This window comes from Halictus rubicundus, chromosome 16, assembly GCF_050948215.1.
Source record: "Halictus rubicundus isolate RS-2024b chromosome 16, iyHalRubi1_principal, whole genome shotgun sequence".
NCBI lineage: Eukaryota > Metazoa > Arthropoda > Insecta > Hymenoptera > Halictidae > Halictus > Halictus rubicundus.
This window is the reverse complement of record NC_135164.1, coordinates 2,588,378-3,130,299: the sequence shown is the minus strand read 5'-3', so window position 1 is coordinate 3,130,299 and position 541,922 is coordinate 2,588,378. Positions and strand designations below refer to the sequence as shown.

Here is a 541,922-nt window from a genome sequence, read left to right as displayed (position 1 = left end):
TTCTTGACATTGGTTCTTGAAACTACCCAACTCTCCGTGCATGTAGACCTCGATTTTAGCTGGCAACTTGTTAGACATGCAGCGACTTGCATTAATACTCGAACACACCCTTTAAAACACAATAACTTTTCCAAACTCGGGCCAGACCACTCGGATGTTTTCGGGAAGTTAGAGACTAGAGCCGATTGACTACTAGTCGACTGACGGGCTACTTGTAACTTCTTCTCTGCCCCTGTCCGCGCCCTTTCGCAGGGCCTTATATAAGAGTACAACTATGGAAGTTTGGTGGGGATGGATGACACTAGCCCTTAGAGATAGGGAATGACGTGGAGGTCGGAGTTTTCGCAGGGTTGGACTTTAACATGAAATCTCTGTACCGGTGAGTAATTTTGCCTTAGTCTAGTAGATGAGAAAGCCCGTGAGTTCTGACTCATCTATTTGTCTGACTTATCTATAGAGAATAGATAAGTCCGGTAGTCTCGCATAACACTACGCAATCACGTAGAAGTTCAAAAACCACGGAAGTGTCGATAATTTTTCTTATTGTCACACTTTTGCGTGAGATAGAGAAGAAATGGCATTCCGGTAGTAACATTTCGCCTGACAGCGATCCGACGATATGTAGTTATTACATATACCGCCGCCCCCCCTCGTATGTAGCGTGTTCCATGTACTTTGCCGAGGCTTGTGTAGCCGAAATTTCCTCCATTTGAAAGTCCCCCGCGGCCCAGCTTTGTGTCTAATGTCGTAAAGGCGATAAGACGAGAGGCTTCCCTAATTCGATTCAAACCGAGCCATCTTCCAGGACGCGAGTCTCTCGCAACGTCCCCCCGCCCCACCCCTGTTAAAGCGCGGGAACAAATTACGCTTGAAAAATTTCATGGCGATGGACCGCTTTCATTTCGCTGAATATTTATGAGTCGGAGTTGCGGGGGCGTAGAAAAAAAAGAAAAAAAAAGAAAAAAACGCAAAGTGTACCTTAGAGATTCCCGACACAGGAGACCCGCGCGCGCGCGCGCGTCGGCTGAATAAAACAACCGGCCATATCGCGATACGATATCGAGTCTCACCTCGTAATTTCTCGTTCGAGCCCGGCGAAAACAGGCCGGCTCTCCGGTATATCGGTATCGGGAATCGGCGGAATTAAAACCGAACGCTTTGAACTTACCTTTAACCCCGCGGACACGAACGGTCCGGGGAGTTCTGCTCCCCGACGGTATTGGCAAATCTACACTTTCACCATTCAGAATTTCGCTATTCAATTGCTCCCCGCGGCCGCCGAGAGAAAATCAGATTACGTTTCGATAATCGCGCGTTAAGTGGTTTCGCTGGTTAGACGCGCTCTAATTACATTTGTCCATTACCAATTCTGCGTTCCGATTATCGGCGAGCTGTGTCGTCGGCAGACTGCGAAGGACGTTTCTGCAAAATATATGCAAAATGCACGCAGAGTGTAAACAAAATTTACTGAAAATAGTGCACGATGGTACACTAAAGTTTCTATATTTTGTTTCGAGCAGATATAACAGTTAACCCTTATCGAATGGCACTTTAACTTACTGGGTCCAATGCCGCGTATAATCATCTTGTTATCTGTACATGCGTAGATGGAAAAGATCAGTAAATTCGACTTTTCTCACATCTATCACTCCTGCTTGGTTACTTAACCCCTTGACTTGTACGCTCGAGTTAATTCGAGCGCGCTAAACAGGTTGTATTTTATGCTGCTATAATTTTTCACACTCGAATATAATCGAGAATTGAAAATAACAATGTGAAAGCAAAGAAAAAAAAAATCGTTTTATTGATATTTATCATTTACATGGGATTGTAAGCTATAACACTTATTTATTCAAGAATAAAATATAGCCTTTCTCCATGGAACAAAAGCACAGTATATCAAAAATTGATTTTTTTGGCCGGTTTTAAAAAAAAAACTGTGCGTTAAGGGGTTAAAACCGTGCTAGGTAGTTCTTGTTTTAAAGGGTGTGGTGTTTTGAGCGGTATAATAAACAGTTGAACTTGTTGATAACAATAACTTTGAATTTAATGATAACAACTGTACACAGATGAGGTGTAAATACGGACTAGCTGAAGACTGAAGATGGGTTTTTAGGGGATGAGAAATTGGTGGTGGAGCTGGTAAATAGTAGTGGGAGAAAATTGGGGGTGAGTGTTTAGAGGTTGTCCAGACGCTGTCTTAAGTTGTTACTGTTATGGTGCCGGAAACTCGCAGAAAATCTGGGACGAGTCCCGTCGCTTGGGGCTCAAGAGTCTTCGACTCTTAGGCTAATTTATTGCCTCTAGTAAGGGTGGTCGAAGTGATTGGGACTTAGTGTCAAATTCGAGAGACACTTTCGTGGGTCTCTCATTGCGTTGCGTCCCAACATTATCCTTGTTGAATAATGAACAGAGTTCGCTTGCAAAGCGAGAAAGAATATTTATTAATAGACAAAACTGAGTATAAGTGTTTCTTGCCGGTGCTGTCAACTCAGCAACCGTTTCGCTCGCAGTGCTCGTACAGAACTGAGCTACGCACTTCTGTTCGGCAGAAGTCAGTAACGGAGAAATTTTACCTGCCAGCTTTTTGGGAAAACCAGCCGTTACTTGGGTAACTGACGGTGGAGGGTAAAAGCGTTTTTTATGGCAGTGACCCTCATAATTGCCGGAACGTCATCGGACGCACGTAACGGTCAACAGGGTTTTTTTCCGGGATCGAAGCAGAGAAAGCTACAATGAAGTAGGGAGCGTCTTCAATAAATTCAAAATATAACCTAATGGTTCATGCAAGAACGCAACAATCCTATTACTCTGAATATACAGGGTGCGGCCGGACGGGTGCTACAGGGGATGATTCTACATGTAAAAATAAGTCGGAAAAAACGAACAACAATTTTTCGTTCGACGCCTCGTTTTCGAGAAAACCGATTTCGAAAATGCAGCAAATACGCATGTTATTAGCCAGGAATCGTTTGACGCGTCTGACCATGGCCAACCAATTCTACTTCCTGCGTATACTAAAGCACGCGAAACCGACAGGATCTTTAACCTGTTAACCGGGGAATTCCCTTTTTAATTACGCAGCATATAACGGACGCGAACTCTTTCACTAGGACGTGTAAATACGTCACGCCCGGAGGATGTAATTTCATATTATTATTTTTTTTTATTTATGCTTAAAATAAATGAAAAGACTATGAAATGTATATTTTTTCGTTTATTTATATATAAAGCACAAAGGAAAATACAAAATTACAAACAAATAGAAAAGGACGTATTCATATGTCCTACCCGTACCCGATATTGTTCACGTTTGACGTATTTATACGTCCCGCTCGGTTAATAGGTTAAACTCGATTTTCTCGAAAACCAGGTGTCAAACGAAAAAATGACTTACAAGGGAACATATTCAGATGCGAAAATCCGATTTTGATGAAACTTATGGGAGCTTCTAGTTCTTTGAAAAATATTTGACACGTATTTTTTTTTATCGGCAGACATCCACTTTGAAGGGGTGAAAACAGCCCTCAAAGTTGGGGTTCAAAACCACATTTTTTGAGATATCTCGGAAACCAGAGATCGAAAAAATTTGAATTTTTTTTTAAATTGTGTGTTTTTCAATGGGAAATGTAGTCGCGCAAGAAAATTTTAACAAAAGTTTTTTGTTTAAACAATATATTAAAATTTTGATTTTTTTTTGCAGTTTCTTTTATTTATTGTTAGTTCATTTTAATGTAAACTTGGGTGTGTGATCTTTAATCCAAAATAGGGGATACATGTTTCAGGATTTTCTTTTTTTTTGCCATTTAACAATAATTATGCATAATGGAAGATAGTCTTGCACCTGGCGTGCGTAGGAAGGAATTCTGGCTTGTTTCATCGAAATATAAGCATTTAGTATAAACATAGGTTATAAAAAATAGGTTATATATAGCATTTCAGAAGAACACGAATATTTTCAAACATTTCTATTGGTTGTTAGGGTGAGAGAGTGGGAAACGTAAGGTGTCTTAAGAATGTATAAATATGGGTACTTTGCTACGTGTGCTATTAGTCTTTCTGCATTACGGTTTGTAAAGCAACGTGGATATTAAGAAGTTAATGGGCTGTTTTCACCCCTTCAAAGTGGATGTCTGCCGATAAAAAAAAAATACGTGTCAAATATTTTTCAAAGAACTAGAAGCTCCCATAAGTTTCATCAAAATCGGATTTTCGCATCTGAATATGTTCCCTTGTTAGTTTTATATGTAGAATCATCCCCTGCCCGGTTGTACCACCCGTCCAGCCACACCCCGTATATTAATAAATTTTCACTAAAACATAAATATTTTCCTTTCTATACCTGATATCAAAATGTTGAATCTACAGTTGCTCTTCGTATGAAACATAGCTTGGACCCGGTGGGAAGTAAACTTGAAATACTCTTCCGGACCGTTAAGGGTTAAACAATTGTCCATATGCCTTTGGAGCGGGGGTGTACGTACGTATGCAACTCCTTCGAGCGTTAAGCGTGCTGCGCGTGAACCGATCCAAGGAGAATTCAAATCAGCTGGCGCAGAGCAGAAGGATACTCACAACACTCCCTTTGCCATTTGCAAAGTCCTTCCTCGAACAGTTAGCGTAACAGCGCAGGTGGGGAATTCCACCTGAATGATGGAAGGTGATTGCCCTTGCCCTTGGTCACTCGCACGCAGGTCAGCTGGCCAACACGGAAACTCGCGTGACAACCACGATCTAAGAAACTCGACACACGGTACACAAACCCACATACACGCGCATCCACACGCACGCACACATACACAGAGCCAGATCCTAGGATGAATTCGGCTACTCTGTGGAGAAATTCCAAGCACGCCGTGCTGGTTCCGCCGAGGATGAAAAGGCCGGCCGCGTGCGTGCACGCATACCTCGGTTAGCGTGATCCTAATAAATTTACCACGCTAAAAGCTTTATACTGGCCGGAGGACTGCACTTCGCTTTGTGTTATTAATTTCCCCGGGAATTTAACATGATTTTGATTATTGGCTAAGCTACCTCCCGGGAAACTATTACCCAGCATTCAGATTATCCAGTGTCCGACCACAAGGGAATGCGTCGCTGATATATGAACCGCGCCACGAATTCGCTCTGCCGATGGTCACTGACCTTTTCACAGCCGGATATTTTTTCATAAAAATCTAGAGGACTATATATAAAAAAAAAAATAGTTAAAAACCTCTGGTCTCCTGAAGCAAAGTTTACACCGAAGAGGAGAGTAACTGTTAAATACCAAAATTAATAATCACGGTTACACTGTTCGGACCAGTTGCCTTCTTACACTCTTGTAACTGCAACTTAAGGCATCTCGCTAACTTTAATTCATTTTAACGATAAGGTAGAGTGACCAGGTTACCGACAAAAATAGGCGAAAAATGGTTTTACGTGCCTCAACTTTTCGTCCTTGTACGGGAATATTTTTCGCTGGGAAAGGGCTCGTTTGAAAGAGGAAGGTTCGATCCAGCGCGCGCTGGTCACGAGCTGACGAGATTACGCAGACATTTGGTAACATAAGCGATAGAAGTAGGCCAAAAATTAACGATGTGCGTGCCGTGGAATCCAAGCATTTTTCTGCCGTTGGACGAGTTTTCTGGATGAAAATATCTCCAGCTACAAATTGAGCTATATTTCGTCTCGATTCTCTGCGAAATAAAGCGAAAAAGTTGAAGCACGTTTCTGGCGTCGGAATTCATAATATCGATAATACAGAGCAACAAAGTGTGACAAGTTTAGTCTCAGACTTAAGACCCGTCGGATCAGGACCAAGACGGATCTTAAGTCTATGTCTGAAGTGTGCGGCAAGTGTGTTTTTTCGACGATATATTTAGGTGGCCTTACTTATAAGGACCACACTGTATAGAATTTATAACGAGACGCCGAGCATTGCTACGTTGCTGGGAATGCCACTTTAATCATGTTCGAGAGACACGGAAGTTTCTTCGCCGGCTCGAATCTCCATTAATAAAACGCCGTTGTTGGGAATGTATGCTCCTTGAAACGGGAGAGAACGATAATGTATGAAGGTGAGACTATAAATTCCGGGTTCAATTTCACACGAAAACCACAGTACCAGCCACTGGCAATGTACATCAGCTGAGACCCCTTGCCTTCCATCTATCCAGCTTATCTTAATCTATCGGATTTTCGGCGAGAGTGCCAAGAACGATGGCAGCTTAATGTATTAGAATCAGTCGGATGTACTCAAAATGCTCAGCCCATGAAAAGAAGCAAAAACACTTAAAATCCGATTCTCATGTCGCGCAAAAACTCTTTCGTTGCCTTTCGAAAGAACCTTTGGAAAATTCTAGGTACTCAAATATTATTCAGTGTTTGTTGCATTGTCCGAAATTCGGTGAAACAATATTCCGGAGAATATGGTAGATGCGATAAAATTTGCCGGCGAAATTCACGAAATTTTTGTGCCACGTACTTTCAATTTTGCCGCCATTTCCACTCGCTTCAAGACCTACGGCCAGTCGATTTTCGGGATATTCAGAGTTTCGAACGTCTCCCGAACCGATAAACATTACGAATTCAGTCTTCGTCTACTTCGGTTGGCCGTCCGGAACGTGATTGATCTTCCAAATGAAAATTTCCTTTGCGAAAGCTGTCCGAGCATTTTCTGCACGTACGGGACGAGAAAACAGCTTCCCCGCAAACGGTATAAATATTGTTTGCGGTAACCGTTGCTGTATTTCCTTTGCGAAACTCCGGCAGCATCAAATGCCGAATCCCACTCACGGTTTTTTGCAATGTAAAAGTGAAATACTTTTTGCTGCTGACTAACATTTCAAAATTACACTCCGAACATGTGGCGAAAGGTTCGGTGACTGTTTAGGAAATTTATAAAATTTAAAAAGTCGGTGTAAATACTACAATCAATCAGCAAATTACAATAAAAACGTGAATACATGTAGACCCCAGTATAGTGTACGACCGGCCGGTCTGCCGATATATAATAACGTCAACACGTGACCCGCAAGCCGAAGGGAAACGAGCGTAACTATTCCATGATCGATCTTTTCGGTCTCGCGACAGTCACGAACAATTTGTTTCGCCGCAGTTGTGTCGAGACTGCCGCAATAATTACTCTTATCGGAATATTGTTGCTCGCGCGGGAGCCAATATTTTCTCAGCATGATATTGTAAAAACACAAAGTGACAGCGGGAATCAATAGCAACGGGCGTTTCCATATTTTTCGCTAAATGGTAATTTCATTCCGGGGAATCGATATTTTAACAGGCGCTGTTACAAAGTGAAGACGCTGCACGCGTCGTGTGACGTATGTGCGCATTATTGGACAACTATTACCGTATGAAGCAATAATCGAATCGTAAGCAATTATTTATTAATAGCTATCTACTGGAATTTTTTTTTTTTTGCTAGCATGTGAAAATTCCAATGGAATTATTACTATTGAAATCAAATTAGTTCGAGCACTTTTTAATGTGGCACAATTATTGGGAAACTTACTAACAAGGTTTAGAGCGTCAACGTTTTCCTAACGTTCGCAAAATCGTGTGCCTGTGTGAAGAATAACTTAAACACAACAACAGGTTCGGTCGAACTTTATATTTCGCCGCAACGCTGTAAAAATTTAAATGAACAGAACGCTCGCTTCACAGTGCGCCACTAAAATTGCTTCCGCATCCCGTCGCTAATGGAATTTCTGTTCAAGCAGATCGATTATTACCATTAATAGGTCATACTGGATTTCCACGGGGGCTCGCCAAGTGCTGCAATTTCCATCTCACTTTCGATCCCTATCGTATTGGAGATTGATCATATATATAAATTTTAATATAATCATGCCAGACAAGCGATACAATATATACGATATTCGACGTTCGATCGACGCGCACTCGACGCACATCGAATTATTCGTTATTGTTGTTTAGGAGCATCGACGGCTACGATCGTTTTCGAAAATTCCGATCGAGAAGTTAACAGGATTTAATAACAGATATACGGGGAATTGACATGGCCCTGACCCTCGTTATCGATTTAATGGTATCGAGGTGTATGCGCGGTCTGATCATAAACAGCCGTGACTACTGGCCGTATACGGTCGACCTCATACTACTTGCCGGTTTGAAACGATTCCTTCGGAACGCTAGCTGGATCGAACTATGGCAAAAGTTTTGCACGTACCGGCCTAGCGTAACTGCTAAAACCGACGGGTCTCGCGAAAGAATCTTGAAAACGTTCGCTTGTAATTATTCAATCAAGGAAACGTTTTAATTAGTTATCGACACTTGGCTGTGTTTGCCGGTGGCCTTTACCTGCTCTATATTTCTCCAATTACACGCTGCTTCTACGATTATGTAAACATTTCGCAACAGAATTTTATTTCTCTGATTATTCAATAGATTAATTAAACGCAGCCCGTAATCGAATCAGGAAATATCGAAAAAGTCAGCAGTGCGCCTGATTTTCCGAGAACGTAGTTCGCGAAATATTTGAACAAGAAACAAGACAGTGAAAAAATGTCAAATTAACAGAAATTTTCCATGCAACTCTGTCACCATTCTATTCTGAACTAACGCCTGTGGAGTACTGTTTGAGTTCCACGATCGTTACAGGCAATTCAGATGTTACCTGGTTATAGCAAGAAATAGAAACTGTAATATAATATTTGCACACCGTTGCACCAGTGTTTACCCCGAGTTACGTCCTCTCGTCTTACGTCATTTCGCAGTTCCGCCATTTCGATCGGCAACGCGACGTGTAACTGTTTGCCAAATGTATCACATTTCTGTCTCTGTGTGCTCAGACAGTTCTCGCTTATTGTTAGTACAATCTACTGTAATATTCTACTGTACCTATCTACTGTATCAATCTACAGTAATAGTTAACGTCAACTAATTCTACTAACTTAAAAAAAAAAGTCGCCTTACGTTGCCTGCTTTGGCACCGCTTAAAACAAAAATCCAGGATGGTACTGTATACAGGGTGTTCCAAAAATGTTATACTTCCTTAACAGAGGTAATCTCCGCGGTTTCGTTAAGGAGTAATTAACGAAAAACACGGACCAATCAGAGCGCGGATACAGCAGGCGGATTCTGACTCGGCCAATGCCAAGGCCACGCTCAGCGAAAGTTGTCGCCGAGCTGGGATCCCCCTGCTATAGGCGCGCTCTGATTGGTCCGTGTTTTTCGCGAATAACTCCTTAACAAAGCCGCGGAGATCACTCTTGCAAAAGAAAAAGTTACTTCAAACGACCTCAGGAGAAATAGCCCGTTCAAGGAAACGTAAAATTTTGGGACACCCTGTATTGAATGAAAACACAGATTTCGAGGTATAACGCGGCCGAAATTAGAACCGCAGGCGCAACGAAAAGGTTGTAGAAGCTTCGCGAACGAGAGCTCTCGAGGAAGCATTGCGGGGCACGCGGACAAGTAAATAACATAAAAATTCCAGCGCGCTCCAGAACGAACGGTCGACACGCAACTCGGTGATAGCGTTGTCTGACCATTATCAGGTCGTAACTACAGTGCGCAGGCATCGTCGCTCGGTCCGATACAATCGGTCCGCAACCGCTAACAATGGCCCGGCCTGTATTTGCTGTTCTTTTCACCGGCGCGGGGCGGCGCATCGATGTAGGTCATGGTGACATTATATTCAGAATTTTTAACAGTGCCGCCGATGAATCCCTGCGCTCCGTCGACCGTCTGTTTCTCTATCTTGTGTTCCCAGCCTCGTTCCCCGCCCCGACTCCCCTCCGCCCCGCGATCATTTTCTTTTCGCGGCATTATGAAATCCTACCGCGGCGCACAAAAGCTCCCGTTGAGCGTCTTATCGCGACGATACGCGCTCTCCGATACGAATATGCAATACTCTTAAGACCGGCACACACGCCGCTGTCGATCGCCAATCCAGCTGGAAAAAATTCTAGACATTCGTTAATCAATACACATATAATAAGTTTATCCTTTCGTTCTTCCATTTATCTTGAGGAAATAATAACCGAACTGAGTTTCACTGTAAACGCGAGGTTAAAATTTTATTCGCTATTTACAATAATTATTCACATTATTTACATTGGTTACCTGTAAACACAAGAAACGACATTGAAAGTTATTATTCCACAAAGATTTATATGTAAGAGAGTGACACTTTATTCAGGCAATCGTAATCAATTAGATTTTGTAATGCGCGTCGCTTTTCTCTCTACTCTTATCAGCTGTCAGTCCGCCATCTTGTTCTACAGACATGCGCAATACGTATCTAATTCGAAATGAATTTTAACCCTTAGCACTCGAATGGCGACTGTAAGGCGCCGCTGAAAATTGCTGTATCATTATTCAAAATATTTTTTACCTTATTAAATTCGTTTGTATTTAATAGATTACTAAACACTTCAGTATTGTACGAATAAATTGCACCGTTCTCGTATGTATAACATGAAAAAGAATATATAGAAGGGAAATATTCTAGGTCGGAAGAAATGTTTCGTTTTGGAGTTAAAATAGCTTCGAGCGCAAAGGGTTAAAAGGAAAACGATAAATTAACATAACTTCTATCGTATTTCTTTTACACACATATGAAATCAATACAAAGGTGTGTGTGTGTATGCAACTTTTTAACGTGTTCTATTTACAACGTGGACCGTGGAATTTTTCTGGGGAGACGAAAGCTGATAAAGAAACGTTTTTCTTTAACACTAGGTTTACGGATCATTAAAACTGAGTATTTCACATTACTTTATAAAAATAAGAAGAATGTGTCTATCCAAATTTTCAGCCATTTTTAAAATAATATGTACCTAATATAGGGGAAGGAGGGGATTCAACAGTCAAGATTCTCCAACTCCTACTAACTATATTTATTCGATTTGTTTTTTTAATATAAATTCAGGCGCGTGTGCGGATGCCGTGTTGATGGGTCGCCGGTTCGCTGGTAACTAATTACCACGATTCGTTTCTTTTATGCAATTAAAACAATTCACCTGGCAACGATAAAACACACGAGTCTTCTCGTTGTACCTTTGTCACCGAGCTGTTACAATCTTTGCCACGACGCGCGAGCACACACATACACACATCCATACTGAATGCTAACGCGCCCGCAGTCATTCCGAACAATCCTATTACCAATAATTTCCTACACTAAAGAAATAAGTTTGTTGAGTAATTCCACGCAGATGGATCTTCACAATCTCAATAATCAGAAATTAGAAATATTAGAACCCGTCCTTTTGACGGGTCCCGTAAACCTAGTGTTAATTAAACTTTGGAAATTGGAACAGCAGAAAAACTATTTTGAAAGTTCTGAATATTATAATTGTAAATATTGTAATTGGTACAAGGTCGCGGTTTGCGTCCCCTAAAGTGGATCCCACGGATTGTGAAACTGCCTGTACAACGAAGCACGACATTTGGAGGTTGTGCTTTTGTCGCGGACTGTAGCCAGCACCGGTAGCGATGGGGCTAAGCTCGTCGCGAGTGTGTACACAGTGAACTTTGCTATCATCACTAATTCGTGGAGAGGCCGGGCACGTGACCGGCCGACAATGGACCCTTTCGTAGCCCCGAGGTTTGGCCGAGCCCCTCTATTCTTTGGCCGAGGGGCGTAATCAGTAGGACCGATCCGCGGAATTTGGGTTAAAGCATTTTTGAGCCGGTTTGAATGGATTGACAGGAATTCCGGAGGGCTCGGCTCGGCTCGGCTCGGCTGGATGGCTGGCTGGGCCGAGACACACCGGCGGAAAGTTAATTTCGGCTACGGTCCCCGACTCCCGCCGCCATTGTCGAGCACCGTCGAGACTATCCATAGGACCGCGCGGCATAGAAAATTATTCCCGTTTCGCGGTTGCATTGTTCGCAGAAATTGATCCCTTTGAAGTATGAGCCGGGCGAGAGCCTGACGTATTGTTCGTCGTTGCCTTTTATAAGACACGACTGTCGGAGGCGGTGAGCAGTATTATTTGCATTTCGTACGAGTGGATCGCATTGTTCTGGGAATTTCATCTTTCTAGGATCCGGGGGACATTTGCGACTTACCGTGTCACACCCGCCGCACAGCGCCGCGACGCCCGCCGTCTCGAGCCCTGTCCTTCGAATTTTATCCTCGTCGATGCGCGAGGATCGTTTCTATTGTTGGCCGACGATGAGACATGTTATTGCTAATTGCTCTCGTTTGTTCGACTGACAAAAATCTTTTTCTGGTTACTGGTTTATTCTTCTCTTTATATATTTTACATAAAGATGCCGTTGAAGAGCCTGAGCTCTATTTGCCCAATACAAACCGGTCGATATAAAGAAAATCTTTTTCGAATCTCTCGTGACACTGGGAAAGCGGACGTGTATACACGTCAATCCGAAACTCTATTGCGGCGCGGTTAACGTTAATCAATTGTTAATCTCTTATCGAATAAAAATGTAATTCTTTCTCATTTAGATTTAAAAGGGCTTTGGCTTTTATAATAGCCGCATTTGGCCTGCGTTCGATGTGTATATTCGTCATTGCTTGATTTTAATTCCGCGCCGTGAGGGATTTTTGAAATTAAATTCCACGCTTAGCTGGTTAACGGCTGCAAAATTAACGAAATTAGACGTTATGGGTTTTTAACTATTTTTGGGTGGTAACTTTTTGGGTGTACAAATTAATTTCCCTCACAGAACCTAACCCCGATTGACCTTCTCGCGACTCCGGTCATATGGCGGCGTCTTTATCCGTCGAAAACGCTTGAAATCTGTTGAACCAGTGAGTTCCTAACCTTAAAACTTGGATTTTTGGCATTTCCTCGTCAAAATCTCGAGGTCTACATTAAAGGAAGGTAAAAATTTCTGGGTTACCAAGATGAAGTTCAGCCCAATTAAATATCCATCGTATGCATGGAATACTAGATTCTAAGTGTTCATCGCGAGTCTGACTCGTACGTGAAGGGGTTAACACTATTCCTACCGACACTTCACGTATACCTATTCCAACCGCGACCGGTCAGATGACCGGTCTTTAGCACAACTTATATTTTTTAATATAGAATGAAGATAATAGCCAATTTGACAGTATAAAAATATAGTTTCTTTTATTTAGGAGTATATAATGTACATTTTATTCGTTTTCACCGCATAATATTTCGTTTACTATACCCTGTTGGGCCTGATGTTCCCCTAAAAATATTATGAATAGGTGCTCTTCCAGGATTAGACCCTTCTTTTACTTCTTGCCAAACAGTTCCGTCTACAGCAGTTTCGATTACCTCTTCCTCATTCTCACTATCGGAACTAACTAAAAATCTCCTTCTCTTTCGTCCTCTACGTACGTTCGAAACATTCTGTTCGTCCTCATCGGTGTTCGAGTCGTTCTCAAATAGATCATAATTTTCCGTATTGTCATTTTCAATATCAAAAATTTCGAACGTCTTGACATTTTGGGAATGAATATTCAAGGGATAAAATAAAAACTAAAATATAAAAATGTGAATCAAGATGGATAAAAAAATCAACAAAAGATAAAATGTGAAACTTACTGCGAAGTATTGTTGGTTTGTTCACTTTTTTGAAAATGACACTTATAACACGTAATACAATATAAAATAAAAGTAGAATAATAATAGAATAAAAATAGAAAATAGTAAAAGACTGCCGAATAAGCTCCTTGTAACTTTCACGTTTTGATGCTCTCTGTTCAGGTTACAAGACTTTACCGATTTGAATTCGTGAGAAGACGTCTAGGCATCCCTTTCGGCTATGATTTTATTTATTTTACAGTCATAGTAGATAAGACGGTGTAAGAAAATCCGAGGTTCTGGACCGTTTCGGATAGCAATCAGGCAAATAAACACCGCGAGGCCGATAGGCGAGCGAAAACTGTAAACACTTTGAAGTGCCGTAAAGCAGTCAAAGGCACTGGAAGGCACTTTTCGGCTAAAATCATGCTACAACTGCCTTACCTTTCGTTTGTAACGACTTTATAGTTTCGGAATTGAGTCTTTGAAAGAATACTATTACAAAAAGATATAAATCGTTCTACCGGTCAAATGACCGGTCGCGGTAGGTAAGACAGACTAAAAATTTTTCTGAGAAAATAAACAATAAAAAAAGAAGTGAATATTGAAAAATGTATTATACGCATATTTTAGGAAAAGTCGTGAAGTTTAAAAGCGATTCAATTACGTTGTATATAGGAAATTCTATTCGCAATTTTAAAAACGGTCATTTGACCGGTCGCGGTAGGAATAGTGTTAAGAAACGTGCAGTCCTGTAAGAAAAATCGAACGGCCGGTTAAAGTAGAGCTTGTTAAAACTATCAGAAACAAAGTTACAGCCCGGTTTGCTGGACTCGCGTTATGAAATAACGAGGCAGTAAGAAGCGTACGTAAGGAGGGCTCCCGTGTTAGCAGGGCAGAAACTAACGACGACAATTGTTTTTCTGTTGCAGCGACCACTCGATAAGCAATCGCGTGGATCGGCGGGGTTATCCGATGCGCTGCGAGTGCGGCGAAGTAACGAGGCCGTTATGACGACGCGAGGAAACGGCTGAGAGTGCCCTGGCCACGTCGCAGTCCGACTTCTAGGCCTTATCCACTTTGTTCCAGTTCTCTCCCGCCCTCGGCCGTTTGTATCACCCCCCGACCATTTCCCATCGCGAAGCCATCGCACTTTGTACGCGACAACCGAAACACCCAACCACCCCCGTCACTATCACCAGAAACCGACACGCAACACGGACACACGTACGCACACACACATACACACAAACACACACGCGCCCCCACACGCACAGACACAGAGATACACGTGTACAAACCGACGCGTCCGGAGATCAGGACGCGGATCAGAACACAGAAAGACACACACAAAGAGAGAAAGAGAAAAGGGAACGATCCGTCGAGTTAGGAAAAAGTTCCTCCGCGCGTACACGAGAAGATCATGATCGGAAGGGAACGTAAGTTTGCGAACTGTGGCCTCGTCGCGTCGGGGCAACCCTCCCCATTGATTCATTGCGTGACCGCAAGATGTTGCGCGCCACGGGTGTGCTTTAGCTGAATCTGATTTGCGGCTGACATATTATTTGTTCCTCCTTCGGACCGAGCGTCGGCTCGAGCGGAGAACACGCCTAACGCGAGGCCTGCGTTACAATAGCCAGAACAACCGAAATCACTTGTAATTGGTTTGGGAGTCGGGAAGACACAGCCGGCTCGCGAATAATCACCGAGGAACGTCGATGACCATTCCCGAAGAAACTTTCTCGTTCGAAGATGTTCCCGCGCTAGCGATTGTGCTTAGGTAAGCCTAAAAGTTTTAAAACGCCTCGCTTGAAATTGTTAAGCGAGGACGAAGAGCGTCGACGGTAATTTCGGGAGCAATGGTGAAAGGGACGTTTCGCCGTTGCTTCGCGATAGCAATTGCGCTCAGGAAGGCCTGAAAGTCTTGCGAAATCGCTTTGAAATTGCGCGCGATGGAAGAAGATCGAATAATTAATTGAAGTGGTTCGCGGTGGCAGCCGCGGTTAGGGAGACCTGCGAGTCTCGGAGATCTGATCGCCTAAGCTTGCAGCAACTTGGTTTCTCTAGAAATCAACCGCACCTCTTAATTGCGCTCGCGGTTTGGACGATTCGCGTTCGCGGCAACCTCGCTGGATAAGCTAATTTCTGAGCATCGTTCGAAGTTTAATCCCCGAAGTAAATAACGCAACAGTTGCCCGCAACTTTCGTCGCTCACGCGTCTCAAATTGCGGAGAGCCTCGCGCAGGAAATATTACAGGCAGCCGATGACCTGCTTTCGCCGACCTTCCCCGCGAAATTGCATCGCCATGTCAAAGTTTTCTGATAGTTGCCGGCCATTCTAGCTTGCCCCCGGGTGGCGACTAGCAGCTCTATAATTCATTTGCACCCCGGCGCCGCTCTTCGATACGCGAGATACGTTTCTTGATCAAAATTCGTTCGCTGCCTCGGCTTCTATCATCGCCGGTCTACCCGGAATGGTAACCACCCGGAAAAAGGTACCAGAAATATGCGCACGTCGCTGTTCCCGCCGAAATTATTCACAAGGTACACGGACGCGTACGCTCGCCGCGGAAAGTATGTTGACAAGCCCCCGAAAATGTAGTTTCTCGCCGGCGAAATGAGGCTAAATGATCGACGGGTGACAAAATTATGTGACAAAATAATTGCGGTTTTTATTTTATTCAGTTTTATCAAAACGTAACGGCGGCTCGATCGCAACTACGGAAAACCCGGAACAAGATATCCCGAAGTTCGTCAACATGATTTCCGTGGCAAGTATAAAACCAATTACCGCGGAGCGCCACGGGGAAAACGGGAAACGAACGTCCCCGACGAATTGTCGTTTTACAATGTACATTGTGCGCGCAGGGTCCGGCAAAAATGTAATTAACGATCGAACTCCTACTTCGATCATTAGTCCCGACTAATAATTAAATTCCCGTTTCAATCGGTAATTGAGACGCACAGTGGTCCGGATCAGAATATTTAGTGACATTTGATTATAACTTCTGAACTGTAAGAGATATCGACACGAAATTTGGGCTGAATAATATATTATCATTATGTTACAAATGGGTGAAAAAAAAATAAAAAAATTATTTTAGCAATATTTACTTTGTATTTGTTATTACATACTTTATGTTACGTAATTATTAATTCTTTTAGCTTCTTGATCTAAATTTCTAATTTTCTTTGTACGTGATTTTATCCGTATATTAGATAGATAAGGATCGGACGTTAGGAGTGTAGTCTAAGCACTGTATCTTCATTTGCTAAAGTTCGAGAACATTTTCTGGTATTTTTATATCTAATTGCTTTAAAATCTTTATGTCGGACTTCTTGAGCGTCCTCAGAAAGCTGCCCAATTGGTAATAGTGCCCTTGGTATTATAACATAAAAATAACTGTAATACAAAAAAATTGCTCCGAATATCTCACTATGCACGCTTAGACGATTCTCTTTCAAGTGAATGCTAAAAACACGTCGAATATATTGTGACAGTCGAATGTGTAGCGTAACATAAACATTGCATACAAAGTATTGCAGAGTAGGGCGATGGATTCGAACCGCAGCTACACAGGAGTATACATAAAACTATATGGACGGACTGAACATTGACAACATTAGATATCAATAATTTGTGAAGTGGGACGAGGGGGGAACTATTTCTTGTGTGATTATATAAAAGAAGATGTACTGTAAATATTGTAATTGGTTTTAAAGCGGAATCCTGTGGAATTAAAAAAATATGCTCTATTAATGTAGAAAATTTCGCGAATTTTTCCTACTATATTCAACATTATTTCTTTAATAGAATACGTGCATGAATTGCTATTAAAAAACAATACTTTTCATCGCAAAAGTCTGCTCTTCAATTTAAAAAAAAAATCGAGAGAAAATATTAAATAGGAGCGTCAGGATATCTCATTAAATAGAAACAATTTTTGTGGCGAAAAATGCTGTTCTTAAAACGTCCAAGTTTCAATGTTTATTGCAGCCGTAATATTGATTAAAATTTACTAATTTTTTCATTTTCGAGGTCCATGGACATTTAAGAAATAATGTTCGTTGATTAGATATCGATACGAGAAAGTACGTTTTTGGGCTAAATGTCACTTATTTTTCCGATTCGGACCACTGTGGCGACGTCGCGATTAAACGCGTCCCATTTGGACGATCGGACAATTAACTGCTGAACTTCTTTCTTTAGCAAAGTGTAGTTCGTAATTTTGTTTATAGTTCCAGTAAATTCAGGAAAAAGATGAAAGAACATAAAGTTGACTTGTTGAAATAATATTTTCTGACTAATCTGCTTGCTTGGTGGATCAGTTAAGTTTCATTAATCAACCAGGAATATTACATAGTCGATTAACGGGCAGCTCTGCTTGCATAGCGTACGGAGTCCCCGCATGCTAACCGTCGATCGTCGACGAGCATGGTCGACGACAGGCATGTTGCCGGGCGCGCACGAATCAATGCCGTCACGAGAACGTCCGAACGGCAATTACGATTGATGTCTCGAAGCAGCCCCGGATGTCGCGCGGTAATCGAGTGCTGTTGTTGCTCGTGACGTTTGCGTGGGCCGTCGTGTCTCGCGAAGAAAGTGTAAACTCCGATGATAACCATGTGCGGGAGTTTGCACGAATATTCGGAAATTCGTGAACACGGTTTCCCTCGGTTGTAAACGAGAGCCCGCAAGTTGGCTTTGCGCTCGCCAGTCGTTTCTCTTAATCAAGGAAACAGTTCTCTGGAACTCGTCCTCGGCCTACAATATCGCGAATGGTTTCTCTTGATTAGGTACACCATCGACTCTGGCCTATTAGCTCGGAAACGATTAATTCCTGAAAGGCTGAAACTTTTAAGCGGCAAACAATTCTTTTTGATGGAGTACACGCGCGAAAGCTCAAGGAGAATATTTTCTATTGAAATCGCAAGAAGCGTTTGTACCACGTAACGTTTGGAAATCAGTCGATTTTATTTTATTGGATGGTAACATGTGAAACGTTTATTAACAACGTTTTATCCTCCCTTAATTCTCACGTTTACATTGAAAATAATTTCACGGTTTCTCGCGGTTCTCATTTGATCAAAAAGAACTGAACGATTGCCTTCGACGAATAAACGTTTCATTTCCGTTTACGGAGTTACGAGGAACACTATTTTTCTATTCGTAGAGCCTACGGTCATAGCGTTTAGCCACGTCTTTCATAAGAGCGTTAGAACTATCTCACACGGAACGCTGATAATAATTGAATGGAAAATTGTGATTTTACATGTTACGACCCAATATTGTTAACGAGTTTTTATTAACGAGCTCATCTTTACAAGCACGCCGAACGCCAACATCCCGTTTTTGGCGGAGCGTAGAAAAATATCGAGGGATCGTTCCCTTGCGAAGAGAACACAAGGAACAGGATCAGGAGCGTCCTGAAACTATTACGTAGAAGTTAGGTTACCGAGTAAGAGAGAGAGATAACGTAAACGGCGATAGTTTAAACGCATAACTGCCCAGTTAGTTGGACGAAAGGAGACCGAATCGAATAGTAGATTGAAAATTATATTAACAATTATTTTTCCTCGAGTCGTAAGAGGCTGGTAGGAGGGTTACTGTCGACCACCATTCTCCTCGAGATGATTCAAAATATTAGGTAACTACATTAGCAGCTGAACTTCCACGCAAATTTAATTTAACTAGTTTGATTAAACTTTCGCTCAGGGGACCAATAATTTTTAACTTTTCCGAATTTGAGATTACACAATTTCACCAGCAGATGATAGAACTGTAAGTTCTGGTGTGCGGAATTGAAATTTCAGTGCGTGGTGTGCACTCGTTTAAAAGTTACTGGCTGGTTCGACAGGTAAGGACGCCGCCATATTGCTATGTACTCGGACATCGTCCAATGAGCGCAGTCGCGAGAAGGTTGCTCAGGCTGTGTGCCTGTCGAAAATACTCGAAATCGGCCAACTTTAAACACGCATAACTCTTGAACCAGTGAACACCGCGCACCGAAACTTGGATTCCGCGCACTAGAACTTAAAGTTCTATCAATTTGTCGTCGAATTGTATAATATTACACTCGGAAAGGTTGTAAATTTTCGGTCCCCTCAGTGGAAGTTTAACCAAATTAACTTCTCAAACGAAATTTTCACGATTCGAATCTATTACCCGTGAAATATTTCACAGTTTATTCGAGAAAATTTGACATTATTCCTGAATTTGGTGATTTTCAACCGAGTTTGAATTTTCGAATGCGCTCGACATTCCCCGAAGAACAAACGGCGCGGCGCGGCGCGGCGCGGGGTCCAAAAGCCCGCTGGGAGATTCCGTTCCGGAAATTCTTCGGCAAAATCAGGAAATTTGCTCAAACAATTCGCGATTCGTTTAATAATTTCCCGGCTCGCGTAATGCATTCGTGCACGGTCCGTCGACCGTGTTCGCGGTTCGTCCGAGGTATTCTCGATTTACGTAATAAATTCATGATTCGCTTGAAAAATTCATGTTTGCCAGTTAAGAACACTGGTCAGCACTTTCGGCGGGGGGTTTCACGTGGGTTAGGTGCATCGAGTCTCGGTGCACGTCATGGAAAAAGAAGAAAAAACTGAAGTAAAAAAAAGGAAACATTCCACCGTCTCGACGGGTCGACCTTTTAGAGATTATGTTCATTTGCATATTACCGGGGAGAGAGGGTCGGTGGAGCGCGCGCGCGCACGTGTGAGTGTGGAACCTTGCCAAGAGCGAAGAGAATTGGGGAAGCCCGCGGTTCTGCTCGAGATTGTTGATACCGCAACTTTCGATAGCGAGTAAGCGAAAAAAAAAAAGGATTCGTCCCTTTATTATGCACCGCTGCGGACGGGCGAAACCGTGATGCCCCAATTGCGCCAAATATTCCGCTATAACACGCCAATTGAGGGATTCATAACAGAGACGACCTTCATATAATTCCTTGGCATCCCTGAAGAGTTAACTTTCGAACTTGCAGAATGCTCGCGAGAAGTATTCGACCGGACAAAAATATATTTTTTACTTTGCACATTTTGCATATGTTTCGCACATACTTTTTGAGATCACGTGCAAGAGCAGATAACACGTTCTACATATATTTATTTCGTAAAGTATACGGGAAGTTTATAGGAAAAGGTTAAGCTTTACCCGAGGAAACCAGAAATTTCAGAACATTTTCACCCGAGGAGCGTACGAGGGTTAATTTTGACAAATATTGGTGTGTCAACTTTTGGCGAATGAAACGCGCTATAATTCTTATCAATTTTGCGCCGGAATTCGCTCGGAAATATGCAAATACGCTGGCCGTCGTCGACAAAAATTTTCCGCACACGTTCGCATCCGTGAATGCGCATGAATTAATGCGGGAACGTGTTTAGAAAGTAACCGCGCATACATGATCGGATCGGCAACTTTTCCCGTGCGTGTCTGAGCAGGGCAGTTAAGCCGTCGAAATTTCAACAAAACCCACCCAATCCCGCGATTCCAAAAACGAAGTTTCCTAGTCAAACGAAACCGGGAGCGAAAGTCGGTTGCGTGTTGTTTTGTCACGACACTCGCGCGCCCGAAAATATTGTTTAATGTCCACAGTGGCGGACAAAACGGAGCTTAAACAGTAATGTATACGATATCCATCGCAATTTTTATAAAGTGACGTTTTATTTTAAAATACTATAATTTATATTTATTCTTTGTCAAACAGTGTTAGCCCAGGGCCCCAGAACGAACGGTCCGCCGCTGAGTGACAGAAATTCCAATTTTAAGCTTTCTTTTGTCCGCGCCACTGCATATCGATCGAGCGAGCAGAAAGATAAATGCTGGCTTATGGGATATTAGCTTTACTACCCAATGTATAATAATTCAGATCGGTATTACAGAATTTATGAAGTTGATTTTATGGATATTCGGCACACAATCATGGAAATTCTCTTTACGTTGTAGGATTAGCTCGAACCAGTTTACAGTAATTTTACCAGGTTTTGGACAGATGATACCTTAAGAGTAGCTTTGAATTTTCTATAAATATGATTCGACTAAATTTTACTTAGATTATCACAAAATACTCTGCCGAGTGTGCAATAATGTTATGCCTTCAATATAATTCAACTAAATTTTACTTAGATTATCACAAAATACTCTGCCGAGTATGCAATAGTGTTATGCCTGTTTCAGCATTTTACTATGATAGTTCTTCCTTTATTTTCAAATTTTTCACAAATTCTTCAAATTTTGTTTCTTTCTCATAACTTTCCCTTTCTGTATAAAGTAGTGCCATACCTTTCTTTATCTTTACCGTTCCTTATATGTTCCGTTAAATTTAGCAGAATTTGTGTCTAATTTTTAGAAATTAACCGATGCCAATTATTTTGTTAGTACACGATAAAACATAGCAAATTCGGATTACATAAGCCGACAGATTGGAATGTTAAGAGGTTGCATGGAAGGAGATTGGAAAAATGGGATAGAAGTTAATCGATCGCTACGAGCATAGACCTCTCGGCGGTCAATTTATTTTCCTGCCACTAGGAGGTCATTATTCTAGACGAAAAGCAAAATTGGGAAGGAAAAGGGATCGTCGTGGCATCCTGAAACGAACAGGTAAAGAGGCGATGCCCTCGTTTTTCGATAGTTTTGAGTATCGGGGCGGAACAATGGACGGAAAAAGGGAATCGGAGGCGGACGCAGAAATTGCTTCTCTCGTGCTCGTTTTTCCTCGAGGATATTTAAATTCGTTTATCAGGAAAAGAAGGAAGACCAACGATATCTCGTTTAAAATCATTCAGTTGCATTGCTTTACTACTGCGACTAAACGCAATTGTTTCGGACATCACAGAAAGTGGTATCTAATTTTTTAGAAACGTGAAAGTTTGTTTTGCTTGCCTTCTAAATACAATTACAAGGATAAGCAATCATTTCACCAAGAAATTAGTATCATAAAATAAAAAATTCTTGCAATAGAAGGCCAGTTATGCAGATAATTTGAATTTTATTCCCAGTAATTGCGAGTAACAGTCGCGAACGACAAGTGGATCATCGTCGGGGATTCAAAACTCATCAAATGCAAATGCACGCTAAAAATCGACATCATTACCGGGGAATTTATGAGAGGAGGCGAAACGATAATTCCACTAGTGGATATTACCGCTAAGTACGCCATTGGGATATGCAGTCGCGTGTAAAATCTGTTCGGCGACTAGGAGAGGATGTAATTGCTGCCGTTATAGAAGCATTATACGATATTAAGGAATTACCTGACGCACGCGACAATATACTAAAAAGTGTGACGTAAAAGAAACTCTATCCGTTTCCCTGCGACGGTATCTGATCAAGATTTATGGCTCTGGTGGTCACTTTCGTCGAGCTGCGGACATATTTGAACGCGTGCTCAAACGAGCCAATCAATTCCTAACATTGAAACTTGGATTTTTGTCGTTCTCTCGGCAAAATCTACAGGATTATATAAAAAAAAGTTAAAAATTTCTGGGTTCCCCACGTGAAGTTTAACCACTTCAGTGGTTAAATCTCTTCAAATGTTCACGATTGCGAAGTCGTTCAGGTAAAATGTGGAACCATATCTGATATCGACTCGCAGAGAAACCGATGGAGTTCTGTTTCTTTCCGAGCACGCGTCGTATAAACGACAGCGAACGATTTTCGAAAACTGCTGTTTTCCATGCGACCTGTCACCGTCAAGACGCGGCGAAACGGGAATCGATTCATCGCCGGAAGTTTACGAGCACTTCGCCGCAGTCGGACTGAACCATCTGAGACTTTGACAAATTACTGCAATTCCAACTTTCCTGATTTATGCTACATGAATTATTCTTTGGAAATATTTCGTGCGCGTTTCCTTCGGCTTCGATGATACTCCGGCTTCGACGTTCAACATCGGTCGCGTCACCCCTGTTTCGGTAAAAGCCTGTTAAAACAAGCAAATCTCGGTTTAGATACACAGAAGATTGGCGCGGCTCATTGTTTACCGCGCCAATGAGCATTTTTCGTTGAAAGTTTTCATCACCAAAATAGACTTGCAATTGCATCCGCGGAAAAGTGGAGGAAAAGGGGTAACGTAGAAATACTTTTGCACGCGATAACCCAGCGTTGCAACAGCGTTGCAATTCTACTGTTTCCTTTTTTTCTTCCCCTACACCTCCCCTGCCGCCCCACCATTTTCCCTTTGCACTGACATTTATGCTTGGGAGGTTCGCGAGCTCGCGTGCTTCTTTTTATTTGAGCGGGTCGGAGGCGAGTTTCGGAGTCAGTGAAATTCGTCCCGGCATGCAAATAATTCGTATAGCCATGGTTGCCACACGAGCAGGCACGTGCGAACGTATAATTCGAAACGAAGGCCTCGAAACTGGTGCCACGCCGACCGTTTTCCCTCGCAATCGGCAAAGATTTAGCGATCACGTGTCTCTCGTTATCCGACATCGCGGCCAAGTAATTTTCGCCATTGCGTATTTGCATCTCCGTGAGAAAAGAGAAGTTCGACTGAAACAATTCCTAATGAACATGCGACAGACTGTACACGGCAACAGGGTACCATATAAAAACAATTACAAAATAAATGAACATATATAACATTCATTTATATAATACGGGTAGCCCTCCTACAACACGGCTACAATTGAATTGAAGTTGCGTTAAATTAAAATTATATTTTTTGTTTTTTATTGTACATACATTTATATTTTTGATAAAAATTAAGTTGTTTATGTAGAATGAAACAAAAATATTTGTTTTTAACCCTTTGCACTCGAGTGGTGACTCTGAAGCACCACTAGAAATTGTTGTGGCATTATTTCAAAGAAATTACAAGAAATATTACAAAATATTTGTTACATTACAAAATTTGAATTTAATAGATTACTAAACATTTAAATAATATACGTAGAAATCAGATCAGTTTCGTATGAATAAAATGAAAATATTGTAAGACGGAAGAAAAATTTAGTTTTAGATTGAAACTAGCGCCGAGTGCAAAGGGTTAATAAGTTTTCGGATCGTAACCCCCCATTTTTGTACTGGCTCTGGGTCTCATACAACACGGCATTTTCTAGGAACCTATCTACCGTGTTATGGGAGGGTTACCTGTATATAGTTCATTGATATCAAAACGAAATGTTCTGCATGAAAATATGGTTTCGCACGAGTCCTGTTTGTTATTAATTATCGTCATGTTCGATGGAAACGTAAAAGAGTTCGTCGGATCGGCGAATCGTTTCGGAATCAGTGTGTCCTCCATTTCCGTGATTACGAGGCCTTTAATTAAACCTGAGAAGAGATCGCGGAATGATATTTCGCGAAGCAAATACGATCCGATTGATTGCCAGCCGGTCGAAAAATATATCGCCGGGGTGGGTGCCGGCTCCGAAGGTTTCTACGTTTCCGCGATGCTCGAAGATTGATTTTCGGCATTACTTTCGACGGTAAAGAATGCCAGGGACACGGAATTAATTCCGCTCCGGGCTCGTTTCTCTGTTGCGCGGCGACGTTCTAAATTATCGCCCGGTTTTTCGTGTCCTCCCCCGGGTCCCTCGCGGATATTAGAAAATTCCAAGCTGAAAAATTTCCGTGACTACAGTAACAGATCGACGTTGAAGAATTCATTCGGTCGCGCGGCGAACTGGGCGAATAATTAACTGTCGAACCGATCGCGTCGACGATCGATCGACGCTTCTCTGCGTATCGAAAGATACACTATTCAAATGTATACACTCTCAGATCAAATATATGCGAAACATGTGCAGAGTATACGAAACACATATTGCGTGTTTGAAGTACTTTAGAAACAAAACTTTCACGTCCAAGTTCTATTTTATTTAAAGTATTTACATGACCAATGGCAGTCTATTTGTCGACGCAGTCTCTGCAGAATGATCGATCGTTACAAATCACACTGCTTCTTATCATTTCATAAAATATTTTCACTGATATACTCGAAACAATGTGTCTTCGAATCGCTATTAACCCTTTGCACTCGAAGCTATTTTAACTCCAAAACGAATCATTTCTTCCGACCTAGAATATTTCCCTTCTATATATTTTTAAAAAATGTGCAATTTACTCGTACAATACTGAAGTGTTTAGTAATTTATTAAACACAAACAAATTTAATAATGTGAAAAATAGTTTGAATAACGATACAGCAATTTTTAGGCTGCACCTTATAGTCGCCATTCGAGTGCGAAGGGTTAAGATTGATTAAGAATGGTAAGCATTTTCATCGCTATATCGGTCGAAACGGAATAATCTCGAGGAGAAACGATCGTACTTCGTGAATAAGTGATCATACGCGAACGTTCCGGACTCGTTCGGTAATTACCGTGCGACGGTTCCTTGTACGATAAAGATTACCATTTAATGGCCATTTCCCTCCGGCCGTACTACCCACCGAAGCTCTCATTCAACCTGTGTACGTTATGTTTAGCGATGTATTCTTTCGTTCGGCAGCATCCACGAGTACGTATCTGTTGCGCTCGTCGAAACGTTCCTGATTATCTGGTAGCTTGTTGCAACGGACGCATTAACGGTACCCGGCGCCGCGCCACGAAAACCGAGCATCGGCGTTCGTAATCGGCGAGGAGGCGAATCTTTCCGGCATGCGGAATTTCGTCCGCATGTATGCACGCGCGTCGTATACACTCGAAATCTCCGGCTACGTTTCGTGTCGCATCGAGAAAACGAGGAAAGAACGGCCACGATCCTCGAGCTGCTTGTTTAGTTGCCGAGAGAAAAATAATTGCTTCGGAGTTTAGCGTTTCGTTTGCGGCGGCAATGGCGGCGAGTCTCGCGACGAGGATCCACCAATCTGGCGTCGCCTGACTATTCAATTTCCTTCCGAGAATAAATGCCGTAGAGAATCAAAAAGAAAAACGACAGAAAAATAGCTTAAAAATAAATAGCTAGAGAATAAGATTTCGCTGGGAAACGTCGTTACGCGCCCGACATGATTCATAAACTGACAGATAGATGGGCCGAAGAACTTCATACTGAACTTCACGGGTTCGAACGTTCGCTCATCTATGACACTTTCGGAAGCGGCCACTGTCCGTCAGAGTGGCCAGATCAGGGGAAACAATTACCCCCTCTCTGCCGGTACCGGACTGGTCACGTGACATTTTCACGCATGCAAGACAGAGACGAAACGCGTCACGTGACCGGGCGGAAGCGTGGAGGGGATGACGCCGTAGAAGTGGAAGGTAGAGTGGGGGGACAAGTCTTGATCCGGCAACACTGCGGCCAGGCATAGTGTTCACGTTCTTACTCTATTCCGACAATAATTAGGGCCCCTTCGTAGGGACACAGTTCTATCATTTTTAATCACTTTGAAGTACACAGTCGCGAACGTCTACGCACGCTGAATTTGTTACAGCATTAAACAATGTTACATATTTTATGGACGTTTTTTAATTTGCTAGTTCTTGGCGCAACAATTCAGTGGCATTGTATAACCATTCAGCTTCTGGAGTTTAATATCGAATAAATAAATTATGAACAACTTCTTACACTGAGCTAGACATGATGGTGTGTACAATCAACAAAACCGTCTGACTTTGGTTTTTAATTATAGATCAAGAAACGTTTAGAAACATATCTGTAAAGAAACCACTAGAAAACTAATTGTCTACAGTTCTGAACAGTTCCAAATTTGACGACACAAGTGTACCAAACATTATGCGAACGGCATAATGCCTGCAGCTTGTTACGGAATTCTGATTTTCAAGATTCTAGTGTTCTTTACGAGACTTCCAATCTCCTCTAACATCAGAGTGCTTATCGTTGACACACGCTCATTCCGGGGTTCAAGGCCGGCAATTACGTTGCCAGTATAATCGTCCAGTCACGATTGCTTCCGAACAGTGTTCGAACCCTTGAAATAAAAGTATGAAGATTGGTGAACTTTTAATCCCATCGGTGAAAGCGTGCACGACGTTTACCGTCGACGTCCCGATAATTAATTATATACATTATATACATATAAATATATATATATATATATAGGCACTGCCAAGCTTGCAAGTCTAATCAAAAGGATAAATCGGCATGACCAATGAACGGGATTTCCACGGGACGAGAGGTGAAGAGATTAGAAACGAAGAATCGGAAACGGATTTCCGTCGGTGAACGGAAGCGGAGGGAAGACAAGCACACAAGTCGACGACACTAAATTAAGCACCGGAAAAGCTCTGACCAAGCTTCGTTGACGACCACTCTCGCAAAACGGTTACGAGCTTAAACCAATGACCGGAGCAGCGAGAAAGGTGTGGGAGGAACACTTAGGGGAGAAAAAGAGGAGCGATACTGTTTTAAAAACTATAGAAGCGTGTTTGATCGAGTACACGAGCCGAAATTTCATTAAGAATTTTGTACGCTGGGATCGGGAGCTCTCGCGGGGTCACTTTAGAGGAAACTGTTATTTTTAATCGAACCCTCAATGGCTTCTCCGATCGACGTTACAGAAAAGCGACGCCGGCTCGTTAGCCGGGAAAAGGAAAAACGGAGGGCGCCAGGTGGTTGACTTTCTTAGATCGTTTCGCCGTTTCCGAGGGTGCTTTTCTTCGTCGATCGTGATTCACCGATAGAATATATGTGACAGGATGAGTTTAAACGCGTTCTAACCCCCTAACTACGTAGCGTTCTACAGTTATCGACAGACACGAACACATTGTCGCTCGCTGACAATCTCGCCCACGCTACCGTTCGCATACGCGGGAACATTTGCCTTCGTCCAATTGCCAGTCTCTTTCACTTTGCGCCAGCAAAGAGAAAAATTAACAAATTACTCTTAAAACAACATTTTAGAAAAGTGATTCGTTCTCGAAGGACGAATACCACCGCTGTGGTTTGGGGCTGCAAAGTCCATACGTTCGATAGAAACTTCATATTTCCAATAATTACCTTGCAAATCAGCGAGAAGCAGTTACAACAAATTCCGCTTCGGTCACAGAAGACTCCAGGGTGCCATTCGGGGGCTAAATTATTTGGTTGCGCCAGTAATAACAATTACTTTTAATTAATTACGTTCACGTATTTATTTGCGAAACCCACTAACTCGCTAACGAAATGAAAATTGCAATACGGTTTGAGATGCCACAACAGAATCTCTAATGGAGGAAATAATAGAAATAATTACCTGCAGTCTAATGAATTCTTGAACGAATGCTTCTTTGCTTCCCGTTAAGTGACTGGTGAATTGAAACATGTAATAACTGGATGCATTTCTAAGTGGAAAATACTCGTTCGAGAACACACATGAGTTCTCGTCTGTATGCAAGTGGTAATGTGCGCGATCCCACTACAGACACGCCATGTAAATTAGGCAGAGTTTTAGGCTAACAAAGAGAGAGAAAGAGAGAGAAAAAATCCGAGTTGAAATTCTCTGGTCGGAGTTTATGATAAGCGTGATGATATGTTATCAGTCGAGAATTAAGAGTAATCTATAGCCGCCCGATGTTGACATTTAGCTGGTCTAAATCGCAGAGGGTTCGTTTCTACTTATTATACGTACAACGTGTCCGAGTTATGGCTCGAGAATGGTTCAATATTTCGTCGGGTGTTGCAGACACGAACAATACGGTTCCCACAAAAATATTTTTCTTCGAACATGATCCGCGTAATTCCTCGGGGAGTACAGCAGCAGTAATTTTTGTTGATCGATAATACGCGGATAGAAAATAATCTAATTACTTGCCCGAGTTCTGCGACATTAAATAACAATTAGCAATTTCTGAGGACGCGTCAACTTCCACAGGGCCGAAGAATGGAGTTGAAAATTGAGTTGCCAGTTTAGCGAGAAAGTTTCGATCTAATGGAAATTCTTGGCACGACAGGTAACTCGTTGCAAAAGGAGCGCCGTAATAATCTAAATGAAAAAGCGGAGCGTACCATTTAAAAAATTAAAATAGCTTTCGAATGCGCCTCGCTGCTGCAAGAAACAGAGAGTGAATAACAAAAGTTTCTCTGTGTGAATGCGCAATTTCCTTCGGTCGAGCACAGTCGTTGTACAGTTTCTTCGCAAACTTTGAACTTTCCTACCGTCGAACCAATTTTGTTGTTCCATCGTGACGTTTGCGCTTAAACATTTTCGTGGGAACAACTTTTTCGCACCTACAATACCCACCCGTTTTCAGATAATTTGGGCACGCTGTATAATTATACAGGGCGAACACCTAAACACGTCTCCCCCGAAATTGAGAATACAAAGAAACGTCCAGCATAAAAGTTCAGTCGATCGATGGAGCGAATTCTCGATATATGTCATCAGCACGGGTCTTGCCAGCGACATGTATCGTCCAGGAGACATACTCGAGCTCTGTTACGTTTACACTCCTCGGGGTATACTCCGCGGTAGTGGGGATAATTCCGCGACGTTTATCATCCAGGCCTTGGCGACATGTACAGAGAAATCACTGTATAACCATACGGGCGAATCTTTTGTTCGACGTTATTTCGAAGGTCGCTAATATTTTTTTAAACGACAGTATATATTTTTAACTTTATAGCGTTGCAAACAGATGTCAAGACGAGTCCGATGATCTAGTTTACTATAACCTCGAGATGACCTTGAAGACAACGTCGAAGGAAAAATTCCCGAACACCATTACAAATTAGCTACAGTGGCGTTTGATTGAAACGTTTCCGTTTATTTCCAATTCCGGGGAAAAGTATTTAGGTTCCGGGCCTCGCCCTGTATACGCGCTGTTGAATTTTATCGATTGTACGAGACACTATAGTGTCGGAGCGTTGCGCTGTAAAGATCGACCGCGTATCGATATTTCTGCCGAACCGTTTCTGAAGCGCATACAAGCTGGAGAACCGCGAGCGAGAAACTCGGAAATCGATCGAGCCCCGTCGCTGGTCCAGAACGATCTGAATATCCATGAAAGCCGAATCACCACCAGCTGAATTGATATTAAACGACGGACACGGAGAACTATAGAAATCTCGTTTCCATCTTCGCCCGCAAACACGTTCAACCGACTCTGACAGAAGTTCGTTCAAACTTTTAATTAATTGCAAACGGGAAACACGATGTTTCTTGCTCTCGTTAGCGAAAGAACTGATTAAACGACACGAACTGTTTACTACTTTCCATGAAGCTGCACCAAATTTTCGGATAGATCAGCCTTGTTATCGCGTTAACCATTAAAGTTCCGAAAATCGGCCAAACCCGACCGAGCTGAAATTTGATATCTAGGTTCATTTCGCATTAAAAATATGTTTCCCAAAAGGATTTTTGCCGACTCGAAAAAAGTTTTTTATCGTGCTAACATCATTTCCTACCTTATTGGCTAGGTCTGCCCTTCTCAATTGACGGGGCAGGTGTTTTACAAATCTAGACCTAACCAAATTCGTCGGTAAGGTAGAAAACGATACTAACGTGATAACAAAATTTCGTTCGAGTCGCCAAAAATATGACTAGTTCGAATCACATGTTGCGAAGTCTAATTTAATTTGACGAACGTGCTCGTTGAAACCGGGGATGCTTGTCAAATCCGGAATCAACGTCGAGGAGTTGTAAATACCATAGAGGGGTTCTGACGGTGTTCGCAGCTGGTCCGGGTTAGGTCAATAATTGTCACGTAGCCGGCACTTCCGAAGAAACTCCGTTGGTACGAAATGCCTGTCCCGGGAGCGTTTCCGCGGCAGATAGCTGGCACGTTGGCAGCAACCGTGGGACGAGGAACCGGCTGGTTGCTGCCCCCCTTGCTCCAGGGCCGTCATTCGCCGTATCAGGCCCCGGGATCTTCGGGATTTCCGTCAAACGGCGAACGTATGCACGTCGTTGCATCGTTTCGTCGTCGAGTGCAATCTCTGTTCCGGGCGTTGTCTTATTTCGAGCGCAGTTCCAACGTCCTGACCTTAATTGTAGAGTAACCCAGATTACAGAAGCCGAGAGGGAAACGGAGACAGGGCTGACGAGAGAGCGAGAGAGAGGGGTTGGCGCGGGGGAGGTTACAACGAGCGAACAATCTCAGAAAAGATACGGCTGTGAGCAGCTTTGTCATTAAGGACCCGGATCACCGCGCCCTGTTGCGGCTTTTCTAATTTCTGTTTCCCTCTGACGGCTGTCCCCGTCATGGCAGAGACCTCGCCTCGCGACCTTGCTCGTCGCTCGTCCTTTGAACCTCGCCAGACTGTACCAGCCCGGTCAAAAGAGCCTTCAGAAGACGACATGTGCGATGCCGTCAGCTCTTACATTGCGTCTGCATACTCTTTCAAAATTAAATCTCCATTTGTAATCAGTACTGCAAGAAAACGAGGTTGAATCAAAATTTTCCCTCCTTCGCTTAATAATTTTTATGAGTCGAAAGTAATGTAACCAAATTCTTCTAGTGTCGTCACAATTATTGTAAACGTAAATTGTTGATATTGTTACTCCTAGATACCAACAGAGATTGTTAGACGATGTGGGAAATTGCTTCAGAAAAAAATTAGGTGTAACTGGATCCTCTTCTCATTATGAAATTAGAATGCAAAAGTGTTGGTAGAATGTTGAACGAAAAGTATATTTTTTCTACATTACCAAACACACGTACTTCTATTTTTATATCGATTTTATAAATATTTTTTTATTATTGACTAGTCCCTATAATTTTCTGTCTAACGTAAGCATCTGTAAAAGTGTCCCTTCTCAAGGATTCAAAACTTGGTTCACTTCGTTAAAGTTGAATTGAACGTTTCAACGCGCAGCCTAAATTTATTCTAAACGATGGTGGGGAAGACTTTGCGTTGAATTATTTTTATCGCTAATACGTTTGTCGTTGAACTGTCCAAAATATTTATGTTGATCTCTCAAAATTGTAGCTTCGCGAACAATTTCGATTTCTACGCAGAAACAGTGACAATACAAATATTTCTACAGTAAAAATGCTTCGATAGAGATTCACACGAGTATTCAGGGAAATTGACGGAACGCGTGCTTATCGATCTCTTCCCCCCCCCCCCCTATATAGTACTATATCCGAAACTCGATGCTGTGCAAAAATACGACACAGAGGAGTACGCTAGATCGCGAATCGTACGACCGCAAGTTTAATCAACTTTTCATCCAGCTTTATGATAGCAATTACGTTCTCTCGCGAAACGCGATATCAGTTAACACGTTGATTGCCGAACGAGAAAATTCGAAGTTTCGGAAACAAAAATCGACAAGTTCAGTTCAAACCTCATAATAAAAATAATTTAAAAAAAAAAAGAAAACAAATAGTACAAATTACGTTTAGTAGAAAACTTAAACGCGTGTACCCAAAGAAATAAATTTGTTGAATATTAAATAAGAATCCCGTGAACCTAACGTTAAACGCACTGTAATGGTCAAACTTCACCTTGGCGACCCAGAGATTTCGAACTTTTTTAAATACAATCCCGTAGATTTTGACGAGAAAATGCGAAAAATCCTAGTTTTAACGGTAGGAATTCACTGGTGGTGCGGCAGTCAACGAGTTAAGGATACTGCTGGTAATCGCGGATAGAACGGATATTTTTGCAACCGGATTGGCCTGAAATGCGCACCGGCGAATTCGAAAACTAAACAGAAACGAACGAAAGCGACACCGAACGTTCGATTCGTCGATACGCTTGCATTTTTGTTTTTGATTTGCATGGTGCAGGATCGACTGGCCCCCGCAACAACTCGTGTAAATTTCGTTGGTAAACACGGCCGACCGACGCGACGGCAATAAAATATTTGCGTTCGCGTTCACAGAGGAACGGAATGAAACATTTGTTATTAGCCTTTCGGTGGAGAGATATTGTCTTCCGGCCACGTGGGCGTGGGCGTGGGCGTGTGCGTGTGGAAACTCGTTAGATGGCTCGAATAACGACCATTCCGCGATACCCGCGAAGTAGTGTTAGCGCTGTGCACACCGTCCGTGAGTCAGTAGTGTAAGTAAATTATAAGAAACTGTGATAAATGTATAATATTCTGAAGCAATTTTCTGCATTCGGGTTAACGATTCTGCTCGTTAAATATTCCGACACGTGAAAGGAAACGCCAGTGGCGCGCACGGGGATGTACACCAAATCGGTAATAAAACCGACAAAAGGGGTTGCCACCCCTTCTCAACCGTGAAATATACTGGTTCCCTTCCTACCAATATCGAATCATTATTTTCCAGAATTTCTTTCGCACAAAATCTTTTTGGGAAATCGTTCGACAGGGTAGTATTCTTCCCGAAAATACACACGAGAATTTCCACTTGGAAAAATCGATTTTCTGACCAATTTTCTGGCAATCCCTTAACGGATTTTTCGTTTTCCACCACGGAGGAAACGACATTTTCACCGGATAACGGAGAATTTGCATTTTAAGAAGACGGTGTTAATAAAAACGCGGGAAGTTCCGAGCGAGGTGGGACAGGCATTTCAAAATTTATTCCACCGCTTTGCCGACTTACATACTGAAATATTACTTCGCGGAAAATATAAATTTGTAAACGACAAATCGGACTGTTCACTATTGCCAGATACTCGAGAAGCATTTTGCCGAGAGCCGACAAAATTCGGCATTCCCTGAACAAATTTCATTTCCACCTAACAACACTTGACCCACAATACAAGTAATAACCAGTTCAGTTTGTGTACGATAATGAGTACGAAATATGGAGGTTGGTTTTCAAAAATGAAGAGGGTTGTCAAATAGAAAATACAATTTATTTATAATGTAAATAATGATTCCGGACAGAAATCTACCTTTGCAGACAGCGCAACTTCCCGAAACAAATTGCATTTTCGTAGTTGTTAATGTCAATATCGCACGGAATATACAGAGTGTCCCAAAAACATACTTCACCGAATTACTTCGCTGTTTGACACGCGATCTTGAAAACGTTTCCACGGAATACGGCAGAGCAAGCGGACAAAAGTGTCCTGCGACAATTTTCCGCGCCGGGGAAGAATGTCGCGCGCGGAAAAAAAAAAGAATTCCATAAAATACCGCGGCTACGGTATCGCGGGCACGTATGCGCCGTGCAAATACAGGAATTTCTAGGGAAACGGCTCGTCCCCGTAATTCCAGTTCGCGGAATAGGAATATTGTTCGAGAGAACTTTTCGCGGCATCGATGGAAAACTTTTCCAGGATTCGGTTTACCGCGAATCAATTTCTTTTTCCGAGGATAATAATACCTCTTTTACGGCCGTGCATTTTCCCGGCTGTACCGCATTGGCCAATGGTGGGCTTTTTCGAGAACCGAAGTTATTCAGAGCGTTCTGTCGAGCGAGAGAGAGCGACTGATTGTTACCTGAGATAACGAGATTGTTATACGTATAGAAAAAAAAAACTGTATACATGTTGACGCAAGCATAAAAAAATTGTATGTAAAGTTATACACATATGTACGTGTACCGACATACCGGGATTCCTGATTTTGTAAAACCAGCGACACGTGTTACATAGAACAACAATAAAGGTGATCTATGATGTTTTATAAAAGGGAGCTCGTTCTCTGCGACACCGTGATCTTTATTCCCCTCACTTCGCCGCTCCAGTTCCCTTTCACCTTCTCGTCGCTGAGAGATCACACCTCTACGCTCTAAATAAAACCACGTTACCCTTATTCGGTTGTTTAACAATTTTTAGTTTCCACAGAAAAGAAAGGAACCAATGGAATTAATTGATCTGAAACCTTGCAGGTATTTTATAGCGATTGTTAGTTTTCACAGGAAAAAAAAAAGAAACCAATAAAATTAATTAATCTGTAACCTTGCAGGTCCTATTTTACAACATTCGCGTGACCGGTTAGAATTGTGTAAACTATCCCTGAACAAGCCTGAGATGATCCATTTGCGTGCTATTCAGTTGCTTTACTTACTTATCGTTTGATAAGAATTGAATGGTAGAAATAATATTAGCATACTTGAAACGTAACGATCGTTTGCCCTTCCCTCATTCCCGATTCCCTTTAGTGCCCGCATTACAGCAGATTCCAGGAAAATTCTCCTATCTCTGCTGCAACTTCCAGAGCTGAAACTTGTCAGAAAAATCGCGCCGCTCCGAAGTATTCCGCGATGCGCTTCCAGTCTACCGTAAAATACGTAAACAAACGTCCGCCATTTAGTTCACTCGGAATCATCGCAGTATGACTAGGGCAATTCCAAGAGCAAATAGTCTGGTATTTTGTTTAAATTTTTCTCGACTTTTTTCCACCACATTGCTCAACCCCATTTTCCACCACTTTGTACACTTTGTCTCGAACCTTATGTAAGCTCGCGACAAGTAAATTGTTTAAATGCGTCTTTCGTGCAAAGTCAGAGTTGCATTTTAAACTTGATTGTTCTTCAATAAATGTTTTACGAAGTGCTCTTATTGTTAGTATTGAATACTGCGGTAAACAGCCACGTAAGTATTTATTCTATCATATTACTACTTGTTTATTATGTGTTCATGCTATTATATTAAGAAACGTCAGAGAGTAATTATGTTAAAAACGAGCAGGTGATGCTTATTTTAGGATTTTGATATTTTCAAACGCGTTCCGGTTTTCCACACCGAAGCGCAGAATATTTTGATATGCAATCGAAGTAATGCACTCTATTTCTGTCATCAGCAGTTATTTTATGTCTCAAGCGAGAATTCCATTTCGAAATCAAAATAAATATTTGCCGTTGGTCGTTGTTTTCGCGTTGATACATAATTTCTCCTCGTTCGTGCTTGATCATCGCATGTTGCTAACTTCGAAATGCATTTACTTCAAATATTTTCCTCTCGCTGGACTTGAGAGGAGCATTTAATAAATTATTTATAGGTCCGGGGTAATTCATCTCCGCGTCTAGAATAAAACATTTTCTAAAATCTGAAATAAATGTTTTTCACGGACATCGGAGAGAGAAGATATATTCTAGCCGATAGTTGTCCGTGGCCAGACCCTCGTTTTGGACAATTATCGAGTAGGTACCGTACTTGCTGGACGAAACCTAATTTCACAAAATTGTGTGTGCTAGACAGATCCGCGGTATTTGAGAGTACATCCGCCATTATTTTCCTCGCCGTGGTTCTTCCGGTTTCTTTGTTCCCACCGTTGAAAAATTTCCAATAAATGAATTTGATCCGTGCAACATGAATTTCCCGCAGAACGATTGCATATTTTCCATAGAATGGCATGCAGTATGTCGTTCTCCCGTTCTCGCAGGACGTATCCCAGGGGTACTATGAAATGTATGTGAACCGTGGGAGTTTCATTCGCGACGCAATTCCATCAGGAGCACGATCATCGTTGCTCAAACAGCGTTTATCGTGCCAGCGAAATTTCCTTTGAATCAGTGGAAAATTTCTCGCCGTTTTCTACCGCCGTCGTCATTAAATTTATCTTTCGACAAATTTGAACTTCCTTCGATATTTTTCAACTTATTTAAAAAGAAAAGTTAAAGGTCCGAAGGAAAACCTAACTAGACCTCGCGATGGAGCGCATCTTCTTCCTTCAGAAACCGTCGGTAAAGATTGGAACGTCAATGTCGTTTTCGATTGACAAAATAAAATAGTTCTACATGCCATGAGTTATTGGCAGTGGCTCTCAACACCGGCGATCGGTTCATGTTCACCGCACTGCAACGCACATAGAATTACACACACACATTAACGCTAAGTGTAATATGTTAATACTTACCCAGATAGTTGTTCCAACTATTGCGGAAAATGCTGAGAGCAAATAGCGCGGTAACGTGCTATAGCAAATGCGAGCAGTTCGTCGGCGTTGAGACTCGCTGTTGACCTCGCCTCTTGTGGAACTATTTTCTTCCGTCAATCGAAAACGAAATTTGCGTTCTAATTTCTTTTTACGGTTTCCGAAGGAAGTCCATCGTGAAGCGTAGTTAGATTTTGCCTCAGACCTTCAATTTTTTTTTTTAAATTAAAAAATGTTAAAAATTTTAAATCTCTCTCTAAAAGCACTCTTTAAAAATTTAAACATGTTTCAACGTTCGGTAATGTCATTAAAAAATATATCGTTCTATTTGGGAGAGTCTACAAAATCGTACTACGTAAGAGTCATTTGTGTTGCTTCCAGGTTTAAAGCAGGAAAAATGGCTAAAGTTGAAAATCCGACTATTTTGTAAAATTCAATTCCCGCGATAACTGGGGACGACGGAGAAAAACGATTTTCGGATTCAGAAACGCAAGAACGGTGTTGGATAACGTAATCGTTTTCCTTTCATCCTGCGGCCGCCATTGATCCGTTTCTCCTCTATCCTTTTCTTTTATCCTCGACCAACAGCCACCGACCCTTATCCAGCACTGATCCTACCTAATTGTGGGTTTACGTCACTTATTTGCAAGGGCGTGGTGGGTTCACCCTGTATCCACGTATATCCCCTATCCTGGCCATTCAGTTTTCAAGGCGCGGTGCCGCGCACCGGCTTCAATGAACCCCGATCGGTTCGTGTTAGAAATGTAAATCCATAAATTATGGTCTGACCGTGAACCAGACGGCGGTTGCTAAGTTTGGATGATTCGAAGATCGCGGTCTGTCGATGATATCGATTCCTTCATTCATTCCGTCTGGACGCTGCCCATGCATTATTTTGCGTTGTGCGGTTCCTGCCGCTTTAACCCTTGCGCACCGTTTTGGAAATCTGGACATTTGTACAGTGACTTCACTATACAGTAAGGAGCAAATCTGAACACATATACGACATTTTAACAGAAATAATTTTTTATTCAATATTTGTATGTAGAATACAAAAGAAACAAAATACTTGGTATTATCTAGAATCTTTTGGCTTTTCAAAACAAACTTAACATTGGTGATATTATTATTATTTCGCTTCATACAATTTTTTTTCGTGTAGTCGGTTTTGCACCGCACTAAGATTCTCGGGATTAGGAACTGTAAACACAGATTTTGTAAAGAACTTGGTAGTCCATCACGGTCAATGCCACGACCAGGAGTGCAGTAGTTGTTAGTTTATCGTTGTTAATGCGTCAACACGCATCAATATAAAATCATGAAGCAATTATCTAAAGATATCAAGAATAATATCATTTTCCAATTAAAATCGAGTTTATCAACGCGAGTAATTGCTAGAAAATTTGTCGTCTGCCAGGGAGTTGAACATAAGATACGGAAAAAATACTGTAGTAAAGTCCCTGCATCTTTTGGAGGCCGTCCAAAATTATTATCTTGTCAGGAGAAGAGAAGATTGACGAGATACATTACTTCAGAAATTACAACGACGGCATCAATGGCTGCAAAGTTATTCGAAAGCGATGTTGGAAAGAAAATTAGTAGGTGGACGGCTCGAAGGGCATTAACAGAAGCCAATTTTACAACAATTGAGAAGAAAAAAAAACCTGCTCTATCAAAAAAGAATGTCAAGGCCCGTCTGAATTTTGCATGAAAATATTTAAGCTGGAATATAGAGCAATGGAACAAAGTAATTTTTCCGACGAATCTAAAATCAATCGAATTTCATCGGATGGACGTTCTTGGTGTTGGAAGAAGCAAGGCGAACCTCTTTTACAGCGTCATGTGAAGCAAACAATAAAATTTGGTGGTGGTTCACTTATGGTGTTGGGGTGAATTACGGCGTACGGTGTAGGTTCGCTGCATCGAATAGAAGTTACGGTGAACCAGTATACGTATAAGGATATTTTAGAAAAAAAATTTACTGGAAACAATTGAAAATATGCCGGTACCAGAGTGTGATGTCGTATTCCAACATGACAACGCTCCTGGGCACTGTGCGAAGAGCGCAAAGAATTGGCTGCAAACTCAACCATTTCAAACCATGGAATGGCCTGCTCAAAGTCCAGACATAAACCCGATTGAAAATGTCTGGGCATACTTAAAAATGAAGTTACAGAATAAATATAGTGCTCCCCCGACAACGATAACTGATTTGTGGCAAAGAGTGCAGAAACAGTGGTATTCTATTACACCAGAATATTGCGAAAATGTAATATTAAGTATGCCTAAACGTATTCAGGCAATTACCAATGTTAAAGGTTCATGGACGAAATATTAAGTGTACGAAAATCTGAAATGTTTATTCAAAACTAGTTGCGGTGCAACGAAACGAAAAAACGAAACACGAAAAAAAAAATTGTATGAAGCGAAATAATAATATCACAAATGTTAAGTTTGTTTTGAAAAGCCAAAAGATTGTAGATAATACCAAGTATTTTGTTTCTTTTGTATTCTACATGCAAATATTGAATAAAAAATTATTTTTGTTAAAATGTCGTATGTGTGTTCAGTTTTGCTCCTTACTGTATACACTCCTCGTCAAAAAGATAGTCCAGGTGTGCTATCTTTAATTTCTCAATGACGCATGTAAAATTTTTCGTCTGTAACGTATAATATCAAAACATTATGAGCTCAGAATATGCGGCTTGCTGGAAATAAGTCACAATGTCGTAGATGTCTGTATACAACAAAGAAAAACTGTTCCATACCAAGGTCGAAATGATAGCACACTCTGTTAATATGTTTAGAAATTGCTCAGCATTTCATGATCTAGCAGCGAGTAAAGATTACAGTACAATATTATATAAGTTTGTAAGTATGGGTCGCGGAAAAAAATTAAGCGAGTCTGAAAAAAAGCAAATTCAAAAAATTCAAAAAAGAAAAGTACCGGTCGGCCGTCATCGTTATCCGATCGTGATAAGCGAGCAATTTTGTGTGTAGCTTCCAACTCGCAGTTAACAACGAAGCAAATAATGGAAAAATCTGGTATCAGTGCCAGTGTTTCAAGCGTTCGTCGAGTTCTACTATCCTGCAAAAATATTAAGAGGCTAAAATTAAAAAAGAAACCTCCGTTAACAACGAAACACAAAGCAGAACGTTTACGCTTTGCAAAAGAAAGAGTGCATTGGAAAAAAAAATGGAGAAGAGTACTATTTTCGGACGAAAAAAAATGTAACCTGGATGGTCCTGATGGGTTTCCATATTATTTTCATGACATAAGAAAAGAGACAATGTCAGCAATTCGACGACAAATGGGAGGAGGCAGCGTAATGGTTTGGGCCGGCTTCGGTTATTTCGGCAAGACAAGTATCAGGTTCATCAATGGGAGAATGAATAGTGTCCAATACATAAATTTAATCAAAGAACAAATAAATAATCATGCAGAACGCATCTCTGGACCTGATTACATCTTTTAACAAGATAATGCATTTGTACACACATCAAGATTGGTCCAATCATATTTTAATGAAAATAATATATCCGTTTTGCCGTGGCCTGCACGCTCCCCGGACCTTAATATTATTGAAAATTGCTGGGCAGAACTAGTTCGCGGCGTATACGCGAATGGAAAGCAGTATCACCACGTACAAGAATTAAGAAATGCAATTGTACGCGAATGGGATACGTTAAGTCAAAATTACATCCAAAAACTATATAAATCGATACCAAATCGTACAATAGAAGTAATAGAAAATAAAGGAGAATGTACCCATTATTAAATAAGTATATATGTTTGATAAGTAATTATTGTTAGTTAAAATTTATATTAAAATAAAACAATCTTTTTTGTTCCACACTAAATCTTATAATATTTTTAATTATCTTCAACGACCCGCATATTCTGAGCTCATAAAGTTTTGATATTATACGTCACAAACGTAAAACTTTACATGCGTCATTGAGAAATTAAAGATAGCCCACCTGGGCTATCTTTTTGACGAGAAGTGTATGTCGCCAAGGCCTCGATGATAAACGTCGCGGAACTATCCCCACTACCGCGGGGTGTACCCCGTGAGGGGCCGCAAGGTGACCTTCAATTTCTTTTCTTCGCAATTTCGACCAGTTTTTAATTAATTTTCTTCTATATATTACCCAGTAAACTGATCCTTCTAAAATCTAGAAAAAGATCGAGTCTAATTTTTGAAAAAATTATTAGTTTCCAAAGGGTGTCCACTTTGTGTATTCTTAGTCAACTTCGAAATAGCTCCTAACTATACCTTCGCCGGCAGCATCGTGAAACAACAATTTCATCGTTTACCTGTTACACAGGGAGGCGGTACGATCCCCTTTTTCCTGCGAAACAATGTTTCGTTCGGTCGTGTTGCTACTTATCGGACTTCATATTCCGCCGATAGAGAAGTGCACAGCGAACGCTCGGCGAAACTTCTTTTTTTTTTTTAAAGCGTAATTTTAGCACCTATTCAGCTGCCGCCGATCGACAGTTCGCAAGCACTCCCGATTTTTTTCCTCCGTACGATGAAGTACAAATGTTCAGGTTTTATAACTGCTCTTCAGGTTGAAGAGGTTACGGCCCGACTGCCTCGCTCGCGCCTCGACCGAACGCCCGAAATTTTTACAACTCGATAACCACCAGACAACTACCGGCGGCTTTCTGTCGAAGAGACTGTTTCAAGTTACAAAATTTCCTCTGTTCCAAGGATCGGCGATCCTCGATCCGAGAGAAATACCGTCTGAAAAGTTTGTTCGATTACACTGTCCAACACCAAAAAAATTTTGCGATACCTGTTGGGTGATTCTTATACACTTTGTCATCCTAAAACCGAATCTGAAAGTAGAATTGCTCCATCACGCAACGTTTTCGAAAAATTTTGGTTTTTGTAAAAATGCCCGATTTTGATACGAAACGACGTGTTACGCAAAAACTAAACACGCGAGAAAGTTCAAATTTGAGTCAAGAGATAGAAGGGACTCTCCTCTACATATTCATATAGTCAATTATATTTTTATGGACTTCCTAATAGTTGTAAATGGTTGTTAAAGTTTGAAAATGTGCCGACGCGGGTACTTTGTACGCTCTATTTTTGTATTTATGTGAAAAATCCTTTATCTAGCAGGAATTTACTATACAGGAATGCATTCTACAGACATTTCTGGTAAAGAAACCATTCACGAAAAGTATTTGGTTCCCTTAATGTACGAGAAGGATCAGAAAATGTTAATTGACAGCGTGTGCGCGACGCGTTCGCGCCAGACGGCCATTGCAGCCTTTTCGCGACTCGCCAGGGCCGTCGCTATGCGTAGTCGACGTTGGTACCACACTCATGTATGTCTTTGCTTACTATTTACATACATTTTTTTTGTCTTTTTGGGTGCCAATCATTACAAAAGATTATAAAAATACGAGTTATATTCACATTTCATTGTGGAAATGCTTAATAAAGAAAATTGAATACAAAAACTTACCTATTTCTGATGTAAACAAATTAAAAATGTTTCCACCTTGCTTGACGTTTGTTCCTGGTATCCCGATTTTCAATAATAAGTGTCCAGCAGTAATCAGCAAGCATCCGCACATAAGTCTTTTCCTTTGTAACGTTTTTCCATTGTTGAAATATCTTGATGAAAGATTAATGCTGGAATTGTATTCCTTGTTTTGATTTTAAAATAATTTCGTCATGAATAGAACAAAAACAGTCCGGCTGATTTATACACTTTCGCGAGATTTTATCGATTTAATATAGAGCGATCTATGTCTTAATTATGTACTTCGATCAATAAAATCGATAAAAATAGTCCCATTTACATAGTGTTTGGACTTATTTTAATCGGAAGAATCTTGAATGTCCATTGGTATTACAATTATAAAGATAAGACAACAATTACTGAAAATAGAATTTTCCAGTCACCGCATTGCTGCGGTCAATTTTCTTTATTAAGCATTTCCACAATGAAATGTGAATATAACTCGTATTTTTATAATCTTTTGTAATGATTGGCACCCAAAAAGACAAAAAAAAGTGTATTTAATTAAGCATAGTAAGCAAAGACATACTTGAGTGGTACCAGCGTCGACTACGCATAGCGACGGCCCTGGCGAGTCGCGAAAAGGCTGCAATGGCCGTCTGGCGCGAACGCGTCGCGCACACGCTGTCAATTAACATTTTCTGATCCTTCTCGTACATTAAGGGAACCAAATACTTTTCGTGAATGGTTTCTTTACCAGAAATGTCTGTAGAATGCATTCCTGTATAGTAAATTCCTGCTAGATAAAGGATTTTTCACATAAATACAAAAATAGAGTGTACAAAGTACCCGCGTCGGCACATTTTCAAACTTTAACAACCATTTACAACTATTAGGAAGTCCATAAAAATATAATTGACTATATGAATATGTAGAGGAGAGTCCCCTCTATCTCTTGACTCAAATTTGAACTTTCTCGCGTGTTTAGTTTTTGCGTAACTCGTCGTTTCGTATCAAAATCGGGCATTTTTACAAAAACCAAAATTTTTCGAAAACGTTGCGTGATGGAGCAATTCTACTTTCAGATTCGGTTTTAGGATGACAAAGTGTATAAGAATCACCCAACAGGTATTGCAAAATTCGAAAAAAGTTTAATTTTGTTGGACAGTGTTATCGGACGCGGGGTACACGTTCTCGCTGGATAAACAAGTAATACCGCGAAGTGTTGCTGGTTAACGTTCTAACAAACATTGACTGACCACTTGGGGACCCGGTGGTCAAACATGACAGAGAGCTAAACTGGCGCGTTTCGTTTCTCCGTATGCGTTCGGGCCTCTCTGTTTTCTATTTCGTTCGGTGCACAGACGCCGCGAGGGGGGGGGGGGGGGGGAATCCATGAAAAAAAGAACGAGGATGCGGTCCCGATGGGACGGTTGCGCGGAAGAGAGCCGAGGCAACGGGGGAGAGATCCGCTGGTCGAGAAGTGGCCGCGGGACACGGCCACGGGGACTTTTAAAGTAAGCTTCTCTGCCGGCTACGCGAGGAAAAGACTCGCCCCGGCTGATATACATAGCTTTCTCACGGCCAAGGGGAAAAAAACGAACCGCACCGTCTTTGTCCGCGGGCGTGCGCGCGCGAAATAGCCGCGTTCTTTTCATTCGGCCGCAAAAGCAAAGCAACCGCGCAGCCGGGAACGGGAAATTGAGTCTACGTGAAAGACGTATCCGGCTTATAACAGGGTGAACCGTGCAAGTGGGACGTGCTTAACGTCCTGTTTGGCTGTTGGCGAACCAAAACGGTTAGGCGGCTGCACACTAACCCCCTCGGCTTTCATGCATTTATTTATTGCCACGCTAATAAGCGTTCCACTAATATTCCTATAATTTTCTTATCGTATTCGAGAATATAACAAAATTATACAGCTCTTCTATTGCTCTTTGATTGCCATATCATAATAAAACTCCAGCGATTTCTCTATATATGTCGCCGAGGTCTCCGTGATAAACGTCGCGGAATTATCCGCACTGCCATGAAGCTCGGGAGGCCCCGGACGCCGCACAGTGGGCCAAAAGTGCCAAAATGTGGCCAAAATAGGGAGGAGTACTTCAATTTTGTTCAAAATTGATACTCATAGGTTTCTTGGGTCGCTGATTATAAATCTGATGTCAAAATTACAAAAAAACAAAATGGCGGATGCGTAACCAAAAAATTATTGGACTTTCTTAAAAATTGGTATTTTTTATTTTTTTTTTTTTATTTAGCATTTGAAACCCTTCTGGGTTTATTCTGCTTTACAGGAATAATAATATAAGTGGGTACAATAATATAGTATACAGAGATAGAACAAGAAGAGTACAATAATAATACAATTGAATACGATAACACTGTCCGTTAATACTAAATATGTAGTTTGCAATTTTTGAAAAAGGAATGAATACAAAGACAAGCTTCAATATTTGGCTTCGCTATAAGTGTGTCTACATTAAGAGGTAGTTGAAGGCCCGTACTAAGTAGGGCCTTTGTTAGCTTGCGTCTTTGTGGATTATACAATTCGCATTGCCATATTTTATGGTCAAGGGTTTCGCAGTCCCGATTGCATTTGCATTGGCTATCATTGACAATACCTACTCGCGCTAGTGAAGCAGCCAGGTTATAGTGATCGGAACGCATTCTGTTAACTGTAACAATAAAACTTCTCCCTAGTTTTAAATGGGCGAACCAGGGAACAGCGCTTTCATTAAAAAATGTTTGAAAGAATTTTTTACCCTTAAAGAAACCTTGATTTTTTATAACTTCGAAAGTACGATCTTTGGCTTGTTTTTTAAACTCCTCAAATAGATCAGTGTAGGGAACCGCAGGAATATTTACAGTGTTCATTGACGTTGTCGACTTAGCTGCCCTGTCCGCATTTATAATTACAAAAAACAAAATGGTGGATTCAATATGGCGGATGCGTAATCAAAAGAATGATTGGACTTTCTTAAAAATTGGTATTCCCATATTTTTCGGGCCGGCGAATATGAATCTGATGTCAAAATTGCAAAAAACAAAATGGCGGATTCAATATGGCGGATGCGTAACCAAAAAAATTATTGGACTTTCTTAAAAATTGGTATTCCCATATTTTCCATACAATGCTTATTCAACAAATTTTATTATAACTTCTAAATTTCTCGAGAAAATATGCTTGTAACTGGTACTATGACTACCTCTGCGTCACAAAAATGAATCGCATTACGAAATGGGCAGTTTTGGACAGCTACTTTTTCAAAATAATGTTAAATAATAGTATCTACTACAAGACTCGACAAGAATCTCCGTGGAATATTGTGGAATATACAACTTTTAGTATACATTTGTAAAATCTGTGCACTAAGTTTTATCGTTCACTTCATACATTCCAAACATTAATCAATATAAATCCAATGTTATTATTATGTATAGTATTTACTTTCAGGAACAGCATGCATCGTACACGCACAAAAAAATTCAATTTCCGTAAAATTGTAAGCTTGACACCTTTTTTTTCACAACGTAGTTCACTGCACGAAAACTGCGAGACGACTGTATGGGATATTTGTACTCCCGCCATTTAGCAGGTATAGGTAGTAAGATTTTTTTACCTTCGGCTTCTTATACAGTCATTACCTGAGAATCCAATACGGCAAGAGCCATACCCCTAACGTGAAATTCATTTTTTGCATTTTGGCCACGTTTTGGCGCTTTTGGCCCACTGTGCGCCGAGGAGTGTAAACATAACGCGCCTCTAGCATGTCTCCTACACGATACACGTCGCTGGCAAGACCCGTATTGTTGACATGTTTCGTGAATTCTCTGTGCTGCACCAATCGAACTCACTTAATTTTCTTGTAAGCTTTTTTGCGTTATGCTGAGGACGAGAAACAGGAGATCTTTTTTATTATCCAAGACACGCGACTAGACTACATTCGTGTCTGACGGCTCATGATATTTGCATCGTAATTGTCTAGCGTAGGAATCGCGTAATGAGATCAATTTTGATTATCGGCGATAGACAGACGGGATAACTTGTCCCAGTTACGTGATTCGAGCTGTGTTCTGTTCGGCAGGCTCTTCGAGACCTTGTCGACCGCCGACAGCCTTGTATCCTCGCCAGATTCATACAAAGGTCTGTTAGGTATTGAGCCAGAGCAGCTAGTCGACATCGGGAAATACATATTGAACGAAAGAATCGACCTCGTTATCGCGTGGCAAGGAGCAAGAGTAATTGCGGCCTTTCGTTGATGGGGCGCGAAGTATGTGCGACACACGAACCCGCGACGACACACATACAAGGAACAATAACTGCGACGCGTAGCGTGGAAGACGATAGCACACGATATTAATTTTCTGTTCCTCTTAGAAAAAGGACGATTAAAAACCAGCTGCGGCAGCCGAGAGACGCGATTATGCTAACGATAATGACACCGCTTCGTTTTCGAACACGTGTACGTGATTGCTCCCGTCGATTTTGAGATTAGCAATTTCTACGTAACCGTACGGCGTTAATTAGAAACGTTCTGATATAGGAAATTTAGTGTTCGAATACTTTTGAAAACATGTAGGGCAGGAAAGAGAAGATTGTGATTGATAATACTTTGAAGAGTAATATTGATTGATCGCTCAAAGGTAGGCGCCAAGTGAGTAGTGAAATTATTATTTTTTTTTTTTTTTGAGAGTGCGTGAGTTCGCGAATTATTTTTCAAATAATAGTAGTACGTCGGATCAGTGGTAATGGTAGGATGATTCCGACAGCGCTGGCACATTATTTGCCCCACGTACGTTCTATTCATGGGAGCCTGGTTTTATTTCAAGCACGGGATATAATGTACTATCGATATTACTGTCTGAAATTGCAGCCGGTTCCCTATAGATTGGTCAATAATTTCGACGGTCGAATGAAAATTCACGTCACGTTTGTCCCAACTGGCCATGCAAGAATATTTTCCCATTTTCTTGCCATCTCCGGAAACCGTGGAACACGTCTTCCGTTGACTCTGGTAAAGCAGTGTGTCGTAAATTAGGAAATATTTCCCTTTTATTACGTAAAAACTTTCCCATCCATTTCGATTTGAAACGGAAACATTTCGAAACAGAATTTTGTGCAATCAAAATTATTTAAATAACTATACGATGAATCGTTTGAAAACAGAATGGAACACTTTAAAAGAAACCATTTGGCTGTTCAAATCTAACACGTGGTCCTTGCAAATGTCGTGCAGCCAGCCAAGATAATATACAGGGTGTGGCCGGGCAGGGGATGATTCTACATGTAAAAATAAGTCGAAAAGAAGGAGTAACAATTTTTCGTTCGACGCCTCGTTTTCGAGAAAACCGATTTTGAAAATGCAGCAAATACGCATGTTATTAGCCAGGGATCGTCTGACGCGTCTGACCATGGCCAACCAATTCTACTTCCTGCATATACTAAAGCACGCGAGACCGAGTGGATCTTTAAACTCGATTTTCTCGAAAACCAGTCGTCACACGAAAAAATGTTATTCCTTTTTTTCGACTTAGTTTTATATGTAGAATCATCCCCTGAACCACCCGTCCGGCCCGTATATTATCTGAACGATTATTTTCCAAATAATTTACTCCTGTAGCATCGAATATAATTCATGAAAATTTCAGGATTGAAGGAAAATTATTTTAAAAAATGTACAGAGTCGATACAATTCGGCTTCGTTTTTCCCAAATTCCGTCCCTAAAGTTCCAGGCGATAGATTCATACTTTTTCAAGGAAGAGCAGATGGCCGCCGTGACTTCCAATCGCGGCGTGCAAGTGTCGTGAAACTTTCCGGAAGCGAAACTCCAGGGGCTTCGAAGTCCGCCGCTGCGGTACCAACAGGATTGTTCGACCGTTCACAGGACCAGAGGGCCGCGGAAGTCCTGAAAGAACTCTTTCTAGGGCGACTCATTCCGTTCGACTCGCCGGACCTCGTCCTCTTCCTGCTTTCTTCCTCCGGGACGTACGAAGACTGAGGTCTCCGAGCATAAGCTGCGGACGACCGACGACGGCCTCAAAGACGGTATCCGGCATACAATGGCAGAGATGCTGCAGGAAATGACTAGGCGAGCGAAGCCGGAACTTCGGGATGAGACCTCAGGAGTGGGTTAGACAGCCGAGCATTCGGCTCTTAATCCTCGCTGAACGATTGCTCGATCTCTTGATCCGCTGAATCTTTTTTGAGAATAACTCGAGCAAACATTCTCAATTTCAGTTTAATTTTTTTCAAAATTGTTACTGAACATTTCCGATTTAGTGAACTTATTGGAATCATGGATGATAACACGAAGCAGTCCTTCCATAATACGGTTAATCCGATTATAGATAATTTTGTAAACGGATTTCTAAAAACAAACCACCGGAGTTTTCGTGAAAATTAATCGAGGTTGCTTCGGTTTTGCCAGCCGTAATCGGGTTAAAGATGGCGAGAAAGTAGGGTTCCGATATTCGCACGAGCCGCGGCTGGTTTATAGTTTATCGTTACGATGCGAATAACTCTGACCCGGATTGCTTGCTTGCGTTGACCGCGCATAACTGCTGACCGCTATCACTTTCTATCGTAAATGACTCGGCCGGTGCTGTCTGCGACATGCACCGTGGGCATAATTGCACTTATGTACCGTAATGTGCATGAAAACATCGCCGCGGGTACACGCGACGCTCGACAAATGTGCAACTGCTTCGTAATCGTAATACCAACCTGATCGAAGCAGGCTGTCGAGGACGTCCGACTTATTATCGTTTTGATTCACTTGCGAGAATTTTCAATTCTATACGGTCGTTTTCGTCATACGAAAATCGAAATTCTCAAAAAATTCAAGTAGCATGGTCCAAAAGCTATGCTCCTTTCAAAAGTGTGCCAACATTATTTTGATTCACTGTACAATCGAGGATCCGTAGTTTAGCTTCGGTATAAATGCATCGTGCTCTTTAATCGTCAATTAACTCTCTTACGTAATTTAATTTGTTGAATAATCTCTCGAATGAATAACACTCTTTTTAACAACGATGAGAATATGTAATCGGTTAGAACCTTGCACTCGTCATGGTATTTTTTATGGTCGAATTTATACCGTAAATAATTAATAATTTTTCCGGCAAACAGCTCAGATTTTGTTATAAATCGAGCAAGTTTAGCGAGTTCGATTTCGCATGTGCGGACATGTTAATATTTCAGCTGGCGTTTTACCTCGGCTAATCGTTTTTCCGCATCCTTCAAACGTTCCCCGGCTAATTTCAGCAAAACCGGAAGCAGCTTCATCAACATATCAGAAGAGGTATCTCTAGTTTCAAAATACATTTTAAAATTCTGCTATCCTAAGCGGGCAGATAATTCGCATTTTTTTTATCTCTGCGGATATTTATGCAAGCCGCTAGTCTCGTTGATCTTATTCGCGATAACGAAAACTAGAACAACTTCATTTCATCGATCGACGAACAGTCCATCGAATCGGCGAACGGTTCTCAGGTTTTTATTTCGTTGCCATTTTTGCTGGCCATAAAAATTGGTGTATATTCCATGAATTTTTAAGTCGACGTTCAGCGAAGAATAAAAAAGAAATAAATAAATTTCACTAGGAGAATCTTGTTCCGAAGGAGAGGCGATGCTTGAAAAACTATGGATATTTATTAGATCTCCGGAAAAATTAAAAATCTCGGTTCAAATTCAATAGTCGGTTTACAATTTATTTTCCGATTGAGATAGTTTCGCGAAACAGTACGCCGGGACTTCTTTCGACAACAATAACAATTCAGTTGTTTTCGAACGCGATTCCTTTCCGCTTCGTTTTTGTCGGATAAACCAATACGCGAAGTTTTGTTTAATTTTATTCCATACAGGGTGAGTCCGACATATGTATCTATGTTTTCGAGTTTTCCCGATTTGGTTGGATTCCAGCGTATGTTCTATCAATTACACACCTTGTGTCTCGATCGTACGCCCTAAACAGTATACTTCGGGAGCTTGGAAATTCGACGCGGAATAACAACAATTTCCGGGAATAACCGCGGCCATTTCGCGCCACTGTTCAAGAATATTCTCTACGAACGTTCACTGTAGCAATGATGCTAGTCCAGTTTCGAAAGCGAACGGATCTAGGACAGAAAAATGGCAAAAAGCTTCGGCGCAAACATATGTCCGATACGAGCTTGTTTTCGCGTCGCAGCTCGCTTAGTGTTGTAACAATGTTTTCTGTGCCGTAGGGGCATTGTTACGCTGGAAAACAGAGAGCTGCGGGGCCAGAAAAATATAATCAAACAATCGAATTAACATTACGCCGACCAGTTACGAAACCTAGTCGTACAGTACGCACGTTGCGGTAGGTTTTATCTACGACATTTGTTTAAATAAACGTTGGAAATAGAACGCACCTTGAAGCACCTTTCCTTTTCTTATTTGGCATTTTTATTCGCTTCGACGACTCGTGTCGAGATCAAAGCGTATCGAAAATCTTTCTGATATCAGCCGTCGCTTTTGGAACCCTCGAACCGTTCCGCTATTCTTCTGATTTCCGGTCATATGGAAATGCAAGCACAAAGATCGCCTGCTATTTGTCACGAACCCTCTCGCGAGAGGTAATACCGTGCTCAGCTTAGAACGGAATCATTTGTGGTGCGGTTTGCATTCAGCGCGGATTGGCTTCATATCGGAGAAAATGCGGGGTTATTTCAACGCATAAACGAATTTAACCCGTTTGCATCGTTAGCGTATACAGGGTGGGGCAATAACTATGTCCAGTTTGAATATCGCCGTTATTTGTAATAATATGAAAAAATGTTATATGGAAAACTTACACGGTATAGAGGGTGACATATTGCGACACAAACATTTTCTGCGTGGGTGGAGGCATAGTGGAGATTTCAAGGTCAACTCTATTTTTTTTTAATGGAACGCCATGTTTTTTTTATCACGATGTGACAGCCAGTATTGAGACGAATTCAGCGAGTTATCATTGAAGGTCATGCAAGGTCAAATATGGTAGTAAAATAAACTTTATTACCTTACAGGAGATGCTCGAATCGGTGACCGTTTGCGTCAATGGAAAGTTGCAATCTTCGTATCTCTGCATCATGTGCATGTCTTATCGTTTCTGTGTATTTTACTACGATATTTGACCTTGCATGACCTTCAATGATAACTCGCTGAATTCGTCTCAACACTGGCTGTCACATCGTGATAAAAAAGCATAGCATTCCATTTAACGAAATAGAGTTCACCTTGAAATCTTTTCTATGCCTCCACCCACGCAGAAAATGTTTGTGTCACAATATGTCCCCCTCTATACCGTGTAAGTTTTCTATATAACATTTTTTCATATTATTACAAATAACGGCAATATTCAAACTGGACATAGTTATTGCCCCACCCTGTATATACGCTCAATTTTCCTGGTCACCATCACCGGAGCGTACATATACGCTCAATTTTCCTGGTCACTATCATCAGTATGCATACGCTCAACTTTGTTGGTCACTATCATTATTCGTTAGCTAAAAAATAGAAATGGAGGGTGTTGTTGGAGATGAATAGTAAGTCTGATTTTTTCTTATAATGCTGCAATATGAAGTTCTTTTAGTCATTTTTGTACCTGAATATAATAAAAAAAAGTTTGGTGATAAAGGCCTTATTTTCATATTTCCTTATGATGCAAATGGGTTAACCTAGTATCAATTTGAAAAGATTGATTAGGATTCTGAAGAGGCTGTTTATCCTTATTGTAAGACAACAATTGGATTTGATATTGTAGCTTTGAATGAGATATTGTGCAAGGATTAAGACAGAAAATTATTAAATTGTTAATTTATGGAAGAATGAATATTAACTTTAAATTTGGTTCACGTTTGTGTTAGGGTTTGACCTCCTTTGGTAGATCCTCCTTTTGCAGGATCAATGTTCCGTTGTTCGCGAGAATAAATTTTTGTTTTGTAATTAACTGAAATAATGGTGTCGCGCGGAACATTATAAATTCCGGTCGCACGGTTGCTTCTAAAGGTAAATTCAATGCACATTATATTTGCGACGTGTTTCCAGTCATGTCACGTGTCGATAGTCAATGTGCCTTGTACGTAACGCGAATGCGAGTTATGTCTAACACGAATATACAATTACACGCGCAGGTCAAACATGATACGCGTTACAGCCGACAAATTTTCTGCCTCCGAAATGAAAAGAAGCGAAAATTTGTTTTATCTGCGATGCGAAATTTCCGGCACACTATTGCATCGGTTCTGCAAATGAATACAAATTTTTCGAGTGACGACTATATCTGTTGATGTCCCACTGTTCGGCAACACTTTTGAGTCACGGGGATAATAATCAGGAGTAATTGAGAGGTAATTAGGAACTTCGATATGTATTCCAGAATTTTTTGGAAGCCTAGAATAGTAAAAAAAATTAGTGGTGGATGATCCAGATTTCCCACGTAAACTGCACAAAATTTCCGAGCCAGTAAATTTAAAAAAAAAGTTTCTAAAAATCTCTGTCCCTTTTCCGGTGCCTTTTTGAACAACGTTCCGCTGATTGGACGATATCTGGGCACCTATGGCGGCGCGCTAACCTGTCAAAGACGCTTAAAATCGCTCAACTATAAACACGCATAACTTTCGAACCGGGGAATCCCTACTATTAAAACGTGGATTTTTGGCATTTCCTCGCCAAAATCTACAGGATTCTATAAAGAAAAGTTGAAAATTCCTGGGTTCCCCTGGCGAAGTTCACTGTTTCGTGTACAATACTGTTGTTTTGAGTTTAATAATGGTTTGAAGGTTCAGAAGAGAACACTACTTTGCCAAAGAAGATTCCAAATGTTGGTCTAACAATAATTTAACGACTGCACAGACAGTAGTGAAAACGCCCCTCAGTTTGGTATGTTTTTGGTAATTCGTGTCGTATCGCAGTTATTCATGCTAACCTTGCCAGGCGTAGATTTATAGTTTATAGTACTTTTAGTGCAGTTTTAGTGCTTTACCTGAGCACGTATTTTTAGGGACCGAGCGTGGGGCCTGAAAGGGTCATAAAAGTGAAGTCGTTTGGGCCATTTGGCGAAAGTCGGGGGTGTTCGGGAAAGGTCGGTAGGGGCGGAAGGACTCATCGGAAAATGCGATGATGCCTAGAGTTGTAGAGTGGACGTCGAAGCGAGCGGAGCGTGTTGTAACGAGCAGAAGTTGTAACTGCTTTACCTTATTATTTTAACGCGTGTAATATTGGTTCAAATAAATTATTTTAGTTCCTAACCGATCAAAATTTAATCCTACATTCGTGTTCTTTATTCTGTCGAAAGGGTGTTTAAAATATGCCGGAACGTTTCGCATCTGGTTTCGATCTGTGTTCTCTGCGATCGCGTAACATTGGGAAAGGGAGACGAAAATATCGCGGATAAAGGAACGAGGCCGATCGGACCGATTCGAAGACAGATTCAAAGGAGGTCTGGCCTTCCGCGGCGGCCCGATATCAAGAATCTTCCTTCCGCTTTGATCTCGCGGATAATGTTCGGCAGCGTGGCGCGGCGCGGGCACAAATAAACGAGTTTTGCGGGCCACGTCGGCGAATATCGATTTCAGATTTTCTGCTGTCGCGCAGCTTCGACTGACGCTCCACTTTTTTAAGGGCGAGGGAGAAGTCTCGCCGCGGACCGTCGACCGAGTGTGCATGCATTATCGATCTCGAGACCGATACGGAAAACGAAGAAAAAGAGGGACTCTTGTGCTCCTAGTTCTGTATTCCCGAAAACACAATGGGCCCCACAGTGTGACGAATGACAAAATTCTAAATCGCCTATTTTTCTGTATTTATCGATTAATATGTTTACAGTTGTATAAAATATGAATAATTATTCATTTTTTACAACATTTAGTTGGTTTTTGTTAATTAAACAATATATTTTAAGTGATTCATAATTAAGTATAAAATACAACAAAGTTAGCAATGGACCTATGTAACACAGAATGATTTAACAAGTACTAGATATTATCAAAGAAGACGTCATTTTTAATTATGGACATAAAGAATGTAATTTCGGAAAAATTATAGTAGATGTTACTTTTTGGAGATTCAGACTTATTCTAACGGGAAAGAATTATTCTTTGGTTTAGTATAAGCTTATGTTGTTTACACCAATTTGGTTAGATTCATCTAAAAATTTGTATTTCCTATTTAAACTTTTCATAATTTTTATAAGGAATGAAATGTTTTGATTCAACGTACCTGATTATATCTAAGGAAGATTTTGTTATAACGTTTTCACCAATAAAGTGATAACGTAACAAATAAAACACTAACAACAATCACAGTAATTATAACAATAACAATACAACAACAACAACAATAAAAATAACGAAACTGAAGGATATAAGTAAAACGCAAGAGAGATGTACACTGCACGCTGATCGCTCTGAGACTGAAGAAACGAATTTTCATACGAAGAAAGTTCAGAGGAAAACTCGGAGATCTTATCATTGTTTATTCCTTCAATATACAATGAATGAGACTAAACAAACCGCTAACAATAAGTGGCGACGGCAATCGGCATCGGCTGCGTTCGAAACGCCCGGCCCGAGCTATGATTGTCACGAGCGTGTACGTAAAACGACGTAATTTCATTGTAAAAATTAGTATAGTTATGCAACGTTCCGCAAGCCAATTTTGGTATTAAAATAGAGTAGAGAATCTCTACTTTATTATATGTAAAAATCATCGCGTGGACCGACGTGGCGCATATACTAATTCATTAACGAAGAGTAGTAACATGGGCGTTTCTGTGGAAAAATAAGTACCATCTTTGACACTTAATTTACAAAAATAGAGGAATGTTATCGATAATTTGGAATTACTAAAGTGAAAATACATGTTTTGAGTTGTTATATCCATCATATATAGGAAATTTAAACACTCCTTACTACATTTTAACGTATTTCTAGCGCGTATGGAAATGTGCCCATTCATTTATAGGTTAGGTGTTCGTCTTTTAGGTGAAGTTTACACGCTCTGTAAACATACAACAAAAGAATGTTAAGTTTTAATATTCAAGGGTTTTAATATATGGTTATTTTAGATTATATTAGCACAGTTAGTTTTTGTTTATTTGCAAGTTAATTTTATCCAGCTAGAAAGGCCATTCGTCACACTGTGGGCCCGTGCAAAATCCGATTTTTGGTATCGGCCGAGCCGGACCAAAGTTTTTGACAAAAACCCTGAACCTCAGATTTGAGAAATCCGGAGGAAAAATTGCAGAAAGTCGAAAGTATAATTGAAATAAATTTCAATTTCGTGAAAGTTGATAAGACCGTTTTCCCAGTCGATTTTCCGTCACTTCCGACACACGATCGGCCCGGAAAATTGAACCGGCGAGCTTCGAGTTCTCCGACTCGTCGAGAAGTCTTCTTTGTGCGACAGAAGTGTAGCTGCGACCGTTTTTATTGCTGACACGGGCTTGCCTGTTGATGTTCCGCTTCGCGTCGCTCTCGTCGCGACCCGACTTAATTGCCGGCGCGGCGTGCCGATAATAAATTTCAAATTTAATTATATTCACGCTCCGGTGATTTTTAAGCTAACATTGAACGTTTGTGTAGATACGAAATCTCTAGCATCGCGGTTGCGGCTCGTAACGCGACGCTGTTCGAAAGCCAAGCGTGCAATTTGCAAAGAGTGGACGACCGCGTTCGCCCGAGAGGATAATTGAAGAATTTAGGGAACGGTGTGTGTGTGTGTTCGTGTGGCCCTCGGGGCTAATCCCGCTGAAAACTATCGATTTCATCGACGCGACGCTACCGATGGGCGGTAATAACGACACACGGTGCTGCCGGCGAAGGTGATCAATTGTAATTCTCCGGTGGCGCGTTACGACGTCCGACGTTTGCGGACACGTGCCAAACATGTCCGTCCTAATTATTTCCTGGGACACACACGGCCCTTAAATCTTTCCCGGGCGAGACTCGGGGCAACGTGCACACATGCATACACAGGGCTATGCACCACCGTCGTGGCGCAAAGACTAATGCAGCAGGAACAACCCCCCGGTCTTGGAAGATTCAGTGGCGCGGCCCGTTGGGCGTGATGCCAAACCAATTCTACTGCGATAATATTTGCATAAACTGGTTTCGTCGTATCTGTTGCGTAAATCAAAACAGGGGCCGCGCGGTACACGCGGGGACGATCTTTTCCCGTTCTACTTAATGACAACCGAAGGTGTGCCCTGTTGTGCCGAGAAACAACAATAACTCGAAATATTGTAAATTATCGCTTAAGAAACCTTCAAGCTATGTTTAAAAATAAAGAGATGCGATACACAAATCTTTAAGATGACGAACAAATTTTGTTCACTTCCGGTCGGCATTTAGGCGATAATCGCCACTGTGTGCGGTCCCTTTGAACTCGAATCTCTTCGACCTGGACGGCTGCACATCACGTGCCACAGAGACAAAGACATTTCCTCAAGCGTAGTACAATGGCTGTCATTAATATTCGAACAATGTGTAAAAGAAAATTGCTGTTCCGCCCCGAGACGGAACAGCTGTTTCCGGGACAACGGAAATTGCAGACTTCGAGGAACTGTTTCGTCTGCCAAATTCCAAGACGAGCAATTAAGGTCTGCTCGAACGTTGTATGGTTTACTTTATCTACGGAATAATTCGAAACGTGCGCCAATGAAACGCGAATTAAAGGCAATTAGTCTTAGACCAGCAGACACAAGCGATGAATTGTTAACTACGTTTGTACCAGATGTACGCAGACACGCCGGAACGCTAAGTGGTCCGAGGGAAGAGGATAATAGCTCAAATAAACAAAGGTGCTTGTCACTCCACATAGTTCCTCTCTCTCTGCCCGATAGTATGTACGAAGTCCTTTCATTTGAATGTGCAACGGTTAATCCTGCTGTTCTGCATTATTTCACGTGGACCGCTAAATCAAATTCCTGATACGCGAAACGTATTCTCTGAGCACCAGTTATATTTGAATCATGCTAGCGAAACACTCACATTAGACGCGAATATTTATTCTAATGAGAACAGACTTCACTATCTGAGAGGCCTAAACCCTTAAATAGAAAATTAAACGTAAACTTTTGAGTTTACAGACCAAAAACAGTCTAGATGCAGCACACGGTGCCATAAACTGTCTTAATTTTATTCAGGTGCATAGTCAGCTCCCGGAGTAGGTTCTTCAAATAACGTCACACCCTGTGCATAATCGTAAACGCTAGTTTTTCTTCGTGAAAATTCGTTTTCCTTCTCCAATTAGTGGACGTAACGAAGATTCCACCGTGAAAAATGAAATTTCGGCGTCCCTCTGGAACCTATCCCGAAACCATGGTCCACGGAGATCATAATACATGTTGTCCGACAATGATCATCGACGGCGAGTCATCGTGTCTTTCATCGTTGGCGCTCGCCACGGACGGTTTTATTCGTCCGGGAAACAATGCAGACGGCTCGTTTGAATTCCCGATGGAAATCGAGTTTGATGCTCGGACGGGGCGAGCTTGTCGCTCACCTCGGCCCAATCGGGATGCAGATTTATCAGCTGTGAAACTTCGTACGGCCGCCCATTTAACGTCAGTTATCGCGCAATTTATGGGACGTAACGATGCCATAATGTCATTAACAATTGGCGTTCCTTTCGCGCGTCTCGCCCCCACCCCCACCCCCATGTCTGTCCGGGGAACTTTTTCATTTCGTTCGCCGTCTGACAACGTTGAACGCACGCTGGCACAACTATACAATTTTTTCTTTGCACCCGCCCCCACCCCGACCCCTTTGTGACGGAAGTTACTGGAAGTAACTGGAAGGTGCGATTCTATATCAAATAAATCCGAAATCTAGAATAAAATATTTTCAGGTTATGTTTTCGAGAAAATTGAAAATTTGTCTTTTAATTTAAAACTAAGGGAATCTTGAAGATTCTACAGTAAGGAGCGAAACTGATTACACACAATTCGAAACAACCTAACTTTTTTAAAATTAGATCAAATGACTTGAATGTTATTGAGAAGTTAGGAGGATTAGTTTATTAGACGTGGTGTAAAAAATTTGAATTGGTCGGAATCGCAAAAGAAATAGTAGAAGTTGGTTTTTTCAGCTTTTTTTGTCTGTCTGTATTGAAAATTTAAAAAATGTGTTCTATTGACTCGAATAAATTATTGGTTACATCGTTTACGAGTTATAAACGATTAAACGTGCGATTGTTAGTCGAAAATCGTGAACAATGGCTATTTTTCCACTTCTTATGCTGTTTCAAATAGTGTGTAATCAGTTTTGCTCCTTACTGTATAAGAAAAAAGAGTAGTAATGTCTACTGTTCCACGGTTTTGTGAATTTGAAAATGTGGGAAAATGGTACGATAACATTGTGTAGTATAAGAAAAGAAATGATAATGCAGTTTTAGGGAATACCGAGTGTCGAATTTTGCAAGTTAATCCGTCGTAATTGGACCGAAATAGTCCAGGCATCCGCGTTCGACAAAGGTTGAAAGGATCCTTTTCAACATGCCGGCGGAGGTCAAAGGGAACCGGAAATGTTTGAACATTTTTCAGTTGGTTCGTTAGAGCAGCTTTCGGGGTCGCCGGGTCACGTGTTTCTATTCTCTGTGACTTTTAATCGCGATCGATTCGCAACGATGCCGATCGGTTCGGCCCTCTGTTGCTCTCTATCAACCAGGCTACAGCTGGATGCACCCTGTAACAGTGACATAATCTGTCACCGAACCGCAACTGCCACATGCACAAAGCGCCGAGTCTCTCTCTCTCGCAAAACGCATCATGTTCGGTTTCGAGCATGGTTTCTCTTATGAAAAGAGTGACGCATTGGCAGTCTAATGGTGGCGCGAATGATTTGCGGCATGAGGATCATAGAACAATGCATTCGGCGAACATTCGCTCGATTGATCGTATCCCCTAGAACACCTTAGGTAATTCTTCAGAATTATTTAATAAATAAAACAATTTGTCATCTCGAATATCTCCTACATTCATTATCAGAATTTAAAGAGAAGACTTTATAGTGTCCGCAGTTCCCGTGGAATGTCTATATCGGAAATGAGTCGTTAAAATTTTAAGCATAGTAAAACTCCCGATACCGTCAAAGAGTTTAATGGCTGACTTATTCGAGCGGACGAGAATTTGTTGAAATGGTAGGAATATTTTCCTCGGAGAACTAGATTATGTAGCGAAGCATAGGCAATGATGCGTGCTATCTTTAATTTCTTGAAAATTACTTAGTATTTCTGAATGTAGCACATAATATCATAACTGTTACGATCTGGAAAGGCGAAACATGTTAGTAAATAAGGTTGACCTCGCTAGCTTTCTGAGCAACCAGAAGAAATATGCAAATGATCAAGGCGAAATGATAGCACATTTGTGCTTTGTGCTGATATCTTTCAATAGTTTGTGAGTTGTCGAACAGTTAACAGCAAGTGTCAAGTTTTAAAGTTAAACGTCGACATGGGTCGCGGAAAAAAATTAAGTCAAACTGAAATTGCAAGGATTATTGAATTAAAAAGTTAAAATGTTACTGTTTCCGAAATTTCAAAGATTGCTAAAAGAAGTCGCAAGGTAGTATATAATTTATTAAGAGATCTGCAAATTATGGAAGGAAAAAATATTTGTGGGAGACCGCCAACATTATCAGAACAGGTTAAAAGGGCTATTATTCGTATTGCTTCGAACTGAACATTGACATCACGTGAAATTGCTGGAAAAGCAGACATCACTGCAAATATCCGAAGTGTTCGTCGTGTTCTTCAGACGTGTAAGTGTATTCAAAGATTGAAAATGAAGCAAAAATCTCCGTTAACAAAACATCATAAGGAGCAGCGATTAACATTTGCAAAATAGCGTATTCACTGGAAGAAGAAATGGAGACGTATTTTATTTAGATTTTCATTCTATTACCACGACTTAAGAAAAGAGAGAATTGTGAAAAAACGAAGACAAATGGGTGGGGGTGGTGTGATGATCTGGGCCGGAATTCGATACGAAGGTAAAACAGATGTACAGTTTCTTGAATGAAAAATGAATAGTCAGAAATATATAAATCTAATCTTGCAACAAATTAACAAACATGCAAAACGAATTACCAAAGGTAAATTTATTTTTCAGCGTGACAATGCTGCCATTCACCGAGCTGAAGTCGTAGAACAATGTTTTCAAAGAGAAAATGTATCTGTTGTGCCATGGCCTGCACATTCCCCGGACCTGAATATTATTAAAAATTGTTAGGGAAAACTCGTACGAGCTGTATATAAGAATGGAAAACAGTACGATAATATTCAACAATTAAAAGAAACTATTAAGGTAAAATGGAGTAATTTGTAGCAAGATACAATTAAAAAGCTATATAAATCCATAACAAATTGGATGCTCCAAGTAGTAGAAAATAAAGGCGAATACACCCATTATTAATTTGCTGTTAATTATCATGTAACTTTCTTTTTTGTGGAAATATACGTATAAATTTTGTAAGTGTGCTATCATTTCGCCCTCAGCATTTGTATACTTCTTCTGCTTCCTCAGAAAGCTAGCGAGGTCAACCTTATTTACGAAGAGGTTTCGTCTCTGTGCGTCATAACAATTATGATATTATGTGTTACATACAAAAATTCTAAGTGATCTTCGAGAAATTAAACATACAGTCCGCGACAATACTGTAAGACATCACTTAAAACGAAATAATTATGGATTATATACTTTCATGCAGAGTGTCATTATTTACTTCTGGGGACGTCGTTCCACGCACTGTTTTCGTTAGAATTTCTATGAACTTGAAAGTTACACAAGCTTGACCTCTTGTTAGCCGCGACAAATCTATAAGACAGTTGCTCGCAAACAGTGAAAGCAAAAAGATCATCAATGAAATATTCTTCTAATGTGTCAGTAATTGAAGTAAATAATTTAAGTAAAACCTGAAAAATATTAACCAACTTGCAATATTTGTGTTTATACAAAATGCCACGAGGAAAAAAATTAAATGAAACAGAGATTAAAATAATCAATAATTTGCGAAATGAAAATCATTCAGTGGCAAAAATTTCTGATATTCTTGAAAGAAGCCGTTGTGTAGTTTGTAATTATTTAAAAAATAGTGAAAACTATGGTAAAAAGAATCCAGGAGGCCGTCCAAAGTTGACAACTGCATAAGACAGACGGAATATTTTACGACATCCATGGAACTCTACATCAACGGCACGACAAATTGCGACAGAAACTGGTGTAAAAGCAAGTGTCAGGACAGTACAACGAATAATAAAGGCTTCAAATAATTTAAAATGGCGTAAAATTTTGAAAATACCGCCGCTAACTAACCGTCATAAAGAAGCTAGATTAGAGTTTGCAAAACAACGCATGCATTGGCGTAAGAAATGGAGGAAAGTAATTTTTTCTGACGAGAAACGGTTTACTTTAGATGGCCCTGATAATCAAAATAATTATTTTCACGATTTAAGAAAAGAGGAATTGACACTGCAAAGGCGACAAATGGGTGGAGGAGGAATAATGATTTGGACGGTTATAGGATATCATGGAAGAACTGAAATTGAATTTATTTCCACAAAAATAAACAGCAGGAAATACATAGATGTTATTGATAAGCACTTGTCTAAACATACTCAATCCATAGCCAAACAAAAATACATTTTCCAACAAGACAATGCAGCTGTGCATTCGGCAAAGATAGTACAGGCCTTCTTTAAAAATAACGAAATAGACGTTTTACCATGGCCAGCGAGATCTCCCGAATTAAATATCATTGAAAACCTTTGGGGAATACCAGCCAGGGAGGTTTATTCTAAAGGAAACCAGTTTAGTACTGTAGAACAATTGAAAAACTGCGTTGAAATGGTATGGAAGAAAATTAAGCAAAAAACGATCAAAAACTTGTATAAATCTATTCCAAAAAGAATGTTACATGTCATAAAAAATAAAGGTGGCAACACAAAATATTAATAACCGATAAAAATAAGCTGTACGTGTTAATTTTTTACAAAAACATTACCTGTCTTACAGTTTTGTCGCAGTTAATAAAAGGTAAGTTGGTGTTACTTTCAAATTCTTAGAAATACTAACGAAAACACTGCGTTAAACGACGTCTTCAGAAATAACTAATAACACTCAGTATGAAAGACGATGAAATTCTTTCATATAACACATAAGTATTTCGTTCTAACTGGTGTCTTATAGTATTGTCGCGGACTGTCTCACGCATGTGCCCGGGACTGTACAATTATTTTCCCTTCGGAAGGGACACCGTAAACCGCGAACAATTCACCGTCGTAGATCAATTTCCAGCGGCCGCGCACGGCCTTAAATGTATCGTACCGACATAAACTCCGATTAGCGCGAGCCAATGGTCGCTCGTATTAATTATCAAGGAACTTCTCCCCCTCCTCTTTTGGACACAAGAGAGTCGTAACTGGCACAGGCGCTCCTTTGGCCGAGGCGATTTGTCACGAATGAGAACGCGGGACAAAGACGCGCGTATCGAACGACTCTTCACTCTTCAACTCTATTCGCTCGAGGACGCTTGACAATTCTTTTATTTTCGCCGACGTTCAAAATGAGACATACCCCCTCGCTTGTGTTCGTTTTTCTGTATATTACGAACGGAGGTATACAGGTGGGGTTAACTCCGCGACGTTTATCGTCGCGGCCTTGGCGACATATACGGAGAAATCACTGTATTTTGCTTGCAACTCGGAGAAGGTCATCAGTGTAAAGAGACATGTTTCACGGTTATGACGTTATCTGTAATCGCTTCGTGATCACTTTTCCCATAGAGTTGCGAAACTCGGGGGGATGAATACGTCAGACGTTGCAAATAAGTCCGACAGCGAGGATCTCATTTTCTGCATTAAATGCGCCGGAGCACTGCTGTGCCGGAGCCACGACATGCCAGCGATTCAGCAACAGGAGGCTAATGCGTGCTGCTATTCGCGTGTATTTCCTGCATACTTGGTACTTGAAGCGCAGACATTCATCATTTGATTGTACCGCGAATGCAATTAAATGTTTGACAATCAATAACCTGAAAAGAGTGCACGTTTAACCTCACAATTGAGCAACAACAATATTCAATGTAACATCCGAAGGAATATTTAGTAACACAAAATAAATATCTGATGAAAAGTCAGGTCTTATGTGGACAGTATAGATAATGAAAAAACTAATTTTGACTAAAATGTGGTATTGTTGCAAATATAAAATCTATAGAATAACGCCACAAATCGTTACAAAGCATCCACATGCTACATTTATAATGAATTAACGAAATTTAAAAGCACAATGTGTTGTCTATCCAATCGTGGCAGCCAGATGCAGTGTCTGACTAATTCTAGGTATTACTACTTAAACGGGAAATACGTATGTAGACCCAAGAACGATAGATGTAGTGTACGAAATGACACAATATTGTATTCCAATGAGTGATTTATACGATCCCTGGACACTCAATAATTTTACCAGTAATTGTTAAATAATTTATTGCAGAAATTGTACAGGATAGGTTGGAGGAGAGAGCGTTTACCGTACCAGGAGCGTCCCCGATAATTCCTACCTGAATAAAAAAGCAATATACCCTGAAAGTGGAACTTATTTAGCACTTATCTATTGTGTTTGAGATTATATATACATCAGAAATAATATAAAATACAGAGTCGATAACAACGGTTTCGTTGCACTTTGGAACAATAAAAGATTTCTGAAAACTCGTGCTTCTAGATTGCATAAATTCGCGAAACTCCCTATCTGCATCGAACTTTTCATTTTCCGGCTCACTTTACTACGGACCCGTAGAATTTTAAGCAACATTCCTCCGCGGAGATTCTCTCTCGGCTAGCGAGAGAAAAGACGGGTGATACGTGGGGGATGGTCACGGTCTTTATGCAAAAGAGGTGACCGTGGCTGTAAAAAGCCAATCAAATATTCGAATAGCGCAAACCTATATCGCAGGCGAATGGAGGTTCACACAAGGCTATGACGGGCAGAGGAAGAGAAGAATCGATTGACACAGATCCGAAGTCTTTAGGACGAGTGCAGCTGTTATTATTTTCTCCGTGTGGTAACGCGCTCGTATCGGTGCTCTCCGCAACGAGAAACGAATTTTCCCGTCCGCGCCATTTACATAAAGACAGGAACCGATCACTCCGTCGCGTTTTATTGTTGCATAATGCGTATTGATCATAATTCGAAACGACAACCTCCGGCCGAACGCGGCAGCTCGTGTTTACCATAAACAAAAATTTCCCCCGACGTTTTAAAAGTTTTATAAACGAATAGAAAAGTTCCGCTGGAATACCGCTCCTCTCGTCGACGACCATGGGAAAGACAAGCAAGATGAAAGTAAACCTAAAAATAAAAACTTTTTATTGCTGTCGCTCGAGAGTTTTCGCTAAATGAGTTTACTCGAACAAGTTGTCTTACAAGCCGACACCCGCTGTAAAAAATCTGTTTCTTTGACGAAAGTGTAGTACGTGTTTCATAAACATCATTTCGTATGTTTCTAAAATCGTTGTATCGAGAAACCCATTGGCTTGAATGAATTCAGAAAATAGGCTTCCTAAATTGGCCTCGGCCCAACGTTATTTTTTATCAAAAATATAGATTTTATGCTTTTCGGATTCCCTTTCCTCCACAGTATGGAATATTTAATATGGAAACAGGCGCCTCTTCGAATTTCGCGATTCGTCCCAGGATTAGCATACGTCAGCACCATCTCGCGGAGACAAGAAGATACGTGAAACTTTAAGCTAACACGACACTTGGAGCGTTGTTTCGAACTAAAATCGACGGCAGGAGTGTCGAACCGCTGTTATCGCTTCTCGTGCAGCGTCCTCGCTGTTGGAAAAACAACTTTCCGTTAAAACGACGTTCTTCCGAGACGGAAAAATGGTCGTACGGATCCGTAAAATATCGAGCACCTTATCTGCATCGCGGGCTCTCGTTACTTCAGTTTTATCTGCTCCCGCTTTATACCATTTCTCCGGACGCGTCGTTACCGTCGACTCTCTGTGTGGATAGCGACGAGCTTTTTTGTCCCCGTTAATTAACTTTCCGCCTCGGTGAACCGCGTGCGGTCATTCCGCGCAAATGTTCCGTGTAATTAATTTTCTGATCCGTCCGCCGGAGATACTTCGTCTTCGTGATTATTCGCGACGTTTACACCGCCGTCGAACAGATCGTTGCGGCGACGAATGTGTTCTTCCCAAGATTTTACAATTATTTATCTACACGCACTCCCCCCGACCCCACATAAAATGGGAGTTAATGGCCACTAATTTAGGCTTTTATTAAAAATGCTTTTTCAACGAGGTTACTTTGACAATTACAGCAACTGTAATGGCAGAATTAAACAATTTCTGGAGCTGTTTAAAACGACCGGTTCTAGATTTTTTATTTTACAATTTAGTGAAGTTATAGGGACGGTCTCGTGGAAATTATTAGAAGAATATATTTAATATTATATTCCTTGTTCTGTTCCTGTCGCGATTGTAGAGTGAGTCGATTCGGTGACCATAACTGCGAGGATAACGCCGTCTTCAGGACCCGATCTCTGGCGCGCATAACTCGCGGACAGAGTTCGTCCGTAACCGGCGACGGGAAAATTTGTAGAACCGCGACACCGTCGGCCAGGAGCTGTTCTTAACAGGCAATTTAACCGAGGGGCTTCAATCTTCGCGCGGCAGTCATAAAGTTCGCCGGGAACCGCTATCGGATCTAATGGAGGGTGCTGGGATGTTCACCGGTGTGTTCATGGGCTTAGCGACTACCGGCGTCAGGACTTCTTAGCGTAATTTGTTGCGATCTCCCTGGGCAGACTTTAAATTCGCAATGTCAACCTCTTTTCGCCCCGCGGACGTATTCATCGGTCGCCTTTCTGCTCTTAACCGTCCTTCTGGAAAATTAGCACAGAAATAGTAGAGAAAACGATAGGGAATTGGTACAGATGAAAATTCAAATTAAAACTTAGAGAATCAGCACAAAAATAATAGGGAAAACTATAGGGAACTGGTAGAAACGAAAATTAAAATTAAAACCTACAGAATCAGCACAAAAATAATAATAGGGAAAACGATAGGGAATTGGTGGAAACGAAAATGAAAATGAAAATGAAAATTAAAATCTAGAGAATCAGCAGAAAAATAATAATCGGGGAAACGATAGGGAATTGGTAGAAACGAAAATGAAAATCAAAATGAAAATTAAAATCTAGAGAATCAGCAGAAAAATAATAATCGGGGAAACGATAGGGAATTGGTAGAAACGAAAATGAAAATCAAAATGAAAATTAAAATCTAGAGAATCAGCACAAAAATAATAGGGAAAACGATGGGGAATTGGTACAGATGAAAATTCAAATTAAAACTTAGAGAATCAGCACAAAAATAATAATAGGGAAAACGATAGGGAATTGGTAGAAACGAAAATGAAAATGAAAATGAAAATGAAAATCTAGAGAATCAGCAGAAAAATAATAATCGGGGAAACGATAGGGAATTGGTAGAAACGAAAATGAAAATCAAAATGAAAATTAAAATCTAGAGAATCAGCAGAAAAATAATAATCGGGGAAACGATAGGGAATTGGTAGAAACGAAAATGAAAATGAAAATGAAAATTAAAACCTAGAGAATCAGCACAAAAATAATAGGGAAAACGATAGGGAATTGGTAGAAACGAAAATGAAAATGAAAATTCAAATTAAAACTTAGAGAATCAGCACAAAAATAATAGGGAAAACTATAGGGAACTGGTAGAAACAAAAATTAAAATTAAAACCTAGAGAATCAGCACAAAAATAATAATAGGGGAAACGATAGGGAATTGGTGGAAACGAAAATGAAAATGAAAATGAAAATTAAAACCTAGAGAATCAGCAGAAAAATAATAGGGAAAACGATAGGGAATTGGTAGAAACGAAAATGAAAATGAAAATGAAAATGAAAACCTAGAGAATCAGCACAAAAATAATAATAGGGAAAACGATAGGGAATTGGTAGAAACGGAAATGAAAATGAAAATAAAAATTAGAACCTAGAGAATCAGCACAAAAATAATAGGGAAAACGATAGGGAATTGGTATAGATGAAAATTAAAATTAAAATGAAAATTGAAGCCTAGAGAATCAGCTGATTTGTTTAATGTACATTTTTGCCGACGAGTGGTAGTGTTCCTTATACCTTAAATTAATAAGTAACAAATTTTGATAAGGGTACAATGATAAATTATTTTTTATTTCTCCACACAATGAAACGGGTTGGCGGTCGCAGTGTAATCTGAAGTTCTCGCAGTTGGCACGCGATTTCTCGCGAATATGCAGAGCGTAACGAAACGCAACGAGCTTGACGTGAAATAATAAAAGCAGTTACGTAAGCTTAATGATAGAAAGGTCAGCGCGGCGACTTTGCGAACACGTTTCTCGGGAAGCTGTGGAAAAAATTCCGTTTACCATGGGATTGCAACAAAAATTCAATCGTCCCGCGGCGTTAATGGAGGTCGGACACAGTTTTCATAAAATTCGTTTAAGGTCGACGATTTCAACCCCCCCCCCCCCCGGCAATAATTGCGACGAACGAAAACAGTGAAATGTAATAACTATGTTTTCCGCAGAAAACGGTCGAACGCAGTTTTGCTTTTATCATTGCCCGAAGCACGTGTAACCCCCATAACTCTACACAAACTCACCGCTGTAATATTTACGCCATTTTGCGACGCACAGAGTGATGAATTCTTCAAAAACAGTGAATAGAAAATAATTATTATGGCGTTTCACATTTTTTACAGCATGTTTTTGTTCCATAGAATGGCGCCTTTAAAAGCCCGGTAATTCGTTTATCAGTGATGACAGTGCAGGAAACATGGCCGTGGAAAATGGTGCATTTACGACATCGTATACTTCACGAGTCTCGAGATAAGAATAACGCGGTTGTAGCCACTCTTTTGTATCGTGTTTACATAGAAGATTCCGCATCAGGATACACCTACCGACGGGGTTTATTTTTTTTTTTTCGTGAAAAATGTAGAGTCAAGATTTGATCTTCGGGAACAAAGGAATTTGTACTCATGAAAAATCGAGGCTTTCGTAGACATACATTGGAAAGCTACTGAAAAGACAATGGGGCGCCTAATTCCGCCGAATAATGGGGTTACGGGGTGGCTCCCCCGGTCGCGGCCGTTATGGTGTTTCGCGGGATGGTCCGGGGCCCGAGGGCCATTGGAGGGGGTACGTTCCTGCGACTTAGGATTTCGCGGCCGAGGCGCGCCCCATTAGGCTAGTCACGGATAAGGCGTATGGTGGGGGAAATAAGGATCGACGCGTCGCGTTACCGGAAGTCGAAGGGTCACTGTCGCGGTGACTCTCGTCGCATATTGTTCGTAAAGTAGTAGTGTACTATAGTGGTGTGCCATAGTGCGTCGCGGCGGAACACCATAGAAGCGAAGCGGTCCCAGGATCCAGGTGGAGGCCCAGACGATCTACGAAAACGGAGAGTCGACATAGTGATCCCTTCGATCCGTTTCTATTTTCCCGTGACACATTTTTGATGATTAAAATGCGGCACGATTCACCAATTACAACACTTGGACCATACAAACGGTAAAACCGTGAATTAATGTGTCCGTTGCCGATATCGGTCACGTGATTTAATTAAATATTCCGTCAGAAAGATTTTAATGAAATTGTTCAACTCACGGCGCGGAATAATTGTGTATTCCTCATTCCCGAGGAATGTTTTTGATGTCGTAACTACGAAAACTCTTTGTTCGTGATCAACGACACGCTGCTGCGCTAACGTTGATGTCATTTATATACGTCTCATTAAATCTATAATTATTCTCGTCGAATTGGCGTTTCGTAATCGTCCAAATGAATCTTCTTAAAGGGATAACGAATTCTGGATATCGAACTCGTACCAAACTGGTAATCGAGCTTTTTGTAATCCTTTAATTGCAATAGTTGGTTGCAATTAAAGGGTTCTGAGGAACAAGGGCGGTTTCCGAAAAGTTTTTAGAATCTCGGTAACCTCGGTGACCTCGGCCATTGAGCTTGTGCCGAGGCGTTCGGCACCGGCCGCCATCTTTCTCGAGACGCCAGTCGTCCTCGCGTCGATTAAATTGATTTGCACTTGACCATCAATTTGCCCGAGTTGAAAACGCCCGCCGTGGTCCGAATCGACGGGCAATTATGCGGCATGCGCCGTTCGCTCGACCGGAAATGTAACTTTTGCAACGTGTTTGCACATTCGTGACGTCACCGAGCGTCCCCGTGCTGTCTACAGAGACAGGAGAAAGCACGGCAGAACGTATTTACTAATCGCTTTATAAACGGATTTCGACGGCAACGTTTGCCGCACAATTCGCCCATTGGCAAAGTTTATTATGCACGCGGTTGTACATATATTACTTCGATGCCGTTTACCATCAAATGAAAACACGGTCTCCGCGTTTCGTCGAGGTTACCGTGAAAGTTGGCGCACGAAAGATGGTATAAACATGAACTATAATCTATAAACTCGCATATTAGCTGTACAATTAAATTGTATAAATGGAAATATTCTTCTAACCCATTATAAACAACAAAATACTAATATTGCAATCATTGTACGGTGGCATATTGAATTGTTTAATCATTTCTATGGAAATTAACCGAACATTAATATTAATCTCCACTGAGATTTTATGAATAGAAGAGAAAATATATTTCTTTTAATCAGTTTCTTCCGTTCAATCGAATACTTAAGATTTTCAAAGCAATTTAACACGACTGCCATGGCACCCACATGTGGGTGACAGAATTATTTGTCCTGGTTTTAAAAGGAACTTTTACGTTAATATATTCATTGTACTGAATCTATAAAATGCAAGAAAGTTGGAGGACTACTCAATATCATACACTTAATTTTTTCAATTTTTATTTCATTAAATAACTTGCTTTGGTTTCGTGGAATTTTTGAGGTTTCTAATTTGGCAGTCAAAGTGTTAATGGAAAAGAAAAAGAGATCCAGAACTCGCGTATAATTTCACATACTTAAAAAAAGAACCCGTTTCCGAGAACTCCTCTGTAACTGCATAATTAAAATCTGATTTGATAGCTGCGCCAATGCTTTTGTTCGTGGCGGTATATTGTTTGGTTCGCACCGACGTGGGCAGTAAATTGTAAATTCTTATATTTCGCTGTTCGACTCTAAGTCCCATACAATCAACAGAATATTGTTAGTTTAATCGAATTGGTTTATGCGCGCGCGTGTCGAGCCGGGTACGCGCTCCAATTGAAATTTCCGGCGATAATCGAATAGAATGTGTCACCGGATTGTAACTCGGTTTTTCGGTACCGGTTCTCGCGTCCTCTTGATCGTCACGTACGCGGCTGCTTATTCGCGCGCATTGCACCAACGCGATTACCAGCGAATAGACGACGCTGCCAGAAAACGTTAAAATTATTAACAGAGTGCGCCGTAACACCGGATACGGTGGAAAATTTACAGGACTCGCGCCGCGCGGCGCACAGTGGTGCCAAGGCGGCAAAAAATCCATTTTATAAAAAAAAATTATTTTTGTATAGCCTAATAGTGCATGCATGATGTGCCAAAGTCAGATTTTTGAAAAAAATTTTTTTACGGAGATATACGCATGGTAAATAACCATTTCCTCGCTCCTGGGAATTCATCAGTTTTCAGCGCGATAGTTATGTAATTACTCCGCCTATAATTGAATATTTAGGGGTGTACAAATCATATGGGTTATTGCAAATGGCTTCAACTATTAACTGGCAAAAAAATTTTCCAAAAAAAGTTGTTTAACATTAAGTAATATGGACTAACCTGAAGCTCCTTTGCGTTACGCTCATTTTTTATTTATGGAGGAATACAAAAAATCCTTTGAATAGCTTCGATCTGGAACTAATCGTTTTGGCAAGATATAATATTGATCTAGCTTTGTGCAAAAAATCATGAGATACTTCCAGATGCTTTCGTCGCAATTTAAGTTTAAATATCAACTTTCGGAATTTCCAGGAATGAATCACGCGGATGTGACGATTATTTGATGTTTCAGGTGAAATTTTTAAGGGATACATATCAGATAATAAAAAAAATGTGACTTTCGTACATATAAAAAAATATTTAATAACAATTTTTTATGTTAAATAAACAAAGTTTTCGTTCACTGGACCACTGTCGCAAAAATGCAACAGGTATGTTTTGGTAGTGCTCCAATGAACGCTATAAAAATAATTTATGTAAGATAAAAAAAATTGTTATTAAATATTTTTTTATACATAAAAAATTAATAAATCATATGCACTTCACATTTTTCTTTACTACTTAGAAATATTTCTAAAAAATTTCACCTGCAACATCAAATAATCGTAACTTCCTCACGATTCATTCTTGGAAATTCTGAAAGTTGATGTTTAAACTTAAATTGCGGCGAAAGGGTCTCGAAAGGTCTCATGATTTTTTGCTCAAGGTTAGATCAATATTACACCTTGCCAAAACGATTAGTTCCAGACCAAAATCTATTAAAGTATTTGTTGTGTGTTTCCATAGATAAAAAATGGGCAGAAAACAGAGATTTTCGATTAGCCCATATTACTTGATGTTAACAACTTTTTACCAAATTTTTTTTGCCAAATAAGCGTTGTACCTGTGGCAATCTGTCCACAAATTTTCAAACAAATTCGTTGGATAGTTTCGTTTTTACAGATTTTTTGCCGTTTTTTGGCCATTTGGCGCCACTGTGCGGAGCACGAGCGCAGATTTCGACGAGATTAAAACCCTAGTATTCGCGAAATTTATGAATTTTTCCGTGGTTCGATTACCAACGATAACCGTGCGCAAGCTTGTGGAATTTATGAGGCGCGCTAATTGTGAATTTATGAGGCGCACTAATCACAGTGAATCCTCGATATATGTCAACAACACGTGTCTTGCCAGCGTCCTGTATCGCACAGGAGACATAGCCGTGTTATGTTTACAGTCGGAGGCGTCCCGCGATAGTGGGGATAGCTCCACGACGTTTATCATCCACGCGTCGGCGACATATACAAAGAAAAAGTTTTCAAATTGACCGCTGTGCTATAGAATTCGTCCGCAACGGGCACCGCGCTATCTACGGCGGCCATAACTCTCCAGTAGTCGCAAAAATCCCGTCGTTTTCCCCGGCGATGATCGCGTCGGATTTTCAGGTGACAGGGAGACCGGGATCAGGGGAGAAAATAGGAAAACCAGGATTACATCCGCCTTCTGTTTCGCGTGTTTACACGATTGTACCCGCAAACGGACAAACTTCCGGTCCCTCTGCCACAGGATGCACCTACAGATCCGTGCAGGTCCGGTGTCCTGTAAGGTCAGTTCCGAACAACTTCCTGCTAACTTCTGATCCAGTTCTGAGATATCAGCAGAGACTATCCAGGGAATCGGAGCTGATGAAATGCGAACGTTGCGTGGAGTATTCTACAATGGAGCTACAATGGTACCTCTTCAGCGTTAACGTGAGTGCAACATTCGGTCTGTTTTAGGTTTTATTAAATTTGCACCGATTTGTAAGATAGTTGTAAAAAATATATTCGTGTTACGGGGAGAGAAACGGACACCAACATTGCACACTACTGTAAAGGCCGCAATGTGTGTATAGAAATATAGTTGACTAGTTGCAGCGTAAACCGCGGGCCGAGGATGTCGGGAAATTGATACGGGACTTCTGGGAGTAGGTATTATCACAGAGGGATAAATTATGCAGAATTATATGCGCTGACGGGTGTACATCGTGTAGCAGACTAATTAAATGGACAATATTTAACCACACGTGGAACGCGCGGTGGCGATGTTGCAAAACACTCGGTCAAAATAGTTGTTTATCGAAACGTTCGATACATGTTTCATTGCAAAAGTATTTACACGTTAAATTTGAATGCGACACGAGATACATCGAGTACAATTGAAATTACGTATTAATAATTCTATTAATTGTGAATATTGAATTTCAAGTATTTATTGTTCGAATTGAGAGTACGATTAACGTAATTGTTAAGAAAACGCTCGACGCTCGAATACTTTTCCGACCCGCGGCAAGTTGAATTGCATTCGCAGACGGTTCGCTCCAATTATGTTGAATGTGGAACATTGAAAGGGATTGTTGGAGTATGCGAGAGCGGGGGAGGAACGTGAATACGGCTCTCGTGCTGTCGTATGCGAAAGGTCTAAGGTACGATCTGTTTCCGATATTCCGTCACTTACGCGCTCCGCCGTATGCAAGACTGACCGAAGAAAGGAAGCCATCTTTAGTTTGGAAGTTGGCCGTCAGCCATGAAAGGGCTGCCTGCTACCGCACACGTTTCCAAGAATAGTGGAGTATAATAGCGAACTCCAAAGGAGTGTAACGAAGCGTGGGGCGCACGATAGTGCGCATCGTGACTTTTATACAGAGTGTTAAAATACGAGGGTCGGAGACTTGCAACGGTTCACAGTTCTCGCTAACGAGGAACGGTGTCCAATTAATGGCAAAATTATAATTTTCGCGAACCTTGCAACATAATATTCTCGATCCATAACAGAAGTTTAACTATCTCATTTCATCTAGAATATTCTCGTTACCTAATATATTCGTTACATGACATTACAAGATCGGATTTATTTGCTAGTACCACGCTTGAAGGTTTAATAATTTATTATACACGAAGATGGCTATGTAGGAATTGTTTTGAATTATAGTCATTTTTAGCGGTGCCCCGGAGAGCAGAATTTCGATGAAATTTTCGGAATATATATAAGAGGTGTACGAAGAATTATGCTTCCGACGTATAATCGACTTTTTTTATCGTACTGGAACGTTCGATCGCATGAACGAGTTTCTTTGCCATACGTTGATCCTTAAGCACAGGATTCAATCTTGCGTTGACAACCTTGAAGCGACACATTTTCTGCATCAATCTTTTGTGTTTACGTCGAACGTATTGCGAAGAATACTCGTTCACGCTGTCGACTGATAACAGTCGATTTTACGTGGAAACATTTTGTAAATTCTATACTGATTCGAAATGTTTTACTTGGTGAGCACTAAAAATCCTGAAAGGCTCTTTTTCTTTTGTACACCTTTGTATAAGAAACGTTACGTGTCATAGCAGCATAAATATTATTTGTGTAAAAATCGGTTTAAACGTTCGACAAGTAGCATAGCGCAGTCAGTTTTGCGCACACGAACGTTCATATGGAACTGACTGGCTGTTGGACGATGAATGGCGTTGGAAAGTGACAGAATGGTCGCGGAACCGATGGTGTGGGGCGGCATATCGACCCAAAGTGTACATAACTTCACGTATATGTCACATTCACTGTATATGTCGTTCGTGTTCGCGTGAACACAGGAAGAACAGGTGGGAGGCTGACGGAAGACGGGGAATTCGGAGACGCTCAATGCTTCACTTCTATTTGTCGTTATTAGCCTGGATGTTTTGTGCGTTTCTGAGCTTACATGGCTTTCTAATCAATTTTCTATTTCATATCTACTGAAATTTTTTATCAAAGTAATTTTCTTATCCCGGTTTGTACAAGTGACTTTCTTGTTCCGGCTTCTCCATCATTGCAAAGAAATTCAGTTCTTAAAAAATAATTATTAATTGTGAGAAACAGAATTAATTGCGAGTAGCAGAAGCAATACTGAAATATTCTCGTTTCTTCAATAATTTTTCTTAACACGTTGAACGCCACGTCAGCCATATGTGGCTGACGGAATTATTTGTGCAGGTTTTAAGATGAATTTTTACGTTGATATATTCATTGTACTGAACTTAATTAGGATCTGTAACATGCAAGAAAGTTGGAGGATTACTCAGTATCGTACATTTAATTTTTTGCAATTTTTATTTCATTAAATAACTTACTTCGATTTTGTGGAATTTTTGGGGTTTCTAGTTTGGCGTTCAAAGTGTTAATTGAAAATAACACAGTCAACGAAAAAATCTGCACACCCTCTTTTTAAAAAAGACCAAACGACTCGAATTTGTTTTACAACTTAAGAGAATAAGTTTACTACTTGAGGTACAGAAAAAAATTTTAGAAAATTGCAATTGGCAAGAAGTGTCAAAAAGTACTACATATAATTTTTGACAGTTTCTTTATCCGAGCCTGTAACTCGTTCCATTAAAAGAAAACGAGGTTTATATAACCTTAAAATTTATTCTTCATGTTGTTTCACATGTTTCAGATCGAAAACACAGGCGTCGAAATGTTTCGCAGCCGCTTCGTGTGCCACCGTAACTTCCGTCGCCCTAAATCTGCCATCGAAATAGGAATTCGCATAAATATCCGCGGTCTATTCATTAAGGTTACAGATGGTATGAACATTGCTACACAATGTTGTCGCGTGAAGACGATTTGTACAAAGGGGAACACGCGAAGATACATAAGTACATTTGCAGATGGTAGTACGATGGCGAGGGCGAGGGAGGGAGGGGAGGGAGGGGGTGAGGGCACGTCGATGCAAGTGCAGCACTGTGCGCCCTTATCGAATCAACCTACCCCCACGTACAACTCCTTGGGGCACGACTAACACTGGTTCACTCGAACTGTGTTCGTACATTCTCATGCAACTTCATGCAAATACGATTCTTGGCGGCTACCCCCCCCCCCACTCTTATCTCTCCGTCCACTTCATAGTTTTCCCCGCTCTGCCGTCGTAATCCATCTCAATTGGAGATTCTGTTGTTCATTTGTTCCTCCAAGTGGACATTCGACCGGATATTTGCATCATTTTTCCATTTAGAATTCTGTCGATAGCGATTACCACACTTTTCAGTGACTATCGATGGGACATTGTGGACACTGCGCAACGAGACGTCGCGTCGTTTATTTACAATTCAAACGGTCTCGTTTAAACGACGCGAAAGTGGTTACGTTATACTTTTCGACTAACACAATTGTCTTCCGATTGTATTATTTGGCTACACACATATTAATATTTGGCTAGATTTAAAAATTAATTACTCTGCTTGTGCGCCGAGTGAACCAGAGGTTCGAGTACGAAACGTGCAAAAAGATTGAAAGAGTTACCCCTATAAGTCTCAACACTTCAGTTTTTAATTTGGTAAATGAATCACGTCAATTTTGTGGAATTCCTCTGATTGCTGGAAGCTGTGTGGTTGCTCATGGAGGTTTTACTGTGTTTCTCCGAAGAGGTGAATTTATTTAATTGCGAACAGTTCCGAGTCGGCGAACTCTGATTAATTATTCCGCCCTTTTAGAAAAGTAGGTTTATTTCGTCGGTGGTTGATTAGGAAGACGATTTCAAAGGCTTATTCAGTAATTCGAATTAATCTCGAAGGGAAGCGAAATTTCCTCGAAGAAAAACGACGAGGGAAAGCCTTCGCGAATGGGGTACGAGGATCATACCCTGCTTAAAGGTAATCCGTAAGTGCGCGCACCTTTCTCTTTCGAAGTCGAAGAAAGAGGAAGTTATTGCCGTTTCAATTTCGTCCGGCTCACTGATGCTCGCTATTTGACACGGTTAATTGAACCGAGGAGAAATCGGAAATAGATGACAGAATTCGATAACGACGGATGGCTGGCATTTATTAATTATTCCGAAGTGTCGAGTTTTCCCGTGCTGTACATTTTTGCAATATTTAAGCGGTAACTTTAATAATAATAATATTGCTTTATTCAGCCTTACAGCCAAGAATTGGGCTCGGTTTACAATATCCTGTACTTACAACAAAATAAAACTATCCACGCATTCTCTCTCTCTCTCTCTCCCTCTCCCTTTATCTCTCTGACTCACTCATGCCTACTCTGACCACTCTACCTATATTCTACCTATTCCTATTCTTATCCCGATTATTGCACCATTTCCTATTCTTATCCCGATTATTGCACCATTTCCTACACTGTTACCTTTGGTTTACGCTTCATTACATTTAAATTTCTGCTCTCTTATCTCTCTTCTTTCTCAACTTTTGAAGCCAAGCTTCGACATTTGTATCTATCCTCTCCCACTCACTATTTTCTCCATCCTGATCCTTCCCTCCATTTCCCTGCATTCTCTTGTTAGATGCTCCAGATTGCCATACCTGTCCCCACACAGGTCGCATCCTCCTGCTTCGTCTTCCAGTCAGTATTTATTCCAATTTTCTGCATTTCCGCATCTTACTATTTAAGCGGTAACGGTATTAAACTTGTCAAAACGACCTGTCTGGTAGCCATAACTTGTAGAAAAATGCGACGAGCCCCCGGTCTCCTCTAAATATGAAATTGATATATTCTCTGTTCCGTTTGTTGCGACTTATGAAGAAGAAAAATTTGACTCGGGGAAAATACGTTGCACAATTCTTTCTCCACGGAGTTCCGAAGCGCCGGAGAGAAGTTGAGCAGAGGACGGCGTAAGATTGATTTGCATGGCGTGGCGCTCACTTGCCCGACCTACTTTTATGTCTTTGCGGAATCGTTTGGAAAAGATGACGTTGTTACGACTGTTTTATCCTGTCGTTTGTTGTGCAACCGGCAACGAACCGTGGAAACACATGTAAGAACGAACCCGGCGAATGAAATGACGTTATCGCGGAGGTGTGCAATTTCTATCCGGAATTGTTGCAATTAGAGTAATTACAGCACAAAGTACCTAACAGTTCTCAGTGCGGCGGCTGCTGGCTCGATTACATTCAGCGTAATTACGGGAACGTTAAACAAAGTGCATTACGCTGCAAAAGGAATGCCCCCGAAACCGTAGAAATTTAATAAAATTAACCCTTTTTACAACTGCATGGAAGCATCTGTGTACACAAAGAATAACATTAATTATTAATAACTGTGGAGAGGCTGTTACAGTCATCTCTCGATATGTGTCGCAAACACCTGGGCGATAAAAGTCGCGGAACTGTCCCCACGGTAGTGGGGAAATTAAGAATTCCTTTTTTCACGTGCTGCCATTGTTTTGCTATCCGTTGTTTCTTATTTATTCAGACAGTAGCTGCACGACATGCAGTCTAAACTTTCTTTTTGAATTTTTCACCTTGGGAAACTAGCACGGCTAATCTTATGCACTTCGTGAACATGAATTTTTCTCGAGACGCCTTGCTAAAACCGCTATAACTTGGAGGAACATAATTATTTATGTACGAAGAAGAAACACCTGTGTTTTCTTTGAAGGTTGACACATAAAACCGTAAAGTTTCGTATTTTTTTCTCCGGCGAAGTGCTTTCAGGGTTGATTTTACCTCTTCGAAATGACTTTCGAAAATCTCAAGGAAGTACAATATAATTTTTTTTTATTGTTAATCTTATCCTCGTTGGTGTTCGTTTATTATCGACACGGTGAATTACGTTGAAAAAGTTGCAAAACTTGGTCGGGATTAATTAAAAAGAATCGCGGAGACGGCGCACATACGGCCGAATGACCAAATTACGACGACAAAAATATAAAATGAGATTCTATTTGAAATTCTGGTTAGAAATGCTTATAAGAAGACTGCTTAATAATTATCTTTGGAAAAGTAGCTACTTAGGGTTAATTGGGGTCATAAAAAAGGGTCAAGGGTCCATAGTATGTTAATTAAACAAAAAAATTAAATAAAGTAAAACACTAAATTATTTCTGTAGGTTTTAGTGAGATATAATATGCAATAAGAATATTATTTTACAACCTCATTGTCATTTTCATCATTATCATAAGCAACATCAGTAGCATCATCATCAAGCTCATCATCGTTGCTTTCGTTACCATTACTATAGAAAGTAGGCATTCTTAGCATACACTCTTCAAATAATTTCCTTGGCCTTCCCAGCTTCTTTTGCTCTAAAGTTGGCTGTATTTGTGGAAGATTCAATGCTTCGTGAAGCCATTTCACGTGTTTGTTGTTAAAACGATCGTACATATATTTAGAACCACGCCATTTCATCAAAAGTTTCGAAACAAACACTTTAACTATACGTTCTATTTGTATTATACAATGTTTAGAAAGTTCACTAACACCAAACTTGTCGAATATATACTTTAACAATCGTTCGTTACACTTAAACGACGAAAACTTGAAAAACTGTTCACTTCTTAACACATCAAATGGTTCTTTTCTCGTAATCTTCATTTCCTTTACAGCGCGGTCGACGCGTCTACCTGTAAACAATCCGATCTATTGATCGATAGGGCAAAGATGGTGACTCATTTTTTAACTTTTTATATTAGTTGTAAGCCATTTTTTCGAACTAGTAAAGAAAAATCGGTGTACTATTTGGAACTTTTTTTATAACTCTAGCTAAAGTAAGCATATCAATATTTTTTTACCAAAAATAGTATATGATAGAACATACTATATTAACAGTATGTACAACTTATCTTTGGGTTAGCAATAATTGCAGATGAAAGTACGTACCTGACGCTTCAATATCCATGTAGGAAACTTGGCGAATTTAAATTGGAGAAAATAGGATGAACGCAATTACGTCGTCAACAATACTGGCGCAAACAACTGAGATTCGCCGTCCGAACCATAACCTCACTTTGCGCGTGCGCACCAACTACTATGTTGCGTTAACAACAAAAATTCTCACGCTATATTGTAGGCCGTTTCTTAGAATACGTTATGATGGTATTTGTCATTGGTTTAGAGAAAATTTTTAAATCTACTTTTGTCGTCGTAATTTGGTCATTCGGCCGTGTGTGCGGCGGGACGGCGATTCTGAGATTTGAATGCACATGTTGCATGGCTGCCAATTTAGGGGAGGAGTGGGACACCTCGACGAGGTCGCAGCGCCGCAAATTACAGCGGTGCGCGACGTTCCTGATTAACAGAGGTCCGTCCGCTGACGGCGATGGTACATGACAGCCCGGCGAGACGTGAAGTAAGGGCGAAAACAGTGAAGCAACTTCCAGCCGGGAAATTGAGGGGCACCCGCGAAATTAATTATCCACCTCTCGCTTATTCCATCTCGAGAGAACATTTCACTTTTATGGTGTCGCGCGAGGGCCGGGCGACCCATTCGACAACCAAATAAATTAGAGAGGTCTCCTGGTCAACGTGTTTCAATCTAAATATCCTAAAACATAGAAACAAAGGAAACCCGGGGAATTCGATGAAACAAAAAGCTTCGAGTACAGCAACGAAATATTAATTCCCGAAGCGATTTTCCCTGTACAGTTGGAAAACCATCTATCTCGAAGATACTCACGAGATCAAAGGGGAACGGTGACGCGAGCGAAGCGTCTGTACGGTTCGCGTTGGAGAGATAAAATTATGAAAAGGTGTGTAGCAAACTTATTTATCGCGCGGTTCTATTCCTTTGTGTACCGTCGCGACGAGAGCAGCACCGGCTCAGGCAAAAATAAGGTTCAAAAGAGGAATTTATATCGCTGCCATTAAGGGTAGATAAAGCGCAGAGAAGTATTTCCTCGTTTCACCTGTCCGCCATCTTTGCGAACATAAATATAATTTAAAAAGCTTCTTCTTGTTCCTCTTCTTCTTTTTCATTTACGATCTTTCCGTCCTGTTGACTGGCTGGTCACTGTCGGCGGAGTCTTATTTATGTGCGCCGCCGTTCGAAACTTTCGAAGCGGTTGGAGAAAATCTTGGAAAGCCAGGCTGGCAAATTGTGCATCGCAAAAACTTATTTTATTCGATACTTTTCCGTATAAACATGTATTTTATTTAATATTTTTATCCACCATTTGCCGCATTAAAACGATTAGCAACACATTAAGCCTGCAAACTCGCAGGAATCGAAAGACGAGAACAATGGCACAGCTCGTTATATGGTTTAATGAATCAATCGGACACGCGAGCATGATAATCGCGTGGAATCGGTTGATCGATGGCGAAATTATCCCCGAATAAAATCACCGGTACAAAACTACCAGAGTTTCGCGGAGAATGCAATTTGTCAATGAGTATCTTTCTATAGAGCGCGAAACGAAATCAGCCGTCGTGCAGAGATAATGACTTAAACACGCTTCGCGTGGACCAATTTTCTGCATGATCTCACCATCACGTGAGTAGCTAACAAAGCGTGCGCATTGAAACACGTGAACAGCGAATAATGATTTTCAACGAAATGAAACGAAATGAAAACAGGGAAGAAACTTCTATGATTATTATACCAATAATTGTTATTAGTCGCCGAAAATCCTTTTGGCAAACACGTTCTTAAAGCAAAATGAACCTATTTACCAAATTTCAGCTGAATCGGATTTGGCCGGTTTTCGGAACTTTAGCCGTTTAACCCTTAGCACTCGAATGGCGACTGTAAGGCGCCACTAAAAATTCCTGTGTCATTATTCAAAATATTTTTTACATTATTAAATTTGTTTGTATTCAATAAATCACTAAACATTTCAGTACTGTACGAGTAAATTGCACCATTTTCGTATGTATAGCATGCAAAAATATATAAAGAAGGGAAATATTCTAGGTCGGAAGAATTGTTTCGTGTTAGAGTTAAAATGGCTTCGAGTGCAAAGGGTTAACACTAGAACTACCGAGTCATAAATACGACGGATGTCTATTGCTTCGTAATAATTACAAAACTACATTTATTCGAATCTCATACCATTTTTATTCCATCACGTGCTTCAATGAAGAAGTTGATTCAAACATTTCTGATGGGAAGATTTTAATAATTTCAGTAATTGTGAAGGAAAAAATTAGGAACCAGTCATTTTGATTGGTTCGTTAGTTGTAGTGTTAATCGACCTTTTGAAAGAACTGTTGTCCAGGAATCCGCGTGCAAAATTTTCCAATGAAACGCGTGTCCGAACTTCCAGTTTTACTCGCGCAATTACCAAAAAAAAAAAAAATAGAAAATAAAAAATAGTCGTCTGTGGTCGTTTGCGTATCATTGTGATTCGGTTGAAGCCCTGGACATCGGATCCGCTCGATTGTCTGAATTTCTTCGGCTAGTCGGCCCGGTCGAAACAATATTTCATAACGACTAAATAAAAGCGAATGCCGCGAGGAGAAACGTTTTCACCGGACTGATCCTGTCTAACGCTTCAAAGTCGCCTCTCGCAATTGAACTCGGCTTTAATTAATCCTGAAAGTGGAAAACTAACAGAACCCATTAAACTTTTACTAACGGGCGAAGAACTTGAAATTGCAACCCCCATTTACATCGATATTATAATCTCCAGAGAAGAAAGGATAAGACGCATTAAATAGAAGTTTTCTGGGTGGAGAAACTTCGATGAGTTGCGGATAATCGCTCGTAAACAGTCACAATAAATTGAACGGATTCGCAAAGAAAATTCATGCAACGAGCGATCGACGCAGCGCGGAATGCTTATGCAAATTTGTGCGCTTCCGAAGTGACATATAAATATTTAAAATCGTCCGAGAATGATGAGAATCGAGAATTTTGTTAATATTGATGAACAAGGTATCTTGTCCCTGTTACTACTATTCATTCTAAAACTTTTGCTTCCAAGAACTTTTCTTCATTAATTCTCAATTGGATCTTATACTATGAAAACGTTTTTTAAAAAGGTTTTATATTGAACCCATTAAAAAGTTCTATGGTCCGTCTCTTATACGCAGCAGAACCTATTAAAAAGTTCCATAACTCTTTGGTCAGTTTATAACTCCATCTCTGATTTTGATGCATCCATGTATTATAATTATGCGATTCCTTTAATTCTCCTTGGACGAACCCTTGAAAAATTGTTTGAATCGAAATAATTTCAAGACATCTTTTTGTGCAATTGTTTGTTTTCAATCGATGTAGCTAAATAGGCATCTACCTTATCGACAGTTAATTCCTAACGTCAATACTTGGATTTTTGGCATTTTCTTGTCAAAATCTACGGGATTATTTTTAAAAAAGTCCAAAATTTGTGGTTCCGTAAGGAAAAGTTTAGCCTTTCGTTTTCCTTTGTTCGTAAAAATTCGAAAATTGGTTGTATAAGTGATGACAGAAAACGGAAGCGAGACAGTAGGTGTCGCAAGTGAATAGACGAGAACTCGATTTTTCATAATTTATTTATTATAATTGTAAATCATTTGAGGGATAGTTACACAAATTGGAAACATTAGTGGTACATTCAAAGTTCGGACCCGCCCCAAAAATGTTAACAGAACGACACGCTTTTACCGTTCGTACATCCTCCGCGATATCGATTGTCGTTTACTTTTATATAAACCCTAAAGTACCTAGATATCACGCCGTTCTCACACGTCGCACACGAAACCGTTTCTTAATGTAATTTATTATAGTAATATCATTCAGCGACTTGCTTAATACAATCTCACTAATCGAAGCTTACAATCAATTTCGAAATAACAATCAATTTTTCGTTCCTCTCCATAGCTGCGTCAGTCTTCCGATCGCAATAGGTTCACGCTACCGTGGCAACGCGATATATAATTTATTAACTAGATCTTCTTGCCTCGCTCGCCTCTCGAGATCGGGGAGGAGTCGAACCCGAAGAGTATACGGTTAATTTATGGTACAGTGATATTTACAAAGGTGCTTATCAACAGAATCGCGCTTACATTAAAATCTCGGTCGGTGCTCGGTCACATCACTCTCGCGCGCATGCTCCCTAAATCATTTACACGTATTCTTACAAAAATCTCGGTAATAGCGAGAAGCGAATCGTCATGGTGCTCGTGGTTCTCGAAGCGTCCTCGAATTGGCAACATATTTTCTAAAAATAATTTATAAATAACAAGAAATTAAGTCACGGTGTACGATTTTTAAAATATTATTTGAGAGTTTGCACGACTTTCGTTCGAATTTTGCACAGTTGGATTTCGATCCTCCGATGGTGTTCTAAACGTTTAGGTCACGCGTTTCCTGCCTCGGAATTTCGTTTCCCAGCGTCACGATAAATCACGGCGCTGTTCGTGCATTACGGCGAACACAGGGACACGCGTGCTCTCCTAAATTCCCCGAAAGGATCGGTTTAACACGAATTTACATTTCGGCCGCAAACTATGGGGTGACGACGACGACGACGACGACGACGACGACGACCGCTGCGATCAACACGCACACCCTGCTCCGAATCGCTTCTCGTAGAATAATATCAGGCACTCCGCTTCGAATAAGTAACTCGAGGACTCGGAAAGAAAGCTGACGGACGGGACAATTTTTCAAGCATTCGTTCGTTCCAAAATGGCGACGTTTCATCTTCGAATTTCTGTTACACGTTTTCGAAGTCCTGAGCGAATTCGGAACGTTACGCGACGGCCTCACAGATGTCTCACGAAATATCGGAGGTAAAAATATAAAATAACAATTTTATATGAGTTTTCATGCAAAAGATAAATTTCCAGGAGATTAAAAAATGTTAGACATCGTAGAAAGGCCTTGCTTTAAATTTTACCTCTTCGACGCTGACGTAATTAAACATAATCTAAACCCCAAATTCAATGATTTGCTTAAATAATATATACTTCGCATACAGTATTTCGTGTGTAATGTATAAACAAGTTAGCGACAACCTAAGAGTTCTAGAGGTATTAGAAAATTGAATTTTCACTTGCAAGATATTAAAAAGACAAATGTTTTTATTGAGTTCCAGTTGGTTTGGCAGTAGTGAACCATTATATTATTGGTATCATGAATTACGAGCAACACATCGTTCGTATTTATTGTTATCAATTGATAATCGATAGTAGATGTAAAATTTCCGTAATGTCTGACCACCAATCGAAATCAGCAGAGATTTAATGAGCTCTGTTTCCGAGTCTCCTAATTACCCGTTTTATTGATCGACATATAATAATTCGTCTTTGGTACAGTTTACATACTTCCTTAATAATGTACATGCTCTATGCACGAATAAATAATTATTTTGGCGAACGTGGGATATTAAAAAAAGCTACCTTATACATAAAACTTTAAAAACCGAGTCTATTTTGCTTCTGTTGACAATTGGCAGTAGTCTAATTTGTTAGTTAATAATTATTAACATACTGCAACATAATTACAAGTTACCGATATTCATTGAAAATATGCACCATACGAAAGAAAGAGAACTATGTGTAGAGCTAATAAAAAAAAGAGGAATGATTAACGTTGTAAAAATAATTTCAAATGCAACTAATTTTGTACAACTTGCAAGTATCAATTACATTGAATCATCTCGACTTTACAAGCCAAACAATTTCCAAGTGAACCATGAACGTGTGACTATCACATTTGAGATTGAAAAATGATTTAAAAATGTCACGGCGACACGTGAATAAATAGTGAAACATCGAAGCTATACGAGCCACTAAACTTACTCGTAGTTATTAACGTTTAAGATTTATTCATACAAACCGAATAACTGGCGCGTCGCGCAGTCTACAAACAATGTCAACCCATTCACTCTCGAACCATCGGCATACCGTAATTTATCTAAACGCGTTGTTATATTTCCGTTTTATTTTGTTGAGCCAGTACCAATGGGATATATTGGACCCACGGTAAATTACTACGAATCGAGTATACGTGTCCCAGACCTGATTCTCTGTTCAAGAAGAATGAAAGTTCTCCAAGGGCCGAAATTCTGTTTAACACGATACAGAACAATGATAAAAAAAAATAACAATTCATTTTTGAAAATTTCAGAAACATTTATTTCGAAATTAATATAGAATAAAGTACAGAAAATATGTTAGTACTCTATCAAATTCTTATTTTACTTCGATTCAGAAAGGGCTGTTAATTGTCAAAAACTTTAGATAAGCCCTTGAAAATGATGTTTAGCGTAAATTTGGAATGAGCTTCTCGAAGATTTGTAAGGTGAAGCGATTGAACTTGGAATTCAATAAAAAAGGACGCTGTCGCGTGACGTGGTCAGATTACATCTGACCTTGAAATGGGAAATGAGAGAGAAAAGAGACGACGGAAGAAAATGCCCGTCGGAAGGTGTACGAAGAAGAAAGAAAGAATTGAGAGCCAGCGTTGTTCCGGCAATTAGACTTTTCCAGGAGACCCGTGCAACTCGCAACAATCCCGCACGAGTGGCTTAATTAAGCCGGACCAATTAAAAACACGGCCACGCCGGATTATTCCGGCACGGGGAACTAATCAGTGAAATGCCACAGCTCTCCTTCGCACTTCTCGAAGACGTCAAAATAATTGACTGACTCACACGGCCATTGCCTTTTTTTTCACCGTCACTCCGTGTTCCGTCGATCATGCGAATGTAGATTTCCATAAACTAATTTGTAAACGTTCATTCGATGAACATTTATCAAACTGGTTGACTAAATAATTCTATTCACTATAAGTTCACGAAATCCGCCATTTCGTGTATTCGAGAAATTCATCAGACGATTAAAGGTTAGTCTTTTTTTTTTTAATTAATAAAGAGAGCGTGACGTAAGGTGAATCACGCAACTCGGTGAATTAAATTACATGCCATTTTTTTTTTTTATTAAACGTTAAAACATTGCATATAATAATAAACGTGAACTTCTATGCGATCGAACATTATTTCCGTATCTCCACTGTTTGAGAGGTGCAGTAACAAATATAGAAACTTCAATTATACATATTTCATTTTAATTTAACGTTACGTTCGTTTTTATATTACTCGTATAGATTGTACAGTATTACAACTTCTTTCTTTCTTTCTTTCTTTCTTTTATTTAATACGTAATTTTTTTGGAAAACAATTGTCGACGCTTTCTGCCAAATATCGTTATCGGTCAACGAAATAATTGCTCGGTGATGATTCATCACGTCGCGATGTTCCTGTGAGTCATTCAATCATCGAATATTAAATAAACAAGCCCTTAAAATGTAAACGCATTAATCCTTCGTTATCTACGATAGTGTCGCAATGAACGTGCAAAATTACAGCTAACAATAAGTAATATACAAATCGATTGCTTTAATAATTACAAACTATTACTCCTTTATAGATTAATTAAAAAAAAAATGATCATGCGCGAGAACCAATGGCATTAAGAACGTCCATTAAACGCTACGTTTCAATAAAATTTCTTTAAATAAATTCCACGAAATCGAATTTAAAATACAATAGCGTAGATCAATAAATACACAATGAATCCACAAACGTATCGTCAATTATTGCTAGGACACCTACAATTAAAAGTTTTCGTTCTTACACATGATCGGCTCGTGCACTGTTCAGAAGGTCATTAAATTTCGTACCGAAGATTAACAATTGATTCGAGAAAAAAGAAAATAAATTGGCCGCATTTGGGACAAATCGATCGGAACAATGCACTATAGTTCTTACAAAAGAGTATTGTTATTTCCCCGCACAACGTAAACGAAAACGTTAATTAATTAATAAGCGAATCTCGGAATCGGGAGTGAATATCGAAACGTACGTGGAATCGATTTCATGTACATCTACCTTATAAATTAACACACGAACGATCAGACTGGACATTATTGTTTACAGGTTAATGATCGTGATCGATGGAGACGAGCGTGTCACGCTTTACAACCGTCTCGGAACATTAATCATGTTAATCAAAAGTCGATCGTAACAAAGGTGAACGAGCTCTCTCGCCAAATGAATAATCAATTATAATAATGCCTTTGTACATTTGGATAGTTTCCACGCCATTCGCGCCCTTAATAATATTTAATAATCGGTCGGAATCGAGCGACGACTGGACTGCGGAGATGCGAATACAAATTATTATAATTTATTTCACCTAACCGGGGTTTCAATATTTACTCTTTTAAGGGTCAAACGATTGAACGATATAAACTCTCCGCTAAATTTTCTTCTAATAATTCATAAAATTTTATATCAATGTCAATTCTACAATCTGGTGACAAGAAAGTATTTATTTGACAAAACAAAAAGCTTCCGATTACGCAGAGCAGTTCGCATAATATCTAAAAACTTCCTTTCTCACTTTCAAACAATTAATAATCTATTCGAACATTTCGCTGGGAGTCTCAATTCCGCGTCGTTTTCGATCCTTAAATACAAAGAATAGTGATTGCAACTTTCCTAGTTTCGAAAATTCATTTCGGCTGACGATCACGATCGGTAACAAGGGTGGCGCTCCGAACAGCCGGAGATCCTCGATCGCGCTGGATCGTGAAGTCGGTTCGATGGCAGTATCGGTATCTCATACGTCTACGAGACCGTATTCTTCGATTGTGTTACACTCTCGACAAAGAGACACGCACACGTTCTCACACTCGTACTCATGCACTCGCGCACGCACTCTTAAACGTTACGGTAAATGATCATCGGTCCTATTTACAGCGTGATATACATACAGATCGTTTCTCTATAAAAGTCGTTTTTTTTTGCGGTGTGCTTCCGGTTTCAGCGTGTACACGCAATACAAAACCGCTGTAACTTCGTTGAGATCGACCGATTCGCAGTCTCCTTGGAGCTTCAGATCGATCACTATTTCATACCTCGATCCCAATGTGTGTGCTGTCGATATCGAAGGTGTTTGATCGAAGGATTTCCTTTTCCGTCTTATCTCGTGCTTTTCAATCTTTTTACTTTTTCTTTTTTTTTCTTTTTTTCTCTTTTGTTTTGGTACACTTTCTTCTCACGAGGACAGTCGTAAGAGGGTTGAGAGAGAGAGCTAATCTAGGGAGATCGATCAACCGTCGATTCGTGTCGTTCGAGCGTGTCGTTTTCGTTCGTGTGTCGTGCGCACCTTCGATCCATGGATCGCCGCCATTCCTCCGCCTGTGGCTCTCAATCGAAAGACAGTTTTACGCGATACTGTTCGCTGGTACTCTGAGCAGATCGAACAGTGACGATGAAAATATTCAGCTAAGCGTAAAGTAGTTATTTACCACGTCGATATAATTATACTTGAGAATTATTGATGAGCGATCAAACAATGTTCAGAGGAAAATTATTGTAAGAAGTTAGCTGCCTAGCGTTTTCACCTGGCTCTTACGTAGCAAATGAGTATCTGTGAAAATTGTGAGACGTTGGAAATATTAAGTTAATAATACAAGGAAATATATATGATGTATTATATTATATATGTATGTATATAGTGAGTAATTACATATTTCTTTCCGCTTGGTTAATGTCTTCGTATAAAATTATAATTTCGTTAAATAGAATCCAAATATAAAAGACCTACTGAAAATCCTGCCATTGAGCTTGTTGGTCGAAGAAGTTGAAAATAATTATATTCAAATCAAATATTATATTCTTATCAAAAATGTGAACACGTGAACACGTTTGACGTTTGTTTTACAGTCGCATCGTTAAGTCTCGGACAATCATAGTATATAAGAAAATTCAAGTTTATATAATTTGAGATGGAATTGGCTGTGACCGACAATTATCGATCATTTCAAGTCAGTTCTATTTCTCGACGAGTCCCTTCCACGAGAAAGCGTTACGAAATTCGTGTTAGAAACATTATTATCGATAGACGCTTCGTGATCGACTGCTAGTATGGACGAGTCCATTTCGACCGTCACGACGTCGGTAATGTTGTGCTGTACGATGATCGACGACAAATCATAATTCCATAATTGAACAGGAAGCACGATAGAATATTATTTATTTTCTGTATACAGTTTGTGCGGATATGTAGGTATCTTTTCCGGGAGACAAAGAAAGGAACGCGACCTTTTAACGTTAAACTTGTGCGCGAGATAAATTATTTTATTATTATACATATCCAGGATATCGATACACCGTTTCGACAAGTCATCTATTGTTATTGTTCTCACCGTTAAACAGGCAGTGTTAATTTCCAAATCTGATCAAAAAACCCGTTGCCGGCAGAATGATCAGAGTTTCACTTAAAAAGTCATCGCGTCAGTGTCGAAGCGATTACCTGACTTACGAAAATAGAAGTAATTTTATCGTGAGCAGACTCCTGACAAAGTTACTCGCCGCCGGTTGCAAAAATTCGCTAATTTCCTCTTTACGCGAGCGGCGTCGTCATCTTAAAAATTACAAAAGAACTTTTTCCTAAGTTAAACAAGATCGAATCGTTTAAATCTAAAACGAAATATTTCTGCTTGTCCACAAAACTCTCCTGATCGTTCGAGTTCAACGACGTCTCGGGCGCTCGCTTCCGGTACCGGGACACAGGACGATCGCTCTCCGCATAAACTCTTTAACCATTCGCTCACGATCAACATACTTTATATCCTCTAATCCATAATCCAGCGCTATACAACTACGTCTCTCTCGATTAAAAACAGTATCTCTCAGTAACAACAGCATCCTCAACAACAATAAGAATTCCGAATGTCCCTCCTCTCCTCTCCGTCACCGCAGAATTCGTCGACGCGTCTCCAACCCTGTTTTCCGTGCGATCGTCTCGGACGTCGATCGAAACACTTCGGATCCGCAGCACCGAAACCCTATTTACAACCGTCACGACCGTCCCCGAACGTTTCGTTCACTTCCGGCGTGTCGAACACAGTTACATTTAGACTTTCCACGAGTTTCACCAGCCAGACGTCCAGCTTCGTCCACCATACAACCGAGAACTCGGTCCATCTCTGGGCGCCAGCGGTTTTTCGTAATTCGCTAGGTCTACGAGATTGGAAATCAAAGTCTCCACGGAGGCAAACCATGAAAAACAAAAGAAGAAACAACATCACCAACACGTGCTCTCTTCCGGTACCAGGCGCGAGTAGAAAGGCCCCGACGAAACAACGATTGATCGACGACGACAACGTGGAACATGGTTCGATAGGCAGTTCGACCCGCAGTTCACCAGAGATTTGGTACGTCGCGTCTCGGCGGCTGTCCTTTCGGGAATCGGCGTCTCGATTAAAAGCAGTACTTCCGCGTGCTCACTTCCGGTACCGGGCTCAAGGACGAGGGCCGTCCCTCGCGCAGGACAACCCCTTCCTCCTGTCAGCCGTAGTAATAGCTTTTGGTGTTTAAGCTCCGCGGATTCTCCGGGCGCAGGATTGTGTGTAGGCTGTCGGTACCGACCATGTGGTTGCCCAGGTCCACCCTGACGCCTGCGTTGCCGGGGTGGTGACCCGGCGGCGGGTGAATCGAAGTTGGCGACAACGGTATCCTGGTGTCTGCGTAGTAACGGTCGCCGTGAAGTCTCTCGGCCAGTTGGGTTTCGGGGATCCTAGAAAAATGGTGCAATCAGCTGGACGATCGAACAATGTCAGCTCACAGAATTCAAATTGCAGCAACAACTTTTGACGAAACTTGTGTGAGAGATAGATATGGTTCTTAGACACTCAAAAATACAAAATCCCATCGATTGCTTCATTCCTTACTGTTATTTTCACTCGAGGTCATCTGAAGGTTATTGACAAAAATATGTAGTCCCGTCGGTAAGTGGAGTATCTACATACCTGGTGTCTTGCATCGGGACTGGCACCGGCGTCGTGAGATCGATATCGGCGTCGATCTCGGAAATGTCATCGGTGAATCCGTTTGGCAGTGCCTCGTTGTTTGCATGGAATTTCGCGTCCCTTTTGGCGCGATGACGACTGACCAGAAGACGTCCGATCACCAATCCCAAAAATATCAGTATACCGGCGGTGACCGATACGATGATGTAGAGGTAGAATTTCTCTTGGTTTTCTGTCCGAAAGGGAAACAGCGAATGGAATCGATTAACGTCTCGTGGAAGATATCGTGGTAAGAGATAAAGGACGGATCGAGTTAGAACCTAGAACATTCCGAAATTCGCGGGAGCGTCAAATCGCATGCAAAACTACGAGAAGTGTCTGCCACTGGAGAAAATGCAATGCCAAAAACACAGGTGCCCAACTCTATGGACTGCAAACCATGGAAATTAATCACGCTTTCGAGCAATCGGATGCACCCTACTATGCATACCTTTTACAGGAAAAAAAAAGTAAAGCTAGCATGGCATTTATGTATCCGTGTATATTCAAAACCCATTCCGTCAGTGTTCAACAAATTCGCTTACTAATGTTTACTCTCCAGTGTTAAACGTCTACCGACGAATGCGTGTTTCATTTTCGATGTTCGATACAACAAAATAATGCACTGCAGATAAATTATCCGCAGCGGGCAAGTTAGCGCTGCTAGATAACGTTCCGACCGCGGGTAACCTCCCGAAAGTTGATAAAAATGAAATCTGCCTTTACCGGCGAGCGGTAAACCAGTCGGTAAAAGAAAAATCTCTCGCGTGTTATCGACTGGTCGTAGGACAGTTCGATATAACGGCTTCGTACTTACTCGATATGAATGAGTATGCATTGATCCATTCATTGATATATCCAACAACGACGCGATCCTCTTCGGGAAAGGCGTAGACTACTGTCGTACAATTAACCGGCGACATCGTACTGGTGGTAAGGTCTCTAGCATTGATATCGTCCACGTTGTTCCCAAACATTACGATCCTTTGCACTACTTTAGGCGTTAGGGACAAGTCTTTCGCTCCTGCGCCGAGCGACTTATGGTTGCCTGATTGCGTCTCCACTGTTCGGACGCGAGAAACAAGTGAGAATTCAAAAGTAATCGATCAAGAAGCGAAAATTTCAACTTGAACGTAGTGATGGAAATCATTGATACTCGAATTTATTACAGGTCCCATCACTACCGGCATATAGTACGTTCAAGTGAGCAAGTAGAGAGGTGAGAACGCGACGCACAGAGTGGTGCCAATTAATCTACACTCCCACCAACATCCCCCGTCTGTTATTTACAAAAAGAAAAGCGAGGAACGAGAGCTGATTACTGGAAAAGACGAATTTTAACGAGCTAATCTAACGCGCCGGGCACTCATCGCCGATAATGTCGCGTTAGTGAAATGACAACGAACACACATACGGAGGTATTACTATGTACAGAGTACAATGCTAAACGTAATTCGCATGAACTCCACCGGCGAGTAGATAAAATATTGTACATGGGACACACGGACGATTTATTTCAGAGATAGCGTAACCGGACGGTGAATAATATGCAGCCGTGTTATTTACAGAGTATTGGGAATAAAGTGACCCGTAATCCTCCACCAAATTGCAATCCTGTCACGTTGTTATAGAAAAAATTAATTAGAAGCACGCGGCGGTGTCAGTGATTAAAGTTCCGAGGGGAATTTTGTGAGACAGGATACGCGACGGATTTCCATTACAAACTGGAGTGGTGTTGCCGAATGATGCTCAACGGTACTTGAAACAAAATGGTAATCGTAATTGAAGCACTCCATTAAAGTTTAATTGAAGGACATTACCGATTTAATTTGCGAACTAGAAATATATGGAAAATTACACGGGCGTCGTCGGTTGTTTCAATTGTTACGGTTGAATTAAAATTAAACTCCGTGATGATTAATTACCATTTTTAACCGGACAAAGACCTTTTGGTTTGCCGAGGGTGTACTAAACATTAATACAGGGATGCGGTGAGTTACGTTGTGACACTGATAAGGCTATCTACGGGGATACAGATTTATATTGCAAATATATTTACATTTGTAGGTGTAGAAGTGTATTTAGATATTTTTCCAGATTTCTTTATAATTCAACTCAAAAGTTAATTCTATACCAAGCCTGAAGAAATTTAATTTTTACGCGTTTACTCCCCGGGCGTAATAAGTTGCAATAAAAAAATTGGCAAAACAGTTTTCATTTAATAGAAACGAAGGTCACTTCAATTCTTTTCGACTGATATACCTTCGTGTCCTTTTTAGAAAATTATTGGGGGTCTTGAGTGGGAAACGGATTAGTTTAGAAGTGATTAATTCTCTGCCGACTGCCATAAGAACAGTGCGCGTCGTGTCAGGGCGGTGTCTATCTCCTTGTTCTCCCCCGGCAACTCGTCTGACCCGATATCGCGGGACAGCGGTGTTGTAATCCGTTGCAAAATGCAAGGATTTCCTCTGAAATAATGGAAAGCGGGGGGCGAGGCGTGGTTGTAGTCCGCCGATAACCCCTGGTATGCCATTCATCCCGCGTTTTTACGGGTCAGTGGATCCGCAAAGGAGATACTGATACTCTGTACTTTCGACAGGCTCTCTCCGAGCTCAGACAACCAGCGGTGGCGGCGGCGGACGGATATTTTTCAGGGAAGAGAAGTGCCGCTCCCGCTGAATGCCAATGCGAATGGAAATTCGAAGTTCGTGTATTATAGATCGACGGGATGCGCGCGAAAGCTTCGTCACTCGTGCCAGCGGAATACGCGAACTACGTGTCGTAATCGGTATGCGTTGTGTCGTTGTCTCCCGTCGCGAACTTCGACGAAAATGTCTGCCGTTGCGAGACATTTCGCGTTTGCCCAAGTAGACACGAATTTTGCAGAACCGAAGGCGAATCTTTCCGGTAATTCAATCTTGCGCGTTTCAAAGAAGCGGAAAGTGAGAACACGGTATTCTGACCCCGATTGAAGTTTAGATGCAGTTTTCCGTAGTGATTAAAAAAAAAGAGGCAGTATACAGGGTGTTCAAGAAAATCCGTTCAATATTTATATGGTATATAGGATACATTGTACTGAATAAAAAAGCTTCAGTAAACATAGGTCGAAAGGTCAACCGTTTCTGAGATATAAACATTTTTGTTTGCTAACATCATGATTCATTTACTACTGGCTTTTTGATATTTATAGAAAATTGTCCACGTGTTATGATTTTCCGCTACAGAACTGACTGATTCCGGATGAAATCTGCTGTCGGCACTTGAAGGAGGACATTCAGAACGCGGTTTGTAAACACTAAAGTAAACATCGCATGCGATGGTAGCAAGTAAGTCAATCATGATACTAGCAAACAAAAATGTTTATATCTTAGAAACGATTGACCTTTCGACCTATGTTGCTAAAGCTTTGTTACTCAGTACAGTGTATCCTATATACCATATAAATATTGAACGGTTGTTTTTTAACACCCTGTGTAAATAGTCCGAATTTTGGATCGAGAAATATAGCAGTCGTGACTCTTGTTTTCGAACGAGCTTTTTTCTCGGCAAGATTTATCTTTTAACCTTGACATTGAATTCTCGATATATGTCAGTAACGCGGGTCTTAATTGTATTGGTCGATTAGTCTTCGTTAGATTTTGAGAAAACGGCTTGCTTGGCACACGCGTAATGAGAGAAATAGGTAATATAAATGTTGCGGTCTTACAATTTGCAGAGTGACAATGACCGGGTTCCTGGGTGCTATTGTTGCCGGTGATTATTCGATCGAGAAAACCGAGGCACTTGAACGTGGTTCCGGGAGGGAAGGCTTCGAGACACTGGATTTACATACACGGAACTGCCGAGCGAGGCAATTCTGTCGACGCGATGGAATTTCCGCGCGAATCAGCAAATCGACCGTCTCGAAATTTCGAATCAACATCAACATCACTCGGGGACACGCGAGACGCGTATAGTAAGCCATACGGTTCTTAATACCTCTTTTATCTTTTAAAACCTATAACGATCGCAAACAACTGATATTACCGTCTCGATTCCGATGCAATGGTATTTCCAGTATTACCTTGCACTTGTAAAATTGACCTTGAACCTTTTCTCAAGGTCAAAATTGTTTTTTTTTTTAATCGTATCCTATGGTACCAATCGCGAAGAACGAAAAGCATACAATTTCGAGACACCCTGTAGAAAATACACATTGCAAACGACGCTCATGCAGTTTACACCGAACGTGCACATTTACGCATTCATGCATTTGAACTACGTGCGATGCGATAAAAGTCGATGAATCGAACGGCATTAAAAATATTGCGACGATTCGCAATCAATGCAACACCTCACACGGACGTCCGCTTGGTTTATTCATTGTTACAGGGTATGTGTACGTGTGGACAAATATGATTGTTGAACGATATTTATCGAATCATGGTACAATACTTTAATGGAAGGCTGTGAATAACGACGTTCTAGTAAATGCTTCGGAAATACACGCGGATGGACAGTGTTTTAATAATTTTTATTTCACCAATTGATGTTTCGGGAAAACATACACAGACATACGTAAAAAATTCTACATATCTGCAATGACACACGATTCCGTACATACGCGTATCATTTGCATAAAATTACTATATTACTATTTGCTAAAAATTGTGATTATTAAATCATTTTTCCATATCTCGTTAAGTGACGCAATTTCTGCTGTTCCAGAGAAATAGGCACAGTTGCATACTTAAAATTCTACACAGTTCAGACGAACGAACGTAATTAATTGACATGTCTTATCCTCTGCTATCAACACTTTTCTGCATATTCTCGGTTTCATAGATCAGATACGATCAATCGAAGATAAAAATTTTGAATAATGTCAATAGATTACACTTTTGAATTCCCCACGGCGATTTCGATTGGTTATCAAGCTGTTCATCCCCGGTCTAATTATGAACTCTGGAACGCGTTCGAAAGTATGCACGAATAAGACATCCTCGTGATTCTGATTGGCGTTCGTAAACCAAGTCCGATTCACGGGCATAAAACAGATTTATCGTTTATAGTTGCGACCTCTAGCGTACCGGATCGTGCTACCTGTTAGCGTACGCAATGACAGTGGCATATGAACGTCCGAAACGGGGTAGAAAACCTCGTTCTTGTACAATGTAGTGCAGTCCAATTGATTCGGTTTAATAGCGCCTGGCATGTATGGATATTGACGACCGAACCGTCTGTATTAGGTATACTGTAGCATTGACGATTGTCCCGTCACAGATTGGTCTATCGGCGATCGATCCGCTATCAATACATATGAACACGACGAAGCCAATCTAATCCTGATTAGATCCGTACGAATTGCTCTGGAAATCTCGCCGCCCAGGTACACGAGTTTGCGACAACGGACAGTGCACCCTTCCGGATGCAAAGCGTGTGTGCAACGGCTCTTCCGACACACTCATAAATGTCACAATTCGATTCTCGAGTTTCACTTTGCATTAGAATTCTGCGGCGTTACATAGCGATCCACAAACACTACATTATGCTATGCTTTGTGCAGGACGCAGACTGAGATGAGCTCGTAGTGCCCGGAGAAAAATACCAAATAAAATGAAAATTGATTTAACCGATTTTTCTCAGAAATGCCAAGACTCAAAATGCAGCCCCCCCCCCCAAATCGATTTTAGTATAAGACCTGATGACTACTGCTTCAATGGTTTACTATTAACTCTTAGCACTCGAATGGTAAGGCGCCACTAAAAATTGCTGTATCATTATTCAAAATATTTTTTAGATTATTAAATTTGTTTGTATTAGGTTGGCAAGAAAGTAATTTCGGTTTTCACTAATAGATGGCTTTATGTTTTGTTTGATTGACTTCTGTTACGTTGCATTTGTTTTCTTTCTGACATTTCATAACTGCATCTTTTAGGTTACTTTTGAAGCCAATTACACGTAATTTTCATTAAAATTGTTAGTTCTGTGTCAATTTGAACATGGAGTGCAAAAATGAACATTACAGGCACATATTGCTTTTTTATTTCCGTAGAGGTAAAAAAGCTGCCGAGGCTTACAAAGATATATGTGAACTTTATGGTGTGGATTGCTTAACAGAACGCACCTGCCAGAATTGGTTTAAAAAATTCCGTTCTGGAAATTTCTCACTTGAAGACGACCAACGTTCTGGTCGACCATCTGAAGTTGATGATGACCAAATGAAAGTCATTATTGAATCGGATCGTCGTATAACTGTCCGAGAGATTGCAGACAGGTTAAATGTCTCGCATACAACTATAGAATATCGTTTAAAAAGTCTAGGAATCGTTAAGAAGCTCGATATTTGGGTTCCACGCGAATTGAAAGAAATTCGCTTAACGCAACGCATCAACATATGCGATATGCATCTCAAACGAAATGAAATCGACCCTTTTCTGAAGCGAATCATCACTGGTGATGAGAAATGGGTTGTTTGCAATAACACAACTCGAAAACGATCATGGTCGAAGCGTGATGAATCAGCCCAAACCACGCCGAAAGCTGAATTGCACCAAAAGAAGATCATGTTGACAGTTTGGTGGGATTACAAAGGTGTTGTGTATTTTGAACTTCTCCCAAGGAACCAAACCATTCATTCAGATGTTTATTGTCGACAACTAACAAAACTGGACATAGCAATCAAAGAAAAACGGCCAGAATTGGCAAATCGCAAAGGAATCGTGTTCCACCATGATAACGCTAGGCCACACACATCTTTGGTAACACGTGAAAAGTTATTGAAGCTTGGTTGGGAAGTGATGTCACATCCACCATACAGCCCTGACATTGCACCACCAGATTATCATTTATTCCGAAGTTTACAAAACTCTTTGAATGGTAAAACTTTCACTAATGACGATGGTCTGAAATCGCACTTGGATCAGTTTTTCACCGAAAAGGATCAGAAGTTTTATGAGCGCGGAATTATGAAGCTACCAGAAAGATGGCAAAAGATCATATAACAGGATGGAAAATATTTTATTGATTAAAGTTCATTGCTTTGACAAAAAAATTGGATTTTATTTCACCTAAAAATACCGGAATTACTTTCTTGCCAACCTAATATTTAATGAATCACTAAACATTTTACAAGTAAATTGCACCATTTTCGTATCTAGGAATTTATGTATGTTCGAAAAAAATGTTTCGTTTTGGAACCAAAATAGCTTCGAGTGCAAAGAGTTAAACGTCTTGTAATTGAATGATTGATTGACTAAAAACAATGGTTGTTTCTAGAACGGAGAAATTCCGGTTTCTTTCGACATTAAGAGGATGTTTTATGGATAAGTCTGGCCGGACGAGACGATAGAAACCAGGAATTCGTTCTTTCAGCCGGAGGCAATGAGATACTAATTAAGTTTGAAAGAAGAAATGTATTTAAAACTAACGAGCAACTTCTCCGGACGGTGAAAGCATATTTTCCGGCGGAGATATCTCCGGGAACCGGGTGAGAGACGGGAATTCTTGTTTCCTGCTTCTAAATTAAGAGTTACAAGTTGAATGGACAATCGTCTCGTGCGCGCGCGGGCGTGCTTTCCCATTCGCCGAAAGAATCCGAGTTGTAGCGCGGCGGCGTCGTTCTCCCCGGCACTTGCGGAAGTTTATCGGCAGGCTTGACCTTTATTGCAACAATATGCAACTTGCACAGACCCTCCGGGAGGAGGCGAGGCCGTGGAAGCGGCTTGTGAACTTCCGCTGAACGCTTCGGGACCAAGTTAGGAGCCGGGTTGCGCCGGTTAGTTAATAACTTTTCTTTTCTGTTAAACACCGCTTCGGCGTCGCGTCGCGTCGCATCGCGTCACGTCGCCTCGTGACACGACGGATAGAGCAATCTTCTGTCATCGTTAAAACCAGTTTACCGGACGATTTCTACCCGGGAACTTTTGCCGTATTTAATAAAGCCCGGACGATTTTTTAAGAGGATTACGCTAATTATTCATCGGCCGCTGCGCCCTCGCAGTAATAGGAGAATTACTTTGGAACAATCCACCGTCCGACGTATTTCGTTACCGAGAATATTGCCAGCTTCCGGCACAACCGCCGTTAATTGGATATTAAACGCGTCTTGGACGGAAGTCGAGGCCCGACAAATGAGCACAAGTTGCTGCCAGACTTTATTTTTGAAAAATTTCCGGATTCACATTAATACTAAACCTACCAAACAGTATCTGGGAAATATTGCCTTATAAAAAAGGCAACCCTAAGTTTATTGTGCGTAATAAATGCTTGGACAAGGAGATTTATTCCACTATTTTCCATAAATGAATTTTTGTAGTTTTCATTATTGTAAAATATAAAATCGGCATTTTTGACCGTGGAAGGTTTAGTGTTAAAACTCGACAAATGAGCACAAGTTGCTGCCAGACTTTGTTTTTGAAAAAATTTCCGGATTCACATTAATACTAAACCTACCAAACAGTATCTGGGAAATATTGCCTTATAAAAAAGGCAACCCTAAGTTTATTGTGCGTAATAAATGCTTGGACAAGGAGATTTATTCCACTATTTTCCATAAATGAATTTTTGTAGTTTTCATTATTGTAAAATATAAAATCGGCATTTTTGACCGTGGAAGGTTTAGTGTTAAAACTCGACAAATGAGCACAAGTTGCTGCCAGACTTTGTTTTTGAAAAAATTTCCGGATTCACATTAATACTAAACCTACCAAACAGTATCTGGTACATATTGCCTTATAAAAATGGCAACCCTAAGTTTATTGTGCGTAATAAATGCTTGGACAAAGAGATTTATTCCACTATTTTCCATAAATGAATTTTTGTAGTTTTCATAATTGTAAAATATAAAATCGGCAATTTTGACCGTGGAAGGTTTAGTGTTAAAACTGAGGAATTTTTTTCGAGATTCCAGAACGATTGGTTTGTCAGGTAATGTATAATAACAATTATTTGGAGATCGGCGAGGAGAAAATGGAATGACTAATGGGAGCGAAAGGTTATTATCGATGAAAGTCAATATTGATGAACAATGAGGCGCCCGGGGGGGATAATACAATTCCGTCGCGTCTTATTACATCGCCACAGATTTGATCGTCGCATTAATTAAACGGAAGGTTTCCTCACAGACCCAGAAAGTCGACGACCCTTATCTTTTTTCATCGCGCAACCATCCTAAACTTTTCGATCCGGACTTCCCCGCGACGCTTCGTTTCAGAGGGATGAAAATATTGGGGAAGTTTTCGATGAAAACGCCCCCGCGCCCGTGCCGCCTCTCTCGCATAATCTCACTCGCGGACGATTAGGTAAGAGGATTTAATAATTGATCTGTCCCTATTCTGGCAGCTTACGACGCGATCGCGAGAGAAAACCTCGGGGGGCGAAATTAAATTTTGACGATCGATACCGAGGACCCGAAGTGCATTTTTCCAGGCAAACTTAGGCTAATATCACTTTACCCGGGGTAACGATTTGTAATTTAGGCGGAGTAATATTCATGCTCGGATGAATCTTATTGTGATCGAGAGGCGGAGCGAGCTTCTCGGATCGAACAACGTCTGATTGGTTCTGGGGATCGACGGGAATTGCGATATTGCGAATCATTTGCCTCGAGATCATTTGTTCCAAAACGTGAGTCGAAAACAGAATAAAATTTAAAAAAAAATTAATTTGAATGGTTCAAGTTCCTCGATGAATCGTCTAAATGTCCATTGAGCTTCTATAAATGTCCGCACAGGACTAAAAAATTTATAATCGTCGATAACGAGCATTCCACGGTGAAAAGAATGTTAATTGCAATGAAAAATCGTATACGCTAATAATAACTACAGACTCCGTTGCTGGCGCAATTATGAGCGACATCGCGTAATTATAAAGCTTTGAATATTCAAAGGCAACGAAAAATTGTAATGATCGGACCGCGCACGATCCGCTTTCTTTGCATTTTGCGATATTGGAAAGACAATATTCAATGTGTAAAATGGTTTGATGTAAATTTTCAATTCAGGTTTGATTAGCTCGCGGAGCACGCGAAAATTAATAAACCGGCGCGATGCTTTGAATATGCAATACCTCCTGGGATATTCCGCGGTAACGATATTGTTAATAACGAAACTTACACGGGAAAGACTATTAAGGTCCTCGCCAACAACCACTATAAGTATTACTCGAAAAAATTGTTGGAATTGACAAACATGTGTTATAACTCGACAAGAAAATAATATCAGCCTGCGTAGTTCGTAAAAATAAAGGAAAATTGAGTACAGTTTGTATAAAATGAAAACGCATATTTCCAGATTATTATTATTAAATGTTGCACAGGGTTACACAGGAAACGGTGCTCGCAGCCGCACTCTTGCTAGGGACCAGCTGTTTGACAAATGTTAGAACGAGCCAAGTCGCAATTATGTGAATCCGGCGAACATTCGTGGCCCTGTACCGTGTACGAAAGACCTTTACGCGTGAACTATAGCGTTCACTAAAGCAAAATCCTCAAAATCGGCCCCTGAAATGGTTCATTCCACCGCACGCATTAACGACCGCCTTCCCTCCCCACCCCCTCTCCCCCACTCCTCTCGCGACTAAGCGTCCTGTTACCAGCCACCCAGATAATTCAGGATTCTAATTAAAAGCATTCATCCTCTGCTTCATCTCGCCCGGTTGTGCTGGCCGGGGACGTAATAGTTCGGGAACGACGTGGCCCCAGAACGAGTCACGAACAACAAATACACAAAATAAGAAAATACTCCCGTGTGATATATATTCTCTATTTTTCTGTTCGAACGAAGGACTTTTATTTACAAAAAAAAAAAAAAAATCATTCATCCTCGGAGCGAGTCGCGAACATTCAAATAAATAAAATAAGGTAATGCTCCGGTGTAATATAATATTCTCTATTTTTCTGTTGGAGCAAAGGACTTTTATTTGCAAAAAAAAAAATTGATTCGGGGACCTAATTAAAAGTATTCGTCCTCGGAACGAGTCGCGAACGTAAACTAAATGAAATAGGAAAATAGTCCGCTGTGATATATATTCTCTATTTTTCGCTTGGAACAGAGGACTTTTATTTACCAAAAAAAAAAAAAAAATCATTCATCCTCGGAGCGAGTCGCGAACATTCAAATAAATAAAATAAGGTAATGCTCCGGTGTAATATAATATTCTCTATTTTTCTGTTGGAGCAAAGGACTTTTATTTGCAAAAAAAAAATTGATTCGGGGACCTAATTAAAAGTATTCGTCCTCGGAACGAGTCGCGAACGTAAACTAAATGAAATAGGAAAATAGTCCGCTGTGATATATATTCTCTATTTTTCGCTTGGAACAGAGGACTTTTATTTACCAAAAAAAAAAAAATTGATTCGGGGACCTAATTAAAAGCATTCGTCCTCGGAACGAGTCGCGAACATAAAATAAACAAAATAAGAAAATACTCCCGTGTGATATATATTCTCTATTTTTCTGTTCGAACGGACGACTTTTATTTACAAAAAAAAAAAATTGATTCGAGTACCTAATTAAAAGCATTCGTCCTCGGAACGAGTCGCGAACATAAAATAAACAAAATAAGAAAAAACTCCGGTGTGTTATACAGGGTGGTTGGTAACTGGTGGTACAAGCGGAAAGGGGGTGATTCTACGCGAAAAAAGAAGTCGAAAATATAGAATAAAAATTTTTCGTTTGAGGCTTTGTTTTCGAGAAAATCGAATTTAAAGATCCATCGGGTTCGCGTGCTTTAGTATGCGTAGGAAGTAGAATTGGTAGGTCATGGTCAGACGCTGCAGACAATTCCTATCGAACAACACGCGCATTGGCTGCATTTTCAAACTCAATGTTCTCGAAAACAAAAGCCTCAAACGAAAAATTTTTATTCTATATTTTCGACTTCTTTTTCCGCGTAGAATCACCCCCTTTCCGCTTGTACCACCAGTTACCAACCACCCTGTATATTCTCTATTTTTCTGTTGGAACAGAGGACTTTTATTTGCAAAAAAAAAATTTATTCGGGGACATAATTAAAAGTATTCGTCCTCGGAACGAGTCGCGAACGTATACTAAATGAAATAGGAAAATACTCCGCTGTGATATATATTCTCTATTTTTCTGTTCGAACGGTGGACTTTTATTTACCAAAAAAAAAAAAAAGAAAAAACTGATTCGAGCACCAAATAACGAAGACTGTTTCGGAAATAAACGGCTGGCAGGGAGCGTGTTAAGAGACGACGGACAGTTCGACGAAGGAGAGAAACAAAAGTAACGGGGGACAATGGCGGGAGAGGTGAACGAGGGGCGAAAGAATCGGGGAAAAAAAACAGTGGGAGAGAACGTATCGAAAGGGGGTGATAGAGGGCAGACCGTCTAGATAATAAAACAAGAGGGTAAATAGGCCAGTAGTAGAGAAAATGGCGATGGAAGTTGTAAAAGCAACGTTGAAGTCCGCGCATCAAGTTCGAGACGCGAGGGCAACGATAAAAGGAGAATGAAAGTAACGTAGGAGGAGAAGGAGGAGGAGGAGCAGAGGGGAGGGGAGGGGAGTAATACACTGGGCGGGCCAGTAATAAACGATAGGGAACGAGAACGGACGCGGTAACCGGGAAGGCAAACTAATTAAAAGAAGGATAAAAAGGCGGGAAAGCAACAGGAACATGTAGGGTACCGGTTCGTAAAAACGGCGGGAACCTGGCCGCGCGTAAAAACGTACCAAAAATCGAGGTAACGCACGAGTAAAACGAGAGAGCACGGCCGCGGCGCGGCTCACTCGGCAAACGGGCTAGCCTGCGGAGAAGAAAACTGAGAAAGAGCCCCGGGAAACCACCTAGGCGAACAAAAAAATAATCAAAAACCGGAACGGGGGTGAACACGCGTGTACGTGGCGGACGAAACAAAACCCGGTAACACGATAACGACGAGGACTTTCTCAACTCCCGCGGAACTGGATTCATGATACCGGGCATCCGATACGCTGCTTTGAAGAACTCGGAACAGGAAAGAAAAGATCTTAGGTCTTCGACGGAATACAAAGAGTTACGCCCTCCGAAAAAATTTCTTCTGGGCACTCGTTTCCTTTAATTTTCCTGAAATGTAATTTTCCGTTTCCTTTAAAGCACTCGGCTCTTTTAACCCCTTGCACTCGGCGCTATTTTCATTCTAAAACTAAATTTTTCTCTTCCGTCTTAGAATATTTTCATTTTATTCATACGAAACTGATCCGATTTCCACATATAATATTTAAATGTTTCGTGATCTGTTAAATACAAATTTTGTAATGTAGCAAATACATTGTAATAGTTGTTGTAATTTCTTTGAAATAATGCCACAACAATTTCTAGTGGTGCTTCAGAGTCACCACTCGAGTGCAAAGGGTTAACACTTTGACCGCCAAACTAGAAACCTCGAAAACTCCATAAAATCAAAGTAAGTTATTTAATGAATGAAAAACTGAAAAAATTAAATGTGTGATATTGAGAAGTCCTCCAAGTTTGTTGTGTATTACAGATCCTAATCAGATGTGGTGCAATGAATATATTAACGTAAAAATTCATTTCAAAACCTGGACAAATAATTCCGTCACTCACATATGGGTGACGTGGCAGTCAACGTGTTAATGGAAGAGCATGGTGACTAAACCGAGGCGGAAAGTAATTCGGTCCAATCCGATTGACATATAATATTTCTGCTATGTTACATCTCCGTGACAAACAAAAACATGTTTATTCACCCTGTACTTCTCCTGGAATACTCTCTGTTATCATGAAAAAGAGGGGAGACATTTCCGATTTGAATGTGGCCCACCGTGTGCGAGCCGGCGAGATCAAATTGGCGAGAAAATGATCGAGCACTTGATCGATTTTACCATCAGCCGTCGACTCGATTCTTCCCGTTGCTCCCTTCACCGTTTCAATCCTGACCTACAGAGGAAAGGAATGTGTGCGAGCAACGATCGCTTTATTGCGTTTACACGTGATCAGAGTACCTTTCGAACGAAGGGGTTGCGGCAGGGGGTGGGGGAAAAAAAAGAGAAAAGGGCACAGAGGCGCACACCGTACGTGCCACGGTTAAAGGTGTCGGTAATCCCAGCTCGGCAGAGGACGTTCCCTTTCATATTTTAACAAGGTCGAACCGGAGAATTTTCGGAGCTCACGACATGGCCGGCATTAAAAGGTAGCGCTTGGAGGAAATTGGATTTTGAGGAGGTTTGATTAGATTAAATGCGACGGGAAGAGAGACACGAGTCGCGAAAAGTAATTTTGTTCGGCGGACTAATAACTCCGGTCCGCTTTTTACTCTCGCCTCTTTTCCCCTCCCTCGCTCTCTCTCTCTCTCTACCACGTAATTTTTGATAAATGGAATCTCCTCCCGTTTTCAATTTCCAATACGGGACGAATCAATGATGTTATTTCGCGCGAATTTACGGCGCGCGCCGCAGATACGGCGACGCAATTCAAAATCGGTTCAATCGGTATCTTTTCCGTGACGGTAAACACTCATTAGTGTGCTCATACGTTTACCGATACATTGACGACCTGTACAATATTTATCTTACGGACTGGTGTACTTATTCATATTTCTATAAATTGTGTCACACAATATTTGTGCAACTCGAGATCAAAAGAATTTCATTTTCACGTTTCATTCAAATCAAAGTCGACATACTTTTGTACAGAATTCAAGATTGAACTCATTGGAAGAATAGAAATGATAGATAAAAAATTGCACAGGGGAGAGTGTTTTGACTTGATCGTGTCAATGCCCGTAGCCACAGATTTGTCGAAGGCGCACGCTAGGTTCTGGGTAAAAAAATGTACTATGTGACGAGGTCGAGGTTCGAGAAACGTGGTTTCGAGGAGAACGCGTTTGCAGTTCCCCGATATCGTACTCACAAAGTGTCGCCGAAGTAACTGACCCACGCCGAGCATTTTCCATTTTTTCCTCCCTTTTAAAGGGCCGAGAAATAAAGAGAAAAGACAGCGCGGGGATCAGGTTGGCAAATGGAGAAAATGAAATTCTGGACTTTGCTGAAGTTCAGCTGGGTCTGGCTGCCGCTTGTGCAACCTTAACGATGGCCGCATACGAATGGAACTTGCACGTCACACATCCTTCGAATCGGTGTGACTTGAATTCTTCAAATTTATCTAAATTATCAATCCTTTGAGAACATAAAAGACTTCTCGATAGTTGTCAGTAATAACATCAAAAGATGTTACGTTGTATTTATCATTGGTCGTGGATCTCGGAAGACAATTGGAAAATTCCTGGTAGATGCGAAAATGTTGATATTGCGACGAAACGTTTATGCTCGACGGGTGTACAAACACGTAAAGTAGTATCAACGCAGATTTCACCGACGTGGCTCGTTATAGGCTCAATTACACCCGGTTAGCGTGCACCCCTGTAAACGACCATTCGTGATAATATAATATCAATGACATCAGACGAGTCGGGTAACAAAGCGAGAACTATAGTGCCGTAACAAACACGATCAGAGCTGGATTATGATTATGCGGAATCCACAAACGTTACAGCGGATTAGCGAATCAGTCGCTCTAACTGGCGCAGCACACGTACAGACAGCTGGTATTCAACGACGAGACCCGGCTACGGTCTGTTTGCCCGTGATTGCTCCAATTTCGAACCAGTATACTAAAAGCTTATGGCTTTGACGTGAACCTTTCATTCAACTGCACGGTTTAGACGTCGGAGAATGTATTTTCGAGCGGACTTAACGAGACGGTATGTGGCTACATTATTGATAGCTGTAATTGGTCTACTAACGTCCACCAGTTTACAGTCGGAACCGCAATCCGTAACAACAACAACAAAAACGTCCACCAATTACCGACCGGGAACTCAATTTTGATGGAACTTGCGAGAAATACAAAACTCCAAAGAATATCCGACGCGTATCTTTTGATTATCAGCAAATAATGGCCAGGTGTATTGCTCCGGTGGCTTTTCGACGAACATTTTTCCAAGTCCCACCGGTGAGAGCAAACTTTCTTGTATCGGTCCTAGATGATTTTCAAGGTTACGTCACTGTACTATAGAGAGATTTAAAAATAAACCGCTACGAAGCGTATTTAAGGAGTTATTATCAAATAATGGCCAGGCGTATTGCTCCGGTAGGTTTTCGACGAAAATTACTCCAAGTCCCACCACTAACAGCAAACATTTTCTGTATAGAAAATGAAAATGAAATGCTTTCGAAGGAAAAGCTGCGTTTGTTGCGAAAGTATGGCGGACGAACGCGTTCGCTTGGCCGCGTCGAGGTTAATTACGATGACAAAAGTGGGCCGTGAGTTTGGTGCGTTGCATTATACACGCCTCGGCGACCAACTCATTAAACCCACGTAACCGGAACCTAGAATAGCGCTTCGAAAGCTACCCTAACTTGGAGAGCTTTCGTCCAAGGAGGACTCGAGACCGATCTAGGTGTGTGCACCTGTAATTACGTGGCTTTCGGATACAGCGGAACTTGAAACGTTTATAGTCAGGGCCTCCGTTGATTATCGTCGGGCAAATCGAACAACTCTTGGTTTCTTCGACCGGGGTATCTTCCACTGCTGGTCTAAATGAGAAACTATTATCGCTGCGGCAACTTCCGGTAGATCTGTACAAGAGTTTATCGATTAATTCACTGTACAAATACAATTTCCAGGCTCTCTCCGACTCGACAATTTGCAAACACCATTTTCTTTTGCATTCTCGTGGTAGGTGGAAGCTTGGAAGGATGATCAAATTAATTTGATACACTTCGTTGTTTCGAGTCATAGTATACGGACAGGGGTCGGAAACCTTTTCACTGTAAAGGGCACCCCTAACGGCGGCTAGCTCATGACAAAGGGCGCTTTACCTTAATTTTAATAAAGGAGAGGTTGTAAGTAACGTTAAAACGTATTTAACACTATTTAGTATACATAAGTTTTTGCGACGAGTTTATTACACCATATACGAATAAAAAATTTAGAAAAGGAAATGTTAATGTGATACTTGGCATTGCAAATCTTCAGCTAGCTTACTGTAGTCCGGCTGGTAATTAGAATTTCCGGTTCTCGGACAGTAAAGCTCTTTTCTTTCGAAAAATTCCCAAAGACTGCCTTAACGATCAGCGCGTTAAACCAGTTAGGCACCCGTGATACTTTAATATTAATAAAGTTGTTATAATGTAAAGTGAGCAAGAGGACGATTCTTGTTAAGACTCCTGGAGATTTTAAATGGAGCCCCAACGATTTCACCGTCCGTGTACCCTTTTCCGTCTCTCGCCTAACCGTTTGTCTGACGGTCTTTACTGGAAGGGCTTTTATTTTACCGCTAAAGTTAATTAACATTTAGCCAGCGACCGGAGACGGGCCAGAACATGAATATGCGAGACCCCGCGGATGCAATTACAATTTTGTAGCTGCGCGTATTACCTCCCAGGACTCGCCTGAGCATCTTCCTTGACGTACAGAGAAAAGGACACACGCTCGTCACTTTTTTGTGATAAGAATTTACAATTACACTTATTAAGGTTGCACCACCGAATGAAAATCTCGCACCGCAGATAACCGAAGCACGACACCAAAATTTTTAATTATGTCGTTAGTCGTGCTATTCCAATGAAGCCTTAACATTAGAATTACCGAGCGTAGGTTAATTACCAATTCATTCCTCACGAACTCTCTCAGATGTTCCAACTTCTCAGAGTTAAACTGAACGCTTCATTAATCATGCTCTTCCGCGCGGAATCACACTTCTCAACGGGAACACGGGTGTTAATAAAAAATGCGCTTCCATTCTCCGGAAGATTATCGCCGTGAAATTAAACCGAATCACATTAATCACGTTTTTTTCAAGGTTTTTATTGCGTCCTCCGCGTGCCTACGAGAGCCAAGGCAACGCGCGGTCCGTTTAATTAAAACCGAAATGATCAGTAGAACTGTGAATAAAATTCGAAATTTCATAACGACAAGTGTTAGAAATGGGGTAGCTACGGGGGTGGGCGAGGGTGCAGGGGGAGTACGATATTAAAAGAATCACGTCGAAAATTGTTCCGTTGTCGAAACGGCGTCGGAGAGCAATTCACAGATTCATTCGATCCGCGGCTGTAGTATTTAATTCATTAATAAAGTTCTCCGGACTCAAAGTTCCCCGCCCGGAATTCTCGAGAGAAGTTCTTTCCTTCCCCGTTCTTAATTCGCGCGCATTCTCCCAACCCCCACTACCCCCAGCACCCCTCGCCACCAACCAAGTTCCCGGTCGAGATTTTTCAGGTGGGGGGTGCAGTACGCGGACCGAGAGGGGTATCGCCACCACCCCCGGCCGTTTAAAGGAATCAGCAGACGGGAAATTAGCTCGGGAAATCGCTTTCGGAGTTGCGAACAACGAGATTTCCCTTTGGTAGCCGGGCCCGTTTGATTACCGCACGGAGTTACACGGCCGGAACGTTTTATCTGTCAGCGTCTCTGCTCTCGCGGCGTATTTACTCGTTATCACACCCCCGGGGATCGTAGCCGGCCGTACGTCGACGCGTGATTGTCGCTGAATTAATTACGCGAGTCGCGGCAGTCAATATTTGAAGCGAAATACGACGAAACCCTGAATAAATGAATATCATCAACGCCCGGCGAAGGCATTTCAAGCGAGTTAGGCAAATTTACGGTGACAATTAATTTCAACAGCTGTTTGCAGATCACACCAGCCGCGAATTTGACTTGCCCGTGTAATTCATACCTCGCGAGTCATTTCGTCCTCTACCCCTTCGACGATTTTTAACCCTTTTAGTGCCGGAGGCCGATATATCGGCCCTTGCTGCACTGGCGAAAACTGCCAGAGCCAATATATCGGCCCGCACCTTGTAGCGCTTTACTATTCGCATTGCGAGAGAACTCTATCACAAGATAAATTTATAATACGTTATAAATGGTCTAATTTCATTACGAGAGAATTCAAATAAATAGTTTTTCGGTTTAACTTCCCCTTATATTCTATATGTTATATTACCTATAACAATTACTTGTTTCGGATGAGATAATCCGTCCGGCGCCTACCATGTACCTTGGAGTTATTCTTTATGTTTGTTGTGTAATATTATTTATTTTGTTACAAAATATATTGGAAATGCAAAGTATATATTTTGTAATAAACGGTCTATATAAAGTTATTATGAAAAGATGACTTTTCGTATGTGCAATTACGTTTTGAAAGAGAGAACTTAATTTTTGTGTTCTTTACGATCACTTATACCTTTGTTATTTATGTAATTTTCAATGAATATAGAAAAATTAGCGTCACTGTTTTAATGTCTATTTCGTCCTTAATACACTGCTTTTTTAATTATGTAAATATTATTAAATTAAATTAAATTTATTAAATAAATTAAATAAATAATACTAGTAAAATCGTGAAATTTGGCCGGTTATCTTCGCATAGGCACCTCTTTTTCGCCCGACACTAAAAGGGTTAAGGATCGGGGTATTTGTTTTTATTTTGTTTGTACAGGGTGTAACAAAATTTAGTGTCATGGTTTTGGCAGATGGTTGTTCTACTTCGGATCGGTGGAGATTTGTTAAAAGAAATTGCCGCAGAATTGACTTTGACCTTGAAATTCAAGATCAAATTTTTTTATGCTTGTATCGCATTCTACTCGCCATGGGGACCAAACTTGTCAAAGGAACCGTAGGTCGCAACTCAACCGTTCTCGTATAAAACAATGTTAAATATTTTAACGTCGTCTTCCGGTCCTCGGGTTTCTCATTCTTTGCCATAGAATAGAACCATCAAGGTTTATCGCTCTTAATAGTCGTGCTTGATCACCGGCTTCGATATGGCCACCATTATTTCGTAAACAGAACGGATGTAAACGAATAGAGGACAGTAAACATCATAACTTTCAGATAACCGCTGCCAATAATCACAATCTTTTCTGCTCTCTTGTGTAGTGAGTGTTAGACGTCAGGTATGCAAAGGAGAAGAAGAAATTATAACGTGCATCGTTATAACGTGCGTCAGATGCTTCATGCTATTGATGAAGCATTTGGAAATTATACCTTAGCTCGCAAACTATGCAGCAATTGAAATCGCGAATCGAAGACGCTTTTCACCGTGTGCAGGTTATACCGAACATTTACGAAAAAGTTCGCAAAAATTTGGAAGAAAGACTAAGGATCTGTTTGCGTTATAATGGTGGCCACATCGAAGACCGGTGATATCAAGCACGACTATTAAGAGCGATAAACCTCGATGGTTCCATTCTATGGCAAAGAACGAGAACCCCGAGAAACGGAAGACAAAAATATTTAACATTTAATATTAAATATTTAATATTTGAGTTGAAATATTTAGCATTGTTTTATAGGAGAACGGTTGAGTTGCGACCTACGGTTCCTTTGACAAGTTTGCCCCCCATGGCGAGTAGAATGCGATACAAGCATAAAAAATTTGACCTTGAATTGCAAGGTCAAAGTCAATTCTGCGGCAATTTCTTTTAACAAATCTCCACCGATCCGAAGTAGAACAACCATCTGCCAAAACCATGACACTAAATTTTGTTACACCCTGTACAACATTCCAAGGTCTCCTTCATTTTCTTGAACGGAACCACCCCTTTTAAGCATCTGCGATGACAGTCTCTTTCGTTGAGAATTCAGCGATTATAATGGCTCAAGGTTGTTCAAGGTCACAGACTGAGGAAACGTATAGAATTCTCTGCCTGTGACCCCGAATAACTAATGTATTACATTCTGCTGTCATATTCTAAATCTTATGCGTTTCCTGTGTCTGCGACCTTGAACGACTTTGAGTAATTATGGTTACAGTGTTTACTTTGAAGGGCTCGCTCGGCGTTCGAGCCCGCTCCGCGGCGTTTCTTTTCAATCCGATGAAAAGGACGCACCCGGAAGAGGAAGGTTAATGTATTTGGTCTTAATGGCGAGAATATGGGCCGGTGCTTCGGAAGCATGATCGTCGGTGTATCGCGAACCCGCAGAACCGAATACGGGAGTGCTGGCAGTTTTTAAAATTTTTTTTTGCTCGCGCGAACGTCCGAATACTTTGGATAGAGAGAACCTACTGGTGCGTTTCGCGCTGCAGCCTGCATCTTTTCAAGAACGTGCTTATGGTATTGGCAATATCGCGTCGATCCATTCCGTTGACTTCGTCCGAGCGTCTGCTCAGTTGACATTCGCCCACTGTTATTACGAAAAATGGCTTCATGGAACGTCGCTTTGTTGCTCCCCAGGCAGTTTCGATTCTTACCCAGAACTCTGAGAAATTCGATTTTTTTATTTAATTTTCTTGGAGCCTAGAAATATTTTCTTAGTCCTCAGAAATACGTCTGAATTGTATAAATAGAGTATGGAAATCACGGAATCGTATTTGAAATAATGAAAGATTGTCGAACAGAGTGGAATCAACGTTGTCCAATAAAATTAATTTATAGTTCATATGAAAATCACGACGAAAAAGAATGGACGACTGTGAAACGAAAAGGCGAATGCATCATTGATTGAAATTAATTTTCAATTATAGGAACAGAGTTACATGTCCATCCAATATTTATTGCATCGGCACAATAGAATCATGCGATTGTGTTAGAATGATTGTGGAATAAGGCTTTTATCCATTTATGAGAAGCCATATTGATTTACGGCATATTCATATATATTTTCCGAATTTCAACGAGAATTTTCGTTCGTATAGTTTGATACTTGATACTTCCTTGACTGAAGTATGAGTATATTAATTACGTAATATTATGCTCTGAAACGATGTCGAATTTCGACGGAAAAGCTTTATCGGCGCTAAACCTAATAATTAATGAGATATTCAACTACGTTAGCCAATATTGCCAGGCCAAGCACTCGCTGAGTTATGAAAATATTGAATTTCCAGTTTTAGGTTTCACGGACCAAATATTTGGCAGTGCAAAATAGCTTGCCTACTATGGGGTCACATAATTGTAAAAGTGCGCTTATCCACTAGTTACTTTCAGTAACGTAAGTTCAAAAATATTTATATTTTACATATACATATTGATACCTTTAAACTTAATCTTTAAAAAGTAGTGCATGCGACTCATACGTATTTCATACATTGAAAGACAATTTGTTCGCTTTGTTCTCAAAGGTGCGTACGCCAAAAATTTATATTTATATTTTTTAAAGTACAGGATTCTTTAGTGTAAACCTATATTTCCATTTAGCATATCAAATCAAGTATTACTTCGAAAATAAATGAAGTTAATTCTAATAAAAACCAAAAAATCGTACCTTGAAAATATTTATTGGCTAGTTAGTTTTATACTTTATAAACAATTTTTGGTCAGGCACAATTGAAAAGTTTCCAGGACATTTTACATTTTGTTTGAATGATTAATATTGCCGCGGCCCCTCGGCTCAATCTACCGTTTTCTACTTGAATTTTCTGGCACCGGTCGGGACGCCAGTAGTAACGCATTGTATTGGTCAGACCTGGCGCAGAACTCTATTTCTGCTTGAAGTCTCCCGCCGTCCACCGGTTCTATTAGCCATACCGGCGCACCAATGACACGCTTCATGTTTCTGAAGTAGTAGAAGCTACACCATCCCGGACAATAGAGATCAACGTCTGCCAAATACCTGGTCCTCTAACATCTGCGGAGTTTCAATGGCGCCAGATTGCAGAACCCTGCAGGGAATTGAATATCCGCGCCGATATGCTAGACAAAAATGTTTACGAGCCCGGTGTTTTACGCTACTGTCCGAGAAAACGATTTTGGAGACGTTAGAATCAGTCCTAGATTTTTTATAATCGCTTAAACAACCGACTCGTCCTTTTAATATTCAATCAGAATTTAAAAACTGAATGCGATTTTAGTTTCAGGACTCGGACCAGTGATTTTCACATCGGTTCATTTGATAAAAATCCCTTCGTTTAATCCTTTCGCGTGTCTCCGTCAATTTCCACGCTATTCTAGGCAGCCTGCCAATTTATTGTTATACCGGTTCCCGTGGAAAATATCTTTGGAAGTATTCCGCGAACCGCACAAAGGGGTTCGGTTTTCAACTTTCCGGCGGAATTCTCGAACTGTTCTCTGTCCGGTTGATCACAAAAGCAAATTCGCAATCGACAGATAATATAAGCGAAACACACAGGGCAGAGGGAACAGGTATCGCGGATAGGAAACGTGTGTACGTATGCAGAACGAGAATATGGTTGCCCTATAAAATCGTTTTCCCCGCGTTTAAACCCGTATCCCTGCTAGGGAAAAAGAAAATGGGGGAAAGCATATCGCCGCGGGCGCGACGTACCTTACGAGACTCGTCCCCGCAAAACAATCAATTAAAACCGTCGCGATTCTCCTCGGAGCGCGCGCGCGAAGCGTCGGAAATTCATAAAACGGAAATCATTAAATCGAGTTTTAAAGAGGCGGGGGTGGGGGGATATATCCCGACCGTACACAAGAGGAATCAATTTCGCAGAGAGGCGAGAGGCTTGTCGGTGGAACTCGTATATTTGTTCTGTTCATTCGATCCATATTTTTTTATCAGCGACAGAGAGAAAGCCTGCGCGCGCGAGAGAGAAAGAGAGGGGGGGGAGCTGTTCGTACGTTCCTTTGTGCTCGGATGTCCGATTCCATCCCCGGAGGGCAAACAATGGCGGAAATTATTGGAACATCGCGGGCAGTTCATCGTTTCCGATCGTTGTCCGGATTCTAGAAACCGTAGCGCACGGTGAGCAACAACGCGCGACGCGTCGCGTCGCGTCGCGTCGCGTCGCGTCGCGTTGCGTCAGGTCGCGTCGGGTTGTGTCCGGACTCTGAATCCGCGCGTTCCTATTTTCCGCGGCCGCAACACGATGCACGTCTCGGTTTACAAATCCGCCGGTATCGATTTCCTATTAGCATCAGGTAAACCGCCGCGCCGTGGCGTTATTGGCCGAGACTGAAAGGCGGCCGTCGCTTGCGTTCCAGACCGCGTCTGGATCAACCGTAAAAATTGCGCGTCGCCGCACGCAGGAAGCATCGTGACTCCACTCTCCGCCATAATTGATGCCATTCGGCGAGCAGCGGAAAGGTCCAACGTTGAAATACAGGGTGTCCCACGTAACAGTTTTCACGATTTCTTAAGTACTTGCGATAATGTGACAAAAAATATTTTCAACAAAAGTTGATCAGTTTTCGATTGGCTATATATTGCAATAAAAAATGTTCGAAAAACTTTTTTTTATAGTATTGTCAAGGTCACCTTCATTTTTTTACACATTTTTTTTTACTTAACTGTATTATAGCCCGTGTCGAGACGAATTCAACGACCTAGTATACCATGACCTTGGGATGACCTTGAAGGCGAAGAAATGAAAATTTCAACAAAACATGACAATCTGCTTGAATGGGCGGTAATAACTTGTTTTCATTATTAAGACTCGAAATTACATTCAATGCAGAAATCTTGCCTAAATGAACGCAAACGATTTCGTAAAAAAGTCACATGAAATGGTCGAATTGAAATCCGTTTTGTTGTAGGCACAATTCCGTTCTTCGTAGTAAATTTGCATTGGTTGCTCTTACGATACTGTCGTAGCGAAGTTCTTCGCGTGCTGTACGGATTCGCTGCTTTAAATGTTCCTTATTTTGTATTGGAACAGCATAAACTATTGACTGTAAGTGACCCCATAAAAAAAATCAAGTGGCGACAAATCGGGGGATTGTGGTGGCCAAGCAATAGAGCCATAAGTGCCCAACCAATGTTCTCCAAACTTTAAGGTAATTACGAACGATTCGAGCATTATGAGGTGGACAATCGTCTTGCTAGAAATAAATACATTGTTGAACATCATTTGGAAGCCCGGATTTCAAAACGGATTTCAATTCGAACATTTCATGTGACTTTTTTACGAAATCGTTTGCGTCCATTTAGTCAAGGTTTCTGAATTGAATGTAATTTCGAGTCTTAATAATAAAAACAAGTTATTATCGCCCATTCAAGCAGATTGTCATGTTTTGTTGAAATTTTCATTTCTTCGCCTTCAAGGTCATCCCACGGTCATCGTATACTAGGTCGTTGAATTCTCCTCGACACGGGCTATAATACAGTTAAGTCAAAAATGCAAAGTGCCATTTAAAAAAATGAAGGTCACCTTGACAATACTATGAAAAAAAAATGTTTTTCGAACATTTTTTATTGCAATATATAGCCAATCGAAAACTGATCAACTTTTGTAAATATTTTTAAAATATTTTTTGTCACATTACCGCAAGTACTTAAGAAATCGTGAAAACTGTTACGTGGGACACCCTGTATATCAGTTTACTAATCGTAAAACACAGTTAATGAAAGCGAGGAGTAGCTGCGTTACCTTACGACCTTCCACGGCAGAACAAGGTGCGTCTAACGTGAGAACTTTGAATTGCTCGTAAATTGACTAAATAAACATAACCGACGCAACTTCTGCAGTATCGCGGGGGTCGTATAACGCAATAATTCGCACGTTAATAGTCGGAGGAAAACAAATTTTAAGATGTTTCCACTGACGTTGGGGGTACACTTTAAGGGAAGATAAGTTCTCTCTGTATACGCGTGACCCCATTGATACTGCACAACTTTCGTTCGAAACGTGCTGCCGTACAGGCAATAATTTACGGAGTCATTTGAAGTTGGCACGTTAAGGGCCTACTTATTGTTCCTCTCATATACTTTCCGGACAACTTATTGCGTTTTAAAACGGACTCCGGTGGTATAACGAAAACTTCACTTTTCAGAAGATGTTTTCAGATGTTTATCCCTTCCGGCACCACCTATAACTTCCGTCGACGTATGTTTCGTTGGAGTTGCGTTGCTTCAAGGGACAATTTCATACTTGATCGGGGACACGGAAACGTAGGCGGACTATAAGTCATAAGTAATCGACGATATCGATGTTGCATTAACCTTAATTACGTTCGAGCATTGACGCAGGTACGACGCTGCTAACGATTCTGGCCCCCTAATGCTGGACACGTTTATACGCGGACATCATGTGTCAGTGCAGATTGAACGCGATGCGAAGCAAGAGGAGCAGAACAAAGCGTGCATGCGGGATTCGGGAAACTGACCGGAAGCTGCCGGGACTTCGAAGATCGGAGGATTACCACTGGCGTTGCGCTGTAATGTACGTACCTATTAATTTATAGCAAGCGTAATCGGTTATAATTAATGTTCGATACGACATTTTTATCTGGTCGTTCCTTCTGTCTTCGTTCGGTTCGATTTCTTTTGTAATTCGTATTCATTTCGTGGGACATCGACAGATTATTTTCGACTTTTTGCTTTCACAAGAAAAATTGTACATTATTGAATCATTGAAAGAGACTTTATGGGACACATTATGTTACATAATGCACTCTGATTTAAGTGGCCCTTAATTCGTCCGCGCGCCGGCATAATGGGATATAATTAATTTACACATTACACGTAATGCCAAGTACCCGCATCGAAGTGAATGACATATTATTGAACTGCACAATGTAATCTCGTTTAGCTGACTACTAATTTGGACACGATATCGCGGTTTGTCATGCGGTGATACTTGATTTTGCCTGACAGGTGTCCTTGCAGACGGATTTTAACGATGCGGATATAATGGAAGGCAACGTTAATGGTATTACTAAATTTTCATGAAGCGGTGATTTAATTAAAGTAAAATCAGATGAATTGCAACGCGTTATTTAATACTTGTGGAAAAGTCCACTCAACCATTAACTAACCGTTTCAATAGGCGTTGAGATAATTGTTTAAAAATTCATGGTAATTTTTTGTTATTTTATCGCATTTTAAATACCGCAAAATAAATTACTTCAAGCCTGCCGATTCGGTAAAACTACAATGTACAATCTCTTACAGACTATTGCTGAATGGTAATTCACAGGAAATCGAATCGAACTAGACTGTGTGAAAAATGACTCCGTAGAAAATACACGGATTCGTGTGAAGAAGATTTTAATGTAACTCATTTACAGGGAACGCGAGTGGTATCCCCTACGGATCGGTTCACCGTGAACAGGTTCGGGAAGAGGAATCAACGATGCTGATACGCGGGGATACTCACCGTCGTTGTTTGTTCGTGCACGTGGCGGCGATGAGCTGGCCGTTGGGAAATTTCGGGAGACGTTATCCCTTGGTTGCGGTTGCGGCCCTTCGAGGTTCGGGCTCGGGCTGAATTCAGCCCTGAAATCTGCCCTGTCGAAGCCCTCCTCGAACTCGTGGATCAGGTCGATTTCATCTGGCTCGACGTCGCCCTCGTATTGTTCCCTTAACACGGCCCTCGGCACTGTAACAGGAAAATGGTCACATTGTACGCGGATTGTCCTAACCGATTTCGACGTTTTCGAAAGTGTTTCAAATGAATGTTAAGTTGTATCTATGTAATGTACTCTATTGTTGTCAATACTAAATGTATTTAAACATGTAAGAATGTTCAATGAATAAATAAAGACAATGTAATGAAAAGACGTATCTGCGTATTTAATTATTGAACCATCAATTTTTCCCGAGCGTCCTACTTCTCGTTGAGTTATACTACTGAATTTCGTGCCACCTCCTTTGATATCATATTCTCCTAATAGAAGATGCGATTTTTCGGAAAATTTTCGACCGTCTGACTTGTCATTGACTTATACTACTGAAATTTCGAAAATGTTTTTGAGTTCTGGCTAACCGTTGACTTGTACTACTGAAATTCGGATACCTCCTTCGAAGTCATGCTCTCCCAATACAAGGTTCGATTTCTCGAAAATTTTTCGAAATTTTTCTACTAGGAGAACATGATAGCGAAGGAGGTGGCACGAAATTCAGTAGTACAAGTCAACGACAAGAGAGACGGTCGAAATTTCCGAAAATTTTCGATAATTCCGAAAATTTGGAACTTTGTATTGGGCGAACATAATATAGAAGGAGGTGGCACGAAATTTCGAAATGCGTGCCACCTCTTTTACTATCATGTTCTCCTAATACAATACTTAATTTTCTCGATTTCAGAAACTTTGCTTTTCCCGAAATTTTCGAAGACTCCAATATCGAATATTCGTGGCCAGGGTAGTAAAAGAAGAACACATTAACTGTTGTAATTAATATTCTTCATTTCTCAAATAAATTACATTGTTAAACGTGTACATATTTATTTATTTTATAATAGAACGAAATAACTGGTACGATGCTGCCTGCAGCCTTCTTCGCTGGCGTGAGAGCAGCTGATAAATGTGCAATTTCTGAATTCGGTACGAGGCAACTGTAATCACAACGATTGATTGGAGTTGATGTCTAAAACAAGACCTTTAAAATCGTATGGAAAGGCATACCGGTGCGGATCGGGTTCGGCGTTGTTCGATCGATAAGATCCCTGATTCTACATTCTGACAGTGGCCGATTTATTTCCAGCCGCGTATGTTCGGCTGTGGTGTACGGGCCAGGATATCGATACCTCGTATCGTGTATGCAATCGCATTTCACGCGGATAAGCACGTAGACACCAAATCAAGGCCTTCCATTGACGCGTTGTGCAACGTGTCTCGAATAACACTGACGAACGAATATTTCGTGCAGGACTGAGTGCCGCTGATAAGAACGATAAATCGACCCAAAATTCCACCGACATTAATTAAAACAAACAACGGATTAACGCGGCAGATCTTCGAGGATCCACTGTTGGACGAAAATGATTATCGAATACATCGAGTATTTCAGTGAATGCATGAAAATTAAGTGTCCACGAAATTTGATCGAAAATTATACGCTACTCGTCGTAAGAAAACGTTAAAAAAAAATAATATGCAGTAATTGGCACTATAGCATATTTATGTATGCTCGTGTACTAATACGAACAATCAATAAAAACAAGATCAATTTGGACTGTATATCAAATGTTAAATTTTAAATATTTTTAACCCTTAGCACTCGAATGGCGACTGCAAGGCGCCACTAAAAATGGCTGTATCGTTATTCAAAATATTTTTTACACTGTTAAATTTGTTTGTATTTAGTAAATTACTAAACACTTCAGTATTGTACGAGTAACTTGCACCATTTTCATATGTGTAACATGAACAAAAATATGTAGAAGAGAAACATTCTAGGAAGAAATGTTTCGTTTTGGAGTTAAAATAGCTTCGAGTGCAAAGGGTTAATAGTATGCTAAACAGTTATCTGATGATAAAAACAATCTGATTTACTATTAAATTAATAACATACTATTCAATTAACCCTTTGCATTCGGCGCTATTTTCATTCTAAAGCTAAATTTTTCTTCCATCTTAGAATATTTATTTACGAAACTGATCCGATTTCCACATATAATATTTAAATGTTTAGTAATCTATTAAATACAAATTTTGTAATGTAACAAATATTTTGTAATATTTTTTGTAATTTCTTTGAAATAATGTCACAACAATTTCTAGTGGTGCATCAGAGTCACCACTCGAGTGCTAAGGATTAATACTTGTATAATATTTATCGAAATGGTTACTCACGGAATTCGTTCCCGAAATAGTTCTTGTCCGGAGTGAAAATGTTATAATGACAAGCACAACTTTCGGCGGAGCTTTTGACTGATTGTTCTCTGTTTGCATTAGCCGGAAGTACGAAATCACATTGGCATGTTGACGGTGTCGGTTAATGGTTGGCTCCCGAATACCACAAGTTCTGAGAAACCACGGACCGCTCCTTTGAGCTTTCCCCCTCCGCCGAAAGCTCAGTTTTTGCTACTTGTCGAGAAAGTTGTCCCTTCAAAATGCAAAAATATGCGCAGGGAAATTCATAGAGGTGATTCCGACGCGTTTCGCATCGAACGAAAATATGCTGTCGTCGTCCGACGTAAAGAAACAACTCCGCCAAAGTGCACGGGCTGCACCCTTAAAAATACCGCACTCGTGTATTCAGGATATTACGTATCTTGTCTTCCCTAAGCAACCCTTATAGCTTCCGGGACGCTGGGCTGCGCGACTCACGAGAATCCGTTTAGCTAAATGAAAATCCGCACGGAAATAAATATAAAATCGCAGTTGTGAACTCTCTGCGACCGAAGAAAAAATTCACCTGGATTTCACATTCCTTCGCTGTGCCCTCGCTTCTCTTGTTTAGATCGTCGTGCGCATTTTTCATACTAATTGACCCCGGGGCGGTGATCCTGCAACCTGTTTACCGGGCATGAAAGCAGTGAAAGAATAATCGAATCCGTTCTCGATTTTATTAACGTGTTGCTAAACTCTCTTCTCCTTCCCGCCGTGCAAAACGGTCAATTTATGAACTAATAAGGTCAATGAATAAACGTAGTTAGCTCAGAAGTAATTACAACGACTACAAATACTTCGCCGAGATCTGGATCTGAAATCAGTGCAGGTACACGAATAATTTATGAATTTCGGAGAAACTCGGACTTACCCGTTTAAAGGATTCGGAAAGCTTTCGTCCAATCAGGCGATTCGCGATCGAATTTTCGCCTCGGCCAATCATCGAAGTTGAAGTACACTTTATGAAGTTCGCTCATGGAATTTAAGTGACCGTTGAAATTCCGAAAGTCGGGGGGGAAAAAAAACTTTGTCCCTTGAGCCATGAATACCTCCCCTTCCCGAAAGACCGAGTAATTCTGCTTTAAAATATTCACGATAAATTAGCGGACATACCGAAATTTTATTAAACTCGGTTAAGTAATAAAAGACGGCTTTCTCTCCTAAGACGATATGCATCCTCGAAATTTCGTACTCCATGTAAAGGAACAACCTTTATCCGTCGGGGGAACAGCTTAAGCTTTTATTACACCATCATACTGCATCCTAAGATAAAGTAACTCGTTCGGTAGTTCCCCTCTAAGAGGCATTTATGGAAATCGTATTTTTTTAGGAGCTCCATCAATCTGCCCCGAACGCGGAAGAAATTTTAATAAAATCTGAATTCTAGGGCACAAGTGAATTGCCATGGAATGCCGTTCTCGTTGATGGGGGATCGCGGGCTAAAGAAATTAGGGCGTGTTAAATCGCATCGAAAAACTCGACCGAATTACGATCGCGGGATTGAACTTCGTTTCCAAGCGATTTGGATAATATGAAATCAGAAAATATACTAAAATTAACCCTAAATTAATATTTTAGCAATGTCCAATATCCAAACTGCTTAAAATTATTGGATCTGGGGTGACCCAATTACTGTCGGGCTGCAAAATATTTTCGGGACCCCCTGCATGATATACAGGGTGGGTCGCCACATTTTGCCATCTAGATTTACGTCATTATTATTACGCGTAGCAAACAATGTTTCAAATGAAGTTGAATGGTTTTGAGAGTGGCACATTCTGATGGTACATTTTTTTGTAGGTGGACGTGTAAAGGACATATGAAGGTCATTAATGTGTTTTTAAATGGAATCATATATTTTTTATTGCATCAGCTGATGCTCCTTCATATTTTTTACAAAAAAGTATTAATCTATTTGTGTAAAAAAATCATTAGTTTAGGAGATATTTTAATTCCAATTTGTTAGGAAATCTCGACTTTCTGGTCAATATTATGAATTCAATGTGACAATGTAGTAAGAGAGCAAGAATTATTATTGCAAATATTTACATTTTCTGTGTTAATAATTCTTGCTCTCGTACTTATTGTGAAATTTAGACTTATTGGTCCATACTTTATCGAGGGATCACTAACCGGACCAAAATATGCACATTTTTTATCAAATACTCTATGGACATTTTTAGATGATTTACCATTGCATACACGACAAATAATGTGGATTCAATAGGATGGTTGCCCTGCTCATTATTCAAGAATAGCAAGGGATACATTAAATCGAATGTTCCCAAATCGTTGGATAGGGCGAGGTGGCCCCATTCATTTTCCGGCAAGATCGCCAGATCTAACGACCCTCGACTTTTTCTTGTGGGGCTACTTAAAAACCAAAGTGTACGCTGTCTCCGACTACAATGGCCAATATGAGGTATCGTGTCATCAATGAGTGTAACAAAATAACATCAGATACACTACGCAATGTTAATGAGTCATTAACTTCTCGATTCAGAAAGTGTTCCGATGCAAATGGTCGCCAAATTGAACCTTTTCTGTAAAGAAACATTATAATTGAAATATCTCCTAAACTAATGATTTTTTCACACAAATAGATTCATACTTTTTTGTAAAGAATATGAAGGAGCATCAGCGGATGCAATAAAAAATATATCATTCCATTTAAAAAAACATTAATGACCTTCATATGTCCTTTACACGTACACCTACAAAAAAAAATCAGAATGTGCCCCTCTCAAAACCGTTCAACTTCATCTGAAACATTGTTTGCTATGCGTAATAATAATGACGTAAATCTAGATGGCAAAATGTGGCGACCCACCCTGTATACGGGAAATGTTAATAGTCACTTTTTCGAGAATCGGTGACTTACTGTTCGAGCGCTTCTTGGATCCACTTTACAGTCGAAACGGCTCGGGCAAATACGGCGATCCTGATGGAAATTGTGAGGACAACGATCGCGAAATTACGAGAAGCCCGGCTTCCAAGTGGATAGGATGGTGGAGAACCTGGGGGGAAGGGGAAGGGAGGGGAGGGGACAACAGAAGTGGCAGCCTCGAATAGTTTACTTACCGCGATTAATAATTGCAATTTAACGCCAATTTTGCGGTCCCGGATAGTACAATAGGTTACACTAGCTTTGGCTCGGCCGCGCAGCTATGAGATGCTCTAACCGAACCGTATACATTATAGCCGCACGTCCACGGATAATGGAACAGAGAAAATGGGAGGCCGGTAAAGATACACCGGCGCGGCGACGCAAATACGTGCTCGATGCGACGACGCTCGTTTCCCGTGGGTGCGATATTCAATAAAACACCCCGGCGCATTTTTCTGCGGTAACAAGAGACAATAACGTAATGCATTCCGGCCGGGAAGCATTTGATTGGACACGGACGCCGCGAGTATATTTTTCTGCCCCGCTGCGAAACGACTTCTTGCGCCGCACAGTGGGCAATTTGGACGAAATCGGATTCAAAATCAAGGAACTTTCGATAGGAATGAGGTAGAGCGATGAAATCTTTTTAAATGAAAGCTGGAACTTAGTAGAATATGCGAAAAATAGAGAGATTGTGGTCCGAACGTTTTTTAACCTCGAGAAAATTCGTTAAACGCGCACAAATTCAAGAAAATGTTAGTTTTTTCAATACCACGCCCGGAAAAAAATTTTTTCTAACATGCTATACATCATTTCCCATAGATTTTTTCACGCTGATTTCAAATCTGGTCTCAAAATTTGTCTAAGACCTCAGGATTTTGCAAAAAATAGATTTTTGTGACGAAAAACTAATGAAGTCATTTTTTCGTGAAAATGATTTTATAACACTAGTTTGAAGGTATATTGTATTTTCATATATAAAATTCAATAAAAGTAATAATGACGTATTGGAACGTTTTGAGTTACTTACGAAACATGAAGCGCTTCACATCTCGTCACCACTTGACGTATCGCTGTTATTGCTACTGGCACTTTCTGCAAACTGTCTGTGGTTGTAATGTAGTATAAATTAGATATCTATTGTCCATAATTATATTTTCATTTACAGAGGAAGTAAGGTAAGTATTTAATCTTTTTAACTTACGCATTTTCTTCGACGAAGTTTCTACATTCTGCTGCTATTTTCTTTCTTTGGTACAACTTTAATCGATCTTTTAGTAATATGATAGAAATTTTCGGGTCGGTTAAGTGCATTGCGCGATTAAAAACATCTAAGATTCTATTTTTTCGACTATTTTGTCGTGAGTGAAGTATCATGTTTTTTCTTTACAGTTTATGCCACGATTCATTTGCATCTTCTGAATAATAAGCTATTGGCAATAGAAACAGTTTTGCTATTTCGCAACCATGCTTTAATAACTTATGCAAGGTAGGACTCATTCGAGCCCACGGAAATAATGTATAATGAAAACAATATGTCTCCCAACAGAATTCTTCGAGCTCTTTTATTTTTAAGGGTTGCTTGCATTTGAAGACTGATAATATTGTAGCAATATTTTTTATAAATTGCACGTCGATCTCCAAAGCTTCTGCAAATATTGTCGGATTTTCGAAAATATAATTATGGATAATAGATATCTAATTTACACTACATTACAACCACAGACAGTTTGCAGAAAGTGACAGTAGCAATAACAGCGATACGTCAAGTGGAGACGAGATGTGAAGCGCTTCATGTTCCGTAAGTAACTCAAAACGTTCCAATACGTCATTATTATTACTTTTATTGAATTTTATATATGAAAATACAATATACCTTCAAACTAGAGTGTTATAAAATCATTTTCACGAAAAAATGACTTCATTAGTTTTTCGTCACAAAAATCTATTTTTTGCAAAATCCTGAGGTCTTAGACAAATTTTGAGACCAGATTTGAAATCAGCGTGAAAAAATCTATGGGAAATGATGTATAGCATGTTAGAAAAAATTTTTTTTTTTCTCGAGGTTTAACGAATTTTCTCGAGGTTAAAAAACGTTCGGACCACAATCTCTCTATTTTTCGCATATTCTAATAAGTTTCAGCTTTCATTTAAAAAAAATTTCATCGCTCTACCTCATTCCTATCGAAAGTTCCTTGATTTTGAATCCGATTTCGTCCAAATTGCCCACTGTGCGCCGTTCCAGCACATTTTTTGCAAATTTTCAATATTTTCACTTACTCAAACGACGCGGAACACATTCGGTAGAAGAGAAATATGATTATCAAAATAATTTTCAATTATTTTGGGGAAACGGCTGTACTTGGGAAAAATTGTTAAAATTCCAAAAAGAACTTTGTGGGTTTCGACACACCTTATGATACAAAACGTAACTTGTAAAAATCAAATCAATCGAATAAACATTCTGCAAATAGCACGTGTTTGAGAACAGCAGGGAAATGGAGTTTTATATTTGATTTAAGCTTCAGTTTTCAGAAGAAATTAATTTAGTAAAATGTTTGTATTGCGAACAAAATGATATTAGTAATGTTTTGCGAGAACATTTGTTCGAAACGAGACATCTTGTACTTGATGATGTTCGAGCTCGCATCGATTAAGTATTATCAGTCCGAACGTACGCTCCCGTCAACAACACTTCAGATTCGAGGGTGGCTCGTAACTGCAATGGCGCTATTCGAAAAACAAACGCGGAGGCTAATGAGACCCAATTTACTTTTCAAAGCCTCTCGAAACCACGGAGTGGGTTCTTCTGTAATCCACACACGGTTCAAAGCACTTTTGCAATCCCGCCTACGTCGCTAATTATAGAAAACAAAAAAAAAATCGGTTTAGTCGGCTAACTCACGCTTCGAGCTGACTTTAAAGTGCAACTTTGCCATCGCGATCGTGAAAACAAACGCGAGTCAGTGTGTGCTCGTAAGAAAATTCATTTGTGCGATATACATTCCCCTACACTGTATCCAGAAATTATTTGAACATTTCGAATTGTGCTGATTTCGTTGAAAACAAAAGACTTAGTCAAAACAAGAAAACCTAGCCTAGACAAGGTGAAATGAACGATGTATATTTAAAATCCTGAGAGAATAAAAAAATAAATGATTCAAGGATATACTGCATTACTACGAGTTCCTGACGTGGATGTAAATTTTGTAATTGGATGTCTATTGATCCGCAATTGCCTGGGTCACTCATCGGAGGACTGGTGATCAGTATCGGGACTCATTGCCGGAACAATGGCAGACGCATCTCATTTCCTTTGTCATATTATCCTCAGCGGGTAATTCTGATACCCCCGTAGGGAATCCAGCTTTTGGTTACGGCCCAACGTCCGTGCCTGCAGGTGAAATGACTATGGTATTCAGTGTTGAAAAATTATACAGGATGTTTTACCTGAATTTCATTTTGCACTACCAGTTCAAAGAGGTCCTCTGTTCACCTACGGTGTGTTTTCGATTTAAGCATGATTATATCACAGATAGCAAGAATTCGTTGTTGTCGTTTATAATAGAAATGCCGCTTCTTCACTGTCGTTGAATTAATTACCGAAGTTAGAACTCGGTAGCGGCACACGATGAATTTTTAATGAACGCGTGGATCTCGGTGTTCAACATCAGATTTCCAGCGTCAAAGGACGCTGACGTGTCGTGAACCTCAAAATGTGACACACCGTGCCAAGGTGTTAGCTAATTATGAGCTCTACTTGGCTTAGCACCCTCGCCGACCACCCGTGGCAAGCTTTTACCCTCGCAAACAGGATGACAAGCACGGAGCTCAACTTGTAATGCGACTGCACATGACAGCCAACTTGATTTCTTATTTGTCGGCCACCTCTCTGCCATATTAGGGCACTTTTTCGTGTCAGCCAACTGGTTAGCGATCAAAGGGAAAACCGAAAAAGGGAATGGTCCTACTAACGACCCTACCAAGAAATTAATTGTAAGTCAGACAAGGGAAATTAAATTTTTTTACCTTTTGCTCACCTTTAATTTCTTTAATCGAATGCTATATTATTTTTATCGCGATGTTGTAGCGGCTGTTAACACTTTGATCGCCAAACTAGAGACCCCAAAAATTCCATAAAATCAAAGTAAGTTATTTAATAAAATAAAAATTTTAAAAAATTAAGTATATGATACTGAGTAGTCCTCCAACTTTCTTGCATGTTACAGATCCTAATCAAATTTGGTACAATGAATATATCAACGTAAAAATTCATTTTAACACTTCCACGTCTGGCCAACGCGGTGCCATTGGCAAGCCGGTCGTTATTTGCCGGTGACACCAATGTAGTGCCATTTATTTACACGTATCATTTAATAAAAAGCAGCTGAGTTGATGAACAACTTTGCAAAAAGTTCCGGCGACAGAGAAGAAAATTTTTGTGAACCGTGCGGACGTGAAAGTGTTAAAACCTGGACAAATAATTTCGTCATCCACATATGGGTGACGTGGCATTCAACGTGTTAAGACGATTTCATCGAACCATCGTTGGAGGTCACCGTCCAAGGCCAAATGTGACAGTAAGAGAAACTTTCTGAAATTACGTATGCTATTTTGCACATAACAATGTGCACGAAATATTTCGTGTTTTGTAGTCGGAGATGGAGAAAAAAATGTGATGATCACCGAATGTACATCGCCGTCCCCGGAGTTGAATTAGAAATCGTTGGCCAATTAAGTTAATTAGCAGGGCGATCGTAGCCCCGGCGAAGGCGTTGAGAATGATAAAGCTAATCAACGGGTATCGCGATTGCTATTAGCTTCGCACGCGAGCTATCGTAATAACCTGACGGTCCGTTGTCCGGCAGGATTTCGGATAGGGCAAACGACCACTGCGGGCTAAGATAATTATGAGAACGTGCAATTTATAGCCTGCACGTGTGGCTTTCACCTCTTCGATCTGGATGCTGCGAAGCTCTTGGAACCACGGTATTGGCGACTGTTTTGCCGTCAAGGCTTACGGCTTATAATAACGTCAAATAACAACGTTGCACGTTGCGCGATCATTGCAGTGGTATCTCATCGATCCTATTTCCCCGCGTGATAATTTTGAATTTTGTGCAATTGCGACAGAAATTAATTGGTAAAAATTCTAACAGTAAAAATATTTAGAGAATCCGAGAATATCGTTCAACTTATTCCTACTTACTTCTCGCGAGAAACTTGCAGCTTTACGCTTCATTTGTGCGAACAAAAATATTACAAAATGACCGCGTTGTTATTCGTTCGTTTCAGAATTGTACTTCCTGGAACATCGATTTCCGGCCGCGAGTATTGCAAACTGCGAATATCTGAAGCAAAAATGTTCAACGACAGAATGTAGCGCAGGACTTTTCAAAATAATTTGAATTCCCATCGAACGGTCTCTTTGTACCTCGCACAGAATTTTGAAAAAAGTCGCTTTGACGTAACGTTCCCGTGCTTGGACCGTCGAGTAAATTAATTAAAAAAATTGGAATTCTCCTAACGGCTCAGGTTTACCCTCTTAAGTGATTCTACTGGAACAGGTGACCCAGGCGTAGGTTCAAAGTGGCAGTTTCGACTTCAGACACGTATCGACGTCACCGTGTCGCTCCTCCGGAATTGAGAGGTCGGCAGTGCGTGGTGGTAGAGGCTCTCCAGCGGTATCGAGAGAAGACGAGGGCGGCTCTATCCGAGCAATTATTGTTCCCTGATGTCCCATCAACGAGAAATATCGTCGCAGACCCTAGCAGGCCAAAGGTGTCCCTCTAAATTTCGCGGAACACTTGGCCCCGACGTCGCTGTCGCCGCGCTAATAAGATCCCTCTAATACCGGAAAGGGTCGATACCGTTTACGAAAGGTCGATTTTCTGGGAAAATTTTCTCTCGAAAATTTCAATTGAAAATATAACATTTTTCGAAGAGAGTTTCTAAAAGGACACGGTTTTTCGAAAGTCGTCACGCGAAATGAATGTTTACACTCGGATGACTCCGACCAATTTAAATGATTTCCGCGGATGTAATAGCGGTGAAGGTTACGTATAGCGTTCCTGCGCACGCATGCATGTATGTATGTATGTAAGGACGTACGTACAGTTCGATGCAACGTGATACAACTATGAAACGCGTCGCATTGTTGATGCGAGCCGAGCGTCCTTTCGTCTGTTGACTTGTATACGTTCCTAATTTCGCGAAACGTCACCAGTCCATGCGCTGAGCAATTTGAGATCGCTAAATCTGCATTCCGACCGTTTCTCGACGTCATTGAAGATCACCCAAGCATCCGCGGCGTTCGACCGAGACATTGCGGAGCGCTCCCGATGCTTTACCGATTAATTTTCTCCGGATTGGCAAACGGGAACTTCGCACTTAATTATTACGCGAAATCAAATGTGACACGGAGCCGTCGTTAACTACTCCATTTAGCGATCACGAATCGTTACTAATCGTTTATTTAACACTAAACCTACCACGATCAAAATGACCGGTTTTCTATTTCACAATTATTCGAATTATAAAAACGTTTTCATAGGAAATTACCGAATTGACATCTTCATTTAAGCAGATATTACAATAAAAATCGTACAAAGTTCAAGTAAATTCAATCTTCTCCCTCGTATAAGACGTTTCACTTTTCTATGTTTTGTGCTTGGTAGGTTTAGTGTTAACCCTTTGCACTCGAAGCTATTTTAACTCCAAAACGAAACATTTCTTCCGACCTAGAATATTTTCCTTCTATATATTTTCTTTTCATGTTATACATACGAAAATGGCGCAATTTACTCGTACAATACTGAAGTGTTTAGTAATTTATTAAATACAAACATATTTAAGTGTAAAAAAAAAATATTTTGAATAATGATACAGAAACGTTTAATGGCGCCTTACAGTCGCCGTTCGAGTGCTAAGGGTTAATACGGTCGACTCCCGTTTAGCGCGCGTGAAGAACGTGACGCAAAGAATCGAATAAAATGCGAGTTCGACATCATGACCAAAAATGTTCAGAAATCCCACGAGGACACATCCGGACACGTCGGTCAGGACCTTCCGCCACGAGCGTTTCCGGCTGTTTTTTTTCCGGGGGAGGTATTCGATCGGTCGCATTCATCGCGTCAAATCCAAAATCGTTTTACAGCGCGGCGGCGGTGGCGCGGCGTGCATCGACCGCAAAACAATGGTCACTCTCGCGCAGCTCGCGTCGAAACTATTTTATACATAGCGCCCAATAAGGAGTAGATATATGGACAAAAATATGGAATAAATGTTCCCGGGAGTTTCGGTGGAAATATCGTCCTTTCTCCAAACATCACAATCGTCGGCGTTTTTCGTAGCGTGAAGCCTCCCGCGCGCGAAACAATAAAGGCCAAAGGTTTCGAATGGAGGAATTTACGAGCAATAGAATAATTTTTCAATTTATCTTTCGCGCTGCTTTCATTTACTTCTGGGAAAGCAATATGTACGGTATAGCGTTGGTGAACAATGCAAAAAATATCGTATTTCGTTTCTCCACTTTCAAAGAAGCCCCATACATTTATTTTGCTTCAATACCACTAATTGTTTCCCTTTTCACACCTTCAATTTCTTCAGCACTATACGCAAAAATAAAATTCCCGAAAAGGAAACAAAAGAAAGAAAGTCGGTGCAAAACTAAATATAGTCTAAATGACTTTTTACATCTCCATCGCACCGACTATTTTCCTATCATTTATTAAAAAGCAGTATTCAAAATGCTCGGCGCGTTCCACCGAACAGAAAACGCTGGAATGTTTCGAATATCGGAGTACGGAACGAATTGTTAGTATTAAGCTGATTTTTTTCGGTGGACTATTCATAAATTTTTTTACACGACCATGTATGTGCATGGTTCTGGGGCAAACTTTTCCTTGAATCGTTCCTAAAAATTTTCCCCGTAACAAAAGTTGTAACGGTTTGAAGTACGAACGTATAAAAATTCGCAGCCGAATGTACGGAAAAAATGTTAAGCTGACTTTAGAATATCCTCTACAGCTTCATGCGAGCCGTTCACGTATGGAATCGGTTAACTGCCTTTCTGGTTCTTTGACGTTCCACTGTCAAAGTGTACCATCAGCTATCTCTCAGAGTGCTCTGAGATTTTGTGGAAAGCGTTTTTCTCGCAAACAGTAATACCAGAGAAAAATGTCAGAAACAAAAATTTTCTATTTTCTACAAGCTATGTTATACCATGTATACCAATTATTTATATGTCGGATACTTCTTTTATGCACTTATCACAAAAATGAGTGGACGTAATTTTTCAGTGGACGTACCGATAAGTATAGTGGAAAGTACAGTGAATGTCCGAGGCCTGTCAAGCTTCGTGGCCCCTCACGGGGTACCCCTCGCGGTAATGGGGATAATTCCGCGACGTTTATCATCTAGGCCTTGGCGACATATACAGGGTGGCCCACATAACTCTGAACAGCTCAATATCTCGAAAACTATGCCATCGATTTTAAAGTTCTTAGTCTTAAATTGCATGGAACTGAAGGGCCTTTCTGACTACATAAACGTGAAGTGGCCTCCCTTCCCCTTTAACGGGGGAGGGGAGGTACCTTTGTAATTTTAAATGGAACCCCCTATAAAATGTTACATATTGAGATTCTACCGGAAAAAACAAGTCAATTTTGTCGGAAACATTTTTTTGTCAGATACTTCCATGATGAGATATAACAGTTTGAAGTTTCGAGTTGTAGGTACTTGAAGCGCTCGGAAATAGCGTTATGGAATTATACGCGCTTGAGTCCTTTGCTTATTCGTGAAGAAACACAAACAATAATATTTACAATTCTTGAGTTTGACTCACTTATCTATGAAAACTTTTTCTGTTTAGAGCTGTTATTCAAGCAGTAACATTGTGATTATGGCTACTTTTGACACAGAAGTGAATATGTTATTAACGTTAGGTGAATGCCAAAAAAATTATCGGCGTGCAGCAGTGATGTTTTTTGAACGTTATGGGATCAAAAAATGTCATGTAACATTTCATAATTTAGAAAAGCGGCTTCGCGAGCACGGTGAATTGTGTAAAAAAAACTCGCAATAAACCTAAAGCTGTCACTAATGAAAATAATAGTGCCAGTATTCTTGCTGCAATTACATTAAATCCTCATATTAGTCAACGTACACTTGCACAAACATCACATATTAGTCGTTCATCAATTCAACGAATTTTGAAACGGCAAAAGTATCATCCATATGACATGGTTTTATCACAAGAGCTTTCGATAGCAGATTACGATCAACGCGTAAGATTTTGTGAGTGGCTGCAGGGTGTTGTGGAAAATGACTTTTTGTGCAAAATACTTTTTTCCGATGAGGCCACTTTTATGAATTCAGGGCATGTAAATAGACATAATCTGCATTATTGGGCCGTGGAAAACCCAAATTGGATGCGATGTGTTCCCTTTCAACATCGATGGTCTTTAAATGTTTAGTGTGGCCTAATAGGAGATTTTGTGATTGGACCTTATTTTTTTCAAGAAACTGCAAGTTATGGTGATTTCTTAAAAAATCATTTGCCTGCGCTTTTGGAAAATGTGCCACTGCACGTTAGAAGAGAAATGTGGTTCCAACGAGCGCTTCAAGTACCTACAACTCGAAACTTCAAACTGTTATATCTCATCATGGAAGTATCTGACAAAAAAAATGTTTCAGACAAAATTGACTTGTTTTTTCCTGTAGAATCTAAATATGTAACATTTTATAGGTGGTTCCATTCAAAATTACAAAGGTACCTCCCCTCCCCCGTTAAAGGGGAAGGGAGGCCACTTCACGTTTATGTAGTCAGAAAGGCCCTTCAGTTCCATGCAATTTAAGACTAAGAACTTTAAAATCGATGGCATAGTTTTCGAGATATTGAGCTGTTCAGAGTTATGTGGGCCACCCTGTATACAGAAATCAGTGTAATTGTTCCAATAGTGCGCTATTTAATCTTAATCGCCATCTTGGTCGTAGTTAATTATTAGTTTACCATTTTCTAAATATTTTGTAATATCAGCTGACCATTGATCTCAGTGAAATTGCATAATAGATTGTAGTTATTTCTAATTTGTTTTCAGGAAGGCCGATAAAACACAGCGCACTTACCCGAACACGTAATACGCAGGATCCTTCCAATAATCTTTGTAGCAATAATAATTGTAGTTATGAGTCCGGCGGTTTACGAGATATTCGAGCGCTTCCAGTGAACTTCGACATTCCCCGGTTAGTTGTCGACGTCGAAGAATTCCGATGCGAGCTCAATCATTAAAAGTAGACGATGAAGCACAAAGTACGCAATTAATTTGATTAAATAAATAAAGGTATTTCCCGCGAAACTTGTTCCCCGGGACCGAAGTTCTCGTCTCGAGCCGAGTTCCTCGATGACCGGAAAGCAAAAGGCCGGAGGGTAGCTTTCTCAATAACCGACGGCGAAACTTTCGAGGCGAAATAAATTAACGTTTGCACGGGGAGGGGGGGGGGGGGGGGGATTTACGTGGAAAAACAAGAAAGCGGCCGGGATTTCCGGTGGCGGGAGCGAGGCAAGGTAAATAAAGCGAAGTGTTGCATGCCGGAATAAGGTAAACTTGTCGCCACCCGAAATTGATTAATGGCCGGCCGCGTATAGCGTTCCCGGAAGGGTGGGAGCGTGGGGAAGGAGGGTTAAACTCGAAAACCGACCGCGACGATTAATTACAATCTACATGGGAAAGTTTCTCCGAAGAGAGCCGATCGGCACTTCCAGTGAACCAGGTACCTGCCGGTCTCTATTGACCAAACCCTTGATGCATTTTTTTCTCACGAGAACAAAGAGAAGGAACCGCGTTAAACCCGATTTCATCTGCAATACGAACCATTTGCGTAGAAAAACGATACCGTGTTGACGCTAAATACCGCCGGAATAAATCAGTTTATATACTTTATTTACTACAGCCGCAATTGCCGAGATTCTAAGTAGTATAAAGGAAAATAATAATTAGGTGGTACAGCGCCTCTGAACACATTGTACAATAAAAGAAAATACCGAAACGCTTTGACCACAGGATTTCCATTCTCTCCCACCGTGAAAATTCTATGGAACTGTTCGAGAGTGGTAGTGATTTGAATAGCGCGGGCGCGGCATCCTAATTACCGCGGGAGAACTTAATAAGAGAGGCTTGGTTAATTGATATCGTCCGAAAAACCGAACAACAAGATTTCACGAAGCAATTAGCGTCCGCATTATGTGGGTTTAATGTCAATTATAATTTTCATTCCGTATTACGGAGATCCCGGGTCTGTTAATTCATTGAAATTCTTCGTTAAATTCGCAGAGAACCCTGGCTGCGAAAGGAGAAGGGGGGCGGGAGGAGTGAATAGTTTTCAACGATGCAATTAAGCTTCGAGTTGCAATCAATTCGCACGGTCTCATTAGCGACTAAGGAAACAATGGGATATTGTGTAATGTGTTTTCGCGAAGGGGCCGCCTCGGGGGATATCCAGCCGAAAAATTTCGGATCCCTTCTTCCGGGAAAAAAGTCGCGGACTCGGAACGGTTAAGGGTGGCCTCGTTCAATTCGCCGGCAAAAATGAGCGGAGGCCTGTCCTCGAGTGGATTTTTAAGATCTGGCGACGCGCCAGTGTTCGAACGAAAGTGTACTCGAAGGACGAACGTGATAACGAAACCAGTATAATTTACAGACGAAGTTTCCTCTTTTTGTTGCGAGGCTAACGCTCCCCTTAAAGAACACTTAAAGAAAAACTACCCCTGTGGGATATTGATCACTTGATACCATTCAAATCACACGTGAAAAATTTCTTTGTCAAAATTAAATAAGATATTCCGGCGGTCAAATTGAAGTGAGACACCCTGTACACAGTGACTCGAAAAGAAACAATAACATTTTTTTGCTCGACGCCTCGTTTTCGAGAAAGCATCGTCGGGTTCGCGTGCTTCGATATAGGCAAGAAGTAGAATCGGTCAGACTATGATCAGACGCGTCAGCTGATTGCTATTTAATAGCTCGGGTATTCGCTGGAATGTTCAAACTCGATTTACTCGAAAACGAAGACTCGAATGAAAAAATTTACATCCACCCTGTGCGCACTGGCATAAACAACATTAAAACATTTATCATACGTACGCATTTTCTCTTCATAGTTCCTCCTTTCCGTTGCTACTCAAATATTGAAACGAGTTTTCGCGGGTAAACGTTGAAGCACACACGGAAAAACAAAGAATAAATTGGGAGTGCAGCGATAAACAGAAAATATTGTAAAATTAACGAACGTTACTTCGCCGAGTTTTAAACTATGTTTCAAAAAATAAAATGATTCTTACGGTGAAAATCATGTTCAAGCTGAAGTTTTCTAGTGGAGAAGTTAACGCATCTTGCTTTCTTAAATGCAAACAACTGGGAAATTTTTCTTATTGTGGGAACAAAAATGATCGTTATGACAGTTGAGAAGGAATGGTCTGTAAAATATCTCGAATTGCATGAGACCATAGAAAAAGGGAATTCTAATGAGGCCAGCTGGATATCGGTTGAATAGATAATATCACGCTGTCTGGCTACAAGCTGACCGTAACTACTTGGATCGAAATGAACAATATGGTGTATTTAAACGCGCGTTCCCGTTCCTGCACGCGAAGAATACATTAGAGTGGTTTTTGCTCTATCGTTGCTTATTTAACCGGACATTTTATTAAGCTAATTTGCATGTTCCATTCGTGCACGACTGCTCGTGTATTCGGTTCCAGCAGGACGCAATTAATAATATCACCAAGTTCCGTGCAGATTAATTTTCTATATAACACATACCTATTTGTTTGCGGTTTTTATATTATGTACAGCGAACGTCCTAATTGTTTATTGATCTCGTTATCCATATAACAAACAAGGTGAGCCAATCGTCATTCACATATTCAATGAATTCATCCGTTTTCTCTTGAAATATTAATATGCTTCCTTCTAATGGAAAATTGTTTTTACAATTTAGGCAACAACAGCTCAAAAAGTATTACAACGATTAAAGCAGACTTTGCGTATTCATAGCCCTGTCATAATTATTAGTATTATAATTGAAAATATGTCAGCTTGAACAATTTTAAATAAATTCGGCATCTGTTATGGGAAATAACATTTTCTATAGTCGTTTTATGAACTTTTCGATTATTTTACGGTATACGAAAGTTCCATTTTTAGTCGAATGATTTTTTGCGTGTTTGTTTGCTTTACGTCGATCAAAATTGTTGAAAAATCAATTCGGCGCAGAGCCTTTGCCGGAACGTGATTTTTACGGAAATAAATGTAAAAAAATTGGAAGATTAAAAGTCCGCGAGCAAAAGTCTAAAATGAAAATCACGGGAATACATTCACCGAAAATTAAATTAAATTTTTCTCGAAAATTGGAAATGCATAACTTATTAGCGTTACACGTGCATTGCATAATTACCAAAAATGAAATGCAGTGCAATGTTTAATAAAAGTCATCGCGATATTTTGATTGCAACCCTACAGACGCTTTGTTCAAGCAAACGAATGTTTGTTTCATTTTTGAAATGTTTATTCCACGACAATTAGTTCACGGAGCGACAAATAAAAATGTATTGTTACTAATAACGTCGTGCACACAAACTGTCGGGGGAAACACATTTATATTGTTCCAAATAATTTGGCGCGTGCCTTCGCTGTTTTATAATACCGAATGCTCGTTGGGAATTAACTTTGTAAAACTCTGTGGTACAAACATAATGCTTCAAATGTTTTAAAACGCCGACGCGAATAATTATGCGCTGAGAGCATAGACGAGTCCAGGAAGATTAGAAAATAAAACGTACCGGTATAAATATGAGGGGGTGCAAAACAAATTATTCCTTCCATTGTCGAAACATGTAACAAAGATTCCACGATTGGGCGCCATGACAGCGACGATCGCGCGTCGAAATACACGCGGCGCGGCGGCGCAAGCTAATTACATTCGAAAATTATGAAGTTCGCTAACGCGGTTCCGCAAATTCCAGCAGAATTTTTAATTACTGCTGTAGGAAATATTGCCGTGGACGCTGTGCGCCCCGGCAGGTCGACGATATAAACAACTCGCAATTTTCAACGAAACGCTGAATCGAGAAAGCCATCGGGTGATCAGGTTTCAGTCGTTCCTCGCGTTTATGCTCGACGTTAACTCCAAAATCGAACGATGTTCTAATGACATTGAAAATAACTATAATTTATAATCACAAGATAGGAAACACGTCGCGTCAAATGCGATTAAAATTCATTTTAATCGAGCGGAACTAAGAATAGTCGGCAGTAAAAAATTAGAGGCTATCAAAGGGAGGTTTGGGGGTGCCTTTTTGTCGCGGCAGTTCGTCCGGGGCTGTTTTTTTCCTTAAGAATCGACGCGACCGAGCGAACATTTCCGTCTCGTTTCACGCCGCTCTTAAGGGTGAACGGCGACACACCCCCTTGTTACCGTGTAACGCGAGATGCGTTCGTTTAAGTGTCCAAAGGGGAGACAACTCGTGCCTTCAATAAGTCGCAGGATCTCCGACCCCTGGGGGTCTACGCCCCTGGAAAAGGGTAAGCACGACGCGAAGCTGAAGAAAAATCTATGGCCGCGCACCGACACGGTAAAATAATTACGGTGCCCGTACACAATTACGGAAAGACAGCAAACTAATAGTCGAAACTTGCACAATTTTTGTATAAAAACGACTCGTACAATTTTTCTATTCGCGATTATTCCGAGACTCTGCATTAAAAATTACAATCACCTTCTCCTCTAATGATCCTGATTAGTGTTCCTTCTCGAGAATTCTTTTTCGAGAATTTCTCGAGAAATTTTAGAATTGATTATTTCTCATTTCTCGAGAAATTCCGGTATTTCTCGAGAAATTTAAATCTAGGAAAATTCTTATGAATCTCATTTATTTGATAACATATAAATTCTTAAATTCTCTTAAATTCTTATTTAAAACTTTAGAAAAACTGAATACTGAATCGAGTAATGAGTTTCTTGTTGTTATTGAAGGAGAAATATCTAAAAGAAGAGACAAGATTGTTGTATCCCTTATAAAATATCTGCATAATCCAGAGTCTCTGCAAAAAGATTCAGAAGATACATTTTTTTATTTAACATCCTAGGCAGATATGTATAAAACGCCAAAAAAAGATTCTAAGCAGACTTTTTGGAAAATATAACAATGATTGTTATGAAAATAGTGAAAAACTTTCAGATTCTCAGAATGAGGAACTATCACTGGAAAAACAGTTAGAATTAGAAATTGCAGACAACCTTCAAGAATTTAATGTCAAGAGTTTAGCGGCAGAAGAAAATAAATTCTCGACTCTAACAAAGGAATTCCAAATTTTTGAGTCTACAGGAAAAAGGACACCCAATCTTCAGCAACTTTTCGATGTTCTGTATACGATAAAGCCAACATCTACACAAAATGAAAGCAATTTTTCAACGGCTACAGATTTTGTTACAAAGAAAAAAGAAGTAGATTGTCTGATTCTACGTTAGACGCATTATGCCTCTTAAGAAGTCATTTCAAAACAAAAGCGTAATGTTTCACTTCATAAAAGTTTGGTAAAAGTTTCCCAATATATAATAATTCCCAATATACAGGGTGGTTGGTAACTGGTGGTACAAGCGGAAAGGGGGTGATTCTACGCGAAAAAAGAAGTCGGAAATATAGAATAAAAATTTTTCGTTTGAGGCTTTGTTTTCGAGAAAATCGAATTTAAAGATCCGTCGGGTTCGCGTGCTTTAGTATGCGTAGGAAGTAGAATTGGTAGGTCATGGTCAGACGCAGCAGACAATTCCTATCGAATAACACGCGCATTGGCTGCGTTTTCAAACTCAACGTTCTCGAAAACAAAGCCTCAAACGAAAAATTTTTATTCTATAGTTTCGACTTCTCTTTTCGCGTAGAAACATCCCCTTTCCGCTTGTACCACCAGTTACCAACCACCCTGTATATCTCGAGAATTATCGAGAAATATAGTTTTATTTCTCATTTCTCGAGAAATGAAAAATGTTGAGAAATCAGGAACACTAATCCTGACATCATTAGAAAGAGAGGGGGAGGGAGAAGCAAAAGCGATTTTCACGTTAAATTGGAGAAACGCTCGATGACGGAAAGCAACGCGAAGCGACGATCGCAGCTATTAGGCGCTTTGATCGGCGCGAGTAGAATTGCACGCGTTGCCTGATCATGCGAGCGAAGCCTACGTGCACGGGGGCTCGGTACGCGAACGCGTGGCGCGATCGATAAGTTGCGTACGTTTTCCCGTGCTCTTCCAGTTACTTCGAGCATAGGTGTCGAATGGGAAAGAGGATAAGCTTCGGAGCGAGGTTTAACGAGCCGGTTCCGTAAACGAATCATTGTCGGCCTTTTCATCCGTCCGGTAAAGGGATTTCACGGCAGGAAATTGTGCGCAGCCACGCCATGCCACCGAGCCCCTCGTTCTGCCCCCGATACATACTTCCCTGCGACGAGAATATCGAGCAGAGCCGTCGACGTGACAATTAAGTAACGCGACGAGTCCCGTGAAAATAATGCGAACGCTGCTCAATTAACCACTCCGACCGTCCATTTAATCTGGCGATACTACCAACCTGATTTCCGCCATTTTAAATCTCGCGGGGCTGAAACTAACGATACTTTAATAACTATTTCTCTGGTAACTTTTGTCCAAATTATCAAATTTTAATTATAAAATTTTTTCTTTAAGTTTTTTCGGCTCGAAAAATCGTAGAAATCACCCCAACTTAATAAGCGTTTAGTAGGCATAATATACAGTAAGTAGCAAAACTGAACACACATACGACATTTTAACAAAAGTAATTTTTTATTCAATATTTGTATGTAGAATACAAAAGAAACAAAATACTTGGTATTATCTACAATCTTTTGGCTTTCCAGAACAAACTTAACATTTGTGATATTATTATTATTTTGCTTCATACAATTTTTTTTCGTGTAGTCGGTTTTGCACCGCACTAAGATTCTCGGGACTGGGAACTGTAAACACAGATTTTGTAAACAACTTGGTAGACCATCACGGTCAATGCCACGACCAGGAGTGCAGTAGTTATTAGTTTATCGTTGTTCATGCGTCAACACGCAACAATATAACATCATGAAGCCATTGAAGAATAATATAATTTTCCAATTAAAATCGGGTTTATCAACGCGAGTAATTGCTAGAAAATTTGTCGTCTGTCAGGGAGTTGTACATAAGATACGGAAAAAATACTGTAGTAAAGTCCCTGCACTTTTGGAGGACGTCCAAAATTATTATCTTGTCAGGAGAAGAGAAGATTGACGAGATACATTACTTCAGAAATTGCAACGACGGCAGCAATGGCTGCAAGTTATTTGAAAGCGATGTTGGAAAGAAAATTAGTAAGTGGACGGCTCGAAGATCATTAAAAGAAGCCAATTTTACAGCAATTGAGAAGAAAAAAATCTGCTCTATCAAAAAAGAATGTCAAGGCCCATCTGAGTTTTGCAAGAAAATATTTAAGCTTCAATATAGAGCAATGGAAAAAAGTAATTTTTTCCGACGAATCTAAAATCAATCGAATTTCATCGGATGGACATTCTTGGTGTTGGAAGAAGCAAGGCGAACCTCTTTTACAGCGTCATGTGAAGCAAACAATAAAATTTGGTGGTGGTTCACTTATGGTGTGGGGGTGAATTACGGCGTGCGGTGTAGGTTCGCTGCATCGAATAGAAGGTACGGTGAACCAGTATACGTATAAGGATATTTTAGAAAAAAATTTACTGGAAACAATTGAAAATATGCCGGTACCAAAGTGTGATGTCGTATTCCAACATGAAAACGCTCCTGGGCATTGTGCGAAGAGCGTAAAGAATTGGCTGCAAACTCAACCATTTCAAACCATGGAATGGCCTGCTCAAAGTCCAGACATAAACCCGATTGAAAATGTCTGGGCATACTTAAAAATGAAGTTACAGAATAAATATAGTGCTCCCACGACAACGATAACTGATTTGTGGCAAAGAGTGCAGGAACAGTGGTATTCTATTACACCAGAATATTGCGAAAATGTAGTATTAAGTATGCCTAAACGTATTCAGGCAATTACCAAGGTTAAACGTTCATGAACGAAATATTAAGTGTACGCAAATCTGAAATGTTTACTCAAAATTAGTTACGGTGCAAAACCGACTACACGAGAAAAAATTGTACGAAGCGAAATAATAATAATATCACAAATGTTAAGTTTGTTTTGGAAAGCCAAAAAATTGTAGATAATACCAAGTATTTTGTTTCTTTTGTATTCTACATGCAAATATTGAATAAAAAATTATTTTTGTTAAAATGTCGCATGTGTGTTCAGTTTTGCTCCTTACTGTAAGTGCGAATATAAACAGCGTTTGAATATTCAATATCTATTTTTCTTTTTAAATAATATTTCCAAGAACGATGGGAAGAACAACCCGGAGGAAATTAGCAGAAGGTATTCGTGCCGGATGCAATTGTCCTGTACTTCTTCTGGAAATAAAAAGTGTTTAAAGCGACGAAGTGGAGTAATTTTGTTAAAGTCGAACGAAATCAGTTATTCTAAGGTAACGCGATTTGCACATTGTCGTTTACCGAAGTTACCATTCAGTTCACGCTTTCGTGATTGAATCAGTCTCGAGTATCTGTATTCATTCGGCGAGGGCCTTTCATCGGAGAAAAGGGGTGACTACTTTAGCGTAAGATTGTGCTCCCTTTTCAAACAATTTAGCGCCAATAAAATCCTAACCTCGCATCTCCCCTAAAAACGCTGCTCTCCTCTCGCACGAATATTTCTTACAGTTTTACGACCAGCGACGGAAGTACGTGACGACGATTGCATGTAGCAAAGCTGTTTTAAAAGGTTCAGAGTATAAAAATCAATAGAATAAAAATTGACCTTGGCCCTTCGATCAAGGTCAAAATTGTTTTCTCTTCGCATCCTACAGTACTCACCGCGAAGAACAAAAGTCGAGAATTTTCTGTGTGAAAGGCGACGACGAATTGTGAAGTGTCTCCAACGGAAACGAAGATGCAACGTGACTACCTTTTTCAGGGCTTAAGAAGCAGCTAATCGGGTTCGTTTATGTGCTTCAAGTCTCGGCCGAGTAAAAATTGTTCGGCGACAAGTCCGCTCGTTAAAAAGCGGTGGCGTCGTGTACTCCCGCGGGACCGGATTGCCCAACGATAAAGAATACAAACGCAAGGCGGATAATTAGCTCGCTGCAGGATGGCAATTAAATTGAAGAACACTGTCGCCGCGCGCGCGGCGCCGAGTCTGCCTTCGAACTGACGAGCTATCGGCCGCTCGTGAAAAACGAACGAGACCGAGAGCGGGCTGATTTATGTCTGAAAAATATAAATATAGTTACGGTTCTTTTTTTTTTTTCTTTTTATTCGCCGCCGATGATAGCACCCAAAATCTATCTATGCGGCGCAGTCTAATTTTTCCGAAAAAATTGTCGATATATCGCTCAGACCTCGATCGCGTAACTCTATACAGCAATCAAGAAATTCGTATTTCGAGATCACTGATTTAGGGGAGGGGAGAAAAATTGCATAAAAATTTGCAGTGTTTGTCTCAATTATGATTTGTACCGAATTCTTTGTTTTCGAGGTTGACCAGCATTTAGGGGGCAATACGTTGGAAAAGTTCGACGCGAAAAAGTCGATTTTCGGGCGAAATGTGACAGAAAATTTTTCGCTAGAGGCCAGCCCGCGCTGGCGAGCGCAGCTAGACGTCGATGGAAAACGCGTTGCCGGCAATTTAAGTGAAACGATGCCGAAGAGCGCGTCGAAGCTTTTGATCGATCGCGCTCAAACGAGCCAATTATCGTCGCCTAAATATTAATATTAACGTAGTGATCCCGCGCGGAACACGAGAGTCTCCACATCGCGTGTGAACCAATTAAATTTCATTCCAGCCGACCAGAAGTCTAGACAAAGCAAACATTCCGCGAGCTGCGATAAAAAAAATCGTACTATTCAAAGACAGATCGATCTTTCAACGATTCTCTTGAAAAATGCACCGTGCAGTATCATCGATTAACAATAACGCTCGAAAGTACTACAACGACCCTTCATACGCTGAAATCGAAACTGGAAAAAAACTTCGTTATGGATTTTCGATCCAGGACGATCCGAAAACCGACGCTGAGTGCTGCGCCAATGTCTATAAAAATTGCACAAAACCAAAACAAATTATTGGGTAACACAAGAATGGAAAAGATAACTTGACACTCTCGAAAAATAAAAATTGACCATAATGTAAATATTAGGAATGGGAGAAATGGCAATTTGAAGTTAGATGTTCCGAAGACCGTATCCAAATAATTGGTAGACGCGAAACAAACGAAATGACGGTAACGCGGGTGAAGGAAGAAATTTTGAATAATTGGTAGCAACGGAAAGTTTCCCTTGACGCGTACGATCATTTTTACGATTGAGTATTAGAGCCTGGCAGTTGGAAAAATGTTTTTCCAGCGAGGTTTCCTCCGAATTCAGCCGATGGTGTATAGTGGACGCATCCCGGCCAGCATATAGAACGAAAAATTCGTTCGACTTTCTGTCGTGGCCTTCGGCAATGCTATGGGAAAATTCAATTCCCGCGTCAACAGAGGCGAATTTATCGCGCGGCCGAACGGTGCCGACCGGTTAGGGGTGGCTCTCTCCTCGTATGAATACGGAACTCGCCTCTGGTCGCACTTCAATTCGCTTTTCTGATAGCACTTCTTCACAGGCTTAGGACACGCTATCCCCCCCCCCCCGAACGTGTAACATCTCGACGCCGATCTTTCGGCAATTCCTCCCCGTCGCGTACAGCGAAACTCCGTGTCACCCGGCCGAGAAGATAATCCTATGTAGATCTTCGCAACTCTGACAAGTGGAACGAACACGCGTTCCTCGCTCGCTCGTTTCAAACTGTTTAACTACTTTTATGAAAACAACGACAGAGAATTTAATCCTCCAACGGGGCGAAACTCGGGCTCGTTCCGATCCAGAGTTCGCAAACGATCCGTCCACGTTCTAATTCCCTTGCTAGCCGATTCGCCTCATTAGCCATTTGCATCAGGTTCGAGATCGCGTTCATCTCGAAGAAGGCTGAAAAATATTTTAAATAAGTTTGATGGATATCATACTTGGATTTCTTGAGAGTGAAAAATTAATTGTGTTCACAGAGTGTGATGCTTGTGGTTCGTCACGTGTACGCGGGTTGAGAAACTAATTAACATTATAATTCCTTACCTCCCAGTTTCTGTTCTATTTAAGAAATTGTTGTGGACGCTGAGTGGTCAGTGTTAAGCTGTTCGTTTCTTGTGGTGATCAATTGTAAGAATACTGTGTGACCAAGTGTGATGATAGTCAAATTGTTTAGCGCCTACTGCGTTTTTGCGTCCGAGAGCGAGACGTTTCGGAAGCCACCGCAGCCAGTTCAATTCGAATCAATCTGGAACTTCAACTGCAGCTGCAATCGCAACTGCAAATTTAACAGAACCACGACTAGGAATATAACCGCAGTCTCAACTCCGATCAAACTGGAATTTCAACCTCAGCCACATCAGCGACTGCGACTTCGGTTCGCACTGAACAAAAGTTCAATTGCATCTTCAACCACGTCCGCAACATAACTGCGCGCCGGTCGAATTAACGTAATTTTCCAGAAACATTCCCACATTTTTCACTTTTACTGATATTGACCTCTCGAGATTCATGGAGCCCCACAGGGTATATCATTCCGCGGTAGTGGGGATAACTCCGCGACATTTATCACGTAGGTCCTGGCGACATATATAAAGAATTCACTGTATATTCTGCATAACGTATGCTGGTGTTTCACATTTCATGCATTTCTCCTGTATCGAGATTGACGAGCCTACATTAGCAGACGGGAACGAATAAACATGAAATAATAATCGTCCAGCATGACGTATGCAACGGCACGGTGCCTCGGATGCAATTTGCGAAGCGGGTCGGCAGAAATGGGGTATGATCCCGCCGAATTCACCCCTGGGTAAGGTATTAATTCTTAAAGTCACGTCATTTATTCAGGCAACAGAATAGAATGTATTCCGGTTTACTACGTATCGAGAAAATTTATGAGTACCGGCAAGGAATTATCACGTGGATTCGCAGTTTAAACTGGAATAGTTGCACGTCCGAACGGGATTTATGGGTAACACCGCTTCGTTCCGGTTATCGATGAGGATAAATGTTCCCGATCCTTTTTAAACCACTCACTATGACTTTTCACTGTAAGAAGGGGTAATTATTCACAATTCTTCCTCACCGAGGATTTCAATGGCCTTCAAATATTTTCAGGGCATAATTCCGAACAACGTATGTCTGTTTTCATGGCGACAATCGCCTCCGACTGGTAACCGTGTGTCCATAAAAATATCAACATTGCAGCAGCAAAAAAGCACGTTTTTCATCTCTTGAAAAAATATTTTTTCAAGAGCGACACTAACCATCGACACTTCAGGGCATCTCAATCACGATCAGTCATCGCTCTGACATACAAATCACCTGCAGCCAGTTTACCCGTTATGTGTGTGTGTGTGTTTTGTTTCGTTTTATTTTTACTCGATACTTTCAAAATGCGAGAACGAAAAACAAATTTGTAAACAAGGAATGTGGCCAACGAGAAAGTTTTGCAGAGAAAATTCAGAGATATTCATAAGAAAGAAGAAAATGATTAGGGGAGGAATTTAGTTATAGACGTGCTCAGAAAGATCCGAAACGGAGTTACAACAAATCAAAGTGGAAATAGACGGATAATTGCTGTCGCGTCACCAAGTTTGCTCACCGACTGCTGTATGGGGCGCTATAGCGACCGCGCGTGTGTAGAAACGATGGGATTATAGGACGCCATGGCGATACTTTGTTTTACAGTTAATATTGCCAAGCTCGATCAACCTGGAGCTGAACCAGAATCGCTTGAGGATTCGTTCGAATTGGAAACCCGGGCGAAATCGTAGCGAGATAACTTTCAATCAACGACAATCTCGAAAACGCATTTGCCGGTGAACTGTCGCGTATACATGTAGGTGTCTGTCTAATGGAACTGGCATGATTACATTCGGCTCTCGAACAAAGTTCCATGAATTCTCGAATCTGAAATGGGCACTCCTCGGTGAAAATGTCCTTTGCTTGATAATGAAAAAGTGCAACATTCGAAAACACAATAACGGGTAAATTAGTGAGTTTATTAATAAGTGAGCACTGTTTATACTGTGTGCACCGAGTATTTTCTAATAAAGGGATATTCCAAAAAAATTGACTTGCCACATTTTATGCAATTAGGTCTCTTACAATAATTTTAAATTGTATTGCTTTTTAATGCGTTGACTGCCATGTCACCCATATATGGGTGACGGAAATATTTGTCCCGGTTTTAAAATGAATTTTTACGTTAATATATTCATCATAGCAAAATTGAATTTTTTTCAATTTTTATTTCATTAAATAACTTACTTTGATTTTATGGAATTTTTGAGGTGTCTAGTTTGGCAGTAAAAGTGGTAAACATCTTTTCTAATGTTGCTTTAACATTTAGTAAACCGATCAGCTGATGTCTCACAAAGCGTGCTAACCAATTACTATTGTTCCGATGAATCTTGCTTAAATTTCTGTGGAACGTAATTAACTAGACAATTTTAATTCTTGTTTATTTCCATAATTGCACAGCTACATGTACCTACGTCTTCTGTTATGGTTTGAGTAAGCTTTGTGCACCTAATGATGCTTGTATATAGAGAATTGTTATTGATCTACATATCAAGGACGCTGTCACCCGCATTGCTAGTGCATGACATACGTAAAGGAGTCAATGTCAAATTGATATATACACAGGCTGTCACCGAAAACGTGATGTACCTGAGATTGGTACCAAAGAAGAGTTCATTCTGTCTTTATAAACTGTACCTGCAAAATTTTTATTTTATATACTTATAGACAAACAATAAACAGTGCACATGGAGAAAAATTTGCATTGCACATTCCTCGGGACGTGGCTTAATCTTCCGTGACAGTAGGTGTCGACAATGGTCGAACGACTCGTTTAGATTGTTCGATTACCGAAAGTTCGAATTATCAGGAAACGATGCCGAGCAACTTGAATAGCTTCATGCATCTCAAACAGTTCGTTGACCTCCTCAAATTCAATCGCGCGCAGTTTACTTGATTCGCCCTAAAATTATTCCGCGTGGCCTAGATTATTCAGCGACGAATCGAACGACTCGCTGCGAGACACCTGATTGGGCCTCCGTTTCGTCTTCAATCGGTCAGGTTAGAGGTCAAAACTCAAAGAAAAGCTCAGCTCGCGATTTGAAAATAAAACAAAAGTTTACTCCCTGACGCCAGTGACGGGCGCGGTAGGGGCCCCTCCAACGCCTGCTTCCCCCACCACCTCTCATGCAGCGCGCACCTTCGCCTGGTGTCCGTTCGCAGGTGTGAAAATCCCAAATAGCAAAATAAGTTTGTCCTTCCTTTTAAACAGTACGTGTAATCAGTAATTATTGTTAAATAATTGTTTCTTTTGCTGTACGGAAATTATTAGCAACGGTACTGCACTGTGTACTGTTGACACTCCGCCAAGATAAGCAACTCAACACTTGTAGACGGTACTACGCGACGATGCCATGCTTGTTATCACTGGGAACGTAATAGCAACAATTACTCGGTGTGTTACCGTAGTAGAATATCGCGGAAGTTATGCTAGGGTAGAACAACGTTGCTTATTTCGTACTACAAACAGCAATTTCGTTCGAATTACTGCTCATCTGCCATTTTTGATTTTTTGGCCCTTTCCGAGAAGGGTCGGTTCGACTGCGAAAGAATTTCCGCGATAATTGTATGCAATGAAAAAAACAGCTCGGCTCGAGAGCACGCCACGAGAAAGATTGAAAATCAGGACATACGGTCAATCCCCGAAGGAGATTAGTTCATCAATGTTTCATGAGACGGCCATGTGCCGCGTAATCCACTCTTTAAAATGGAGATCGGAAAAACCGGAACGAAGCGCGGCCATCTTAACCAAGTGCATTCGCCGATTCTCAGATTTCGGATGCAACGAGACACTTTCCTTGAATCGCTTTATTGTAACGAGATCGCGTAAGGTGATCGCATATTGTAACGTGTCTTTTCAAACTCACCGATTTCTATACTCACCGACTATTTCTATAAAATTCTGAATTTGAGGTTTCAATTTGTTGCATTTTTTCAAGAAAAATGGGTCTTCCCACTCGACACGTAGCACGTTATTCGCGGTGGTGGGAAAAAAAAAAAAAAAACGTGAACGCGGTGAATAAAATAGATATTCTTCCGTTTATTCCGTGCCAAGTGGCAATTTCAGAATCAGGACATGAGATTCTTCAAGGAGTATGCAAACAGCTCTCCCACAGACCGAGAATACGTCTCACCTCGAATATTTTCTTTAACAATTCTGTCAAAGATATCCTAGGAATATTAAATCGACGCTCCCTTGGTCGATCTCCATTTTTCTCTTCGCGCACATTTCGCGCGAGACAAATTTCTCAGCCTTGATTGACACGCATTGTTCGCTTCTCTTCAGAAAATGCAAGTACACATTGCTCTATGACACTCCTTTTCTTGGTCGAATTTAATTTGGGTTTTAGTTACATTTTATAAAATTAGTTTTCAAAGAAAATAATTGCTCAATTCGAATTTTACTGCACATTCAGTATTAGTTTATTGGTTTGTTGGTAAAGCCACATGTCTACAGCTAAGTAATCTGAATTAAATTAAAAGTGAAACTCCTGAGAGCGTCTGAAGTCGTTTTGGACGTATTAATTAGTATAGCGTAAGTAGCTCGTGTTCCAATTGTGAGAAACCGATTATTGGACGCATTAACATAGCGAAAGTGAGTGTTAGAGTCAAAGGTACGACTCAATAAGAGGTACGAAGCAATAAGAACAGGGACGAATGTGAAACGCTCGCTGAACCGTAGGACCCGATGCAAATACGAGTTTGCTATTATGCAAATGGTGCTCATTACATTACTACACTATAAAGTGCACTGCATTTAATATAAATGTAAATATTCCATGGAACGAGTCCGTTTAATTAACACATTTTGCCAAGGAAAATAAACTAGAAAAGAATAAAATAGAAAAGCGCGCAAACAAATTATTTGCTATATTATTGACAAAAGTACGACCATTAAATAGAATCTTGTATCAGCCGATGTCTGATTCGACTAAACCGGATGCATCTGCAGTGACATTTAGCCGTTCGGTATTTGCAGTTGCGCGTAAATTCACAATGAGCGAGCCCGACTCGACCGATAAGCTATTATTAATAACAGTATATATTAATAATCTATTAATTAATAATCCGTATCGTAGTTTGCGATCAGATATATTCACGTGTCGGATTATAATAGAATGCCCGTCCATTTATTACTCGGCCCAGCAGATAAAATGTTGGACGTATTATCAGGCATCTTTATTCATGTTTGAGATAGATTACGACTAGCAACTTTACTGAAACACAGCTCAATCGTACGAAACGACAAAATCCGTTCAGAACCTAACTGTAATTTAATAATAATCATGGAAGTCCGAAAAATTCAAATAATAGAGAATTCAAATAATTGAAAAATACTAGAAACAAATGATTTTCCAAATTCGAATAATTCAGTAAAATTCATAGGTCCAAGTGAGCATGCAGCCTCCTTAAGGGGTTATATACAGTCAGGAAGCCCAAAAAGAAGCGATTTTTTAAGAATTTTTCCTGAGAAGACTTGTACATTTTTTAATTTAAAAATGTGTACACATATTATGGTAACTTTTAACTGTATTTTAACATTTTTTATTTGTAAAAATAATAATTTTGAAAGCTGCTATAGCTGATATCCAGGGGCTCCTCTCGCCTTGCGGTGACCACGATATCTCTGGACTGGATCATCTAAAATGAAAAAACCAAACGGATTTCGTTAAAGTAATGTATAATCTTGTAATTAATCGAAGGTTTTTTCTCACCGATGAATATTTCTTTTTTTATAAACAATTTAAGGCCAAAATTTTGGTGAAAAATCGATTCCTTCGATTAATTACAAGATTATGCATTACTTTAACGAAATCCGTTCGGTTTTTTCATTTTAGATGATCCAGTCCAGAGATATCTTGGTCACCGAAAGGCGTCTTTTTTGATAGAAGCTCCTGGTGATCAGCTATAGCAGCTTTCACAATAAAAAATGTTAAAATACAGTTAAAAGTTACCATAATATGTGTACAAATTTTTACATTAACACTAGAACGACCGGAGCAGTCAAAATGACTGGTTCCTAATTTTATCTTTTACAATGACTGAAATTGTAAAAATGTTTTCATCGGAAATTTTTTAATGAACCTCTTCATTCAAGCACATATTACAATAAAAGTTGTATGAAGTCTGAATGGGCACAGTCTCGTCACTGTTACAAAGCAATATACGTCAGTCGCATTTATTGCTCGGTCGTTCTAGTGTTAATAAATGTAAAAGTCTTCTCAGGAAAAATTCTTAAAAAATCGCTTTCTTTGGGCCTCCTGACTGTATATAACCCCTTAACGATACCTTAATGATATCGACAAATGGAAATGCACTAGAGCCGACATTCTCGAAACGAAATAAAAATGAAATAAAAATACCGATTGGAAACCGAAGAAGAACCGAACTAAAAAACGCACTTCTGGAATTATGAGAAATGGTGAGAACGTCGGTGGCACGATGAAACTAGGAGGTTGTTCTCGTCCATATCGACGTGTTCCCATTCAACGTCGAACTTCTGCCTGGGAAACAGAACTCGTTAGTCAATGCTGTTCTTGCCGCTGTTGCGGACGTTCTCTGGGGGAAGAAAAAAGGAAGAAGTATGCCCGGGTTGGTATTCTAATTTAACAGTGAGTCATGCATGCCTCTATAAGGTACGCAGCTTTTCCTAGTGGCGAGCAAAATATGCGCATACATTCGCCGACGAAAAAGCCACGGGAATAATAAGCGTACACGCCACGGGACGCGAATATTCTTCAACTCGAGATCGAATTTCCCCGTCCCACGCCGGTTTTTATCGCGTCAGCCTCAGGTATAGTGACTCCCATTAACATTCGGACACTATTTCAAACGGAAGAATTTTCTAAACACTCGACCGAACGACTTACGACTGGTTGAAATAATTCGACAGAAAGCACCTTTAAAATTTCACAATTTGGCTCCAATTTTTATCTCGAGTTTTTTCTGTTCAATTTTTCATCAGATTTTCCTGTTCTTCATCTTGCGGCCAGTTCAATCAGCCCCGTTCTTTCGTACATTTTGTAACTTTCATTTGCCCCCTGACAACAGGTTGTCAAAAAGTGACGCAGCACAATGTGGACCGTGACTGGAAAGCCGTGCTATTGTTGCGTCCGGACAACTGTTGGCGTTGCGGGTGGACGAAATCAAACGTAATTCCCATTCTAAATATGACGCCCATTGCGGACCGTGGCTGCGGCGGTGCTCCCTTCTTCGAGTTCGTCCCAGCGTTAGACCATTGACCCGGAATAATTACGAGCCGATCTCAAAATCTAATTGGATCCGCATGAATTATCCGCGTACATCAAAGTACTTTGCGATGTAGTGCACGATGGTTTGACACCATGAACAGCCTTATTATATACGCGGCGGGTCTTCGAATAAACAATTGACCGCAGCGCTTATTGCGCGTTTCACTTCCTCATCCACAGCGTATAAACCGATGCGGGGCCAGACAAAATTCGTCTCTCTGTCAATTGTACTTTATTAATTAGAAAAAGAACGGTTTCTGGGGTCGCAGAAACTACCCTTGTAGGGGCTGTTTCGATCTAAAAAAAATTCAAACTTTGCTATGGTTACTTTTAGGATATGGAAACTTCGTGAAATATTACTGCAGAAATCCCTGATTATTGTATGTGTAAACAGAATGAAGTTGAAGTTCTAAGCGCTTCTAATTCAACAGCAAAGTCGAAACTAGCACGGGACAAGCATAAAGTATTAGAGCGACTGAAAAATTTATGATTAGCGGGGTCAGGTGATAATCGAATCGAACCGGAGTATCGGATAACTTCGAGAATAGTGCGGGAACTAATAGAAAATTTATGGGACACAGCGGACAAAGTATGAACGAAAGTTTGCTTCCGGGAATCAGGAGCAACTCGCGTCCTTTCCACTTCATTTGTCCTCGTTAAATTTTCTCGATGACGTACCAGAAAGCGAGGCGCTGCGAAAAATAAGAAAATAAGCGCGAATAAAAAAGGGGAGAACAAAAGCGACCGGAGTGACAGAATGAAGAAAAATGGGAGTACCGGGGGGCCTGTCGAGACGCTGTCTTCAATTTCTCACGGATTATTGGATCGCTACTATGATTCTACTGCCGGGCGGTAGCTTCTTGTAAAATCTGTGATCATTCAAAATTGATTTTGCACGGTAAAACGTTTGATCTGTAACTGCGTTAAAAATCACAACGTTAACGATGCTATAGCAGGCAAATAGAAAATTTAAAATAACTCATCATCATTGGAAAACATTTCTTGAAGCTGTACCTATTAAATACTTGATATCAAATTACTCAAAATACGTAGGATATTTATATTAAAATTCAATTGTGGGACGATCGTTGAATCTTCCGGTGGAATGTGGAAAGAAATCGGATCGGGATGGAATGATATCAAATTACTCAAAATACGTAGGATATTTATATTAAAATTTAATTGTGGGACAATCGTTGAATTTTCCGGCGGAATGTGGAAAGAAATCGGATCGGAATGGAATGATATCAAATTACTCAAAATACGTAGGATATTTATATTAAAATTTAATTGTGGGACAATCGTTGAATTTTCCGGCGGAATGTGGAAAGAAATCGGATCGGAATGGAATGATATCAAATTACTCAAAATACGTAGGATATTTATATTAAAATTCAATTGTGGGACAATCGTTGAATCTTCCGGTGGAATGTGGAAAGAAATCGGATCGGAATGGAATGATATCAAATTACTCAAAATACGTAGGATATTTATATTAAAATTCAATTGTGGGACAATCGTTGAATTTTCCGATGGAATGTGGAAAGAAATCGGATCGGAATGGAATCTTTCAATTTTGTGGAACGAAACGTCGACCAAAGAGTATGCGAAAGTGGCTGTCAAAGAATCGGACGCATGCTCTGATTGGCCGTTACGTCCTCAAATAATTGTCTCGGTGGCGGAAGTAAAATTCTCGGAAAGAAGAGCGGCGGAACTGCAAATAGCTCGGAACGAACGTCAGGCGGAAACGGCCGGATGTCTTTCGTGATTTCTGAATCCTGTGTTTCGTCGGACAGCCATCCTATTCCGTTATCACGGATAGTAAACACGGAGGAATTACGGTCAGCCGCGATACTTGCTCTCGTCTTTTATTCGAAAAGCCGGAGGAACTTTTCTCCCGTCTTCTGTGCAGGCTTCCGTCATTTTTCTTCGTGCCGTGCCATTTTGTTTTCTACGCTGCTTGTTTCACGACAGTCTCTCATGTTTAGCGTGACCTCTCTGTTCGGTGATGACGGTAATCCACGATGAATATGGCATATTTTAGGAATAAAACCAGTATTCAGAACTCGAGTGTGTCTCGTGTGTGTGTGTGTGTGTTCTTTAAAATAATTAGTGTTTAACCCTTCATAACGATTTCGGCAGTTATTGCGAATGAACTCTTGTGTGTTCGAAGAATGAAATATCGCTTCTGGAATTGAATTCCGACAGCTCCGATGGTAGAAGGAAGCATGAAGTGCTGAGCGAGAGGGCATAAGGGCTCGCAATTAATCACGGGCTTCGCGTGTCGTGTGTCATTGCCCGATACTGACAGCAAGAAAACGGCTATCGGAGCTTAACGCGCCGATCTGGAACTGATACGTCAGTTCGTGGCCGGTTCGTGACGAAAAACGCGATTAATATTGCATCAGCTTAAGAGACGTGTTACGTCTTGATTTCTTCGGCCGTGAATCCGAGCCCGTCGTTAGCATGCAATTAGACCGGCGCGGCGTGAATATTTGCATTCACGCATCTATCATCGGGCACCGCTCTCGTTCCGCGGGTTATTTGCACGTGTTACACGTCCGCGTCTGTCACGAATCCGCTGTTAATTTTCCTCCGCATGTTCCTCGGGGACCCTCGCCGTTAATCGGTCCAAAAACGATCCGAATAAATTAACCGGCCGGGAGTCGGTGAAATTTAACCGGGGGAAGATTCATTAGATATCAAGATTAACGTCGCGCCGAATGTAACATTACTATTAACGTAACAATTTTTTAAAGGCTCTAGACGGCTTAAAAAATAGGTAGGTTCTTAGTAAACACATTTTACAGTGCGTCACTAGAAGAATCATGCCAGTGATCGTACAATTTTTAATCACTTTGATATGTTCCCACGCGTTCGCTGTTTTCTCGTAAACGCTTTCTCGCGAAAGATGTGAGCGTTAAATTTTTAATGAAATTCATAAAGTTTTTGCATTCTAGGGTGCGTCGAAATATGCACGCAGCTCAAAATGGAAATGCCGACGAAAATAAAACGATCAGCACGGTTTTTGCATATCGTACTGTGTTACAGAAGGCGTCAATCCATTACATTCAGAAAACTTGAAAATTGATAGCGACTTTATGATTATATTCCCCCCGCAGAGAAATATTAAATAGACAAGCCACTTTGCAATTCAGAACAGACTGGTGTGTAATCCTGCATGCATAATCAATAAGTCAGAGAGAGAGAGAGAGACAGAGAGAGAGAGAGAGAGAAAAAAAAAATTCTAACAGGTAAATTGATTTCTTCACCGTTCATTCAATCGTCATTTTCGTTCGTCTCGGGCAGGGTGAGTATACACGGTCAATGGAAACTATACATTATGATAGCACATTTCCCCGAAAACGACGATTCTTCATCACAGAGTTACAAAAATAAAATTCAGTCGAAAAACAAACGCCAGACCAGCGTCGCCAGATCGAGACTCGTTCCCCCACTCTAACTTCCCCCTCCACCGCCCTATTCCCTACTCTTCCGCCCGGTCACGTGACGCGTTTCGCCACCGTCCTGCATACTCCGATAGTGGCAGAGAGAGGGTAACCATTTCCCCTCGATCCGTGCTCCCTCCCCTCATCTGGCATCCGTGGAGTGTCTTGAATTACACTAATACCGTTGGCGCATTTTGTATTTAAGGTACGATAAAACCACGATAAAAGGTCGGAGATCAACTTTTTGTATTCCGGAAGCTACAGGAGTTCGAAGATCGAGGATTTTTCGATCAGAATTCAGTATTCCTTTAATATTGTGGTACAGCGTATTTTACGGCGGAGAACGGAGCGCACGGGCACCGAGCATAATTGGAATAGCGACGGCAGCGCAGCCGCTTCGCAGCATAATATGGAACAACGATACACGGGGCTAATTGGTCGAGGTAAAAATGCCGGAACCTATCTCAATTTGCGGACGGCCTGATGAGCAAACAACAAAATGGTCGCGGGCGGGTTGAAGGTCCCACGTTAATGCCGTCGATTGACCCAAAAAGCTTCGGGGACGATTGACGCGAGCCGCCGGACCGCCGGGCTCGCGGGAAGTTCCGCTGCTGATGGCTTTTCACTCCGGATGGCTCGTTTCTGTACTTAATGGCCAGTCAGTTCGAACGAAAGCGCCGGGGCTTAATAGCCATTGTTTGAAGCGGTGGGAAGTGAATAATTATCGGTCGTATGCCACCGAAACGCCGCCCGGTACCAATGGTAACCTTCAATACCTTAGTGTCTCCGATTTTCGGCCACGCTAAATGAAAAGGGCTCGCTGCTCCCCGGCTTTCGCAAATTCCCTTTCGAACGCGGGACCGCTCGCAGGGCGTTCGCTCAACGCCCCGGTCCAATGTGGTTCGCTTACGTTTCGCATTAATTAGAAAATAATATGATACAACATTATACATAATGTGGGAAATGTTTGACGGCCATTTTAAAGACGAATTCAGCAGCGTGCAACAACGAATCCTTGTCGCAGATCTGTTAGCGACCTCACGGATAAATATGATCCTTTTGTGTCATCGGAACTTCTCCCCCATAAATTCCGAGATAAGTGCTGGGCGGTCGAACACAGCCTCCTTACCGAGACACACCTACACCTATAACTATACAGGGTGTCCCAGCTAACTTGACCACCTTGAATATCTCGCTTAGTGTTAGTAACAGAAAAAAACGTTATAGGACAATATTAACCTAACCGAAGGGACAATATAGTGATTCGGAAAAAACTTTTTTCAGTCATTATTTTCTAGATATCAAGATCATCAATTTTTTTTAAGTGGAACTATATATTTTTTTTTATTGCGTTCTAATAGTAGGGGTGAAGACCTCTTCAATGACATATTATACAATGACCTCAGTGTGACCTTGAGTATGAAAAATCCAAAAAGGATTATAAGTATTATCAGTGATTAATTTACTACCCTAATTGGTTTGGTTAGGTTAATATTGTCCTATAACGTTTTTTTCTATTACTAACACTAAGCGAGATATTCAAGGTGGTCAAGTTAGCTGGGACACCCTGTATACTTCAGGAAGAATGTTCATATTGTTTCAAAACAGTGCCACATTGTGGATAATTTCTGTCATTTTCAACGTATTTTATTTTATTATTGACAATTTTTCGGAAATTGGCAATTCAACGTAAAGTCACTGTACACGTGACAAACGATAGCCTCCCCAAACTCGAGCAAGCTGTAGAATAAATCATTCGAAGGTTGAGCACTGCATCGTCGTTCAACTATACCGTAGACCAACTATCGAACGGTGCCCTGGTCCATCTTGTCCAAACTTTTCGAATGCTTCATCCGACTTCTAAGTTTCCCACGGCTAGTCTAAACTGTTAACTGCTTGGGTAATTGCTTCTGATTGAAACTATAATGTCACTGTGGTGTTCGCTTCTCTGTTTTCCCCACGAAATAAATTAAAAATTCTTCTAATATAATAATTGTGCCCTGGTCCATCTTGTCCAAACTTTTCGAATGCTTCATCCGACTTCCAAGTTTCCGACGGCTACTCTAAACTGTTAACTACTTCGGTAATTGCTTCTAATTGCAACTATAATGTCACTGTGGTGATCGCTTCTCTGTTGTTCCTAGGAAATAAATTAAAAATTCTTCTAATATAATAATTGTGCCCTGGTCCATCTTGTCCAAACTTTTCGAATGCTTCATCCGACTTCCAAGTTTCCGACGGCTAGTCTAAACTGTTAACTGCTTGGGTAATTGCTTCTGATTGAAACTATAATGTCACTGTGGTGATCGCTTCTCTGTTTTTCCCAAGAAATAAATTAAAAGTTCTTCTAATATAGCGAGTTACCTCGACGACATTTGCTTTGCATACGTCATATTTGCGGGACTGCCCGAGAAAATTCCGGACCTATCTAGACGGCCCTGAACAATAATGGAAACAGTATCGTGTCGCACCTTTATCAAAAAATTCACCCGGCGATGGTCCCCGGGAGGAAGCGAAGGAGCAACCGGAAAAGAAGAAGGAGCCGAGCGGAGAACAAAGAACTGCGGCCGGGGGGCAGGTGGGGAGGCAATTTTGTAATCTGAGCCCTGGCTCTCGGAGCGTGAAATTTTCAAAAACATCCCCCGTATATAGCCACGGGCCACTAACGACTCCCCCGACGGTATCGCCCGCCATCTCGCCGGGTGCATTTTCGCGTAAAATTCCGGAATAATGATACCGCTCGGCCTTTAACAACCGCCACGTTTGTCCGTCCAAGAATTCGCCCGGGCATCGGGCACACAATGTGCCCATAACGAGCGGAGTCCGTTGCCTGTAACACGAAGTTATTTCATTGTGCTCTCGCGAGCCCGCAACCCTCGGCCCGCGGAAAACCCGGAAGACTCCGGGGGAACCCCCGTCCACCCCCCTATCGCCTTTCTTCCCAACCGGGTTGAGAACTCATCCGGATTCAACCGCGGATATTTTTAATGACACTCGCCATCGTTTCCTGTCGCTGGTCCCGTAAAATTATCGCGTCCACGTTGCCGAATAACGACCGGGCTACTCGCACCGTTGGCCAGTTCATGCTCGTTCACTGAAATTATACCGTCGCGTCGTTGGATTAATCCTAATGCGGATCTGCGCTGCTTATGATCCAGGGATCGTCGCGCATTGTTCTTGCGCGATCCTCGACTCTCCGCCCTTGGAATTTCTTTTGGCACCGCCGCGGTGCAAAACACCCAAAACTAAACTGTAGACTGAGCGTGTCTATGCAAAATAAAAATTGTTAATATCTCTTTCTTTTCTGAATGCATACAATCAAAATCGCGGAAAATCTAAATATACAATCTTGCGGTTTTTACGAGGCAAGTGATGACAGTCATTTATAGCGCTCCGTCGCGGTTTAGTGTCCATCAAAATTCTTCGTGTATTTGTATTCGCAGAGATCGCTTTTTATGGTCGCGCGAACGTGTCCGGTTTCAATCAGCATTAAATTGAAAGCATCCTCTGTGCGGTTATGCGGATCTTTGCAATAAAAACGCGCGATTTGTTATACAGCCGACGAACATTTTTCCGAGCGCACGGTTTCATAAGAGATCAGAGGAAGCCAAACATTCGGCGAAAACAAATGTTCCGGTCCATTGATCACTCGAGAAAAATGTTCAATGAATTTGACCTGGATTTTGCCGGTGATTGCGAGCAGAGTGCGTTATCACTTCTGGTTGGATGATATCAATTTCATTTCCCGGGGGGATCACCATGTGCCGTGGAATGCATGGAAACAGTCACTAGTAACATTTATACTTTACGCAGTCGAAGATTCTAAATCGGTTTATTTGCAAAACAGTGTGAAAATTGTCAGCCGAGGAAACTCTATTCCGCCTCAATTTCCATTCCTTTTTTGTTCATCCCGCAGAATTCATTTCGAACCGCTAGACCGCGGATTTTATGCATCTCTGATGTTCACCAATAAATGAAATACTGTATAAAAATAAGTTTCACCGGAGTTTAAAACCGTGTTTCCGCGGTCGCGATAATGTGAATCGCGAAAAACGAAAATAAACGTCTATCAAACTGCTGTTGTTACGTGGAACCATTGTTTGCAATTTTTGCCATACAATGAAATAAACGACGTCCAATCACAAAATGAAAGACCATTTAAGCGGCACAATATTTTTTTCAATCAACAAATAATTCTTTCATTTTACATGTGTCGTACCATCGATATTAGTATAAAGTACGCTATGGTTACGTCGATCCAAAATTGTTGTTCTGTAAATTCCATTTGGTTTACTCCCTAAATAGTCGTGGTCGAAAAGCCACTCGGTTGGAAGCATAAATTACATACATGAATTATTTTCGAATTTTAGGGAAGCCCCAGTAGAATACTGTACAGTCTGCACAAATATGGTGCGACTGAAGGGTGTATCGATGAAGCTTCCCGATTTTTCAACTATAAAATTTGTAATTTGTTATGTGAGAAAATTGCAAGACTCACCGCACGTGTAGACGACCCTCAGGTACGTTCTGCTGTCAGGGGTGCAAGGTTCACCGAACGTCGAACTGTTTGCCACCACCGAGCAACGGCGTTTTCCATGGCACAATGACATCACGGTTTCCGTTGCGTATGGCGCTATGCATGCTGCGAACAAAGGTAATCTATTCATCGTGTCCATTCGAGATGTCGAAAATGGTTTTTCTATTCGCCGCAAAGCGATGTAAAATTACATCTAAAACAGAGAAATTAATTATAGGACAGATTTCTGAAGTATGGAAGTCTAAAGGGTAGAGGGCTGTTTTAACTCAGATTTTCTTAATAGCAATTTGTAAAGCTAGGAACGCTTTCAGATTATTATTTCCGGATACGTTAGAACGTTAGAACTTTGGGCCATTTGGGAAGATTTGTGGAAAAAATTTTCAGCAGTGAGCGAATAAATGGACCTTTTCGCAAGGGGTGATACGGGGGCCAATGGCGTTTCAATGTTTTCGAGGATGTCGTACTCACGAGGATACCGTTCAAATACCGTCGGGAAGGGGTTGATCGTGAGAAGGGGTTGACCCGAAAGAACTAGTAAAAATTCCAACGACCCGGATAGATCGACGCGATTACCGTACGTAAGAGAAAATTTGAGTTGACAGCCGTTTCCGTTCACCTAACGCCGCCACCGTGAATGCACATCACGAAATCAGATAGAAACGCGTAAAATTTGCACGAATTATGTCAGGATATTTTTGATTCGATGCAATTGTAATTATATACAGTGCCTACGTGACTGCACGACAAAACATTTCACTGAAATCTCGTTTTATCTCAGTGTCGTATATATTCGACCGAGAACGATTCTACGTGTAAAACATGCGACATACGATTTTAAATTTAAAACTTTATCCTTGGGCGAATTCAATTTAAAATGTTAGCTAATTAAAAATTTCAAGGTAAATGCGGGTTTAATTTTTGCGAGAATGAAGCCTCAAACAAGAGAACCTTATTATACATTTTAAACTTGTTCTCGAATATACTCCCCTATCAACTATACCACTTCCGCTTATTCGGGAGTTGCACAGCCGAGTGCACGAGTACTCGACAAATATTCAAACATGATTCCCTCGAAAACGAACTCTCGAATGAAAGAATTTCATTGTGCGCATTCCCTACCTGTTTTTTTCATTCGCGTGGAATTATTCTCTCGCGGAAAATATATTAATTCTTTTGCAGGTTGCAAACCCTAATCAAAATATATCATAGTTTACTCGGAGACTTCATGATACAAAATTAATTTTTAAATCTCGTTAAAGAATAGTGTCCACCATATATATGACCGACTTAACGGTCAACGTGTTAGAGAGAGTATCGATTTTATAGGAACGGGAGCACTTCGAGCCATTTGTTTTTAACAGAAAGTTATAAGATTTAAAAGAAAAAAAAAACTATTAAAATTGACTTACTTTCTTCCTTGACGCCACGTGGCTGCGGACACTGAAGCGATTCGTGTTCCGTTCTGCCGAACGACGCGCTGAAAATGGCGACCCTTTGTCCGGGATAGCAGAGAAGATTGATCACGTCGTCCTCGCAAGCAACCTTACTCCTGAACTCATCTGGAACAAGGTGAAAAAAATCAGGCATACGTTAGCTGTTAGAATGCGCACCTGTGAATTTTTTCAGAATTTTCAGCTTCGAAACCGAATTTTCAAAAATGGAAAAACATTTGAAATGCCAATTTCTCGTAGAATTTATTAAATATTAAACATAAATTTATACAGTTTTAGCATCTTGTTATGCTTGTTGACACATTTTTCAAAGTGAGGGTACCTAGTTAAAAAAAATCAGAAACCGTTAATTACACTGTCCAACACCAAAAAAATTTTGCAATACCTGTTGGGTGATTCTTATACACTTTGTCGCCCTAAAACCAAATCTGAAAGTAGAATTGCTCCATCACGCAACGTTTTCGAAAAATTTTGGTTTTTGTAAAAATGCCCGATTTTGATACGAAACGACGTGTTACGCAAAAACTAAATACGCGAGAAAGTTCAAATTTGAGTCAAGAGATAGAGGGGACTCTCCTCTACATATTCATATAGTCAATTATATTTTTATGTACTTCCTAATAGTTGTAAATGGTTGTTAAAGTTTGAAAATGTGCCGACGCGGGTACTTTGTACGCTCTATTTTTGTATTTATGTGAAAAATCCTTTATCTAGCAGGAATTTACTACACAGGAATGCATTCTACAGACATTTCTGGTAAAGAAACCATTCACGAAAAGTATTTGGTTCCCTTAATGTACGAGAAGGATCAGAAAATGTTAATTGACAGCGTGTGCGCGACGCGTTCGCGCCAGACGGCCATTGCAGCCTTTTCGCGACTCGCCAGGGCCGTCGCTATGCATAGTCGACGTTGGTACCACTCAAGTATGTCTTTGCTTACTATGCTTAATTAAATACATTTTTTTTTTGTCTTTTTGGGTGCCAATCATTACAAAAGATTATAAAAATACGAGTTATATTCACATTTCATTGTGGAAATGCTTAATAAAGAAAATTGACCGCAGCAATGCGGTGACTGGAAAATTTTATTTTCAGTAATTGTTGTCTTATCTTTATAATTGTAATACCAATGGACATTCAAGATTCTTCCGATTAAAATAAGTCCAAACACTATGTAAATGGGACTATTTTTATCGATTTTATTGATCGAAGTACATAATTAAGACATAGATCGCTCTATATTAAATCGATAAAATCTCGCGGAAGTGTATAAATCAGCCGGACTGTTTTTGTTATATTCATGACGAAATTATTTTAAAATCAAAACAAGGAATACAGTTCCAGCATTAATCTTTCATCAAGATATTTCAACAATGGAAAAACGTTACAAAGGAAAAGACTTATGTGCGGATGCTTGCTGATTACTGCTGGACACTTATCATTGAAAATCGGGATACCAGGAACAAACGTCAAGCAAGGCGGAAACATTTTTAATTTGTTTACATCAGAAATAGGTAAGTTTTTGTATTCAATTTTCTTTATTAAGCATTTCCACAATGAAATGTGAATATAACTCGTATTTTTATAATCTTTTGTAATGATTGGCACCCAAAAAGACAAAAAAAAATGTATTTAATTAAGCATAGTAAGCAAAGACATACTTGAGTGGTACCAACGTCGACTATGCATAGCGACGGCCCTGGCGAGTCGCGAAAAGGCTGCAATGGCCGTCTGGCGCGAACGCGTCGCGCACACGCTGTCAATTAACATTTTCTGATCCTTCTCGTACATTAAGGGAACCAAATACTTTTCGTGAATGGTTTCTTTACCAGAAATGTCTGTAGAATGCATTCCTGTATAGTAAATTCCTGCTAGATAAAGGATTTTTCACATAAATACAAAAATAGAGCGTACAAAGTACCCGCGTCGGCACATTTTCAAACTTTAACAACCATTTACAACTATTAGGAAGTACATAAAAATATAATTGACTATATGAATATGTAGAGGAGAGTCCCCTCTATCTCTTGACTCAAATTTGAACTTTCTCGCGTATTTAGTTTTTGCGTAACACGTCGTTTCGTATCAAAATCGGGCATTTTTACAAAAACCAAAATTTCTCGAAAACGTTGCGTGATGGAGCAATTCTACTTTCAGATTCGGTTTTAGGATGACAAAGTGTATAAGAATCGCCCAACAGGTATTGCAAAACTCGAAAAAAGTTTAATTTTGTTGGACAGTGTTATCGAGCGCCCTCTGGCAGAAATCGGGTTAATCTTGGAGGTTACATGCACAGAATTATTTTGATTTTAAGGAAATGAGCAACGTTAATATTTACAAAGAAATGGAGGTGGTTAAGAAGGGGGTTAATGGGGTTAATTCCAGTCAATGATTTCACGGTGCACGAAATCTAAAACAAACGCGAGCAGAGCACGTTTCGTGCGAATGTGTTCCTCGGAGTAAAACCTACGTGGTCTCGTTACAGTTCACGGTGCCCAGGAGTTTCAACGAACCCAACCGAATCGGGCGTCCCTTCCAGATGCCGATAATACGTTTTTGCAATCGCGGACACCGGTGTCTTCGCATCGCGATTCTTGCCGCAAACCGTGACCGCGGCATTCCTCGAATTTTCACCTGTTCTTGCGCGAGGTCGACGCACGAGTTACACATTCAACTAAATTCCCCCACGAAATACAGGTTCGGAACGGTATCAGGAACTTTCCAGGACGTCATTCTACCTCCGGATTAAATTTATCGCGCATCGTGTTTCGTAAATGCACAGCTTCGAATACTACACTAGCGAGAGTTCATTCGATTGCAGATTTTACGCGCTCACATTCTTTGCGGGCAACAAAGCCGTGGAAAAAAAGCCTTATCAACATACAAACTACTTTTTTTTTCTGTTATTCACTTCCCAACAATAGATCCACAGAATCCCTTGAAATGACGGGTTCCAGATTTATCGAATTCACGATTGTTAAAAATTGCTAAGAAAGAATCTGATATGGCCGAAGCCAGAAAATAACGAAAGTTTTGTTACAATATTTCTTTTATTTTTAGGAATAAAACTGAGTAACTACATTTTTGTTATTTTTGTGATTTGTAGTTCTAGCTGTCAATAAATTAAGTTTTAATAGATTTTTCTTTTTTTTTTGTGAAATTGGTTTATTCCTTAGTTTTATTCCAAAATTTACTTCGGAATCACCGAGTCGCTACAGAAAATAATAATTGCACTAACTTCGGCTAACTATTGTACGCATCGAGGATCGTCAAACCCCCGAATAATAAGGAAGATAAATAGCTTGTATAATCTGGAGAAATGGGGCCACCATTCGGTGCGGATTTTCGATAAACTGTGTAATTGAATCGTAAATAAGATGGTTATCTCGGCCGCTCGAAATGCAAAACGTTTTCCTGCACGGTAGTGTTTGACAAAACTCTGCGTTCTGCATACTGATCGTTAGTTACGTATTCTGAGCACATCTGCTACTGGCCACTGTATCGAGATTACGATAAGAGTCCATAAATTTTCAATACAAATCATGCAGAAGCTATGTACGTCCATTAATTATCGTGTCAAAAATCTGTCGCGGACAAACATTTCCAGCTACTAATCATCGCCAACGAGGGGCTACAGTGAATTCTCGATATATGTCAACAAGACGGGTCTTGTCAGCGACATGTATCGTCCAGGAGACGAACCCGAGCCGTGTTATGTTTTCCGAGGCCTCTGAAGCTTCGGGGTATAGCCCGCGGTAGTGGTGATAACTCCGCGACGTTTATCGTCTATGCCTTCGCGACATATATAGAGAAATCACTGTATACGGTACCCATAAACTCTCGGCTCACTGTGGAACAATTTCAAGGCGAATAGGTCCCCTTATATCGAAAGAAAACTGTACACCGCTGACAGAATTCTGTTTGAATTATCTAATAATAATTAACCGTTTGAGTCCCAAGCAGCGCGACCGCGCTGCTGAGATTTTGTGTCGAAAAGTCCGAGTACAGTCACTGACTGTCGAAGTAGCGCGCTCAACTTTACTGACGCACTTACATCACATAGCTGCTTTTTTAAATGTAAATAATACAATTAACCCTTAGCACTCGAATGGCGACTGCAAGGCGCCGCTGAAAATTGCTGTATCATTATTCAAAATATTTTTTACCTTATTAAGTTTGTTTGTATTTAATAAATTACTAAACACTTCAGTATTGTACGGGTAAATTGCACCATTTTCGTATGTATAACATGAAAAAGAATATACAGGGTGAGTCACCTAACGTTTGCACCTCAAATATCTTTGTTGTTTCTAAAGATACGTAAAATATGGTAAGGACAAAGTTGAATGGTACAATGGGGCTGACGCGATGCCATAAAAAATTTTGTTTTTATGTCATATTTTTAGAGATATCAAGGTCACCTTGATATTTTTAAATGGAACCACCCTTTTTTAAACGCCTACAATGATAGTCCCTTTCATTAGGAATGCAGTGACTATATTATTCCAAGGTCATTCAAGGTCAAGGACAGAAAAAACGTATGAAACTAAAATATGGAAGCAGAATACCTGTATTTTATAAATGTATAATTGAGCCATGATTAGTGAATGTTGCCTCGTCCGTAAACAAGACATTAGAAAAAAATGAATGATTTTGAAGCAATCCTCATTGACAAAAGTTAATTCTATTTTGAAAATCATTCCCGTGCAATTCTTGATGGAGCGACATGTGGAACGGATGAAATTTATGTCGGGTCAGAATTCGTATTACGCTACTTTGACTTATGCCTGCTTTACGGGAAATTTTTCTCGTACTCACGTGAGGATCGACAGCTATAGCTGCCAAAATATTAATTTCATTGTCTTCATTAGTCGTGGGATTCTTCCGTTTATGCTGTCTTGCATGTACACTTCCAGTACTTCGAAACAACCTGTACGTATTAATGAAAGTCTGTCTACAAGGAGTATTTCGCTCGGGGTACCTTTCTTCATAAAGTAATCGGGTCCGCACTGCATTTTGTCGACATTCACAGTAAACCGTGATCATATCACACTTTTCAGTCATTGAATAAGACGGAATCGCATTTGGAAACATACTGATAGTAAATAAGAATGCTGAATAACAATAACATTGAAGGACCTTAGTATGTTTACTTTAACTACGACCATACTATGTTTACTATTTACTACAAATCTCAATCGTGATAAACGTATTCTGCTTTCATATTCTAAATCTTATACGTTTTCTCTGTCTGTGACCTTGAATGACCTTGGAGTAATTATTGTCACTGAATTCCTAATGAAACGGACTATCATTGTAGGTGTTTAAAAAAGGGTGGTTCCATTTAAAAAATTGAAGGTCACCTTGATATCTCTAAAAAATGACATAAAAACAAAATTTTTTTTGGCATCGTGTCAGCCCCATTGTACCATTCCATAGTACCGTTGGAACTTTGTCCTTACCATATTTTACGTATCTTTAGAAACAACAAAGATATTTGAGGTGCAAACGTTAGGTGACTCACCCTGTATAGAAGGGAAATATTCTAGGTCGAAAGAAATGTTTCGTTTCGGACATAAATAGCTTCGAGTGCAAAGGGTTAAACATTTTGTATTTCATCGATATCACGCCGCTTAGGCCTCTTCGCAATCGATAAAGACTATCTCGCGAGACCCCCGGGACTCAAACGGTTAATTTAAAACAAAATGCCTGTGTCTAGGATGGGTTCAACGTTTTTGGAACACTCTATACACAGTCGTTGTTTACGGGGGGGGGGACGGTTTTCTCGCGGGTCATTGTCTGCCGCAACCGCGTCCTTTCAACTTCGACCGCGCTGGCCCTTTTTACGTGATACAAACCGCCCTCGTCGACGCGCCTCGTAAGTCACCAAGTGCACTTATACTCGAGACAAAGTGTTATGTCTTCCTTTATTGAGTTGCCGATTTACGGCAGCTTCTCGTTCGCGGGCATTTCGAAACTTCCACCGTGGCCCACGGCAACGCCCCAGAACGGTTTCAAGAAAAATTACCGGGCCGAACGACTTCTCGTGTGTTCCCTTAGGGAGACTGTTCCGAGATATTGAGACGTTCGAGGGGGTCGGTGCGAGGGACGGCTTCGCGACCAAGTTTCGCGTAGTCGTTAATTTCTGTTTACCGAGACGCCGAATTGTAATTGGAACGGTTAAGCAAACAGAAATTACAGGAATCGATCGGATTCCCGCGGAAACTTCGTTAATTACTAAGGAAAATTCAGACGCGACACCATAATTTGATGTGTACTCGTTTCCCTGATTAATTCCCGTTACAGTCCATCGAAACTTTTACTTGCGTTTTTGGAAACAACGACATTGCGAGTTCGAAACGCGGACGAGTTACCTGCGTTACATACAGTGATTTCTCTATATATGTCGCCGAGACCTGGATGATAAACGTCGGGGTATACCCCGTGACGGGCCACGGAGCTCGAGAGGCCTCGGTAGACATAATACGGCTCGGGTATGTCTCCTGGACGATACATGTCACTGGCAAGACCCGTTCTGTTGACATACAGGGTGTCCCAGCTAAGCTGACCACCTTGAATATCTTGCTTAGTGTCAGTAATAGAAAGAAAACGTTATAGGATAATATTAACCTAACCAAAGGGGAAATATAATGATTCGGAAAAAACTTTGTTCAAGGTCATTTTTTTCTAGATATCAATGTCATCGGTTGTTTTTATTGGAACTATATATTTTTTTTCGCGTTGTAACAGTAGAGGTGAAGACCTTTTCAATGACATATTATAGAATGACCTTCGTGTGACCTTGGGTATGAAAAATCCAAAAAGGATTATAGGTATTATCAGTGATTAATTTACTACCCTAATTGGTTTGGTGTTAATGGTACACTAAATGGTAACAAATATGCCAATTTCTTAACTGAAGATTTGCCTCACCTATTGGAAGAAATACCATTATCTCGAAGGATCGAGATGTGGTATCAGCATGACGGACGTCCGGCACATAACTCAAGAGTAGCACGTCAAATATTAGACGAAAAGTTTCCTCAACGTTGGATTGGGCGAGGCGCAAACGTTTTATAGGATCCGTGGTCTTTGATTTCTTTTTATGGGGAACACTTAAGAGTATTGTTTATGAACATGTTCCAACAACAGCCGAAGATATGAAGATGCGTATTAGAACTGCATGCTCCAATATTAGCAATAAAACTATTAGAAGAGCCAAAGAATCATTTATTTTCCGTATACAACAACGTATTGCAAACAATGGTCATGATTTCGAACATTTATTGAAATAGAGTAGTTCAATCAAACCAATTAGTGTAGTAAATGTTTTTTCGATTTTTCATACCCAAGGTCACACGAAGGTCATTGTATAATATGTCATTGAAGAGGTCTTCATCCCTACTATTACATCGCGATAAAAAAAAAATATATAGTTCCACTTAAAAAAAAATTGATGACCTTGAAAAAAGTTTTTTCCGAATCACTATATTGCTCCTTCGGTTAGGTTAATATTATCCTATAACGTTTTTTTCTATTACTAACACTAAGCGAGATATTCAAGGTGGTAAAGTTAGCTGGGACACCCTGTATATCGAGAATTCCAGAAAGTTATAGATTAGAAAATGTGTTTCTCGAGCTAAAATATCCCCAATATTTTCGGCTGTGTCTTGAATGTTGACATATCGCTCGGATGTTTGACAAATGAAACAGGATATTTTTATGAAGATGTATACGCGTGTAACACGTAATGTGTACGTACTTGTCTAACGCGAACCGGTGTGTGTTACGACTAAAAAAATTCAGCAACAATATGTTTTCCACGCGCGTTCGTCGAGGCTGTGAAGTCGATCACGAAATTCCGCTGAAAGAAAGTAGCGATTGCGGAAGGAACGCGACGGGACGAAATGCAGAGGGGTTTCGGGAGGCGTTTGACAATGCTAAAGCGAACGGTCGAGCCGTGTAGCAACGAGGCTCATCAAAGCCAGGAGTGTCAATGGCTCGTGAAATTCCGCAGGAAGGCGGAACCGCCATCGGGAAGTTCCTTATCGAGCAATGCTTCGAGCGAGACGTCCAGTCTGAAGCTTTAATTGGCAAGAAGATCTCTCTCTCTCTCTCTTTCGAGAGAGAGAGAGAGAGAGAGAGAAAAAAGGCGCAGCGAAACGGGGGTATAAGAGGTAATTCTCTCGACGCCAAGCACGCTCGACCACTCGAAGCGACAATGGACCCGGGGCTCTCGGAGCTTTTCCAGCAGACGGCGGCTGCTGCCTCTTCGATTGACCCACTTTCGATGGAATCTTCAGTTTTCGCGTACGTTTCGCCCGGGAACGTCTATAACCGGCATTCCCTTGTCGGCAACCGGCGGAACACGAACGAAACACAGACGGATGATGGAATACGTGCGTGTAACCCTTTTTAGTTGATACGATTCCACGGGACGCCTTTTATGTGCCAGATTGCTTGTTACCAACTACTGTTTCCACCAACGCGTTCCATAAAATGGCATCGTCTCCCGATAACTATGTATACCTATACGCTTTTTGCAGTTTGCCTGACTGTGCCGCCGCTCGTTGCTGTCTCTCTGTTGCTGGCTCTGTTGCTATACTTGCGAAACGGGGCGGGTCCCTTCGGCGTCGAAACTTTACGTTAACGATTGCTCGCTTTGTTGCCCGGAAATGCATAGAACGCACACTCGCAACAAAATCGTTCCACCCGAGAAGCAATTGCGTGTTTCAATAATAAACAGATCCATAATTTTGATATTGTATTCTTAATAATGTCGAAATTATGCGGACATTATTCCCTGGACGAACTACGGTAAACAAGTTAGTTATATAAATTTTTTATGCTTGTGCACGTTTCTCGTACAAGTATGAGCACCGGTACAACGCTGCAGAAACTACCGATATAGAAACAAAGCTTTGCTGGAGAACAATACCACGAATAAGAGGAAAAAATACTGCGTTGGTTTCCAAAATACCGTTCTCGAGATTTCTCTTTGCTAGAACTGCGTGCTACACCCGACATGTCGGTGAATAACAATGTGGAAAGAATTATAAAAAAATAAACTTGGCTGACTATAACCGAAATTTTGGGTCACTATGAAATGCTTCGAGAATTTGTTCACGTTGGAGGCCTCTCGAGATTCGCGGCCCCTCGCGGGGTATACCCCGCGGTAGTGGGGATGATTCCGCGACGTTTATCACCCAGGCCTTGGCGACATATATAAAGAAATCACTGTACTCCTCTTTTTTTTCTGTCATTCGATTAGGTATCTGTCTTTGATAGTTTGACGTTGGTCCGGTGCTGTCAAATGAGGGACTAGTGTTAAAGACAAGGAGCAGGAATTTGGATTTTTTTAGAAGGAGTAGTTTTGAACAATTTTGAACAGAACGAGATCAGAGTTCAGGGAGGAATAAAGGAGGTGCAGGGTGCCACAGTAATCCGGAGCGCAATGCATCAACGCGACGATTACATATTATACGTGTCACGTTGTGTCAAAGCCAGCCGACACCTCTCGTGTCGGCCGCAAATTCATTCGACAACGCACGTGCCACTTATTGCGCCGTCATGTGATAAGCCAATCATGTTTCGTCCAACTGATATTCATTTTTCTTTTAAACGAGGCACTTGAATATTCGACCGTCTCGCGTCTTCCCGTATTCCCGGCAACGAAATGCGCAGAACGTGAACATACATAGCCTGCGAACCTTCGCGAAAACATAATTCCACGCGAATCGTCTCCGAGCCAAAATAAGACTTAAATTTCCTTCGCGTTTCGAAAAATATTAGTCTACTTTACTGACGCTTACGTACGCGTAACCTTTAAACTACAGATCTCCTAGGATTAAAACTCGGATTTTCGGCACTTCCTCGCCAAAAACTGCAGGATCACATAAAGGAAAGATAAAAATCTCTGGTTTCGCGAAGCAAAGTTTAGCCGACACATAATAAATGTGCAAAAATAGTACGAGTTACCGATATTCGTTTACATCTTTTTTGCATTAACTAATTTCTGCAACGAAGAGGAACTGGGCGGTAAAACGTTGACAAAAAACCGAACGTGCTCCATTTTTCCCAGAGCATTCCAATTTTCCACGCGGAACGACGTGTTTTGTAGTTGCTTGCCCTGTGTTCAAGGTTTTAATGAACTTTCCTTGCCGCTGTTTCGGAACAATAATCGTGGCTATTTGGAAAAAGGTCCGACACAATGCGCACGGGCGTGTGTACGGGCGCTGTAGATATCGAAATGAGAAAAGTGTCGGTGTATCGATTTTTCGAAATTAAAAACCAATGCACAACAAAAGAATTTCGAGTCTGTAACACAGAAAATTCTGGCTCGAACGTTCGAACAATTTCGAAGGAATACTGTGGAAAATCGACGAGAACCATTAAACATTCTTTTCCGTTGAAATTCGAGAAAGCATGCTCTCGACAGTAAGCTGCTCGCAGCAGAAATATATTCACGCTTTTGTCACGTATTCAACGTTTCCCGAGGTTTTAGTTGCTATATAAATATTTTTCTCCCGAATCGCCGAGCTTCGCCCCGGGAGAAGAGAGTTTGCTCTCCGCTTTAATCGCGAAGACACGAGTTTTGCGCGCTATCTGAGGTACTTCGGCTTTTGTCGAAAATTTTAATCCCGGCAGAAGTAGAATTTTATGCAGGGACAGATGGAACGCTTTGTACGCGGAGAGACCGGCTTTTAACACGGGGAAAGACCCAAGTTATTAGAGGCTTCACTTCGTAACGGAACTTGTAACGCGAAAATGTAAAAATTCATCCGTTTGTCTGCGGAAATTAAAGTGTCGAACACTCCCGCGCGAAAAACGACGGAATTATACGAACCTGCGCAATTTTTATCTCACTCTTTTCCCTCCAGGTAACTGTTTTAAAAAAGTACAGAAAGAGAGTTACGTTTCAATTTTTATACCACTTTCGCAAATGTTTGTATCGTCAACACAAGCGCCACCGTCTCTCTCGTAATTAAACCGCCCCCTCCTCTAGTCTCGCGCAAACACAAGCTTTTTTCTCGGTTAATGATTAACCTAATTGTCGCACGATTAAACTTAATGACAATCATTCGCCGTCCAGCTGGCACGAGGCGGCGCGCGACGCCGGCCGAAAACACTTCTGTTCGGCGTCGTTTATTTAATTAAACGGCGATTCAGGGTGTCGAGTGCGCTGACATTAATCCGGCGAAAGCAATTTACACGCTTACAGCACGCAACACGGATTTTCGTTCGTGTGTGTCAACCCGGTCCGCGCGAATCCAGCTACCGGCGGAAGATCGCGATCGATTTAATCGTGCTCCGTCCAGGCGCGCCATTAATCGAATATCGTTCCGGTGTTCTGTCTACGTGCGGCCAAGTTCCGCTCTCTGTATTTTTTCTCGAATTACTTTTCTCTCTTTTCGGGGCAATCGCGGAACAGAGTTCAATATTAAAGCTAGTCCGTCATAATTTTCCGAAGCCAATTTCTCAAAAAAATCATTTTTTCAAGAATTTTTGTGTTTGTCTTAAGGGCCCGGAATAGTCACGCGACTTTATAATTAATAATTTCCATTCAACCCTTTGCACTCCGAATTTTATTTCATTTTCGTTACCAGCAGCTCCCAACGCTTTTAAGTATTAAATTTGATATTTACTTTAACTAAAAAATAAGGCAATTTAAATAAATAAAGGATGAAACAAATTCACTTAAACACCAGTTTGATTTACACTATTATCGTATTTTGAAATTTTCAAGGGTATATCTTTTGAAACAATTTCCAGGATGCAATCCTGGTTTTATTTCGCAAGTTTCACAAAAATAGGTGGTTTCTCTTCTTCCTCCAGGTATTTTTCTATTTGAGCAAATTTTTTTCTATTTGTCCTTATTTATTTCGCGCCTTTCACTCATCGTAAATATTTAGAGGGTGACAGTTATACAGTTTTCAAGCTCCGAGCAGGTTGATATAAGTTACGTAAGTTTTCTCTCGCTTAATAATAATAATAATAATAATAACAATAAACCGGGTCGGTAGTAGCGTCGGTAACGTGTGCGCGACATATATTTATTTGGACATGAAATAATGTCGAGTGGTACTCGACAATGGAGCTCCTGAGATAAAAACTAATGTCGAGTCACACTCGACATAGGAGTGCAAAGGGTTAAGTCTGTGAGTAAACTAGTCACATTTTTTGCTCTGTATTATCGATATTATGATTTCTGACGCCAGAAACGTGCTTCAAGTTTTCGGCTTTATTTCGCAGAGAATAAAATATAGCTCAATTGGTAGCCGGAGGTATTTTCTAGCTACTCTCGATTTTATCCATAAAACTCATCCAACGGCATAATAATGCTTGAATTCCACGGCACGCGGGTCGTCAATTTTTGGCCTACTTCGAACGCTTATATTACCAAATACCTGCATAATCTCGGCAGCTCCTGACCAGCGCGCACTAGATGGAACCTTTCTCTTTCGAACGAGCCCTTTACCAGCGACAAAATGTTCTTATATAAGGACGAAGACTTGAGGCACGTAAAACCATTTTTTGGCGGTAATGTAGTCACTCTACCTTATCGCGAATCTACGAAGACCGAGCCCTTAAAGAACTGTAGAATACGGAATAGATAGTAGAATTAGAGCTACTTGAATTACGTTGGGATAAATGGAAAATTTTCGTACGAAACACAGCGAATTAAGTGTTGAATGAAAAATAAGTGTAACGAGATAAATCGTTCGCTGATTTCGGGGGTCTTGTGAGACGGTTAACGAAAATGGAGAGCGTCCGTAGTCTATTCATTATGAACATTATTATGCCATAATTAATAGCGAAGGGCAATCTGATACCTCAAGCAATGTAATATCCACAAGTGCACACCCTCAGCACTGTTTGATTAATGCAGGTGTCGCAGTTGAATGTCCTTTGAAATGGTTCAATTGTTTCGCCGTTAAGACTACACCGGCAATAAACATTAGACTGCGCGTGATGTTTATAAACGTAAATTAATGGTTTTCATGTGCAAATTCCGGAAAACAAAAGACGGTTGTAACTCAATATTACCGTTTAAAGCAATATTGCGCGGGCTAGAAAATATATTCATTGCGCAATCAACACGCGAGTCGAAACGTGAATAAGTTAGTGATTGTTAAATTGACATTCGGTCGGTGCAAGCGTGTAGCCTGTTTATCATTTCCATTAAGTAGTTGTCGATATTCAAATCAAATGAAATCCTGTTCGGTTCGCGAACGCGTTAATTTATGTTAATCCGAACGATGTTACGCTTACGAAGATTTAAATCAGCATGCCAAATGACCACATATTTATTATTTAATTTATTTAGCAGCGAGAAAATATGAATCTAATAGAAATGTTACGGTCGTTCGAAATGATTTCGACTATACTTCTCGTTCTGCACGTACTCACGATTTACGTATCTTTGTTAAATTAAAAATTGATTTATTTTCATCATCCAAGGAACTCGTCAGTTTCAAGTAACATAAAAATAGCTCTTCGAACGTGTTTTCTCGATATTTGTCCACAAAGCGGGTCTTTCCAGGGACATATATCGGCTAGGAGATACTATTCACGGAAAGATTACGCAGTTCGCAGGTTAAAATTTTAGAACGATACTTCAGCAACTCGCGTGATCACGAAAACACGGGTCTAACCGTAACGCAGAAAATTGTTTATTGCACGGCTAGCGAAATATGCGTAGGAACGCCGTCATACGGACTCGCGCATACACAATACTGCTACGACAACCTGTTGCAGTAACAATCCTCAAGTAATTTTTGCCGGAGGCTCTTGTAATTCTTTCCGTTCCGTGTTTCACAGTCCTCGGGCGCTTGTGTTTGTCTCCAAACTTGTGCTATAATAAACTTCTTTTTCGTCGGTTCTACTTGTACAAAAAGTTTTGTTGTTAGCCTATCCGGCAACTCCAAATTACAGCGTTTCACACAAACTACCCGCGCACATTTAAAGATGATCACATTAAATGGATACTTTTAAAAGGCCCCATCTATTCTGACAAAAACTAATTTTGGAAAACTGTTAGAGTCAAAAACTCTTTTGACTCGGCTAATCCACACGAACCTAAAATAATATGAAATAACTAGGGTAAGGGAACCAATTACTCTGCCTGTATTAGTTATACTTATTTTTAAGGCAAAGAGATATTAAATTTTTTTCATTAAACTCGGTTAATCCTCAGTTGAACTACATAATCGAAGTTCAAAGGGAGACGGTTCTAATATACACGAAACGGTGTAATGAAAGTTTCATGCGTTCGCCATGTTGTATTATTTTCAGACGAAGGAATGCTATCCTCCCGGAGTACCTATTCGTTTTTTTCTTTTCTTTTCCTTTTTTTTTCGTAAATCCGTTATGAAGTCCGTAAATGTAGAGGATATTAACTTCTCACGGGCAAATAGGGTGATACAGAAGTCACTGAGTCTGCGAAAATTATTTTCATACTGCCCGCCTCTATTTTCTCGTCGTACCGTACGATTATTTCGTCCTTTATTGCGGGTCGTAAAGGGCAACTCTCCTTTTTGTGATCAGCGGCGAAAAATGAACTCTCTCGAGCATGAGAATGTGGAAGAGCCAACGCGAACCGAGCGTAAAAAGTAAAACTTTCTTACTGTTATCTACGTCATTTTCGCGTAAAAAAAATAAGCAGAAGATCCTCCTAATGAATCCCCTCGGGTATTTCGGTCCGAACGAAATATAAATTCTCTGTGCATTTATGCTAGTATATAGAATCTGTCGTTGTGCTAGAGTTTGCGAATGAATAAGAATTTGTTGAAATAACGCTCATCAACAGAAATGCGTCCGCGCGTGTGTCTCAAGTTTCACTGTTATTTACGGTAACGCGAGCAAAGAACTGTCTCGAAACTGCATCGATGTCTGTGTGCGGTTTCCGCTTGGGACCTCGAACTAGGCTAATGTTCATCGACCTCGCAAAAAGGTATCGATAAGTGCCACAGAGGAAAAACGACCTCGCTGCGAGAAAGGACCTCCAGCTATATCCACACGCAAAGGACACTCAAAAGACACTGCGGTCATTTTTACTGCGACGTTTTGCCGTTACTATTGGCAGTTACAATAATGTTACCTTAAAAGTTCAATCTCTCCGTAATAGCACGAAAAAGCGACACAAAGAACATCACAGGGGACACCGACGATCGATGATACACACGAGAAAGTGCTGATTTATCCGGGGATCATTTGTCAGACAATGTACGCACAAATTAATAAGAAGACGATCTTCTGTGGTTAAACTTCACCTCGGCAACCCAGAAATTTTTAACTTTATTTAAAGTAGTCTTGTAGATCTTTAAGAGAAAATGATAAAAATCCCAGCTTTAATGTTAGGGATTCACTGGGTCAACAGTTATATGTGTTTGAAGTTGAGCGATTTTAAGCGTTTCTTTGAGTTTCTAGAAGAGAGTCCTAAGGACTATAAGGGATTAGTTGCTAGTTACTAATTGGTGAAAAGTGCAATTACTTACAAGGACGGCATTGGTAAGCGACCTCGATGTACTTCGGGAGACCGGGACACGGGTCACCCTCGAAGGTCTTTGGACTGGTGTTGAACTTGCATTGCCTCTTCTTCTGACACACCTCGACCACCGTCTGCAACAGTGAGTACTAATGCGTCATTCAGATGACCCGCTCACTTTATGATCAAGCTCGATGTGTACTTAATCTAAGGGGATAACACAAGATTTGTAACGCGAAATCGAAAAATTAAAAAAAAAAAAGAGAAACGTCTGTGCGATTTTACTGGAATTCTGTTTGCAAGTATTTCACGCAGCGTACAGTACATGTTCACACCGAAATACATATTTACTGTCTATACGATTGTACGCTTTCCGCAGGATCATCGACAAACGCAAATACATTTCCGATGACAGACGCGCCGATTGTTGGTCGCCGTACACTTGATCGATATTAATAGCGATACGTTACAATCTGATAGCCATTAATTTGATGATTAATTTGCTTTTCGGAATCATCTGTTGCAGCTCCGCGGCGAACATATTGGACATCACTTGAACCTCGCAGCATACGGATGCACGTTACAAATGACTCGGCGGTTAACTGAAACCGGCGAAACGCAGAGATACTCGCGCGCATAACTGTAATTTCCTTCGGTTAATTCTATCCGATTGGACGAATTAATTTCCCGTTTGAAACCCATTAGACGAACGTGAAATCGCCGATGATAAACAACTGTCGGGAGTCAACTAAACGGCGTGACAGCAACGTTTCAATGCCCGTGATTTACTATACCGATCGTTGTGCGAATTAACACTTTTCAAATTCCTTTCTCAGCGATTAAAATCAGTTGATTATCGAATTCAAATAAATTTCGACGCAATCGAGTTAATTTCTCAAATTTAGTGCGTTCGGTTTGTGAAGTGCACATTTGCCATGTACAGTTGCCAAATTTTGTAAAAGGCAATAACCACTCTTCTAACACATTTCAATTTGCCTTTGTCGATTTCGCGTCAAACTTTCATAAAATTGTTTGACCGAGCGACAAATTTAACCAATTTTTGTTTTGCAAAAAGTTACAAAACAATACAGTTTGTCCGGAAATAAATCGCGATACTGGCGTGAATTTGGCGACTTTAAAAGGAATGTATATAATTCAAATAACTTCCCTTCTGTTCTAATTGTGTTGACAAATTCTTTTTTATTGTAGAATGAAAACTGAGACTTCCAAAACGAATAAATTTGAGATTTTGCGAAATCGGTACTTTCTCCGTAAAATGAGTTGTATCAATGTTTCAAAACCAATTCTAAATCATATCTACAAGTCGTACGGCAAAAATTCCGAAAATCAAACACGAACGACAGCAAATTTGCCGGATTTGAAACTATTATAGTTGGGCTCCTTCTTCGCGGCGCGTTCTGAAACAAGCGGAGGTGGAAGAAGAAGAAGCTAGCGGCAGATGCGTTACCCTACAAGATCACGGATGCAAAACAGAATTGCAAAAAGGTGGCTTTCAAGGAGGGAAACCGAGGCGAGACGAGACGAGGCGAGGCTCGTCAGAGGCGTGCACCGTGACTCGTCTTGAATTTCGCGCGTCAACTTTCAAAGTCCGTTCATTAGGCGGACGAAAAACTCCATTAGAGGGTATCAGCGGACGCGTCATTGAGGCGGTTTTCTTTTTTTGCGCTGTTAATTCCCTTTTGCCGGGCGTGTGGAGCGGCTCGACGATACGAACGAACGAATGGCGAGGGAAAAACGGAAACGGAAACCGAAACAGAATGGAGAGAGGCGGCACGGCGGCCGACAAAGGTAAAAACCGGAGGGGAGTCGAGTTGCGTGCGGAACAAGAGGAGGACAATGCAGTCTCAGAAACGCTTTGAAGTCCGCTCGAAATTAATCTGGCAACACGGGTTCGGCCGGTCGCACTCGCGTCGCCCCGTGGTGGTTATTGCAACTAATCCAACCGAGACGAGCGAAAGAAAAACCATGCGCCTCGACGTAACCGGAAACGGAAACGGAAACGGAACGGAACTGAAAAAGGAAACGGCCCGCGCGGAACGAGGTCGGGATTCGTCTTTGCCGGTCGGTTTCTATTAACGTGGCCACTTAATTTTGCGTGAGCAACCCTCACGGCGCGCTCGAGGACCCCTGCCTCTCATCCCTTGGACATCCGCGCGCCCTTTTTATGAAAATCTCCGCGAGCGGATTAACGACGGCTCCAGAAACTCGTAAACGAATCTCGGTGACGACGCGACGACGCGACGACCTCAAACGAGGCGAGGATTGCGCGGATGAAACGGCTGAAGGGATTTCGACGATACTGACTGGCTCTTCTTTTTCCTACGCCGCGGAAAATGCAATGAAAAATGGCCGATACGCCGGTCACCTTGCACCGCTACCTCGGTATTAACTCATTAAGTCCCGACCAATGAAATGGGACCACATGCATTACGATAGAAGCGATCCTCCCTGCATTCCCCCCTCCAAATTGGACCAAACGACTCGAGTCCATTATTATTGAGACAACCATTAAAACTGCATACATTATAATTAGACTGCGGATTTTATGCATTTATGACACAAACGGGCAGGTGTAATTTAAAACAGCGAAAACGTTAGAAGAATTTAAAGATACCATTACATTGTTTTCGACCTATTAAATATATTAACCCTTTCGCTTCGAGCGCCGGATATATAAGTACCATCTGTGGCAATGATGAATTCATCTTTATCGGCAGAACATTTTCTGTTTTCTGTTTTCAATCATTGTTTTATTAAGCATAGTAATTATTTAAGACTTAGAAGAACGTATATATAAAAACCACGCGCACTGTGCACATTTCTGGCGCATGCTTCCGTTCGGTGACGGCACTTCGGCGGACTGGACTGTCGAAGCGAAAGGGTTAAGAAAGAAAATCAATTTCTATTTCACTGCAGTTTGTTGCAATTGAAATAGAATATTTTTATCTTGCATAAAGATCCGCAGTCTAATTATAATTCTAGAAATATTTACTCGTTTAACAGCAACCGAATTTTTACAGTAGGTGTGGGCGTCCCTGAGCACTATAGTTTTACGAAGATATTATACTTTCATTAAGGCGCACATTTTCTAATTAAGAAAGCGGAGGAATTGTTTAATGGATCGTGCACGTATATCGACTGTATTGTTTCATCGGATCGGTTGGTTATTCAATATACACATATTGCCTCGCTGCAATTTTGACGATTGAAAGGCTCTTCGGCCGCGGGTATAATGAATAATTAATCATTTAAACCGAAGATCGTGTCCATTGAACGAATTTATTATATATTTCTGCTATATGAAACATTTCGATTGGACGTAAAGTGTTTATCCATTGTACAGTTGCCACTTTATCCGGGAAAAGAATTTTCATAAAGGTTAGCGCTCCATTATGCACGCGTTTCATAACGTGACTCTTCAAACAGAGTAAAAATTAAATTTGAAGAGCAGTTGGGCGGAAAGCTTCTTCCCCCCCCCCCCCCACCCACCTCCTAGAAACTATATCGATTCTTTCTGGCATGAAAGGGTGCATTTTAAGCAGAGGTTTTTTTGGTCCTAGTGGAATTCCGGTTTGATGAAAAGTTTAATAGGTCCGGTATCGGCGGAGGAGTTCATTTGAGAACGAGTGCGAGCAAACAGAGATTATTCAAGTTTTAATTAAGAAAATTTCATTTTCGGCACGGATTACGTGAAAAAGGCTGCTCCTCCGATGGAGGGGAAGTTTACCGTCCCGGTTTTTGCAATCTCGATATTCTCCAACTGGGAAAGTTATTCGTCCCGCGGAAACTCGCTGCGCTCTCAAAGATATTGTCTCAAATTCCTCGAGTCCTGTTTTCATAGAAAACTTCGCTGACCTTCGTTCCGACGAGCATCCGAATGGAAAATCAGCGGAAATTTTTATCGCAGAGCAAGTAAATTACCATAGTGCATTAAAAAATATACGATTTCATTAAAAAAAAAAAAAGAAAAACAAAGTTCACCTTCAAATGACCTCCACCCGTCCGCATAGAAAAAAGCTCTAAGCTGATATATTAGGTTGGCAAGAAAGTAATTTCGGTACTTTTAGGTGAAATAAAATCCAATTTTTTTATCAAAGCAATGAACTTTAATCAATAAAATATTTTCCATCCTGTTCTATGATCTTTTGCCATCTTTCTGGTAGCTTCATAATTCCGCGCTCACAAAACTTCTGATCCTTTTCGGTGAAAAACTGCTCCAAGTGCGATTTCAGACCATCGTCATTAGTGAAAGTTGTACCATTCAAAGAGTTTTGTAAACTTCGGAATAAATGATAATCTGATGGTGCAATGTCAGGGCTGTATGGTGGATGTGACATCACTTCCCAACCAAGCTCCAATAACTTTTCACGTGTTACCAAAGATGTGTGTGGCCTAGCGTTATCATGGTGGAACACGATTCCTTTGCGATTTGCCAATTCTGGCCGTTTTTCTTTGATTGCTATGTCCAGTTTTGTTAGTTGTCGACAATAAACATCTGAATTAATGGTTTGGTTCCTTGGGAGAAACTCAAAATACACAATACCTTTGTAATCCCACCAAACTGACAACATGATCTTCTTTTGGTGCAATTCAGCTTTCGGCGTGGTTTGGGCTGATTCATCACGCTTGGACCATGATCGTTTTCGAGTTGTGTTATTGTTAACAATCCATTTCTCATCACCAGTGATGATTCGCTTCAGAAAAGGGTCGATTTCATTTCGTTTGAGATGCATATCGCATATGTTGATGCGTTGCGTTAAGTGAATTTCTTTCAATTCGTGTGGAACCCAAATATCGAGCATCTTAACGATTCCGAGACTTTTTAAACGATATTCTATAATTGTATGCGAGACATTTAACCTGTCTGCAATCTCTCGGACAGTTATATGACGATCCGATTCAATAATGGCTTTCATTTGGTCATCATCAACTTCAGACGGACGACCAGAACGTTGGTCGTCTTGAAGTGAGAAATTTCTAGAACGGAATTTTTTAAACCAATTCTGGCACGTGCGTTCTGTTAAGCGATCCACATCATAAACTTCACATATATCTTTGTGAGCCTCGGCAGCTTTTTTACCTCTACGGAAATAAAAAAGCAATATGTGCCCATAATGTTCGTTTTTGCACTCCATGTTCAAATTAACTAACAATTTTAATCCAAATTACGTGTAATTTGCTTCAATAGTAACCTAAAAGATGCAGTTATGAAATGTCAGAAAGAAAACAAATGCAACGTTAGCAGAAGTCAATCAAACAAAACATAAAGCTATCTATTAGTGAAAACCGAAATTACATTCTTGCCAACCTAATAGAAACGAAGGACACATTTCGTTGTTGAAGCAGATCTGTTTTGTAATGTGCCAGAGAAGAACAACTGCGAAAGTGAATATTTGCCGATAAAGACATCCGACGAGCGGCGACCCTAACTCTCGGGCGAATATTTGCTGGAGCGGCGCGCGCATTTAATTATTCGGTTTCTCGCTATGAAAGTGGGCCTGTTTCCATGCATTTCGCGTACGAATGAGAAAATCTCCCGCAGGGGAAATCGATTTCCGGTACACATCGAAGAACACGTTCCCGGTGCGTTCGACCTCTTCTATCCGCGCGCCCCTAGCACGCTCGAACGCTTATCCCTTGCTCCATTAATTCCTTGGCTAACGATACGGACCTCTATCGTTCCGGAAACAGGATATCATCGGAATCGACGGAGGCCGCAGCGCAGGTGCGCGCGGGAAATCACTTCGATTTATCGCACCCACGCGCGACCCGTTCGATTCCGTGTTTTCCTTTTTTCGCAAGCCGATCAACAACAAGCCTTGTTAAACTTCACCTTGACAACCCAGAAATTTTTATCCTTTTTTATATAATCCTGTAGATCTTGACGAGGAAATGCCAAAAATCCAAGTTTTACTGTTAGGAATTCGCTGATTTAAAAGTTATGTTTAAACTTCGGTGATTTTAAGCGTTTTCGACGGGCAAGGGCGCCGCCATGTTGCTATGTACGCGTCGTCTAACGAGCGAGGCCGCTAGATGGCAGCGCAAGCACACGGTGATGTCGATAACTTAAGTTCGCGAGCGTAATTAACATCGAAATTAAATAGAAAGTTATTTGTTACCATCGGCGTGAGATACAGAGCTGTGAAATAAACTAAAATTCGGCTTTCCGTCGTTACATGTGCTATAAATACGCAAAATCCGCTGTCTAAACGTCACGAAGTTAATGCGCTTTGTCGTCCAGTAATTAATTCAACGGTAAACCTGATAAATTGGATTGTCGGACTCTTCCGCCATTGTGAAATCAGATTGACTTTTTAACCGGCTGTCGTCCTAACGGGTAAAGTTATACATGTCATCGAGCCGTCATTGAGCTAAATGAGTCGGCCAAACGACGCTAAACGATGGTTCGAATCCGTTTGACTTATGCAAAGCGGATTATACCAAACTAATTGCTCTGGACGTTCAACAAATATAGTCACTTCGATCGAATCTACGCGGTCACCGATATTAAGGACGCTCAGAAGACGATCTTTTTAATAACTAAATCCTCTATCTCTGTATAATTAGTGAAATATATTTTCGAAGTACAAAATGATTTGTTCGTCTAATCGGAAAGAAGTTGTCAAACTGCCAACGGAGAAAATTCTGTTTATATTTCTCGTTTTCCAAGATGCACATCTTTATTACTGCAAATGTGGCTCACCATTTGTCATGATTACAAAGGCGATTCATCCAACTGGTACATTCGAGCTGCCCGAAGACCTGGAAGATCTTGTAGCGATTCAACGATAAACGATAACATGAGATCACGTCCTGTATGATCCCAGACATCAATTTATCGTGATCTCGAATGACGGCGAGGCCATTACTCTATTGGAATCGCGGCCGATGCACGTAAACGATAAAAGAACAGCTTTGGCAGTAGACGAGTGTGACATATCTCAGACGGAAATTCCGATCGCGTCGATAGTTGCCGATTAGATCGAGTCGTAAATAATTTCCACGTTCAAATAAAATAAAATTGAAGAGTATGCGTGCATGGAACACGAGCGAGAAATCAATCGACTAAAAATTTCTTCCTAAAAATTAGAATTTCGAAGAAGATGGCGTTGATCGCGGGTCGTTAAACTTTTCCCGCGCGACTTTATAGCGGCGTGAACCGAGCCACCATTTTTTCTTTTACGCAACAGCATAAGTCCCGAATAATACCAATAAGCGTGCACTTCCAGGGCCGTAAAAATTTTATTTTTCTTCGACCGGGCGCGAGTCGACCGAGCGTATTACGATAGAGCTCGTATAGCCTTGGCTTGCTATAATAGGCACCGTTTACGGCGCACGTTCACCCTTAATGCCGAGATAAAAACAAAAATTCAGCTAGTCGATCATCGAGTTTTATGCTTTACGGGGTTGGAACTACTCAGAAATCCGATTACGCTCGGAGATTATCTGTGCGAGCACTTCTATTTGTTTTGGAGATCTGTTCGATACTTTATACGCTTTTTATATCACTTTGTTTTTTACGATGAATTGCTTCAGGGAAGTGTATCGGAAAGGGGACTTGACAATGCATTAGAAAAAGTTCATTTCTCACGGAAAACTCTAACTAAATTATATTGACGTGTTTGTTATATTACGGTATTCGAAATATGCATCAATAAATCGCTTCCTTTCGACAGGCTATAAATGTCTACGGTTAAATCCAGCAAACTCCTCCGGCAAATGGAATGTTTTATCGGAGGATACTCGACTTGTAGCTCCTAAAATAAAAGCATCATTACTAACCGAACTACGTGATTGGATCACAACGGTTTGTTTCCGAATTAAATTGTTACTTCTCATTTGAATTTCTTGTTTCGACGATTCCCGTAGCTCCTCGAGATCCTCGAGAACGGCAAGCACCTAAAGACCCGTGCAGTTTGATTATTACGCAAGGCAACGGTTATTAAGTTACTTCGAATCCGTAGGAAGTTACAGTCAAAAAAAGAAAACCGTGATCCGCTTTGCGAATACCGGCGCGGCAACTTGCAGCAATTAAAGTTCGCTTGTACAGATGAAATACGCAGTTAATATTGCAAGGGGCTACGAGTGTCCGCGTGGAAGAAGAACTTGCCGACAAGAACGCGATCGTTACCGGTTTGATTCTCGAACCTCCGAGGGAGCGGAGGCGCCGACAGATCGGTTCCCAATTAACTGAAATTTTCAAAGGGCAGTAGCGAGCCGATCTTCATGGGCAAATGCGCGGCAAAGGCTGCCGCGTTTCGTCCTTCCCAAAGCGCGACGCTCGGGTCGCTTTGGGATTAACGTCCACAATTTTTGTCCGCAACTCTGTCTCCCAGGGACGGCGGGTCTAGCCGCCGTCGGCAAAAAAGCCACTATAGTGGTTCGTACCGTTCAATCCGATACTTTCCACGGACGCGCCACTATAGTGGTGTACCGTACTCACTGATGGTTTCCACGGACGAACGCGCCACTATAGTGGCGTACCGTACTCACAGATGGTCTCCACGGACACGCCACTATAGTGGCGTACCGTTCTCATTGATGGTTTCCACGGACAGACGCGCCACTATAGTGGCGTGCCGTTCTCACTGATGGTATCCACGGACGCGCCACTATAGTGGCGTACAGTGCTTAAGAGGTTAAAGAAAGTTCGCGTGGATCATTAGCGGTTAAGAACGCCTGCGCGATCATCGGGCGATATCCGGCGAGAGGAAAGGGGAATTTTGAACGTCTGCCAAATATCATTTTCCGGGCCGGCGCGGGCCGGCCTGGGTGGAAAACACGGGAACTTTCTCGAGTGGCTCGTAAAAACCGTTTCCGCTGGAAAACAGCGTGCCGCGGGCGGTTATAGAAATCTCGGGAGAGGAGCGGAGGGGTTCAAACGACAGGGATAGGGGCGAAACGACGACTCCGAAATTATGTATTATGGTTTAATTAACCCTTCGTCGGTGGATGCTGGGTCGTACGCCTTCGCTCTGTTTTATACCATAGTTTCGACCCGACGACGCTCGACTCCTGCAACTTCGCACAGCTCAACAGGCTTGCAAAGCAAGCAAGACGCTGTACTTGCGAAGGAAACCGTTCATAAATACGAAATGTTGGGAATTGTTAATCTTTTAACGGGCTGACCCCACAATTACGAACACTTACGGTGACGTAGTAATAACAGCCGAGCAAAGTTGAGATGACAAAAATTTCACCGCAATTAATATTGTTACACCAGTGTAAATACTACGGCACAACGAAGAGAAAATTATTTGCGGAGAACTGAATGCAAAACGAAAACTTTTCATCTTAATTGCGACAAAATGGAGAATATTTATTTTCTTTCACATAGAAGTGTTTTCAAATTATCCTAATATTTTTATCATACAATCCCCCCTGTCCGTTCAACGTAGAAGAGAAACGTCACAATTCACAATTCATCACAATCACAATCACAATCACATCACATCAATCACATTCACATTCATCACAATTTGTCATGATAAATTTCGAACGTAAAATTGAAAAATATTCCAGGAAAATTCAACTTGGAATTACCCGGAAAATCGAGAGTATAATTCGCTATTTCCATACACGTTCTGAAGCAGGTGCATTCGTCGAGAGGCAGCTCAGAAGCCGAGGTCAAGAAGAGAAGCAACGAAAGAAATAATCGAATAGAGGGATGATCTGCGGGGATGAATAGCGTCGGAGGCGACTGCAATATCGTTGGTCGAATGCGAGAAAGTTATTTTATTTTCGCCGCCGGCGCTGCACCGAGGATCGCGCACAATGGCCCCCTTGCGGGGGCAGTGAAAACGCAAAATAAGAAATCAATAAGAAATCGTCGAACCTCTTTCCTGACCATTGGACAGCCGTGAAAATTTCTATTGTAGCCCCATCGATAAGTTATTATCGCCGTGCTCGTGACTTTCGAGGGTTCTCCCGGATCTGAAGGATCTCTCCACCATTTGTGCTTGAATTTGCCAGATCTTTTCGAAGATTGCATTGTCATCGGAAGATTGTGGCTACCGTTGAAGAAACAATTCGCTACACTGAATTCTTATTATTTCTTGTCTTGTCTGATGTTTGCAAATTGCAGAGAAAAAACCTATTCGCCTTGACATTGTTCCACAGTGAGCCGAGAGTTTATGGCATATACACTGATTGTTCTATATATGTCGCCAAGACCTGGAAGATAAGCGTCACGGGATTATACCCACTACCGCGGGGTGCACCCCGTGAGGGGCCTAGAAGCTAGAGAGACCTCGGACGCAGAGGAGTGCGAACATAACACGACTCCTGCACGATTCATGACGCTGGCAAGACCCGTGTCGTTGACATATATCGAAAATATATTGAGAAGACTTTTCGTTTGAATTTCGGCGCAACGAATCGAAAGAAATCGAAACCTGCAACGTCGTCTTGAACAAAGCTATGAAATGTTCTTGAATCGGCTCAATCATCCGCCCATAGACGCAGGAAAGTGTAAACCGACGAAGCGGAAATTTTCTGACAGTCGTGAAAAAGGTCGGAGCGTTAACGCGAACGGTGTCTATGAAACCTGGAAACACACTTCGCGTTTCCAATTGTTACACGAGCCAACGGCGAAGTAAAAAAGGGGAGTAAACATACTCGCGCGCGATCCTTGAAAGGGAACCGAAACATTAAACTCGTTCGCGGAGATCAAAAACCGTGCATCTCGATGGCGTAAAACGAGTGGAGTGCGGGCGAGAGAGAGAGAGAGAGAAAAAAGGAAATATTTCTTCTCAAAGCACGGTTAGGCAAAAGATTCACGAGTCGGCTGGTAGCGAAATGACTGGAAGCGCGCGGTAAGCAACCGCGATTTTCGTTTTATTTCAACCGCGAAACGAAATGCGGAAAGAAAACCGGGTGGGTACGTCTCGAGAGCCATAAGCGCGCGCGCGCGCGCCCGCGCGAAACGTTGCTCTTTTTTCGGTCGGAATTCAGTGGCAATTGAGAGTCCCGTCTCGGCGAGACGAAGAACGCGGGGGTGGCTGCTGCTGAACGAGCGGACCGAGGAGGACGAGGCGATAGGGGATCGTTGCCATTTAAAAATCCACCTTCGAGAGATAATGGGTGCTGACCTGAAAACGACACTCCGGTGTTTCCTCGTGCGTGCGCTCCGCGCAACTTGTTCGACAGGCTGGCAACGCCGCCTCGGAACACGAACCTCGTGCGCACCGCCGCCGGGAAATCTGACTTTCAACGACGAGCGGCCATTGCCCATTGCTTCGTAATTTCTCTCGCAAATACCGTTCATGTTAACACTTCGACTGCCAAACTAGAAAGCTCAAAAATTCCACGAAACCAAAGCAAGTTATTTAATGAAATAAAAATTGAAAAAATTAAGTGTATGATATTGAGTAGTCCTCCTTTCTTGCATTTTACAGATCCTAATCAAACTTGGTACAATGAATCTATTCACGTAAAAATTCATTTGAAAACCTAGACAAATAATTCCGTCACCCACATATGGGTGACATGGCAGTGAACGTGCTAACACTTTCACCGCCAAACTAGAAACCTGAAAAATTCCATAAAATCAAAGTAAGTTTTTTAATGGAATAAAAATTGAAAGAAATTAAACGTATGATATTGATTAGTCCTTCAACTTTCTTGAATTGTACAGATCCTAATCAAATTTGGTACAATGAATCTATTAACGGAAAAATTCCTTTTAAAACCTAGACAAATAGTTCAGTGAACGTCTTAAACAATGTCCTTGCGCCAATGCCCAACGTTGCCAACTCAAAGTTTCTCTCGAAATTCTTTTCGGTAAATTTATTATTTTTAATTACAAAGATTTGCTCGATATTAATGTTCGTCGAACTCGACATCGTCTCCCGTTTTCGGTCAGAGCGCAAAGGAAAGAGGATCGCGCGATTCGTGTCCGATTGGTAAATAAAAGCAGAGCGAGAGAAAGAGTGGGAGTACGTCATCGGATTGCAACGTACACGAGACACTAAAGCCCGATACGAAATCCCGGCGCTGAAAGGGTCTTGCTCGAAATCTTTTTCGGGAGGGGGCGTTCCGACTGCTAGAGCTTACAAACCTAAGCAGAGGTTACGAGGGTTGAACCGTACAAGGGTTAACCCAGCGGAGTGGATCCGGTTTACGATTCCTTCCAGCTCAGTACTTCCATAGGGTAGGGGAAAGGTTGGGGTGCTAAGGCAATCGACGGCGTCTTTTCTTCTGGATTAGAAATCAGGGTTCCGCGAGAACCCAATAAATAGAAGATGGCAGATAAACTTTCGGGGGGAGGGAGGAGGTGATGGTGGTGGTGGTGGTGGTGGCGGTGGCGGCTGAAACGTCAAAGCTGAAACTTCCTACTGCGAGCTGTTCGTTGAGCACTACCCCCGTGTGTACAATGCTTTACGATGGCACTTTTCAAGTTACTGCCGACGTGAGCTTTGTTTACCTTCGGAAAGGTTCTAAAAGAACGTTTTCGGTAGCGCCTGAATTTGAAGGGAACCTACAGAAACACAATGCGCTGCACACCGCCGACAAGAACCTACGTGACAGGAAATATTTTCAACTGAAATTTATCGTTTTATCAATAATCTTTGCGAAAAGAACGCCCGATAGCCATCGCTTCGTCTTCGTGTACTGAATATATTTTTTTCTTTTTTGCTCTTGGAGTTATTAGTGACAAACACATTTGCGAAAATGGGTTCCCGTTAACACGCTGAAATATCGCTTAATTGCCTAAAATTTGCACGCAAATGATTATATTACGATCCTGGATAATACGGTGAACGTGGCATGCGAAACGTTCGGGCGAAAGTCCCACGTTGATTAGAGTTCAGATAATACTTTAACATGAAGTTTCTACAGCAACGCGTGTTCGGGTTAATATCGACTTATCTCGGCCATTGTATCAAGGTAATAACAATCAGCTGTCCATAGTATATTGTGAGGTGAAATTCTCTGAGCAACATTCTCGTTAACCGTTTCTCGTACGTACAATGATGCTCGTTCTTTTAACGCGAAATTATATTTTACTCGTCGTCGGTGTTTAACCATCGAAGTGAATACAGACACACGATAAATGGAAACTTTCTTTTTCTACTAGGAAAATGTCAAGCACGGAGAAAATAGTACCGCGAGAGGTTAATCTTGCGATATGAGATTTTCAAATACGAAAATTCAAATTATTTGAAATATACAAGATGAAAAGTACTCGACAAAAATGAAACATAACTCGAGTAGAAAAATTACAAAGGGGAGTTAAAACAGTAGAAAATATTTCACTGTTACGCTCAATTGCAGCGACAAAGGGGAAATTACATTTTAATTGTGCAAATAATGAGCGGAATAAAAATTTCACCTGTACGAAGAAGCACATATTAAAGTTCACGAGAGTTCTCCGCGTATCTACGTGATTTATCACGAATTTACATTATAACGTATTTTAAGGAACGTACGTGTAGGAAGAGTAATCAACTGCGTCATTTATACGACCATAACTAAATGAAATAAAAACAGTGATGAACAAAAGTATTGGCAGAGCACCAAATTCCATACACTTTCATTGAATTCGTAATAATTGCCATTCAGTGTCGTGGAATCTGTTGCCAATATTTCTGTTCACTCTATATGGTAGCCGGCGACTAGGAAATGCTAATATTGACGCGTGTTTTCTTGATACGTACCTGCAGCGATTGGGGCCAGATGCACGTGTGATTCAGTTTGTCCCCTGCAAGCGATGACGGATCGTAGGAGCTACACCTGCCGGTGCCATTCGCGCCAGCCCGACCATATTGAGCAAGTGCGACGGTGATGGTCGTGCCCGGTGGACATTTCAGCGTCATCAACTCCTCGTCGCAGGCTGCGCGCTGGTAGGTCTTCAGAGTGCCTGATAACAAGGCTGTCGTTTCAATACCGTGCCCGCAGAACATAAAATCCGATCGTGGTTGCGCGAACGATTAATAACACCGGCATATTCGTACGGCGAAATTCAGACGGAAATTCGCTCGAAAGCGCCCGGCGAAGGTCATTCGAATTTTCGATGTATAATAAATCCGGGTAAAATCAGTTTATGAAATTATTCGAAAGAGAACGAAGCCCAGACAGAGGAAATGATAAATGAGAAGAGAAACCTCGTGAAAAATATAAACGGAGGAGGAAGCAAGGATACACGGGGACGCGGGTGGATCGATGACCCGTAGCGGTGATCAGTTCCGAGGGATTCGAGGTAATTAATGAGTGGCTCAATCGGGGATCGTCCGAGCGGCGATGTATCGATGACGCCCCGGTGTCGTTTCGTTTACACGCGGTATACAAGCGGCGACCGAAGCGGGCAGGAGAGGGCCCGGCCGATGCCGATGCCGATCGGGGGCCACCCCGGTTGCGGAATTCGGGACGGGCGAGTTTGCACGCGGAACCGCAGACGTTGCAGCATTTCGTTCGACGGGAATCCACGGGCCTCGACGGTAAGAACGAACACACGACCAGAGACCGTTCGACGATCGTAATCGCCGCAATTCCACGCCGCAATGCCGGAGCACCGGAACCACCCCGTCGTTCGTCGCGCGAACCGGTCACGATTAATTTTCGGACGTGCCCCGCGCGTCACGTTTCCAGTTTTTCGGATCAGTTCCGGTAGCGGGGTTTTCGCGAATTGAAATGTTTGGGAAATCGAGAGCCGTGGGAGCCGCCGAGAGATTTTGCGAATTGAAAAACTCGGGGATGGAGGGAGCAGCGGCGTCGGTGTCGCGTGAAAACCGATTGTTTGCGAGCAGTTTGTATATAGCAGTTTGGACACATAGCGTGAAGGAATCCGGGAAATAATCGGAATTTTGGCGAATCGAAATATTGCGGAAAATGCGAGTAACAACGGGAATCACAAAATTGAAATAATATTAACGTGCAGAATTTGTGAGCAATGTGAATTGTGACGTGAAACAAAATTGCAACGTGGAACAGCGTGCGGATTAAACGATTCACCGAATTGAAGCCAAAGAATAATGTTATTCGATTGTCGTAGTAGAAGCAAGAGCGATAGAATCGAAAATAATAGTGAAATGTTTAATGAATTATTAGTTTAGCGTTAAAAGAGTTGAAAGCGTCCGAGGAAGAAGCAGGTCAGCCGTTGACCCAGCAAGGCGTTTGGGAAAATATTAGTGTATCAACGCGGTCGCCATTGACCGTGGTTTGTTCGAATGTCAGACGTGGTTACCGTCACCGTGATTTATTAACGTGTCATTGTTGTCACCGTTACCACGGTGTACCAGGCATTGTGGTCACCATCGCCGCGACACATCGTCGCGTTATCGTGGTCACCGTCACCAGAGTTAATCAGCGTGTCGTTGGTACCATGCGGATTGTTAGGGTATCGTTGTTGTAATCGCCGTTCCCACCACCAGTATAGTCGGCGAAATGACGACGCATGGTAACGCGTGGGTCCAAGGAGAAGAAACATGAAAAAGAAAGCAGATCAGCGTCTGTTAGCAAAGTGTACCGATAGTTACAACGTTTGCGTGTATTTGGCACCCCCACAGTAATTCCCCTTTTCAATTTTGATCGTGATTAAAAAATTAATTAAATTCTCCCTGATATTTGAAAGTGGCACGCGAGTTTCTTTTTTTTTTTGGGCCGACTGTGCCAGTTCGCCGCTGTGATCGATCGGTTCAGTTCAGCGTTGTGTAAATCAAGAAAGGGTTTCTTCGACGGTGAAATCCGGAAACGATATCAAAAGATTTTTCGATTGCCTAACGGATCGCTCGCAGACCGCATGAAAGGGAGAAGGGGCGCGCGAAATACCCCAAGGTTCCCGAGCATGTAGGACGATCCGATGGATCGGGGTCGAAGTAGCGAAGTCGATAATTCACCCGACCAGACAAGTGCTCTTGAAGGAACATCTGCCTGACGCCGGGATCTTTCCGAGTCCGTTGCTCTGCCTCCCACATTCGCGAATCGCCTGGCAAAGCTGCGGTGGAGCGCACTGTGAAGCCTGTTAGCCGCCATTTGTGTCTCCGCGGAATCGTAATTTCGTTCTCATCGGAGAAAAGTAAATTCTCCTGTTGCCCCCGGGTTTAATCGTCTTTTCGCACTTTGAACTCGAATGCCGGCTCTTAAAACAATTTACAGAAGAATTTACGGTACGCAAATAGTTGACTGTAATGGTTGCGTAGGTTAAACTTCACCTCGGTGAACCAGAAATTTTTAACTTTTTCTTATGTAATCCTTTAGATTCCGGTGAGAAAATGCCGGAAATCCAAGTTTCAATTCTAGGAGATCGCTAGATCAGCAATTACGCGTGTGTAAATATGACCACTGATTAGTAAAAAAATTCTGACTTTTGAAATGGAAACGTGATTTTCGGGAAACAGTAAGTGCTGCAAATAACGAACATAAACGACGCCTATAATTACAGTATATATTTATCAAATGTTTACAATGTAGAATTGCCGGCGAGCTTTATTAAACGTTGTTTCAGTTATGATAATCGAATCGGGGATACGCTTGAATTTCAGTCGAATGAAACTGTTTGTGTTAACGCAGAGATATGGTTGAACGAGCTTTGGATAGCAAACACCCAATTTACTTATGCTGTTTATTTTATATTTCTGTTTGTAGTACCAATTTTTATGGCCTCCTGCAGGAGTGAATTTTCGAACAGCGAACGCTCTGTTTGTTGGTGTATTTATCTTATGTTTTCAGTTGATATTTCCCGCGTAATTTTGCTTATTTTCCGACAGTAATTCTGGGTAATATGACAACACGAATCATAATATTGTCGATCTTTGTAAACAACAACGTACGTAGCCGAAGTTTACCGATTTTAATTTCGTCAAAATGATGTCTACAAGAAATCGGCATTTCAACATTTTTGTTTCATTTTTTAAAATTCCGTGTCGAGGACAAAAATTCTGAAAAAATTCATAGATGCGCATTTTAATGGCTAAAATGTGCTCGACATTTTTCAGAATTTTCAATCGAAGAGGATAGGAGAAATCACAGAAAAACCTGATTTTCTTTGTCACCCGATTACTATCCCTCATGTCGACATACAGGGTTCAAAATTGGCACAAAGTACTTTCTTTCGAGAAGCTATCGAATGGCCTATTACATTTTTGCATTTGGAAATGCACATTATTCACAAGACGACGCGACGCGATGCTACGCAAGTTTTCTGGAAATCGAAGGGGTCCACTCGAGTAACATCCCTTGTAAGTTCCGACCATTGGAAGTTGGTGCACGGCTTTACCCTCTCCAGCAACTTGATGCTCGAGCTGTCGTCCACCGCTCCACCCTTATCGACTATACACCCCTCTTGACTTCATCACGATGCTTGCCGGTCTGTCTCGCTGTCCGCTAGGCGGTGGCATATTTGTATACTTCGGGAATGCCAACGCTACAGCTGTCAACCATAAAAACGAGTGAAGCTCAGTGCAAGGATCGATGCTATCGTCCCTCATTCTCCTTGAATTATTACTTACTTTTTAAAACCGATTAGCAAACCGATACAGTGATTTCTCTATATATGTCGTCAAAGTCTCGATGATAAATGTCGAGGAAATATCCCCACTACCGCGGAGTATGCTCCGCGAGGGGCCTCTGACGCCAAGTACAGTAAGTAGCAAAACTGAACACACATACGACATTTTAACAAAAATAATTTTTTATTCAATATTTGCATGTAGAATACAAAAGAAACAGAATACTTAGTATTATCTACAATCTTTTGGCTTTTCAAGACAAACTTAACATTTGTGATATTATTATTTCGCTTCATACAATTTTTTTCGTGTAGTCGGCTTTGCACCGCAACTAATTTTGAGTAAACATTTCAGATTTGCGTACACGTAATATTTTGTCCATGAACCTTTAACCTTGATAATTGCCTGAATACGTTTAGGCATACTTAATACTACATTTTCGGAATATTCTGGTGTAATAGAATACCACTGTTCCTGCACTCTTTGCCACAAATCAGTTATCGTTGTTGGGGGAGCAATATATTTATTCTGTAACTTCATTTTTAAGTATGCCCAGACATTTTCAATCGGGTTTATGTCTGGACTTTGAGCAGGCCATTCCATGGTTTGAAATGGTTCACTTTGCAGCCACTTCTTTACACTCTTTCCACAATGCCCAGGAGCGTTTTCATGTTGGAATACGACATCACACTCTGGTACCGGCATATTTTCAATTGTTTCCAGTAAATTTTTTTCTAAAATATCCTTATACGTATACTGGTTCACCCTATCTTCTATTCGATGTAGTGAACCTACACCGTACGCCGTAATGCACCCCTACACCATAAGTGAACCACCACCAAATTTTATTGTTTCCTTCACATGACGCGGTAAAAGAGGTTCGCCTTGCTTCTTCCAACACCAAGAACGTCCATCCGATGAAATTCGATTGATTTTAGATGCGTCGGAAAAAATTACTTTTTTCCATTGCTCTATATTCAAGCTTAAATATTTTCTTGCAAAATTCAGACGGGCCTTGACATTCTTTTTTGATAGAGCAGGTTTTTTTTTCTTCTCAATTGCTGTAAAATTGGCTTCTGTTAATGCCCTTCGAGCCGTCCACCTACTAATTTTCTTTCCAACATCGCTTTCGAATAACTTGCAGCCATTGATGCCGTCGTTGCAATTTCTGAAGTAATGTATCTCGACAATCTTCTCTTCTCCTGACAAGATAATAATTTTGGACGGCCTCCAAAAGATGCAGGGACTTTACTACAGTATTTTTACCGTATCTTATGTACAACTCCCTGATTGACGACAAATTTTGTAGCAATTACTCGCGTTGATAAACCCGATTTTAATTGGAAAATGATATTATCCTTCATATCTTCAGATAATGGCTTCATGATGTTATATTGATGCGTGTTAACGCATGAACAACGATAAACTAATAACTACTGCACTCCTGGTAGCGGCATTGACCGTGATGGACTACCAAGATGTTTACAAAATCTGTGTTTACAGTTCCTAATCCCGAGAATCTTAGTTCGGTGCAAAACCGACAAGATCGGTGCAAAACCGACAAGATCGATGCAAAACTGAAAAGATTGTAGATAATACTAAGTATTTTGTTTCTTTTGTATTCTACATGCAAATATTGAATAAAAAATTATTTTTGTTAAAATGTCGTATGTGTGATCAGTTTTGCTCCTTACTGTAGTATAAACATAACACGGCTCGGGCATGTTTCCTCGACGATACAGGTGGCGTGTTGCTGACATATATCGAGAATTCACTGTAAATCCCGATCCAACGCGAAAGTTCCGTCACTTTGTTTTATTCTATTGTTTTGTTTTTTAATACCGGTTATAAAGCGTGGCGGAATCATTGTCCGGAGGATTAGCGGCGCGTAATTACGCGCGGCGCGATCGCGTACATCCGGGGAGAGCTCGTGACAGCACTTTTTTTGTCGCGGCGCGCGGCGCCGACAACATTTCAATCCTTTCTACCCTTCACCTCGAGTTTCAGCGGTGCTGTAACGCCTTTATGAGGCCATTTCTCAAACTTGCAATATCGCGCCGCTCGTTCTTCCGTCTCATTAACTCCACGCGCTCTCTTTGCAAGCGAGCAAGCGCGTCCAGGGGAAGATCGACCGCGGAAGACGGTACGCGGAGCACATTCGCTCGGACCGGAACGCGAATCACCACCGCCCGAGGCGGAATTACTTTCCACAGCGATTCCTCGGCTCGGGACAAACTAAAAAACTCTAATTTTCAAAGTATAGAATCTAAACTTACATATAACATTGTTTGCGAAACTACCTCTACAATTTTTACTGAATACCACAGCGAGGAAATCGAAATGTCAGAAACGGGCGAGACACTCTGTATAAATCCTTTAAAAATACGGGGTGTGGCAGGACGGCTGGTACAACCAGGCAGGGGATGATTCTACATATAAAACTAAGTCGAAAAAAAGGAATAACATTTTTTCGTTTGACGCCTGGTTTTCGAGAAAATCGAGTTTAAAGATCCTCGAAGTAGAATTAGTTGGCCATGGTCAGACGATTCCTGGCTAATAACATGCGTATTTGCTGCATTTTCAAAATCGGTTTTCTCGGAAACGAGGCGTCGAACGAAAAATTGTTATTCGTTTTTTCCGACGTATTTTTACATGTAGAATCATCCCCTGCCCGGTTGTACCACCCGTCCGACCACAGCTTGTATAGTGATACGAAACAATAATAAGCGGTACTCTATTGTATAACGATTGAATCGTCGTGGCTGAAGTAGCCGATAAAAATGAATAATTCAGCTGAATGCGAGGCGAAATGAAAGAGCTTTAATCTGTTTCATGGGTTTGCGGTCGAAGATTACATTGGCCGGAAAAAAAATAAAGAGTGGATAAAGGTGGGTCTTCTCGAAATAGCCACCATTTTATATCGCCACGGTATAGGACCTATTCGGTCGTAGAATAAATTCCTGTGGTTTCGTATGTATCCTTATACGTACGTGAACGGTTTTCCGAAGCACATTCGATACGGCAGCACCACCACCTTTCAGGTTTTTATAACAAGCGTTTGAAAATTAATGATTCTGTTCAGCTTCGTTTCGAAAACAGCGCAGTATATTTTTCTCTCTTACCTTCCCTTTGGCATACACACGGAGTCTCTTGAAATATGTAACACCGGAAAGGAAGAGTGCTTGATCTGTTCCAATACGATTTACAATAACGACGACTCGAACACACCTACTTTATCATAATCTAAAACTACTCCAACCATTACGGGATTTTACTAATTCGAATTTCACTAAGCCGGATTACATACACAAGGGCTTAAAAACTTCACCTTGGCAACCGAGAAATTTTTAACTTTTTTTTACGTAATCCTGCAGATTTTTGCGAGGAAATGCCAAAAATCCACGTTTCAATGTTAGGAATTCACTGGTTGAACAGTTGTACCTGTGTAAAGTTGAGAAATTTTATTAAACCTGTATTTTATTAATTTTTTTAATATATTCCTAACGAATGCAGGAATTAAATGGACGCCTATTCTTCCGTGGAAAAATATTAAACCCGTATTTAACTGATTCTCTATTCTACCGAATTTTGCAACTCGGACTTCCATTGTGACGAAATGTAATAGGGCACCGTGCAGAAATTCTAGACTTCCAAATCCTATGTACATGCGAACGTATGCGCATTCGCGAAATCAACGATCGATTTTCATTCGATGCTGATACATGTGAATTTTGAGAAGCCTTCGGACAAGCGATTGCCTCGGACAAAAATATCTTACATTGTGGGCGGCCATTGTAACGGGAACATAGGAACGTTTCGAGGATCCGAATCCACCACAGTATTAGGGTGCTTGACTGCAGTCGATGCGCTGCAACGTAATCTATATCACGTATGCACCAACGACGAGTGTGCGAGCTGCGCAACCTACACCCACCGCTCGAATCACGTTTTCGCGTTAAAGCACTCGGAGAAAGATCCATCATGTCTCTACGGTAATTAAACTGGAATCCACTACCATTAAAAAAAAGATTTTGATTCCACTTCCTTAACACTAGGTTCACGGGGCCCGTCAAAATGACGGGTTCTAATATTTTTAATTTACGATTATTGAGATTGCGAAGATCCATCTACGTGGAATTACTCAACAAACTTATTTCCTTAGGTATATATTATTTAAAAAATGGCTGAAAACTTGGATAGACACATACTTCTTATCTTCATAAAGCAATGTAAAATTCTGACTTTTAATGCTCCGTAAACCTAGTGTTAAGAAAATAATAAAATAACGAAGAATTCGAATAAAAATCGAACGAAATCTCAATATCGCACCAGTATAAGAAATTAATGGTCACTTCACCAGCTCAAAAATTCCATTGTAATGTTACCACATTCCGAACGTCTGGTGCCATCATTTATTAAACGAGCAGAGCTTTAAATCAGGCTCTTTACACCGAGCTCGATTTAATTATTTCTTCCGAACAACCTGCGCAAGATTTCGCGCACGCTCGGACACCAAGCGCTCAGGAAATCAACTTCCGGCGTACCAACAAGTTCATTGTTGCCGCGAAGAGCTACGGGGGGCCAAGGGTCAAACATTTGTTTCAAACACGCACAGCAAAACAATTCTGCTTCTCGTATCCCGTAAACCCGCTGGGAAAGATGTAAATACGCAGACAGCGCGTTTATCGCGAGTGTATTTTCCGAGTGGCCCAGCTTTTCAGTCTTCTCCAGCATGGTTGACCTCTTATTTCAAGTGGATCCTTCCAGCGTTTCCATGGAGAGGGACAAGCCACGGAACCGTCGGGCGTGAAATTCTACCCGCGACGGGGCCAGGGGGTTGAAAATGGAAGAAACACATTGGATTCGAGGGTTTATACAGCTGCGTCCTTATGCAGAACACTTGCATGAAATACGGGGTGGTTACCGTTGAAGAAATGTAAAGCGTCAACATTTTCCGAAGAAAGAACCGAGCTGTAGCCTCGACTGGTTTTATCCCCAAAATTATTGTTCCCGTTGCCGTCGCCTCTCGTGTATCCCCTTTTTATTAACACTCGACATTGTTAGAAAATTCGGTGTCACACTATTGAAACCGCCGAATAACTCACCTGACTCGGCGAAGAAACGATCGCGGGTAACGAAGGTTCGAAAGTTCGTGCCACGAGAGTAACCTAACAAACCGGAACTCGTCGAATCCGAAGCCGAAGTCCTGAAGCTTTCGGACAGGCTAATGAGCGAAAATTCTGGCACAACTTCCTGTTCCGATATTCCTCGATAAGACAAAGCCAGCGAATCAAGAGCTAACGAGAAGTTTCCTTCGTGTCACCTGCAATCAATCAACCGGCTCCTGCCAAGTTGACCCGAGTTAATTTGTCCATCGGTTAAGCCGAGCTTTAAGGGTTACTCGAAACGAAAGCTTACCGCCGGATTACCATAATATCCCCCCGATCGGAGGCATGTCCGAAGTCGATGTAAATGTCTCCAGACTCTTTGTCTTGTGTGGCTTCCCGACGCATGTTATCGAATACAGAAATTATTGTATTTGGGATTTCGCATTTTGCCGTATTTTTGGCGTACTAGACCGCGTGTGTAGAAAGTGTGAACAGTTACGGAGTGTAAGAATTCAAATTACAAGGGGCGCAAGTACAGTTGTTTGTCAAAGTGCGAGAAGGAAGCGGGGGTTTGTATACTCCGTCAACATTCACCACCACCAGCAACAGAGCGATCACATCCTCGCCTTCCTTATCTCAATTCCACGGGCAATCAGTATACGGCGGTACACCCATTATGACAACAGGAGTCGCGTGCATATACACTCACGCCATGCAGACACAAATACGGCCACATCCAATACGACCGGCAACCATAACACAACAAGATGTCGATTAATACGGATCCTCCACCAAACACACTGCCAAGAAGACTACCAACAAGTATACAGGGTGCACCACGAAACACGATCAGCTTTGATCACTCTGCCGTTAGCGGTTCAGAGTTTTTCTTTTAAATACTTTTTGGGGTTAAACTTCACCTTCTGGGACCAGAAATTTTTAACTTTTATGAAATATAATTCTGTAGATCTGCACGAGGAAATTCCAGAAATCGAGGTTTCAATGCGAGGAATTCGTTGGTTCAAAAGAAAAGGACCGTCGAAGTTTTCGATCACAAAGAAATTGGAATACATTGACCGGTCACGCAGTTCGTGCAGATTCGATTAAAAGCGCGAGAAGCGTACGTGAAAAATTGATTGTCATTCTCACTCGGTATCGGTGTTTCATTCGTTGTTGGAAATCTACGTGTTTAACGACATCGCTAATTGAAACCATTGACGGTGTAAAGCGTCCGAGGTTCGGGAGATATCATTTTTTCAGTGAAACGCGTTGGATTTATAATTTCAGACATTCGTTCCGGATTATTTTCCAATTAAGCGGCGCGTGTTCGTCGTGTACGTGTAACGGTTGCATCAAATTATAATGAACAGGCGCCGACGTATTATTTAATGAACAGAACTCGGTGTCGCGAGCGCATTGATTCGAGCTATCACAATACATTTGTTGTTCGCTATCCACGGCAATCTGGTACTTTTAAACACAATGAAATTTCAATAACACAATTGGAAATCGTAACTGAATATTCCTAATAAACGTTTTCAGTGCTCATGTGAATTTCTATTTAACCTTTACGCCGATATACCTGCATTCAATTTCTACTGAAAATTTGTGTATATCGTTACTGAAAAATAGAAAAATTGCTCTGGATTACTTCCGTGAATAATTCTACAGGGTGTCCCAAACAATGTACAGCAGCTTAAGGTTCCTGAGGTCAAGTGAGATTTCCCTTTGCAAAAATATGTAGTTTTCCCAGGGTAAATTAAGGTTGTATAAAATGACCGTTTCCAAGGAACGAAATTTCTAAAGGGAAATAAAAGGCGAAGCGTCTTCGAGCGGACGTTTCTGTGTCTCGTCCTTGGATCTCGGGCCAACGAGATAGAACGGAAGTTAACTTTTCTATTTTCCTGGCCAAGTGGACAATTCAGATAATCCAGTTAATGGAACGACGCGGTTGTCTGTTTTAACGGTCGCAATTTATTCTAATATATTTAACCAAGTCGTAAGCCAAATGCGAGCGCATTAACTCCTCACCCGGAATCTTCCTGCGCAGCATACTCTCGGAGCAGTATCCTCGTTCGTAATTTACATGTGTGCAAGTTTCACAAGTTTAAGTAGCCCCGTTTTTCATCAATTACGCGAATCCACGACGCGCACAACAAGCGCATCCTCATTTGTAATTTCTATTAATACGAGCTTTAAGCATAATTCAGTATAAATACAGTCTAGAAGTCCACATAAAAGTCAATCTTTCGTCTCTGATTGGTTTACAGGGTGTCCCAGCTAACTTGACCACCTTGAATATCTCGCTTAGTGTTAGTAATAGAAAAAAAACGTTTAGGACAATATTAACCTAGCCGAAGGGGCAATATAATGATTCGGAAAAAACCTTTTTCAAGGTCATTGTTTTTTAGATATCAAGGTCATCAATTTTTTTTTAAATGGAACTATATATTTTTTTTTATCGCGACGTAATAGTAGGGGTGAAGACCTCTTCAATGACAAATTATACAATGACCTTCGTGTGCCCTTGGGTAGGAAAAATCTAGAAAACATTATAGGTGTTATCAGTGATTAATTTACTACACTAATCGGTTTGATTGAACTACTCTATTTCAGTAAATGTTCAAAATGATGACCATTGTTTGCAATACATTGTTGTATACGGAAAATAAATGATTCTCTGGCTCTTCCAATAGTTTCATTGCTAATATTGGAACATTCAGTTCTAATACGCACCTTCATATCTTCGGCTGTTGTTGGAACATGTTCATAAACAATACTCTTAAGTGTTCCCCATAAAAAGAAATCTAAAGGGGTTAGATCAGGTGACCACAGAGGCCATAAAACGTTTGCGCCTCGCCGAATCCAACGTTGAGGAAACTTTTCGTCTAATATTTGACGGGCTATTCTTGAGTTATGTGCCGGACATCCGTCATGCTGATACCACATCTCGATCTTTCGAGCTAACGGTATTTCTTCCAATAGGTGAGGCAAATCTTCAGTTAAAAAATTGGCATATTTGTTACCATTTAGTGTACCATTAAGACCAAACCAATTAGGGTATTAAATTAATCACCGATAATACCTGTAATGCTTTTGGGGTTTTTCATACCCAAGGTCACACGAAGGTCATTGTATAATATGTCATTGAAGAGGTCTTCAACCCTACTATTACATCGCGATAAAAAAAAATATATAGTTCCATTTAAAAAAAAATTGACCTTGATATCTAGAAAAAAATGACCTTGAAAAAAGTTATTTTTCCGAATTATTATGTTGCCCCTTCGGTTATGTTAATATTGTCCTATAACGTTTTTTTCTATTACTAACACTAAGCGAGATATTTAAGGTGGTTAAGTTAGCTGGGACACCCTGTATGTATATTCGGGTCAGGATAGACCCAGCGTTCGGGGGAACAGGTTCGAGTCCCGGCGACAGTCAATTTATTTTCGAGCTTAACGAACCGCGGCGGCCGAAATAAGCAATATTTCATTTCCTCGTCGTTCTCCGTGTCCCTTGCATCATCGGCGCGGAAACAATTCCTGCGAATATCGACGATTTTCCGTCGTTGTCGTTTGTATTACCTATCAAGGGAGAAGAAACGCAGTTTCACAGATCGATTAAATCCAATCGAATGCGCCCCGTTGCTGGTTCCAGGTGTGCAATTTAAAGCGCGGCCCGCATCTGCCCGGAAAACGCAACCGGCGAAACGACGCAACGCGACGGCGTATATAACTCTCGTCAAAAAATGAATTCCGCCGTGTATCGACACTTTCCCCGGGAACCGATTATACGTCGAATTCGGTCGAATATCGCGTTAGTCATTCTGCAGAGGAACGCTTTCAACACGGCTCGAGAATTTTCTCGCGCAGTTTCGCTTATCGCCTCGCGACAAATTCCTATTGCTCTCCTCGATTTTCTATTTCAGCAAATCGACGATTTCGCTGCTCTTTCTCGCCGTGAAACTCGAAACAACCTAACCGTGCGCCCCAGCTACACATATAATAGCTTCACTGATAGCCAATCTATTAAACAATTCTGCCGCGTTATACATTCTACCAAACAGTATTCAACGACCGTACGTGTTTACTCGATCTATGTCCAAAACACCAGGGACATAGATCGTCCAGGACATAAGGTGCAGTGGGGTAAATCCGTTCACGGGGCAAATCCGCACTAGGACCTTATTTATTCGAATATACGTTGCATTGTACCAACTGTAAGGTAGAAAAAATCTTCCTTTGGTTAGTATTCAATGATCAACATAGATAGCTGCCATGTATTCTGCGATTCCCGCGTTTAACTCGTTCGACAAAGTGCATGGTGTTTCCAGGTGCAGAGCAAAGATTGAGTTAAGCATTATGAAACGATAATTTAAGCAATAGTTTACAAATCTATGTGTTTATCTTCGATAGGCACAACGTATAGTAAGGTAAGTTTCCTTTATAGTAATAAAATATATCAGTTCTTTTATATTTTTTGATAAAATAATAGTCTAACCTCACTCGGGAAATATTTGAGCACGGGGCAAATTCGGACTATCGATCGGGGCAAAACCACACTATAGTACGAATTTACCCAATGTTACATTTTAATTCTTACTTACTCAACTGTTTCATTAAATTCCCTTCTTGGTAGGCATTTAATTTTGAATTTTTTAGACTGATAATACTTTTGCAACCCCACGATGGTCCGAAATTATGTAAAGAAAACAACACCGCACTATACAAAGGAAATGTTGGCTGAAGCATTGGCAGAAATTAAAGCTGGTCGAATGACTGTTTATAGAGCTAGTAAGCACTATAAAATACCAAAAAATACAATTAGTAACCGAATTCGAGGAAAAAGTGGACAAAAAAGTGAATCCCGAAGAAGAAACACCGTACTTTCACGTGAAAATGAAAAACGTCTTTCCGATGGACTGTTAACCTTGGATAAAATAATAATAAAAGTTTGAATTTTTATTTTTATGTTATTTTATTACGAATAATAATTCCGCTTTTGCCCCATAATATAAGGAAATAAGATTCAATAATTTTTAAACAGGTAGGTGCAGTTTTGCCCCAGTTCCGGGGAAGTCCGCCCTAGCAGCACTGTTTTTAATTTATTAAGAAAATCATAAGTTTCAGAAGATATTTTTAATCCAAATTAATGCAACTTAAAGAATACCACGCGCTAAATAAAAACACTAAGATTATTAAATTTTAGTGGAATGGATAGAAAATACATCAGTTTAAAGTAAACTTTACAATTTCTGAGTCGGTTTTACCCCACTCCACCTTACTATTCTTTATAATAATACTGAAAATAATATTAATGGAAAATAAGGAAGTTTTGTTACTGAGCAGTGGGGATAGTTCTCTAACTTTTATTGGAGAGGCATTTGGCATAGAGTGAACAGTGTGTTAGGTTCAATACAAGAACTTTTTGCAAATCGCAAATTTATTTACTACCGCACTTAACGAAATTAGAGTCAAGTGAAATTTTCAGCGCTCCGTGAACCGGTTTCGGCAAGGAACATTGAATCTTCTATTTTATGACGGAGGATAAAATTCTCTATTTCGCCCACGTTTTTGTAAATCAATCCTCGAACGTGTGAACTCGTACACGCGTGTGCAACGCAATCAGAACTTTCTTGTTGTTCTGAGCACGTAGAACATCAAATGTGTTTCATCAACTCCAATCGTAGCCCGTTCGCCTCTGATAATTCGGATTAAAGCGTTTCCACGAACAAAGACAATTACGCTGCTTTCGACGCCCCAGACGGAAACTGCGCATCGATCACTTTCATCCCCCCCCCCTCCCCCTGTGATAATGTACGCTGCGCCTCATTGTTCCCGTATCTCTCTAAAATCGGCGATAGCGGTGGCAAAAGCCCGAGAAAAGTGCGCTACCATAAAGTATTTTTGCGAGAAGATGTACAAAATTTAATATCTATATTTCTACCAAATTAACAGATTTGATTGTTTACTGTGAAAAAGACATTATTAATAACGATTAAATAGTAATTTTAACCAGTAATTTAAAACACTATCTTTAATTTCCTCAAACGGTTTTGCCAATTTTGCATTTTCTGCCATAAATGCGTGAAAACACGTCCAATTATAACAAATATGAACAGAGATAAACTACTTTGCTAATCTCCGCGTATAAAACATACTATAAAATGTAACACGTATTTTCTCTCTGCGTTGGTGAAATAAAAACGTGTTCTAGGTAGTGCCATTTCATAATCAGGTTACACGGAACGGCGTCGATGTGCGAGCGGGTGTACCATAGTTTTCCGTGGAAAATATATTCCAGAATTTAATTCACGTATAATCCACGCGTCGCTTTATCTAATTTTGTAGACCGAAATTGTCGCCAACGTTCATATCACGTTCAAACTTAGCAATTCCCGTTCCCGGTGCAGCTTATTCTCCGAAATGCGGGCGTGACGCGTTGCATTTTACGCGGCTACCAGATAGGGAAGTCTGCCGCAGAGGCGGGGCGGACAATTTGCAACGTGTTTTTAAAATCGTATTACGATCCGCGCACAAAAACACCTTCAAAAGTGTCCATCAAAGGATCGTGATCTCGCTGACACGCTACGCGGCTGTGGTACATCACCCGGGAACGATGATACATGTGCGTGTTTAATAACACGCGTACCATTTAACAATCTGATTACAAAACGAGATTTTCTTTCATTTAAAAGAGAACGTACGATATACAGGGTACACCGTATAAATGGAAACGAATATCTTCCGTATTTACGGTCCGGTGAAAAAACTCCTCAGAACGAAGTTACAATATTTTAAGGGGTAGATGTACAGGTAAAACATTTTTCAAGGTTATTTTTACGTACATAATTTAAACACATAATGCAGGCGGAAACAAGTCAGTTTGAAACTTCTACATCTTCGTCGTGTCAAGGTTAAAAAGATGGTAATTTCGTCTTGAGCAGATTTTTCATAGGACCGTAAATACTTGTTAATCCTTTGCACTCGAAGCTGTTTTAAAACCATTTCTTCTGACCCAGAATATTTCCGTTGTGCACAATTTATTTATTTCCTTTATATAATTTATTTCCTTTTATGCATGTGACGTCTATCACTCGTACTTACAACACTGAAATTTTTATGAACTTCCTAGATACCAATATAGTATAAAAATTGTTTTAAATAATAGTGTAGCAATTTTTAGTGGCGCCTTAGAGTCGCCATTCGAGCGATAAGGGTTAATATTTATATGCTCCACCCTGTGTTTTTGGATCATTCGGAATTAGTCCGAGATCGAGATGGAAAAATGGGGGTATTGTTACAGCCGCAGGGAAATAAGGGCGTAGCTAACAACGACGACTTAAAATAAAGCGACGTAAATGTAAAGTCCTCGGTGAAGCTCCATTGTTAGCGAAACTGTGGGGTCCCGAAGGGGATCGACAAGTTTAATAAAGCTCGATTCATACTATCCACACAGACGAGGAACGGTCTCGTTTCAGTATAATAATACGCCTCGGCACGCGAAATGGAGAAGCAGACGGGAAACGTGTCGTTCGCTCGCGAAAATTACCGAGTTACCTCACGAAAAGAATCGAAAGGATCACTGTGCTGACTTACCGCTTTCGTGGATCCTCTGGGCCCTCCACCTGGATCTGGGACCGCTTCTCGCTTGTATGCTGTTCCATCGCGACACGGGAGCACTACACACTACTATTTCGCGAACTATACGCAACGAGAGTCAACAGGACAGTGACCCTTCGACTTCCGGTAACGCGACGCGTCGATCCCTATTTCCCCCACCCTACGCCTTATCCGCGATTTGCCTAACGCGCTTCGCACGCGAAGTCATAAATTCGAGGACCCCCACCCTCGAGCGGCCCCCTCGGGCCCCGGACCATATCGAGAAATTTAAGCACAAACAAATTTTTAATTAGCCAAGCGCGCACCCCCCAAAAAACCTAAAATTCCTTTGACATGGTCCAGCTTGTTGTACAGGGTGTCAAAAAATTATATGTCACGGCCACCATAGCGTGATTCTACACCTACGATTTGGTGGGAATTGACATAAAAAACTCCTCGCAAAATTGACCTTGACCTTCAAAATCAAGGTCAGAAAACAACAATTTTTTTTTGTTTAATCGTGTTCTACTGGTCATAACGATCAACTTTTCTCAACAGTTCTCTTAAAAAATGATGTTGCATTTCTTATCATTTTTGCAGCTTCTTTCTTTCGTTCTGTAGTTAGAGAAATAGGGGTATCATGATTATGATAATTTCATACCCAACGAGATAGCTTACTGATGGTACCCGCTGTATGATAGTACGCTATTTACTTATACAGGGTTACCAACCTAGTAACTGGTGGTACAAGCGGAAAGGGGGTGATTCTACTCGAAAAAAGAAGTCGAAAATATAGAATAAAAATTTTTCGTTTGAGGCTTTGTTTTCGAGAAAATCGAATTTAAAGATCCGTCGGGTTCGCTTGCTTTAGCATGCGTAGGAAGTAGAATTGGTAGGTCATGGTCAGACGCATCAGACAATTGCTATCGAATAACACGCGCATTGGCTGCATTTTCAAACTCAATGTTCTCGAAAACAAAGCCTCAAACGAAAAATTTTTATTCTATATTTTCGACTTCTTTTTTCGCGTAGAATCACCCCCTTTCCGCTTGTACCACCAGTTACCAACCACCCTGTATATTGGCGGTGGATGTAAAAAATTTACAAATAAAGAAGCTGCAAAAATTATAAGAAATGCAACATCATTTTTTAAGTGAACGGTTGAGATGCGACCCATGGTTTCTTTCACAAAGTTGATCCTTATGACCAGTAGAACACGATTAAAAAAAAATTTTTGTTTCTTCGACCTTGATTTTCAAGGTCAAGGTCAATTTTGCGGGGAGTTTTTTATGTAAATTTCCACCAAATCGTAGGTGTAGAATCACGCTATGATGGCCGTGACATATAATTTTTTGACACCCTGTACTGGGCCTAAGGTTTTCCTTTTTGTATACGAATATCTCGTAAAGTATGGTTGAGCGTCGGTAACGTCTGTATAGGGAAAAGTTTCTCGGAATCTCAGTTCCCGGAAGGTTTCCCGCGGTTCCATTCAAACAGGGACTGACCGAGCCGCGAAAGGATCGCGCTTAACTCGAATTAACGCGGCTCGTTTCAACAATCACCACCACCCCCCACCCCACCCTCGAGTCTGAAGATTTCTCTGCACCGCGCCGAGCCGAGAGTCGAAAGTTTCCGGGGCGCAATATTCGCCAGATTCTTTATTCACTGCGACAGTCACGAAAAAAAGTTCCCCCCTCCACCCCCACCCCGCGGTCTCGTTCCTTTATACCCGGTCCTTCTAACCCCTCCCTCCTTTCTGTTAGCAATATTACCGTTTCGCTCTTTTGTCCCGCAAACTCGGCACTTGGCTAAAGAGACGGTCCAATGAAATTGCAGTCGGAGACGCTCGGCGTCGCGTCGTTGCGCCGTAACCGTGCCATCAAAGAATTTTCGAGTAACGCTTTCCCCCCCTCGAGGTCGAGTGACGTATCATGACTGGACTATTATGCCACGTGACATTAACCTCGGTCAGATTAAGGTGAACTTTTGCCGGATGAAGAAGTGTGGTCAGTGTTATCGCAAGTATGACTAGTGGCGTCCTTGGATTTTCGACATTTTCTTGCAAAAATCTACGGGATTGCATAAACAAAAGGTAAAAATGTCTGGTTTCCAATTTTATTTAAAAATTTCGTATAATCTTAATTTTGAAGGTGTCATGCAAAATCGGTTAGGAATGTACGTTATTCCTTTTTTCAAATAACATTTTATTCTGTCGGTATTGATGCTTGAACATTAACGTGAATGTAGACGTGCAATAAATTTTTTATTCTAGGAAATTATGAAAGATAAAGACGGAGATCTAGTCGTTAGTACTCTCTAGCGAAATAGATCTAGTCATTAATACTCTCTTGATTAAAAGTAATTCTAGGAAATTGTTTATTCAGCGAATTGTTAAAAATTGGTGTATATATTATGATATGGTACTTTGTTAAAACATGTTAACTCGTTTCGCACAGATACCGTAGAAGTAGGATTATATTTGAGAAGACTTTTAAGTAAATTATTTTCGCAATTTGAAAGCACAAACTTTTAACAGCAACTCCTAACAATTTCATTAAAACATTTTCAACGTTCGCGGAAACATAGCAGTATGCCCGGGGCAGATTTTTTTTTTAAATTGCGATCGCAACGCCAAAAATATCTTCATCAAATTATATCTGAATAAAAAAAAAAATATTTCGTTAAAGTGAACGAATAAAAGTGGTGGTCGTGATGGATTTTGGAAATTTCAATTTTTCGGCCGGTGCTGGTCGTTTGAACCGGAAAAAATGGTTTTCGGTACAGACATCGAACACGTTTCGCTTCTGAAAAAGTTGAGGCAAATATGAAAAGAAAAATCAGGGAAGAGCAATAGACGATTGTATGTGCTGAAAATATATAAATAAAAGTGAAAAAGTTTTATCTATTTAAATATCACGATTTTATATCGATGTAGAACTGTCATTTTTGCAAATTTTTTAAAGGAATTTGCCTCCAAAGCATTGTACGTAAATATATTTTTGTGAAACTTTGAAGAAACGATAAACAGTGATATTCAGTGGTGTTAATTATTACGACCAAAACTATCGTTGTTTACGTTATCGTCCACGGTTCATTTCAACAGCTACCCTAACTTTGAAATATAAATTATTGTTTTATATAATTCTAGCATGTTCGGAAGTGTAGAAAGTATAATAAAAGTCTACTAAATCCTTTATGAACTTCTCGATTTCGGCTTTCCATTGAAAGACATCAGAATTACGATCGAAGTTATCGGAATTAGACTCTAGAACTCCTGTGAGTTATTGCTCGAGATCATTTTCTCAAATCGATTTCCTAAACGATAACTATTCTTCCGTAATTTTAATGGGGAAATAAGGTTTTTAAAGGGAACCTAATTTTCGCACTTTTTCACAACTTTCCAAGAGCTTCAACAAATTAAATCAAAGTGCTTTAACATGAATTTCTCCATTAACCAATATCTGTCTACATTGCAAATAGGTATAGATTTCCTTGATTATTGCGACTCGTAATTGACTGTCCGACTGTGCATTATTATTACAAGATATTGCATCTCATATGGCACCATTAAATAATAATAACATAAAGCCGCGCTATTACTATAGTATTAGATATTACATCTCCCCCACAATATACATAGGGTAAGAGACCCAATTACTGCGAGGGTGCCAATTACCGTGCCTGTTCCAATTACACCTATTTTTAAAGCGTAATTTAATATCTCTGTAATAACAAATTTAATATCTATTTCTTTCAATAATTATAATTAATATAGGCACAGTAAATGGCACCCCCGCAGTAATTCGGTCCCTTACCCATAGTAAACCTAAATATACGTGTTTTTAATTCAATTATGTCGACTCGCCCGGAAATATGAACCAACGATACGGACAGTAGAGTTTATCGAAACCGGAACATGTGCCACAGATCGGACCGTTATAATATAGGAAATCCAATGAAAGATACAGACCGACAGAATTCACGTTGATCTCGGGCTAAATGAAAGTTTATCGATACGAGCCATGGTGAAACTAATTACGGATTGATGAAGCAACGCGGGAGAGTTTACCAATCGACGGTGTGATATTTGTTGAAAATGGAATTTAAATTTCCCGATAACGTTCTGCTATGATGGATGAGGGAAATTGTCCTGGAAAAACAGTGATAGGCGAAACGACAGAAGGAAGCTTCAACTTGGAGATAATACCTGATATATACTGTCCAAACAGCGAACAGAAGCTCGTGTTAATATGCAAACTTTTTTATCGTGCTATTTTCGTATTGGCGATTGTGGTAATAACATGTACACCTAGGATAATTTCGAGGGAATTTATGTCTGCGGTTATTCTTTGCAAACTATTTCATAGTTTTCATCGACTATCATCTATGTAATAGACAGCATTAAAAGTTGAAGGTGAAAATGTTGCTCTTAATACCTCGTAAAAGCTTTATTAAAGACTAGAAATCCTTCGACCGTAAGTTGCGTTCCTTTTTAATAACATTTTTTACTTCCACTAACTTCGCGTTGAAGAAAAAATACGGTAAAAATAGACGGAGAATTTTTATGCAAAATAAAAACTGTCAATGTAGAGACATTAATTTCGTTTCTTGAGCATTCTAATGAGCCGGAAATAATGCAACATTTTTGCTGGATAGGATAGACAATCTTTTTCTTTGGTACATAATTACTGTAAAAAGTGTTTGAAACTGTTTATTTAACGCATTGTTCGAAGTTTTCCGAGGTAATTTAAATCGCAAATCGAGGAAACTTTTGCGTTCCCAGATTACAAGGAAAAGTAGACTAGCGTTGTTAGAATTTGCGACGAAATCTACAGTTTAATTAAATCTCACTGTGCAGTCTCGGATGGTAGGTACTGTTTCAACTGAATGCAGACAAAATGCGGAGAACTTGGCCGAAAGCTTATCTGCGCCGTAGCATTTCATGTGACTCTAATCTAAACAGTGCCTTAGAAGAGTTTCCTAGTACCGTAAAATCATGTAACGTTAATAGCTTTAGACAGTAATCATTTGCATAGCGGGTCGAAGTGGAAAAGTGCTCTTGCACAATCGCGCAGAGAAAATGAAGTCATTTTTCGAAAACCGTTCGTTTTACGAAAAAATATAATCTGACATGAAACACGCACCATGCCCGGATCTACAAGTTTTGTTGAACATACTTTTCGATACAGTCAATAATTTACAAGCTATTCGAGAGAAACGATTTGATGAGCATTTAATTCATTATTTTAATGTTTACTCACCGTGTAGTGTTCGTTCTATAAATTGTAGTAAAATCAGTTTATTTTGTTGCTCTTTTTAAATCGATGGACACGAAGGAAGCAATAAAAATTCAGCAGCCACGCGAGGAAATTTTTGGCAAATTGCCACTAAATTCTTGAAGCAAGAGCACGCCCCACGTTGTCGTGCCGCCATCGCGGAGGGATTCGGATATCAAAAATTTACCAAGTCGAAACTGAAACAAAAAGAGCGTTCGAACGTACGCACTCGATGCCCGTGACAAGAAACCAATGCATATATTGACACCCGCGGAACGACTTCGATGCGATAACCTTGAGACCCGACTTTTCACCGAAAATTTCCCTGATCCGAGGAAACTGGGAAGTCTGGATCCAAGGCTGTCGTTGGCAGCGCGTTGAAAGGTGTGAAATTTTCCGCTTGAGACGGCCGTGTGCCAACGAAGCTTCTCCACCATACATTCACCCCCCTACAAAGGGTGGATCGCTGCATATGGGGCTCGCCATTATACAGTGGGTGTACAAAGCGTTCCTACACCTCTCAAAAACGAATAACTATTTCCAAAATTAGCCCAAACGACTTCAGCTTTTCTTGAGATGTTAGAAGTTTTTTTTTTCTAAATTGTTATTGTTCGGAATTTCGAAGAAAAAAGTGAAGGTCACGAAAAGGAATCGATAAAGAAACCAAAGTGTTCAAATAAACTAAATCGATTACACAGTAACCATTTTTTAATTTCTTTCCGTAATTCTATTAATATCAATATATAGGGTGGCCCACATAACTCTGAACAGCTCAATATCTCGAAAACTATGGCATCGATTTTAAAGTTCTTAGTCTTAAATTGCATGCAACTGAAGGGCCATTCTGACTACATAAACGTGAAGTGGCCTCCCTTCCCTTTTAACGGGGGAGGGGAGGTACCTTTATAATTTTAAATGGAACCCCCTATAAAATGTTACATATTTAGATTCTACAGGAAAAAACAAGTCAATTTTGTCGGAAACATTTTTTTGTCAGATACTTCCATGATGAGATATAACAGTTTGAAGTTTCGCGCTTGAGTCCTTTGCTTATTCGTGAAGAAACACAAACAATAATATTTACAATTCTTGAGTTTGACTCACTTATCTATGAAAACTTTTTCTGTTTAGAGCTGTTATTCAAGCAGTAACATTGTGATTATGGCTACTTTTGACACAGAAGAGAATATGTTATTAACGTTAGGTGAATGCCAAAAAAATTATCGGCGTGCAGCAGTGATGTTTTTTGAACGTTATGGGATCAAAAAATGTCATGCAACATTTCATAATTTAGAAAAGCGGCTTCGCGAGCACGGTGAATTGTGTAAAAAAACTCGCAATAAACCTAAATCTGTCACTAATGAAAATAATAGTGCCAGTATTCTTGCTGCAATTACATTAAATCCTCATATTAGTCAACGTACAATTGCACAAACATCACATATTAGTCGTTCATCAATTCAACGAATTTTGAAACGGCAAAAGTATCATCCATATGACATGGTTTTATCACAAGAGCTTTCGATAGCAGATTACGATCACCGCGTAAGTTTTGTGAGTGGCTGCAGGGTGTTGTGGAAAATGACTTTTTGTGCAAAATACTTTTTTCCGATGAGGCCACTTTTATGAATTCAGGGCATGTAAATAGACATAATCTGCATTATTGGGCCGTGGAAAACCCAAATTGGATGCGATGTGTTCCCTTTCAACATCGATGGTCTTTAAATGTTTGGTGTGGCCTAATAGGAGATTTTGTGATTGGACCTTATTTTTTTCAAGAAACTGTAACATCTGCAAGTTATTGTGATTTCTTAAAAAATCATTTGCCTGCGCTTTTGGAAGATGTGCCACTGCACGTTAGAAGAGAAATGTGGTTCCAACAAGACGGCGCTCCTCCACATTTTGCAATCATCACCAGGCAATTTTTGAACGAAAAATTTGGGAACAAATGGATAGGTCGTGGGGGACCTCGTCAATGGCCTCCTCGATCCCCCGATCTAACACCATTAGATTTGTTCTTATGGGGATATGTAAAGGACAAAGTTATGTTTGAACCACCGACGACAAAAGAGGATATGAAACAAAGAATACGTGACGCTTGCGCTTCAGTGACTCCCGAAATGTTAAAAAATGTTAGAACAACTTTGATGTTTCGAGTAAATAAATGTTTACAAGCCCGTGGTGGACATTTTGAACATTTAATTTAAAGTACATTTTATTTCTTCACGAATAAGCAAAGGACTCAAGCGCGTATAATTCCATAACGCTATTTCCGAGCGCTTCAAGTACCTACAACTCGAAACTTCAAACTGTTATATCTCATCATGGAAGTATCTGACAAAAAAATGTTTCAGACAAAATTGACTTGTTTTTTCCGGTAGAATCTAAATATGTAACATTTTATAGGCGGTTCCATTTAAAATTACAAAGGTACCTCCCCTCCCCCGTTAAAGGGGAAGGGAGGCCACTTCACGTTTATGTAGTCAGAAAGGCCCTTCAGTTCCATGCAATTTAAGACTAAGAACTTTAAAATCGATGGCATAGTGTTTTCGAGATATTGAGCTGTTCAGAGTTATGTGGGCCACCCTGTATATCCATTTATGAACACTTAATTTTTATTGTTATAACAGTGATAAATCCCGCCCAAACATCACCACGGTATTAATTAGTAAAAATATTGTCGAATTTAGTGTTGCAATAACGGGTACCTCGAATTAATTAATTTTACTCGTCTATTGTTTACACGATATGAAATTCTGAGCTTTTGTTCAGTGGAACAACAACTCGACAATATCCCTTTCACGTTTATCATTTCATCACGCAACACTGTAGTTAAAACGATTAATCAGGGCAGTATCTACGGGCGCGGCTTAACGATTATTTTAATCAATTTTATTCATCCTAAAAATTCGGGACGAAATAAATATGTTCTGTATTAAAAGCGACAATGTTTCTCGTAAATGCGGATCGCGATCACTACTGGGTATTACTCGAATAAAATTTTACGTGAATAAGGACAACGAATAAATTTTATATAATTGAGGAAAAATTCATTTTTCTTTCATATTTCACAATATTGATACAGAAAGTTTTTATTTTGTAGAATCATCGGCGGTCGGAGATCAACAATTTCGTTGCGTTTGAAGCATGACACAGGCTAGTATGGATCGTTTTAGTCATCGCAACAACAACGAAGTTCGAGCGAGTAAGTTGCCTCGCCGAGAATATCTGTTGGTTTGTTGCATTTCTGTATCGGTTTCACGTTCCATTCACTTGACGTAATGCCGTTCAAAAGCTTTCCCAGCGAATCCGTCGCCGCCATAGTGTAAGAGACTTAATAATAACAACCTATGGAACGCCAGAGTCTGTAATGGAGCTCGAACATCTGGCGAATGAGAGACAGTTCCCGCAATTTTTCCCGTTTGCCCTCGATTCGGTGTTGTTCTTTGCCGCGATTCGAGAGATCCTCTTACGTCAAACGATTTCTTGCCGGAAATATCACCTGTCCGGTGCATCATTCACGACCGGGTTTTCATTGCAAGCTTACTGCCGAAAAAACCTATATTCAAGTCGCTCAAAGAGAGTGTCGCAGCCCCCACCCCCTCCACCCCCCAACCCGGAGCGAATAGCCCCTGATCGATCCTATCGAAACGCCTCGTGGCTCTCGCGATCAATTAACATGGCAGTGGCCATTCTCGTTCCGACACTACCACATCGTCGGTTCAATCCGACGTGCCAAAAATAAAAAGGAAAAATTAAAACTTAAGGGGCATACCCTTAAGGTCCTCAAGGGACACGCTGTATTATTATTTCTAGGTGTTAGCGTTCAATAATTCGTTTTATAAATAATAGAATTTCGATTAAAACAATTTTAATTCCTCCGGTACGTGAACGCGATAATTTTATTTTTGTAGTTTTCCACGTTCCGTCGCAAAACATAACTGTCCGTCTAAAAATCGTCGCGACACAAACCTGACTAATTTATCGCACGACTTTTCCGCGCCACGTTAACAATGACTCCCCGTTAAAATCACTGGTAATAATAGTAACAATTTCCCGGAAAGCAAGCCGGCAAACTCGATCAACTTCCAGCCCTTCCGCGCTTATAGTTAACTTAATAAACCGATGTGCAGGCTAATTTCAGAATTGCCTCATGAAGCATGTATTCTGCGTGCCGTTGATTCGATTATCGGAGGGTAATTTTGCTCTTGAGCAGCGAGTACCGACTGGAACGTGGAAATTTACGGTAAGAATAACGAAAAAAATTGGGCGATTAACGATTAAAAATTAACGAAATTTGTTGACGACAAGAAACGCATCACGGTTTCGAAAGTAAATCTGTAAAACATTGAACGCTTAATTAATAACGTAATTCTTCTAAAAATGTGTGGAACGTAGTTTGAGAAATAAAATACAAAATTATGAAATGAATTGAATTTTTTTAACGCGTCCGTAGTAAAATTTATCTTCGGAATGCATACCTATATGCTATTCGTGTGAAGTCAAATAATGCATAAAGTAAATAAATTTATAGAATATTATGGAACGTATTTGGTTTATACGCGAACCCGAATAAAACAGAATTACCTGTACACAATAATCATGAAATATTCCGTTACTTTACTGTAAGTTGTTAAATTCAGCATGTATTTTGCCAACAGGTCCAGGGGAATGTTTAATTGCGTTTCGTTTAATTAATTTAACATCGCATTATTTTTTGGTAACTGTTTGTTACTGCTGTTTTAATTGTTTACATAAAATTTGTAACAGGTGGTAGAATTAATCGCAAAGCAACGCGAAATATGCGACAATTACATGCGACAATTGCCTATACGCGCTTCAAAGTACGAGCTTTATGGAATTAGGAAGTTTTCCATTAGGCGCACATGTGTCACACACACGCATACACAATTTACCAAGTTAATATTCCGACGACCATAAATTTCACCTTTTTTACCAAATTGTTTCAATTACATTTCAAAACCAATTTTAAAAATCTCATTACCCGTGCGCGAAGGACCGAACTAAAATTTCATTCTGTAACAAATGAGAAATAACCTCTAACCACATTATTTTAAATAGAATTCTTTTCGCCAAATTATAGATTCTCTAATTATTTGTAAAACTGAGTAATTGCACAAAATATCGCAGAGTTTTCACGTGAATTTAATTTAACAACGAGAACACAAAATCAATACCCAAAACGACGGGATAGAAACATAACTGGGCGTGCCAATAGCCTCCGTTCTTTTCGATTTTCTAGACAAACTGTTTTGACAAAACTTCGAAGAATTGGAGAATGTTTTTCCAATATTATTTTTCACCACAATTACAAAATCATATTTCTTTTTATTGTCCAAGAAAGTAGGCTTTCCGTTCTATAGTGGCAACATGTATACGGAAAAGGGTTAAACTTCGCCTTGGCAACCCAGAAATTTTTAACTTTTTTTTCTATAGTCCTGTAGATATTTACGAGAAAATGCCAAAAATCCATGTTTTAATGTTAGGTATTCACCAGTTCAAAAGTTGTGCCTGTTTAAAGTTGGGAAAGCCGGTATACAGTCCGCGACAGTACTATAAGACATCACTTAAAACGAAATAAATATGTATTATATGAAAGAATTTAATTGTCTTTCATGCAGAGTGTTATTATTTACTTCTGGCAACGTCGTTCCACGCACTGTTTTCGTTAGAATTTCTATGAACTTGAAAGCTACACAAGCTTGACCTCTTGTTAGCCGCGACAAATCTATAAGACAGTTGCTCGCAAACAGTGAAAGCAAAAAGATCATCAATGAAATATTCTTCTAATGTGTCAGTAATTGAAGTAAATAATTTAAGTAAAACCTGAAAAATATTAACACACTTGCAATATTTGTGTTTATACAAAATGCCACGAGGAAAAAAATTAAATGAAACAGAGATTAAAATAATCAATAATTTGCGAAATGAGAATCATTCAGTGGCAAAAATTTCTGATATTCTTGAAAGAAGCCGTTGTGTAGTTTGTAATTATTTAAAAAATAGTGAAAACTATGGTAAAAAGAATCCAGGAGGCCGTCCAAAGTTGACAACTGCATAAGACAGACGGAATATTTTACGACATCCATGGAACTCTACATCAACGGCACGACAAATTGCGACAGAAACTGGTGTAAAAACAAGTGTCAGGACAGTACAACGAATAATAAAGGCTTCAAATAATTTAAAAAGGCGTAAAATTTTGAAAAGACCGCCGCTAACTAACCGCCATGAAGAAGCCAGATTAGAGTTTGCAGAACAACGCATGCATTGGCGTAAGAAATGGAGGAAAGTAATTTTTTCTGACGAGAAACGGTTTACTTTAGATGGCCCTGATAATCTAAATTATTATTTTCACGATTTAAGAAAAGAGGAATTGACACTGCAAAGGCGACAAATGGGTAGAGAAGGAATAATGATTTGGGTGGCTACAGGATATCATGGAAGAACTGAAATTGAATTTATTTCCATAATCATAAACAGCAGGAAATACATAGATGTTATTGATAAGCACTTGTCAAAACATGCTCAGTCCATAGCCAACCAAAAATACATTTTCCAACAAGACAATGCAGCTGTGCATTCAGCAAAGATAGTACAGGCCTTCTTTAAAAATAAGGAAATAGACGTTTTATCATGGCCAGCAAGATCTCCCGACTTAAATATCATTGAAAACCTTTGGGGAATACTAGCCAGGGAGGTGTATTCTAAAGGAAACCAGTGTAGTACTGTAGAACAATTGAAAAACTGCGTTGAAATGGTATGGAGGAAAATTAAGCAAAAAACGATCAAAAACTTGTATAAATCTATTCCAAAAAGAATGTTACATGTCCTAAACAATAAAGGTGGCAACACAAAATATTAATAACCGATAAAAATAAGCTGTACGTGTTAATTTTTTACAAAAACATTACCTGTCTTACAGTTTTGTCGCAGTTAATAAAAGGTAAGTTGGTGTTACTTTCAAATTCTTAGAAATACTAACGAAAAGACTGCGTTAAACGACGTCTCCAGAAGTAACTAATAACACTCTGTATGGAAGACGATGAAGTTCTTTCATATAACACATAATTATTTCGTTTTAAGTGATGTCTTACAGTATTGTCGCGGACTGTATTCAACTCGAAGAAAAAACTAATTTAATCAGCGAGGTGTTCGTTGAAGGTAACCGGTCCGTGATCAGATTTTTCGTGGAACCGGCTCGGCGTGGCGATCGTGTTCAGCGTTTTCCGAGCTTTATAACGGGTCGCGCGAGATCTTCGTTTATAGCGTCATGTATCACCGTCAAGTCTCTCGGCGAGAAAACACGGAAAATTTCTCAGGAAGTCAGCGAAGTTCACGTGGTCTGGCCCGTGTCGCGGCGACAGCGCACCTTGCCACGAAAGCAGAAGCGGTTACACGCGGCAGCTGTCCCGCCGAAACAAAACCAAAAAAAAAAATAGACCATAAACTCGAGGAAGAATTTACCGACTCTCCCGACAAAATGTGACGTCGAGGAAAATCTATTGCGCGCAATTTCGGATAGGTACTTTCCCGCTCTTTGTCGCGTGATTAACCGACCCGATCTCGTTGGATTTTATTAAATCGCGTGCTGAGGGGTCGATGCACCCTCATGCAAGAAAAGAAAAACAGATTAACCCCTTGTCTTTAATCATTCCCGAAAAGATAACCTAATGTCAGTCCCGTTCAAAACGATAACAATTTTTTAACATTGTCTATTGGACTTGAAGAAAATTCCGTTCTGTAATCAAACTAAAGATCGCATTCAATTGAGGACCGCGGTAATTTCGCGGCTATAAATTAGGTACGCGCGAATCCTTGAAAATCACGTTAAGGTAATTATCCTAATGCAAATGAGCCCCAATCCGGTATCTGTTTGGTTGACCACGATTAAGCAAGTAAATCCTCGTACAGCAGAACTGCTTTTGAAAGCCTACAATAATTGAACCTGTGACAGGTGCGTTAATGCAAATGTTAATTAATATTCACGCCCGGAGGATGGAGCCATTGATGTGCAGGTTCTAGCGTGAGCTAACACTAGTAATCGGCAGTCAGTTTATGCTACCGTTTGTGGCGAAATAAGCTGTACCCGGGGAAAATAATAAACATCTGCTACGTGACATTATTAATTAACATGCCTATGAACATATTAGTTTCGCCCCATATAGCGTAATTGTATTATTCGCTTATCATTTCAGATAATTACATTATACAAGTAAATAGTTATTTATTCTGTAGGCTGTCGTTTCAGTTTTCCATTTCGCCTATTACAAATTAATAAAATCTGCAGTATAGTTATCACGGTTATAGCACAAAATTCTTAGAGAAAATTTGATTTTTATTTTTAACCCTTTGCACTCGAAATCCTTTCGACCTAGGATATTTCCCTTCTATATTTTTTTTCCGTGTTATACATACGAAAATGGCGCAATTTACTCGTACAATATTGAAGTATTTAGTAATTTATTAAATACAAACAAATTTAATAGTATAAAAAATATTTTGAATAATTATACAGAAATTTTTAGTGGCGCCTCAGAGTCGCCATTCGAGTGCCAAGGGTTAACATTTTCTCGCAAAACGGCCTAGAGAGATTTTTAATCGTTAATAATGTCAAAGCGAGGCCGTTACACAGCAAAATCGTTATTCTTCACTATCATATTCGATTAGCTTACGGAATCATCCATAAAATATTCGACTCACGTAGTCTCCAACATCCTGCGCATTGAACTTGGTTACATAAATCATGAAAACACCGGTTAACAGCCACCCCGGAGGATAATGCATAGCTTAAATTATTTATGTCAAAGGGACGGATGTCTTGGAATGAAAGTCGTCCTTCCTTTTGCCGCCAGGGCAAAAGGGCACGGGGTTTGCGCATGCGAATCCGAGAGTACGATTAATTAACGTTGCTCCTCGAACGCGCCGGACGGAAAATGTTGAGAACGCGTTGCTTCTCGTATTCCAACAGATTTCATAAATATAATATTTTGAAACTTTTCGAGAGGAATGATTTTCAACAATTTTCTACCCTTCTCTCCTTCTAATCGTTCCAAGGTTAACCCTTTGCACTCGAAGCTATTTTAACTCCAAAAAGAAACCTTTTTTCCGATCTAGAATATTTCCCTTCTATGTATTTTTTGTTTCATATTATGCGTAGGAAAATGGTGCGATTTACTCGTACAATACCGAAATGTTTAGTCATTTATTAAACACAAGCAAATTTAATAATGTAAAAAATATTTTGAATAATGATACAGCAATTTTTAGTGGCGCCTTACAGTCGCCGTTCGAGTGCTAAGGGTTAATATTCGCGGTAGCATTCCGTGAAAACGGGTCGTTTTAAAAACAATTTAATTTCGCTGGATCCTTTCGTTCACGGACCTGTTCGTCGTCGGCTCCCCACGTCTTCTTTTTACGTCTTCATCCCAGGCTACCCTCTTCCCAGGCGGCTCGCTACAAATGTAACTCAACTTAATTCCCCCGATGTAGCTCGCCGGCCAGGACAGACGGTGAAATCTGTTTAATCAGTCCCACTTACTTCCTGATAAGGAATTAAGGACCGTGCGCCGGGGTTACCTTGAGAAAGCGCCACTCCCGGGAACCTCTGTTCCCGTATTTGCCATCTCCTCTCTCTCTCTCTCTCCCAGCCTTTTCGCAGGTCCAATCTATCCGCTTTGTTCCGACCAGGAATTAATGTACGATCCCCGTTTGTCAACGATTCTTAAAACCCGCCGAGAGGATTGTACCACCCAGGAATCATAACGCTTAGGGGACGATGGATTACGCTATCTGGACGAACGACACGCGGTGTCTGAATTGATTGCGAGGTGGTCCCCCTACAATTTTCTTCCTATCTTTTTATCAGCATTTAGTAGCAAATCAATTATTTCGAAATTCTAATGAACGAATGAACAGAATCGAATAACTCGGTCCGATTTAAACGAAAATTTCGTAGCTTCTTTTTAATAGCCACTCAAAAGCCTATTATTAAGTTTCCAGTAGCTAAAGTGTTAATACCTGCGCTTTGCTGCAGCACTTAACTATTTTAATCCGTTTATGCGAACCTATAGTCCCGCGTGTGGTGCAGCTCATTTAAAAAAATTACTGAAGTATCCGCTCGAATTTCGCGTTACTATCGGGTACGCAGAGAGAACGCAAACACAGCTGATCATTATGCATTTATGAATTTAGAATTTAGTACGATTTTTATTTTGTCTACAGAGGCTGTTCCCATGGAAAGTAGTACTATTTTCTTAAAATTTAGAGAAATTGGAAATTCCACGAACATTCGCAGTCTAACAGTGATTAACACTAGATTTACGGGACCCGTCAAAATGACGGATTCTAATATTCTTAAATTGCGAATATTGAGATTGGAAAAATGCATCCATGAGCAATTATTTAACAAATTGATTTCTTTGGGTATATATTATTAAAAAAATGGCTACAAATTTTGATCGATACATTCATGTTATTTTTATAAAGTAATGTAAAATAGTCATGTTTAGTGCTCCGTAAACCTAGCGTTAATAACGGCGCCGCACAGTGGTCCGGATCAAAAAATTTAGTGACATTTGAATATAACTTCTGAACCGTAAGAGATATCGACACGAAATTTGGGCTCAATAATATACTATCATTATGTTACAAATGGGTGAAAAAAAGCAAAAAATTATTTTAGTAATATTTACTTTGTATTTGTCATTACATACTTTATGTTATGTAATTATTAATTCTTTAGCTTCTTGATCTAAATTTCTAATTTTCTTTGTACGTGATTTTATCCGTATATTAGATATATAAGGATCGGACGTTAGGACTAGTCTAAGCAGTGTATCTTCATTTGCTAAAGTTCGAGAACATTGTCTGGTATTTTTATACCTAATTGCTTTAAAATCTTTATGTCGTGCTTCTTGAGCTTCCTCAGAAAGCTGCCCAATTGGTAATAGTGTCCTTTGTATCATAACATAAAAATAACTGTAATACAAAAAAATTGCTCCTAATATCTCACTATGCACGCTTAGACGATTCTCTTTCAACTGAATGCTAAAAACACGTCGAGCATATTGTGACAGTCGAATGTGTAGCGTAACATAAACATTGCATACAAAGTATTGCAGAGTAGGGCGATGGATTCGAACCGCAGCTATACAGGAGTATCCATAAAACTATATGGACGGACTGAACATTGACAACATTAGATATCAATAATTGGTGAAGTGGGACGAGGGGGGAACTAATTCTTGTGTGATTATATAAAAGAAGATGTACTGTAAATATTGTAATTGGTTTTAAAGCGGAATTCTGTGGAATTAAAAAAATATGCTCTATTAATGTAGAAAATTTCGCAAATTTTTCCTACTATACTCAACATTATTTCTTTAATAGAATACGTGCACGAATTGCTATTAAAAAACAAGACTTTCCATCGCAAAAGTCTGCTCTTCAATTTAAAAAAAAAAGTCAAGAGAAAATATTAAATAGGAGCGTCAGGATATCTCATTAAAGAGAAACAATTTTTGTGGCGAAAAATGCTGTTCTTAAAACGTCCAAGTTTCAATGTTTATTACAACCGTAATATTGATTAAAATGTACTAATTTTTTCATTTTCGAGGTCCACGGACATTTAAGAAATAATGTTCGTTGATTAGATGTCGATACGAGAAAGTTCGTTTTTGGGCTAAATGTACTTATTTTTCCGATCAGGACCACTGTGCGCCGGTCGTTCCTCCTCTCCGCAACAGATCCGTGTTCACCAATTCCGTAAACACAGACACCGCGTATTATACGGGCAGGCCGCGTTGCTGGTCGCCACCCACGCCCTTTACCGCACACGAATTCGCCGTGTACGAAAGGATACGCACGAGCCCCATAATTATCCGCAATCAAGATAAAACGCGACCGTGATATCCACGAATTTCATCGGTCATTACCCATTCGTTAATAACATCGTGTCTTTCACTGGGCGCGCGCGAGCCCGCGCCCGCGCCCGCCCGTTGCACCCGCCATTAAACGCCCCCGCGTAATTGCATCGTACCGGGCCGCAATTCCGCTTAAACGCCGCGCGTTGCCCGGAATATCCGCGAGCCCGCACGCGTTTGTTCCCTCGCGCGGATAACTCGAAAGTTCACGGGCTCGGAACGTTCGATGGGGGTTACTTAGGGGATCGCGAGATTAAACACGCTTACGTTGAATAATCTTATCCCGGCCTTTCCGCCCGGCATTATAGCTAACGCGAGGGCGCAACAGCTTGCGGAATAATATTTGCATGCTGCGCTCGAACCTGAAGGCGATCGACTCGACGTGGCCGCACAGTCATCGATAAGTACGGAAACTGTTACGCTCCTCGTCAAAAAGATAGCCCAGGTGTGCTATGTTTAATTTCTCTCAATGACGCATGTAAATGTTTTACGTTTGTGACGTATAATATCAAAACATTATGAGCTCAGAATATGCGGGTCGTTGAAAATAATTAAAAATATTAGAAGGTTTAGTGTGCAACAAAAAAAAATTGTTTTATTTTAAGAAAGAAATGATAGCACATGCACAATAAGAAGATAATAATGAATATAAATTTTAACTAACAATAATTACTTATCAAACATATATACTTATTTAATAATGGGTACATCCTCCTTTATTTTCTATTACTTCTATTGTACGATTTCGTATCGATTTATATAGTTTTTGGATGTAATTTTGACTTAACGTATCCCATTCGCGTACAATTGCATTTTTTAATTCTTGTACGTGTTGATCGCTTATCACGATCGGATAACGATGACGGCCGACCAGCACTTTTCTTTTTGACATAATCTTCAACATTTTTTAAGAAATTGTGTATTACTTTACGACTTCTTCTTATCACTTTCGATATTTTCGCTACTGATAACTGTTGCTGTTTTGGTTCAAGAATTTGCTTTATTTCAGACTGGTTTCATTTTTTCCCGCGTCCCATACTTACAAATTTATATAATATTGTACTGCAATCTTTACTCGTTGATAGATCATGAAATACTGAGCAATTTCTAAACATATTAACACAGTGTGCTATCATTTCGACCTTAGTATGGAACAGTTGTTCTTTGTTGTATACAAACATCTACGACATTGTGACTTATTTCCAGCAAGTCACATATTTTGATATGTGCTCATAATGTTTTGATATTATACGTTACAGACGAAAAATTTTACATGCGTCATTAAGAAATTAAGGATAGCACACCTGGGCTATGTTTTTGACGAGGAGTGTATAAAAATAAAAAACATTTTCGAAATTCTAAATTCTTGTATAATTCGATTCCGTTAATATCTAATTCGCCTGTCTGTTGCGTTCTTTTCTTCGAATTGAATTTACAACTGAGAAAATTCAATTAATTGAGAATTATTTTACTTATGACGAGTATTTGTTAACGGGAGCCACGATGTTAGTCTTGCAGTCTTCAGTATTGGGAGTAGTATGCTTATCGGTGCATCGGACAGAATACACTCTCCCGTGAAGAGGAGGACAGGAAAAATCCTCGAAGCAGCTCCCCGTTAAACGAAAATAGGGTTTCGACAAGTGTTCGAAACTGGAAACGCATGATATATCGCGCGATTACACGAAAATGCAATTACCTTTGGTTCAGACGCTAGGGTCTCTGTCTCTATCACGTAACACGGTGACACGCTGGTAGGCGACACGAAAACTACCTTAGCAGGGGAGGGGAGGGGAGAAAATGCGCGTGAGACGTCGAATCGCATGGTTCACTGAAAACGGACCGAGTTTAGAAAGGAATGCGAGAAGAATTCGAGAATTCTCGATATATGTCAACAACACGGGTCTTGGCGTCGTGTATAGTCCAGGTGTTATGTTTACATTCCTCGGCGTCCTCGGCCTCTTGAGGTAGTGGGGATAATTCCGCGACGCTTATCGTCCACGCCTTGGCGACATACAGTGCTGTGAATAATTATAAATTCACATTTGTGTCCTGTATGTTTTCGTTGTTATTTCCAAGAATCCCCCAAGTAAGTTTTACTGCATTTATGATGAGGTAGTATGACATTTTTCACGTAAACAGTTTTTTGCTATCTCTTCTTCGTGCAACATAGTAGCTGAATGTTTCAAAACAAGGAGATTTGAGCTGCGAATACTTATAAACTCCGTCGCTGTTCATACCTCATTCAGAACGTTTGTGTAGTTTTGTCAGATCTACCGAGTGAGATAATATTACAGCAAGTCTCTAAATGTATTTTTTTAAAGATCTTTGAAACAGTTCCGTACTATACACTATGCCGCGTGACACGCAATTGAGTGATGTAGAAAAAGAACGAATAATCGATTTGAGGAGCTGCGGGAAAAAAGTCAACGACAAATTGCGAGCATAATTAATTCCAAAGTGTAGTTAAAAATTTCTTGAAACTTGGCATTGAAAATTACGGGAAAATCAAGCGATTAGGACGACCTACACGATTTTCGCTAACTGTTAAATGTGCAATTTTGGGGGAGATATTAAAAAAGTGGAACTTCTTCGTCTAAAATTGTGAGTCGATTTAACTTGAAATGTGATTCCAGTCTTGTAAGAAAGTGAGTTACACATTCTGGAAGGTTTCAATATCAGAAATGTTTGCGAAAACCGCCATTACAAAAGCGTCATATTGACGCTAGACTAAAATTTGACTAAAAATTCATTAAAAAAAAGTAGCATGTGAAGACATGTGATCTGGTTCGATAAGAAAAAGTTTAATCTTGATGGGCCTGGTGGGTTCAATTATTATTGGCACGATTTGAGGAAAGAAAGAAAGATCATGTCGCGGAGAGTCCAGGGACGTGGATCAGTAATGGTTTGGGCTGCCTTTAAAAAAATTTTTTAAACTGAAATAGCTTTTGTAAACGGTAGAATGTTACACGACCATTTGCTGCCTTCTATAACATTAACAGAAGACGATGAAACGATTTTCCAGCAAGATAATGCTCCCATTCACACAGCATCCTTTACAAAAAAGTGGTTTCAAGAGTTCGGGATCGAATTATTACCATGGCCAGCACTGAGCCCTGATTTGAACCCCATCGAAAACCTATGGGGTATCTTTGCGAGGAAAGTTTATGATCAGGAGAAGCCACCAATAGAAAGTATTGTCGAACTTAAAAAAAGAACAAAATCTGCTTGGACAGATATTCCAAATGACATCTTAAATAAGCTCTTATATGTAATAAAAAATAAAGGAAAATGTACTAAATACTAAACGACAGATATTAAAATAAATAATGAGTCTATACTTATTCACAGCTTAAACCACAATTTTAAGAACAAAAGCCATTTTTTCAGATTTCTGAGGAACAAAACTTTTATTTTTTGTTTGCTCACTTTCCTTTTGTATTAGAATTAAAAAGTGCATAAACGGTTTCAAGTCAATTTTTGTTTCAGTACTATGAAAAACATAAAAATATGATTGAGTTTATAATTATTCACAGCACTGTATATAGAGAATTCATCGTGCACGTCATAACGACGCAAATCGTTATTTTTCACTCTATGCTCTATTTCTCACCTCAATGCTATCCTCACATGAAAAATTGCGTTAGAAACCCTGAAGGCAGTGATTAAATTTAAATTTAATTATATGATCATTGAAGACAATAATTTTATAAATAATTCGACGTGATTTATCAAAGTATGTTGCAGCGTACTTCAATCTGGATGTACACCGAACAATCCGGGCATCACGAGGAAAGCTCGAGAGATGATCAATTTTCATTTCCGGCGTTTGTGAAGATTCTACGAAGGATAGCGGGATGCGGGATTTTTCCGCCGACTTGCGGCTTTTTTTTTTTATCTCCAGTGTAATAACGCACTCTATCGCGCTGCGTACGGGTGTGTTTGCTCGCCGTCGGGGCTCTAATGGGGGAATTGTGGCGGTGGCGTGATTTTGTATTTGCCGTTTCCCGGCGAAGGAAACGGGGTTTACCTTCGAATCGCGTCGAGATTCTCTGTTGGATCTCTATCTTGGTTTGCTCGAGCTTCATTTTAGAACGTGTTACTTTAATTCCTTGCGGTTTTCTGCCTCGTGCGATATCTCTTCTCCGCTACCTCGGGCTTCTTTGCGACCTATGGTTATGCTCGACGCACGCCAATTTTGTTTTGATACTGCGAGAAAATGACGCGTTGCACCAGCATATTACAAACTTAAAAACAACCGAAAATTTGTCCGTCTAAATATGCATTCTATAGTATTAACCACTTCGCGACCACGGACGAGTTATCTCGCGACGAAATACCGTTCGTACGATGACCACAGACGAGTTATCTCGCGACGCAATGTCGCTTGCGCTACGCCACAGACGAGTTATCTCGCGACCAAGTTTCGTTTGCAAGTAGTTCTGCACGATAGTAGATGGAGATGCCACGTCGATGTAACTTCGTATTGTAGCACTATGTGTCGATCCATGTTTCCAAATATTTCATGTAAAAGACAAATGAACATCATTCTTGCTAAAAATATTTTCAAATTAAAACTCTCGTCCCAACAGCTCATCGGTGGCGGTATACGAACGAAAACTTGGTCGCGAGATAACTCGTCTGTGGTCATCCTGCGAACGGTATTTCGTCGCGAGATAACTCGTCGGTGGTCGCGAAGTGGTTAACGATCTAATAATCGAATGTCCACTTTACAGAGTAAAGTACACAATATTTATCCCTCCTCGCGCGAGGGAAAAATAATAACTCCGGCCCGTTTTCTGACGTTCGCCGATTCCAATTAGTCGATAGTCCGGAGATACAATTGTAACGGCGCAACAATTCGCCTAAGAGTGATTCTTTAACGGTCAGAGCAGCCGGAGTCCTGCGAAATAACACGGGCACTGTTGTTCTCGTTGCCGCTTTGTGCATGCCCCTAAGTAGATTGCGGTGGTGGTCGGCTACGAGGGCAAAGTACGTTGGAAATACGCGTTTCACCGGGCAAATTGCTTATTGCGGTCCAGCGGTAATATGTAATTTTCCACTATGGAGGCTCAAACGATCTGTCCGCGACGGCATTAGCGCTGACAGTCGGCGTTGCTTTTGGTTAACGCAAGGAATTGTGCCTGGTAATCCCGGGCAAGGTTTTCGCGGGCGTTAAGTACACGCGATCCTCGTTTTCGCCGATGTACTTATATCCTCGGCTTGTTATCCTCTTCAAACGGGTTCTGTCCGTTGCCGCGGACCGTTTTCGGTGGCGCTACAATTCAGAGATTGTATCGTTCCGTTTCAACGAGTCTGCACAATGGCCGCGGTTGAACGAAGAAACACGCTAATATCACGTCGCGCGAAACAATACGCTCCTTGCGTTACTCCCATTGTTCCGAAACGTGTTCGCAAAAAGTAATCATCGCGTCGCGCCAATTTTGCTTTACACCACTTTTTCATTTGGACTTGTAACGAAAATTTAAAATATTGACGATTGATATAAATTGTGATACACGCCGAGAGCTTTATCGAAATTGATTTCACGAGTTGTGGAAGATTAAAAATGGTGAAAATCGCCGAAATTGCGAAAACAGGCTGACAATTGCGAAAAATTGTCACATCTCTGCCCAGACCTAAGTTTGTTTCTGCAATGGTGTTTCTTCTCTCGTAACTTATAGTTCCGGAGACTGATAAGTTGCCCTAATTCCGTCGTGGTGGATTCTCGTATCTGTTGCGACCCTTATGTTACGTGCCCACGCGAGAGCAACATCCGAAAAGGTAAGGGTATAATTTTATTCGGAATATTTTCAGCGGCGGAACACGCGCCGTAAGGGTTCCTGCATACGAATTCTCTCCACAAACGGAATACGGCGCAGAGAGAATAATAAAAACCCGTTAAGGGGTTCCACTTGTGGACAACAATGAATTAAGCTGCATGTTAGGTGTTGCTTACCTTTACGCACACTGTGGCCGCTCAGGTGCTTTCGGCCGGTCAAGCTCGTCGTGCGAGCCTCGTGGAAAACACGGGGAAAAATAATAACAAGGGAACGCTAACAAGGAAACATACTCCGAGTTACGCGAGCCGATTTTGATGAAATTTGCGCGAGAGGAGATACCGTCTGTCAAAAAGTGTCTGGTACGCTGCGGCCCTCCAAAATGGGATAGCTTTTTAACCCTGTGCACTCGAAGCCATTTGAACTCTAAAACGAAACATTTCTTCCGACCTAGAATATTTCCCTTCTATACATATTTTTTCATGCTATACAGTACCGAAATGTTTAATAATTTATTAAATACAAACAAATTTAATAATGTAAAAAATATTTTGAATAATGATACAGGCATTTTTAGTGGCGCCTTACAGTCGCCGTTCGAGTGCTAAGGGTTAAAAAGTGACTGGGAAACAAATTTTGAGAAAATTACCTGGAATTTACAGAATTATAAAATTCTCTAAACGGGTTTAGTACTTCCGCAGAGTTTAGTACAGTCGAACAGTCGGTGTATACTAACTGCACCAATTTTCTCCCACGCGTCATACAAAAACGCACCACCGGTTAGGCAAACGCATGCTGATCGGATTACCCAGCGAATCCCGGCACCATGTTGAAATATACAAGCACGTGTAAACCTCGAAGCCGTCGATTCGACCGGTACACCGTTGAATTCCCGCGGAATAATCGAATTGTAATCGAGGCAATGTATCGCGACCAATTAAAGAGATTAGAATTCTTCAGAGAGAATTCTTCGCGCATGAAACGGCCTCTCGATACCGTGCGAATCACGGTCGGCACGGAGCGCACAGGATCGCGCTGAAACTCTCGAAGTAGAATATTTTTTTCGTCCCGTCGACGAGTGCAACGTTCTGCGACCCGTCCGAGCGAGAGCTAACAACGGAAGCCGTACAGTAGTTCACAGAAACATCTTTGTCCCGATCGGTAATTGCACTCGAGTGGCGAACTTGCCAATTAACTATCGAGATTGCAGCGCACGCTGAAGAAACTTGCTGTGAAATCGACGCCTGCGCTTTTTCGTGCGACGCGGCGCTCTCTGATCTCTCGAGCACCGTTATTGAAACATAACAAACACATTCTTTGAAACGCACGAAGCGCTTCAGCTTCGGCAACTGAAAATCTTGAAAATTTTTCGGAATAAAATCAGCTATAAACTTATATACTTTGAAAACTTGTACAGTGGTTACTCTATACAGGGTGAATTCGATAAAGCAGGACACCTAAATATCTCCGTTACTTTTCGTTGTACAAAAAAACTTCGTAGGACAAAGTATACCACATATAACGGTGTAAGGGAAAAAAATTCAAGGTAATTTTTATGAGATTTCAAGGTTATCGATGTTTTTTTTTAATGGAATGATATATTTTCGTTAACGTAATGTCGTAGCTGACAAAATAACGAATTCATGCATGTAACACAATATGATCTCCAACCCAGAAAAATGGTATAAATAAAATTCAACGTGTAAGATTCATTTGATGTATTTCTGTTACGCCAAATGTTCAAAAATAGATCCCTTGAGCTGCTATACATTCAAATGTATCGCAATACATAACATAATAACAGATTCGGTGTTGACAGGAGGACAATTATGATATACCTTCACCTATACGTTCGTACAGAATCGTGTTCATCCACTACTAATTACTCAGAAGACCTTCTTGCTATCAGATTTCCACAGTTTCTAAGATTTCTCGATCAGTTTATCGATGAACGTTTCACAATGCGTTACTCGAAGGAAGATAAGATTGATATGATTTTCATTTATGGAGAAAGTCGACAGTGTTTAAGAGAAGCCGTGCAGTTGTACAAGGACCGATTTCCTAATCGTAATTGTCCATCAGTTTCCGTTTACTCCAATTTGATAAATAAATTCCGTGAAACTGGTAGTGTCGAAAATAAAAAACGTACAAAGGTGAGGACTGTAAGGAATGAAGCAAACACAATTAATGTTCTGGCAGCAGTGAATACAAACCCTCATGCTAGTACGAGGCAAATCGCACGAGGAAGTGGCATTAGTCAAAAATGTGTAGTGCAAATACTCCAGGAACACAAATTTCACCCCTTTCACCTATCAATTCATCAAGAACTTCATGGTAGAGACTTTGTAAATCGTGTAAACTTTTGCCAGTGGGGATTGAGACAATTGATAAACGATAGAGCATTTTTTAATCAAGTATTATTTACCGATGAAGCTTCGTTTACAAATCACGAGCAAATAAATTTAAAAAACCTGCATTATTGGTCATCTGAAAATCCGCGGTGGTTACGAACAGTCGACAAACAAAGACCATGGTCCGTCAATGTTTGGTGCGGAATTTTAGATAACCAAATAATTGGGCCTCACTTTATTACCGGAACATTAAATGCAGAAAAATACATTGCATTTTTACGAGAATCGTTACCAATTCTCCTGGAAAATACACCCATGTACATTCGTGAAAATATGTGGTATCAACATGACGGATGTCCGGCCCATTCTTCCCGTGTCGTAACACAATTCTTAAATAACAAGTTTCCAAATCGTTGGATTGGACGTAACGGACTCGTATTGTGGCCAGCTCGCTCACCAGACTTTACACCCCTTGATTTTTATCTATGGGGAAAACTGAAAAACGATGTTTATAGTGAACCACCAACGACTATAGACGACATGAAAGAAAGAATCGTCCAGGCTTGTGCGTCGATTTCCTCAGAAATGAATTACACAGCAGTACGTTCTGTAACTTCACGGCTGAATGAATGTATAGCAGCACAAGGGAATATTTTTGAACATTTGGCGTAACAGAAATACACCAAATGAATCTTACACGTTGAATTTTATTTATACCATTTTTCTGGGTTGAAGGTCATTTGAAGGTCATATTGTGTTACATGCGTGAATTCGTTATTTTGTCAGCTACAACATTACGTTAACGAAAATATATCATTCCATTTAAAAAAACATGGATAACCTTGAAATCTCATAAAAATGACCTTGAATTTTTTTCTCTTACACCGTTATATGTGGCCCTTCAAACGGTGTAACTTTGTCCTACGAAGTTTTTTTGTACAACGAAAGGTAACGGAGATATTTAGGTGTCCTGCTTTATCGAATTCACCCTGTATATCTCCCGAATGCCTAGCCGATACATGTCCACGGCTAGACCCGTGTTTTGGACATACATCGAGTAAACACTGTACGTGCCCGTTGAAATTCATAAATGCTGGACAGTGGTATTTCACTAAGTAATTGAGGAACAACGAGAAGATTTAACTAGTGAAAGACGAGAGCAAAAATTGAGAGGAGCAAGGGCGCTAATAGAATTAGTGAGTCCTACAAAATAATGAAATGAAAACAATAAAATGAGCAGAGTTTTTAAGTTATTGATAATTTTTCGGTAGCGGGAAATTCAGAAAGAAAATAAGAAGGATGTGTATGGTTTTCCTGAGCGCGACAGGATAATGGATTCCGTGTACGCAGGCGAGTAAGGAGTTAATGCTTAGTTACGATCCTGACGAGGACGAATTTGCCAACAATTTCTGTCGGTCGATCGTGGGGGTTCATTCGCGAGAGCAGCAGGATTAGCGGGTGGCTCACAGAGACTCGGATATTACACGAGAAATTTCCATGCGAAATATCTCCTTGACGACACACGGGGCTGAGGCCGAGGGAGCCGAGCGTGCACGCGTGCTCCCGAAGACACGAGTTCCTAAGCGGAGCGCATAAGCACGAGCACGTTCACGTGCCCGCGACACGCGCAGCGACCCGGCATCATGCACCCTGGATAAATCCTGTACGTGTCTTTGCACGGATACACTTATATCGTCGCTGCGAAACGATGAATAATCGTTTGCAGCCAGCTGCACCGATTAGCGGGCTTTCTCGAAAGGTTATGGCCGGGTTTGGGAGTGACAATCGGTCCTTGAACCCTTTCGATAATAACCCATCCAAAAATGTAACCTTCCTGCCAAATTTCAGAACTATACCTCATCTGTGAACGCAGTTACAGGGTTAAAATCGAGAAACCAGTCCTTTCCCCAATTTAATCACAATTAAAAATTCTGACACACTTCCGGAACCGAGCAGCATATTAGGGAACGCTTACCGATTTTTCCGTTGCAAGCTATGGTTGTAGAAACATGCAAATTACAACGGTAATTGTTCTAGCAAATATCGCGTTGCTGGAATGAAATTATGTTTGAAACAAAGGCTATGCGAACTACGGGTGATATGGTTGGACTGCGGCGTTTATGCCATCATAGCATACTGAATTCGTAGAAGTTCGGAATAGTTGACTTTAATAAAGGTTAATAAGGTATTTGTTTCATTTGGAACACGAACGAACTCTAAACGGAGTGAATAAAATTTAATTTGAGAGTTCGGTTTTCATAAATGACTCTGGCCAGCCCCTATTAAGCCAACAACCGCAATATAATTATAATGGACAAAGATTAAGAAATGAATAAACTATGCAAATTTTTATGTCAACAGACTATTTGGCGAGAAACGTGAATTATCGTAATGACTGGATTTTTAAAAAAAAGTTGCAAATAAAAAAACCGTGTAGGCGATACTCCAGCATCGGCCGTGACGAATGGCCGGCCAGCATATCATCGACTTTACAAAACGTCATGAGTTTTTCGCAAATATTCTCCGATTAAGAGAGCGGGCTCGTTCTGATCGAGCTTCTCATCGTATGACAAGCGATCGGTCATTAACTCGATTTCATTTCCGTTGTATTTCGCGATAGCGAGTCGTATCGAGTGCGCTCTTTTCAATAAATTGTATTCGTGTTGCGCAGTGCCCGACTGCATCGTAGAAAATTAATTGATACGGAAGGATCATCGAGGACTAGGGTAAGGGACCCATTTACTGTGCCCTGTAGCAGGACTTCCGGAATTTTCTCCAGAAAAATTTCATTTCTCTAAAAAAAAACTTTTTCTTTATCGGTATAATTTTTCTTATAAATCCAACATTAGACCTACTTTCAATATTATGAAATAAGTACTGTGGCCAATTACTTATAATCCTCAGGGATTGGTTACTGTGCCTTAATTGCTGTGCACTTTAAAAATAAATCTAATTAATATAAGCACAGTAATTGGCACCCCCACAGTAATTGGGTCCCTTACCCTAGTTCGTTACAGGACGAGACAAGTGTCGCGGAAGTGAAAGAGAAACTGTGAAAAAATTAAGATCTCTAAAATTATGCTGTACCGCGAAACATTATGTAAATATTCGTATCGTACCGTGAATACCAGGCTGACGAACGGGTCAAGTGTTTTAAAGGGGTTCAAAGGGCGAAAGAAAGCGTACTCTCTGTCGCGAAAAAAAATCGATAGCCTGCACTTTAACAAACATTCGTACGGGAAATTCAAGTGAGTTCTCCGAGGTCCCTGCTTATTAATTTCAACTCATTATTTCGCTTCGAGTTTCTCACTTATGAGAGATACTTTGGAAATACATATATACAGGGTGTCCCGTAACTGGTGGTACAACCGAGCAGGGAGTGATTCTACATGAAAAACTGAGTCGAAAATATAGAATAAAATTTTTTGATACAAGGCTTTGTTTTCGAGAAAAACGAGGCTCAACGGATTCCACTGCATCACGTCTGGATATCTCGGAAATTGCCTTCGTACTTCTAGATATGTTTACAAACATTGTCAGTATAATGATATCACTTCTATCGCTCCTATTCTTTTCCCATCCTTATGAAATTACGTCTCCAGTTCTCATTATACCGTCGAAATGGCAACTTGTAGCAATCGAGAGTATACCGATATGATTATTGCGTTGGGTGCGTGTAATGGTAGTGCTTTAGCAGCGGCTACTTATTACAGAGATCGGTACCCTAATCGTCGACATCCTGATCGAAGGGTCGTTCAAAGAGCCGAACGGACCCTCGCAGAATAAGGGGAATTTTGAAAAACTTCGCAAGCATGGAGGACGTGCCCGAACAATTGACAGGAGGGTGGAAGAGAGGATTTTGGAAGACATAAACGACGATCCAAGCACCAGCATATGGAACCTTTCCTCACAATACGATATCAGCCGATCTACCATTAGTCGAATACTACATCAAAACGGGCTATATCTGATGAGATTTGACACGAAAAGATACTCGTATTCCCCGCCATAAGTGTGGGTGTAGGTGGCGCGATATGCGTTAGAGTGAAGTGCGTTCCTCTATGCTTTTGTGTGTGCGTTTTCTGTTCGTTCGTCACTGTACGTAGCTTATAAGTGTAGCACGTGTATAAGCCCATATAAAATAAACCATTTATTCATTGTTGTTAAACCCTAACAATATCCTTACCACGTTCGTAGAGGGCAAGGGCTTACAGAACGTGATTATGTCCCCCGAATGGCATTTTGTCACTGGTTGTGTGAACAACACCGTAACGACGCCCATTTTTTACTAAAAATTTTATGGACGGATGAAGCGAAGTTTACGCGAGACGGCATGTTTAATGTCCATAACTCGCACAGGTGGTCAGATCAAAACCCGTATACCATTTTGCAAACAAATTCCCAAGTAAGGTGGAGTGTGAACGTCTGGGCTGGCATAGTAGGTGACCAAATTATGGGCCCTTATTTCTTTCCGGGAAATGTGACATCGGAAGCGTATTTGCATTTTCTTCGAAACGTGTTGCCGGAATTATTGGAAAATGTGCCTCTTGGGATTCGAAGAACGCCAATTTTTCAACAGGATGGAGCACCACCGCACTACAAAGATATTTTTTGAAAATATCTCGAGATCTAATAATTTTTTTGCCATGGTACCCTAATCATTTTTTACGTAGAATGAACGGAAGAATCGATATGTGCAAAAAAATGCATTTCTATTTAAAGAAATGATGCTATTGTTAATTGCACATGCACTGCTGCATCTAAAAAAAATTTAAAGGCCTACAGATGTAGTGCTCTTCGAACCATTTATCTTTCTCCTTTATCATTTTTTCGTAAATGCAATAATAACGGAGTTATGACTTAAAACAATTGCGTGGATCACCCTGTATAGTCATTTCATATTATGCTATATTATGGCAACGTTGATCAAATTTGACCGAGTTTGGTGCTTTTTTTTTAACACTAGGTTTACGGAACACTAAAAATGACTATTTTACATTACTTTATAAAAATAACATGAATGTATCGATCAACGTTTGTAGCCATTTTTTAAATAATATATACCCAAAGAAATCAATTTGTTAAATAATTGCTGATGGATGCATTTTTACAATCTAAATATTCGCAATCTAAAAATATTAGAATCCGTCATTTTGACGGGTCCCGTAAATCTATTGTTAATAAAAAGGCGACCCGAAATTTTATACGAATAAAATGTCTTTTCGACGAAGTAAGCGTGGAAACAGTGACCAAAAAAAAAAATAAAAAAAATAAAATTTCGCGAGGGAAATTGGGACGAGCGTAATGGCGCTCTCGTAAGAGCCATTTTTGATGAAGTTCACGGCGCGCGCGAGTGCACCAAAAGCGAACAACTTTGAGCGTCGGGATCGTCGAACGCTGAGGCGACACTTTGTAACGTATTGAAGCTCGTCGATCGATAAGCCACCGGCAGAGGGATTTCGAATGCACTTAAGCCACTGCAGAAATCTTGCCGGTGAGATCCGGAACGAAATATTGTTTTATCCGACGCGGAACCTTTACCCGACCCGATCATTCTTTGACTCTCGCCGGCGTTCGAAATTGTTACCGCAATTTTCACAGTCACGAGAAATATGTAATATCCTTCGCTCTTCCAACAGTACTGAAACTACGATTCCGCCTTTGTTGTCGCAGACCGCATTTTGTGTTTTCCCTCTTGGTGCTTCAGTCACCTGCATACCTTTTCCCCGCATTCATAATATTATTTCATAACACCGAATCTGACCGTCGATATGCTAGACAACGTTTCTACCACGGTAAAATCCAGGAAAGTCATTTTAAATTATTTTTATTTTGTGTCTGTGAGTGCAAAAGTAGAGGCTTCACGCTGCAAAATGAACGCAACTTGTATTGTCGTGTAGTTTTTATTAACGGAGTTATCACGGTTGAAATGTCGACAATTTCTCGATAACGGGCAATTTAGCGGTCAAGTACTTTTTCGATCTATTTATTGACTACTGCCTATAATCTCGTACAATTTGGATAAGCTTTCGCCTAATTATCAAAAGCCGATCGTCCGATAAGTTAGGATCGGTATCAGTGTACGTTCGGTGTCCCCGTTGCCAGAAAGTTTTAATAGTATCTCGATGGTGGTAATTTGTTTCAACTAAATACTAGCAGCGCAGAACGCGCACGGACCGTGCAACGAATTATCCAGTCGGTTCGGTCAATCGAGTACAAATGCGATTATAAAGATAAATCTAATTCAATAATTATACGTTTGAACGGCAATAGCCGCGCGTAAATGTGTTATCGGGCCGAGGCATCGGCTGTGAGAAGAAATAAAAATCTAAAAGCAATGACGGAACAAATTCGTGTTAATAGTGCAGAAGATTGATTTATCCCACCACTATATTTATCACGCCTATTCAAAAGACGCCGCGGCATCGCGTTGAAAGTGTGTCACCGCTGAGAGGCTCGTGTCACTGACATGATGGATCGTCCAATAAACTGTATTAGACTAGCCATGTTTTTCGCCGACCTTTTATAGAACATTTTATTTAAAATATTAAATCTCGCGACGAAATTATCGAGGAATACTTCACCGGCAGCTGCAACGCTATACACGCCACCGATTAACCGTTATATACATGCCTCTCGCGGAGATGATAAAACATTACTATTTGGGAAATAAACTGTGAATTTTATTGAGTTAAAACAATTCTTTTCGACTTATCAAAATTATTAGGAAAGGGCTAAGCTTGGAAAACCAGAAATTTTTAACTTTTTAATATATAATCCTGTACATTTCGGCGAGAAAATGCCTAAAATCGGACTTTCTTTCAACTTTTTGAAGTGGATCGCAATCGAGTTATGTTTTGCAGAATCTGGAGACGACCGTGTTTGCACGAATCCGTCAGATTTTTGCTCGGTCGGTGTCATAAATATTTATTGTTTATCCTGCGGGAGGCAGACAAGGATTAAGTAAGTAGCAATTAAGAGCGGGATAAGAAAGTCGAAGTGGGCTTTCAAGTGCTTTTTCGTGTGCAAGCGGTGTCTTCTGGTGAAACGCGTCGGGTTGTAAGAAATGAATTGTCGCTGCTCTCATTCCGAGTGAAAGCTTCCATTCGGGCCGCGAGAGTTAAAAGCTTTTTTCTTATTGGAATATACACGTTGATCGAAAAATATATAGGAACCTCGTTTCGTTTGATTAATGACGTTCGTGCGACAATGAGCAGTCGTCACGGCTCAATGCGCGCAGAAAAATAACTTGGCAGAATTCCATGCGGTGTGCGGCATACCCTCCGCGGCACTCAAAACGTCGAAAATAGTCGGCGAAATTAGACGTTCGCCACGTGCTACGGACCTAGTCCTCTACACATGCACGCTTCTGAACGTTTTCAGCGAACCGGATGGAGCCGTGTTCGCTAAAGTTTCCGTCCGCCGCTGACATACCCCGAATGCGAATTAACAATACTTCCCGAGCGAACGTGACCCACCCTAGCCGGTTAATCGAGTTCCGAATGTCTTTTCCGCCGTCGACACGGATTTCACGCACGTGACATACTCGGCCAGACACGTGCTCTTAGCCCGGCGTCTGGTGATGACGTCTGATACAACTCCAGACTTCTTTCATTTATTATAATCAACGAAAGCGCTGATCGAACGATCGTGACGTATCACTCCTACACGGAACGAATTTCATAACGTCGAACACGGTAATAAATGGTCCCTTCGGAATCAATAAAACATGTTTCGTCCTGGAATACAAAGTGTGTCAACTACAGTCCGCGAGAATACTATAAGACATCACTTAACACGAAATAAATATGTATTATTTGAAAGAATTTCATTGTCTTTCATGCAGAGTGTTATTATTTACTTCTGGGTACGTCGTTCCACGCACTGTTTTCGTTAGAATTTCTATGAACTTGAAAGCTACACAAGCTTGACCTCTTGTTAGCCGCGACAAATCTATAAGACAGTTGCTCGCAAACAGTGAAAGCAAAAAGATCATCGATGAAATATTCTTCTAATGTGTCAGTAATTGAAGTAAATAATTTAAGTAAAACCTGAAAAATATTAACCAACTTGCAATATTTGTGTTTCTACAAAATGCCACGAGGAAAAAAATTAAATGAAACAGAGATTAAAATAATCAATAATTTGCGAAATGAGAATCATTCAGTGGCAAAAATTTCTGATATTCTTGAAAGAAGCCGTTGTGTAGTTTGTAATTATTTAAAAAATAGTGAAAACTATGGTAAAAAGAATCCAGGAGGCCGTCCAAAGTTGACAACTGCACAAGACAGACGGAATATTTTACGACATCCATGGAACTCTACATCAACGGCACGACAAATTGCGACAGAAACTGGTGTAAAAACAAGTGTCAGGACAGTACAACGAATAATAAAGGCTTCAAATAATTTAAAAAGGCGTAAAATTTTGAAAAGACCGCCGCTAACTAACCGCCATAAAGAAGCCAGATTAGAGTTTGCAGAACAACGCATGCATTGGCGTAAGAAATGGAGGAAAGTAATTTTTTCTGACGAGAAACGGTTTACTTTAGATGGCCCTGATAATCTAAATTATTATTTTCACGATTTAAGAAAAGAGGAATTGACACTGCAAAGGCGACAAATGGGTGGAAAAGGAATAATGATTTGGGTGGCTATAGGATAACATGGAAGAACTGAAATTGAATTTATTTCCATAAAAATAAACAGCAGGAAATACATAGATCTTATTGATAAGCACTTGTCTAAATATGCTCAATCCATAGTCAAACAAAAATACATTTTCCAACAAGACAATGCAGCTGTGCATTCGGCAAAGATAGTACAGGCCTTCTTTAAAAATAAGGAAATAGACGTTTTATCATGGCCAGCAAGATCTCCCGACTTAAATATCATTGAAAACCTTTGGGGAATACTAACCAGGGAGGTTTATTCTAAAGGAAACCAGTTTAGTAGTGTAGAACAATTGAAAAACTGCGTTGAAATGGTATGGAGGAAAATTAAGCAAAAAACGATCAAAAACTTGTATAAATCTATTCCAAAAAGAATGTTACATGTCCTAAAAAATAAAGGTGGCAACACAAAATATTAATAACCGATAAAAATAAGCTGTACGTGTTAATTTTTTACAAAAACATTACCTGTCTTATAGTTTTGTCGCAGTTAATAAAAGGTAAGTTGGTGTTAGTTTCAAATTCTTAGAAATACTAACGAAAACACTGCGTTAAACGACGTCTCCAGAAATAACTAATAACACTCTGTATGGAAGACGATGAAGTTCTTTCATATAACACATAATTATTTCGTTTTAAGTGATGTCTTATAGTATTGTCGCGGACTGTATATCAACTAGTTTCTTAATTGTTACCAGAATAGAAAGTTTCAACTTGTCATCGCAGGGTTTCTAATATTTTATTTCAAAATTAATTTTAAAGTTACCGCATATCTTGAATCAGAATTTATTTTGTAGGTTAGACTTCACGGGAACGTGGTCGTACTTCTCGACGTTCTTAAGCAGAAGTTCCCCAAAACGAGATTTACGAAGTAAACGAACAATTTTCCACGTTACAGAATTAACGTTTCTAAAAGAAAATATACATATAATAAGTTTTCGATTTTTAACAAAATGGCTGACGTCAACAACGAAAAATGTTGGTGCCTCGACCGAAATAGCGCGTCTAGTTTTCGAGCTCATCAGAATAAAAATAAATCCGCCGGTGTGCCTCCTGTTGCGAAATTTCTGGACCGGAAGGGATTAGAATAGAATCCGCAATAAGGTAAAGTAGGTTTTTGTTGGAGAGTAAAAAATTGGAAATTATTGCATCGCCGAGTCGGCCATTCGTTTGGTGTTTACAGGTGACCGTGGGATCGAGAACGGTCGAACCGTAACGCCCCCAAAAACGGTACCGGTTTAAAAATTGTAACTGGGCTTTCGGTGACCGGATCTCGAATGCTCGTTCGCTTTTCTATACGATTCAGAGCTCCGCCTTTTCCTAATAATTGCCAGCCTCGTTATCTACACACAAGGGAAGCCAGGCATTTGTTTCGCACGCGAACAAAACATCCGTATCGTACATTTTCTTTATACCAGGTCCGGCGGGGAAACGAAGGGAGGATTCGCGCACCGAGTTCCGCCCTAATAAATGCGGCCTCTAATTAAGATTTCGCCGATTAAACTTTTCGGGCTGGTCCGGTTCGGGAACTCCGTTTCTTTCGACGTTAACTCGCCGCATTTATTCCGACTAGGTTACCATCGACCACCCCGCCCTCTGTGTATTCACCGATTTCACAACCGTTTCGGGTATACCTGCACGAATAGTCATCGATTTACCGATCGACAGTTACAAAACTTATTCGTTTAACGGAAAAAAACCTACACACACACACAAAACAATGGGCGGTCGGACAAGATTGGATGCAATATTGTTGTACGTGTAACAAACATCGTTGTTTGCTTGAATACTTTTAACGGTATATCGTTTTGTATGTTGAAGCTTTACGAAAACTGAATGCAACATCCGGCTTCCCTCGTATTAATGAAAGCGTTGTGCGGGCTGACAGGGGGTGGGGCACATAAGTCCTTCTGCAAAAATACAGCAAACAATGAAAGAGCGAAATTGTTTCGTTCGAGGTCCATTTTCCAACTCGTTGAAATCGAGTTTCGAAGCCCTGCTGCGTGCTAAAGGTCACCGAAACTTTCCGCTCAGGTTTGTTCTTCAGTTTTTACTCGAAATGGAAAAATGAAACGACACTTCCGGAACATAAAGCAAAAATTATGCTTTTTACAGTTGCTCTCTCGCGAAATTCCCGGAACAGCGAAATCTAAGAATTATGTGTCGCGAATTCAGTTTAATTCTAAACATGCATCAATTAATTTCACTTGAGAAAATTTTCAGAAGCCTAGTTATTGTATTATAATAGTCCTAGTTATAGTATATTGCGTAACGTCAATTTTCAACTACCATTCACAAAGCATCGTGAGTTCGATTGCGCGTTGATATTTGTCTTCGCCGTTCTCCGTTCCGACATTTTCAAGCGTGCTCGAGCTAAACTAAACGTTAGTATTAAGTAATGCAGCAACAACATTGCCAGCGAAGTTATTCAAAGTTTGAACAGATTATCAAATTATAAATTTCAAGTGCAGCCGATTAGCAGTTAGCTAGTTAGTTCTTTGGTGAAATTTGTACTGAATTACCGCTGTTCGTTAGCCTATAATTATAATAACGGGTAAATAGTTGCTTACACAAGTCGACCATGCTCTTCAAACATGTTCGCAGCAGAGTGTAACACACCGGATGGCATAAACGCGACGTGGATCTGCTGTTATCATGTTTCATGATGAAATTCCGTGTATAAACATAGTTATCGAATTTCTAGTTATCCAAGTTCCGTCTTTTCACTACGGCTACACTAAGTTCAATAACTATACTAGGCCACTGGGCTGTGCGCAAAGTCCATGCAAATTGAACAAGCCGTATCTTACTTATATTTATAGATAAAAAAAAAATCAAATGACTCAAGAGAGACTAACGAGTACACCTAAGTATAAAAAAAAATAGTTTCGAAACGAGATTCAGTTTTACAGATGGCACATGGAAATTGTCAACAATTATCTTACGCATTAATATTGAAATTAATATTAATAAGGCCTGAATAAAAGAAGATACTTCAATTATGCTTTCGTAAAACGCTACATAAACGCTTTGTAAATTGGTCATTTTTGTAGCGATTGTTGTTTAAAATTTATTCGTCAAATCGATGACATTCTATTAGCACATTGGGCCAGCAATTGTTCATAGGACGAGGTACATTGTTTTCTAGTAAATATTTCATTCATCGTTCGCGACATCTCAAACAATTTCAGCGAACTTCGTTAAAAACGTTTACGTCGCGCGGTAAGTAATTATTCATGGGATTAAAAACATTTTTCGTTTCTCGATTTCGCGGATCAAGATTGGAAACTAAATTGGACGCCGGCGACGAGCACACTTGTGTTCCTCCGAACGCGAATAATACTTTAGTTAATGAAATATTATTGTTTACCTTCATTTGTAAATCCCGCCCACTCCGATTAATTACAGACGTCCGCGCGCGCGCGCGCGCGCGCGAGCGGAATTGTTGGCGGGTTTATCGGCATCCTCTGTGCGAAATTATGCGAGCCTTTATTCGGCCAACAAATGCCCTCTATTTCATCGCGAATTTTCCAGTGGGCCAATCTCGGGAATAATGCTCGGCGAGCACAATTCTATCGTCCCCGCCGAAAATTCAAGTCGCGAATCGCACCCTGCCGCGAAACAAACCGGGTCACAGAAAGGGTGGAGGGGGTTGAAAAGGGGTGCGAAGAGAGAGAGGGGGGAAGGGCATGCTCTTGTCACGATGCACGCGTGGCACGCGTGCAGATAAACGCACCTGTTAAATTGGGCCGTCGCTCGGCGGCCAGCTGAAGAATATCCCATCCATTATGGGAGCGTCGCGGCTGCAACGGCGACTGCAACGTTGTTCCTGCAGTTAATCCTGCCGTCTAACGAGCCGAAATTTGTCCGCGTGTTGCGCCCCGATTAGACGTGACAGGCGAAAGTGGAAAGGGACCGATGGGAAATGAAAAAGGAATACCCCTGGGAATGACAAATGAAGGTAAACAAAAATATAAATAAGCTGCAAACGAAGTTGCACTGAACCCCCGATATTTAATTGAGGGTCATTGGTTTCAATTTTTATGGAACTCTGTTTTCGAGCCGAAGTTAACCATTTTAGTGCCAGAGCCGATATATCGGCCCGCACCTTGTAGCGCTTTACTATTCGCATTGCGAGAGAACTCTATTTCAAAATAAATTTATAATACGTTATAAATGGTCTAATTTCATTACGAGAGAATTAAAATAAACTGTTCTTCGGTTTAACTTTCCCTTATATTCTACATGTTATATTACCTATAACAATTACTTGTTTCGGATGAGATAATCCGTCCGGCGCCTACCATGTACCTTGGAGTTATTCTTTATGTTTGTTGTGCAATATTATTTATTTCGTTACAAAATATATTGGAAATGCAAAGTATACACTTTGTAATAAACGGTCTATATAAAGTTATGATAAAAAGATGACTTTTCGTATGTGTAATTACGTTTTGAAAGGGGGAACTTAATCTTTCTTCTCTTTATGATCACTTATACCTTTGGTATTTATGTAATTTTCAATGAATATAGAAAAATTAGCGTCACTGTTTTATTCTCTATTTCGTCCTTAACCCCTTAACGCACAGTTAAAAAAAAAACCGGCCAAAAAAATCAATTTTTGACATACTGTGCTTTTGTTCCATGGAAAAAGGCTATATTTTATTCTTGAATAAATAAGTGCTATAGGTTACAATCCCATGTAAATGATAAATATCAATAAAACGATTTTTTTTTCTTTGCTTTCACATTGTTACTTTCAATTCTCGATTATATTCGAGTGTGAAAAATTATAGAAGCATAAAATACAACGCCGCTCGAATTATCTCGAGTATGCACAGTTTGGCCTGTTCAGCGCGCTCGAATTAACTCGAGCGTACAAGTCAAGGGGTTAATACACTGCTTCTTCAATTATGTAAATATTGCTTTTCGTTTGGTTTTTATGAGCCCTTTTCCAAACCCTGGTAAAATCGTGAAATTCGGCCGGTTATCTTCGCATAGGCACCTCTTTTTCGCCCGGCACTAAAAGGGTTAAGGGTGGGAGGAATATTCAATTCAGAATCCCATGAACCAGAAACGAATGGTGTTTCCTGTTTGGTCGACTGGATCCGGGGAACTTAGGGTGATCGGCATAAATGTTCCGCGAAACGAGTCTCGACCGAGCAATATCGAGTAGAGAAAAAGTCGATGGTGAACAATCGGCGCAAATTTCATTCGGCAATCACGGAGGAAACGTCGTTTCGATAACGACGCTTCGATGGCGCGCGTATATCGCGATTTCGCTGTCGCAACGTCGCCCACGCACCGACACCGGAATTTCCATTTAAATCCGCGAAACAAGCCGAGCGCAACCTGGACGAGCACGAGCGAGCCCGCGCGCGCGGAAGAATTCAATTATCCCGTAAACAAATTTTTTCCCCTTCATTATGGCGGCTTAACGCGACGCCGCGAGCCTCCCTACTACCCGACTCGCGGCCGTTCCGATTTCCCGGCGTCAAAACGTTCCCGTGATTCTCCGATTCTAAAGGAGAAGCTGCGGCACGCCGAACCAACTTTCAAACCCGTGCCATTTGAATTTTAAATGGCTGCCGAATGAACCGACAAGTTGTTCCGGCGAATCTCACGATCGAATTTGTATTCAAAATTGCCGCGAACGAGCGCGTAATGCTTCCGCTTTCCGCGGAAACGGAGCGGTACGATGCGCGGGATCCGTTGGGATAGGAACTATCAAATAAATGAAAAAGAAGCAACGGTAATGTCCCGAGATATGCGAAAACTTGGGCAACGAAATGTCACTTGTATCGTGTACGGGGTCATTCGTGAAGCGGGTCACTTTTTCGAAACATGTTGTGGTCCAAGTGAACAATGAGTGAGCCACCGTCTTGTTATCTACGAAATTGTTTAAAAGAGACAGCATAACTTTTGAACCGGAGAATTCCTCACATTAAAACTTTCATTTTTAACATATTCTCGTCAAGATCTGCAGAATTATGTAAAGAAAAATTAAAGATTTCTGGGTTGCCAAGGTGAAGTTTAACCGATACTAATCAAAGTTTGTCATTTTGGCCGACTCTTACGAAAACTACCCTTACGAAACAATTTATATTACGGTTATTATTCAAGATAGAAAAAGTATTAATAAGTATAAAAATATAATGTAAAAGACTGTAAACATGGTCAACATATAATTTGAGGAAAGATGAAATAGGTCTGCAGGTTCGTGCTATTCAGTGAGTAGCATAGCTGGAAATACGGTGGACGCCATAGCACGCTTAGTCCAATGGCAGTGTACCGCATAGAAGAAAAATGATGTGTAGATTTGAATCGCGGGGGATTAACCGAAAGCCGAAGCCTGGGTCATTCAAGAAGCACTGCATGACAAACGAACGCCTTTTATTCCGACCCGTTTCGCGCTCTATCTTTAGTGACTCGACTTCACAGAAACGTACGGAAATCGATCTTACGGTGCATGCCAGCTATATTGGTGACCTCTTTCACTTACTACTCCAAATAAGGGGGCCGCGGCTAATGAAACCATGCACAGTGGTGAAAAATTGGAATATATTCGACGCGAATCACCTTTAAAACTAGAGATAAACTAATAGAGATGCTTGCAAGACTATTTTTATAAGCTGTAAAAGTATGCGCGCGAGAGTTGGACGAGAATCGAAAACCGCGAAATAAAAATAAAAATTGAAAGTCCGCTTTCTCGGTTGGCGAATGCAATTGCGATAATGCATTCGCGTGCTTGGAATCACTTTTTCGCCAATGTTTCCATTCACCTCGCGTTGCATAACAGAAATAACATGAGCGCCGGGTTCTGTATAAAATAAAGGGAAAATAAAATGCACTCGACAACGTTTGTGAAAACTGGAAAAATTTGTATGGAGTGCAACGTAAGCTGTGTTTCTACCGGACCATGCTAGGATTTGCTCTACGCTTCGTTGATGACGGATTGGTATTATTCGCAAAGTGGCTGAAACGTGAAATAACGAGGACGACGATTAAACAATTCCAAAATGTTTCGAGCATGTTTCCAATTTCGCTGGACGTCTGTCAGCGGATCCGTTTATTAAAATTAAAACTGCGAGCTACTGCTACTCTTTTCTGTCAGGCTTTCTCTGTGAACGGCTTTGTGTGTGTGTGTGTGTGTGTGTGTTACTAGAGTGGCGTTATAGATATAACTTTCAAATCAAACTTTTTAAAGGTCCACTTAGGCAAATTAACGCCGGCAAACTCTGAATTGAACGAAAACGAAAATACCGTTAAAATTTTATCTTCGGTCGTAGTTTGTTGTGTTTTCAACTTTTTCTTTGATATGCGCGTATTAACTTGTGTACGAATTAGGGCAATTAAACGTTCCGCGTGAAAGCGGGCGTTATTGTTCGCTGGAAACAGCGGGGAAGGGAATTATTCATAAGTTTAACCGATTTTGTAGAGCAGAAGTGGGTTCGTGCCCCGAAAATCATAAGAAAGGGCGAGACCTTTTATTAACCTTGATAATATACTTGCATAGCTCATTCTTGTCCAATCGGGGACAACCAATTAAATCGGAGGCCCGCTCGCAGCCTAGATTTATAGTATAAATGGTGGAAAAGTTTTCTGTGAAGAGGCCGGACGACCCGAGCTCGCCGACCCAACTTAAAACTTCTGTTAATGCACGGAATTATTAAGTTCACCCCCCGCGAGGGGCGGGATAATCGTCGTGAACTTAGTTGCTATGTCTCTGCTCGATACTATCTGATTCTGGTGATTACTTGTGACAATAATTTTTCATTAGCGTCGTCGCTCAGTGAGGGATCCAATAATACGAGAAACAAATACCATTTCATGTAATTACCAGACTATAGATTTTTACGCATTTTGGGGGTAAACATTACTTCAGGAAACCAGAAATTTCCAACTTTTCTTTATGTGATCCTGCAGATTTTGGCGAGAAAATTCCGAAAACCCAAGTTTCAATCCTAGGAGAACAGAGAATTGTCCAAATCAATGCTAAGAAACCGAAATAAAATGAAAATAACAATATATCCTTAAATTCTTGTAATGTCTTTTCAGTTTTGTATTTGATCTACCCGTTTTTGTCGTAAATGTTTAAAATCCGCGGTATACCGTTTCCATTTAGTTTTCATTAGAGGGAAATTTCGATTGGAATCGTTCGCAAAAACTGAAAGCGCAACAATCAATCTCCATCGATATTACATCATGTTTTAATAAGTTCGATTGGATAAATGGAGGAAATGTAAGTTAATTGAATGGATTCGATTGATTGGACTGTATCATCGGTGTTTCTAATTAATGTCAAAATTTGTTTGCGCTCCCCACGGTCGAAACTCTGAGCCATTTGATCGAACTTATTGAACGCCCTACATTCAATTCGCCTACCCAGGTCCTTGATTTCCGCAGTTACTTTTCAAAACGCCCGAACGATTCAAAGAGTGCTCAATACCGTTATCGGGGAAACACGAATGCGTTCTCGATAAAACATTTTCACACGGTACATTTGCTCGACGCTTCAACACACCGCCTCCTCGTAACTTTCACGCAGCAGAAACGAAAACACAAATCTTTGATTTTCATTGTTCCGAACTTCTGAACGTTCGGCAGCGCCACGCTGTACTTGATCTCTCCAATTGAATTTCCTTTTCGTTTACGATTTTACAACACGCAAACGGATTTTCTAATTTTCAATATATATCAGCGGGAAAAGTAGGGGAGTTAAGAGTAAGGGGTGGTGAAAAATTAAGAAATAATTACCGCGCAGCGATCGCGAGGACAGCCTCTATCGACACGCTAAGCTATTTTAATTCTAGTAAGCTGACGCTGACAGCAGCGCGATCGTTTCATTACGATCGACAATCGAAAATTTCTATAGCAATTTCTATAGAGGGGGGAGGGGACCGGTATTATTAAAGGAAAAGATAGCGACTACAAGGGCTGAAACGAGTTCCGGCATCGTCTGTGTACTCCTTCCGTGCAGTACGCCAACTGCGAACCGGAGATTAAACCAAGAAATAGCAATATGCCGCTTCCTTTCGCATTATAAAATACTTTGTTTGCTGATAAAAGCGCTGCTACACTGATCCGTTTCGACGAGGGAGCAAACATTAACAAGCCCATTGTTCGAACCGTCCTTCCCAACAAAATTATCCACGAAACTGTGTAAAAGGTCCACCACACGACCGCGTAGGATAATCCATCATGCCATTTTTCTGCTAAACAAATATTCTTTGCCTAAATATTTGGCCTATTGGGACATTTCTAGAATTTTTAATCAGTTATTAACCCTTTCGCTACGGCAGCTCCATCCGCCGAAGTACCGTCAATGAACGGAAACTCGCTCCGGAAATATGCACAGTGCGCGTGGTTTCTGTATATATGTTGTTCTAAGTCTTAAATAATAACTGTGCTGAATAAAACAATCATTTCTCTAATGTAACAAGTATATTTACTGTCGAGTGGATTCGATAGAATATTTAGTATAAAACAGTAAACGATCGTCTTGATGTTTGCAGTTTATTGCGTAATGGATGTGGTTTCAACAAAGAGCACTTTTAAGAAATGATTAATCCAATATGTCAATAAAATCAACAGAAAATGTTCTGCCGGTAACGAGAAATGTTGCCATCGACTATAGATGGCATTTGTATACACATCATTTCGATGCCGCATATATGCGGCGCACAGTGGGCAACTTGGACGAAATCGGATTCAAAATCAAAGAACTTTCGATAGAAATGAGGTAGAGCGATGAAACTTTTTTTAAATTAAAGCTGAAACTTTGTAGAATATGGGAAAAATAGGGAGATTGTGGTCCGAACGTTTTTTAACCTCGAGAAAATTCGTTAAACGCGCACAAATTCAAGAAAATGTTAGTTTTTCCAATACCACGCCCGGAAAAAAATTTTTTCTAACATGCTATACATCATTTCCCATAGATTTTTTCACGCTGATTTCAAATCTGGTCTCAAAATTTGTCTACGACCTCAGGATTTTGCAAAAAATAGATTTTTGTGATGAAAAACTAATGAAGTCATTTTTTCGTTGAAACGATTTTATAACACTCTAGTTTGAAGGTATATTGTATTTTCATATATAAAATTCAATAAAAGTAATAATAATGACGTATTTGAACGTTTTGAGTTACTTACGGAACATGAAGCGCTTCACATCTCGTCACCACTTGACGTATCGCTGTTATTGCTACTGGCACTTTCTGCAAACTGTCTGTGGTTGTAATGTAGTATAAATTAGATATCTATTGTCCATAATTATATTTTCATTTACAGAGGAAGTAAGGTAAGTATTTAATCTTTTTAACTTACGCATTTTCTTCGACGAAGTTTCTACATTCTGCTGCTATTTTCTTTCTCCGGTACAACTTTAATCGATCTTTTAGTAATATGATAGAAATTTTCGGGTCGGTTAAGTGCATTGCGCGATTAATAACATCTAAGATTCTATTTTTTCGACTATTTTGTCGTGAGTGAAGTATCATGTTTTTTCTGTACAGTTTATGCCACGATTCATTTGCATCTTCTGAATAATAAGCTATTGGCAATAGAAACTGTTTTGCTATTTCGCAACCATGCTTTAATAACTTATGCAAGGTAGGACTCATTCGAGCCCACGGAAATAATGTATAATGAAAACAATATGTCTCCCAACAGAATTCTTCGAGCTCTTTTATTTTTAAGGGTTGCTTGCATTTGAAGACTGATAATATTGTAGCAATATTTTTTATAAATTGCACGTCGATCTCCAAAGCTTCTGCAAATATTGTCGGATTTTCGAAAATATAATTATGGATAATAGATATCTAATTTACACTACATTACAACCACAGACAGTTTGCAGAAAGTGCCAGTAGCAATAACAGCGATACGTCAAGTGGTGACGAGATGTGAAGCGCTTCATGTTCCGTAAGTAACTCAAAACGTTCAAATACGTCATTATTATTACTTTTATTGAATTTTATATATGAAAATACAATATACCTTCAAACTAGAGTGTTATAAAATCGTTTCAACGAAAAAATGACTTCATTAGTTTTTTTTACAAAAATCGATTTTTTGCAAAATCCTGAGGTCGTAGACAAATTTTGAGACCAGATTTGAAATCAGCGTGAAAAAATCTATGGGAAATGATGTATAGCATGTTAAAAAAAAAATTTTTCCGGGCGTGGTATTGAAAAAACTAACATTTTCTTGAATTTGTGCGCGTTTAACGAATTTTCTCGAGGTTAAAAAACGTTCGGACCACAATCTCCCTATTTTTCCCATATTCTACTAAATTTCAGCTTTAATTTAAAAAAAGTTTCATCGCTCTACCTCATTTCTATCGAAAGTTCTTTGATTTTGAATCCGATTTCGTCCAAGTTGCCCACTGTGCGGCGCCCGTACCCACAGGTCGTCGAGTGGGTGACGCATATTTGCGGCGCTCGGCGAGAAAGGGTTAAGAGTAGAAAAAATTGATTTAATTCAATTCCAACCCTAAAAGGAAGGTAAGAATAAAGCACGCACTTAAAATAATGGTAATCATTAGGTAATTGCTTATGGGACAAGCTAGTATGTGCTTATGTGCGCGACGGAGTTGGGGAAAGAAATTACGCTCGACGAGCAGGGCGTTAATCAGCCAGGACTATCATTGCCGCAACTAATTTAGCGAAAGTTTCAGAAGGTGTTACTTTCGAATTCCATAACTCGATTACCCGGCGACTCGTACTTCCCCCAAAGTCGCCTACTCGATAAAACGATGCCCGTGCTCTCTAATAACGCTTAGAGAAACGAAATTACCGAAATGTTGCTAGCAGACAATTTGAGCCGTGTGCGCCGCGCCTCGCCGCGCGCGCGGCTCTACAATTTCGTTATCGTCGCGCAAGTGCCGGAGTAGTTCTATGGCAAAGGCACAAAGGCGTCAGAGCACAAAGTAAAATAAACTCCGCGATGTGCCCCCCCCCCCCCCGCCTGCGATTCCCGGCCTTACGTTCCGTTATCCGGATCGAGATCAAAGATCTATGGGAACATGGCTAATGCTGTTCTGCCATTGCTGCGATAACCCACCGACGTCGAGGCGCTTTTAGGTATATTACGATTGCGAGAAAGATAAACTTCACCTTGGCAACCCGGAAATTTTTAACTTTTTTTTATATGATCCTGTAGATGTTGACGAGAAAATGCCAAAAATCGAAGTTTCAATGCGAGGAACAAACTCAAATCAATGGAATTTCAGTGCAATTTGCTTGGGTTCGTTTCTTCCGAGGAAGTTGATACGTAATAATAATATGCGCGGTAGTATAGTATTAAAATTATATGAAAATGCTTTTTAATATTTCGCTGGGAGCGTGGTATTTGTGTCTTAGGAGGAGGAAGGCGAAGTCAACGATCCTGGGTGCCTTTGACTGCGGCAAATTGCGAACCAACGAAAAATCAAAGACCAGAAGAGCGAGCGTGCAACACGGCACCTGGTGCTTCGCATCTTCGACGTTCCAGCATCGAAACTCCCTCTGGCATTCCCTGTTCCCTATTCTCCGCATCTTCGACTCCGGCCGCGCTCTTTTTAACGGGACAGAAATAATCTGTTCGCCATAGCGTGCGCGAAACACACATTTCTCGCGCGACGCCGTTTTGTTTCGTTTTTGTTTTGTTATGTTGCCGAGACGCTGCTCCGGAACAGTTCGAGGAGGACAGAAACAGAAGGGGAATAATGCTTCTGTTCGGAGCACGAGTCATTGTTAAGGATTGTCATGTTGATTTTAGCCTCGGCATCCTTCACAATGAGATTATACAATTAATTTCCCGTGCTCCCGTGACTTCTCGCCGCCGTATAACCGGGATGGCTGAACACATAGAAATTTCAAGAAACTTCCGTTTCATTTTTATCTCTATAATTCTGTTGACACGTAAGATAAAGTCAGTGCAATTGCAATTTAATGATATTGTTGAGCGTCGCGAGATGGAAACGACGAATGGGAAAAAAATTCGAGAGATACCGTGATTTCTCTATATATGTCGTCAAGGTCTGGGTGGTAAACGTCGCGGAAGTATCCCCACCACCGCGGGGTATACCCCGTGAGGAGCCACGAAGCTCGAGAGGCCTCGGTAAACGTAACACGGCTCGGGTTCGTCTTCTGGACGATACATGACTCTGGTAAGACCCGCGCTGTTGACATATATCGAGAATTCACTGTAATTGCGATTAGTGAAAGAGGAAACATATTTTAACCTAAGTTCCATTTCTTACGATCAACTGTAACTTTGCATGAAAATTCGTAGCCTATTTATCAATTAAAAAATGCCAGCATATCATTAACTTGTTACAGTTGTAAAGAAAAACAATTTTCAATGTCTTGCAGTTTCCATGTAAAACATGTTTGTACCTTTTGATAACCCAAATTTGCGTTCATTCTTTTATTATCCCTGTTACCCTGGTCGGATGAAAATTCACTCATTTTCCGTTCCACGTACACGGTAGAATTATGTAATTTTCAGCGATCATATAATTTGTTGTAACGAGGCAAAGTGTAAAATGAAAAAGCGAGGAAAATTATGGGAGGACCTTCGGTGCAGCAATTTTTGAAGAGCACGTAATGGTTAGAAGGGACGCGGTTGAGCAACGGACAACGCTCTGGTTTGATCTGTTGTCGGTAAACGTAACACGGCTCGGGTTAGTCTCCTGGACGATACATGACTCTGGCAAGACCCGCGCTGTTGACATATATCGGGAAGTCGCTGTACTTACATGTTACAGATGTACGAAGTTTCTAAACCAAATATTCTGTTAAATAGACTCAGCAAACATGCAAAGAGGCAACATCCAGCAGGAACTCGTAATGCTTCGAGTTGTAGGGAAATGTATTCTGCCTTTCGTTTAATTATTCCTACGTTCAGCAACAATGATTAGGGCCAGATTCTCGGGAGATTCTGTCCCCGGTAAAAGAGCCACGAACGGAGTTCATTTTAATCGTCTTGCAAATTTCACGAAGTTCCGTCGTAGACAAAGCCAATTAGCATGAAATTTGAAAGGAAGATCAGACTCTGCGTGTAGGTGCCCGCCGCTTCGACGCAGTCGCGTTAAGTCTCTTCCAAACGAACAATCAAACGCTCAAACGAACCGTGACTAATGAAATTTTCGTAAATCCCGAGCATCGAATTTCAGGCGACGATTGTGCCGAGTATCGTCGAGAAATTTTCCTCGGTCCGCCGGTAACGTCGCCAAAACACGCGAAGCCGTTTGCCGGGCGAAAACGGTTTAGCATCGTTCCGTAAACGCCGACTAATTACGCAGACCTTTCGATTTTAATTAGGTAGACGTTTCGCTGTGGTCTACAGGGTGTCCCGAAATGAAAACAAAATCAAAATCTATTCTATAGTTTCTCAAAGGGTGGCCAATTTTACACCTATCCATTGGCGCAGAATCAGGCTGTAGGGGTCGCGACATATAATTTTGAAACACCCTCTAGATCGCGCGGAAAATATTTACAGAAAATTTGTGTACCTGTCAAAGAGAGCCGAATTCATTTGACGAATTTATCTGCGAAATATCTCCAACAAAAATCTGTTCGCACCGAACGCGCCGTCACGCGCATTACGCGAAGCGTCGACAAAGTAATCCCGTATCAGCCGACTATGGTTTTTCTCGTTGTATACGTGTAAATCGTTCGACAACTCGATTTTCTTTGATACATTCCGGCGCGCACCGCGTCAGAGAATCCGGCGCTCGGAAATTAATTCGCAATCGCGTGACGCGTCGTAAATTCATTCATGTTCGATCATGTGGTGAACGTTTCTTTCCGCTTCCTTTCATGTTTCGCGTTTTATTGTTCGAGGGGGAGGGGATGGTCGGATACGAGAGCGCGAGAAACGTGGGAACCAGAAGAGTGTGAACTATGCGAAGACACGGTACAGTGATTTCTCTGTATATGTCGCCAAGGCCTCCCATCTAAACGTCGCAGAATTATCCCCACTACCGCGGCATATGACGCGGCTCGGGTCTCGTGGGCGATACATGACGCTGGCAAGATCCGTGCTGTCGACATATATCGAGACTTCACTGTACAGGGTGTAACAAAATTTAGTGTCATGGTTTTGGCAGATGGTTGTACATCTTCGGATCGGTGGAGATTTGTTAAAAGAAATTGCCGCAAAATTGACTTTGACCTTGCAATTCAAGGTCAAACTTTTGTATGCTTGTATCGCATTCTACTCGCCATGGAGACCAAACTTGTCAAAGGAACCGTGGGTCGCAACTAAACCGTTCTCTTATAAAACAATGTTAAATATTTTAACGTCGTCTTCCGGTCCCCGGGTTTCTCGTTCTTTGCCATAGAATAGAACCATCAAGGTTTATCGCTCTTAATAGTCGTGCTTGATCACCGGCTTCGATATGGCCACCATTATTTCGTAAACAGAACGGATGTAAACGAATAGAGGACAGTAAACATCATAACTTTCAGATAACCGCTGCCAATAATCACAATCTTTTCTGCTCTCTTGTGTAGTGAGTGTTAGACGTCAGTTATGCAAAGGAGAGGAAGAAATTATAACGTGCATCGTTATAACGTGCGTCAGATGCTTCATGCTATTGATGAAGCATTTGGAAATTATACCTTAGCTCGCAAACTATGCAGCAATTGAAATCGCGAATCGAAGACGCTTTTCACCGTGTGCAGGTTATACCGAACATTTACGAAAAAGTTCGCAAAAATTTGGAAGAAAGACTAAGGATCTGTTTGCGTAATAATGGTGGCCATATCGAAGCCGGTGATCAAGCACCACTATTAAGAGCGATAAACCTTGATGGTTCTATTCTATGGCAAAGAACGAGAAACCCGAGGAACGGAAGACAAAAATATTTAACACTTAATATTAAAAATTTAATATTTGAGTTGAAATATTTAACATTGTTTTATAAGAGAACGGTTGAGTTGCGACCTACGGTTCCTTTGACAAGTTTGGTCCCCATGGCGAGTAGAATGCGATACAAGCATACAAAAATTTGACCTTGAATTTCAAGGTCAGTCAATTTTGCGACAATTTCTTTTAACAAATCTCCACCGATTCGAAGGAGTACAACCATCTGCCAAAACCATGACACTAAATTTTGTTACACCCTGTACATGTATAAGCGTCGATTTCTGCATCATCGCATGCGGCGACTCGCGCGCTTTATTCCGCGGGATGCGAGAATGAGCAAATAAACGGATCCGCAAACAATGCGGACTATCGCGAACCTCCGCGCAGCACTTTATTTCGGTCTTGTTCTTTATTTTCCCATAGAGTCCGGTGATATCGACCGAACGAAGACAATACGGAAGCGGGAATTTTTATATTATTTTCGTTCCGAGCACGGCTAACCCGGATTAGTCCGCCATAGTCGATACTCTATAATCTATAATGCCTTTTCAGTTATGGCTCGGACTTGTCAACACCCAATAGAGAAACAGTGAATAGAGTGTCGACGTTATAATGAATCGCTCGGAATTATCTTAGGCGAATGGCAGGAATGGTTTCTTTTTTAAATTGCACTATTGAAGCAACTTTTTCCCTGTAAAAATACTGTTACCTTCCTGGGAACTATACAATTTAAAAACCGTTCCAAGTTTACACAACGCTGACGTGATTACACCTTTCTTCGTCCGTTTAAAACAATAATTTGTGTGTTTACGGAAGCTATGAAAAATACCTTGAAGGGAAGAATCTTTTCGGAATCTTGTCGGAACTCTTTCACGGTGACCATGTATTACTCACCTGAAACAAAAGAAAATTTTATGTAAATATTAATGTAGTTACGAGCAGTGCGTTTCCGTAATGAACACAGTGAATTATTACAATCAATTACGATTAAATTAATCGACCGATACGATTTTGTAATCGTTCCGAAACGGATGTTCCAACGTTGGTAAAATATGGAACACCGTGATGAATATAATCTGATCGTATTATAGAACAGTAATTAACATTTTAACAAATGTGTATTAACATGATACGATTGTCTATAATTTATTCAAGTGCATCTCATAATACACTGTGTCAAACGGAACAACGATGACGGAGTAATGCCGTAACGCAATATTGAACAAAGCGTTACGAACGATTAATAAATACTAGAAGTTAAATAAAACATCAGCGAGTCTTGCGGACGCAAAATCCACTTCCTGAACGTCAACGATTAATTTTCATCAAACCCGAAACAAGTTGGGGGGACGGTATGAATCACTCTTTTTCGAGGAACGATCAATCTTCCCTCGACTTCCATCCGCGAAAATCTATTTTCGCGCGGATGTTTTTACACCCGCGAAATTTAAACAGGGTCTTAACAAGGATGATCATTAACGGTTTCCAATTATGACGGCGCGGCGCGCCGCGACGTAGAAGCTTCCTCCGCCGCCGCGCCGTGGCGTATCCGAAAATTTCTCTTGGTCCCTTTTTCCCGGTAGGAAACAACCTCTATAAATTATTCTCCTTCCTCGGCGTTCGAGCTGGGAGCAATCCGCGGCTCTTCGAGATTCCACACCGATTCCTCGAGAGCCTCGGTCGCGGCGAGGCGAGGCGAGGCGAGGCGAGGCGAGGCGAGGCGAAGAAAAATTTAGTTCGTTGCTGGCGGTGGCACGAATAAGTAAACGGAGAGTGCGGCGTGCCGGAGGAAATGCATTTCGCGCATGCCACGATGCATCTTCTCTTTATTGCAAACATTTGTGCAGGTGATTGGAACTGGTTTATAAATGGCCGGGAAGAAGGATTCGTGATGGAAGCTTTCGCAGCTTCCCGGCGCCGCGGAGCCGAGCCGAACCGAACCGCGGAGCCCTTGAGTGCTTCGGGAAATACTTTTACCTTTTTTCGGACCCGTTTTATTACCCTCTTACATGCAGTCTGACACACATCATTGCGCGCGCGACAATCTTACGAGAATCTCGAGTTTTCCGCCGATTGGACATTTACAACAAATTTTTGATTAATTTCACAATGACGTGGAGCATGGCTATTATACGATAGACTCCCGTCTAATGCGATAAAACAATTCTTCAAGTTTGTATACAGGGTGGGGAGAAAATCGTGCTGTCGGTAATCGAAATGTCGGGACAGTATACGTATGTGTCTACGTATTTGTAGACAGATTTTGTCAATTCCTGCTTCCAGTCTGCCACCAATCTGCTTCCAGTCTGCTACCAATCTGTTGTGAATCTGCGTAAAAATTGTTTACAGGATAACTGTGTTGAGCAGACACAAGTATTAACCCCTTGCACTCGAAGCTATTTTAACTCCAAAACGAAACATTTCTTCCGACCTAGAATATTTCCCTGTTATATATACAGGGTGTCCCACATAAATGGGAACACCTAAATATCTTTCGTATTTACAGTCCTATCAGAAAACTTCAGAGGACAAAGTGACACTATTGCAGGGGGCAATATAATGGTGAAGAAAAAAATTTTTTATGTCGTGTTTTTTAATGAAATTATATATATTTTTCATGTTACACATACGAATATGGTGCGATTTACTCGTACAAAACTGAAATGTTTAGTAATTCATTAAATACAAACAGATTGAATAATGTAAAAAATATTTTGAATAATGATACAGCAATTATTAGTGGCGCCTTACAGTCGCCATTCGAGTGCTGAGGGTTAAAATCCAGTACACCGGCCATGCCGTTAAATTTCGACGCTGACTAATAGACTAATACGAAGCAGATTAGACGCTTTCACGTCTCGATAAATACCGCGCATGCTCATAAATATGCGCCGCGAAACGTGCGTTAACAATATTAAAAAGTTATGGAGCGCTTGGACGTTGGTTGTAACTCGTTTTTCCGCACGTTAAACTGACGTAAGTGGATTATTGTTTCCTGGGGAGTTCGAAACGCGCGTGCTTTGTGTCAGGCCCGGGAAACTCGTTTCGTTACGTTCTGTTCGAACTACTATTATTCCTCGTTATGAGAAACAGCTATCTGTCGAGAGACTTCTTTGTTATTTTCTCCCCCCCCCTCTCTCCCCCCTCTCCCTCTCCCTCTCTCTCTCTCTTCCTCTCCTTCGGTTTTCCTGCTCATCCCTCTTAGGCGTCAGAGGCCTCTCGAGCATCGTGACCCTTCACTGCCCCGCGGTACTGGGGATAGTTCCGCGACGTTTATCGTCCAGGCCTTGGCGACATGTATAGAGGAATCCACTCTCCGCTCAGTAGTTGGAGGGTTTTTTTTTACATACAATTACATATTTACAGCATACGCTTCGCTCCTGTAGAACACCTCATCCGATTGTACCGTCTGTTTTTCTTTCTCGTGTAATTGAAGTATTTGTTACAGTCCAATTTCCATAATTCTAACGGTTTAAATAAAAAATCAACAACAACTGACGGCGACGTGGAAAGCACTACTGGCTGGAGTAAATTTTCGATAGAGCATTTGTTGAACGATGATTCTTTGGACGAAATGGGACAGGGAGGGGGGAATTTACATAAACATCCGCAATCCAACGATGATAGCTCCTCCATCGCGATAATCTCCGCCGGCAGATGCACAGACGCATCTTCGCTCGGCGAATCCGCGTTGGAAAAATGTTCCGGTGGTTGTCGACGGAAATGGGGCTGGTGTTACGCCGCCGTGCATCTTACTCTCGTTCCATTTTATTGAAACGCGCGGGCTATAGAATGCGATACGCTATTCGCGACTACGTTACCTCGACAGTTTCCGCAATTTACTCCTCCCTTAACGTCCGATATGAACGAGTCGCGCTGTGCCCTTCTTTCCTTTTTCTTTTTTCTTTTCTTTTTTCGTCGAAGGGTGTGCAAGTTTGTACAAAGAGCTCCGCCGCCACCTTGTTCCGAATGTCGCTGTAACATTTTATTGTGCGGAGAACTATTTTATAGGCGAGCCGTTGCTCGAGCAGTTTACGAGGTTTGAATCATGCGGGCTATTCCCCGTGTCGGATGGGTCTACGCTTTCCTTCGGGAGCTCGTATTTCGCTCTCTCTCTCTCTCTCGCCCTGTATGTATGCCTGTGTGTGTCTGTTTTTTTCACCCGCTTGCCACGCGCGTACGTGTTAACTTTACTGCGGATTGCATTGTTTCGGACACGGACGTGGGTGGACGTGGGAAAGCGGAAAGTTTTCACGGGGAACTCTGTTCGCTCCGATGAGTTTCGGTAACACTTGCCGGGTCGCTCGTCGCGCACTGTGATCGCAATAACTGGATAAAGGGCGACATCGAACGTACAGTCAACCGAGGATTGACTCGGTTCATGGTAAAAGTTACCGCGCATCGTGCTCGTTAAATTAGGGTCGAACCCTTCTGTTCATAACCGGGTTTGCGAATTGAAGCTCGAAGATCCTCGTTGGCAACTCTTTTCCAATCGATTCATGCACGTTCTACGATTTTATCACATTTTTGGTACTCAAGGTCGCCTGAAGGTCAAACACATTGAAACGTATTCTTTCAGCCGCTGCAAGATGGAATAAAAAAACAATAAGTTTTCCTCACAAAAAGTAACTTTTCTTTTTTTTCTGCCATTAGAAGTGAAGGAGACGTTTAGGTGACCTCCTTTACCTGAGACACCCTGTATAATCGTACGAAAATGTTGGTGAAAGCATGTAAGGGATGAGAATTTTTGGGGTAGACTTGTTAAAAGCACCCTGTCGAGTCTCGGACTGCATCACCGAGATAGAAACCGAAAGATCGATCGGCAAACGTATGACCGATGAACCCACGCAGGGCAACCGGAACTAGAAGCTACGGGATAAGTAAGATTAATACGACCTCGTCCGGAAGTTTTTCGTAGCCGAGGCTTGGCTGTACGACGCCGCTGCCGGATATCCCGGAAAGTCTCGCATCGACTCCTGTCTCTTTGCGGTTTTTCCCTGGTTTCTTCGGGGAAGAAATGTTCTGTCGGGAACTTGAATTCGATAAACTCAATCCCAGCGACTGAATGGAGGAAAGGAAGTACCCTCGATTGCCGGCCAACAACAGAAATTATTACGACACTTATTATTCATTAGGTACTACACATAGACGCGACGTGTTTAGCATTCTAAATTTTCCCATTCGGATCGGCTCCAGTATCTGAAGAGATTGTGCGTATTATATTTTCACAGTCTTATCATCTCGTTGCGGTTGTCGACATATAATTTTTTCAGATTTTTTAAAATTGTTGATTTTACAAACGTGTATAAAAAGTTTCACTCTTTTTTCATTAAATTATAAGCAGCGGCCGGCAGGAAGCTATGTTGTGCGTGCAGCAGCGCAGCTTTTACCGCGCGCCAGCTGTCCGAGGTTGTGTACCGCGGCGCAGCGTTCACTTCAATTAAGTTTAACTTCGTCAATTTTAAAGTGTCCGCATTTTCAACAACAGGTCCGTAAAGGAGGCACTTGGGGTTATGTCCTCATTTCTTCTCAAGTCTTTAAAATTACCCCTGCTACGAGAACCACGCATTTGCTCGAAATACTTGCAAAATAAACGGTGAAAGAAACATTTTTTCCAAACGGCAATATTTTTAGTACATACCCTTATGTTTCCACTGCAAGCTCCTAAAAACTCATTTTCATCGGTTTGTTGGTTCACCCCTTACAATTTCTAAGTTATAGCCGAGTCCTAGCTTCACAATTAGTGTTCCGTCCGATACATACAGTAACTCACGGAAGTATTTGAACACTTACCATAAAATACTTTATTTATTATAATAAGTATATTATACAATACTTACAGAAATATTATTAACATTGTAAATAGGTATTACTCGCTAGATTATACAGGTCAAGTTTCAAGTGAATCGAAATATGTAGAAAATAGTTATGAATTACTTCTCACAAACATAAACTTTGCTGATGCCACAAAAGTATTTGAACACACAGAAATGAGCTTTGAGAATGAATGAGAACAAAGTTTTTCAGGCACTAAATGTAAACATTCACTGTTGGTAGTTGCTCTACGTGCGTCAGTCATAGTCTAGCATTCATGGTGAAATATTATGAAATATAAAACGAGAAATAAATACTGAAAAATACATTGTATACATACTTGAAGAAAAGTCGTAAAGATAAATAGCGATGTGATCATGTTGTATGTACGAAATTGCAAAAATTTGAAAAGGTCAATTTGACCGGCCCTGGTAGGTTTAGTGTTAAACGATCGAAATCTGAAGGAATTATAAAAAACAAGTACCGTTCAGGCCGTCCAAAAAAATTAGCGGAAAGAGAAGAAAGAGCTTTGACAGGTGAAATAAAAAAAATCCAAAGATTTCTGCTACACAGTTTGCAACGATAGTTAGAGATTACTTCAAGGAAGATGTAAGTCCAGAATTATGTAGAAGAGTGCTACGTGAAAATGATTATCATGCCAGGGTTCCTAGAAAGAAGCCGTACATTAGTGATATTAATAAGAAAAAGAGATTAAAATTCGCCAAGGAATTTATTAGTAAAAATAATCCATTCTGGAATAAAGCAATCTTTTCAGATGCATCGAAATTTAACGTTTTTGGATCGGATGGACGCAGTTTTGTTTGAAGACAAGCAAATACTGAAATGGAAACGACAAACTCGCGTGCTACGGTAAAACATGGGGGTGGTTCAATTATGATCTGGGGGTGCATGTCAGCAGGCGGTACCGGGAATTTGGTCTTCATAGAAGGAATAATCGATAAATACAAATATCTGAACATTGTACATGAAAATTTAGAAGAAAGTGCAAGAAAATTGGGTATGTACGAACACTTTTACTTTCAGCAGGATAATGATCCTAAACACACCGCAGGAATAGTTAAGGAATGGATCATATACAATACCCCCCCACATGTTGGTCACACCACCACAAAGCCCCTATATTAACCCGATTGAACATCTATGGGCAATAATAGGAAAAGGATTAAAAATATGTAATATATCATTCATGGCAATTTTAAAAGAAAAAATACTCGGAGTGTGGAACTCTATATCTCCGAGTGTTACAGAAAAGTTAGTAAACAGTATGCATACTCGCTTACAACATGTTATTCGTGCCAAAGGTGGACCTACTAAATATTAAAGCTTTAAAAGTTACCTGTTCAAATACTTTTGTGGCATCAGCAAAGTTTATGTTTGTAAGAAATAATTCATAACTATTGTATACATATTTCGATTCACTTGAAACTTGACCTGTATAATCTAGAGAGTCATACCAATTTACAACGTTAATAATAATTGTGTAAGTATCGTATAATATACTTATTATAATGAATAAAGTATTTCATGGTAAGTGTTCAAATACTTTCGTGAGTCACTCTACACTATTATAGGACCGCAGAAATTCCTCCACGTCGTTTAATCGTCGCTAAAATAATTGTTGACGCCGCGACGTACAATTAGAAAATTTTTAATTTAATGAAAAAAAGAAACAAGTGCGAAAAACTGGTCCTTGGGGGTGAAAAACACCCCCCGAAAAGCCAGACCGCGATTCGCCCCGGGTAGGATGACACGCGCGCCTACGATGAAAAGGGCTGCCACGGAATTGCTTTCAAGCGCAGCTGCGCCGTTCCCCCACCCCGGGTGTTTCGAGAATTTTTTAGTCGTCCGCCGAGGAAGCAACGTCTGGCTCTTCGACTCTGCCCGTTTCCGTAACCCCGTTGCGCCGATTCGGAGCCGTGTCACTCGAACGAACGAACCAACCGAGGCGCCCACCCTCGCGCGGACCATCGTGCTGGAAATTCCAATTGTTCCCGCCTTCCGTCTTCCGTGACTCGATACTCCCGGTTTTCCAGCGAAAGAGAAACAACCATCGAGAAACGAGAAATTACGCCGCGGCCGCGTTCTTTCTTCATTTGCCTGAGTGGTACCCTCCTTTGTCTCGCGTATTGCGGTTCTCCGGGTAATTCGACCGTTTTCCCTGCCTCTCGCTTTTCGAGCATCGTACGCCCGCGCCCGCGGGACTACTCCTCCTGATGGAGGAGAGCCCTTTATTCTTAACTGCGTTTTGTAAGAGACTCGTCCCTGAATCGTTCTACTTGATTTTCATTCATTCGGTTTCTTTCGTTCGGCGATGATTAAATGCATTCCCCGCGGCCGCTCGCAATACCCGCCAGGCGGAATTGTTGCGACGACAAGAGCCTCTCAGAAAAACACCTTTCCCGGTTAGCCTTTGACTGCTCTCCAGGCTTAATAATCGCACGGTCGGCCGCCCGGGATCTGTCACGCCGCATGCGAAAACTGTATTTAACATGCTGATTACCGATGTGATCGATAAGTCGCGTGGGGTGAGATTTTTATTGCGGTGTATTCGAACAAACCGATTTGATATAGAAATGCTGTGACAGTCTTCAGGTTTAGTGCACAGAGTGTCCTGAAAATGGAAAACCTTGAAAACCTTTTCCTCAGCTTTCCTCACTTTTGCCTTAACCCTTTCGCTTCGAGCGCCGGATATATCCGGCATCTATATGAGTGTACATATGTAAGTACCATGTGTGGCAATGATGAATTCATCGTTCTTCTTTAGAATAATTAATATAATATTGTATAAATCTTTTCATTTTAAAAATATAAAGAATACGTGCTATATTAGAGCAATAATTGTTTTATTAAGCATAGTAATTATTTAAGACTTAGAAGAACGTATATACAAAAACGGCACTTCGGCGGATTGGACTGCCGAAGCGAAAGGAAAAGAAAATGAATTAAGAAAAGTGAATTAAGTGAAGAGTGAATTAAGAAAAAAATGAAGATTATTGTTTGGGAGGAAATTGTTCCGCAAGGTTTCCCTCGGTGTAGACATAAATGGAAACTGTGAAACGCCAATATTTAGGCGGTTACGCTAGCATGTGTATACGTCGACAGACTGCCGAGTATTAGCCATAGAGCAATATTCTCATCTCGAAAGAGAAACTTTGGCATCAAACCTGACTCCAGACTATATGTATAGTTTGAAGGGAAGGAAGTTCGGCGAGGTTATTAACGCTTGACACAGTTTTGAAGTTTCTGTTGCTGCGTAACCATGAGCAGGACTAAACTAGCAGAAAGTAGCCTGGAAGCAATTTTGGAACTGGTCACTGGCAATCATCTAAGTATGCTGACAGCGAAGTTTTACAGCCATACGGGTAATTATGTCCCTGCGAAATACGACAAAAATTTCGGCGAAATTCTATGTACTTAACGAGTTAACTATGAAATTCAATATTTGTCGATTCCTAAATTATTAAACTCGTGCCGGTGTGTTCAATTATGATGATAATTGTTTATTGATTCAATATTTCGTATTTCTTATGAAACTATCACTGTAAATATAAAAATATTTAACACTGGATTCAATATTCCTGGATTTTTCGAACGAGAATCGAAGATTATGGAAATGATCAAGGCGCCGATAGGTGGTCTATTATTTTTCACGAAATTCAATACTTGCGATTGGAAAAGTCAGCGACACGTGCTCCTTTCAGAATATTTTTCCCAATACACGGCCAGTTATCGCTGAACGAAAAAATTTGCAGCTGTATCGACTTTAATAGAAATCATTGGAACGCAGCTGACGTTAAATAAAAATTAATTACGAATTTTCTTAAAAATCTTCAATTGTACTGTAGCGCGTTCGGTTTAAAACTGAAATCGGTGGCCACTCGAAAATTGTACACCAAATTTCTGCTGGTAAAATGATATCTTCTTGGTAAAGTAGAACGTCTAATGCTAGGTTGAAGTTAGAACAGAGGCAAAACTTCACCGATATCGTAAAACCGCTAAGTTTTAAAGTTGAACAATACTGTTACCGGCGAAAACACCGGTGGATAATGCACTGGTACATGTTGAAAATGATTTCTTTTATAGTTTCCGCCCGTAGAATTAAATTTCTTTCGAGAATTCCGAGGGAAACCGTAGAATCAGAATTACGAGTTCAACTTTTCACCGTTCTGAATGTAAAGTATGGTATCCTGACTGTCGTTCAATGCAACTGAACATCGAATGGTCCCCGTTTTTACATCTTTATCCCACTTCTGCTACATAAACTTCAACTGTACCATTCGGTGATTTAGTGAAAATGTAATCATTTCCAAACTTCGGATGTAAAGCATTAACGGTGGAAATAAAATAGTAAAAATATCAGAAGGATTTATAAAAGTTATAACTAAGGGGTGGAATGAATTTTCAATTAATCTGTTGCAATCATCGCAAAAACTGATAAATAATTGTAGTAAGGGACGCAACATTTTCGAGACGGGAATGTTCGCGATCTGGAAGTCACTCGATGACATATCGAGGTTTCGTTCGAATGGATCACGCTCGTAGATCTCTCGCGACTCGTCTTTATCACAATGATATCGAGCATTATTCACGGCAAAAGTTCGCAAAGGCTGTTAGCCGCACTCTTTCAGACGCAGCGGGTTCTTGGGAAGGGGGGGGGGGGCGAGACAAATCATCGCATTTAGGGTTTCTCGACGTCTTTCTTACGAGCACCCGTGACGCGACGCGGGGATTCAAATGGTTTCCTTCAGATCCACGCCGACGCCGAGCACAATGGAAACAATACGACCATGCGAAAATCAAATGAGCGCCGGGCAATTAAGCGGATTTAGGCACTCTCAAGCACGAGCACCTCTCACCTCCCCGTCTTCCCTTTTACTCGGCCGGTTAAACCGCCACTCGTCGATTAATTACTCGAAGATTATGCTTGCTGATGAGGCCGCCTGTTCCCTTTCCTTCTTTCCCTTCTTTTCGCGTTCAAAGACCAAGAGATGTTTGCCCTCGAACAGAATCGATCCTCGAGGTCGTCTCCAGAAACCAGCTGAACAGCTGTTTAACTCGAGTGTTTTGCGCCTTTGTCGTCGGTTCTCTCTTTTCTTCCCCGATATTTCTGGATGAAGGAGCCAATTTTATCAATGAATTGGAATTAATAAGATTGATAAAGTAATGAGAAAAGTTGAATGACGTTGTTGAAATATTCTCGATTTGCTTCACGATTTATAAATCTGTGCAGATAGAATTTTTCGCATTTTTCTTCAACCGGTTTTTAATCGTTAATTTACTCGTTCCATCTTCGAACGGAAATACATTTTCTCGATTTTATACAACGCTGTCTCGTTCGAATAAATCATACGGTCAGTCAATAACATTCGCATACACTCTCAGTTAAGCACCAGCAAAATGGAGAGCCGCGAAACAGGAATGCCGTCATCCAGGCCGATAAATCCGAAACGATTGAAGGCAAAAATTGTGATTTTCATGCATTCGGTATATAAGACCGCTTTTCCGAAGTCCCGCAGGAGAGCTGGGAAGCTATTTTGGGGGAGCGATTTTCTTCATCGATTTTCCATTTCTACCTTGAATGCGAGGTAAATAGAATTTGCGCGACGCCACTGGCCTCGAATAGAGATGGACCTGTAACCGCATGAAATTTCATTTTTCCGCGAAATCCAGGTGAAATTGGCACAAGAGTATACCCCGTCGTTACAGCTCCGCGAAATCTGCTTTCACAGTGGGAAATTGATTCGCGGCGAAACGTCGTTCCGTTACACGACAACTCGTAAACACCAGTTCGCATTCGGTTCGCAGCGAGGACTGAGTAACTATCGGTTTTTCGAAAAAATCGATCAATTTTTATTGGTCACAAGCATCGTAAAACGCCGTTCTTCGAAACGCTGTCGAGAATAAAAGTATCTCGGCCGCGCCGTTGTCTAATTTCGATTCATAAACAAATAGCTTTAAACCACATTTTTTTCGGAAACCAGGGGTCGGTAAAAATTGAATTCTCTTTTTCAAGTTGTGTATTCTTCAATCGGAGAATTTAGTCGCGCAAGAAAATTTCAGCCAAAGAGTGGGGTGTCAAAGTAGGGAATACGTCTTTTGAGTTTTTTTTCCCCGTTTAACAATAATTGTAACGAATGATGCACCCCGTGCGGTGGAAGGGATTTTGGCATGTTTTGTAGTAGTATAGGCGCATTTAGTACAAACACAGTATTTTGATACAGAGGAACTACAGTGGCGGCCATATACTTGCGTACAGTTAATAAAATTAAATATTATTTCTTGTACACTTATACGTTAAACAAGTATACGAAAATCGATTATATTTTTTATAAGTTTACAATATATGTAATAAGATATCAAAATAGCTTTCCTTAATTTACTATAATTAAAAAGTTTTTCATATTTTTATACTGAAGTATAAAATTTTCTGCGGACACATAGTTAAGTACACATCGAAACACCTATATTTTCACATGTTTCTACTCATAATTATAATACACTAATAATTCGTATGTAAACCCTTATTTTTGATAACTGCGACACATCTTCGCGGCATGGATTCGATAAGTCTAGCACATCTGCTAGCAGGTATCGAATTCCATGCTTCCTGTACAATAGTGTACACAATTCATCAATATCTTTCGGTTTTTCTTTATTTATATGTTTGTCGACATCAATCCACAGCATCTCGATTGGATTCAGATCCCGAAATTGTGTTGGCCACTTCATTACGTGAATATTATTGTCACTCAAGAATGTATTGACGACTTTTGCGGAATGTTTCGGATCATTATCCGTTTGATAGACCCATTCTTTTGGCATGTACTCTTCGGCGAATGGTAGCAATACATTTTTTACAATATCCAAATACACATTTCTGTCTGATTATCCGATAAATAGGACCTGTACCTTTCACTGCCATAGGCCCCCAAACGAGTACCGAGCCACCACTACCTTTTACAGTCGGTTTAATGAAATTTTTATGAAATTCTTCTCCTTTGCGACGTCTCACGTATACTTTACCATCAGATCCAAATCGATTAAATTTTGATTCATCTGTAAAAATTACTCTGGACCATTGCTGGGACGTTCAGTTTAAATGTTCTTTCGCGAAAGCAATCCTAGCCCGACGATTTTTTTCTGAAATGAGCGGTTTCATTCTGGCAACGCGTCCGTATAATTGAAACTCATTAAGTCTTCGCTGGACAGTTCTAACACTTACTTTTTCATGGAGATCTATTGATATTTCATTGTCGATGGCAACTGTAGTTTTGAATCTGTCCGCTTCAAACAATCGGTGAATCTTGCGATCAGTTCCTTGATCAGTTTTTCGGGGTCTCGCTTTATGAGGAACGTTGTCTGGTGTTCCATGAAGTTTAATATATTGTATAGAATGATGGCAAGCCATAACGAATATTTCTAATTTTGCGGAAATCTGTCGGTAGGACATTCCATCCTTCCGAAGCTGTTGCACTAATCGCCGCTGTTCTGACGTGATATTTCTTCCTTTACTAATCACAGTACTATTGTAATACGTCTAACTGTAAACACTGCTCAGCAGATACTAGTAAATATTGTTTACATTTGGCTTTAGCTGTGCGATACAGTAGCGTACCTAAGTAGTTGTCCGCTACAAAACCGACAGATCGCAACAAAATATTCACAAAATACTTATTTTCTCGAAATAAGTCAAAGTTCTATTGCAGATATGTACATCAGGGTCTAGCACTCTTAGAAATAAATTTTTTATACTACTATCCGAGTTCCGTAGAAGTAAGTCAGGTTTTAAAGTTAAAATATGTACAGAAGTATATGGCCGCCACTGTATGTCTCACATAAGTGTCACCAAAATTGGCCCGTGTCAACGTGTTCTGTGGATATAAGATACAATTCCCACTGTAACTACTAAAACGAAACACGTCCGAATAAACGAATGTACCGGAATAAGTGTCGGAAAAAAAATTTTACGATCTCAATAACTGTGGAATAAAGAATTTCAAATTCGAAAGGGAACAGGACTGTACTGCTACACTGTATGGAGATAAATTACAGTAGAGCCGGGACATACTGGCCAAAAGAGAAAGAGAGAAAGAGTGAGTGAGGGGGGAAGGGAAAGAGGGGATAGGACAACAAGAAATAAACTACCCCAGATTGTTCACGCACGAGTGTTTATCGAGGTGCAAACACCGCGCGAAGCAAATCGCAAACAATCGATGTTTACCCTTTTTGTCGAGCTGCGCTGGTGAAATCGAACGCGGCGTGCAGCTCGCACGAGGCTGTCTCGGTGTCCACCTTCGGAGGGTTAATCGCACGTGCAGGCGCGTTCGCACCGTGGACAGTGCTAAACGTCCCAGTTTCAATGAACTTTCGTCGGAGCATCTGCAAACGGTACGGCACGGTTCGGTATCCGTCTCGTTGCCTGCAATCGATCACAGGGCAACAAGCGAGAGAGAGAGGGACGCGGGCGCCGGCAGCCGGTGCCTTTATCAGCTAATTTGATCAAACAGGACCGAGTTCGCCGCAGCCCGAGCGGAGAAATCTCCTTGGCGTCTGCGGCTGAAACGCGATAGAAACGACATCTGCATGACAAGGCGCGGTTCGAAACGGTGGTCACCGAATTATTTACGGTGGCGGTGTCAGCACCGGGCAGAACGCGCGCCCCTATATGATAAAGGCATTTGTCATCGCGTGCATTTCAGCTTCGATTATCGATACGTTCCCCGGCGATCGATAGATGCACCGCGCCCCGCTAACCGAATGGGTATTTATGGCCGGTCGTTTCCTACTTCCGCCCGCGTCCACGTTTCTTTCTCGTCCTCCCGCCCACAACCCCCGCAACCGCCGCCACCCCTCGAACGTTTCATCCTTGACGGGTCTCTTTTCCCGCTCGCTGCTCCATTTTCTCTCCTCCTCGACCCCCTCTCCCTCGCTCGCGGCTTTTACGCTCGTCCCGGATAGTTTTTCATTCACTGTCGTCTTCCATTATGAATCCTGTTAGTTTTGTCTCTCGACGTCATGATTCTCGAACTTCTTCACCCCCGTCGTCCGCGATGTTGTCCACTTTGCTTCGCGGACGGCTCTCTTCGCTTCTTTTCAACCTCGTAAACCCCTCCCCGCCGCACCAAAATTCGTTGCATCGTTTTTCGGATCACTATGACCGACCCTACGTTCCACTAATTTACCCGGTACGTGCAACATCGCGGCTAAGCATCGCATCCCAACTAAACCCGGATTGTTGTCTAGCTTAACCCATGAACTGCCAAATTTTAGAGCGAAAGAATGGAACTAAACTGTCAGGCGTACCAAATATATTTCTGGCACCGAGTGGTGTACGTAAAATTCCAAAATCCCCAAATGGGGATCGCGACAGCTAATGGGTGAATTAGAACGTTCTGGATCCTTCGAAAATTTACGAACAAACAAATCCCTAACAGGGATAGTTGCTAAAGCGAATACCTACTAAAAATTTCCATTGTCCAACAAAACCAGCAAAACCCGCATTTATCGCAAGATCCAGCGATTTTTATGTTAACATATGGACGAATAATTTCTGATAGAAGCATTTTCCGGTTTGGAGAATGTGAAAACAATAAATCGCGAATGCATCGTTTCGATCCGTCGGTGTGCTCGAAGCGTCAGAAGTGAAAGGAATGCATTAGCAACAACTTTGATCAGCTTAATAACGTTCGTTACTTTCCGGAGATGCTCGGGGTGGTCCATGGAAGTGGCACGGTGTGCCGAGACCGCTTTGGCACGCCAGTAATAATTTTTACGGGGATGAAAAGCTACCAAGAGAGATCTCTCGACTTCGCCTCTACTTTCGTAGATGGCGAGCAATACTTTTTTACACCGGGGGCGGACTGGAGCGGCGAACACGATGGCGCACAATTACAGAACGAAGAACTCGAGGATACATCTGATTATCAAGCATCAATCACCGGGTTCTCGGCGGGGCCGTCCTCCATCATCTCCGAGCACGTTCTCGCATCCATCGCCTTAAAATTTCAACATTTATCTCCGGCGCTCTGAGCCTTATTTCATTGCCCCCACCACCCCTAATCTAATTTCTTTCTTCCACCCTCTATCCGACTTTGTCTCTCCTCCCCCTATCTATCTATCTCTCTCGTCGCGTCCATCTGTCTGCATTATCCCCCAGCCATCTCTGCCGCCTATTCTTTCCGATCCCATCGCCGGTTCCTCGTCATGAAAACCGATAAAAGTTATTAGATTCCTCGGCCGAGTAATTCCTGGTGGCGCTCGGGTTTCCGGAAATGAAGTCCGGAACCGCGGACATCGGCGGTGGCCGCGTAAAGCGAGCACCAGGTCGCAGACCGCAGGATAACCAGAACAAAAGAGAAAACGTCCGCCCACTATCACCTTCCACTTCGACACCCCAATCAGCCACGATACGGTAGCGTTCAATTTTCAAAATCACTCAAATTCGCATGACCCGCGTGGTCCCCCTCACGGAGTATAATTCTCGATACATGTCAACAGGACGGGTCTTACCGGCGCACAGTGCGACGAATGGCCTTTTTAGCTGGAGAAAATTAACTTTCAAATAAACAAAAACTAACTGTGCTAATATAATCTAAAATAACCGTGTATTAAAACCCTTGAATATTAAAACTTAAAATTCTTTTGTTGTATGTTTACAGAGCGTGTAAACTTCACCTAAAAGACGAACACCTAACCTATAAATGAATGGGCACATTTCCATACGCGCTAGAAATATGTTAAAATGTACTAAGGAGTGTTTAAATTTCCTATATATGATGGATATAACATCTCAAAACATGTATTTTCACTTTAGTAATTCCAAATTATCGATAACATTCCTCTATTTTTGTAAATCAAGTGTCAAAGACGGTACTTATTTTTCCACAGAAACGCCCATGTTACTACTCTTCGTTAATGAATTAGTATATGCGCCACGTCGGTCCACGCGATGATTTTTACATATGATAAAGTAGAGATTCTCTACTCTATTTTAATACCAAAATTGGCTTGCGGAACGTTGCATAACTATACTAATTTTTACAATGAAGTTACGTCGTTTTACGTACACGCTCGTGACAATCATAGCTCGGGCCGGGCGTTTCGAAGGCAGCCGATGCCGATTGCCGTCGCCACTTATTGTTAGCGGTTTGTTTAGTCTCATTCATTGTATATTGAAGGAATAAACAATGATAAGATCCCCCAGTTTTCCTCTGAACTTTCTTCGTATGAAAATTCGTTTCTTCAGTCGTAAACCCAAACATTTGTCGTAACACAAATAAGTTTACATATATTCTATTTACATTTGTTTATAAGTTATTAGTTTTAGTTATTAGTATATAAGTTATTTGTTTTTAGCAACCGAACGTTTCTATTTAAGACTTTGATTTTGATCTCTATTATTTCTTTTGTTTTATTCATATTTTCATGTTATTATATTTTTATTAAAATAATAAACAATAATATGAAGTAGAATTGTTATTTATAAATTGAAACCTTATACTAAACCAAAGAATAATTCTTTCCCCTTAGAATGTCTGAATCCCCAAAAAGTAACATTTACAATAATTTTCCAAAATTACATTCTTTTTGTCCATACTTAAAAATGACGTCTTCTTTGACAATATCTACTACTTGTTAAATCATTTTGTGTTACATAGATTCATTACTAACATTGTTGTATTTTATATTTAATTACAAATCATTTAAAATATATTGTTTAATTAACAAAAACCAACTAAATGTTGTAAAAGAATTAATAATTAGTCATATTTTATGCAACTGTAAACATATTAATCGATAAATATAGAAAAATAGGCGATTTAGAATTTTGTCCAGAACAAACCTGTTCAAGATTGATTGTTATTTTCATCGCGATGCATGTAAAATTTTTTATTGAATATAATTCGAATTACTTCGGTAATGTTTGGCATATCGAAACGGCTTTGTTTATTTTCCGTGGTTGTATTTATATGAAAAATGAAATTGAAATATATATGAATCGCTCTCAGCAGAAATGCAGCTGCTGAACACGTTGTTTCAGTATACTACGGTTTACCAGGCTGTGGAAAATTTTATATTGCACACATTTGGGTTATTAAAAACGAATCTGTTGAGCGTGAAAATACTGTTTTAAATTCACTTGTACAGTTTCATTTCAACTCCGAGAGCCGTAACGTGCTAGAATAACGTGTAATGGTTGTAATTAGTATTCGCATTTGGACAGATGATGCACTGTATTATTGCCATTAAAAAAATGTTAAGCTTCAGAGATTGAGAGGTGGAAATTGCGGTTTGTTATCTCGCACGAATGTCCCTATAAATTCATTGTATCAAGATGGCGACGCTGATACCGTGCGATTTTAATTTATACCTATACAAGCTTCGTTAAACACCGATAAACTATTACACATTAGCGTAAAATAACTCATAGTGCAAACTGAAGTGGGCGAAGCATTAACCACAGAGCACTAATAATTCTTGTTCCAACAACCAGTCATCTATAATTCTGCAAAACGAACTATTCGGACGCGTTCAGCGAAGTTCCTAGTGCTGAACAGATCTATTGTGTTTAAGAATAGATTTAATTGCTGCGTGAGCTCATTGTTTCCATCTCGCAGCGCGCTGATTTTAGGAGGCGCCCGTGGCCTCTCAACTTTTCCTGATTTTACGCATCTTCGTTATAGTTCGTGGTCCAAACGGGAGACACTGTTTACTTTTAAAAACCGTTTGAAGATTCATTCTGCTACAGCCAAGAAATAAATGATGAGAAACCAATTTTGTTTAGATGTAAAAGAACTGTAAATCTAGGAAATACACGATGGTACGGAAGATCGAGGCGATCCGTGATTATCAGTGGGATCTGCGACTGGAAATGGAGAACCCCTCGGTGAAACAAGAAACGACGGATCCCCGTTCTGATTGTTAATCATTTTTGTCAACGTCTGCGTGCCGCTCGGTTCCCTTTCTCTTCTGATACCGGCTGTGTTTCATGGTGGACTCGTTCCATGGTGGATTCTCATTTCGGAGTTCGGAATGTCGACCGAAATCGATGCGGAGATCAGGAAAGATATGTGCTCGGTATTCCCTGTTGCGGAGTTATTGGCTGGGGGTAATCGTGGATTTATGTGGCCCGTTTAATGAAATTTGTGCTTTTGTTCGATCGAATCTGTTCCGCTCGATCCCAGGCCGGATTTCGACTGTGGCCCGATAGATATCCCGTTGTTTTTGACTCGAGCAGTTTCCCCCTCGAAGCAAATCAACTTTTTTATTTAATCATCTGCTTCGCATCATGGCATTTCACGTACGTACCATTCGTAGATTCGAAGGAAATAAGCTTTCAAGCTAAACTTACTAAGATTTAAGGGCAGTGGGCACGCGGCGCATACAAAATAGCCCAACTTTATGCTCCTTCCTCTCGGAATCTACTGCAGTTTACAACTTCAAATTTTCCAGCATTTTAGCTGCAGAGAATCTTCAACTACCGAGTTCAAAAAATTATACAAGTCTATCGATGTTCTTTTGCACTTTTATCTTCAACCTATATATCGCTACCGACTGTAAAACGAATTTCGGAAAAGTCTTTAGCTAAAATACGTGCTGCCCTTAGGCGGTCGAATGGTTGCTGAGAAAAAGAAACATGATTTTACAGGAGAAGCATTTTTATAAAGTATTGCCACCCCTCCCCCCTCAATTCGTACGTGGGACCCAATTTACGAGCACTTTTCCCGAAAAATGTTTTTAACTGTAAATTCAGCAGTTTCAAAAAAATCTTCAAAAATAATTTTCCCGCAGCATATTACAGTGTAACACACTTTCTATTTTATCAGATTTATAAATAAGGTCTTGGGTCACTAAACCCATTGTGCGAGGCTGTTACCGGCTGAAGACATTATCGTCATATAAAGTGTGTCTATTTCAGCATTCTCCAAGGTATAAAAATAATCTTTTCAAGTTCGTCGCACTCCTTTGCATTTATGGAACGCGTCGATGTAGTTTTATAGCTTATGAAATTATCCCCGATCGCTTGATTCTAATTCCAGCTTGCTTATCATAATCGCGCGAAATGTAAACACAGCAAATTGGCCAAAAATGAGATTCTTTCATGGTGAAACACGGGGGAAAAGCGAGACGGTGTCGCGTTGACGTTTCCGCACAATATTTCCCGAAATAGCCGACGGCGTGGAAGCGCTGAAAAAGCAAAGGGTTCGCATGTTGCGAACGATGAATCACTCTTTATGGCTGTGTACTAGTGGAAGAATATTTCTTTCAGAAGCAACAACGTTTCTGCATAGAAACTTTCAACGCGGCCTCGGTCTCGGACAATTAAAACCGAAACTATTTTGTTTTATAACGCGTCACGAGGAAACAGAGAAATCACGGCAAATGTTTGCAGTACACCTACGTTTTAAGTACTCGTAAAATTTTATGCCGTCCGCCGTTCTAAAAATGATATTCAAAATTATTTTCACGACGGTACCACGAACGATCTCCCGGAAAAATATATAAACTCATAACTTTATTTATTTTTTGTAGATTCAGTTTCGAAGCTAAAATTCTGAAAAAATTCATAGGTGTGCATTCCAATAGCTGAAATAGGCCTGATTTTTTTCAGAATTTTCGATCGAAAAGAAATTTCGGAAAAACCGATTTTTCTTTGTCACCCCGTCGACATACAGGGTTGGACATTGGCACAAAGTATTTTCTTCGAATGGCCTGTTGCAAATTCAGGTGACTAGAATGAATATGAAACGGTACCGAATGGAATTGAACTGTGTGGCTTGAAGAGTGACGTTTTTCGCTGGGAGCGATCTGCCCCGGAGAAAGACTTTAAAAGTCACCGGTTCGCGATACGAGCATTTCCGTGTTTCTTGCTATCCGGCGAAACGGGAGTCCAATTTTCTTAAGGGTCACAGGTGTAGCCGAGCGAGCAAAAACAGAGAACCACGAGATAAACGGGGATGCCGATTCGAGGGAACGCGGTTCAAGAATAGCAGCTGGCAAAAATAGAGGACGCGGCGGCGAAATGCCGAAAGGCGAGGAATAACTTTAGCTTGGGACACCAACAAAGCTCCAACGGACATCTGTAGCCCCGCTGCGGCCTCGCGATATTAATGCTACGGCGAAAAGAAAGACCAGGAACGAATCGGGGGACTCGCTCCAAATGAATTCCCCTAACATCTCCCCGACGGCCTAGCACAAACTATATCAACGAATTTTCTGTCGTTACCTACACTAGTCACCCCTGCACCGGAAAGAAAACATTCATATTAGTATAACACTAGAACTACCGAACCAGTCAAAATGACTGGTGGATGATTTCTTCTTTCACGATTACTGAAACTATGAAAACGTTTTCACGAGAAATTTGTTTAACACTAGAACTACCACACCAGTCAAAATGACTGGTATGACAACTTTATTTCTAAATTCCTACTTCATGTTATATTTTTTCTTCGCAATGATGTAATGAGTTTTGCAGGGATAGCTAAAGGAATAATATAATAAACTTTAATTTTGTTTTATTCATTTAAAATAAAAGTAATTTTTTATCATGGCTACTTATACCAGTACCAGTCAATTTGACTGGTGTGAACTTATTGAACCGTATAGAAGGGAAGCACCATAGCAACCGACAATTTTTTTACATGCTTGTCGCTGGCATATGAATTATTAGCCAAAAGAACCACACTGGTTGGCACAATACGCGGAAACAAAAGAGAACTCACAAAAATTTGTAATACGACGAAAGATACCATGGCTCGCTTTTCGTCGCTGCTGTATCGATCAAATGAGATTGCACTCATAATTTATAAAAGTAAGCCGAAGAAGAAAGTTTTTATCCTGAGCTCAAAACATAAAACCGTCAAAATTGGAAAAGCGAAAAGGGCCTACCTGAAACGGTCGAATTTTATAATAAAACAAAATTAGGGGTAGATATGGCAGACCAAATGGCAAAAAAATATAGCGTGAAGTCGGGATCAAAAAGATGGCCACTTGAAGTTTTTTTTAATATTTTAGATTTAGCTGGCATAAATGCCTGGATTTTATATAAGGAAACGACAGGTGAGCAGATATCCAGAAAAGATTTTATGTTTCAACTAGAAGATGAACTTGCCGCTGACTATGAAAAATCACGGATAAAACAAAGAGCATCTGAGATCCAACGTACGTCAAAGAACTCACCTTATTCACGCAAATGGTGTCGGATAGGGTACTGTAATAATAATAAGACTACCACCATTTGCAATCTTTGTAAACAATATGTATGCGGAAAATGCACGCAGAAGAAACTACGTTTGTAAGAACTGTGACGAATGATAACTTTTGTACCTAATAATTTAAGTTATATTTGTATTTTATTTATTCTATTACGTTTATTATTATTATTATATTATACTTCTTATATTTACTAATGGAAATTTATTTTAATATTCTTGTTACCAAAGATTTTGGTACTAAAAATTCTTCATTATTGTACTTATTGTTATTATTATAGTTGTTATTATACAGTTTTCATGATCTCAGAACATGCAGTTCCTTTTGTAAGATAATAATAAATCAATAAATATAAAAATATTCTCCTATTACGTATTTTTTAAAGACCAGTCATTTTGACTGGTTTTTGTAGAGATAGCTACGTCTCAACTGTCGGTAGTTCTAGTATTAATATATCTCTTCTTTGAAGTACAAGTTACCATAAAAATCGTATAAAATCTGAGTAAATTCAATCTTACTGTCATTATAAAGGGATAAGTCTAAGTCACGTTTAGGGCTCGGTACTTCTAGTGATAAACTAGACTCTCGAAGTCCTCTAATCCATCACAGTTTTAAATTCGGTTAAACTTCACTTCGTTGAACCAAAAATTTATCACCTTTTTTTATACAATCCCGTAGATTTTGGCGAGAAAACGCCAAAAATGTGAGTTTCAAAGTTAGGAATTCACTGGTTCGAAAGTTCTACGCGCGTAAAGTCGATCGATTTCAACATCCAATTGGTTTAGTCTTATCAGTCTTTGTTGAGAGACTTTCTACTGTCTCCACAGTGAACCGTCTTACGACGCGAATAAGAATGACGAACTATTTGCAACGCTGCGGAATGTAGACAAAGGGAGAAAATATATAATTCACTCAATAGTTCCGGGGTTTCAGAAAAATTCTCATAGTTTGGTGGTTAGACCGATAAATCTGCCAGAAGAATGAAACGGTAAGCAAAGCACTGATAAATCTGTCAAACACGGCGAAACGGTAAATCATAGCGCAGAATCTACTTTTGCTTGCGTTAGTTGTATCGGTGTATTGTAAGAATATTAAGTGATGCTGTAAATCAAAATTGGCAAGCGCGAGACTGGACCACCGAGAATTCTCGAACGATTCTCATGGGAGTGTCGAGAAACGAATGAACTTTTAAAGATTGATAAGAACTATGCACGGTACACCTACAGAGATACTTCGGTAGCAATGTTTCGATATTAGTAGAAACAGGGTATAGAGTAGAAAAATTGTCACTCGTGAGTTTTTCCTTCGAACGACTGAGAATTAATTATTCGGAAACGCTGTTCCTGCGCGCGCTGGCGAAATGAATGGGGTTCCTGGTAACCGGAAACGAAATCGAGTTAATCCGAGGGAACAAATACAATAGAAAGATGATTTACCCAGATGATCTTGTTCCCTCTGAACCAGGCCGGCTTCGACGATCACCAGACACCAGATGGACACCAGGGACACCGGGGGAAGCAATTTTCCCGATATTCCCATTTCTCTTCCTCCGGGAGACTTCGGTTTCCAGCGATGAAAACACGGTCGTCGCCAGCACACGCTCGCTCGCTCGCTCGCCCGCGCGCGCGCGCGCACACGCGGAAACGTCCAATCAGCCGAGGAAACACTGGCTTTTCGTCTTGCCGGCCGCGAAGTTAATATCCTTCCAATTCATCCCTTTCCTTTCCATCACAAACCTGTCCGAACTACGGACCCGTCACCCTGCTTTCGATCTATCGACGCGCTGTGTGCTCTTCGACGTCGCAAACAGAAAGATCTGCCAAATTTCAATCGGATTCTGACTAACAATTTTTCTGTATTATAAATGCCGATTTTTCACGAAAATATTCACGTAGTTTCAGTCACTTTTTATTCTTTTATTTTAGTGACTCTTTTATGTCCATTTTGTCACGAATTCTTTGCCTGTGTTAAGAATTCTGTTAACGTCGCACGGATTTATATTTTTCGCTTCGAGAGAATAACTTTGCAGGTGGAACAACATTCGTCAGGGGAAGGACCTCGCCGGTAAAATGAAAGAGGAAACGTATGATTAATAGCTCAGAGGACGCGAATGCGTTCGTGCTGGCCGTTTTCGCGAAACCTGGGGAAAATGTAGCAAATTTCGGAGGGATTTTTTAAAATAATTCCGCGGCCGAGGAAAAAATAACACTCCAACTTTAATTTCGTTAAAATCAGGATAGTAATTCGCTAGGAGAAATCTCGTTCTGATTTTATTGTGCATTTTTGTTCCGTGTTGTCCGCGCCGCAATACGCTTACCGCCGGGGTATTTTTAATCGCGAAAGGGCACGGATTAATATGATTAAATAAAATCTCGAAATGGACACGGAGATATGGCGACCATAAAAATAACATTGTTCCGCATGAAAAATACATGACGCGTCTGTGCGCAAACATTTCGCAGTTCTTTTGCTATTTCGCGGACGTTATATTTCCTGATTAACCTGCGCCGTCTGTCAGCGGCGGATATTATATATCAAATTAATGAATTTCACTCGAGATAAAGTATTTCTCCCCCCGGTGCCGGGTACAAAATGTATCAAAAGCGCGACTGCGCGAATGATAATGACATCACAAGCCGTGTAAACATCGTACGCTACGCACGCTTATCGATCTTCGTTTATACATATTTCTCCGAGCACAGTTATAGTACAGAGGATAGGCAAAATGGTAAAACGACACGTCGTGCTCGCGGATCGAACGTGGGACGAATCGGAGCAAATTTGTGGAATCGTTTTGATTTTTTTTTCTCTCTCTTTTTATTTTGCCGAAACGATCCGGAGATATATCGAGAAACGACATCCGAAACTGATGCGCTGTCGACGTTGATTTCCGGTCTGGAGATGCTTCCTGTCGTTGGTCAAGTTTCCGGAAAATTCTGCACGTCCATTTTCATTGCCTCCAGCCGACGAATACCTCGGATTTTTGATCGAAATAATAGAAACGTCGATAAAAGAAATTCTAGTTCCGAAATAACTTATTCTCCCAAAATACGAACACCTATTTTGATAATCTTTGTGTTATTTCATAGAAATTAACCAAGATGTGCAATCTACTTATTAAATTAGCTCGCATGCAAAAGAAACGTAACCGATCGTCCACCAAGTAGAACTCATCCCGTGGGCATAAATGTGACGTATTCTCGATGAGAATGTTTTCCGGATGAGATTAAAAGCTATCGGCACTCCACAGGTCGTGGTGCATTAAATATATTAAACTGTGACCTCGCTTGCAGCACGGCGTGTCGAATGCATTGTGTATTTTCTCCTTGCAATCGAGCTTTCCCGATTTCTTTATCGCGTCATCGCTTTTCTCTTTTTATTTCGCTATCTCGCTAGGTCGGACCTGTCACAAGTGGAATAAGACAATCGTAACCAGACTGCGTACCCCTTACCACTCTAAGAACATTTTTCTCAGTCGCATGTAAATTTCCACGTCCCACTGTAATTTTAATGTTATTTTCCTCAACAGTTCGAAGTAGCCACGTAACAAATTTTCGGTATAACGTATATTAACCCTTTGCACTCGGCGCTATTTTCATTCTGAAACGAAATTTTTCTTCCGTCTTAGAATATTTTCATTTTATTCATACGAAACTGATCCGATTTCCACATATAATATTTAAATGTTTAGTAATCTGTTGAATACAAATTTTGTAATGTAACAAAAACACATTGTAATATTTTCTGCAATTTTTTTGAAATAATGCCAAAACAATTTCTAGTGGTGCTTCAGAGTCACCAGTCGAGTGCAAAGGGTTAATTAAAACATTTCAAAGAGAATGGAATCAAATACTGGAAATAATGGTACATAATCAAAATTCAGTGTTGCGCAGTGTTAATTAAAACGGACAGGAGTATGGAGAACGTGGAAGGAGTTGCTATTTTAAAGCGAGCTCCGCAGCACGCGAAAGTGATCCGGGACAGGCAAGTTGTCGCATGAAAAATGCCACAACCGGCTATTTAAAACAACGACAATCGCCATGGAACTTTGTCAGGCGCGCGGGCAATTTTATTCGAGCCGTTCTTACGTGTCTCTGTCACACGGTGTAACCTGCACCGGGCGGGAAAGTCGTTGAAACACGTGACAGCCCCGAATGGCGGATTCAACGGCCTTCCACCGAGTTGCCAACTAGTTCAGAAACGTATAAAATTTTCGAAATTAATTAAACGTGCCGGATCATCGTGCAGGCAACGGGATTTACGCTTTAATGGACAGGTCATTTCCGCTCCCCCCGTGTAACTCCCGACGTTATAAAATTTCTGCGGGAATTTCCGCGTTTCGGTAAATTCTCTGCCATTTCGTCGAGCCCAACGAGTTTCATGCAAAAATCCTCGTTTCGCATCGACAATCGCGGAATTTCCAATAAGTCGTTCAAACAGGTTTTCGCGTTTTTTCACGAAGGAAAAGCGACAAAAATTTATTTTACACGCAAAACAAAATTGTATCACAGAGGACAGTATTAATTTCATATAATATTTTTGATCAGAAAATAAAATAATCACATTGCAACGCGGTTGTGAATTTCATGAAGATCGGATTACCAGAGTTAATTTTAACCCTTTGAGCTCTAAGCTATTTTAACTCCAAAACAAAACATTTCTTCCGACCTAGAATATTTCGCTTCTATTTTTTTTTTTCATGTTGTGCATACGAGAATGGTGCAATTTACTTGTACAATACCGAAATGTTTAGTAACTTATTAAATACAAATAAATTGAATAATGTAAAAAATATTTTGAATAATGATACAACAATTTTTAGCGGTACCTTACAGTCACCATTCGAGTGCTAAGGGTTAACCCTTTGCACTCCGAACCATTCTGGACGTTGGCTATCAGCTACTCAGCGCTACTTTGTGGCAGAAACGTGCATTTACAGACCCTCGTATTATTTAGTATAGTTTTGGAACCAAGTAACGTAATATAATGATATTTGACTTATATGAATTGGTTGACATCGAGAAATGTATATTTGCAAAATTATCAATATTTTATTTTTTATAATTTTGTACAGTGTGATAAACCTTAAAACACTCCCCCAATATGCACCGCAGGCTGATTTGTGCACGTTTGACAATAATAAGTCGTTTAACGCCTGCCACCAGGTGTTTTCCTGTCAGAGCAAACAATGCAATCCCGTTTTCTTTGTCCCACATCGGGAATATGTAGCTTATTATCTAATCTATTGTCCGCAGAAGATGTGGATAGACGCGTTCTCGATTCACGAAAATCACCTCTCAACTGGTCAATCAGTGCCTTGACAAACTTGTGGTGCGTCATTGGCGTTTGATTATTTGTTTCTTTTGAGATGCGGTAAACAATGTAGGAGTTAATGACACACATTTCCAACACCCAAAAAAATAACTTCCTCCACCATTTCAGCGACTTACGGAGAAAACAATACGTCGAAGCATCACTTTTCCGATTTTCTCACTCGTTAGATCTATCTATACCGCTTGACGCTTCAAACCAGACTGAGCTCAGCTTTGAAAATCTTTTCCTCCAGTTTTAGACTTGTTTATTTATATTTATAAATCTCACTATGCAGTGCGAGTACCGACCTTTCTTCTACAAACTCTCCTTATCGCTCTTTTCAAGTGCGATCAAACCCGCTGACATTTTTTTTATATACCTTAGTAATTTTACTATATTTTAATTTGATTTCTTGTGCCATTTGAGGAGAAACCTTCAGGGAAACATGCATGTCTCAAAAAGTTGCGTTGAAATACAGTGAGTGTAAAAAGTATTCGTACACCTCTTATAGTTTTAGAAAACCATATATTTCTTTATGTAATTGTACATTTTTTTATAAAACAAAAACACAATTACGTTTATTATATGTTTCAACTACAAAATGTGACATGAATAAACTAACGAAAAGTTAACGTTAATGAGATATATTAAAAACGGTCTGAAGTCTCTCAAAATTAGCACACAAAAAGTATTTCGTTGGATAGCCTTTCGACTGTATAATTGCGTCCAGTCTTCTTGGCACTGAATCCATTAAATTGGATGTGATTTCGTGTGTAATATTGCACCATTCCTCTTGAAGAGGAAGTTTTAATTGTTCTTTACTTGAAATATGCCGGGTTCGGATTTTTTTATCAAGCAGATCCCATAAATTTTCGATCGGATTAATATCCGATGATTGCGGAGGTGTTCTCAAATATTGTGGTGTGTTATAAAGCAACCACTCTCTTGTGTTGCGTGCTGTATGTTTGGGGTCATTGTCTTGAGTGAAGATAAAGTTGTCTTTCAGACCCATTTTTTCTGCACTACTTACAATATGGTTTTTTAATATGTTTAGATATATTTTGTGGTCCATGATTCCCTCGATGAAGTGTAATGACCCCACTCCAGCAGCACTCATACAACCCCAAACCATGACCGAACCTCCGCCGTGTTTTTCTGTGGGACGTAGATTTCCTTTTTGTAGCTCTGTATTTTTCTTCCTCCAGACTGTACACTTGCCATCAGAGCCAAAAACATTAAATTTACTTTCGTCAGTAAATATGACTCTTCGCCAAAACTTGATAGGCTTATTAATATTATCTTTCGCGAAATCAAGTCTCTTCTTTCTATTTGCGGCATTTACGAAATACTTCTTGCGAGCAACTCGGCCGTGATATTCATTATTTCGTAAACAATTACGAATAGTGCTGGCACATACACTTACTCCAGCGTTGTTTGCAAGCTCAGCAGCGATCTTAGGGGCACTAATTTTAGGATTTTTTTTATTTCATGCACTATAAAACGTTCATCGCGTGAACTAAGTTTTCGAGGTCGACCAGATTTCGCTTTACTTTTATTGGTTTTTCGTTCACCGTATCGATTTATAATTCCTTGTATAGTGCTATGTGGCCTATTCATTGTTTTTGCTATTTCTCGCAATGATTTGCATTGATTATGCAGTTGTATAATAATTTTTCTTTCAGTCTCACTTGTTTCCTTACCTTTACGACCCATTTTACCGAATGTTACAAAAATTAACTGGTTTTGCAGAAGGTTGCCACAAGACTGTGCATCAAAGACTCTGTCTGATTATTTGTCGGGTCCCGCTAATCCATAATATAAACAATCGGACGCCTTTCAAGTGCATTCTAGTACCTGTACGAATACTTTTTGCGCGCCAATTTAGAGACACTTCTCATACTTTTTAATTTTTCTCGTTAACGTTAAACTTTTTCAAGTATATTTATATGACAGTATGTAGTTAAAATATATAACAATTACAATTATGTTTCGTTTTATAAACATGTGTGCAATTACATAGAGAAATACATGGTTTTTTAAGCCTACAAGAGGTGTACGAATACTTTTTACACTCACTGTAACTTAATTCCCCGTAATCGCCAATAAACTTTAATGTCCCACGAGAGGGGACATCCGAGTGATATGCTAGAATTACGATGTCCCATGAGAGTCCGAAATGTAAATATCGCTTGTCGATTTTCATAGAATTATCGAAGTAAAGTGGTTTTTAAAAGTCGACGGGCGGTGACCTCGCGGACGTCGCAGACGTTTTAGTTTTCGCACGGGCGTTTTATTCGCGAGGAACTTGGCCGGGGTATCGAACGTCCCCTCTCGATTTATACACCGCTCGGTGTTGATCCTCCCCGGGTGACTCGGTTATAGGATCCACGGGAGACCGGGGCCGTCAAAGAGAAAGAGGGAAATAAAAGGAGCAGACGGTTTTCGGTTCGCGAATCGGTCCGGGCCAGGGTTTCATATCCCTGAAATAATAAAGATTTTCTGCCTAACCGTCCATCCCCGCCCGTAATCGTACAAATATTTACGTTGCTCGCCGGGTCGACGGCTCGATCTCCGACCGGGAAACGATCCTCTTTGTTCCTTGAACTTTGACCCAATGAAACCTTGCGTTCCTCGATGTTTCTGCTTGCGTCTCTTTACGCGGGGAAATGAAATAAAGGACAGGGCTGTCCGAACCCGGTGACAAACTTCGTTGTAGGTATTACCCTCCCCCGAAAGTTGGTGCTTCCGCCAAACTGTCCCCGAAAAATTAGGGCAAGCAAATGATTGTACAGGGTGGGATAAATAAAGCGGTACGAGCTGTTTCCCTGGCTGTTTCTTAAATTAAATAAAACAAAGGAGATGCTAGCTTCTGGAGCTACAGATTTCTTGGCTCGACCGGTAACAGAGCGCACAAAAAAAAAACTGTATAGTATGGGCTTAAATAACAATGCGCGTGAAATTAATTTGGTTTCTGTTTCTCGGGATATCGTAGCTGTTTTCTGAAGTAACGTAAGTTTTTCCTCGGCACCATTTTCTGGCAACATTTGCATTATTCACGTGCTGACCACATTACAAACATTTCTTTGAGAACTATATATTCTTTCATGCGTCGTAATTTTTTAACAACCCGGAATGCGATATGCACTCGGCGTTAAAAGTGCTTGTGTTTCATTGTTACTCATGCGGGCGTAAAGAAATATAGGCATGAGGAAGCGTCATATTTTTTTTACGTTTTGGGACTTACTTTTCCGACAGTTGTACACAATGCGCGTTTATCCTTTCTACCGCTCTTTTCATTCGTTTTGTAAATAATAAATACGGTGGGACAAGGTTACTTATCTTTTTCGAAGCACGAAATATAGATTATTAAAAGAGCGTATATTGAACCTAAATATCAACTTAAGTGGGATAAAAAACTAAAATCGCTCGGATTTAACTATAACAAGTATTTTACTATAATCCCTAAAGAAGGAATTAAACTTAATACGTTTTTTTGTCATAATCAAATTATAACATTTTAATTACAGTATATTTCGGTATCGAAATTAATAGAAACTAAATGCTATTTCTAGTCCATTATTATAATTTCCACGGGGATAGAATAATTGTTTAATTCATAATCATCCATATTAATAGCTAGTTTATACTAAATATGTCTACATTATTAAATGCTAAAACCGAAGCTAAATAAATTATTTAATTATGACTTCAAAAAAAATCCCTCATTTTAGCTTTGTGCTGGCGAATCCATTATAGGACTTTAAGTAGCTGAAAATTTAACCATACTTGCACTATTTTCGACGCGCGTTTCGACTACTAATCTCGTTGAAAACTACTATAGTTTTCTTCAACTGGTATTTTTCAATTGCTTCTGTCAATCGCGTTCGTAATATTTCTTTGTACGTCCCCGCTGGTTAATTCGTCCTTCAACAGGACACGGTGGCCCAACGCCATGTCTCGTAAAACACGCTCATATCATGATTGCACCAGCGTAAAATTTTACAGCCCCTTTTACGTGCCATTTTTGTTATTTTTTTCCTCGTCAAACTCAACACCAACTGCACCCTTTATTACCCTCCGATCCATCTGGCCGCGTAATTTTCTTTCAATTTTTAACGATTCAATTTTCTTCGCTTATTTATAAAATGCTACACGAGCTCTGACATTATCATCGGTAGACTAATCACCAGTCTAATCACGACAGAGATCGTGAAACATTCGAAAGCTGTATTCTCATTATTTCTCTAAAGTAGGATCCAGAGCGAAGGGGAAACTAGCGAGCGGATAAATGATTTATTATCGAATTGATTCGAGCAGAAGCTCGTTCGAGACGAGTGGCCGGAAAAGTGCGGCCGCTTTAGCATGCCGCCGGGAGCAAGAGAAATCAGGCGTTAGCTATTTCTACGGACGCGCGCGACCGATCGACGTGGCCCATTTTCGTCTCCGCTCGATCAACAGGATCAAAGTTAATCGAGTGGAACGAATCCCGGGCAAGGGGTGAATTGCCGCGTTACAGGGCTAAATTTCGGCCTTATAGGCGGGGGGGGGCGCGTGTCAACGATAGAAAACCTGTCAGCGGCAGGTCACTCGATTCGGGAACTTCGAAGGTATGACACGTGACGCGACGTGACAGCGCTGCCAGGGACCCCGAATCGCATTAACGTGTCACGTCGATCCTGCGTTTCCGAGTATCTTGGATATCCGGTGTTGCTAGACTGCGAAACCCTCCTGGGACGAAACCGCGTCCCGAGGCCGTCTCGATTTGCGGATGCAATCCGAAAGTATTTCCAAAAATGTTGTTCCATTAAACAGGGTGGGGCAATAACTATGTCCAGTTTGAATATTACCGTTATTTGTAATAATATGAAAAAATGTTATATAGAAAACTTCCGAAGTTCTTGATCATTATTGACTTTTGTGTCGTATACAACGGATTGCAGATATCCCCAAAGATAAGGTGGTCGTAGAAGGTGGATCACAGTTCGAACATCTAATGTAATTTGCTTTGTTTTGTAAGAAATAATTTTTCATTAAGGTTACGTTCGCACAAAATTTTCGAGTTTGAGGTCATTTCAAGGTCATAGTATAATAATACACTGTTGAATTCGTCTCGACGTCAGCAACAATCCTATGATGTCCAAAACATGTGGTGCCATTTAAAAAGGTCAAGGTGACCTGTACTTTCTTACGTAAAAAGCAGTTTTTTAGATTTAAGAATATGCCAACGTGTATCTCGTCAAGTACTGACAAACTTTTGTCTAAAACATTTTTTAATTGCACTATCGGAAATGCCTAAAAAATGGTGACATAACTTAACGGAAGGACCCTGTATACAGGGTGGGGCAATAACTATGTCCAGTCTGAATATTGCCGTTATTTGTAATAATATGAAAAAATGTTATATAGAAAACTTACATGGTATAGAGGAGGACATATTGTGACAGAAACATTTTCTGCGTGGATGGAGGCATAGAGGAGATTTCAAGGTCAACTCTATTTTTTTAAATGGAATGCTATGTTTATTTTATCGCGATGTGATAGCCAGTGTTGAGACGAATTCAGCGAGTTATCATTGGAGGTCATGCAAGGTCAAATGTGGTAGTAAAATAAACCTTATTACCTTACAGGAGATGCTCGAATTGGTGACCGTTTGCGTCAATGCAAAGTTGCAATCTTCGTATCCCTGCATCACGTGCATGTCTTATCGTTTCTGAACTTATTCCAGCACATGCTGCAATTATCCGTTGTTTCATATTTTCCGGTGTAGTGGGTACTTCTTGATGAACAGCATTTTTCAATGCTCCCCAGAGAAAAAAATCTAATGGCGTTAAATCCGGAGAGCGAGCTGGCCAAGAAACTAATCCTCCGCGTCCTATCCATTTATTTGGGTAAAGTTCGTTCAGTGCATCTCTTACTCTCCGAGCATAATGTGCTGGACATCCGCCGTGCTGTAACCACATCATTTGGCGAACGTTTAGTGGTACATTTTCTAATAAAGTCCCCAATCTACTTCGTATAAAGTGTTCATATCGTTCGCCAGTAAGATTTCCATCGAACTGGAACTGGTGAGATGTTTACATTACGAGCTGATGAGATGTTTACATTTCTAGCTATACGCGATGTATTGCCACGACATAAACAATGTTACAAAACCATTCGTTTATGTAAAAGTGAGGGTCTATGAAATAATACAGCATGTGCTAGAATAAGTTCAGAAACGATAAGACATGCACGCGATGCAGGGATACGAAGATTGCAACTTCGCATTGACGCAAACGGTCACCAATTCGAGCATCTCCTGTAACGTAATAAAGTTTACTTTACTACCATATTTGACCTTGCATGACCTTCAATGATGCATGACATACCTTGCATGACATTCCATTTAAAAAAATAGAGTTGACCTTGAAATCTCCTCTATGCCTCCACCCACGTAGAAAATGTTTCTGTCACAATATGTCCCCCTCTATACCGTGTAAGTGTTCTATATGAAATTTTTTCATATTATTACAAATAACGGCAATATTCAAACTGGACATAGTTATTGCCCCATCCTGTATTATTTCTATACACTGACCGTATGTCTGTCGAAATTAGTACAATTCAAATTTGAAAGGACGAAGGACTACGGCACCGATCTCGAATGTGTTGACGAAAGGAGTGGAAATTGAAAGGATCGTGTAGCGGTCCGTGTCCGAAATAAAAATTTCGTGGAACTCGAAGATTTCGGGGTACCGACAAATCGGTGACGCGGCCCGAATTTCTCAAAGCTCCTCATCCGTTCGTGAAAAATACGAGATCTCTCTGGCTGCGCGAATAAATACGACCTTGCGCGGCGAAACTTCGGCGAACTGTAACAGATGGCTTCGTGACTCGAGCGTCAAGTTCCGGGGAAGCTGGGCTGGAAGGGTGCGCGATATCTAACCACCCTCGTCCTTCTCCACTTGTGAGCAGAAAGAATTTAAGAGCTCCCTAGGGACAGCGTAGTCCGGGATGCCTTCTTAGTTTCCCTCCACTGACCGGGGACTCTTTCAAACGACTTCGAGCAGTGGCTAGTAAGTAATACCTTGCTTTCTACGAAATACACTGTTCACTCTATATATGTCGTAAATGCCTAGCCGGTAAAAGTCCCCATCCCCGCGGGGTACAATGATACATGTCGCCGAGGCATGGGTGAAAAGCGTCGCGGAGTTATCCCCACTACCGCGGGGCGTAACTCCTGGACGATACATGACGCTGGCAAGACCCGTGCCGGTGACATATATCGAGAATTCACCGGTTTATATGTCCTGCACTTTGATTTATATTTGATTTGTGTCATATTCGGACTCCCTTAAAGCCCCCGATTTATTTTAGAGGAAAATGTGCACCGAGTAAGGTAACTTTATAGTAACACTTTCGAAACTTTACGTCGAACTTTTACAAGTGTCAAGAAGTCTGTTGATGAAATGAAAAAAGTTTCGAAGGATGTAAGATGTTTACTAGTTTGCTGATCATGGCACGGTCAACTTTAGTTATTACTGCTGATTACTCTTCTTACACGAACGAAAAGTGTTAACACACCTTGCCAATTTTACGGAAGTTCTTCTATTTGAACGTTCTAATCGGAATCAAACCACGGCTTCTAACAAAAAAAAAAAAAAACATTTGGCGAAAAGGTATCGTTACACATTCGAACACGGCCTCAAAATAAATTATTCATTTAAAATTGCAACTTTTCTTTTTAATCTAAGGGCGGTCGGAATTAGAAAAATGATGAAACCGAAGCTTCGACAGAAATGAATCTTTTAGCACTAAAAATGTCAAACTAGTGACAAACGATGGAACAACTACAGAGTTCTGAATAAAAATTCGGCGAGCTGGTGTCGCTGTTTGCAGTATGCGAAGCGAGGTGACAAGCGAAAAGCGCCGCGTTCTTTGTTGGAAATAAGACTCCTTGAGAATGACTGACGCACCCCAAACGAGCATAATCCCGCTAAAAAGCCATGAGAGTGGATTGAATTTCAACGGTTAATCCCTTCCCGGCATCGGTGATGATCAAACAGTGGGGCGGAGTCAATGGCAGGCGTGTCACCTCGCAATCCACGGAATTAAAAAATCCCGAGCATTCGGGAGGGTGCGATTTGACGGAAAGAAAAAAAGGAGAAGAAGAGGAAGGTCGGAGAATCCTCTTTAAAGTCCGGATTAGGATTAACCGAGCTCGAACGTCAGAACCCGGCGGCGTCAGGCTCCCTTCTCTGACCGGGGAGGTCCTTTCAGTGCCCGAAAAGCTCCTCCATGCAGCGAGAAATACAAGTGCGAATCGGTTTCGCATGGATAAAAGGGGGTGGGGTGCGGCGCGCCCTTGTCTCGAGGCGTAATCCTCTCGAAAGAGTGACGCTCCTCTGCTTTTAACCGCGTTGCTCGCCGAGTCAGAACAATGGAGCAATTAATCGTCGTTCGGCCCTGATATTTCCGCTACGTTCTTCATGGTTTGGCAAGTAATTGCGACGGGTTCTTGGCACCGGTGCGAATGTCATTCGACTCGGACGTTTGAAACTTTTTGAATGCTATCGTAAAACAGACGGGATCAAATTGCGAGGAAGTCGCCTAACGCCGGACAAGGGACATTACCCACGCGTCGACTTTAATGAAATTTTTACGGAACAAACATGTATAAACTAAATTGATAACCAATTATAGGTTTTCTCGTCGTCTGTTTACAGTCCACGCGAAGGCGAAACGAACAAACATATTTTTATTTAGAGTTCGTTGACCTGTCCGTGATACGAGCTGTATGCGAACGTACAAAATCGAAACATTTGGGGAGAGAAATTGATTTTGACAGCTGCTCGAAATGGCGTTCTGAATATTTACCGATGCTTTCGCATTCGTTTACTGTACAAATTAGTTTATTCTGAATACCGGAGCCTCGCATGAAAAGTATTTGTTCCGCAATTTCAATTAATTTCCATACAAGGAATGAAATTGTTTGAATCGCTACGACCAATATCGGAGCATATATGAACGAAGCTCTCATCGTTTGTAGACTAATAATGCTGGAAAAGATTTGTTTCCTTCTTATTCCGTTTAAATCTCTTACGCTTAAATAACATTATTGTCTCTAAGCGGATTTACTTACAGACTTAAAGATCTTATGATAAAATATCACTGAAATGCTTCAACGAGGTTCTGCGGTTCTCACAATTAAATTTATTATCCCCGTAATAGAGCGATTCCGTTGTTTTCCAGGTTACACCGCCGGAATACACCTAATGCATCTTTCGAGCCAGTGAAGATAAAGTTATGGCCGTTCGTCCGCGGAAGACAAACACGATTCCCGCGTAAAATATGGTAATAAAGAAATTCGCTGATTTATTCGCTGACTCGTATCCAAAAGTCGGGGGGGGGGGCGACTCTACCGCACGCGTTTCTCAACAAAGGATCCGGCACTAACGATCGGAAGCTTCCTTTCCGGTTTCGCCGGTCCCATTTCCCCTTTCATGCGCAGACACGCGCCGCATAAAATTTTTCTGGGAAGTATCCAATTGAAATTCGATCTCGTTTCCACGGAAATACAACGGTCGACTTCTATGAGAACTAATATCGGGAACGTCAATGGCGGATATTGCGACGCGACGCCTATGTTCCCGTGCCAAGGAGACACCGCGGGAGCGTAAGTGCTGTAATTCACATCGGTTTTCAGCTTTTCCCTTTGTCGCAAACCGCTCAGCTTCCGGCACCGGGCAATATTCGAATGTTTATTTATGTGCAGAAACCAATTCTCAGACCGTTTCTCAACGAGCTCATTTTTTGAAGGGGAAGATCCCACGGCGACATCTCTCGAGTCTTAATGAAACTTTTAGAGGACGTTCTTGGACAAATATCGCACGTATGATGAAGAATGATACTGAAGTAGGATAGTTACAGATATTTGTGAAGGAGGTAAAAAATGCCCCGAAAACAAATTGAATACTGTGTTCCAATTTTCAGTCCTGTATGTCGACATAGGGGGTAGTTACGGGGTAATTTCTCCTACCCTCTTCAATTGAAAATTCTGAAAAAAGTCAGGCATATTTGAGCTATTAGAGTGCACATCTGTGATTTTTTTCAGAATTTTCGGCTTCGAAACCGAATGTTAAAAAATAAAAAACTTTTGATATACCGATTTCTTGAAGAAGTTTTAGCATAGAATTTTTCTAGATATTTTCCAAGAATTACTGTTGGAATTTATTTCATAAATAGAACAAAATTAATCTGCTATTTCTTTAGAAGGAAAGATCGTTTGAATCGGCTTTTGAGATACACTGTATCTGCAGTTAATATACATTGTATGTTGTCCCCGGCCTGGGCCCCTCGATCCTCTGTTGTTCATATTGGACTGTTGCTCCTCTGTTTTCGATTTCTTGATTCATTCGCGACGTTTCTCTCAAACCGTAAATACGTGTCTGACAACGCGCTTTTAGAGAATCTATTGAAATATAAACTCTATTTCGTGTACAGATAAAGAGTGTGCTTTTATTATACATACCCATATCCCAATAATTACCAAGTCTTCCGAAAGTTTCATTAAGATCTGGAGACGTCATTTTCAGGATCATCCCTTGTCAGGGTATTTCCAACGCAAGAATGGACCAGTCATTGTCATAGTATCGCCGGCGACGAAGCTAGTCTCCTGGATTCATGCATTACAAAACACGGTTTCCGGGGGCCCTGTCTTACTAAACAGGTCACGATCACAAAGCTGTGAAATCAGAATCCATCTCGAGCCAATTATCGCTCGGATCGTTCGCGAAGTTCCGTGCCCGAATTCGGCCAATGGATGCCGGCCGAGCATGCTTGTCGAAACGAATCTGCCTTTCGAGATCGAGAATAATGGCGGGGGCTAGGGCGCGAGGAGTTACTCTCCGACTCCCGTGTTCGCCTAACCCCGACGCGAGCGACAGCCGCCGTCCTTCCTCGAGTATCGGTTTACTTGACGTGCACAAGTATGCGTTGGGGACGCCCGGGCGACTTCAGGAATATCGGGACCCGCTTCCCGAGGATTGCGTTCGACCGTCTCCTCCGTCCCGTTCCATCCCCCGTCGGGTCGCGTCCACAACTGCGCGGACGAATAGAACACCTGTGTCCGTCCGGTAATTGCGCTTCTGGGCTATTGAACTCCTAATCACTAAGTGGCAATCGTCCTCACCTCTCTAAGCGGCCGCCGCAATCAGATTTACGCGGAGCTAACCGTTTCGGTTCTTTCTGCGCGCCACTAACCCCGAACGAGCCCATTAACCTTTACCTCCGCTGCGTTATTTGACTGATCGTATTTCTGTGTGTGCGCCATTCGTTAGGTACCGAGGTTGGGGGAATTCCGCGACGTTTATCATCGAGTCCTTGGCGACATATACAGGGTGAGTCACCTAACGTTTGCACCTCAAATATCTTTGTTGTTTCTAAAGATACGTAAAATATGATAAGGACAAAGTTGAATGGTACAATGGGGCTGACACGATGCCAAAAAAATTTTGTTTTTATCTCATATTTTTAGAGATATCAAGGTGAACTTCACTTTTTTAAATGGAACCACCCTTTTTTAAACACCTACAATGATAGTCCCTTTCATTAGGAATTCAATGACAATAATTATTCCAAGGTCATTCAAGGCCACAGACAGAGAAAACGTATAAGATTTAGAATATGAAAGCAGAATACGTTTATCACGGTTGAGACGTGTAGTAAATAGTAAACATAGTATGGTCGTAGTTAAAGTAAACATACTAAGGTCCTTCAATGTTATTGTTATTCAGCATTCTTATTTACTATCAGTATGTTTCCAAATGCGATTCCGTCTTATTCAATGACTGAAAAGTGTGATATGATCACGATTTACTGTGAATGTAGACAAAATGCAGTGCAGACCCGATTACTTTATGAAGAAAGGTACCCCGAGCGAAACACTCCTTCTAGACAGACTTTCATTAATACGTACAGGTTGTTTCGAAGTACTGGAAGTGTACATGCAAGACAGCACAAACGGAAGAATCCCACGACTAATGAAGACAATGAAATTAATATTTTAGCAGCTATAGCTGTCGATCCTCACGCGAGTATGAGAAAAATTTCCCGGAAAGCAAGCATAAATCAAAGTAGCGTAATACGAATTCTGACCCGACAGAAATTTCATCCGTTCCACATATCGCTCCATCAAGAATTGCACGGGAATGATTTTCAAAATAGAATTAACTTTTGTCAATGGGGATTGCTTCAAAATCATTCATTTTTTTCTAATGTCTTGTTTACGGACGAAGCAACATTCACTAATCATGGCCCAATTATACATTTATAAAATACAGGTATTCTGCTTCCATATTTCAGTTTCATACGTTTTTTCTGTCCTTGACCTTGAATGACCTTGGAATAATATAGTCACTGCATTCCTAATGAAAGGGACTATCATTGTAGGTGTTTAAAAAAGGATGGTTCCAGTTAAAAAAGTGAAGGTCACCTTGATATCTCTAAAAATATGACATAAAAACAAAATTTTTTTTGGCATCGTTCAGCCCCATTGTGTACCATTCAACTTTGTCCTTATCATATTTTACGTATCTTTAGAAACAACAAAGATATTTGAGGTGCAAACGTCAGGTGACTCACCCTGTATGGAGAAATCATTGGTACTGTTTCAAAATTAGATGTCACGACCGCAGTAGGGTGATTCTGCACATCTGGAGAGGTGGAGATCTAAAAAGAAGGAACCGCAAACTTGACTTTGACCGTTTTTCCAAGAATTATTTTTGCATCAAAAGTCTCGAAGGAACCATGGCTCTCTTGATTGTTCTGATTTTAGCTAGTCGTTGTTTCCTTCAGCTCATCCGTTCATTTCCCGGTGTTCACCCATCGACGTTGTAATATCTGACTAGCTCCTCCAATTTCCTTGGTCTCGCCCCCCAGGATGCGGTGGCCTGTCCTTCTTGATAGCTTTCTCCGACTCTCATCGGCTCCGATCCCTTTAACCCTCTCCCAACGGTATTGCAACCACTCGGAGTATGCATTGTCGACGTAGCAGGATCTCCGAAATGTCCGCCGCATGTACACGAGCAGCCTACTTATCCTCAGGGGTGCTCTCATCCTAAGTTCGTCGCGGGAACACCGGCGTTCATTAAGCAACACAAACGGTCATTAAGAGGTTGGTCCAAGTCGTTATCGTAGCTAGCTAATTCCCAGACGCTATCACGCGGTCCGGTCAATCAATGCGAAAGTCACGAGTCGTTCCGTTGGATTGAAGTCGAAGGAGATGCACACCTGCCTCCAGCCAAGAATTAGAGAATTAAGTTTTCGATATTAATTTGTCAAAGAGCCTTTTAATTCCAGAAAAATCCAACCGAATTGGTTTAAATTGGAAAAAACTGAAATTTCTATATTTAATCCGACGCGTGTAAATTTGCTGTATCCAAATTCGAACCTGCGTTTTTCAACGAATTTTCTTTTACACTAGATAATGGTTCTGTACCTATCGCAAACATCGGTGTAGAAAAATTGGCTCTGTTGGTTAGTACAGGATCAATACAAATGAGGGGAGAGTGAATCGCCGGTATTTCCCGAACAAGTTTTATCCGGCGCGGGAAAGTGTTACGAATTGGAAATCAACCGCGCCGATACAAAAAAATAAAAAAAGAGCTAGGGAAACTCGCAAGCGTGTTTCCGCAATATATACATACGAATAAGCCCTGCGGAATATCAATATTTTTCTGGTGCGCGCATAAATATTTATCGAGATCGAATGATATGTAGGCGTATACCAAAGGCGACGTACGATATCCCGATTAATATCCCTCCGTGTGTTTCCAACTTTCAGGAACGGCAGTTGCCGGAGAGCTTTAAGTAAGTGTGTTTATGGATTATAAAACAGAGAAAAAATATGGTATCCGCGTTTCTGAAGTTTTCTTCCCAAGTAAGATTAGTTTAAAGGCAACTTTAGCGGCTTTATTAGCTGCTTCCTCGCCGGGCCGAGAAGTTTTACGAAGAATCTTTTAAAAATTGAGATTGAATAGAAATTGGTTTCTTTTAGTATAATCTCCATTATCGCAATAATAACTTAGGAGCTTTTTAAGATTTCATTTCGACTCATTTTCTCATGTAGAATCACCCCCTCTACGTTTATACAGTTTTGGGACACCCTGTAGACATGTCGAATAAAATACAGTGATTTCTCCATATACAGGGTGTCCCAGCTAACTTGACCACCTTGAATATCTCGCTTAGTGTTAATAATAGAAAAAAACGTTATAGAACAATATTAACCTAACCGAAGCGGCAATATAATGATTCGGAAAGAACTTTTTTCCAGGTCATTTTTTCTAGATATCAAGGTCATCAATTTTTCTTTTAATGGAACTATATATTTTTTTTTATCGCGATATAATAGTAAGGGTGTAGACCTCTTCGTGTGACCTTGGGTATGAAAAATCCAAAAAGCATTATAGGTATTATCAGTGATTAATTTACTACACTAATTGGTTTGATTGAACTACTCTATCTCAATAAATGTTCGAAATGATGACCATTGTTTGCAATACATTGTTGTATACGGAAAATAAATGATTCTCTGGCTCTTCTAATAGTTTCATTGCTAATATTGGAACATGCAGTTCTAATATGCATCTTCATATCTTCGGCTGTTGTTGGTACATGTTCATAAACAATACTCTTAAGTGTTCCTCATAAAAAGAAATCTAACGGGGTTAGATCAGGTGACCACAGAGGCCATAAAACGTTTGCGCCTCGCCCAATCCAACGTTGAGGAAACTTTTCGTCTAATATATAACGGGCTATTCTTGAGTTATGTGCCGGACATCCGTCATGCTGATACCACATCTCGATCTTCGAGCTAATGGTATTTCTTCCAATAGGTGAGGCAAATCTTCAGTTAAAAAATTGGCATATTTGTTACCATTTAACACTTTGAACGCCAAACTAGAAACCCCAAAAATTCCATAAAATCAAAGTAAGTTATTTAATGAAATAAAAATTACAAAAAATTAAATGTACGATACTGAGTAATCCTCCAACTTTCTTGCATGTTACAGATCCTAATTAAGTTTAGTACAATGAATATATCAACGTAAAAATTCATTTTAAAACCTGGACAAATAATTCCGTCAGCCACATGTGGCTGACGTGGCGTTCAACGTGTTAATGTACTACTAACACACCAAACCAATTAGGGTAGTAAATTAATCACCGATAATACCTGTAATGTTTTTTGGATTTTACATACCCAAGGTCACACGAAGGTCATTGTATAATATGTCATTGAAGAGGTCTTCACCCCTACTATTACATCGCGATAAAAAAAATATATAGTTCCATTTAAAAAAAAATTGATGGCCTTGATATCTATGATGTTTTTTCCGAATCTTTATATTGCCCCTTCGGTTAGGTTAATATTGTCCTATAACAATTTTTTCTATTACTAACACTAAGCGAGATATTCAAGGTGGTCCAGTTAGCTGGGACACCCTGTATGTCGCCAAGGCCTGGATGGCAAACGTCGCGGAATTATCCCCACTACCGATTTCCACCGCTACAGTTACATACAATTTTGAAACATCCTGCACGAAGCTTACTAAATTCGGATTTTCTCATCAGTTGGTCAATAATTTCTTGAACAATTTGGCCAGTAGGGATCCGAAGCTGGTTACCGATAATTTCGGGAAGTATTAAATTAGTAACGACAGGTGATACCTACAAACGATGGAGGACATCGCCACGCAAGAACCCCGAAGACGTCAAACGCATTCTCCGGCACCGGAAATACGACTTTCGCGACGATCTCGCGTAGATATCCACCAGCATTTTACAAGCGCGTCAGAGTGCCTGTCCCCGGACAAGATGGTATCGCGGTTTCTCATTAAAATCGAGCTTACCAACTCTAGAAATCCCGCCACGGAATACGTGCTTATACGTAATAACGTCGGGATTTTCTATCTCCTCCGACTTTCTTTTCTTTCTTTTTTTTTTCTTTCCCTTCCGTTTCACCAAGATTTTCCTCGCTTTCCATGGACAGATTGTGTGTAGGTAATTGAGAGAGGTTCGGCATCTCCCTGGCGATTTACATATCGCGGTTCTCGATCGAATGGAATTACTCAATGTACCGTGAAGTTGATTCTACTGGCGAGACTCGGGATGAAAGATACCACCCCCGGTGCTGCTCTCACTGGCTTCGGCGTCGCAAATGTATATATTTTGCAAATAATGCGGCACCAGACGAAGAACACTGTCTATTTTCCAGCTGATTTGGCAAACACACTCGTGCCCGGCGGAGTTCTACTTGGAGTCGTGGAAACGTTCTGCGGACTGGAAACATTTCGGAAGCTCTGTCAATTTATTAATGCATCCTCGTTGCCTGCGCCGCGCCTATATTTTACAGATTTAATTTCTACCGATAGCTGAACCGTGGAACGATAAATTATAATCACTGATAACTCTGATAATTGGGATGTTGACAACTTTACTTATAGACATTGCCATATTGTCACGAGGAAACGTTAACCGCAGTGAAAAAAAAAGAAGAAAAATACCAAAAATGCCATAGAAGAGTAAAAACGATAAATTGTGTGCGAATAATACGGGGCAGAATTGCTAAGCTAACAAGTAAAGTATGGATTATGCGACAGTACGAGACTTACGCGAGAAAGGGAAAAATTGGCAAGTTTCGAGAGAGATAATTTCACCGGGGAATCCACTTGCAGGTTATTATTCGGGGCAGGTGAAAAATTGGATGAACGGTTGAACGGGTAATTGACTTATCGCGATTACACTTCAAGCGTACCGCGTAATTATACGCGGAGCGTTTCACATGCTGATTGGTACACGAAACGGCACGGAATTATTCGGACGGACGGGGATTTTTTGGTGGCGCGTAAACCGCGTTCGCTCGCATTTTCCCGGGGTTAATGTCGGCCGCGGCGTTCGATGGAATTTTCCCGCCACTTTCGACGCGAACTATACTCCCCCGCAGAAAGGAGAAGTTCTCGCGCCGACGATCGTCACGGGAGAAACGCTCGGGAGGCACTGCCGATGTTCTCGCGAGTGACTACGAACGCTGGAATTCCGTCTCACCGCCATTTTCGCATTTATATTTGGCGCGGCTGTGTTCCACGCGCTGATATACATCTGGCACTATTGTTGATTTAATCGCGTTGTTTGCTTAGGGATCTCCTTTCCTAAATAAACTGCCTCGATTGATTGGACGACTGGGGCTCTGCTATTCCTAGTTTATGACTCTCTTTCTGATCAACCATAGTGGTCTCTCCCGAATCTGAATTCTTATCGGAAAATTGAGGAATAAGCTCGTGACTACATCGAAAAATTTCAGGATTACGTTGAGGCACTTTACAATATTGGTCGTTGTCAACGCTCTCTGTAGTTGTATTAACCCTTTGCACTCGAAGCTATTTTAACTTCCGACCTAAAATATTTCCCTTCTATACACTTTTTTCGGGTTATGCATACAAAAATGGTGCAATTTACTCATACAATACTGACGTGTTTAGTAATTTACTAAATACTATAGGAATATGTTGAACTCCTACGTCTCGGGTGAAATGATTGACACCGGTTTCACTAAATACTTTATTTAAAAACGTTACGAAGAACAAAAGCGTTCCTTCGAAAAGCAAAACGCTATCGACGCGGCTCAGCGTCTCGCACCACACATAGTCGCATTCACAACCATACATCCTGACTCGGTCACACTCACATCCCTACGATACAAACAAATTTAATAATGTCAAAAATATTTTGAATAATGATACAGCAATTTTTAGTGGTGCCGTCCAGTCACCATTCGAGTGCTAAGGGTTAATAATTGGCTTACTCACGAAAATAATTCTGCTCCCGAAATCTCGACAAAATGGTCGCATCTCTTACCTGCAACGAAAAATGTATCGCGTTAGAAAATTAATATTTGCATTAAATTCTAGTCAATTTTACGAAAACTGAAGGAAACGGTAATGTCTCTCGTCAATAACTGTGCTTATCGGATCTTAGTCCAGAGCTGCACAGTTAGAAGTTAGTAGCGACAAATATTTTGCAGAGTTCACGTAGCCGACTCGAAAATCTACGTAAAGGTAGTTTCTCGCGGGATCAGCAAGGGAACGGCGTCACTCTGATCTCCAGGAAAATTCGTTCCACCTCAAGGAATCACTTTCTGACAAAGGAATTTCCACTCTGTGAAAACCGGGGAGCACGATGGGAATGCGAAAAGACGAAACGCGTTCATTCTTGGTAATCTTCTCTCTCTAAAGGTTCATCGGCCCTATCGCTAAACGAGTTCACCGAAAAAATAAGCAGAATCTTTGAAGCCATAAGTAACCGACTAATATCGCTGAAACGTTGCTTTTCTTATGAAGCTTGCAACAAAATCAAGCGTTCGATCGACTGTTTTTGATCGCCGGGTGTATACGGTCGGAATTATTTAGACGAATCAATTTATTACGCCGCTATAAAAGACCGTGAAACCAGGATGAAAAAGAAACCAGCTCTCGGCAGCGAGTATTTAGCTCTCCGCGTTCGTCCCTCGGGATCTCGCAATTTTTCGCGCGATTTTTCCGCAACACATCGGGCGACGGGTTTTATTTGAGTTCACCGCGATCAATCTCGAGGCGCACGCGAATTTCGATTTCGCGTTCGAAAATTGCAGCCATTCATTTCACGGCGCGCGTCGCCGCTAATAAACGAAAAAGTTGAAAAAATTTCGGGACGAACAATACCGATGAAATGCGGCAGAGACGGTTGCCCGGTTCGGCGCGCGCAACGTAACCCATCGATGTCTGAACGCCGGTATTCAAATATTCACGTGGACACGGTGTACGAACAGTTAACTGTCTGTGGACAAAAGTTTCTGAATAAATTATTTTCGTTACCCGCCGAACAAACCCGCGTTGTTGCGCGGATATTCCAGAAATATTTTCTGAACTGCGCCGACTCAAGACTCTGCGCAGCGACTACAAAAGATATTGGCTCACAAACATTTTTGTTGCTTAAACTAAAAATTAAAAATAAGAATCTTATCGCTATAAATTTGGGCATTTAGTTTAGCTCGAAGCATCTACTATTGTAATCTGTCGCCCATTTTGGAGATCTGTTAAAAAATGGACCTTGACCCTTTTCTTCAAAGCCAAAATTATTTTCCATTACATCCTATAGTAGCGAAGGACAAAAATCTCAAAGGAACTATGGGTCTCAAGATCTCTGAAAGACCAACTTTAAAGTTCCGTAAACTATTTTGTTCCGTATGTATACAGGGTGTCCGAAAAATGGTGTAAACGCGGAGGGGATGATTTCCCAGTGAGATTACACCCAGACATTCCGAAATACCATGTTCGTGTTTTTGTTGAAATGCTGTCTGTGAATTTTTCCGTGGAACAGGCAGGTTTGCATGCGGGAACTTCGGGTAAGCCGGAAGCGTGGAATCCCCGAGGGTTGGCATTTAAATAACAAAATCGATCGACATGGCCTTGCACTGACTTAATCCTTCTAGGATTGAAGTCGAAGCTACTTCGGTGTAGCTCGCGCAGAGTTTTGGTCAAGTCGCGGTCAGGCTGGTTGCAAGTTTCCGGGGGCGGCAATGCAAATGTGTTAGTTGCATTCCGACCGGAGTTTTCCTTGGGACTTGTGAACTTGGTCGGGTTAGCAGGATGCTCGAATTTGCATGCGCCTTGTATCTTCTCGCCCCGGAAAGTCTTGCCTCGGATGAAATATACTATGCGGAAACTTGCGCTAGCCATCGATTCGCAAACATACGAGCAATTAGAGTTGCCGCACTTTTGAAAACTCTTCTAAACGCACCTATCACTTCGGCGAAAAACTTACAGGGGAAGTTCGATTCGACGCAACGCACGGAGATCCGGGATCTATCGTGGACACGGGGGATCAAAACGGTGATACATTTTTCGTTTCAATTCTCCCCGGCAGAGGGAAGACTTTTATTTACCAAGCAATAATCATCGATAAGACTTTGCGATTCGTTGGCGGGCTCGCGCGGCGAGCGACGGCTCGGGCGCCGCGCCGGTTGCCTTTGCCGGGCAACAATGGGGGCATAACTCACCGGGAGACGATCGAACTCTCGAATGTAACCAATCTATTGTTACCGACAGACCGGGCAACCCCGGCGTTCCCTGTTCGGGCTCTCGGTATTGTGAAATATTCATGAAAGCCGGCTGCGATTGTTCGGGGCTAATGAGGAAAACGCTGGCCGGCGCGATGAAAAAGAAATTGGACCGATGTAACCGGCCGCGGGCTTTTTTCGCGCCACACGCCCCCTCCTCCCCGCCGCGTAAATTCTCACTTACCGGCGTGCCGGATCGCAGATTTCACGGATTTAATTGCCGCTGCGGGAAAAAAAAATGAAAAACAAGGTGAGCCTGCGGGCCAATAGTTTACAGCCCATGGAATATTGCCTTCGTCCAGTTTGGCCGGTCGCGTGGAAAAATACAGAGCCGTGTCCGCGACCATAAATTCTCATTTCGCGTGTGAACCGAAATAATGACTGAATCATGCACGCGCGTTGAACGCGCCGCTGTAACTTGCGATCGTCAACTAACTTTTCCATTCGCTTTCTTTGGCTGCCGTTACCATCGTTACCACTGTTTCTCGGGCTCTTATGGGAGTCGGCGGAAAATTCGTAACTTCTAAACTAATCCGTTTTTGAAAATCGAAGTACAGGTAACCCTCCTATAACACGGCAGATAGGTTCCTAGAAAATGCCGTGTCGTATGAGACCCAGAGCCAGTACAAAAAGGGGGGTGGGTTACGATCCGAAAACATTAGAAACAAGTATTTTTTTTAATTCTACATAAACAACTTAATTTTTATCAAAAATATAAATGTATGTACAATACAAAACAAAAAATATTATTTTATTAGGACCTTGAATAAGTTCTCGCTGTTTCTTTTACAAAATAAAAGCTTTTGCCCAATGTCCTTGCTTCTGGATCATTCCTAAAACTTTTAAACGTTATGAAACAGTTGACTCATCTACTTGTAATGCTTTTCCAAGTTCTGCTAGCGTCTGACATCGGTCTTGATCGAGTAATTTCTCCAACTTTTCGTCTTCAAAGGGCCTAGCCGATTAAGATGGTCAAAACTGCCCTTAGAGGTTTTTCAATGATTAATGAACCATTCGAAAGCTGACCCAGAAAAACCCCTCTGAGCAAAATTTCAACCCCCTATCTTGCTCGTGAGGGTAGTTACAGGGTAAATTAGATTTCGCGCTTTTCCGCGCATTTCCCACACTCTGATGCTTCCTAAAATTCTGAAAAAAATGTGGCATATTTTGGATCCTAAGACAGATTTTTGAGAATTTTTTCAGATTTTTTTCTTGCAAACTGTGGTCGTAAAAAATGAAAAACCTCAAAAAAATCGGAAAAATGTACATTTCTCAAAAATATGAAAACATGCTATTTTGCTGTTTAGTGCCCCGATAAAGTACCATAACAGGCAGTGTCCTCAATTTTTTTTAGATTTTTTCTTGTGGGCACTTTTTGTCCAGACAAGAAAAACCGAATTTTTTCGCCGTTTCTGCTATTAGGAGGAAAGTTACACTTGTTGGTTTTATCGCAGGTATATATTAAGTCATTTTAAACATTATTACATTGAAACAAGTAAGTGTTTGACCTAAGAAATGGTTTAAGAGAAAAAATGGATTGTATTTTGTGCGATATATACCAGAATGTTCGGAACGTTTACAACATCGCCGGTTGGCACAGCGGTTAGGGCGTCGGGCTACGGAGCGGATACGCTGGTGTTCGAATCCCGTCGGTGGGAAAGTATTTTTTCCATACGTCATCTTTATTTTTTCAATTTCTTATATGGTTTATTCATGTGATTTTAACAATATTTTTTTAATGTTTTAAAAATATTGAGGTAACATTTTTAACTAACTTTTATTTATATCACTCCGATTTTACTTCGAATTTAATGATATTATTTTCTAGGATTAGGCAAAAATTAATATTTATATTATTGTGTTCGTCCACGATTTCTGCCTGATATGAAATTGCTTGTGAAAATTGGTAAGATTCCGTGAAAAGAATTTTTAAATGTACTTCTGTCATTTCCGGAAAATCAAGAGTATCTACCGAGGATACTGTTTGAAATGGAGTCTTTTTGCAGTTCCAATTGTTTCCAATTTTTGGAAAGGTTTTGTTGTCTACTTGTTTGTGTAGAAGCTGGTACTTTTGACCTATACTATGAATTGCCTCTGCATCCCACCGAAAATAATGAACTTCCTGATCCGTATCATAAATGTCCACAGAACAAGTCTTTCATTCAAGTAACTATAAACGGGAATTACTTCCTCATGTACCTTACAATAAAGAGGAATGGCTTAGGCTTATTTGTACCTGATACCTCACTTTCAAAATAGTGGTAGTATGTAGCCCTTTTCTCTCAATTTGACAAAAACCAATACTTTGCTGCGTGTTATTTATTCAGAGTTCTTCTTATTTCCTCCCTAATTTCTGAAGACGCAAGGCTTAGAAACTAGATTAATGAATTTTAGTATTAACAATGTTAAACAGGACCCCAATGATGAACATATACAATTAGAGAATCGAGGAAATAATAGATACTGCAAAACTATTTTTGTATGTATTTTAGTTAAAAATGTTACCTCAATATTTTTAAAACATTAATAAAATATTGTTAAAATCACATGAATAAACCATATAAGAAATTGAAAAAATAAAGATGACGTATGGAAAAAATACATTCCCACCGACGGGATTCGAACACCAGCGTATCCGCTCCGTAGCCCGACGCCCTAACCGCTGTGCCAACCGGCGATGTTGTAAACGTTCCGAACATTCTGGTATATATCGCACAAAATACAATCCATTTTTTCTCTTAAACCATTTCTTAGGTCAAACACTTACTTGTTTCAATGTAATAATGTTTAAAATGACTTAATATATACCTGCGATAAAACCAACAAGTGTAACTTTCCTCCTAATAGCAGAAACGGCGAAAAAATTCGGTTTTTCTTGTCTGGACAAAAAGTGCCCACAAGAAAAAATCTAAAAAAAATTGAGGACACTGCCTGTTATGGTACTTTATCGGGGCACTAAACAGCAAAATAGCATGTTTTCATATTTTTGAGAAATGTACATTTTTCCGATTTTTTTGAGGTTTTTCATTTTTTACGACCACAGTTTGCAAGAAAAAAATCTGAAAAAATTCTCAAAAATCTGTCTTAGGATCCAAAATATGCCACATTTTTTTCAGAATTTTAGGAAGCATCAGAGTGTGGGAAATGCGCGGAAAAGCGCGAAATCTAATTTACCCTGTAACTACCCTCACGGGCAAGATAGGGGGTTGAAATTTTGCTCAGAGGGGTTTTTCTGGGTCAGCGTTCGAATGGTTCATTAATCATTGAAAAACCTCTAAGGGCAGTTTTGACCATCTTAATCGGCTAGGCCCTTTTTTCGGTGCGCCAGAACGTTCTTTATCCTCAAGTTCAAAATCATTATTTTTGAAGCGTCGAAACCAGTCTCTGCATGTCGTATCCGACAAAGCATTGTCCTCATAAGTCTCAACAAGAATTCTATGTGCTTCAGCTGCAGATTTCTTTTGAATAAAGTAGTGCAATAAAATTCCCCGCAAATACACTTTATTTGGCACAAAAGTAGACATTTTCAGAAGTAAGAAAAAATTACTTTGTTTACACTAAAGTGAACTACCATACACTGAAATTTAAGGTTAGATACACTACTGCCTTGCATGTGTGTTACCATTCGAAATTCCACGAACGGGGTACTGCTACTGCCATTTTTGAAGAAACAGCGAGAACTTATTCAAGGTACTAATAATTTAATTGTAGCCGTGTTGTAGGAGGGTTCCCGCAATTTATGATTCGTGTTATAGGAGGGCTACCTGTAATATGTTTTATCAAATGGGAACTCCTTTCGGTGTGTCAGAGGTAAAGGGGACGCGTTTTTTAGAGGGACGGATCGCTCGGAGAAACTTGTCGCTGACCTGGCGGAATCGTGGCGAAAGAAATTAAGCAAGTGACATAGTTTTTCCATCGGATAGGAAAATGGACAATGGACCAATCCATTCCTCTCGAGTTCTTTCCCGGAACGCCGTTTATCACTGTATCACCGGATACATCTGGCTTTCGTTATCTCCGCCGGCGAAATAAAAGAAATCTTCGGCGGCTGAATAGGGGCTCGTACAATCTCGTGAAAAAAACAAAGCTGGGAACCGGGGGAACGAGAGAAGAAAGGAGCGAAAGTAAGCGGAGAGAGGGGGCGGGATACACGACCAGTGGCACAGGGACGGACAGAGAGATCTCTCCTCGAATAGAACGAATCAAGCCAAGTGGAATGTCTACCCTTCGAAACGGTAAACGATTCGTGAAGGAGAATCCGTGAGCCGTCTGGAAATCTCTTTAAAGTTTTTTGTGTTAACTGGATGACCGCTCGTTCCCTTTTAACCGAGTTAATAAAATTATCCTGTAGCGACGCCCGCTGACGTTCTCCAGCTGCTAAAGCTTTTCGCTCCTTTCGAATTTACTCCTTCCTCGGCTCGGCCTTTAATGAGATTCCTCGGATAAGATGCACACGTCCAGATACCGGGGGACGGTATCTGCTCCTTCGCAGTAAACTACGTATGAATACGCTTTTGGTTTCGAGTACCACGGCTGGTGCTCAGAACACTATTAATCCCCTTGATTTTTATTGAATTACCATCGATGCTGATTTTAAAATGACCGTATTAGGGCTGTTACTTTGCTTCGAAGGTCGAAGATTTCGAAGCTTCGAATATCGAAGCTTCGATTGCAGAAAATTCGAAGGTGATGAAAATCGAAGGATCGAACCTTCGATTCGTTTCCAGTTAACGGATAAAAGGAATAAATTTTCATAATTTGTTTCTATATTCACCATCTGAATTATTTCAATAATTTATTGTTAAGATAATATATTTATTATTTGAATTATCATTTCGATAGTTCACTGATAAAATAATTGTTTAAATAAATAAATTGTTACAATTTGTTTCTATATTCATTATTTGAATTGTTATTTCAATTATTTATTGTTAAAATAACTTATTAAATAAATAAATTTTCACAATATGTTTCTATATTCATTATTTGAATTATTTCAATAATTTATTGTTCAAATAACTGTTTAGACAATGTACACGTATTTACATAATTAATATAGGAATACATTTCTAGAGTATAAAAATTTATAATCTACGGAAATTTTTATAATCTATAGAAATGTGTTTCTATATTCATTATGTAAATACTTGTACATTCTTTAAATAATTACTTTAACAATGAAATATTGAAATAATTCACATAATGTATGTAGAAACAAAATTTGAAAATTTATTCATTTAAACCATTATTTTAACAATAAATAATTGAAATAACAATTCAAATAATGAATATAGAAACAAATTGTAACAATTTATTTATTTAAACAATTATTTCATCAGTGAACTATCGAAATGATAATTCAAATAATAATTATATTATCTTGACAATAAATTATTGAAATAATTCAGATGGTGAATATAGAAACAAATTATGAAAATTTATTCCTTTTATCCGTTAACTGGAAACGAATCGAAGGTTCGAAGTTTGGAAGTGTCGAAGCTTCGGAAAAGTAACAGCCCTAGACCGTATCAATCATATTGCGTCGCTGAGACGTGTTCACAATGCACAGTACACGGAGCTAATTAACCCCTTAACTTGTACGCTCGAGTTAACCCTTTGCACTCGGCGCTATTTTCATTCTAAAACTAAATTTCTCTTCCGTCTTGGAATATTTTCGTTTTATTCGTACGAAACTGATCCGATTTCCACATATAATATTTAAATGTTTAGTAATCTATTAAATACAAATTTTGTAATGTAACAAATATTTTGTAATATTTTTTGTAATTTCTTTGAAATAATGCCACAACAATTTCTAGTGGTGCTTTAGAGTCACCACTCGAGTGCAAACGGTTAATTCGAGCGCGCTAAACAGGCCAAACTGTGCACACTCGAGATAATTCGAGCGGCGTTGTATTTTATGCTGCTATAATTTTTTACACTCGAATATTCGATATTTATTTATACACTCGAATATTTTACACTAGAATATTATTTACACTCGAGAATTGAAAATAACAATGTGAAAGCAAAGAAAAAAAATCGTTTTATTGATATTTATCATTTACATGGGATTGCAAGCTATAACACTTATTTATTCAAAAATAAAATATAGCCTTTTTCCGTGGGACAAAAGCGAAGTATATCAAAAATTGATTTTTTTTGGCCGTTTTTTATTTAAAAAAAACTGTGCGTTAAGGGGTTAATCAATTGAAAGAGATTGACCAAATTTAACCAAAGAAACGTGTTCATAAGTTTAAAAAAGAAACTGTAGATGAATATATCAAAATATTACTGTACTTGTGAGCAATTAATTTGATGTTCGTCGAAATACCTTTCAACGTGAGTTCGTACAGCGAAATGTCAGGAATTTTGTTTGCTACTTTAATGGAGTATATTGTGTACATGTATGTATGTAGTGTTAATATGTTGATGGCCATCGCGGCCATCCGCAATCGTCACCTGCGTTTTCCGTGCAGTGCTCGTGACCACGAATGAGCAGAGCAACCAAATTTGTTAAAATGTGTTTGCAGCGCATAACTGCCATCGAATGAAACACATTTCGAATAACATAAATAAATAAATGAAAATGCGACTGCAGAGTGTGCTATAAAGCGTTCAATTAGATTCATAATTCTCGGGCATCCATGAATTACGAAAATTCGGGAACAGTGTTACACGAGACGAACATGTGCGAGCATTTGTTGCTGCATAAACTTTTGATCATCAGTCTTCACGCTTACTGTATCTTCAATTTCATAACGAAACGAAAATATAATAACAAGAAAATACGAATTAACAAGGCAATACGAATGGCAGAAATTCGGTACGTTTTCATTCATTTATTTTTCAATTAACATCTCGTGGTAAGTCGAAAAAGTCCGTACTTCACTGAAACTAGAACTACGAAGGACACGACCATTTTTAGAGCTAAATAAGAATGATTTTTTAATACGATCACAACGATAGGTCATTGTTAATATCAGCGCGTTTTTTCCTCGTATCTTCGTAGGTTTTAGAAATACAGGGTGTTCGAAAAAAAAGCATTCAATATTTATATGGTATATAGGATACACTGTACCGAGTAAAGAAGCTTTAGTAAACATAGGTCGAAAGGTCAACAGTTTCTGAGATATAGAAATTTTTCTTTGCTGACATCATGATTCATTTGCTACTGGCTTTCAATGATTTTCCGCTACAGAACTGACTGATTCCGGATGAAATCTACTGTCGGCATTTGAAGGAGGACATTCAGAACGCGGTTTGTAAACACTGAAGTAAGCATCGCATGCGATGGAAGTAAGTTGATCGTACTGCTAGCAGACAATAATGTTCATATCTCAGAAACGGTTGACCTTCTGACCTATGTTTACCGAGGCTTTTCTACTCAGCCAGTGTGTTCTATATACCATAGAAATATTGAATGGTTTTTTTTAACACCCTGTATAGTTGTGCCCTACTTGAGATCAAACTGAGCGGCTCCATCGATCAATATTTACGCAAATAAAGTATTTCTCCAGCCATTGATCTTCGCTCCGGGAGCGTAATTATCACGATAACGCACACAGATGCGCGGCCTCTTTTAATGATTTATCAACGTGTTCTAGTAACGCGGTCGAGCATCCGACACACGAATTCAATGATATTTCCCTATGACGGTGAACAACTCTTCTGTCTATCGAACTCCTCTCTCTGTATTCCTCTGTTTCCCTCCGCCCTTTTCCGCGAGCCCTTGTTTAGGGAACTTCTACTCTCTATTTTGCTATTTGCTTCTCTTTCGTTTCTCTTCTCCCGCGCTGTTTGTTCACATTGACGTTCGCCCTCCGCCTACGCAATGGAATTCTCCATTTTGCATTTAACAGACCCGACCGTGCGTTCTATAAACATCTTGTTGCGAATCATTTTACCGTAGACTCCCGCTTCATGCATTTTAAATGATTTCATCGACGGATTGTTTACAACCGAGTAAAACTACAAACGAGAGAACTAAACTCCCATTTGGTTCTCGTGTCCTGCAAGTTTGCATAAAGATCCGCAGTCTACAGTGAATACTCGATATATGTCAACGACACGGGTCTTGCCAGCGTCATGTATCGTCCAGGAGACATCTCTCGAGCTTCGTGGGCCCTCCACCGGCAGTGGGAATAATTCCGCGACGTTTATCGTCCAGACCCTGGCGACATATATAGAGAAATCACTACTGTTCCCTTGCTTCGATAACCGATTATCGGTGAAAACTAATAATTCTCAGAGTGCAAATAAGAAAGTAATAATTTCCTTTATCGGAGCGTGATATTAACCTTTTCCGACATTGTTCCGCGTCGTCGATGGTGCTCCACGTAGACCGTGAGTTGTAAATTGATGGGGGGATCGAAGCGGTGTAATTAATGAACCTCTCACAGGGGATGACGGCGTTATCGTCATAAGCAAGGGTACGAATCAGAGCAAAAGAGTTAATTCCCCGTAAAGTTTCTCTGCTGCACCCGCGCCACGTACGAATGGTTCACTGGCCTTTAACGCGAGGGGGAAAAGTGCTCGTTGACAGGAGCGTAATAAAAAGTTGGAGCGTTTTCGACGCGGTCGGTTCCCGATGAACCCGGCTATTTAAGAATCAACCTTAAACCGTCGATCGAAGTGTCGAAAACCCACTACACTAGAAAATCGAGGCACACCCAATTTCCTATCATAGCATCCTGACAATATTATTACTCGCAGCAAAAAATGTTTCAGAGAAAATTTACGTGCGTATCGAGTGCGGCATATTTTGGTGTTACTAGTGTTTTCGTGAGTGAACGCCTGTTACGTGAGCTGTGTCATTTTTGAAACTGAACTGAAGCTACATATGTAAAACCAACACCTAATTAACACTAGAACTACCACACCGGTCAAAATGACTGGTTTGACAACTTTATTTTAAAATTCCTACTTCATGTTATATTTTTTCTCCGCAACGATGTAATGACTTTTGCAGTGATAGTTAAAGGAATAATATAATAAACTTTAATTTTGTTTTATTCGTTTAAAATAAAAGTAATTTTTTATCATGGCTGCTTATACCAGTACCAATCAATTTGACTGGTGTGAACTTATTGAACAGTATAGAAGGAAAGCACCATAGCAACCGACAATTTTTTTACATGCTTGTCGCTGGCATATGAATTATTAGCCAAAAGAACCACACTGGTTGGCACAATACCCGGAAAGAAAAGAGAACTCACAAAAATTTGTAATACGACGAAAGATACCATGGCTCGCTTTTCGTCGCTGCTGTATCGATCAAATGAGATTACACTCATAATTTATAAAAGTAAGCCGAAGAAGAAAGTTTTTATCCTGAGCTCAAAACATAAAACCGTCAAAATTGGAAAAAGCGAAAAGGTCCTACCTGAAACGGTCGAATTTTATAATAAAACAAAATTTGGGGTAGATATAGCAGACCAAATGGCAAAAAAATATAGCGTGAAGTCGGGATCAAGAAGATGGCCACTTCAAGTGTTTTTTAATATTTTAGATTTAGCTGTCATAAATGCCTGGATTTTATACAAGGAAACCACAGGTGAGCAGATATCCAGAAAAGATTTTATGTTTCAACTAGCAGATGAACTTGCGGCTGACTATGAAAAATCACGGATAGAACAAAGAGCATCTGAGATCGAAAGTCAAAAAACTCACCTTATTCACGCAAATGGTGTCGGATAGGGTACTGTAATAATAATAAGACTACCACCATTTGCAATCCTTGTAAACAATATGTATACGGAAAATTCACGCAGAAGAAACTGTACGTTTATAAGAACTGTGACGAATGATAACTTTTGTACCTAATAATTTAAGTTATATTTGTATTTCATTTATTCTATTACGTTTATTATTATTATTATATTATACTTCTTATATTTACCTATGGAAATTTATTTTAATATTCTTGTTACCAAAGAGTTTGGTACTAAATATTCTTCATTATTGTACTTATTGTTATTATTATAGTTGTTATTATATAGTTTTTATGATCTCAGAACATGCAGTTCCTTTTGTAAGATAATAATAAATCAATAAATATAGAAATATTCTACTATTACGTATTTTTTAAAGACCATTCATTTTGACTGGTGTTGGTAGAGATAGCTACGTCTCAACCGTCGGTAGTTCTAGTGTTAAGCAACGTCCCTCTCAGTTTTCCTTCGTTATTTACGGCTTCTTCTGTAGATAACGTAACAAAATGAACACAACGGCATTAGAGAACAATTTTGCAGGAAGAAACGGGCTTCCGAAAGAAGCCACTAAAATACCGAAACTGCGGCGTTTTCTGCTCCGCGCTTTCCGCGCCATAATTTCTCTTGGCGAAGAGCGCCGCAGCTATCCATCAACGCTAACGATTCGGCTCATAGTTTTAACCACAAAGAGCCTCCCGAATCACTTGCATCGAACGCGGAAAAACCGTCGACCGATTAGCATTCACGCGATTGTCAAGGATCGATGAGAATTCGCCGAGCGGGATTTCGGGCTGGTCCCCTTTCTAATCATAATTTATTCCGACGTTTAATTCGCGGGCGGTCGAGGATCCGACGACGCCCGAGCGACACCAGCCGATCGAGGATCTTCGGCGTCGTGATCCAATCTCCGGGAATTCGGGATGGAAAAAAGAATTTCCTGCGCGGAGACGAGCAGCCGGTGAAGCGCGGTAGCGTCGGGTTTCACGGGGACAGAGCTCGAGTGGAAATTGCCATCCGTGACCCGCTTCAGCGCCACGGAAGTGCGAACCCATAGGCGACGGATAAATTAAAATCGCGCCTTAATCGCCGCGAGATAATCACGGAGGAGCTGTTCCCGGAGGAGCTGGTTCGCCGGCAAACCGGACGAAATTCTGTTCCCGGATTAAGGAGCACTTATTCCGGCTGGGAAAGTCGAGAGCAAACAACCTCGCTCCGTTAGATTTAAAATTGAACGTGGTGTCCAATTAATGATTATCGCGATAGCTCTTCGGCCGCGGAGATTGCCTCTGGAAGTCTTAATTTCTTCTTCGGTTTTTCTTCGCGCCCCGGCTTAACCGATTACGATCCCGAGGAATGAAATGAAACGGCTTCTCTGTGCGCTTTATATCCGGTTGAAACGTGTGCATGCGATTATCGTGTTTAAGGATTAACCGAGTCCTCGGCTCGATCGTACGCGAAAGTCCCTCGGGGCAAACACGTATAGAAGTTTTCGAACGAGCATGTCGGAGCCAATGAAACGTGGGAGTTTGAGAAAATAGCTGTTGCAACATTTATTGTACTGATTATCTAGGGTGACTATGCGTGCCTCTATGGCCTCAATGGTTTTTTTTTTAATTGGGTTAGCTTTTACAATTCGTGAAACAAAGGAATTACGAGCCTGTTCACAAGAAATTGTTCTGGTTCCTCTTCTGGGCGCCACGTGCACGATCGAACGTCTGATTTCGTGGATTTTGCATGAGCTTCTCAGGTTCATTCGACGCGAAGCTACCAAAGTGTGCCTCGTCTTATCCTTTCTGGATTTATTAAACAGGAATTTCTGGCTGTTCCCCGTGGCAGCGAGTATTCCGTGTTCCGCCTTGCGATCCGGAAAACTTGGATCTCGGAAAACGGGAGAATTTTTGAGAAATCTCGTTCCAGAGAGAGAGAGTCGTCGTTCTGTTTTATTCTTGCCATTCGTGCAGCGGATATTTTCATTATCATACAAAATGCTTTTTTTCCGACGCGGATAATTTATTGCACGGGACATAACTAAGTCGTTGGTTGTAACGAAACCGTGAGCGTTTCCCTTGATATTTTCATCAAAGTAATTTCTGTATTTTTAGGTGAAATAAAATCCAATTTTTTTATCAAAGCAGTGAACTTTAATCAATAAAATATTTTCCATCTCGTTCTATGATCTTTTGCCATCTTTCTGGTAGCTTCATAATTCCGCGCTCACAAAACTTCTGATCCTTTTCGGTGAAAAACTGATCCAAGTGCGATTTCAGACCATCATCATTAGTGAAAGTTTTACCATTCAAAGAGTTTTGTAAACTTCGGAATAAATGATAATCTGATGGTGCAATGTCAGGGCTATATGGTGGATGTGACATCACTTCCCAACCAAGCTCCAATAACTTTTCACGTGTTACCAAAGATGTGTGTGGCCTAGCGTTATCATGCTGGAACACGATTCCTTTGCGATTTGCCAATTCTGGCCGTTTTTCTTTGATTGCTATGTCCAGTTTTGTTAGTTGTCGACAATAAACATCTGAATTAATGGTTTGGTTCCTTGGGAGAAGCTCAAAATACACAATACCTTTGTAATCCCACCAAACTGACAACATGATCTTCTTTTGGTGCAATTCAGCTTTCGGCGTGGTTTGGGCTGATTCATCACGCTTCGACCATGATCGTTTTCGAGTTGTGTTATTGCGAACAACCCATTTCTCATCACCAGTGATGATTCGCTTCAGAAAAGGATCGATTTCATTTCGTTTGAGATGCATATCGCATATGTTGATGCGTTGCGTGAAGTGAATTTCTTTCAATTCGTGTGGAACCCAAATATCGAGCTTCTTAACGATTCCGAGACTTTTTAAACGATATTCTATAGTTGTATGCGAGACATTTAACCTGTCTGCAATCTCTCGGACAGATATATGAAGATCCGATGCAATAATGGCTTTCATTTGGTCATCGTCAACTTCAGATGGTCGACCAGAACGTTGGTCGCCTTTAAGTGAGAAATTTCTAGGACGGAATTTTTTAAACCAATTTTGGCACGTGCGTTCTGTTAAGCAATCCACACCATAAACTTCACATATATCTTTGTGAGCCTCGGCAGCTTTTTTACCTCTACGGAAATAAAAAAGCAATATGTGCCTATAATGTTCGTTTTTGCACTCCATGTTCAAATTGACACAGAACTAACAATTTTAATCAAAATCACGTGTAATTTGCTTCAAAAGTAACCTAAAAGATGCAGTTATGAAATGTCAGAAAGAAAACAAATGCAACGTTAACAGAAGTGAATCAAACAAAACATAAAACCATCTACTAGTAAAAACCGAAATTACTTTCTTGCCAACCACAGTAACACAGTTCACTAGATAACGTGTGACAAAAATTATTTAAAAATTGCTACTAGTCGAAACTGCGAAAGTAAGTTATCGTTTTCAGTTTCTAAAAAATTTGTTAACACACATACGCTAGTGGTCCAATATTAAAAAGTGTGAAAGTCGTCTATTCAAACGCGGAAAAAGGTTAGAATTTGTTGGAGAGAGAGTAATTCTTGAGGACACGAGGGGGCCAGAGCTTCGATGCTCGCGAGCATCCGGAATCATCAACATTCGTCGGCCAGCTCTGCCAGTAAATAGCTGGAGGATCGATATTAGTGAGGGAAGTCAACACGCAACGAATACCGGAGGTTGCGATGCGGGCTGCGCCCCGCAAATTCGATGCAACGTTTCGGCAGTCGCAGTTACAACTCGAGAGAGCCCCGGTATCGCGACCCTTGTTCCATTTTCAGAAATGGATTCGAATCGGCTGGTCGCTGGGCGAAGTACACGGGGAACCGGGTCGCGATATTCGACTCGACCCGGGTCGGGTCGGGTTCACTCGGGCCGTGTCGATTCCAAACTTTCCCTCGGACTTCTCGCGTCCTCCACGCCCCCGGAGCTCGTTTACGCAAACGAATAAAAGTTTCGCGCTGCTGTCGGCCTCTGCCCGGATCCTTCCTCTCGTCGATTAAATTCCTTGCCTACAGTTTTTACGAACAACGCCCCGAACAACGAATACATTTTTATAGCCGACCCTCCAGCGTACGCAGACAGATTCCCCTTGTATACATTTGCAACGAAATCGCGGAAGCAACAATCGCGCAAAAGCTATGCTAACGGTGGATATACGCGCCCACTTTAACAAAATTCTGTGTGCTGCATTCTTCTTTTCAATATCTTTAGTCATTCAGCGCTTTGCAACATGACTCCTTTTGTTTTCAACACCTGCTTAACAACCAGTCAAAGTGACTGGTGGATGATTCCTTCTTTCACGATTACTGAAACTGTGAAAACGTTTTCACGAGAAATTTGGTAATATATCTCTTCTTTGGAGAGTACATGTTACCATAAAAATCGTATGAAACCTGAGCAAATTCAATCGTGCTGTTATCATAAAGGGATAAGTCTAAGTCAGGTTTAGGGCTCGGTAGTTCTAGTGTTAACACGTTAAGCGCCAAACATCAACCCCAGATATTCTTACAAAATGAGAGTAGTTTAATTAACGAAACCAAAACTAGAAATTTAAAATATATTATAGGGGATGCTGTCTTTACCCCTTTGAATTCGAAAGACTCCAATAAAATTCGGTTTATCTGGATATCTTATGATAAAAATGATTTTCTAAACCCAGTCAAAAATCACTGTCAGTCATACGTGACGTGGCAGTTAACGTGTTAAACTGTTATTACATCTACCGGAAATTTTTATTTATATTTAAGCTTATTCGCGTCTCTAATTCTCTATATATGTAATATGTAATGAGAATGTCACTTCGCGATTTTATTCTTCTCCTTGGGAACGAGTTATCGCACAGAAGACAATTCAATTGACGAAATATTCGTGACGCCCAAGTGAATCTTATTCATTCAAGTTACATTGAATTTAGCCAACCCGGAATTACTTGGGACACTGAAGAATATCACGGGGAACACTTTGGACGTCAGACGTGATTAATTCATGGCGAGCAGGGAAGACTTTCATATCACTCTTTACATATTAATCATAATACCTACGGGAAGTTTCGCGTTTCTTCGCCACGTCGAGCGGCAATGTAGATACAAAGTCTTAATGAAAGCCTTAATTGTATTCGTAACAAAGGTGGGCGTCCGAAGAAGTTTTCCTCACTTTTGTTCCATTAATTACTAACGGAAATATTAATTTGTACTCCGTCATCGTCTCCCGCGTTAACCGTTGCTTCTCGTTTACATACTTGACAACAGACTACAACATATTCCGTTCAGAACAAAATATTCTGTAAATGAATGAATAAATTTCTGCTCGTTCTTCGTGTAACAAGATTGTCATTTCTATTTATGAGTCGGTTCTATAATGCATTTATTTGCCAACACATTTTCGTCAATATGTTTATTATCGTATAACGCTGCTGTCGGTATATTTTCCCAGTTATACGAAAACCGTACGCGACACTGATTGACATTGGAATAAATATCATTTAGAAATAAAATTATGTGAATACAAAGCAAAGATTGGAAGATGAGCTTTGTGCCCCAACATGGTTGTCGAGGAGTCTACAGCATAATTTTGTACAATCGAAAGGACGGGAAACTTGCGGATATGTATGCACAATGGTATGAAAAGTGGAGAAAGATTACGGAATCTCTTAAGGAAGTGTTCGGAACTGTTTGAAAAAGGACCTCTACTATCTGTAATGGAAAAGTAACGTAAACAAATAAACCCATTTTACCGAGCACTTATTCCCGGATATTCTATTCACTGCGTGTGGACCATCTCGCAAGATGAAGCGACTCGCCGCGCGCCGGAATCCATTTTCCGAAAGTGGAACAACACGCCGCGCCGCTGCACTCTAAGTTGCTGTTGCAACTGCACCGTTGGGTCGAGAGACTAGCGGCCTTCGCGATTTTCCCTCGACAATCCGACCATTCGCGGCGGTGATATTCGGCACGCTGATTTTCATGAATTCTCTCTCCGCCATCCAGGGAACCGTCGGAACGTTACCGAACATAACTTTTTCGACTTCCTGTTGCGTTCCGGCGAAATTGAACGTTTCCACCGCGCCGTGTTTTCGGGGAACATACTACAACCAATTTGATATTGACTGTAGGCAAATTGCAAAAAGAAACCTCGTCTTGAACAGCAGCATCAGTGTTCGTAATTTGCAGAAAAGCGAGTATTGTAAAAATAGTGGAACAGTACGTTCCTAACAAAAATATTCGGGTTTTAATCTTCGATAAATTTGTCGGACGATTTTTTCCACAGAAAATGTCTTTGCCGAATGTTTTATGGAAGGACAAAGCATTGGCATATTTGAATAGTAATGTTCGCAAAATATTTCTCTTTTTTCGTTTCTCTTGAATTGTCAATTTAGCATTGCAAACCATATTCTCGAGACTTGTTTGATTTTTAAATTATTTTATAACACTTCGAACGGTTCGAAGCGATTTCTCGTCGCCAGTCCGTTCGATTTATTCATTTCATGCAAATTTAATATTATTTTTCATTCTTCACCTGTTGCCTTTTTACCTTTTCCCTGCAGTTTGCTTCGTCTCTTTCTCTCGCTGTCGATTCTCGCTGCCAGCGCATTTGCCCTTCTGCAGAATGCTCGGGAAAGATATTGTTGTTACCGCTTGTACTATTATTTTTATTATATTATTCTTTTTTATTATCCAGAGTGAGCCAGTGAGAACTAACAGCTAATATAACTAGTAACCCGTTTCTATTTTTAATGAGCTTTTTTGTCAAATATTTGGTCAACATATTCGGGATATTTTTCTGATTGATTCGTTTAATTCACGACACAGTGGAACCTCGATGATCCGTACTAATCAGTGGAACATGCTGTATACCCCACAGTAGTGGGGATAGTTCTGCGACGTTTATCACCCAGGTATTTGCGACATACGTCGAGAAAAGACAGTGTAGTCAGCGACGGTGGAGCAAAGTTGTTCATAAATATCGTGGACATTGTTTCCGCCGTATATCGAGACGTTACTGTGCATCTTCGTCGGAGACAAAGCGTACGGCGACGCGGGCGAAGCCAGGCCGCAAGAACAGTTAATTTGATCGCAAGAAAGTTCCTCGCCGTGAACAATTACGAGCGCGAAGATGATAACGGGTCAAAAACGGTTCAACCTGTTTGCCGGCGAAAGCCGCGATAGCGTTCGCTGCGCTCGGCTCTGTTTGCTCGCGACGGTGCTTTCTCTAGCGCAAATTACAACCGGCTTTGTTCCCTTTGCGCAAGCCTAAACAAGCCTGTCTAAACTTCGCCAGTTTCCGGTTCGTTCAAAGTTTTCGAATTCTGCATCTCTCCGAGAGATATTGATCCTAAGAAACAAACATTTTATGGTCGAAGCTGTTCCATCGCCGAACACGTGTTCAGCCGGATTCCGAACGGTGTCCAAAGCCCGAATGATACAGTGGCAAAATGAAGGAAATTCCATGATGTTATCAGTTACGATGCGCACCGGTGTAACTCGATCGCGTATCGATCCATCGAGAAGTCGCGGCAATCCGGACGCAATCTTCTTCAACGAGGTTCAGGTTCGGTTACATGTGCACGGGGGTAGGGGAGCTGGAGGGGTTGTAGGGGATTGTGGGTTGCGCAACCCGAGAAGAAAGGGGCAACTGAATCGGAAATTCGATTTCTACAATCGACAGCTCGCGCCGCGCCGCGCCGGTCACCTTAAAAGTCGGTGAGTCGATGAAGCGACTCGTATAATTCTCACGCGCTGGTTAACGATTCCATCGCGGCTCTCTTGGAATAAAGCAGATGAACGTGGATCGATGAACGTGGATCGATGAACGTGGATCGATGAACGTGAACCGAATGACGAAGGATCGTGACGTTAGATGAAAACGTTTTTAACTTTGCCGGCCACCCCCTCCACCCCTATCTTCGCCTACCTTCCGAGTCGTTTCCTTTCTGTCCTTGGAACTCCCTTTTTTCCTTTATTCTGTTCATTTCGCCGCTTCCAAGTCGCATTCCTTTTTCCCCGTTCCCCCTCCACTCCTCTCCCTTTCGCCATGTTTCCCCTTTCTCTCCGTGCACCAGCTACTGCACCGTTCCGCCGTCTCCAGAGTGATTTTTTCCTCCATTCTTGTCCTTTTTCTCCGTTCATAACGAACTGCATTACAAACGATTCCGACGTATTTGCCGGAGATATTTGCATCGTTCGAACGCGACGATTATCGTTCAGCCTTCAAATTGAGCTCGCCCGTGTCTCGACGACGCACATAATTAAAATCTAGCGGTGCAACGGCGAACCGGGAATTCCTGCTTCTTGCTGAAACCTGTCAGCGGGATGAGTCGATACCGATATACATGTACAAGGTGGGGCAATAACTATGTCCAGTTTGAATATAGAAAACTTACATGGTATAGAGGGGGACATATTGTGACACAAACATTTTCTGCGTGGGTGGAGGCATAGAGGAGATTTCAAGGTCAACTCTATTTTTTAAAATGGAATGCTATGTTTTTTTTTTATCACGATGTGATAGCCAGTGTTGAGACGAATTCAGCGAGTTATCATTGAAGGTCATGCAATTGATGACTGTGAAGGGAGATGCTCGAATTGATGACCGTTTGCGTCAATGCGAAGTTGCAATCTTCGTATCCCTGCATCACGTGCATGTCTTATCGTTTCTGAACTTATTCTAGCACATGCTGTATTATTTCATAGACCCTCACTTTTACATCAACGAATGGTTTTGTAACATTGTTTATGTTGTGGCAATACATCGCGTATAGCTAGAAATGTAAACATCTCGTCGGCTCGTAATGTAAACATCTCACCAGTTCCAGTTCGATGGAAATCTTACTGGCGAACGATATGAACACTTTATACGAAGTAGATTGGGGACTTTATTAGAAAATGTACCACTAAACGTTCGCCAAATGATGTGCTTACAGCACGGCGGATGCCCAGCACATTATGCTCGGAGAGTAAGAGATGCACTGAACGAACTTTACCCAAATAAATGGATAGGACGCGGAGGATTAGTTTCTTGGCCAGCTCGCTCTCCGGATTTAACACCATTAGATTTTTTCTCTGGGGAGCATTGAAAAATGCTGTTTATCAAGAAGTACCCACTACACCGGAAAATATGGAACAACGGATAATTGCAGCATGTGCTAGAATAAGTTCAGAAACGATAAGACATGCACGTGATGCAGGGATACGAAGATTGCAACTTTCCATAGACGCAAACAGTCATCAATTCGAGCATCTCCTATAAGGTAATAAAGTTTATTTTACTACCATATTTGACCTTGCATGACCTTCAATGATAACTCGCTGAATTCGTCTCAACACTGGCTATCACATCGCGATAAAATAAACATAGCATTCCATTTGAAAAAATAGAGTTGACCTTGAAATCTCCTCTATGCCTCCACCCACGCAGAAAATGTTTGTGTCACAATATGTCCCCCTCTATACCGTGTAAGTTTTCTATATAACATTTTTTCATATTATTACAAATAACGGCAATATTCAAACTGGACATAGTTATTGCCCCACCCTGTATACAGGGTCTTTCCGTTAAGTTATGTCACCATTTTTTTAGGCATTTACCATAGTGCAATTAAAAAATGTTTTAGACAAAAGTTTGTCAGTACTTGACGAGATACACGTTGGCATATTCTAAAATCTAAAAAACTGCTTTTTACGTAAGAAAGTACAGGTCACCTTGACCTTTTTAAATGGCACCACATGTTTTGGACATCATAGGATTGTTGCTGACGTCGAGACGAATTCAACAGTGTATTATTATACTATGACCTTGAAATGACCTCAAACTCGAAAATTTTGTGCGAACGTAACCTTAATGAAAAATTATTTCTTACAAAACAAAGCAAATTACATTAGATGTTCGAACTGTGATCCACCTTCTACGACCACCTTATCTTTGGGGATATCTGCAATCCGTTGTATACGACACAAAAGTCAATAATGATCAAGAACTTCGGAATCGCGTAACAACTGCATGTAATAACATAAACCGAGACGCCCTAATTATGGCGAGAACGAAAAGTCTAATACAAAGAGAACAGCTCTGTATCATAGAAGGATATATACTTATATATATATATATATATATATATATATATATATATATATATATATATATATATAAGTTATATACAGTTATATATATATATATATATAACTTTTTAAATTGAAAACGCGTTTTCCACGCGCAGATTTTATATTAACGACAATTGTAATTATATAATTGAACCATTGCACGACACCTGTTCTCACGGCTTGGACTTGTACGTTGGAAAGTGTATAGTTTAAACTTTACCTCAGGAAACCGGAAATTTTTACCCTTTTTTTATAGAATTCTGTAGATTTTGACGAGAATACACCGAAAAGCCGAGTTTCAGTCCTAGGAAGTCAGTAGATCAAAAGTTCCGCGTGTCTTTGACAAGTAAGGGCGCCGCCAGGTCAGCATGATTTGTATATCTAAAATTGTGAGGAAATAAATCGAGACAGTGTTGTGTAGATCGTCGAATCCGAAACATAGAATATCCTGCAGGACACGTAGGACACTAAAACCGTTTTAGTAAGTCGTTCCGTCGAGATTGAACATTAGCGACCGGAAAAGTCGGTGTGCAGCGAGCTTCTTAAAGGAAATTCGAAACGCATATTTCCCGTGGGTTCGGGCCTCGTAAAATGAAACCAACTGCGTGCGACTTGTCACGCTTCTTCATCCCGTTTTACAGCGTCCCCGGAGGACCATCAAACCATGACCCGGGCGTCGTTTTTATCGCGACGCTATTAACAGGATGCGCCTATCGCGGCTTCGAGGAACACGCGCGTCTCCTGCACGCGCTCCTGTAAATACCTACACACCTAAACGGATCGTTCCCGCTGATTAACAGGGCGCAAGTGCCCGAGCTTCGACACGATTATCAGCGTTATCGGTCGCCGGGGAGCAAACTCGAAAGGAATTTTTTAAAATTGGAGCAACCCCTTACGGAACCTGTGCACATCCGCAACAACAAGATAGCGCACCTCTGAACATTGAGATTTGTTGTATCGCGTCGTTGCTGCAAAATGGCGCGACTCGGAAACGCAATTTTCGAATTATTACTGTGAAAATGTCGCGGAGGACATGTTTGGAACGGTAGAAAGTTAACGTGTATCCAGCAAGTACCTCCACAAATCATAGTTTTGAAATATCATGTAACAATTTTTATAATAACAATTTTTCCTACATGTGCTATTATTCTGAAGAACTGGTGTACGGCTATTTTCGCGTGTATTTAAAAGCCGAGGCTTTTACGTTGAATGTTTTACAGTGCTTTGCAGTGAAAATATTTATACGACTAAAATGGAGTAATTAATTCCATGAAAATTACCAGATGCTTAAATACACAGGGTGTCCGAATCTTTTTGTCGCAGAGCGTAGACCGGCGCCGCCTGCGAGGCGAAGGAATACAGTAAATTTGAATTAAAATTGAACACGGGAGAGCCGATAATCAATTCGTTCGAGCTGGTGATTCATTAAGTTTTCAAGTTTCATTTCGGCTCCGCTTTCTAAAATTCAATGTCTTAGTTAAATCCACTAGTTTGAAAGAGGTTTTAATTGAATTTAAAAGAGCGGACGATTCTTTTCTCTGGAAATATCTGTGAGCTGATTGCGATGAATTCTTTATTGCGAATAAAGCTGTTCGAATGGGTTCTGATTAAATATGGAAGTTGATCTGAAAATTCCATCGTCACGTGCGTTTCTTTACATTAATAATTCTTTACATTAATTGGAACAAATTAATAATCCAGTTCTTCCTTTAATAATTTCAATCGGATAATGGTAATACATCAATATTCTTGTTCTCTTTATCTTTCCTAGTGTTTTAGATTTCGCGTAGTGGAAAAATAAATATTGAAAACATTAGAATCGGCCGAGTAAAAAAGTCTCGGCGATGGAGGGACACGCTGAGAAACGCATCGGATGACTACACATTTCGATAACGTCAGCGGAGACCTTGGCTGGCACGTACGTTGCTCCTTCGAACATCATCCTCGACACTTTCGAATTAATCAGCTGACTGACAATGAGTGAAAGCTGCGGTTCATGGCCAACGATCCGCAACACGATCAAAAGCGCCTTAACACACGGCTAATGGGGTGCGATAAAAACCACCCACAATTTCTTTCAAAGTGTCGTACGTATGACAGAGTTGGTCGTCCGGTTGACGTCATTAAATTATAAAGATCGAAGCACTTAATATGCAAAAAAAATTACACTTTCCACGAGAGGAGAGAGTTTACGAAAAATATGAAAAAGGTCAGCAAAATTAGTTCTGTGAGTGTTAACCCTTTGCACTCCGAACCATTCTGGACTTTGGTTATCAGCTACTCAGCGCTATTTTGTGGCAGACACGTGCATTTACAGACCCTCGTATTATTTAGTATAGTTTTGGAACCAAGTAACGTATTATAATGATATTGGACTTATATGAATTGGTTGACATCGAGAAATGTATATTTGCAAAATTATCAATATTTTATTTTTTATAATTTTGTACAGTGTGATAAACCTTAAAACACTCCCCAATATGCATTGCAGGCTGATTTGTGCACGTTTGACAATAATAAGTCGTTTGAAGCCTGCCACCAGGTGTTTTCCGGTCAGAACAAACAATGCAATCCCGTTTTCTTTGTCCCACATCGGCAATATGTAGTTTATTATCTAATCTATTGTCCGCAGAAGATGTGGATGGACGCGTTCTCGATTCACGAAAATCACCTCTCAACTGGTCAATCAGTGCCTTGACAAACTTGTGGTGCGTCATTGGCGTTTGATTATTTGTTTCTTTTGAGATGCGGTAAATAATGTAGGAGTTAATGACACACATTTCCAACACCCAAAAAAATAACTTCCTCCACCATTTCAGCGACTTACGGAGAAAACAATACGTCGAAGCGTCACTTTTCCGATTTTCTCACTCGATAGATCTATCTATACCGCTTGACGCTTCAAACCAGACTGAGCTCAGCTTTGAAAATCTTTTCCTCCAGTTTTAGACTTGTTTATTTATATTTATAAATCTCACTATGCAGTGCGAGTACCGACCTTTCTTCTACAAACTCTCCTTATCGCTCTTTTCAAGTGCGATCAAACCCGCTGATACTTTTTTTATATACCTCAGTAATTTCACTATATTTTAATTTGATTTCTTGTGCCATTTCAGGAGAAAACTTCAGGGAAACATGCATGTCTCAAAAAGTTGCGCTGAAATAACTTAATTCCCCGTAATCAGTAATAAACGTTAATGTCCCACGAGAGGGGACAACCGAGTGATATGCTAGACTTACGATGTCCCATGACAGGGGACAGCGGAGTACAAAGGGTTAAAAATTGTTTCAAACTGTAAATCTTAATCTGAAGCTCTACTTGGGGGGTGGTTTTTAGACTTTCACGATTGTTCGAGACGGAGGAAATGATTTTGAAATTGTAACTGCGGCACGGACACGCGTTCTTATCGCGCCTGCGTCGATAAGCAACAACCTCTGGATAAAACCTCGGGGACAAGAGAGCAACCGTTTGGGTGAAAAGAGCTGCGCGACCATTTCCGTGGAAACCGATCGGCCACGCGATAGCCTGGGAGAGTAACAAACCGTATCAGTGGCGGTAAAAAGAATTCCGCTCACGAAACGTCAGTCGCGGGCACACAAAATAAACGAAGACACGTTTCCGTGACAATACCGGGCCGTAGAGGAGGGGGGGGGGGGGGGTGAAATGAATCGACCGGTAATTCCTATCTGTCCGGCCAAAATCGTTCGTGAGCCGCAAGCAAACAGGTGTGGCCGAGATCCAAGGCAATTAGTTGATGAACAGGGTGCGGCCGTGAAGAGGGGATGAAAGCGTTGACCAGACCGTGAACGCTTCTAAATGAGAGGGAAGGACGAAACGAAGCCAATGACTCGCGCCCACGACGCGCGCGGGGCACACGGAGCGCAGCGCAACAGACGCACGAAGACTCCCACGAACTGATTCAGCTAACGTGCTCGACGCTCGCTAATCTTTTCTTCAACGAAATGCGACTCGAAAGAGGGGCGGGGAGGGGAGCGAAAGGGCGGCAGGCCCTTCGTTCACGGCCGATTTACCGGCAAATCCGGTTCCCTTCATCGACGTTCCACGAACAACGAGGGAACGGCACCGCTTATTGTCCATCCGTTCGTAAACTTCAAGTAAGATTGATTTCGGTCTAGGGTGGAACGGGGACGTTGATTAACCCACGCCCAACGAACCCCGGGTCAGTTTGACCCGCCTCCTTAAACGCTAACCTCACTTTTTCTTATTGGTCTGGCACCCCGCCCTTGACGCAATCCTAGAACGCCCTCAAATTTTTTCTAGTTGCAAATCGTAATCGTGTTTCTAGTTACTGAAAAAAGTCTGGCCGTTTGGTGCAAAATTACAAAACACCACGTACACCAGCCGAGGCAGGTGGGACACGATGCACCTACATCTTAGTTGCATTGTTTTCCAATTTGCCGTGAAAATGGGTCGAGGGAAAGCAGAGGCCGGCAAAGGTGATAGGGGTGGGTCACAGAGTAACGGCCGGAGTTGATCCTCGCTTTTATTGTTAGTTAAAGAGGGCATGCCCGGGCAACTTGGTTTACCAACCTCAAACAATCGATTTGTGTTTTGCATTAACGGCGGAGCACATGTAGAGATTATATTTCTGAAGTTCCAGGCAAACATTCAAAGTGGTTTTGTAGACACAGCTCGTGAAACGGTAGCGTATCGTTGAAGTAGACAATAGACAAGTTGAAAGTGTTGCGCAGCGCACAGTGAATTCCTCGAATTTTCCTGAAGCGAATTGTATACGATGTTTCAAAGCATTTAGAAAATTATCGTTTCCCTCGGATTACGGAAATCATTTTGAGATTCGGGCGACTGTATTTTCGAATACTTTATTGTAACGAACGCGCGAACCCAGCAGGGCTTCGTAGCACGTTTACGCGCGACAGTGTAAAGAAGGAATTCTACCAGGTACATACGGGCAAATGAGAATCTAAATTGGCAGTAACATTCGGCCGAGATTGCCGCATTAAAAATCTATTTGGACCCAGGTGGGGGTGGGGAGGGGGCGGTAAAGCGTTTTAAGTGGGACAAGGAATGACTGCCGGATTGAAACTTGTGCGAGAAATGACAAATGAAGCCATCCATCCGCCTCGGTTCTTGTCAGGTGGACACGAGGATGATATTTAATGAAAAAGTTTATCTACTTAGAACGTGCTCATTCGACGGTTTAATTAGCCGGGCCCGGGTGTGCCGAGATGTCTTTCGCAGAAAATTGGACCGAATCGAATTACCGTCTGAATGATTAATAAACCCCGACGGCGGCGGCGATCCAAAGCGATTTTGATCTGTCTATGTTTAAGCCAGAGCTGTGCCAAATGTCGCAGGGCCACTGAACCCGCAGATTTATTTCGGAAATGCAGAATTCTGGCAGGTATTGATCCGTGGCGAACTGTGTGCGCTCCACGCTATTCCTTACAGATAAAATATTGCTATTTCCTACTGCACAAAATACACCGCACAAACGTTTGCATTTCTAGCATCGTTTCACATGCATTAAAATACAAAATTTTAATCAGGTTCCTCGCTACGTGTTACAGTTGGGACGTCTAAACATTGCGATGGAATTTTCATAAACATTATATCGGTTGAACGATTTCAATCCATGTTTGTTCTTCTGTTATATAGTGCAAAAATTGTTTTCGAAGAAAACGAAGAACGCATTTCAAATGGGGGGACAGCGTCGTAGAGGGGGAAGGCCAGACAGGGGAAATCGAGGGGAGTACAGTTACCCTCTCTCCCTGTCATTACCGGGTTAGTCACGACGCAGACGCAGGCGCAACGCGAATTGGGTGCGCGCACTATGTCACGTGACCGATCCTTGGCGGAAGCGTGGGGACGCTCGCCGCCGGAAAGTGGGGGAATAGCGTCGTAGAGGGGGAAGGCCAGACAGGGGAAATCGAGGGGAGTACAGTTACCCTCTCTCCCTGTCATTACCGGGTTAGTCACGACGCAGACGCAGGCGCAACGCGAATTGGGTGCGCGCGCCATGTCACGTGACCCACGTGGCGGAAGCGTGGGGACGCTCGCCGCCAGAAAATGGGGGAACAGCGTCGTAGAGGGGGAAGGCCAGACAGGGGAAATCGAGGGGAGTACAGTTACCCTCTCTCCCTGTCATTACCGGGTTAGTCACGACGCAGACGCAGGCGCAACGCGAATTGGGTGCGCGCACTATGTCACGTGACCGATCCTTGGCGCAAGCGTGGGGACGCTAGCCGCCGGAAAGTGGGGGAACATCGTCGCAGAGGGGGAAGCGTAGAGTGGGGGAAAAGTCTTAATCTGGCGACACTGGTTTCACGCACGTGTAACAGGGGAGGATCTCGAGTGTGCCCCGTGTAATTCATTACACGGCCCGAGGCATGGAAGTCGAGACGACGTAGGGCAACGCATTTGCCGCGCACATGGAAATCGTTAGGTCGACAGATCGTCCGGCTTATCTCGAGGGAGGTCAGATAGGAAATACAGATTTTTACCCTCGAGCCGAGGGATAGTCTCGCGAGATTCGGGACGGGCATTGAAAATGTTTCTGCCCTTCCGGCGGTTCGGTCGAACGGTTCGATTCACCCCGGTGTGCCATTTACGCGAGCGACTTTAATGGAACGACGGGGCGAAGGCGACTTTGCGCGAGCCGCGAAGTAGATCTCCGAAAGAAACTCTCTGTCACCGAAGACGCGGCCCTTTTTGTTCGATCCCCCTCTGTCTCTCACGGCGCAGTTTCATTTTTCCAGAACTTTTAATACCGCGACGTCTCCAACGCCGCGATACATTTACCATCCGCAAGCATTAGGACATGCATTGATTTCTAAAAACAGGTCATATCGCACTCCACCTACGACAGCGACGCAACGCTATGAAAATGTCGCAGAGACACTTCTTGACGAATTACAGAAAATCTTATTCGTTCATCTTCGTAAGGAAAGAAATAAATTCTTCGTTAGAAATAACTGCGTAGATTTGCACCGACTGTGAAGCCTTCGCAAAATAAATTACGCGTTCGACGCACAAATTGTGTGTTTGGAAAAAGAGTCACAAGAATTTAATATCCGCGACTAACCGTAGCCTTTCTATTGCAAACAAAGACGACAATTCAGACGGTTCGAGAAGGAAAAACTTTAAGAGAAGCGCAACGAGTTAGCAACGAAGGAAATGAAAGAAGGCAATCCGCAACGCTCGTCCCGCATTTTAATAATCGGGAGATGGAAAAGTATATAATAAGAGGAAACTTTTGTTGCACAAAGGCAATTGTGTCGTGAATCTTTTGTTTCCGCGGTGTAAACTTTCGCAATGTCTTTCGAAAATATCGTGCACCAGTATCGGCGAAACTCGAATTTCTCTGAGAAACTAGCTGCGAAGTTTCTAATCGATATCCAGGAAATTACGCCAGCTTCGTGTGCCTAAGCATAATTAGGGAAGGAAAAGTACGTGTGAAATCTAATAATCTTGTGTGTGAATCGTTGGACATTTTTTCCAATGTTTCCAATGTTTAATTCGACGGTCTTACTCACTCAGGAAGCGAATCTTGAGCACCAGTGTATTTGTTAACAACAACCGTTCCTTACCTGTAACAAGAGGAAAGAAGTATTGATCAGTGACCAATTAACACATCAGTTTGTTTAATAAAAAAGGTACAAGAAAACGGTTCCTTTAATTACATATTTCCAGAAAAACCAAAAATTAATTGTTACTTTATTTAAAAAAAAAAATTCGCAGGCACTATAGTGATTTTAGGTATTGTGAAGCAGCAATTTCACCGGTTGGTTTGTTCTCCGCGCAACCACGTGACAAATGGTGGCTTTTCAGCGACTTTTTCGGCTAACTTGTGTTTTTAGGCGACATTTCGAGTAACAATCGCGAAGAACCGTGCTTCAAAGTCGTTCAACGTTAATGATGTTGCCAACTGAAAGAGGTGAGATACCCGCGTTTCGTGGTCCTTTAAATCCGCTAACGAGTAATGGTGTTGCGGGGAGAACAAAACGTTTCCAGTTACGCGGACTGATTGTAAGTCAAATGGATTCTCCGCATTTAACGAATCGCCGTATTCTTTTATGCAATTACCGTGACCAATTCGGTTCACAACGTCCGCGATAAAATGTGAACGTTTCCAAACATTCGAAAATGTCACGGTCCCTTCGATCCAAAAAAGAAGAGCACAACTTCTCTTTAATTTTTCACTCTCCAAATGTTCAATTTCGTCTGAGAAATGTTTCTAATTTACTGGTAGCAGGAGCGAGGCAACTAATGACAGGAACGTATCCACGCCTAGGGGCGTCCGCCTAATTCGGAATTGTCAATTCCGAGCAATCTAAAATGCGGAGAGCGCGTATTGTGATCTCTAGTGTTCGCGAATCGCGATTCGCAAACTCGAACGCCGGCGAAGCGTAACTGTCCGCGAATTTTCAGTGCCGCTTCATCCCCCAATGACAAATTGCCAAAATTGTCCGACAGGAAACAACAGATGTACGACAGCTCACGGACGACCGCCGTGTCGCTAATAACATAACCGGAAACGCAAGGAGGTGGGGGCGAGAGTGGCAGACAGGGGAGCCGCAGAATCAGCATCGGCACGAATTTCGAATTAGCTCGGATGGTAATTAACGAACTGCGTATTATGTGATCGCCGAGCAATGTAGATGTTTCGAAAATGGGATATTCGACAACAGGAAAACAATACGTCGCACAATGTTCGCATCCCACGACGCACAGTGGTGCCGAATGGCCAAAAAGCGGCAAAAAATCTGTAAAAACGAAACTATCCCACGAATTTGTTTGAAAATTTGTGGAGATATTGCCACAGGTACAACGCTTATTTGGCAAACAAATTTTTGTAAAAAGTTGTTAACATTAAGTAATATGGGCTAATCGAAAATCTCTGTTTTCTGCACATTTTTTATTTATGGAAGCATACAACAAATACTTTAATAGATTTTGGTCAGGAACTAATCGTTTTGGCAAGGTGTAATATTGATCTAACTTTGTGCAAAAAATCATGAGACCCTTCGAGACCCTTTCGTCACAATTTAAGTTTAAATATCAACCTTCAGAATTTCCAAGAGTGAATCGTGCGTAAGTTACGATTATTTGATGTTCCAGGTGAAATTTTTTAGGAATATTTCTAGATAATAAAGAAAAATGTGAAGTGTGTAATCACTTGAATCACGTGAATGTCACATTTTTTTAATTATCTGATATGTATCCCTTAAAAATTTCACCTGAAACATCAAATAATCGTGACTTCCGCCCGATTCATTCTTGGAAATTCCGAAAGTTGATATTTAAACTTAAATTGCGGCGAAAGCATCTCGAAATATCTCATGACTTTTTGCACATAGCTAGATCAATATTATAACTTGCCAAAACGATTAGTTCCAGATCGAAGCTATTCAAAGGATTTTTTGTATTCATCCATAAATAAAAAATGAGCGTAACGCAAAGAGGCTTCACGTTAGTCCATATTACTTAATGTTAAACAACTTTTTTTGTAAAAATTTGTTTTGCCAGTTAATAGTTGAAGCCATTTGCAATAACCCATATGATTTGTAGACCCCTAAGTATTCAATTATAGGCGAAGTAATTACATAACTATCGCACTGAAAACTGATGAATTCCCAGGAGCGAGAAAATGGTTATTTACCATGCGTATATCTCCGTAAAAAATTTTTTTTCAAAAATCTGACTTTGGAACATCATGCACGCACTATTAGGCTATACAAAAATAATTTTTTCTTATAAAAATCGAAAATTTACAAAATGGATCTTTTGCCGCCTTGGCACCACTGTGCGACGTGACATGCTCGTCTTTCAAGTTTGCACAATTACTGTGCATCGCATTTTAATGGTTTAGATTGCAGAGACACCCTGTATATTACAGTAGTCTACATAACATGATTGCACAATTAATTGGCAATAACGTTTCCAGTATCTGCTACAATACCAGTTGCAGTATCGCTATCAATAATAATTAGTATAAATGGCATAGACGATACATCGACTAACAGATCTAAATCATACATAATGTCGAAACCGCGCAATTGAATCTTTAATTGGTAACGAGCCTAACAAGTTGGGTAAACCACTAACCGCAGCGCTGAAACTAGCTATAGGTATCCTGTGTTGAATAAAATTACACATACCATTGCCTCAAACATGACTGCAGTAACAACAACAGATGCTAATACTATCACAATGCGAGAATTGCAGGTAATTACGATTATGGTTGATTTCTCGATATCAATATGAAATCCTATAGAACACTTTGTCCGTCGATTTCAATTTTGTCACCGGGTATATTGGAAAATGTGTAGTGGGAATAATTCCGCGACATTTGTCATCCAGGCCTCGGCGACATATGTAGAGAAATCGCTGTACATTTCGAAACGAAGATGATATTGTTAATTGGTGATGTATGCACGAATGAAATATCCCCAGATTTATATTTCTACAGTTTCGTGTGATTAAGCGTCGCCAATTTAGCCCTGGATTTATTGAATCGTAGTCTGATAAATATATTGAAAATGGCACCTGCTTTAACGCGATCACTTAATTCACTCATTTAATATATTCTGGCCCATTAGTCAACGTTGATGGGAGCACGAAACGCTAAAATAGAGAGATACCGACCTAAGTGGATCAAGTCCTGAAGCTCGTGAAACAGATTATCATTTCCGGCGTAGCGAAGCTGATAATCTACGATATAATCGACACGTAGACCGCAGATAATCCCGTGTATAGTCGTGTTGATCGAGTTGATTGATTAATTAACTCATGGCTGCTTTAACGTTCGATCTGAGAGACAATATACAAGGGACAACCACTGTCGTCAGCCTTTATCGAGTTTTCTTCATAAGGGAGCAGCTAACGTATGGCATCTCGTTGATTAAAGCGGTACGCGCGTTGTAAAGTTTAACAACGTTACATTTAGGTTATGACGAAGTTCGAAACTAATGATTAATGTGTAAGAAATCGAATTTCTATAATTAATTCTCACAGACGTCTATTTCTATTTTTCGCGTGGCTGTATTGGAAAAAGTCTCAGACAATTTGAGTCGCACATCGCACGAAGTTGAAAAGTGTATTTTTACCGTTGAAATGAGCAGTTGATTTCCTAACGGATGCGCGTCTATCTACGAAGACCGAAGTTTGATAAGTAGATTTACGGGACTATTCTAAGCCCTCTTGTCAACTTCGTTAAGATCTCTGATGAGCCCAGTTTCGAAAGGCTCTTCTTCTTGTCTAAATCAAAGCCGTTTAGGGACGGAAAGTTCGGTTAGACCGGGATTGATTGAACACGGGGACGAAAGCCGCTCAAAAACTTTTCGGATGATTACAAACGAAGTACACAGAAACGTAGAAGATGGAGTTTGCTCGTTCCGTGCACTAAACCGCCAATATTTAACGTGTACATTTTCAACAACGCTCTTCGGTTTCTGTTACATTGAACGTTTTCTTCGCCGGAGATAAACAATTATAATGGTCTGTAAATCTGCAACAATTTTTCAATCTTACATAACTAAATTATTCAAAAACGAGACAAAAAGGAAAAACGAATACTACCACCTATTTAAGAAATATTGACTCAACTTTTATCCCCAAAATACTTACCACAAAATTCTGGAAAAATTCTGAAAAGACAGCTTGAAGCTTAATACGATTATCAAAAAGATTCCAGGCGAACAGTAAATTCGAAATAATTCTTTCCTCGAAAAATTGGTGCTCCGAATTTAGTTAATTGCAACGCGTGGTCATGGCAAAGAATAATCAAGAGAGTGGGATCCATTTGCAATTCAACCTAACAATAGCTAAACGTTGTCCGAGGCGGCGAGCAACGTACGTTCTCTAAATAGGAGAAATAAAATCTAATTATGGCGATGGATAGGGAGGAAGCGAGGCGAAGGTTCGAGCTACCAGAAAAGAAAGCGGTAAAAAGAGCGTGAACGTGAAATCACGAATAGAATTCTAATGGGTTCCACGCGATCCGAACAAATACCGGCCGATGGAGCCGGTAGTACATTGTCACATTGTCTTCGTTTTCCTTTCTTCCGCTCGATCGGACGGAATAGAATAATTGCGAGCAAAGAACGCAAGACGGTTCATCGAGGAGGGACAACAAGGGCGGAGAAGGGCTCAGCGTTCACCAACGGAATAATTCTGAATTTTAATCGATCAGGGAAGAAGAAGAAGGAGAAAAGAAGAAGAAGAAGAAGAAGTTAACATTGTCAACGGCGGATCGAGCCGCTGCGCTCCTGATTTTCGCGATTTTCCCTCCGACGCTCGTAACTTTGACGATGAATAATACAAATCGTGAAAGGTGACTGCATAAAAATTTACGCGGGCCCGACGTAACGCCGTAATGACGCGGAGGAATTTCATCGGCGTGTCGCATTGCCCGTCCTCGGAAATTGCATTACGCCAATACCAGAGAAATGTATCTTTAACGAAGTTAATTTTTATGGCTGCGGTCACGTATACGATCTTATCTCCGTAACTGTCGCGAAGGTCTCCACCGTAACTGTCGACATTCTATCCCCACCGGGGGGATCAATTTTACAAATAACCGATGGGGCCAGTAAAAAATTTCAAATTAATTTATTTAGGATAATCGAATTTTCAGAAATAATTAAGCTCAATCACGGGTTAATCGTCGACACCGTTTCTTTCGAAATGAATATAGGAACGACGGGAACACAACAAAGCGCAACGACATATGCGAGCCTCGAATTGCATAATATTTTATGCAAATTCTCGCTGGGACCATGTTGTCCGCGGCTACCTCGCTTCCAGACACGGTTGCCATTCATTCCTGCCGGTTTTCCGTGGCGTATATTGTCATACTATTCATAAACGCACATAAATTTGCAGATTTGTTCTTGTACAGGCTAGTCGAAGCACAAACGCTACTCCGAGGAAAAATATATGAAAACGCAGCCTATGCCTGCTGAACAGGAGAATTCTTCGTAAAACGCGGACAAATGAAATGCATGCACGGAGCAAAGCACGCCGGGACAGAAATGATTAATACCGCCGGGACTTGGAGCTTTTCCGCGTACTCACGAACATCTTGGAGTCTCGGATTATTAAGTGAAGAAAATCATTTGCTTTTTCTTTTTCCAGGAGAAATTCATTCCCTTTCGTCGGATTTTAAGTTGCAATTAAGGGAGAAGCAATGAACATCCCCGGGGACAATTACTTGGAATTGTGATTGGTAGGGATAAAACATTTTTGGGACACCCTGTATGTTTCGGTCATTGAAATTGGGAAAGTTTTGCCAAACAATTGCCAAAGAGAATTGTTCTGAGTAACTAGTCTACGAAGTTTAATGCAAATTTACATTTTGATAGAAAAATGCATGGAAAACAACGATGAATTCAAACACTATTACCGACCTTCTGCAAAATTATTTACCCGAAATTATGCACCATAGACCCCTTTCTCGCAGTAGCTCTTTCAAGGTATTAAAAGCAGACGGCGCAGGTGGCTGTTTTCCTGAATAACGTTTTTAACGTTACGCGAATAAGGATTTTGTTGGTTTAATTACGTGCACTACGCAATAATTACGGGCTGGAAAGTAGTCGTGCTGCAGATTTGACGTGTCGCCGACTAGGAGGTAATAAATCATGTTCGTGCAAGCGACGTTATGAAATTTTATGGCTATCATACATTTAATTAGCGTCAAAAACGCTGCACAAAACATTACAAATATTGTTTCCCTTGACGAGGGAATAGCAGCGGCCATGAAATATTCATTCATCTCCGAGCGATGATTAACGAACCTACTTAAAATATAACGATAGCTTTTGAGAATTCGATATTAACGTCCGAACCAGAAAGCATTCTCTTGCTATAATTATTACTTTAATTAATCCGATTCGAAATGAAGCATATTTATTATGAGTGATGAATTATTAATTGTTACGTAGATAATCTGGCAACGTTACCATTAATTCAAAGAACTACACTTTTTACTGCCATTCTATTAGAAGCACGTTGATGGATAGGCAATAGTTGACACAATAAAAATATGATCATAGCATTTCAAGGGGTGCGAGAAATGCATGCAAGCGACGAAGGGTCTAATTGGTAACCCTGAACGTGCTTGTTACAAGTACATGACTGGGTGTTCCTCAACAGTGGCCAGTGTGTGCCAAGAAGCAGTTTCGAACGAAATTACTATAGCGAAACCGACCGAGTATTTACAGAGTTCGGTGTATAAAGCCAGCATTAATGAGGGGGTATTATGGCACAGGGAAACCATTCCGGACGTGTTTATTTCACAATTACAATACGGAACATAATACGCGAACTTGCGCCGAACAACGTCCACTGAAACAAACAGAAAAGAAGCATAACTATTTACGCCAGCACTTACGAAAAGTCCAACGCCAGGATTACAATTTTAGCTGTTAGAATGCACGTCTAAGAATTTTTTCAGAATTTTTAGCCCCGAAACCGAATTTAAAAAAATAAGAACTTGGAACACGTGTATCTCGCATAGAGATGCGCAGAATGTAGATGTTATATTACGAAACAAATTGACCCGCTGAAACTGAAATAAAAATCCCTGCGTTTTGGTTTGCGACGGGGTGAACGTCGAGCAAACGAACAAACATGTCCGAAAAAAGTTAATAAAGTAAGGATGAAACTTTCCGGGAACTGGAACACGTTATTTCAACATCGTTAAAGGAATATAAGATTTTAGGTATACATAGTCCCGTTGGTAACGAAAATAAAAAGAGACGCCTCCGGAGCCCGGCTCGGCCCGGCGCGGCGCGACGCGGCGTCTTCGAAGCTTCGAGTTCGGGAAATTCAAAAATTGCGAGGAGAAATATCATCGGCAGTAAAACGAATTTGTCTGAGGCACAGAGAGAGGATAACAGGGGCGCTCTTCGTGGAACGGCGAAAAATAGAAAGGGTTACTTGGCACGATTCCTTTTTACACCTGGTCCGGACCTATCGAACGGAGACAATCAAAACTTGGAAAGCCCCTCACGTTCCTTTTTCTAATAAATTCGGCTATAGGAGGGAAATTCCAATCACGCCTCGTTCGTATAGTCAAACTTGAAAAGGTTTGCCGGGGACGGTCGCAGATTGGTTTGGTGTATGGTAACTCAAACGAAGAAGAACCCGATAAATTCGAACGAGGCGCGACGAGCGTTGAAAAAATTTTCTGGGAGGAGCCCGTGTCTCCGATACGCACGCCCCCGGTAAAACGCATTCTTCGTACACATATATTCGCCTTCTTATCTTGAGCATGCATTCATGAACACCGTAATCCCTCAGCTATTTTTTTTTTTCTTTTTTTATTCACCTGAGAAAGCTACATCCACGGTGGAAAAAGAAAATCTGTATTCAGCCGAGAAACTTGGACAAATAATTCGTCGAGAACATTAAATTCCTCTCTCTTTCCGATTTAATCAAGTCCCTTGTTCGCGGCGTCTTAACTTTGTCGTTCGTTTTAACTCGTTTATAGTGCGGATCGATTGGACAAGTTCTTGGAAGAATGATACTGCTAGGATTAAAGCGATCCTGAGTTCGAATAAACTTGAACGAAACCGGAGAATTTCTTTTCTAACGCAGCCGGTGTACCCCCTCTCTGCCGGTACCAGACTAGTCACGTGACCTGGGGAAATAGCAGCGAAGAAGGGGAAGGGTAGAGTGGAAGGCAAGTCTTAATCTGGGGACTCTGTGCGGAAATGGCGCCCGTACAGTATTTCTCTTCCCTGTTCTCGGCATAGTTGCCAGATCAAGACTTCTTCCCCCACTCTAACTTCCCCTTCCACCGCGCTATTCCCCCACGCTGCGAAAGTAGAGGCTTTAAGCTTTGAAATGAGATCAAGTTTATTGCTTTACGATTCTTTCCTACGGAATTATGACAGTTTTAGTATCAACAATTAGAAATTTAGTGGTCGACTAGTTTTTGGCAGCACTGTATACCTATTACCGCAATGATGAATAAAAACAGTTGATGGAGTTACGTTTCGAAGGCCACGAATGCAGTGAAAATGAGTCGAGACCAATGAAAATTTGCAAGCAGGGGTTGTTGCACCCTTCTCCATCATGACAGAGGAATGGTCGAAATAACAAACCCGCCGGGGATGGAAATCACGATATGACGGGCGGACACGCGAGCCAAGCGTGGTTTCGCGCCATTCGGCTGGCTTTTATCATTACGGAAATTATGCCAATAGCCGTTTCATGAGTTTTCATCGTACACGCATCGTCTCGCCTGAAGCAATAATAGATTTCTCAATTTTCAATTGTGTCGACACAGAATCGTACTTTTTACCGAAACTTGCGACCTCCGTGTGTTGTTACGTAAATAAACAGAAATAATACTGAGAAACACAATTTTTAGATACGAAATAAACAAGGGAAACACGAGAAATCTCGTGAGCGGACTTTCAAGTGTTAACCACATTATCTGTTTCCCTGTTGCGGAGCGGTGCCTAGCCTGTTATGTGCTATGATTTTGTCTGTGTATACGCTCAAATCCCAGCGGTGTTTGTATTACTCGATGCCAGAGCATGCTTGCGGGGATGTATCTGAAGGAAGCTATGCTTTCTGCAGGGGGTTGATACATTTGAGCTATTTTCTGGTATATAATTTTCGCTGCTCCGTCATGTGGGACAATATATTCTATTCTTGGGAGTATTTTGCATCCTGATGCTACGTGATCCATTCCATTGTTTGCAGCACTGCGGAAAATTCGACGTGGTTTGAAACAAAATACTCAAAACTCCGTTATTTCCTTTTCTTATATATCTCTTTTCTAATATTCATTACACTTTAAAAATATGTATAATTAATATAGGCACAGTAGTTGATACCCGCACAGCAATTGGGTCCCTTACCTTACTTGTTATCCAATAATTTTTCAATATCGGAAATTGTTCAATTGCAATAAAAGTATTATTTACCACACTTGGCCAATTCCCCTACCACCGTTTCCCCCGGCTCATGGATAGTTCTTCGAGCTCCATAGACGTACTACTGCGCGTATAAAGTAAAGGGAAACAAAGCATTTAATTTACGTTCGATCGATCCACGGGCTGACAAAGGCCATTTACACTTTATACGTGGAAATAATTCAGCCGCACACGGCTTGTAGTCGAAAATAAGAGGGAATTGATTGTGCAGCAGTCGCTTGCAACGCAAAAAGTTGCGACTGAAAAATCGCACTGTTTGAGAATGTCTGCGCGTTTGCGTCGCAGCTGTCCGAGTTTAAATTTTCGAAATTCTTTCACGTTCGGATAAAACTGCCCGGAACAGCGGGCCGATAATTAATTTTCCGCGTGCAAAACAGAATTTCGTCACGCGATGGCTCGTAATGTCGTTGCAATACTACGCATCTATACGTGTAGACGATACTCGACAGAACGATGTTTCATTGTCAACCCAATCAAATATATTCATCATATTCGACACTGTACAACAGCAATTAACTCCGATCGTTACAACAAACTTTATCTAAATACAGTGTTATGTATAATGAATTAATGCATTGCCTAGTGAGAGTTTCGATGTCATCTCTCCAGAGCTTTGTTGCCAGTTCAGGGTTCACCGTGTTCGATTGATTATATTAAAAACGGAGAATCGTGAATTTTGTTTACCGTATGTTCATTGTGCAGGAATAAATATTTCGTGTTCTTACGGGAGATGTAATAAAGGATTACGTTGACTCTTTGTTGCATACTTTATTTGCACTGATTTGGACTGAGAACCTAACCTACAAACCGCTGCTCTAACTCGTAGGTTGGCCGCGTGATGGCGCCGCGTCCGCGGAGCCCGCCACATTTGAACGGCGTTTCTAAGTGCATACACGACAAAATATTAATCTAATTAAATTATAGATAGTTTACTTGGAAGATAAGCGCTATTAAACTACACTTATATATCCTCTTTAAGTGTATCCTATTTTGTGGTTCCATTACTAATACAGCTATCTATTACTAATAATTACATGTACACTTGAAAATTTATTTTGAAACATTTAAGGAACTTATAATTATAATACGAAATAGCCAGCGCAGTATAAAATATCACAGCGTACGGTCCTCGGATTGCACGACTTTTTCGGCAAAGGCTGTCAACAATGCGTTCAATTAGAGCGAGGATAATGGACACCGACCATATATCTCTTCGCGTGACTAATTAGCGTTGATATTTTAATGGCTCCATGATTGAGTATATCGCATACGTATATGCTTTCCCGTTAGGTTACGCGAATGCTCAAAGGTGCTGGCTGGTGCGAAACAGATCGTTCCATATCGTCTGATATCTGCCTCCATTATCACGAAATATCGACGTTCAATTAACAGAGGCGAAAGAGGTGAACGTGTGGAACGAACGGAACACGGAAACTCCGGTGCACAACGCAATACGAAAAACTGTAACTCTCTTTTAGCTATACATACTAGCGGCAAATCGAACCTTTCAAAAATCATAATTTATGAACTCAGTTGTTCACTGTAATCGCTCCTAATTATTTCCTATGCACCGGCGTAATATACTTCATTAATAATTTATATTATATAATAGATATATATTATATAGAGATTTTTAGATTCATATTATATATTATTTATAGTATATACTTTATTAATAGTTAATAAATTTCCCCGACGGGCAGCGATTTTCTTGAGCATACACAGAACGCCGCGGGCTCGAAGCCACGCCCCTGCGGGGAAGGCTGCGTGTATTTGTCGCACGCGTTGCCACAGCTACGTGGCAAACTGTGACTGTGTTACGGTCTACCCCCACTCCGCTGACTCGTTGTCCTTGCAGTGTCCTTTCAGTTCTAAAGGGTAGGCTATCGGTATCATCTCAAAGCGACGATTCGTCGACGATAGTCCAGCAATTATCGATACGAGGGTTAGCATCGACTTCCACGATCCCTTATCCGTGTAGCGCGCCGCCTAATTAACGTGAATCGACGTCGATCGTTATCAATGTCTTCGGTACACGCGCTGCTATCGCCACGGGCATAACATTCGTTTCGCCTGATAACCGGGACCGATTTGTTGGTAGCTGGCGCCCGCCGATGGATCGTAATTTAAGGGTAAATGGCTCTTAACACGGCCTTGCAGGAGCATGCTCGTCGTAGATTGCATGTATTATGGAAATCTTAGGGCGCGCGTACGTTACGCGAATTGCGCGGTTCGTTTACGAGATCACGTCGTCAGCGTTAAATAGAAACTCGAACGTGATCGTCATCGAGACATCGTTTGCATGAGGTGGCCCCGCGAGCTAATGCAGACAATCGAAATCTGCATGTTCGATTTCGACGATGCGCGAAAACGATCGCCAGCCTCGACGAGGCGCTGCAGACCACGAAACCAAGAACACTATAGCGATCGTGCGCAGAAACGAAGAACACACTGGGGCACAAAGTTGCAGGACCCTGGGGGCCCTAAGTCCCCTGTGCTAAGTCCGTAGCATAACAGTAGCTGGCCACGAAGCTGTGGCAATGCGTGCGACAAATATGTGCAACCTTCCCCCGGGGGCGTGGCTTGGTGCCCGCAGGGGCGTGGCTTCGTGCCCGCGCCGTAAAAGATTAAATTTTCTTACAAGGGAACATATTCAGATGCGAAAATCCGATTTTGATGAAACTTATGGGAGCTTCTAGTTCTTTGAAAAATATTTGACACGTATTTTTTTTATCGGCAGACATCCACTTTGAAGGGGTGAAAACAGCCCTCAAAGTTGGGGTTCAAAACCACATTTTTTGAGATATCTCGGAAACCAGAGATCGAAAAAATTTGAATTTTTTTTAAATTGTGTGTTTTTCAATGGGAAATGTAGTCGCGCAAGAAAATTTTAACAAAAGTTTTTTGTTTAAACAATATATTAAAATTTTGATTTTTTTTTGCAGTTTCTTTTATTTATTGTTAGTTCATTTTAATGTAAACTTGGGTGTGTGATCTTTGATCCAAAATAGGGGATACATGTTTCAGGATTTTCTTTTTTTTGCCATTTAACAATAATTATGCATAATGGAAGATAGTCTTGCACCTGGCGTGCGTAGGAAGGAATTCTGGCTTGTTTCATCGAAATATAAGCATTTAGTATAAACGTGTATAGTATTTTAAACAATACCACTGGGTTATGTGTCGTTTATTGTTTTATTAGTAGCTAAAGAAGGTGGCGCAGGTAGCAGCGTGACGCGATGCTAATTACCGCGGCGGAGTAAGGGTACCGACTTTTATAGCCAATTCGCGTGTGAATTTCTGCAGTCGTTGTGCCTTCGGTCAAAATATACCTGCAGCCTTTTTAAACTGTGAATCCTCGAAGTTGGAGTTTCCCTCGTCGTTTATGGTAGCTCTGAAAAGAGCTGGTGGCAAATGCCTCACATCAGTTTTACCTCGGTTATATATAGCATTTCAGAAGAACACGAATATTTTCAAACATTTCTATTGGTTGTTAGAGTGAGAGAGTGGGAAACGTAAGGTGTCTTAAGAATGTATAAATATGGGCACTTTGCTACGTGTGGTATTAGTCTTTCTGCATTACGGTTTGTAAAGCAACGTGGATATTAAGAAGTTAAGGCTACTTCTTTCGGATTTTTAAAACAGTGCCACATAAAACAAATAATTTCTGACGATAATCAAAAAAACATCCGATAATTATATTAATTTTACTTTTGCTGATTGTTTATTTTTCTTGTTAGATTCGTTTTTATAAACATGAAGGTCAATCCGACGAACGTTATAAACATTTTGATGGAAACATATAACAGTAATAATAACGAGGGAACACCCACGAATGGGAAGGAAATTGAACTGGCACCACATTATTATAGATCTGATTGATAGGTACAGAGAAGCAGGGTACATGAATTTCGAAACGCAACAACAATTGATATTCGATGACCTAACAGACGAACCGACTTCATTTAATGTTCCCGAAGACGAAGAAGATTTGGAATCAGCGTCAACATCGAAACCGTCGTCTTCAAGTTCTCCGGACGAGAGTCCAGAAGAAATGGAATATGTAGACATTGATTTAGAATATAAGAAGAAAGCTGTAGATTATTGGAAGAGTGGAAGAAGAAGAACACTAAACTTCAAAACTGTAAAAAACCAATACAAGAAATTGAAGAGACAATCAGATTTATACAGATGGGAAGAACAAATTAATAAAGGCTACACTTGAAAAATTTATTGTAGCAAGAAATAATAAAATTTTGGTACACCACATTTTGAGACGGTGGGCAATGATCGAAAATTCATCAATAAATTTAGCAGGATTTCAGGCATCGTCCTGTTGGTTGTGGAAGTTTAAAGAGAACTATAATATAGTATCAAGAAAAACGATGAAACTCGTTACCCGCCATCATAGTAACCATTTAACAGATTTGACCGCAGCAGCAGACGATTTTGTGTGTCATGTGAAAGGGTATTTTGAAAATTATGGCGCAAGCAATATTTTCAATAGTGATCAAAGTGGGTTCCAGTTGGAATTGCACTCTGGTCGAACACTTTCACACAAAGGTAAAAAAGAAACGGGTGCTCTTGTCCAATCCATATCGTTAACAACTCACAGCTACTCTATCCAGCCCACAATTTCAGCTGATGGACAGTTGCTATCGCCATTGTATATTGTTTTGAAAGGAGTCAAAGGGCAGTTAGGACCTCGTGTACGAAGAAGTGTGTTCACGGCACCTAATGTCCATATTGAAGCTTCCACATGGGGTAAACCAACGAAAGAATTATTTAGAACGTGGTTGACTGAAGTATTTCACGCTGCTACCTGCGCCACCTTCTTTAGCTACTAATAAAACAATAAACGACACATAACCCAGTGGTATTGTTTAAAATACTATACACGTTTATACTAAATACTTATATTTCGATGAAACAAGCCAGAATTCCTTCCTACGCACGCCTGGTGCAAGACTATCTTCCATTATGCATAATTATTGTTAAATGGCAAAAAAAAAGAAAATCCTGAAACATGTATCCCCTATTTTGGATCAAAGATCACACACCCAAGTTTACATTAAAATGAACTAACAATAAATAAAAGAAACTGCAAAAAAAATCAAAATTTTAATATATTGTTTAAACAAAAAACTTTTGTTAAAATTTTCTTGCGCGACTACATTTCCCATTGAAAAACACACAATTTAAAAAAAATTCAAATTTTTTCGATCTCTGGTTTCCGAGATATCTCAAAAAATGTGGTTTTGAACCCCAACTTTGAGGGCTGTTTTCACCCCTACAAAGTGGATGTCTGCCGATAAAAAAAATACGTGTCAAATATTTTTCAAAGAACTAGAAGCTCCCATAAGTTTCATCAAAATCGGATTTCGCATCTGAATATGTTCCCTTGTTAGTTCTCACACAGTCAGTTGCGAGGTGTTCTACTTTATTCATACAGATACTTGCTTTTATCGAGCAACTGTGCACGTTTCGTAGGTTATCAGCAACAAAACTAAAGAAAATGGTCGATGACGAAAAGTCGGAAAGATTCTAGGCTAGAAATAAATCCTCCCTCTCTTTCGAAGTCTTTGAAGGATGAACTGACGCGATTTATCAATTGCAGTGCCTGGCTTTTATGTTTCGTCACAATTCCGAGCTTGAGCTATCGAAAATCGCTTTGTACCGTGAGTTTCTACTTTGGACGTCCCGAACGCGCATTAAGATCATCTCAATCCGTTCGATTGGGTGAAATTTATCTGTATTTATAGTACGTTCTGCCTGTAAACTATTTCAACTGTACTCTCAAGAAGTTCTTCGTGGTCGACGCTGTAATTCGCAAGCGTCGATACTCCTGAACGCTTGTTATCTATCTTACACTGTAAATATTTCGAACGTTTCCCAATTCTGCCGGACCGAATCGAGAACCACAGAAATATTCCGAAATTACTTGTCGCTCGTGCGGGCACGAATTTCCAATGTAATCGTTCGCGAAAATAAGTGGATAGTTTATACCAATAACGAAGTTTACGGTCCGCCGCAAATACGTTTCGAGGCCGGGGATCATTTAATTACCGGTAATGTCCCACTTCCATTGAGGTATCGCATTATTCCTCCCGCCGAAACTTATCGTTGCAATCAGCCGGCCTGGCAGAAAACAAACTGGCTTCAATGCTCGTGATTAACCGCCGCCGAAATAAATTCTTTCGCCGGTCGCATAATGCTCGCAGAAACAATCGGGCGCATTGTTGTCGCCGCCTATTGTGCAACAAACACAATTAACCGCGCAAATTGAGAGCCTTCACACGACCCACCGAATGTCCATTTGAATAAACTGTCGCGTTGTTCAACGGCCGATTTTATTAATCCAGGCGTCGCGTCGCGCCGGCACGCGGAAATTCCTCGCGACGTTATTTCCGCTGCGGAGGACCACGCTTTCGGCGCACTCGGGCCGAACTTTTTAATAGCGCGAACGTGATCGAAGGAGCCGAGACTTCGAAGAAGGCCGCGAAACAAAAGGGGACGAAAATTAAGAAAAGTGCGGGCTCGCGGGGAATACGAGACTTGAAACCCTCGACTAACCCGGACGAACTGCTAAAATATCCCAGAAGGATATTAAGCGTACAGATCAGGTTTGCACCTTTGCCCGCCCCTTTTCAACCAGGCCCCCACCCCAGCCCACCCTCTTTAAAACTCCTCCAGCCAACTCTTTCCCCCAATTACACGTTCGGTGTTCTTCACTCCCTTGTAACGTCGAGTCAGGCTCGTGACGAAGATTCCGAACAGAAGTGTTCTTCAGTAAAAAGTACAAGCAAGATTTTCTTGCATCGACAACTCGAAAACCCTGAATATTTATATACGTCACTGTTGTCGCGAGTGATCCGCATTTGTATTATTTTTCTACATATAGCGGCCCTCGATTTGAACAGATTTTTTTGTTTTCACCGTCCCGAGAGGATTTCAACAGGCCACGCAGTTGTGGTAAAATAAAAGAATAGATTTTTCAAAAATTCTGTTAGCACGACCCTCCTGGAATATCCTGCCAAACTTTTATTTGCTACTTCATGGAACTGCTGGATTTGTAGCTCTGAAAGTGCAATCGTATTGCGTAGTGGTGAAACTTTAAATGCGTTTTTTTCTCCAAATGAAGTTTTGAAAATCAATACCAGAAATATTTGAAACATTTCCGAACCAATTCCGATGAAATTTTGCGGCAACATTTTCAATACCATTATATTTAATCGTTGATGAACCGAATGTTCGATTGGTAGAATATATTCGTTTAAAAAAAATTGAAGCTGAAGATAAATAGCTGTCGAAAAAAGCTGAAAATTTCAATAAACTAGTATATTTGAGTTTGAATGAGAAGTGTTACTTTTTTAAAAATTGAGTTTTTTCCACTAACTTTTTTAGTCTAGTTTAATTTAAAGACAGGACTTTGGAGAAATGGCTGCCATATTCTTCTAGTTTGAGATGTTTACTGAAATTTTTCAGCAAATGCTACTTAAATATTATGAGGTTGAAACGTATATATTGATTTTGGAGAGGAACACAATTCCGTGCAAGGAAAAAATGGTCGAATCTCCCTTATTTTTCAACCGTTAGAGAATATGTGACCCCTTAAGTCTGTCTTGGGAAGATTCTCCCATCCGTGATTTAAACCATCTGATAAACAGTCCAAGAGGTGCAGCGGTTTCGCAGGATAGTTCTCGGACCACCTTTTCTACAAAGCTTTCACCTCGCGCCTAGTGATTACCACCTTTTCGCACAGTTTAAACAGCAGCTTGATTGCACAAGTTTGAAAACGATAAGGAATTGGAAAACGGTGTTATCAAAGTCTTCCAATTATGGACGAACTTTTTCAACGTAAACACGAACAAGGTAGGCGGATAACTTGACATTAACAAAAAGATATTACTGAAAATTTTGGTAACATTAAAACTATTAAAAAACTGCGAACAAAAATAAATATAACAGTGCAAGAAAAAGGATTAAAAATCTGTTTCAATTTTAAACGTTTGGCACGTGAAAGTTGAAGAAGGTAAGGGGTTGCAGAAGACAGGGAACTCAACCAGATCAGGTTTACCACCCTTCCCCACCCTGCCAGAGAACCCCGCCCTCAGTATGGATAATTGAAAGAGTTATTCGTCCCGGAAACTTAAAATGTAGTCCTTTATTCGAGTTGTGGGTGCCCACGGCCCGCGGAAATTGGGATGGCGGACAGAGCAAAGAGAGGGTGCCGGAACTTTGTAGGTTCGATAAAACTAAGATATTGCGCCGACGGAATAAAAATGGTCAAAGCCAGCTCTCCTCCCTCAGAGCCAACCCTGATTGTTCGGTTGTGCTCGTTTTAATGCCGTTCAATGATTTCCTTCGGTGCTTCTAACGAGGTCTTTCTCTTCTCGTCCACGTCAATCTCTTTACGAGTAATTTACGAATTTAATTTCAATCCGACTAGAGACTTTAACAATCCTTCGCCTCGGCATTGAACCAGGCGTACAGAAAAAGAATCTATCCTTAATTTCATTCGTTGGAAATTGTTAGGTCAGTATTACTCACAGCCCCGCCGACGAGCAGTGCAATAATTATAATAGTCATTCAATTCCGACAGTTGATTTTTAATTTGATGTTGCCTACAATTTATTGTTTCGCCAGGTTTGAACATTCGCTGAAAGTATGCGGAACGCGAGAGACTTTAAACGGTGTAGTATCACTCTGATCAAATTTATATTTTACAGTTGGTATGAGGTGTTCGAGTGTCATAAGTAGGGAACGTCGGCAGTGACTTCAGTAGAATTTTTACTGTAGTGTGAGAGCAGAGAAAGAGGAGATAGCAAAGAGTGGAAGTTAAGGGGAAAGTGGAGGGAGTGAAACAGTAGGTGGAGGAGAACGGAGGAGAAGTGGGAAGAAGAAAAGAAGGTGAGGAGAGCAAAGGTGGAAGAAAAGAGAGTAGGAGAAGAAAGTGAGGTTAGGAAGACAAGAAAAAGGTGAACAGAGAAAAAGGAGGAAAAGGGGCGAGCGCCATCGTGCAGGAAAAGAAAGAAGCTCAGAGACAGTGACAAGAAGGCAGGTAAAGAAGGTAGACGAGAAGAGAAGAAAAGAAATGAGCAGAAAGGAAGATAATGAGCAAGGAAGAGAGAAGACAAGGAAGCTAATAAAAATAGGAGATAAGGAAAGAGTCAGGTCTAACAGCCTATCTGAAGTGGAGAAACTAGAGAAATGGCTAGATAAGAAGAGAAAGGAGAGAGAGAGTGAGGAAAAAGAAGAAAAGGAAAAAAGCCCTTTTAGAAAAAGCAAAAAGACAGATAGATCGCCAGAGAAAACGAAAGAAGAGGCCAGGCAAGGAAAAATAGTAGATTTACAGAACATTAGGGAGATATTAAAAGATGAAATAAATGAAGCTTTAGAAGGAACAAGAAAGCAGATGAGTGAAATAGCAAAAGGGTGGAAAGAGCTGACGGGCATAATGAGACAGATGAAGGAAATGAAAGAAGAGTGGGAGAAGGAAAGGGAGAGGGACAGGAAAGCGTTAAGAGAGATAGAGGAGAGAGTGAAGAAGATAGAGATGGAGGGGAAGATAGAAGACAAAATAGACAAAAGACTGGAAGAAATAGTAGAGAGGAGAGGAAGAGAACAGGGAGGAAGAGAGAGAGGAGAGATGGAGAGAAGACTGATGGAAATAGAGAGGAAGTGGGAAAGAAAGGATAGAGAGATAAGGAGGAAAAACATAATAATAAAAGGGTTAGAGATAAAAGAAGGAGGCGATGTGCAGGAAGAAGTACAAAAAATATTGGAAAAGATAGGAGAAAAACTTGAGGTTGAAGAAGTAGTGAGAAGGGGGAGAAAGGGAAAAGAAAAAGGAGAATGGGTAGTGGTAAAGATGGCAACAATGGAACAGAAAAAAAGAGTAATGATGGAAAAGAAGAAATTAGCAGGGAGACGAGAAAGAATAGAGGATGACCTCACATGGGAAGAAAGAAATATACAATGGAGGATAAAGCAGATAATGGAGATGGAGAGAGGAAAAGGGAGAAGGGTTAAAATAGGATATATGAAGATATGGGCAGAAGGAAAGATGTGGAAATGGGATGAAAAAGCGAAAATACTGAAAGACGGTGAGGGAAACGAGTGGGGGGAGAGGGAGAAGGTGAGAGAGAGGTAAGGGAAAGGAAAAAAGGAGAGAGGGTGATAGAGAGAGGGAAGGAGGAAAAAGGAAGGGAAGGAGAAAAGACGAAAATTGGTTTTTGGAATATAGCAGGAATGTTAGGGAAAGATGAAGGATTCTGGAGGGATCTAGAACGATGGGATGCGATGGTGCTATTAGAGACATGGGTGGAAGAAAAGATGTGGGAAAAAGTGGAAAGAAAATTACCGCAAGGATACGTATGGAAAAAGCAATGGGCGGTCAGGGATAGTAAAATAGGAAGAGCGAAAGGAGGAATGGTGATGGGAATAAGAAAGGAAATAATGAGCGGACAGAAGGACGGGGGAGAAAAAAAAGAAATAGAAGGAATAATAGAAGGAAGGATAAGGATAGAAGAGGAGGAATGGAAGATACTAGGGGTATATGTAAATAAGGATATAGAACGGAAAATGAAAGCAATAAGGGACTGGTGGGACACAGGAAGAGAGGAGAAAATAATTGTAGGAGGAGACTTTAATGCAAGGACAGGCAAGGAAGGAGGAGAAATAAAACAGGAAGAAGATGACGGGGAAGGAAGTAGGGAGTCAAGAGATGCAAAAGTAAATGGGGAAGGTAGGAAGCTTATAAAGACGCTAGGAGAATTAGGATTGGAAATAATGAATGGAGGGATAGAAGGAGACGAGAGAGGAGAATATACGTATATAGGGCATAGAGGAAGAACGGTGATAGACTATGTAATAGGCGACAAAACTTCGAGGGATGGGATAGAAAGCATGGTAGTAGAAGAAAGAGTAGAATCGGACCACTTACCGGTAGTGGTAACGATGAAGAAAGGTCGGAAATCAGGAGACGGTGAGGGAAGAAAGAAGAGAAAGAAGGGAATGAAGAAGGTGGAATGGGGGAGGGAGGAAAAAGAAAAATTCAGAAGGCAAACAGAAGAAATTGAAATAACAGGGGGAGAGATAGGAGAGAGATTAGGAGAGCTAGAAAAGAAGATCAAGAAAGTAATAGAAGAAGTAAGAAGCACCGAGAGCAAGAAAGAGAAGAAAAAGAGAGGATGGTGGGATAATGAGTGCATGGAAGGAAAGAAGGAACTAAGAAGGGTATTAAGGAGATGGAAGGAAGGGAAAGAAGAAGGAGAGAGATACAGAAGTACAAAAAACAAGTACAGGAAGCTATGTGAAGAGAAAAAAGAGCAAGAAAGAGAAAGGATATTAATCGAAGCAGGGAAAGCAAACACAGAAGGAAAGGTTTGGGAGTTTCTAAGGAAAATGAGAGGCGGAAAGGGAGGAGGAATGATGAAGGAGATAGAAATGGAAACATGGAAGGAGTATTTTATGGGTTTACTGGGTGGAGTGGAAACCAAGATAGAAGGGGGAGGCAAGAGAAGGGGAAGAGGGACGGGAGAGGAAGAGATAGGAATGGAGGAGATAGAGAGAGTCATAAGAAGATTGAAAGATGGGAAAGCAGCAGGAGAAGACGAGATGGGAAATGAGATTTGGAGATATGGAGGAGAGAACATAAGGAGAGAAGTGTGGAAAATATGCAACGGGGTATGGAATGGGGAAGGATGGCCAGAAGAATGGAAAACAGGTGTAGTGGTGCCCATAAAAAAGAAAGGTGATGGAAGAACAGTGGAATGCTATAGAGGTGTGACCTTGCTGAATACATTGTACAAAATATATACGATAGTCCTAGAGGAGAGGCTAGAAAAGGAAGTACAAGAGAAGAGGATGGTACCAGAGAATCAGACAGGGTTCAGAAAGGAGAAAGGTACAATAGACAACATATATGTATTGAATTATATAATAAACAGGGAACTTGCGAAGAAGAAAGGAAGAATATTAGGATGTTTCATAGACCTGAAGGCAGCATTTGATAGTGTTAACAGGAGTATCTTGTGGAAAGCGCTGGAGGAAAGAGGTGTGAGCGAAGGTATAAGAGAAAGAATTGAAGAGGTATATAGAGAAACTACAGCCAGAGTAAAAGTGGGAGACGAAATGGGAGAGAAGTTCTGGGTAGGAAGAGGGGTAAGGCAAGGGTGTCCGCTAAGTGCTAAACTATTTATTTTGTTCATGGCGGATTTGGAAGAGAGGATGACGAGGAGAGGGAAAGGTGGAGTAGAGGTAAGAGGAAAAATGCTGTATACATTGCAGTATGCGGATGATCTTGTCCTGTTGGCGAAGGAGGAGAGTGGTATGAGATTAATGATAGAAGAATTCAGGATGTACATAAAGGAGAAAGGACTAGAGGTGAACAGGGAAAAGACAAAAATAATAAGGTTCGAAAGGAGGAGGCAAGAGAAGAAGACATGGAGATGGGGAGAAGGGACAATAGAAGAGGTAGAGGAGGTAAAATACCTAGGCTACATATTTAAGAAGAACGGAGGACAGGAAAGACAAATAGAAGACAGGATAAGGAAGGGAGGAGGTGCGATGAGAAGCGTGTGGGGGATAGGGAAAAGGCACTTCAAAGACAAGTACAAGAGAAGGGAGTGGTTGTTTGATGTGCTGGTATGGCCAGTGATGGCATACGGTGTGGAGATTTGGGGATGGGAAGAAAGAAAGGAAGTAGAAAGGACGCAGGAAAGGTATATAAGGTGGGTGCTAGGGGTAGAATGGACGACGCCAGGGTATATGATAAGGGAGGAAACGAAGAGAGAGAAGATGAGAGTCAGGGGAGCGAGGAGGGCATGGAGGTTCGAAGAAAGGTTAAGAGCCGGAAAAGGAAGTGAATGGGCCAGGCTATGCTTGCAAGAGATAGAAGAGAGAGCTAGAGGAAGGAAGAAGATATCAAGATGGGAGAAAGGAAGGAAAGAATACATAGAAGAAAGGGGAGATAGAAGAAGGTTAGAAGCGGGCGAGAAGGAAAGGAGAGAAGAAGAATGGGAAAGGATAGAGAAAAGAGAGAAAGGGATAGAGAAAGAGGAAAACTGGAAGAAGGCAGTTGAATCGAGGTACAATAAATGGTTCAGAGAGATAAGAGTGCAGGAAAGACCGGAGTATTTAGAGAAGGCAACAAAGGAAGAGAAATGGAGGAGGGTAGCGAGATACAGACTGGGAAATGAGATGAGGGGAGGAAGATATTAGGAGGAAGAAGAGGAAAGGAGGTGTAGAAGGTGCGGATATGAAGAAGAGACGTGGGAGCACGTGCTGGAAGTGTGCGCAAGGGAAAAAGGAGAGAATGCAGGGATACAAGAGATGGTAAAGGAGATTCTGGCGGCGGACGGAAGGGGGGAAGAGTGGATGAGAGAATTAGATCGTAAGAGAAAAGAAATACAGGATGGAAATCTAAAGGAGGGGAAGAGAAAGAAGGAGACAGGTGTGAAGGAGAGAATGAGTGAGAATGAGTGAGAGTGAGTGAAAGAGAAAGAAAGAAAATGAGAGTCTAATATTTAAAAGATGTAGGATAGTATAGTATAAGATAATAAAGACGGACAAAGTTGATAGGTGAAGAATAATAAAATATAAAATAAAGAAAAAATACAGTTTGTAAAGGGAACGGGATCTCTGTGTAACCCGTAAGGGAACAATAAAATTTACATACATACATACATACATACATACATATTTTACAGTTTTCGTTTCATTGGATAGATCACTTCAGTTACGCGGAATTTGAACGGTTATTCATGGGACGGTGAACGTGTTAATCGATAATTAACATTAATCGAAGGGACCTGTGTCGATTAATTTTACAATTATGCATGCACGTGCATTAAACTATACATATATGCGGGAATGTTTCGGCAACAGGTGGGAGACAATTTGGCGATTGTGTCAGCATGACAGAATAAGACAAAAATCGAAATGTGATTCCCAAGGTCGGTTGAAGTAACTTTTTCCTTCGCGAAAATGTTCTTCGAATGAATTTTATACAATGGTAGACGAAAGTATTTGCACACCCTTCAGAAGTAAATAACTTCTTCAAAATCGTATCAAACGTCTCGAATTTAAAAAAAAATTCTTAAAAATTGTTATTCGTCGAAGTTACGAAGAAATAACTTTCAACTTTGCTGAGCCTGCAAATCCACTGGACACACTGACACAGGGGAGACCTGTATAGAGTCTTTTAAACAATTTATTGGTCGCTGTATACGGAAGTTTACCGTGCTTTACAACGTCTCCAGCATTTAATCCTACGTCAATTAATTACTTTCCGCGCGAAGCGGTTTAATTTCTATTCGGCGCGGCAATACGGTCTCGGTAGCTAACAATACAGAATGATTTCTCCAGCAAGAAGTTCCAGCGAGCAGCTCGTCAAAGGAAACATTATGTTTAAATTAGACATCGCGACGGTCTCAATTTATTCGAGGCTTCTCATTACAAATCAGACTGTTGAAAAGTGCTCGGCACCAAACTCGCATTACATCGCGCCCTATTACACGGACACGCCCCGCCCTCGCGGCACGGCGAGGCGCGGCTACCTAAATCACGTAATTTGCCAGCTACACAACAAATAGGGACGCCGTATTATTAATTACCGTAGAAATTGCCTTAACCTATGCGGCGATTATCTCGAGTGAACGGTTAACGAGGCAAGTTACAGCGAGAGGCGGAATTAATACAAGCCTACGGATAGTCGGGTCTCAGAACGTGTCAAGTTGCTCGTCTTACGAGCACGTCTCGTCCCACTCGTTATATGTCACCCTTCTCGATATATGTCAACAACACGGGTCTTGCCAGTGTTACGTTTACACCCCTTGGCGTCCGAGGCCTCTCGAGCTTCCAGGACCCTCACGGGGTATCCCCCGAGGCGGTGGGGATAACTCCGCGACGTTTATCACCCAGGCCTTGGCGACATATACAGGGTGTCCCACATAAATGGGGACACCTAAATATCTTTCGTATTTTCAGTCCTATCAGAAAACTTCAGAGGACAAAGTGACACTATTGCAGGGGACAATTATAATGGTGAAGGAAAAAATTGTTTATATCGTGTTTTTTAATGAAATTTCAAGGTCACCGATGTTTTTTTAAATAGAATAGTATATTTTTTTACGATAGCATGATAGACAATAAAAAACTGAAATTAGTGGATACCACCTTTTTGACCTTGAAATGACCTTGAGCAAGAATAATCATGTTGAAGCGGATGAAATGTGGAAGTTTAAAACTTACATGCGTCAGCAAAGATTGCGCGTTGTTTACGTCGGGTTGACCTTTACATATCATAGTAAATGTTCGAAATAGTTTTCATAGTAAACAGCGTATGTTTACGTTAGAGTATGTATCATTGAGATCGTTAACAGAAGGTTAATCCTTCGTTGCTGCTATCGTAAAAAAAATATACTATTCCATTTAAAAAAACATCGGTGACCTTGAAATTTCATTAAAAAAACACGACATAAAAATTTTTTTTCTTCACCATTATATTGCCCCCTGCAATAGCGTCGCTTTGTCCTCTGAAGTTTTCTGATAGGACTGTAAATACGAAAGATATTTAGGTGTTCCCATTTATGTGGGACACCCTGTATAGAGAAATCACTGTACCCTCGTGCCTGACTAATCATTCTTCTCGAGAATTGATTTGTTCAACTAATGAGTATAAAATTTATACAATTCTTTCTCTAAACTTTTTTTCATATCTTTCTCGAGAAGCCTTAAGAGAAAGAAAATTATGATTTCTTTTTAAAAGACGATTTCAGTCCGTAAAACCGTGCCGGAGTACAAAGGAGAAATAGATTTGCATTATGGACGAGTTATTCTTCTTACGAAGTTTCTTTTTGAATTTCCGGTTTCCCTAACTTTCCCACTTAGCAACACGGTCTCACAAAGGCAAGTTTCATGTAGACGAAAATTAGCACGCAGAAGTTTGAATGCGTTTGGCCGTGGTTGTCACGAAATCGCCAAAAATGTCCACTGCGCGAGGATAAAAAATTGCAAGTGCCATTTAGAAGAATTCTAATTTTAGAAATACCAAAGCGGCCTGTGATGGTATCACGAAACCTAGTCCGAGCCAAACTATACTTAATTCACTTTGCTTTGCATAGGGAACGTTCCGGCAAAGTTGGATCTCGTTGCTAGTTTCAGGCTCGTGTACCTCAAGAATCATAAATATTACTACCTGCTTCCGTGACTTTTTTACGGCGGCGCCTAGTCGCTGGAAATTGCAAATTGCACTCTCGAAGACGTCTCGGTGCGGTATCAATTCTCCGCCGGTTTCGGGAAGAAAAGGAGGTAGGAGGAGCTCCAAGTGAGAACAGAGAGTTTGATAAAGCTGATAGCTTAACTCCAAGGGAAAGAGAAAAATTCACGAGGGGGTTAAATGTGCTTCTCAACTAAATTGCGGACCGCTTGATAGTTTGTAAAATGAAACGGCGCCAAAGATTTTAAAGGAATATTTTTTATTTGCTCGTAAGTAGACTGCTGATCTTTCTAGGGAAAATAAAAATTGTTGTCACCGCAAGTAGAGCAAACAGGAATTACATAGGAACTTCAATAGGTGGCAAGGAGCGAACAAGCGGGCAACGACGGGCCCTGGAAATTTATCGAGTTTCGATGCAACGGGTCGGCCGCATATTCGTTTCGTATCCGGTCGAACGACGGCGTTGTGTCGTTATTTTTCGCACGACGGCACGGCCACTTGGAAAGTTCGCGTTTTTAGACTCTGTCCGCCGCGAAACGAAACAAAACAGACCGCCACGCCGGGAAATTTATTCCAGGGGGTTTTCCCGATAGCATCCATGTTGACTCGGCCCGCAGATGAAAAAGCTTTACCAACGTGTGATCAACTTTCCTTCTGCGACGCAGCGCAACGCGACAAGGCCAGGAGAAAATTAAAACACCGTTTTACGAGCCGTCTCACGCCGCCGCTGGCCCGTAAGAAGAGTAGTATACAGGTCTCCGTATCCGAATATCCCGATATGTTCCTGTTCCGTTATCCAAACAGGATGCCTTCTACGTGGTCCGGTCGAACGAATTCTGATCGTGACTAGACTCCGAACTATGCGACCAAAGTATCCGAAAGCACACTTGACTGCGCCGGCCGAAAAAGTGCTGCGATAATATTTTTCCAAGTTCTCATACTAGGCACCACGTGTGCGCGTCGAATTATTTTTATGACGGAAATAACTTTTTGTTTTACGCGCGAGCTCTGAGAATCTCTTCCTTACTCTTCTTTTTGGACGGACAAGATGGTCCTGTTCAAGTTCGAGTCTTCGTGTAACTGTCGCGAAGGTCTCTACCGTGACTGTCAAAATTTTATCCTCCACTGATTCCAATAAGAGTATTTATTCTGCGATTCTCTTTCACCGTAAAAATCGTTTCTTCCGCTATTTGAAACGCGTTTACACGTTTCTCTCAAGACGCGTCACGGTACACGCTGTTCCCCTCGAACTAAAAAAAGTAAAACAAATGGCCGCGATAAGAAGTGTACCGACCGACATGTGCGAGTGCCAAACGAGATCGGTTCGTACTTTGCGGGCTCGGCTGGTACACGGGACACAGATAATCGAGAAACTAGCGTCAGGTGCGCGAGAACCAGTGAACCTAGTCGTCCGTTAAAAAATGACTCGAATACAGGAAAGGGACTATCAAGCGAAAATAGAGCGACGCGTTTGTCGGGCAGAAACTGCATTATGTACTTACCTATCGCGCGCGGACTATCAAAGGGAACAATTTATTGAGCGCGCCGCGCTGAAATGTAGCCTCGCGCGACCATTTTGTAATCTCATTCGCGCCTGTGTAACTCACTGCTGATCGCCGATAAACTTTATAATATTTAAGCCCCATCGTGCTCGGACGCGTTATCGTGCTGTAAATTCAGTACGCGTGGCACTAATGTCTTAATGCCTGTCGGGAGTGGTGGGGTGCTCGCATGGTTGGACGATTAAGAAATCGGCTCGCATTCGTGCACCGATCCTTGCTCGATCGATACCGGTTTTATTCGGCTTCTTTAGCTTAAAGGCACCACTAATAATAAAATATGACTTACAGCAACTGACTGACTTAGAACAAAAATGAGTAGGTCGAAGGCTGTAGCCGGACAAGGTCTCATTTTGTTTTATTAAAAAAAATTTCTAGCCCTGTAAGTTTTTAAACAATTGTGGAGAGGGGATTTCGTTTTAAATAATGCGTTTAGAATTGTTCAAATTTCTCCTTGACTATTGTCGGCTGATCTTTCGTGTTTTAAAATGAAGGTTCAGTAACGAACAATCTCGAAATTGATCTGATTAATTAAAAGGGTATATCGACGTCTCAATCATTTAGGCCGGGAAGACGTTTCAAGGAACAAGTAAGAAACATACACTCAGAAGAAGTGGACCTGTCGTCGGTTCCTTTGCGGGAGATGGACCAAGTTTCTTACGGGCGATTACTATATCCGTCTGGAAATATGTCGATGTAAATGCGTGGCACGATTGCTCGCATTAATTTACAACGTACTGGCTGTGTCTCTTATCACAACCGCGTTTCCTATCTCACGTTTCCATCGGCAATCTCGCAAGTTGAAATAACGCAGGGCACGCGATCGATTCCTCCATATAGGGCAGTGGACCCAATTACTGTGGGGACACCAATTTACTGTGCCTATATTCATTATATTTATTTTTAAAGAGTAATGAATATTAAATTTTTCATTAAGATCGGCTGATATATGTACATATCTCTTTTTAAGAGATTTTTCTAAAGTCTCTTTCGTGACATGCAAAATTGGAATCCGATTCGTTGACACGGTAAACTTTTCATCGGACGTCATCATGAAAATTCGTTGCGGTTGAAAAAATTTATGGATGTTTGAACACGAAATACCGTGTAGTTTTATTTAAGGAAATATTGAGAGATTTATTGTTTATGGTTTCTCTTGAATATATTGTACAGTTTAAGACACGTATTTGCCTCCAGCTGATAAAAATATTCCCTCGAAAGGGTGGTTATGCGACGAAAATTTTTAGAGGAGACCGACGCAGTTCAGCAGATACCGAAGGTCGTTCGCTTATTTTTAAACGGGTCGATACATTTTTGTCTACTCTAATAATCGCGCCAAGGACGAGTGCATCTACCTGCATATAAGGTCATTCACGTTAAAAAGAATGAGGATGGAAACACTTTTTAGCTGTGACGTTACAAGTTTATAAATAACTTATAAATACTTGTTTGAAAAATATTCTTCTATTTCTTGATATCTTTGCGTGTCGACTGTTTAATCAATTTAAATATTTCGTACTCCCTTTTTGTTTGTTTTCATGTAGACAAATATAGAAAGTATTACCATTTTTACACTGTATTACTTGTTTTGAAAAATATTCTTCTAATTCTTGATCTCTTTGGGTCTTGACTGTTTAATCAATTTAAATATGTTGCGTTCCCTGTTTGTTTGATTCCAGGCAGACAAATATAGGAAGTATGACAATTTTTACACTGTATTACTTGTTTGAAAAATATTCTTCTAATTCTTGATATCTTTGGGTGTCGACAGTTTAATCAATTTAAATATTATGTACTCCCTTTTTGTTTGTTTTCATGTAGACAAATATAGGAAGTATTACAATTTTTACACTGTATTACTCGTTTGAAAAATATTCTTCTAATTCTTGATATCTTTGCGTGTCGACAGTTTAATCAATTTAAATATTTCGTACTCCCTTTTTGTTTGTTTTCAGGCAGACAAATATAGGAAGTATTACAATTTTTACACTGTATTACTCGTTTGAAAAATATTCTTCTAATTCTTGATATCTTTGCGTGTCGACAGTTTAATCAATTTAAATATTTCGTACTCCCTTTTTGTTTGTTTTCAGGCAGACAAATATAGGAAGTATTACAATTTTTACACTGTATTACTCGTTTGAAAAATATTCTTCTAATTCTTGATATCTTTGCGTGTCGACAGTTTAATCAATTTAAATATTTCGTACTCCCTGTTTGTTTGTTTTCAGGCAGACAAATATAGGAAGTATTACAATTTTTACACTGTATTACTTGTTTGAAAAATATTCTTCTAATTCTTGATCTCTTTGGGTGTCGACAGTTTAATCAATTTAAATATTTCGTACTCCCTGTTTGTTTGTTTTCAGGCAGACAAATATAGGAAGTATTACAATTTTGCTTTCAGAATGTATGCAATTTTTCCGAGCTCGTTAACACGTTCCGTGCCACGTTTTTTCTCGCGGCCTACCACCGGTGGTACACGTGGCACGGAACGTGTTAAAATTACATTCGCAACGCCAAATTGGAATCTCTTTTACCTAAAAAAAAAAAAAAATGATCATTCCAATTCACCCTAATGCACCCTAACGCAAGCCCGGTCGCAGCATCGACGATCGGACGAAGTTCGGCGTTCGTCTTCGGACAAATTGACCGGCGGAACAATTAATCCGGCCACCTCCTTCGAGGTCCGGTAATTCCAAGCGACAGGAAGCGGTTGAATACACCAGGTCCGGTATTTCCCAGCGATTAAGCAGGGAGAAATAAACCTGTCTTCGGTGCCGTTGTGGGGCATAACGGGGAGACAAGCTTCCTACTATAGCAGAAGCCATGGTTTCCCCAGGGTCTTCTTGCTTCGAGAGGAACGAGGGCTCGGAACGAAGAGCGTATGTGTGTGAGAGAGTAGAGAGAGAGAGAGAGAGAGAGAGAGAGAGAGAGAGAGACCAGAGGGCTTCATAGGCGACCGCCTGCAGCTGCATAATTCAGAGCAACTTCCCAGCCAAAGTTCAGGATCCTGCACGGCCGCATTCGGGTGCCGTAACGCTGGGAGCCTCGACTGTTTCGATCTGATCGAAATCGTATCGGTACTCGAACCCGTCTATCCTGCCCGTTATCGTTGTTACGAGCCAGCAACGTCAGGCTTATGGTTCAATTTTGACGGGAAATCGGATGGGATTTCACCAACGACAAGCAACCAGGACAGCCTGGATACTCGGGGGAGCCTTATGCTTCGCCTTACGAGCCCCGACGAGCAGCACGCGCGCCTAGCAAAAATTTTTCGAATCGAGATACGCCGCTTGAATACGGATCCCATTTTCTTCCCATAACAGATGCTTCGATACACAATTTCTACCTCCTCGGCTTGGAAGCTGGTTGCACGCCAGACACTCGAATCCCGAATCGTACTGTCTGTGCAGTAGCAACAGTTTTTTGAGGATATCTCGGAAACGAAGGTCGTCCGGCGGTAACACGTATGGCAAAAAGTTCTTCAGAATAACGCCCCCAACAACATATGTCGAGGTGATTGAAATCGGCGAGGACCCCTGTTCCGAATAATCACCGTTCTACTCGTACACGGAGCACAATTTCACTTTTAAGCTGTACTCGAAAGTAAAATCTATTTAGATATTTAAAGACTGAAGATAGCACCGTAAATACCAGGTTCCATCGCATCCACAACCCGATACGATCGACTACCGTAACGTTGCAGCGCGATACGGCGGCACATAACTTCTCCATCGAACGCGTCCGTCATATCTCTAAACATAAGATACAGCAGGCGGTCAGAGTTATGGCGCCGTTCCGTAGAATCCATCACATTTGAAGAGCAGAACAGACACGGGTTAGGTCGCGGCGCGTCTTGATTGGGCCCGTTCTCACGAGCCGGGGACTTGAAATTTCTGTTCGAACACGATTTTCCGGCAGCGCTTGTATCTGTCACCGAACGATAACAAGGGGGAGGGGGACATTACGGCGATGACGATGACAGCGATGACTGGCTCGATCGCGCATGCCGAACACGCTCCGCGCGCAGCTGACGGCACGTTCTTTCTCTTCCTCGGACAGGCGGTTCCGGGAATATAAAACTCGTCCTCGGCGCGCACGACAAGCGAATACACACTCGGATTATCGAGTATAGGATTTGGATTACCGGGCTCGATCGCGGCGCAGCTTTGCTAACGATCGGCGAGTTCTCATGGCGCGTTTAGATCGAACGAACGAATGCTCGTTCCGGGCCCCCCGCCCCACTCCGACCGGATTGAAATTCAAACGAGCATTCCGCGTCTGTGCTCGTTAAAGAGTTCGCCGAACGCGGCTCGGAACACGCTCGAAAAATGCATGCTCGATTTTACGCGTATAAACAAATGCGCTACGCTCGATGAAAAGTCGAATAACTTTTCCGAATTTGGTGGCTCGGTGAATGGCGACGGTGAATGCGCTCTTCTTTTTCATCGAAACATTGTCACGCGTAACGCGACGCGGACATATGAATCTATGAAGCACACCGTCAATTTGTTTTATCGGCTGTACGAATTACGCGGGAACACGGCCACCACGGCTTTTAGGTGTCCCGTTGAAATTTACGCTATGCATTCCGGGGCGAGCGAACGCGTTGCAGGGGTGGACAAAGCACCTATAGGTGTCTATAGGGCCTGTTGATCGGGCACGCGGGAAAGTACGTGTGACAGGGTGCACGAATATTTCTAAAATCCCTTTGATATTTGTGCACGCCCGAACTGGTTCACCAGAATCGCGGAAAACCTGCGATTTCGTTACCCGCGTAAATATATCGTCTGACCTTTATACCGTGAAACACTGCTTTTCCTTTTTTTTCCGCGACAAACGTGCATCGCGTTTCGAACAAAAATTGCCCACAATATTTTTTTACAAATATTCCAAATATTTTGCCGGACTCGATTATTTGCCACTTTTAATAGGAAGATTGCTTTCTATTACTCGTAGAGCAATTTCCGGCTACATGTCGTCTTAAATAAAACTAAATTGTTATGAAAAAAAGTACTGGACCCAGAGTCGAAAGAACGAGGACCGCGAACAAATATACAAGTAAATGTCAATTTCCCGTTGCCGTGGAAAATAACTTTGCACAGCAAAACCAATTTCTGGTGTTAAGTAGAAAAGCATCAAGATAAACTGTTTACCGGAGTGTCTGCCAGGAAAAAGAACCAAGAAGGGACGGAAAGACTGCAGACCCCTTTAACAGCGGCGTACAACCGCATCGTTGTTTGTCTTAGCGAGGGATCGGACTTCTTCTGGACCGAACCTAGAATCCCTTCCGGGAAACAGCAACGGAAGCCGTCATCAGTTTTAAGTATTTACGTTCGCCTCTCTCCGGCAACACCGTCTGCCGAACAGACACTTCAAACGTTCTTGCGGTCATGCGAGTGATACAAAAATAATCTCTGTCGCACCACACTTTTACACTTTCATTCCACTCGCCTATAAACGGAGGGTTATCCTCAAACTGTTTTTTAATTACTGATAACTAGACGGCGAATTTTATGCGTATATCACACAAATGAATAAGGTGGAGTGGGGTGAAACCGACTCAGAAATTGTAAAGTTTACTTTAAACTGATGTATTTTCTATCGATTCCACTGAAACCTAATAATCTTAGTGTTTTTATTTAGCGCATGGTTTATTCTTTAAGTTGCATTCATTTGGATTAAAAATATCTTCTGATACTTGTGATTTTCTTAATAAATTAAAAACAGTGCTGAGAGGGCGGACTTCCCCGGAACTGGGGCAAAAAACTGCACCTACCTGTTTAAAAATTATTGAATCTTATTTCCTTATATTATGGGACAAAAGCGGCATTTTTATTAGTAATAAAATAACATAACAATAAAAATTCAAATTTTTATTATTATATTACCCAAGGTTAACAGTCCATCGGAAAGACGTTTTTCATTTTCGCGTGAAAGTACAGTGTTTCTTCCTCGGGATTCACTTTTTTGTCCACCTTTTCCTCGGATTCGGTCACTAATTGTATTTTTTGGTATTTTATAGTGCTTACTAGCTCTATAAATAGTCATTCGGCCAGCTTTAATTTCTGCCAATGCTTCAGCCAACATTTCAATTGTATAGTGCGGTGTTGTTTTCTTTACATAATTTCGGACCATCGTGGTGTTGCAAAAGTATTGTCAGTCTAAAAAATTCAAAATTAAATGCCTACCAAGAAGGGAATTTAATGAAACAGTTGAGTAAGTAAGAATTAAAATGTAACATTGGGTAAATTCGTTCTATAGTGCGGTTTTGCCCCGATGGATAGTCCGAATTTGCCCCGTGCTCAAATATTTCCCGAGTGAGGTTAGACTATTATTTTATCAAAAAATATAAAAGAACTGATATATTTTATTACTATAAAGGAAACTTACCTTACTATACGTTGTGCCTATCGAAGATAAACACATAGATTTGTAAACTATTGCTTAAATTATCGTTTTATAATGCTTAACTCAATCTCTGCTCTGCACCTGGAAACACCATGCACTTTGTCGAACGAGTTAAACGCGGGAATCGCAGAATACATGGCAGCTATCTATGTTGATCATTGAATACTAACCAAAGGAAGATTTCTACCTTACAGTTGGTACAATGCAACGTATATTCGAATAAATAAGGGCCTAGTGCGGATTTGCCCCGTATACGGATTTACCCCACTGCACCTTAGCTCAAAAACGGTGGAAACATTTAAGGAAACTGCAAATACTGTTGTAATTTCTATTCAGCTTCCGACTTCGTTTAACGTCTCCAAAAAATTCGACATTTAAAACAGTTCTCCGTTTTTCAAGGGTGTACATTTTTCAAGTGGAAAAATAAACAAAAATGGCGAGCGGACCGTCATTTCGTGTTCTGTGCGAGAAGAGAACCGAAGCATCAGTACCTCGAGGGGAATTGAGACCGTAGAGGGCAGCAGAGTCGGAAGGTTGGCTTTTAAATTAGCGTCGGCTTGCACGGAAATTGATTAGATTCGGTGACTAAACAAGGTTCCCGGACTTGTCTCCGGTGACGACATAATTTCTTGCGGAGGCGTTCGTTCTTGCTGGAACGACGGGACGTGCCGCGCCGAGCCGAGCCGCGCCGCGCCGCGGCGAGGCAGAATACGACGGCAGGTGGTGGTTACCGTTAGCGCAAACCGAGGAGAGATCACTTGCTGGTACAGTGACGGATTGTAACGCCGAGGCAGCTAACAATAAGAGAGGTGGGATGCGGTGTTCAAGCATGGCCAATAAAAGAGAAGAGAGACTCGACGCCGCGCGTAATACCGCGGCTAAGAAAGATTAATTTCTCATTCGCTGGGAACGTCTTCCCCGAGAGACTATAATTTCTCGACTTTTCTAATTGCGATAGAATTACCGGGTTCCGAATTGGACAGAGACTGACTGTCTTCGTTTACTCCGTAGAGCAACGGACCTTTTTTGCCGTGGTTTCGATTAACCCTTTGAGGACGAATGCCGTCATATTAGCGACCCCAGGTCCATTTAATTCTTAAAGTTGGAAATATTTCCAACAACGATAACAGTAAATGCAGCTATAAAACTTGTCACGTGTAAAGAAAATATTTATATAAAATAGAATGTGTTTTTCTAAAGAAATGCGATTTTTACTAGTCTCCTTCGAAAACAAATGAATGTATTTATTTATTATTGCTTTACACCAGGTGGTTTATTTATAGCGCCCTATTTAAACGTGCACGTATTGTGCAGCTTGTAGCAGTTTCTTCTGCTGTAAACTCTTAACAAATGCTTGTGCAACAATCTCCCTCCCGGAAGTTGTTGCCCTGAGGGCGTCGCACGATCTCTCGCAGCAGGAATTATCTGAAATTAAGAATTCATGAAATTCTGTTAATTCACAATTTTATCTGGCAAATAACTGTATTTCAACATTTAGATTCTTCGTTTTCCATGGATTAAAAAGAGCCTTTTCATTTTCGGGAAAAGTCCTTGGCTCATCTACTAGATAAAATCGTGCACTAACGGAATATTCACGAGCTTCATATTTCAGGTGATTCAGGTTCGAAAAATCCTGCTCGCCGTACAGTGCCCTTAGGAAAACAATTTCTGCGGGAGAGGCCATTACTCATGCATTTTATTGCATCTTGCAGCAAGAAATTACCGCAAGTTGCGCAACACGTGCACGCTCTAAAGGTACCTCTACGGTATCCCTTAAACAAGAAATTTGCTTCAATTTTGTCAGAAAAAAATTATTTTCACCATTAAAAAATGCAAGATACGAGCTTCCAAGTAAGGTGCAGTGGGGGGTAAATCCGTACACTTATTTATTACAATTATTTTTACTAATATAATTGTTAGTACAATTATTTATTCGAATATACGTTGCATTGTACCAACTGTAAGGTAGAAATCTTCCTTTGGTTAGTATTCACAATATGAATGTGAGAGATGTCTTGACGACGATTGAATAAAAATTTGAATTTTTATTGTTATGTTATTTTATTACTAATAAAAATTCCGCTTTTGTCCCATAATATAAGGAAATAAGATTCAATAATTTTTAAACAGGTAGGTGCAGTTTTGCCCCAGTTCCGGAGAAGTCCGCCCTAGCAGCACTGTTTTTAATTTATTAAGAAAATCATAAGTTTCAGAAGATATTTTTAATCCAAATGAATGCAACTTAAAGAATAAACCATGCGCTAAATAAAAGACTAAAATTATTAGGTTTCAATGGAATAGATAGAAAATACATCAGTTTAAAGTAAACTTTACAATTTCTGAGTCGGTTTTACCCCACTCCACCTTATAATTTTCTTTCGCTTGACATACTTCTGCGCTTCAGCAGACTCTAACAGATAATGTACGATTTGAATCGTTTCAGATTCATGAATCGGACGGGCAAGGGGTCAGCAGAGACCGAGATTTTTAATAATCGGATCTGAAGTGACAGCAGAGAAATCATGGTCCGGCACTAAATCAATCCGCTGGATGACTGATTGAACGGGAAGCAAACGAAGATGCGGAGGCGGCGCGGCGGTTCTGCCGGAGGAGGGTCCCGATGACGGGTAATGACGCCTGGATTACAGAGATTAATTTATTATTCAGTACGATGGCCTCTGCGGAGCGTGGTGATTATGCGCGCGCGTCCACGATTAGTAACCACGGGACGTGTCCCGAGGGTAAATGCACCGCGGCGCCCGATAGCGGCCTAACGGAGCGTGGATTTAAGGATTTTTCCGAGTGAAACGTGACATTCCGAGAAAATGCCTAGTTGCAGCCCGTTAGTAACGACGATTCCGCCGGGACTCAGGTAAACGCTGCTCCGCGTCTATCAGCATCTTACTCGTTTTGCCTGTTGCGCGATGCAGTTGATAAATCACGTCCTCCGTCGCCATCGTTCGGTATCGCGAGACATCTTGCAACGCGGAAAATTGTTACGTCCGGTCATTTGTCGTTTTCCAGCCTTCGGCCGATTACAACGGAATTTATTGTCCCGCGAGAACTTAAGTACAATAATAACGTGAATATTCACACCGGTTTTCCATAATATATTTTGTCGGACGCATCCAACTTGAGCGGTACACGTAGGTCTCGCGAAGCAATTATGCAGCCCGGTAAAACCTCAAAATTAACATATTATAAACGCGTTACGGCGCAAATCGATACGATTCGCGAATAATCATTGTACTCATTAAATGCTGCATAAGAGCGCCGCCGCACTGTCATTGCACGAACCAATCGATAACAAAAGGTGAGACACCTTTCTACATCACCATTAATCGAATTCTAAAAATTTTCGTCGCGGAGAAATAAATAAAATTCGACGACACTTCCACGCTGGGAGCCAAAAAATCGATGGCACGCGTCACGGCGAAAATGATCCTCCTACCTCCGAATGCTAATTTAATTTTCGAACGCAGGAAAGCAACTCCGCGCCCTCTGTTTCCACGGTGAAATAATTACAGAGCCGGCATTTCCTTTTTCACTTTTTTCACGATCGTTCGGGCAGTTCAACTTCAGAGCGTTTTAAACAGCGAAACGTTCATTTGCCATGCATTTCATTCGTGCCGGTGGCCCGATGACTGTCGAGAGCCTTGAGCAAACAGTCGGAGGGAATAATACCGAAAACGAAATGAAGGGCGACGAGGGAAAAAAATTAACTGTCCGACTATTCCAAGGGGACGCGCGTCAGTTTTTTTTTGCCTGATTTTTCACCGGGACGCGCCTCGTACGCGCGTCCCCGGGAAAAAAATGAAACACTGTCCGTAAAAATCGAGCAAAAGAGGTCCGGGGGAAAATGTCTTCTAATTCGACGCGCAACCGCAACACGCGGTTTCCCATTGGTATCCGGGGTCGGCCACGGTTGGCGGAGAGGCCCGGGACAAAATTGTTCCGCGTCTATTTCGTTTCGCGTTCGCACCGCATTCCATAGACTCGCGTTCCCCGCGCGCAAAAAGTCAAAAGGCCCTTGCTATTGCTTTCCGCTTCCACCGGCTGATGCATTCGTAGCCGGAATCAAAGCGACAGTTTAATCTTCGCGATGGAAAAGATTGACTCGACGCTCGCTTTCGGACATTGAGTGGTCTGAACAATATTCTACGATGTTTGGACGTCGTAACACGATATTCTGCAAAATATGATTGCAATAGCCCCCTCTGACGGCGACATTCGACATTTATATAACGCGATTCCCAAATACAGTGATTTCTCCATATACAGGGTGTCCCAGCTAACTTGACCACCTTGAATATCTTGCTTAGTGTTAGTAATAGAAAAAAAAAACGTTATAGGACAATATTAACCTAACAGAAGGGGCAATATAATGATTCGGAAAAAACTTTGTTCAAGGTCATTTTTTTCTAGATATCAAGGTCATCAGTTTAACTATATCATCAGGAACTATATATTTTTTTTTATCGCGATGTAACAGTAGAGGTGAAGACCTTTTCAATGACCTTCGTGTGACCTTGGGTATGAAAAATCCAAAAAGGATTATAGGTATTATCAGTGATTAATTTACTACCCTAATTGGTTTCGTGTTAATGGTACACTAAATGGTAACAAATATGCCAATTTTTTAACTGAAGATTTGCCTCGCCTATTGGAAGATATACCAGTAGATCGAAGGATCGAGATGTGGTATCAGCATGACGGACGTCCGGCACATAACTCAAGAATAGCCCGTCAAATATTAGACGAAAAGTTTCCTCAACGTTGGATTGGGCGAGGCGCAAACGTTTTATGGCCTTCGTGGTCACCTGATCTAACCCCGTTAGATTTCTTTTTATGGGGAACACTTAAGAGTATTGTTTATGAGCATGTTCCATCAACAGCCGAAGATATGAAGATGCGTATTATAAATTCCTTGTTCCAATATTAGCAATGAAACTATTAGAAGAGCCAAAGAATCATTTATTTTCCGTATACAACAATGTATTGCAAACAATGGTCATCATTTCGAACATTTATTGAAATAGAGTAGTTCAATCAAACCAATTAGTGTAGTAAATGTTTTTCGGATTTTTCATACCCAAGGTCACACGAAGGTCATTGTATAATACGTCATTGAAGAGGTCTTCACCCCTACTATTACATCGCGATAAAAAAAAATATAGTTCCACTTAAAAAAACATTGATGACCTCGATATCTAGAAAAAAATGACCTTGAAAAAAGTTTTTTCCGATTAACTATATTGCCCCTTCGGTTAGGTTAATATTGTCCTATAACGTTTTTTTCTATTACTAACACTAAATGTAACCCTGTATGTCGCCGAGGCCTGGATGGTAAACGTCGCGGAGTTATCCCCACTACCGCGGGGCATGTTCCAGATGCCTCGGTCGCCGAGGAGTCTCTAGGACGATACACGACGCTGGCAAGAAACAAATTAGTCGTCTTCTACATTATTTTTATGTTTGTCGAATTAATCGCGAGAAACTCGAATTTGCATATATGCGAATGTCTAAAATACTCATGGGATTTAGATACATTGTTTGTTTCGCTAACAACCGAACCAACATTCCCGTTAATTTATACTGCGACGGTTATTTGGATCCAAATCGTACCGTCAATATTCGCGAGAGACACGCCACCATATTTGTATAGACGTTAATTACACGTGACGAAACGAATCGTTAAATGGACTTCTCCAAATTCGTTCGGGCTACTTCGACTTCCTTTGATATATAGCCGTTATCGATGAAAATATTAATATTATGCACATTTTATTATTCATTGTGTAGGTACACCGAATATGTATGCCGAGCTTTAACATAATTCGCGTATAAACATGCGTTGCATCAATATGTAACGTTCAACCGCGTTTGAAAATTATTCAACATTAGTAATTCGTAATAATGTCCGGACATAAGGAGACCAGCGAATGAATAAGCGAACAAACGAACTAATTAATTCATTCGCAAAGTTTGCCATTCCACTTACGCGCGTGTGCATACATATCGTCGCGAGCGTTATTCAAACTTACCGGCAAAAATTTATTGTGTCCACACCGACGGCAACTTTAAAACTTGTCGGTCCCAAGAGAGTTGCGGCGGTGGGGGGAGCGGGGGGTAGCGAGCCAGAGTATTGTTTCGTTTGGAGTTGACAGAGTCCAAACTAGCGCCCCGTTAGCGACAATGGATACGCTGTTCAACGGATGACTTCGTCAAAGGAAACGGAACTGACGCGCGGAAAGTTCGGCGGACGGCCATTCTATACACGCGCCCGGTCGACTTTTGTTTTAAGACTTTTGTTAGTGCACCGCGAGCTATAACCCGGCCGACCAAGAACCGGCCCAGCCAACTTTTCGACCGCGCATTGTACTCGCTCGCAGCCACCATTGTTCCCCCCCGTGCGCGCGTATGTCGAGCGCAGGAAGTTCGCGCGCTCGCAAAGGTGTGCCCCTCGTGCTCACCTGGAGGGCTTCTTGACGCGCATAGGTGCGACTCCCGTCGATAAACACAATAGAACTTCTGTGGACTGTGCTTCTTCATCGTCCAACGTTTTTTTCCGGGAATTTATATTGTTTACCCTCAACCAGGCAAGTTTCTCGGCAAATAGTAATTTTTCTTTCATTTGCTGTAACATTGGAGTTTATCACGGCAAATAAAAGGTGTAGAGTTAGTATTAACCCTTAGCGCTCCGCGCGTTTCCCGAGTACTGCCTACCAGCAACTCCGGCATATTTTTGGAGCGGCAAATAGAGTTACCAGACATTTCTTTCAAGTTTAGAACATTTTCTGCGTAATTGTTGGTTTCTTTTATAATTTCATTTACCAATTCATCCGTGAAAAATAATCTAAAATATTGTATCGGCTGTTCAATATTTGTAGGAACTTGTGGTCCAATGTCTAAGTCTTGTAACGAATCTTCGCTTTCACTTTCAATCATTCTCATTCTTCGTCTCTTTGGTAGTATAATTTCGCTACTACTGCTTGCAGTGTCAGAGTCATAACCGACATTGTCTTCCACAACGTCTTCAGTATCACTCAGCTCTAAATTCTCATCATAATATTTATTTTTCTCCATGTTGCTAACCATAGAAAAGGTCAAAAAATGGTTTAATCGTAATGGTACAGACTTAGCACGGTTTAACTACAGATAACAATTGCCAACGTCGACTATAACGTATGCTAAAAACATTTGGCCCCGCAGCGGAGCCTTCGGAGTTACGGAATAAATGACAAATGTCTCCGTAGCGGAGCCTTCGGAGCGCTAAGGGTTAAGAATTTTACATAAATGACTGCGGACTACCACCATGAGTTTCTCTTTGTCGATGCATTTTTTTTTTGTACTCTTCGCAATACGCGGTCGCTTGTCATCCGACTGCATTAAAACGTGCACGTAACGCTGCATCGTTCCGCGAATATGAGACTGTAAATTTTGCTTTTGCAAACTCGCGGCAAGTTGGTTTTGACTACGTCTGCGGTAATAGCTTTTAGCCAGCAGTCGTTGCGTCCGATCGTTTTTCTTCCTGTTACTTGCGACAGTGAGTTATGAGTCTTTATCTTTTGTTAATAATTAGCTCCTCCCCTCCCTGTTGTCTGTTTCGCAAGTTTCTATTTATCTCTAGCATCGTGAATCATCCGGTTCTTTTCCGAAGTTTCAAATTTATGCTACCTATTTCCGAACGCGGCACAAGTTTTTCATTTTTTCTTCCCAGAAGTTTCCGTAAAACATGCTCGTACATCACTCCTATGAAATTTACATGGAAGCGTGTTTGAATAATTATTTATTAAATGTACAAGCGAGCTACAATTAAGAGCCACCAGGAAGACTGGTCTATCAGGATGGACAGAATTTTCTAGCGAAGAGTAAATGATCTTGTAAATGAGTGCCGCGCGTATTATAAATTAAAGCTGTTCGCTAAACGAGTTAAACCGTGTTGCAACTGGTGTACCGCTTGACCTGGAAAATCATGTTTTCCCGACGCGCCGTGGAAATTAACATTTTATTCCGGCATATTACTTTTCCTCTGCGAAAAGGTGAACTGCAGATCCTTCGACGAATTTTAGATTGATTTAAACGGAAACTTTTCAAAACCTAGTACCAGGTTATCACACCACGGGTAATAGAAGTAATAGTAATTATTTTGAGAATTATTTTCATTATGACTGCCATTGCTTCCTGTCAATGGTGGAGGCAAGCTCAAGCGGTGAGAATGACGCAAATGGTGATCGCGGTGACAAGTTGCGGGCAAAAAACTAGCAGAGTGCCCTGCGCTGTCGAATTAACAATCTAGGTGACAATCGATCGAAGCGATTCCCGAAATCCAAGACAACGATCTGCCATTTTAAGGAGAACGAAGCGCCGGTGTCTCGCGTCATCGGAATCGTCCTCGCGAGAGCGAAACGCTTGGCGAGGATCCATCGATCGCAAAGCGTGTGAACGCATACAGAAACAGCTCAAACAATGAGTGCTCGTCGTTTGTGTGTCCACAAGGGACGTTACGCGCGGTTATGCATGTGTGCGAGCGGCCGTCTGTGCCCGCCGGCGCGCGGCTCGGCCCCGCTCGGCTCGGCTCGGCTCGACGGAGCCGGTCGAGACGGGAACGCGGACATTTAAATTCTGGCACTCGGACTAATCCAGAACGATTTATGGATCCATTAAGCTCGCTGTATCACCGGCGAGACACTTCCGACCCGCGGGACAGAAATCAAGAGATCGAGAGATCGAAAGAGTCCGGGCTAGATCCCGCTGCGATCGCAACAGTGAAGTAATGCTCCTGCGAAGATTTATTTCGAAACGGGTAATTGGTGGAAAATCCGTGATTTTTCGGTTTTTAGTTTGCATCGAGTGACCTCGGGGATCTCCCCTTTCGAGGAAGGAAATGATAACTTGAAAGGGATTCGCAGGTTTCCGGAATTTTTGGTTCGGGGCGGATCGAGAGAATCGGGAAGGGAGAAAGATCGAGCGGTTTCTAACTGGGTCTGCCGCGCAGTCGATGAATATTCATGTCCGTTTAATGCAACCACCATCTTTTAAGCCGACAACCCTGTGCGCGTCAGCGGAGTGCGCGCGAGCAGCACGCTTCCTTCCATCGGCGTCGCTAGTTTTGCGCAAGGTATCCGGAACGTCATTTTCGTGATTCGAGGACAGGAAACCATTTACGATCGAGCGGCCCCTTGCCCCTTGCCTTCTCGTTAGCCTGCCGGCGGCGCGACGCGGCGCGGCGTTCAAAGCACTTTGTAATGAACGTAAAACGAGACTGATCGCGCCGCACGACAAACGCCGCGCACCATCGACGTCGAAAGGCACCCGTAAATTGAGCAGGCATTTATAGTCGATTCATAGCGAGCAAATGCAATTAAACAAACGAGAATTAACGCTCACGCTTACTGAGTCGCGAGGGCTTCGATGACAAACGAAATGGGGGAAGATTGATAGAGAGGAAAGCTCGATACACTTTCATACTCCCTACACAATAAAGAAAAGAGTGATGTAACGCTTTCATAATATTTCAAACTTATTTTTTCACCTATAATTGTTTTATTAAAGAAAATGTCTACCTAACATGTTCGCGACCGGCGGTCATTTCAGCAATGGTATAGTTACAATTATTTTATTAACTGAAATGTTTCCTCTTGTTAGAATATGGGAAAAAATATTATTATTATTATTAGTTTATATTACAAATAGGAGGTATCCCCATGCAACAAGCATGCTAACACGTTGAGTGCTATCGCGTGAATTAAGAAATTCGTTTTTATTGGGATATATTGAAACAGACCAAGTTTTATTACAATTTTGAATTTTCTAGCTACGGTGTCATTAATTGCATTTCCGCGCGAACTTTCGAAATCGATGTTCGCGTTAAGCGCGCTATCCAGGACTCGCGAGAAATTCGGATCAACGAAAGGATCCTGGAAGTATGTGGGGGAAACTTCGGGGAAGTTTCAGGATCGATGGGGATAATCAGAACGCGAACGGAAAAAGAAAAAAAGAGATTGCCGGGAGTGGACAACGAATAGATCACGTCAGGGAGGGGTGAAAAATGGCGAATGGCAGAGTGATTAGGAAAGTGCTTAGGGCGTACGAGCCACCGGGCATCGTGACGCACCCCTAGGTGTCCTACTTTGCTATAGATCGCGCGGCACGACCGACAAAAAAAAAAGAAAGAAAAAAAAAACAGCGAGCACAGCTCGTGTTTTCACAAAACCAGCCCGAAATAATTTAATTCGGGCGTGTCGCGGCGAATTGGCGAACGGCGAAAAAGCCGGCGGTGAAGTTAACTGCAACTAGATACATATTTGTAATCCAACGTATCGCCGTTCGAATTGCGCAATCTCTCTCTCTCTCTCTCTCTCTCTCTCTCTCTCTCGCGTCGTTGTGACAATGTTTTTCCCCGGTCGTTACAGAATTTTCGCGCCGAGGCAACGCTTCCCGATATTTAATAATGAAAACGTGAAATTGAAATGGAGGCGATGCGAGCAGTGTTTTCGAATCGGGTGTGTGTAGAAGGTTCACCGGATACAGAAACGGAGGGCGGGAAATTGGTCGCGGGCGTAAACCCGAGACCTAACTTGACATGGCCGCCCGGCGAGACATATAAGTCGCAGCTCGAGTGCAGCTTCCTTCGTCGGATTCCGGCTCATCGTTCGAGACCCCCAAGGAAATTGCAAGTGGTCCTTTTCGAACCAGTCGACGAAGTATCATCGCGGTATGCATGTGTATCGAGCGTCTGCATATCAAATCGGATACACCGGTAAACCCACCGCAAAACCTCTGTCCTCTTCCCTTATTTATTATGATTAGATTAGTCTGTACAACATTTACATCAACCGTTAACACCCGATTATTTTTTAGCAAACTAGAAAATCTTGTCGTGATAATTATCAGTCCCTTAACGTCCCTCGTTAGTTCGGAAGCCCGAACTTTCATAATTTAATCCTTTAACACGTTGACGGAATTATTTGTCGAAGTTTTAAAATGAATTTTTACGTTAATACATTCATTGTACCAAATTTGATTAGGATCGGTAAAATGTAAGCAAATTGGAGGACTACATGGAGACATTAAATAACACCTCGATTATATGGAATTTTTGAGGTTTCTAGTTTGGCAGTCAAAGTGTTAATAATAAACGTCTTGTGATTCTGTCGACAAAGGTGCCCCCAATTTGTTTTTTCGCGATTTAACATTAACTTTTCGCACACGTTAGAAGTGCGTATTACCTTATAGCACAAATATTTGCAATATCGAATGCTTTAATATACTTGTCCGATGCATTCAATAATTTTCCAATCAACGATTTTCCGCTAGTTTTTGTTGCCAATTTGTTAACAATAATATCGATGTCGTATAAAAGAGAAATCGGCTGCTCCCGGATACCATTCATTTTATTTTCCGTCGAATATTGGGTTTGATTGTTTATTCAGTCGGGATAAAAATACACAGAAACATTTCAGGCACCGCAAACGATGTTTTAAAAATTTTGCCGTGCACAAACTGGTAAATCTCCACCGTTTATGTGTAGATAAATGCTTCAATACAGCTTTTATGGCGATAACGTGACTGCGAATCGTTACGAGATATGCATTTTATTAAAAATGATTTTCGATGTAGCCGTCATCAAACATAAATTTATTTTCGCCAGAAAATATTTTAATACATTTGAGGCAGGAAAAAAGTTAAAAAAAATTCAGTCTGGCACTTACGTCGTCATCGCTGTACTGCGGATTTTACTGGATTTTATACTGCCTCTTGTCCCTTGCAACTGACGCAGAACATTTTTATTTTGCATAAAGATGTTAAGCATCAGACAGTTGTGAGGACATCTACAATCTTGTGATAACAATTATTCGATCAAACCTAATTCAACAAAAAGTTCAAAAATTCTCCCCGGGAAGAACTTAATGGTGGAATTTATCAAAAATAAAAAAGAATGAAGAAACAAAGTATAAAACGAGATTCAGCGGTTAACAAATGTTCGAATTAAACCTGATCCGGTCTCCGGTCGCTTTAGCACAAGTTTTGTTATTTTGTCACATTTGTGCCATCGCAGGTTAAACTACTTGTGCCGGATGATCCCCACGGGAAAACAGATTTCCTTGGTCGAAACTTCGGAAAGACGGATCCAGGATATTTCTTCGAATATGATGAAAAGTTTTTCAATAGATCCGAGGAAGAAACTGCGACCGATTTGCCACGTGCACGGTATTCGCGTTTCATCGACCATACTTAAATTCCCCGACCGAGCTCCTTGTTTCGTTCGGAAGTTGCCAAAGGAAACTACTTCGGGGAGGGAGCACTGTGACAACGGTATTATCCGCGAGACGGATATTAAATTTTCCATCGATTTAGTTCTTCTCGATCTATCGATTTTAACGTTGGGTTCACGGGGTCCGTCGAAACGACGCTAAAATTTTTAACTTATCCGTTAATAATTTCCTACGAATTTGGCACCAAATTTCAGCCAATATAATATCCATGTGCAGAAATGCACATAGCAATGTAAATTTCAACCCTTGGACGCCGTACGACGGCATCTGAAACGCCATCTTCTTAAGTTATTCCATTTTTCATTTATCCGGAGTGTACAAGTTATGTAAAAACTATGCATCTATCGGTGTACCTTCTGTGAAAATAAAATTCGCGTGTTCCAGTTCCTAGCATTTTCCTTTCGCATAAGTCGCCGTACGTACGCAGCTGAACATTTTGTATTCTCTGCACGCTGTGTCCCCGTATCTACTTACGGACGCTATATGTAAGAAATATGAGTCTCTGCCAGGAATTATAGCCAGGTCTATACGTCGGCTATTTTGTATCGAAATAAAAATCGAATTTATTCGCGTTCGCTGAGCTGGTTGGACGTGCGAGTCCCCTCGAGCAAATAACCTGACAAATCTTTCACTTATTCAATTTACAACGATTCAAACTTTAGAGATCTCCAAGTGATTTTGTACTAAATGAAAAATTTACTCACGGGTTCCGTTCGTAGTTGACATTTCATTAAAGTGTGTAAACACGAGGGGCACTCACCTGCAACATAAAAATTGAATAGTCATTAGTTGATATTTTTGGAGAACAACAGGAGTAAAATAAAAATTGAACAAAATTGAATGCAATTTTCTGTATTAGCGAGGTTCGGGCAAACATACGAAAGCGTAACGATCTTTTTGGCGAATAAAAAGCCATACAGTGAAATTCTCCATGGAAATTTCTGTGCGAAATTAGAGTCGCAAGTTTCGGAGGGAATTAATATATTCACGCGACCACGTTTTTTGGAACCAGGAGCGGAGTAGAAAAAAATTGCACTCGTACGTTCCACGGAGGTAAATATGTTCCAGAATCCGGATGCAACCTGAAAACTTGACGAATTTTTTGCACGGCAAGTTTTGCACCCGCGCACGAAGAATGACATCTTTTCCTTTCTTCCTGTTTTCTCCGGTAAGAATACGAAGTAGGTCGTTCGATGCGCCGACTTATGTTCAATCACGTAACGTATTGCTGGCATATGAACCGCACGTTATTGTGACGTATTTCGGTTGTTCGAGCCACCCTTGGCTGGACGAAAAATGAAACAGATGAAGAATTCAAATTCACGTAGAACCCGAACCGTAAACAGGCTTTCGACGTTTGACAATTAAAAAATTCGAGCTTCAACTGGCTTGTAAATGTCAGGTTGAATTTTCCCGGTTCGAGAATCGAAAGAACAAACGTGGACAGCGAGTGCGTTGGAAAAGCATGTTGCATTGGTTCGCGGAAGGGAATGGCAACGGTCCGTCATACAACGAGCACAGCCATAAATGGGAAACGGGCGGTCGTCGTTGATAACTGATCGGAACTCTTTATCCAAGAACTCGATCTGGCACGTCGAGCCCGCTCCACGGTGAGCAACCTTTCATTCTTGATTCTTCGAATGAATGAACCGGTAAATGAGTTCCGTGTCCGCAGTGTGTACCTTTTCTTTCAGGCCTGGGGGCAGGCACACGTTGCGAGGGAGTTGCCTCAAAAGCCGATGTAGATCAATACTTACTCTTATTTCAGAGCACGCCGCGCCGAGAAAAAGATCGAAGCTTCCTCAGACCATTAAACACCATAGCCGGCAAGAAGAAGAAAATGAACATCCAGAAAATATTTTCCGTACTCGGAAACTCCGGGTTTCTTCTCGACTGTTCTTTCCGAGTTCAAGTCTATAGCGGACAAATTGGAGGGGCTGCGAAAATTCGCGGAAATATTAATTATAAGATGTCTCTTGCGAATTTCCGTTGGCGTCGCAAAATTTCCGCTTCGTAAACCGGCAAACAGAAGTGGTGCCGGGCTAAAAGTTTCGCAAATAGTTTCCGTAAATAAAACAGTGCTTCAGCGGGACTTTATGACCATACAGTCCGACTAAAAGTCTCCGTGTATCCTTTTAAATGGGATAAACTGCTTCAACCGTGGACCAAATGGCTTGAGTTTTCCGGAAACATAGAAGAATTAGTTTAATAAACGACGCGTGAAAATATTTCTAGAAAATTACAATTAAAACTAGATAGAAGACACTAACATTCATAGCGAACACCGAAACACGAGGCTTTTCAACAGAAGCTATTCAAATCGAACGTACCGATTTTTTATTTTTTTTTTTTTGTTTTGGCTTTTTTCTAACAGCAGATATCGGAAATGGAACAATAGATCATAAAATATGTGAATCTTAATTAGTATCTGAAAGTCTCCGCTTCCCGTGGCAGGAGATAAAGCAGCTGGGCTGAAATTTTCAGAAATAGTTGAATTACATGTATACGGGGAAAATAAATAAACGCAAGACTCGGATGATATTGAAATACAAGCTTTTCCAATAGCAAAATTAATTTCCAACTGATACCACAGAAGCCTTTAAGGAAATTCCAATAAAATACCCACACCGGTGAACTTTTAATCAACGAACCGTTCCGGCGTTCATTTCGCAGAAACCGAATAAGAACGAATATAATGTTCGACAAAATTACGCGGAAACCGAACGTGCATGGGCTGTCGTTCGGAATGCACAACTTTTTCGAATCGCAGAAATTTCCTGAAATTCGAAACATTCATTCTTTGAATCGCTTCCATGTAGGAAAAATCGTGTATGATTTCGTAATCGCAGACTATGTCGCTTGGGAAGTTCGAAACCACTTAGGCGAGCGAAGATTAACCCACACGATTTTCCTTCGCAACTTTTCTCATCAGTGTTAACGCCTTTTTTAATCATTTATTTGCCGCGAAAGGAATTCCGTACCTCCTGCGAGCTCGCGTTCCATTTTAAACACTGATAACAGAACTCTTGTCGATCTGAAAGACAGAATTAATATTTATCAGCAGAGTGCCTTTACCGGTTGTAATCAATTTCGTCAAATGTCGTATAAGACGAGGTCTAAATTGCGCTTGGATGTCATAATAATCTGCAATTTCGGAGGGTATCCCCCGGTAGTCTGGAGGGAAATTCAACTTTGCATGCAAATTTCCAGCCGCGTGGTGCGCGTCGCCGCTCGATCTTTCACCTATGAGAATAAATCCGCGCAATGTCTCGCTGTCGCGCGTAATACGATTTCTTCATGACGCGATCAAAGTTTTGTAACATGCGGAGTCCTTTAAGAACTAAACTTTCTAACAGGCTTCAAATACACCCCGAGCCATCTCGAAGTTTCGGATATAAATATCCGTGGCGTCACGCGAGTCTTTATAGAGAACGTGGTCGCGGGCCTAACTTTGCCCCAGCGCAGGCGCGGCGACATTTTCTCCTAAACCGTTCGAATATATGACAGACAGGAAACTTAGGATCATCCTCGTGCTTCTCGTGCCGCAATTAAACTTCCGGACTTTCCCGGAAAATATCGGTCGCAGGAAATATCAATCGCGCGGTTTCCCGCAGAAAATGGCCGGGACCGTAGATTCAAAAAGTTTACCCCCCGAGCAGGTGGATAAGGAATTATTCGTGGGAAAAGGCACGGAAACGGTGGAACGGGGTCCGAGGAACGAGAAAAAGGCTAAGCAGCGAAAGAAATCCACCATTAGTCTTCCCCGACGTTCTCATCCTGCGACTACCACCGCTCATCCTGGAGCTGTGGCCCTACGTCTTCGCGTTTTAACACTAGAACTACCACACCAGTCAAAATGACTGGTTTGACAACTTTATTTTAAAATTCCTACTTCATGTTATATTTTTTCTCCGCAATGATGTAATGACTTCTCCAGGGATAGCTAAAGGAATAACCCTTTGCACTCGAAGCCATTTTAACTCTAAAACGAAACATTTCTTCCGACCTAGAATATTTCCCTTCTACATATATTTTTTCTTGCTATACATACGAAAAGTTTAGTAATTTATTATATACAAACAAATTTAATAATGTAAAAAATATGTTGAATAATGATACAGCAATTTTTAGTGGTGCCTTACAGTCACCATTCAAGTGCTAAGGGATAATATAATAAACTTTAATTTTGTTTTATTCATTTAAAATAAAAGTAATTTTTTATCATGGCTACTTATACCAGTACCAGTCAATTTGACTGGTGTGAACTTATTGAACCGTATAGAAGGGAAGGACCATAGCTACCGACAATTTTTTTACAAGCTTGTCGCTGGCATATAAATTATTATCCAAAAGAACAACACTGGTTGGCACAATATGCGTAAAAAAAAGAGAGCTCACAAAAATTTGTAATACGACGAACGATACCATGGCTCGCTTTTCGTCGCTGCTGTATCGATCAAATGAGATTACACTCGCAATTTATAAAAGTAAGCCGAAGAAGAAATGTTTTTATCCTGAGCTCAAAACATAAAACCGTCAAAATTGGAAAAAGCGAAAAGGGCCTACCTGAAACGGTCGAATTTTATAATAAAACAAAATTTGGGGTAGATATGGCAGACCAAATGGCAAAAAAATATAGCGTGAAGTCGGGAACAAGAAGATGGCCACTTCAAGTATTTTTTAATATTTTAGATTTAGCTGGCATAAATGCCTGGATTTTATATAAGGAAACCACAGGTGAGCAGATATCCAGAAAAGATTTTATCTTTCAATTAGCAGATGAACTTGCCGCTGACTATGAAAAATCACGGATGAAACAAAGAGCATCTGAGATCCAAAGTACGTCAAAGAACTCGCCTTATTCACGCAAATGGTGTCGGATGGAGTACTGTAATAATAATAAGACTACCACCATTTGCAATCTTTGTAAACAATATGTATGCGGAAAATGCACGCAGAAGAAACTTTACGTTTGTAAGAACTGTGACGAATGATAACTTTTGTACCTAATAATTTAAGTTATATTTGTATTTTATTTATTCTATTACGTTTATTATTCTTATTATATTATTATATTATACTTCTTATATTTACCAATGGAAATTTATTTTAATATTCTTGTTACCAAAGAGTTTGGTACTAAATATTCTTCATTATTGTACTTATTGTTATTATATAGTTTTTATGATCTCAGAACATGCAGTTCCTTTTGTAAGATAATAATAAATCAATCAATATAGAAATATTCTACTATTACGTATTTTTTAAAGACCAGTCATTGTGACTGGTTTTGATAGAGATAGCAACTCAACTGTCGATAGTTCTAGTGTTAAGAGGGGAATTTCGCTTTCTTGACGACAAAAATTAATTTGTTGTAAAACCTTGTAGCGCCAACTATTTAGAAATATTTCCGCAATATCTTCAGTTAAAACTCATTATATTCTCAAAGTTATTGCCTACCGATCGTATTTACAAGATCGAAGGAAGCATTCATCGAACGAGCATTCATCGGGCGCAAATATGGCGTCGCCGTCGGGTTATTAAAACCGGCAAGTGTACGACAGTCGAAGAAAACCGGTGACCTTATTTCAAAATCCGGCGACGACGAAATTTCAATTTTACCAAGGTGCATAAATTTTCGAGGCGTGCCAGTATTCTCGGTCGGTGCGCGACGTGCCGCCACAATTTTCAAATGCAAAATACCAAGCACGTATTAAACTCTCGCGTAGAGAGGTCGCTAAAGGAATTCTCTATTCTTACAGGACCGACACTTGCCGCGCACAAAAGGACCAGCAGAAAAAAAGCCCTGTCAGGCGTGTCTCGGATTTGCATCATACTTGAATTTTTCATGCCCGCGGCCCCCTCATTTTTCGTTTCTCCGAGGCCGATCCTTCACGCGAGTTTCCGCGTTAATCTTCCTCGGCGGCGGCCGCATCTCCGCGCGGATGCTCGTTTACCCGCGCCTACGACTGAACCTTACATCCGTCTGAAAACGCGTTTCTATTAGGTACCGGTGGAAATTGCACGTGCTGCACACAGAGAGAAACACGGAATAATTCCAATTTTTCTCTGCGCGAGAAAAATATTGGCGATATCTTTTTATAGTGATGTTTTTATGCGTATAATAACCTCGGCCGGGGCACGTTGATACATCCCCTTTTTCGGCCGCGGTGGCGCAGTCTCCATAGTTACGTTTATAAAATAAAAAATGTACTGGAAGGAAAATTATACGACGGTTTCAAAGACATTGCTGTTTCGAAACAATTGATTGGATAATTGTAGTCGATTTTTACGTCTGAAATCAATCTTCCGGTGTTTTTACGCGAACTGAATCTTCTTCCGCGTTGTTTTCGGACGCAGTTCGTTTTTAGGGAGCCTATCTGTCGCGCAAAAACAGGATTCGACGTATCCCTTTTTCCCGATCCCTTATAATCGCTTTTTGCTGATCATCTTACAGTCCTATTGTCGTCCTTATCACCCGAACGGTTTTTGTTCCGTTTTTCTGACAAAACAACTGATACGACGGCACAATTGTGTCCATTGTTCTCTATAATCGCATTGAAAGTTCGCTATGCTAGTCATTACAGAGAATCAATAGAAAACCTGATCACCGAAATTGTTAACAGTATCATCGGCAGACTACAGACTTCGCTTGTGCAATCATGGCAAATTTCGAAAATATCACTAATTCCAAGCGCGAGACAAATTAATAATACTTTCATCTCTGTATTGACTGTAAATATCGAAACTTTCCTTTATTTTTGTTTCCACAAAATTTCCAGAATTAGAACACTTCTGCGCGTACGTGAACGGCGAGCGGCCATTTGTCTCGCGCCAATTTAAAACTTGGGTAACCCGCGAAATTGTTTCTCATTATATCAAGCCGCGTCCTACGAAATAAAGAAGCAATTAAAAGAGAGAATTGGATACCCGAGAGGGAGGATTAGGTCAACGGAGATTAAAGCACGCTCTCCCGGCCGGGGAGGGTAAGACATCGGGGAAACAACAGCGGAGCCATTGTCCCACAAAGAAGACATCGCCGAGCAGTGAATTTACTATATGCGTTTACATTTCTGGCGAGCCTTCTGGCGCCGTGATTACGGCAGACTGATGCCAGTAATTTCTCAAGAGAACTGCCCACTTACGAAAGTTTCTTCGAGGCAGGCTGACTTATAGTCCGGAAGTTCCGATTCCCGACTGTAGCATTTCACTCGGAAACCAGGCTGAGCGAGTGGGACGACAACCCCTCGTAGGCCGCGCTAAGTATACTGTTAACTACACCGAGGAGTTTCTGCATTAATGACAAATACCAGATCAAACATAACACGATAAAAAAATCCATTACTTTTACGCGAACTTCAAGACTTTATTTAACCCTTAAGTGCATAGGTAAACTAAATATTAGGAACATGAATGCATACATGGGGTCCATTGAGGACTCCACTTGCCTAATTCCTTGCTAACTTTGATTACAGCAACAATTTATTTCTGTAAACACATTAAACATAACCTAAATATTGACAGAAGCAAATAGTTGAACTCTCAGTTCACAACACTCATGCATTTAAGGGTTAACATGTTTCGGATTGTCCGATTGGGGTCAAATATGCACTGTTTTGTTCTATAATTTGTTGCCATTTTAAAGGTAGTTTCATAATGCCTCTCTCATACAAGTCTTGGTCCCTATTGGCGAAAAACTCTAGTAAACGATTTTCACAATCTTCTCTTGATGCCAATTTCTCATCACTAAGGAAGTTTTGCAATGCAAGAAAAACATGGTAATCGCTTGGTGCCGGGTCCGGACTATATGGTGGATGGATCAAAACTTCCCAACCAAGCTCCCGGAGTTTCTGGCGAGTCACTATAGACGTGTGTGGCCTGGCGTTGTCCTGATGGAACACAACACCTCTCTTGTTGGCCAATTCTGGCCGTTTCTGGTCAATCGCTACCTTCAAACGGTCCAGTTGTTGACAGTAGAAATCCGAATGTATTGTTTGGCCATATGGAAGCAACTCATAATAAATGATTCCTTTCCAGTCCCACCAAATGCACAGCAGAACCTTCCTGGCCGTTAGTCCTGGCTTGGCCACCGTTTGAGCTGCTTCACCGCGCTTTGACCACGATCGTTTTCGAATAATGTTGTCGTATTTGACCCATTTTTCATCCCCAGTCACCATCCGTTTAAGAAATGGGTCGATTTCATTCCGTTTTGCCAAGGCTTCGCAGACGGAAATTCGGTCCATCATGTTTTTTTGTGTTAATTGGCGTGGCACCCAAACGTCGAGCTTCTTTTTGAATCCAGCTTTGTACAAATGGTTTAAAACTGTTTTGTGGTTTTATGGATTATTTCTGTGATTTTATCGACATTTTTGACGACGGGCCTACCTGTGCGAGGTGCATCTTCGACATCAAAAATACCTGAACGGAATCGACGAAACCAAAATTGCACGTAATTGGCTGTTACAGTATCGGCACCATAAACACCATTCACAATCTCAGCCGCCTGGCTTGCATTTTCGCCTTCATCAAAGAAAAACTGTAAAATGCACCGAATTTTCTCTTTGTTGACTTCCATTTTTAACACCCTGTAACTCACAACTGAATGGACAAAACAAAAGACAGCAATTAGAATTTTTTTAGTGCGAAATGTCACCTTTCCAACCAGCATAAATCTGAAATCGTTTGATCGATACTTTACGAGATATCGATCATTACATTACGGAAAAATAATGGATTTCTTTTTCCCGAACCTAATATTAATTTAGAAACGCTGTTCTGTGAGTTTCAACTCGGTAAAATTATCAAGACAGGAAAGAAGCGTCTAGGTAGCTTAAAATTATTAAATCCTTTGCAACCGATCCAGGCAGCCATGGTCGAAATCGTTGGCGATTCAGAGTTGATTAAGATCGATCCAGGAGATTCCATTAAGCGACACGCGTCACGGGTACGCGTCAAATTACACGACGTTTCAGCAAAATTTTTTTCGGCCTTGGTGCGAACAACCACCATACAACCCGCCACATAAATTTCACTGTTACGAGTCCCCTTTGCCGTCGCGAACATTCTTGTTGGTCTCTGCGAGATCCTTTAACCCCAGGACACTTACACACACACACACACACACACAGTCGCCGACACCGGTCTGTTCTTTTACACAGGTTAATTCATAAAACGGAAACGCCGCGGTAGCCCTCGGGCGATTTTCTGCTCGACAGCACACGCCTGACGAACTCGCCCCGCGATGAATATACAGAGAAAACCGCAAGGATTCAACAAGACGAATTCGTAAGTCGTCGTTTGGTAACATTGATGCGAAAGTTTAAACAGAACCCGCGGCGCGACACTTTCATTCCGTTGCATAAAATTTCATTAATTCGCGGAACCGAGTGGTTAGAATGAAACGGCATTAAACGTATCCTATTAATTTACGACGTGTGGCGCGGAAATGAGTACAATTAAGCATGTTAAAGCGCCAATATGTCTGCCCAGGAATTTTATGCATTTATAATGTACGGACATTAAACGACGATATATACGTGGCGCAAAATTTCGAAGCAATTTAACGCAACTTCATATCATTTGTTACTTCAGTTCACTGAATTGAACTGAAGAATTTTCTGCAACAATTGCATCGTACGGGAGTCGAGTAAAGACTCCTGAAATAAAATAACACGAAGCGGAGAAAATTCTGAGAGGTTCGACTGTTTAAACAAATTAAGAACCGAGGGTAGACGTGCAAAAGGTTAAAGTTCGTTGGTCAGCGTTGGGCAGCCCGGGCACGTGGAGGCGGCCTCGCAATTTTGACTTCCGGTTGTTATGAAAATCGATTGAACTGGAAGCGAACCGTTCAGGTGTTCGATCGTAACATCTTGCCCGGTTGTTGGATTTCTATCTATCGCGACGAAATTGCCTGTATACCGGCTTTCAATTTCGCCGTTCAACCGAACACGCCTGCGATACGAAAACACGGCGCGCACGTAATAGGAGTACAACGTACACCGGACTTCCGTCATATGTTACTGTCAACAGCATCGTTTATTTACGTGCATACCGAGCCGCCCGTACATGAGCACGCACACCGCTGCGCACACTTTTCGGGTTTTACCGGGTTAACGTCGACGAATACCCAGAGATTTTCCCCCGGTGTTTTCATCGGGGATACAGTCGAGGTGTAAACAAATCCCGCTAAACCGTCCTCGAAGTCAACCATCCCGTCCACCGGGAGACCTCTATTACGGATTAACCTATTCCGACGCAACGAATCGTGAATTAGCCGGTTAGTTACATGCACCGGCGCTGTAATCTGCGACTAAATTACCGGTGAAACCCTGTCTAACACAGTTTCATTCATAATCACAGTTCAAGGCAACGTTATAAATATTTCAATTTCTACGAATTTTAAAATACTCTAAGATGGTGCTAGAAATGGCGACCGAATTTAACCCTTAGAGCTCCGTAGCGGAGCCATTTGTCATTTGTTTCGTAACTCCGAAGGCTCCACCGTCGGCGTTAGCAATTGTTATCTGTAGTTAAAACGTGCTAAGTTTGTACCATTACGATTGAACCATTTTTTGACCTTTTCTATGGTTAGCAACACGGAGAAAAATAAATATTATGATGAGAATTTAGAGCTGAGTGATACTGAAGACGTATTTGATTTTGAAGAGTTAAAAGACATTGTGGAAGACAATGTTGGTTATGATTCTGACACTTCAAGTAGTAGTAGCGAAATTATACCACCAAAGAGACGAAGAATGAGAATTATTGAATGTGAAACTGCGTTGTGTGCTCTAAAAGGAAACAATTGGATGGCAGACGTCAAACAAGTGAACACTGTGACACTTGCCCAAGTAAACCCAGAATGCACATGGGAGATTGTTACCAAAGATATCACACGATGGTGAATTACAAAATTTAAAATTTATCTTTTATTTACAATAGGAAAATGTATATTTATAAAATGAATAAAATCAAATGCATTCACAAGGACGCGTAATCTTTTCCGCTCAAAATAAGACTTCCTTTGTCTCGGGCGCTCCGCTCCAAAAATTTGCCGGAGTTGCTGGTAGGCAATACTCGAGAAACGCGCGGAGCGCTAAGGGTTAATAATAAAATCGCCTCGAAAAGAATGGTTAGTGAAACTTTGCAGCAATATAAACTTGAGCAATATTAAGGATTATTTCTGATGATATACAGGGTGGCCCACATAACTCTGAACAGCTCAATATCTCGAAAACTATGCCATCGATTTTAAAGTTCTTAGTCTTAAATTGCATGGAACTGAAGGGCCTTTCTGACTACATAAACGTGAAGTGGCCTCCCTTCCCCTTTAACGGGGGAGGGGAGGTACCTTTGTAATTTTAAATGGAACCCCCTATAAAATGTTACATATTTAGATTCTACCGGAAAAAACAAGTCAATTTTGTCTGAAACATGTTTTTGTCAGATACTTCCATGATGAGATATAACAGTTTGAAGTTTCGAGTTGTAGGTACTTGAAGCGCTCGGAAATAGCGTTATGGAATTATACGCGCTTGAGTCCTTTGCTTATTCGTGAAGAAATAAAATGAACTTTAAATTAAATGTTCAAAATGTCCACCACGGGCTTGTAAACATTTATTTACTCGAAACATCAAAGTTGTTCTAACATTTTTTAACATTTCGGGAGTCACTGAAGCGCAAGCGTCACGTGTTCTTTGTTTCATATCCTCTTTTGTCGTCGGTGGTTCAAACATAACTCTGTCCTTTACATATCCCCATAAGAAAAAATCTAATGGTGTTAGATCGGGGGATCGAGGAGGCCATTGACGAGGTCCCCCACGACCTATCCATTTGTTCCCAAATTTTTCGTTCAAAAATTGCCTGGTGATGATTGCAAAATGTGGAGGAGCGCCGTCTTGTTGGAATCGCATTTCTCTTCTAACGTGCAGTGGCACATCTTCCAAAAGCGCAGGCAAATGATTTTTTAAGAAATCACAATAACTTGCAGATGTTACAGTTTCTTGAAAAAAATAAGGTCCAATCACAAAATCTCCTATTAGGCTACACCAAACATTTAAAGACCATCGATGTTGAAAGGGAACCCATCGCATCCAATTTGGGTTTTCCAGGGCCCAATAATGCAGATTATGTCTATTTACATGCCCTGAATTCATAAAAGTGGCCTCATCGGAAAAAAGTATTTTGCACAAAAAGTCATTTTCCACAACACCCTCCAGCCACTCACAAAATCTTACGCGGTGATCGTAATCTGCTATCGAAAGCTCTTGTGATAAAACCATGTCATATGGATGATACTTTTGCCGTTTCAAAATTCGTTGAATTGATGAACGACTAATATGTGATGTTTGTGCAAGTGTACGTTGACTAATATGAGGATTTAATGTAATTGCAGCAAGAATACTGGCACTATTATTTTCATTAGTGACAGCTTTAGGTTTATTGCGAGTTTTTTTTACACAATTCACCGTGTTCGCGAAGCCGCTTTTCTAAATTATGAAATGTTGCATGACATTTTTTGATCCCATAACGTTAAAAAAACATCACTGCTGCACGCCGATAATTTTGTTGGCATTCACCTAACGTTAATAACATATTCACTTCTGTGTCAAAAGTAGCCATAATCACAATGTTACTGCTTGAATAACAGCTCTAAACTGAAAACGTTTCCATAGATAAGTGAGTCAAACTCAAGAATTGTAAATATTATTGTTTGTGTTTCTTGACGAATAAGCAAAGGACTGAAGCGCGTATAATTCCATAACGCTATTTCCGAGCGCTCCAAGTACCCACAACTCGAAACTTCAAACTGTTATATCTCATCATGGAAGTATCTGACAAAAAAATGTTTCAGACAAAATTGACTTGTTTTTTCCGGTAGAATCTAAATATGTAACATTTTATAGGGGGTTCCATTTAAAATTACAAAGGTACCTCCCCTACCCCGTTAAAGGGGAAGGGAGGCCACTTCACGTTTATGTAGTCAGAAAGGCCCTTCAGTTCCATGCAATTTAAGACTAAGAACTTTAAAATCGATGGCACAGTTTTCGAGATATTGAGCTGTTCAGAGTTATGTGGGCCACCCTGTATAAATTTGAAGACTGAATCCACTGTGGGCGAAATTCGAAAATACAAGTTCCAAATACACCGCCGCGCAGAGAGTTGGAACGAGGTTGAAATTGTCCCGGAACGAAAATGGATGGTCGCTGTACGGGCGGCTGGCAATTGCGAGAGGAATCGCGTTTCAAGGAAGGACGCTGTTATACGGTCGTGATCGCGATGATAACAAGGTGATTGTAGTTAATCACGGAGTAAAAGCCGCGGACCGAGAAAAGGGAAACAGAACAGACGGGGAGAATAAAAGGCCGAAATAAACGGATTTATCATATCGCGGTGGGAAACGTCGTGCCATCGCGTCGCACGCGCGCACACGCGTTAACGGGGATGGGTTTCAACAAAACAAACGCGTGTCAACCGGCCCACGGTGTTACGTGCCGTGTAACCTAATTAGTGCTTGACATGCGTGTAATGTTGGCTTTACCGTCATTGCCGTGAGTGCACTTCAACCTGGCCGGCATAAACGCGCGACAAAACAACCGACGCGCCCGATTGTTGCGCACGTGCTTCTCCAAAACTAATAAAATTTCCATTTCATTCCGAAATAATCTGAGAAGGAGGATGCGACCGGTCATCCAATGATTTTTTACCGACCTCTACAATTGCGATTAAATTTTCAGGATATATACAGGGTGGCCCACATAAGTCTTAACAGCTCAATATCTCGAAAACTGTGCCATCGATTTTAAAGTTCTTGACAAAAAAATGTTTCAGACAAAATTTACTTGTTTTTTTCCTGTAAAATCTAGATATGTAACGTTTTATAGGGGGTTCTATTTAAAATTATAAAGGTACCCCGGCCCCCTTTAAAGAGAAAGGGGGGCGCCACTTCACGCTTATGTAATTGGAAAGGCCCTTCAGATCCATGCAATTTAAGACCAAGAACTTTAAAATCGATGGCATAGTTTTCGAGCTGTTAAGAGTTACGTTGGCCACCCTGTATATATAATTTGTAAGTTATATTAATTTTAAAATGGCTAAAATTCGTCGGATTGGTCTAATATTAATTTTAAAATGGCTACTATTCGCCGTATTAGTCTAATATTAATTTAAATATGGCTACTATTCGTCGTATTAGTCTAATCTAAATTTTAAAATAGCTACTATTCGTCGTACAAGTCTAATACGAATTTTAAAATGGCTACCATTCGTCCTACTAGTCGCACCAGCCATTTATGTCTTACATTAAGTAAATGATTCTGGTTTACTTAAATCGAAATGAATGGAAATAATCTATGAACATCGGCGAAGATGAAGTCATAATTAGCAGTATCTAAAAAAGAAAGAAAATGGGCTTATTTAGTCCGAGATATGTAACAGTATTAAAGTATTCCAGTAGAAAATATGAATTTACACAGTCTGCAATTTGCACAACTTGGTAAAAACGTGAATCGGCCTGCATAAAAGGATACGATTCATTGCGACCGATCGTTGCCGAACATAAAGACACCAACACAAAACGATGATCGATGTATACCGAACTATTGGAACACGAAAATAAGGAAGAACGAAAGGCAAGCGATGATCGTCGTTTAGAACATCGAACAACACGAAACATGATCGATCAGTTCGCGGAACTCGCGCTAAACCGCAATACCGATATCCCGAGGAAGGACACCGCTGTCGAAGACCAGCTGCTCGGATAATCATGCGGTGGAGTCGTCGATATGAAGCCATAAACGCGATAAAGAGTGGAGTTGCGCGGCCAGCTTGTGCGTTCTCCGGTGCCACGAGACATAATGATAGTCATCGATCCGGTTTCTCGAGTACCGGTACACTCGTTCGATATCCTTGTATTATTTCGATACCACCCACCCTCGGGGATCAGGAATCATTCAGCCAGCAATCTGCGAGACCTGCCTTGTTATCCCGTGAAAAGTTCTACACACTAACGTTGTAAATCATGATCGCCGGTCTCCGTTGCGGAATTCCGAGGTAATTGTTTACCATCAGTACTTGGAATTGTTAAGAGTTGCTGAAACCACAGAAGGCGAACATTTTCAGAATTTAATGACCAGTAACGATTAACCCCTTCCCATATATGTAATAACGAGCCAAAACTACGATATCTCCGGAGAGTCCAGTATGGCTTACGATTCTACCGCAAGGATAAAGGTAAGTAATCCACAAATTTAAGTAGACTGAAGTCCATTTGAAATGCCGTACGTTCCCAGAACATATAAATATATTTTAGAAAAAGTTGACCAACATTAAACAGAGACAACGTCTAGCAAGTGTGGTCTATGGAGGAGGCCACCACCGTGGTAGTGCGCCGTGGCATTGGTCAAAGAAACGGACCCGTAGCGACGAGAGTGATATTACAAGGTTGAAACGACATCGGAAAGCCGCACTCGCTAATTGAATCGCAGCTCTTTTCCCGTCGATATTTAATCTTGGAACTGAGGGAGAGAGAGAGGGGGAGAGAGAGAGAGCTTCATCTGAACGAGGGAGCTTCCTAATCCTTGCATTATCCAGCGTGTCTACGGTCTCGGGCTGTGTCGTCCTTTCAGGCTCTTATCCCGGTACTCGTGGAACAGAGCGTTTCATAAATCCTGCCGGCAGAGATAAGTGGCCCCTGAACGTCTTTCGTCCTGTCTCGTCGCCGGTAGTTTGCGAGCAGAGCGAGTCGTCAAGGAGAGAGACCCGCCTGTTGTTTTGGTATGGTTAATTCGCGCGGAACGTACCCCGGCGTTCTTAATCAGAAACTTCAATTTTCGGTGTCGCACGAGGCTGCGGGCTCGTGGGTTCGCCGATAAGGCGGAAACTTGGCCGGACCCTCCGTTAGAAGCGCACCAGACACGCCGCGCGCGCGTTCGCCTAACAGCGTGGCGCGGCGCACAGTGGTGCCAAGGCGGCAAAAAATCCATTTTACAAATTTTCGATTTTTATAAAAAAAAATTATTTTTGTATAGCCTAATAGCGCGTGCATGATGTGTCAAAGTCAGATTTTTGAAAAAAAAATTTTCTACGGAGATATACGCATGGTAAATAACCATTTCTTCGCTCCTGGGAATTCATCAGTTTTCAGTGCGACAGTTATGTAATTACTCCGTCTATAATTGAATAGTTAGGGGTCTACAAATCATATGGGTTATTGCAAATGGCTTCAACTATTAACTGGCAAAAAAAAATTGTCCAAAAAAAGTTGTCTAACATTAAGTAATACGGACTAACCTGAAGCCCCTTTGTGTTACGCTCATTTTTTATTTATGGAGGAATACAAACAATCCTTTGAATACCTTCGATCTGGAACTAATCGTTTTGGCAAGTTATAATATTGATCTAGTTTTGTGCAAAATTTTAAGAGATACTTCGAGATGCTTCCGCCGCAATTTAAGTTTAAATATCAACTTTCGGAATTTCCAAGAATGAATCGCGCGGATGTCACGATTATTTGATGTTTCAGGTGAAATTTTTAAGGGATACATATCAGATAATAAAAAAAAAATGTGACATTCATACATATAAAAAAATATTCAATAACAATTTTTTATGTTAAATAAACAAAGATTTCGTTCACTGGACCACTGTCGCAAAAATGCAACAGGTATTTTTTGGTAGTGCTCTAATGAACGCTATAAAAATAATTTATGTAAGATAAAAAAAATTGTTATTAAATATTTTTTTATACATAAAAAATTAATAAATCAGATGCACTTCACATTTTTCTTTATTATTTAGAAATATCCCTAACAAATTACACCTGAAACATCAAATAATCGTGACATCTGCGCGATTCATTCTCGGAAATTCCGAAAGATGATATTTAAACTTAAATTGCGGCGAAAGCATCTCGAGGTATCTCATGATTTTTTGCACAAAGTTAGATCAATATTACACCTTGCCAAAACAATTAGTTCCAGACCAAAATCTATTAAAGAATTTGTTGTATGCTTTCATAAATAAAAAATGGACAGGAAACAGAGATTTTCGATTAGCCCATATTACTTAATGTTAACAACTTTTTGCAAAAATTTTTTTTGCCAAATAAGCGTTGTACCTGTGGTAATCTCCCCACAAATTTTCAAACAAATTCGTTGGATAGTTTCGTTTTTACAGATTTTTGGCCATTTGGCACCACTGTGCGGCGCAGCGTTTCGCGTTAACTGGATTAAGCGAACAACAACTTTGATCGGTAGCAATCAAATTTTCCGAATTGAACTCGCGGGAGCGTTACTTGTCTGGGCATTAAGGGGGCCGCAGGCAAATTTCCTTGACTGTCACGCTATGTTTTTTTTTCTAGACATTTTACGTCTTAAATAAGTAAGTAATCAATTAAAAATGCATACCACCGTGTTTGTACGTGTCTTTGCTACGTCTGTCCAGAGCCTTTTTCTCGATACGAACACTAAATCTCTCGAAATTAAGAGAATCTCTCTGCGGCAGTCATCTTGTGACGTCATACTTGCTTCAGAAAGCGAGTTTTCTGCCGAATATTACAAATTACTCCACGACGAGGTAGAAATTCGCAATTTGGGCTCTGGACAGACGTAGATTGGACTTTTAGCAAACACAAGTGACCACTTTTAACACTTTGAACGCCAAACTAGAAACTCCAAAAATTCCATAAAATCGAAGTAAGTTATTTAATGAAATAAAAATTGCAAAAAATTAAATGTATGATACTGAGTAATCCTCCAACTTTCTTGCATGTTACAGATCCTAATCAAGTTCAGTACAATGAATATATCAACGTAAAAATTCATTTTAAAACCTGCACAAATAATTCAGTCAGCCACATATGGGTGACGTGGCATTCAACGTGTTAAACTGCTCATTGCAATATTGAAGCGTCAATTTGTCAAGATTTTGACCTTTGCAAATTCATATACGTATATTGCAGAGAGATTCTCTTAATTTCGAGAGATTTAGTGTTCGTATCGAAAAGAAGGCTCTGGACAGACGTAACAAAGACACGTGCAAACACGGTGGTATGGATTTTTAATTGATTACTTACTTATTTAAGACGTAAAATGTCTATAAAAAAAGGCACAGCGTAACATAGCGCGACAGTCAATGCCAAATGCCTGCCGGCCCCCTTTTAACACGGTTTTATGCGCGAATTCTGAACGCGCGGGTGTTTTGGTTTTCCAATTCGATTCGACCCGCTTGTTTCCGGCCGGTGTTCCGGTATCAGTTTCCGCGTGCGCGCGCGCGCGTGCTCGTCCCATTTGTTCTCGGTTCGCGTCAAACTTTCCCCGACACAACTTCATTGACGTGTATATTGACTCTCCGCCGAAAGTTCGACGACGATGATGCGCCCGCGGTTCAACGGCTTTTGTGATCTGCCAAATTTCCCGGACTCGTCGCGCCCGCCGCGATCGTTGTTTAATTTGAAGCTACCAGCCATTTCGAAAGTCCAGCGGCGACGCGCTATAATTTTATTTCGACACAACCACCGGGCGAATCGGCCCGCGTATATACGTTCCGCTGAAATCGCGAAGCTTGTTAAATATGTTCGTCGTTAACCGGCGGGCTACGGGCAGATTTTCTGCGTTTGCGGCGCTCATAATTGCGTGTCGCGCGAAACAGTGAAACACGCAATTTTATAAATTCATTTTGCGCATGTCGTTACTTGAAATTAGAACGCGTAGCATTGGACCCGAAGAATTTATTAATTTTTTTCTGGTAACGGGATAAGGGACCCTATTAATGCGATTGTGCCAATTACTGTGACTATATTAATCATACCTACTTTTAAAGCGTAATGAATATTAAAAAAGAGATATTAAATTTTTGTAGTATTCATTATGCTTTAAAAATAAGTGTGATTAATATGGGCACAGTAATTGGGTCCCTTACCCTATTGATTTCATATTTCTTGAGAGAACATGTTGCATCTAGTAGAATTTGATAACTCCGGTGTTTTTCTCCGAAACAAACGGTATACTTTTCTTGTGTATATATACCCAAAAAAATGACACCCCGAAAAGAAAGAAAAATCAGAAAGTTATGACACGTTAAGCTGTGTACACATTTTTTGGGTCATCCTGTACACACATATTTTTATAATAAATCAAATTGGGGAACGCAATTCACGTTAAAAAATTCCATTATTTGCAGACGGGCATATACCGTTGTTTGTCGAATCAGTATGCGAAAATCTGAATCGTCTATAGCGGGTGTGTACATTTGCTGAAATGACACAATCAAATATAAATCCGGCTATAAACTACAGTAATCGGTTAAACGTACGCGGCAAATTAAAAATTGTTCTGCATACAGAAATACGGAAATGAGTCCCCGGACAATAAATTTCCTGCGGATGCTTTTCCACAACATGCAATCGATACGAAAAGAAGTGTTCCTTGAAATTGTTGAACGTCTACATTTAGTTGCAAGCTTTTCTTCCGCGTGTTACAAAACAACGGAAACATTTTCGCACGGCCAGCTTGTATATTCGGAAACTTGTAACACATTTTACTGAATGCAAAGAAAAACTTCTCGAAACATTTACGAACCGAGCACGAAGGTTTGAAAGTGGCGCAGACGACGAAGTAGCGGCAGAACTGGGCTGCACGTTTTGCACTTTGTAAAGAGACGTTTTGAAAATACAGAGAAATGTTCCTCCGCGTTTCTTCGCGCGAGGAGGCGCAATGAAACGGTAAATTTTCCGATTCTATTTCCAACAAGCTTTACACGAATGTTCTTAAATAGCGAGTCCTTTGTAGAATTTCAATGCGCATTCTGTCTGAGCATCCTCTTCCCTTGTTGCGAGCATGAATATATTCCGAACCGTATAATAACAAATGTTAATATCGGAATATTTTCCACCGAGAAATCAAAAGCGTCCGACTACAATGATCCGCTAAAAATGTTACCGAAAAATTTGTCAAACTGAAAATTCTATGTAAACACCAAATGGAAGTACTACATTCGTATGTGTGCGCTGCACTCGAAACTTTAAATGCATTTCCCTTGGAACAGCGCTCGTTTACCATTTTCGCTCGGTGATTTTTACGCGATCGTTTAGCATTTACCGCAGAAGTTTTTGGGCGCGCGTCCCAGTTTTTTTTCTATTTTTTTTGTTTTTAAGAATGACAAATATAATTTCGATTTTAAATCGAATATCATATTTTCCAGGTCGAATGACTGCTGTCGAAAATGGAATTTTTACAGTTAGCTACCACTAGTACAAACCTTCATTCGTTTACCTTGCACAAACATTTTGTTCTTTTTCCGGTTTTTGTTATTTTTCAAATGAAAATTAACGGGAAAACTTCCATTGGCAGTTTCTAAAGATTTGCGTCGGCTAAACTACATAAAGCCTACACCTCCGTTATTTTGACTCGCACCAATCCATTTCTCTGTATATGTCGCCGAGGCCTGGATGATAAACGTCGCGGGACGTTTAACCTAGTGAGGTGCCAGGAAGCTCGGGAGGCTAGTTAGGTAACCCACGGTTAAGTGTCACTGTAGGGGGTAGGCGCTCCTCTTTTTCCAATGTAGCACCGTATACAGGGTGGGTCGCCACATTTTGCCATCTAGATTTACGTCATTATTATTACGCATAGCAAACAATGTTTCAGATGAAGTTGAATGGTTTTGAGAGAGGCACATTCTGATGGTACATTTTTTTTGTAGGTGGACGTGTGAAGGACATATGAAGGTCATTAATGTTTTTTTTAAATGGAATCATGTATTTTTTATTGCATCATCTGATGCTCCTTCATATTCTTTACAAAAAAGTATTAATCTATTTGTTTAAAAAAATCATTAGTTCAGGAGATATTTTAATTCTAATTTGTTAGGAAATCTCGACTTTCTGGTCAATATTATGAATTCAATGTGACAATGTAGTAAGAGAGCAAGAGTTATTATTGCAAATATTTACATTTTCTGTGTTGATAATTCTTGCTCTCGTACTTATTGTGAAGTTTAGACTTATTGGTTCATACTTTATCGAAGGATCACTAACCGGACCAAAATATGCACATTTTTTATCAAATGCTCTATGGACATTTTTAGATGATTTACCATTGCATACACGACAAATAATGTGCATTCAACAGGATGGTTGACCTGCTCATTATTCAAGAATAGAAAGGGATACATTAAATCGAATGTTCCCAAATCGTTTGATAGGGCGAGGTGGCCCCATTCATTTTCCGGCAAGATCACCAGATCTAACGCCCCTCGACTTTTTCTTGTGGGGCTACTTAAAAAATAAAGTGTACGCTGAGTCTCCGACTACAATGGCCAATATGAGGGATCGTATCATCAATGAGTGTAACAAAACAACATCAGATACACTACGCAATGTTAGTGAGTCATTAACTTCTCGATTCAGAAAGTGTTCCGATGCAAATGGTCGCCACATTGAACCTTTTCTGTAAAGAGACATTACAATTGAAATATCTCCTAAATTAATTTTTTTTTTACACAAACAGATTAATACTCTTTTGTAAAGAATGTGAAGGAGCATCAGCTGATGCAATAAAAAATATATCATTCCATTTAAAAAAACATTAATGACCATCATGTGTCCTTCACACGTCCACCTACAAAAAAATGTACCATCAGAATGTGCCACTCTCAAAACCATTCAACATCATCGGAAACATTGTTTGCTATGCTTAATAATGATGACGTAAATCTGGATGGCAAAATGTGGCGATCCACCCTGTATATTTTGATTCCTTATCTAGCGTGGATCACTGTAATAGAAAACCATCTGATTGAAATGATCTGAATAAAACAATCGAATCGAATTATTCAACGAAAGTTCGACAAATGAACGAATTCTACGCGGCTGTGCTTAATTAAACTCGATCGGTTCCTAGGTCGCGGAAAACGCATGAAAATTAATCACTCCGGTGACATTTCCCGGACGACGGCGCGGCGAATCAAGAGGGCTCGTGAAAATCCTCTCCTAATACGGTCTTTGTAGCAGCGCCGACAAATGGGAGAGGAAAATTCTCCACTATACGGCCTGTTCCGCTCGGCCATCGAGGAACAGGAAACGAGAAGAGAATCGAACCGTGACTGTTCGTCAGCACTGGAGAAGAGTGCACTATCGAGCCTCGTAGAACGCCAAGGGAGCTCGATATATCGGCGATCGAGGATCGACGATCGACGCGATGCCGACGCGCGCCGTAGTTCACCGGCTAGACCCAGTAGAACCCGACCGAATGGAACGAAAGTAGCAGAAGAAACGGAAAGGAGACAAAGAGAAAAACCGGTGGCAAAAAGAGGAATCGGCCCGGGGCGAATCAACGACAAAGTTCCAGAGGGGTCGAAATAAAATCGAGGGGAAAACCAGCCGCGATCCTCGGCGCGTTTCCTCTCCGCGCGAATCTGTTCCCGCCGTGGCGCACGCGAATCCGTTGCGTGTGAGAAAACAGAAAAGGTTTACCGTGCAAACACGTGTTCAAGGGACTAATGTTAGCATCGAAGGGACCTGCTCTGCCACCGCCCTCCATCCAAGAATGTTCAACTACGACAACATTTGGTCTGCAATAACACAATAAGAAGACTACTTACCTTGCCGTCACTGTTATTTCAATCATCGATTGACCGAGGATCCTCATGCAAATTCAACACGCTTCAAGGGCCGATTGCCGAACACGAGAATTACTTAGCAGCTTTATATTTTTCAGTAACGCAGGCACTGAAAATACGTTTAACCTTTTTGCAATTTTTATTTCGCCCTACGTGGACAAAGATTTTCTGGAAAATTCTTGTTTCGAGAGCCGTATAAAAGCGTCGATTTTCTACCCTGTTCAAAGTTTTTACTATGTCGAATTTTATTTATATAATATTATTATTAGATTTGTCAGGTCCTTTTTGGGATATTTTATATATTGTGAAATACGTTTCCTTTTGCGACAGCCATTTTTCCGAAACGTTTCAGGACATTTTCCACACAGGAAGCTGATTTGTTATTTTTAATTTATTTGCGGGCGGAAAGAGCTTTCGCGCAACGCGCGAGAAACAAAGGCGGACGAACCTCGGGTCCCGCGGGATTCGCGAGTCCCGCGCGCGGCCCGATATCGAGCGTAATACTTTTGTGTTACGTTTAATTCCCGGGACGTGTCAAAATAATTTACTGGGTGATGGACTCGTGTTTTGGAGCGACGCCAATGGATACGAGCTGCGAAAAGCCAAGCGTGGGTCGGTGATTTCGAGAACATGATACGTCGATAAATTTCGCATTAAAGGAATCATGTCGAACCAGCGAAGGATATACACTCCCATACAAAAAGATAGCACGCGTGTGCCATCTTTAATTTCTCGTGTTAAGATTACGCCAGCATGGAAACTCTAAAATATATGGAAAATGTACCTTCTACGTATATGTAAACATAACACAGGTTGACTTTACTTCAATGAGTTCTCTCAGTTGAAAAAGGAACACATAATCTGACGCAGACAAAATGATAGCACACTGGAACTATGTTTACATATTCTTCAGTGTTTCGTGAGCTTGCACGGAGTTACAGTGTTCAAGTTGTATCTAGAGCTTTGTCATATTGCTATTCTCATAATGGGTCGTGGCAAAAAACTTAGTGAAAGCGAAATTAGCACAATTTTAGCTCTGAGAAAACAAAAGTTGTCTATTACTAAAATTGCAAAAGAAGTTAGTCGCAGTCGAAAAGTTATATATAATTTGTTGAAAGATACAAGTGCATACGGAAAGGAGAAGAGTACAGGAATGCCAGCAGCTTTATCTGAACGCGATACACGAGCAATTATACGTGCTGCTTCCAATTCTTGTGGTACTGCGAGGAAGATCGCTAAGAAAGCTGGAGTCGAAAGAAATATACAAACTATTCGTCGTGTACTTCAGACTAGTAACATTATAAACTGGTCTGGAATAATAGCGAAACCATCGTTAAATGCCAAACATAAGGAGGCACGTTTGTTATTTGCAAGAGAACATGCGCTTTGGAAGAAGACTTGGAGAAGAGTAATTTTTACGGATGAAAAGAGGTTTAATCTTGATGGACTAGACGGATGTAAATATTATTACCGTGATATTCGTAAGAAACCAATAACAAAAATTCGACGTCAAATGCGTGGAGGTGGAGTAATGGTCTGGGCTGGTGTCGGATATATGAAGGAAACACGGAAATCAAGTTTATTCAAGGAACAATGAATAGAGTCCGATATCTCGAATTAATAAAAAATCAAATTTATACATATGGGGAACGCATTGCGAAAACGCCATATATATTCCAACAAGACAATACTGCAGTACATACTGCTAAAATTATTAAGGAATATTTTTTAAACGAAAATATTTCCACTCTTCAATGGCCGGCGTGCTCACCCGACCTGAATATCATTGAAAATTGCTGGGCAATGCTTTCGCAAGCAGTGTATGCTGAAAGCCGACAATTTTCAAACATAAATGAATTAAAAACTTGCATTGTAACTGAATGAGAAAATTTAGCTCAGGCAAAAATTAAAGAACTATATAATTCTTTACCTAAAAGGATGGTGGAAGTCGTAGAAAACAAAGGAGGTTCCACACATTATTAAAAAAATGTAGTTTGGCGTATATATTGCTATAACAAATATGTATACTTTTGTTTCATGAAACATACAGTTGTGTTGTACGAAATATATATCTTTATTTTTCAAATGTGCTATCATTTTGACTGCGTCGGATTATGTGTTTCCCTTTCAACTAAAAGACGTAATTGAACTGAAGTCAATCTATGTTCTGTTTACATATTCGCGGAAGGTATGTTTTACATACTGCACAGAGTTTCCACGCTAGCATAATTTTAACACGAGAAATTAAAGATAGCACACGCGTGCTATCTTTTTGTCTGGGAGTGTACTTCATTTTATACGAATAATTATACAGTTATACAGACCGATCGACAAAGGTATTATACATGTAAAAGAAATACGATAGAAGTTATGTAAATTTATCGTATTCTTTTTCAAACTCATTTTGAATTAGATACGTATTGCGCATGTCTGTAGAACAAGATGGCGGACTGACAGCTGATAAGAGTAGAGACAAAAGAGAGAAAAGCGACGCGCATTACAAAATCTAATTGATTAGGATTGTCTGAATAAAGTGTCACACTCTTACATAAATCTTTGTGGAATAATAGCTTTTAACACTAGATTTACGGGACCCGTCAAAATAACGGGTTTTATGTTCTTTAATTTACAATTATTATGACTGTAAAAATGCATTTATAGGAAATTTATTTAACACATTTATTCCTTGGTACGTAAATTATAGTAAAAGCCTGCTAAAAATCTGCCTGAATATATTCTTGGTATTTTTATAAAATAATCCAAACTAGCCACTTTTAGTGCTCCGTAAATCTAGTGTTAATGTCGTTTCTTGTGTTTACAGGTAAGAGTGTAACCAATGTAAATAATGTAAATAATTATTTTAAGTAGCGAATAATACTTTAATCTTGTGTTTACAGTGAAACTCAGTTTGGTTATTATTTCCTCGAGATAAATTAAAGAATGAAAGGATAAACTTATTATATACAGATTCGAAAGTATTTGTTCCACGAGAGCGCTTTTCGAAGACGTTCCCAAGGGTATCGTTCCATTCAATAAAAGTTCCGCGACGACCCGGAAGGAAGTTCGAATTTCTTTAAAAATGGAGGACAACTGTTTATTTCTATCTCTGGCTGGAAGTTAGAAGTCGAAATAGATTTGAACGATGATGCTTGGTTGACGACGATGGTGAGTTGTTAACAGTTCGAACGAGTAGCCGATCGATAAAACCCAGATTCCCCATAACGTTCTTTCAAAGTTCGCGCAGTTCGGTAGGCGCGGAGAGCGTAGGCGGCAGCGTGACCGAGAGGCATTCAGCGTGAAACATGAATGCTTCGACCGCGCGACTCCGGAGCATTTGCATAATTAACGGAGATTTTGTCCGGGTCGTAATGAAGTTCGCATTACAGTTGGTGAATCTGGAGGGATGTTCTTCGTCGTTGCGCCCCTACTGAATTATTTCGCCGCGCGGAATGATACCAAGGACACCGGGTACGCCCTACGTCTCGTTGCTAAAAACACCCTTTGAGCGATAACTTTTATTTAGTTGCGGAGCTCCACCAGCAGCCGCCGTTTGGAACTTCGCCCGTCCCGATGCACCCTGCGCCCTGCACCTTGTACCTCATTAATTGCAACACCGACATTTACGTGCGCGGCGGCCGCGATGAAGTTGCAAAAATATTCGACCGCAGCGAAATCCTGGGGATCTCGAGGCCCCTGTAACCGCGAACTTGCACTCCGTTGTTTGTTAAATAAATTTTGCTGCGAACCGTACCGGAATTTCAAACTTTTATTCAGCGCGGCCGCGCAATTTGGTGTGCCTCGAATTTCGGGATTTAATGCCGCACTCCCGGAAATAAATGCGATTTCGCAACAGGTTAATAGAACATCTAATCTACCTACGATTTAATATTAACCCCTTAACTTGTACGCTCGAGTTAATTCGAGCGCGCTAAACAGTCCAAACTGTGCACACTCGAGATAATTCGAGCGGCGTTGTATTTTATGCTGCTGTAATTTTTCACACTCGAATATAATCGAGAATTGAAAATAACAATGTGAAAGCAAAGAAAAAAATCGTTTTATTGATATTTATCATTTACATGAGATTGTAAGCTATAACACTTACTTATTCAAGAATAAAATATAGCCTTTTTCCATGGAACAAAAGCGCAGTATATCAAAAATCGATTTTATTGGCCGGTTTTTCTCCGACATTTCAACCTATTGACCGCTTCAAAAAATATATGTACATATTTTAATATAGAAAGAGATTCTAGCCAATTGGATAGTAAACAAAATATTTTTTTCTATTTAGAAAAGTCTTATTTACATTTATGCATTCTCAACACATTCAAGTCAATAAGTTACATGGCGGTACACTAACATTGCATATAAGAAATTCTAAACGAAATTTCAAAAACGATCATATGACCACGCGTGGTAGGTTTAGTGTTAATGATACCGTTAAACACAATTCATTCAGATTTGGTGAAAGTGGGAATAACGATACTTCGAAACCTTTGGGAATAGTATTGATTCGAACAACGAACAGTGAAAGTAAAAAGACTATTTATACTCTTCTCCGTTGCTCGAACAGTTTTATGGTGTTTCGAAAATTTCTTACCCCGAGAACGAATCCTATCTCCCGAGGAAAAGCTTCTGGTTCAACGACCGGACAGTGCTTCGATTTCACGCTCCACGGAATCGCGCCAGTGATTGTTTCTATTTGTTGCGGTTCCTACTGTTTTTATGTATGAGCAAATATCGGAAGATGGTCGTGAGAGGTTCTAGGCGCGCGCCACCCTGGATAATGGAATTGCTGAATAGATTAAGTCTTTCGTTCGTGGTTAGAGTACACCCTCGACCAAGACTGGACAGCATCGAAATGAACGCGACTCGTACCGGTTCTGAAATAAATGAGCCGTTTATTTTGAAAGTGGCCTAAGTCCATTTGTGCTTAAATTGAGATATATAAGGGTTTGTGTTTCAATAAAATTCAAAATATACAGACAGGATACCAATGTGTCATACTGCTTAAGTGTATCTAAAAGAGTTAAACTTGCAGTTCCTATTAAAATAATAGCAATTATTAAGTGAATAATATGTGTTTTCTTACCAAACATGGAGTTAAGCCACTTTCAAAGTTAACAACCAGATTCGTTATAAAATTTGAAAGAGCCCAAGTCCATTCGACATAATTTAAAATGCTTCAAATTGAAAAAACAATACTCAATTTACTTTATATATCTTTACAACACTTCAAAAACACAATTTATGCAATTCAGAACATAAGCATACTGCTCATCTACAGTTTGTTTATGCGGGAGGGATTTGAAGAAGTCCATCATGTTCTTGTATTTCACTGTTGTAATTCATCTTATATTTCTATGAAATGTCAATACAATATTTTCGAACTTTCTTGGTTTACCCCGACGTGGTAATAAATCCACGATTCTAAACTTTGCATTCTCGTCCATTGATACCTTACAGAAAATTTTATATGGTTCATCTCTCAAAAAACGCATCCAGCATATTTTTAACCAATTTATTGTTTCTCCGTTAGAATTCTTTACCCTTTTAAAAATCGCGTCCTCCAAAAATTTTGTTCATATGAAATCCTCTTGTCTCATTTCAGTTAGAATAAAGTTATTATCTTTCCGGCACTTTTCGATAATATCCTTCGAACATTATGGATTGGACTTGGGCCACCTTCAACGTGACGGTTTTAATTATTGAACTAACTGCGAAAACTTATGTGTCCAAAATTGTCGTATATACTCTGAGTATACTTAACCGCAAATGTTGTTTACGTCAGCTAACTAGAAGTTGTACACGTGATTAAGGGGAACAGAAAATAATTGACAAATGGACTTAGGCCACTTTCAAAATAAACGGCTCAAATGGAATATGACATTGTTTTTTCCAGCTACAATAATTTAAAGAAGAAAATCCCCTCCAGAAATGGTGCTTCGCGAACGAGAAGAGTCCACGCGCTGTAACAGAACGGGAAGATCCGCAGGATAATTTGAAGAGCTTATTTACTAACCGATCTATGGAGACAGTTTCTAATAACTAAAAATTTGTCGGTTCCGGGCCGGCGTGGTGGGTTGAATAGGGTGAAAATGGCGGAATTAAGGATGCGGTAACAGGGAGCAACGTTTCCCGTCTTTCCAGCGTGTTCGTTCCGGGCCCGCGTAAAATTCACGACAGTGCAGTACGCCGGACTATTCCGCAAATGTGAAAAATAAAAACCGAGGAGACACCAAAATGCGAGAGACAGACGGTCGGAGACGGTCCCGTCGAGGTCCACGCTCCGGCAGCCGGGCGAAAATGAAATTAAGAAACTACGGTCGAGTCCGGGGCTGGCTTCGGTCCGCGGAGCATATTACATTTTCCCCGCAGGAGGAGCTACGTTACCACCGACGCGACCGTATCCTCGGGCACGGCCCCGGAGATATATTGTAATAGCCCCGCGGGAACGTCCTTAAAAGTCGTTGAATTTACATCTCGGCCTAGAGGACGCCAAACGCCGCGAAATAAAGCGCGTCTTGCGCGTCGGCCAATTGTCCTCGAGACATTAATTTTCGTCTTCCTGCTGTATTTCTTTCGAATCGAGCAGAGGCACACTTTCCGGTCAAAAACCGAACTTTTCTTTATTTTCGAATATATACGGTAGTGTGCCAATCAATATCTTTAATGTCTTATTAGTTCTTTAAAGTTGGCAACACGGCTACGTCAGCGGTAGCGGCCATCTTGTTGTCCGTTCGACGAACTAGTCTGTGCTCATCTATTAAGAGCTACTGACGTGTCGTTAGTGGATCAGTCTGTAACAAACTACACAATTACATACAGTCAGTCCCATAAGTATTCGTACGCTCTTAAAAATCGCCTAACTGTGTCAATATTGGACTGTACTACTTGCATTTTTTTGAGAAGTTAGAATAATTGGATCACTGCATAAAGTGAGAAAAATTGTTTACGAAAATTGCAATTGGTCGAAAGTGCAGAGAAAATACTAAGAGTTGTATTTTGCAACTTTTTTAGGGGACTTACATTGAAAATTTAGAAAGTACGATTTGTAGATCTGTATGAATTATACATGTTCTGAGAATTTCATCAAGATCGGTCAACGTTGCAATGAGCTGCAGATGTTCCAAAATGGCGAAAGGCGTAAGGGCGAAATTCTAACGACACGTACCATACGTTTTGGAAGCAGTTGAAAATTTGAATTTAGCCCGGGTTTTTACGCTAGTCCGCTATGCGTCGGCTCGTCTCTAACCAGGTATGCGAGCAGCAAAGGTAATTTCGGAACAATGTGACCTGACAATGAGCCCTTCAAGAATTTTTCTCGCAGGCAGGGTGGGGGGGGGGCGTCCTAAGGAATTTTCGCGAGACTGACGCATAATCCGTACCTACGTGCCCCTCGGACATTCCAAGTGCCCATACGGAACCATTTTGTGGCCAGGGCGAAAGCCGAAACGGAAATCCCCGGTATGAAAACACATGAAATATGAAACCGGGAAATCTCAGTAGAATTCGTGTCTAGTTAAATATCGAGCCACATCCGCAAACGTTGCCCTGCACAAAATCCCCGTGCTTCGAAAAATAACAAACAGGTATCTTTTTTGAAAGTACGAATACAGTACGACTTTCAGAAATTGTTTTCCAACAAATCAAAAAGATCACAATTATTTTCGTCGGAAATAAACCTTTCTTTCGATTTTTAACCGGTCCGTGGCCCCGCTTAGTGAATGTAACGACAACAAAATTGTACGTTGCAAAACAAAAAATCCCCCGAGCGGGGTCAGTGCGCGTCAGCGAAACACGATTGCCGGGAAGAAAAAGCCGAAAGATACTGCGCGCTCTCCGCGTTTCTCGGAACAAAAAAGAATTATAATGCCGTGACTCTACGGAGAGATGCGCAGGAAAAGAAAGACGTCGCGGCAAAAAAGCTCGTAGAACGAAAAGATGGTCGAGATACATGGAGAGCCCGAGGAAAATTAGAAAAATGACACGGAAGGTACGAATCCCGCGGAACGAGAAAAAGTGCAAACGAGTGTAACCGAAATAATGGAGATTTCGCAAATTTGGAGAAGCGAAACGAGCAAGTCGACGATACGGACGAAGACGGTGAGAAAGTTCGGGATGAAAGAAGAAAGTGGACCCGATGAAAAACGTATTTCTGAAGGAAAAAGAAACTTTAGAAGCAGTAAATAAAATATCAAATAATCTTATTCTGTACTTCTTCTAACTACAGCTCAACTGAAAAATATAGATTCTCTGTAATAATTTTGAAAAATCTAACATTACTCGGACTGGTGGAATGAAGGGTGTATTCAACAATGTAACAGTTCTCATTTAGATTGTTTGTAAAATACATATGTTGAGAGTTGCTGGTAGTACTTACTGGTCTGGTACAGGTCATAGGCCAACAATTGGAAATTGGCGATTGGTGATCAACCCGACGCATCAGGATGCACGGCCATTCGAAAATTATCCACGTGTTACGAACTCTATCGCATCAATCCCACTCAATAAACGCGACGAGCGATCGCTTTGCCGTCCTGCATCCGAATAATTTCACGTTCATTAAGTAGACCGTGAGCCGAGCGTGTTGCGATACACTTCCAAATGTATCGTTTCGCATTGTAAACGCCATTTCTCCGTAATTACACGATTTTCGTTACTAATTACCTCGATGTTCTTACAGTCTCGATAATACGAAACGTATTATAAAGTAGAGAGAACAAATGTTAATTCGTAAGGCACTAATTGGAAAAGATTTAAAACATGGACAAATATAAATAAAGTAGGTAATTACGAACAAAGAATCGAAGAGAGTAATGGTGCACAGGATGAGAGAGATGTGGCCATCAAACTTTCGAAACTATTAAACCATAAAACAATACATTGCTTCTACGCGAAACGGAAGAAGACCGTGATTGTCTGAGTTATGAAACTTCAAACTAGAAATGCGCAACGAAATGCAAAAAAAAAGAACACGGGAATATCCACAATTGAGGGGGTCATGAATAGTAACATGTACAAACACAGCGACTTTTTTTCAGGAAATACGATATACGCGCAGCTAAGCTTTTTTTTTTTTATTTATTTGGAAAATATTTCGCGCACAGAATACAATTGTCAAAACGAAACATTTATCGCAAGCAAACTGGAGAGCCTTGCACTAAATTGAACGCGTGCGTTTTGTTTTGTCAAAGGGGAAAAAATGTAAAATTTCGAAATCGGTGGAAACATATTTACACAACTCGGCTGTGTATAACGAATAAAAAGCTTGTCCGGCGCGTGAAGCACGCAAGCAAGAAAACACGTTGCATTTTCCGTTGCAAGCTTCGTTTCAAATAACGCAAGTAACCTCATTCACCGACGAGAAAACTGGGTGAGTTTTTAATTACGATTACTTACGAAAACGATATTGTAGGAGGGTTAAGCCAGCAAGATGCTCTTTTCGGTGAAACTTTACCTCGGGAAACCAGAAATTTTTAACTTTTTCTAATGCAATCCTATAGATTTTGGTGAGAAAATTCCGAAAATCCAAGTTTCAATCTTAGGAGAACACTGGTTGAAAAGTTATGTATAAATACGTGCGATTTTTAGCGTTTTTGACAGGTCAGGGCGCCATTATGTTGGTACATAGTCGCGTGTCGCTTAACAAGCGACCCCATCTCTCTTTTAATATTAATTCCCTGTTCGATATTTCGCGAAGAATGACGTTATGAACGAACCGGACAACAATCGATGCATTCAAACAACGTATCGGTGACGCACCAATATAGTTTACGCAATTCCCTTCCCGATGGGTATGAATAATCCCCACTTTATCAGTAGTGTGCACAACGAGTTTGCACAGTTTTAGTCATGAATATGCGTTAAAATCGAAACGGATATCGGAGAAGCGTTTAAGCTTGCTGATTTCGATTCGAGCAGCGGCAGATTTCGTGTCCGAGTAACGTTCCGACACAAGAAGCGTAATTAATTAACCAGCGAACTACGGAGATTCCAGAGATACGAACAGAATGATTTAAGACGTTACACAGTCTGGACGTTTATTATACTTTGATACACATACTATTCTACTGATTACTTCTTAAAACCGGGGCGTTTCGCGGCTATTAGCGTGCTGAACCAAAGTAATGCGCGAGAACTCGAGACAGCGAGCGAGAGGCGAAACAAAAGCTCGGTTTCGGGGGGACGAACCGTGACAGCATCAGAAGCGAGAAGATTACGGCTGTTAAGGGGGCCGGCAGGCGTTTGGCCTTGGCTGTGCCTTTTTTTCTAGACATTTTACGTCTTAAATAAGTAAGTAATCAATTAAAAATGCATACCACCGTGTTTGTACGTGTCTTTGCTACGTCTATCCAGAGCCTTTTTCTCGATACGAACACTAAATCTCTCGAAATTAAGAGAATCTCTCAGCGGCAACCATGTTGTGACGTCATACTTGTTTCAGAAAGCGAGTTTTCTGCCGAATATTACAAATTACTCCACGACGAGGTAGAAATTCGCAATTTGGGCTCTGGACAGACGTAGATTGGACTTTTAGGAAACACAAGTGACCACTTTTAACACTTTGAACGCCAAACTAGAAACTCCAAAAATTCCATAAAATCAAAGTAAGTTATTTAATGAAATAAAAATTGCAAACAATTAAATGTATGATACTGAGTAATCCTCAAACTTTCTTGCATGTTACAGATCCTAATCAAGTTCAGTACAATGAATATATCAACGTAAAAATTCATTTTAAAACCTGCACAAATAATTCAGTCAGCCACATATGGGTGACGTGGCATTCAACGTGTTAAACTGTTCATTGCAATATTGAAGCGTCAATTTGTTAAGATTTTGACCCTTGCAAGGTCATATACGTATATTGCAGAGAGATTCTCTTCATTTCGAGAGATTTAGTGTTCGTATCGAAAAAAGGTTCTGGACAGACGTAGCAAAGACATGTGCAAACACGGTGGTATGCATTTTTAATTGATTACTTACTTATTTAAGAGGTGAAATGTCTAGAAAAAAAGGCACAGCGTAACATAGCGTGACAGTCAAGGCCAAATGCCTGCCGGCCCCCTTAAGGAGAGGGCCCGCGTTAAATTCAAAGATCAGACGGAGCCGATTATGGCTGCGAACGGGCCCAATATCGCGGAACGCGAAGGCCGGGGAATTTACGCGCGAGCAGATACGCGGATTGTCCGTGCTTTCGAATATCCCGGCCGAAAGACGAGCCCCCGGGTCTGAACAATAGGTAAATGCACTTCCGCGAAGCGCGGGACGTTAAACTGTTGCCAAGCTGCGCGACTCGTTGAATCGGGAGTCGGGAAACAGCCAGCGGAATGGAGTGGAAATGTAAAAGCTTGGGAAACGAGCTACTCCCCTGTTCGGCAAGTTTCCACCCTAAAAAGAACGCGAGGAAGCCAAACGGCCAGAATGGAAGGGAGCCTCTCGCAGCAACATGCTAAGAATACGTTGTCTTCCTCGTTCCCAGCCCCGACGATGTCCCGCTTCGTTTAGCGGAATATTAGACCGATTATGCGTGTCTGCACAAAGAAATACGGCGGAGGGTCGACGAGGTACTAACAAGAGTCGTTGTCAAAGTAACACCCTTTCCTTTCGGTAAAAGCTTGTATAACACATTTCTTTTTCTTTTTTGTTTTAATATGTGTATACTCACACTCCGTCAAAAAAGGCTGCACAGGTCCTCTTTTTCGATCAACTGTGATCAAATATTTCATTATTCCGGGAGGAACGAATATATATGGTTTGCTGTATCTCAATTTTTGGAGCTACTTTCAGCCCCCGGACACGAACGCCGGTCGCTGAAAACGTACACGTGATTTTCTGGAAAATTAGTGCGATTTATGCCCAGTGAAAAAAGTGTTTAACTTAGTTTCATTAATTTTTCTGAAACTCTTTGAACATTACAGGTTAAATTATTTCGAACACGGGCATGAAACGTAATTTATAATACGGTATACTATAAAAAGCTCCGTAAAATGCTCAACCAGACAAAAAAAAATAAATAATTGTATTGATCTACTGACTTTTGGACCATCCTGTACGTAGAAAAGTACGTAGAATCATCGAATCTGTAGACGAATAGAAAAATTGAAATTAATTTAGACTGACAGGACACGTAATCAGGCGAATGACAAAGTGCCACGGATTGTACGTCAACTATAGTCCCGTTGACTTGCTCCAAAGGGAGTTCATGGTTCGGAGAAGTCCAAAAAGGCGCAAAGGGAAAAAAGACGGGGCTATTGATAAACAGCGTGAAACGATTTTTTAGTCGCGTTTGTTCCGCGTCATCGATGACAGCGGACAGAGACGAATAAAATGCGGTCAAGAGCACTGCAAACGAAAACGATCGATACCGCTGCAAAAAAAAAACGAAACATTCCAAGATAAAATAATTCTTTTCGAAAAGCGTGGAAAACGAAATCATTACGCGCTGTACGCAGAGACAGCGCGCATTATTTATGGTGGTTGATTTACAAGCGAAACGTGAAATTATGCGAAACTTGTTTTCCTTTTAGCGGCGGCGATGAGTTATGGCTACGAGGGTACCATTTCGCAACAAAACGCGCCTAGAACCGCGTTCCCCAGGGATGTACCAGTTCATTTTTAATGGCCGAACAAACACAGTAAGCGTGAAATCATGAGACACGGAAAAATCAAACAGCAAGACAAAATTCCGCGGCGAAATTCAGTTTCGCTAACATTTCCATTCGGAGAAATTCTTTGGAAACAGGAAAACCGAGAAACGCTTGGAATGTCTGCTCACGTTACCGACCGCCGGTAACATGTATATGACCTTGACAACCTATTTCAAGGTCATAGGAATCGGCGAGAAATCGCTGAAGCATTGTATGATTAGTCAAACATATTTCGTGGATTTGAAGTGTAAAGCAAAAATTGGTGAACTGTTACCCTAAGCTGTTTTATGCTCCCTACGAGGGTTAACCCTTTGCACTCGAAGCGATTTTAACTCCAAAACGAAACACTTCTTCCCACCTAGAATATTGCCCTTCTATATATTTTTTTCATATTATACATACGAAAATGGTGAAATTTATTTGTACAATACAGAAATGTTTAGTAGTTTATTAAAAACAAACAAATTTAATAATGGAAAAAATATTTCGAATAATGATACAGCAATTTTTAGTGGTGCCGTCCAGTCACCATTCGAGTGCTAAGGGTTAAATCGATATGGAGGAATCGCGTAAAACTCGGCAACAAAGGCGGGACAATTCGTTGTGTTCGTCGGGTGTGCACATAGAAGAAAGTTGTAATTGCAATTAGAAATCAAAGGATTAACTTTAGAACAGTTGTTGCAACAGTTTCGCAATCACTCGGAAACGCTTCGGCGAATGATCCTCGATGTTGGCCGCATCGGGGGAGGTTTGTTTCCGCGACGAAAGAAAGAAAGAAAATACAATGCTCCGGCCTTTTCGATGCCCTCGCGTTTACTTTAAAGTTCTCTCTCTCTCTCTCTCTCTCTCTCTCTCTCTCTCTCTCTCTCTCTCTCTCTCTCCTTTTTGCATTTCAGCCCCATTCCAGGCGACCTCGATCCGCGCAAAATGGCCCGGCGACGTCTACCAGCCACCGGGGGCGATTTATAGAGATGGCGGCTACTTTTCAAACCATTGAACGGCTGGATGGGGGCAGGACGGTAAGCCGGCCAATCATAATTTCCGTCAGTCCGATTGCGCCAATTATAATAAGAATTTATGAACGTTTCGACTGTCTGCCCCGTTACTATCGATAAAGTGTCATCCGCGAGGTGGCGCGACTCGCGGCGCACTTCTTCATTATCTGTCTCCGTTTCGCTTGTCCTATACCTAGCGCGTCCTTCGTTTATCGAATATACGACGGATTTACGAGGGTAATTACGTGTTTCCTCCCCGTTGGCTATCCGTCGCTTCCGCGAAATCCCTCTCTGTTTTCGTTATTCCCCCTATTCCATCTCTATCCGTTGCCCGCGGCGCGGAGCGGCGCGCGGCGTCTTCCTCGGGCAAAGTTTGCCCGAGTTTTTGGTACCGTACACAAAAGTGTTCGGTCGACTTTCGTGGTTAGGGGATGATTCGATAGTTTCTCCGTGGCCTCCGTGCTCGGAAGGAATGGTATAGCAAGCGGTAGTGCTGCGAACGGGACCATTCTATAGCGTCCATTTCCATTACGTGGCCCGATTTGTTTCGAGGGATTTATTAAGAAATTTCACGAGGACCTCAACCCTCATACGCTCTTCAGAAATAGTTGTATGAAAGATATAAATTTATACCCGATCAAGTTCCACTTATTTACGAACGGGACCATTCTACAGCGTCCATTTCCATTACGTGGCCCGATTTGTTTCGAGGGATTTATTAAGAAATTTCACGAGGACCTCAACCCTCATACGATCTTTAGAAATAGTTGTATGAAAGATATAAATTTATACCCGATCAAGTTCCACTTATTTACGAACGGTACCATTCTACAGCGTCCATTTCCATTACGTGGCCCGATTTGTTTCGAGGGATTTATTAAGAAATTTCACGAGGACCTCAACCCTCATACGCTCTTCAGAAATAGTTGTATGAAAGATATAAATTTATACCTGATCAAGTTCCACTTATTTCGTGGAACACGTTTTCTACTCGACTGAAACGGAAACGTTTATCTTCTTATTGTTGCAGCAGAATTCTAGGCAACTATGAAACGCGGTATCTTTCGCGGTTGAAGGTAAACCGTGCTATTTTTCGCATCAAAGTACCGAAATGTGCTACTTCTCACCGCGAAAAAAGCGTAACATGCTATTCTTGCCGGACACAAATGAAAATACACTACTTTTCGAGATCTAAATCGAAACACTATGTTTTTCGCGGGCAGAAAGAGCAGAATGTTATCCTTCGTAAGACAAATGTGCTACTTTTCGTAACGCGTGTGGATTTTACTCATATCCGTAAAACCAACATTTTTATAACATTTGCATTCTCGCGCCTGTACGCTCTATGCTGAACACTCGGTGTACAGCAAGAGGAAATGATGAAATTTTAGATTTTTAGCCACATTGTTACTGGATTCGTCGATTTTCAAAAACCGATTGATTTGGATGAACTTTTAATCGTGTGTATTAAAAAGTCTAAGGATTTTCTTGTCGATAAGCTCAACGTACATTTTCCTCCGATTGTGGAACTTGTAAACTGGTTTCTTTAAGACTCTGTATTTGCATAAACAATCTGCGGCGCAAGCACAGAGTAATTATCATTTGCGCCGAGTTACCAAAGGGAGATTGCTGGCCCTTCTCGAACGTTATACCGCACGAAACTCGGGATACAGACAAAGAACATTTATCCATTCCTGAAATTCCCTGAGAAACAAAGAACCTTTAAAGCAGTTAACGGCTAATTGCAGGAGCGAAGTTTCTTACACCACATCGTTAAACCGTTTTGCATAATCATTTCCAGAAATGTTCTATCTGTTCCGGTTCTCGAATAGTTAGCGATCGGTTATCCATTATTCATCGATCCACACGGCAGATCCAGTGGCGGGTTTAACCGCTTGGGGCCCCGGGATACCACAGCTATTATAGTAAAAATATGGTATACCCATATTTTTTGTTAATAAGTTTACTATAGTTTTCTTGCAACTTCTGATTCCAACTTGAATTCGAGGCCCCCAAAATTTTCACCGTTTGGGGCCCCGAGATGCCACAGGTATTCTAGTAAAAATATGGTACATCCATATTTTTTGTTAATAAGTTTACAAGAATTTTCTTTTCATTTTTTCTAACTTGAGTTCGAGGGCCCTTAAACTTTGCACCGCTCGGGGCCTCCGCTCGACTTGAGCCGCCACTGGATGGATCGTTATCGCGTAACCGGCCGACCTGGGAAAGTAAAGAACGTCATTTGTAAAGAGGTTGATCGATACTCGAAACGCGTACAGCCTCTTTCCGTTCTACCTTTTAACGGTCGCAAGAAATCTGTATTGTATACCATTAAATCTAATCCGACTGCGGTTGCGGGAACCGTGTTCTCCGTCTGTCGCCTGGGATTAGCGCAACCAGACTTTGATTTCGCTGCAACACCTACCGCGTTTACCTATACACACAACAGGTATGCGTATGCGCTGAATGAATAACGAGTAAACACATCGGAGAAATGCGTTCGATATCGAACCAACGATGTACAGGCTGTGTCACACGCGGTCGTAATTTCAATGGCAGATACGTTGCTTTGAAATAAGATCAAATTTGTACAGGGTGTTCGTGACAACCGAAAAAGGGAGAGAAGGGCAGCTTCTTCCTCCACCTCCCCTGCTTTATCTCCAGAACACAGTCGCCAGATCAAGACTCGTTCCCCCACTCTAATTTCCCCTTCTACCGCGCGCTAATCCCCACGCTTCCTCCGCGGCCCGGTCACGTGACGCGTTTCGCCTCCATCCTGCACGCTCCGCACGGTACTGGCAGAGAGGGGGTAACTTTTTCCCCTCGATTCGTGCTCCCTCCCCTCATCCGGCAACACTGCTCGAGAGCCGGGGAACGCTATTTCTCTCATAGGATACCAGTCGAATGGTGCGAGACGCTTGGTAGGCTTTGAATTAATTACTTAAAGCAGGATTAGAATTTTCAAACACGATTTTCCCGAAAACATCACGTTCCAGATTTAGTTAATCATAAGTACATAATAAGATCTTGCCAGATCTAGCAGTTTCTGTAGGGTACTATGGGAAGGTTGCCAAACGCGCACCAGTCGGCTAATTCGATCGTTGTGATTTATTGTATGCAACATCTAGCGACGAATCTAATATTTATAATCGGTTGTTTCTACAATGAAACCGTATTTTTCTGCTCTCGAAATTGAATTGAAAAAATAAGGTGGAGCAACTTTTACGAACGAAATAATAAATAATATTATTTTGAAGTAAGCCTCGTATTTCCTTGTATAACAGATGGAAAGCATTTTCAATCAATCGCAAATGTTCTGTAAACTGTGCCACAAGTGTGCAAATGCGATATAGTGCTTTCTGGGGCGTTCCACACGGTAAACAGCTCGAAACCATATTTGTACCTAAATTGACTGTATAATCGAGCGAGGGAACGGTGTAATAAACAAGTTCAAAGAAACGCAGCAATTTGCTGCGCAAAGAAATTCACTTCCGAGTTGTTACACAAATATCATGCTCCGATATTGCGTACTTCGATGAGTTCCGTCGGAGTCGCTAACCGGTTCGTTTAAAAGAAGATTCCCGTGAACGATCGGCGCCGAACGACGGACGCGAAAGGCTTTATGCAAGAGACTGCGCGCGCGGCGCGAACGCTGAATGGGCCTTTAATTAGCGGAATTATCAGAAAACACGTTATCGTTTCTATGAATGCCTTCAAGCGCAGTTTCAAACAAATTCTTGTCCCATCGGGGAACTTTAACAAGGTTCCCTTGGAAGCATCGGTGTCTTTGAAGAGTTTTGATCTGCACTCCCACTATGCGAACGTGTTCGCATAAGTTGCACTCTTCCGTTAAGACATTGATTGCCACGCCTCTGTATCTTATTTCGCACACTCGATGCATCTTTCTGCTTAATTTATCTGGACTGCGGTTTGTAACGAAGATAAGTAGAGTAAAGGGCCCAATCACTGTGTCCTATATCAATTATACTTATTTCTAAAGCATTACGAATATTGAGAAAGAAATATTAGGTTGGCAAGAAAGTAATTTCGGTTTTCACTAATAGATGACTTTATGTTTTGTTTGATTGACTTCTGTTAACGTTGCATTTGTTTTCTTTCTGACATTTCATAACTGCATCTTTTAGGTTACTTTTGAAGCCAATTACACGTAATTCTGATTAAAATTGTTACTTCTGTGTCAATTTGAACATGGAGTGCAAAAACGAACATTATAGGCACATATTGCTTTTTTATTTCCGTAGAGGTAAAAAAGCTACCGAGGCTTACAAAGATATATGTGAAGTTTATGGTGTGGATTGCTTAACAGAACGCACGTGCCAGAATAGGTTTAAAAAATTCCGTTCTGGAAATTTCTCACTTGAAGACGACCAACGTTCTGGTCGATCATCTGAAGTTGATGATGACCAAATGAAAGCCATTATTGAATCCGATCGTCATATAACTGTCCGAGAGATTGCAGACAGGTTAAATGTCTCGCATACGACTATAGAATATCGTTTAAAAAGTCTCGGAATCGTTAAGAAGCTCGATATTTGGGTTCCACACGAATTGAAAGAAATTCACTTAACGCAACGCATCAACATATGCGATATGCATCTCAAACGAAATGAAATCGACCCTTTTCTGAAGCGAATCATCACTGGTGATGAGAAATGGGTTGTTCGCAATAACACAACTCGAAAACGATCATGGTCCGAGCGTGATGAATCAGCCCAAACCACGCCGAAAGCTGAATTGCACCAAAAGAAGATCATGTTGTCAGTTTGGTGGGATTACAAAGGTGTTGTGTATTTTGAGCTTCTCCCAAGGAACCAAACCATTCGTTCAGATGTTTATTGCCGACAACTAACAAAACTGGACATAGCAATCGAAGAAAAACGGCCAGAATTGGCAAATCGCAAAGGAATCGTGTTCCACCATGATAACGCTAGGCCACACACATCTTTGGTAACACGTGAAAAGTTATTGGAGCTTGGTTGGGAAGTGATGTCACATCCACCATATAGCCCTGACATTGCACCATCAGATTATCATTTATTCCGAAGTTTACAAAACTCTTTGAATGGTAAAACTTTCACTAATGATGATGGTCTGAAATCGCACTTGGATCAGTTTTTCACCGAAAAGGATCAGAAGTTTTATGAGCGCGGAATTATGAAGCTACCAGAAAGATGGCAAAAGATCATAGAACGAAATGGAAAATATTTTATTGATTAAAATTCACTGCTTTGATAAAAAATTGGATTTTATTTCACCTAAAAATACCGAAATTGCTTTCTTGCCAACCTAATATATAACATCTAATAACTGATTTTAATAGATATCTGGTACTGGGGGGCACTCTGTGATTTCTTAGAAATTTTAATATTGTTAATTTAGGAATTAGTATTTTTCTTAGGAATTAGTTTTTTTCTTTACATCGAAAAAAATTGCAGGAGAAACGTTGTGTTACAGGAGCACGTTGGGGATCGTTGATGGGTTAGGTATCAAGAAAATGGGATGTCCTTAAGTGAATCTTGGCGTGTTGCGTATTCTGTTCGCATTGTTCGACGAATGTTTCGACAGAGACTAATGAGTTATCGGATAGTGAGAATCCGGCTTAATATGACGCGGAGATATTCGCCTAAGGATTGCCGTGTGTCGCCCCGAAACGAGACATTTCTAACTAATATCCGGCGAGATGCCGCGCCGGTGTCACAGACGTTCGCATAGCGAGGACTACAGCTTTAACTTCATTAAGCGATTATGCTATATTACCGTTATGGTTCGCCTAGATTTGAGGAAACGATAGTTCGAGTTACTCGCGATTAACCGGAGACATCTGATAAGACAAACTTGTGTCAACAATGTCGGAGATTTCCCACATTGTTGTTTTTCGTTAATTGCAACTTTGGAAGACTAGAAATATGAACTAAAATTCAAGAACTACGTTTAGGTTAGTGGTATAGTATAGTTGGTGGTTATAATGACCGAGAAGCCGGCCGCCCGGTGCTCTTAGCATCGGGAGATTATTAGTTGTAGAAGTAACATTTTCTATTTTCGAGAAATACTATCATCGATGACTCGCCGCTGAGTAAGATTTACGTCATAAATGGTAATTACGAAATCATTGAGGAGTAACGCGGAGCAACAGGTTGAGTAGTTTAACGCATCAAGTAACACTGTGAACGTTTGCTTATAGCACTTTCCTCAAAGGAGAAGAATGCATGAGCGCACGGCGTTTAAATCATTCTAACGCGTTTTGTTCTATTAATAACGCAACAATACGCCGTGATTAAAGAACGGAAAGACTCTTGTACTTACAATGACTTCATCGTGAACGTTTCTCTTAAGAAACGCAATTTATTCGCTGCAATTATTTCCCGATTTGAATATTTTTACCATTAGTGTACATTATCTTGAATATAATTTAAGATAACGGGAGATGGACGCTATTACAAAGTGTCTTTTTTACATGTAATTACTGGAACATACATGTTACTTTTGTTATTAAAAGTGTTGTAAAGAATCACAATACCTACTGAGAATGCGCAGAAATGTCGAAGGTTAAACTTCACTTTGCCAACCCAGAAATTTTTAACATTTTTTCATGTAATTCTGTAGATCTCGACGAGAAAGTGTCAAAAATCGAAGCTTTGGTGCGAGGAGTTGGCTGGTTCGAAAGTTAGGCGTTTTTAAATTGAAGCGATTCCAAGCGGTTTGTTAGAGTACAGCAAACGTTGAAATAGTTGTGAACGGCAGCGTAGCTATTGCGAGAGCGAAACACAGCGTCTGCAGAACCATTTATAGAGGCGTGGAGATAAAAAAAAAGAATGCGTGGGATTTAATGATGTTAACTAGGTCAGATTTCCAAACGGAGCTCAGGAGTGTTAACGAATTGCTCCGCGACAGAGACGGAAGACTTTAAACGCGAAAACTTCTTTACGATGAAATTTTAAGAACGGCATAAAACGCTGGTATGTAGCGGTCCGATTAAAATTCATAGGATTTTACAATTCACTCTCGTCTGTCTTCCTGGCAAAAAAAGAAAGAAAAAATCGAGCAGAATTCACTCTCCAAGAAAATATGGAAATTGTAACTGAACTACCACTGCTGGTACTCTACGCTTTCGGACAGAAATATATTTTCTATAGAAATGAATACAATGAATTTTATAGAAACAGTTCTAACGTTACCAAAAAATGTCGTTCGTTTTGTGTGTCGCAGGACGACAAGTTAGGCTTCTTTACAAGGAAAAATGTACTACAATATACCGCAATATCAACGAAGCTCTGACCTAAAAATTTATTGCTAATACGACGACCGCCGTTCTGCCTAGAAGCTACTGATTTATCATTTTCTATTTTGTACAATGGAGGCAGTATCGTCTCGTTTCGGGAAGATCCCGCTTCAATCAATGTCAGTGACAGCCCGGTGATGAAGTAACACTGAATAGAGTAAAATTTATTACAGTTTCAACGTCCCCTTCACCGAAATTATTAATGATTTGACTACCAGATTTTATCTTCTGCAACCTACCAACATGTAATAAACGAGCAACTTTGCAATTCCCGTCTGAACGATAGTTTTTATAATTCCACATTATATTCGGAAAATCATGCGCGGAATAATCGTATTAAGAGTTCGAATGACCTACGTCGGAAATTATTCTATCGTTAAATGTGGATTTCGTGTAATAACATAACTAAAGATTAACATTTATAATTTATTCATCTAATAACCACATTTGCATTGTAAAATGTTCTCGTTTTTATTTGATCTCATTATTTCTTACTAGCTCGAGGCTACAGTATGCTGCTGTGAAATATTATCAAACTAATCTACCACCACCATAACGCTACAGTACTTTCGAAACGTTAATTTCTAGTAAACCACTGAAAAGTTTAATTATAAATTTTACCAACGTGTACAATGATTTGAAAATAATTATATAGGCACAGTAATTGGGTCCCTTACCTTACTTTTAAAAAAACTCTAGAATTGCATAAAAATCCAGAGAATCTGTTTTTCTATTTCATTCTGCTTTTAGCGTGCGTGTCGCGCATCATTTGCCGGTATAGTTAATGACCCCGCATTCGAATGTAGTAATATAATTTAAAGCATTAACACGTTAACCGTCCAGTCAATTACGAGCATTGTGCAGAGGGTTGGAAGCGTAATCACTGTAACAAATTTAAACCTTTCAGTCTTTGTTTCATTAAATAAATTACTCCAATTTTGTGGAATTTTCGCGATCGCTGGTTAGCGTTCGTCGTTTTGTTTGGCAATATTGTAATTCGACTATGCTCGAAATGAATTTATTCGATCGTAAAATCTCCCGAGCATCAAGTTAATCTCTCTGAACCGGATGCCGCTGTTTATTAATGCGTTTACATTTTTCTGCGACGTTGTTACTCGAGAAGAAGCACTGCGTGAACCTAGTGTCAACAACACTGATCAATGAAACGGGCGAATTCGATAATGCGGGTTAATTAACCAGTTAGCTGTTGCGACCTCTTCGAAAAACGTGTACCTAAGTTGCGTCGCAAAAATTAACCGCTGTTTGAATTATAGCTGTTTTGTCGAGTATACTCGTCATGACACGAAATATTGCCATTTCCTCATGACGAGTATACTCGTCAAACACAGTTAACCGGTTAAGTCGCAGAGAAGAAAGGAGTCGGAAGCTCACCCAAATGGTCAGCCCACGCGGCCGGTCGGCCCAGCAAGAAGAGCAGAAGGATGGTCAGCATGATGGCGCGGGTCACAGGGCCTCGAAGACGGGAACGATTATCGTCTTGGCATCCGGTGCACCCGTGGCGCAGCGCTGCTCAGTCAACGCAACACAGGCACCTGCACATCACCCGCGCTTTGTCACCGGCGCGCGAGTACCAAATCGAGCAAAACACTTTCGCGAGGCACAGCACAGAGGGACACGCTGTGAGACAGAGAGTTGCGAGGAATCACACCTCCTGGGACACGCGTGAATTCGTCAAAGTCAGATACCCGGCGCCGAGTGTATCGTCGGTCCGTTTCCCCGCGACACGCATATTAGATCAACGCCGGCCGATGTTCACGGCGTCACCTCCGACCTCCCACTCTATCTCCTTGGTATCCCTGTCGCTCGGCAGCAATCGGCTCGGTTTTTCCCGCTCAGGCTAGCCGCGAACAACGTAAGCGAGAACGCATCGCGACCACTGGAAATGTTGTGTCGCCCACTATGACGACGACGACGAGGACGACGACGACGTTTGACACTGTCACCTGCCGGACACTAACCACGTGGTCCCGCGATCTAATCAGATCGGCACTCGCGCAAGAGCACCGCTATCCATCGGTGCTCGGCAGCGTTCCGTCGATCGACGGAAATTGAAAATATCCGGACGAACGATCGCTGCTTCCTCCCTCGTCGCTGACGATCATCGACACCGGGCGGAAGGCTGCTCTACGGAACGATTATTCGAACGATTAGGACAAACGCACGAAGTACACCGATGACAGTTGCGCCACCGTCGTCGATACACCGGCGGCCCTGTCGTTCTCGCGATCGATCGATCGGCAAACTGACACCTACGGTGAACTTCCCGTGGGCGATACACTCTCGGAGCAAGACGCGTCGACACTTCGAAGAGGGTCGAAAAGGGAAACACCGGGGGGAACAACACCACATGCATTCGGTTCGACGTTCGGCGCGCGACTGACGCTCGGCACGATTTCAAACTGGGCGAACCGTGTGACGTCAGAGCTCCGAGCACCCGCGCGCCACCCACCAACCAATCCGTGGAAAGCCGCCGGGACGACGGTCTCTCTCGATTCGCCCCGAAAGCCGGGCGACTTCGACGACACGATGATCATGACCTCGTGAATCTTGGCCGCGCGAACCACCAAACGCCCGGTTCGGCCTCTGTCTTATTAGCGTTTCTTTTTTGCCCCGAGGAATCGGTCGACGAGCCGTCGGTATTTCCGGACCCGGGTCAATGTAACCCTAATTTTATTGCCGGTACGCGGTCCTCTCGGTACTCTCCGTTCGAAGATCTACTTTGGGCACATTTTTGCTTTTTTAAACTTAATTATTGCAGCAAAACTTCGATTGCCAGTTCAACAATTCAATTCAATATGAGAATAAGTGAAATTGAAGCGAACAAGCGGAGTCGGCTAATTGAAATAAATTGCGAATATTCGGAATTCAAGTGCTCTGCTTTTAGAAAAATATCCTGATTTAATTTGAATTTATAATTGGAATGTTACTATTGTGGAATGATAGTTTTCGGAATGTGATGTTTCAGGAAAACTAATTTTTCGGATTTAGATTGACTTGTTCTACGGACAGAAGCTCCGAATTCCACTTCGGTGAGCTCAGCGTAAAGTTTAATAACCTTACAAGGAGATAGATGGTCGTATAAAGCCCGAGGTGCATCGCGATCTATGGGGCCGATGCACCATCTGTCACTCAGGAATCACGATTTACATAATACAGTCTTCAACAGATGCTGCTTTTTTGCAACAGTTCACCGAAACGAGGTCACGAAAATGAATATCCTTTTATTCGCTGTAAAAAGAACAGCGCTGTACTGTTTATCTACTCTCTTCGAAGAATAAATTGTTAAAGCGAGATACCGTTGACCTAAAAATGTGGACGTTTTAAAGTAGTGGACATTAATAAAGCAACAAAAAGGGGTTCTCTTCTTCCTAAATTAAGCAGAAGGAAATGGGCTTTTTCTGAAGACGCATTATCATCGCGACCCTCTTGAATTTCCGGGAGCGAAATTCATGAGCGGTTAAAACGCAGGAACGTCCGCGAAACATATATACATCGCTAGCTCAAATCTTCGAGTTCTGCCAAGTTCAATTATTTATAGTTGTTCCAACCATTACTGCTCGATAGAATCTCGGCTATACCGACAAAATGATCTGCTAATTATCTTTCGAAGATGTTTCAGTCTGTCAATTCGTTTCATTTAAAAAATCAAATTCCTTTAACTTTAAGCTAGTTTTCTAAATAAATTATTTATTGTAAATTATTACATATTATACAGGTATAATCTATGAAGTGACGATATGTCGGTGCGTGCACCTCTGGGACTTCTGCAGGCTCCCGAGGTCTACATAATGGAGGATCATAACTCCTTACGAGGTTTAGGGTCGTAACACTTAGCACCGCCGCGGGACAATACGCGTGCAAAGCCATGATCGCTCGGCATTAAAATTCAAGAAACAGGTAAATTGTTCAGCGAGATTGTCAATCCTCGCCGCAGACCAATAAACGTTCAACGGACTATGCCGGCGGATGGTTTACATTCTCTCATTGACTGTTAAACCGAGCGTGCCAGGAAAATTGAGCGTGGAAACGATTACGCTCGATTCTTTCGATTTTTCCGGCGCTCTCATCGGAGATGAAATTTATGTGGCCCCCGACCACGTACGAGTGCTCCGAGAACGCTACAAAATGTTTTATGAAATACGCTCGGTCTTTCGCGGTATAGCATACAGCGAGGAAAGTAGTGGTACGATTAATTCCGCCTTTGTTATTCTTTCTTTATTGAAAGCGACTGACGGTGACACGTCTAATTATATTTAATTATGCGCAGAAATTCTCCGAGATACCGGCATTCGATAAATAATAATTTTCGGGAACAATCAGCACCAGAGAAGCCGTGCACATTTTTTATCTTGTTGGAAAAGTATCAGGACTTTTCCAATGACCCGATCAGTATCGAATTTTGCTGCTTCAGTCTCCCCAAAAACCGAGGTAATTCGCCATAATGGGAAACTACTGGGAGGTAAACAAGCATCGGAAAATGTGATCCACGGTGCAGCATTCATTTCCCTGTGCACTGCGTCTGCCGCAAATTGCATTCTGATCTTTCGGCGCTTTCCTCCCACATGTAGCCTGGCAAGGGGGGTGGGAGGGGGTGGGAAACGAGATTTCGAACGTAATACGGCCGCGGATCGGTTCGCGGGCATCCGAGTTGTTTTAACCGGGTGAACAGCCAACAACCCCCGTTCGAGCCGCCGTTCTTTTTAAGGCCAAACGATCCATCTTCGAACTTTCTTCTTTCCATTCTTGAAATTTACGGCCCCGTCAAAAGTTCATTTAATTATTGCGATTGCTTAAGGGAAAGTTTAAAGAGACGATAAATCACGATTGTTTTTACGCGGAACGTGTATATACAACTGGCGAGTATAACGAGTTGAAACTGTAACTGGACGACCAGGGTAAGGCACCCAATAATAATTAAGGCACCCTATAATAATTATACTTTAAAGCGTAGTAAATTATTAAAATGTGTTCCAAAAATTTCACTCGGTAAACATTGTTGTGTTCATATTGTTTCTTAAACTTTCTTTTCGTAAATGTTGTGAAATGATTGACAGTTCGAGAAAATGGTATACATATAATAGGATTTGCATGCCATACGTTGCATTCCTTTTGTTGGAATCGTTTGCGATACCCACCTGCACGTTATGCAAGGATTATGTAAACTCTTGGATGTTCGTAACGCAGATTGTATCGGTTATGCAGCTCATAGACGATTCAAGATTAGAATGGAAATATCTCCAAGGTTTTTCAATGTAAGGTTTATAATTTTTTTAATGAACTACGACGCGTAAGTAAGCCGCGGTAAGAAAGATCATACGGCGAGCAATATTTTTCCAGTGGCCAAGTAGAGAGGGCCATGTGCATCGATACTTAAGCACCCTCGGCAAAGATCTATCCAAAAATACTCGAAGGGCCATCTGCTTGAGATATGGTAATTTCGTTTATCCGCCGAGCTAAAAACGTGTATTGTGATATGACACTAAACCCGTGCACGGCACAACGTAAACTGCAGTCTATTTATGGAGTAGTCTACCATTCGGATGCGGTGCGCGCTTTAAATATTGCCGTGCATGCGCATCACTTGTTTACGATACCGTGATGCCCCGGGCGCGGGACCCTGGAGGATTCGAATTTACGAATTTCAAGTTACACGGAATTCACCACATACCCGTGCGCGTAACACTACCGCATAACACACTATCTGGATAATGAATAATAAATTGCCGAGGAGCTAGACAACAATTTTTATTAGCTGACGCTAACTTAGGAGATATTGTTGCAACATAAAACTATTCCGGTAAAACTTGTTAGGGTAAAACTATACAATACGCCCCACTTTTAAAGAAAAATCAATAAAAAAAATACATTTTTCAGTAATTTTTTATTTTATCTGTCAAATCACACAAATTGTTCATTTCTCTTCACAACTATCACTTGATCATGAACAAAACGTAATAAAAAGTAGCAGAAAATAATTATTTTTGTTAACCTTACGTGGGGCATATTGTAACACAGTAGACGGATAAAATGCCTCATCCATGTGACAATACGCCTCTACATAAATTATTCACTACTTTAGGTATATTATTCTTAATAAAGTAGTATAAAAGTATAAACAAAAGCAACAAATACTATAGTTACGAACAAAAATAGAGTAGTATCTAATGAAATTATATTATTTCTTATTAAGGGCTGCTCTTTTGCCTTTCCAACCACAACGATTGCAAAAAGGATTGTACATTGTACAGAACTCGTGTAACCAAACTAAACATGATGTACATTGTATCCAGTCTTCTGTTGATTTACTACAATAATAGTATTCAGTACACTCTACGCACTTATTAGTGTCCTCATCGGAAACTTCTTCTTCTGAAGTATCCTTATTCACTGCTATCTCATTGCTACTTTCAGAAAAAGATGTTCTATTCTTACTTCTTTTTGTCTTTGGTTTAGTATTTCCATACCTTTTTTTGTCTTTGGTTTCTTTTCAGGATGTTTATTCTTGGCTAAATCTTTAGTATGTTCGAAAGAACAGTGTTCCGTTTAGCATGTTCTTTGCTAAGAACTGTTGAACGACCTAAAGGAACTTTAGATTTTCCTGTACTAATATGCCTTCTTAGAGTCCTTGCAGGTATACCGAACACTCTAGAAGCTTCGTTAACTCCCATTTGTTTGGTTTTTACCTTCTCCATTGCCTCATTCAGATCTTTCTCAGGCCATGATGCCCTTAATGTAGTCCTTACATATTTACGCGTCATTTCTATTAACAATTAAGAAAAAAATGCGTCATAATACATAAACAATATGATTTTGAAGGTGGGGCGTATTATCCAATAACGATTGGGGCGTTTTGTAAATTCTTGGATACAAAACGCCTCGGCGTGGCAATAAAGCATTGACAAGAGGCGTGGATAATATCGATATAAAGAGGTCAGTTTTTCTACTTTTGAAACATATACGTTAATTTATCATACAAGAAATAGCGACTTCGAAAGCAGAATTTGTTTAGTACTCACCGTAAATTGTTCGGAAGCCGAAATGCGAAAGTTTTGAATATTTTTCGATGAAATGTAATAATTACGCATATACCTTAGCAGCGTCTGTGGGCGAATGAGGTAGGTTCGATCGTGTCGTTTGCAACGGCGTATACTTACTTATACGCGTAATACAATGGTGAGGCGTTTTGTCAACCGGCGCGTATTGTACAGTTTTACCCTACTTGCTTCGAATTATTTTTGTAACATTTTTAGTGGCAGCGTGGAAATGAGTTAAAATCTTTTTCTCCCTCTGGGTGTATTTTATAATTATTTTTGACGATCGCTCACGAGAAACGTTACCTACGGTTTTACAACCGATTTGTAAAAATTGTCAGACAGAGTGCACCGGGGGAAGAGTTTCATCACGGTAGAATCTGTTTCGTTTGACAACGTAAGGGTCCAATACCGAATTAAACGTTCTATTTTTTATTGCGCCGATTCATATGTTTGAGGGGGGGGTGGGGGAGAGCTCGCAGCTTCCGGCGAGGGGTAAATATCGATTCGACGCGAAGATATTTCGCCAGCAGCCAGGGATCCTGTGCAAACTCGGCGATGGGATTAAAACCAATCTAATGGTTCGTATGACGCGGCTACGTGTGCGTTTCGATGCTCCGAATGTTTGAAAATCTCGATTTTATATCGCGCATTGTACCGGGAACGGCGCGCTAAAAACTAATAGCAGAATAGGATCATAATCAGCCGCGCATTCCATTAGCGCGATTAATATTCCGGCGAAATAAACACGCCGAGTGGCGCGGCGTTTCAATTGAACTATAAAGCGCCGATTATTAATGGAAAACCGGCCGAAGTTCGCGATGTAGATCGCGGCAATTTCATACATTCGCCCGCAACGCTGATACATATGGCAATAACCGTAAATTTCGCCGAGAATTTACTCTGCATTCGGTTACTATTTATCTCGACGCATAAAGTACGTTAAGCAGATTATTCGCCGCAACTTTGCCACGGGATCGCGTTCGGTCTAATCGCGCGAACTCGATCGAATTCGAAAATACACGCGACCCCCCGCAACACGTCGATTACCCCGTTTCTTTTTCATCTTCCGACTTCCTCCTCTCCGCACTATGGCCCACGCACTATACTCGCGAAGCGAGCGCTACCGATCGCTGCGCCGATTACTCCGGGAAATCTCCTCGTTTGTGTAACTGCCGTTCGCGTTCGCCATCTGGCTCGGCGTGTCAATTACAAAAAACAAACGGGACACGTAAATCATCGTTACCCACGGAACAGATACACACACGCGCAGAGAGACACACATAAATCGGGGAACAGTGTAGTGGCAAGCTCTTGCGGGCTGCCGGCGAAAAAATGCGCCCCATCTATTTCGCGGGCCGTTAAATCGAAGCGTGTCATTGGAGCCGCGATCATTCCGCTCCGCGGGCTCTCCTCCCGCGATGACTTCAAAGCCAACCCGGCAGCGGATCGGCGACGTATTCGAAAAAAGTATGAAACTGTTCGCGCGGTCCTCGAAGACTGAAAAGATACCGCTTCGCGATGTTTTGTGCGAGAACTCTCTGATGTCGGGGGCTCTCCCACTCGTGCAGACAGAAGTGGATGAAAGTGAATTCGCCCGTTTGTGCGCCGGAGTGTAAGTGATATTCATAAGGCGATTGAAAAAGAAAAAGAGAAACAACAACGTAATGACGTCGAGACGACGCGAGAGCTATCACGACACGTTGGCTCGTACGCAGAAAAATAAGAAAGTATTTCTGAAAGCAAATTACTAGCGGTCTCTTATGCGTAATCTTTTACGAGACGTGCTGCGTAATTTGTCTCTTTTTAATTATCCAACGCGTGGTATACCAACGGAAAATGAGCGTCCCACTCGGTTACAAAATGTTGGGCTCATTTTCCCCGACATATACCTTCCACTGATAAAAAGCACCATCCGGCAAAGAGATGCCACGTGTGCGCAAAAAATAATATAAAAAGCGAAACAACTTGCATTTGCCGGAGTGTTTTGAGAAATTTCGTACTTTGCAGAACTGCTAATATCGTACAGTGTTGTGAAATTGTTGTGCATCTACTTTGTTAAATGATATTTAGTAAATATTCCGCAGTATTTCTAAGTTCACATAACTCCCCAGCTGAAATCAGTGCTGGACAAAATAATATTTTAAATGAAAAAAGAAAAATATTACCGCGGATTATTTCTTCGTCGCGTTGATTAATTTGAAATATTTATATATTTTTACTCGAAACACTGTTCGAAACATTTATTTCACTTACGCATGTTTTCACACGGATTTCAAACATTTATTTCAAATAAATATTTCAGCCGTTCTTCGTATAATCAGATTTTTCTCCGTTTCGTACGCGAACGAAATTCTCCCCGTAAATACGTGTTGACAATTATAATTATGATTGTATGCGCATCGTAAAGTGAGTTTAAGAGCGTGAAATATCGGTCGAACTAATTATTTCTCCTATATTTCCTCGAAAATATAATTTTTCGTGATATCTATGATATCAAATGCATACTGTGCATGCCACACAAGAAGTCTCGTGAAAGGAATGTAGGTCTGATTGGTCAGAATGGAAGGGTCACGCCTCTAGCTGCTCTATTGGCCAAAGCGATCGCACATACTGTACAGCTTGTGACGCCAAAGCCTAAGCATTGGCCTACTGGAGCCTCAACGGTGGGGATAGGCGGTGCGATTGAGCGCGCGCGAGCTGTGCGCGGCGTTGCCATTGGCCGAGCCGCTTTCGGTCCGCTAATGCCGCGCCCTGATTGGTCCGTGTTTTTCGTTAATAACTCGTAAACGAAGCCGCAGAGAACATTTCCGCAAAGGAAAAAGTTACTTCAAATGACCTCAGGAATCTCCCCTTTCAAGGAGGGGACCTTTTTGGGGACACCCTGTATAAATATGTAAAGTATCTTATGTAGATCCAGAGAGGGTTATAGCAACGGCAGAGTTTCGTATATCTTCGAAGTCGCGAATTCGTGACCTTCTTTTTTTTCCTGCGGGCGGATCGCGGTGCAACGACATCAAAGCGATCGAGCGAGAGGGAATCCCGAGAATATCCTAAGAGTCGTGATCGCTGAAGACGTGCGAACGATTGACTTCTGAAAACAATCCTCCCGTGGAGAAATACCAACTGTCCGACCCGAGAGGCTGCGGTGGCGCGACGGGACGGGGATCCCGCGCCTTTCACGCTCCGTAAATTCGAGCGCCTGGGAATTTTTCATAAATTAGACAGGTGACGGTGCCGTTAAAGTCCGCGGAGAAATTCTGAGAACGCCATAAATAAGGGGAAGGTTCGTCCCCGCTTGTCGGCCGTACTTTCAGCACCTTGGTTAGTTTATACCGTTTCGCCGCGGCGATGGTTGAAGGGAGAGGGCTCGACCGAATAAATGGGTCAACACCGCGGAACGAGGAAACGGGAAAACCTTGCGAGGGAAAGGAACACGGCGGACGGGGGCCGGCAGAAAAGTTCGCGCTCTTAAAATCACATTTCCTTTTCCTCCTTTTGCGCGGCACGAAAACAAAGCTCGGGACGCGAAAGCTTAGCGCGAGTAATTATCGCGGTTGGCCTAGCAGAGAGAATGAAAGAGGGAGAGCGAGAGAGGGAGAGAAAACACACTGCCGCGAGTACTCAGACCGCTTTGCTTCCCTCTGATAAATCCGCGGGACAACCAGCGTTTCGAGACCTCCGAAAGAAAGATCCTCTCGCGTCTCGGCAAATAGAATTAACCGAAACATCCCGGAAACGTGGCGTCGGATGAAAGCGGCCGCTACTCTTTCCCCCTCTCGCGTCACTGTTTTTAATTCGTTAATGTCAATTTAATGATACGCTTCGCGACCTTGAGGGGCAATTTTTCTCTTTTTTCCCCTAAAAAATATGTATTCATTCTATACAGGGTGAGTCACCTAACGTTTGCACCTCAAATATCTTTGTTGTTTCTAAAGATACGTAAAATATGGTAAGGACAAAGTTGAATGGTACAATGGGGCTGACACAATGCCATATGTTGGAAATGTTCTTTAATAGTACGTTATTCAGCAAACTACACTTTATTCCGTATATACTTTATTAGTATTATAAAGGTGTTGGTATAAATAACGGCACAATGTTTCCGCGTATCGAGTGTTCAATCCTAATGTAAATAGTGTAAGTGATAGCTCTTTCTAAAGTTGCGACCTGCACAGGCTAGCTGCTTCTACCAGACTGACTAACAGACTACGGTCTCGACTTTATGACCCCGCCTGAGTCCTTCTGTCCTTGGGAGAACCGCCCCTTACGCCTAAATCCTTATGCTTAAGACGCTATGGTATCGTTGAATTTCAACACCATAAAAAAATTTTGTTTTTATGTCATTTTTTTATAGATATCAAAGTCACCTTGACTTTTTCAAAATGGAACCACCCTTTTTTAACTATATTATTACAAGGTTATTCAAGGTCAAGGACAGAAAAAACGTATGAAACTAAAATATGGAAGCAGAATACCTGTATTTTATAAATGTATAATTGGGCCATGATTAGTGATTGTTGCTTCGTCCGTAAACAAGACATTAGAAAAAAATGAATGATTTTGAAGGAATCCCCATTGACAAAAGTTAATTCTATTTTGAAAATCATTCCCGTGCAATTCTTGATGGAGGGATATGTGGAACGGATGAAATTTATGTCGGGTCAGAATTCGTATTACGCTACTTTGATTTATGCTTGCTTTCCGGGAAATTTGTCTCATACTCGCGTGAGGATCGACAGCTATAGCTGCTAAAATATTAATTTCATTGTCTTCATTAGTCGTGGGATTCTTCCGTTTGTGCTGTCTTGCATGTACACTTCCAATACTTCGAAACAACCTGTACGTATTAATGAAAGTCTGTCTAGAAGGAGTGTTTCGCTCGGGGTACCTTCCTTCATAAAGTAGGTAATCGGGCCTGCACTGCATTTTGTCTACATTCACAGTAAATCGTGATCATATCACACTTTTCAGTCATTGAATAAGACAGAATCGCATTTGGAAACATACTGATAGTAAATAAGAATGCTGAATAACAATAACATTGAAGGACCTTAGTATGTTTACTTTAACTACGACCATACTATGTTTACTGTTTACTACAAGTCTCAACCGTGATAAACGTATTCTGCTTTCATATTCTAAATCTTATACGTTTTCTCTGTCTGTGACCTTGAATGACCTTCGAATAATTATTGTCACTGAATTCCTAATGAAAAGGACTATCATTGTAGGTGTTTAAAAAAGGTGGTTCCATTTAAAAAAGTGAAGGTCACCTTGATATTTCTAAAAAAAATGACATAAAAACAAAATTTTTTTTGGCATCGTGTCAGCCCTATTGTACCATTCAACTTTGTCCTTACCATATTTTACGTATCTTTAGAAACAACAAAGATATTTGAGGTGCAAACGTTAGGTGACTCACCCTGTATATACATATTTTGCTTTTTTTTGTGTGTTATGGGAGATTGTAACTAATCTGAAGCTCTGTATAGGTTTTTATTGGGTCGTAACGTAAATTCGGCTTCGCTCGGTACACTATTTTTTTATTTCTTAGAATTCCACCAATTTTTCCATTTCGATCACAGTTGTATACGTTCATAGCTGTATCGTTAAAATTAGAACATGTTTATGGTTTGTTTATTTGCAAATCTATCCGTGGGCGGAACACCGCCGCGCCGGAAAAATCATTAATCTTCGGTGTCGACGCGGCTTTTTGCGGCGAAGCATTGGGAATTTATCAATAAATAATAAAGGAGCGCATGATAGATGCGATCGCGAAGTCAATCACGATTCGCGGGCCGTGACCGCCGCCGATGAAGTTAAGAAAACAATTTATTATTGATAATAGCCGGCCGAAAAAGCCAGAAAACAAGATAAATTGTTTCGACGTGAACACACGGCTCGCTCTCGTTCAAAAACGATCACTTCCCCGGGTGTTGAGAATACACTGCCGGGATCTATGTGTCGAATAAGTCGAGATCATTCTACCATCGATCAATCTCTTGCCCGCGGTCGTTGCATAATTCCTTAAGTCAACCGTGTTTCGCGGGCAACGTAATTAGAATATTGAAACATACTTTGAACTTAGGGTATATTTGCCCATCCATCCTGCGCTTGGCCGGAGACCATCCATCAAAGTGCAGGGGTTCAACAAATTACTGGACGTGGGATAACGGTTTGCACAATTTTGGCAAATTATGGCATTAAATAAAAATTCTTCCAGCGGCTAATAACAGACTAAGAAGCGACGAAACAAAAATAAATACAATGGACCAGAGTCTTCTCTGGTCCACAGGTTAACTTACCTAAGCCAACTTTGACCGAGCAGTTCCGGAACATTCTATGCATAAAATGTCAGCAACTTAGTTTAAAAACTTGTTACGGCCGGCAATTTATCATTAGCCACGTCTACGAATTTTTGTTGGTCTTATTATTCGAATTCCGAAAGTTCTCGGATCTTGTCCACTGTTCTTTTCTTTTCTTTTTTTTTCACTCTCTCTCTCTTCTCCATTCGACGCTATATCGGATGGGAAGAATCCACGGGTACGAAACTTAGTCCCGTCGTATCGGAAACCTATTTTTCGTTAACACGTTCCGTATCATGTACGGAGAGTTTTCCTCCACGGATATCGATCAGCGGTTACGGTGAAAGCGTGTACAACAGGAAGAAAGTGACGTCGAGACGGTGTACGAACTTTAATTGTGATGACATTATCGGACGCTACGCAGCCAATCGATTATCAATTTCGGAACGTTCGTTAAGGTCGTTTTCGTTCTCCCTTGTGAAAGGTTCGATGCTGAAATCCTATTAATCCTTCACTTTCAAATTGGACTACGAAAGTGCAGCGACTCGACCGATACATGGTAAGGGACTCAATCACTGTGGGGGTACCAATTACTGTGCCTATATGAATTCTACTTATTTCTAAAATTAATTTTCTGGGACACCCTGTATACGTGACCATTTATGCAACGCAATTGCACTGTTACAGGAATAACACTAAACTCAATACCCAAAACTCTTCTCACGGAAAATGATTAAATAAATTTTTGCGTCCGAGTATCTGTTGTGATAAAAGTCGCTAAATTCAGTCCAGTAATTTTTAGAAGTAAACGCGTGTACATAAAGAGAAAAAATTGGTTCATTTTTGTCGAGGATTTCGGCGCTTCGAGCGGCGCATCTCGTTTTTACTGTTTCCGCCGACATCGGCCATTCTTTTCCAGCGATGCCGATAATCGTTACGAGGCGCACCGTATTCCGAGAACACCGCTCGCCAGGTACGCGGGCGCGTAATATGGAAATAATCCAAATAAAACGGCGCGGGAGATCGTAATTCTTCACAGTTTAGCGCGGGGACCGGAAATGGAAATAAAACGCGGCCGTTGTTGCGTCGTGCCGCCGCCATGGACGCGGTAAAGGGGAACCGCGGGAAAAATAAAATCATTCGCACTCCTGCATGCCGCCGAGTGAAAGGAAGCCATCGTTGGACTACGGATTTATACTACGGTGAGTCGTGGTTTACGTCATTATCATTATTATGAGAATAATTGAAAATCGAATCGAAGTTTCCATAAAAATGTCTATCGTTAAACACCGGCATCGAGCGACGATAAACAAATTCCTCGGGCGCTATGATCGATTCCGCAAAGTGTCGCTTATTTTTTTTTTTTTTGTGCCCGGAACGGCAACCTCGGTTCGTTACGATGCATCGCGCACGACACGGTCTTCTGCGCGATGCAAATCCGCGAACGCTTCCGCGAAAAGTGGAACGGAAGGAACAGACGGTGACAATATCGGGTGGTTTGGCGCCGCGTGCGGCATTGCTTTAAAAAACAAAAAAAAAAAGAACGAAGGATTTTCTCGTCCGAACTAAAAATATAATTTATCATCGCCATCTCGGTTGTGTTTTCGAGTAGAGTTGTCGGGATCGAGAACGGGGAGACTGTTTGGCGAACGAATATTTCGAGAGCGTTCCCGCGAGGCGGAATAGAGTCGCCACAAAACGCAAGCCGAACGTGCCTATAAACTCGACTTCGGTGAAAAGAATTCCGACACTGTGCGACGTATCTACAGTCTATTTACCTAGCTCTCGGATAGCACTCCTGTATACTTTTCTCTCGAAGGACGCGAAGAATCGATAACGCAAGTGCCAATTACGCGCGAGTGGCAATTCTGCGACGAACGTATGATTGTACGCGTAATAATTCTGGATGGTGTTCATAGTTTCTGCGACTTTTCGGAAATGTTGCTGCAAGTGTCGTCATTATAGAACTTCTTCTCCCACCGAACTCTCTTTCACGCAGCGCGCACGTTCGTCCAGTGTCGCCGGAAGAGGGGAGGGAGCACGAATCGAGGGGAAAAAGTTACCCCCTCTATATGCACGCGGCGGAAGCGTGGGGACTAGCGCTAGAAGAAGAGGAAGAAGGGTAGAAGGGGAAGTTAGGGTGAGGGAACAAGTCTTGGTCTGGCGACCATGGTTTCGAGGAACGCGCGCCGGCGCTGCCAAATATTAGGTTGGCAAGAAAGTAATTTCGGTATTTTTAGGTGAAATAAAATCCAATCTTTTTATCAAAGCAATGAACTTTAATCAATAAAATATTTTCCATCTTGTTCTATGATCTTTTGCCATCTTTCTGGTAGCTTCATAATTCCGCGCTCATAAAACTTCTGATCCTTTTCGGTGAAAAACTGATCTAAGTGCGATTTCAGACCATCATCATTAGTGAAAGTTTTACCATTCAAAGAGTTTTGTAAACTTCGGAATAAATGATAAGCTGATGGTGCAATGTCAAGGCTATATGGTGGATGTGACATCACTTCCCAACCAAGCTCCAATAACTTTTCACGTGTTACCAAAGATGTGTGTGGCCTAGCGTTATCATGGTGGAACACGATTCCTTTGCGATTTGCCAATTCTGGCCGTTTTTCTTTGATCGCTATGTCCAGTTTTGATAGTTGTCGACAATAAACATCTGAATGAATGGTTTGGTTCCTTGGGAGAAGCTCAAAATACACAATACCTTTGTAATCCCACCAAACTGACAACATGATCTTCTTTTGGTGCAATTCAGCTTTCGGCGTGGTTTGGGCTGATTCATCACGCTTCGACCATGATCGTTTTCGAGTTGTGTTATTGCAAACAACCCATTTCTCATCACCAGTGACGATTCGCTTCAGAAAAGGGTCGATTTCATTTCGTTTGAGATGCATATCGCATATGTTGATGCGTTGCGTTAAGTGAATTTCTTTCAATTCGTGTGGAACCCAAATATCGAGCTTCTTAACGATTCCGAGACTTTTTAAACGATATTCTATAGTTGTATGCGAGACATTTAACCTGTCTGCAATCTCTCGGACAGTTATATGACGATCCGATTCAATAATGGCTTTCATTTGGTCATCATCAACTTCAGATTGTCGACCAGAACGTTGGTCGTCTTCAAGTGAGAAATTTCCAGAACGGAATTTTTTAAACCATTTCTGGCACGTGCGTTCTGTTAAGCAATCCACACCATAAACTTCACATATATCTTTGTAAGCCTCGGTAGCTTTTTTACCTCTACGGAAATAAAAAAGCAATATGTGCCTATAATGTTCGTTTTTGCACTCCATGTTCAAATTGACACAGAACTAACAATTTTAATCAAAATTACGTGTAATTTGCTTCAAAAGTAACCTAACAGATGCAGTTATGAAATGTCAGAAGGAAAACAAACGCAACGTTGACAGAAATCAATCAAACAAAACATAAAGCCATCTATTAAAATGGTAATTCACCCTAAAAATAGACGCGAAAGGTCACTGCGAACACCAAAATTGTTTTTGCATCGATCTAGTAGCAGTGAGCAGTGCGATCTCTCAACGATACTCATTATTCTCCTATCTGAATGGTTCTCGTCGATTACAGCAATTTTTCCTTAATCTAGGTGATTTGATAGTAGACCCGCATGCGATTTCCATCGGTCGGAACCCGCCACGAGCAGATCCTTAGTAACATAGTTAGCTCGCGTCCACAATTGATCGAGATAAGCTACCACTTGTACGATAGGGGGTCACTGTGAACTCTGATACAGGTACACTATCCTCTAACCCTCCTCTATCCCTAGTTTAAGACATACTCCTCCATAAAAAATAGGATATTCGCGCATTCACTTCCAGATTTTGGCGCGTTACTCACCGGCGGTCTCGTCATAATTTTTGAAAATTTATAACTTGTAGCTAAAGATGTCTTGTCCGCAAAGAGTTAATACAGAAACGTTGATAAGGAAATTCGTGGGACACTGTCTACTCGATAATTCTCCAAAACACGGATCCGACCAGCGACAATTATCGGCTAGAAGTTCCTGCTTAGTTTTCATGTTTATTAGCTCTGTTTGCAATTTTAATGCAAAACTAACTACCTTTAATACCTCCAAGGAACGTTGCTAATGAATTTCGTACAGAATGTAAGCTACAAAAGGGATGCATGCAATTCAAATGATTCGTTAAAAGTTTCCTGTTTGCAGTTTTGAAGGAGATAATACGGTTCGCGTGTGTGTCGAGTTCGCAGAGAAGCAATTTCGCATGTATTATAGGAAAATCGTGTTTACTACCACGAGGACAAAGTGTGTTATCTGTTGGAATGTAATATTAATACGACCGAGGAATAATTGACGACGTTGTACAATCAATTTTAAAATGATTGACTATTACTTTAACGCTAAACCTACCCAACTAAAATCGATTGAACAGTGTTGCTTCATAAAAATGATGAAAATAAATTTTCAGAGAGCATTTCTAGAGGACATCTGAATATTTTCTATGCGCGTCAAACTATTTTCATTCTAAGCAAACACGTCCGCCGTTACGTACGAGAGCACAAAAATCGAATCGACAAATGCCATCATGCGAGAGTGGTATATCACTATTTAAGACATCGTTTCAGGAGGATCTGTGAAATACGGCGCAATGGTTGCCTTGGCGAGTGCTGCAAGACACATTACACGTACCACCTTCAAGAAAATCTTGACTCAACTCCCTGGGGAAGATGTTTTACCACGGAGAGAGAGAGAGAGAGAAAGAGAGGGAGAGAGAGAATGCGCTTTGCGATCAATTTACGGCAGGTTCTGTTCGACATAGATGCGAGTTCCCTTCAATTGCCATCCTTGGAAATAACTTTTGCTGCAGAAACAGTGCAGCGAGCGATTTGTATAAAGAGTAGAGGGTCGAGTAAATCTTCAAAGTAGGCCTTGGGATCTCTAAAAATTCAAATCAGCTTGAAGCATGCCGCACTAGTTAAGTTTGTGTTCTCCGCTCTAATGGCGGAACGAATTCCAGACGTTTAAATACGAACGGAGCGTTAACAGAGGCAGCCGAAGCGTTCGAAGTCCCTCGTGAATTCAATTTCTCCGGAAAAATCTGCATCCGCGGCCGCGTTTTTCGTCCAGCATAATCGTCTTCTGTTTCTGTCTTCCCTTTAAATCGCTGTTCCATCCGGCGCGAGAGGCTGTCTGAAATATATGTTTGTTTGTCAGATTGTGTCGTGTCCTCTCCTCTCCCTGCGCGACAAGGGGCGGGTCGAGGAAAAGCCAGCGAAAAATGTGCGGCCCCCGAGATAGATAAACTGTATTCACCGAAACGCGGCAACAGTACGTCTCGTAACGTATCGAATTCCCACATATCTTTGCGTCTCTTCGACGGGGACTGGAACGGATTTCTGAAAAACAGAAAAATGTCGAAGCGAAATCAAAAATCTGAAATTTGGAGACTGGAAACAAATAAAGACAAAACCGAGAATTGGGGAAATAAGTAAAGACAAAAATCTTCTAATTATCGTAGTCGAGAGGAAAATTGTATAGTGAGGGGGTTACCTCAGTTTTGGATTTCTCCTTTCCGGACGCATTACAAGCAGTCCATTGTGTAATGTATACGGGGGGAAAAAAAGGAAGCGGGAAGAATTTCATTCTCGTGTTTCCGAGGAAGAAACAGATCAGCGATTCCACTGTCCTCCAGAAAAGTGGTGTGCATCGTGTGCGGGTCTGGCTACAAAGTCCCGGGCAACAGGCTAGCAAACAAGGGATGCCTTTTGTGCCTCTGATGTGTTAAGGATCAAGAAACGCTGTTGGAAGGCTGACGATACACAGAGGGAGATTCCTCGCCACGTTTCAAAGCCAGTTTTCAGAAAGAGCTTCTTTAATTGCTGGAACACAAGCGCCGCTGTAGTGGTCCGGCCCGAAAGTGACGCCACTTATACGCGGCGTCTCGTAAGAACCGATACCTTCCAGCTTAGCATCAGAATTATACAGCAATAAATTATAAAAGATAATATCAAAGATTCACAGAATGCAAGTTTAAGTGTTTACAAGAGTCACGTTTGCTCTATTTGTTTAGTAAACGTTGCATCGCGGAGACGTTAACGATAACGCATAAACGTTCGGTTGCCGGGAAAATATGCGACTGGTAACTTTTATATTCCATGCAAGCAGGGTTGTTCCTGTTTATTCGAGAGAATTGTTCTCCGATATGTCGTTGGTACGGAGAAACGTAAGAATTTCAGCAATAAAATGGCACAGAGATGTACATAATGCATAGGTAAATGTTTGATAAGGATAAGGGAAGAACCGTTTACGTTCCCATTTTTTCTCTCTTTTCGGGCCGCGCATGTTACTCGGCGCGCGAGTATTGCATAAAAATAGAAACTGGATAAGCCGAGCGCAATGAATATCCAAAGCTCGTGGCGGGGCACATCACTCGCGTCTTTTTACCGCTCTTGAGGTTTCCCCAAGTACACGACGCGCATTTATTTCCCGAGATAGGGGAAGGATTTATTTTCACCTCCGAGTAACAAGCTTTTCTCCGGTGCTACTAATTTTCCAAGGTAGAAAAATGCGACGTAAGTACGCGTGTTCCGCGAAAAAAACACTTTTCAGGAGGGCGCTGGCCGTTTAAGACACCCTCCCCGCGAATCACCTTGTCCTAATTAAATATTCCCGAGCGCGACCACTGTTGCAACCGATGTGAACAGTAGGGTAATTAATTCAATCATGCTTAATTATTTTTTCTACTTCAGAAATCAATATAGTAATAATTATACGAAATTTGCGTGGAGGTAAACATGCTACAAAAGTATGGCCACGAAAAGTTTAATTTTTACTAGAGTTGTGTATAAAATTTTTGCGCTTCAGTTAGCAACAATATCCATCTTTCCGGTTAACGTGGTTCTCAGTAATCACGAATACGTGCAGATTCAACTTCACTATCGTAATAAAATTATCACTTGGCTAAGTGAGTCTGTGTCATAATCATTTTGGAGCGGGGCCAACAACGGCCGTTTCAATCGCAGTTTTGGAGGAATTGGTTTCATTTGCGGTCCAGCGGACAAAGGAGAAACCCCAGAGAATGGTGCTATACACAGATGTTTCATTTGTGGTCGCCGATCAAAGAGTGAATCGCGGTGGGCCAGCTTTTCTTAGCACTCGCAAAGGAAGTACAGTGAGTTCTCGATATATGTCAACAACACGGGCTATGCCAGGGTCGTGTAATGTTTACAGGCCTTGGCGATATATACAGAGAAATCACTGTAGACATAAGTAACTTATATCTAGTCGCTCTTACGAACACACGAGACATCGACTTTTTACATTCAATGGCATACGCAGGCAAGAAAATTTCAATGGAATTTTTGACTTCAGGCAAACTAGAAATTCTATCCTATCGTGGATAAAAACTGCATGGACGGGCAGATCGAACGGAACAAATATGAATCGGTGAATAAAAGTAGAATAAAAATCTAAACAGAGTTTCAATTTAGTGCAATTTTCCGTTTTTTAATAAATACCAAAAAAAAAAAAGAAAAAGAAATCGATATTTTTGGTGGTAAAAAATAAATTCTCCCCTTAAATAAATTCGGTTGCAGCGTTCATAGCGGTGGCGCGTGTGACGTCCGCGGCAACTGCCCCTCCGAAACAACTGAGAATATTCTACCGATACACCGGATTACAACGTTGAATTTACAATATCCTATCAGCGGACGCGTTTCATTCGGGAATCGTATCGGCGCGACGAGGAGAGAGAGAGAGAGAGAGAGAGAGAGAGAGCCAGCCGGTCTCAAAATTGGAAGCACGCTTCGCGGCCGTGCCCCGATATAATTTGTTCGGGATCGATCCAGCCGGGGATATTCCCGAATCCTAAACACGCCCGTGAGTAAAGAGCGCTCCTTGGCGGACAGATAAGTCGACGTGTCCAATATTCAAACCAGTTGGCAAGCACTTCCGGATTTAATCCTAGAACCGGAGGTGGCGGTTCAAGTAGGTGGAGCAGGGCCGACGACGAGGATGTGGAAAATCGCATCGCCAACAACCGGGGGGACCGCACACTAAGCTCGATTTATCGGTTCTGGATAACCTGGTGACGTTTACCGCGCCGACTGTAAATCACGTCCGCGCAAGACTGACGCGTTACGTGGCCGCATCCAGATCCAGGTGAACCACTCGCTGTTACTCGATCGAGAGATCAAAGGAGCACCGTGCTACCAATCCTGCCGGCTCTGCAGCGCCGCGATTCATCGACATCGTTTGATTCATTAGATTCATATCCGACGTGCGACGAGTTACCGGCCGACACTACTGTTTGTCATTCGCTCGCCGAAACGTTTAATCATTCTAACGCGACCCGGCACCCCGAAACTTGCGAATCGTTCACCCATCGATTCTTCCGTCCCTCGTGTGATGCACGGACCGAACATAGTACTTCCGAATGGCACCGGTGCGGTCACCGATCCAGATCAAACTTGGTCGACATTATCTGCGATATACAGGGTGTCTCAGAATATTGTGTTTCCTGGAAACGATTCCTGAGATCATTCCAAGAGACTTTTCCCTTTACGGAAATGTTCTCCGTGGATTCGTTAAGGAGTTATCAACGAAAAACACGGACCAATCAGCGCGCGGCAACAGCGGACGCAATTCGGCTCGGCCAATGCCACGCTAAGCGGGACCTCCGTGTCGGAGTCCGTCCGCTTTGGCGCGCCCTGATTGGTCCGTGTTTTTCGTTAATAACTCCTTTTACAGGGGAAAAAGTTACTTGAAATGAAGTGCATCGTTTTTGGGACCGTAGATGAACCCCGGATATAAAATTTTAGCTCCGGCAATTTATGCGTTCAGAAAATACAGGTTCTCAATTATAAATCTATAATACAGTATGTAGTATCTCTGTAAATGTCGTATCGTCGGGTCTGCCGAGCGACAGTTATAGTAGAGGAGATACTGTAGGATAGCGATCGAAGAAGGAAGAGGGACTGAGCTTCTCTTTCTCTTCCATTCGCTAGTTCTATTTTAACCATATACTAGAATATTAGAATCTTATTTTAATAGTAGAATCGATATCTTATTCTGGCTTATGGATTCCTCCGCGGTATTATAATTCGGCTCAGCCCTTTTCGCTCAATTTTTGGGTCAGCACTAAAAGAATTAAATTATCAGCCTTGGGACCGTATATCCGGTCCGTCGTTTATGAAGTCTGTGGTCGGTACTCGCAATGTCAGCTAAATTTCATTGAGAATATTTGGGCAAAATCGAGACACGTCTAAGCAAATTGCAAACATTTAAGATGAGAAAAAAGAAGCGGGGAAATCGTGGGTTAACCCTTTCCCCGAAGTACACGGAACGGTTCGAAGTGTGCGACAGAAGCGAAGGAGGCCGGTGAATGTGTAAACTTTCCGTTGTAAACCCGCTGGAGGACCTCATCAATCTCACGTGCGACTTTTGACACGCCACTGCACTTCGTAACGGGTTCCCGACCTCCTCCTCCTACTCCTCCGATACTGTTTCCACGGCGTCTCGAAACTTTTCTTTTTAGCTTGCGTATTACCGTCAGAATTGACAAACTGTTCCTGTTAACCAACCTTGCAATGTCTTTTCCTTATTTATATTCGGTAGTTTCGCCTGTAAAACAATGCCGCGTGATTTATTGCGGTGTGAAATGTCTGCTCGACGCCGATACATTTATCCATTCAGATTATTTAGCAATATTATTTAAACATTTCTACACCAAGCTTAAGAGTCACAATCATATTTATCGTAAACCTTCCAAATCCTTTGTCACTTTTATTTATTGAAACGACTTTACCATAAGTAGATAGTATGCGATTTTTGACACTATTAGACCAATTTCGAATGGTTTGACCCGATAGTTTTGCTCCTTTCAGAGAAGTGTGCGGACACTTTAGACCGGCGCACAGTGTTTCGAATGGCCTTTTTAGCTGGACAAAATTAACTTTCAAATAAACAAAAACTAACTGTGCTAATATAATCTAAAATAACCATGTATTAAAATCTTCGAATATTAAAACTTAAAATTCTTTGTTGTATGTTTACAGAGCGTGTAAACTTCACCTAAAAGACGAACATCTAACCTATAAATGAATGGGCACATTTCCATACGCGCTAGAAATATGTTAAAATGTACTAAGGAGTGTTTTAATTTCCTATATACGATGGATATGACATCTCAAAACATGTATTTTCACTTTAGTAATTCCAAATTATCGATAACATTCCTCTATTTTTGTAAATTAAGTGTCAAAGACGGTACTTATTTTTCCACAGAAACGCCCATGTTACTACTCTTCGTGAATGAATTAGTATATGCCCCACGTCGCCCCACGCGATGATTTTTACATATAATAAAGTAGAGATTCTCTACTTTATTTTAATACCAAAATTGGCTTGCGGAACGTTGCACAACTATACTAATTTTTATAATGAAGTTACGTCGTTTTACGTACACGCTCGTGACAATCATAGCTCGGGCCGGGCGTTTCGAACGCAGCCGATGCCGATTGCCGTCGCCACTTATTGTTAGCGGTTTGTTTAGTCTCTTTCATTGTATATTGAAGGAATAAACAATGATAAGATCCCCGAGTTTTCCTCTGAACTTTCTTCGTATGAAAATTCGTTTCTTCAGTCGTAAACCCAAACATTTGTCGTAACACAAATACGTTTAGATATATTCTATTTACATTTGTTTATAAGTTATTAGTTTTAGTTATTAGTATATAAGTTATTTGTTTTTAGCAACCGAACGTTTCTATTTAAGACTTTGATTTTGTTCTCTGTTATTTCTTTTGTTTTATTTATATTTTCATGTTATTATATTGTTATTAAAATAATAAACAATAATATGAAGTAGAATTGTTATTTATAAATTGAAACCTTAAACTAAACCAAAGAATAATTCTTTCCCGTTAGAATGTCTGAATCTCCAAAAAGTAACATTTACAATAATTTTCCAAAATTACATTCTTTTTGTCCATACTTAAAAATGACGTCTTCTTTGACAATATCTATTACTTGTTAAATCATTTTGTGTTACATAGATCCATTACTAACTTTGTTGTATTTTATATTTAATTATAAATCGTTTAAAATATATTGTTTAATTAACAAAAACCAACTAAATGTTGTGAAAAATTAATAATTATTCATATTTTATGCAACTGTAAACATATTAATCGATAAATATAGAAAAATAGGCGATTTAGAATTTTGTCCAGCTAAAATGGCCATTCGTCACACTGTGCGGCGCTGGATTTAATATTTAGCTAAACGAAATAATTTTCGCGAGGGCGAAAAGATTGGAAGACTAATTTGCCTTTCAGCGCGCTTCTGTTTCCCTTAAAGAGACGGTATCACCGTCAGGCTATTTCGGATTCCTATAATCATCTACGTACGCTCCTCCCACGAGCGGCTGAACTTTTGCCACTCGCAAATTACGACCTACTAAATCGTTATCCAGAGGCGCCCTGCTCGCGCTGCTTGCTCGCGCGTTGCTTTACACGGTTAGCATAAATTTGCATCACGGGAGGAGGCACGCAAAGCTTCTCAGAAACGAGCATCGTCGAAAAGTTCGGCCGAAGGTTGATCGTCTCGGAACGGGTCTGGGGGAAAAAAACTGTGCAGGAAATATTCTGGTATCGCGATACATCGCACGCGCGACGCCTCAACGCCGAAACTACCGAAATGACGGCTATCAGATATTTTCTTTTTACAATTCGTGAATTTATGAGAAATATTCTCTAAAATACAGCCTGGAATTTTTCAGAAATTCTCTTGAATATATTTTACTGGTCATTTCAGCTCTGTTTGCATCCGCTTCGATTAATCCATTGTCTTCCCATGCGAACAGAGGAGCCATTACATTGAACGAAATCGAACGGAGTTCACAACTATGGAAATTAAACGTGCACGGGATAATGCTATCCAGGAAAGAATTGTTGAATTGATGAAGTCCAATCAATCCGATAAATATTTGCTCAAAAACATTCAATAACACGGAATTTCATTTTACTTGATTGAGATGTTAATTATACATCGGGCGTAATTAATTTTGCTCAATGGGATCCCCCGTTCGAGTGTGAAGTATGAATTCGTTAAAGCAATGCGGTTAATTGATATTGAAATATTTATATTATGCTTTGGGCAATTCCAAAATTAGAAAAATTAGGTAATTCAAAACATTTCAATGTTGAATAAATATAAATAAAATCGTTATCGTGTTCGAAAAATTTATATATATATTTTAAAACGAGTGACATGTACAGACGAGTATTTTAAACTCTAGTCACGCCTCTTATTAATTGAAAAATTGAAATTGTCTTGAAGAGAATCCAAAAATATCTCGGAGGCGCATAGTGTGCGATAATATCGAAATCACAATACGCATGGTTTCGACGGTGGTATCGTTCCTGATGTCATTCAATCACTTATTCCGATGTCTTTGCTAATCACTTGATTGCATCACGGTCGCACGGATCTCCCTTATCGTGTATCAATCTTAATCTCCGTGGCTGTAGCGTGTCTACACGCGGATGAAATTACGTGCGAGCATTAATCACGTTGCTGCCGGTAATTTCGGCAATGCGACTATCCGGGAGCGCGTTATCTTCGCAAGGACTCCTGGGTTCGACAGCGGGCCACGAATTCGACTTCTGAATTTCGATTTTCCACGTACGCCTCTAATGTGGAACAATTCTAGTAGAAAAACTTCCTTTTCTTTTCTTTTTTTTTTAGAATAGAATATAATTTTTCTAGAATGAATTCGAGACGAACGTTTCATTTCCATCCAGATTCGAATTTCGCCCGCGTTTAGTACAACGCGGAATCGTTCGGGGTCGCAAACTTTCGGGGAATATTTTCAATTTGATTTCTGACGAACGACGCGTGTGCGACACGCGTATCTCTGTAGCGCGGCACCGATTCGCCGAGTGTAACTTTTCAGCGAGGGTAATGACAGCTCCGCGCGAAGATGCACGCTGCAGCCTGCGCCACTATAATTAAACGGCACCGGCAAATGCAAGTAACGAAGCAAACGGTAGGATATAAACTCCGGAGTGTAAAATAGTCTTTGCTGCTATTCGTGATATGCAAAATGAACAGCGTAACTGCGCTTAGCATTTGCTTACGAGGACGCGTTTAGTTTGTAATACCGTTCGGCGTTACGGCTTCTGTGCGTCTGGTTCGTTTCGTATTATACAGGGTGTCCAACAATGTTGAAAGGGGCGATTCCTAGGGTGATTTCAAGTAACTTTTCCCTCTTCCATCCGAAAAGAAAAGAATGAATCTGACCTAACCCCAACCCTAAACGATAACGACTCGATTAGCTGAACGAGCCAAGGTGGTGAATAAACATCTTGTTCTGTCCCATCGCGAAGGAACACGATCGTATAAACTCGAACAATTTAAGAACACCACAAATGCAAGCCGAGTTGCTAACAACGGGACCGCTCATTAGAGACTACATGTCCGGAGATCCTAATTGTCATCAAACATCTTGGTCCCTTTCATCCTCCCCTTCCAAGCAGTTTTTCTTTCTCGGTCTTCATTCTCAAGCACGGCCACGCTCGTTGAAACTCTCTTGTACGTGAACACGGCGCTATCGCTCCTATTGCCTCGAGGTTTCTGCGGTTTACTATGATCTTCGAAAGGGATGAAACGACGCTTGGCCTTGTTGTGCGTCTGAACACGCTCCGACAAGCTCTGGTAAAATAAGTATTATTTTTGCGAGACTTGGAGAAATCGTCGCTACTGTTACGAGCCAGGGCTGCGAGCAACGCGAGAGGCCGGCGAGGGGTTGTTACCCCAGGAATATGGTTTCAATTTGTTAGTTAGGTACGCGGACGCACCCAATGCGAGATCGGGGAGCCGCTAGGATAGTTGACGTCGAGGACGCACCTGATGCGAAATCAGGGAACCTCTGGGAGGTTGGAGTCAAACGCAGACGCACCCGATGCGAAACCGAGGAGCTACTAGGAGGATGAAACTTCGTGAACGCACCCAATGCGGAATCGGGGAGTCACTAGGAGAGACACGCGGCGAACCCGATTTAAAGGAAGGTGGATAACTCACAGACGCACCTGATGCGAGACCAGGGAGCTGCTAGGATACGGAAGAACCCAATGCGAAATCAGGGTTCCGCTAGAATGGTATAATTTTCGTGGACGCACCCAATGCGTAACCGGGGAGCCACTAGGTTGGAGAAATCTTCGTTGAATTGAATCTAAGATTAGTAAGCCTCGTAACTTATATATAATTTAATGGATACAATCCGAGCGGTAAGATTGTATCATGTGGGAACGTTCAATTATTAGATTAGGATATCAGGCAATAATTAAAGGTTGTAGATTACGCGATTTAACAAACAAGACAAATATATTCTGATTTGGAATAGTTACAAGTGTGATTGTTTGTGTCGCGAGTGGATGTAGTAAGTGTACAATTAGAGAAAATGTTACCTAATGATGCACGGTGTTGACGCACTGGCAATGCGGGGTTAGATAGCGATTGTTGAATGCCAAATAGAGTATATACCGAACTGACGGAATCTATAAGGTTACGTTTTGATTCGAAAGGGACTTTAACCCGATCTCACTAGACTTGACGCGACGTGACTGCACGAGTACTGAACCGCGTCTGAATCTTGACTGAACCGCTTCTCGACTAACCAAAGAGGATGAAAATGCATGGGTTTTTATACCCTAAAAATGAGAGGGGAATGTATCTGTTTTATTTTACGGTCGCATACTCGTATTTGTCGTTTCTAGTGAGTTTAAGGTTTGCAGCTGGATCTTTTGTTTATAGGGGTAAAACGAAGGGTTAGCCAGGATGTTTCCTATCAAAGACTATCTTGACAAAACATTCCAGAAGGGGATGTTTTGAAGATTTCCATATTAGGAAATCGTACGGTGCTGTTACTTAATCATACTTCGTGCCAGCTGCGTCCAGCCGGAGTACAATTATTAAACAAGGGGCCTGTTGGGACGCTTTTCGTTCTCAGAAAAAGAGATTAGAACTTCTAATCGAAATGAACGTGGAGACACGTCTCCATACGTAACACTACAGACCCCCTTGACTTCTTGATCATTCAATTTTGGCGTCGCGCCCCGTTCGTTGACGCTAGGGTGAAAATATCGCGTCATCCAATATTGTATAGCGAACGACTGACACCAATATTCTCAAATATGACAGTAACAAATAGTCCAGTTTTTCTTGTCCAAGGTTGGTTCACTATTTCGAATTTCTCTACATATGTCGCCAAGGCCTGGACGATAAACGTCGCTATACCCCGAATCTTTCTATTCGCGAAGAAAACAGCCCACGTATGTAGGTACTGCGTTTGTTTATTGTAAAGTGGACGAGGTGTTCAGAAATAATAGAAATTTTTCTACCAAGATCTAATGATACGATGCGCAATGATTAATGCGTCGAAACGGGGGACGATGACATGAATTATACAGTTCCCACCTGCGTCATGAATTTGCCGAGTGATATATCTGTCTGTAATTACTAGAATATGGGGAAGCGACTACGTGGACCGTTCATTATATCGCAGATTAGAAAATTGCTGATTCCAGCGCGCGGATAACTCGATTACTCTTTCGTATCATCGCTCGTGAAGAGAAGTATGAAGCACTGACAGGATAATTTATGTGCTTGCCAGGAGTTTGCGTTCTCGTCACCGGTTGACCAAATATCCGCTTGCTACAGGGGATTCTCCCGTAACAGCTGTAAAAATAATTGTAAGTTTAAAAAGAAATCAAAGAAATCAACTTTCTTGAAAAATCGTTTGTTCGTACCTGTTACACGAGAATCTCCGTTTAACGAGCAGCGGTTCAAGTCTCGGAGCAACCTGAATGCCTACGCCCCTGCGTATCCTTTCGATACGTGCCAAGAGTGAGGAGAATCGATTTCTTTAATCGTGCAGATAGAATGAATGTGTATCGACCCGCAAACATCCCCGAGGATTTGGCACGGCTCAACGTATCGAGAAGTTAGACGGGTGTATCTGACATTATTGGAAGCAATTTCCCCTTAACCGTGGACCATAGTTGCAACTACCACGTTATTGGTAGCGAGCTGAATCGGAGGCATCGGCGTATCTCGTATCAGCGGAATCTTGTAAGCGACGTGAAAAGTACGTAAAAATCGATAAATCGGTTTCTAATTTAAGATGACGCCGGCAACGTCGTCGAGACGCGACGACACGCGCCATTTTGCTGGTTTGCTTGACGTTGTTGCGCGTCTGCCGCCTATTCCGCTCGGCTTGCTACCGAGTTAATTATTAGGACGGATGTACAAAAATATTCTCGCATGAACTAATACGATTATAAACAAGTCGGGAGCAGAATAATGAGTTCCGCCGGTTCTCCCACTCTTCGGCACCACCCCTACCCAGATCAAGACTTGTATGTGTTGAATAATTAACAGAGTTTGCTTCCAAAGCGAGAAAGAATATTTATTAATAGGAAAACTGAGTATAAGTGTTTCTAGCCGGTGCTGTCAACTCAGCAACCGTTTCGCTCGCAGTGCTCGTACAGAACTGAGCTACGCACTTCTGTTCGGCAGAAGTCAGTAACGGAGAAATTTTACCTGTCAGCTTTTTGGGAAAAACCAGCCGTTACTTGGGTAACTGACGGTGAAGGGTAAAAGCGTTTTCTATTGCACGTATAGGTGCTTTTTCTGGGAACAGGGGTTTTCAGGGATCGAAGCAGAGAAAGCTACAATGAAGTAGGGAGCGTCGCCAATAAATTCAAAATATAACCTAATCGTTCATGCAAGAACCCAACAGTATGTCCCCACTCTAACTTCCCCTTCTACCGCGGTATTCGCCACGCTTCTGGGTAAGAGAGAGAGGGTAACTTTTTCCCCTCGTGCTCCCTCCCCTATTTCGCCAGATCAAGACTCGTGCCCCCACTCTAACTTCCCCACAAAATCGTAACGAACACTAGCTGCCGGCTCAGAGTGAGTAGCATGCGCCGGGTTCGTTCGCGAACGGTACGAAATCGATTCGCGACATTGCTCCGCATGTGCAACCATATCCTCAATCACGCTGCTTCAGAAACCAGGAATTACTGGGCGCGAGCGCGACCGCTTTATGACTCTGAATAATTCATGCTGGCCGCTCTCTCGAACGTCGCGGCATCCTCCGATGCAAATATTTAGTTTAGTCACCGCGAACGCGGCCGACTCCGTGTTTCGGGCTGCAAAGTGCATCTAGATTGACTCGTTAGCGGGTCCGTGGGCGACAGGAAGCCATTCGTCTCCGGGCTCGCACTTCGACTCGCACTTTTTTTTCGCGCACAACGATCCTCCTCCTCCTCGATCACCGAACAACCGCCTATCAGCCGACACGACTCTATCTATCGCGCGAAATCTATGCGGCCCCTATGTGCTTATTAGCTGCAACGCGAGCATCGCGAACGGCCGCGAGAAATTATCGGTTAACTTTAACTTCTGCAAATCGCGCGATGATTGCCGGGCAATTATCCGTTGGACACGCCGCGGGTAAAGTGGCCTGGATTTATAGTCTTCCTTAGAACGGAACAACTACAGCCTTACACCTCGACCTCAGCAGTCGTATCGCTATGGCGGAAATACGTGGTTCCATTTGAAAAAATTCCGATGACCCTGGAATCTCGAGAAACGTGAGAAAAATGTTTGTCCCTCAGAGCAAAATAATGTTTTTCTCCAACATTTTTCCCTATAGTAAAAAATATGCGAAACTATTTAAAATACAGAGTACGGAAGTTACAAATGATGGAACCAACAGAATTGGTGGCTTCGAATCTCGATAGTTACGAAGTCTCGTAATTAATCGGGGACGGGGTTCACACTGGAAATGTCACGGAGTATTTGTTAAATGTTTCCGGTTCAAATGTGACAGCGATCTAATTCCGGATTGTCCTGGAATAGAGAATCGGATAAACTGACTGCCAACATTCTGTCACTCCGGTAAACGGATTAGAAAATAGTAAACCGAACGTTTACGGAAGTTAATACGGAACACACGTACACGGTTTTAGATCGGTTACATGTTCGTGTTCGTGCGTTGAGAAAATAGGAATTTCGTTAGTGTCACTCTGCGAAGATTTCCGCGCAAGAATCCAACGTCGCGAAACGTCGTTCAATGGCGGCTGAGCAAATTCGCGGAGCTACTTGCGCCCGAATCAATGAAACATCCGAGTGAAACTGTCAATAGACATCTCTCGGAAACTTGTTAAACGCTGCTGGTTCGATGGCGTTCAAGCTAACGCGAGTTTGGCCAGCGCTGATCCAACGTATTCGTTGAAACGTATCCCATTTCGAACTAGTTCCAAGAACGTATTGGTTGGTTCTGGTTCCACCGCACAATTAATACGGAGCAGACTGTTCTGTTGCCGGCGATAATTGAACCAAAATTTTATCCCCTCATTGACACGTCACGAGAATCTGTGCATTTCGATACCTCGGATTACTTTGGTCCTCCTTATTCCATAACCTTGAGAAGATTTTCCAAAACCGACCAAAAATAAGTACCGTCTACGGTTTAAGGGGGCCGGCAGGCATTTGGCCTTCACTGTCACGCTATGTTACGCTGTGCCTTTTTTTCTAGACATTTCACGTCTTAAATAAGTAATCAATTAAAAATGCATACCACCGTGTTTGTACATGTCTTTGCTACGTCTGTCCAGAGTCTTTTTTTCGATACGAACAACTCTGCAATATACGTATATGAACTTGCAAGGGTGAAAATCTTGACAAATTGACGCTTCAATATTGCAATGAGCAGTTTAAAAGTGGTCACTTGTGTTTCATAAAAATCCAATCTACGTCTGTACAGAGCCCAAATTGCGAATTTCTGCCTCATCGTGGAGTAATTTGTAATATTCGACAGAAAACTCGCTTTCTGAAGCAAGTATGACGTCACAAGATGGCTGCCGCAGAGAGATTCTCTTAATTTCGAGAGATTTAGTGTTCGTATCGAAAAAAGGCTCTGTACAGACGTAGCAAAGACATGAACAAACACGGTGGTATGCATTTTTAATTGATTACTTACTTATTTAAGACGTAAAATGTCTAGAAAAAAGGTACAGCGTAACATAGCGTGACAGTCAAGGCCAAATGCCTGTCGGCCCCTTTAAGAGATTCCACGAAATCTGCGAGACACTAACTCGGCGATTCAGGGTTAAAATTCGCAATATGGTACCAATTTCATGGACCTCGGCAGGCCGCAGACGTTAGACAGAATGCTGGAACAACATAACCTCCGCGTCGTGTTTTCATGATAATAAATTTGAAAGTTTAATGGCCTCACGCAAATTCGGGGTCGTCGTATCGTATAACACGCCTCGATGAATTCTTGCCGACGATAGAGTGAAATATTTCACGTATGAAGGACGTGAGACAACAGTGAAAACAGATGCACGTACACACGCGCAATGTACATAGTACTCGCAAACTATACTCGCAGGGCGCAGATGTTACGGACGATCTTTGTTAACAGAAAATTGATCTGAGTGTACGTTCTTCTTAGCCTTCTGATACGTACGAATTCACACTGATTTTGACTGATTTTTATAATAATACTTTTGCTACTAGTAATGATTCAGTACTAATTTATACTAACCTCAAAATTGGTGTTGATCTTTCGTTCAGGTAATTTTCACTGTTAGAAATAAACTTTAATCCTCATCCGTGCATCATGCCAATTTGGCATATTGTGTTGGGTTGTTTGTATCGGTTGAGTTTGGTATGAACAAGTTGGTATGAATGAGTTTGAACAGAGTGTAGAGCGTGTGCGACAGTTGGCAGCGCTGGGGATATAGGTTAGAATTGCCGCGCACGAGAGATTTGTCGAAGTATCGAGTGTTGCATTTAAATATCGTTTACAGTGTTGTTACTAAACTAATTACAAACAGACGCGTGTGTCGTAATTAGTGAACTAATCTCGAACATATTTTTCATTGTTTCCGAAGAAGTAGTATAAACAGTAGAATAGCGGGACATCGATGTACAGAATCATGTACTAGCTGTAGAAACAAGTCGAAGAACCCAGTGAGATCCGAACAGGCAGGTATGTCTGTATTCCACACAGACCGTTCCATAGTGAGCCAAAGGCTAAAAAAGGGACGAGAGCCTTCTCGTTAAGTTGTCACCTTAGTGTAGGGCGCGAGGGTGCTAAAGTGAACGCTAAGCTTGAGACGCTATTTGTTGCCAAGGCACGTCGTGAAAGTCTTGCCGCTCCCGCGGCTCCAAATTGCGAATGTAAGAGCACAGGCTGTAGCCTTTGTATGCGCGTAAGATAAAAAAAGGATTTTTCCAATTTTCACGGCGACGCGACGCATAGAAAAATAAACCGTGTGTACGTCGCGTTGCCATAACTCTGCGAGCGTCGCGTCGCGGGAAACAAGGTCCTTTATGTCAACTATTTTTTACCCTCGCCGTCGACATAGTAATACAAGTACGCGTCGTAACGAAATTTTGTATAATTTCTAAATTTCTATAAATTGTGGCTTACCTTGAAATTGATTTATGTATTAATTCGATATTTACTCTTTTTCCCATAGTGTTGGAGGCGTCAAGTCTGGGGATCTGGAGGACCATAATATCGACTCATCACGCTCTGTCCATTTATCTTTATAATGTTAAAACTTACTACACCACCATATCAAGTATCATTTATTGTAGAAGTAAATGTTTCTTTCAAGTTTGACAAGGGATGAAAATTCGGTTTGTTTGAATACACAATAACAGAAATGAATATCTACACTTGGTTAAACCAAAGCTGATTCAAAGCGAGAGCACCGATTCAAAGTAATACGCTCCCAAACAAGGATAATTCCGCGATATCACTGTGAAACACCAACTTCCGAGGTACGGCTGCCATCGAGTGAAGCCAGTCAGAGTTGCCGTGTAAATTTACATGATTTCCAGCAGTTACTCTCTCGTCGGGCGTATTTTACATTCCGTTAAAAATTCCGCTTCTCGCTAGCCGACTGTAATAGTACGTATCGCCGGTGCTACACCGTTTACCGGTCTAATTGCGTTCTCGAAAAGAAGAAAAGAAATGTTGGTGGGTTAGCAGCTCGTTTGGCGGGGGATAATAAAACGCGAAACCGCTCTCGAGAGTCTCGCCGCGCCGCACCCTGCCGCGTCGGTTGGGGGTGGGGAGGGGGTGCGGGATTGCAGTCAAAACGCGTGTTTAACCGGCGTCTCTCTGTAAATGTATGCGGTTCACGTGGATCTGTTGTATGTACAGAGAGCTCGTAAACCTGTGTCAGAGCCGGCGAAACGTATGTACGGTGTCTGCGCGCGGGTTGTGTGCAGAACGCGAGCGTGTATGTGGATACTAGGGTAACTCTCTATTTGTATTTTGAAACGGGAGAACGGTCCCAGCCGATGTATCTTGCCTCATATTTGCGACCGTTTCGCAGGAAAGAAGCGAAACGTGAATTAGATTAGGGTGAATCTCCCTGATACGAGAGACCCGCTCGATTATTAGAGCTGTGAGGCTTTCACGACCTGGTATCTCGCATAGTTTCTACCGTTCAAGCTTCTGGTATAACCCATGTCCTTTCGGGTATTGTTTTCTCAATGTTTCTGGACCATTCATGCCAGCTTTATCAGGGCTCAGAAGTATAGTTGCTAGATCAAGACTTTTTCCCCCACTCTAAAGTCTTTAATTCACCTATCTTCTTTTATCTTGATGTACATAATCTAGTGATTCTATTGCTGCCAGGAACAGTGCTATAAACTTCTGTCTTCGGACTCTTCGGCCCTCAAGTTTCCATCTCTCGGTTCTGTAAATAACAAACGTCACAGAACACAAATAATATAGAAAAAAAAAATACCTGCGACCCGCAGTTTGAAAGCTGGTCACACGATCGGCGTATGACATCCATCCACGCCGTCGTCCTATCAACCGATCGTTGCGGCAGCGTTACATAGATCGGCATATGTATGTCGTTCGTCAAAGCAATCCACAAAGGTACCGTCGCGTCGAACACTGACGGACAGGGTCGACGAACGATTGCCGGACACATACTATGAATTAGATCTTTACACAGCACGCAGTACGTGCATTCAAAGAGGATTTCCGCTGATAGGATCAGCCGATCCCCCGGCACCATCTTCGTTGACACCCCGCCGATTGCTATCCCGCATTTAACTTCCGAGATCCGTTGATTTCCGCGGCCACAAAGGCCCCGGAGAGCCTTGATCTCTCTCTTTATACCAACAATTCCATCAAACCGGAAATACGAAGAAGTTCGTCCGCTCCCACCCGGTATAAGCGATCCCATTATTTATCCTATTACGAGATAAGTGCCAGCCAGATATTTTTCGCGGCCGCCATATCCCGTAGTAGGGGTTCGGCCACGTAGCACGTTCAGCAACAGGGATCGCCGCAGGTTTATAGGGGCTCTCGTGTCTGGACGCGCGATTCCTGGGCTTTTCAAGTGGATATTTCGCAACTCTCGTCTTACGTGCCACTCATAAAAGCCCAGTTATACCCTCGCCGGGATTCCTCTGCGCCAGCAACGATCACCACCACGAGGAACAGGGTGTAATTGGCGAACCAGGCGCGACAGGGGCCAACGAACTTCGGCCCACCCCAAAACATAAAGAGTTAGGACACGGTAAAGGACTGCGTAAAATTTCTTCGCTATTATATTATTATATCACATTTCTAACGTTTAAGTGGTATGAGATTGTGATCGTTTGGAACAGATTTGGACTACAGTGATTTCCGATATACAGGGTGAGTCACCTAACGTTTGCACCTCAAATATCTTTGTTGTTTCTAAAGATACGTAAAATATGTTAAGGACAAAGTTGAATGGTACAATGGGGCTGACACGATGCCATAAAAAAATTTTGTTTTTATGTCATTTTTTTAGAGATATCAAGGTCACCTTGACTTTTTTAAATGGAACCACCCTTTTTTAAACACCTACAATGATAGTCCCTTCCATTAGGAATTCAGTGACAATAATTATTCCAAGGTCATTCAAGGTCACAGACAGAGAAAACGTATAAGATTTGGAACATGAAAGCAGAATACGTTTATCACGGTTGAGACTTGTAGTAAATAGTAAACATAGTATGGTCGTAGTTAAAGTAAACATACTAAGGTAAGTACTATCAGTATGTTTCCAAATGCGATTCCGTCTTATTCAATGACTGAAAAGTGTGATATGATCACGATTTACTGTGAATGTAGACAAAATGCAGTGCAGGCCCGATTACTTTATGAAGAAAGGTACCCCGAGCGAAACACTCCTTCTAGACAGACTTTCATTAATACGTACAGGTTGTCTCGCAGTACTGGAAGTGTACATGCAAGACAGCACAAACGGAAGAATCCCACGACTAATGAAGACAATGAAATTAATATTTTAGCAGCTATAGCTGTCAATCTAGCTGTGTGAGTACGAGAAAAATTTCCCGGAAAGCAGGCATAAGTCAAAGTAGCGTAATACGAATTCTGGCCCGACATAAATTTCATCCGTTCCACATATCGCTCCATCAAGAATTGCACGGGAATGATTTTCAAAATAGAATTAACTTTTGTCAATGGGGATTGCTTCAAAATCAATCATTTTTTTCTAATGTCTTGTTTACGGACGAAGCAACATTCACTAATCATGGCCAAATTATACATTTATAAAATACAGGTATTCTGCTTCCATATTCTAGTTTCATACGTTTTTTCTGTCCATGACCTTGAATGACCTTGGAATAATATAGTCACTGCATTCCTAATGAAAGGGACTATCATTGTAGGTGTTTAAAAAAGGGTGGTTCCATTTAAAAAAGTCAAGGTGACCTTGATATCTCTAAAAAAATGACATAAAAACAAAATTTTTTTATGGCATCGTGTCAGCCCCATTGTACCATTCAACTTTGTCCTTACCATATTTTACGTATCTTTAGAAACAACAAAGATATTTGAGGTGCAAACGTCAGGTGACTCGCCCTGTATGTCATCAACACGGGTCTTGCCAGCGTCGTGTATCGTGCAGGAGATATAACCCAGTTAGGATTCTCGGACTTCGCGGTCCCTCGCGTGGTATACCCCGAGGTAGTGGGGATAATTTCGCGACATTTATCATCCAGGTCTTGGCGATACATTCGAAGCTTTTTCTGGGCCCAGTTTTTTTTTCAAATTAAAGTCCGTCTGGCAGATAGGAGGTCGGGACGTGATTTCGTTGCAAATGCCAAAACATTGGTTTCATACTTACCTATTCTAGAACAGCGGTCAGAATACGAGTCGGCAAATACTTGAAGGAAGTGGAAAGAACGCGTCTTCGTAATGAAACTGATTTAACCGAGATAGCGGACGCGCAAAGTTTCCATGCCCCCCTCCCCACCCGATCCCGATAGCATCTTCATTAACGTTAATCAGCACAGATCCAACTTACAACGCCAGTGCCCGTAGTAACTGTCGATAGTCGCAAAGTTTCGTAATTGATTGAGTTGGAACTTGAAATGTTCACTTGTGACTGCGGTTACCGTTGCTGCAACTGCACAAAGATCTTCTAAGGTCGTACGTGTTACGGATGGGAAAACAGTGAAGGGTAAGAATGAAACTAACAAAAAAAAAGGAAAAACTAAAAAATCACGATGATAATATATTACTAAAAACCGGAACGTGACGAGAAAAGAGGAATAGTTGACGAAGAGAAAGATCGTGAAACAATGGATAGGATAATGAATGAAAATGTTTAGCTGGAGCGTCAAACGAATAATTTTTGGAAGAAGAAGGAATTACTGTATCAAAATGATCAGTTGCGAAAGTAATTTTATAAATTGATCGATGACAAATATTTTTGAATATCGGAGACACGTTCTTTAACGCGAAAAACATTTTCCGCACCGTTAAATTCATTTTTTAAAGTTTATGTACGATGGAATGCCGATAATCCGACATGCCGGATTACTGAACTACATTTATACCGTTGAAAAAGCAGGGAAAATTATTTAAAATACGATCATCGTTAATATTGTACAATAATTTAATTAATTATCGGCAGATATACGTTATCTACATATGTACATGTACGTTATAATTAATTACCCGATGTTTCATCACATCGTTCTCAATAATTGCCAATTAAATTACTTATATTTCGTATCTTCATATGGCGGCCAAATTCACGACCGGGTCTACACGTGCCGGACTATCATGTGTGTCGAAACGTTGAACGCAGGATTACCGGAATTTTACTGTATTTTTCATTCTATTTTATTACATTGCAGATATTATCTCTGATTGAAATTTCAACTTTATTTTTCATGACGATTTTTCAACGAAATGTAATGTAAAAACCAGTTAATTCTCGCGCAGACAAAAAGAAAACCTCTGTTTTCTCTAGCGTTTGTTGTAGAGACACGTCAATTATTTTAACAAAATCCACAGTCCAACAACCAGCCTCGGTAGGATTAGTAAAGTGAACGTCAACAGGGGTCGAATTTAATTTGCAAAATATTAATGTAACAATTGTCGGGAGGCAATGGAGTGATCAAAATCGACACGCGTCGTAAATAACTCCACCTATTGCCACAAATTACGTTACACCTGAATGTAAACCAACCGTGGAAGAACATTCCAATGGACGTGCCTGTGAAATATTTCCAAAACATTCGTTTCCATCACGTGAAAATGAAATTACATGGAAATGTCAGGGGAACGGAAAGGAAGCGATGCGTGGCTCGCTAATATTTAAATTGGAGCAAAGCGGCACACAATGGTTCCGTTCGGACTTTATATTGTCCAGCCGGGGACAATTATCGGCTAGAGGATACTATTCTTTGATCCACCGCTGAACGTAGAAGAGGCCAGCGAAGTTCTAGAGGCCTCTCTAGAGAAAATTCAATGTTTTCATCATTTGGACATAATAAATCTAGTCTTTCTTGGTACTTATACATTTTTATTACAAAATAAACTACATTACAAACAATAAAATTAAAGAAAATGTCCGTTTGTTTATGGAAACAAAAAATAACAAAAAATCGGTACGACAAAATGATGGCACATATACAAAAAAGTACGTGATTTACGTACATAAAATATATAACATTATGTTTAATACTTTGTGTGGCCTCCCTTATTTTCTAGAACAGCCAGCATACGTTTCGGAACTGACTTAAAGAGTTTTTTAATATATTTTGGCCGTATTTTTGTCCATTTTTGTTCTATGCACGTTTTTAAACCTGCAAGGCTTTGGAATTGTCTTCCCCTTCACAAACATGTCTTGCTAGTTGTGCCCAACAATTTTCAATTATGTTGAGATCTGGCGATCTCGCTGGCCACGTTAAGACACTAATTTTGTTTCGCTCAAAGTACTGCTTAACGCATTTTCCAGTATGCACACTTGCATTATCCTGCTGAAATATAAAATTTTCCCCGGAAATTGTCTGTCCGAATTTAGTTAATTGTTAGTCTATCAAATCTATATAAATTTTGCTGTTCATAGTTTCCTTTATAAATTTTACTTCAGTCACTCCTCGATACCCAATTCCGGCCCAAAGCATTACTCCTTTTCGGCACCCACGTGTCTGCGGCTTAATATCCTTTCCTCTTTCCGCAGGTCGTGAAAATAGTGTGCGAAACCATCCGGCCCATCTAGATTAAACATTTTCTAATCACTAAAAATAACACGACGCCACTTTTTTCTCCAATGTATATGTTCCTGTGCAAATTTCAGACGCTCTGATTTATGCTGAGCGGTTAAAGATGGTTTTTTTTCAATTTCATTCGAACTAAGTGCAGACATTCTTTTATTATCCTTTGCACGTTATGCATATTTGTATGTACGCCATCTGCTTTAGCAATTTGTCATGTTCCCGAAGTATGTTTTGGGATTTTTTAATAAATTATACACCACTTTTCTGCTCCGATGTATAATACGTTCAATTTTCGAAACTGAGTAATTCTCTGTATGCAATGTCAAAATCGTTTTTATTTCAGCATCGGATAAAGATTTTCCACTACCCATAGTGTAATTTCAATAGAAGATAATAAGAAACACACACAATATTTAATGCACAGTAACATAGTACACGATACAAACAGTATAACGGTCTAGTGTCAACTGCAGAGAAAGAATTTTAAGACTGTGCCATCATTTTGTCGCGTCGGTGACCCCGGATGTTTACATTTAGACTAGAATCTGTAACATGCGCTTAAATCCGCCGGTGTAAGTAGCCTTGAATCTCCACCGAAGTACATACACGGAGAGAAACATATCAAATTTCATCACAGTTTTCAGAAATAGCAATATTTAAGGGTGTGCCATCCTTTGTCGCGGAGTGTAGCCGGCGGTAGTGGGGATAGTTCTGGGACAATTATAGGCTAGACATTTGGGACAATTATCGAGTAGAGACTGTACTTTTTTTATTGTCAAACTTTGCTAGAATATCCGTCGATTCGCTGTCAGTGACCTATTAAAGTGGATGAATTGAGTTTTGGCAAGAATAAGTCGCTGTCCAGACCACTTTGCACTGTCGGACGTGGCGTGGCGAGGGATGCAACAAACAAACGATCGACGTGATCGTGGGCCATCGCTAAGGGAGGATCACCCCTAACGTAGGAAGTACGTGAGGCAACGTTATCTGTGCGGCCTTAAATCTCTCAGGTTGACGCGGCCGGATAAAAATAGAGCAGGTCGGGATCGTTCGCGTCGTCCCCTTGGGTTTCGCCCAGCTGCCGCGGTCTGAATTCAAAAAAGCACCAAGAAGAGAAAAATCTATGCGTTTCCGCTGTCGGTACGCGTATCCGTTCATTCCCGTTCCGTTGAAAACTTGCCCGGGCATCAACGACGTGACATCCCGCGCAAACAAATAAATAGCTACTGGTCCCCGGAACGTTTGACGTATGGCTTTTTTCTAAGTAGTCAGAATTTCAGTTTCGTGTTAAAAAAGAAGAAAAACAAAACACGGCCATCGGTGACACCACGCCCCCGAGTGTGACATCCGTCACGGGCGCTCTTCCAGATGCGTCTGCACCCACCTAATCTCATTCCTTACTTCATGCAACGTCGTGATGTCTTAAAACGCCGACGATTAAGCATCAGTTGAACGTTGATTATTAAAAGAAAAATAAACTGTCAGATATTATACTTTATTTTGGTACGTGTTTTTTTTTTTTTTTTTAATAGGTTATGCTTATGATTTTTCGTTTTATTTTGAGGGATCCATAATAATGATGAAGTGTCGTTTCGGTAGACACGGTGACACTATTTGCATATTTGAGTAATCATGCGGTGAATTTTTAAGCTAATGCATAATTCATGGAACACCAAAAATCGATGCACTAATATCGCTGGTATCTGTGCCCAGAAAAATTCTGCACCCATAGTAATTCAATGTAGAACCCAACTACGCGAAGATAGTATTATATGCTTGGACCTTTCCGCGAATTTTCTTTAAAAATTCGTATTCGAAGTTTAATACGAATGATTTGATCATCGTTGACCGATCAATTGAGAGGAACTTCGTGTTTCACTGATGAGTAATGCCTAACGATTTATTTCGGCTCTTCTGTGCGTTCCGAAACACACAGTTTTTTCGGCAACAAAATTTTTTGGCAATCGTCAAACGTTTTTTTCCGCGTGCGTGCGCTAGTTGGTCATGCACACAGTGTTACTTTTAAAAGATAAAATCGTAAAAGATATATGGGGGACGCATATCTTCCATCGCTCGTGTCCATTCGGTGGTAGTAGGGCGCTTGCAGTGTGAAGCATGACAAAGTGACATACCGAAAGAGATAAATAAAATATTTTAAACGAATGAAGTGCCAGGTTTCAAAAATTCTGCTGGTAAACTAAGAATATTGCTTGCACGATGCGCGCACAGACTATTAATATCCTACAATAAACTTACAATTTTATGTGTTAATTATTACACTGTGCATAAAAGTGACAGGTCACAGTGACAAAAAGCTTCCCAAAATTGGCAAATGATTTTTTCACATTTTTAATTCGAGACTATACGGAAGCATATTTTTGCAAAAGCAGTGAGAATTTTTGTTAACTATTTTTTAATCGATCATTATCAAACTATATTTAGTGCTTATCGGTACTCCAGCAGTTATACGGAATAAATTAAAGCGAACACTCTCGTTTCTGTATCTAATGCACGAAAGAAATAAATCAGAAGCTTAAAATAGCGAGAAAAGAAAGAAATTTCAGTAATTCCGCAAAACATCTTTTAGTGGTTGCCGCGTTCGCGCGATCAACTGTTGTGTTTCTTTATCGCAAATAAAGTCACCATCGTTAAAACTGTCGGGCAGAATAGCTATACATTATAATGTTGTATTGTGCGAAAACTGTTGAAAGGCCATTGTCGGGGGAAATGAATAATGGCGTCGATAACAAGAAAAGCTGGCGAAAGAAATCAACCCGGCAGCCAATAATGGTGAAACTGCGAACAGATGCATTCGAGAGGCGGAAGATTCGGGGACGCGGTTCCTGATGCAAAACCCGCGAAGAAGAATGGTGTCCCGATAGACAGATGGGTTTGAAGTAGCTTGCGGGCGACAATCTTCCCGGAAGACGAAACGGCGACAGACACACGCGTCACTCGCCAAAAGGTAATTTGATTACGAGACGATACTGCCCATAAATGCCCTGTTCATTTTACAAACAATCAAAACTGGTAGACCCAGTAAAAAATTGACGAAGCAAATTAATTTGTACACCTAATATTTTAATTTTCTAGAATTTTCTCTGTCCGAAAAACGCTGGAACAGTGTACAAGAAAAAGGGAGCGCAGAGCCTGATTCGAACGGACGTTTTCCTAGGTCAACTTTCGAAATAATGAAGTTGCGAAATTATTCAAGCGAGCCGGGTAATTAATATTAATCTGGAAACGATTCTTGTCTCTGGGCGAGATGACTGATTGCGTTCAACTTTCGAACGGTGTAATGAAAGAAGTACGATGAAACGGAAGTAATGGTGTGCAAGCAGGAAACGGACGTTTCGGAAGAGAGCTTCCCCATTGAATTATTCGCGACGACGTGATTGCTCGGGAAAGTAAATTACCTGTTCTACTGACCGGCTGACTTCGGAACTACGGTCCTGTAAAAGATTGCAAAGCTGACGCGGTTTACCTGTGTACACACAGCGGACCCTGCCAAGTAGCTACGGTGAAACGACGTATACGTGTACACCGGGGCCGGCTATAAAGTCTCCGGGGGGTTCACGTTCCAGCATCTTTCAGACTATCGATTACTTGGGAGTTCCCTTCACGGCCTTCGGAAACTCTTGCCCCGAGAATACTGGTCGATCCTCTCTGTTCTTATGCACGGATTTTGATGCGAATTCCGTTTCCTCCGCTCCACTTCTTCAACTTTATGAGGCGGACGTCGAACCATTAAGACCTTAATTTACTGACTCTCCGCAAGCTTGGTAATCGGACACCCTGCTTGGAGTTCATCGAACAGTCTTGTTTTGCTTTCCCAAACAAATATATTCAGGTTGCACAAGCCGATTTGGTTAAACTTCACCTTGGCAACCCAGAAATCTTCAACTGTTTTTACACACAATCCTGCGTCTTGACGAGAAAATACCGAAAATCGAAGTTTCAATGCGAGGAATACACCGGTTTGGAAGTTATGCGTGTTTAAAGTCGATTTTAAGCGTTTTTGACCGATAGGGACGCCGCCATGCTGGTGTGCGCTCGGCGTCGGCATTTTTTCGTCGAATATTTCATCTGACTATTGAGGAACAATTAAAGATAGTTGTAAATACTGTTCCCGATCTCCAAGAACCAAAATAGAGAGAAATAACTAATCGTTATATTATGTATAACGAAGAACAAACAGCTCGAAATATAACTCGTCGAAATTAGCATCGCAAAAGTGATGTTCACAGTTTTAATACAGCCGGCAGAACGTATCGTCGATTCAATTTGAATTGTTTATATGAAGTTCATGAATGCCACGGTTTTATCACATCGCGAGAAGGCGAAAAAACATTGCAATCGCAAACATTGTCTGAATGCCGATAAAACGGGGTAACGATACGATGGACGTTGTTAAAATTGCATTCCACGCCAGTAATATACATTTCGTCGCGTTTTAGTTAAACCTTGAATACCTTTCTCGTTTTCCGCATACCGCACTCTTCCCCATCATCCCGTGCTTCTCTATTCAGAATTAAAAAATATTTTCGTTATAATCACCGGCATTGTAGTCACGCGTGTAATAATGTGTAACCACCGCGCAAACAATCGTTTTGTTCGCGTTAATATTTCCCGTCCGAACGTTCTCGTACGATCATGACACCGATTTAATTTGACTCACTAAACAACGCAGCGCTTCGCAAATTAAGGGAAACAAATCACCTTGACACTGTCGCTGTCTTTCTGTTTGTGAAAAAGATCCGGCCACGGAATTGTCATTTCTAAATCGGTACGCTCCGTGTCAAATTATTTAAATACATACAGGGGAATAAAACGTAGACTTAAATTTTTATAGATAAATATAGAATAGAGTTTCATATCCTTGGTGAACGATTCAGTGAAATTTAGTAATCAAAGTGAACAGGGGCGTACGAACGTCTGCATTTTAATTAAAAAACATTACTTCGCAGTTACCAACCGGTCCGAAGCGGGCCAAAGACCTGGATGGTTTCGTTGGGATTGTGCTCAGACTCAAGGTTACGCAGCAGAGTTCCAAGAGTAATCTTCCCAACCGCGGTAAGCTAATACATAATAACAAGCGCGCTAACACAATCCGAGCAAAGCCTTCAATGTTACGTTGCGAACGGCATCTTTATTCTTCTCCGAACTCCGGCGAAACTCCACTCGTTAGACATTCCCTTTGCCGAAACCGCGCGTCCCGTTCCTGAAACGTAAACTCGACTTCGCTCCGGGCCATCTTCACAAAGACTTCGCGAGACCGGCGCATAGTGGTCCGGATCGAAGAGTTTAGACGTTTTGACAACAAGTCGACTTTTTCAAATCCCTATACGCGGTGGGCCGCTACAAAAGCCCGATATTTTCTACCGCGGTTGACCTTGAGTGACCTTGAATGACCTCCATAATAGGACATTGCAATACCGTTCCATTTAACACGTTCGTCGCCGCGTCACCCTTATGTGTGTGACGGAATTATTTGTGCAGGCTTTAAAATGAATTTTCACGTTCATATATTCATTGTACTAAACTTGACTAGGATCTGTAACATGCAAGAAAGTTGGAGGATTACTTAGTATCATACATTTAATTTTTTGCAATTTTTATTTCATTAAATAACTTACTTTGATTTTATGGAATTTTTGGGGTTTCTAGTTGGCCGTTCAAAGTGTTAAAGAAACAGAGTTGACCTTCGTATCTCCTTGACGACTCCACCTACAAAAAATTGATAACATCAGATTATGAGCGTATATTATCTTCATAAGCAAGTGAGTTGTTCGGGTGACCTGTTTGTAACGGCCCACCCTGTATATTCCACTTGTAGTCCTTCCTCCAGGACTTGAAAAGGGAGAAACTAATGAAATCGAGTAAATCTTTGAGTACTCCTTCTTCGAGATGTCCCGAGCACTCATACATAGTTTCTGTCGAATTTTGTCTGTGTGACAAAGACCATTCTTTCCCAATACACATGTCGATGCCACGGTTCGTTCATTAAGGATTCTTTCGACGGCAAGCTGATACCCGCAACGAAATACCCTGTAATACCCTTGCCAGACGACAACCACGATGTCACTCAAGTCTGGAGAGCATTAATTAAATACTTAGCCAAGCGCGAAGAGTCCAAGGGCTCGTAAATCCCGTGGCGTTCGACCCTTTAAAGTTTCCCCGGCCACTTTCTTCTTCTTCTTCTCCTTCTTCTTCGTACCTGCAGGGTGAAGTTCCTTCCATTGTGGTCGTCATCCTGCGCCGCGGCTCGACCTGTCTCAAGTTTCCATTTCCGGTCGGCCTCCCGTAAGGCTCCCGGAGGCTTCATCCTCACCTTGAAACTCGAGGATCGTGGCGAATGCCCGTGACTGTTCGACGTACCCTGTAATCATCAACTTTCTACACTCGGCCGTCCCGCCCGCAACCTTTGTCGTTCTTTTAGCGCTGATTGTTTTACACGTTTCGTAAAATTTTTTGTCATTAATTAAATACAGTAGAACTAGACGTGGCAATGCGTTGGTCCTCGTTACCGATTTTGGTGACCTTGAAATACTTTACCACCGCTCGGTGTTTACAAAACTCCGGAATGCAAAGGCTTACCATCTGGCGTTTTAGCATGGTCGTCTCTACGATTCACATTCGTCGTCCATTCGCAAGTAAATGAAGAAAAAAAAAAGCAAACGACGAGCTCTCGGACGAGAATGCATCGAGCTGGCCTGCTCATTTGTCGAACAAAAAGATTCATCATGGCCCCCTCGATTCATCGGTCGCAAATTTCTCGGATCGCGCAGTTAGAAGCCGATAAATCCCAGCCGAGCGTGCAATGACGATCGAACGTCACGTCGCGTCGCCGAAGACAAAAGTGCACGGGGTCGCGGAGGTCTGGCTAAGTGTATCGAACGGGCCATGAATAATAATCAGCCGATCGATCCGTCGTCGTGTTCCGTCATAGAGAACAGTCGGACAAAACGGGGCACAGCGCTGCACACTTAAGTGTCCGCCGCTATGCCTCCGAATTCCAAAACAAATGGGACTTATGGATAAACGCGTCGCGCAGTGGTCCCAAAGCCGGAAAACGCGGCCAAAACCTAAAATATGAACTTTCAGCTAGGTAAGTTTTAACCCTTTGCACTTGAAGCTATTTTAACTCGAAAACGAAACATTTCTTCCGACCTAGAATACTTCCATTCTATACATTATTTTGTCGTGTTATACATACGAAAATGGTGCAATTTACTTGTGAAATACTGAAATGTTTAGTAATTTATTAAATACAAACAAATTTAATAATGTAAAAAATATTTTGAGTAATGATACAGCAATTTTTAGTGGCGCCTTACAGTCGCCGATCGAGTGCTAAGGGTTAAGTATGGGATTGGTTACTCTAAGAGTGTTTCTAAGTGGGGGTAAACAGCAAAAAGGTCGTTTTTTTATACCTGACCAACAGTCACAGTCCGAACTTCGAGTTCATGAGACCATACCTTTTTAAGCTTGTGAAGCACATTGCGAATTTCAAGTGCACAGTGTACAAATTGCGTTGAAACGTTTCGATTTTAATTGTGCATTATGGATGCTGTTTGCGGAGGTAAGTTGCATAGGTTTTAGTGCCAAATGTTTATTGTTAACTGATAACTGTGTATGCAAAGAAAGAGTAAAAGTGAAGGCATAAATTTTTACGATTTAGAGTAAAAGTTGCAAGTCTCACACGGTCCCACGCTAAAACTTGTTGGAGCTTCTGCCACATAGTATTATCTTGCAATTCTAAAAAAAAAAAAAATTAGCTGCCCCTAGGTGCCTCTGCGATCGTAGCACTGTTTTTTGTAACGCAGAGTAGGTATTTTATGTGCTTTCCTTGCATTTCTTGTCAAACTGTGAGAGATATGCGCTAAGTCTTTCTGTAAAATCTAAACAGATTTTGAATAGAATGTCAGTCTTTTTATAAAGAATCATATATCCGAAATTTATTTATATTTTTCAAACACGAACGCTGTTTTTATATCGGCTGTTCGTTTGAAAATTTTCCAGCCGAATATATCGAAAAGTATAAAAAATATTAAAAAAGTGTAAAACACGTGTCCAAGGCAGTATCAGTTTTTTATTTGGATGGCGTTTTCAAGGTCATTTCAAGGTCAACTTTGTTTTTTCAAATGGAAACCTATATTTTTTATTATGGGATCTTATTGTACGTAGAAAGACCAGCAATTCTTCAATTCTTTCTTCTTTGGGAACTATGAAGTGCGAATAGAATATCTACTTTATACAATACAAAGGGTGGAGTTTGCTATCCGGAGAATTAGTCTTTCCCCTCGTTCAGGTCAATATGAGACAGCGAATTTTCTAATTCCGAGTTCAGATTCGTGATCAGCGACCCCAAAAACGGCCTAATACCAATTTTCAAGCATAACCAATAAGTTTTTAATAAGTTGTGAGGTTTTGACCACGTTTTGGCGATTTGGGACCACCGTGCGTCGCACAGTGGGGTATTTGGCCCGAAAAGCCGGAGAAAATGCCATAATGTAGTAGGTCGTTGAATTCGTCTTAACATCAGCTATAACATTATGAAATCAAAAATATATCGTAACAGTTAAAAAATGAAATTGATTCTCACTTTTTATAAAAAAAAAATTTTTCCGAAATTTTATGTATTGAAATTTGTAGACATCTGAATACCATTAATCTTTTGTTCGAACCTTTTTTTCCTCAGATTATCGGAAAAAGTATTTTTACACGTAAATTATGTTAAAATGATGTAAATTATTATTTTAATACAAAATATGTAGATCATGCAATGTTTTAATAAGTAGATATGTATTTTAAGAATATTTTTAAATTATTACCATTAATTTGCGTACGTAAAACAGTTCTAAACGCTAATACTAAATTAGCTATAAAACATCAATCCGGACAAATCCGGAACCAAACTTTACTAGCTTGGAATCACAAATCTCTACCGAATATAATGAGACGAAAAAGACCATCGTTACTCACTCAGAACCATAATAAAATCGCTAATGAAGTCTTATAATTGTAAAAATAATTTCTGAATTATTGATCATATACAAATATTAATAACTTTATAAATAAGTATAATAAAAAAAAAAATGAAAACAGTCTGAAAGTGTAGTCCATGCTTACCTGAAAGATATCCATAATGTAAAAAATTGCACAGCTTTTTCAAACCATGTAAAAATCACTCATAAACGTACGATACGTTATAGCATGATTGGAAAGGCAATACAAGTCATAGTCTTGACTTTCGATTAAGTTGGGAGATTCATAAACTTACAAATGAATAAAAAAAATTTAATACATTGTTCTCCACACATTTAACAACTTCGAGCAATAAGAAAATTACAGTTTACGTTAAATTTTTGAAATTGACTTCTTTCCGGCTTTTCGGGCCAAATACCCCACTGTGCGTCGGCGCGAATGCGTTCATTCTAAGCTTTAGTTATTTTCTCGACTTGCACCCATCGCTCGTCGCCCTCGTGCAACAGAACGGGGTTGTTGTTCGGCTCGCGTTGTTCCAAAGCGTTAAGCTACGTGCGCGCAACGAGGCGAGCGGGTAGCACCCGTTCCGACACTCGTGCATCACCGTCGCACTCGGACGCCATAGTGTGCAGAGTACACAACGCGTCGCAGGATGCGAGTGCGCGCACCCGATCGCGCGTGTACCGCAGGTATTCGTGCGTTTCACGCGCTGCCCTAGAAACGGCCAGGCAACTTGCCCAGTCGGGCGCCGGTTGACCGTGGAAGGACCCACCGCCGTTGCCTCGCAAGATTTATAGGCTTTTGTAAGACTATACACCGATTCGCCCTAAGCGCAATTAAGAGGGCAGATGGGGAGGAACGCCAGCGCCGAGGTTGCTGCGGCATGTGTGGCTCCGGGAAACCTCGAAAGGGCCGGACGTCGAAGAGATCGACTGGTTCTTGGTTGTTGCACTCTCATTCGTGTCATAAATTTATATTTTTGGTTTTCCATGCAGTTTTATCGAGTTTCATACGGAGATAGAGATCAATAGACAAAGGAAAACTTAAGTAAGTTTTAGGGAGATTGTAATTTCCTGTATGAACCATCTAATTAGAAGAAAAAAGGAGTCGAAGCGTCCATTAGATTTCTGAGAGGGCAGCTTGTTACAGTGTGTTCGGCACACCTTGTATATTTAGATGATCGGTCGGCCCCCGAACCGCGGCTAACGAAGCCGTGTCGGCCGCACTTCCTCCGCGTGGTGGAAACAAAAAATATATATACCCGGCTTCGTAGAGAAGCCGAAGGACGCAGAAAATAGATGTCCCGTGGCGGGGCCGACAATTAAACCATCCGGCCGTTGCCTAGACCGAACGAAAATATCCAAAACAAATTGGCCGCTACTCCACGGAGCACGGTGTTACATGCACGGCCGAGCGACTTCGGAAATTGGGACACGTGAAAGCGTTTAGCGTCTTTCAGCCACGGGGCCCCCTCGGCTATCCGAGGCGAAGTGATCGATGAGGATCCTCGGCGCGGGTCGTTCGATCTTCTTTTATGGCTCGATTGATAAACTGCATCGTGTTTTTGAATTCCCTGCCCGGGCCCTCGGCTTCCCTCGCGCAGAAAATGCTGCCGCTGCAGTCTTCGGCGAAGAGATACAACCGTGGCCTCGGAAACTGGACCAATCAATCTTTTCGTTCGAACAAAATCACTCTCAGGACGCTCGGCACGCTGATTGGGGAAAAAATGACGGTACCGATTCGTCGACGTGTGCGACGATTAGGCGCGAAGCTGGGATCCGAGCAAACATTTTCAAGGGGGGGGGGGGGGGGGGCGAACTCCGAAACTGTACCGAGTTGCTCTCCGCTTGGATTCATTCGAATCGCATCAGACGCTGAATCAAGACGTTTAAATACACGAACAACGCGACTACTACGTGGCGTCGAGTTCACACAAATGCGTATGCTCACACAAAATTGGCGAATTACGCTCCGCTGTTTGCTGAAACCACTGCGTTCGAGAGATACAGATAAACAGGGACGACACCGTTGATGTCTGGCGACTCTGGTGTGAATCAAAAATGGTAAACGGGCTATTAAATTATTTCTTGCAACGTTAGTTTAATTATTAGATTCGTGTCTTCGTCGTGGCCCCGTTTCAGACGAAACGGAAAACCGGCACGCAATCTTCGATAGTTAAAACAGCATAAATTGTTCGCGCACGCATTTTCAATTATTAATAAGGATTTATGTGCTCTCCGTGAGTAATGTATGCGGCCGAGTGAGCTGCGTGTGGGTCGTAAATCAGAGCGGAAAAAAAAACGAATTTGCTGAAACCTTCGTAGCATTGACAAAATATTTTCGAGCACCCTCGCTTTTCCGTGACATTTCCATTCATTTTGATATTCATACCGACGTTCCGCGTGGGAGGATTCAATTTTTCAAAGTCGGATTCGGTAATCGTCGAAAAACGGAAGAGGATCGTAAAGATCGATTGCTCGATGTTCCGAGAATTATGAGCGGTTACGCCGTATCCTCGATATCGATGGCTTGCACGGAAGGATTACAGCGGGCACGGAACCGTATTACAAAGAGAGACGGATTATCAAATACGAGATAATATTGAATCAAACCGGCTAAGTACCTGGCACAGCTATGGTCTTGTAGAATGTACGTGCTCGCGAAACCTTTCCCAGAATAATCGAGAAATTCTGGCGAGATTAATGATGCAAATTGCGGACACGTGCGCCAGAAGTGGCGGCTACTTTTTAATATTTTCCCGTTGTAACAGTTATTAACGGCAGTGTAATACGAATTTAACCAACGCCATTGTGTACACTAATTCTCAATATAATTTAAAAAAAAAATACTTTGGTAGTAATGGGACCGCGGTAAAAATGAGAATTTACAATTTGGAACAGTAGGAAAACTAAAAGAGTACAAAAAGATCTACGCAGCTTTGAAAATTGTTTGCTCTTCGAAAATTTTCCCTAGTTTCACTTGCAAAACAACGTATGAGTATGAAATTTTATTAAAAATATGCTTTTCATAGGTTTCGTACTAATACTTCTGAAAAGGAAAACCAATTGATAGCCCTGAGAAAACATGATATGCAACATCTGTACGAACTGAAATCAGCGACGAGCACACAGCACCATTCGAACAGTTCTGAACCGTAGTCATTGGTCACCAAGGATCTCGTTAACCTAGCCTCCGCTATTAATTGCTCGCACGAATATTGCATTTGCCAGTAGGCGATGAAAGCAACCGTACAAACAGCAAATCAACAGCGCGGTTAAACCACGATATATACAGTTACAACAAACTTATCAGAAGTAGTTGGCAGAACGCAGGACCGAGCCATAAGAGGAACTGTTTGGACACGAAACGTTAGAGCGGTGATAACGATAGACCACTGCATTAACTTTCACAAATATTTTCTATTGAAACAGACGAGAATACTCGAATGACACATTTTTTATAGTTTGTAACCAAAATTTTCATCAGTTGGCTCTTAAAGCTTCTCCTTTCAAACACCCTTGCTCAATTTCTTCGAAAATATTAGGTTGGCATGAAAGTAATTTCGGTATTTTTAGGCGAAATAAAATCCAATTTTTTTATCAAAGCAATGAATTTTAATCAATAAAATATTTTCCATCTTGTTCTATGATCTTTTGCCATGTTTCTGGTAGCTTCATAATTCCGCGCTCATAAGACTTCTGATCCTTTTCGGTGAAAAACTGATCCAAGTGCGATTTCAGACCATCATCATTAGTGAAAGTTTTACCATTCAAAGAGTTTTGTAAACTTCAGAATAAATGATAATCTGGTGGTGGAATGCCAGGGCTATATGGTGGATGTGACATCACTTCCCAACAAAGCTCCAATAACTTTTCACATGTTACCAAAGATGTGTGTGGCCTAGCGTTATCATGGTGGAACACGATTCCTTTGCGATTTGCCAATTCTGGCCGTTTTTCTTTGATTGCTATGTCCAGTTTTGATAGTTGTCGATAATAAACATCTGAATTGATGGTTCGGTCCCTTGGGAGCAGCTCAAAATACACAATACCTTTGTAATCTCACCAAATTGACAACATGATCTTCTTTTGGTGCAGTTCAGCTTTCGGTGTGGTTTGGGCTGATTCATCACGCTTCGACCATGATCGTTTTCGAGTTGTGTTATTGCAAACAACCCATTTCTCATCACCAGTGATGATTCGCTTCAGAAAAGGGTCGATTTCATTTCGTTTGAGATGCATATCGCATATGTTGATGCGTTGCGTTAAGTGAATTTCTTTCAATTCGTGTGGAACCCAAATATCGAGCTTCTTAACGATTCCGAGACTTTTTAAACGATATTCTATAGTTGTATGCGAGACATTTAACCTGTCTGCAATCTCTCGGACAGATATATGAAGATCCGATGCAATAATGGCTTTCATTTGGTCATCATCAACTTCAGATGGTCGACCAGAACGTTGGTCGCCTTTAAGTGAGAAATTTCTAGAACGGAATTTTTTAAACCAATTCTGGCACGTGCGTTCTGTTAAGCAATCCACACCATACACTTCACATATATCTTTGTGAGCCTCGGCAGCTTTTTTACCTCTACGGAAATAAAAAAGCAATATGTGCCTATAATGTTCGTTTTTGCACTCCATGTTCAAATTGACACAGAACTAACAATTTTAATCAAAATCACGTGTAATTTGCTTCAAAAGTAACCTAAAAGATGCAGTTATGAAATGTCAGAAGGAAAACAAACGCAACGTTAACAGAAATCACTCAAACAAAACATGAAGCCATCTATTAGTGAAAACCGAAATTACTTTCTTGCCAACCTAATATTTGAAACACTTTCCGGATCCACTAATTTGATTTGAAATTCTGGAAGAGGAAGGGCTTTCCGTTCCATTTTTCTATTTTTTGAAACAAATTGCGTTTCGCTTAACCGAAACGTCGCCCCGTTATTAAACGGGGATCCTCTTTCTCGCGTAGAAACAGGAAATACGATCTTACCATGTCGCTTCTTATTAGACGAAGCGTGACAGACATGCGTGAAGACGCATCTGCCGCCGTGAAAGAGATGAGGAACCACATCTGACCTGCGACAGCACTTATGGCCGATAGATTTCCGTGTGGAAAAAAAATGGTAAAAATAGTATTCTGCTTATTTTTCTCGATTCGATACAAAAATTAATTAATCACCTCCGAACACCATCTTCGCTTCAGCAACTCATCCAGTTTCCAAAATGTCGCAGTCGGATACACCAGTCCACGGGGTCCGTGAACCAGTACAAGGCTAGTTTATTGATTATGAATTATTGCAGACAACGACGAAACGTTTCATGGGGTGCAAACTGGATTCCTGCCAAGCTCGATTCTCTGGGCGCAACTTCTTGCTCCGTATACCGTGGCATTACTTCCAGCATCTTCCTGCTTTCGACTTCTTACGTCCACTCGAACGGGAAAGTGTCCGTGAGGCCAAGCTTCCCGGTTTCATTAGTTACGTCTTTGAACAACCAACTCCTTCGGGCACTTATCGAACTGGAACGATCGCGACTCCACCGGCTAGAAGCACACGGACTTATTGCACTACATTCGTCACTGCACTTTGCACACTGCACTGCAAGCGACTACTATTGTGATCGCGGTGCTCGATCGGAACTTGCTAAACACGTTAACTACCGCGTCGGTCACATACGGATGACACTAATTTTGGACCGGACTTAAAAATGATCGAACAAACCGAGTTAAATTGGGATTTTTTTATGTAGACAATTTACAGCTCAAGTTTTAAAGTATCGGTATAACTTTTTTTCCAGAAGAGTTCCACAAAGAATAGAATTTAAAAAAGCGGAAGATAAATGTTCCCGATCCCTGGTAAATACGACGGTACAGATAAAACAGTTTCATCAAAAAAATTCATGGAACATGCAATTCTTCGGCGTATGAAATACAACGAGTTGTCAATGGAATTGAATTTCAGAAGTATAAAGAACCCGTGCACCACTAATTTTTCATCAACAACCAGTCAGAGTCCATTTGTCTTCTCGTTCAAGCTCGGCTTCAGCCGTTTTGGCGTTGACGAATCCGACAAATCAATAAATATGTTGGCTTATCGTAGACCAGACGAAGAATAATGTTGCCATAACTTTCAGGAATCCGTGCACCCATTTCGACGTTTATCACGGAATTAATCTTCTCGGTCGGATCCGACGTTAATATTCTGCTGGTTTGTTTGTACAAACATTAAATACGACTCGATCTATTGATACTTGTATCGTTTGAACAATCACTTAATACCATAGAAAATTAATTCAATTGAAATGACGAAAGTACTTTTTTTCTTCGTATTCAAACACAAATAACCCCCGTAGGAATTCGAACGATATTTAAAGGTTAAAACCACCATAAATTTGAAGATGGAAGTCTCCCCTTTACAAAGAGCTCTTGAATCTTGATGTACGATTTTGTTCGCCATTTTATTGGGCTTTGAGTAAACGGTGTGCCGCCGGCTTTTTAAATGCAAATTTAAATCGTCGTAATCTGAAGGATAAATCGCAAGCCGAAGGATAACTGCGAAGATTCGAGAAACACGAAAACTCGTTGGAAGACAAACACTTAAACGATTAGAATGATTACAGAGTGTCATTGGCAAAGAGTGATCACTTGAAGCTATTATAAAAATATAAGCGATTTTAAAAATTATTTCCGATACTCGGGGAAATAGTGAAATGTTCATTTTAGGGAATACAGTAGTGGGGACAATACCGCGACATTTATCGTCCAGGTCTTGGCGACATGTATAGAGAAATCACTATTATTGAAAATCATTATTTTTATTACTGTTCGTGTCATGTGACACGATGCACACGGATGCAGTGATTATGCGGGAATTAGAACGAATCATCAGCGTCCTCAGTGTCAATAAAATAGCACGTTTTTCCGGGTCAAAGGTAACGCGGATCGCAACGTCGCGCGTCGACTAGATATTGGATTTTAGCTGATATTGCTCGTCAGCTACTTCTATGCATTTTTCATCTTTATCGTCAGTCAGTTCCTCCACCCCTTTCTTTCATCGAAAAAACCGGAGAAAACGGTAAAGGGTTCCACTTAATCTCGGGAGATTCGTGCTCAATCGGTGGAAAGATATCGAACTGCCGCCGCCTTAAATGCGCAATGAAAAATGTTCAGGCATTCATTGAACGAATTATGGTATTGGTCTACGAGTAAAACAAAATCTAATCGACATTAATGGGACCCCAATGTCATATTGCCGCGATACTATGGTACCGAATACGTATAGTGACTGCCACTAATATTGAGATACAGCTCAAAACAGTGTGTCCCAAAATTCGATAAAACAATTTGAGTTTCTCTTGCGAAATTAAATGACGTGTTTTCCGACACGAAATTTTAGAAAACAGACCGGAATTTCGAAGGCGACATTAAAACTTTTGAAAAAGGTTTTCTAGACTTTTGCTAGTTCTATACAGTTCGTAAATCGGTTAACATCGTAATGGGTAATAAATTTTTCACGACATTCGATCTCCGACTTTAATAAATTGCAGAGATTTTTACATATGTCGGTGCCTGTCATTCGTTTCGACGCCAATCGATTTCGATTAAATTTTCAAAATGCATGTATAACCGATATGAATCTATAAAAAACGTATTTTTCCCAATACAGGTGTCCAGCTGAAAAAGTCGATAAAGGTGACTTTTCGGGGGTTTTTTTTGGGGGGGGGGGCGGAAGAGAAATTGTTTAGACTATTTGTAGAAAATTTATTCCGATTTATAGCGTCTGCCATTAATTGTGAGACCGACTGTCCGTAATCGTATTAGATATAATAGGGTTCGAGGGTCGACCCAAATTTCAAAACAGTATTCATCAAGGCATCAATTTATCTATTTGGGATCCGCACATCAGCCGGTTCGACTGATACTCTGATCGGGGATATTATCTGTTTGCACAAATGGTTGCATATTTCGCAACGGCCACGATGCAACCGAATTACGCGGAACAGAGTTATGTTGGAAATTGCTTGCTCGATTACCATCTGGTATGATATGGGTTCAATGTAATATCAGGGATTTTCAGACATTCGATTCACTTGCTCCTGTAAATCTGTATCTTCGCTACCTGAAAAAGTGGATTAATTGGCGACGCTTTCATTTCTTCCACTTTTCTCTTCTTTTCGAAAAACGTGTCCCGTGTTTAATAACCGCCGTGCGTGAATCGTTTTCATTTATAACGTCACTGAACCATCAGCAAACAATATCTTCCAATAAAAATGCTGTATTCAATATCCTATTTTTAGTATACTGCAGATGTAGGAGATTCATAACGCACGCGAATGTACACAGCGCACAGTGGACTCAAAGATTTTGCTAGAATTCACATGAAATAAAACAGTTTATTTCACGTTATTTTAAACTGTTGCTAATTAATCCTTTGGACTCGGACACGTCCCCTCCGAGGGGAAATTATGAGCCGAGAATCGAATCGGGTTAATTATGATGGTTAAACTTCACCTTGGCAGTCCAGAAATTTTTAACTTTTTTTTATATAATCCTGTGGGTGTTGGCAAGAAAATACCAAAAATCGAAGTTTTAATGCCAGGAATTCACTGGTTCGAAAATGTGATTCAGTTTCTACATAGCTGAATTATTCTTTGCCATTACTGCGATCCCGTCGATATTACTTTGTGCATTCGAGTGTCTCGGTGAAACGTACAAACAATTTCTCTTGTCGCCACTACCAAAATCACCTGAAGAAGCGATAGACCGTAAGCGGCGATCATCGATCAGCCGAAGAGGTGACACAGAGACATAATTCAGTTCTGCAGTAAACTCGACAACCGCGTTTCCCTGTGGATTACAAAATTGTGCTTGCAGACAGATGGTGTCTGAATGTGAAGCATAAATTCAAGGAAATGGCTGTAGCGCTAACTTATGCTTGATAACTTCGTGCCAGATACACGAACACAACCCCGATGGCAATAATTTTCCACGCCGAATAGAGGGCATAAATATTTTTTAACTCGATATCATGTGGCATCGATGAATCTCGTAACAACAACTTATGGCTTCATTCATTTCACGCTTGTCTTCATTTTAATTCGAATCGCGCGACATTCTAAACCCGTCTCGAGTAGGAAAAGTTGAAATATGTAATCCTCCTTGTTTTTAGGAAAAAAGGGTTTCATAACGTTTCATTCCACGTGATTTTTGCAAATTGAAAATCTGTTTTGATTAAGAGTATTTGGCCACTATGTAAAGGGTTTTCTAATAGGAGCTACCAAATGTTTTCAGGATGTGTTTGTCGCACAGCAACATATTTCCGATGCTTGTGACGTCATGTGTCATCTGTGGGTAATTACAATTTTATGTCATGGAGCGATCCACAGTAGAAGAAAATGTTTCTATCGTTGAAAGTTACTACGATTATTATGTTACTTATGTAAAAGATGTTTCTTGTAAAGATTTATTAGTCTTCTGTTCAAATTTTGTGTTTCATACAGCGTTTCAATTTAATTTAACTAAACTACTGTGCTGTTCAAATCAGTTTGTCTAATATTCATTTGCGAACATTATATCTGAATCATGGTCGCTATATGTGAAAGTAAACTGTTGGCACACTGTCTCAAGTAGACTCAAGTATCCAATGTTAGGAGAGTTTCAAAATTAATGTCTTATCGACAGGGAAGAGTGCTGGGCGAGGCATATAATGCTTGTACTGCATAGTTATTTGACGTAAGCTGCTTATGAGGCTGCTCTATGATACATCTTTACACAGGTTACGACACTGTGCAGGCAGATAAGCTGACAGTTAGAACGGTGGCTTAATTTCATTTAACATCAAACAAATTCAATTATCTTTAATAACACTGCATCGCCAATTTTTAAAACCTAGGACTGTCTACTCGATAATTGTCCAAAACACGGGTCTGGCCATGGACAACCATCGGCTAGAAGGTACTATTCTTTTAGGAGAATAGGTCAGGATTTAATTTAACTGATTTAGTAATTCCGATTTAACTAATTACAGATTACTGAAAATGTTTCATAATATGTTTCAACTTTTGTTTAAACAAACAGTATTTAAATATAAAGGTTCTGACTGGTTCTTCCTGGTCGGTCACGATTTGTATCGAATAATTTCTCCCACGATAATTACATCTACATTTTTTATTTGGGCTTTTCGATTCTGTTCGTAATTAGGTCACATAAATATGACAGACCTCCGTGACCGGATTAATTAAGTACCGGGTGGCTGCGAAGTAACTCATTGTACTTTTTAACGACCTTTGCGTAGCCGTCCTAGATCCATTAAACCCGTAGCCTAATCGTCGAAATCGATAATCTTCTAACTTTTACGTTCGCCTGCACGGTCGGAGATTACCGATTTGCAAAAATTGGAGAGTTCGGAATCGGACACAGCGTTTCGCCAAGCGAAATTCATGCACGGGCCGCGCCGCGGAGGTCGCGTTTCGTTCTCATAAAGTGAAACTGAATTATGCAGCCTGCATCACATCTGCATCTGCTCGATCAACGATTATTGTGCGCGTTCGGTGTTCGTTCACGAAGAATCGAATGTAATTCGAACGCGGCTGAAGGATTTAATTCCCAGTGGAATCGGGAGCATCGAAAGACTATTTTATTTTCATTTTCCTTGCGTTAAACATTTCACGGAAATATTCTACAAATTTCTCGCTAAAAGGTTGATAGGATTGAAAACGCGTTAGCGGTACAATTGTAAGAAGAACAGATGAGAAAGATTTTCGGAGGAAATTTTAACTTGGCAGAAGTAATGCATTCAGAATGATATTTGTACGGAGCACTTTAGGTGGACATACAATGGCAAAAGGTAGGTAAATATCACGAAAATAAATGCATCCGCGTAGTTCAGTTCAAATAGTCTTCCGGCGAAAGTCTCTTTCGAGGATACTCGTGAAAGGAAATGAAAGCTAGCTACCTGCGAATACTTTTATTTCGGACCGAATTCGTGTTGGACCTCGGATCAGCATCTTCTTTTGAAGGCTCGGTAATTGAGTTTGGCTGCCATCGAGCGCGATTTTTTTTTCTCCGAAAAGAATTACACCGTCATTTTATATAAAAAATATTCTATTCCCATTTTTACACGGCTGTAATTTCATGCGATAGATTCCTGCACAGTGCAATCAAAAAACTGCTTCGAAAAGACTGCATACAGTGGATTCAAAACTAGGTTCACGAGACCCGTCAAGATGGCGGGTTCTAATATTTTTAGTTTAAAATTACTAAGATTTTAAGGATGCATACATGAGAAATTATTTAGCATCTCTTTGGGTACATATTATTTTTAAAATATTGCTGAAAATGTGGTTAGCACGTTCCTGTTATAATAGTTTCTAGCGATGTCAAGTTTAATTTTATTGTATCGAAAAATGGATTAGTCAAGTATTGATAAACGACTTACAAACAGCCGCTAATGATGTTAAACTTTCGCTCAATATTTACAAACTTGCCACCGTCCGACGATCAACAGTTGCAGAGTATTAAGTCTCGTTAAGTGAAGAGCAGCAAAGTAGTTTGCAATGTCACCATATAGCCGTTTGCAACGTTCGCTTACTTTCCCTTTACAGTTACGACGAGAGTTACAGGTGTACAAAGTTGATCAAGATGGTTTCAATCTTTAAACATTAGCTAACGAGAACATTTGGATGTTCATTCGCAAAATAAATTGATCAAATCTTTTAAAATTTCTGGTCAAACTCCGTAAAAGATAAAAGATACTATATTACTCTTCTTCTATCTTCTAGCCGATATTTGTCCCTGGGTAGACCCGTGTTGTGGACATACAGGGTGAGTCATCTAACGTTTGCATCTCAAATATCTTTGTTGTTTCTAAAGATACGTAAAATATGGTAAAGACAAAGTTGAATGGTACAATGGGGCTGACACGATGTCAAAAAAAATTTTGCTTTTATGTCATTTTTTTAGATATCAAGGTCACCTTGACTTTTTTAAATGGAACCACCCTTTTTAAACACCTACAATGATAGTCCCTTTCATTAGGAATTCAGTGACTATATTATTCCAAGGTCATTCAAGGTCAAGGACAGAAAAATCGTATACAAATAAAATATGGAAGCAGAATACCTGCATTTTATAAATTCCTGTATTTGAAATGATGGCCGTCTACGTCGATACATTGATGTAAACGAGCTCTGAAGGTATGTTGAACTCTGATAAGTACATCCCAGGTGATATTCGTACATGCTGTGATGATACGCTGACGCATATCTTCAACTGTTGTTGGAGCATCCATGTAAACGGTCTCTTTTAGCAGACCCCATAAAAAGAAATCCAGTGGATATAATCAGGCGAACGTGCTGGCCATGAAACAGTTCCCCTCGTCCAATCCTTCGGTTTGGAAATCGAGAATCCAACGTTTCTCTTGCTACTCGTGCATAATGAGCAGGACAACCGCCATGTTGGTACCATATATCATAGCGATTTTGTAAAGGGACATCTTCTTATGTATTTCTGTCCCGTCAACATTCCGTTAACGAAATATGATCCAATTACTTTGTCGTTTAAAATACCACACCACACGTTTACGCTGCATTGTCTTTGATGATCAATTTCTCGCAGCCAGTGCGGATTATCCACAGACCAATAATGGGCGTTCCGTAAATTAATTGAGCCATGATTAGTGAATGTTGTTTCGTCCATAAACAAGACATTAGAAAAAAAATGAATGATTTTAAAGCAATCCCTATTGACAAAAGTTAATTCTATTTTGAAAATCATTCCCGTGTAATTCTTGATGGAACGATATGTGGAACGGATGAAATTTATGTCGGGCCAGAATTCGTATTACGCTACTTTGACTTATGCCTGCTTCCCGGGAAATTTTTCTCGTACTCACATGAGGATTGACAGCTATAGCTGCTAAAATATTAATTTCATTGTCTTCATTAATCGTGGGATTCTTCCGTTTGTGCTGTCCTGTATGCACACTTCCAGTACTTCGAACAACCTGTACGTATTAATGAAAGTCTGTCTAGGAGTGTTTCGCTCGGGGTACCTTTCTTCATAAAGTAATCGGGCCTGCATTGCATTTTGTCTACATTCACAGTAAATCGTGATCATATCACACTTTTCAGTCATTGAATAAGACGGAATCGCATTTGGAAACATACTGATAGTAAATAAGAATGCTGAATAACAATAACTTTGAAGGACCTTAGTATGTTTACTTTAACTACGACCATACTATGTTTACTATTTCCTACAAGTCTCAACCGTGATAAACGTATTCTGCTTTCATATTCTAAATCTTATACGTTTTCTCTGTCTGTGACCTTGAATGGCCTTGGAATAATTATTGTCACTGAATTCCTAATGAAAGGGACTATCATTGTAGGTGTTTAAAATGGGTGGTTCCATTTTAAAAAGTCAAGGTGACCTTGATATCTAAAAAAATGACATAAAAACAAAATTTTTTTTGACATCGTGTCAGCCCCATTGTACCATTCAACTTTGTCTTTACCAAATTTTACGTATCCTTGGAAACAATAAAGATATTTGAGGTGCAAACGTTAGGTGACTTAACCTGTATATAGAGAAGACACTCTAATTGGACTCTTTTACTCGAGTCGTCCAGGGTTAAGCGGCATACGGGGGACCCTTCTTAATTGACCGTGCGCCCACGATGGAGTTAACAAAACGGGAAGTGAGAAACTGCTGTTGCCGACATCACGTCCGATCATCCAAACACCGTCAAACACTTGAAACGCAATCAATGCGAACGATGCAATCGTGCAGTAATCGAATTCCCTGGCTCGGCCACGTGCCGCGGAGGATAGTTTTCATCGAGGAGTGCGCGACGGAAACGAAAATGGCGGAGCGCCGCGCCGGCAGGAGGCGCGCGTAGAATAAATATTAATGCAAGTGGTACGTCTTGCCGGGTTGCTTGTGGCTGTTCGTACACGTCTGCGAGGTTTTCACGCTCGGGTTACCATTGTTTCTCTTTTTCTTCCCCTTGTCTCGACCGGCGGCTACACGTGACATTCGCACCCTCCGCGGGACCCGGTGGCGGGCTTTTACTTGCTCGGCATCGTAATTTCTCGATTCCCCGACATCTGTCGCCGGAGGGGTTAACCCCGCGGTCTCGCGATGACGCGGCGACCCCATTTCTTTTTCGCCGTTTTCCCGTGTACGCCGCCTCCAGCCGCGTTTGCCAAATTTTCAGTTGAACCGTCGCACCCCTCCCCGCCCCGCCGCGCGCTCCAGAGAAAATGCCGGGGCCTGATACTTTGCTTTGACGCGCCTTTTCCCCGATATTTGTCGTCGACCATTGCCTGCTGAACTGGACGGAAAGGGATATTTAACGGACCATTCATTTGCAGTGGCTCCCAAACAGTATCGGGCACACCGAATCGACGATTTTCGACAAATTCGCGATATTTAAACTGTTCGGGAAAAAGGGTCGACCTTCGCTCATTTTAACCGTTTCGCAACGGCGAATTTTTGGGAATTCCACCTAACAGCGACATACACGGGATTTTTCGCACATGTATTGGGATCCGGGACAATGTACATAGCTAACCAATATGGCCACAAAGTGCTCGGTGTTAACATCGTGTTCTTATGTTTTTTAATTAAAATATTTTTAAGTGTGAGCGTGTGAGTGGGCAGGTGCTCTTTTGTGACCGAGTGCACACCAGAGGGAAGGATGACAATCGACTGTATCCTTTGCATATTCCCATTTCTCCCCGGACGTCACGAGTTTCCGGTCTGGCGTCCTCTAATCAGAATTCAATTTCCAGGAAAATATTTGTCCGTTCGACGGGGTAGGGCGACTGACTTTTTAACAGGCGTTGCTTTCGCGTGGCATATTCGCGGAAATTCGTTCCCTTAGGGAGCCGGTTTCCCTCACAATCGCGCGGCGGAAAATGTTTCTCAAAACTGTCGCGACAACCTTTCCCTTTGATTCGACGTCGGCTTTGACTGCGCCCTGACTATCGACGTGTGAGCTCGTTGGCGGACAAGATTGGCCGCCGGCAAAGGCTCCCATCGTTACTGAACTACGTGTCAGAAAAGGGAGCCGAGAGAATTCAAGCCCGAAGGCTCCGGCAAGTTTACAAATATGTGTTGCAGGCGCCACGCCACGCCACGCCATGCCGACGCCATGTTGCACCGTCACACGTCACACCGGTTCTCCGGATCTTCCCTTAAACTTCGTTATTCCCTTTGCGAAGCCCCCGGCCCGGCCGAGTGACCGTACACACACGCGAGTACCCTGAAAATTACGGACCGCATTCTTGATGCTTGTTGCGCCAGCAGTGTCGCAATTTGCTGATCCTTTGTGCTTACGAGCTGCATTAAAATCCCCGTCGCCAATTTCCACTGGCTACGATTCCTCCCTTAGCAGCCTTGGTCAACAACTGCGCGATGCAGTTTCTCCGACCAGCAACTGCTTGCAAAAAGTGTCTCCTTGTACATACTTTCGATAGCGTCTCTGCTAATTAATAATTACACGCCCCAGTTCGCAAGCAAAATTTTATATATTATCTGCTCTAGACGTACCGCACGGTCGACTCTGTGGTGTATTGGTACGACCGCCAAACGGCAGCGCCATCCGACGGACGGTGACGCTGTAGCCTAACCTCAAACTCTGCAGACTACTGTCTCCTTATTTCTAACACTCTCGCATACCCACCGGGCTGAACTTTGCAATTATTATACGTCATTCAACATGACCTTTATTTTTGACCGGGAATTGCAAGTTCCGCAGATATTCGCAAGGAAACCTTCTTACTAGTTTCTTTTAATTTCACAATGGCGATATCAAATAAGCATGTGATATGAAATTTGTTTTGAGGACCACCTCCTGCGCAAATTCTATGAAATTTGACCTGCGCGTGCTGCACAAGTTCCCTTGTTCGTAAAGTACTCAACTTTCTGGCTTATTCTAGATTCTATGGATTGTTCGAGTAAAGTCCATATTTGCATGAACGTTTGAAGTCCAATTCTCATTAGACTGCAGCCAGTCTACATAAATACGGTGGAACTCCTCTTAAACGGGCTCCTATTAAGTAAAACCCCCCACTATCTGAAAACTGGTGTATTCAAACGTTCCATTATTATCGTACCGCGTATTGTACGCCGAGCTGCTAAGCATATTTACTATATCACGTATCGAGCACATTGTCACGTACACCCTTGTCAGCATTATACACACACACACTAGAAACATATTCTTGGCAAAATAACGAAATCGCATAACTTATTTATTTGCTCACGGCATTCGCAATCGACAAAAATCAATATTACGGAGACTGAATCAATTGATTAGAATTTTGTGCAATGAATTGAACTCGAATCATTACTGAAATGTAAAATAAAGAACATGAATCCCCAGCAAAATCGAAATTTTAAGTAATGCACATTGGGGAGAATTGTTTCTTGTTGTTTACGGCCACGTAAACCGCTGGAGCACGTTATTGACGACTTAATCCACTTTACACATATTCTACTGTTTCAGCTGGAGTTTGGTTTCCTTTGAGTTCGTTCACCCCGCAACATGTGGTTTACCGGAAGTTCTCTCTTGGCCGAAGAGGATTTGAGATATACTCGAATGTAAGTTTAAAAATGACAATCTATCTAGTAAAACAAAGATTTCTAAACCTGGAGACTATTTAATATTAAACGTTCTTATTCCTGGAAGGCAAATATTAACACTAAACCCACCGACATTTTATACATACTTATTTCTACCGATGGCGGTCAAATGACCGCTTTTCAAATAAATGTTATATTCTTGTCCAGTTGATTATAAATAATGCAGAATTTAGCATAGGCAATAAAACACAAAATAATTATCATGCAATAATTAAAAAACATTTATTTTTTCGGGCTTTAGGAATATACATTTTTAGAAAGAAGACTCGAAACTGAAAAATTGTAATGCCGCGTACAGAGCCAGTGCTCGAATTTGAATGATCGTTATTTTGTCTGTACATAAGCACATGGCGTGTTCCTAGAACACAATCGGATGACATTTTCTTGGAAAACTTCAAATTAGTAGTAAGTTTGAGATTTCAATGCAGATAACTTTAGAAAATTTCATATATTTTCCAGCGGTCAAAATACCGCTCACGGTAGATAACGGTAGAGTACATACGATTATCAGAAAAAACGAAACAAGAACAGACATAGATATTGAAAAATGAAGTAGCTATATATTATAGAAAAAGACATGCAGTAAGTTCAAGAAAAATGAAAACCTGGAATTTAGAAAATGAAAACCTGGTAGGTTTAGTGTTAAAACGACTCGAAGCAACAATTTTGCCTCTTGGCAAACCGATCGACCGATAACTGTAATTTAACGTCATAGAAGTGTCCTTTAGCGACACTGTCGCGTTCGTAACATTCGCAATGTTTGTCAACGCTGTTACGGTGGCAACTGCATCAACATCGATTCAAGGCTCGGGAAACTTTCGGCGGATCCATAAATTTCGATGGGACGCTGCATCGCAGTTTTCCCATGAAATGCGACAGAATATGTAATGTAATTTCTCTAAGGCGATTAACATAACTGCAGACAACGTTCTCGTAGTGTTTTGCTGAGACGGAGTGGTACGTCATGCGTCCCAATATCGAGTTCAAACAGGCGGAACGTCGATCGGGGGACGCGGACCCGCAAACTATCGACAATTACCGGAAATACGTCGCGAAAGACATAAAACCACAGACGGGGAGAAGAGGGGATCGTCTTCGGGCATTCGTGAATGTTTCATGTCGTACGAGCAATATTGATATTAATCGAAAAGCGGAGAATAGAGTGTCGGAAAACGTTCCGATAAAATTTCGAACTCGGACACCGAGATCCCGCGCGAGACTAATGGACCCGTTATTTTTTACGCCGAAATAACTTTGGATCCGCCCTCCGCGTAACATTGTCCCGAACGCGTATTTTCTCTGTGCAATATTGTACTTCGCCGTGGCTTTCCTTATGCCGGATTACGTTCTTCATTAAGATTTCACCGCACGGTTAATAATTGCCATATTTCTTTCTTATCGAAAAAGAAAATGTGCTCCTCTCGTGCAGTTTTATTATTCGCTCTGCTCCTTGCAGCACAAGTTCTGGAATAGTTCTGGAATGAAACAATAACAATTTTGGATGAACTCTTGCGTTCTGAAAATTGTAACCGACTGTAATCGGTGCAGGTATGTTAACAGGAGTTAGCAGCAGGTCTAAACTGATCAGACTAATTCAACAGCCAAATGTGCGCGCATTATTCATTCACTTTAAGCGTAGATTCCGTATCTGTAGATCCAATCACGTAATCGATCGCGTTTTGATCCCGATTTGCTCTGGATATTTGTGCACCTGCTTGCAGCGCTTCATAATTCAGATGCGACACTAAGTACTGGCACATTTAGACGAATTTCTATTCGCATAATTAACGACGCGTTGGGGAAAAAGAATTTTCAATAGCTGCCCGCTCGTAATCCCTTATATTTTCTTTTCGAATAGGTTTGATAGATCGAAAGTGAAATATAAAAGTATTTTCAAAATGTTCTCACGGTTTTGCGCGTTTCTCAGAACGTTTCCGTCATAAATGCGCACAATCCGTAATAAAGTCACGTATTTACCGTGTAAGAACTTGCGCGCGCGAGAGTCGGAATACTAATTTCTATGCGCGGATCGCGTACAGACCGTTAGCCTCGGAGTCTGACACGACTCATTTCCCCTCAATTTGTGTTATACCGGCGTCTCGCTCGCTTACAAGGTAATCGATACTACATTCGCCGGCGAAATATCTTAAGCTACGGAGGAGCCGCGGATATTCGAGAGGAATTTGCAAAATTCCCGAGGCGGGACCGACCTCGCGCGAGGGGCGAAATTTACTTTCGTTCGTTCCTCCCACAGTGATATAATTTTCCACAGCTTTGGACTTCCACAGGAAGGAGAGAAGCAGCCTCGTAAAATTTTATGGTCAGACTGGAAGACGCTGCGATGTAACCAGGAAGGGAACACTCGGACCGTGAAGCAAGAAAGTTCATTCGCAGTTATTGTCGGCGGCTGCTGGACATAGTTTCGGCCCCCTCCCCTCCCTCCCTTCCTGCGTCTCCTCCTTGGCCGCCCTTTATATTTAGATTTATTTCAACGGCGTTTGGCGCGCTCGCATTGCCCCCTCCCTAGATGACCACGAGCACACTATATCAAAGAATCTCAAGATAAGTTTCTCGAGATCCATGAACGAACCTGGTCCTTGCCTCTTCTAGGTAATTAAGGGGGCCGGCAGGCATTTGGCCTTGACTGTCACGCTATGTTACGCTGTGCCTTTTTTTCTAGATATTTTACGTCTTAAGTAAGTAAGTAATCAATTAAAAATGCATACCACCGTGTTTGTACGTGTCTTTGATACGTCTGTCCAGAGCCTTTTTTTCGATACGAACACTAAATCTCTCGAAATTAACCCTTTGCACTCGAAGCTATTTTAACTCCAAAACGAAACATTTTTTCCAACCTAGAATATTTCCCATCTATATACTTTTTTTTCGTGTTATACATATGAAAATGGTGCAATTTGCTCGTACAATACTGAAGTGTTTAGTAATTTATTAAATAGAAACAAATTTAATAATGTAAAGAGACGGTTTTTAATAATGTATGGAGACGTTCTCCACGTTTATTTCGATTAGAATTTCTAATCTCTTTTCTGAGAACGAAAAGCGTCCCAACAGGCCCCTTTTATTAACGAAAGATACTGTATGCCTTCTTTATACCAAAATCTCTAAACACTCCCTTCTGGCATCCGTTAATCAATATTCTGATAGGAAATAGCCCGGATAACCTTCATTAACCCCTTTCAACGAAAATCTAACTGAGCCCTGCTTTTCATTAGAAGTGACAAAAAATGTGACTGTGACCCTACGCGATATCAAATCTTAAACAGAGTACCCCTTTCATTTTCAAGGTATATAAACCCATTCGTTTTCATCCTCTTCGGTTAGTCGAGAAGCGGTTCAGTCAAGATTCAGACGCGGTTCAGTACTCGTGCAGTCACGTCGTGTCAAGTCTAGTGAGATCGGGTTAAAGTCCTTTTCGAATCAATTCGTAACCTTATAGATTCCGTCAGTTCGGTATATATTCTATTTGGCATTCAACAATCGCTATCTAACCCCGCATTGCCAGTGCGTCAACACCGTGCAACATAGGTAAACAATTCCTCTAATTGTACATTTATTATATTCATTCGCGACACAAACAATCACACTTGTAACTATTCCAAATCAGAATATATTTGTCTTGTTTGTTAAATCGCACAATCTACAACCTTTAATTATTGCCTGATATCCTAATCTAATAATTGAACGTTCCCACATGATACAATCTAACCGCTCGGATTGTATGAATTAAATTATATAGAAGTTACGAGGCTTACTAATACTTAAATTCGATTCAACGAAGATTTCTCCAACCTAGTGGCTCCTCGATTTCGCATTGAGTGCGTCCACGAAATTATACCATCCTAGGCGGATCCCCGATTTCGCATTGGGTTCTTCCGCATCCTAGCAGCTCCCTGATTTCGCATCAGGTGCGTCCGCGCTCTTATACAACCTCCTTTCGTATCGGGTTCGCCGCGTGTTCCCTAGTGACTCCTCGATTTCGCATCGGGTGCGTGCACGAAGTTTCATCCTCCTAGTAGCTCCTCGATTTCGCATCGGGTGCGTCTGCGTTTGACACCAACCTCCCAGAGGTTCCCTGATTTCGCATCAGGTGCGTCCTCGACGTCAACTATCCTAGCGGCTCCTCGATTTCGCATCGGGTGCGTCCGCGTACCTAGCTAACAATTGAAACCATATTCCTGGGGTAAAAATCCCCTCGCCGGCCTCTCGCGTCGCTCATAGCCCTGGCTCGTAACAAATGATAGAATAATTTCTGGTGGCGCCTTACAGTCGCCATTCGAGTGCTAAGGATTAAGAGAATCTCTCTGCAATATACGTACAGAGACTCACGAAAGTATTTGAACACTTACCATGAAATACCCTATTTATTATAATACGTATATTATACAATACTTACAGAAATATTTTTAACATTGTAAATAGGTATTGCTCGCTAGATTATACAGGTCAAGTTTCAAGTGAATCGAAATATGTATAAAACAGTTATGAATTATTTCTCACAAACATAAACGTTGCTGATGCCACAAAAGTATTTGAACACACAGAAATGAGCTCTGAGAATAAATGAGAACAAAGTTTTTCAGGCACTGAATGTAAACATTCAGTGTTAGTAGTTGTTCTACGTGCGTCAGTCATAGTCTAGCATTCATGGCGAAATATTATGAAATATAAAACGAGAAATAAATACTGAAAAATACAATGTATACATACTTGAAGAAAAGCCGTAAAGATAAATAGCGATGTGATCATGTTGTATGTACGAAATTGCAAAAATTTGAAAAGGTCAATTTGACCGGCCGTGGTAGGTTTAGTGTTAAACGATCGAAATCTGAAGGAATTGTAAAAAACAAGTACCGTTCAGACCGTCCAAAAAAATTAGCGGAAAGAGAAGAAAGAGCTTTGACAGGTGAAATAAAAAAAATCCAAATATTTCTGCTACACAAATTTGCAACGATAGTTAGAGATAACTTCAAGGAAGATGTAAATCCAGAATTATGTAGAAGAGTGCTACGTGAAAATGATTATCATGCCAGGGTTCCTAGAAGGAAGCCGTACATTAGTGATATTAATAAGAAAAAGAGATTAAAATTCGCCAAGGAATTTATTAGTAAAAATAATGCATTCTGGAATAAAGCAATCTTTTCAGATGCATCGAAATTTAACGTTTTTCGATCGGATCGATGCAGTTTTGTTTGAAGACAAGCAAATCCTGAAATGGAAGTGACAAACTCGCGTGCTACGGGAAAACATGGGGGTGGTTCAATTATGATCTGGGGGTGCAAGTCAGCAGGCGGTACCGGAAATTTGGTCTTCATAGAAGGAATAATGGATAAATACAAATATCTGAATATTTTACATGAAAATTTAAAAGAAAGTGCAAGAAAATTGGGTATGTGCGAACACGTTTACTTTCAGCAGGATAATGATCCTAAACACACCGCAGGAATAGTTAAGGAATGGATCATATACAATACCCCCCGCATGTTGGTCACACCACCACAAAGTCCCGATATTAACCCGATTGAACATCTATGGGCAATAATAGGAAAAGGATTAAAAAAATGTAATATATCATCCATGGCAAGTTTAAAAGAAAGAATACTCGAAGTGTGGAATTCTATATCTCCGAATGTTACAGAAATGTTAGTAAACAGTATGCATACTCGCTAACAACATGTTATTCGTGCCAAAGGTGGACCTACTAAATATTGAAGCTTTAAAAGTTACCTGTTCAAATACTTTTCTGGCATCTGCAAAGTTTATGTTTGTAAGAAATAATTCATAACTATTGTAGACATGTTTCGATTCAATTAAAACTTGACCTGTATAATATAGCGAGTAATACCTATTTACAATGTTAATAATATTTCTGTAAGTATTGTATAATATACTTATTATAATATCTATCATTTATTGATTCCCCTCGGGGTTACAATCCTGTTCACACCTCCTTCTTTCGACCGCTCTTAACCTAATCTTAGTCCTAGTCTTAGCCTACTTAACTTAACTTAACTTAATTTATACTATATACACTACATACACGAAAGAGAGACAGAGAGAGATCTTATATTTAGAGTCACACCACATTCTTGTTTTTCCCTCTCCCACACACACATACCTCTCTGCCCCCCCCCTTCCTTAACCTCACACATCCTGGACCCCCTCTTCCGGTTGCTTCACTCCATTCTCACGGTTTCACTCCTTTACTTATTATAATAAATAAAGCATTTCATGGTAAGTGTTCAAATACATTCGTGAGTCACTGTATATGAACTTGCAAAATCAAAAGGGTGAAAATCTTGACAAATTGACGCTTCAATATTGCAATGAGCAGTTTAAAAGTGGTCACTTGTGTTTCCTAAAAGTCCAATCTACGTCTGTCCAGAATTTTGCGAATTTCTACCTCATCGTGGAGTAATTTGTAATATTCGGCAGAAAACTCGCTCTCTGAAGCAAGTATGACGTCACAAGATGGCTGCCGCAGAGAGATTCTCTTAATTTCGAGAGATTTAGTGTTCGTATAAAAAAAGAAGGCTCTGGACAGACGGAGCAAAGACATGTACAAACACGGTGGTATGCATTTTTAATTGATTACTTACTTATTTAAGACGTAAAATGCCTAGAAAAAAAGGCACAGCGTAACAAATGCCTGCCGGCACCCTTAAACGGCTGCCTCTCTCGAGAGAGTTAATTACGCAGTCACTCGAATTTTACTGTTCGAAAAGATTCACCATTTTAAACAAGGGAATATTTTTCGACTAAAAATCACTGTTTCAGCTAGTTGGCCGAGCCATAGTTTTAAGGGTGACTCTCGGCGGAAAGAAACGGAGGGTAGTAGTAGCGCTGAGTGCCGTGTGCTCGATCGAACGCGAGCGCGCCTTACTTTCGTTCGTTCCGTACGGATTAGAAAAATTGTCTTGGATCAGCGTCCGAGAAGTTTCGTCGCGCGTATTTTTCAATTCCCGAAACAGAGTCGGCTCTTTATACGCTTCAGCCGTTGAAAGCTTTTAATCTACCCACTCGAGTCCCCGCCGTAGGAACCGACAGCAGTGTTTTTCGTAGCTGGCAAAAACGCGGAAAGGACAGCCATCACCTCCGTTTCTCGTTCCGGTGAGATATTTACGTTGTTAAAGGGGTGAACGCCGGGCGGGACCCCGGCGCGGCGTCTCCCACCGGCGCGCCGACCAAGGAAAAACGGGCTTTGCTATTATAGCAGCGATACCGAATTAAAATGCTAATTCACCGCATTAATTTCCATCTATCATGGACCGTCTTATCCCCTCACGGCTGGATACCAGTTTTAAATGTTTCCAAGATTTACTCGCCGAAGCACTGCACTTTCGTCGTCAATCTATTTTGCAAAGTTCCCTGTCGAATTCCGCGGTGGACTAGGCAAAGGATTAGTCAACAAAATTTGTTTGGTACAAAAGGGGAGGCGTTCGCAAGCCGAATTTATTAATTGCTTGCAAAAATAGTTGTGATCGCTGCAAATGTCTCGGATAAAGAGCTCGCGTTCCAATTTACTGCTAGCTTACATTTGGCGTCTGAAACTTATGTCAAATCCGAGAGCCGCGCAAATAAGCGGTAAGGACAGCATTAAAATAATTCGCGAAGCGTCTTTTGCACGGGAAAGTCGATGCCGCGGCTGGTCCTTGTTCGTGTCTTTGCGGGACACTTGAGAAACACGAGATTCGTGCGATTGTATTCGCTGCCTGGATTTAGCGGACCATGCAAAGACGGGATTCAGCTGCGAAAGTCTTAAAGTGAGAACAAGGATCGCAGTTTTCGAGATTATCTGCCCGCGCCTCTCGAACAACCGATGCAAACCGTGTTCGTAATTCAAACGCCACACACCGAAGAAGGAAACTTCAATACGTCCACCGTTCCTTGCGACCGACGAAGGCAATTTGTATTTTACATAATGGCCCGCGGTCCGCTTACAAGTCCACTGAATTTCAAGAGTCTGCTATGGAATTTTCATGAGTTTGCTTAATTTTTATTCATACTCTATTTATACTCTCCATTGAAATTAATCGGAATCTCAAAAAATGTTTGAGACATGCAACACCCGATGTTTCTTGAAGATGAAATCGAACGATTGAAGTGAATTAAATGCCAATCGAATTTCCCCCGCAATCAATCACAGAAGCGTAGAACATATTGTAGACCACAGAGCACAAAGAAAGTTATGCAACCGCTCGGTTGAGTAATTCGCCGAACTGCTCATCCAATTAGTTAGAAGCAGGAAAGCAAAAACTTTCTAGTGCTTCGTCAGCTGCAACGAGTAGCTACCGGAACAACTAAGAACTATAAAAACGAATTCTACGAGGATTCCTTAACAATCTCCGGCGGTCCGTTTTCAACGATTATGCCCGCCCACTTCCATAATCGACGGAGCGAACAACGAACAATTCGTGTAACAATGATAAATTGCATACCGTAACGAAGAAGTTGTCGAAACCGGATCGCGACGACGGATTCTGTTCGTCGAGGAAAAAAAAAAGTATGCGTCGAAAATTGATTTGATAAAAATGAATTCGCGACATTCCGAGTGTTCGGGCCCGTTACTTACCTGGCGACGAAATGAATTGCAACGAGAGAAATTACGGTGGTAAACCGAGCCAGACAGTTCACCTGGCGTTGAATCGGGGTGGAGCATTCGCCGCGATTCGAACAAAGTAATTTAAAACTTTCCCCCCGACTGGATGTCGGCTCCTGAATAGAGCTGTTCGTCATCAACGACGAGAGAAGCCCGTGACACGCACGCGTAATAAAAATGCTAATTACGTTGCTCCACGAATGAGAGAGCTCGATGGCGATGAGACGGGGATGAGGAAAGGGTCGAAATTATCGCGGAATGAGAAAGGAATAAAATTGAGTGCCCAGGCGCCACCCTTTGACACGTTATTAATTCATATTCTACGCGGACGTGAATGCTACGACGTATTAGCACTCTTCTGCACCGACTACGAACGGCTGCGGTCTATGGTAATCCGATTCGTCGCATGTAAGAGAAAGAGATTTCAGTTTTCGTGATAACGCGGAAGGAATCAATTTGTTCAATTCGGTGTCCGATTTATTCGAAGTTGAAACCTTCCCCGGGGCCAAGGTTTTAGCTGCGGTTCGATAAAGAGTTGAAATAAGACAACGAATAACCTATGTGAACCTATTTTTAGTTTTTCGTTTCACTAAAATAATTTCTAATAATTTCAGTAAAATAATTCCACCGTTGACGCTGCGGTAGGCCAATGCTCAGGCTTTGACGTCACACGCTGTACAGTGTGTGCGCCCTCTTCAGTCAATAGAGCAGCTAGGGGCGTGGCCCTTCCGCTCCGACCAATCAGGCCCGCATTCCTTTCACAAGACTCCATGTGCGGCACGCACAGTACGCAAATCCGTCCCGTTACATCACGATGTCTAACGCCCCTCAAAATTGAGTATCTCCAATTAGGATTCGTTTGGTTTTAAACCCTCTAATCCAGATTAATCCGAATCGGGTCTTTCAGTCGTAGGTTTGTTAATGCAAACTTCTCGGGTCCTGGGTTGCACCGATTCGTGTTTCTCAGTCCCGAGTTGTCCCGTTCGGCGTCTCTTGATCCTCGGTTAATCCGACCCGGGTCACTAGGTTTCCACATTGCCCTGAATTGTGTTTTCGATGCTAAACAGACACCTTCCAGTCCCACGGCCCTTGGCTGGTGAACGATTGCATTTCTCCAGTCACACTTTGCCTGTAACTCCTCGCTCTTTGATCGGTTCTAACAATTGTCGCTGCAAACTACTGAACACACCACCACAATTCAAGGAGCAATCCAATAACAAAACTTCCTCGTCTTTCATCATTTTCTATTTTCATTAGTGTCCTTTTCCACGTTCGGATCAAGGTATCTCCTCGCCGAAACCTGTCCCTGGCTAGACCCGTCTTTTCGACAAGTATCGTGTAAACACTGTAATTGGAAGTTTTTTTCTTTTATTTTATTGAAGCTCTTTAGACCCTTAAATGGGTCCATTTCACTTTACAATGTGGTGTTACAATTTAACAGGTTGGTATTACAATATTACAAGATGTAATTATGACTTAAATAGATAATTTACAATCTCTGGCATACAACTGAATACAACTGCAAGCCTTAATATTAGGTTCCGCTATGAACATGTCACTAGTTATGACGATCTTAATAAAAGGTTGACGGCCTCGCTGAGCGTAAATCCTCGAGTTCGAACGTCTTACAGAATTCTTCGAGCGAGAGATGATCACGTCGTAATCAGATTGAGACGAGTCGATGAGATTTGAAGCATTTCCAAATTTCCCGCCGTAAATTCGAACGGGCGATTCGTCCGGTTTGTAGGAATCGTCGCGTCGACGTCGCGTCGCGCCGATGAAATTCAATCGGGGGCTTCGGGGAACATAAATTTCGAGGCCGGGACTGTATAAACGACACTCTCGTCACCGTAAAGAACCAGTTACGAGGGGAAAAATTCCTCGCGAGAACCGGCGAGAGGTTTTAACGTCAACCGTGTTTTCCGCGCTTAGACTTTAAACTGCGCGCTAAACTATTTTCGTGTCCCGAAGCTTGTTTCTTTTCCACGTGCCGCTGTTTCCCCCGCCTCCGCGAGGCACGACCGCGCGGAATGTCTAACCTGGAAACGCTGCAGTATAGCTGGAAACATTAACAAAGCGGGAACGACTAGCGCGCGACGAAAATATTCACGAATATGAGTCACTCGATTCCAGAGAAACCGACGAAATCTTTTTTCCAATCGTTCAATCGTTAATTGCAACGAAATACTTCGGGAAATAATTATTAGGGGGAGTTCCCCTAAAACCGGACGGCACACAGTGAGCAATTTGGACAAAATCGGATTCAAAATCAAGGAACTTTCGATAGGAATAAGGTAGAGCGATGAAATCTTTTTTAAATGAAAGCTGCAACTTTGCAGAATATGGGAAAAATAGAGAGATTCTGGTACGAACGTTTTTTAACCTCGAGAAAATTCGTTAAACGCGCACAAATTCAAGAAAATTTTAGTTTTTCCAACACCACGCGCGGAAAAAATTTTTTTTTAACATGCTATACATCATTTCCCATCGCTTTTTTCGCGCTGATTTCAAATCTGGTCTCAAAATTTGTCTACGACCTCAGGATTTTGCAAAAAATAGATTTTTGTGACAAAAACTAATGAAGTCATTTTTTCGTTGAAATGATTGGATGGTAATAATCTCTCTATTTTTTCCCATATTTTGCAAAGGTTCAGCTTTCATTTAAAAAAATTTCATCGCTCTACCTCATTTCTATCGAAAGTTCTTTGATTTTGAATCCGATTTTGTCCAAATTGCCCACTGTGCGGCACCTAGAACCGGACAGTAGCGATATCTTCATGATTTGAAATGCAATGCGATCGTCATTTCACGTGAGCAGTAGTGGGGATAGATCCAAGCACAATCAGGTTTCGACAAATTCCAGTCGCATGTGCATAGCTGGGAATATCAGTCCATTGTTGCGTTTAAGTACAAGCTAGTGTATCATACAAATTATAAAGTGTTACATCTATCAATTTTGGTTAGTAGAAAAACTTATGAGTGGCATTATTATGTCTTTTATTACCTCTGTATTTTGTATATACAGTGCACTGGTTGATACAAAAAATAATTTTTTTTATGGCTTCGGTGTCCCCTGGTTCCGGACAGATCATTGTCCCCTATCACCGGACAATACAAATCTGAATTTTACTTATTCATATACGTATTAATAATAATTATTCAGGAAGTAATTATTATAATTTTGTTTTCAGTGGTTAAAAATCACTTAAAAAAATTTTTTTTAAATAATTAAAAAAAAAATAAATAAATAAATGACCGAGGAGAAAGAAAACAAAAAGAGGATGACAGAACAAATAAAAAATTCGGGAAATAAGCGTAAGACAACCAGAACATTAAAACTACGAGAGTCAAACTTGAAAACCAGTTGTGTGGTTTGTTTAGAAAGCAATGAAGAAGACTGGATTCAGTGTTTTAGCTGCAAAAAATGGGCACATGAAGCTTGTGCCGATATCCCGGAATGTGCAGATAACTATGTTTGTGAGCGCTGTACATTATTTTGAAACTATTTTTAAGCTACATTCTCAATGTATGTAATGTCCGGTACTAGGGGACACTTTACGAACAGTGCAAATTCTATACCAAACTTCAATCAAAGTTTTAATTAATTGTTAGAATAAAATTATTTCTTTTCTTGGTTTCTACTGATTGATAATGCTGTTAAGTTATAAATAAAATGGTATAGAAGACATGAAATATTTTATTCTTTTATTTATTTAAGAAAAACCTTAAGTGTCCGGTACTAGGGGAACTCCCCCTACAGAAAAGTGTTAAAGTAGTAAATAAGAATCAGCAATTCTCGCGACCCGCGGAATTCTGGATCAGCAAGCCACAGTGCAGATATCGAAAAATATTTCTGAAACCAAATCCATTCCATTTTCGTTTCGTAAACAGCCCAGGGCTAGGTAAATCCTCACCGAATCCGTGCGCAGGAAATATTTTAATTGGATCTGGTTTTTAATGAAATTTTTATGAAACTGTTGATATAATGAAATGAACCGAGGAAGTGTAAAGTATTTGATCAAAGATCAGTTTATCAAATAATAATCTTAACAAAATTTAGCAGTAACTTTCGCAAAGATTTTCTTAAAGAAGCATAATTTTATACAGGGTGGCCCACATAACTCTTAACGCCATCGATTTTAAAGTTCTTGGTGTTAAATTGCATGGATCTGAAGGGCCTTTCTAATTACATAAACCTGAAGTGGCGCCCCCCTTTCCCTTTAAAGGAGGCCAGGGTACCTTTATAATTTTAAATAGAACCCACTCTAAAACGTTACATATTTAGATTCTACAGGAAAAAACAAGTAAATTTGGTGTGAAACATTTTTTTGTCAGATGTTTCCATAATGACATATAACAGTTTGAAGTTTCGACTTGTAAGTCGGGGACGACATTAAGTGGACACTATTAAAAATCGCATAACTTTTTTAAGATTGGTCCAAATGACTTGAATTTTTTTTTAGATGTTAGATCGACTAGTTTGCTAGACAATGAGTAAACAAAAATTTCTGTCGATTGCAATTGGTTGGAATAATAAAGAAATGAAAATATGATGATATTTCAACTTCTTTATCTGAGTCTGTAACGATAATTTAAAAAATGCGTTTTGTAGATTTCGGTAACTTATATGCAGACTGAAAATTTCATTGAAATCGGTAAACGTTGCAATGAGCTACAAACGTTTCAAGATGAGAGCTTAAGGGTGAAAGTCGCAGATTTTCGACCTTGTCAGGGAATTTCGTCCTTATGTGATCATCTTTAAACATTTGTAGCTCATTGAATCTGCAAAACACATTTCTTAAATTGTCGTTGAAGGCTCAGATAAAAAAGTTGAAAAATCATCATTTTTTCATTTTTTTTTCATCATTTCAACCAATTGCAATTTAACCCCTTAACTTGTACGCTCGAGTTAATTCGAGCGCGCTAAACAGGCCAAACTGTGCACACTCGAGATAATTCGAGCGGCGTTGTACTTTATGCTGCTATAATTTTTCACACTCGAATATAATCGAGAATTGAAAATAACAATGTGAATGCAAAGAAAAAAAATCGTTTTATTGATATTTATCATTTACATGGGATTGTAAGCTATAACATTTATTTATTCAAGAATAAAATATAGCCTTTTTCCATGGAACAAAAACGCAGTATATCAAAAATTGATTTTTTTGGCCGGTTTAAAAAAAAACTGTGCGTTAAGGGGTTAAAGAAATTTTTGTTTACTCCTTGTCTAGCAAACTAGTCGGTCTAACATCTAAAAAAAAAAAAAATGCAAGTAATTTGGCCCAATTTTTAAAAAGTTATGCGATTTTTAATAGTGTCCACTTAATATCGTCCCCGACTGTAGGTATGTACTTACTTGAAGCGCTCGGAAATAGCGTTATGGAATTATGTATACGCGCTCGAGTCCTTTGCTTATTCGTAGACTTGAAACTGTTAAATCTCATTATGGAAACATCTGACAAAAAAATGTTTCAGACAAAATTTACTTGTTTTATAGGGAGTTTTATTCAAAATTATAAAGGTACCCCGGCCCCCTTTAAAAGGAAAGAGGGGCGCCACTTCAGGTTTATGTAATTAGAAAGGCCCTTCAGATCCATGCAATTTAACACCAAGAACTTTAAAATCGATGGCATAGTTTTCGAGATATTGAGCTGTTCAGAGTTATGTGGTCCACCCTGTATATGAAAAGAATGAATTGAATTTCTCGTATGTTTTAACACTATTCCTACCGACACTTCATGTATTCCTACCGCGACCGGTCAAGTGACCGGTCTTTAGCACAACTTATATTTTTTAATATAGAATGAAGATAATAGCCAATTTGACAGTATAAAAATATAGTTTCTTTTATTTAGGAGTATATAATGTATATTTTATTCGTTTTCACCGCATAATATTTCGTTTACTATACCCTGTTGGGCCTGATGTTCCCCTAAAAATATTATGAATAGGTGCTCTTCCAGGATTAGACCCTTCTTTTACTTCTTGCCAAACAGTTCCGTCTACATCAGTTTCGATTACCTCTTCCTCATTCTCACTATCGGAACTAACTAAAAATCTCCTTCTCGTTCGTCCTCTACGTACGTTCGAAACATTCTCTTCGTCCTCATCGGTGTTCGAGTCGTTCTCAAATAGATCATAATTTTCCGAATTGTCATTTTCAATATCAAAAATTTCGAACGTCTTGACATTTTGGGAATGAATATTCAAGGGATAAAATAAAAATTAAAATATAAAAATGTAAATCAAGATGGATAAAAAAATGAACAAAAGATAAAATGTGAAACTTACTACGAAGTATTGTTGGTTTGTTCACTTTTTTGAAAATGCCACTTATAACACGTAATACAATATAGAATAAAAGTAGAATAATAATAGAATAAAAATACAAAATAGTAAAAGACTGCCGAATATGCTCCTTGTAACTTTCACGTTTTGATGCTCTCTGTTCAGCTCACAAGACTTTACCGATTTGAATTCGTGAGAAGACGTCTAGGCATCACCTTCGGCTATGATTTTATTTATTCTACAGTCATAGTAGATAAGACGGTGTAAGAAAATCCGAGGTTCTGGACCGTTTCGGATACCAATCAGGCAAATAAATACCGCGAGGCCGATAGGCGAGCGAAAACTGTAAACACTTTGAAGTGCCGTAAAGCAGTCCCTGGATGGCACTTTTCGGCTAAAATCATACCACAACTGCCTTACCTTTCGTTTCTAACGACTTTATAGTTTTGGAATTGAGTCTTTGAAAGAATACTATTACAAAAAAATATAAATCGTTCTACCGGTCAAATGACCGGTCGCGGTAGGTAAGACAGACTACAAATTTTTCTCAGAAAATAAACAATAAAAAAAGAAGTGAATATTGAAAAATGTATTATACGCATATTTAAGGAAAAGTCGTGAAGTTTAAAGGCGATTCAATTACGTTGTATATAAGAAATTCTAATCGAAATTTTAAAACCGGTCATTTGACCGGTCCCGGTAGGAATAGTGTTAATCATTAAAACGTCCTGTTGAAGCCAGAACCGTTCGAAAGACTCCATATTGTCAATTTTCATGATGGATCCATTCCTCCACAGATGTTGCGAGCGCGATGGCGGAAAAACGTGTTTACGCGCCGAGGGCGGAAAACGTTGGCGCGCGATGGAGCCACGGAAGCTCGTGGAAGAAGACATTGACAAGTGTCGGGAATGAATTCACGTTCGCCGAGGATGACAAGCAGGATCATGGTCCGAAGCTCGTTCGGCACGAAGCCGCAAGGTGCTTCGAAGTTTTCATCGCCGCGGAGTCGCAATTGTCGATCGCGGAGATTACGTCGCGCACACACATCAGGTACTAAACTTCGCCAGTGTATACGTTACAAACATTTCGCGGCGTGTAAACTTCAATTAATAATAACATTGTCACGCTCCGCAAACTGTGCGTACGGCTTCTATCTAAAATATAGGAGGGAGTATGATCGATTAATGATTAATTTTCTTCGGTGCGTTTCAGCACTGTTTGAGCACGATATAAAATGAAAAGTTATTATATAATTTGTAACGGATGTCGAGTTATTTCAAAAAGACCCTTACGCATACGGCCTGTTAATTAATTAATTCAAAGCAAACTTCAATAAGCTGGTTACCCATTCGTCAGGGTCTAGGGGTTTATTTTCACGACTCTGTCTAATTTGAATCCCCCCCACCCTTTTTTTCACGTTTCACGCTCTTTTAATTTCGCTTCTCCTTCAGCGTATTCATGAGGCTACCAGTTGCTCGCCGGCGCGTTCTTATTAATTACTACCCGCGAAACGAAAGTTCCAGAGGGAAAGGCGACTCTTGTCGCTGCCCTCCAAACATCGTGGACTGCTCTTATCCGCGAATCGACGAGAGGCTCCTTTGAGACACCTGAAAATAAACGCTCGGGACTTTTGCGTCCGAATTTTCGGACGACGCAGAACTTCCCTCTGCGTCCCCTAATTGAAGAGGTCGCGTGGACTCTACAAACAAAAAACAAACGGTGTGTAATATTTCAGCATTTTCTCCCTCCCTTCTCGGGCGATTCTCTTTCAGGCGAAGCAGAAATAACACAGTTTCCGAAATAAAAGTAATTCTAGACATTTCTGTTTGAGTCTAGAATCACGGTCTTGTTATTTTTATAATGTAAAACAGTGAGTTTTATTGCCGCGTAAACCTCGCGTTAAGACCGCGGTATCGAATGACTTCATCAAGTTTTACGGTGGCTACGTGAATGAATTCGGGAAAGTGTGAGCTTTAAGCGGAAGAAATGTAGCTGGAACGCGAATCGAATGCAGTCGATGCAGCTGGAATTTACAGTGGTCTAAGAGTTGCACCGAAATAGATCCTTTCTAAGGGCTGTAACAGGGTTCCCCCGGATGTGCGAGCGGTACCACGTCTGCCGGTGTTATGGTTGAAGACAACGGCGAAACTTTAGTTCCGTCGACTGCAGAAATGACAGCAGACTCGGAGCTTACAGCTCGTACGACACCCGCATAACATAGCACCGCGTGACTGTGTGCAGGCTGTTGCAGCCGATATAAAAACTTTTAGGCCCATTAAAACGACTGATGTTTTATAATTACTTAAATATTAAAGGTACATTTACAGAGAATTATTCGGTAATGTTATAAGAAAAATCGACTGTATACAGGCTGTTCCAGCCGATATAAAAACTTTCAGGCCCATTAAAATGACAGGTTTTATAATTTACGACTGAAATATTAAAGGTACATTTACAGATAATTATTCGGTAATGTTATAAGAAAAATCGCTGAAAATTTGCACGAACATAGCCTTGTTATTTTCAAACGGTATTTTAATATAATCATGTTTAATGCTTCATAGATTTAATATTAATTACTGGTTCAGCGGTTTCGCATTTCGCAAATCATAACTTCTGAAACGTTTGTTATACCAGCTGGAAATATTGATTTCTAAATCGGGATCAATAATTTCATCGCGTCGCGTGCGCAGCGTGGTGGTCAACCCGTTAACTGTGTTATTTGTTCACAAAGGAATGTTTAATTATGCAAATCGTGAATTTAACGGTAATATTCAAAACATTGATAATGTTGCCGAGTAGCGTTATTTTTTACATTCACTTCGTTCGGAAAGATTGTCTGTTTTACGACGAACTAAACGATGCGCTGTATCACATAGTTCGAAAAATCGATGCTGTCATTCAGTTTGAACGGAATCGCAAAAGAATTCATGCAAAAGAATCCTGTCGAAGTTTCATTATTTGAAATTCAAATCGCGGATTCAATCAGCGGAAAGAAACGAGAGAGCAAAGCGACGGGTATAGTTCAGCCGTAGAACTTTTAAGTCAAGAGAGATTGAAAAATATTTTTCCCGATGACCGTGGCTATCTTCGAGCGAGGATCCATCTTTCTTGTATTTACGCGGACGCTGTATCTTTTCATCGTTAGACTCCGCGTTACGTGTCCAGCAATTTATATTGCAGGAGACAGTGAACCATTATTATTTTCCTCGAAACGGACGCGTAATGAAAATTGATACATGCTATTACACTCCATCTCGTTGTGCTAATTAATCTCGTGCACAGAATACGATCTATTGTTTCGCGCTGAACCGCCGAAACTCGCGCGTTTACAGTTCAAAAATCTTCCAAAAATTAATGAACATTACCTGTCGGCGATTATTCGATGTTTCACCTGAAAATCTGTCATCCACACTTTTCAGCACTCACGAGCGAATTAATTATTACTTGGCTAATTCTTTTCTATTTTTCAATTTCGAAACGGCAGGATCAGTTTTTCGCCGTTCCGGATGTCACGAATACTATATCGCGAAGCATCGTAGTTCATATTTCCCGATAGGATATCAGGGTAGAAGGAAAAAGAGAAATGTCAAGCAGAATCGTTGAACAAACGATCCGAACTGTCCGCCCGGCGAACAATGAACTACGAGGCACAATGATGGCCAAAGGCTGACGTGCCCGATGAATTGTATCGCATTTGCGGTTTGGAGGCTGCCTTTATGCCCTCCTCTTTCTACGTCGGTTGCTCCTTCATCGCAGGGAACCTATACACCGTAATACATAATGCAGAGTTATCAGAATGTCCGAGCCGTTCGCTTTCCGCGTTTCCACCTGCTTTGCTTCGATACGATTGCTTTGAATACTCCTCGGCCCTAACCGATTTCTCGAGGCAGTACCGTTTTGTAATTGACCGACGATGACCACCGTTGCTAGGAAAAACTCCAAACCTGAAGTAGCATGTACATGTTACATTAGGATTTGCAAAAACTTTACTGCCGCGACTCCGTTGAGTAAATATTTTAACGCGAAAAAACCCCAACATTATTAGCTGTCATTTAACTCGCAAAGGTGCATACGTGTGTCGAACGGTAGCATGAAACAACAATGGCACAGAGAGAGAGGTATTAGCGCATTCGAATCAAATGCAATTTATGACACGAAGATTCTATCGCGTGCGTCGTTCGTTCCGATTAAATTTAAATTGCATCCCAACGACTTCACGAGCAGAAAAAGAATTTTATTTGTAAAGAGGGGGCACAACGAGGCCGGGAATAAAAGGGGCGCGGTTGCAAAACGCAAAGAGCAATGGCTAAGTATTTTGCAGGATATGGAAAAATCGTGACAATATTCGCGCAGAGAGAGAGAGAGAGAGAGAGAGAGAGAGAGAGAGAGAGAGAGAGAGAGACAGAGCTGCGGGCGCACACAATGTGGGAACAATGAACGGCCGTGGACGTAGAAAACGTACGCGACGAAACGGGGTTTTGAATTGCGTCGGGTATGAAACTTTCTCGCTATGGCGACGTTTCTCTTAATTTCCAGACATTTACAGAGTCGTTTGCGATGCGTATAGAGGAATGCGCGCGGGAACGAAATGACTAGTGCAACAGATTATGCGGAAGGAAACTGGCACTTTTAGAACAGTTTCTGGAAATTCGAAACAATAACGCAATCGTACAGACGAATATAAACTGTATATTGAATAAATAGGAACACGTTTAATAAGTAAATACAGCACTGTATAGATTTGATACAATATTTTATTTTTGGAAAATATTTCCAGAATAATTACTACCAATGAGACAATAATTCAGGAAGTACCTTTTCCTCCTCGCCTGTCGCGAGTCCGACCCCGAAACATGATATGCACTCGAAACAACGTATGGTTTCACGGGGGGAAAAAAGTAGTATTTCCTTATTAGAAATTCGACGCGAAGCGACAAAAAGAAAAATGAGCACGTTGCACGAGAGACTTCATTGTACTTTCGTCGCGAGATATTAAAGAGTTAAGACGTTTTTTTTCTCGAAGGAATCGGTCTGAGTTTGACGTTCGAATCTCGACTCGGAAATATAGACGGTATGATGCATAACAGAATTATCAGTGAACTGGTAACTGCCGAACGAATCAGTTCTGGACGGAATGAGTTATGGACACTCGAGTAGCGTTATTAAAAGCCATTATTCAGAACACAAACGCCATTATCGAGACTTTTCAAGAATTACGACTATTTTCCTATAACTCATCGGTGCTGATAAATTTCTTCTCGAAAAAATTGCCTCTTTGACATTTTCGTCCAGTAAACATTTTCTTTTTTTTTTTTTTTATCAATGCATTTTGTTGAGGATATGATAGGAATGGTGTTTCCCTGATCATAAAGCACAGCGTTAGTGAATAAGGAACTTTCTTTAATATAAAAAACTTGGAACTGTGAACTTATTATATACAGGGTGGGTCGCCACATGTTGCCATCTAGATTTACGTCATTATTATTACGCATAGCAAACAATGTTTCAGATGAAGTTGAATGGTTTTGAGAGGGGCACATTCTGATGGTACATTTTTTTCGTAGGTGGACGTGTAAAGGACATATGAAGGTCATTAATGTTTTTTTAAATGGAATCATATATTTTTTTTTCAGCTGATGCTCCTTCATATTCTTTACAAAAAAGTATTAATCTATTTGTGTAAAAAAATCATTAGTTTAGGAGATATTTTAATTGTAATGTGTCTTTACAGAAAAGGTTCATCAATCCGATTTGCCCATTGTGCGGCACGCGGCACACAGCGTTCAATTTGGACGAAATCGGATTCAAAATCAAAGAACTTTCGATAGAAATGAGGTAGAGCGATGAAATTTTTTTTAAATGAAAGCTGAACCTTTGTAGAATATGGGAACAATAGGGAGATTATTACCATCCAATCATTTCAACGAAAAAATGATTTCATTAGTTTTTGTCACAAAAATCTATTTTTTGCAAAATCCTGAGGTCGTAGACAAATTTTGAGACCAGATTTGAAATCAGCGTGACAAAATCTATGGGAAATGATGTATAGCATGTTAGAAAAAATTTTTTTCCGGGCGTGGTATTGAAAAAACTAACATTTTCTTGAATTTGTGCGCGTTTAACAAATTTTCTCGAGGTTAAAAAACGTTCGTACCACAATGTCTCTATTTTTCCCATATTCTACAAAGTTGCAGCTTTCATTTTAAAAAAATTTCATCGCTCTACCTTATTCCTATCGAAAGTTCCTTGATTTTGAATCCGATTTTGTCCAAATTACCCACTGTGCGCCGCGCCGACGCACAGTGGTCCAAATCGAGAAATTCAGTGACTTTTGGTCCGAAAATGAACTTTCATGTATCGATACCTGATCAATGAACATTGCTTCCCAAATGTCCATAGACCTCGGAAATGGAGAAATTAGTACAATTTATTAAATATTATAGTTGTAATAAATATTGAAAGTTGGACATTTTAAGAAGAGTATTTTTCACGAGAAAAATTGCTTCACTTTGATGCGATGCCCTGACGTTCCTATTTAATATTTTCTCGCGCTTTTTTTTTTAAATTAAAGAGCAGATTTTTGCGATAAGAAATCGTGTCTTACATTATTAATTAGTCTGCACAATGTATTAAAAGTTAATGCTGGACTAAATGGAGAAAATTAAAAAAATTTTTTATATTCGGTAAGAGATATCTTTAAAGTCCCAGGAAGTCCCAGTTTCTAACAAATTGGACTATTTTCAGTACACCTTCCTCTATATGATGGTATAAAAATTATTTCCGCACTCTTCCGCCTTTGCAAATTATAGCAGTTTAAAGCTGACAATGTTACGATTATGATTGGTATCCCATGCCTGCTTCAGTCCATAAGTTATTAATGCATGGTGCAGATGTAATAAAACACGCATTATTACCAATCGGACAATTATCGGAGGAGGCTCAAGAAACACGTCACAAAGACTTTAAACAATTTAGATACAAACATACAAGAAAATCAGACAGAATATTAACAAATGAAGATGTATTTTATAGACTTTTATTGACATCGGACCCGCACATGTCAGCAATGCGAGTGAAATCATGTAAGAAAAGAATACAAAATTTAGAACCAGAAGCTGAATTATTAATAATTAAATAATAGAAAAGGCAGGCTTTGAAATGGATGGACTATAAAAAATAATGCTAGACAAAACCATTTGAGAATGAAGACTGACAACGTATAAACAAATATTATTTTTTCATATTTCATGTTATTATTATTATTATATTATAAAAGCATCATTGTTATCACATTTTTATCACAAAAGATTTACAAAAATGTTACTAAATTATTTTATATTATATACAATATTACAAATATTATCAATTATTATAAAAAATATCATTTGACACAGTTATGTGACGTTTTTACCTTACCCGACTCCTCAAATTTACATTTTTCCCAATTCATTAAACATTGCATGTGTGAAACAAATATAAAATACACACTTAGAAAGAAAAAATGGTTTGGAAGATTGTATTTAAACAATTTTTTTTTTAGTGAAAAATATCAATGAAAATTAATAAGAAATTATTGTTTAACAAATTTAAAAAATATTAATTTTTCTTTAGTTCAAATTGACTATTTTTTTAATGAATTTTAGTGCAAATTTCATCCCGATAACTCTTATGGTACAAAAGTTATAACAAAAAGTCACTGAATTTCTCGATTTGGACCACTGTGCGACGCCCCGACATTCCCGGATGTGTGTTTACTTCTAATGTGACTACTTTATTTCAACACATTTCCGTCTCACTATCATTTTTTCCACGAACATTACCAGCATAAACTTATTTATTTTCGACACCAACGTTAATCGAACGGTACCTTTTCTTTTTCAAACAAAACATACTGGTCAAGGTAAATGTTCGTCCATCGTTTAGGAGACTCGTCTTCATTTTTTACATTCCCTGCTCGTTTCGAGCGTTGTCCAGTCCAGTATGGCCGCGGGTACAGAGGCAATAACGCTCTAGTTAAAAACTAATAACTACCGTGTTCTATAGTCATCAAATAAAACGTAACGTTTGTGATAGTCCAAAAGTTCCAGTTCAAACTGACGTTCACAAAGACGCGCGGGAAGTTCAAGGTATAAGATCAAGGGTCAAGGTACAAGTTCAAAGGTCCAACATCATATTTTCTAGTGGAAGAATCTTTGCAATTTTAATAATTACAGATCTGTGAAACGAGGGTGCCACGGTTAGCGTGGAGGCTTCTCCACTGATCGATTGTCCATAGCTTATGGCATAGTGACGTAATACCTATACGGCGAGATCGTATAAGTGCTAAGTCTTTGATTCCAGGGACACCGGTAGAATATAAACAGGCGCCAAGTTTCCGGGCTCGGATGTTCCTTTTTCAAAACCGCGAGAGGTGTGCAATTTTAACGCGCTCTCCGTTTTCCGCAATAACTCGCATTATTCTCTGCCATTCGCGTGGTTCGATGCTCCCGCGAAGCGAGAGACGGCCGGAACGGCAACGGGACGATTAAAGGTCGCGGGAAACTGAAAGATATTGAATTCACAGTATTTCATAGTTGTGCCCGGCGGAAAGTAACACGTTTACGAGCATGTAGCCTTTTATGATAGCGCCAGTAACCCGCGGATACCTTCCATTTTCTCTTGTGTCGGTAACACGTTAGATAGGATATCGATTCCGCGAGAGGAATAAAAATGACGGGGCGGAATGTTTACGGACAGCACCGGGACACTTCGCGTTCCTCTTCCCTCGACGGTATAAACCGTCTATAGCGACGGCGGTTAAGTAACGTTACAGAATTGTCGATAACGGGTCGAAATTAATTTTCTTTTGGCTCGTTGATCGAGTTAACGATCAGGCTTCTATAAACCCGATGTCCGAGCGAAGCTTGCTTCGAGCATTATGAAGTCAATTTAATAGGTGAAACCGCTAAGTTCCCGTGAATCAAGGGGAAATAGCATTTAAGGATAAAATTAAATATGATCTCTCGGTGTACAGTAAATTATCGTTGTATGTCAGTACCGCCGTTCTTTTTACTGACACTCATACGAAATCGGTGGTTCTCGCCGAGCGTCCCATTTGAAATACACAGGGCACGCTGGAAATCTAAGAGTCATCCCGCGTGAAAGTCATGACATACAAACATGACTGACGTTCAAACGGAAAGAATATCCGTCTACGATACAATGTTGTACGGAGAAGCGGACAGCGAAACTCGAGAACCGTCGTCGCCGAGGAGTGGGCCACACATTGTCGGCTATATCGGTGTGAGACCAGAAGACCACTACTAATACAATTACAAAACTTCTTTATTTTTCGTTATTTTTTTTTTATGAAACTTTTACCGACCTATTCGTGGCATTTTTCTGATTAAAATGAAACCAAATATGATTTACCCGATGATATTGTAGGAATATTTTAATGGAAACTCCTACGTCTTAGGTGTGAGGTCCTCTTTCACACTTCGGCCCAAACAGACTCTCTTTCACGCCAGACCCAAACACGTCGACGCCGCGATGTCGCGTCCACAGTCACTCTAAACAATCATTCTAATACAGTGTCTCATTCATAACCCTACAATATTTACTTGTGTAACAAGCGATAAAAGTTTCGAACACAGAGAAGGACAGCGTATGGGAAGGAAAGAGCCGCGAAGAGTCGCGGCCGCGTGAACGCAGGCCTTTAAATGAAAAATTTAACTACTTTATTATTACTTATATTTTTATGAGACTTTCACCAATATAATTGTGGCAGTATTCTGATTAAAATGATACCAAACGCGATATAATTCGGATCACATTTACACTAATTTCCCGTTAATGTAATTGTAATGGGAAGTAACTTTCATCGTTCATTACACGCGTAAATATCATCGGAATTATATCACATTTGGTTTCATTTTAATCAGAAAAATGCCACCAATATGTTGGTAAAAGTTTCATAAAAAAAAAATAACGAAAAACACAGAAGTTTTGTAAGTTGATTAACAGTGATCTTCTGGTCTCACACCGATATAGCCGACAATGTTGTGGCCGCGACGACTCTCGAGATTCGGCCACTTACCGCGGTGGTGTGAGGTGTTCCACTGACTTGGAAACGTGAGGTTGGCACTGACGTACAACGATAATTTACTGTACCGACTTCAAAAATTATTACGCGAGATCAGATTGTCGGGAGCTGTGCACCTCGGCTGTGAAAAATTTCAAAAACTCTAATACGACGAGAATTAAGTAATTTTTCGAGAAAGGTGGCCGAGCGTCGCGTTTTTCTCGGATCGTTGACAGGACGCGTTAGCGAATAATCGAATCGGTCGGTCGTTTCGACAACTCCCGGACGCTCGTGAATTATCTAATCTCCGCTGAAGACGCCGCATCGGGGACGCGTCTGCGTCGAATATCGACGTCGATTCGTGCGGGGCGCCGGTATCAGACAGGCAAGACGATAAATTCGCCTCGCGAAAGCCGTCCTTCGTGCTCACCGGGCAAACGAGGGAGGTGGCTCGTCCGAGATCTACGGTACACGATTTAATCCCATTAGCAAGCCCGAGTCGTTTACGAGGGAGGAGAAGTCGCGGGAGTAGCTCCGGTACAACGGATCGTTCGATTCGAACCCTCTCCACGGCCAGTCAATCTTTAACGTTGAGGTCGCAGGTGAGTTTTACGGTCCCGATCAGGAATAGAAATTCAAGCCGTCGCCAAGCCGCGCGCGAGGCCTCTCGACTTCTAACCGACACGGCAGCGTCGTAAAACGCGTCGAAACCCTCCACCCACCCTATCGAACCCGGCTAAAACATCGCCTCAGCCCGTGCGGACCCGCCGTCGAGATCTCGGGGAAAAATCAACAATCGTGGATGAAGCGGTCCGCAGAAATTATTCAGGACGCGATTTCGAGTTTTCGAGTTATGCTCCCCGGGGAATTCGCCACCGATGATATTGTTGCTGATGGATGAGCCTGCTACGACCGCTACCGTTCACCGAGGGTTGTCGGATGAACCGCTCTTCCATTGTAACTCGCGGTTTTTGCCTTAAAGGGTTACCTACCCCTAAACGGTCGAGAAACAAGAGAAGCGTAACAATTTTTTTCTTTCCTTAAAATTATGTTTTTTTTTTTAAATCAATGAGCAAACACGGCACCATAGATCGACAGGTCATCGTGATTTTTAGATCCAAAAAATAGAAGTAATAGAAGGAAACTTTGACGCACGAATTATTGACCCGTACTACTGAATTCCTTTCCCTCTTCCATTTCATAACTTTTAGTGAAATGTGCACTTGCAATATTCTTCTCCGCTTTGATAATTTATCCAAAATATAACGACGAGTCGTTTCCGTACCAGAATTTATTTACACGTAAGAAACAATACGAGACACGGGGAACGATTATCAGAAGGATTGCTGGAGTCGTATCGAACGAAACAAGCGCCAATGAAAATTCACTCGCCGTGCCCATCATTAACCTGTTTTCCGAAAATAAATTTTCGGTTATCGCATTATTCATACGCCTCTTTATGTCACATCGAAACGTCAGTTGATTAATAAACAACCTAATTATAGGAAATTTAAATTCCCCCAGTGATTCCGCGAACGCTGGGGAGTAAAGCCCACTAGAGGCATGAAGAAGCATGTTAATTGAAATTTCATGAATCTCAGGAAATGCAATCGCACTCGCATTAAATGTTACTCCGCCTTGATTAACAGTTCCACAGACTCGGCTTGTAAATCAATAAACTATTGTCAGAGACGCGGCGTATTGATCAGTGCTGCCCGGATCCTCGCGAATACCACATCCCCTTCTAGCAATCATTATAGAGCATTCTCGGATTTCACTCGTCGGTGAATTAATAATGGATTTGCGTACGTTATAACGATGCAACGAACCATTGTGTGTGGAAGATAACGCAAACTACGTGCAGTCTGCGTTGCTATATGTGGGATCCATTTCAAAAAAGTGCAGGGGCCGTAAAAACAATGGGAAAGGTTCATGTAAACATTTTATTTAATTTAATAATATCCGTGATAGCTTATTTTCATGGTCAGTGCTCGTAACGACCACTTTCGATTTATACCGGGTGGGCCGAATAATTTCGTCCGATCATGACCAACCGATTCTACTTCCTACGAATAATAACGATTGCTCGAGCAGATAGAGACAATCTCAGAGTCAAGATTGCGATAATCAGTGTTGCTCTAATGACTGTCCTTCCCCGGGGGTGGGTACAAAAGGCTTAATCTGATGCGTTTATCGCTGTCAGTCTAGTAATCTGGGTTTCGAATAAATTTCACAGGCGGCCATCAATATGCCTGCAGTGCTACTGCACCGAAGACACTGACAAATGATCGTTGATACGAAAGATCGACGATGATGGTGTCAATCAACGTCGGGCCGCTTATTACACGCTGCCAACGACAATAGGATTTTGTCATGTACGAATGAACGTCGAAACATGCTTCCGTGTAATGCGTCAATCCGATCTTATCTTCTTCCCGGATTAGAATCGTGTCCCATCTAAATCGTTTGCTGTCGCGTATGTCGCTTTATCCGCGATGAAAAGTAATTCAAATTTTGACCATTTCGTTTATAAATAACTGATTTCCAGTGTGAAATTTTGTACACATTTGCTCGAACAAAGGAATTTATTTCAAAAATTTCCTGCGATCGAATGTTTATAATTTCAATAATTGCACAGCGGGGATAGTTCTAGGACATTTACGGGCTAGGCATTTGGGACATATATCGAGGAAAGGCTGTATTACATCTAGATGTTCAGATGTTCTGTTTGAGCTTCCAATTATGCAGATCGCTCGAGGCTGACATATAAGTGATAAGAATCACTGGGGCAGAGTGTCCTAACAGGAAAGTGCAACGATACGACTCATTAAATTATGCGCTTTGATACACCGATCGCGAAAGCAAGTTCCGTCCCCGTGGGAGCGGAGGGCGCATGCATACCTCGCGTATTTGCCCGTAAATCCGCGTTTTCCCTCATGAATTGGTCGGGGACGGCCAACTGAACTCCTGTTTTTCTCGCTTCGCGATACCCGACTCCGTCGTTTGCTAATGAATATGAAACACAATCTGGGGAGCAGATTAATTATTATTCGATTACCTTGAACGAGTCGTACCGGCGTTGTACGGAGCAATTATTAATCGCACGACGCGGTGGACTCGTTTTTCTGATAGTGGGGCCCGGTGTAGGATAGATCCAGCGACATCGATCCGCAGATTCATTGATCAGATATTGAAACGTTCGATTCACGCCGTGTTCAAAAAGGGAATCCGAGATGCATGATTCAGTGGTATGTTATTTACTCTCGGAGCTAGGTTAGGTTCGCTTTTAGCGCGACCGACCTGCCCTCTAGGCGACGGCAGGGTCTGCCCTCGTTCTGCATTCGATCTTTCCACTGAAATTGCGACAAATCTGTTTCGACATAGGCTCCCCACTTGTCGGCAAATTCATAGTAAATGGGGATCAACTTCTGCTCCAGGCCTTGGCATCAAAATGGCCGCATTTCGTTCGCAAGGTACGGTCACTAACATTGATTAAAATTTGCTCGGAGCGGGTTTGGCAGACTGAAATTTCTGTGAAATTACGTTTTTCTCATGTGTTCTTAGCATAAATATTTCTGTTTCTGTCCCCTATGTTTGTGAACTTCTGTGGACAATAAACACGATTGATTTTGGGGGTGGGTTAATCGTTGATCAGAGTGAGTGACGGAAGAAACGCTTACAATAATCTACTTTGTAACAAAGGTGGTGCACGCCGACTACGACTCAGCCGATCTAAACGTGGATCCGTGTTCCAGCGAGCATGAATAATGCAGACCGACTCTGGAAAGTTTTCAGGGTAATCGTTCCGGAACGATTTGCGTTTGCAACCGAAATCCCCTGTTCGTCAAAACACAAAATGAAGGAATACTATCTTTCGGATGGGAAATCCTCCGCTCCAATTTTTAAATTTTTTAAAAATCCTTAATGACAAGCTCCTTTCGATGGAAATCACTGTAGTTCCAATGATTTTTTTTTTTCAGAACGTTAAAGCAGACGCGTTGGACCGCGATGTGCGTTCCTTGATCCACGAAGCAAAAACATATCGTGACGGTGGAACGCCTTGGAACGCGACGGGTGCAAATTGGAGAGCTGAAATTAACGGGGAAGACATGTCCTGTGATCGTACACCTCGGGACGATCTTCGACTCTAATTTCATTAGGCTATGCTCGACTAACCGCGTCAAAGAAGCCGGTTAACCCGAATTCTGGAATTGGAAAGCGCGCTCGGTTTCGCGTAATCGAGTCGATTCAATTGAAACTTGGTGAAAGTTACTGCCACACCGGCCGATAAATGCACGCAAAACGCGACCACTTTGGCCTGTCAGCGATCCGATAAATCACGGGGAAATCACTGGAAAACTTTCACTTCGTTTCGACCAGTTAGTATGCCGTCGACGCTCACGCGTCGGCGCGCTTAATTAATGACTGTTTAATTTGGTAAATCGACTTCGACGCTTACCGCTGTTCATCTTTTCAATGATGTATGGGCCGCAACAAGCCTCGGCAATCCGCCGAGCTTATTTCATCTTATCATCTTAGTTTTCCAGCGAATAAATTACATACTATCTTTATCAGACAATTTCGCAACATTTTGACACATTCAATGTTTATTTCTCCTTTCACATTAATTAAATTTCTTGTATTTACATTTGCTTATGCACTCTTTTCCTAGTTCATTAATATTCGGGGTTAAATTGTCTCGGATTTGAAGGTTAAAAATTTCCACGGGGACCTAAAATTTAAATTGTGTAAAATTCGTAACTTTCTCCTACCAAGATTTTCGATAGATCCTGTAGGAGGAGGTCAAGTTAATTGCGAAACGCGGCGAGCAATTATCGGTGTTCTCTAGGCGACGGTGTTTATAGCGATTCCGAAAGGCCATATTCACGCAGACATGTGTGTTTACCGAGGAGAACGGCGGTAACGAAGGGAGGAACGAATAAGCTGGAAAGCAGGCGCGAAAATTAAGCGGGGGATCGTTGTCTAATAAATTCGAGGCGCGGAAAGATACGAATCCGTGTGTTTGGCTACCGGGTGTGCGAATCGTAGATAGTCGACCGTCGCGACCATCCCATATTTTTCGGGCCGGCGAATATGAATCTGATGTCAAAATTTCAAAAAACAAAATGGCGGATTCAAAATGGCGGATGCGTAACCAAAAAAATGATTGGACTTTCTTGAAAATTAGTATTCCCATATTTTTCGGGCCGACGAATATGAATCTGATGTCAAAATTACAAAAAACAAAAATAAAATTTTGATTAAACAATCAAAAAATCATTGTTAAAACAGAAATTGTTGTATCAGAAAACTCTATAAGTGGAACCATACAATGCTTATTTAACAAATTTTATTATAACTTCTAAATTTCTCGAGAAAACATGCTTGTAACTGGTACTATGACTACCTCTGCGTCACAAAAATGAATCGCATTACGAAAGGGGCAGTTTTGGACAGCCACTTTTTCAAAATAATGTTAAATAATAGTATCTACTACAAGACTCGACAAGAATCTCCGTGGAATATTGTGGAATATACAACTTTTAGTATACATTTGTAAAATCTGTGCACTAAGTTTTATCGTTCACTTCATACATTCCAAACATTAATTAATATAAATCCAATGTTATTATTATGTATAGTATTTACTTCCAGGAACAGCATCCATCGTACACGCACAAAAAAAAATTCAATTTCCGTAAAATTGTAAGCTTGACATCTTTTTTTTCACAACGTTGTTCACTGCACGAAAACTGCGAGACGACTGTATGGGATATTTGTACTCCCACCATTTAGCAGGTATAGGTAGTAAGACTTTTTTACCTTCGGCTTCTTACACAGTCAATACCTGAGAATCCAATACGGCAAGAGTCATACCCCTAACGTGAAATTCATTTTTTGCAATTTGGCCAGGTTTTGGCGCTTTTGGCCCACTGTGCGTCGGAGAGAAGCGGCGAGGACAGTAAATGAAAAAGTTTTCAGCAACGGGAAATTTTAGTGAAAAAGATTTGAATATACGATTCGCGTGGCTCGATAACGATTTTAAAATATTTGATGTAGTCAATCGAACGGCAATTCATTTGCCCGATACGGTAATTACTCTGGCAGTTTCGCAAAGCGAAATTCACGGAACGGTTCAAACACGCTTGCTCCCTTTTCGCCCGGCCGGGAGTAATTGCGAGTCAAAATTGCAAAGGGGAATGTCTCTCGAAAATCATGCGCGAGTTGTGTAGCCGGGGCTCCGCCGGAGTGGATGCTTTAGTCAACGCGTCGCTACAAAATTGTAAGAGGGAAACAGATGAGGCGGATGAGATACGTCGGCGGATTTGCATGTCGATGGGAAATCGATTTGCTCGGAAGACCGATGGCCAGGCTGTAACATCCATTACGCTGCCAGGAAATAAACAACAGCCCAAGTATTCCTCCTGTGATGAACTCGCTTGTCCCGACAGAACGCCACTCTCGGACGACTATCAAAAGCCACTTCTTCGTCTGCAAACAAGGGGACCAATTCAAGATAACAATTTAATATAGCCGGATCGCGAATCCTGGCTTTGATCGCTCTGACTGCAACTTCAGGTTCCGGTCTAGATCTTTGAGAAAATTTTGTTTTTCATGGAACGCTAAAATTTCTTTTTCAGATCATTCGATTCTTCGTGTTATTCGGGACGAAAAGTTAATATTTTGTAGGAGATATTTTAAATTTTATAGAATATTCATACCGCACGATATCGCTCTCAATAAACATGAGCAGCGTGACACGATGTTAGCGAAGATTTTACAAAATTTTAAATACCTCTTGAAATATTACCTTTTCATATTCTGTCCAAATACTTTTCAGTGGATATTCTGTGAAACTGTAAATATCTCCGGAATGATTAACTTTTTACATTTCTGTTGTAACACTTTTTTTGCTCAATATGACAGAATGAAACGAAGTAAAAAAAATGGTAGCGTTCTATTCGAAAAAGGTGCACTCTGCAATTACATCGATGGACTTTCGCAAAAAATCAAACTGCTCGACGACAGAGCTCGAAAAACAATACAGAAACTTGCTCTATGCGAGGTTTCTCTATCTGCGATTGGAATAGAATGGCAGCCTGGCACAATTCCTGGACTCGCCCTGTGTGTGACACTGTGTATCACAATTCGCAATTGTTCGTATTTATTATAAGTTGTTCTACTAGGGATGGAACAAGAATAGGCCGGTTAATGGCCCACAAAAAATTCCCGAATAACTACGCGATTCTTCGGTTGGTTGAACACGCACGACTCCCGAAGTAATTAATTTAAATAATGTCCAAACAAGCCGACGGAACGAGTGTGCGACCTGGCCCTGGGAAAGGCCACGGTATTTCATGAATTGTATCACATTCACGGAGATATTAATCCCCGGAGAAGCGAAAAACCGATATCGGCTAGGAGTATTGTTTGCCCGGGCACATTGTCGTCGTTGTCAGTTAGAAATGGGAGCGGGGACGCCCCGAGTTTTCCGGAATAGCGAGTTTTATTCTCGCGGAAATGTGGGATCGGATAGATCTGCCGGAAAATTCTATGGGCCCGTTTAAAGCGCAGCGGAGGGTCAAAGGCGACGGCGGCGAAGGGTGGGGTTCGTGCGAACCAGTGAAATAAGAAACGATCGACTCTCGGGGCTGTAAACACGTTTACGCCCGCAAAAACCTGCCCCCTCCATCGCGCACACCCCCACCCCGACCTCGATATTGATTTTCGATCGGGAGCGGGGCTCCTTTATTTTGCAAAATCCTATCGTTTTTTTATGAGGAAGCGGGCTTCTGTCGCGCCTCCCTAAGAAACGACGCGCCCTAACCCCCCGTTCCTTTCACCCCCAATTTACGAGGAGAATAAAAAAATCGTCGACTCGCGACGCGAGAATCTTTTTCTAGGTATTTCATATCCGGAGGCTCGGTTCTTTTCTTTTTTTTTCTTTTCACGACCATCGCTTTACGTCCCGGGCTTGTATGGCATGATAAGTGCGATAATATTCCCATCCCCTTTAGGGTTGTAAAATTTTATTCGCGACTTCTTCCTCTTCCCTCTCGCGGTCGCCGAACGAAACCGTCGGAGGATTATGAATTTTTATTTAATCGTCTCCCCCCCCCCCCATTGTTAACAGGGTGCGAATCAAACAAGTTCGCCGAACGCAATTTTGAAAAAAGAATCCTGCGTCGTGCATTTTTCGTACGCGATATCGGCCGAGTGTGTTCGATAATATGCTTTTTCGACGTATTGTTTTTGAAAGGCTGCGAGAGTGCTTTTTAAATATACAGCGTTCAACATATGGGTTAAGTGTCTATGTGTAATCCTATCAAAATGGTGCGGCGTAAATTCAATGGAAAAGTAGAAACGTCGAAACTCTAAGCTGGGATGGTAGAATGTGGAGAAGCACTTGTTGCCAGAAGAGTAAAAAAGTTGAAACAAAACATTTGTTGTACAAATGGGGTAGGTTCCTGGTTGTTTTTTGAATTTCTTTAGGCGCACACACTTTTTGCCGGGCAGTGGATATCATCCGTAATAACAATCCATAACAATCATAGATGTTTTCACTTCGGCCGTGCGGTCTGCACACTGTCTTTTGTTCTTTCATATTGTTTCGGAGAAAACCAGGTGGAACACCATCTGTACCTCCATTTCCAACAAATTATACTACCTAAGCCAACTTTTTCTGAGTACGGCGAAACGAATTGTTTCCGATACACGCTATCAAATATTAACCCTTAGCACTCGAATGGCGACTGTAACGCGCTACTAAAAATCACTGCATCATTATTCAAAATATTTTTTACATTGTTAAACTTGTTTGTATTTAATAAATTGCTGAACACTTCGGTATTGTACGAGTAAATTGCACCATTTTCGTACGTATAACATGAAAAGAAATATACAGAAGAGAAATATTCTAGATCTGAAGAAATATTTCGTTCTGAAGTTAAAATAGCTTCGAGTGCAAAAGGTTAATAGTTTGTACACAAAAGCTGTATTCTCAAAGATTTTGAAGATATTTCGCATTCATTTTATTTGATTAATTCTCTTATTCGAGAACGGTTGTAAATTCAAGTTCTTTATTGCCGGCAGCGCGAGCACGAGAAGAAAAATTTGTGAGGGCGTATTTTCGCATAAAATTCATTATGCAAGCTATAATCGAAACAAATTGTGGTGTTAATGAGTATATCCACATTTGCAGCTCAACTGTATTTACCCAAAATATTGTGTTTACCGGTTACCGAATCTCATTTCCGTGCGCAACAGGAACGTTTAACGTCCGATGAATTTTTAAAAGGTATCACTCATGGGATTTGATAAACATAATTTACATTTTCCGGAAACAGTTAAGCTCGGGTTTTTCAATTTTAAATTTAAATCCGTTGATAACGGAATTCCTGATTACTCGCACGGCATTCGTATCGGGGAGTTATTTTCGGTATCAACGCGGGTAGAAAATTTGCGCTTGTAACGGCACGCGTGAGATAGAATAAATTTAATCGATCGAATAATTCCACGACGATAAGGAATGATTAATGATTTGCGAGCCATGGACGCCGCTAGATTGTTTTCTAACGATCCGCGGCCATAATGATCGAGCGCCTCTTTCTCTCAATATCGTTCAATGGGCCGTGATATTTTCGGACCAAGCATAAAATGTGTCCCCATTAATTTTGTGCACGCAACAACGCCGGGAATCTAAAACTAATTACATCTTCGATGAAATTCCAGCCTTTCGTCATTATCTGGAACGAATCTCCGTGTGTCGCATCAGCAAAGAGTATGGAATAAGAACAATATGGTCCAATCTAAGAACCGGTTCAAATTAGGCTAATATACAAAATGGGCCTACCAAATATTTCCGAAATTTACGGTCAATATGCAGCACCGTTACTGCACATAACAATAAAAAGCAGCAACACTTGTCGAAGTGGACGCTCGTTCGCGTCGAGATGAAAATAGTGTGTGTAAAAATAAAAAAATGATCGGAGGACTATAAAATTCAAGCACGCCAATCGCTGTCCACACGAGCAGACTTGGAACGATCGATTCGAGTGCACTCCGAAGAAAATATAAAAAACGAAGACTGCCCCTTTCGCAGCGGTCCCACGAACACAAGATTTACATAGGAATCCGCGTTTACACAATTCACGCTCGATCGTGTGACGCGTTGACGGTGTAACGCAGTTATCTCGCGGTGCCACGATCGCTCACGATTCGCGTTATCGCGAAATCCCGAACGACCTGCACCGGACAAACGAAATTTACACGCGGCGTTCGGGGCTTAATAGAATTATGAAAATCGTATGCGACGCCTGTTGAGGCACGCATAAATATCAGCAAAGGAAGCGAGTACATTCACCGTACATTGAAAAGTAATATAATATATAACAATTGTTGGAAATTGCACTTAAATCATCGGTATGTACCTTCTACGTACAAACAATTCTATTTTGCACATACAGTGAGTGTAAAAAGTATTCGTACACCTCTTATAGTTTTAGAAAACCATATATTTCTTTATGTAATTGTACATTTTTTTCTAAAACAAAAACACAATTACGATTATTATATGTTTCAACTACAAAATGTGACATGAATAAACTAACGAAAAGTTAACGTTAATGAGATATATTAAAAACGGTCTGAAGTCTCTCAAAATTAGCACACAAAAAGTATTCGTACACGTAACAAATTTAGCAATAAACGTGTTATAATTTGCGAAAATAAATTAAATTAATATTTCGTTGGATAGCCTTTCGACTGTATAATTGCGTCCAGTCTTCTTGGCACTGAATCCATTAAATTGGATGTGATTTCGTGTGTAATATTGCACCATTCCTCTTGAAGAGCAAGTTTTAATTGTTCTTTACTTGAAATATGCCGGGTTCGGATTTTTTTATCAAGCAGATCCCATAAATTTTCGATCGGATTAATATCCGGTGATCGCGGAGGTGTTTTCAAATATTGTGGTGTGTTACTCTCTTGTGTTGCGTGCTGTATGTTTGGGGTCATTGTCTTGAGTGAAGATGAAGTTGTCTTTCAGACCCATTTTTTCTGCACTACTTACAATATGGTTTTTTAATATGTTTAGATATATTTTGTGGTCCATGATTCCCTCGATGAAGTGTAATGACCCCACTCCAGCAGCACTCATACAACCCCAAACCATGACCGAACCTCCGCCGTGTTTTTCTGTGGGACGTAGATTTCCTTTTTGTAGCTCTGTATTTTTCTTCCTCCAGACTGTACACTTGCCATCAGAGCCAAAAACATTAAATTTACTTTCGTCAGTAAATATGACTCTTCGCCAAAACTCGATAGGCTTATTAATATTATCTTTCGCGAAATCAAGTCTCTTCTTTCTATTTGCGGCATTTACGAAATACTTCTTGCGAGCAACTCGGCCGTGATATTCATTATTTCGTAAACAATTACGAATAGTGTTGGCACATACACTTACTCCAGCGTTGTTTGCAAGCTCAGCAGCGATCTTAGGGGCACTAATTTTAGGATTTTTTTTTATTTCATGCACTATAAAACGTTCATCGCGTGAACTAAGTTTTCGAGGTCGACCAGATTTCGCTTTACTTTTATTGGTTTTTCGTTCACCGTATCGATTTATAATTCCTTGTATAGTGCTATGTGGCCTATTCATTGTTTTTGCTATTTCTCGCAATGATTTGCATTGATTATGCAGTTGTATAATAATTTTTCTTTCAGTCTCACTTGTTTCCTTACCTTTACGACCCATTTTACCGAATGTTACAAAAATTAACTGGTTTTGCAGAAGGTTGCCACAAGACTGTGCATCAAAGACTCTGTCTGATTATTTGTCGGGTCCCGCTAAACCATAATATAAACAATCGGACGCCTTTCAAGTGCATTCTAGTACCTGTACGAATACTTTTTGCGCGCCAATTTAGAGACACTTCTCATACTTTTTAATTTTTCTCGTTAACGTTAAACTTTTTCAAGTATATTTATATGACAGTATGTAGTTAAAATATATAACAATTACAATTATGTTTCGTTTTATAAACATGTGTGCAATTACATAGAGAAATACATGGTTTTTTAAGCCTACAAGAGGTGTATGAATACTTCTTACACTCACTGTATGTACATGTCTATATGCGTGTAACGATACAGGACATTTTTATCCGGACGATTTCTTATTTATAATCAAATTGAGGAGCATAACCGAGTTAAGAAAGGTCAACTCTGTAAATATGTTCCAGGTCAGGACTGATTCGTCATTCTTTCTTCTTATTTTTGCATTATTCCGTAACCTTCCCAGCGTGAATTTGAGAAAGCCATCACCCCACATAAAAAAGTTGTAAAATTTTACTATTTCCTCTGTAATTCTTTCGCAATTTTTTCAAAAATTTCTTTAATATTGTATGAAAAATTCCGTTTTTGCATGTTCTTATCACGAATACAGTAAAAATGATGCAATTTTGCCGAGAAAACACAGGCGCGTTCTGTGGCATTGTGCGATTGCAAAGCAAATTTAGCCAACCATGATCACGAAAATACGCGAAACGCCGGGTGTTAATTATTCCGATACGTCGTCCATGTAAATCACACGGTTACATGGAAATTTAATGGGTATTTACCACTGGCAATGGCCTGTCCGCAAAATTTTCCGTAAACCACCGGATTCATTTCGCGCGGCGCTCGATCGGACACGAAAACGAGACAAATAGTTGCCGACGACTGAACCTTTTAACACGATTGAATTTTCCGTAGGATAGATCGTTTATTACACAGCCGGATTGCCTGGATAGGAATTCGAGAAAAAAAAAAGAATTTTTCCCAGACATGGCAACGTACCACCCGTTCTTGTCTGTAAAAAATTTTGTGGTCGATAATGAGTTGAACTTTATCCACGCTTCACCGCGATTTAAATCTATGAGAAAATTGAGGTCTTCCGATTTTAATGGTCGCGTAACGAATACCTCACAATTAATATTTCAAGCGGTAATTTGGCAAGATATTTAATACTCTGCTATTATCGTAAGCAATTATTGCTTTTAATTGTCATTGCATGAAAGATACATTTTTCCTTTAATGAAAAAAAGTAACCCACATCGTTTAGATGTCAGAATTAGTGTAAAAAAGTACAATAATGATCGTTATGCGTGCATTTTTGTATTTCTAGGAAAGCAGATGCACAAAGTGTTGTTACGCAGCGGAACACATAGAATTTTCACTAACAAGTTAAACGACGTCCATAAAACATGCGAGAACTTTGTTTATCTGTTAGCTTTCGCGGTTAACTGTAGTTGGTCGAACGACGATAAGCCGATTCGAATTCGTTGACGTTGTCCGGGAATTTTACAGATCGAAAGTCGGACGCGACGATTAGAATTACAAAGCGATCGTTTGGCGAAAGCTACCCGGTAAAATTTCATGGAACGCTGCAAAGTAAACTTTTTGGCTCCGTCGGAACTATAGGGGGGGGGGGGGGACACCGATTCAACTTCCTACCGTGCGCAGCGGAGCGGTGTTTCAAATGCGAGCCATTATACTCTCAACACTCTCGGACAGTGATTAGGTCCACGGGACTAAATACATGTCAGTGTTAGCGTTCAGTGAATTTAATCACAGGTGATCTCAGGACAATGCTGAATATCCCTGCTATCAAAGATAATTGCGCCTCCGGCTTTAATCAACCATTCAGCGCCCGGGCGCGGTCCGTTCGTTCCCAGATTTGCAACAAAGATCCCCAGAATTTAATCTGCAAAATTTAATTGTCCCCGTGATAAAACAGATCCGAAGAATTTGCTTATACGGCTGATTTAGTTAATGACCGTGCGCGCATGTATTTTCGTAATCACGGTTCCCATAAATTCTGTACGTTTCTATGCACGGCTTCGTCTGCACGCCTAACACCGTAGAACATTATGATCGATCGCGATCACTGTACGCGTTTCCTACTCTGCGCTCTGGGTGTGCGAACGGTGATTTATTATTTTCAATATTCTCCGGTGAAACTGTGCATATGACTTCCAAGGACAACTGAAATTATCTCTTGGTATCTATGCGTCACGGGGCATAGCCCGCGGTAGTGGGGATAATTCCGCGACGTTTATCATCCAGGTCTTGGCGACATATACAGGGTGGCCCACATAACTCTGAACAGCTCAATATCTCGAAAACTGTGCTATCGATTTTAAAGTTCTTAGTCTTAAATTGCATGGAACTGAAGGGCCTTTTTGACTACATAAACGTGAAGTGGCCTCCCTTCCCCTTTAACGGGGGAGGGGAGGTACCTTTGTAATTTTAAATGGAACCCCCTATAAAATGTTACATATTTAGATTCTACCGGAAAAAACAAGTCAATTTTGTCTGAAACATTTTTTTGTCAGATACTTTCATGATGAGATATAACAGTTTGAAGTTTCGAGTTGTAGGTACTTGAAGCGCTCGGAAATAGCGTTATGGAATTATACGCGCTTGAGTCCTTTGCTTATTCGTGAAGAAATAAAATGTACTTTGAATTAAATGTTCAAAGTGTCCACCACGGGCTTGTAAACATTTATTTACTCGAAACATCAAAGTTGTTCTAACATTTTTTAACATTTCGGGAGTCACTGAAGCGCAAGCGTCACGTATTCTTTGTTTCATATCCTCTTTTGTCGTCGGTGGTTCAAACATAACTTTGTCCTTTACATATCCCCATAAGAAAAAATCTAATGGTGTTAGATCGGGGGATCGAGGAGGCCATTGACGAGGTCCCCCACGACCTATCCATTTGTTCCCAAATTTTTCGTTCAAAAATTGCCTGGTGATGATTGCAAAATGTGGAGGAGCGCCGTCTTGTTGGAACCACATTTCTCTTCTAACGTGCAGTGGCACATCTTCCAAAAGCGCAGGCAAATGATTTTTTAAGAAATCACAATAACTTGCAGATGTTACAGTTTCTTGAAAAAAATAAGGTCCAATCACAAAATCTCCTATTAGGCCACACCGAACGTTTTCCACGGCCCAATAATGCAGATTATGTCTATTTACATGCCCCGAATTCATAAAAGTGGCCTCATCGGAAAAAAGTATTTTGCACAAAAAGTCGTTTTCCACAACACCCTGCAGCCACTCACACAATCTTACGCGGTGATCGTAATCTGCTATCGAAAGCTCTTGTGATAAAATCATGTGATATGGATGATACTTTTGCCGTTTCAAAATTCGTTGAATTGATGAACGACTAATATGTGATGTTTGTGCAAGTGTGCGTTGACTAATATGAGGATTTAATGTAATTGCAGCAAGAATACTGGCACTATTATTTTCATTAGTGACAGCTTTATTAAGCCGCTTTTCTAAATTATAAAATGTTGCATGACATTTTTTGATCCCATAACGTTCAAAAAACATCACTGCTGCACGCCGATAATTTTCTTGCCATAATCACAATGTTACTGCTTGAATAACAGCTCTAAACTGAAAACGTTTTCATAGATAAGTGAGTCAAACTCAAGAATTGTAAATATTATTGTTTGTGTTTCTTCATGAATAAGCAAAGGACTCAAGCGCGTATAATTCCATAACGCTATTTCCGAGCGGTTCAAGTACCTACAACTCGAAACTTCAAACTGTTATATCTCATCATGGAAGTATGTGACAAAAAAATGTTTCAGAAAAAATTGACTTGTTTTTTCCTGTAGAATCTAAATATGTAACATTTTATAGGGGGTTCCATTTAAAATTACAAAGGTACCTCCCCTCCCCCGTTAAAGGGGAAGGGAGGCCACTTCACGTTTATGTAGTCAGAAAGGCCCTCCAGTTCCATGCAATTTAAGACTAAGAACTTTAAAATCGATGGCATAGTTTTCGAGATATTGAGCTGTTCAGAGTTATGTGGGCCACCCTGTATAAAGAAATCAGCATTATCAGGCCAAATAGGTAGCCTGACCTTATAGTATACCCTCACATTGATTACAGTGGTTTTTGTGCCGAAATATTTTACACCGTTTTCAGCCTTTCACTATGCAAATGCTTCCATTTGTATGCTGTTGTATTGTCAACCCGGAGGAAAGGACAATAGCAATATTCCTGGAGAAGTATCCTTGATTTCTACGAGACATCCGTGTCCTTCGCGGAGCTGCGGCAATAGTTTAATCTCGCGCCATTACCACAAGTTCTACAGAGGCAGCGGAACTGTCGTAATGTCTACAGACCGCGAGGAGTGCTGGTCGCAGGAAATGTAACGCACAAGCTTCCTTCCGCGAGTCGATTGTTTCCGTGCGGTGAAGTTGCCAGCGTTACGCCACGATCGGGCTCTATCATTTCCAAGTGATCGATTCGATCTGTCTATCGGCTCTGCGCATCTGAAACGTAATCATTATCCACTTACGTTACTACTCAAAGCTGGTCCGTTGTTGCAGAGCGGATTATACGTCACTGCAGGATAGAGCAAGATCTACACTACCACATACCTATTACACTGTGGCACGTAAAGATGCAAACTTAGTATCTCATAACCTCGGCATTTCAAGAGTTTCTTCAATTTTTAAAATTCGGTTTCGAAGCTGAAAATTCGGGAAAAATTCGTAGACGTGCATTCTCATAGATAGAATATGCCTGATTTTTTCAGAATTTTCAACGGAAGGGGTTAAGTGGAATTTCGGGAAACCTAATTTTCTCTGTCAATTTGTTTTCATGGTGACTAGGAGAACTATATTTACGAGGGTGGTCCGAAAAGTTTCCGACCTCAACATGAAGATGGCAGTATTCGTCGACAAAAGTACTGGAGCGTGTTTGTGCATGCTTTGACAGGTGCTCACCAAAATTTCAGCCATTTCGGACGCTCAGTTATTGTTTAACAGTCGTTTCGAGTAAGTTGCTGTGAGTGTTTTCGTGAAAATGGAAAAACTCGAGTATCGAGCTGTGATGAAATATTTATTTTTGAAAGGCAATACGCCTACGCAAATCAAAAAAGAGTTAGACGCTGTATACGGGAACTCTGCACCATCATTTACCACCGTGAAATTTTGGGCAGCTGAATTTAAACGTGGCCGTACCAGTTTGGGTGACGATGAACGTTCGGGACGCCCAAAAACTGCAACCAGTGACGATAACATCGCTAAAATTCACCAAATGGTGCTAGACAACCGTCGAATTAAAGTTAGAGAGATAGAAGAGGCCATGAATATATCCAAAGAACGTATTTGTCACATATTGAATGAAGATTTAGGCATGAGAAAGCTGTCTGCGTGTTGGGTGCCGCGTTTGCTCACGTTGGATCAGAAACGTGTTCGAATGAACATTTCGATCGCTCTTTTGGCGCAATTTAGGCGCAATAAATCAGAGTTTCGGCGCCGGCCAATTACTGTTGATGATACTTGGATACACCATTACACTCCCGAATAAAAAATGCAGTCAAAACAGTGGACTGCTTATGGGGAATCGGCGCCAAAAATGGCAAAGGCTGTTCCTTCGGCTGGGAAAGTGATGGCGATTGTTTTCTGGGACAGTCGTGGAGTTATCTTTATTGATTATCTTCAAAAACGGAAAACCATTACAGGAGTATACTACGCATCATTACTTGACAGGCTGAAGGCAGAAATTGCGGAAAAACGGCCACATTTGCAAAAAAAATCTTGTTCCACCAAGAAAATGCGCCGTCTCACACCTCAACGATTGCCATGGCAAAAATCCACGAATTGCGGTTTGAACTGCTTGATCACCCACCTTAGTCACCAGATCTAGCTCCAAGCGACTTCTTTTTGCTCCCCAAGTTAAAAGTTGCACTCGGAGGACGGAGATTTTCATCAAATGAGCCCCTTAGTTGATAAGTGAATCAAGTCCCTTTTCTTAATATTGTAGAAATTAGACTTCCGTGTAATATCGTACAAAAAATTCAATACACAATGTAACTTTATTGTAACCACATAAAGCGAAAGAATAGTAATCATGTCATTGTAACTGAAAATAAAATCCATATTGTTTTCAATAGTAAACAAACAGTAAGGTAACGAATAATGAAGTGCCATTATTGCACTGAATTGTGATACCACTTTTGTGTGAGAAAGTGACTTACGCCATATGGCTATTAATGTATTCATAATCATAAGTTACACAAATGTCATTTTTAATGCACTACAAGTTTACTGTATATTATGTATTAAAGAAATTTATTCGTTGCTGGATTCTTCACCAGTCTCTTCAATTGTACTGGTCTTTAATGCTTGAAAAAATGCATGATGAACTGGAGGGATAAATTTCAGCAAATCTATCATGTCCTTCTTTTTGGCCTCAGAAACAGGACGCACAGATGGATATAAATTTTCCTGCGTTCTATTTTTTAACTGCAATGGCCTGCCGCACCGAGCACGCTGAATATTTAATATTTCATACTTAACATCCACAGAAATCGTAGTTTTATAAAAAATATCAAACTGTTTTCCGCGTTCATAGTGTAACCACTGAATGGTGAACCAATTTACAGTTTTGCGTAATGTATTTTTCTTACGCTTTGTTATTGACCGTTCTAGCTGTTTAGTTGAAAAAAATTCGTTTCTTTTCATTTCATAAACCACAAACTTGTTGGAACGTCGAGCAGTTTTCATACATCGATACCAATCTTCATGGATGTAAATAGATGTATGGCGTGCTGCAGATTCAACACATCCAAAATCTGAATCATTCGGTAAAAACGAATGTCCTGATATTAAGAATTTCTGTTCTATAATCTTCGCTGCAATATCATCACTTTGCACTAATTTTAACAGAGACAAAGCTATTTTTATATTACGATTTTGTCCAGTACAAGAATCACTATAAATAATTATCTTATCTTTATAACCAGCAACAGATTTAATATGTTTAACTAAACATGATGCTATTTCTTGTGATCCTCTGGATGCTAATGTTTCATCCCAAACATAAAAGTATCCTTTATTTTCACGTAAGTCGTGAATACCGAGATTATAACAATACATATTTCTCTTATAGTACGCATCAGAAACTGTTAATATTGGAAATGGTAATGCTTTCTGTAAATCGATACTACATACATAAATATTATTTGAACACTTTGCATTTTTTATATCCTCTTTCATAGAATTACGTGCTGCTTCTGCTTTTCGTAGATGTAACTCATGTTCATCTTCAAGTTTTTTAATAACTTCTTGGTCACTACTTACTGCATCTAGTTTAATTTTATATTCATCACATTTCTTGCATGTGTCTTTCCGCGGTGCTTTAAAATGTAGATTAAAACGCGTATTAAATATATCTCGATACATGTGCTCTTTTACTGATAGTATGTTTAATCCAGAGCATTTTTCTTTATACAATATATACATTTTATGAATATTGAGATTTTCATTTAGATACTGTCGGTTTGGATTGTGTTCACGTGTGTAATGAGATACATTAGCAGGAAAACTTTGAATATGATCACAAACATTTTTAATAGTATCTTCGCTAAGTTTACGCGGATTTGCTGCTTTACCTCTATTGTCATTTCCAACAGTTTCACCTTCTGCATGTTTTATTATAGCTCTGTTCACGCGTCCCTCGCTGACACCAAAAGTTTGCAAAAAATACTTCTTACATACAACACTGGTAGAGTCACCAATATTGGATAAACAGTATACGTTACTGCTACTTTTCATACATCTACTTTCATCTCGTGGTCGTCTTCTTTTTATAGGTACACTATGTATAAGTCCACAAAGATATGCATTTTGTGTGTTGAAGGATCCTATTTTCCAAAAATTATAGAAGTGATTCTTCCGTGTTTCTCCATCAACTTTGTCTGTACATTTTTTCTGGCATCCACAGTCTTTGTTTTCAAACTTTTTCGCAGGAACTATATTATTGTTCCGGTTTACGTATTCTGCACCCGAATTACGAAGTCGTTTTGCAACATTCCCAGCCCAGCCATCACTATTTCTTACTCTTTTCCGACTTTTTGTACGATTTGCGTTAACGTTAATCATTTCGAGCAAATATAATATATCAGAATGTTACTGATACGGAAGCTAATAAGATACTAAACAGTTCTAGAAGTTAATGTAAACATGAATGACCCTCGTCGGTTTTAGTAAATACGAAACGATTGTCGCGTATACATATACCAGTTTCCTTTAATCGAATGTAACAGTAGAGTAAGTCCATATGTTCCGTGGAATAACGGAGTAAGTCCAAGAGATTGGACTTATGCCATTATTCAAGATATTGTTACAGTCACTTTATTTAGGATGTAAAATTGAATCTTATTTTTTATTAGCATAAAACAAAGTGTACACAAATTAATGTGTTAAATAAAACAAGTATTCTTAATACCTACTATTTCTGTAAAAACCCCATTTTTCGTAATTTTGGACTTATGCCACTTGTCGACTAACGGGCTCAAATGAGGAAGCCATCACCTTTGTAAATAGCTATTTTGCAGAGAAAGACGGCAAGCACTATTTGGACGGGCTGGAGAGATGGGAGAAGTGTATAGACTTACAAGGAGACTATGTAGAGAAATAAAAATAATTTTGAGGAAAAAGAGGCCTTACATCTTTGTTAGGTCGGAAACTTTTCAGACCACCCTCGTAGATGACACTTCTAACGTTCCTGTCCAGCAATGTTTTCAATTAAAAGTTCAAGTTCGAGAAGCATGCAGTTCCCGCGAGAAAAGTTGCCCGCTCGATACGAATCTTTCGACTGCTTCAGCCTCGTTACACCGAAACAGTTTCGTTCGTCTGGTCTATTTACAGGGGAACTCGCCTGGCGACACGGTGTTCCGTACGTGTGGACGTGTGCGCGCGCGTGTGCAGCTTCTTTGATGCAAAACTTGCCGCGTTTCAGCACAGCAGCCGTCTCGAAATCGACACACGAGCGAGATCGACGTCCCGAATAATCTCACCGTCTCGGATTGCCGCGTTTCTGCCTGGTTTCCTTCCAGATCGTTCCCCTCTTGTTCCCGGTTGTTCCACCTTGAAACGCGGGGCTTCCATTCGTCTATCCGACGACCCCCTTTTTTCTGGTGCATTTCTCGTTCGACTGCCACCGTCTAGACGTCCCACTTACTCCCCCCACACACCCCACACCTCCTTTTTAACTCGACCAGTTTTCAATCACCGACGATTACCGTGCTTCGCTTCAATCAGTCATCCCTCTCCCTTCCACACTTCTTCCCTCGAATCGCGATAATCGACGCGATCAGCCGAGCAGAATTTCGCGACCGAGAAAAATTAGGCGACGGATTTTCCACGTTGATCCGCCACTTGCGCCAGCCATAGGCTATTTTTGCAATCTTGCGGTCCGCGAAGAGCTCGAATATATTACGTACTTCTTAGTAGCACTGTAAAACTCCGTTTCATAGCTCGTAGTGAGTTCCGATTAAGTCGACTCTTGCATCTTGCGTAGCACATTTTCATATTTGAGAAAAAAAAAAAAACGATTAAAAAGCGATGCCTCGGGGTATACTGAAAATGTTTCTCTATAACTTATGATTTATGCGAAGCTCGCCTCGGTACGCTTCCCGAGGATCGCGTATTTTTTACAATCGCACGATCGTAAAAGTTTGAGAGAAGACTTTTTGAAAAGCTGGCCAATCTGCGCGGAGGGCGAAGGACAAATTTTAGTGCTCCGAAATTCAGGAACCGTCTTAAAATATGCATTTCAAGGCAGCTTGTCCTTCGCCAAGGAAGGACGAGGTAAGCGCTCGAGGGAAAGTACAGTCTTCGAGACGCGTGAGAACATGATTTTACTTTCATGAAATGAGATTTCGTATGTCCATGGCGTTACTAGAAGAAGGAGCGCGTTGGCAAAGTAATTAAACGAAGTTAGCACGAAACCAATACACATTGTAATAATTTGAAAAATTATTTATTCAATTAGAGACCATTATCTGTAAGGGTTTCTAGGACTAATGAAAAAATTCATTTAATGCCTTTCGAACTCGCGTGTTCCGGATGGTTCCTCGCGGAATCTGTATTAACAACTTTACGGTAGCCCGTTAGATTAGTTTAAAAACTTTAGACTCCTTTTAGCCTCCGCCGGAGTTTCCAAAACTTATTGTTAAAGGAGCTTACGTCTCGATATACGTGACGCGTATTTGGCATGGCCCTAACCTGCGCATGCTGCTAGCCAAAAATACTTTCAACTAGTAACTGTTCTCTGGATCGCCCGAAACATAAATGGAACTACAGTTTTCGAGCGATCGTTAAAAAATAATTAGCCGTGTACCCCAATTTTTGATTAATTGAATTAGAAGTGAATTAGAAGTGAATTTTTTGACACGAAAGTTTTCACAAGAATATTAAATTTAGCAGCACACGGTAATTGTTATGCAGTATATTTGTCACGCATAATAAACACGTTATTAGTAGCAAAGAGAATCGCAACGAAATGATTCGAACGGTGACGCCTGTTTCGCGTGCACGTAATTTGCGAGATACAACGTTTGATATATCCGTAACTTGAAGAGCATTCCAAATACCATGAGCGGCGTTGACAGTGGCGCGGAAATGCCGCCTTTTAAATGGAAAATCCGGATAGTTTTGGCAATCGTTCGACGATATATCTTTTCCCGGCTGAGACAAGGCGCTTATGGGATATATCGATTTCTCGTCGAGGTATTGTAAAATCCCACGATTTATTACCGCATCGCTAGTCGGATTTCACGAATGGAACAGACGTTTCCTTAGATCGACATATTTTCATTGAAATATCCGTAGCCGTATACACGGTACTCCCTTTGGTGGTAATTTTAATTGAACATTCATCTGTGCAAGCACAGTTTTGTTATGGCTTCGCTTTGATAGAAGAAGCAACGTAAGGTAAAGTTGGTGTACGGGACACGGTGGATAATGATAAGTAAACAATCGGATTAAAACGGGAACGGTGTCTCTGTCTAACGATAAAATCCTCGCGCAATTAAACACGTAACTCGATAATTTCCCCGGCTGCCACAAATAATACCGGCGGAACCGTTGGGTCGGGCCAGGTGCGCCATAATTCATCCGTTCTTCTTCCTGCGAACGTAACGCGGCCTCGTAAATCTGTGCGCAGGTAAGGGAACGAAGACAAAGTTGCCAGCAGGAGTCGCGGTTTCTCAAACACCGCGATGCGACGCGTTACGTTTCGTTGCGGAATCCCCTGTTCCCAGCTTGCCGATACGCATACCTGTGCGCATGCGCGGTCACCCGAAGCATCATTGATACCGATTCCTCGAACAACGAATATTCGGTTCATTTTTTTCCATTTATCCTAACTACTGTAATTTTACGACATTAATTCCCATAGTTTAAATGAATTAAATAATAGTAGTAAATCGAATAAAATTAATAGAACACCCTGTATAGCCGAAGGTTATCGTCCCGTATTGTCTTCCCGAATCTGTTGCCGGAATCTCTACAAATGTAACGCAATTTGTTATATTCGCGCACGAACGCGTAATTAATTGCGAGCACTTCGTTAAGCTAAGCCGTACAACGGTTATTAAACCGCAGTTGCTAAATCAGTTTCGAAAGTACCACGGAGCCGCGTTACCTTGTACCGCTAAAGTCCAAACAAGACTTCCCTAACGGAGTCAGTGTATCGCTAATTAGCATCACCGGCATTCGGGATATGGCACGTCGGCTTTAATATCATTTTCATACTTACAGCAACGCGGACCCATTAAGTGAATTTCGGTTCTGGAACTGCACAATACTGTTCTGTGTAATCGACGTTGTTCGACTAATGGCCGGGCGCAAGACACAGGGAATAAACATTTGCCATTTAAATTTTAATTTAATTCGACACGCTGTCCACCGAACAGTACAATGAACATCTGCTGCACTATACAAGTTCAGAGATTCGATTTGATTAGGTATTGTACAATATTATTAAATTTACATTTAAAAATAGACTGAATAGAATCGGGTTATAAACTACTGTCGTCGTATGTAGTGAAATATGAATTTTACGCGTTTCACATCCGTCAGGCTCATTCATGAAACGGTTACAATTGTATAACTTAATTAATGTCTTCCAGAAGAGCGAACCCTTTCACTGGGGGCGGTTAATTATGTTCCGTCACCATTGTATTCGTTACGATATTTAATTGTAGATGGTTGAATTTTCGTTTTTCGCGTGTAATTATTTCGGTGCAGGCTGACTTTTTCCAGAATTCAATTGAAAACGTTATTGTCAGAGCAGCCGACCGGCAGTGTCCGTACACATACAAAAAGAACGTCGCTTTTCCGACAGGAATCCTCTCTCTTTTTACAACCTTCGGAAGGTCAGCCGTAACTTTATAATTGATGAAAATTTTTAATCGAAAAATTGCGGGTGCTCTCCGAAATAAACCGTTTCAAATACTAATACATTTTTTAAATACCAGTGTCGCCAGATCAAGACTTGTTCCCCCACTACCGCGCTACTCGCCACGTGACGCGTTTCGCCTCTGTCGTGCATACTCCCGGGCCCGGCAGAGAGGGGGTAACTTTTTCCCCTCGATTCGCGCTCCCTCCCCTCATCAGGCACATTTCCCGCCAGGGCCCGCTATACAGGGTGTCCCGAATTTAAATGGCCAAACTTCAGGAGCGTGTAGGTGACCAGAAAACTAAGACAAAAAGTCTTTTAGAGATTTGCTCGTTTTTGCTTCTTTTTGGAGAAAATCGGAAAAATTCAATATCTCGTTGTCAGTTGCTCTCTTCAGTTGTTGTATACACTTGTATTTGTGATTGTTTTGACACTGTTGTGTGAGTTGTGACAGTGAGATATGTAAACACTTGATGTTATCCTTTACATTCTTGCTTTCTTCTATGATTCCTTAATCAGTCTTTAGTCAGTTACTCAGATATTTTCGAGTGAACAGCTTCAGCTACAATGCCGTGTGCATATTCTAATGTTGAATACGCTGATATAGTTTTCGTGTACGGTTTCTGCAACGGTGACGCTTTAGAAGCGGTGCGAGAGTATGCGCGCCGATTTCCAAGTAGAAGAGTGCCTAATCGACGAGTCTTTTCGTTGACTTTTAATAGACTACGAGAGACTGGGTCATTTTTACTTCGTAATGAAGGCGACCAATTCCAGGCAGCGTTAAGAGCAGATTGTCGGAGAAGAAATTGTATCCAAAGCCACTTTGATAACAATCCTGAGACTAGCGTCCGAAGAGCATCAGCTGCATGCTCTTGAAAGATGATAATCGCTACCCGTACCATCTTCAAAAAGTGCAGAATTTATTGCCTCAAGATTATGTCAAGAGAATGAATTTTAGCAATTGGTTTCTTGAAACAATTCGCAATGACAATTTATTTCCATTACAAATAATATGGACCGATGAAGCTACCTTTACAAGAGGAGGGGAATTGTTAACCAAAGAAATGATCATGTGTGGGCTCACGAAAATCCCAAAGCTATTAGAGAAAACAGGTTTCAGCATGAATTTGCTATAAACGTTTGGCATGGAATTTGGAACGGATTACTGGTGGGACCGTATTTTTTACCCGAAAGATCGAATGGGATCACATTTACGCATTTTTTGGAGGACAACTTTTCTAATTATTTAGAGGATATTCCCTTGCAGCGGCGGATTGATGTCCATCGATGGATGTCCAGCTCATTATAGCAGAGCTGCTCGAGCTTGGCTGAACATAAATTATCCACAACGATGGATTGGGCGTGGAGGAATAGTACCTTGGCCATCCCGATCACCTGTTATGACACCCATGGGTTTCTTCGTATGGGGAACCTTGAAGCAGGAAGTTTATTCGGTGCCAATCAATTCAAGAGAGCAATAAAGAGGCCGAATCGTAGGTGCAGTGCACCAAATATCACCAGAACAATGTTTAGCTGCAATTTATCAAGTCAGTGCTAGATGCAATGCTTGCGTTGCTGCAAGAGGGCAACATTTTGAACAATGTCTACATTAAATAGATGATAACGCAAATAAAATGTAAATAAATAAGTACAAAAATGAAAACTTGTTTCGTTTCTTTTTTGCGATTTTCACCAAAACGAAGCAAAAACGAGCAAATCTCTGAAAGACTTTTTGTCTTAGTTTTTCGGTCCCCTACGCGCTCCTGAAGTTTTGCCATTTAAATTCGGGACACCCTGTATAACCTTACCGACGAGTTCTCTGGCGGGCCCAGGACGAAACGCTCCCTTCCCATTCCCTTCTGACTCTCAAATTATCATACAACGTTGGTTGTACTGTTATGCCGCACAGTGTGTCGAGTATATGGGAATTCGGGAAAAAAGTCATAACTCTTAAATTATGAAATTTTCGAGTAAAGTACCTTAATACTTTTTGAAATAAAATGCAAAGGCGAATCGATTGGTATATGTTACGAGCCAGAGCTGCGAGCAACGCGAGAGGCCGGCGAGGGGTTGTTACCCCAGGAATATGGTTTCAATTTGTTAGTTAAGTACGCGGACGCACCCAATGCGAGATCGGGGAGCCGCTAGGATAGTTGACGTCGAGGACGCACCTGATGCGAAACCAGGGAACCTCTGGGAGGTTGGAGTCAAACGCAGACGCACCCGATGCGAAACCGAGGAGCTACTAGGAGGATGAAACTTCGTGAACGCACCCAATGCGGAATCGGGGAGTCACTAGGAGAGACACGCGGCGAACCCGATTTAAAGGAAGGTGGATAACTCACAGACGCACCTGATGCGAGACCAGGGAGCTGCTAGGATACGGAAGAACCCAATGCGAAATCAGGGTTCCGCTAGGATGGTATAATTTTCGTGGACGCACCCAATGCGAAACCGGGGAGCCACTAGGTTGGAGAAATCTTCGTTGAATTGAATCTAAGATTAGTAAGCCTCGTAACTTATATATAATTTAATGGATACAATCCGAGCGGTAAGATTGTATCATGTGGGAACGTTCAGTTATTAGATTAGGATATCAGGCAATAATTAAAGGTTGTAGATTACGCGAGTTAACAAACAAGACAAATATATTCTGATTTGGAATAGTTATAAGTGTGATTGTTTGTGTCGCGAGTGGATGTAGTAAGTGTACAATTAGAGAAATTGTTACCTAATGATGCACGGTGTTGACGCACTGGCAATGCGGGGTTAGATAGCGATTGTTGAATGCCAAATAGAATATATACCGAACTGACGGAATCTATAAGGTTACGAATTGATTCGAAAGGGACTTTAACCCGATCTCACTAGACTTGACACGACGTGACTGCACGAGTACTGAACCGCGTCTGAATCTTGACTGAACCGCTTCTCGACTAACCGAAGAGGATGAAAATGCATGGGTTTATATACCCTAAAAATGAGAGGGGAATGTATCTGTTTTATTTTACGGTCGCGTACTCGTATTTGTCGTTTCAAGTGAATTTAAGGTTTGCAGCTGGATCTTTTTTTTATAGGGGTAAAACGAAGGGTTAGCCAGGATATTTCCTATCAAAGACTATCTTGACAAAACATTCCAGAAGGGGATGTTTTGAAGATTTCCATATTAGGAAATCGTACGGTGCTGTTACTGAATCATGCTTCGTGCCAGCTGCGTCCAGCCGGAGTACAATTATTAAACAAGGGGCCTGTTGAACGCTTTTCGTTCTCAGAAAAAGAGATTAGAACTTCTAATCGAAATGAACGTGGAGAAACGTCTCCATACGTAACAGTATATAAAAAATTTTTTTTTTAATTATTAAAAAAAAATTTTTTTTTTAATTGCGATAACTTTTATGTTTTAATAAATTCCTATGTTTTTTTACTGCATAAAACGTAGTTTACAATTTTAACGAAAATTAAAAAAAAAAGTACAATACTGTATACATTACTTATTCAAATCTTCACAAGGAGGAATTAAAACTTAGGAATCCTTAAGAGAATTCCTTTATTTTACCTAGAAATAAATAAAATGAATAAATTAATTAATTAATAAATTAACATAGATAATATGTTATTAAATAATATGTGGACGTACTATACTACTTCAGCTTCACTATCATCAGAACAAGTGTTTGAGTTGGAATCTGATAAGTAGGATGTTTCATTTATAATAATAAATAGTCTCTTATATCTGCAAAATCCTTTTTTTCTTTTTTCGTATGTTTTTTTTTATAATGGGCAATAATTGGATCCGACTCCAGTAGAAGACGATTTAATAGGTCTTTATTTGAATTTTCTCTTGATGTCTTGCGGGTATTATGTTCCCGAAAATATTTTATATTTTTATGTTGAGCCTCTAGAGCTTCTTCGGATAATTTGCCAATAGGAACAATTGTATTTTTAATAATTTCAACTGCATGGAAAAGTAATTTATGCGTAGTTACCGGCATCACATACCAATTATAATGTTTTAAATATAATTCTCCAGCTTCTTGAATTATTTCTTGGAATTTAATAATATTTATATTTTCTCCGCTTGAGCAAATGTGAGCAGATTTAAACCAATGCGAAATTAAAGTTTAATGTGCCACCAATTACTGTAAAAAAATTCACGGGTGTACTTTGATGTACTTTTTTTAAAACTCTAATCAAAGTTGATAAACGTTAAACATAAAAAATTAGGACAAACTGCGATAATTAAAAAAAACTTTTTGGGAGATTGAAGGTCTAATAATGCTAAACACACCCTGTAAAAATCAAATTAAAAAACCAAATAGCTTGCGAGGGACGCATGTTTTCAAAAATGCGCGGAATTTGACAGTGAAGTTTCAGCCTCAATTTTAATAACAAATTGATTTATTCAGTTAAAATTTAAGGCAGTTTTAGAAACTACGTTTTGTTACGAACATTTTAGGATACATAAATTTGCAGATTTTACACTTCGATTTTCGGACTTTTTTCCATTGGACGACACACGGCATGCCGTGAAGAAAGAAGGATGGGATTCTCTCGGGAAATAGTCCTTGTCTTCTTGATAACCTGAAGTTTTTATTGAGTAGGCCACACACACGCCAACAGATTGTTTACAAGAAACTCCCGCTTACAGAAATTATGGGTCCGTGCAATAGAAGTGTTAACTCGGAAGTGATCGTCCTTTGATGAGAAGGCTCCTTATATGGCCCTTTTCCAAAGACCTTTGGAACCCTAGTATGTGTCACCGGACACGTAACTCCGCCGTTCCTAGTCCAGTCAAATAGGTGACTCGACCGGGCAGGAAGGGCGAAGAGAAGGTTGGAGGATGAGGATGATGGAGAATCCTGAAGGGTTAATAATAATCCTGGTACAACAAACTTCGCCGGAAATAATTCTAAAGCAGTAGCGTACAATAGGTATTGATTTCGCGAACGGGGTATAGTCTTCCACGAGACTGTCAGTATCAGTTAAATCGGAGTTTC

The 541,922-nt window shown here is 40.9% G+C and overlaps 2 protein-coding genes and 2 long non-coding RNA genes across 6 annotated transcripts; 1 reads left to right on the top strand and 3 right to left on the bottom strand.

The window, feature by feature from the left end:
• Positions 1–90,174: 90,174 nt before the first annotated feature.
• LOC143362102 (uncharacterized) lies at positions 90,175–423,594 on the bottom strand. 3 transcript variants are annotated; one of them, XM_076801952.1, is made up of 9 exons: positions 423,465–423,594; positions 191,410–191,612; positions 177,741–177,879; positions 162,202–162,351; positions 160,754–160,897; positions 118,886–119,107; positions 92,689–92,934; positions 91,833–92,064; positions 90,175–91,600 (listed from the first exon to the last, which is right to left on the bottom strand). In XM_076801952.1, the coding sequence occupies exons 1-9, from the start codon at positions 423,523–423,525 to the stop codon at positions 91,372–91,374; spliced, it is 1,626 nt and encodes a 541-aa protein (XP_076658067.1). In that variant the 5' UTR covers positions 423,526–423,594; the 3' UTR covers positions 90,175–91,371. The 3 variants fall into 3 exon arrangements, with proteins under 3 accessions (XP_076658067.1, XP_076658066.1, XP_076658068.1); XM_076801951.1 differs by having other exon boundaries at positions 191,410–191,624; positions 423,465–423,592; XM_076801953.1 differs by having other exon boundaries at positions 177,741–177,864; positions 191,410–191,624; positions 423,465–423,592.
• Positions 117,372–118,934, top strand: LOC143362121 (uncharacterized). Its single transcript, XR_013083592.1, has 2 exons — positions 117,372–117,949; positions 118,797–118,934. It is a non-coding gene; the product is annotated as an uncharacterized LOC143362121 (long non-coding RNA).
• Positions 344,977–346,247, bottom strand: LOC143361986 (uncharacterized). Its single transcript, XR_013083560.1, has 2 exons — positions 346,207–346,247; positions 344,977–345,363 (listed from the first exon to the last, which is right to left on the bottom strand). It is a non-coding gene; the product is annotated as an uncharacterized LOC143361986 (long non-coding RNA).
• A 107,216-nt stretch (positions 423,595–530,810) lies between the features above and the next one.
• Positions 530,811–532,961, bottom strand: LOC143362266 (uncharacterized). The gene is made up of 2 exons (XM_076802271.1): positions 532,133–532,961; positions 530,811–531,877 (listed from the first exon to the last, which is right to left on the bottom strand). The coding sequence occupies exons 1-2, from the start codon at positions 532,620–532,622 to the stop codon at positions 530,811–530,813; spliced, it is 1,557 nt and encodes a 518-aa protein (XP_076658386.1). The 5' UTR covers positions 532,623–532,961.
• Positions 532,962–541,922: the final 8,961 nt, after the last annotated feature.

Excerpts from the sequence above, each read along its gene's own strand:
- LOC143362102 (XM_076801951.1), bottom strand. The coding sequence starts at position 423,525 with ATGCTGACCATCCTTCTGCTCTTCTTGCTGGGCCGACCGGCCGCGTGG. Across the intron at positions 177,880-191,409 it reads TCTGGCCCCAATCGCTGCAG|TACTCACTGTTGCAGACGGT; the intron begins GTACGTATCAAG and ends ATGACGCATTAG. Across the intron at positions 119,108-160,753 it reads GAGGGTCGTCTACACGTGCG|TGCCGAGGGCCGTGTTAAGG; the intron begins GTGAGTCTTGCA and ends TTCCTGTTACAG.
- LOC143362266 (XM_076802271.1), bottom strand. The coding sequence starts at position 532,622 with ATGATTAACGTTAACGCAAATCGTACAAAAAGTCGGAAAAGAGTAAGA. Across the intron at positions 531,878-532,132 it reads TGTTGGAAATGACAATAGAG|CACCGCGGAAAGACACATGC; the intron begins GTAAAGCAGCAA and ends TACATTTTAAAG.